The 511378-nt window shown below is 44.2% G+C and overlaps 5 protein-coding genes and 1 long non-coding RNA gene across 36 annotated transcripts; 4 read left to right on the forward strand and 2 right to left on the reverse strand.

Moving 5' to 3' along the window:
• The first annotated feature begins 2627 nt into the window (after positions 1 to 2627).
• On the forward strand, positions 2628 to 10138 carry SELENOK (selenoprotein K). Of its 2 annotated transcripts, XM_008535021.2 has the most exons (5): positions 2628 to 2828; positions 6490 to 6580; positions 8042 to 8125; positions 8715 to 8801; positions 9082 to 10138. In XM_008535021.2, the coding sequence occupies exons 1-5, from the start codon at positions 2810 to 2812 to the stop codon at positions 9083 to 9085; spliced, it is 285 nt and encodes a 94-aa protein (XP_008533243.2). In that variant the 5' UTR covers positions 2628 to 2809; the 3' UTR covers positions 9086 to 10138. The 2 variants fall into 2 exon arrangements, with proteins under 2 accessions (XP_008533243.2, XP_070433183.1); XM_070577082.1 differs by lacking the exon at positions 9082 to 10138 and having other exon boundaries at positions 2673 to 2828; positions 8715 to 8805.
• A 1800-nt stretch (positions 10139 to 11938) lies between these two features.
• Positions 11939 to 31889, forward strand: ACTR8 (actin related protein 8). 4 transcript variants are annotated; one of them, XR_011527449.1, is made up of 15 exons: positions 11939 to 12161; positions 16089 to 16259; positions 17709 to 17819; positions 18454 to 18558; positions 18838 to 19011; positions 19525 to 19618; positions 19835 to 19967; positions 21226 to 21379; positions 22164 to 22259; positions 22771 to 22911; positions 23857 to 24121; positions 24852 to 25015; positions 25799 to 25989; positions 29318 to 29389; positions 30784 to 31889. XR_011527449.1 is itself a non-coding variant. In XM_070577074.1 (14 exons), the coding sequence occupies exons 1-13, from the start codon at positions 12039 to 12041 to the stop codon at positions 25940 to 25942; spliced, it is 1875 nt and encodes a 624-aa protein (XP_070433175.1). In that variant the 5' UTR covers positions 11939 to 12038; the 3' UTR covers positions 25943 to 25989; positions 30784 to 31889. The 4 variants fall into 4 exon arrangements, 3 of the variants coding, with proteins under 3 accessions (XP_070433175.1, XP_070433178.1, XP_070433177.1); XM_070577074.1 differs by lacking the exon at positions 29318 to 29389; XM_070577077.1 differs by lacking the exons at positions 22771 to 22911; positions 29318 to 29389.
• IL17RB (interleukin 17 receptor B) lies at positions 28774 to 42750 on the reverse strand. 2 transcript variants are annotated; one of them, XM_008535018.2, is made up of 11 exons: positions 42598 to 42750; positions 40479 to 40503; positions 39579 to 39719; positions 37951 to 38078; positions 37373 to 37499; positions 35486 to 35533; positions 33582 to 33724; positions 33138 to 33203; positions 32039 to 32138; positions 30816 to 30914; positions 28774 to 29591 (listed from the first exon to the last, which is right to left on the reverse strand). In XM_008535018.2, the coding sequence occupies exons 1-11, from the start codon at positions 42655 to 42657 to the stop codon at positions 29029 to 29031; spliced, it is 1500 nt and encodes a 499-aa protein (XP_008533240.1). In that variant the 5' UTR covers positions 42658 to 42750; the 3' UTR covers positions 28774 to 29028. The 2 variants fall into 2 exon arrangements, with proteins under 2 accessions (XP_008533240.1, XP_070433182.1); XM_070577081.1 differs by lacking the exon at positions 35486 to 35533.
• LOC139076152 (uncharacterized) lies at positions 31981 to 41570 on the forward strand. The gene is made up of 3 exons (XR_011527450.1): positions 31981 to 32118; positions 39651 to 39729; positions 41475 to 41570. It is a non-coding gene; the product is annotated as an uncharacterized lncRNA (long non-coding RNA).
• Positions 42732 to 75559, forward strand: CHDH (choline dehydrogenase). 3 transcript variants are annotated; one of them, XM_070577079.1, is made up of 9 exons: positions 42740 to 43196; positions 43350 to 43580; positions 65253 to 66007; positions 66952 to 67103; positions 68071 to 68200; positions 69196 to 69330; positions 70652 to 70794; positions 71269 to 71371; positions 72124 to 74076. In XM_070577079.1, the coding sequence occupies exons 3-9, from the start codon at positions 65305 to 65307 to the stop codon at positions 72540 to 72542; spliced, it is 1785 nt and encodes a 594-aa protein (XP_070433180.1). In that variant the 5' UTR covers positions 42740 to 43196; positions 43350 to 43580; positions 65253 to 65304; the 3' UTR covers positions 72543 to 74076. The 3 variants fall into 3 exon arrangements, with proteins under 3 accessions (XP_070433179.1, XP_070433180.1, XP_070433181.1); XM_070577080.1 differs by lacking the exon at positions 43350 to 43580 and adding an exon at positions 74106 to 75559 and having other exon boundaries at positions 43066 to 43196; positions 72124 to 72303; XM_070577078.1 differs by lacking the exon at positions 43350 to 43580 and having other exon boundaries at positions 42732 to 43196.
• Positions 75560 to 76606: 1047 nt separating this feature from the next.
• On the reverse strand, positions 76607 to 398610 carry CACNA1D (calcium voltage-gated channel subunit alpha1 D). 24 transcript variants are annotated; one of them, XM_070577050.1, is made up of 50 exons: positions 398397 to 398610; positions 396108 to 396417; positions 392241 to 392346; positions 241626 to 241765; positions 232736 to 232878; positions 228061 to 228213; positions 227328 to 227524; positions 220262 to 220365; positions 184045 to 184214; positions 169389 to 169476; positions 169052 to 169111; positions 168009 to 168035; positions 164455 to 164615; positions 163308 to 163533; positions 162969 to 163176; positions 159971 to 160091; positions 156830 to 156944; positions 156241 to 156310; positions 155318 to 155384; positions 154446 to 154590; positions 152270 to 152399; positions 148916 to 148975; positions 146176 to 146282; positions 144530 to 144617; positions 143751 to 143858; positions 143613 to 143665; positions 142073 to 142219; positions 140002 to 140203; positions 137716 to 137874; positions 136257 to 136367; positions 127864 to 127947; positions 127314 to 127397; positions 120279 to 120323; positions 119747 to 119875; positions 117456 to 117521; positions 115744 to 115835; positions 114717 to 114876; positions 114013 to 114140; positions 113779 to 113875; positions 109482 to 109584; positions 108046 to 108147; positions 102687 to 102817; positions 89277 to 89393; positions 88185 to 88552; positions 87455 to 87481; positions 86053 to 86202; positions 84401 to 84564; positions 81432 to 81553; positions 79240 to 79560; positions 76607 to 78725 (listed from the first exon to the last, which is right to left on the reverse strand). In XM_070577050.1, the coding sequence occupies exons 1-50, from the start codon at positions 398461 to 398463 to the stop codon at positions 78432 to 78434; spliced, it is 6627 nt and encodes a 2208-aa protein (XP_070433151.1). In that variant the 5' UTR covers positions 398464 to 398610; the 3' UTR covers positions 76607 to 78431. The 24 variants fall into 24 exon arrangements, with proteins under 24 accessions (XP_070433151.1, XP_070433149.1, XP_070433150.1 ...); XM_070577048.1 differs by having other exon boundaries at positions 154446 to 154593; XM_070577049.1 differs by lacking the exon at positions 220262 to 220365 and adding an exon at positions 220936 to 221039 and having other exon boundaries at positions 154446 to 154593.
• Between the last annotated feature and the right edge of the window lie 112768 nt (positions 398611 to 511378).

The following is a 511378-nucleotide window of genomic DNA, read 5'->3' on the forward strand; positions in this document are numbered from 1 at the left end:
CATGGTCTTAATCTCAGCCCTGCTTCTTACTAGCTGTGTGACCTTGGGCAAGTCACTTGAGCTCTTTATGACTTAGTTTTCTCACCTGTAAAATGGGAATAATAGTACAACCCACTTAATAATGTTTAGGTTTAAATGAATTAATATATGAAAAGCACTTAGAACATTTCCTAGTACAGGGTAAGTGCTATATTAAATGTTAACTATTACAATTGTTGCTGTAGGGTTTAAATGAACTAACACATGGAAAATGCTTAGGACAGTGCTTAACGTAGGATACCCTGTATGACTATTATCTGTTATTAAGACCATTCATTCAGGGGCTGGCCCCGTGGCTAAGTGGTTGGGTTCTCGCGCTCTGCTGCAGGTGGTTCACAGTTTCATCAGTTCGAATCCTGGGTGTGGACATGGCACCACTCATCAGGCCACGCTGAGGCAGTGTCCCACATGCCACAACTAGAAGGACCCACAACTAAGAATATACAACTATGTACCGGGGGCCTTTGGGGAGAAAAAGGAAAAAAAAAAAGAAGCGTCTCCTCCACAATATAAAAAAAAAAAAAAAGACCATTCATTCATTCAACAAATATTTACTGAGTGGTTTTTCTGTGCTAGGCCATAATGTCTTTATTCTTGACCAGCAGTGTCCAACAGAAATGTAATGTGAACAATAAATGTGAGCCAAGTATGTAATTTAAAATTTTCTAGCAGTCACAATCAAAAAGCAAAAAGAAACATTTTTAATAAAATAAAAAAGCAAAAAGAAACATTTTTAATAAAATATTTTAATCTAATATCCAAAATATTATCATTCCAACATGTAATCAATATAAAAAATTGAGATATTTTACATTCTTTTTTTCATTCTAAATCTGTGTAATCTAGTGTGTATTTTGCATGCACAGCATATCTCAATTCAGACTAGACACATTTCAACTGCTCAGCAGCCACGTATGGCTAGTAGCTAACACGTAGTTCTTTACATTAATGAAGGTTAGGGAAAGAAGGGGAAAGTTATCTTTGTTTAGACACCATCTTGCTACTAATTACATAATTTATTTTCTTTTTGCAAAGTCATTTCATATTATTTCATTTGATAGGAATATGCCTCATCTTGAAGAATGGATTAGATTTTAAGGAGTGGAGAACATTCCCATCAAGAGGAAACACATGAGCAGAAGCAAAAAGGAAGGAAAACAAGGGCTCTATTAGGAAATCAGAAGTCAGGGATATAAACCTAAGAAAATGTATCAGGAAGCCCTCAATGCCAGACCAGGGAGGCTGGGCATTACTTGTCAAGTGGTGGGGACAAATCAAAGCTTGTAAGCAGGAAACAGGCAAGATTAGATTAAACAGGCAGCTAAATATAACATGGAATGGGAAAGGTTAGAGGTAGTTCATTAGGAAATCACTGCTTTAAATCTCAGGAAGAAACGATCCAGGTAGAGAAATGGAGATGAAGAGATAAGCCTAGCAGGGTCTGGTACTCAGATCCTCACATTAGTTCCCTTCCTCTTAGGGTGATTGGGGAGTTCTTCAGGAACCTGTTAGAAAGATATTTCTTTCTCTCTCAACCAACAAATATCTGAGTACCTACTGCCTGCAAGGACTATGATAGACCTTGAAGATGACAAGAGGTTTTCACATATTGAGGTATGGGGTAACCATTCAAGTTCAAAACTGATTCAGCTGGAACTAGAAAGCCTGACTTATGGCCTATCAAACTTACATTGTACATCTGCTTATCTATTTAAGGAAGGAATCTCTCTCGAGATAAAGAATGTATGCTTCCCCTCCTACACCCTATTGGTGACAACACCCTATTGGTGACAACACCCTATTGGTAATGCCCAGATTAGTCCCTTTCCTGGCATCATGGTCACATTGACATGCTAATTTGCAACTGAATACCTCTTTGAAAATGTATCCTGGGTGTGTTTAATGTATCTTCTTTGTTCTAAAAAGATATAAGACTGTACTGAAACTCATGCTTCTCTGGAACGCCTTCTAAGGCCTTCCTGGGTGATAATCCTCACTTTGGCTCATAATAAACTCACCTCAATTTTGATTTATAGGTTGGTTATGGATTATTTGCATCAACAAAGATATAAAAGGGAGCAAGGCAGGTAGGGTTCCTGACCTCTTACAGTTTATAGTTTCTTGAGAGTGTGGGGGATCAGAATTTGCCACCTCAAAATGTCTCTTTGGCTCGATTATTTTTAAGAACAAAAGACTCAGGAAGAAACTCTGACCTCCCTCCTAACTGCCCCAAAGAATTTAAGATAGAAGGGCTATTTCAGGAAAGAGCTAATACCATAGCTAGCGATAGCATAATATAAACTAGGTGTGGCACACAAGGAGGAACCTAGCAAAGCTCACTTGATCAAAGTCTGTCCCATGTTCCATTGTCTTAGCAAGGAATGGCAAGCATTCATTTAGCAAACACTGTCTTTTCCATCTCAATGTGAATTGCCTTCCTCCCCTTTAAGTCCCAAACCACTACCCCCAAATACCTAAAGAGCAGCTTCTGTACGTGGATGATACAAACCTGCTCCCCAGCCTCAGAACCCGCGCCTTTAAAAGACAATTCCCAGCCTCCTCTTTACCGGAAGTCGACGGCGTGACGAGGCAAAAAAGCCGTCGGGGGCGTGTTTCCGCAGGAGCCAATGGGCTCTGCCCACCTCCCTCTGCCGTCGCCGTTTTATCTAATCGCGGCCTGTGACGCGAAAGGGCGGGGTGCGGACCGAGATACGGAAGCCGAGAGAGGCCAGAACTATCGTCCTTCGGGAGGCGGGGAAGCAGAAGCAAGATGGTTTACATCTCGAATGGTGAGTTGGAGGGGCTACGGGGGCGCCCGCTGGCGGGGGAGGGCGGACTGGGGTTCTTCCATCGGCGCCCGCCGGGCCTGGTGCCCGTCGCGGCTTTCCTGGACCTTGCGTCCGTCAGCCAGGGGGAGCCGGAGGCAAGTCGGCCCGGCCTGAGGCGCGTCAGCCGAGGGTCCAGCATCCGGCGGGCAGGGGCCGAGTCCCCGCGGTGACGACGGTGCCGGTGCTCGGCGTCCTCGCCCTCGTAGAGCTTCTGACGGGGGGGACTCGCGACAGTGGTCTTTCCCCTGGGGCGTCCGCGTTCGTAACTGGTAATGGCAACAGTGTTAATACCATCTGCGTGGCGCTTATGCCTCGGGCACTGTTTGAGCGTGAATTCCCTTATCCACTCATCTGGTCTTTATAACAGCCTTAGGAAAGATTTTATTTTCCTATGTTATGAATGGAGGCTGAGGCGCAGATAGTGTAAATCGCTTGCCCAGGATCACAAAGGTAGTTATGGCTCAGTTCGGATTCGAATCGAGATAGGCTGACGTCAGCGTCCTTGCTCTTACCAACAATATTGCCTTTCCGTAACGTGTAAAGAGAATTAAATGAAAGCTTTCGGTAGGCTTTCTCTTCCTGTAGAGGGTAAGTAGTCATTCTTAAAATTTTTTGCCCTAATTTCAAGGGGTACAGGAAGATGCACCACGCCCTTTAGGAGCAAGTTAGTTATTCCAGGAATAGAGGATCTGAAAGACGTAATTCAGTGACTCCGCAAAGAAAATGACTGCAAAGGAAAGACACAATATGACTGGGTTAGAACAGTGGCAGAACTGCCTGCCCATCTGTTTGACTTAGGTGAAATAAATGACTTGTGCAATCTTTAGTTGTTGTTGGATCGCTAGAACTAGGTCCTGGTTCTATTTGAATCATCTGTTCATTTTCAGAGATGACTAAGATAGTCAGTGAGAAGTCTTCTGGCTGAATGCACTTTGCATTTCTTTCCTCTTCAATATCTCACTCCCTCCTCCTTGTCTCCCACTTAAATAACTTTGAAACAAGTAGGTTGAAGGACGCTAAAGAAAAGCATCAAAGTTTCGTCTTAGTTTTGGGCACTTGCAAACTTTGTGTTTTATCGTTTGGGTCTGGCATCTTCTATTTATGCATTCCTGAATGATTCTTTGTATTTGTAGTGTGTCTTCCTGTGTATGCATTATGGTAGTTCATCTGCCTGAATAACAGAAAGGTCCTATTAGGGCCTTTTATGTCCCTTTCATAGTTGAGAAATGCCAGTTGCATTCAAGCAACTTATTTCCCTCTGAGGATATTGGGAGGGGAGGTTTCTGCCTTCAGAAACAAGGAGGGAAAGTGCAAAAAGCAAGATGGAATGATGCAAGTGCACGCAGTAGGTTCTTTAGAATCCCAAAAGAAGGCTTGATGGGTTCCAATTAGATCTGTTTTCTTAGGACTGTATTTATTAGCACTTCATAGTTGACAAAACATTTCTTACTGCCAAATGACTTTTTCCCCCTAACCATTCTGTATGATTAGCCCTTTTTCCTCAGAGAAGGAAAATGTCACATCAGCCAATGAAGCAGAGCTAGTGAGAGACAGAACCAAGCCTCTCATCCATGCACTGTCTTTAAGTGTAGCTATTTTTTCTCAATAGCTCTGTGAGAGCTCAGGTCCTAGTGGAAATACCTGAAAGCTAGTTAAGGAAAGAGGAGAGGTAAACCCTGGCTGGACGGGTGGAGGTGAGCATGGAAAAGTCCTTGGGAAAATGGAGAGGAGAGGTAGTTGACAGCTCTTCTTCTCCCAAAATATTCTGACCTCTTGATTTGCAAGGCTGAAAACAGGCAGTAGTAACTTCTCATGTTGTAGCTTCTATTATTTAAAGTGGTTTGAAAAATAGATCCAGTTTTGTTTAAGATAAAGCTGAAGTCTATAATTAGAATCAATAATATTCTGTTATAGAAAAATAGTGGTTATTTTAATGAACAAGCCAGGTTCTCTCTGTACTTAGAGCACACATTCTTTGCTTTATAAAAAGACTTGTAAGATTATGTATAAGCAATCTTTTTACACAGGCAAGAGACTTTGCAAGTGAAATACTCTGAACACATTTAGGAAAATGGAAGTGGTGTGAGCCTTCTTTTATATTCACACATCCCATTTGTTTCCTCAAAATACTTGAGTAAACAGGTATTCTTAACACCTATGTTCATAGCAGCATTTTCACAATAGCTGAAATGTGGAAGCAACCCAAGTATCCATCAACAGATGAGTGGATAAACAAAATGTAGTAGACACACATAGTGGAATATCAGCCTTTAAAAAGAAGGGAATTTGCATAGATACGGAGAACAGATTAGTGATTACCAGAGGAACAGGGGGTGAGGAGAGGGCGAAAGGGGTAAAGGGGCACATGTGGATGAGAACAGATAAAAACTAGACTATTGGTGATGAACATGATGGAATCTGTACAGAAACTGAAATATAATAATGTACACCTGAAATTTACACACTGTTAAAAGCCAATATGACCTCAGTAAAAAAAAAACAATAAAAAAGGAAATTTTGAAACATACTACAATATAGATGAACTTTGAAGACATTATGCTCAGTGAAATAGCTCATCACCAAAATACGAATATTGTGTGATTCCTCATATGAGGTTCCTACAGCTGTTGAGTTCATAGAGACAGAAAGTAGCATGGTGGTTGCCAGAGGCTGGGGGAGGGGAGAAATGGGAAGTTAGTGTTTTATGGGTACAGGGTTTCATTTGGGGAAGATGAAAAAATTCTGGAGATGGATGGTGATGGTTGTACAACAATGAGAATGTACTTAATGTCATAGAACTGTACACTTAAAAATGGTTAAGGGGCCAGCCCCGTTGCTGAGTGGTTAAGTTCGCGTGCTCCGCTTTGGTGGCCCAGGGTTTACTGGTTCAGATCCTAGGTGTGGACCTGCACACACTCATCAAGCCATGCTGTGGCAGCGTCCCACATAGAAGAACTAGAATGACTTAGAACTAGGTTATGCAACTATGTACTGGGGCTTTGGGGAGAAAAATAAAAGAGGAAGATTGGCAACAGATGTTAGCTCAGGGCCAATGTTCCTCACAGAAAAGCATACCTTAAAAAAAAAAAAAGCTTAAAAATGGGGGACTGGGCCTGTGGCCTAGTGGTTAAGTTTGGCGCACTCCACTTCGGCAGCCTGGATTTGCGGGTTCGGATCCCAGGTGCACACCTACACCACTTGTCAGCCATGTTGTGGCGGCAACCCATGTATAAAATAGACAAAGGTTGACACAGATGTTAGCTCAGGGCTAATCTTCTTCAGCAAAAAAATTTTAAAAAAAAAGGTTAAAATGGTAAATTTTGGTGTATATTTTAACACAATAAAAAAGGGGGGGAAATACTTGAAGCGTCACCCACCAAAATTACAAACTATAGGAAGGCATTTGACATGTTAGAGGAATGACCCCTAGATCACAGAGTTTTACTTCTCTGAACTCTTCCTTAGAATGATGTGCGCATGACCGACATCTGCTTTTGTTGACCGTTTGGAACAATGGCCAAGTTGAAAACAGTCTGTGATTGTTACCTAACTGATTAAATGTAGTGCATCTTGTGTCAGGGATTTGTAGCACTAACCGAAGTTTCTTTGTTCTTGTCTGTAGGACAAGTGTTGGACAGCCGGAGTCAGTCCCCATGGAGATTATCTTTCATAACAGATTTCTTCTGGGGAATAGCTGAGTTTGTGGTTTTGTTGTAAGTATAGTAGTCTTCTTAATAGCCCTGATGTTTAAGTTGACAGAAGTACATTAGGTACATTATGTTGCGTATCTTAAGCTCAACTTTCCTGAAGCAGTTTTTAATGGTAAATTTTTTATTAATAGCTTTTCTAAGGGAAATGAAGACTTTCATAGCGGTAAAGCTGCCACCAGACATCTTAAGATTATGAATATGTTAGTTGAGTTGGTAAGCTTGACCACATCTTAGCCTTGGTGGTAACCATTTCAACCTGCAGCTATGGAGCCAGGCCTGCTTGTGCTGATGCCAAATGACAGCGCCTCACTTTCTCTCTGCCATTCCTGGCTTTAGTGTGTATGTGCAACTTTTATTACATATTAAACAACAACTGAACAAGGGGAATTAGATCTTGATAAAAAAGCTCCCGAGTAGTAACCTTTTTTTTAAAGGAAGGGTTAGAATCGATACGGGGGAGACAAAAATTTAAACTTCACCATAATTTCAAGCAATTCTTAAATACACTTTTCGTCTTTCACATGCTGTTTGTTTTATAAAAATTGTTCATCAACTACTAAGAAGTCTTACTTATCCTAAGTTTGAATGTCTATTTGAGTGTCTCATGGGCAGAGAGAACTGCAGGGATGCAAAGATGTGGGAAACAGTCCCTCCACTGACTTTAATATCAGTAAATATCTTCCTATGACAAGGGGTTTTGGGGTGGGCATGAGTGTGGAAGGTGCACATCAGAGGAAGTTATTTCGGGTGGAAGAAACATAGGAAAGATGGCAGAGAAGTTTGAATATCAGGCTGTGATCTTTATTCTTAATTTGGTTGTAGCTGTGGTATGGAAAGATTAATCTGATGGCTGTGTGTAGCATACATCAGAAGAGTAAAACAGGAGACAGTTTCATAGAGCATTACAACAGGGGACAAGAGAGGCCTTAAGTAACCCAGTGCAAAACTTCTTTAAAGTCTCTTACTAATTTTACCTACTCCATATTGTTTATTAAAAATATTGTTTTAAATTAGTTAAATTCTTCCCCTTCACAAATAAAATTCCATTTAAATGGATTCCCAGAAGCTCGCCACCCTTAGCCACTCCCTCCCCAAGGTAACGTTAGGTAGGCTATCAGCAGGGGAAATGCAGGGGCAGTGAATCTGTGATACCATAAGAACAGACTCTGGGACCTGACAGCTGTTGGAGAGTGGAGGAAGGAAGTTGGAGTGACTCTGGTTTCAGAGTCATCCGTAGACTCTGTCTAGGAGAGTTATCAGTAAATAAGAAAGACAGGGAAGGGTGGCTGTGGCACAGAACATTGCTCATTCTGTTTAGACACATGCTTGTATTAGATGTTGTCCAGCTGGCTTCGAGAAATGTGGTTTTGGAGCTAAGACAGTTTAGTCATCCTCTCATGGAGGTGATTGTTGAAACCATATGTTGAAAGTGGCACTTCTCTTGTTTTCTGCCCCTTGTTTCAGTTTCAAAACTCTGCTTCAGCAAGATGTGAAAAAGAGAAGAGGCTACGGAAGCTCATCTGATTCCAGATATGATGATGGAAGAGGGTATAGCTTTTAAATTAATAATAGATATTTTTACTCCGTTGTGTATTTTAATTAAATTAGATATTATTGCTAGATGACACATAGTCTCATGGAAATTAAAAGTTATATTCTGTTTCACAAAATTAATACATTACTGTAAATTGTCAGGTTGCCTCTGAGTTGATAGAGTTAATCTGGCAAAGTTAAAATGTACCTCAAATATCCTATGGGAAATATCTAAATTAGAGGATGAAAACTGATGGCCAACATTAAAATCTGGAGATTTACTTTTGAATCTGGATTTCCAGCTGCTAATGAAAAAGTCAGAAGATCAAGTATCTCTGGGTTAGGCTTGTGTTTCCATGTGGCAAAAGTCAGTTGGAGCGGGTTTTCAGTTGGGCGTTTATAGGAGGTGCTGTTCACTTCATCGCAGTCCTTGCTTGACTCAGCTTTGCTCATGTTCACTGTGTGTCTGGTCCCTATAAGGGTTTGAATTTTTGACCTAAATGGTAGTTCCTATTTTAAAGAAAAGAGTCTATTTGAGTGTTTAAAAGGAATCAATTGAAGTAATGTCTCCTAAACAGTAGAAATTAACTTTTTCTTCTTTTAGGCCACCAGGAAACCCCCGCAGAAGAATGGGTCGGATTAATCATCTGCATGGCCCAAGTCCGCCTCCAATGGCTGGGGGATGAGGAAGGTAAGTTCAAATCTGAAATTATTCTGTGGGAATTTCCTTTGGAAAATGCCTCCTTAAGAAGGTTTTCTTTGGGAAAAGAAGTTGCCCAATATTTTGTAATCCAGACATCATTATTTGGAAGAATATTTATATCTTGACCCTTGAAAAATCCTTGGCTGTATTATCTAAATATCTTTTGAAAAAGGTTTTATAATATCTGTTGATTGTTGGGCTTTTCATCCAGATCCAAATTAGTAACTAGTAACTAATTATTATAATGTTTTCTTTGTAAACATTCTAGGTAAATGTCTGCTCTAAGAAGCAGACAGCTGGACATGCACATTCATAGCAGAAGGAGACCATCAAGGAGTGGAGGGCTGACCATGCTGGACAAGTAGATGAATGTGTATGTCTGAATAAGGATTGCCCTGTGTCCTCACAGATAATGAGGTCGTGCTGGGAATTCCCTCCACAGGGATCTGGCATGACTGACATGCAGTTCTATAAATGCGTATGTTTGTCTCATTATCCTTTTTGTATAGTTTATGAAACTATTAATATAGTTTTAATAAGGAAATATTTTTAGGTTACAAAACTGACTTCTCATCTTTATATAATTAAAATACAAAAACTCTGAATTTGAAGAAAAATAAAAGGCTGTGTATTAGTACTTTGTGTCACCTTTTTCAACTTCTGAAATAGTGTTTATTGTTAATTTGTTCTCATTTATAAATAAATCACATTGTATTTATTTCAGTAGTGTGCATACAATATCTGTCCTCTTGAATTAATTTTTATCTTGAAACATTTGTCCCATGAATCTTTAATACATGTCTGAAAATTTGCTGCCAGATACAATTAGCAGGATATTTATAAAGCCATAACCGACAAAACTGAGCTACGAAATGAAGATTTGCTAGGTGATCTTTAAATTCGTGGACTTCAATGCTATCTTGACAGATTTGAGTTCTAAACTATTGCATAACATACTGCCTGTCGGCGTTAACCCCATTTGAATGCTGATAACGCGCTCGCTCTTTCACCAGAATGGAAGCTCTGTGAGGTTAGAGATTTTGTCCTCTTTACTCCAGTGGTTTGAACAATGACTACATGTAATAGGCACTGACGTATTTACTGAAAAAATGAATAAGATAGGTAATTCTACTTCCAGTGTTTAACAGGCTTTGAAACCAAGTGTTCAGTTAAGCCATTTTTATATCCATTTATAAGTATTTATTCAACCCTGTTTGCCAGGAATTGGGGATGTAGTGACATAAGACAGTGGTCTTCCACCGTAACGAAAGAGGCAATTATACCACAAGTTTAAAGATAATAAAGATAATTTATCGATCACTCAAGTCTGTGTCAGACATTTTATCTTTTACGTACTGCTAATTCTGACGCACTGAGGTGGTAGATGATATTTGCATTATACAGATACACACAAGGGCTCAGTAAAGTTTAGTAACTTCCCAGATAGTATGGCTAGTGAGTGGCAGAGTCATTCTGTCAAACTGCCTAAGGCTGTAGCGGGGAGACAGGGGCAGAGTCTCAGTAGGTGATGGCTTCTCGGCATGTGACCCATGATCTCCCGCCCCTCAGGACTGCAGCTGCAGGACTCTTCCTTAGGGCTTATCCTAGCTAGAGTCCTGACTGCATTTGACATTTAGCCGCCCCACTGCATGTGAGGTAGTTAAACTATTGTAGGGCAGAGTGTAGCCTCTTGAGCAGCCTATGCTCAGATTCATCTTTGCTACTCAAGAGCTTATGATCTTGAGTGAGTTATGTCATTCTATCCCACTTTACTCATCTGTAAAATGGGGATTAAATTCCTACCTCAAGGGGTTCTTCACTTAGCAGTATTTAGTCAACAAATGTTTATTGGGCACCAGCCATATGCTGAAGGAAACAGTAGCAAATAAGACAAAGTCTCTCATCTCATGGAACTTACTTTCTAGTGTGGGAAACAGTAAGTGAGCAGACTACATAAGTACAGACTTAATTCCTGCTGCCAAGGAAATAAGAGGAGGATAACTGAGGGAGGCCTCTTTGAGGTGACAGTTGAGACAGGACAAGAATGGCCCAATGATGGGAAGGGCTTAGTGTGTCTGAGAAGCTGAAAGGAAGCCAGTGTAGCTGGAAATGCCAAAGGATGGGGGAGAGGTATACAGTGAACCTAGAAATGTGGCAGATAATAGATTAAGTATGGCTTATAGGCTGTGGTTAGTTTAGCTGTTTACCGTGAGCAAAGGGAGTTTAAAGCATGAGAGTTTAAAGCATGGGCTTAATTTTTGTTTGAGCTAACTCTAATATTAAGTGGAGTGCTGGGTACATACTATTGATTGTCTTAACTACTTCACAATATTTTAAAACTTGACACTTGGGCAATTGTATGAAGAACAGATCACAGGAGGACAAGACTGAAAGCAGGAACTTGGGTTAAGAGGCTGTTGTAGTCGTCTGTGTGAGATGATAGTAGCTTGGACCAGGTAGTGGCAGTAGGAATAGAGAAGTGCATGCATTCAAGGTATATGTTAGGGACTGCAGAATTTGCTGATGGATTGGATGCAGAAGATGGACAACTGAAGAATCGAAGTGATATTTACTGAGATGGTTAAAGTGGGCATAGGTTTCTTTGGGGGTGTAGGGATCAAAAGTTCCATTTTGTACATAATTAAGTTTGCAATGCCTTGTTGACATCCAAGTGGAAATTCAGAATATGTCAGTCTGGATCCCAGGAAGAGGTCCAAACTGGAAATATATATTTGGGAGTTTTCACATTTAAAGCCATGAAACTGTATAAAGTCATCTAAGGAGTGTGTAGAGAGGAGACCTAGCTCCAGAGAACCCTAACATCAGAGTCTGGACTGAGCACGACCGGTGACGTGAGAGAACTAGGAGTATGCATGGTGTCCAGGAAAGCAGGAGGAGAGACAGGCGTGAGGACCAAATAAGATGCCAGTTATTGGCTGGTCCAGGGTAAGCGCTCAAAACAAAAACCACGTTCGTTGCTTGCATGCTACAGCCGGGACCAATCACAGCAGCATCCACCCAATCCACTCCCCGCCCCGCCCCGCCCGCGGCCCTCTTCGAGCAGCCCCGCCCTTCCGCCTTCCCGGAAGTCTCTGAGGCGATTCCCAGGTGGCCATCTTTATTGTGGGCAGCTGGCCCGGAGGCTGCGCATGCGCGAGGGTCCTTGCACTCTGGTGGTCGCGGCGCCGCTCTGGGGCTGGAGGCTGGTGGGTGTTGGCGGCCGCAATGACCCAGGCGGAGAAGGGGGACGCGGAGAACGGGAAGGAGAAGGGCGGGGAGAAGGAGAAGGAGCAGCGCGGCGTGAAGCGGCCCATCGTGCCCGCGCTGGTGCCGGAGTCGTTGCAGGAGGTGAGGCCCCGGGGGCAGGTCTCGGCTGAGGGCCCTCGGCCTCTAGGCGGGGTGGGGAGGCCGGGGCCGTGCACAGCCTCGGGGCGCCCCTCGTGGGGGGTGCAGGGGGTGTCCGTACCCGTCCCGGTCGTCGCGGGTCGTCGCGGGTCGGGACGCCGGGGCGAGGGAGCGCCGCGGGCTACGGGGCCGGGCGGCCGGGTCACTGACGCGTCCCCACCGCCCGCCTCCACCAGCCGCCGTGCGAGCCTCGGCGTCCCCGCGGTGACCGAGGACGGGGCTGTCCCCTGCCTCCCGAGCTGCTGTGAGGTTTCAGCGGTCGCAGGTGGCGTTTAGCGCCGGGCCTGGCTCCCAGGGAGCATCTCTCAGTGCTGGTGACGGAGAGTTAGGGTTCAGACTTTCTTCTCGGTTAAGGAAATCTCAGGTAGTGGAGGTCATTTCAAGCTTAAAAGGAGGGAAAAGGTAGACGTTTGTCTGAACAAACGTTAGGAACTAGTGTGTCAAAGAGAGTGCAAGATTAAGCCATACCAACCAGAAAAACGTTATTTGCAGTAGCATGGCAGGCACAGGGCGTTGATATTTATAATCTTACTAGTTAGTCAAGGAAACGCCAACATTGCCATGGGAAAACGGGCAGAGGCAAGGTACCGTTCTCAGCAGAAGTCAGGAGGCATTTAAATGCTCAGAATTTCGTGTTGGACATCTCTGAGGGCGTTTCCTCACTGGTAGAGGGGTTAAGGATAATACGTAGCAGCTGTAAAATATACAGCACAGTGCCTGGCACATGGTAAGCCCTCAGGGGGGTTATTACTGTTGCACAGGCCTCAGTTTCTCCATCTGTCTAGTTGAGGGGCAGACTGGATGGCAGACTAAGGGCCCTGCGGGTTCTCACCCTCTAGGATTCTCCTGCTCTGTGAGGGGGAAGCTGGAGGGAGAGCTCGCAGTTGTGGTGGGGCCACAGGTGTCAGAGCGTGGGGTGGGAGGACCCTGTGGAGTTACTGGGCACCCGCAGAAGCTACCTCCTCCAGCCCTGATGGTCTGGGACAGTTTCTTCAGAGGCAGTGATGTCTGGACTAAGGCCTGAAGGATGATTAGGAGTTAGGCAGGGGGAAGGAGGAATCTGAGAGAGGGAGAACAGCGCGGAAGAGACCTGGGGCGAGACAGGATGTGAAGTGTTGGAGATCAGCATGGAGTTGGGGAAGAAGAGGAAGCAAGAGATGAGACTGGAGATCTTAGCAGGGGCCGTATCGTGATGGTCATATAAGCCAAAGAGTCTGGCCCCTTCTCAAGGTGATAGAGAACTTTTGAAGCGCCAGCCAGACTCTGAGCTACTTGATTAACTCTGAATCCCTGCAGTAACTCTCTGTGGTAGAAACTTCAGCAGAGCGAGGAAGTGATGCAGTCTGAATTTGAAGCCAGATCTGTGACTCCACGCCTGAGCCCTTAACCACTGTAGCCACATTTCCTTAACTTCAGTCAGTTGTTTAACACTCTTTGGTTTTTCCCTATCCTCTGTGGCACCTGAGCTGTAGTTTGCTTGGTAACTTTTTTGCTCCATCTTATCTTAAGCGGTAGTATCCAGGAAATAATATGTAGGATGTACCAGCTAGTTTTTTTTCTAATACATTAAAATAAATATGTAATTATTAAAAATAGTTGTCTACACTTTTGGATACTACATGTACTACCTCAGAACTTCTCAATGTCCAGTAGCCTGTGTGCCATTAACAAAGTTACGGGTATCCCTGATGGCAGGCAGCCTCATCTGTTTGTCCCAGTCTGCTGGACAGATGTTGTCTGCCACAGCACAAAAAGCTTGGGAAGTACTGTTCAACATCATGCTGTGTGAAAGTGATGCCATCCTCATTCAACAGTTACCCCCTGGCTCTGTGTACCACGTGCCGGCATAGAGTAGTGAACAAGACAGAAGTGAGCCCTTTTCACAAGAAGAGTTTTATGTGTTGAGAGGGCAGACAGTAAATAATTATGAGTGACAAGTGTCATGAAAAGAAGGTATGCTCTAAGATTACAGTCATGTGCTGCATGACGATGTTTCAGTCCATGGCCAAGTGCATATACGACAGCGGTCCCATAAAATTAGTACCATAGCGCCTAGGTGGGTAATTGGCTTTACCATCTAGGTCAGTGTAAGTACACTGCATGATGTTTGCACAACTATGAAATCACCTAGTGAGACATTTCTCAGAATGTATCCCCATTGTTAAGCGACACATGACTGTGTATTGCAGGGGGACGAGCAAACCTAGTCTGATGGCATTTAACTTCAAACCTAAAGGAAGCAGTAAGATTTACCAGAGAGAAAGAATATTGTAGGCAAAGGGAATTGCTTTTGTGAAGGCCTAGAAGTCAGCATGGTGAGTTAAGAAATCAAGAGACACCTAGATTGGGAGGATTAAAGAGACCCAAAAAGCGGGGCTGGCCCTGTGGCATAGTGGTTGAGTTTGGCATGCTCTGCTTTGGCAGCACAGGTTCATAGGTTCGGATCCTGGGTGCAGACCTATATCACTCGTCAGCCATGCTGTGGTGGCAATCTCCATATAAAAAAAAAGTGGAAGAAGATTGGCACAGATGTTAGCTCAGGGCTAATCTTCCTCAAGTGAAAAAACGAAAAAAGAGAGAGAGACCAAAAAGGAAGTTGTTCCAGAGTAAGCTTAGAGAAGTAGGCAGGGTCTTGATCTTTGAGGTTCTGGACTTAATCTAATTGGCAAGCTGTGGAAATGTTTTAAGTGGAAACTTGCCAAGAAGACACCACTTTAACTCGGGGCAGGCAGAGTACGTGCTAGCTGAGGAGTCACGCTGGAATGCTAGCTCTTAACAGAGGATCCTGTTGTCAAAGGGGTTGTCAGGGTCTTCTTCCTTCCCCGACTCCCTACTGAAGCTTTGGGTCTCCAACAAGTTTACATGGTAAAGGTTCCCCAGGTGATTCAGATTAGATTCTGCCCCCTTGTGAATTATGGATCTAAAACAATTACCATCTGAAAGTAAAGTCCACAGTCGCCACTCCACTGTCCTGATTTGTGCTTTGTCAGTCCTTGTTCACTGTCTCCCGAGAGTGGATTGTGAAATGCAGCGAAGTTATCTGACTTATGAGGATAGAATTGTGAACTTGGGCTTTTTAACCCCAGATTTTTGCCCAATCAGGTAAGTAGCACAGAACCAACAACGGTAAAGTTTTTAAAAACAATGACCAAAATACGGTTTATGCACGCACTTGGAAAGGGTCTTACTTCCCAGGATTACAAAATAATACTTTTATCCTTACATTAATTTTTTTCCCTCACCTGTTCAACCAGTGGTTTTAAACCTGAGTGATCATATTAATCACCTCAGGAGCTTTTGAAAATTGCAGACTCCTCAGCTTTCTCTCTGGAGAGTCCGAATTAGAAAATTTGTAGTGGGAGGCTTAGGGTCATTTTTTCTTTTTTTTTTGTACAAGCATCTTTAGGTGATTCAAATTTAGGGAACCAGCACTTTACTAGTCATAGTATTCCCTACACTCTTATTCCTTGTTTGACTGTCTTCCCTGGTAAACAGAAGCATCTCTGACAGTCAGGACTTATTCTTGGTACCCCTTGTACCCACAGTGCCTGGCACGGAAATGTCCAGTAATTGCAGGTTAATTTACATTGGGTGATTATGGTTTTATTAATTTAAACAAATATTTGTTGGGCTGTGTACTGTGAGTCGGATCCTAGGAACACAGAGATACAAAATGAGTTTGTATTCAGGCAGGGAGCAGCAACCAGATGCCTCTCAAAGAACTCTGTTTACTGAATTATTTTGATACCTTTGAGTTCAATAGTCATTACAGGAAACTACCTTCTTAGTCTAGCTTGTTACTATATGTTATTTAACTTGTTACCTGCAGATTATTTACTAAGGGCACACTCCTGTGTTTTATATTTGCAGCAAATCCAGAGCAACTTCATCGTCGTCATACATCCAGGTTCAACAACTTTAAGGATTGGTCGAGCCACAGACACCCTTCCTGCCAGCATTCCTCATGTCATTGCACGAAGACACAAACAACAAGGGCAGCCCGCATACAAGGACAACTGGCTCCTAAGGGAGGGACTAAATGTAAGTCAGAGTTGGAGAACCTGGAGAGAAAGCCCAAGGTTATTTCCTTGAGAGGGCTTAGACATCCAAGCGTACACAGTTATCTTGAATAATTACATTTGTAGCTTTAATGGGTTTTAAAACAATAGCATCATTCAGGATTACAAATGTCATTTTTCATCTGATAGATTGTAAAGAAATAATTATAACAAAAGTAAGTCCAATTTTTTTTAACCATCAGGATGAATTGAGTATTGATAAATGTGATCTTAATGGAAGATACAGAATTGTCACTTGAAGTGATACGTTCGAGTCTCTATTAACTGACTGCCATATTTTCTCTTCCAGACACTTAGAGTTTAAACTGAGCTCATATTTTCAGTCCATAAGCAAATTGAATTGCCACAATAAACATTTATTAGAATCTTAGGTCAAATCATAATTTAAAGGCAGTAAACATTTACTTTTTTTGTTTTACAGATTTTATTTTTTTTCCTTTTTCTCCCAAAGCCCCCTGGTACATAGTTGTGTATTTTTTAGTTGTGAGTCCTTCTAGTTGTGGCATGTGGGACACTGCCTCATCATGGCCTGATGAGCGGTGCCATGTCCGTGCCTAGGATTCGAACCAGTGAAACCCTGGGCTGCCACAGCAGAGCATGCAAACTTAACCATGTGGCCACGGTGCTAGCCCCAACACTTACTTTTTGCAGATAGTAATTTTTAGGAAAAATTTTCAAGATAGGTGATAAATATATATATTGCATTGTAATCCACTTTTAAGTTTTAAATTGAGGATAGTTTTAGGAACTTGCAGTTTCTATAATTCTGATAGTAAGCCCTAGGATTCCAATTTTTGACATAACTAGCAGACTATACTTAAGTCCACTTCTAAATTTAAATATAACTTGACGACATAAGAGTCTAAAATTCACCTATGTCTTTGGATCTTAGAATTCTACTTTAGGGAATAAATCTCAGGAATAAAAATGGAAAGAAAACAAAACATATCTACACAAATATTTATGGGTATTTTACATTCTTTACTGTATCACAATAACTTGAATACTTGTTGATTAAGCAAAATAACACATGAAGTAATATAACATTGTTATAAAATTGTAAACCTGAGAATTATGTAGATGTATGGAAGAGTCTCTGAAGTAGTTTGTCAATATAAAGTAGCTATGCTCTGAGGGGTGCTAGGAAAAATTTTATCAACCAGAAGTCATTTGAGGTTATAGATTTTTGCAAATAGTTGGTTTATGGTGAGGGTTCCTTTCTGACTTTTATTATAAATAATAAAAAGATTACTTTGAATTCTGAAGATTAATACATATGTCAGAGATTAAGGAAATGCTATTTATTGACAAGGGAGCATTTCCCATTGCTGGATTAAATTACCAGTTTGCCAAATTGCCTTCTTTTTCACCAAATCCTTCGTACTGCTCATATTTCATTCTTTTTTCCCAGAAACCTGAAAGTAACGAACAAAGACAAAATGGTCTTAAAATGGTGGATCAAGCAATATGGTCTAAAAAGATGTCAAATGGTACAAGACGGATTCCCGTGTCCCCTGAACAGGTTCAGTCTCAACTCCTTAGATTTGTTCTTTTACCACAGCTACTCTATCATAATGCCATTGTGTGCTCTCCCTATTTCATTATGCAGACGCAAGATGAGATTTCCTTAAAATAGGAAGAAAGAACATTCATAGCCACCTATGGAATACCTGAATCAGTGTCACAAATGCTTAGGCAAGCCAAATAATTTTTGAGGTTGTGGTTCTTATAGCAGTTTGATGAAAATTTACAGTTTACCTGAGAGTATTAAGTGTACAATTCCAGGATCTTATTGGGAAGCTGTATTCTTACTACATTTGCCGTTTTATACGATAAACCAGTACTATTAGGTATGAGCATGAGTCAGTATGATATAAAAATTTGTATTCAACTTTAAGCAGAGTGCAGTATTAATTATGGACTGGCTGTGAATCACAGCCTAGGCATTAAAATCACAGAAAAAATCAAGATTGCAGAAGAGGGCAAGAGAATCCTTTTGTTACCAGTCAGTATTTTGCCAGATATCTTGGATTTGTGATTAAAATTTGCCACTTTACCTGGTCTCTGAGAGAGAGGAGAAAAGGGGACTCATACTACTCCCCCCACTTTTTTTCTTGCATAAATTCAGAGAATTTTCTGATGCTCTTTCGTTGCAGGCACGCTCCTACAACAAGCAGATGCGACCTGCAATTTTAGATCACTGTTCTGGAAACAAGTGGACAAACACATCTCATCACCCTGAATTTTTGGTAGGAGAAGAGGTAGGAAACTTCTTTACAGTGAAATGGAAGGAGAAAACCTGATCCTAGTCAAAAATTCATTTATTTTGCCATCCAATTATTGTTTCCTAGCATTCCATAATCCTACTTTGAGGACCAGATATTCATATTGTCTCCTGAAATGTTAGATTCTACACTCTCAGCATTTAGAACATTCAGCAAATGTTAATGATAATTTCTGGCCTTAGATTTTTGAATGTGAACCCAGAAAACCGTGAGAGAAGAGTTTTAACAATGTATTCATCTCCCTGTCTTTTCTAGGCCTTGTATGTTAATCCATTGGATTGTTATAATATCCACTGGCCTATTAGAAGAGGTCAGTTAAATATTCACCCAGGACCTGGGGGCTCCCTTACGGCTGTTCTGGCAGATATCGAAGTAATATGGTCTCATGCAATACAAAAATACTTGGAAATCCCACTGAAAGATTTAAAGGTGAGCTGAAATTCCCAGTACTTGGATTGTCTTTAAGATTTTTGGTCAATAAAAGTACACATTATGGAGTTGTCTGTAATACTGTGTCCTTGAAGCATTCTCAGCCTTGAGGCGTTGAGGGTATCTTTTCTTCTTCACTGAGTTTCCCTCTGTTGCTTTCTCTTTTTCTTATTGTGTTTGTTTCTTGGGTGTCTCTCTACTACTCTGCAGTCAGCAAGCTTCCTCATGTTTATAAGCCCTCTCTGGACCTTTTTCAGATACATCACTTGTCTTATTTTTTATTTCAGAAGTTTTAAATAATTCAAAGGAAAAAACAGCCCAAACTTTAACGTTTTCTTTTTTTTTCATAAAACCCAAGAAATAACAGAGAGGTTTGAGTTTTTATTCTGGGCCTCTAACCATTGCTGTTCCTCCTCTAGATAGAATCCTCTCTGAAGACAGGTGTGGTGACATTTATTTTGACTGGACTTTAGTGTTAACTATTTTATCTTTTTTCTTTGTTCTTCTTTTTAGTATTATAGATGTATCTTGTTAATTCCTGATATCTATAATAAACAGCATGTGAAAGAATTAGTGAATATGATCCTAATGAAGATGGGTTTTTCAGGTATGTCTGATATTCCATTGAAACCTACTTGAAATGAGGTTCTTTTCTTTATTACTGACAAAGTTAATCTAATTCACTACCTTGCTGAAATGCTTATTTGAGAGGATCCGTGATGCTTGGACACTTGCCCAGAGACTCCTAGACTTTTGCTGATTATTTGTCTTAGGATCTTCACTGCTCCCCAGCTGAGCACTCCTCTGCCTTTTGTTTTTTCAGGGATTGTGGTCCATCAGGAGTCTGTGTGCGCCACCTTTGGAAGTGGTTTAAGCAGCACGTGTATTGTAGATGTTGGAGACCAGAAGACAAGCGTGTGCTGTGTGGAGGATGGGGTCTCCCATCGGAACACTCGGTAAGGGACTCAGGAGGTGGCATTCCTCGTCCTTCTCCCCTCACAGTCTGTTCAACTATAAAGCATCACAAATTAGAAAGAAATTTTTATAAGGAATTATATATTCAAATTTTGCATAGGAAACCAGCATTATTCTGGACATGTGAATTCTATAAGGCTACAAACGACTGATTTTACCCTTCCCATTGGAACTCTCATATGGGTTCAGTCAGGAGCTCCTGAATGTCCCAGAGTGGTTGTGTGCTTTCCTGCAGAGATCAGCTCTATGTCTTTTGTGTGGTCTGACATAGAGATATCAATTACACTCACAGCAAAGCTTTATTTAGGCAAGTTGTATAACAGAAAATAGGTGTTCAGGTCTGAATTCTTTGGCTAGCTAGCATTTTGAGTATTTGCGTTTGTTGTCATAATTGTGTTCAGTGAGCGATGAATAACTTTGTGGTGGTCAGATTCCTTCATGATGGCATCACTGAAACAAAAGTCAATAAAATAACTGTCAGGGCAGGTTTGCTGCTTGTCCTTCCTGAGATAAGCACAACACTGGTAAGCAGGCCAGGCAGTGCACATGTGGGCTCCTGCAGCATGCAGTGTTCCCAGGATGGCTGCTTTAGGATGCTTTAGTTCTTCCTGTCCCTCACATAAGTAGTTTGAGTGTCAGAGTATAGAAACAAATGGAAAAGGGGGCCCAGGCAATGCATGAGAAAGGTTCATCTGTTCCCTCTCACCCCAAGCTACCATGCATTCAAAAACTCGAAATAAGTTATTTTGGCTCATCTCTTGTTTATATTATGTAATGCCAGTCGCTCAAAGTATGAAGAAAACACTAGACCCAGGTCTTCTACCACTAAAGTAACTCAGCAGTGGTCTTTCCAAACTGTAGAAACATTCAGTTTGGCTAGCGTTCTCTAATCTCCCATCAGTTTGTCTTAGGGTGTCAGTGCCTGCCACCTTGACATGCCGGTGAGTGTAGACAGGCAAACAGCTGTCATATAGTGAACATGTTGACTTGGAAATGAGCTGGATTTAATAATGTGTGTTCTGTTTCTTGGAGACGTTTTACAAACTGCATGACTGCTTCTGGGTGCCCCACCACTGGTTTTTTCCAGAGTTGCCTTTCTCCCATCCATCCATTCTGTCCTTTCCTTCTTTAATTTATTCCTGCAACAAACATTTCTTGAAAATTGCTATGTTTTACCATGCCTAATGGAGTTCTTGAATCACCCTTTGCACTTTCTCTGCCCTTTTCTCTTAACTCTAGGCTCTGTCTGGCATATGGGGGATCTGATGTGTCAAGATGTTTTTACTGGCTGATGCAGCGAGCTGGGTTCCCATACAGAGAATGCCAGTTAACAAATAAAATGGATTGCCTTCTTCTGCAGCACCTTAAAGAAACTTTTTGTCATTTAGATCAGGTGAGAGCAAAATCAAAATTGCTGATTATTTTTGTTTTCAGGAAAATTTTAAGATATTTAAAAGGCAGTTAAAAATTTAACAGTATCATGCTACTCTGTCAACTCTAGGTGATAAAGCCTTGAGGCTGAAGCTCTTAAGGAGTGAGTTTCTTGGTGAGGTCAGAGCCATGAGGATGTGTCTCAGGCTCTGAAAAACACAGCTTGTTTTTCTAAGGAAGAGAGGTTAGCAAATTTCTTTCTTTGTAGGATCTCTGATCATTCTGATAAAGGATGAAGATAAACCTTTAGGTGTAATGAGTAGTAGCTGGTAAATATTTAGGTACAGACATGGCACCATTTGAAGCAGTTTCTTATTATTGTGAACAGTCAGTGTTTAGTCATTGCTGTATGTGGATTGCTACGTTTTTATTTTTTTTGTTTTAGACTTTTTTTTTTTACCTTTTACAAGCAATATTCTGAATAAGAAAATTTTGAGAAACATAAGACTAGGTAACATTCCCCAGTTATTGAGAGAATTGGCTTATTGATTTCGGTCATTTTTATATTAGTGTATATTGATAATGAAGCAAACAAAAAAAATGCAGATGCTGGAAATTTCAGAAACGTTAAAAGGGAGGCAAGGTACAATTGAACTCTGTTTTATTAAGTTCCAGTGAGAGTGGTAGAAAGTTGTAGGGCAGTCTTTTTATAGGTGAGATTTAGATGGTAGAGAGGCATAATTGTAATTTTAGGAGTTTACATGCACTTTTACTGATCCACTGACAGCATCTTTTCCTGGAATCAGGATATATCTGGGCTTCAGGACCATGAGTTTCAGATTCGACATCCAGATTCCCCTGCCCTACTTTACCAGTTTCGATTAGGAGATGAAAAACTCCAGGTAATGTATGCGTGTATGTTTCCATGGGTAGAAAGAAAGTCAGCCATGTTCAGTCAGACTGAGAGAATGTGCACTTGCTGGAAACCTCGTGAGGTCAGAATGTCAACTGGTTGTGGATTATCTGCTAAACCAACATTTAAGCAACGGATGGAGTACGGATTACAATAGATCTGAGGGCTTTTGAATTAACCACTATGTGACTGGTTGTTAATGAGAGAGAGGGGCACCATTGTTATTAGGAAATTATAAAGTAGATTGCTAGGTACTGTACATTTGCTTTGAGATTTCTCTCTGAGGTATCATATCACCCATTCAGTTGGATGATACGTGAGTTTTCTGGCCTATCGTGCACTAAGGAAGTAATGCTACTCCCAAAAAAGAATGCTACCCAGTCTAACTTCTAGGATCTGATCTGCTTGTTTTGTTTTTGGAAGAACGAAATTTAATGGGTTCGTTTTTTCAAGAGGAGTATCCTCAGTTGATTGGTCAATGTCTTTCTTTCCATGCACAGGCTCCAATGGCTTTGTTTTACCCAGCAACTTTTGGGATTGTTGGACAAAAAATGACAGCTTTGCAGCACAGGTCCCAGGGCGACCCTGAGGATCCTCACGATGAACATTACCTGTTGGCTACACAGAGCAAGCAGGAGCAGGTCTGCAGTAATTCTGCTTGAAAGGGGACAGCTTTGTCCCTGAAGGAGAAGTTTGCTCATGTTTAATGGATTATGGCAGCCACTGCACTCTTACAGCATACTAAAGCTGATACTATTTTAGAACTGTAGATGAAGTGAAGCCTAAATTTAAATTTGGATGACAGATTTCTTCATTCAGCAGACGTTAATCTAGTTTTCAGAATACCAGTCCACACATTTACAAGTTAATAACGAATTTGGTGTATATTATTTACTTACATTGTCTACTTTTGAATATTTATCCAATAGTAAGTATTTCCAGGAAAATCTCACCCATTTTTTAATTTTAATGTGAAAGGTGTGTGGCATAGGCAAAGACCTGAATTCCTTTGTCCAAAGCTGATCGCAGTAATAGAATGTCTGATGCAGGGACGCAAATTAAAGATATCATCTGCCAACAAAACAGCAGCTCATGATGGAGAGAAGAGCGCTGTAAACCTTTTCTAGTCTTTGTTCCTGTCCCAAAGGTGAGCCTGAGGTGGTTAGACAAGGTCTGAAAATGAGGATTCCATAACAGCTGCTGGTCCAAGAATTCCACTGAAATACTCCACTTAAAAACATAGTTCAAGGGGGGAAAAAGTCCATCTACACTGACGTTTCAATTTTAAAACTCAACCAGTAATTGTAAGGTTCTGAGACCTGCCCTGCCTGCCAGTGACTGCTTTGGAATTGTCAGCACATCCTCATCTCTGTACACCACCTCTCACTCTAGGTTATGTGGGAGTGGGTACCAGGTGGTTGGTTGTACACTATGGTGTATTTCCTCTCTGCACCATGGTGACAAGCCCTCATTTTGTAGTAGTGTATAGTAGGGAGGGAGGGAGTGGGGGATCTAGCTGGAGAACATGAGCAGCGTTCTGTCATGGTCATACCATCTACTTGGTTGTTCTTTTCATTGATTTAAAGTCTGCAAAAGCTACTGCTGACCGGAAGTCTGCATCCAAACCCATTGGATTTGAAGGGGATCTTCGTGGCCAGTCCTCTGATCTTCCAGAAAGACTCCATTCCCAGGAGGTGGATTTGGGATCCTCTCAGGGAGACTGTCTGATGGCTGGCAATGATTCTGAGGAGGCCCTCACTGCACTGATGTCCAGGAAGACTGCCATTTCGCTGTTTGAAGGGAAAGCCCTGGGTCTGGATAAAGCCATCCTTCATAGTATAGACTGCTGTTGTAAGCACATTTGGGGAGGTGGGGAGATAGCAGTTAAGTGAACTGTTCACGGGGTGGTTGTGTAGTGTGGCATATTTATTCAAAAACTATCGAGTGCATAGTTTGTGCTTGCATTGTCAGGTGTTGGGAATTGGTTCCTGGCATCGTTGAGCATATAGCCTAGTGGAGGAGACTGAAATAAGTCAATTTATCACATAAATGTGAAATTACAACTGTGGCAGGTACTACAAAATTGAACTGAAGGGTACTGACTGAGAGTTTCGGTTGGAGGGATTTAACAGGGGATTCTGCTCAGTATGGGTGGCGTGGAGGGCGGCAGGCAGGGAAGGCTTCCTTGAGGAAGAGCCGCTTGAGAGAGATCTACAGGGTGAGTGGGGTTAGGCAGTCTCAGATCGGGTGGCATTCTAGGCAGAAGAAGCCTGGATGAAGGCCAGTTTGGCTGGGAAACAGGGTGCGAGGGTCAGACTAGAGAAGTGGTAAGTACACACCATGTGGGACTTTGTTGGTCCCGTTAGAGATTTTGGTCCTGATCCTGCGAGTAGCAGAGTGAGGGTGCGGCCAGCAACATGCTCACACTGGTGTTGGCAAGACTCCTCTGGCTGCATTGTTGAGGGTGCGTTGGAGAGAGACCCTTAAGGCTCTTACAGTTGTCCAGGCAAGAGATGTTGGTGGCTTAGGGAGGTGATGGATATGGAGAAAAAGTGCGGAAGGAATATCGCTATCTTTTCAGCATCTGATGATACCAAAAAGAAGATGTACAGCTCCATCCTGGTGGTGGGAGGTGGTTTGATGTTTCATAAAGCTCAAGAATTTCTGCAGCACAGAATTCTCAACAAAATGCCACCTTCATTCAGGCGAATTATTGAAAATGTAGACGTGATCACAAGGCCCAAGGTATGCTGTTTGTGGTGCAAGTTGGACTGTATACAAATGAAACCAGCATTGATTATTCCTAATTGTAATGTTTGTGGACGGATAGAATCCTGGGAGGCATGGGCTTGTGTCTGGGAGTTCTTGAGGGCTTGGAGCAAGTGGGAAAAATTACTTCCAGCAGGGTACAGCGGTGGTGGGAGGAGCTCTGCTCCAGGGGACTGGATTCCTGCATGACTTTGTGAAAGGACTAGTGGGGGCAAGACTGCTCTCTCTCCTCAGCCAGAACAACTCCACTTTGCTCTCTCTCTCATGTTAAGGATCTGCTGCTGGTTCCTGGGCCAGGTGGATCTTTAAGGATCTTTTTGGCTTGAACTATCTTGAAAAGAAACATAAACCTACGAATTTATAAACAGATTGTGTCTATATTTCATTGTATCTCACAGACAGTTCCTGTAAATGTTCGTATTTAATTTTAATCCTGAAGGAGGGGTTGTGAGATGTATTTGTTCCGCTCAAACTTCAAATTAAGTTATCTCCTTACGTATGTTCCTGCCTACAGGGCCTGACTGTTTGTGGAATAATAGTGACTAGTAGCACCTTCAGTAATAAAAACTAAAAAGTTTTCTTGTCAGTTGAAACAGAAAAATGTCTGTAGTTCATGGGTCCCGCATGGGTCTTTAATGCAGGTTGAAAATCTGGCTTATTAGGTATTGACTCAGCAGGGTTTTTCTCACCCCCAAATTCTAGTAAATGATTAAGTATACGTCTTGTCTGCTTATGCTGGAATATCTTTATCCCTTCCAGGACATGGATCCCCGGCTGATTGCGTGGAAAGGAGGGGCAGTGTTGGCTTGTTTGGATACGACACAGGAACTGTGGATTTATCAGCGAGAGTGGCAGCGCTTTGGTGTCCGCATGTTACGAGAGCGTGCCGCTTTCGTGTGGTGAAACGGGAAGGAAAAAGTCACCGTCGAAGACCACAAGCAAGCCTTTTGGTATAAAAGACTCTTACAGAATATACGCTTTTTAACTTATTGGCCTAGATGCTTAAGTTTCATGGAAAATAAATAAATTTTAACTTTTATGATGAGGACATTGGTGTGAAATTATGAGCTGGTTTTGTAGTCAGGACATTTGAGAATAAACATGAATTTACTCTTCAGTGGTAAACTCCTGCCCCTTTCTCAGGGTCGCACAGATTCCCCAGTGAGGTAAAATGCTGCTGCTGAGTGGTTCTTAGGTGTTGAAGCTCTTCATTGAAGTTGACTTCTAAGTGTGTGATGCACCCACAAGGGGTGGGTGTGTGACTTATGTGCCTGAATTGTGAGAAGAACTGTATGGTCATGAATTTTCCCTCTTGTCTAGTATAGCAGCACGTATGACATGACTCATGTCCTCTTGGAATTCCAAATAGGAAAAAACTTTTTTTTCCATTTTGTGTTGGATTACAAAAAAAGATTGGGGCCCATTCAGGTCTAGATTTCCAGAGGCAAAGACTTCAGGCTGGGCTGGCTGGATTTTGTTACCTGATATGCTCTAGGGTGGGCTTGGGGAAAGAAAACAGTCATTTGACCAAAACAGAACAAAAGGTAAAAAGGAAAACTCGTTTCCTTCCTAAGAAACGATTTAGGTATAATTTAGATTTAACTTGTCTTGTGCAGATAAACAAGATGACTGCTGTAATTGCTACTAACTTAATCATCAAGCCCCCAGTTTTCCTTTCCCTGAAGAGCCATTGGCAGTGTGTGGAGTTCTTTGTGTTCAGTATGATGGTTGACCTTAATCTGAGCAGTCTGAAGGGAAATTTCAGTAATGGAGACGGCTGTTACTACCAGTGGTCCAGGCCTTGGGGGAGCCTTCTGAGATCTTGACCAGAGGAAGCAAAGGCATTGTCAGGAGACAGGAGCCAGTCACTGAGCACAGCCTGTGGCTCAGAGACCTGAGAGGATAGAGAGAATGCTGATTCTGATACTGCCACTCCCTGTAGGCACCTGCTTCCACCATCCCACTTACCAAGAGAGAAGGCAGGCCAGGGGAAAAACAAAAGTAGAGACAGATAAGAGATGAAGGTTAAGAGTGGACTATAGAAAAGAGTAAGGGGGCCGGCCTGGTGGTGCAGCAGTTAAGTGCACGTGTTCCAGTTCAGCAGCCCAGGGTTCGCCAGTTCAGATCCCGGGTGTGGACATGGCACCACTTGGCAAGCCATGCTGTGGTAGGCGTCCCACATATAAAGTAGAGGAAGATGGGCACAGATGTTAGCTCAGGGCCGGTCTTCCTCAGCAAAAAAAAAAATAAAAAGGATGTTTAGAAGTCTTAGGACATGGAAAAATGCTGGTATTGGAGCATTTTGCATAAATAGGAGTAGCCTACATATCTGCTCAGGTTAGGATCAAAGAACAGTCCACCAGAATAACAAAATTTTAACTTGCTAGTACTGTTTGGAATGTGTGCCTTCAATCTGAAAATTGTACTTTGATTTTTTAAATTTATGCAATATTGATTTTGTTTATGTTTCTAGGCTGTTTCAACACAATTTAGTACTGGCTACCTAGTTCCAAAAGCATAATGTATTTCTGTTTATAGTAGTTTTTCACATAATAGCATACATGAAATTGGTAGATGGTGTTTCAGAGAAAGTTAGTTTCTGGTCCAAGTTTTGATATAAGCCATGTCCATCTTCTATTACCAGCTCTTATAAGCACTGTGAAAAGTGATCATGACAAATAAGTGAGCTTTACCACATTAAACATATTGCCTCAGCCATTATTAAGTATCTGCTTGTGAAGCTGAACACAGTGAGTTTTCACTCTATGCCTCATTTTGGTTTTATTTCATCCATAAGATGTATTCGAAGGAGTGGTATGGCCCTTTAGAGATAATCTACAGATACATTTTAACAGTCATCCACCTGAAACTGATCCACGTTCTAGAGCAGATTCAGTATTGCACTATGTGAAAGAGACAGGCATTCCTAGAAAAATACATCTGTTAATATAATAACCTTTTGGTGACCTCAGCAGTAAGGAGAAGATGCTTTTAGGAAAATAAAAAATTGGAAGGCTTAAAATACCACGTATCTCTGTGTTCTATAACTTTGGTAGTTTCTGTTTTTACTTAAGTAAACCATTATAATAACTCATTTACAAAAAGATTACTTCAAGAGGGCTAACTTCCAACATAACAGGAATTATTTTTGTTTTGAACATGAAAAGTTATATAATAACCAAGAAACTCTGAACTGTGATAGTGACCTCTAATAGGTAACTTTGGGCACAAGTAGACATCAGGTCTGCAAGTAAGGTATTTTGGTGTTCATGTTAAAGTTGCCTGTACAAGGGTCAGATAGGACACGGCTCTGGTTCAGAAGGGAACGTCCTATGCAGATACCAGATAATCCAAGTGGTTACACGTATACTAGGTCATCTGGTTGACAAAGATGAGTTCAGCTTATTTCCTGTGTTCCTTATCTTAAAAATAAAGACGTGTGTATAATAGATGGTTTTTCACCTAAGAAGTTACTGAGTGAATTAGCGACAGCTTGTTAAATCTGGTATTCATTAATTCAGCTTAGAAATGTTACAGAGCTAAATAATTCTACCTACAGTGCTGCAGTGCATGGATTATTCAAGACTGGTTGTTGGGCTGGAAGGTGCTTTATCATTGCATTATCAGAATGGTTATAGTTTACATTATAACTATTCTTGATTTTTAGGCATGAAATTGATTTAGCTTTATAATTATAAATGTAGTCTCCATTCTTTATTTAATGCTGCAAGTAGTTAGTAATATTTGTAACAATTTTATTGGCATAAAAATTTTAAATTACTACACTAAGGCATATGTATTCAGTTATGAATCCTCCTTATTCCTATTGCTAAAGCAGGTGTGTGTATTATATACACACAGGTGTATATATGTAAAATCTTCCCTCCAAGTAGCCCATGTAATAAACTTGAGAATCATCCCAGGTGCTTTTTTTCCCTGTAATTGGAGGGGTAGGAAGGCTTCAAGGTCTCTTGCTTCTCATGGGTGGGCTACAAGGCAGAGCATCTGTTGTGGCAGGCTCGCCACCTTTTTCCCACTGACACATGCTGCTCAACATGGAGCAGTTCTGTGCAGAAAGCAGCAGCGTCTTTCATGAGGCAGTACTTGGGGCAGACATGGAGCGCGTCGTAATCATCTTTGGTATCAGCCTCTCTAAAATAGACCACCATGTATTTGTGCAGGTGATTCTGGCTTCTCAGATCACTGCAGAAGAGGTTAAAGGCAAGGGGGAACAGGTCTTGGGAGTTCTCATGGGGGCTACCCTCGCTCTTGCCACAGGTACCATCACACACGTTGTTGACGTTATTAGAAAGAAGGAAGATGACTTTATCCGCTGCTTTCTTTTGAGTGGTAAGCCACTGCACTGGACCCATCTCAGCTATTTTCTTTTTCTGCCACTTTTCAAGGATAACCTCAGTTCTGCAATGGTTTTGAAGAAATTTAGTGAAGTAACAGACTGTGTGATGGAAACATATCTCAGATGGGTAAACCACAAGAACCTTAATGGGGGACAGTAGCGCGGTAGTAGGGAAGGAAGTCTTCTTGATCCTTTCTGTGGGAGCAGAAAAGCATTTGTTATCTATGAACAGCAAATGGCAGCCTTTCTCTAGTCTAAACCATTGCTGATAAATGATGTCTTGCTAGGGAATGTCAGCTGAGCACCCAGGGCATTGTCACTGCCAGAGAGGAAAATACCCTGATGTTCCTTTTGAACACGTCACCTGAAACACAGGGATGCTTAAACCTTAAAGGTGCTTTAAAAGATGTATTTTCTAAATTCCTATCACTAATTCAGTCCTCTTAAGCCATGTCTTTTCAGATAAATTCATAGAAACCGTTTAGGTTTAGGGTACTTTGTTTTAGGTAGGTTGTTGTACCTTTAGTGTTTTTAGTGCCATATATAAACAGGGACAGCTGATCTCTGCCCTTCACATCATATTTTAGGTTGGGTCAACTCAGTAGTTGTTCCATCTTCTACCTGTAGGGGGCAGAGTTTCTTTATAGTTCTGTCAATTAAGTGGTACCCCATTTCAGCTGGAACTTAACTGGAATTCTGTCCTATGTGTGCTATAGAACAGGAACTGTGTATAACAAGTACTGTAACTAATACAGCCCAAACAACATCATCTAAATATAAGTATTCCCAAGGCCAGAGTTCCACATGGCTTTCTTAGCTTAGATCATAAATTAATCTTGTTCTACCTACAACATCACAAATGGCTCAAAGGCTGCATTTATAGTTCCTTTTCTCCATGTGGAGAAGAGGAGAAGCAGAGGTTTTCAGTGGGCTTCCCTCCAGCTGTGTATCTATATAAATCCTCTGATTTCTATATTCAAGTCCTCAATTTCTGTGTTGAGATCCTCAGTGTTTTAGACTTGCCAAGGTCCTTAGAGTATATGAATTCAAGTGAGCGTTGTTCTTATGCCTTGGAAGAATTATTTTTAAAAAGTAGGAACTAGCATAGAATACCTATCACAGGTAAAATGCAGTTCGTTATTGGCTGTCTTTTGCCCATTTCAGTACTTGTAGATGCCTTAATGGTAAAAATAAAACTGGTGATAGTCACCAGATCTGGAGGTCCAGATCCTTGCTTATCTTGGCAGATGTGAGTCATTACATCACTCTTTTTAGGAGAGTTCTACGGCATTAAATAAATGCTGCTGACTCCTGTCTAATGCCAAAATGTGACTGCCTCTAGAAGAATCTCCTTTAAAAAAAACCAAAATGTTATCTCCTTATTTAGGTTTCTTTAAAGAATGGAATGATAACCCTTACCATGCCTCCACGTGAGATAGATCCCGACCGCCAGCACCCACGTGGCCACCAGCAGAGCTGGGAGGAGGAACGGCAGCCAGCCACCCAGCACGCTTCTGCCTGGGGAAGACAAAGCTTACTCACCTTCAGCAAAGAAAACCAAATTTGTCTCCTGTTTGGAAACTCAGATGTTTACTCTATGCTTCATAGAAGTTTTGATCCCTTTAACACCAAGGGTCAGTATATTTCTAGGGGGCTGTGTTCTGTGTGTGGATTGCTGTGTTCTGTAGAGTGTCCAGGTCTTTCATCAGATCTTCAAAATGGATTTGGGAGCCAGCAGGTTAAAAACAGTCCTCTAAAATCACTTGGGCTTCTTACTTCACACATACACAGGCATTTTCACCTTTTTCTTTTTTGTTCTTTGGCAAATTCATGTTATTCTGGGTGCAATTGCTTAATACATAGTACACATAGATGCCATTTTTAAAGGCTGTTTTGTTAGATTGACAAATGTGGGGGTAATGTTGCCCCCCCCCCCACAGGAATGTCAATCAGGGAAGCTCAGGCACACCAAGTGCTCAGGAATCCATAGGCACTGTGGCCCACACCCAAGTCAGGATTGTTAGGCACCCACGTTGTCTTCAGTTGGTTTGGCTGAGTTTCTAAGAATGACACCTTCCAACTTTTGACCCCACCCCTGGGCTAGTTCCGAAAACGTTTAGTTTGTCCACCTATAATGAAAGAACTAACATCTTTAAATCCAGAGAGACATTTTCCAGAACGTGCTGCTCTCCAGCACCATTAAGGTGTGTCTTTTGGTGCCAGTGTTCCTAATTTGTTATCCAAATGTTAGTGGCTTGACCACATCAAGTTACAGTCACATCTAGGCCTGGGCTACTGAGACTGATAAGAAAATCAAAATGCAGTGAAATGCACGTTTCCTTATATACTCAGTTCTTTTATGCCGTTGACTTTTTTCACCAGATCCTGGTGGCACTGAACATCCATTTTGTTTATTTTTTCCCCCTTGTGTAAATCCTGCTTGATAAAAGATCTTGAGTGATTTTATAAATAAAGCCTTCATTCTTACTCAGATTTCAGGCTCTCTGGGACAGCACTGACGTCTTTCTCTTGCACCCCGTTTCAGCGTGCACAGGGAGGGATGCTCTCCCTCATGCTCCCCCCGCACATACACACCCCGTCCTGAGCCTCTGATCTTCCTGGGGGAGTGAGCGGGCACTTACTGTTGTCTGGAGGGGAGGAGGCCCCTGTGTGTGGGCAAAGCACCACGATTCCTCTGCGTCGGATGCAGTCACTGCCACAGGTATGGAAATACGGAGTCAGCTAAGGAAAAAGGGGAGTCCCAGAAAGTTCAAAATCTCAGCATTATTCCTACTCTCACCAAAACTTCTCTTCCCTTCTTTTCTCGTTTCACATCCCCTCACCCCCCCAGCATTGTAAGAGGATCTTTTTTTCCTTGGTCACACCACTGGAACAGAGCCCTAAAATCCAAACCCGTGACCCAAGACCAAAACACCTTCTGAGACTCCTGGGTTGTGAACCTAAACTTTGTACATGTTGCTAGCATGTTAATTTCCTTATCTAAAAGGGTTAGGTCACATCCTAATACATATACAAATATTTCCTCTGAAAAAAACAGCAGTAGAGCTCCTATTAATGGGTAAGTGCCCTGGGACTAGGAAAGTCTGGTTCCCCAGAAAAGGGGTGCACTCGTAATATGCTGACAGGTATTGATCCCTCTGGCATGTCTGAGCACTGCCATTATGTTCTAGGGAATGACAATAAAAGCTCCTTAAATCTCTGGGTGTGGCTGTGTCCCACTGGGACCCTCCCTGGCCCCACATCATAAACTCAGAGTTGAAAGGGACCTGAGAGCATGTGTTAGTCCAACTTCCTGAGGCCCTGAGAGGACCAGCAGCTGCCGCTTAAAGTTCATATACTGATCGGGAACCCAAACCTTCTGATTTCAAATCCTCTGTTACTTCCTTTTGCAATTAAAACTGAAAATAAAATGATACTCCTGTCCTAGAGTTACTGTAAGGGTCTGTGGCAAAAAATGGAAATAAAAGCACTTTGGAAAGTCAACAGCAACTAATAAAAGCAATGGAGACCATGACTGTCGGTCAGCTTCCTGATGTCACCACTGTCAAGACAGACCAGGATTCCCCGCTAACATCGCTTCACACAAGACTACTGGCAGGAGCAAACTGGGGGAGCACTCGGCCACTCCAACTTTGAAAGGACTCATCAGAAGCTGTCGGTGGTGGAGCAGTTGGTCCTCGAGGGCCCCACCCCTCCCCAAAGCACCTCATTAAACCTTACCTGGACCACAGCACCTTCACTTTCCCCAGTCACTGGAATCACCACGGAAGTGCGAGTCAGTTTGTTCTGGTGCAGATGAGTGAGACACAACCAAGAACTGTGAGCCATGTGCCTGCGTAGATCAAAGCCTGCCAGTGAAGAACCTGCCCGTCCCAAACTGACTGTCAGTTCTTCGGACTGAATGTGCGTGAATAAGGATTCCTGTCCTACTTCTGAAACCTCTACCTTTGGTTGGTTTTAGATTCACAGGGACATTTCCAGGGATGCCCCCAGGGACTTCATTTTCTTTGTTGAATTAATCAAAACAGCCCAGCACATTTGGACGATAGTTCAAAAGAGCCTGTCAAGGGAATCCTAGAGTGTCTACATTCTTCTTCAACAAGACAAGGAAAGCAGGAGGATGAGGATGGGAGTGGCGTTAAGGAAATGAAGGGAAAAAAGTACCTCCAACACATTAGAAAGCCCAATTACGGTGTTATTTTGGATAAGAGCCATGTATCTGTTTCCAAGGGGACTAGTTGTAAAATTCACTTCCACCATCTTCTCGTTTTTCTTACAAGCAGTGATGTTTGGATCCCACAGACTTCCTGTAAACAAGAGAGAATCACATGGATGAAGTTGCAAACTCTTCCCTCATCCAAGTTCCCAAAAGGGCTTGACAGAAAGAAACTTAAGTGCTCAGGCCCACATCCAAGAGATACAGACTACTACACAGTGTACTTTTTTTTTTTTTGCTGAGCAAGATTTGCCCTACGCTGACTTCCATTGCCAATCTGCCGCTTTTATTGCTTGAGGAAGGTTATCCCTGAGCTAATATCTGTGCCAATCTTCCTCCATTTTATATGTGGGTTGCTGCCACAGCATGGCTGAAGAGTGGTGTAGGTCCACATCTGGGGTCCGAACCCACAAACCCAGGTTGCTGAAGTGGAGCACATGAACTTAACCATTATGCCATGGGGCTGGGCCCTACCCAGTATGCTTTTATTCATCATTGCTCCCAGAATCTCAAAGTACCTGCTGCCCAAGAAAGTTGAGGGGCCCCACGTCACTGCTTTGCTAAAGAGCTTCCCTGGGCTGAGGGTGGGGGAGGTGCAGATTGAGTTCTATTTCTCACGCTATTCTCAGCATCCATTTTGAGTTCAAAGCTGGGGTCAGTATTTTCTCCTTTCTAGGATGGGGAGAAGGAGCCACAGGTCTGAGATTACAGAGCAGGTGAATTCAGGTTCAGGACTACAACTCCAAGAACTTCTTGGTTCCAGGAGCTTCATCCATCAGACCATTCTGCCAGCTTTACTGGATGGAAAGAAATAAGGAACTGTCTCATAGCTTAGAGGATACCCTGACAGGTCTACTCTCCGAGAAGTCAGTTGTTTCATTCATATGACTTGCAAATCAGCTTTAGGTGATTTTCCGGGAACATGATGTATAATGGCATGCACCATTTTCTCCACCTGGGAGACCATTTCAGGCCCCAGCCCAGAATTGTCTTTAGGAGTTCAGGTCCAGGGCTGATTGAAGGCTCTCAGAGCTCCTCACACCTGCAGCATCCCCCACACTCCCTCTCCCTCTCCGTAGGAGGCAAGAGAGGAAGCACAGTACCCCAAGTCTGCCTTCCAACAAGGAGACCACCTGCAGCTCAGTCTGACAGGAGACACAGGGATGACTTGTGGGGTGGGGGCGCCTAAAAGATTTGGACCACTTCCCCCAAACACTACGAGCTTCATTAGCATCCTAAGACTACAGTACCAGGAATTTACACAAATCTTTGTAAAATCCTTGGAAATTAGACACTTGGGACTGATTATCCTGAAGGGGCTTATTTCAAAACATAAAGGGTAGGGGCAGGTTCTAAAAGCCTAGCTTGTGAGAGGTGAACCCCTGTGAGGACTCGGGTTGAGAGGAAGCTTCTAGGTCATTACTTTAGCCAACACTCCCACCTTGTTTGCTAATCCAAACAAGGCTCTCAGGGTTCCCATGGCCACAGGTCAGGGGTACTGGCATCTGAGCAGGTGGAGGCACTTACAGATTCCTCTCCCATCAGGAAGCACCTTCAATCACGCCACTATAAGTGCAGTGTGGGCTAAAATGTTAGTTTAACCAAGAGGATGGGGTGTTTTCTGTGACTGTTGCTCACTGCATAAACCTACTAAGACTCTGTCCTTCGTGGACAGGCTGCCTGATTCCGTGGGCACAGCGCTGGCCAGGGATCAGCCTTCACTGCCTGAGCAGCTTGGAGACAAAACACCCCTGCTCTGGGCCTCAGCTTCTTCGTGGAGGATGGACTGAGCTGTGCTGGCCCACGTTCGGAGTTTCGTCTAATAACAAAAGCAAATGCTCTATTTACTTACCTGCCTCGATGCACTTTTTTTTGTATTTCATTACATGGTCTAGGCAGCCTGGAAATTCGAATGAAAGATTTTACATTTTCAAAGAAGGTATCTCTGTTCCACCCCCTCGCCATCAAGCATGCATGCACACATGCCTACCACACTTGTGCCGAATTGCCAGAACATTCAAGATGTGAGGTAAGAAGCAAATTTAAATGGGATGCTAACATTTTACTGTTAAACAGGAGATTACGTACCCATGAAATGATAACCAGAGTCTAACTGAAATACAACTTTTGTCCAAACACCATCTATGATGCCCAGGAGAAGACTCAAACCATCCTTTGAAAATGAGGTTTGGTGATATATGTAAATATCGCCCCTTCCAGGAGGTGGAGCTTAATCCACCCCCACCCCAGGGTGAGTAGACTTAGTGACTTGTTTCAAAAACTAGAGTAGGGAAAGGGAAAAACAGGAGATTTACATGGAGACGCCTGGCAGACGCCACTAAGCCAAGTGATGAAGGCAAACACGTCCATGACGTGTGGATGTCACCGTCCCTGACAGGATGCGATGAGAAGGGTACTTCAGCTCTCCAGTGTTCTCTCCCAAAACCCATATCCCGACTCTAACCGTGAGAAAAATGGCAGACAGACCCAGATGGGGCGCACTCTACAGCACGCCTGGCCAGCCCTCCTCAAGACTGCCGAGGGCATGAAGAACAAAGACAGACTAGGAAACTGTCGGGGACCAGAGGAGACTAAAGAGAGGAGACTAAATGCAAGTGGAACAGAAAGAGGACATTAATGAAAAGCCTGGCGAAATCCAAATAAAGTCTGGAGTTTAGTTAATAGAAATGCACCAATGTTGGCTTCTTAGGTTTGACAAATGTACCACGGTAATGTCAGGTGTTAACAATAGGAGAAATAAGAGGCATATGGGAACTCTTTGTACGATAGTACAATTTTTCTGCAAGTCTAAAACTATTCCAATATAAAAACGTTTATATTTTTTAAAATGAGGTTTGGTCTCATCAAGAAAGCTGGAAACTACTGTGTAGTAAATGATGTGGCACCAAGACCGGCCTGGACCACAATTTCAAAGAATAACAATGAATTTAGAAATCACCCCATTTGGCTTCGATGCTTACGCCTGAGACAGAGGACAGGAGTGGACTACAGAACAGGTGACCTAGCCTAGATGGGGTGGCGTGGGAACTGCTGCAGCCAGGCACCGTGCTGCACCCTTCACACACGTGACCCCCTCTTATCCTTGCTGCAGCCCCATGCGTGACATTGCAGTGTGATACTAGGAGCTGATCGCATGTCCTAGAGCAGGGGGAAGAACCTAGCCTTCAATTCAGCGCCACCCTGCCTGTCACCGACAGCTCAGAGGATGAGCCCGCTGGAGTCTAGAGAGACTCAGCAGCACACTGTCAAACAGCACAGCCTACTAGAGCTAAAACTGGAACATATGTTTTGCATCAGTGACATAAAGAAGGCTAAAGTGCATTAATGAAGAAGGACCAGAGTTTGAACGTCAGCTTCACTTTTACTGTGTGTGTAAGGCAGGGCAAGTTACTTAAGCTCTCAATTTCTTCATCTGTAAAACAGGGCTATCTTAACCTCAGGGTGGTTGGAGGCTTAAGTGAGATGATATATGTCAAGTGCTGAGCACAGTGCTGGACACACAGGAATGAGCTTTTTCCTATATTTTACCCAACTTAATCCTCTCCACTCTGTGAGTGAGGTGCAGTTCCCATTGTGTCCGTATGACAGGTGAGGAAGCCGAGACTGAGCGAGGTCACATGCCTTGTCCAGGGTACCCTGGCCTCTCTGTAGCAAACCACATACCCCAAAGCAAGCATCCCAGCGAGGCAGAGAATAACAGAAGAGTGCGGAAGTTTACCTGGTGAGGTGAAATTCACAGACAGGGAGGGGCCGTCTCCATTCATATTTGCATTGGGGATATTATGGGCCCCAATGAAATAGAGTGTGTCCAGCTCCACAGGAAAGCCTATGTAGGAAAACGTCCACTGGAAGGCAAAGCAAGGAACCCCTGAATTTCTGGAACATGGCAATGCAGAAACATAGTTCCTTCGTCTATTGCCCATTTCATTTATAATTTCATTCCTTAACCTACTGCTGAAATGTATGTCTCTAGCCAATTCTTCTAAGAGAGTGGACCCCACACAATTTGCCTGTGTAACTCACAGAATCAGAGAAGTGTGAGATTTTAGAGCTAGGATATAACTTAAATTCAGCTCCCCTCACTTTGCTGATGGGGAAGCTGAAGCCCAGAGATGCTGACTTGCCCAAGGCACACAGCAGAGAAGTGGCCAAAAATGGGATTTGAACCCAGGCACCCTGCTGCAAGCTCCAAGTTGTAGCTGCTCACCAGCCCATGTGTGCAGCACATCATCCCTGCTCCCTAAGCAAAGAGCCTAACTTCAATCACAATCAGCCAAAGGCTATCAAAGTGCTTACTTTGCCGCCAGAGGGTCTGGTCTGAGTCTGGAAGGCCTCTGTGTAGTTGCACCTCACGCAGCTGTAGGACTGGAAGTTGCTTTTGCCTGTCACGCAGATCTTGGTGGCCTTCAAAAAGCGGATGCTGGCTGCCAACATAGGCAAGAGGGCAGTTGTTTATTTAGCACCTACTATGTGGCTGACTTGATGCTAGACAGTTTATGTGCCTCATTTCAGTTCATATTCACAACAGCCCTAAAAGGTAGGTGCCATTATGGTCCCCAGTTTACCGATGGGGTGAGTGAGGTTCCAGGAATTTCAGGGAGCTTTGCCTAAGCTTACGAGCTCATCAGCAGCAGCACGTGGATTCAAATTCCAAAGCGCAAGCTCTTTCTTCCTCACAGGTGAGGCTGAATTGCACAGGATACAAGGCTCTGTACTATTCTGGGGATCTTTTAAGAGGAACAGGCCTGCCTTGGGGAAAACCATGAAGGCCCTCCAGTGTCATCACCAAACCTGCCTGTTCTGGCTGCACCTTTATCCCTGCTGATGCTTCTCCCTGGAATGCCCTTTCCTCCTAGTCTCTATCTCTCTAGGACTTACTCCTTCAAGGCCCAACTCATGCCTATCACAAGAGCTCCCCAAACAAGAGCTCCCCCTGTGCTAGGTGTGGGGCCAAATGCCCCATTGCATCATCTAATTTAAAGTGGTCTCACTCCTCTCCGTCCCCATCCCACTCAGCTGGAGCACTGCCTCTTCTAAGATTCCCCTGACACTGGGCCTGGGCCTGCCTCCCCCCGCCCTCTGAGAACCCTGCTGGGCAAGGACTGTAGCCAACTCACATCTCTGTGCCAGGCACTCCTGAGTTCCTGACTGGATGCAATTTAACTGAAATCAGCAGGTAGAAACCACAGACATGGGCTTTAGGGCCCCAGGATTCGTTCAGTGAAAGAACTCACAAGCTGTCCTGGGGAATTGCCAGGACTTCCATGTTGCCATTTGGGAAATGGAAGAGTAACCTTCCTAAGGCAGCGCTTTTCCTAAACTTGGAGGACTCATCTCTGGCCTTACTCTGTTTTCTCCCATGAAGCAACATAACGTACAGAGAAGTACACATCCTAAGTGTACCACTTGATGTGTTTTCACACTGGTGTAGCCAGTACCCAGGTCAAGAAACACCCCAGGAGTGCCCCTCACACTTCTGACATCAGTCGGTCCCCACCAAAGAGGAACCGCTATCCTGACTCCTAACCCTCAGATGAGTTTTGCCTCTTCTGCACGTTTTGCTAATGGAATCATATGGTACGCAGGGCTGTAGGCAGGCATTCGGATGTGAATGTGAACTCTCTTGACCCTGGCTTCTTATGTTTGGGAGATTCATCCATATTGCGTCTTGTTGTAGCTCGTTCATGCTCACCGCTTTATTTGATTCCATTTTGTGGTTCCAATTCTATTGTTAGGCATTTGAGCGCTTTCCATTTTTTGGCCTTTATGAATAATGCTACTATGAACATTCTAGTATGTGGCTTTGGGTGCACGAATGTATGTATTCTGTTGCGCCATGCCTAGGGGTGGCATTAATGGGTCATATAGTTCGCACATTTCTGCTTTAGTAGACACTTTAGGCCTTATCTTTGATGCAAACTTACCATCTGCCCGGAGTATCCAGCTTATGTTCATCAAAACTGAATAGTCCTCTGTTGCAACCCTGCTTTTAACAGGTTCCACCTGGAGGTCCCTCAAGTCTCCTGGGGTCAGAGTGTGTTGAACCATCCACTCTGGAGACGGTCCTGGAAGAAGGTGAGACTGACCATGACACTCCCTTCCCTGGCCCAATCTAATGCCATCTGTTCTAAGTGACCCACCCTGATCCATCCTTAATCACAATTCATTTCTTCTTCCTGCTAAGGCAGGCAAGACATTTCTCAGTGTTGGCTGACATAAATCATAGCTGATGCTCAACATCCTGGCCCCAACCTGTAGAGTGCTTGGGACCACGCCGGGTGCCTGTATACATATGTATGTATTTGACATGTTTATTAGGATCTGTCCTGCCTTCCCCATGCCTCAACCTGGACACTAGCCAGCTGGCCCACATGATTCCCTCTTCCCACCTTCTAGTTTTTGCTGGTACCAGCTCTCCTCCAGATCACCTCCATTCACATTTCTCGTGCAGAAGCCCACCATTCTTCAAATGCTATCCTTGCAAACACTACTTCTTCTCTAAGACATCTGCTTCCTGTGCCCAACTATAAATGATCTCCCTCCCACAGCACTTGATCTCCCTCCAAGGAGAGGCAGGCCTTGCTCTCCACCTTGCACAGCAATTCCCACCCTGCTTGTGTCCCCCGTACTGGCCAGGAGGCCCGCCTGTCTGAAATGCCAGGAGCTCTGCCTTGGACAGAGAGAGGTGTCATCTGCAGTGGCTAACAAAGCAGTGGCTCACCCTGTGCGTGGTCACGATGACCCACTGCCTAAATTTAGGCCCCCTAAAGCCCAGCTGTGCTTTCACTGTAGAGCCCCAAATACCCTTTCCCTAGCATACCTACCGGCTTCAGAGCCACACTGAATCGTCTGCAAGAGAGAAAGAAACCAAATGTTATGTTGAATGTCAGCAAGCCACAAGCCTTCATTTGTCAAATTAGAGAAAACTCCATCTTTTTCCTTAAATGCATCTACAAGCAATGAACATTTAAAGAAAAGCTGAGCTGGTTCCACTTCAGTTTGAGGGAGACTAAGCTACCCCATATGCTATGAGGGACCACAGACTAGCCATCAGGATACTTGATCCTCCAGCCTGCTCATCACCTCACTTAAAGAGCAGAGATGGGTCTCCAACTCTCTCTGTGCCTCGGCCTTCCCTGCTACAAGCAGGGGATGACTCTGGACCATCATGCAGGCCCCTTCACACTCTAATGTTTAACTGTAGGTTTTCAGGACAGTCTGTTCATTGATTTTCCCCAGGTTAAGGGCTGGCTATACTAAGATGATGAACAGAAGAAAGCTATGAATGCAGTCCATAGTACCTTCCCCAGATTCTTTAAAATATTCCTCTTCTAATACAAAAGGACTCACCTAAGCTATCTAGAAAATCATAAAGCAACTGTGATCTTATCATGGTTTTTTTGTGGGGTTTTTTTGGTGAGGAAGATTGGCCCTGAGCTAATGTCTGTTGCCAGTCTTCCTCTTTTTGCTTGAGGAAGACTGTTGCTGAGCTAACATCTGTGCCAATCTTCCTCTACTTGTATGTGGGACACGGTCTCAGCATGGCTTGATGAGTGGTGTGTAGGTCTGCACCCAGGACTCGAACCCATGAACCCTGGCCCACCAAAGCAGAGCACCTGAACTTAACTACCGTGACACCGGGCTGGCCCCCCATCATGTTATCTTTTTAAAGGAGCTTTAAAAAAATAAACATGTACCATCAGTGTCCAGGAAAGGCCATTACTAAATCCTTTGGAGTTAACTGCTCATGTCTTTTTATAAAAGTAATTAGTACTTTGGTTTTGGAACAAAATACTGGACCTAAAATATTTAATTTATAGGCAGCAGCAAGTTCCAGAGACAAAACCCAATGTGATAAGTCCAGCAGCTGTGGAATCTGATTCTTCTCAGCCTCAACATTTCCAAACACCTTGTAAGACAGAAGGCAACACTTCTGAGGGTTTGAGTAATCTGGGTTTGGATGAAACTGTCAGTCACTCATCCTTGTCTTTTTATAGCTGAACTCCAAGGGATACCATCAGGTGTTTTTTTCAAACAAATAAGCCGCCATACTGGGAGCTGAGTTCTTGTCAAAGGACTAGTGAGACAAGTTTTAGGAACAAGCAAAGCAACTACAGAGTTCAAACTGTTCACCTTATAGCAACAACTGCAAAGGCAGTGAATTCTTTCTCCAGGGGAAAAGGCCAAGGGGGCCCCTGAACGGAGACGGAGGGCAAGGAGAGTAGCTGAAGACCAGGGCACGTGAAAGGGGTTTGTTCATAACCGTGTAACGAGTAACCACGTGCTTTTATGCTGTATGCTGTGCTAAGAGGGCAGAGTTTCAAATGCTATTCTGGGGATGAGTTTTTTCTTCTCTAATGAGCCAGAAGATTCCCTCATCCTTCAAGGCTGGGAAAGAAAGGAAACCTTCCAGAGAGTTCAGGAGCTTGCCAGTTCTGGGGGCATAGCACCCCAGCACAGCGGAATCAACATGGCAAAACCGACAAGTGGTAATGAAGAAGCAGTTCTTGTGCCCCAAATGGTGGGCAGACTTTAAGACCCCAAGCAGTAACAGTACTGAGCACCTACCATGTGCCAGGTGGGCTCTTGGCTGCCGCCCGCAGGCCCTGTTGCTGCTCCTCCCTGGACCCTGGGGAGTTAGGTATTACCCTTCGTTTTACAGATGAGGACACCGAGGCTCAGTGGGCATAAATGACTGAATCAAGAGCGCACGGTGGCATTTGAGCCAGGTCTGTCTGATTCCCACACCCCTGACTCAAGCAGCCTGACGCCCGGTGCCCGCCTGGCGTGGACCAGCCGGGCTGCCCCAGAGGGTACAGATGAGCCCCGTCCAGACGGCCCTCCGTGAACGCCTGTGAGAAGCGTGAGCTGGCGTGTCGGACGCCGTCAGGGTACGGGCTCGAGGGACGGGAACGCAGGAAAGGGGCGCGGACGGGGGCTTACCGGCTCTCGGGGCACGGCACCCCAGCACAGCGAGGCCAGGCTCAGCAGCACTAGCGACATCGCGGGGCCCCGGCCAGCCTCCCGCCGCGCCCTTATCCCCGCGCCGCGGGCCACACCTCCGGGCTCCGCCTCCCACAGCGCTGCCCCGGCCTTGCTGCCCTGGCTGAGGGCGGGTCCCCTCGTCACCTCCCCGGGTGGGGAACGTAGAAGCGCCCTCGCCCACAGGGGCTCGGAGGGATGAGCCGGGTCCGAGAGGCTGGGGGCCCTTGGCAGGCAGAGCTGGAGCAGCCGCGGCGCGCGCCGGCCCCCGCGCACACGTGGGTGCAGTGAGCCAGGTGCACGATTGCACTCACGCCTTCGGGTGCGCGCGCCCCGGCTGCCCCCTGCGCCCAGGGGCCTGCCCCGGAGCAGAGTGGGTCCGAGCCGCCCGCGGGTCCCTCCTCGCAGCGGAGAGCGTGCGGTGCGCCGGCGCCGTCCGTTACAGAGAAGCTGGCTAGGGCTGGGCCGCCGGTTGCTCCCCCTGCTTCCGCTCCTGCTCCCGCTCCTGCCCCTGCTCCGCCGCAGCCGACCGTCCCGGCGCTCGGCCCCAGCCGCCGACGGTGAGTAGCGGGGGACTCCGAGACTGGGGTTCCCCGGAAACAAGGGGTGGGGCCCGCGGGCCGCCGAAGGCTCTTTGAGTTCTTCGGGGAAGCTAGTTCTTCGCGGGAACTAAGTTATATGTTGTTAGGATAACAGATACTCCCTCTCTTCAGGTTTTCTGATAAATGTGTATTTCCACAAAGTGACGTCTGTCACTAACACTTGGTTCTCCGAAGGCGACAGCCTCCAGCTCTGTCGGTTTGGAGCTGCGGCTCTCGAGAGTCACGGTGCCCAGGATCTCGAAGCGCTGCCTTACCTGCAAATTCTGGGCCCGCCCTCAGGGATTCCCGCCCAACCCCCCAGGTCGGGGCGGTCCTTGGTCTGCGCTTAACAAGCCCTCCACGGTAATTCTGAGGCCGGTGGCCGGGACCATCCTTTGAGACACAATGGTTTGGGGGAAAGTTAACAAAAATCAGTTGGGCTAGAAGTGGACTGCAGAGCTTGGCACCCTGCTGCTTCAGCCCCCTTGGTTTGCAAAGGACAAGGTTGGGGTGATCGACTCAAGGTCACTTAAACTTGTAGACTGAGTTACTCCATTCTGTAGATGAGGAGACCAAGGCCCAGAGAGGGATGTGGGACTTATGGATGGAGTTGTCAGCTGGCCAGAATTTGTACTTAGTCAAGCAGCTGTTTTTGCTGAGCTCCTACTCTGTGTCAGGCCTGGCCCACTAGCCAGATTCAGATTTGAGCCTGCATGGAGGTGGGCCCAGCCTCAAGGTCAGCTGGGGGCCCTGGCATGCATTCATGTGGGGTTCTAGATGACGTTTCCAGAGACCTGGCCTGGTTCCTGACCAAGGAGTCTTGCTCAAGTGAGGTTGTTGCCTCACCCCTGCCTCAAGCTGGACCACCCTGGGCCCCTTGCTCAACTTCTCTGAGTTGCCTTGAGCCCTGTGCTGCCTGAGCTCATTTCTGGCTCTAATAGTTGTCTTTCTTCTCAGCAAACACCTGCAGGGTGCTAATACTGGGGTGCAAAGGTGAACGACAGCTGATGGGCATGCTTGAACTGAGGATGAGTGCAAAGGCACCTGTACCCGCCCTGCTGCGAAAGCACAGATGGAAACAGCCTCGTCTGCCAGCTCGAGATCTTGAACTTTGTCCTGTGGTGCAAGGAACCACAGCAGAGGTTGAGGTCGTGGTCAATTTTCAGTTTTAGAAAGGCTGCTTGGGTGACTGTGCAGGGCAGTGCGGGGCCACCCCCTCTGAGACCAGCAAGAAGGCAGCTGCTAACCAAAATGCATTCACTTGATGGACAGCTGAGTCCCTGCCATGGGCCAGGCTCTGAGCTGTGCTGGCTGGCTGTGAGCAGACCCTGCTGCAGGAGCTTGAGACTGTGGAGTGCGAGGGTTTTGCAGACAACCAGGGGTGCAGGTTTACACCTGGAGACAGGAATTGTGAATCAGACATTTACAGAGGGTGGGAAAGAGGGGAGGAGGATAGGGTCCTGGGGGAGGAGAGCTTCATGGAGGTGAGGGCCAGGAGGGGCTGCACCAGGAAAACCCAGGAGGGCACAGCCTGTGGCATCAGATGGGGCAGAGAGGCCAAGGATGGCCTGGCTTGAGGTGGGCCCTGGCTTAAGTCACTGGCAGTGAGGGGGGCTTTGGCAAGAGGGGTGAGATAGGCATGGGAGGAAGTGCATTCAGAGATGGGAGTAGGGTTGGGTGGTTTTGTGTCAAGAAAAGGAGAATCTGAGGTTCTTTCTCTGGGGGAAGGAGTTGGTGGGCAAAGGAGAGAGGAAGGGAGGTGAGGATGGTGTGCAGGTCGCTGAGCATGTGGGTAGGAGGAGTGGAAGGAGGGGCATTGGGCAAGGGGTGCTGGGCATTGACTCGGGACAGACTGAGTGAGTCCCCTCCTCCCACTGCCCTGGATCCAGGGTGGGACAGAGATGACGCCACCCTGGTCCTGGCCCTCTGGGGCTTCAGGGATGGGGATGATGCCCATGGCCAGCTGTGTAGACAGGCCTGTGGGGTGGGGGGTCGAGAGGAGAGCCCTGCAGCCGCAGCTGGTATTCTCTGTGGGCAAACAAGATGTGCCTGCCTGTCTCCTTGGGGGTTTCCGCAGTGGCTCAGAAGGTCATTCCAAAACGTGAGAGGTCCTTGTTCATTAGACATGCAGGCTCCAAGGTGGCCAGCTGGAAGGGACACCATTTGCTTAAATGCCTAAACCCAAGAACTTTGTGGCTTTATAAACTGGAGGCAGGGCCACTGCAGGTCGAGAGGTCTTAGATTCTTCTCTCTGTGACCTCTGGCAAGTCACTGCCCTTCTCAGAGCCTCAGTTTCCTTCTCTGTAAAATGGGATGGATGAGACAGTGAAGTGGCAATGGCTCAATGAGGTGACTCGAATCTGTGAGGGAGGCAACCTCTGGAGATGCTCTGACCTTCCCCCTTCGGTCATGAATTCTGCCAGCTCTAGGTTTCTGAAAGAGCCACTGTGCAGTGTACCTTCACGTCTGGATTAAATGCTTGAATGAATAAATGAATGCATACCTTCCTCCAAGCCTGGCGCCTAAGTCTGCCCACCCAGGAGACAGATTGGGCTTCCTCCCCATTCTCCTCTTCCTCCTTGGGTGGGGTGGAGGTCAGGGCCTCTACTGGAGCTGGAAGACCTCTCTGCCCAGTACCAATGGCCCCTGACCCCAGGCCCTCTGAGACAGGCTCTGTGTTGCTGCTGGGGGTCAAGACACCAGGGGTCCAGATCCCCTGGCTGGGCTGCCCATCCATCAGCTGCTAGGCTTGGGTAAAGCTCTGATGTCTTGGAGCCTCAGTTTCTCCATCCATAATGTGGGGCTGACATCAGACTCTGAAGAGACAGGAAGAAAGTTGAAGGATTTAAGGTGCTGTGTAAATTTAGGGACGGGGGAGGCAGGACAATAAAATAACAAATTAATGTCTCTACAGCCCTAATAGGGCCACTCCTTTGGATCCAAGTGCAATGACATTCTCAGGTTCTGTCACTTTCATTAACCTTTGTTTCTCTGCTGGGTCCATCCCTGAGAGAACAAGGCCACTGGGGTTGTTGACATGTCCCGGACCCAGCCTCCGCCCACACAGGTGGAATTTTCCACTTTGTTACTTTTGCAAATATTAATCAAGGCCCCAGCCAGGCAACAGTGGACTCATTGTCTCGTGAAGAGCAAGCCGTTTCTGGCTAATCCTGGCTGCCTCCCAGGACCCCGGAGGTTGGGCCCGAGCTGGGAGAGGGGTCCCCTGGGAGTGCGCCTGTGCTTGCTACTCCCGGCTCCAAGTTCTGCTTCAGCTGGTTGGGCTTCACAGAGTCAAGGGTAGTGCCTGCTTTGAGATCCGGAAGCCCCATGGAGAGCTGGCACCCCGCTGTTCCCAGCAGGGCCACACAGCTGCAAACATTTTCTCTGCTCCAGTGAGTTGGGGCTGGCCCAGGAACACACACAGACGCAGGCTGCAGGGTGAACTCCGCATCAGTACTACTCCTGCCAGCCACCAGGATGGAGCCCCGTGGAGTCACAACCCTTGTGGACTTGCATTGACTTTTACGTGTTGTCCTACTGGGGCCTCAAAGGAAGTCAGAACACAGAGGAGGCAGGTGCTGCTGCTGTCCTCTCAAAGCCCCAGCGGTCTGTGGGGTTAGGGGGATGGCCTCACAGGGCTGTAGGAAGGACGACTGGAGACATCAGGGGTGGGGCAGTGAGTACTGTGTCGGGCACGCGGAGCAGGGTTGGTGAGCTATTTGCTGGTCAGTGATACTTTAGTTAATCTGTTATCAGTAACATTATTTTGGTTATAGTTGCAGCATCACCATCCACACTTTATGGAGGAAGAAATGGGATGAGTGAGGCTGTGCCGGGAGCAGAGCCAGGGTGGAATCCAGGCCAGGCTGTGAACTTGATAAAATCGCCACGTGCTTTTGGCTTTGCACTTTTAATTCTTTGAAGTGTGTTTTTGGTTCTTATTTCCTTTTGCTCTCCTAACAAACCTATGAAATGGGCGGCTCTGTTCCCATTTTATAGATGAGGAAACTGAGATGTGAGATTTGGGAAATAGTGAAATTTGAACATGAAAACCTAATATATAAAACAGATACAGGTGATGTTGCATATTAGTATGAGTTTATAAGTTCATATTTGTGATTTTTTTTGCATATCGTAGTGAGAACAGCGATGCTGTTTTCATGAGTGCGCTCTTGAAAGCAGGGGCCATGGGTGCGGGTTGACATCTTACACTAGCCCTTGTGCCTCATTGACTCCTGCACGTCCGTTCAGTGATGGAGTCATTTGTAGTTGACACAAGGAAGCAGTGGGACTTTGTTAAGCAGCTCACCTGGCAGTCACAGGACCCTCTGGAGTTAAAACTATCCAGAAGTTTGAAGAGGAAGAGGTAGTGGGCACATGTGTGAAAGTTGGCTGGCTAACTGTCTCGTCACTGCACAGGTGGTTTATAAATGAAAGTGTGCATGCTACCCAATAGGCCACTGGGGTGTGATCTGGTGCCACTGCCACGCCATGGCTGGTGATTGCATCTTGACAAGGCGGGCGCTCAGCCCCTCCTGGGCCTTGCTGGCCTCTGGTGGGTCCTGTGGTAGTGCACCGGCGAGCGTGGAGTAAACGTTAGCGGTCGCAGGCCTGCTGCTGTCTGCCTAGTGCAGGGTTTGTAGGAAGAGCTGGAGTTGGCCCGCGCACCGGGGGAGGGGACGCTTTGTCCTGGAGTCTCCGCGGGCCACCTAGGCAGCTGGGGCTGAGTCTCCAGGAGATTAGTGTCCAGTCCAGAACAGTGCTTCTCAAACTCTCTCTGGTGAGGGTCCTGTCATTTGTTTGTTTTTTTAAATTTTAATCTCTCATAGGCTGATTAAAAAAATGCAATAAAAATTGCTATAATCAAAATGAAGGTACATAAAATTTAAGCCTGTTGTCTTATTATGAGACTCAACAGACATAAGGTCAAATTGCTGTAAAAGTTTCTGTGCTCTGACTTTCGATTCTGTACTTATCTTTCACAGACAATCGAAAATAGCGCGTGGGCAGTCACTGGCCGCAGACTGCCCTGAATCTTGTCACCTCTCGGGTGCATGTTTTTAAACTGAGATTTTAAAAACTGGTTAAAAGTGCACCTGAAGGAGGAAGCTGGTCGTGACCATTTGTGGAACACCCCAGACTTCTATGGAACGGTCTGAACCCCTCAACCCAGACCTGGCTCTCTGCCTTGGAGGTTCCCCGGCCCTGGTGTCCTTCCCTCTCTCCTTTAGCAGGGATGTTGGAGATTTGAAACGAACAACAGTAGTAACTCTTTTTGTTATGGAAAATTGGAAACCCATACAAAATTAGCCAGAAGAGATGGTTAAATTCCACGTTCCTGTGTTGTTTATCTCCTAATCCCTGGGGTTATTTTAAACAAAATCTCAAATATCTTTATGTTTTCTGTCCATTTTTCAGTATGTATTTCTGAAACAGTCATTTTAAACAGCTCAACCACAGGACCATTGTCACATCTGACAAACAAACAGCGATTTCTTAACATCCTCAAATATCCAGTCATGTTCAAATTCCTAAGATTCTATGTAAGATCCACACATTGTTCCCTCATGTTCTATAGATTTCCCTCGATCTCTCTCTCTCGGTTATTCTTGAGTCTGTTGTTGAACTGTATGGAGCTTCCCTTAGCCTAGATTCTGTTGATGGGGTCCCTTCACATGTTCCTCTGACCTTTGAATTCCTCTGAACTGGTGAGTGGTTCTAAGTGTGAGCAGATTCAGGTTTGAATTTTTTGGCAAGAATATTTCATAGGCATTCTTCCAGTCAGACCCCTGTCTCGACTTGAAGGAGAAGTCTGTTCTTTTCATCGTCTCCTGTGTGTGAAGTTACTTTGGTGGGGTGCAAGCTGACCTTCCACTGGTTCTGGGCTCCCCTTCATTCTGAGATCACCCCAGCTGCTGTGTGGAGAGCAGATTATGAAGCGGCATGGGAAGGGAGTCGTGGTAGCAGGGATGCTGCTAGGACGCCATTGGGAGGGTCCCAGCTACAGATGATGCAGCCCGGTCCAGGTGGATGGCCACGGGCGGACAAGAGTGGGCAGATTCTGCAGTGCCAGCCCTACCCCTTATTTATAAGAGAAGTCACTGCTGCTCTGTGCCTCGGTTTCCATGTCTGCCTCCTTTCCTGAAGTCAATGATGTATTTTTATATCCTAGTCACGTAACAAGCATTTATTGAGTGCCCGTTGTATGCTTGGCTCTGGGAGCTGCAAGCTTCCCCCACTGCCCAATGTGAGTGAACAAACATGGACGCAGCTCTGTGGACAGGCCCTGCCAGCTAGAAATCTTGGTAACTCATGGCCACTGGGCCGCCAGGCTTCTGGTGGCCTCTGAGCCCAGCACTGTGCCTGGCCCAAGGAGGACCTTCCACACCCCTAGAGAGAGAAGAGCAATCCCTCTTTATGGTGTTGGTCATTACTGCCTAAGAGCCAAGGTACCAGGGTCTTTTGTCCCCTCCACCCTCCTCTCGTTTCCACTCTGACTTATCAGAGCCCACCTCCAGTGCGTGCCTGCATGTCCCCCATATCACCTGGGGCCTTCTCTGCTACAGGAGCCCACTCACCCAGGCCTAGTGCAGCCCAGAGTGCAGGGGGTTTAATGTCTGGAGGAACACCCCTCTTCCTCAGGGGCCAGCCCGAGACTCTCCGACCCTCCACCCCAGTCCATCATGTGATTGATTCTGGGAGGGGCCCTGCCTCCTAAACACACCTTGTGTGCACATACTGCTCACACAGACTGAATCCACAGACACAACTGGGAGGGAAAGAAATGGGGGCAAGCCCGAGGAGCTGTCCCTGGACGTCTTGCATCCAGGCCCCCTCCCCCGGGCGTTAGGACTCTAGGTTCTCCTGCCTTACATTGCTTTTGGTGAGCCACAACCATGGAGGTTTTAGAAAGTGGGGAGACCAAGTAGGGAGTGGAAGGCTGTGCACAGAGGGCAGATGCCTGGAATGTAGGGCACAAGGTCCCACAGGCCCTGTGGGGGCAGCAGAGGGGTGGAGGGAGAGCAGACTCACTCTCGAGGAGCTGCAAACACCGGAGGCACCCATGCATTACCAACAGGAAATCCCGGGCCCCAGGTCACACAGCAAGTCCCAGCAGAGCTGGGGATGAAAGCCCAGCCTTTGGAGCTGCGTCAGACTCGGGGGCTTCCACCTTGGGGCTTTCTTGGGCAGCCCAAGGCATGTCCTGCCCAGCGTCTGCCCTGCCCTGTGTCGTGCCCTCAGCCGCTGCACCAGGAGGGCCAGAAGCAAGTGGGTCCTGCCACGCGGCCCAGAGTCATCTCCAAAGCAGCAAATGAGTAGCTCTTTCGAGAAGAGAATTTCTGATTCATTTGTTTATTGTGCACAGATGTGTTGGAGATGGGATTCCTAGGAAGAGAAACTTGATTTTTAAAGAAACTGCCTTCTTTTTTTAAAAAATGGAGCTACAACAGTGCAGGGGGTTGTAAAGTGTACCAGCCGTGATTTTTGAACTGTATATACACCCAGGTGACCACCACCAGGTCAGGATCCGGAACACAACCTGCGCCCCTCCCCTGTGGTGCCTCTGTCCCTCCTGGCACAGATGTGTGAGTTTAGCATCCACGGCTCAGACTGCCCAGGGGTGGGAGCGGTAGGGCCACCCGCAGGCCCATCCTCCTCAGATGTTCATTCAGCCAGCGTTACAGAGCACAGAATATGAGGATGGATGTTAATTCTTCTTTAAATATTTGGTAGAATTAGTGAGCGAAGCCATCTTGTCCAGGGCTTTTCTTTGCTGGGAGGTTTTTCATTACTGATTCTATCTCCTCACTAGTTATAGTTTTTCATATTTTCTATTTCTTCATGATTCAGTTTTGGTAGATGGTGTATTTCTGGGAATTTGTCCATTTCATCTAGGTTATCTAATTTGTTGGTATCCCGTGGTTCATAGTACTCTCTTATAATTCTTTTTATTTCTGTAAAATCAGTGACAATGTTCCCACTTTCGTTTCTGACTTTACTAATTTGAGTCTTACCTCTTTTTTTCTTAGTTAATGTGCCTAAAGTTTTGTCAATTTTGTTTTCTGAATAACCAACTTTTTGTCTTTTCTCTGTTGCTTTTCTGGACTTTAATTTATCTCTGGTCTAATCAATGTTATTTCCTTCCTTCTTCTAGCTTTGGGTTTAGTTTACTCTTTTTCTAGTTCTTTAAGAAGTAAAGTTAGGTTATTTTCTGAGATCTTTCTTCTTTTCTTTTGAGGAAGATTAGCCCTGAGGTAACATCTTCTGCCAATCTTCTTCTTTTTTGCTGAGGAAGACTGGCCCTGAGCAAACATCTGTGCCCATCTTCCTCTACTTTATATGTGGGACACCTGCCACAGCATGGCTTGACAAGCAGTGCGTAGGTCTGCACCAGGGATCTGAACCAGCAAACCCCAGGCCGCTGAAGCAGAACGTGAGAACTTAACCGCTGTGACCTGGGCTGGCCCCTATCTTTCTTCTTTTTTTTTTTTTTTTTTTTTAATTTTTTTTTTTCCTTTTCCTCCCCAAAGCCCCCCAGTACATAGTTGTATATTCTTCGTTGTGGGTCCTTCTAGTTGTGGCATGTGGGACGCTGCCTCAGCGTGGTTTGATGAGCAGTGCCATGTCCGCGCCCAGGATTCGAACCAACGAAACACTGGGCCGCCTGCAGCAGAGTGCGTGAACTTAACTGCTTGGCCATGGGGCCAGCCCCTATCTTTCTTCTTTTTTAATGTATGCATTTACAACTGTAAATTTCTCTCTTGGCACTGCTTTCGCTGCATCTCATAAGTTTCGGTATGTCATATTTTCATTTTCATTTGTCTCAAGGTGTTTTCTAATTTCCTTTGTGATTTCTTTGACATTGGTTGTTTAAGAGTATGTTGTTTAATTTCCACGTATTTGTGAATTTTCCATTTTCTTTTTGATATTGATTTCTAGTTTCATTCCATTATGACTAGAAAAGATACTTTGTGTGATTTTAGTCTTTTAAAATTTATTAAGATTTGTTTTGTGGACTAACATATGGTCTGTCCTAGAGAATGTTCCATGTGCGTTTGAGAAAAATGAGTATTCTGTTGTTGTTGGGTGGGGTGTTTTGTATATATCTGTTAGGCCTAATTGGTTTGTAGTGTTATTCAAGTCCTCTATTTCCTTATTGATCTTCTGTCTGGTTATTCTAGCCATTCTTGAAATCTGAGTATAGAAGTCTCCATTGATTATTGACTATTTCTACCTTCAAATCTTTTAGTGTTTGCTTCATATATTTTCGGGCTCTGATGTTGCGTACATACAAATTGCATGTTTTAAAACTTTGTTTATATAAAGGTCTCATTCAGGTCATACCATCCTGTAGTTTGCTTTTTATATTTTACGAGTTTTTAGGATTCAGCTGTATTCATGTGAGGTGCTGTGATTCCTTCATTTTCACTGCTGTGTGGGGTTTCTTTGTATGACTGTAACTACAACTTTTTCTATGTCCTTTGTACCTCCATGTACATTTTGAAGTCTGCCTGTGAATTTCTACAAAAAAGTCCTGCTGAGATTTGATAGGCATTGCCTCAAATCTATAAATCAGTTTGGGGAGTTGACATCATAACAATATTAGGTTTTCCTATTCATGATCTCTCTCTCTATTTAAGTCATCTTTAATTTCTATCAAGAGTGTTTTGTAGTTTTCAGTGTATACATCTTGCATATGTCTTGTTAAATTTACTCTTAACTATTTCATTTTTCATGATGTTCTTGTAAGTGGTATTGTTTTGTCTTGTGGTTGCCCCACAGAGGGTGAATCAACCCCACCACCACCCAAAATTTGTTTGAAAGTTGAGACTGATGACGCCACACATGTACCAAGAAGCTGTGAAAAGGTTTATTACTCACATAATGGGGCTTTCTAGGGAGAGCAGGGCAGACACTCAAGCCGGTCTGGGGTAGCTTGAGTAAAGGGAATGGTGAGTGCATCTGTTTTCATTATGGTTGGGGAGTGGAACCAAGGTAAGGATCCTCCTATATGGGTTGGCTTTGCATGATTTGAACTTCTTCACTGACAGTGAGGGCAGGAACGCCAGAGCTTTCTCATTGACTTGACAGATATGGGGAAAGAGGTAGGAACAAGGCTTGAAAGCTGTCAGTGGTCCAACATCAAAAGAGGACTCAGATTCTATTACATTTGTTACATTTAAATTTTTAGTTGTTCATTAATAGTATATAAAAATACAGGTGACTTTTGTATATTGACCTTGTAACATGTGACCTTGCATCATGTGACCTTACTAAATTCAGTTATTAATTCCAGCAGCTTTTTTGGTAAATTCCTTGGGAATTTCTATGTAGATGATCATGTTGTCTGCAAATAAGGACATTTCTAATTCTTTTTTTCTAATCTGTATGCCTTTTACTTTTATTTTAATCAATTAACCTTACATCCCTGGTTGGAACCTTCATACAATGTTGAATAAATGTGGTGAGAGTGAACATCCCTGCTTTCTTCCTGATCTTAGGGTGAAAGTTTTCAGTCTTTGACCATTTAGAACAAAGTTAGCTGTAGGTATTTCATAGGTGCCCTTATCAGGAAGTCCTCTTCCATTCCTTAAGTACACAGAGATTTTATGGATGTTGAATATTGCCACATGCTTTCTGCATTAATTAAGATGATCATATCGTTTTTCATTTTTGGTTTGTTAATATGATGAAATACGTTTATTTTTGAATGTTGAACCAACTTTATATTCCTACAATAAACAATGTCTGCTTTTTGTATGTTGCTGGATTTGATTTGCTAAAATTTCATTATAGATTTTTACATCTTTGTTCATGATGAACATTGGTCTGTAGTTTTCTTTTCTTGGGATATCTTTGTCTTGTTTTGGTAACAGGATAATGCTGTCTTTATAAAACGAGTTGGGGAGTGTTCGCTATTCTTCTGTTTTCTATAGAATTGGTATTATTCCATCTTGAATGTTAGATTTTACCAATGAAGTCTAGAGTTTTCTTTGTGGGAAGAATTTAAATTATGAATTCAATTTATTTAATGGATATATACAGCTATTTAGGTTATCTAATTCTTCTTGAATGAGCCTTGATAATCTTTCAAGATATGTATCTCTATCATCTTAATTATAAAATTTATTGGCATAAAATTGTCATAATATTCTTATATTGTCCTTTTCTTATCTGTAGAATATGTAGTGATATCCCCTTCATCTTTGCTGATGTTAGAAATTTGTATTCTCTTTCTTCTTTTCTTTGTCTGGGTAGAAGAGTATTAATTTTATTAATTATTTTAAAGAACCACATTTTGGTTTTAACTTTTTTCTACTTTTAAATTTGTTTTGAATTTTATTGATTTCTGCTGTTATGTTTATTACTTTCTTCTGATTACTGTGGGATTAATTTTCTTTCTGATTTTTTTAAAGGTCAAAGTATAGATCATCAGTTTGAGACCATACTTTTCTAATATAAGCCTTTTAATTCTATATATTTCCCTCAAAGCACTGCTTTACCTGCATCTCACACATTTTGGTCTGGTGTGTTTTCAATTTCATTAAGTTAAAAAAGGCACTAATTTCTCTTGTGATTTCTTCTTTCACTCATGAGTTATTTAGAAATGTGTTGTTTAATTTCTTAATATTTAGAGATTTTTCAGATATATATATTTTTTATGTCTAAATCAATTTTTTTGTGGTCAGAGAACATATTTGTATCATTTCAGTCCTTTTAAACTTGTTGAGATTTTTATTATGGCTCAAAATAAGGTCTCTCTTGGTGATGTGCACTTGCAAAGAATATGTATTCTACTGTTATTGGGGTACTCAACAATAAATGTTAATTAGGTCAACTTAGTTGATAACGTTGTTCAAGTCTTGTATATTCTTACTGATTTTTTGTCTAGTTGTTTTATCTATTACTGACAAGGGAGTATTGAAATCTCCAAGTGTAATTGTGTATTTATTAATTTCTCCTTTCAATTCTATCAATTTTTGCTTCATGAGTTTGAAGCTCTAGTAGGCACATTCACATTTATAATTGTTTTATGATAAATTGATCCCTTTATCAATTTGAAATGTCTTCTAAACCATGCTAATATTCTTTGTACTGAAGTCTACATTGTATGATATTAATATAGTCACTCTCTTTTTTGTTAGTGTTTATGTGATGTGTCTTTTTTCCATTTTCTTACTTATTTCCTGTGTCTTATATTTAAATTGGGTTTTTGTTTGGTAAACAGCATATATTTGAGTCTTGCTTTTTTTTTTTTTAATCCCATCTGACAATCTCTGCATTTTAATTGCAGTGTTTAAACTAGTTACACTTAATGCAGTTATTGATATGGTTGGATTTAAATCTACCATTTTGATATTTGCTCTTTATTTGTCCCATCTCTTCTTAGTTTCTTATACCTGTTTTGATTTCTTTATATTATTTTATCCCCACCAGTGGCTACAATTCTTTGTTTTATTTAATTGTTTTAGTGGTTGTGGTAGGGTTTACAAAATGTATCTTTAACTTATCACAGTATACCTTCAAATAATATTATACCACTTCATGTATGGTACAAAAACCTTATAAAAGGATACTTATATTTCTGCTTCTCCTATCCTTTGTGCTATTGTTGTTAAATATATTTTAATGCTACAAATATTATAAACCCTATAGTATATTTTACTACTTTTGCTTTAGACAGTCAATTATATTCTAAAGAGATTAAAAATAAGTGAAAGTGATGTCAGCATCATGGCAGAGTGAGTTGTTTCCTTTGTCTCTCACTTTTAAGTTACAACTAAATGGACATTCATTAACCGATAGAGGATTCCTTACACAATACAACAGGATGCCTGAGAGATCCACAGAGCTATATATCTGAAGGTTGGTGGACTGGATCCTTGGGAAGCAGTGGAACTAGGTGAGCAGACCCCTCCTTGTCCCCAGAGGCAGTGATCCAGGTCACAGATCCTCACCCACCAGCCAGTACAACTGTGAGTGGAGGTGGGGGCAGCCCAGCCCACATACAAATGCTTTCAAAGTGATAGCCTGTCCCATGGGAGCACTCATCTACTGAGGTGGCCCCACCCATGCAAACACTGCCCACTGAGCAGCTCCCACCAGCATGTGTGAATACAGAGTGGCCTAACCAGCACAGCTACCAGCAGATGGGGCAGGATCAGAAAACACAGCTGCTGTCCCCACACCCCAGTTGTGGCAGGTGGAATCTGTGACCTGATACTACCACAAAGGTGCCAGCAGAGGACCAATTCATCAAACACCATGAAGAACTACAGTAACACTGCAGAACAGAAGGAAAATGACAAGTCTCCAGAAACCAATCCTGAAGTCACAGAAAATTGCAATCTAAATGACAGAGAATTCAAAACAGTTGTCATAAAGAAACTCAATGAGTTACAAGAAAACACAGAAAGACAGTTCAATGAGCTCATGAATAAAATTAACGAACAGAAGTAATACTTGAGCAAAGAGATTGAAGCCCTTAAAAATCTACAGAGAAATTATGGATATGAAGAACACAATTAATGATATTTAAAATCATGGAGAAACCATAAAAAATATAGCAGACTTTATGGAAGACAGAATTAGTGAATTAGAAGATAGAAATATAGAAATGTTTCAGGTGGAGGAGGGGAGAGAACTAAGATTTTTTAAAAATGAAGAAATTCTTCAAGAAAATCTGACTCAATTGGAAAACTAACATAAGGATTTTAGGTGTTCCAGAGGGAGAAAGGAGTAGAGAGCTTGATTAAAGAGATAATAGCTGAGAACTTCCCAAACCTTGGAAATAACTGGACTTATAAGTACATAAAGCCAATATAACTCTTAATTACATCAATGCAAAAAGATGTAATGCCTTCTCCAAGGCATATAATATTAAAACTGTCAAAAGTCAATGACAAAGAAAAAATATTAAAGACAGCAAGGCAGAAGAAAATAACCTACAAAGGAACCCCTGTCAGGCTTTCAGCAGATTTCTCAGCAGCAACCTTACAGGCTAAGAGAGGAGGGAATGATATATTCACAATACTGAAAGAGAAAAACTTCTACCCAAGAATACTCTATCCAGCGAAATTATTCTTCAGATTTGACAGAGAAATAAAAGCTTTCCCAGATAAACAAAAGCTGAGGGAGTTCATTCCTACTAGACCTGCCTTACAAGAAATGATGAAGGGAGCCTTCCTACCTGAAACAAAAAGGCACAGGTTTGCAAAGCTGTGAGCAAAGAGATAAATAGATAAAAATCAGAAAATTGCAGCAGCTCTCTATCAGAATAGGTTAGCAAACAATTATAACATAGAAGATAAAGGGAATGAAAGCATAAAAAATAAGTATAAATACTAAAATTTAGTCATAAACTTACAACACAAAAAAGAATAATTTGTGACAACAATAACTCGGAAGAGAAAGGGGATGGAACCTGCTTAGCCTAATGGAGATAAGAGGCTATCAGAAAATGAACTATCTCATCTATGAGATCTTTTATGCAAACCTCATGGTAACCACTAAACAAAAAATCAGAGCAGAGCCACAAATCATAAATAAAGAGAAAACTGAGAAAAACATCACAGAAAACTGCCAAACTGAAATGGCAGCCAGAAATACAAGGGAAAAGAAACAATAAAAATTTAGAATAACCAGAAAACAAGTGATAAAATGACAGTGTGCCCTCATATATTAATAATCACTCTAAATGTAAATGGATTGAATTCTCCAATCAAAAGACACAGAGTGGATGGATGGATTAAAAAACAAGACCCAAAAATATGCTGCCTCCAGAAAACACATCACAGCTCTAAGGACAAACATAGGCTCAGAGTAAAGGCATAGAAGATCATACTTCAAGCATATGGCAAGCAAAAGAAAGCAGGTGTTGCCATACTTATATCAGACAAAGCAGGCTTCAAGACAAAAAAGACAGTGAGCGACAAAGAGGGACAGTATATAATGATAAAAGGGACATTCCACCCAGAGGATGTAACACTTATGAATATATATGCACCTAGAACAAGAACACCAAAGTATATAAAGCAACTATTAACAGACCTAAAGGGAGAAATTGACAGCAACACAATAATAGTACGGGACCTCAGCACCCCACTTACATCAATGGATAGGTCCTCTAGACAGAAAGTCAACAAGGAACCAGTGGTCTTAAATGAAACACTAGACTAGATGGATTTTATATATATGTAAAATATTCCATCCCCAAACAGCAGAATACACATTCGACCATACATCAGGAAACAAGGCAAGCCTCAATAAATTTAAGAAGACTGAAATCATATCAAGCATTTTTTTTGAACACAATGCTCTGAAACTAGAAATCAACTACAAGAAAAAAGCTGGGAAAGCCACAAATATGTGGAGAGTAAACAAGATGCTACTGAACAACCATTGGATCAATGGAGAAATCAGAAATACCTGGAGACAAATGAAAATGAAAACACAACATACCAACTTTTGTGGGATGCAGCAAAAGCAGTTCTAAGAGGGAAAATTTAGCAAAAAGGCCTACCGCAACAAACAAGAAAAATCTCAAATAAGTAATCTCAAACTACACCTAAAAGAACCAGAAAAAGAAGAACAAAGACAAAAGTCAGCAGTAAGAGGGAAATAATAAAAATTAGAGCAGAAATAAGTGAAATAGAGACTAAAAATCCAGTAGAAATGATCACTGAAACTAAGAGCTGGTTCTTTGAGAAGATAAAATTCACAAACCCTTAGCCAGGCTCACTAAAAAAAAAGAGAAAAGACAGAAGGTTCAAATAAAATTAAAAATGAAAGAGGAGAAATTACAACAGATATTACAGAAATACAAAGGATTATAAGAGAATACTATCAAAAACTATATGCCAACAAATTGCATAACCCGAAGAAATGGATAAATTCTCAGACTCATACAACCTCCCAAAACTGAATCAAGAAGAAATAGAGAATCTGAATCAACCAATCACAAGGAAAGAGATTGAAAGAGTAATCAAAAACCTCCCACAAAACAAAAGTCCAGGACCAGATGGCTTCTCTGGAGAATTCTACCAAACATTCAAAGAAGACTTAATACCTATCCATCTCAAACTATTCCGAAAAATTGAAGAAGACAGGACACTTCCTAACTCATTCTATGAGGCCTACATTACCCTGATACCAAAACCAGACAAAGACAACAGAGAACAGAAAAATTATAGGTGAATACCACTGATGAACATGCATGCAAAAATCCTCAACAGTTATTAGCAAATCAAATATAATAATACATTAAAAGGATCATACACCATGATTAAGTGGGATTATACCAGGGCTGCAAGGATGGTTCAACATCCCCAAAACAATTAATGTGATACACCACATTAACAAAATGTGGAATAAAAATCACTTGATCATCTCAGTAGATGCAGAGAAAGCATTTGACAAGATCCAACACCATTTGTGATTTTAAAAACTCTCAATAAAATAGGTACAGAAGGAAAGTAGCTCAATAAATAAAGGCCATATATGACAAACTCACAGCTAACATCGTACTCAATGGTGAAAAGCTGAAAGCCAGCCCTCTGAGAACAAGAATAAAACAAGGGTGCCCACTCTCGCCACTCTTATTCAACATAGTACTGGAGGTTTGGGCCAGAGGAATTAGACAGGAAAAAGAAACAAAAGGTATCAAAATTGGCAAGGAAGAAGTGAAACTCTCGCTGATGGCAGATGACTTGATTCTATATACAGAAAACTCTAAAGAATCCATCAGAAAACTATTAGTAATAATCAACAACTGGGGGCTGGCCCCGTGGCCGAGTGGTTAAGTTCGCGCGCTCCGCTGCAGGCGGCCCAGTGTTTCGTTGGTTCGAATCCTGGGTGCGGACATGGCACTGCTCATCAGACCACGCTGAGGCAGCGTCCCACATGCCACAACTAGAAGGACCCACAACGAAGAATATACAACTATGTACCGGGGGGCTTTGGGGAGAAAAAGGAAATAATAATAAAAATCTTTAAAAAAAAAAAAAAAAGTATATTCCTTTAAAAAAAAAAATAATCAACAACTGCATCAAAGTTGTGGGGTACAAAATCAACTTACAAAATCAGTTGCATTTCTATACTCCAATAACAAACTAAGAAAGAGAACTCAAGAATACAATCCCAATTACAATCACAACCAAAAGAATATAATATTGGGGCCAGCCCAGTGGCACAGCAGTTAAGTTTGCACATTCCTTTTTGGCAGCCTGGGGTTTGCCGGTTTGGATCCTGGGTGTGGACCAATGCACCGCTTGTCAAGCCATGCTGTGGCAGGTGTCCCACATATAAAGTAGAGAAACATGGGCACAGATGTTAGCTTAGGGCCAGTCTTCTTCAGCAAAAAAGAAGAGGATTGGCAGCAGATGTTAGCTCAGGGCTAATCTTCCTCAAAAAAAAAAAAAAAAAAAAAAGAATAAAATATCTAGGAGTAAATTTAGCCAAGAAGGTGAAAGACCTATACAATGAAAACTATAAGACATTATTGAAAGAAATTGATGATAACATAAAGAAATGGAATGATATTCCATGCATGTGGACTGGAAAAATAAACAGAGTTAAAATATCCATAATACCTAAAGCAATCTACAGATTTAATACAATCCAACTCAGAATCCCAATGACATTGTTCACGGAAATAAAACAAAGAATCCTGAAATTCATATGGGGCATCACAAGACCCTGAATATCTAAAGCAATTCTGAGAACAGAGAACAAAGCTGGAGACATCAAAATCCCTGACTTCAAAATATAGTACAAAGCTATAGTAATCAAAACAGCATGGTACTGACAGAAAAACAGACACACAGATCAATGGAACAGAATTGAAAGCCCGGAAATAAAACCACATATCTATGGACAGCTAGTCTTAATCAAAGGAGCCAAGAACATACAATGGAGAAAGGAAATTCTCTTCAATAAATGGTGTTGGGAAAACTATATGGCCACATGCAAAAGAATGAAAGTAGACCATTATCTTACACCGTACATAAAAATGAACTCAAAATGGATTAAAGACTTGAGTGTAAGACATGACATCATAAAACCCCTAGAAGAAAATATAAGCAGTACACTCTTTGACATCAGTCTTAGAAGTATCTTTTTGAAGACCTTGTCTATTCAGGCAAGGGAAAGAAACAAAAAATAAACAAATGGGACTACATCCAACTAAAAAGCTTCTGCAAGGCAAATGAAACCATGAACAAAATGAAAAGACAATCCACCAACTGGGGGAAAATATTTGCAAATCTTGTATCCAACAAGGGTTAATTTCTAAAATATATAAAGAATTCATACAACCCAACAACAAAACATCACAGAACTTGATCAAAAAGTGGACAGAGGATATGAACAGACATTTTTCCAAAGAAAATATACCGATGGCCAACAGGCACATGAGAAGATGTTCAACATCTCTAACTATTAGGGAAATGCAAATCAAAACTACAATGAGATGTCACCTCACATCCGTCAGAATGGCTATAATTAACAAGACAAAAAATAGCAAATGTTGGAGAGGATGTGGAGAAAAGGGAACCCTCATATACTGCTGGTGGGAATGCAAACTGGTGCAACCACTATGGAAAACAATATGGAGATTTCTCAAAAAATTAGCAATAGAAATACCACATGACCCAGCTGTCCTACTACTGGGGATTTATCCAAAGAACTTGAAATCAACTATTCAAACAGACTTATGCACTGCTGTGTTTACTGCAGCATTATTCACAATAGCCAAGAAGTGGAAGCAACCTGAGTGCCCATCAACTGATGATTGGATAAAGAAGATGTGGTGTGTATATATATATATATATATATATATATATATATACACACACACACACACAATGGAATACTACTTAGCCATAAAAAAAGACAAAATTGTCCCATTCACAACAACACGGATGGACCTTGAGGGTACTATTTTAAGTGAAATAAGCCAGACAGAGAAAGACAAATACCATATGATTTCACTCATATGTGGAAAATAAACTAACACATGGATAAGAAGAACAGATTAGTGGTTACCAGAGGGGAAGGGGGCTCAGGGGAGGACAAAAGGGGCGAAGGGGCACATATGTATGGTGATGGCTAAAAAGACTATTGGGGGTGAGCAAAGTGCAGTCTATACAGAAACTGGTAAATAATAATGTGCACCTGAAATTACACATTGTTATAAACCAATATGACCTCAATAAAATAATTTTTAAAAAAAATAAGGGAAGAAAGTGTACTTAACCATTCTGGTAGGTTTAAAAGTGACCCCCAACCCGTGATATCCATGTCCTAACCCTACAGTCTGTGAATAATGTTACCTTATATGGCAGGGACTTTGCAGGTAAGAATCTTGAGATGGAGAGATTATCCTGGATTATCCAGGTGGTCCCAATGATGTAATCACAAGCGTCCTTAAAAGAATGAGATACTACTGTGGAAGTAGGAGATGTGATAACAGAAGCAAGAAGTTGGAGTATAGCAAGGAAAGGGTTACCAGCCAAGGAATGCAGGTGGCCCCCAGAATCTAGAAAAGACAAGGAAATGGATTCTCTCCTAGGGAGCTTCTAGAAGGCACCAGCTTTGCCAACACCTTGGCTAGCCTAGTGAAACTGATTTCAGATTTCTGGCCTCCAGAACTGAACAAGAACTGAACAAGAGAATAAATTTGTGTTGTTTTAAGCCACCAGGTTTATGGTAATTTGTTACGGCAGCCGTAAGAAACTAATACAACCACAATTTTTACCATTTCCATTGCTCTTCATTTCTTTGTATGGATTGAATTTCCCATCTGATATCATATTCTTTTTGCCTGAAGATCTTTCTTTAACATATCTTGCAGTGCAGGTCCATTGGCAATAAATTCTGTCAGCTTTTTTTTCTCTGAAGATGCCTTTATTTCTCCTTCATATTTGAAAAATATATTCACTGGGTATAGACAGTTCTAAATTTACTATTTTTTGTTTGTTTGTTTCTCCTTTCAGTACTTTAAAGTTGTCACTCCGTTATGTTCTGGATTGCACGTTTTCTGATGAGAAGTTTGCTGTCACTCATATTTATTCTGTACATAATGTTTCTTTTGTTGGCTGGCTGCCTTGATGATTTTCTCTTGAGATGTCATCAGTTGGACTGTGATGTACCTAGATGTGTTTCCCTTTGTATTAATCCTTCTTGGTATGCTCTGAACTTCTTGAATCTGTGATGTTTTGTCTTGTATTAATTTTGGAAAAGTCTCAAGAATTATCTCTTCAAATATCTTTTCTCCCCTGCACTCTCTCTGTTCTTCTCCTCCCCCCACCTCTCGCTCTGCCCCTTTTCTCTGCTCCTCTCCTTTTTTCCTTTTATCCCTCTCCTTCTGGACTCCAATTATCTGTACTTTAGACAATTTGATATCATGCCGTAGCTCTCAGTTGTTCTATTCTCTCTCTCTCCTTCTATCTGTCACTCTTTCTCCTCTTTATATTTCCATTTGGATAATTTCTATTAATCTAATTTTCAGTTTCACTTATTCTTTTCTCTGCTGTATCCAAACAAATTATTCATCTCTGATGTTTTATTTTTAGCATTTCTGTTTGTCCTTTTTTTATAGTTTCCAACTTTTTGCTGAAATTGCCTATCTGTTCAACATGTTGTCCACATTTTCAACTAAATCTTTTAAAAATGTTAAACTTGGTTATTTAAAAATCTTTGTTTGATAGTTCTAACATCTGGATGGGTCATGCCTTGGTCTGGTTTTGTTAACTACTTTATCTCTTGATGAGTCATTTATTTTTCTTGCTTTTTTGTGTTTCTTAATTTTTTGTTGACCCCGTGTGTAACAGCATAGTAGAGACTGAGGTAAATAGTATTTATGCCTAGAAAAGGGCATGCCTTTTATTCTATCAAATCATTAGTGTGGAGTGTTGAGTCAGTTTAGGGGAGTTGAGTGGTGGGCTGCTGCTGCCTTGTGCTAATATGGGGCCTGGAGCACTAGAAGGTTCTTCTCAGTGTTCCTGCTTCAGACTAGGCCTTCAGGAGGGCCTGGCTGCCCCTTTCTCCTGTGCCTGCGTGAATGGGGAGTGGATGGGGGTGAGAATCTTTCTCTGTCCTCTTACCTCTTAGCCTGCCTCCAGTGATAGGCTGCTGTTGTTACTTGGTGCAGACTCATGGAGGGGGTGGGGAGATTTATCAGGGTTTTCTTGAGGTTTCTCAGGCCTCTTGATGCAGCCTCAGTCTTGGGTGGGCCTTGTGTGCCTAAGCCTCATGGCTGGGCTTTCTCAGATATTCTTGTGTCAGTGGAGGTCTCGATGGGATATCCTGATTCCTTTCTACTTCTGTGCACTGAGCATGTTGGGAATGATTTGAACATTGTTAGGAAAGGACCCTCCAAAAGCTCTTGGCATTTCTTTGTTAAAACTCCAGCCCTCTACAGAGTGATCTTTGAAGATTGTAGCTCTGGCTCCAGCCCCTGCCGCAAAGCCCTCTACTGCACCCCATGGCCCTCAGGTCAAATGCTTTGAGCTCTGCAGCCTCGAGCCTCTGCCGCTGTAAGTCTTGTCTGTCTCTCTGGCCCCCGGCCGTCAGTTTTGAGGGCAGTTGTCTCGTTCTCTGTGCATTGCTGGAGATTAAGTGGTGCCTGGCATGTGGTGGGGGCTCAGCAGCTGTCTCGAATGGATGAGGAATGAGTGCCAGCCTAGAAAGCCCTTACATCCCCTGCTTTCCAGCAGAGAGACTCCTGCCAGCCTCCAGGTTCACGCACACATGTCACAGAGAAGCCTTTCTGGGGACTTCCCAAGTTTGGGAGGGGCCCCTCTCCTGTGCGTGTCAGTCCTGGCTCAGATCTTGCAGTACTGATATTCATTTCTATCTCTGCTCCTCCTCCTAGTTCCCCAGGGCAGGGACATGCCCTGCCCCACCCAACCCTGGGCAGACACTTGGTGAGCCTACAGGGGACCTTTGCTGTACCGGTGTGGCTGCCCCAGCTTTGGTCTGATTCTGCATGTGCACGTTGAGTTAAAATTTTTAAAGCCTCTTTTCCTGTTTTAGGAAAAGTGAATCAGCACATTCCCCTCCGTGTAAAAGGATCTGGGCTGGAAGCATGTGGTGTGTCCTGCGAGGCTGGAGGCGACAGTGCCTGGGCCCATGGGGAGCCCTGGGGCAGCAGTGGCCCCTGGGCATCCGTGCTCTGGCCAGTGCAGGCTCCAGGAGTGGGAACGAGTACAGCCATGTGGTGGTGGGTGCAGGCTCCGCAGGCTGTGTGCTGGCCAGGAGGCTCACGGAAGACACTGACAAGCGTGTGCTGCTGCTAGAGGCTGGGCCCAAGGACACGTATGCAGGGAGCAAGCGGCTCTTGTGGAAGATCCACATGCCCGCTGCCCTAGTGGCCAACCTGTGCGATGACAGGTACAACTGGTACTACCACACGGAGCCGCAGCCGGGCCTGGATGGCCGGGTGCTGTACTGGCCGCGCGGTCGGGTCTGGGGTGGCTCTTCATCCCTCAATGCCATGGTCTACATCCGCGGGCACGCCGAGGACTATGAGCGTTGGCACCGAGAAGGCGCCGCAGGCTGGGACTACGCGCATTGTCTGCCCTACTTCCGCAAGGCACAGGGCCACGAGCTGGGTGCCAGCAGGTACCGCGGTGGTGAGGGCCCGCTGCGTGTGTCCCGGGGCAAGACCAACCACCCGCTGCACCAGGCGTTCCTGGAGGCAGCACAGCAGGCCGGCTACCCCCTCACCGAGGACATGAACGGCTTCCAGCAAGAAGGCTTCGGCTGGATGGACATGACCATCCATGAAGGTAGCAATAATGTGCCCATGCCCCATCGCCCTGGTCCTCCTTTTTTTAACAAAAGAAAACTACTCTCTGTCACAGCCCCATCCTTCCTGCCCTCATCATGGCCAGTAAATGTGGAGAAACTGGGCTTGTGCGAGATGGAGGGGATGTGATATAGGGCACCCGCTATAGGCCACGGAATACAAGCCAAAGCCAATGAGAAGTGACTAGGAGATGGCAACACCTTGGGCATTCCCTGGGCCTCTGGCCGCTGCTGGTGTGGATAATGGAGGTTCAGCTCTCTGACCAAACAGCCCAAAGTCCTCTAGAGACTTCCAGATGGGGGAACTGAGGCACAGAGCAGAGAATGGCCTTGCCCACAGCAGGACAGAGGCAAGGGCAGGGTCGACCAAAGCCTCCTGCTTGCCTCCACAGGGTTCTCACCCTTTTGTCTGCAGCTCCTGGCCTCTCTGTCATCCTGTGGAGAGTGAAGGATGTTTTTCCACCTGTATCCAACGACCCTGGGTAGATGTGGGTTTCAGTTGGGCAAGGTCTTATTTTTTTTCCTTGAGGAAGATTAGCCCTGAGCTACATCTACTCCTAATCCTCCTCATTTTGCTGAGGAAGACTGGCCATGAGCTAACATCCATGCCCATCTTGGTCTACTTTATATGTGGGACGCCTGCCACAGCATGGCTTGGCAAGCACTGCCACGTCCGCACCTGGGATCCAAACCGGTAAACTCTGGGCTTCCCAAGCGGAACACGTGAACTGAACTGCTGTGCCGCCTGGCTGGCCCCAGTTAGGCAGGGTCTTTTGGGCTCAGCCTTACTTTGAAGGCAGAGCTTGCATGGTCAGGGGAAGGACAAATTCCCTCTTGCTCCAGCACCTTCCCACTTCCCCCTGTACAGGTGGGTGCCCGGGGAATGGGCAGGGGCTGGGCCTGACCCCCTTGCTCTGTCCTACAGGCAAGCGCTGGAGCACGGCCTGCGCGTACCTGCACCCAGTGCTGAGCCGCCCCAACCTCATAGCTGAGGCCCGGACGCTCGTGAGCAGGGTGCTGTTTGAAGGCACCCGTGCAGTGGGCGTGGAGTACGTCAAGAACGGCCAGAGCCACAGGGTGAGCAAATATCTGCCGGGCTGGGCAGCTCACGGCAGAAAGGAGGTGGACAGCGAGGCTGGTGGTGCTCGGTGTGGGCAGGAATCATGCTCTTGTCCCCATAGCATTGTGATGAGGTGTGAACAGCTGGTGGCAATGGCCTGAGAGACTATTTCCAGGGCCTTGCTGGAGGCGGTGGCCTGTGGAGGTGGGGGATGCCCTAGTCCAGCCACCTGCAGAGCCCCTGGTGCCCCGGTGTGGGTGAGTGCCCACTGTGAGCCTTGTCTGCCCCTCCCCTCCTCAGAGCAGCCCCCAGTACCTTCCACACCTTTGCAGAAATTGATGGGTTTATGCTAAGGCTTTAAAAACCACAAACAAGATCATACTCCATATTTCTGCACTGTGCTGTTTTCCACTTAATGGTGTATCAGCATTTTTCTGCATCCCAAGTGAACATCTGGCTCACTGCTCGCTTTATTTAAACCTCTCTTTGAGTGCCTGCTTTCCTTTATCTCATTTAAGCTCTACAGTCCTCTTTTTAAGACCACCGTTACCATCTGGCTGTTGCAGAATGAGAGTATAGACCACACTTTATTTTTTTTGCTGAGGAAGATTCGCCCTGAGGTAACATCTGTGCTAGTCTTCTATTTTTGTATGTGGGATGCTGCCACAGCATGGCCACTGTCGAGTGGTATAGGTCCATGCCCAGGAACCAAACCCAGGCCGCCCAAGTGTAGCGCACCAAACTTAACCACTCGGCCATGGGGCTGGTCCCTGAACCACACTTTATTAATGACTGCAAACTGTAGCTGCACGTGTGGGTTGCTTTCACATAGCAGCACCCTGAGCATCCCCTTCCTCACTCTTGGGCCTGTGAGCAGGATCCCTTCCTGCCACTCGGGTATGTCATGTCAAGGCCACTTCTCAGGGTTCTGTCTGGCTCTCCGGGAAAGGAAGTGTGACCTGCATGGTCCGCTGCCTCTTCCAGGCTTACGCCAGCAAAGAGGTGATTCTGAGTGGAGGCGCCATCAACTCGCCACAGCTGCTCATGCTCTCGGGCGTCGGCAACGCAGATGACCTCAAGAAACTGGGCATCCCGGTGGTGTGCCACCTTCCTGGTGAGCTCCCTTCTCCACTGCTCCCCAGGGGGTGTCTCTGCTAAATAAAGTGTTTTATTATATTTTATTAGCATGGAGTGGGGAGGGGACAGGAGTCAGTGCTTCTTGGAACTGTCACATTCTTCCCATGAGCCTGAAGGTCCCGGATGTCTCACTGGACAATCCTGCCTCCTGGGGACCCCTCTCTGCCCCAGCCACCCTATCTCACTGAGAGGCAAGACCCTTTTAGCAGGGAGCATCTGCCTGTAGAGTCCGCTGGGCCAGGCTCGGGCAAGTCACCAGGGCAGCCCTATGGAGAGAGGGGGCCAGGCCTTTGTTTTCCACCCTCAGAACTCACCAGCTGCCCTGACATTAAAGATGCCAACTCAGTGCTCCAGAGCATGCTTTTCATGTTAAGACAATTCTCCCACGCCTAAAATTTATTTTATAAACTGTCTTTGATGCCCTTCAGGGCCGGGCCCTGTCCCTCTTGTCCTCTCTTATAACCCAAGCTCACAGAGGCCTGGGCCTTATTGCATTGATCCTTCATCATAAGGTCTGTGAAAGTGCTGGTCTGTGGCAGTGACCTGCTCATCGTCCCCATGACCTCACACAGGGTTGCACAGCACGACAGGCCTGCTTCCCTCCTTCCCCAGGCCAGGGGTGAGGTGGGGCTGGCAGTCCATCTGGCCATGAGCCATTCAGCAACAGCTCCCCGAGCGGTACCTGCTGCAGGCGTGGGCCCTGCCCCCATGAAGGGTGGTTACAAGTGTTGCCCTGGAGTGGGTAACAAGGGCAGATGTCTTTGGCGGCATCTAAGAGGGCTGGACTTGGTGGGGAGTGTGGGAATGGTGTCCCTGGGAGTTGACCTTTAAGCTGAGACCTCGAGAATGATCAGGAGCTGGGCTGGCAGATAAGTGGATGCGAGAGAAGTTTTCAAAACCAGGGCGATGTTGAGAGGCCAGCTAAGCTCCCCTTGGTAGCCACTTTTTCCTAACCACTCCCACCCATTTCAGGAGTCGGCCAGAACCTGCAAGACCACCTGGAGATATATATCCAGCAGGCGTGCACCCGCCCTATCACCCTCCACTCGGCACAGAAGCCCTGGAGAAAGGCCCAGATTGGGCTGGAGTGGCTCTGGAAGTTCACAGGTGGGCATGCTCCTCCATGACCTTGGTAGAGATGGTCTGTGGGCAGCACAGCCTCTTTCCTGAGGTGCCAAGCAAGGGCTCTGGCCCCAGGATGCTGATTCAAAGCTGAGCTATGTCATTTGCCTCAGCTCTTTGAGCCTCTGTTTCTCCTCTGCAAAAGTGGGATGCACAGTTCCTGCCTAACGGGCTGGTGTGAAGACCAGACGCAACAGCACAGGGCCTACCCGTGCTGAGACTCCTCAGGGGCTAGGTGCTGCTCTTCCTTAGAGATGGACAGGGATGGCCTTGTGCTAGACACCGTCTGGGGTCCAAGGAGACAGGAGAAAAGGCACTTGGTACTAGACTGCAGATTCAGCATCCATTTCTCAGCATTTTCCATTTGTTCTCCAGCTGAGTCTCAGAGTACAGAGTTTGGCTAGGAAATGGTGCTTTGAAATCCTGCTCATTGACTCAGCGTATATTTCTCGCACACCTACTGTGTGCTGTGCTAGATGGTGGGAAATGCCAATAAGGCAGGTTCCCTGGGAGAGTTTTCACTCTAGTGGGGACAATGGAAAGAAACCAAGTAAACATGCCAAGTTTTAAGCACAGTGAAAGAAAGGTGAGGATGCTCATTCAACTAGAGGACCTGAGAGGCAGGAAGGATATGTGCAGACCCTGGTGTGTCTGAAGAACTAATCTGCTGGGCCGGGGAGACTGCAGCATATTGAGGACGACACAGTGGTGGGAGGTTGGATGGAAGAGGGCCTGAGCTGGATCATGAGGGCTGGCTGTGTGTGAACAGTGGGCTGCGAGAGGCACAGAGGTAGGCCAGGGCACCAGCAAGGAGGCCCCTGGAGCCAACAGATAAGAGGTAATCTGGGCTTGGACTCCGGTAGGGATGGTAAGGCCAAGAAGATGGATTCAAGTAGATTTTGGAGCTGAAGCCAGTGAGACTTTCTGGGCCGCATGGTGGGCGATGAGGAAGAGGGAGGTGGCAGAGACAGCCGGAGTTTCTGCCTTCAGCCTTGTGTGAAAGGAACAGTTAGGGGTGGAGGCTGGGCTGGGTGTGGGCCGGGATACCCATGGGACATCAGTCACATGTTGGCAGCGGTGGAGTCGGGGGAGAGGGCAAAGCTGAAGACCCTTGGCATGTGGCTGATATTGAAAGCCGTGGCGCTGGGTGAGCCCACCTGGGGGAAAGAGGACAGAGTCGAGGACTTGGGTCCAGGCCTCAGAATAGAGACCAGGAAGAGGAGGAGGAGCTACCCAGCAGAGAGGAGGCCAGCCCACCTGCCACACCTTGACTTGCTCTTCTGCCTCACCCTCTTCTGACCCTCAGGGGATGGAGCCACGGCCCACCTGGAAACAGGTGGGTTCATCCGGAGCCAGCCTGGAGTCCCCCACCCGGACATCCAGTTCCACTTCCTGCCATCCCAAGTGATCGACCACGGGCGGGTCCCCACCCAGCAGGAGGCTTACCAGGTGAGCAGACAGTCTCATCTTCTCAGCAGGCTGCATTTTCCGGCGGTAGCAGGGCCCTCAGGGAGGGCGCCCAGAAGCCTGTGCCCTGCCTGCCAACTGCCCAGGGTGTCTGAGTAGGGAGAGGAACAGGGGAGCCAGGGCAGAGTGTGGCAGACTGCGTGGTGCATGGAAAGGTGAGACCTGCTCCCAGCTCAGGGCAGGTGCTCTAGGTCCTGAGCACCAGAAACGGACAGATGAGGCCAGCTCTGCCCGGGGATTGCCAGCCTCTGAAAGTTTTGGACAATCGGATATAAAGCCAGGAGGCAGGAGTGATTCACTGAGGGGGTTTTTGTGGAAGGGTGCGGGGTAAGATGCAAATACTGAAATGGAGCTGCTCTTAACTGACGTCAGGTGTAGAGTCCTCCCTCTCAGGAAACCCGGGCCTCTCTAACCTCCAGAGTTGTGGGGACTGATGCTTCCTCTGGGTTCTTCTAGGTGCACGTGGGGACCATGCGGGGCACGAGTGTGGGCTGGCTCAAACTGAGAAGTGCCAACCCCCAGGACCATCCTGTGATCCAGCCCAACTACCTGTCAACAGGTAATTCTCCAGCCACTGTTGTCTCCCCCAGGCCTGGGCCTGCTGGGCCACCTGTTGAATGAATGCCTTTATGGGGTTCATGTTTGTCCCTGAGTGTTACCCCTGACCACATTTTCTGAGACACAGGCACCCTCTGGCCCCCTCCACCCCATCATTCTAGCTGGAAAATTGCACATGCTGCTATGTGGTGCCCTGGGTCACTTGAAGTAGCCCTGAGACGTCCTTTTACACAGTAGGAGAGATTTTCAGAACAGTCTACCAGGAGGTGCAGGATGTGGCTGTGTACACAGCGTTCGTGGAGCATTTTTCCTGCTGTCACAGTGAGCATTCTCTAAAAGCGAATCACATTCTGGGGCCTGCCTCTTTGTGTGCAGCAGAGGTGAGCGTGCTAATCGCGCAGGTTTTGCCCAGCAGTGACTTGCTGGGCGCTCACAGCCACAATGTGGCAGATGCAGGGCATGTATTCTCATCCCTAGTTTACAGATAAGAAAATTCAGAGGCTGACTTAAACCTGGGTCCTCTGGGGCAGGCTGTGTCCGTCTAGGATGTTGCCTGTTTGGGCTTCATGCAACTCTGCTTGGTTACACTGTTAACTGCCTTTGGGTAGGTGATAAGCCACCTGGTGGCTCACACCTCCATGTCCCTAAACTGTGTCCCCTGGGCCAGCTTATTGAGCCTCTCCATTCCGAGAATCTTCCAGCAAGGCGAGCATGATAAGGAGAGGAGTTGCACCTGTTTCTTTTCCTTGACAGAAACCGATATTGAGGACTTCCGTCGGTGTGTGAAGCTGACCAGAGAAATTTTTGCACAGAAAGCCCTGGAACCATTCCGGGGGAAAGAGCTCCAGCCAGGAAGCCACATCCAGTCAGATAAAGAGATAGATGCCTTTGTGCGGGCAAAAGCGGACAGTGCCTACCACCCTTCGTGCACATGTAAGATGGGCCAGCCCTCCGATCCCACCGCTGTGGTGGATCCGCAGACCAGGGTGCTTGGGGTGGAAAACCTCAGGGTTGTCGATGCCTCCATCATGCCCAGTGTGGTCAGCGGCAACCTGAATGCCCCCACCATCATGATCGCAGAGAAAGCGGCCGACATCATTAAGGGGCAGCCTGCACTCTGGGATAAGGATGTCCCCATCTACAAGCCCAGGACCCTGGCCACCCAGCGTTGAGGGAGTCACTGCCTGAGAAGCCCCCCAACAGGCTAAGAGGGCCAGCATAGCCCTTGCTCCAATGGTCTTTCCTGAAACTATCTAGAATGTTAGGATTTAATGTCTGTGAATTGGATCATTTGTTAAGAAATGAGACCAGTACTACTGGTCAGTGAATCGGGTTCCTTTTTACAACATTTCCCTATGGGCCCTTTGGGAAAGGCCAGTATTCTGGTTGGGGCCCCTCTTCCCTGCCTCCTGCAAGGACAGCAAAGGGGAGGGGAGGCTGGCGGAGGAGGATGATGGTTAACTCCTGCCATGTACTCGTCTTGTGTTCATGGTGCTCTCCAACCCAGGGTCCTGCTGCCTTCTTCGGTCCTTGTTAGACTGGAGGAAGGTGGTCTCTCCCAGGCCTCCCTCTGCAGCCCCTCAGAGAGCAGGTGCTGTGCACTGAGGCTTGGAGCTAGTCAGTCCTGCTTGGGTTCTCCAAGGGGGGCATCCTCCTCTCAGGCTGCAAGCTGTAGCTAAGGCCCAGAGTTGCAGTCATTAGAGCTCACCGGGGACACGTGCATAGCCTCCAGCACTCCCGTTCAGAGGGGAAAGCGGCCCACTGGAAGAAACACAGCCTTCTCCTTTCTCTTCTGCTTCCTGATTTCACTCCCAGAGGGAGGCAGGAACTGGTGCTCAGTTGCGTCCCTCTGAGGGCCTTGGGGGGGCCTCCTCGCCAATGCTCTGGTTCTTATTAAACACGATCAGCCCAATGAGAGGACGTCTGGACCTTGTTCAAGGAGATAAGAGTCTGGAGGGGCTCTTTCTTTACTATCGTAGGTTCCCTGATTTAGCATTCCGGAAGATTTTCCTGTTACCAGGAAACCTAGAAACCCAGAACAAACCCTACCTACCAGACCACAGCTCCACACTGAAGCGGCCAGCCAAGAGGATGCTCTCCTCTCAGATGGGGAAATGACTCCACAGCGGACAAGGCTGGCTAATTCTCATTCTTTAGACGTCTGTGGGAACAGAGCAGGATGGAGCTGAGACTGACAGAGAAAGCAGTCGAGTAAAACTACGCACCCTGATCCTGTAAAAATGAAACTGAGTGAAAGAAAAATAAATTGGCAAACGATTTGAGTTTTTGGGGGTGGAAAGCAGTTACAAGTAGCATTTAAAACAGCTCTTGATTTTTAAACTTCTTATAATTCAATAGTATAATCCCAGTAAACTTATTTTTGAACTGAGACGCCTCATCCAGACTGTTCTGTCAAGCTAATGAAAGTTAAATGCATTTTGGATTGATTTTTTTCCGAAGCCATCCAAAGCTTCTATGGCATCTATGGCAGGGAAGCCAAGAATTGCTACATGGAAACCTGTGTGCTGGGCCCAGAATGAGGGCCAGCTTCACCCAGGATTAGAGTGGATTGAGGTGGCTTGGAGGTCCAACAGCCGCAACTCATGTTTCTGAGAAAGACCTTTCAAAAAGGTGGAAAGAAGAAAACGATCACATCTCTCCTTCCTTTAAAAATTTTAAACAACAAACAGCTCTTGTTTGATCTTACCTGTGTCTGTCTTTATTTTCTGTTCCAGGGGAGGGTCAAGAAAGAAAATTCTAAATCTGCCAAGAGATTTCTCTCTCCTAGAGAGGTTCCCCACCTGCCTCACGGCAGGGTGCACAGCCATCATCCTCTGGGTCTTGGAGCCACCTGCAGGGGCGGAGGAGTGCAGGTGCCAGCCCCACTGCTCTGAGGGCTGAGAAGGAACAAGTTAGGTGTGGAGGGGGTTCCCAGGCGACCGTCTGTGCTGACCTTCTCTGGCACGGGATGGCAGCTATATGGCCATTCAGTGCTGCCATCACTGCGTTCTGTGGTGTTTTCAGCCTCTGAGGCAATGACTGATTTGCTACTGTGGCTGTAATGTAAGATGAGCAAAATGACACGTGGAAAGAGGAGCCTGTCCCTGTTCAGCTCCATTACCTCCAGGCCCGTCTCCCACTCTTGCTTACGGGGCCTTGTTCCATAGGATGATATAACCATACGGTGAAATAAATACGTTTCAAAAGAGAAGGCTGAGTGTGTTCCAGATCCAGGACCCACAGAAGGCAGAGTGGAAAACTGCTTTTGGGGTTCAGACCCAGGACAGACTATTCTGCTATGAAGCGGTTCAGCCCTGACGGCTGAGTGCGGTGGCTGTCCCGTCAGAGTGGAGTGGCGGCCCATGCCGTAACAAGGGGCTGTCTGAAAGTTCCACTGTCATGAGGGACCCCTGAGCTCAGAAGGAGGGCCAGAGAGGGGAGCCAAGTGCCGACTCAAGTTAGGGAGCATGAGCCACGGTTATGCGGCCCGTGAGAAACACAGAGACCAGGCCAGCACTCGGCCTCTCAAAGAATCAGGCAGACTGTCATTTAAGCCCCTTAGCAAAAAGCCTGCAATACCTAAAAAACAGAAGAACATATTTTTCAAAAAAATGGTCAAAAAAGCCTAACAGAACGCCGTGTATGTGCCTAATGAACGGGCTCTGAGGAGCACCGACCCCTTTGAAGAAGCCTGCGGTTAAGCTGCTGCGCCAGGTTCTCCCTGGTAGGATAAGGGGCAAACATGCAGGTATGGGAGCAGCCTGCCTGAGCGTGACCGGGAAGCGCTGGGTCCCAGGAGCAGGAGCCCCAGCGCCTTTACAGACTGCCTTTCTGCTTCCAGCGCAGGCTTCAGGAATTACTGTTTCCATAAGTTCAGATTCTCCTCTCCAGACAAACCATACTCCTCCGCCCAAAGGTCGTTTCCTATTTCCGCTGACCAACCTAATGTTGGATCTCTATTAAGATTCAGGAAAAGGCACCCTCTCCCCTGGCCCTGTCTTGAGGCCCAGGCAGTCTCCCATCTCCTCTCCTCCGCCGTCCCCACAGGGCGTCCTCAGGACCATTCTCTCACCGTTGTTCCCATGTTGGAAGCAAGGGCCCCAGGCCTGCTCCTCATTCTCGCCTGCTCTCCCAAGTCCCCAGTAGAGAAGGAACATCATTTTAGAGAAATAAAAACATTTTCAACAAAGGAAAGCTTAGCTGAAGCTTGTTTTTGAGTCCAGAAGGCTAAAAAAGGAGCTGGGGCTCTCTGTGCGACAATAGCTCGCTCTCTCGGTAACCAACTCGTAGAACAAATCCAACACCCACCACAACAAGATCCTTGTTACTTTAGACCATAAAAAACAAACAACATGCAATAAACTAAACTGCCCTGGTTTCTTTCACAAGTGCAGGGTCAGCAGTAAAGAGGATTTGTCAAGCATGTAAAGCCCACACTGTGCACTGAGAAGCTTCCAGGGTCTTCACAACCCACCCTTCCTGGCCTGGGGCCGATTCTGAAACATCTTGGAATAGAGCTGGGAAGCGCTGCCTGGCCGAGCTGTCTGGATGGAAATCAATCACAGAGATGGTTATTAATGAGGTTCTTGCTCACTGATAGTTAAATCAGAGCTCCCATTTCCATTTTGTGATATGATGAGAAACACAAGATTAATGACACTATACGCTCTGTTCCTGGGGACACAACAAAATGACTTTTTTTAGGGAGGTGGGATGGGAACCAAAAAGGAAAGACATTTAATCTTAAAACTTCCCTAAAACAAAGAAAAAAACCATGCTCTACAACTGCAAATTTTTCTTACAAAGAAAAATTTAATGTTAGATGAGAGGCTGAACCAGGCTTAAAGCAGACAGATATGCGGAGTAGTGCAGCCTGTAAAAATGCCAGCTTTTAGGCACTGACTGGCAAAGATCATGGCCCATACCAGAAACTTCAGTCCTGGTCGGGTGACCTTGGACTGACGGTGTGAAGCCACGCAGTAAGACCCACACCCAATGGAGACACACAGTCTGAGATGAGGTGAGAGTGGGTTAGCCCTTTAGGAGAAAGAGTGCTCTCTGCAGCTGGCATTAAGTTACCACGGGCACTGAAGGAGCCAGGCGGGTAAGAACAAATCTAGAGAATCACAGAAATTACAGAACTGCCCTCACAGTGCCTGCCCCTCTGAAGCTCTCACTGGCAAACACCAGCTCTTTGCAAGGAGAGCTCCCAAATACAATAAAATTATTACACAGCTTTATTCTGAAGAACATTTTGCATTTTAATAAAAAAGAATTTATGTCAGGAAAGAGTCATTTACAAACCTTGAAGTGTTTTTGCCTGGATCTGGAGTAAGAATGTCTTAAGAAGAGGTTGGTAAGGTCTTGATAACAAAGTGTTATTATTTACAAAAAAAACCAAAGCCCCAAAACAAACATTAACAGGTTGTCTATGTAATATTTAAAAATTTTGAACCCCAAATTGCTACCTGTCTTTTTGACTGCAGGGAATCCCTGCCAAGGTACCTTGATAAAGTCGGCATAATTCTGTGAACAGAAAAGGAAGCCTCGACGAGTCTAATGATCCCAAAGTGGGTTTCCATCGGGAAGTACAATCGCGTGTGAGTGCATTCTAACGAAAACTTCAGCCCTCGTTCAATTGCATATAAAAGCCCTCAGAGAGAACACACAGTACAGCAATGTTTTGTAAAAAGGCAGCAATTTGACTTGTCCAGACCCCGACATTCTAACCCTGCAGATCTTCACGTTGCTTCCTCTGTCCCCCCTTCCCCAGCATTCCTTATTTCTTAAGCAGCGTCACCAGTCCCCGGGGGACAAGAACACAGGGACTTCGTTCATCTGTGCAATGATTTCTGCACCAGAAATGCAAAAATGTACTGTGGGGGCAGCTAAGAAAACCACAACTTTGAATGCCACAGGGTCAGAGCAACCAGCTTGACCCACTCTGTTATGAACTTATCAGAGGGTTAGCAGAGGAAAACAAAAGATGGTTGTAACCCATGGTGGATCAAAAGGTACGATATCAAATCGTAGAACTCACGCCCAAAGACAAGACTGCAAATGGTCATCTGGTATACCTTATGTAAAGATAGGTTTATAGCGACTCAAAATATTTTAGAAAAATCTCTGTAGTGTCAAGTTCTTTAGAACTTAAAATTGTACCCCCAAAAGATTTTCACTGAATAAATGAGAATTGGCTCTATTTCTTCTACTTCTGGATAGCCCGAGTAAAAATACTAATAATTTCTAGATTTCAGTGGGGAACTACAATTGTTAGGACCCATGGATATTGCTGCAGTTCAAATACGGTACAATAATTACAAAATATAGACCATCTCTTTACAAATACAAATTATAGTATATTACAAGTCATGTACAGTAAATCTATAATTTTTAAACAAACTAGCGTATCTAGGTTTACCTGGTTGCGAGTGCATTATTATTCCAGTTTACAGTTGCCCTTAGCCTGACGGTCAGAGGCTGACCGTGGGAGTGATGCTCTCGTGTAAACTGGCGCCACATAACAGAAAGCTCCTGCTCCCTTTCAGGATGACGGCTGGTAGGTACCTCCTGACTCTCACACTGTATTTCAGAACAGCTAAACAGGAACCAGGAAGCAGTATATTTGGGGGGAAAGGGTGTAAAAATGGATATGCTGGGCCCATTGAATGTCTGATATGCTAGACCGATGGCTGAGGTAATGACACAGGTCTGGTGATCGTCCTCACCTTTAACCTTCCCCACCGTGCCTGCGGGCAGGTGGGTGTGGGTGAGCGCCCTGGGGTGCGCTCTGGACCAGCGGGCGGGGCTTGTCCGACCTCCTCACTGGTCCTCTCCGAGAGGGCTGGACCTGCTGTTTCCCGCAGCTGGGGCTGAGCACATGTGCACGGCTGTTCCCTACCAGGTTTATGGCTTCCTTGAGGCATGACATCACTTGTACAAAAGTCTAATTGAATATGGACTCCACACTAGTGCCTAAACTTTCCTAACTACGAGGCACTTTTTCCCTGGCCCTCCGGCGCCCCACCTGAGGCCAGAGCCAGTCTGCCCCTCCCTGGGGGCTACAGGGTAGTGATGCATATCATTTCATCTGCCAGGTCCTCCTCATCTCTCCCGGGGTCTGGCTCTTCGTCACTGTAGCCTGGCCCAAAGTCCTGGAGTTCAAAGTCCTGCCGGTGCGAGCCGGGGCCAACGTCCCCGTTGGCCCGGGGATGCATGTTCCCATTAAGCAGGTTGCTGGCTGCACTCTCCATCTCATCGATGGTTAGATCACAGGCATCGGCGATCTCGTGTTTTGTCGCCGACACGAACTTTGGGTCCCTTGCATACCGTCCTAAGCCTTCAGATATCAGGACCTGTACAGCAACGAAGGTCGTGGCATGAATGCGTGATAAGCCGTAGGGGGAAAAAACGACAGAAAAACGTCCTCAAACATAACCGCACCTTGTGCTTTTGGGACTCAGCCAGTCAGGTCTGCTAGACCTCATACATGATAACTAAATGTAAAAGTAAATCGCTTTGGCTTTGAAAGTGCCATAGAGCTCAAAAAGTACACATGGCCCAACAAGAGTGAAACCCACTGGGGAAAAATATTTTAGTATAAACTCGTAATATTTGCAGGAACAGCACCCGTAATCTTAGGCACAGCTGATTCATGAGACTCGGCCGTGTTTTATACTCAAGCTTTAAGTACCATCCTTGCTTCTAACAAGTGGGCGGTGTCCAGATACTAAGTGTCGCCTCCTGGCTGCAGAGCCCTCCCACCTGCAGAACCACCACCTGCTCCTCCTGCATGTGGTTCTCCATGGTTCCCCCTCTGCTGTGCCTGGCGCCTGCCCTCCCGTGGCATACTCAGTGAGCCATACTCACTGCCTCCACCAAGCTGTCTGCACTCCTCTGCTTGTCGCTGTTTTTGTTGCGGAAGCTGCTGGGGACAGTCAGGCTGGCTGGTGTGAAAGTCCGATAGGAGATGCCAGGCTCATCTGTGTACCACGAGCTGCGGTGCAGGGACGGCAGGCTACCGTTGACCTGGTCCAGGGCTTCCGGCCGCTCAACCTGGATCAGGGGAGTGTAGCATGGCGTCCAGTCCCGGTACGGAGGGGTCGCTGGAGGGGTGGCCCACGACCGGGTTGAGTGGCTTGGCGAGTACTTCTGGGCCTTACTTGAATCTAGGCCTGCAACTGCCATGATCTGAGGAGAAAGGGGAAGTGGGGAGTGGGAGACCAGAGGTCCTCAGAGGTCCAGGCCTCAGGCTGCCTGAAGATGGACCAAGTATGACGCCCTGTTCTACAGGGGCAGCCTTGGATAAGGACTTTAAAAGGACGCGAGCACAATGGGTAAATTAAATGAATTGGCATTGAAAATTTGGCTTTCAGGGCAGGCCCCATGGCCGAGTGGTTGGGTTCACATGCTCCACTTTGGAGGCCCAGGGTTCGCCTGTTCAGATCCTGGGTGCAGACCTGCACACCACTCATCAAGCCATGCTGAGGCAGCGTCCCACATACAAGAACTAGAATGACGTACAACTAGGATATACAACTATGTACTGGGGCTTTGTGGGGGGCAGGGAAAACCAAACAACAAGTTGGCTTTCTAGCAGACTGTATTTTCTTTTTCCCCAAATCCATAATGCATTTCCTATCACTGTTCCCAAATAGGAAACAGTTGCTGATTTGTGAAATTGCTTTGGAATGATGCAGAGTCAGGGAAGACGTACAAGCTGCGTTGTATGAACACATACCCAGTTCAATCTGGATTTAAACACGAAAGTACTTTCAGGGCAAACTAGTGATCCCCGGCCCTGGCAGGGAACACAGCGGGTTCTCTCCACTCTAGCGCAACTCCTCACATGGCCAGCATTTCGTCTGTTCTGAAGCTCTGGGCAGAAGCCCCGCTCCTTCCACCTATAGCTGCCAATCCACCCTGATATCCCACTGCAGAGAGGGACACTGAGGCCCCATCTTGTGAACAGCACAGGCCCATGGCCAAGTCAGAAGCCATGGCCTCCCAAGGAGGCAGTGCAGACAGGCGGACCTGGGCCTCAACGGGGCAGGGCAGCAGAGGGAAGAGTGTGTGCAGGCATGTGCCTATGTAGACTTCCACGCCTGCTTGGTTCGTGGCACGTGATGGTCTGGGCCTCCCCAAGGCTTGTCGTTCTTTCACGATAAAACAGGACACAAGTAAAAATTAATGTAAAAACTGAAGACAGAGAAGTAAAAAGTTGGCAGAGAGATTTGAATAGAAAATCTGAAATGTAGCTCGTGCTCACGTGAGATGCTCAAGGTGAGAAACCTGCCAGAAGAGCGGGCTCTCCAGATTTACAGACTGGGTGCTCCCTGTATGCTGGCGTTCTCCCTGCTTCCCCCGCCCCCTGACACACGTGCACAAGTGGACAGCATCTCTGATGTGCTCTCTTCAGCAAGAAAAAGCACCCTATATTGTCCTTGAAGCAAAGCCCTGGTGAGTGGGCTCTGGCCCCACGTTCCCTCCTGTCTAGCCGCACTCACTGTGGACGGGTCCTTGTCCCTGGACCACACTGCCCTCACAGGCAGGGTGGGAGGCCCACTCACCCTTGTGACCTCGGGGCTGTGCCCAGAGAGAGCTCCATAAACAGGTCCTAATGAAGGAACCACCTCTCAGAGCCGATAAAGGGCAGTGCTGGTTGTTCAGGGTCAGCCGAGAGGCCACCTCTCCCGTGGGGCGGACTACACCAGGCCCTGTCTGCAGTGCTGGGAGGGATGTGGGGGACAAGATTGTGTACTGAGGCTGAGAGCCAGCTCTGGAAGCTGGCAGCCTTGAATTCAAATGCCAACTCGTTCACTCACCTCCTGTGTGAGCTCAGGCATGTCACCCACCCTCTCTGATGTCTGCTCATCTGTAAAATGGGACTCACGATAGTATCTATTTGGCAGGGTTGTCACAGGATGGAACCCAAGGGTATGTGAAGGTTCTCTCCTTCTCTCCCAGTGCTGGCAGCCAGGGGGAAGGCGATGTCCTGAGGATGGGTCCCACACAGGGGGCCTGTTGGGCCCGTTGGGGAAAGGCCAGGTGGGCCAGCTCACCTGTTGCTGCATCAGGTGCAGAGGCAGGGCCGTGCGGTGGGGGAAGGCGGGGGATGGCGACACCTCCTCCTGGCTGCTCTGCCGGCGCAGGCACTCAAAGTTGAAGGAGGACCTCCGGTGGGCTGAGAGGTTAAAGCACATGGTGCAGGTGTTAAAGAAGTTCTCTGTCAGGAGCCCGGGGCTCTGGAGTCAGGGCGGCCCCCTGGACACTCAGCAGGGAGCCCAGGAAGAAGCAAGAGATACGTCCAAGAAAAAGCATTTGGTAGTGAGATCTCAGAGCTTTGGGAGGGAAGATGAAGCAGCAGCCCAACTGAGGGACGTTTTTAAAAGGTGCAAGCTGGTTTCTTATAAACGCTGTGCCTGTTCTCAGGGGGAGAAGCTAAAGGCAGCCAGAGGGCAGCTGTTCTGACTCGAAGCCCCTGGACCTACATATTGTGGGGAAAGCAGCAGTTCAGGTCAGGTAGAAGAGGTCGTTCTCGAATCCCACAGATACTTGCTGACTGCCCCCTTCTCGCCTCCCAGAGGTCCTAAGCATCCCCGGGGGCCATGCTTTCTTGCTGGTGCTCCTGTGTTTACACCCGTCTTAAAGGGAGTCACTTGCTAGCTGTCCTATCAGCTCAACCAGGTAATAAGCAAATTCTTCTGTTGGGAAAGACCCAGCTTCTCTAGCACCAAAGACAAAACGAACCAGAAAGAACACCTCTAACTTTAAAGAAGGTGGCTGTCCTGTCGACAGCCACTCTGAACAGAGGCTTATACACAGGTTGGGTGATGACAAGAGATTCAGAGCTTGGGGCTTCACAGGGCACCAGGCCCAGGAGGTCAGTCTGGATTCTGGACCCCCAAGCGCAGGCCAGAGGCCTCCCCGCTGGGAACACCTCCACCCTTGCAGGTGCTGGCTCTGCGGAAGCTGCTCTCAGAGCCTTGCCGATGGTTTGCAAGGGGGTGGCCGACTCATTTCAACAGCTCCTTTCTTGACCTCTGCTTTCTAAGCTCACAGAGCATTTCTCACACCCCAGCAAAACTCCTCACACCCCTTATTCCTGTATTGGAAAACTGCAGGCACCAGCCTGGGGAGACCTCCCAGGCATCTTGGGGCCACACACGAAGCTGCGGGAACTGGGTTCCGTTTTAGAGGGCCCCGCTCTAAAAGTGTATGAAGACCAGGCTGAGCCCTTGGCTGGCCACTGCCCCAGCAGAGAGGAGCAAGACAGACAACCGGTCCTGGTCAGACATGCTGGATGCGCACTGTGGGGCATGCTGGGGCCTCCTTGAGTTCCCACCTGGGACACAGCTGCACAAGGGCTGCTGTCCTCATCAGACACCCTCCCTCCATCCAGCACCCGGGGGCCGACTTTAACAGTGCTCCAAGGAGGAGGGGCCTCCCTCATCAGCACAACCTCCAGGACCCTCCCAGGATCAGATGGCAGGGGCTGGAGGCCCAGAGGCAGGAAAGGACAAGCACCAGCCCTCTCATTTGGGTGGTGCCTTTCAATTCTGAAAACAGGTCCACATAGACCCATCATCTCATTTGCTCTGCACAACCATCTCTGATGGAGGAAGTTATCACACTGTAGCTGAGAACACAGGCTGAGGAGTTCCACTTTCTCCCTGCCCAAGGTCTGAACTCATGGGCAACAAAGCAAACAAAATGCAATTGTTATTTGCCCTTACAAATAAAGAGGACAGCCACTCTCGCCCGCTCAGTTTCCTCGCTTCACTGGGCGGCGCCTGTGGATGGTGGGCATTAACGTGGCTACCAAGGAGAGCACAGGGAGGTCCAAGGAGGGCAGTGGAACGCACATGGGCAAGGGGCCTCCACCCGGCCTCACCTGCACATGCGTCATCTGGTATTTATGGAGACAGAATTGCTGTGTTTAGGGCTGTGAAATTAAATATTAACTATAGAAGTAGGTCTAATTACACTCCCTTCCCAGCAGGGCTGTGACAGCTAGAGAGAGGCAGAGGGCCCTGGGTGCCACCCAACCACACTCATTATTGTGCATGTCGTCGGTAGACTCAGAGCCGATGTGTCTTGCCTATTTTTGGCTACTGATTAGAGTCCTGCTCAAACTATACTTCATTCCTCAGAAGTACCAGAAATGGATATTCTTTAACCATCATTAAAATGCCCACATGTCCAAAATCACGCTGCCCAGCCAGGAGCTGGCAGGGGCCCCTGCTGCATTTCTTTCCGCAGCCGGAGTTCCTCACTCGAGGTGACCCAGCTCTCCTGGTAGTGCCAGTTACGCCACCTGCACAAGAAAACCAGGTGCGGGAGCACCCAGCCCCTACTCCTTCTCAGCAGGATGGGATTCCCCGGTTCCAGGACGGGAGTGCCCACCCTAGAGGTCATCACCAAGGCGAAAACCTGCCCCACAGCAGAGGACACTGGCAGACCCAAGGCAAGAATGAGAGGAGGGTGGAAAGGTGAGAAAGGAGGAGAACTCCCCCGGTGGGGACTGAGGCGAAATGGACACCAAGAATCCCCAGGGGCCCCTCAGAGGCATGGGCTTTTGTAAGACAGGCCTGGGCTCAAGTCCAGCTCTGCACTTGTGCCAATCCCTTCCCCCTCGAGGGGCAGTTATCCCATCCACCCGAGTTGGCCTGGAAACAACATGGTGCATGTCTTGCCTACCTCTCTGGATGGATCCCAGACTCAAAGGCAATGATAACATGCACAAAACAGGCCCCTATCAGGTGACACGTACTGGGCAACTTTAGGGCCACATACTGCCTTTCTCTGTTCTCAGAGAGTTGAGAACAGTGCTGAAGTGGTTTGACCTCTCCCGTGTGGGTTACAAATAAGAAAGGGAAGCTGATAGGCTCTCCAACCAGGGGGCTGGTCTTGAGGACTAGAGGTCCCTGACAAGGCAGGACCGCATCTGTCACACTCTCCAAGGCTGGGGTGGGAGGAGAGGTGCATTGTTTTTTGGAAGCTTCACCCAAAACAAAAAACCTGGCCTCACATGTTGGGGTGGGAGGTAGCAGGCGTCTCCTTGGAGATCTCCGGGAATCATAGCAAACAGGTGAGTCATCGTCCTCCAAGAAGCTTTGGGGGTGATGGTAGCCTCGAGGCCGCTCGAAGTCCAAGTTGCTGCCTGGATATCGGTTGTAGTAGCTATAGTTTTGCCTGGTGGTCAAGAAGCCCAAAAGAGACAGTAAGGGTCCTGTGAGATCCTGGTGAATGAGACCTGTCCCTTACCTCTGACAGACCCACGTCTACAGTCCTCCCGCCGCCTCCTTAGATACAGTAGGACTAGCTGAGAATGAGGCAGTCCTCAGCTTCACAGAAGGTGCTAGATGGAGGGCACAGGCTGTCACAGGAAGGTTCAGGACAGCAGGCCTGCGACGAGTGAGGTGCTGGTGGTCTCCCTCCCTCGGCAGCCTCAGACCCAGGTCAGATGTGATTGTAGGTGCTCTGCAAGCCTGACTCTCACCCACTCACCTCTTCCTTGAGAACCCCTCTCCTGAGCGCCTGCCCCTGGCCAGATGCTTGGCTGGGCACCAGGGACACAGAGATGCATGAAGCATGGTACCCCCAACTTAAGGAGCTTAGCAAATATGACACGAACACAGACATCCAAAACAAGCTGGAGAAGATCAGCGCTGGGAGAGAGGAGCTCAGGGTGGGTTCCAGGAGCTTTGTGGGAGAGGGGCATTTCAGTTCCAGTCAGGGAAGGAGAAGCAAGTCCCTGGAACAGGCTCTAGTAGGCCAGCAGAGATGGGGAAAGGGGTCCAAGTGGTGGACATGGTGTGAGAAAGCCCCTTAAGAAGGAAACTGAGAATCCATTTGGCTCAGAATCAGTGGTTCCGGAAGTCAGCCGTTGAGGGAGGCTGATGGAAGGAACTGGTAGAGAGCGAGGGTGCGAGTGAGGGAGGACAGGCTGTGGTTGGCCTGGAATACAAGGCTAATGTCCACCGACAGCTCAGATGCCAGAGGTGGCCTCACTGCAGTACCACGTCCATTTCAGTGGGCCAGCTGAGCACGGTGAGATGCAGTTTACAGAGAAGAGGGTGGCAGGTGATCTTTGTCCCCTGCACTGCTGGCTACGTGTCCCCAAGCAAAGTGCCCCTTTTAACTTCAAACATTCTTTCTTCAGGACAATAGCCTGGGTAGGCACCTCTGCTGAGAGACGCCACTCTGACCTCTTGTCCTCTCATCTCCAGGACAGACCCCTTGATGGAAGTGGGAAATAGGCGCTGTTCGTTCAGACCTCACCCAAGCTGTGGGCTGGCCAAGCTGCCATGCAGACGGGGCCCCCCGCCCAGAGTGCTCAGCGTTAATGAAACAAAATGGACCTCTCGGAAGACAGGGATTGCTGGAAAGGGGTACCCCGCCATGAGGCAGGCCCAGCTCTCATTTCTGGAGCCCTTACTAACAGCCTCACAGGCCCCTGGTGGAAAGACGGACCAGGTCTAAAGAGTGGCCTCCACTCTGCCTGTCTCTGGCCTGTTTCTCCTGCTCTGACTTGCCCTGTGGCTTGGCGTCTGTGCTCCTGTTTTGCTTTCCAGGGCCATCCCGAGTGCAGCTGCAGGGGGCCCATGACTTCAGAAGCAGGCAGAACACAAGGGGCAGAAGGCGAGGCTTGCCAAGGTCGCCCGGCCACAACGCCCTCACCTGCTCCAGGTTGGTGAGCTGTCATCCTCATAGCACTCCTCGCCACTGAAATACTCCTGTTCCCCCCAGCAGCGGGCGTCCCTGAAGTAGCCATGTATCTCCGGGTCTTCCCGGCAGATAGTTGGGAACTGCTCATCTCCTGAGTCGGACCTGCAGTTGGGAGAGAGGACCTGAGCGCCCGGGTAGGTGGCAGATAACTCCTGTGGTCGTGCCTCAGCACACGGCCAGCACCCCTGCCTGAGGTGCTCCTGGCTTTTCCCCCGTGCGCCCGCCTCAAGCGGGACTGGATTCTCAAGGCCTCTGGCAATGGTGCTGTGAGTGTGGACGTGGACGTGCGCATGCCAGGAGGGGGTTTCTCTCTCAGTATACCCTGCACAATGCTGGTGCCAAACCACTATGCCCAGAGGCCTCAGAACCAAAGGAGTAGATGGAATGTGGGGAACAGAGCAAGAAAACAGACCCAGAGACCTGCAGTGATTGGCAGCCCTGGGGAAAAGATTGGGCTCCGAGGCCGTCTGCCCTGATCCCTGTGCCTCCTACCCGAGCCAGGTGTGACGTAAGAGCCTGGGACACAGAGGCTCCCTCGCCACCGACTTCCCCCTGCATCCGATCCAGGAAGGGTGACGGGAGTCTAGGATTCAGTGTCCCAGAGGAGACTCTCCTGGACAATGTCTGCCAAGTTTTCAAAGACTGCCCTGCCCCAGGACTGTCATAATGCTGCCCTGAAACCCAGCTTGTCCTGGCCTCAGTGCTCAGGAAAACCATCCAGGCTCCGGGACATCATGTCTCTCCAAAGAGAGGACTGTATTTCCTCCAAGTTCTTCACTCTCTGGCCCGCCCTCCTCTGGCTCAAGCTGCTCCTGATTTCACTGGATATAATTAAATGAGGAGACCTAGCCTCCCCGTCCCCAGGAAAATGACCAGCCCACCCATCATTCAACCTAGTTCAACAAACATGGAGCAGGATACACTGCATGTGTGTTGAGGGCTGCAGGGGAGACAACGACCTGGTCCCTGGTCTGCAGGAGGTGGGAGGCATGCTGCGAAGAAGCCCCCACAAGAGGCTTGACCACAGAGAGCAGCAGGTGGTGCCCAGCTTAGCTTCACAGGCCGGGCACCTGGAAGTGCACAGGGGGCTCTCCCCGCACTGTCACAAGGCCTGCAGCGGCTAGCTAGCGGCCACACTGGCGCGTGACTCTCAGCCCTTGGCTGGTAACCATCTACGCAGATATGGATGTGAAAGCTCCTTGGCTTAGAAATCAAAGCAACTAGCTCCAAAGCCCTGAGCTCTAATATCCTAGTTGGCTCAGAGAAATTTCTCATCTCAGCATTCATAGAGGCCACTTGGTCACACTTACAACACACAGTATTCGACACATGAACACAGGCAACGAGCACATACCTAATGTACGTTTCATAATAGCGGGTTCTATCCAGGAAAAGCATAACACAGGAGGGAGGGAGAAGATAAAAGTTAAATATTTCCAACAACATTTAAAACGCAGATATCAAGCTACTTCCTAGAGCAGAGGTCAGTAAACTACGGTTCACAGGCCACATACAGGCTGCCACCTGTTTTTGTATGGCCCACAAGCTACAAACAGTTTTTATACTCTTAAAGGACTGGAAAAAAACAAAGGAAGAAAAATATTTCATCACACGTGACTATAGGAAGTTCACATTTCGGTGACCATAAATAAAGTCTCATTGGGATGTATCGCAGCATTTGCATATTATCTCCGCTGCTTTCTCCCTGCAACAGCAGAGTTGAGTAGCTGCAGTAGAGGCTGTGTGCTGCCAGAAGCCTGAATATTTACTGTCTGGCCCTTGACAGAAAAAGCATGCCAACCTCTGTCCCAAAGTATGTCAGCACAATTGGGGAGGGTGGAGTTTGCAGCAGCTGCTGCTGATTTAAGGAGCATCCCACACAGCATGATATAGGATGGCAGGCAGCCCTTCTTCCTTGAGGGTCATCACGTGGCCAGTGCCCGAAGAGGCCAGGACCTTGTGGCACTCACAGGTTCTAATGCAAATACCTCCTGGGAATCTCCTGCACATGCCAGAGCACGGCAGAGAAGGAACTGCCTTGGGCAGACACTATGTTACCAATGCAAGCACATTTTAAAGGTTACCTTTTAATACTGGACCTTCTTTGAGGCTCACGGTCATGCTTGTGGGAGGAATGATGCCCGTTTTCAGACACATGCTCAAGGTTCCCAATGCTGGGCCGCTTTCCAGGGGCAGCTTTGGACATATTGGCATTATTGAGATTGGCATTTGTTGAGCTGGGAACTTGCTTTCCTATGGAATTATGGTTATGATGGTTATGACACACCGAATTTCCTGCTGGAGGAAACAGCGGTTTCTCAGTATCACTTGCAGGTGGAATTGAAGGCCTTTGGACATGCAGGGGACGGTGGGTGGTATTGGTCTGCTGAAGGGAATCTCTCCTATCACTATTAACATGATTGACATGGTTTCCAAGCAGGGCACCATTTCTCTGCAAAATAATGGGAGACAACACCAGGTAATTTAACAAGTATTTGATGCAGGCTAGCTATGTTAGGTAATTTTTTTCTACATGAAAAACAAATTCTAGGTAAGCTCCATAGGATCTCTGTAAAACAATCTGAGTGTCTCAATGATCGAGGTGAACGTGTCTGTGTGGCAGGTGGTCCCCCCTGAAATGAGGAAGGTTACCGATTCCTGAGATGGGGAGCAAGCTCTCAGCTGGGATTCGAGTGTGCTCGTCCAGTCGCTCCAAGTTGAGGTGACTTATACCCAGCAGGGCCGGTTGGCAGCCCCGTTGAGGCTGAGGTTGAGGTTGGGAGTAGGCATGCTCCCTGGGCTGGGCAGCTGGGGGATTGAGGGCTGGCTGGCAGATCAAAGAGCTGGCCCAGGGAAGAAGGAGGTAGTTCCAGCAGGCAGCTGCTAGAAGGACCCAGGATGGTCATCCACACCGGCCAGTAGCTGTGGCCAAGCTCCTCTGAAGCTGCCATTGTGGGGCAGAGGAGCAAGCTCAGGGAAGGAGCAGGCCTGGCCCTAGGAGAGGTGCTGGTGAACGGGAAGGGTCTGCCGGGGGCAGGGATGGTCCACAAGCCCCTCTAGGCCCTGGGGCTCGTTTGCATTCTCCAGGCTCTTTTGTGGATCATTAACTGCCCAAACTGGAGTCCTGCCCCACTATTTCCAGGTGGCCAGTGTGTAGCTAGGCGTGGAATAATTACTTTGAATACATCTTCTTCTTCTTCTCGTTTTGTTTCTTCGGGCTCATCGTCTTGCAAATCGCATGATATAGCACGCCGGATTTCAGGCCCAATGTCATGCAGTGTCCTTAATCCCGCCTAGATCAATGAAAACGGCAAAACAGATTAGACAACACGGGCGCCCTGGGACTGACCTGGGTCCTGGCTTTGCTCCTGCCTGATTCAGCTGTAGGAGGGGAAGGTTTCTCCAAAGGACAGCCCAGGGAACGGGCCGCTTGTTTGAATGGAACTGAAGGAGTCCCTGCAGCCTCAGGGTTGTAGGGGGCACTCAGGAGTTCAAGATGAGCATCGGCTGGGATGTTTGAGGCCCTCAACCCAGTAACCTTTCCAAATACCTGCACTTGCAGGGAACATGGCCTGGTACTCAGGTCTGCCATGGCCAAGGGCCCAAATGCCAGTCTATAGAAGGATGGCCTGCAGAGCACCACCTCCTGGAGCCCCAGACAGGGCAAGGAGCACAGCCTGGCTATTCTACAGGGACAGTGGCAAGGACTCGCTGGCTGTGTCCAGCATGAGGAAGCCTGGGTACAAGTGCCAGAGGGCAAGCAGACCAAGCTGCCATCAGGGCCACTGGTTCTGCTAAGAAGCCATGGGAACGAGGGGGTGACACACACACTACAACCACCAGCACACTCAGGACCATGATGGATGGACCGACATGCACACAGACCTGGGCTACTGTGCAGTGCCAGCCTCCAGGTCCGTCCGCGGCGCCCTGGCCCACAGCCTGCGCTCAGGCTGAGAAGGCACCCACAGTCAGGCCACCCTCTTGAAGACCACAACACATTGAAAGGGGCTCAACAGCCTCTGGAGGTGGTGTGAGACCCACCAGGTGCCCCCTCCAGGCCCCTCACAGACATTCTGCATTTCCCCAAGGTCCTCACAGAGGCCTTCCTCACCCTGGGCCCCGCTCCATTAGGACAGGGCCTGAAGAAACCCTTCCATTGTTCCCAGCTTCACTAGGGAAACATTCGAGATGCTTACGGAGTATATATGGGGAAGGTGTAGTTGCTGACTCTGAGAAAATTATGATGTTTTGACCATCAATTTGAAGAAAAATAGCATGCTGACTTAAATACTAATAGGGACAGTATAGCTCCCTTAACCTTTTCCACAAAAGGCTTGCATCTGAAAGAGGCATTTCCTACCTCCCCCAGGTCAAGGTCACCCGTCCTGCAGCAGGGCAAAACCCCTTGTTGGCTGGCAATCTGTCTGCAGCTCAGAGCCACTAAAGGCTTGGAGAATGTGTGAGAGCCTGGCTGTGCAGGGCTCCGTCTGCAGATACTCCAACATCAGGGTGGTCTGCAGAGGAGAACGGGGCCAAGTGGTGGGTCATCAGGGGAGGGGACCACTTCCCTGTCCTTCCTCCACAACCCTCAGCAGTGGGCAGTAGACAAAGCATGATGACTGTGCTTCAGACACACCCAGCAGTGGCGGGGGTTGGGGGCTGGCGGAGGGGATGGGATGGTAGCCGCAGTCTGGCCAGATTGGGCAGGGCTAGGCCCACTGGTGTGGGAATGCTCAGACTGGTTTTCTGCAGATGACAGGGGTGACAACGTTATTTCAGAATGGAAAGTCATATGAGAACTTCCCAAGAGGCTCTTGTGAAGACGACCTTGTCCTTAGTAGCACCTAGCCTATGAGATGGTCCTGTGAAAAATGGCACACCAGACTGGGTCTGGTTTGAAGCACTGTTGAAGAGAGGAGCAGCAGGTCCTTCCATTTCATGAAGTGTAGAGGTGAAAGAGCTGCGTGGGGTCAAAGCTTTAAGGTTCCTGGCTAGGAATGTGTGTGCTAGGGGAAAGACACACACGTCCTAGGGCCAAACCCAGAAGAGTTCATGGTGTGGTCAGTGAGGCTGCCTCTCACTTTCCTGTTCCTCTGGTCACAGGCATAAGATGCAGACACACATGCACATACACATGTACACACACACACACACACACACACACACATGAACTCACACATGCATGCACACACACACGCACATGCAAACATATTTTCCCTCTCTCAGGATCCCTGAGTCCAGCACATCTGAGCCTGGGGAATCATCTGGCTTGGAGGCAGACCTAACTTGCCATTCTCATGGAAACATCAAGAAGGCAACTCTAATGTCAAGTGGGTGAAAGCTCTTACACAGCTGAGCTGCAGGCATGTGCAGGAAGGTGGAGCCCGGCAGCATGAAGCAGCCCGCAATTCCTTCATTCCGCGTTTTTTAGGGCACCATTATCAAGGGAAGATAAGCCCAGCCAGGGTTTCATCATCTGACTCTGGATCACTGGGAAGAAAGGGCTGTTACATATCTGAGGCTCCCAAACAGGAGACCAGATTTGAGACACCTGCTGCCATCGACACAAAATAAACACAGGTGACCGTGCACTAAGTCAACACCTCCAGGTAAATCATGTACCTTAGTCCACGTTACAGGGAGCAGGGGCCCGGAACACACTCCTGAGTTTAAATAACAACAGATAATCCTATTCATTGTCATTCAACTGATTGAACTAGGCCTGATTAAAAGAAATAGAAAACTATTTATTTGGATAATTTTTAACATCATCCTCTGTTGACGGGTTGACATTTCACTGAAATACACATATAACATAATTGCATAATAAAAACAGAAACTGTCTCCAGCATGTCTTCAATGATATACAAGATTAGGAAAGTGCAGTGAACAGACACAGGACAGAGAATTTGTTTGCAACATAAATCACGGAGAAGGTTGACAGGTGACCCGAGGGGCCACTTTCAAAGACAAATAACGACAACATATTTATTAAAGAGACATCAGAGGAGGAGAGAGTATGTCCCTCTCCCCAGACATGAAAGCAGAGGTTTGGAAATCATGATGACATTTTGCTTGCTCCACACAGGAAGAAACACACCTCCTAGGAGTCAGGGACTGACTTTACTCTTTCTCGTGGGACTGGGGGAAGGCTGGGGTGGGGTGGGGGCTTCAGCGGGTAGGGGTGTCTTCCAAGGTTGGGAATGAGGGAAACAGAAGTTCCCAAACTTGAACTGAAACGAAGCTTAAGCACAGCACCCTGAATTTATTACATATCACAAAACATGATAATGGAATTTTTCTAGCACACATATCAAGCTAAAAGGTAGCTTAGGCTGCTCCAAAAATTCCATAGGCACAAGTTCCAATTCCAAAAATTGCAGAAAACTATCTTAAATCCTTGAAAAAATTACTTTTTTTCACAGCCCTAAAAAAGAACATTTTTTTCCTGGAAATAAACACTTTACAATCAGTAAAATGATCTGTTCTTTCATATTTCATATCTGTGTCTATTTCTATCAGCAAAATACTATTTTAATTTGAAATGTGGTCATTAGCACTTAAACCAATACAATTAAAGCCATATAAAGTCATTCCATTAACATCACAGTAGAATTATGGTTTCGAATAAACACAAAATTGCTATAAAATATAAACATTACTGATTTAAGATGTCCAATCATATAAAATATTAAACAGAATCAAGCCTAGTTTCTGTTGATTTTTAAATGCTAGATGTTATCATAAATATTTTTTTAAAAAAAGAAATGTTGGCGCTTTGCCTGTAGACTGCTGCTTGAAATTTTAGACACCATTTAATTGGAACTTTATAGATATTTACTCTATTGAATGGTTAAGTCACCAAAAAAACCCAAACTATAAAATCTCTCTAAATATTTCTGAAGCAATAGCATAAAAGTAAGATATTTTAACATCAAGTATGAACATTCATTTACCTTCCTTTCTCTTGCCCACTTTCAGGGTTACATTTTTCCTACCTGGGTGCATATGAAATGCTTTTGCTGCCTGTCTCCCTAAGCTAGCTCCATCAGACACACCAGTAGTCTGCCAGCTCTTGGCACCACAGCAAGCACGTAAAATGCCCGGAAACCCCTCCTGAACCTACACTGTAACAGTGCAGATAAGAGATCTGAGTCTCCAGTCGGGACTGAGCCAGGCCATTCATCTTCAGATGTGAGGGCCAGGCTTTCACACTCCAGCCAAAGAGCCCGTGTCTGGTAGAGCCTGCTCTCCATCACAGGCAGGTTTCACCCACCAGGGCTGGCTCTGCACAGTCATCTTGTTAAAGGCAGTTCTGATTAACCCGTTAGCAGGAGTCAGCCCCTACCCAATCAGAGGGGATAACTTTACACTATCTCCATCAGAAGAAAGGACTGCAGATTAAATTCTTATGGAATAAAGCTGTTCATCTAACAAGCTGTCCCCTGCCTCCTCCGCACACACATATCACACGTGGGCACTCCCTTTCTTTTGTTATTGTTATCCTCTAGGGAAAATGAGATGGTGTGGCCTTTGTGTCCATTATGAACAGTCTTTCAGTTATATATAAAGGTTTAGAATCATGAGCACAACACTCTGAGTCATCCACAGTGATTCTGAGCCTCACTGAAAAGTCAGCTGTAACATTACCCTGTAAGGTACCCCTGGGGTTGCACTCAGCTGTACACACTGAGTTTGTTACCATCACTCAGAAAAGTAAAGAACACTTAAAAAAAATTACCTAAAGTAATCTATGATATTTCTCTGCAAACAATCTGACAGAGCTAGCTATTTTCATTCCACCTTGATTCTTGGTTGTAGTTTGACACCAGAATTGGAGAAATTCTTGCCAGTTTTCTGATAAGAGAGTATTAGTTAAAACTTAGGCTCAGCAGATGCCACAAATCATGACTTCTTCTCTGATGGCATCTTTGTACTGGTCAACGTGATCTCACATGCTTCATCCCACTATATCCTGGAAGGGAGGGTGGGCCAGACTATTCCCATTTGGTTAAGTGACCTGCCCCAACTAGCAAAGGCTTGGCCAGGACTCTTGATCCCCAAGCTTCTGGTGCTCATGATGCCATGCTGGCCCCACTTCAACAACCACCATGAGAAAGTCTTTGGGTCTACAGGAAAGAGTGCTGGGATCAATTCTCAATCATCACTCACTCACAACTGTGACCCAAAATGACCGTGGGGTGCTACCCAATCAAGGTTAACCTTTCAACTAACTTAGCAGAGCTCTTATATCACTAAGTCAGCGTGGAAACAAATTATCACAAGGTATCACGAAAACTGATCCTATGCTCTGCACACGTCCTTGTCTCAGGTGTGCCACTCTGAGGAGCTGAGATCTTTAAAACAGTGTCTATTCACACACTAGTTCAGACCAGCATTCCTCTAGATGGGCACAGGCAGTGAGATGTGGCCATGTGGGGAACATCTCTCAGTGTGAACTTGGCTGGACACACCGGGGCACAGGCAGCTCCGTGTCCAGGTGAGGGACTGGGATGAGGGACGGGCCTGGGAGGCAGAGGATGGTTCAAGCTAGGGGCAGTGCTATATGCAGAAGGCTCTTACCAGATAGATCATAAAGAGGCTCCAGCACTCTTTTCCTTACAGGGGATTTGGGATTCTTCCCCTAGAGCAACAGTTCTCAAAGTGTGGCCCAGGGACCTTGGGGCTCCCCTAAGACACCTTCAGGGATCCATGAGGTCATTGCAATTTGCATACTACTACTACTATGATGTCCTTTGCCTGTACACTCTCATTCTCTCATGGGAGCGCAGAAGGGTTTTCCAAAGGCTACATGACCCATGATGATGTCATCTCTCTGGCATCTTTGTGGTTGCATATTCTGTTTTAAAAATTTCTGTTTTAATTTCTAATGCAGTAAATATTGATACACAAGGGTCCTCAATAATTTTTAAGAGCATAAACGGGTTCTGAGACCAAAAAGTTTGAGAACTGCTGATAACCCATCCTCAGACAGGCAACATCATCTTTTCCTCAGGCACCTGACTCTTCACTCCATCCATCCAGGATTCCTATGATTCTGCTGACCTTTCCCCACCGTTGGAAGAAATGTCCTTCCTGTGGCTTCTCTGGGCTAGCCTGTGGTACTTCTGAACAGATTGCCTTCACTGTGCCTTAGCCATGATGTGTCCCCTCCTCTTACCCCAAACAGCCGCCTCTCTTAGGCCTATGGTGTGCCAGAGAGAATGGATTCACACAGGTACCTACCCAATCTTGGAACCGTTAGAAAGTGTTAGCAAGCTCCTTCCCATGGATAACTCAATCATGACACATTTGAGCTAATGAGGGTACTAGGTGGGTATTATTCAATAACATACTACGATAATTAAGACCTTTTGCCTACATAATATAACTTGCCTTAACTTTTCAGTAATTCTATCTTCTCAAAGACTTTGAAAATAAGAATTACTATTCTCAGAGGGGAAAGACTGCCCACTTTTCAGAAAGAGCAGAGAATCCAGTACCCCAGAATCCTGTGGATTAATTTAGTTTTTAAGTGGGTCACACTAGAGTGTAAGCTACCTAGGAAGAGCCTTTGCCCATGCCCCATCTTACACGTGCTTCCCTCTGATGGATACTGGCCTGCAGCGTGTCTTCCATCCAGGAGCTTAAGAGTTTAGCACCATGGACTGCGGTGTTGGGTACCAAGTTTGCTGAGTGAGTCTGTGAAGATTCTGAGAGAACAAACTCGAGTCATTTCCTACAACTTTTCTACATTTAAAGCCATACTCTTCTGCCAAGGTTTGAGGAGGAAGGAGAGAGGCGCCTGCAGTTTGACTGTAAACGAAGTCTCAGGGAAGCCTTGTTTCCCCTTTGAGCAAGGCCAGAGGTGGCCTCCACCATTTCCAGGCGTCTTTCATGAACTGGTCTTGGCTACCAACCATAGCCAGTGCCTTTACTCAGCAACACAGCCAGGCCCACGTGGGGCAAGACTCTTGTTTCATTTAAACCATTCTCTAAGTCGCATCTAGAAAGTTACCATTTTCCAGTATTTACTTATTTGGAAGGACTGTGGAGAAAGGCATGTGGAAATTACCAGCCGTGTGAATTGCTCAGGGCTGTTCTGCTGAGGCTTTGGCATATGGAGACAGATCGAGAAGACAGTTGGTCACACTGGCCCTCTGAGACAGGGGCAACACAGACAGTGGGTGAGCACATACTGTCCTTCAGCTTTTAATAAACTCGACATCAGGGTGGGTCAGAGACAGACAAAAGGGATCATCTGTCTGATGGTGGACTAGCCCCTCATCTGTGCCTACACGGTTGGCCAGCTTCCTTTTCAGGGATGATACACCAAATACTTAATAACTGGTACATCCTAGACACTACCCAATCAGAGCAGAAGTAGGCCTGCAGAGCACAGTCGAGTCTCAGAGGCCCCGCCTCGCCAGGCATTAGCCCTTCAGTTGCTGGATCACAGAGGGGTCTGGAGAGGAGCTGGGATGTTGGCAGGGGGTGAAGAGACTTGGGGCATTGGGGCCAAGCTGTTAACTAGTAGGTACAGACATGCCTCAAATCTTCAAATGGGGTCCAGCCATACCAGAGTGTGATAACCAGCTGTCAACTCCATCCCCATGTCACCACCCATGGTGCTGTGTGAAGAAGTCAAACCTGATCTCGGGCCCCATGGACTCTGCTGTGAGAATCCATTAGACCCACTGTGAGTTCTTAGACTTAAGACAATCCGCACACATGGGAGCATGATCCGTGGCCAGGCCCATTTCCATAGTGAGGCTAGGGAGCCCACTTATGTCCAGGCAGGCCAGACCACTTGGTATTGAGAACCCCTGGGGCCAAAGGGCAAAGGTCACAGCACAAAAGACATCACCAGATCACCCTCCCTCAAGGCTGGGAGGGACCGTGTCAGTCATGCACAGGATGAGCCTGTAGGACCTCCACTAGTATGCCTCTTCCCACCGGTGACACTGCTCCCCCCGTCTGCCTGGTCTTGGATGAGTGCAGCCAGGAACAGGGCTGCCCCACATTCTGTGGGCCCTCCCCACCTCATTCGCCCGCACGCGCACATGCAGCCTCCAGTCTGCATAGACCAGGGCAGGCAAAGGGGGCTAATAACGCTTCCTTTCTCTAGACACTTCAGAACCTTCAAGTTTTGACACTAAAGTTACTTTTGAATATTGATTTTAAAACTCAGCTTGGCTCCTCTGGGTATCCTGGGCTCAGTCAATGTACTGACTCCTTAACCACTGCTTGGAGTCAGCTGAGAATTTCACATGGGACGGTCTCATGAAGCAACTTCTTGGGAAAAAATCTACTGTTCGTAAGATGTGAAAACACAACCTGCAGAATTACCTCTGTTTACATTTGTATGCATTTCCATGATATCTTAAAAAGGGCAGAATTCTCTTTCTCAATGGATAACTACAGTACAGAACAGAAAAGAGATCAAAGAAAAACAAGAATTTCTTAAAGTTCTGGTAGTAAACAAGCATATGATATTATTATTGTTGTAGTCTTAATAATAAGCAATTATACGTTCAAAGTGCTTTACAATCACTTAGCTATTCCTCACAACAGCCCTGTGAGGTAGGTCGACATTATTACCCCCATTTTACAGATGGGGAAACTGAGGCACAGAGAGGTTAAGTGTCTTGCCCAAGGTCACGCAGCAAGTGAACGCTGGAGCTGGGACTAGAACCCAGGTTCCCTGACTCCCAGTGTCCTTGAAACTAGACCACACTGCTTTCAAAGAGGCATCCCCAGACTGGCTTTGAGCACGAATTAAAGACGGACAATGTTGGATGAGGTTTGAGTGTGGTGGTATTTCCCGTGGACACGTTAAGATGGAACCTGAGGTGTTGCCTGGATTGGTTTTGGCATGCGGGTGTATGTGTTAGTTTAAATGAGTGAATCTGAGCTTCCTGTCCTGCCCACTTCTCACTGCATTCTGAACAGGATCACTGCAGAGAGCAGGAGCCGGACGGTCAGGAGGGCGTGACGGACTGGCATATAAAAGGAACTCTGTCAGCTCAGCGCCAAGGGGCCTGCCAGTCTTTGGGAGTTCGGGCAAACTAGGGATGTAGGACTCTGGAACGGAGTCAGCTGCCCACCTTAGGCAGGTCTGCTTAATCTTTTTACTTTTTTAATTTTTTGTTTTGTTTTGTTTTACTGGCCAGTATCAGGAAGTTGTGTTCATTTCATTTCTCTGTGGGGCGGCTGCCCCCCTCCTTTGCTCTTTCCCACTCTTTCCCTTTCTCTGAGTCTGTTTGGAAGGGAAAACTGTTAAGACTTGCACGTTCCCTTTCATGAAAAAGAGCCACTGTGAGCAGTGTCCACGACAGGAGGCTACGGCTCGGCAGCTGAGCCGCGGCCCTGCTTCCACCTTCCGGAGGAGGAGTGCTCTGCTTGGAAGGGGTCTCCCTGGGGCCTCGGGTTTGCTTTTTCCTGCATTTCTCCCGAAATGCTGTTTCAGTAGAAATAAGCCCACTTGAGACTTTTCCCTTTCAAGGCCTTAGCCATAAACGCCTTCCGACTAACGAGCTTGGTGCTGTAGCTCAGGCAGAAAATTCTAAAGCATCCGTTCAAGCATCTGAAACAAATGAATCAGCCGGTGAAATCTCATCTGTTAGCATCTGTTCTCCTCTTAGATTAAAAAAGAAAAACAAAAGGCCTTTTTATGGCTTTAGATGGCATGCTTTAAAAAAAGAAAAAAATCCTGCTACTTTTTAGACTAAGGTGGCTAGATAACAGGTGTCTGATACTCCACAAGTTATTCCATTTTCCTCTGTCTTTATACGTCGAGCCTCCCTTAGAAGGCCACATCAGGGACCAAGAGCCATTTGCTTCTTGTATACCACCCCCCTTTCCACTTGACCATCTATATCACCATCTGTCAGCTGGGGCACAGCATTTAACATTATAAAACCTGACAAGCTAATCCTTTATGAGTTGAAAATATCGGTCTCCTTCTTAAACTCAAATTCCAAACAGGTAAAAAGTAAAAAAAAAAAAAAAAGACTATCCTTCTAAAGTCTTCCTGTCATTAAGGCTCCCATCTGGGACGAACAGGGGACGGACTCCTTCACTTCCACCAGAGTGTCTTTTGCATAAAGGAAATCCATGAATGTTGAAAGAAAAAGAAATGAACAAAACTTTTCCCACTTTAGGATTTTTTTTTTTCTGATCCATGAGATACTGGACTAATTCATGTCTGTATCTTGCATGGACGTCTTCATCTGGAAGGTCTCACGGGCATTACTCTTTGGGGGGAAGGGCACTGAGAGTTCTCATGGCTGCAGAGCTGTGTTCCTTTATTTATTGGCTCCTCATGGAGACCTGCAGGTCACTCGGATGCAGCAACAATGGATGAAGAGCAAATGCTGAGTCAAACTAAAGAGAAATGGCATGTAGGGGATGAGTGAGGAAAAAAATAAAGGGGCCTGATGCAGCTTCTCCGATTCCCTCTGTAGAGGGCTGGAGAGAAAGCTGGCTTTAATGAGAAGATGGATGGATCGATGGAAACTGCACACTCATTCGGACCACAGAGGCCAGAGGACACCAGGTGCCGAGCTCCTACCCACACACGGATCTCGGAGCTCCTCAAACCATTTCCCTTCATGTAGAAGGGGACACTGCAGTTGGTCTGAACCGAGGGAGACCAGCTGGAGCCCACGGGGTTGAAAACCAGAGTCCATCCGTGTGCCCTTGAAAACCATTCCACGGGGGAGGGGCAGAGGATGCGGACGGGTTCCGATCCTGTTCAGACAGACTGCACGCTACGCAGCACAAGCACGCACATGCCCATGTCTTGACTGCTGCGCTCACACCGCGACGCCCACACTCCACTTTCCATGAGCTATTGGTCTGCCAGCCGTGTGGCACCCCTGGCACCAGCAGGAGCAACTCATCCCTCTTCTCAACAGGCCACGCCCACTTTGGGGGCTTCCCTGAGGATCTGTGTACTTGTCCTCATGACACTGTTGGTACATTTCTCCCGCTGCCATTCAACCCCACTTCCCTAACTGCTACACTGTCGTGTAATATTTCATCATCCAGAAAGGAAGAGCCTCTCGTGCTAATTAAATGTAGAGTGGCAAATCACATTTAAAGTCATTTCTAGAGCAGAGGAAGCCAAAAAATGTAATTAGAATTATCCTTCAAGGAGACAAAAATTTTCTATTTTTAATGTTTGCTTCAGATTCAAATGCATTTTTAGAATTTATCTGTCAAGATTATGAACACAACTTAATTTTCTGGGCTGTGTACTCAACATAAATCATAGACAGAGCCTCAACTCCCAATGGAACCATGTGAAAACGTGCTGATATTATCATCTAACTGGAAATGTTTGAATTTCACCAAGGAAATGAAACTCTTTCTATAAACCACAAAATTAAAAATGCTTAGGAGGAAAAAAACTCAACGTTATTGTAACACAATATGATAGAGTCTTTTAACCTACGACTTATAAATGCAGCTTTAGCATCATTTGAATCTTCAACTTAAAGACTCAGTGAAGCCCATCCATGAAACGTGGCAATTAATTACTTAGCTACGTGTAGGTTTTCAGATTTCAAACATCAAAACACTATATCCAGCCACCAGAGCAAGCACTGAAGCCATCTAATTGGGACATCTTGGGGATTCACAAAAGGTGTAACTCTGTAGCCAGGTGGTCATCATACATGTCTTCCACAGACAACAGAAGGGTCTCACAGCACAGAGCGAACTTGTTACTGTAAATTCTGACAGAGCCATCCACGAAAGAGTATGTTTCCCCTCCAGAAAAGTCATCAAGTTCCATCAGCCCACCACCTGGAATCGGAGAACAGCAAGCAGTCCCTACAAGTAGAAGGCACCATGGCACTCGGAAGTCTGGCCAGCCTATCGTCCAGGCCCAGGGTTCCCTCAGGGAAGATCCTTCAGAAACACGTTAGTCGCTCCCTTTCCTCGCACCCAACTTGGCGACGCTGCCTTCAAGCATGTAGGGCCCAGTGTCCTGCTCAAACTTGCAAACACATCTTTTCAGTTTGCTTTGTCTCTCTAAGGCTATTTGTGAGCTGTGATCAGAAGCAGCACGGTCACTTTTACTGACTAGATCTGCCAGAGGTGAAAGAGCTTTAACTCAAATTCCACAACCGGAGCCAGCGGTTAGCTTTGCGGCTGAGCCTGGGATTCACTGAGCTCCCTTGAGATGCGATCAGAGAAAGAAAGATAGGAAATTGTCTTCCGTCGGATTCGGCATCCACCCTTCCCCCGGCCCTGCAGCCATCTGGGCAGAGCAGAGGTCTCCTCAGGAATCAGTAGGTCACTGTCACACAAGGTCATCTACTAAGCCGCCGTATGCATACGCACCCCACACTGCTCCATTCAGTCAGTCGCTGTCATTCATTTTCACACTCTCTCTCTCAGCGAGACCACAGACAAGGCTTCACTGTGGTAGTCACCATCACTTTGAACACAGAACAGTGCTGGGCATTTTTCCCAGAAAAAAAATGAAGGACTATTCCACATTGAACCTTACCAATACCTACAAGGTCCAATTTAAGACGAGTGGTGATACCAGGGATACAAATGTAATTTTAGAGTAAATCAATTAAAAAGGAAAAATTCTTTATCTCATTCATGGTAGACTTCAAGCATTCCAGGTAGCGGAGATGACAGGGCTTTCGATTAACTTGAACAGTTGTTTCTGACAGCTTGCCAACCTCTGCAGTTCCCTTTTTCCTGTTCTTACTCTTTTTCTTGTTCTCCCTTCACCCTGCTTTCTCCATCCCCAGCACTCACAGACTTCCTGCTCCTTTTCCTGCAGGTCTCCACTGTGACTTCCTTGCCCCTGACCCGCCTCTTTCCCATAGGAGCTTTGGGCTTACCTACGATTCTGTACCCTCAAATGCATGGACCCTGGTTGGAACTAGAGATTCCTGAAAGCCACATCCACACTCCAGGGCCTGGGGCGGGGCCAGGGCTGGCATAGGGGTAGAGACCAGAGGCCGGCCCGGGTGTGAGAGAGCAGCATTTGCACAGCAAGCCTCAAGGCCATCAGGAGACAACGCACAGAGAGACAGGCACACCGCACATATACACACACACGCATACACTAGGAGGTGATGGATGTTTCTGAAATGGACCGAAAACCAACAAGCAGTGGGGTAAGAAACAAACAGAAACAAAACAAAGCACTTGCGTTCAGATGGAAAGCTGTTTCTGGGCAGCAAGGGCCCAAGTCCAGGGCTGGGGGAGGGTGGGGGCCTGCTCGGAGGACACTGCCTTTGGAGAAGCCTGGAGGAGACAGGGTGCAGGGGCAGCGCTCGCTCCCCTCCCGCCAGGGAGGTGCCTCTGCCGCTGTCCTAGGGGCCCAGCCCCAGGGCCACAGGGGACGCGGGGCACCACGGAGAAAGCCGGAGAGGGAGGCACTTACCTCGTGGCCCAGAAATGGCTAGTCCACATTTTGGGGAGTGTGCAGTATCTCAGTTAAACAAAATCCTTGTAGTACTGCTCAACCATGAATAGGCAGCTCTCTAGTATTTCAAATAAGCTTGTAAAATCGTTAGTGAAAAGAGAAAAAAAATGAAACAACAATTCACCTGTAGGGCAATTGTGGTGTTCTTCGCAGGGTACTTTCCCACCAGTCCTTGTTCTTTCCGTTTCTTGAATTTCCTAAAGTAGTCCTGTATCAGGAAAGTGGCATAGAACTTCCCCACGGTTACCTCATCATCTAAACGGAGAGACCAGACAGAGCTCTCCCGATCAGCACATTTGCACCAAGAGCCTAAACCCTGGCTTCTGGCTGGGGGCAGGGGTGGAGCAAGACGGTGCAGAAGGCACCGAGCTCTCAGCTTACAACACAGGAGACTAAGTCTAGCAAAAAGCAAGGTTTTGCAAAGCAGTTAAGGCTCAAAATTAGAGTCAGTTAAATGAACTGATACTCAAAATTGCAGAAAATAATATATTTGTCATGAGTTTAACAGAGCAGCGTATTAGTAACACTATGAAGTGCTGTCTTGGTTATTTACTTAAAATAAAAATTACAAAACAAAAAAGGCTAGATGGGTCATATTTTCACCCCGCGCATAGGGATTTGCATGTGTAATTACCATGAACACCAAGGGCAATTAACCATCCAAATCCTGATGCCTCGAGATAGACAGAGAGACCTCAGAAAGGTGACAGACAAGCTCGGAAGAAGAGGAAGGTTCAGAAAAGAGACTGCAAACCCAGATTTTTCATGTGCTCCCTTGGTTCTCTGCCAATAGCCTCCATGTACCATTTCTTGGTTTGTAATTCAGAACTGCTTGTTTTCGGCACAGCAAGCGACAGCTCCAACTAACCTCAAAGTTGAGCTGACACTTCTGCTTTATTCAGAAACAACCCAACAGTATTGCTGGGGAATTGGAACTCTGCTGGGCATCTTATAGGTGATGCATGAGGCAGAATAAGGGCTCTGGCTGTCTCGTGGTAAACCATCTTGGCAGTGGAATTGCACCCCAGGGGACTCCACAAGCCCTGCTCTCCCAGGGGTGCTCGCCACCAGATCTGCTGTGTGCTAAGGGCTCCTGAGCGGAAAGCTTAAGAGCCCCTTAGCAGCCCACCCAAGTGGGGCCGCACCGGGGCTGGGCACTGCTGACCATGACTGGCAGAGGCTGGGAGGAGGAATGGCTCCTGGCCCTCAGGATTTAGCATGGCTAAACTTTTGGCCAGGCTGCCCTTGCGAGAGTTATGTGCGATTTGGGGCAAGAGGTTCAACCCCTCTGGGTTTGTGTTCTCATGTGCAAACGGGGCTACGCCTCTTAGAGGAGCTGTGAGGAGTACAGAGAAGAGGTGTAAAGCGCTCAGCCCCTTCCCTGCATGATCCTAAGTGCCAGGCAGGGGCTGAATGACTGTGAGCCATCAGAGTCACTGTTATTTTACAATCTGCCCACAGTGGCACCCACTGAAATGCACTGTAGAGCATGACAGGTTGGGGACACTAGGAGCCACCATATTCACTAACGCACCATGCGTGGGGTTCGTTTTGTGACCGCTGGGAGGTCACTCTGGACACTGGTCAATCTGGACACTGCTGGGCTGCCTCTCCAAACTTCCTTGTCAGAAGCTGCTCAGTGTTACTATGAGGGAAGATGTCTTAGGGTGTCGGCCTCGAGAGGTATGTTACATTCCTTCTAAACCCAGGCTGGGCAAGTCCTAGAGTGGTGTAGGGGCCACAAAGTGAACCTAAGGCTTCGTACAACATGCGAAACCATGGTCCCTCATCAGTCTCAGGCTGGTCTAACGGTCTAACAATGCATTGTCCACAGGCAAGGAGGCAAGGGGTGAACGGAGACTGTTCAGGGCCTGGCACTTCACCCCTGCTCTGCTCTCAAGCCACTCCCCATCTTGCCCAGGGTGCATGTGGAACCCTGGTAGTTCCACTACCCCTACTACTGGGCATCACAGGTGCCAGGCCCTGTGTCAGAGGAGTTCCATGTGGTCTTATGGCCTCTTCACAACAAGTCTGAGATGGTAGATCCGCCCACCTCCTCTGACAGGCGGAGAGAGGTTAAGTGACCTCCCCCAGGCCAGCTGAGTTGGGATGTGAGCCCCCTGAATCTGGGCTCTCCTCCTCCTCTTCTGCAACACCTCCCTGAGAGACGGCCCAGCTGTGGCCACATGGACCATCCGCTTCTTTGGGGCTGCCCCTCCCAGAGTACAAGTCTCTCTCTCTACTGGGCTGTGCACAGGAGATGGACCAACTGCTGACGGAGCAAAGAATCCTGGGGCCCCAGGGGGATTCTCTGCCTGCTGTGCCACAGCTGGCCTCTGCAATCCAGGGTTTCAAGTCTTCTCTGTGGGCTCCCAGAAAAACCACTGGCTCTGACTACAGAGGGCCACCTCACTCCACACTGGGATGCTTCCAGCAAACAGTAGCCTAACCTTTATCTCCCTTCTGCCTGCACTGTGCTGGCCGGGAGGGGCGGAGGAGGCTTCTGCAGGAGGGTCTTGGCTTTTCCAGGCCCGGAACCTGGGGCGGCAGTATACCCAGTGCAGACGGCCCACCATGTTTCTCCCTGAGGAGTGACTCCAGAGCACAGACACATTCACCCAGGGAGGGATTCCAGCTTCACCTGGTCTTCTCCACTGAGACGCTGAGCTAATCGAGACTGGGCCCAGGAAGAGTTCTTAAGAAGAGGAAAAGCCAAAGCCACAGCAGAATAGAAAAGGAAGGAAGAGAAGGAATGAATGCAGTGAGGCCATGTGAGCTTAGGACTGGTGAGAAAGAGATGGTGTCAGCTCTGTGGGTTCTTCAGGGAAAAGAAGCCAAAGATCCAGGTCAAGGAGCAAAGGCCTAAAGGCAAGGAGAGCATCTGGGAGAAGGGGGACTTGTAAAGGAAGGGGCAAGATTCATGAACGGCAGGAGAGGACTGAAGAGTGGAGGTGAGAACATGAGTGAGATCCAGAGATGGGAAATGAGACAGCTCAGCCCTCATGATGGAGAGCGCGGACAGGCTGTCCCCGCAGCCAAAGGCTCCTGAACCACTGAGAGTCAGAAAGAAAGTTCCATATTCCTATTCCAGGGCTCATTCATCAAACTTATAATTATCTTGGGGGCACCTCACATCACACTCGAGCCAGCAAAGCCTCCTAAGACAGCACCTACTCTGCTCTGTCAGCAGGTGCTCCCTAAGCACCTGACATCAGCCAGTCCAGGCACGGGGAGCAGCTGGCCAGGCTCCGTCTGCTGCTCTCTGACCAGGTTACAGTGTGGGGAACACAGAGCCCCCCAGCCTTGGGGAGCTGCCCATCTGCCTGCCAAGAGGGCTGTGCAAATATTCCCATTTTCTAAGGGTGCCACGATGTGAGCGAGGCTGAGAACCGCTGGTCTACCGGAAAGTAAAAGAGGAAAAACAAAGACACAAGTGGTGAATGCACATACTAAAACCCTGCCCAGCCACTCAACCAGTCTGCTCACGGCAGCCTAAAAGTCACTGCCTTTTGAACTTCTTCAGCCGCAACAGGACTTACTTGAGATTCAACCTGGATAAGCGCTGCCCTAGGCACATAAACAGGGACACGGAACTTCTGGAGCATTCTGTCTCCTGCCAAGGCCCCATTCATTCTTCTTGGGTTTCACAGTGCCTCTTGTGCCATTTTGGAATAGATTAACACTAGTCATCCTAACCCCAATCCATTTTAAGAAATACAGAGAAAAGGCCAGGGCCCATTATTGGGCCATGAAAGCAGAAGACTATTTAGCCTTTATTAGAAGTCTAGCAGAGCTAAAAGTTGATCAGTTTTTTAAAGGAAGGGAGCTTAGATGAGCCAAATTCTAGACTTTTTTCTGGTAAAATGAAAAGAAAGGAAGTTCCACGATAATGGGAATGGCACTGTCCAAGTGAGTCTCGCCAGGATGGGCACTGATGTGTGAGAGAGACTGGTTGGTAATGAAGGTGGCGTTTCAAGAGAGACGCGAGATGGAGCCGGGAGGCACAGGGCTCCGGACCGTGGGAGGAAGGTTTACTCAGACAGGCGCAGCCGCTATTCTGAAGCATGCATCTGTATTTCGAGAAACATCATTGGGGAATACAGTAGGCAAGAGATAACTCTGATTCCATGCCACCACCCTAAAACAGAATTGCTTCAGAATATTCTGAAAGACTAAGAGTTGAAAGGAATGGAGGCTGCAGAAAAAGCTTAAGCACATTGTTACAACAATTTACAAAAGCAATTGATCTAAGCCATGCGAGCACTTGGGTGTGCAGCTAAAAGAAAAGAACGAAGACCAAAGATATGTTTTAAATGTGCAGGATCAGTTCTCCTGTGGAGAGCCAGGCTTCTAAAGGTGGGAGTTCTGTTTTTTTGGATTTTTAGGGATTTTTTGGTTTGTTTTTGGGTTTTTTTGCTCTCCCTTTATTATTGTTTTGTGGGGCATCTTTCTCAGCTTTGAGCTGGTGGCCGTGCCAGCTCTGGGTGGCTCCCTCCAACGACAAAAGCTCATACTGCTTCTTGCTTCATGCTGAGAAGCAGAGCTGGCCAGCATGCTGCTCTCTGGGGCCCAAGAGCCAGAGGTTGTCACCTTCTCAGAGGGAGAGGCCATGGCCATCGTCCTGGCCCAGGGTTTCAGAGGCGGCTGCCAGACCTGAGCCAGACCAGTCTTCAATGCTGCAGGGGCAGCGATACTACAAAAGCTTGGTTGGTTACAAAAGACACCAAAGGCTGATAATGCGCCCAGGGCCAAGGATGACTGGAAGGCTGGTGTGGGGGCACTGAGGAAACGGGTCCTGCATCTTTAAAACTTGAAAAGAAAACAGTCCAAATACAACCATCTCAACTTCTAGGTCCATGTGTTCTTAAATGAAAATGGAAAAACAGTATATATATTATATATATATATATATATATACACGTGTTATATATATATAAATGTGAAAAAAGTTTAGTCAGTTATTTTACGATAAATAACAAAAACAAATAAGCATGCCTGTTAGTTCTGTCTCTACTTGAAATTCTAATTAAGGGACATTTTTGGTAATTACGGTAGTAAATTCAGTCTTGACAAGAACATTTCGAAAATACCATTTTCTGAAAGCTATTTTTTGTGAGAAGTTTTCAACAATATGTTAAGGGATAAATGGAAACTAGTTTTAAATATTTCATTTTGGACAAAAAAATCCAGGCTTTTCATTTTGAAGCAGCAAACTTGTTCTCTAACATTAATTCCTCCACCAACAAGAGAACACCTTGCCATCTGGGTCTTGGCTTGCTTCCCACTGAAGCCTCTCCTTTGTCTGGAATGGTCTTCTGATCACCCAAATAATCACATAAATGGCCAGAGGGCCTTCTTTAGCTGTTGGCCTTAATGCTCTAGCTGATATGGAAAGCATCCTGCAAACACTGGGCTTGCTGGAGACACTATCACTGAAACCAATGTGTTGGCCAAGAACTACTTAGGAAATAGATTACACTGACCACCAGCTGGAGGGACAACTTGGTCAAGTAGTTTCATGCTGGTTTTCTTCCAGATTTTCTTTATTACAGCTCGGAGTTCCTCATTAGCTTGTTCCAGGTTCCCTGAATTAAAAAGCAAGAGGTGAAAACAAGCCCTGCTTCTTCACCCAGCAAAACCTTTCTCACCATGGCTACTTCCCTCCCAGCCTGAGCTGGATTAGAGATGGCCCTCGGATGGGGCTCCCCTCCCACGAGGCTCTCCCGAGTCAGGGGCACGCACATTTCCTATATTTAGCAGACAGTTATCAAGCCTGCCAATGGGCAGTCATTCCACGGTGGGGACCATCATGTTTTACTTTGGAATTCAAGGCCCAATTCAATCTGGTCCTGTCCTACCTTCCCACAGCCAAGACCTACTCCTTTCCCACAGCTCCCAGCCTAGAATGCCTTCTGCTCCTTCACTGGCTGTTCCAAATCCTGCCTCCGTCCTTGACAATCCAGACTAAATTTTACCCAAGTAAGACTCTCTCAATTCCTACTGCGTGTACTTGTCAGTGCCACATAATCTTGGTCTCTTATTATATGAGCTGATACTTGTCTCCTCAACTAACATGGCAGTATGCAAGACCATCCTGCCTTCTGCACATTGCAAGGAGTACATGTTAGCTTGTAGAGGCTTGTTTTGCTGGATAGATCCACCCTGACCTCTGGGGATGCAAGAGAACAGCTGTCCACTGACTCCACACACATCCATGCTGGCCCCTCTTCCCTCTCCTCCACCAAGTGCGTCACAGAATTGGCTCCCTCCCAGTCTCCACTTCCTCAGCTCCTGGTCACTCCTCGACCTGCTGCCATCTGCTTTCCATCCCACCTCTATAGTCGCCACCCAGCCAACCCCATGGCCACACTCCAGGGCTTGTTCCACCAGGGCTGAACAGGGCCAAGAGAACCACTCTGGTTTGGTCTCAGCTGTGAAGATGCTGGTCCTGATAGTATTTCCCAAGTGCCAACGACGTGCTAGCACTACAGAGAGGGTCCTGCAGACATCACCTCATCCCATCCTCAGGACCTCCCCCAACGCAGGAGTATTTATTTCCTTTTAATAGAGAAAGAAACTACTGCTCCCTGCAGGTCACAGAAGCAGCAAGGGACAGCTGGACGAACTCATCTGTGATGCTTCTGCCTCTGCCCTGGTCTCCCACCTGTTCCTCCCGCTCTGCAATCAGCAGTGGCATGAGTCACCTCAAAACTTTCTGGGACAAAGTGAAGCATAAGGGAAGGAAAGTAGGAATGAGGCAGTCAGGGACAGCCAGCTGGCCCTCGTTCCCATTATACTCCCGGCCTCCTGTCCCAGGGCCTCTCCTTTGACAGGAAAAGGCCCAGATGCGAGGAGGCAAGGTGGAAGGGGGCATCTCCTCCCTCTTCTACCACCTGTGCTGCTTCTAGGAAATGCTCACCTTCGGTCTTGATTTTAAGAGCTGTTCGAACCAGAGCAAAGAGGGTTGCATTGAACATGACTGTCCCGTCACTGTTCAGAGGCATGTTCATGGCAACAAGTCTCTGTAAACAGAAAGAAAAATTTCTTAATAGGATGCGAATGACTGATGACAGCTGTATCCCTTCTTGATGTTTATTCTGTTTATCCCTCACCTCTTTCCTAGTCAACCCTCAATTCAATACAACAGCTATTTGGGGAGCACCTACCATCTGCACTGCTCTGAGATGACCAAGATTAAAGCATTAGTCACGAGACACAAATGCTGGCACTCAGAAGGCGGGTTTTGTTTTTGTAACTTAATTGCTCCATCACCTTGCTGTTGCAGCATTCTTCTCTCTTTCTCATTAACCAGCTCTGTGTCTTGGGGGCACATCCTTAAGGCTGCTGTGAGGGTAAAATGATGTGCCAGATACAACAAGCCAGGCACAGGGCCTGGGACTTAGGTTCTCAAACCCTGAGGGTCTGTCATCATTGCTAACAAAGAGAGCGTCTTTCAAGGACCCTGTCCCGGTGAGACCATTGTTTAGTGTTTTGTATGAGTCCACGTGGTTTCTCCAAGTGTTTGGTCTTCCAGACTAGGATCCCTTCCCTCTCCTGGCCCCTCTAACACAGCACTGAGAGTCGGAGAGGATGTGGGTTAGTGACACCCTCCCCTCTCTGGGCCCCGTTACCTAACCTGTAAATGCAGATGACATGCCCACACCAAAGGGGCTGCCCATGGATTAAAGGGGATCATGAACACAAAGATTTCAGCCTGATGCCTGGCACATGATAAGTGCTAAATAAGTAGTACTTACAATTGTTAATAGTTTCTGATTTCTTAAATTTGACTGACAGAGTGCCCCAAGAAAAAAGATTTTTGCAACTTTTTCTCCTTCCTATGAATGCACTGGAATCTTGTGTTTACATGACTCACTCCACCTAAATTCCTAGTCCTATTACCGACCAGCCCTGTCTCCAAAACCAGCGCAGGCAGCCAGGACAGCCTGGACGTTCATTTGCTTTTCCTGGCAGGTTCCAGAGTCTGCAAAATGGAGCCTATATGATCAATTGGTATTCTTGCTGTACTTACGTAGGTAATTGGACCAAATTTATTGAAACTAAACGTATTTTCCAAACCAGTTAGTCCTAATTTGGCTATCGTTGGGAAAAATGAGGATGATTTTAGTGAGAAACTGTGTTTCAGTAGAAACTATAAGACACATTTATGGCTATCAGATTCTAGTTTTGTTAATTGTCTTCGAGGTTTTTGTTTTCTACCTGTAAACTAGACTGGATTCTGAATTCTTCTAGTCTCCTGAAATATGTGGCTACAAATCTCCACACTATGTTTTCAATTTTTTTCCGTCATTTTCCTTTGGAATCATTGAGAACTGAAACCACACTTTTTCCTGAAGCCCTGCAAACTGAAGCCGGATAACTTGATATAAATGTAGAGATCACCATGATAGCATTCTTGTTACTATGTAAGCCACTCAAACAGATACCTGAATATCCGATGACATCACGAGAGACACTTCAAATTGCAAAAGATGCTTCGACCCTGATACCTAGAAATCTTCTTGACTAGCTGCCCCCTGGACTCAGAAACTGGTTTATAATTTGCTTCAACCATTAACCTTGTTTTTCTTTTTGTTTCCATAGAAAGACTTCTTACCAAATACCTGGTTGCTTGCTTCCACAGTATAGGCCTAGTTTTGAGAGCCCACCTGCATCACCACATCCTGAAATGAATTTAACTGGACTGATCTATTATCAGGACTAAGAAACGTGTTCAGTGAGATGGAACAATCTACCACCTCAGCTTCTGGACTATGAAACTTCAAGAAGTTTCAAAAGGACTGAAACTTTTTAAAGTTTCAAAGTTGGGACTCTTGGGGATCAGAATTGGCCACCCCAAAATGTGACTCTCTGCCTTGATTATTTTTAAGAACAAAAGACTCTGAAAGAAACTTTGACCTCCCCTGCTAACTGCCTAAAAGAAATTTAAGATAAAAGGCCCATCCCCAGGACGAGCCATCACCATATACAACTCTGGGTATCTATAGACTGGGAAGATCTTTGCTAAGCCCACTCTTATCAAAGTTCTGTTTACCAAACGTTTGCTTTTCCATCGCCATGTGAATTGCCTTGCCGTTGAAGTTGCAAACTAATACACCTAACACCCTCCTTTGTCCTTAACCGAAGATATTTAAGCTGGCAGTTCAGCCACTCTGGCGAGTTACTCAGTTTTCCTGGGTCTCTCCCACGTACACATGTTATAAAGCTTTGTTTGATTTTTCTCCTGTTATTCTGTCTCATGTCACTTTAATTTGTCACCCAGCCAGAAGGACTTAGAGTGGATAGAGGAATTTTCTTCCTCCCCTACATTTGGTACCCATCTTGTTCTTGGAAAGCAGAAAAGAGGCTGGTACTGAGAAATTTATGGAAAAAGTCCATTTCTGTGGCTTATTCTCTACCTATATCCAGAGTCCAGGCAAGAACAAGCAAGGACCCCAAGGACTTGCCAATGGGCCTTTCTTAACTTGCACGGCAGGGAACGATGAGTTTGGTTCAGAAGATTTCTTTGAAAGCTTAAAATACATTGTAGACTCCATTCTGTTACCTTGGATTCTGTCTAGAGCTGGCTCAGGACCCCTGGTGTGGTAGAACTCCTGACCCTGGAATCCCCTAGGATCTGTGTGGGGAGGGGAGCAGTTGTTGGGGAGACTGGCTAGATTTCTACAGGGTAGAGTTTCAACAGGCAAATCTTGCATTTCTCCTTTAAAAAGGGGAATCCTTTTAGGTTGCAACAACTAACACAATGTGGGTCACCGTGAGCTCTATGGAAGGAAAATCAATCTCAACTGTGGCTCACAGAGACATGGTCTGATGTGCCAACTATGGAAGTGGGGTGGGAGATCTGGATCCATCCCTGAGTGATGCATGGTTCATCAGGAAAGGAGCCCGTGCAAAGTGGTTGCCACAGAGCTCTGGCAGCAGAGAAGCTGTGTGATCCACACATCACCACGTCCACCATCACAGAAGCTATGAAATATCCAGGTCACCAAGTCTTCTCCATTCTCCTTCCTAAGTAGATCTCTAAGCCACTCCCCTGCTCTCTATTCCCACTTCCCTGCCCTCACTCTGGCTTTTGTTACTTCACACTTAAGACAACCACAGCAGCTCTCCTGGGGGTTCTCCTGTCTCTAGTTCACTTCTCACTGCCACGAGTCAACTTTCTAAAGTTGAAGTCTACTCATGTTTCTTCCACAGGAATCAGCATGGCATAGAAGGCTCCTCACAGCCATGCTCAGCTTGTGCCAGTGGCCTTCTGCCACTTTCTCTTATGTTCTAGCCACACCAATGACTTCCTATTCTCCTGCCTCCATGTCTGGGCCCTCTGTGCTCCCATTCTGCAATGCCTGTCTCGCTCTGACAAAGTCCTACTTCTCTCCTTCTGGACCTGACACAAACATCACCTTCCCCTCTATCCACCCAGTGGCAAATTACATAATTCCCTTCCTATTCTTATGTTGGCTGAAAGGGTGTCCTAAGAGTTACGTATTGGAGAGTTCTTCAAGGACAGGAACCACATGTTATTCACCTGCATCTCCAGAGCCTGACAGAGTGTCACTTAGTGTTTGTTGAATGAAGCAGGGAGCGCCTGCAAGACAGGCTGTCAGACACATAACCAAGACACTTACGACAAATAGAACTGGCAAGCAATAGGATATATTGGAATACGCGAGGAAGCCATTTGGTGTAGACCTAATTCTGCTTGACTTTGTTTTTCCAAAAGCGCCTGACTGTGGCTATCGGGCACGCATTGTATATCTGCTTTAAACATTTGCTATAGCAAGAACAAATGCCCTTAAGATAAAGGTGCAACTTCCCCCCACATTGGCATTTCCTTTAGGATAAGCATCTTTCCTTAGGCTAGGAACTGATTGCTGTGCTCACCTGTGACCACCCAGCTCGAGACAACAGACCTGCCACCCTGCTGTATCCACCGAGACAGCAGACCTACCTGCTGTTTCCATCAATCACTGTGCCAACAGAGCAGTCTCTCAACTACTGTAAAAGGGACATTTCAATCATATGTGAAACATCCTCCTTGGGGGTATATAACCACTCTGTACGCCCTACTTCTTTGGTGCCCTTTCTTCCTTCGGGGAGAAAGGCCCCAGGCCATGGTCCTCACAGTTTAGCTCAGAATAAACTCACCCAAATTTTCATTTATAGATTGGTTATGGATGATTTTCATCGACACTTACCTTACAAGCTACTCTGTGTGGGCACAATTTCCCAAACCCCAGGGGAGGCTGGATGCGGCGCAGCAGTGTCACCACATCGAGGTGCTTGATCCTTCCCCTGGAGACAAAGTATGACATGAGGTCCAGGGCAGCACGAACTGGCCCAGCTTCCAGTCCATCCCACCTTCCACAAAAATCACAGCCAACATTCCAGAAACAGCCCACACAAACCAGATGGAATCCTTTGCAACCTACTTTGCCTCAGGGTCATATTCTGACCATATTCTTTTGAATTCGTCTAAATGGTGAGGCCCCAGAATAGACCAGTCCCGGGTCAGATAATCAAAATTATCCATGATGACTGCTACAAACAGATTGATGATCTGAAAAAGCAAATCAGAAGGAGTGGGCTTCAGCTGTAGTGGGATGGGTTGAGTTAGAGCCTAGTAAGTACTTCCTAATTATAAGGGTCGTGAAACTTTTGAACCCATTTCTCCAAGAGAGGCTGTAAGAACATTCTTTCTGGAGAATGTTTGAGAAAAAGGCAGGCTTCTAGTTTTCCAAAATAGCTTTGGTGTAGTCCCAGGGAAGGAACGGGGATGTATTATCTAGCCTTAAAAGCATACTGCAGTTTTACAATTTCATTGCCACCAGATAACTCACACTTAAGTCACTGCTACTCATAGTGGCTTTGAAATTTTTACAAAGGAATCAGCAGCCTAAGAAGCTGGGTGTGACTGCCCAAAGCCTGTTAGTTAGCATGAAATGCCTGCTCACAACAAAGGCAGCAGTAACGCTTGCCTGATTAAGGAAAAACCTCCGACTGCCAAGTAGAGAGTACACTGCTCATCATCACAAAAGACCCCATAGCAATTTGACAGGGCAACATCACTGGTCTGCATCCCAACCGCTACACAAACATCTATCAATCAAGAGGAGGAGCTGTTCTGATCACTTACCAGAAATGCGCAGAGCATGTAAAAACTGATGAAATAAACAATGGCGAAGTTGCTGCCACACGTGTACTCCTCCCCGGGGTTGTAATCCGACTCGGGGTCGCAGAGCTTCCCCGGGAGGCAGGCCAGCATGATCTCCTGCCAGGCCTCACCCGTTGCACACCTTTTTTAGAGTAAGCAAGGAAAGGGCTTTAGTAGGGGAAGAAGGGATTTGAGGCTTAGACTTTTAAGAAATTTTAAGAAAAAAGTTTTTAGTTAGAGCAAAACCCAAGTAATTTGGGGAAAAGCCAGTCTGAATTAGTAAAAACCTGAAATCCCTGCTTATTTTCAAATGCAACTTATCTCGGTCAGTGGAGGCCCTGCTACAACTCCCTTTGATTTATAACAATCATTTGACACAGGCACATCAATTCTTTCATATAAATGGAGTTTGTTTTTGTGTCTTCTCTACTTTAAACACTTACACTGTAATTTTTTAATGATTATTAATTATTTTCTAATCACCTAACATCTGACAACTTGACTACATCCCTGTTCAATTTTGTTGAAAGCAAAGAACTGGAAACTACCTAACTTGCAAGTGACTTGCTATCCGGTCACTAGAGGCATTAGAAATTACTTGTATGATTTCTAGAAAGTTCTTTCACCTTGAGGTACCTTGTTTACAAAGTTAATTAACTGGGGTAAATCCCATAAAATTTGAATTGTACACCTTAGGATGTTCTCCATTGGCGGTGCAAAAGGCCTTTATGTTCCTGCTAAATGTCGGTGTTTCTGGTTGTGTTTAAGTACGTGCTCCCATGCGTAAACAGATGTTCTTCAATTCTCCAGGTGGCCCTTCGTAGACCTACTAACTCCCAAATGGAAAAACCTTAAGCCAGCCACAATCTGAACGACCACCGCAGTTTCAATAGTGCAGCAAAATGCCCCTGTGCCTGGAATGCTAGGGTCTCTGTTTAAGAATACAAACACAGTCCTCTGTCACTCTGGAGCCCAGAGCTAGAGACACGCCCAAGTCAGACGCAGTCACCTGAAGAGCAGCAGCACCGCCTGGGGAAAGGTCTGGAAATTGTTGTTCCTGTTGATCTGGTTGTTATCTCTCATGGCAACTTTCCCAAACATCTAGGTGAAGAATTAATAAGAAAAAAAAGAACAGATTTTGTCATACCAAAAAAATCCCATATGTGAATTTAGAACTGACTCAAGTCTGATCAACACCCACGAGGGCTTTCTCACGTGCTTGGCACTTCGTTCGTTCAACAAACATGTGCTGGACGTGAGTGAGTGGTGGGCATTGCGCTAACCACTGGGAACATGGTGAAGTCAGGCACATTCTACCCTCAAGGAGTTCCTACCCCGGGGAGAACACAAAGGTAACCAGACAGGCCACCCCTCCTGATGAGAGCTGGGATGGTCCAGCTGGACAGGAAAGCACAGGAAAGGCTCACATATCTGAGGCTGGGAGCTTGGCCAGGGAAGGCCTCCTGGGGTGACATTTAGGTCCAGAACTGAAGGTTAAGTAGAAGCCTGCCAAGTGACAAGGAGGGTGAAGAGTGTTCCAGACAGAGGGAGCACCACCTGCAAAGGAGCAGAGGCGCCACACACAGGTGCTCCAGGAAATGAACGAGTGTGCGCAGAGGTCGGGCTGCAGACACGCACAGGGGCCGGTGGGCAGGGGCTTGTGGGCCACAAGAGGAGGGTGGGCTTTACCCTAAGAGCCAGGGGAAGTTAGTAAATATTTTACTCTTGGGAATTATAGAAGCAGACTGACATTATAGAGGAGCCTCTGAGTGAACCGTGGTGGTACGCGCAATGCGGTTCACAGTTCCCTGAGACAACTCTTGTTTTGTGTGAGAACATCATGTCATAAAAGACCCTTCAGGGCACACAGCATCACACACTGCTGAATTACAGGGGCTCCAGTGTGCTGACTCTTCGTTTGTGACTCCTGGGAAGATTCCTAGCTACGTGCAAGTATTTCTATGCCTTCAGAATAAGAAAACAAGCACAACCATTTCCCTGCTGCTGGAGGACCGCCTCTGTCACTCACATCCCTCCCTTATCTGAAAGACGCATGTGAACCAGGGGAGAATGTGGCAGAGAGGCCAACGGGGAGGACCAGCCCTGCATGTGCTCACCACTTCCCTCTCCGCCTGGAGGCTCTGCCCCTCACTCACCCAGTTCGTGTTAGGACTTAGCTGTTAATGAAGCCCCAGTCACTTTTCCCACCCCAAGAGGAGCTGGGAAGTATCCTGCAGCCCCTCAGCCAGGGTCACAGAAAGGTCTGGTTTCACGCTTCTTCCTAAAGGGATGCTCCTGAGGCAAGATGATGGCTCCAGTTCAGCCCTCATCACAGCATCTGGAAATCGTTTGTTTCAAGTGAGACTCTCACTTGGTTACAATAACCATTTCCTGTTGCTAAAATCAACTATGGGTTTTCTCAATCAGGTGACTCTCCCAAGACTCAGACAAGGGTGAGGGGTACCACTAACTCCAGCTTTCTGTGGCATATTCCAACCTCTCCTTGCTCTTCTGAGCCTGGTCCTCTCTGGCACAGGCCCTTTCCTGTGGAGCTCTCCTACAAGCCAGGGTTTTCTCATCTCCAGACCTCTTCAGCAGCCAAGGCATTTAGCTGAAAAATAATGACCTTGTCTTTCCATTCCACGTAGCCAAAGTATATCTTGCCACAGATTTGGGGCTACCCAGCCAAGGGGACCCTGGGGAGAGGTGGCTGGAGCTTACCTGCATGCCAATAACTGCATAGATGAAGAACAACATGGCTATGAGAAGGGCCACATAGGGGAGCGCCTGAAACAGAGGAAGCACGTGCCTCAGCGCAGGCCTCTTGCTGCCGGGAATGCTCAGGCGCAGACCCAAGACCCACATGGGGCCACATGCTTTGCTTTTCCGTGTTATATTGAAAGGACATCAACAGTGAGTAAGGACTTCTTAAACCCCAGCCCAGCACCACGACCTCAGGCCTGAGTATACCAGCCACATGCACACCTAGTGTTACGAAGCTGCAGGCAGGATGTGCTTTCCAGAGCCATTAACAGTGTATCCTGATCCTGAACAGTGTCAAGGGAGACACATCACTCTCATAATGATGTTTAAATTCATCATTGCGTCCCTTCATTGAAATTATCATAATTGATCAAACCATTCCAGAATACTGGACGTTCAGATTGCTTCCACTTTGTTTTGTGGGCATGTTTGGGGTGGGGGCAAGGGGCTACTGTAGATCATGTTGCAAAGGAACATCTTTATGCAAAATCACCTTGTGTCTGCTGAAGTATTTCCTTAGGGTGAAGTCTTAGGAGTGGAATTACTGGGTCAGAGGGGAAGAACCACTTTCTGGCTGTTGCTGTAGAAAGCAAGATACCTTTCTTAAAATGCACCCTTTCTGAAAGAACCACAGAGTCGGGGGTTGAGCTAGGGAAGAAAATGAGCTAGCTGGGTGGTCAGCAAGCCTGGGTTCTCTTAGGAACATCAAATACCAGTAAACGGGTCAGGTTAGACCCCCAGTCCTTTAACTCAACGCTTCTCAACTGCTTTTCTACCTCATCTCATGTGACAGAAGACGTCCACATGTATGGCACAGCTCCAGGGAGGGCCCAGACTGTTAAACCTAATGCCAATCACACATGCTTAAAGTGTCCACTTTCTCTCCTGAGAAAGGTCATCAGAAAGCCAGTGGCTAAAAACTTTCCAACCTGTGCCAGCTCTGGATCTGTGGCTGCCAGCCTGGTCTGGTGCAGTAGCACCATCCTGACAGCTGGCCTGGTTAATAGACTCCCACAGGGTTCGTTTCAGACTTTCCTCACCATATCCATATGCATTTTCTTCCCAGATAACCAAATATTTCAGAATTCTGTTGGCACTGTTTCTCGGTTTTTATGAACCACTACTCTCTGACATGACTTTATCTACAGTGACCAAGTCTTTTAAAAAGAAAGTTTAATAACTGCTCTTATTATTGCATGAATTCATTCTATTTTTATAGCAGTTCATTCAGAAACTTTGGTAACAACTGTCTAGGATTTTATCTGTTACCAAGACTGAGGCTCACCTGTCTGAGGGCCCCCGCTCTGCCCCGCCTCTCCCACAGGTGCATTCCAGTTCCTCCTACGACCTTATTTTCCCCAACAGGACTTGTGATTTTCCTTCATTAAGTTCTTGGATCTGCCTCCTTCCCCAGATGCCATTCCTTCTCCTCTTTATGCATTAAAATCCTTCCCAACACAGAAAAATGCTTCCTGGGATGTTGACACTGGTTCCCTCAGAGATGGAGGGTGGCAGTGTGAACTTTTCCTTTATATATCTTTGGATAGCTTCATTTATTAATGGGAGTATTTATTACGTTTGAATTAACAATAGTCAAATAACAAAGAAGCAAGGATTCATGATTCACTCGCTAATGTTTCTGCATATCTACAAATTCCCTACATGGGTGCACCTTTTAACAAGAAGAGATGACAAATGAGACTTGGCTTATGCCTAAATGTCCTCAACTCTGTAATCTGTCCAGACAATGGATAACCCAGAGACTGGTGATGGTGTGCTGGCTCGGGGGAAGTAGTCTCTGATTCGTATCTAGACTAGTTGACAGACAGGACAGTTGCAGCCTTATGAGGAGAAGCCATCCTAGCAAGAGGCTGTTAGGCTTCCAGGAGTCCACTGGGACCCTCACTCTAAAACATCACCATCCTACACTGGGCAGCGGGGGGAGGACTGAGGAGCTTGGAGGCTCTATCTCTATCAGCGTGGGAAACATTGCAGATCTCTCAGCTGCTGGTCCTCACTGCTTTCTTTTTTGTTTCCTTTAAGCAACTAATCTTATTTGATTTACCCAGGTAATACTGGGCCGGGTGTCTCCAGCATTCCATATTCGCTGTTGACTCAGGTGGTCATGTGACCCAGGTGGTCACAGTAGTCATGCAGAAGGGAGTCTGGATCCTCCATGACACGGGACAATCACTGACTTACATATGATCTTCAAAGACAAACAGAGAAGCCCTTGGCATGGCTCTTACCTGGAAGGACTTAATAAAAGTCCACAGCAATGTCCGGATGCCTTCCCCCCTGCTGAGAAGCTTCACCAATCGCATCACTCGGAAAAGACGGAAAAAGGTGATGGAGATTCTATTGCTCTCTTCAGAGTTCTGAAGGGTTATCATGGAGAGGTCAAACCCAATGGAAAGTAGAACATGCAACACTTTCAGAAAAACAGCAACAGATGCAAACAAAGGTGATAGAGGTAAGAATTGTTTCTAGGGCCTTTTCACCTTAAAAAGCATGATGTGAAAGGAAAAGTTACATGCTAACAACACAGGGCTTGGAAAACTGCGTCCACACAGCACATGCATGTCCACGTGGCCTGGTGTGTTAAGAGGAGAACGCTGGGCTGATCAAGAGAACTGGACACTAATGATGAATGCAAACCACTGCAGACGCCGTTCTAGAAGGACAACCATGGAGAATACAGAAAAACTAGTGGAAAACTCAACATGGTCAAATAAACTCAAGGAAAAGGCCCAGCCCCTGGGGACTCGTCACTGATCTTACCCCTGGAGTAGCAGTTGGGACAGGGACATTTTCACTTTCAGTTGGCTTTAAGAAATCAAAGATTGAACACACATTAATGAACTGGGAATGAAGCAGTGGTTCAGGAGGACATCCCCCTCCCCCTTTGGAAAAATTTGTGGTTAATGTCCTGGGACCACATGCCTGCTTCCTCCCTGAGAAAATGCCAGGGGCGCTGCTTGGAACTGGACTTGGTTGGGCAGCCACTGACACAGGCTCGGACACCTTACTTTCTAATGCACAGCTCAGGACAGGCTGCTCCAAGGCTGACAGACATCCAGTAAAAGATAATGCTGCAAGACCTCAGTGTCCCTAAAGACAGAAGTGCAGAGAGGGACTCTGCTCCTCGTGGGGACACTGCTTAGTCAGGACTGTGGGTCTCAGCAGCAGGCCACTCCTAACTCCAAGGAATCGAATGACTCTATCAAACGGGGCAGAATCATGGCAGCCGCCGTAGCCCACAGACCTCCTGGACCACAGTCTGTTCTGGGACGCACCCTTGGGCAGTATGTGTCCAATGATGCCGTCTCTGGCGGGGCTCCTGAGGAGCTGGACAGACTGAGTCAGTGTGAGTAGGAGAGGGGCTGGTTTCCCTACAGAAGCCTTCATGGCCCAACCTACAGCTCAGACTGTTGTCAGAGAAGAGAAAGCTCAGCTCCGTATGTATCTTGGGAAGAAACAGCTTAGGATCGGCTCGCCTGAGCTCCAGCAGTTCCATCTCCTCTGAGGTCTGGCTGGGTTCCTGTAGCTCAGGCCCCAAGATGCAGAACCACAGCACTCCTTGCCCTGTGCGCACCTGTCACCCCCTCAGGCTGTGAGCTCCCAGAGGGCAGGGACCTTGTCTCACTTTGCTCAGGGCCCAGCATGGTATCCGGCACTTATTAGATGTTCAATAAGAGTTTAAGAGGATGCATAGAGTTTGTAAGCACACTCTTAATGAACATCAAGAGGCACCTTTAAATTACATAGTAAGGGCTGAATGAGAGTCGGGCAATGATGGCCTTCCTTTTCCCTTCATAAGGGTCACCTCCACAAGCAGCTGGTCTACCTGGTAACCAACAAAGGAAGGAGGCTCTGCTGGTGGGAGGTGGCGGGCCCAGAATTGCTGAGTGCAGCCCCAGGCTTCCAGGGAGCCTTTCTGCACAGTGTGTGTACAGTGAAGGGTGTGTCTACACGCGTGGATGTGCACGCTAGATTGACAGGTTCTCTTCCCTGGGGATACAGCGAAGTAAGGGTTCTGTTCTCAAATCTGCCTCTCATCAACAGCTGCCTCCTGAGATCAAATATAAAATTCTATAAAATTCATAGAAAATAAGGAGTTTAGGCATACCATATCACAACTCAAATTCAGCAATGAGACTGCAAACCCGGGACTAACAGTTCTGATACAGTCAAAAAGAGGTCCCTGCTTCCCCTGGAATGCTCAGAATGTGAACTCTCAATGGGTTTGTCCAGCCCAGGGTCACTACTTTTACTTTCTTCTTCTATTATCTCATCTCAAAACAAATAACACCTCCTTAAAGAGACAGATGATGGTTTTTAACTCAAGACTAACAAATGAAGGAATTAGTTTTCCAAAGTTTCCCACACCATCTCCCTGAGAGCTGTGTGGAGGGAGGATTCAGTCTCACCCATGCAGCTGGAGTGTGGGGTGTGCGTGCATGCACGCCTCTGTGTGCCTATGCTCAAGGGGACCAGCGTGGGCACAAGACAGCGCACATTACAGTGTACTTTTGAAATGTCCATAACTTGTGTGTTGGACCTGCAAGAGAATAAGGAGGCCTGTTGGTTGGGGAGATTCCTTCTGGCCACATCTGGCCCAAGCCCCTTCTGTGTGCTGCTCCCTGTCCTGCTCCAAGTCTGACGAACCTCGCACCACCCCCTCCCTGTGATGTGGGAGAGTTAGCAGCCGAACTGGCTTTTGAAGTGCACATCCCTTTTTTCAACTGATATCTTTGAAGTATGACAAATCTTGGACCGTGAACCTGAAGCCCTGGGTATTCTTTTGTTTAAAAAGACAAAGATGAAGAGGAGACAACATTTGTGGAGGGGCAAGGCAGCACAACATGCAAGAAAGGCAGGAAAGAGCAAATGGCACACCAAGCTGCGTGCACCCCCATGCCACCTGCGACACCATCCCCTTCCCCCACATGCCACACTGGGCAGGGAGGACCACTGAGGGGAGGATGTCACTAGTAGCACTGGGGGACAGTGCAAGTTGCCAAAATATCTTACAAGTTGGAGGTACCCTGAGAATGGCTTTGCCCAAACTACCAATGCCAGCCTGATGAAAAGAGCAGGGAGCTCTCACCCTGGGCTGCACACTGGAACTGCCTGGGGATCTTTAACACTTATCTGATGCCTAGATCCCACCCCAAAGATTGTTATTTAATTGATCTGGGGTGTGTCTGAGCGTTGGGGGTTTTAAAAGCTCCCAGGTGACTCTAACGTGCTGCCAGAGTGGAGAACCACAGTCCTAAGTCAGGGTAGAGCTGGGCCATGTCTTCACCTGGTCACCTGCACCAGAAAAGTCCCTTTAGGTCTGGAGTGGTCAGAGAGTGGGACCACTAGAGCTGAGCAGTGGGTTCTTTTGGAACTGATGAGAGTTCAGTACTCTGATGCATGCAAAGAGATTAGACTCCATCTCTATCTTCCATACAAAGGGTGGAGGCTGCCTGGAAACAAAAGGAGCTGGTAAAGGGTGAAAATGGCATGTGAGTGTGCTGATGCTCTGCCGGACTTCTGGGATCAACCACAGGACACCCATCAGATGACATGAGATTGGGGAAGGACTCACTCCCCAGATAGCTTTCCAAAGACAGCTGCTAGGGGCTGCATGATCAGTTTTCAGTAGAGGGAACCCCAGTGTCATCTCAGAGTTTGGACTAGATGACTTCAGTAGCTCCTTGCAACCCTCAGATGCCACATTCTTCAGCTGGGAACCCTACGGGGAGATGGCCACTCAGCCTCAGGTGGCCAAACTCTTTGCCAGGGTCTGGAAAGCTCCTTCAATCCCTGGGGCTCCCCTGATGTTCCCTCCAGCCTCTTCTCACAGGCTCCCAAGTGGGCTCTTGAGATAGAGGCTCAGGGCCAGCCCCCTGCAACTACAGGTGCTAAACAAGCCCTGAGTTCCCCGCACACAATCAAACGGATCAGTCCTCACTTTCTGCATTAATTCCCATCTATCCTGGAAAAGCTGAGAAGATGTGCTTTCCCAATTCAGACGGGAAGCAAACCAGCATCCCAGAGCCAGTTAACCTGGGGCATCCTGAGAATCCAGTGTTCTAGGGGAGCCTCCTTCTGACTACTTCTGACCTGGCATGTAACAGCTCTGGGACGAAGGGCTTCTGTCTCTGGGACTGCTGAGTCTGGGTCCAGAAACCAGCGACCTGATCCCTGGAAAAGGGTCAGCATACAGAATGGAGGGCTGAACAACCTGCCGACGGGTTCACGACAAGAAACTGAGTGCACCGAGTCCAAACTGGGTACCTGACAAGTCAGGGACAATTCTTAGGTGCCTGAGAGTGGGCTCCTACTGACTTTTTACATGCTCTTCAGTAAGTAATAACAAGGCAGACATGGCTTTTAAAGAAGTATTTTGTTTTCGCAGCAATGATGATAATGGGAAAAGACTACACATCAGCGACAGCCATTCCCTGGGTTAGGGAGAGTAAGATGCTAGGTCATTTCACCATTCAAGGAACATACTAGCATCAAAGAGGGAGCAAAAGTGAGCCTGCCAGCAGCCCTCATCTGACATTTTAGCAGCTGGTGATGTTATGACCAACTGTGATGGAGACAAGTCCACGAGAGCTATCAAACCACCACCAAGCAGGGTGGGGAGCGTGGGAGAAGGCAGCAGGATGGAGAGGGCTGGGTGAGCATGCAAGCAGGACAATGGAAAGGGCCATCCAAAATGTTTTTGCAAAGAATACAAACACAAGCTCGATTCCTCATTTTCAGGCCAGATCATTCATTCTTGAAGACTATGTTGGCATGTCACAGAGCCAAGTGTGACTGACCAAGATGGCCCCAGCTCAGGCCCCAGGCTGGAGACAATGAAATACAGGATGGGAAACAATTTAGATGACCATGACCAATAGCACGTCCTGTGAAACTCAGTGAAAACCAAAGGTGGGGAAGCAAAACGAGTACAGTCTTTAAAGTGCTTTTGCTTTAGCAACGACTTCACCGTATATATGTTTATATATACTTGCCGCTACAATTTTCTAAAAATAAAACCAACATGAAAATCAATTAGGCAACAGAAAAGAAAGATCTACAGAGGTTGGGGGAGAGAGCACAGCAAGTTAAATATTGCAAAAAATGATGACTTATGGCAGCTAAAAACAGCCAACAGTGGACCGAGAGTGTTCATGCTCAGCTGACCCGGGAGCTTGGGGACAAGGCTACCAAGGGAGATGATGTGTGTTGCTCCCCTGGGGGACCTGGCGTGTGCCGAGAGGGGGTGTAGGAACGAACAGTTCCACTTGGATAGTTATACCATCAGAAGGTAAGGACACCCAGTCTCTTTCATCTTTGTGCCTGTGGCCTGCAAATTGTAGATGCCCAAATAGCATGTGTTGAAAGACTGAATAAATGAGAAGGTGGCCTTAGGCATTGCCTCTGCAATGAGGCCCAGCACAGAATGCTGAGGTCTCCTAAGGTGGTATTCTACTGGCCCAGGGTGAAGAACTGGCATTGCCACCAGCTGAGGACAGTTTGGTCTCTGGCTACATCTGACCAGGGGAAAGGTCACTTACTGAAAAACAGTATGAGAATGCTTATGGGGTGATTTTGAAAGTCTGACTGAATGCCAAAATGGGCCAATGAAAGCCAGTTTTGTACAGACACCCAACGTCATAGGCTAACTAAAAAATGTAGTGTGGGCTTTTAGAGATCTCTGGCTTTCCTAACTGATGAAAGGTGAGGAAGGACATGTCTGAGACACTGATGAACATGCTGGGCTAGAGGGGAGAGGTCCAGCGGGCTCCTGCCCTAGCACAGGGCGAGGCAGCCAGGAAGCCAGGTGCATGCTGTTGCTGAGCGCACCAGCCAGCAGGTGGGTCAGGTGTTAGAGAGCTGGGCTGTTCACCTGACGAACAAACCTTGGCCACATTCTGGTACCCAGAAACTAAGCACAGACACCCACCACCTGCACAACACTTTAAGCACTGAGCACTCCAGGGAGACCTGGTCAAATTCTAGTTCATTATAATTTCACTTTCATTCTACACTGACTCTGACTTATATAGGGGTTCTTCCAAAATTTTCATGTAAGTATACTTTGATGCAGGTCGTAAGCACTTTACACTGCGAGATGATTAAGCAGGCAGATGTCTGCTCATAAACTCAGGAAAGAGCCCATGGCAGCCCAGTGAGGGTCCTACTGTTCTCCCATTAGGATCCGATTATTTTATGACCAAGCATAATTTACACATCATGAATGGCAATTTTATAGCTGACTTAAGGAGTATCTCACATAAAGTGGAATTTACAGTAAGTCTAGGCTGATGGAGGCTGGGGGATATATGTACCTAAGTCTAGTAAAATATCATTCTAGTACCTTGTCATAGGATGAATTTGGGTGTCATGAGGCTTAAATCACACCTTCATGGACATGGTAATGTCTTATAGTCCATTTCACTTATTATTACATGGAAAATCTACTTCTAAGAAAATACCGCAGAATCTCCGTAACATTTTGGGGTTTTAGCAGGTATTTTCACAAATACTCCTATCATTTTATCATCACAAGGTACCTAGGAAGAAAGGAGGGCAGACATTCACCTCAGTTGATCCACGAGGGGACTGAGTTCCAGATCCAACAAGCCCAGTTTTGAACTAGGACTAAAACTGCCAGGCCTTGGGACTGCCAGGCCAGTGGCTGTCCCACTATTCTATACTCCAGAATCAGCCTGGCCCCAAAACCAGTGGCATAAAGAAATTTCATCATTCTCATTTGATATAGGCTGTCTGGGCACCAGGATGGACCATACAACCCCATAGATGTCAGCCAAGCAGAGCGCAGTGGCCCCTTTGCAGCCAGGTATTGAGGGAGGAGGGCAGGGCTGGCAACGGGCAACAGAAAGCCAACGCTGCACACAGCCCTGCCCCATGCTCTGCTCGGCCCCACAAAGGGCTCTACACAACCTGGGCACACACACTGGACACCCTCTAAGACTTGTTGATGAACTGGGGACAGCCCAGGTGGGCAGGGCCATTTCTGCCTGCCTCGGGCTCTTCTGGTCTAGGCATGGGTCAGATCCAAGAGGAGCCAGTGTGAGGCGATGCTTCCCTTTCTTGAGCCTCTTAATTTTGAAAGAAGGTTCTCAGGATGCTTCTTGAAGCGGGGGTTCCACCTCCCATGCTGCTACTACACTTGTTCCCTCATCAGAGGATTTGATTGAGTGCAACAAAGGAGTCCTGACACCCTCCCCTGAGATGCCCTGGGCCCTCCTTCCCCTGCTCCAGGGCAGCCTTCAATCTGCATCACTGTTTGGACAGTGTTCCCCAGTGTCACCAATTGGATGCAGCAGACACAGGGTACAAGTGAGGACACCAGCAGTGTGTCCATGTGCTCAGGGCACAGCTGTGCGGTTTCCCTCTTGTGCCTTCCCAGAACCACTGTGGGGACCAGGGCACATGTTATGTGCTCCGTTTTACAGCTGGAAAAACCAAGGCACAAAGCCATCAGGTGACCTGCCAAGGTCACAAAGCTAGCAGGTGATAATATTCACTTATATAACTAACTCCCAGCCCTTAACAATTTCACAAGGTCTTATTTTAAAATAACGTCTTAGTTCCAAGATAGTCATTCTACAGTTACTTCCCTGCTCTCTTTCAGGGGAGGGGGCTGTGGCGAGCGAGGGGAGACTGCAGAATGTTCTTAGTCTTTCAAAACAAGTATGTGCATGAATTTCTAAGGTGCAGAGAGATCAGGGATGGGGTTTCTAGTCTCCTCCATGTCAGATAATGAAAACAAGCACGTTACTGGACACGAAGTTTGCTACTTACATTCACTTCAGTTATAGCAATATCAACGACGCTACCAACAACAATCAAGGCATCAAAAGTGTTCCATGCATCAGTGAAATAGTGCTGTTAGGGCAAGCATTCAGAAGCCACAGAGGAGAGGAGGCACAACAGGAAAAAAGAAGAAAAGGACAGTGTTATAAAACAGGAACATTCTAGCATTATGCCACCTGGCTACTTGAAAAAGTCGCCCTAAAACAAACACGTTATAGGCACGTTACTTTGGGTATCGCCTCTGATCCAGCAAAGAAAAACAATTATGGATGCTATCATGCCCTGCCTACCCCTGACTTGGGTAATGCTGCCACACAGTCAGTCCTCCAAAAGGCGATCTGTGTCCAAAAAGGCCCAGGATAAGGCTCTACCCTCAGTGGCCTCTTTTCCACAGCTCTCATTAGGCAATTCCAGTTTAGATCAAGTGAAATTGGGATCTGTGACTTGTCCAGGTGATGCGAGTGCAGGGCAGGGAGGGGAATGTGCACAGACAGAGAGAGGACAGGAGGCGGGTGGCCACAGGCGGGCGCATACTCACGTCAGCTTCGCTGAGGGCCACGTCTATAATGCTGCCGATTACGATGAGGGAGTCAAACGTGTTCCAGGCATCACTAAAATACCCCTGGACAGAGCAGGCAGGAGGCAGACGTTTATGAGCACCAATGAATGAAACGCCACACGGACCATATGGGGACATGTCCGAGGCCCCGCAGCACCCATGGCAACCAGGTGGGGCGAGAGAGCCATAGGGAGGCAACAATACTGTCCACTGGTGGAAAGGGACACGGAAGGGTGTGTGCACCTGCATGTGAGAGAGAGGGTGCACGCACACAACACACCACACACGCACGCAATGCACAACCATGGCCCTGAGCAGCCCCAGACCAAGCAGAATGTCCGCAGGACAGAGGAAGGCATCTGGCAACCCTGCCCTGGCACCAGGGTCGCAAACCCAAACCCTCAGAAGCTGATGGAAGAGCAAGGCCCTCCACTCCTTGTGCAGGGTCCCTAATCACCCCACTTCCTTCTCTTCTCCCACTTGAAGAGCACTGTGACCAGGCATCTCACACAATCTCATTTCTGTGCCCTTAAAACAAACTGGTAACCCTTCCCTTCTCCCTCCCTGCCAGTCCAACAAGAATTACAAAGGCTGTGCCCTATGGCAGGATGCCTGAGACAAGTCCCTGTCCTCCCAGAGGTCTCGGTCTCACAGGGACACAGACAGGTGGCAATGGCCTACAGGGAGATAGGCACAGTGATGCACACAGTCCAAGGCACAGAGTTGTGGCAAAGAAACTCAGTCCGGGTCGTGGGGGTGGGGGCTCTGTAGGGAAGCCATGGCAGGTGTTACGGAGGAAGAGGGCAGTGAAGGATGACAAGGATGCTCAAGGGCTCACACTATCCTCAAGAGAAGCCCCAAATCCCCAGCTGGCTCCTCCTCCCTCCAGCCCTTGCTCTCGTCCCCTCCTTCTTCACCTTCCAGGCTAAGAGGACTCCTTTCCATCCCTCAAAACTACCACCATGTTCTTCCCCACCTCCAGAGGCTAGTGCAAGCCTGGCCTCCCCACCCCAACTCTATCTGCCCAAATCCACTTCCTCCTTCAAGGTCAGAGAAAATGCCAGCTCCCTGAGGGAACCTTTTCAGATCCTCTTGGCTTCCATCTCCCATCGTGTTGACTGTGTATCTCCCTCATGTCTTGATCACCGAATTTGGGGTCTGTCTGCGGGTCTACCCCACCAAAAGCCCTCTGAGGATGAAGACTGGGTCTGTCTCCTCCTCCACTAACTCCACTATCTAGCCCAGAGCCTTGAACCCAGTTAGTGCTTGACACGTTGCAATGTCTCTTTCATCCACCAACGTGCACCCTACGGTCATTCAGCTCTGCCCGGTTCTTGTTTTTTCAGGTTCTCATATCTTGTCACAATTCTGAAGGTACAACACATCCCTATAATTGGGACTTACAAGTCCACATACATGTGGCGTACATTTTATGTACGTCCTCTTCTGGGCTCAGTACAATAGGTGCTAAATTAGCACCTGTTGTCTCCTGACACCCCCAGGGAGTCCTCAGTTGGAGGGGGTGGTGGGGAGCACTGTGCACAGAGGCTTCTGGTTGCAAGGTCAATAACTGTCTGTAAATCAATTGTGTCTTTTCAAAAAGTCAGAACATGTTTTGGAAATAAAAATTCAGGTCTAAATTATATAAAAAGGTGTCCAGCATGCCTACAACTGGGTACACTTAGTGCTCGATCAAGAAAACCAGAGCAGAAGGTACTTTGAAGTGACAGGTCCCATGAACTTATGATCAAACGCAGGCCCAGAGGAAGCCACTGCAGAGCCCAAGCCTTTTATGATGCGACAGAAAATGCAGACGTGTTGGCTGTCCTAATAACTGGAATAGGGATGTTTATTCTAGTTACTGTTAATCACTCAAGTGCATTTACGGGGGAGATATGACACTGATGGTTTGGGTGTTTAAAAAGCTCATCTTAAATAATGTAGTATCTTCCCAACCAGCTCCCGTGACTTCTGACTCACTCTTCACGCCTCTCCTCCTGTCCTACAATCATAGTGCCTCTCTCACACATCACCCTAATCGACTGCCACCCTCCCAGACCTCCATCTTGTCCCTCTAACAAGTAAACAAAAGAAGCTTGCCTGCGTCCGTTCTGATGATCTGTATATCCAAGCCTAATGGCAAGGTCTACTTAATAAATAGCACATTTCAGACCTGCTAGATTTTCCTCCCATGATGCGTGATCCCTGGCTGGTAAGAGGAAAGGCGGCCACTTTGAGGACCAGACTAGCGTCACTCAGCATGCCAGTCATGCTGGTCAGAGATGAGATAAAGAGCTTGCACCAGGACATAAAGGAACACACTGCTTCCTTCACTGAAGACGACTCCTAACAGAAAAGTCAGCTGGATCAAACAGTGTGCTGAGTGCGGCCACTGATGCACCCAGGTGGTGAGAAGACAGGTTCTCTTGTACATTGCTCACACGGTTGCAAGTGGGTAACATACAACTGGCTGACTGGCAGCCTTGCCATAGAGTAGACTTCAGGGGCAAAGCCCACCCTTCTCTTCGTGGATTTAACAGCAACTCAAATGCTAACGAGAGCGAGGTGATCCTTCCCCTCTGACGGAGAGAGGAATTGATGCCTTAATAAAATAGTTGGTCATCCTCAGTGACAGTCAGGCCTCTAGGGTACAAAGACTGCAGTAGGAGACCAAGTGTTCCTCCTCCTCTCCCGTCCCAGCACATGACCAGCCCCTGCCCATGTCTGCACCATGCGCTCTGCTCCTCCTGTTACACAGCATTGTTTACCGGAGGCCAAGCCCACCTGTGCACAGGATGCCAGCCCCTCTCACCCACCTTGGACTTTATTCCTCTCTCTCTCCTGTTCTCTCCCCACCCCCTGAAATATCAGTATTCAACTTCGAGTCACTCTTATCAGCCTACAAACTATTGTCCAATGGCCCATTCTGGCCCACTGTGGTGTATAAAGTCCCTTTAAGTCAATATGATAGGAGCTTAACATTTGAATCCTGGAACGCTCTGGCAATCTTATTAACTCTCTCTCCAGAAGATCTTCACGCTCACAAAATTGTGCCCAAATCCTAGAGGGTCTATGGACTGAAGGCTGACACCCCTAATCCAGTGACAGGAGGCTTGAGTTAGTGCAGGTGGCTGGAATCAGAGGCTCTGACCAGGTGGCTCTGCCAGGGGTCCAGGGGAGGCAGAAAATGCCAGCCCTTCCTTTCTTCCCACAGCCTGTTCCCCTATTTAGTAGCCTCCTATGTAATAAAATCACTGTCAAGAGAGCATGACTCAGTCCCCCACCCTTTCCCCACCAAAGTCACCATAATGTCTGAGTAACCAGAAGATGAGACATGAGCTTCTAACCGAGAGTCCATCTCCATGCTCTCTCCTCTTGGCCAATGGAGAACTCCTATAATCGAATGCTGAGTCCAAGGCCACTCAAGCGGAACCAGCCACCCCTACCAGCCGAGCCAGAGTCAGCCCTTACATTATTTATCGTCCAGCCCCACCTGCTTGAAAAGACCAAGCAAGTCCTCTGCATGCAATAACATCCATTGCTCAGAAACATGTCTGACTCTGGGAACTAAAGTCATAAACCAGACTAATGTGGGCCTTAGGGCCAGGAAGCTCCATTATTTCTAAGAATTCTATTCTGATTATCAGTCGATGTTTGTTTCCTGCCCAACTGTAGGCTTCTGGAAGCAGGGCCTGGACCTCTAGCCAGGATAGAGCATAGGTGGGGCACATAGTAGTGGGGCAATGTCTGTGGAATGGAGACAAGAAAAGCAGCCCAGGTCCAAGTTCTTTCTGCTGCCTGGAGTCTCTCTCATCTGTAGATCTAAAGACGTCTACACAAATGACCTGTGTTTTGCTATTTACCATGGCAGGCAGATCACTCACCAATTTCTGCCAGGGATTTTGTGGGCAGTGTCTGACCCAAGTGATGACCCATAGTGCCAGCTTTTGCTAGAAACTGTAAGCAACAGCTTTCTAACTAGCATGAGCCTTTTCCAAAGGTCAAGTGAGAGCTTAAAGAAAAAGCTCTTCACTTTGAGCCACTCTACTGTGCCCAAACATCCTGTGATGGAAAAGCATGTGCCATCTGAAAGCCTCCTGGCTATCTAAAGGCTCTACACCTCAAGGCTCATTCATTCATTCCTTTCAGTTATTCCATCCATTTATTCCACCAATCTTTACTGAGTAACCAGCATGTAGCAAGCACCATGTGAGACACAGAAGCCCCAGCCTGTGATCTTGAGCAGCTGCTTATCAGCTATCAGAGTATCGATGATGGTGATACACAGTAACCTCTAACAGATGCACATGCGAAGGGAAGAGCTGGCTCTAGCTGGGCTGGTAGGGATGGTGTCACAGAGGAGCTAACATTTCAGACAGGCCTTACAGGATAACAAAGTGGGAGAAGGGCCTCCAGACACAGAAGCATGTGCCACAGTTGGGGATGGGGTAGGAGGAAGGAATGACAGGGAGAAAACGGCCGGAAACGAGGCAGAAATGTAAATGGGCCAGTGTTTGGTGGAAGACTTTCACTATTAGACTAAGAAAATTGTGTATTTTTTTCTCCTGCAATAGGTGGCTGGTATCAGAATTTCATTGGAAGAATGTGTGGTCAGCTCTGGGTCTGAAAAAGGAGTATGTGGAGGATGAATGACGAGGGGCTGAGGCCAGAGGCAGGGAGATGATTAATAGTCAGAGTAACTCAGGAGAGATGGCAGTAGAGGCTTGCATGAGATGGAGCTGGCCACCAAAGCTCCGGGCGTGTACACAGTTACAGGGGAGAAGGGGACGAGGAAAGAGCTCTAGGGAACCCTAACGTTGAAAGGACAGGCTGAGCCCATGAAGAGGTCTAACATTAAGTTCTAGTTAAGGAGAGGGATATTTGGTCTCAAGTGTTATTTGGCAGTAAAATAAATCCCCTAAAATATATGTGATCACGGAAGAACTGAAAAGACAGTATCAGATTTTCCTTCCAGGAGGTGAAGAATGTACTCCAGGAAGATTGCAGGGGCTTGATCAAGCAGCCTTATTCCCACCAGTGCTGTGCTGGGAGGCTGACAGGACCAGATGACCCAGTGTCCACTGTGTACCTGCTCTGCACAGAGGCACAAGGACAGCACTAAAATATTTCTCTTACCCAAACCCAACCACTTGACTTTTTCCAAGCCCAAGTGGCTAGGCATGTAAATTAGACATTTTCAAGGTAGAACCAAGATCAAAATGCTTTGAGGTCTAAGACTGGAGAACAAAGTGTGCCTCTCTGGGGAAAAGCCCACAACCAAGGCAGGTAAGGTGGCCTGGAACATGTCCTGGACAAGACACCAGATGGGTGATGCCTGGAAGCACAGAGAGGGAACCTCAGACAAACCAGAAGTGTTCTTTCTACCTGCAGGAGCCAGCACTTTGGAAAAAGCCCTTCTTCTTCAAGCACCCTCCTTGGAGCAAGAAAATTCCAGTGGCTCCCCTTGGGATTACTGGAGGGAAAGGTCAGGGGAACAGAGCTTGTCTCTTACCTAAATTATGGCCAACCTTTCAAAACCCTATGGCAGCACAGTCAACTCCAAGTCAAAAGCACAAACGAGAGTGCATGAGGTCAACGCCCACCAGTGGGGTTTTCCCGGAGAACTGATGCACTCACTTAACAGCCTGCTTGCTTTGACCTAATTCTCTGGCTTCTCACCACCTCTCTCGCTTATCTAACCCAGGCTCAAAACAACTCTTCCCATGCAGGGAGCCTGCCTCCCCCACCAGAGAAGCTCCCAGCTCTGGGTTTCCTGCTTCTGAGACTCACCTCAGCCCTTCTGCTTCTGGAGGACCCCGGGACATGTCCCTCTAGACGTGCTCTCTCTCAGGAGGCCCGGTTTCCCAGTCAGGCTCTTGAAGAGAGAACACCACCCAGGGTCAGGTTTCTCAACTTCTTTTAACTCTTCCTCCTACAGGGCCTTCTTGCCTCCCAAGAAGGATTTTGTTGAACTTTACCTTCTGTATATGTATTTCAAAACAGTTGCCACCCTGTCTCTCCTGACAGAGACGCTGATGAGTTCTCCTCAGGTGTGCCCCTCACGGTGGAGAACCCCGCCCCACGGACCCTGTCACAATCTCCTCACGGGAGACAAAGACTTTCCTGAGAGGAGACTGATGGGCCAGGTTGCCCAACCTTCTGTCCTAGTAGCCATCTCCTCAAAGATTCTTCCTCTGCAGCTTTACAACATGGTTCCTCAGCCTGACTGCCCCTCTGACTGCGCAGGAGGGGCCTCATTAACTCCTCTGTGAAAGACCCCTGGCCTGGGCTTGGTTGGCTAACACCGAAGAGAAGACGAGGAAAAATCAGGGAGCGTTTTAAGGAGGGCTTTGCTTCCTGGTGAACTGCTTCTCTCTGGCTCCTTCAGACACATAACAACATTAAATCTCTCCCCCTGGCTTGGGCGAATGCAGCGACAGTGCTCCTCAAGCGTAGAGATGCCACTTTGGCTGTTTTAAAATCTCTCTCAATTGTAATCTGAGGTTGTCTTACGTAATGAAAATATCCTGTTGGGTAAAACTATAAAGCGGCACAATTTCTTGCGGAAATCAGTCATTTTAAACCTCTGATCAATCAGTACTGATTATCAATTAACTACTCATTTCCCCTTATTATCACCAGTCTGTTCACACGCCACTGAACTCTCCTCCCAGGTTTGGTATCAGTGGTTTACTGGGCACAGCAGTGTGCTGTAAGCCATTGATGCGATGGCCTGAGAGAACCTACGCACACACAGACACACACTGACACACACACGCCATGGGCGACTGTGCCTTCTCTTCAGCCTGGACCAAGCTTTCAAAAACTTCAGAGCTTCATCAACAGGCAAGGGAAGAGATGGCAGAGGATCTAGGAAATGTTCCATAGATACATTCTGTGTTGCATTTCTCAATAACAATTTTCATATTCTAACTTTGCAACCTTTTCCATCAGTCCAGACAAATATTGTTCAAAGAAGTAAAGGGGAGAGGGAAGCAAATCAAAAATCTCAAAGGAAATTAAGATGAATTTAGAGAAGAAGGAAATGTTTATGTATGCAGATATGGACAAGTCACAGTAAATAACATCTGGCCATGCATAAAGTCCAAATTTGACCCCACTGCAGTCACCCCAACTGATCACTTACAAGTGTCCTTTCTTTTTGGTCCACAAAGATCTGATAAAGATTGCATAGAAATTAATTCAAATTAAAGAAAGGAACAGTTTTGAATTAGAATTCCATGTAAGTATGGAGTATGTGAAACCATCATTTCATAATCCAAGTCTTAAATTACTGTTGTCAGATACCCTACACACAGATGAACAAGTACGTGGTCACTAACTCTGACAGTTGGAAGCTTTGCTAGAAAAGAAACTGAGGGTCAAATGTCCCACAGAACAGCCAGGATTTGCCCCTCTGTCTAGGGTCTTAGAATGAGGGAACATCATTGCCTGATGATGGTGAAGACGATGGTGGTCATAGTAACAGTACTGACATGTCTACAGCATGGTACCATATGTCAAGTATCCTTCTAAGCATGGCACAAATAGTGATCCTTTATTCCTCACAACCACCCTATGAAATAAGACTATTACTGTCCCCATTTCATGGATGAGGACATTGAGGCAGAGAGCAGTTAAGTAACTTGCTTGAGTTAGCAAATAGAGAGTAGGGATTTGAATCCAGTCTGGTTCCAGAACCATGCATGCCTTGCGACACGGCACTGTCTGCCTCTTATACTACAGACAATGACAACTGTGGAACTGGATTCATTCCCTCCAAAGGAGACACAATATGCTGAGTAGTCCAATAGAGTTTAAAAATTTCATGTCTTGTTTTGTCTTAAAGTCAAGTGAAATTTTTCTAAATTAAACAAACGAAAGATGGTATGGCTGTGAGACGTCTGCAGCAGCTAGAATTTCCCATAAAAGGTGAAAAAGATGCTGTAGACCAGGAACGAATAAAACCAAAGTCTTCATGCTCGAAATCTAAAAGTAAAATCAGGGTTGAATTCTTTCTGATGGGTTATGTTAAAACAATTCCTCCAATGCTCGAGTAATGAGGCCAGTTTCCCCAAGTCAGCATGATATATGCTATTCTAGAAACAGAAAATCAAGTTTCAAAACAATCTCCATTCTACAAATTCCCAATTCTCTCTTCCCTTCTTCTTTTTCTCAGAACTGTTTTTACGAGGTTTTGTTTTTGCAGATTTATTTTCCCACATGTATATAGATGCCTTAATCAGATTTTAATGTTCTCAGGTGATAAGCCAGTTAGCAGCCAGAACAACGCAGCCTAAGACTAACAGGAAGTGGGTGCTTCTCTTGGGTGATTCAGCAACAGCCTTTGAAAAGTAGGTTCAACAACTCACCTTAGGTTTAAATGCAATGACTTTCAGAACCATCTCGACAGTGAACACCCCAGTGAAGACCATGTTCAGAATGTCCATGGCATCATTAAACATCTTGGACTGCTCATAGTGCTGTGGATGAAGACACAGGCACAGTTGTCAGAGATCCATTCCAGACTTGCAAAAGGAGGCTCCCCAGCCCTCTACTTCCTGCAGGCCTCCCCCCTCCACCTGGACATGGAGGCAACCTACACAGTCCAGCATCCTCTCCCAACGATTCCACTGGCACTGCGAGGTCACACGGTTAATTCCCCACAAAGCGCAGGGGGGCCTTGACAAGACGAGGATGACTGGATGATGACGGGGAGACACCAATTTCCTCTGCTCAGGATAAAGGTAATCTACCCTTTCTTCTGGCAGAGTTTATACTCAGGGCCTTGACCCAGGCACAATGCAGAACACACCCACAAGTCTATGAATACAGGTAGGATTTGATTAGGGATAAATTTTATGCCATTTAGGTCTATGTTCAATAAACGGCAATATTATCTTGACTTTATCAGCATATGGTCCTTTCCAGTCATAAAGAATTCTTAAATGTAAGGAAAGTGCCAGAAAATTTATCCTTGGCTGTCTTTAGACAGATTTTCCAGACAGCACTGGGAGTTGGTTCAACTCGCTCAAGTTCTTGAAGTCAGTGTGAAAAATGAACCTAGACCTTGGTGTTTGCTTCCTGTCCTAGTGCAATATCCACTAGACCACATAACTGCTGGAAACGCTCACTGTAAATACTGCACTGTAGTCCAACTTGGCCAATTGAGTTGAGTTGCATTCTTTGCCCCCAATGTGAGCAAGGAAGAGCTGTAATGTAGGTCAAACCCAATACTCCATGAACCAGAAGATTCCCCCCCACCACTGAGAGCTCCTTGAGGACAGGGACGTGACTTAGGTTTCATTCTTCAACATTGGGTGTTTACTCTGTGACAGGCCCAGAGCGAAATGTCTGACAGGAATTATGCAGTATAAACTCTATTTCCGAGGCAAGCATGATAGATTTCCCATTTTACCAGTAGAGAAAGCAAGGCTCAGGGGATTTAAATAACTTTCCCAAGGTCACCCAGCTGGTATGGAGTCAAGCCAAGATTGAAACCCGTTTTCCCAACTCCACACAGAGGGCTTTAGTCCTCAAACACTCCCCAGCCACAAGAGGCCTACAGTCAATGTTTACGCAACTGAATGCCACGCTCAGGCTCCACGGAGACGTAACAGTCACACCGCACAGTCTCTTAAAGAAAAGAGCGATCTTAAACTCCTACCGTGACAACTGTTAGCCAGAATGGGATTCTGGCCAAACTACAGCCCAGACTCCTCAGAAAGCAAACCCATCCTCTTGTGAGGGGGCGGCACTCCACCCTCAGCATTTGGGGCATGGGGCTGTGCAGACGCCCAGACGTGACCCCACGGCTGTCTCCATTTTTACCTGCATGGCCAAGCAGAGTGTGTTGAGCATGATGAGGACAAACATCATGTATTCGAAAGGCGAGGAGTTCACCACGTACCAGAACTTGTACTGGTAAGGGTTTTTGGGGATGTATCTCCGCAAGGGACGTGCTTTCAAGGCGTATTCGACACACTGACGCTGCAACGGCAGAAAAGAGCAGGAGGGTTCCTGAGCACATGCACGGAAGAAGGACACCATTGTCGTCTGTTCTGAAAGGGCCACCGCACACCTACCAGGAGGGACCACGGCCCTGGGGGAAACTGCTATGGCTACCACCACGGGCACTACTCTGCATTGCTGACAGAGGGCCTCTACCTCCATGACCTCACCTGACCCTCACAGCAACCTAGGGGCAGAGCACCTGATTTGCTTCCATTTCACTTGTTGAAAAACTGAGGTTCGGAGCTCTGGACCGCCTTGCCTGAGGTCTGGCGGTACATAAACAGAGCAGCGAGGCCTGACTCAGGTTTTATCCCTCTCATTCCTCTACACCAGAGGATTACAGCTGCACTTCTCCCGCCCGTGCCCTCCTCCAGGAAAGGAAGCCAGGTAATGAGAGGCACGGAAATCCTCGGGAACCAGAGAGGCTGGGCTCACTCCCTGAGACTGGAGCCCCCGCTGCTCCAGGACGGACCCACACAAGACACCTTTGAGGAGCCAGAGCATATTGACCATAAGTGTCTAATGGTGAGCTAGCTGTGTGCCCATCATGGAGCTTGTGAGGCTGGGGAGTTTGTCAAGATCCTCTCAGAACCCCCAGGACGTGGTCAGTAATGATGGCCAGAGCACCGTCCTCCCCATTCACTCTGGGGCTGAGACTGGTCCACACTTTGCACTAAGCCCAGAGGGAGCCTCTGGCTCACCATCAGGCTCTACCTGCTCCTGGGCCCAGACCTCCCCCGTTCCCCTGCTTTGACTGTGCGTTCTGACTTCAGACCAGCTCCCTCTGTCGGGGACCCGGCCCTGCTCTGACCTCACCTGCTGACTCCAGAGACCCCTGATTTGAGCCTGTTCTGGACCTCAGGTGGTGGCACAATTTCAGCTCTGGTGTTGCCTGGCTGGCCTGGGCCTGGGTCTTTCCCTGACACTCGTCTGTGGTGGTGGCGGTGGTCGAGAGGCTAAAGAGTTAGGCCAGGCCTTCCCCTGTCACTGGTGGAATCTGCAGGGACGCCTTGACAACTCAAAGCAACATCTTCCTACAAACCAAGTGACACTGTCCTCGTGTTTCCCCAGCGGGTACAGCTGCAGCTGGGGATAGTGCCTCACCACAGGAACTTCCCCCCAGGAAGCCCAGGCATAGATGATTCTTGCTCATTATGTCATCATCAGAGATGCTACCGATAGAGGACCTGGGGGAAACTCCCAGTGCAGAATCTCGATCTCACAGACAATCTTTTAGGGCTGAAACGGACCTCCAAAAGCAATCCTTAATGCCCTCAATTCAGAAAAACGGAACAGGCATAGAGAGGAGCGGGCATGCACCGAGAGTCACAGAGCAGGTGCAGGCAGAACAGGACCAGAACGCAGGTTTCCCTGCTCCCTCACATCATCACGTGATCAGAGCCAAGAGCCCCTGCTTCTATCTGATTGGTTAAAACAAGGTGCTAGACAAAGAAAGAATGATGCCAGGGCAATCCTAGTCCCAAGTTTAAAGTTAGTGACTTTCCCTGTGGTGTGATAGGGTATTTCCTCCTAAGTCAATGGTTCTCAACCAGGCGACATTTGACAATGTCTGGAGATGTTTTTGGTTGTCACATCTGGGAGGGGAGGGAAAGGGGTTGCTACTGAAATCTAGTGGGTAGAGGCCAGGGATGCTGCTAAACATCCTACAAAGCACATGAAGCACTACACGGAGTGATCCAACCTAAAACGTCAATAGTGTCGAGGTTAAGGATACAGAAGACTACATCTCAGGAGGGACTGTGGGAGCATCAGTGGGTGCTCTCTAGCCCCTGGGCACACCCCCCTACAAGATTCTGAGCTGTCACTAGGGGGTTATGACCACAGAAGGTGGCCTAAGCATCCTTTGACTTCTCACCCACAGGTCTGGGCTGGATTTCACAATTATAAAGTCTAATCTGTATCTGGGAACCTAACTCTCAACAGCGATGACTCAACTGGCTGAGAATGCCCTCTGAACAGGACTCGAGCCCAGGGACAGACAGCAGATGGGTACCCTTCTCTGTGCATGGGTGACATCGTCAAGAGAGAGGGCAGTCCTCTCTTGCTCAAAGGACAGAAGCCCAAACATTGTGTGACTTTAACCTGATTTTTGTCCAGCTCACAGTTCTTATACTCTTTCTCTCCCTGCTCCTGAAACGTGACGATGACGAAGCCCACAAAGATGTTCATCATGAAGAAGGCTACGATGATGATGTAGATGATGAAGAAGATGGAGATCTCCACGCGGTAGTTGTAGATCGGGCCAACATTCTCTCCATTCGAGTCGATGGCTTTATACAGCAACCTGGAGAGCAGAGGACCACGTGAGCGCTGCCAACCCCTTCAGCCAAATCAGCCCAGCCCTGCTGCCTCCCAGGCGTGTCCCTGTCCTGGACACTTCTGTGGGCACTGACTGCCAGACCCCTCCCTGGGAGCCCACCCTAAGGCCCCTGGACAGCAGCAGGTGTCTAAGGATCCTCCTTCGCATTAGGCCCAGTCAGCACAGCCCCTAGAGGGGGACACCTGGGATATATTTGTTGATAGATTGTTTTGAGGACTGAAAAACAAAAGATTTCACGAATATTCAACAACGGCCCTTGCTACTCACAGAGAGAAGAGAGGCAGAACGTCTCACATTAGACAGAACTGAAAACCGTATACACACTGGCAAAGGCGATAAGCAAGCAACCAGGGGTTTCCAAGGAACTAAGAGAGGTTCCCCCAAACTGAAACATGCACTAAAATTAAATCTGCGCCAAGCAGAACTCTTAACAGGGAGAAGGGGAATTATTCTAACACCCTCAAGTTAAACGACGTCCATTCGGATGCAGATTCAACAACGCCAGGGCACCCACCCCATGGACACACTGTGCTAGACACTTTCACATTCACCTGGAAAGGCACAGATCACTGTCATCCCCATCTGACGGAAGCTCAGAGAGGGACTAGAGTGCCCAAGGTCACACCCCTCAGGGCAGGCCTGGGAGTTGAGCCCAGCTCCTCTGAGCTCCAGGTTTGTCCATCTCCCCTCAGCTGCCCCTCTGATTTGCTAAAGTGCAGTTTTGAAACCTGAGACTGCAGCCACTGCCTCTGCAGAGCGAAGGGTCTACATCCACGCCTCTTCTCTCCCCAGGAGGAATTTTCTAATGAACAAGCCCCACCCAACCGTCCTTTTACTCTGCAGGAACTCCTGTAAAGATCTCTGACTCAGGGCCGGCCTGGTGGCATAGTGGTTGAGTTCACGCACTCCACTTTGGCAGCCCAGGGTTCGCCAGTTTGGATCCTGGGCACAGACCTACACCCTGCTCTTCAGCCATGCTGTGGCAGTGTCCCACATACGAAATAGAGGAAGACTGGGGGTGGGGTGGGGCATCAGAGAACAGAGAGTAAAAAGGTACAAGAGACTCTCCTGTCTTGTTCTACCTTCTTTCTTCCTGCATTTCTTACTTTAGCCATCAAAATCCAAGGCATGCTTCAGGACCCTATTTTGCACTTCTCTGACACACCAGACTCCCCTGCCTGGCTGGCTGCCTGACACTCTGACAGATTTGGGCTTCGAAGCGAGCGACCACATCAAGACAGCTCTGTTTCTTCCATGGTGCCTACCACAGCATGCTGCACAGAGCTGGTATCAAAAGCACAGTTTACGAATGAGCAAGTGAGTACATCAGCGATAGATGTGGCACAATGGCAGCCATCCACGCCTGGCACATATTAGCACTCAGTAAGTACTAGGAAGGAAGGAATGAATGAACAAGTGGTTTGGGACACTCTCAACTCCTTCTTTAGGAACAGTGGGATGGCTTTACTGATGTGGCTACCAATGCAAGTTGGCATGACAAACACCTCTGAGGACTCCCCACTGGCCCACCCAGAGATGCCCCCCAGGAGCCAGCTGAAATGAGCCACCTGCTTAGGATCTATGCCACTCCTGCCTCACAAATCCAAGAGCCCCTTCAGCTGACCACAAAGGCCAATCATTTGCTTAATCGGACAGGGGAGCCCTGTGGGCCAAGAAATGGTTGATAAGTGGCCCGAAGTGAACAAGTCATAGGAAAAGCCTGTCACTGTGGAGAAAAGAAGCAGGACTCACTCCAGGAGAGACAGCTCGGCCCAGAGTGCCCCAGGAAGCAAGTAGCAGCCTCCTCAGAAGATGTCCGTGCTCTATACTTACGCAGGCCAGCCCTCAAACGTGGAGACCGTGAAAAGCGCCATCATAGCAGAAAGGACGTTGTCAAAGTTGAAATCACTGTTTTGCCAGATCCTCTCACGGACCACAGGGTTATCGACATCCCCATCCTTGTAGAGGATGAAGAGGCCCCTAGAGAGGAAAAGAAGTGCGGGTCACCCTAGAATGACATTCAATCAGTCACAGCCGCCCCAAAGCCACCGCTGGCCACCGTCACGCTCATCCACCAGCCAGGCCACAGACCCGAGCACTGCACCGTCTGGGGCTTCTCCTTTTCTTTCATTTGTTTCTCTGAATTTAGTTTACTCTGTAGTTCAAATCATCATTGAGTAATTACTAGTTTAATGGATATTCTCCAGAGCAACTAGGCAGACACCCAGCATGTGTCTGTTAACAAGTGAAAACTAGTGAACAGTAAACACCTCTCACACACAATGGGCTCGAAGTGTGCACTGAAGAGTCAGAAGCTTTGGCCATGGAGAATTCCATAAGCCGTGGGAAACAAGCCTAGGTATCCTCTTATCTACATTTTAGTTGTAATCAAATTCCTTCTCTTCATACTGACGATACTCCCAGTTTTCCTTCCAAAGAATGCAATAACTTCCAGCACACAACGTTTCTCATAGAATTTCGTTTCTGGGAGGAGTGCAGTGTCTTTGTTTCACAGATGAGGAAGCAGAGGCTGAGAGAGGGAAGGGAAGGTGTCTTCACACTGCTGCTGTGCTGCTCAACTCCAGGAGGCGCCCTCCACCCCACAGCCTGCGTGAACGGAGGTGCACTGCCACAGCCACACTGCAGCCAGCGCTCTCTTACTGCACCTTCTGCTGAAAAGAAACCCCAACGAACGTAGCAGTGCAAGCAGCCGAAGTGCAGGTGGTGACATCGCCAAAGGATGGGAAACGGACTTCCCTAAAGTTTTAGAACTTTAGGCAGTGTCTGCCTTCACATTCTTCTGGACATCTTGGGATAAGAGGCACGAGTATTTCCCACCTTGTCTCCCCTCTGCCCACTCTTGTGAACAGAACTATGGTCAAAATGTGGGTCACAGGAGCCAGGGAAGAGAAGCAGTCTGGGAAACTTGTCAGAAGAGAGTAGCCAGCTTCTGAACAGCAGGGAGTGGAGATTCGAGCTGTGGTTTGGGCAAAAATTATCCATGTGGCTGTAAGGGGAGCTTTCTGGGGCATTTCATAATTGTTCTTGTAGGTTTTAGTGGGTCTTCCTCCAGTTAGCAGATTCTATAATTCTTTGGGGGTGATGAAAAGCTTTGCAGTGGTGGTGCTTACACTGCAGTGTGATTGTACAGAACGCCCCTGAACTGCACAGTTTAAAATAGTTAATTTTATGTTATGTGAATTTCACCTGAAATAAAACAAATACAAAAACCCTCCATCTCTCCAGCCATGAGCTGAGCACACAGGCCCCTTGCAAGACGGGACGGACACTTCTGAAATGCTAGCACGAGCAAATCCTCGAAGTTTTCCATTTGTCCTTCTAAATTCCAAACTCCTGCATCCAGGACACTCACCTGCATTCTTCTGGGTTACTTTTGGCTTCATCTGTGCAGCGATAAAACTTTCCCTGGGTACAAAACAGACAACAGTCACATGCAGGCTTCCCCTGGAGGGATGAATTGGGCTCCGTGCTGGAAGACGCCTCCCTGTACCTTAAACAACTGGACCCCGATGCAGGCAAACATAAACTGGAGAAGGGTGGTGACGATCATGATGTTGCCAATTGTCCGGATGGCCACGAAGACACACTGGACGACATGCTGTGGGGAGAGAGGAGCAGGAGGGGACAGAGGAGCGTGGCTCACCTTTGTTGTTTTAGCCACGGGATGAACTAATACCAGCCAAGGTTTTCTACATTTATGTGCATTTTTATATGCTTTTCCAACTTTGTGGTCCCCTGTGCCTTATTTTTCAGGTAGTTATCTATGGGGAGTTACCACCAGGGTACTGTGGCGACCTGAGAGGAGCACCCTGCCGGTGGGCCCCTCCTTGTTTCCTCCCAAAGCAGTTGGCTGAGTCAGAAGAAATGCCCTAGGGTGCAGCGTGGCCTGGCACACAGGCCCATGGGCCCCACACCCCATGAAAGGACTTAGGAAAATGAACATCCTCTGGCCTGTTGTACAACCTGGAGGAGAATAGATTTAAAGACTAAAAGAAACCCAAAGAAATACTATCAATAATGAAAAAAGTAATAAAATGAATAGTATTCACATAAAGAAAAGTATCTTAAATTAACAACAAAAAAGAAAAGAATACTGTTTAAAATGCTATCAGCACTTGGCAGAGGCAGCTGCATTGGTTAGAAATGTCCTTTTCAAACGTACAACCCACTTTAGAAACCATCAGGGCTCACCCCAGCTCTGGCCCAGAAAAGTCGGTAATTACAGCTAACCCCAAGGGAAGCGAGCCCAGCCTGGAGAGGAGGCCAAACCTTAAGTCCTTTCGCTCTGTTGATTGCCCTGAGTGGCCTTAGGACCCTTAGGACCCTCAGAATCTTCACAACGGAGATGGCACTGGATCTAAGGAAGAGAGCAAAGAAAGAAAGAAAGTAGAGTGTGTTACAGATAAAATGCTTTGAGATGACTTCACTCAGCCTTCACTTTGCGCCACTACACAACATGCTGGGACCCTGAGGAGCTGAGCGAATCTCACCCCACAACTCACACATGAAGGGCCTCCTCCTTCCAGTCCTCACCACACAGCCCCTCCTGAGTGAGGCCCACGGGCCCTGCGCCTTAGCACACAGCGAATGCAGCACAAACAGGACTTAGGATTTGCTTTGTTCTTTTTCACTTGATGTAAACAGTAGGTAGTATTTGGCTTTTAGGCTGCAGTTTTGTTTGGTTTTGCTTTGAGTGTGGAGACCTGCTGCAGTGCTCTGGTGCTGGGCTTCTCTGGCCTTCCAGGGCTCCACTGTTCAGCGGGAGAGACGGGCAATCACAACCCAGCATGGCACGTATCACAACGGAGGTGATGCAGCCTGCGGTGCTGGGGGAGCACAACCTTGGGGAGCCTGGGAAGGTCCCCTAGGGAGGTGATATCCAGGTGAGTCCCAGGTGGGTAGGGGTTAGGTAGACAAAAGGAGAAAGGGCTCCAGCCAAGGGAACAGCCCCTACAAAGACCCTAGACGAGAGAAGGCAGCTCATTTAGCATGGCAGGCAGCTGAGTGTGGCCACACCACACGCTCAGAAGGCAGTGGGCAAGGGCTGCAGCAGGGAGTCTATAGGAGTTGCAAAGACACTAGTGAGAAAGTCCTAAGCTGTGACGACATGCCTCTTTCCCCCGAACAGTGGTGGAAGGTAAGGAGGATCAACAGGGGGCCGTTTCAGGCAGGCATCCTCGGTCTTCTGAGGGGAATGAGGCTCCCCATTCACCTTTAGCTCAGAGGTCGTGTGAACTCATGTGCTCTCATATGGGGGTACTGATGGTCAGCACCTGAGCAGAGGTGCTTATATGTCAGCAGAAAAGCAAGGCCACCCCTGGATGCTCCCATTGGAGCCTCTACCCCTGACCCCTGAGTATGGTAGGCAGGCAATGTGCAACTCGGATTATTTTCCACCAGAAATCCCTAAATGCTATGGAAAGGCCCTAGGGCCCTGACTTGCAGCCTCGTCCCTGCCTGGCTGAAAGTTTTAGTGACCAAAAAAAAAAGGGTCATAGCAGCTGATATATCCTGGAGATCAAGGGAAGGCTTCAACATTCAAGCTGGTCCCAGCCCCTCCTGTACAGATGGGGAACTGAGATCCTAGGAGAGATGCCCTCAAGGCCCTAGGACCAGCTCCTGGAGGAACCCAAACCGGAAGCCAGCTTCCCTCCCCCTAGTCAAGACTTCTTCCCCCTCTTTTGAAAGCAATTATCATAGAGAGTAATAACCTAGCAGAAGGCATGCAAAGAAAAAGAGAAACACAAGAGCATGAGTTGTCCCAATGCTTTCTGGCATGGGCACAAATTAAGATTTCCCAGATAACTAAATGTAATCATTCACACATTGCCCAGCCTTTATGAACTATGTAAAAATTCCTCACGTAAACCATCCTGCTCCACAGTCCTGTGTACACATGCACACAGAATACTTACTGGATCCCAAATGACACCAGAGACACCCCAACAACCAGCATATCCAGCAAATTGAAGTAGTTCCTGCAGAAAGCCCCTTTGTGGAGGAAAGCTCCAAAGGTCGTCATCTATAAGCAGAATCATGAGTGATTTACTGTCTGTTCTCTCTAGAGGAAAAGAAACCTGGGCTCTTTACAAAACCTCGAGGAAATTATGACTTTATGAACAGTGTGCGTTAAGAAGCCAGAAATACAAACCAACAGGGCAGAGCAACTGAATCATTTGTTTAAAAATTGAAAAAGGGCAGCTGACTTCCGATACGTTGTAAAAGAAGAGACCAATCCAGACTTTATGACAGTGATGACAAATTTCAAATATGAATGCATCATTGGCATGTCCAAAGAGTCTGTCTGAGGAGAGAGTCCACATGACCACGCTCGTCAGGACGTAATTGCTGCCCAGACAACTCCGGCTTCCCCAAAGCACCGGCTTTGGCCCTTCTGAGACCCCAGGAGAGCCCCAGGTCCAACCCAGCCTTCCCCGTGGGGGCTAGAAAAAGCACTGGGGTCCAGTGCTCACAGGCTCCGCTGACATGGAAACTTGCCTCCTTTTGTCAGGTAGGCCCGTTACTGTTCCCGGCAGTCCTTAGCCATACTTTAGAGGGTTCCTCCAAGGCCAGTTGCTCTAGCTTGTGCAACGCATGGCAAGGAAGTGTCACATGCGTCTCACCACTCTCTAATCACATGCCATGTGTACCCGGAGCCCACAGTGTGGGTGCCCCAGGGAGGTTCCTACTAGTGATGGAAAAGGAATTTCATGAGGAAGTTCCCTAGAGTAAAAACAGCAAAACACATAGAATTCACTATTTAAAAAAAAAAAAAGTGGGAGAAGGCTCAGATGACTACAGGAGAGGAGAAGCAGAGTTGGGAACTAATTACAACGGACTACATGAAATGGCCAACATTTATCTTTGTGACCTACAAAAATGGCAATTTCAAATGGTTTAACCAAATAACCAAAACAGTGTTCCAAATCTTCCCAAGGCCGCCAGGAACCACCATTTCTGATGTTAGATGCTTCTCAGTGAATATCCATTTTCTGAATCCTTCTTGTTTTAGCTTATTTTCCACCCTCTTAAAATACTTTTGAAATGAAGAATGACTCGGAAGATTTAAGTCACTGAGGTGAAAATACAGAAATTTAAAAGCGATAATTGTTTTTTTTGATATAAACCTGTATCTCATTTGCCCCAAAGCCCAAGAGTAACTACATTCATTTAACAATGTAAAAAGGTGGAAAGTAAAATAAAACCTCAATTAACCAGGCTAACAGACTAAGTAGAACTTTTCCCCACTCAGTTTGAGGAGAAGGCAAATTCAAAAAAAAAAAAAAAGCAGCTCAGGATCAAGCAGGGGCCGGGTGATGTCCCTGTACTCCAGCCCTGTGCCTTCTGCATCTCTGCCCCTTACCATGGAGACCGTGTTGGAACATGCTCACTGACCCAGGCACTGGTCTCCCTTAGGAAAGGACTGTCGGCCAAATTCACTGGCTTAAAGGCAGGAAAATAAACTCAAATTTTTAGGTTTTTAAAAAAGCTTTAAACAGAGGGTGGTTGGTTTTGTGCTAATATTTTCCTTAACCAAAAAGGAAAAGAAAATGTCTAAATAGCCCATTCTCTGGCAACATTAACTGAGGTTTCATTTTCTGAAAGATTTTGTGAAGAGCCCAAGTTCTACAGTAGACTAACACAAAATACATTTTTTTCCTGAGATGTGCACACAAAAAAACCCAAAATGGTTTAAAGAAAATTGTGGTCAGAAGTCCTCATTTCTCAGCTTGTCTCCCCACTAAGGGCTGATTGCTCTGACAGTTGTCATGGGCCACATTGTTCCAGCACAGCAAGGACCCACGCCATTTAGCAAGTCTGGGGGGTTCTTGGCTCTCTGCTGTGGGTCTCCAGACCTCTGAGTACAGAAGGAATGAGATCCCCGAGGGTGGCCTTCACCATCAGTACACAAACCACATGCAGCAATGGCAACTGTCAGCTCATGCATGGGCAGTACATTTAGGGCGCCCTGTCCAAAGGATGCTCTTTTGATTTGTTTAAATGTAAGCCCATCCATTAAAACAGACATAAAAATACCTTAACACAAATAGACCCAAGTTATCTTGCAAATCCTGTTGCAAGAAAATAGTGTGCTACTATTTTAGGACACTGAAAACAATTCAGTCAAAGAAATGAAAAGAGAGACATTCCCTTCACAGGAGAAATGCTTTTCCTCTGACTTTGACGTCAGGAAGGGTGGAAGAAAGTTCACACGTAGTGATGTACCCTGTTGTCAGTTGACATATTTCAGAGAATATAAAAAAAAAAAAAGAGCAAAATATAATTTCCAATCACTATTATGAAGCCAAAGTAGCTTCTACATGCATTCCAAGATTGAAAAGAAATAGCAAAAATAAGTTGAATTGTTATAGGAAAAAATTCTTTGGATGAAAAAATAAGTATAGCTTGATCACAAAAGACAAAAAATAAAAATAATTGAAAGCACGTCACGCCTCTTTGCTGTGTGTCACACGCAGGAGCAGCCCCTTAGACACACTGCTGTGGAACCTGTTACCTTCAAAACGATCTCAAATGCAAAAGTACCAGTGAAGACATAATCTGCGTAACCTAGCATCTGGAAGGTAAACAAAGAATTGCAACTATTATTGCTACAGCTGCTTTAGGATATGTGAGGATCAATGGAAAAGCCATTACCTTTAACAGGATTTCAACAGTAAAGATGGCTGTGAAAGCATAGTCAAAGTAACCCAGTATCTGCAAGGTACAACACACGGACATGAGAAAAAGCATCCGGACAAACAGCCACATGCCCTTGGGTGGAACCCCTACGTGCGCTCAGAGACCGTTCTCCTTGGGTAAGCCCGCCACTCTGGAGGTAAGTGCCGAGATGCTCATAAATGCCCCATTTGGTCCAATTACAGCTCATCTTTATGACCAAACGAAGAGCATCTGGGAATACTTACCTCCTTTAACCACTCAGGCTCTCTTCCCGGTCTCATGTCTTGGACAGACAGAGGCTCATTTCTAAAAGTGCTTTATTAATAACCTTTGCTCATCGGAGCACTACAGTGACAAATTACTTGTGGCACCAGATAAATTAGAGTCTTACACACATTCTAGATTTTTAACTGCATTTTTGGCTGAATGAAATATGTTGCTATCCAGCTGAGCTTCAGATTGGTGGAGAAATGTAAATAAAGATGGAAAGTGGCATCACATGGGGCCAGCAGCTTTCACGTGTCTCCTCCAATTCCAGTCCGTTTAGTCAGGGAGTAAACACCCTTCCCCCACCAATGTGCTGGCTGGATAAATGTGTAAGGAAGAGTTTCACTTATCCTCTTGCTCTGCATCAAACACTGCTCCCTCCCAAGGCGGGTTTTTACCTCGCTGGACCCACTCAAAGAATGACTGACTTGGCCTCTCAATTATCTCCCCAGGCTACTTTATCACATTCCTGAAAATACCTTCTACTCTCCAACCAACCAAGTCCTGCCAACCCCTTCTGGGGGCCCTGAGTCTACTGGGAGCCACAGGGATAGGAGGGCGGGGCATGTGGGCCAGCAGCAGGAAGTCTGACCACTCAACTAAGGCTGCTTGCAGGGAACCCTCAGCCACAAAGATGGCAGCCGAGACTCTGCCAGCAGAAGAGGCTGTCTTGGCTGTTTATCTTCACGACAACTATGCACTATGGTTTGAAAGAACTGAAGAGATCACAGCTGGAGAGGACCATGGAGATCACCCAGGCCAACTCCTTCCCCTTAACAGATGCGGACGCTGGGAAGCGGGGCAGCTGCTCAGGCCACGCAGCCAGTCACAGGTGTTGTTAAGCAAGGAGCAAAGCCCGTGGAATGCTAGTCAAGACCCACAGGCCCTGCTGTTTAAGTGTGGGATCCACCTCAGGGGTCCTTTGCTGTTACAATAAGGTGAGGACCTCTGCTTCACAGGCCAGCTCCCCTCAGCTGAGGTTCTCTCTTCAGAGGGTGTTCATCGTCCAAACTGTTTCTGCTTCTGGATTTATACATTTTGCTTGAACACTTCTGTGTATCTGTGTTTCTGACTAGAAACAATGAGAGGTATTTCCAGTACACTAGACCCCTGCCCCCTCCCCTTTATTCCCTCCTGGGTCCCAGCAGGACTGTTAATGCTGAAAAGCCCCCGGGCCACCAAGAAAGACAGTGCTGCCCACGAGCCAACCCCCACCTAGTTTCTGGGGTCAAAGCTCTTAGATCTAAGTTGTTCTTTCCTCACTCAGCCTCCATTCTCTTTTTCACTAGTAACTCAGCTAAGGTTTTAAAAAAACTCCAAAACTGCGTGATTCCAGTTATATGAGGTATCTAAAGCAGTCAAATTCACAGAAAGCAGAATGGTCATTGTAAGGCCTGGTGGAGAAGGAAATGGGGAGGGGAGCTGCTGTTCAATGGGTGTAAGATTTCAGTCATGCAAGGTGAATAAATTCTGGAGATCCACTGTAGAATATAGTGCCTATCATTAAGAATGCTGTCTTGTACACTTAAACATTTGTTAAGAGGGCAGATCTCACGTTAAATGTTCTTATCACAATAAAAAAAACAGTATTTTAAAAGCAAGACACATATACATATGTACATCTATAAAAAAGAATAACAACATTCTTAGGAAAAGCAGCAAGGAGCATGAGAGCATAAACTCATGGGGAAGTAATTACAATAAAAAATAAGAACATGAAGGCCCGTGTAACTTAACTTCTGTCAGTCTGCGTTCTAGACTAGCTCCTGACCTAGTCTGTCACGTGATATTTTTTCCTAACAGCTTTTTCTCTTGAGTCTCTTTATTATGAAGGAATTCAATGACAGGAAGGTCTTTGTTCCATTTGAATGTCTAGATAGAGACAGCCTTGGAATCTCAAACAAAAGTACAGATTAAGACAGGCCCAGCGCCTTCATCTTTACATCAACACCAACATGTGCCTTGGGGGAACGTTCTTTTTATCTTCATGCCAGAGTGCAGTTTTATCAATCCCATGTTCTGTGTTTGCCAGGCTTCAAACCGAGAGCACTGGAGATGCAAAGACACAGCACGAGGCTTGGTTGTCATGAGAGAAATCCTAGGGCACTGATCTGGTGATTTGTGTTTGTCCTCAAATCTCTAAAAATCTCACGTACAGAAGGAAGTACCAACCAGGCAAGGCAGTGACGCTGACGGCTCCACACCTTGAGGGCCTCCCTCTCCCGGGAGGGTTTCTGGGGAACCGTCTGAAACTGCACTACAACACCAAAGCCGGAGAGTCCACAGGTTACCCATCTCCTGAAGCTGGCCTCTGGACTGTTCTGAGAGCTGAACTGCTAAGATGGGACTGTGTAGGCAAGGAATAATTTAGGGACCAGTTTCTGTCCCACGGAGATGCGGCGGAAGGGTGCTATCCCTAAATTACGAAACTGATCAGTAATACAAAACTTAACTCTCTGCTTGTTTTCTTTGTAAAAGCTCCTCCTGCTCCACCAAAACACAGTTCTTCCTCTCCACTGACCCACTCAATTCCACACCCCATCATCTCCCTAACTTGTATTTCTCCTCAGCAGTGGAGCCGAGTAGCTGCCTGAATGCAAGTCCACATGAGCTATGCCCTCCCTGCCAACTCTAAACAAGAGCTCCTGGGCATGTGACACACCTGGTTTCAATTTTACTTTCTCTCCTGCTGGATGATTCCACTAGGCAAAAATCTCAAAATAGGTGTGGATGTGAATTTGACCGGGGAGGGGAAAAGAGACCAAAATGTTGGCAACAAGGAATGAAGAGGAAGAGAAGCAGGTCCCTGAATACACTATAAGTTCCTGCAGAGTTCTTAAAATGAAGTTTAAAATACATGATTCAATCAAGGTTCGTCCCGATGAAACAGAACCTCTCTGGCACTTATAAACCTGACACGTAAAACACTTGCCAGAGAGCAAGAGGCCCACTCTAGCTTCCAGCCTCGCAGGCTCCACAGGCCCTGCCCTGCCTGCCTCTGCCTGCAAGGCCAGTGCTGATCCCAGAGGGAGCCCACCCGCCCATCCTCGCCCAGCAACTTACAGTGTTCCGGAAAGAGTGGCTGCGGATGGGGTCCTCGGCGGCGAGGGCAGCACTGCTCAGCATGATGAAGACAAGGATGAGGTTGGTGAAGATGTGGTGGTTGATGAGCTTGTGACAGCCCACGCGGATCCTGTAGGGAAAGCCACCGCATGGACACAGCCCCAGACTGGGCCCAGGCAGACAGGCCAGCGCCTTCAGCATCAGGGCCCCGTCTGGGTGACAGGTCAGGCAGAGGACAGCTGCCCACTGTGCCGCCCATGCCCCCCACCCAGCAAACCAGAACCACCTGACCTCGAAACCCCAGGATGGCAGACCCCGAGGACCCATGGTGCCCTGGCTCTGTGTGGGTGCTCCACAGAGATCACTCGCTGAGTCCTTAAAGTGGGGATCATCACCCTTCCAAAGGCGCAGAAACAGAGGCTTCAGCACGTGAAAGAACTTTCTTAAGGGGACACAGCTGGTAAGGACCAGGGGCAGATTCCCCATCCAAGTCTGGCTGTGACGTTTTCCCACTGTAACATGAAGACCAGCCAGTTACCTTCCCTGCCTCAGAAAGGAGACTAGGTCAGAGCTCATGGCAACAGCTTGCTAAGAACGAGAGCAAGCCCGTCTGGTCCGGCAGTTGGGCTACATGAAAATATAACTGCAGTAGCAGGGCTTGGTGAGGTCTCCTGTTATGTGGAGATTTTGTCATAAGTACTATTTTTTTTATTTTGCGGGGGAGGAGTTGACCCATGACAAGCACTCCTGTGAAAGTGAAGTGAAAGCCATGTCACCGTGCAGGAATCTCACAGGATCTTCCTGCACCATGTGACAGAGCCACCAGAGTCCGTGAAGCAAGGCAGGTGGCGCGTGCCCAGCCCTCCCGGCCCGGCTCTCACGACAGCCCCATGGCCGTCAGAGCCTCTCCTCTGCCCCTGCCATCAGTGGGCTAGTTACCACCTGACTACCCTCAGCCTCAATATTTAACTTCAGAATTTCAAGATCTTTTTTGTTTCTTGGCCTATAGACTACATGGAGGTTTTCCTTTGAAAAGATTGTTCACTTTTCAAACTGGAGTCAACTTTATATGAAGGTGACCCCTTGCTTCAAACCCCCCTTGTGAGGCTGCTTAATGCTGGGATGTGGCCCTGGGGGGCTTGCCAGCTGTCAGCAGCTGGGGAAGGCCTCCCAGGGCTGTGCAGGCAGGAGTGCTCATGGCTTTGGGGGAAATCAATCCATCCCTTCAATATGTAAGATACAGTGAGCTGTAGGTATTGGTAACGTTGGTTGAATAACTTTTTTTTTTTAAGAGACACCCAAACTCTCAACAGTGATGATCTTCAAGTCCCTAAGGACTGCAGCAGGCCCTGCTTCACACCTGCGTCTCCCCGGGGCCTGCAGATTATAGAGTTCTTCTCCGACAGCCAAGAACTACTTCTGCAATTCTAGAAACCTTTCCAGGAGCCATTTATTCCCCCTGGCATTTCACTCAGTCCCAGATGATTTAAAACCTAGAAACCAGCTAGTAAATAAACGTCTTCCTCTTGCAGTACTTGTGAGTAATTACCACGTTCCTAGTGAGCACCTTATCATTTTAACACTAGAAACGCTATTTTAAGCAGAATATCATTAAGCGGGATTGAATAGCTACAACCCATAAAATACCATTGAGCAATATTACTTTATAGTTATAAAACTCAACAGCGAGAAATGATCAACTAAACTGGATCTCTGGATGAAGATGTGTGCAGAAAGTGGTCAAAAAATTGTCATCCCCCAAAGCATCTTAACAGAAGACCCATGCATGAAAAAAGGGTCCTTCAGATGGAAAACACTTCACAGCTAACGGCCCACGGAACACCAGAGCCGTGGGCTCTGACTGAGCTGCAGGTATTCCACACTGCCGGCCCCAGGGCAGTGGTAAAGAGGGAGAAGAATCTGGAAGGGTGCTCCTCTCAGGTCCTGGTGACCCCCCTATATCCCCTCCAGGAACGGGAAGGCCAAGAAGAGATGGACAGAGGGCAAAGGCAAGGCTGGAGCAGGAGAGGATCGGAGGGATCTCAGGGGGCTCTGACACTCAGGTGCAGAAAAGGGCATGACCCACCTTCCTTCACCTCATCCCCAGCCACCCTCAGCAACCCATAGGGCCCCAGGTGAGACGGGGCAGTGATGTGACTAGAAAGGGGGTATTTACGGGTTGGTCTTGCTAAGAATGAAGAAAGCGCTCCCTTCAGGAATGGGGGCGATTTTCTCCTTCATGTTCAACTCCGAGATTCTGCGAGGACGGGGGCCAGCAGGAACCTCAGGTTCATCCTCCTCCTCCTCCTCTTCCTCTTCACCTACTTTAAATGAGACACTTTTTTTATAGGCATGAAATAAACAAAGATTACATTTGGGTTTGAATGATTATTCTCAATTTCACATGAAAATTTGGCTTAAACTTTAACAAAATCTATCAGCTTACATTAATCCCTTTGGAATATGGACTGAATGTGTGCAGAGGGCTGAGAAGTGTACCCATCATGAGCGTGTGCAGCTGTGGCAATGAGGTACCCAGCAGTTAAAGACGTGAGCACAGGTAAGGTGGCTGCAGTGGGGTCCTCACTGCCATCGCCTCAGCATCTGGCTGTTTCCCCAGTAACCTCTTGCTCAGCTTTGGCCTGACAACACTGTGTGGGACTTCAAGTCCCACATCACCAGCCCCCAGGCCCCCTCTCCATAGTCCCTCCTACACTAGCCAATCAAGGCACCAGTCAAACGTGGAAGTGTCAGGTGAGCAGTAATAACTGGTCACCTCCTAGAGAGATTTCCCAGCAAAAGTTGGGTTTGCCAGGATTCACCTACACTTTTTCTCCTCACCACTTGGAATCTGGCTCATGTAAGCTTCCTGTGACCAAAAGAAAAAGAACTAACTGTCCCACGAAGAGACTAGACCCATGGCCTCAGCAGCCCAGCGGGTGCCCCAGCTGGGTTAGCCAGCGACAGACACAGCCACTGAGCACAGAGGGATGGCAAAGCCATATCCCTCATGAGCTGAGAGCCTGTGTCTGGCCTGCACCACCATACCTGGCACATCACAAGGCGGGTAGGGGTCCTTGTCCTCATCTTCTTCTCGGTAGTCATCGATTGTAACCTAGGATGACAGAGAGGTCTTGGGAGGAGGGGAGACTCTGACTTAAATGTACATCAGAGGGCCCAAGTGAAGACTCAACCTTGCCATTGCGCACAGGGTGAAGTGTGCACTGTATGCAAGTGAGCGTGTAGAGACAGCGGACGCCCCCAGATGATGATTCTGCTTAGGACAGAAGGTCTGAGGGCAGATGAGGAGAAAACAGGTATAACCCCTACCCAGGCACAGTCAGCCAGCACCATCCACACCTCTTCCTATCCTAGCGTTGTCACACATGCCACATGTACGACATGTATGGTAACCACATTGTGGATTCCTGTCTGTCTACTAGACTGGGAGCCCCATGCAGGCAGGGACCTCGTCAGTCTTGTTCATTCATGACCCCCAGTCTCTGAGACACAGTAACCATTCAAAACGTATTTACGGACTCAATGAACAAACAAATGAAAAATCCAGAGCTGTCATAAGTGGGATGAAGTTTGACAGTATAGCCCTAAGCACCCAGACCCCCTGATCCTGAGATCTCCTCTGGGGGTAGACATCTATTAATAATCCGTGATTTTAACCCCCCACTGAGAAGATACGAACGTAGGTCAGGTCTGACCACACAATTCCAATAAAGAAAAAATAAATGGTCAGACCAGCCAAATATATACTGGTTGAAATACTGGTTAACAACCAGGTGAGTGCCTAAACTCACTCAGAATCCCCCTGGAAAGCCAGCGTCTATAATGGTGGCTTCACACTCTCACACCACAGTATCATACAAGACACTTTCACTGCGTAAACGGTACATCTATGGTGCTATCAACAGACTCATTTTGAAACAAAAAGGGGAGAAGGGCTTCAGAACACACACTTTGTTGTCACTGTTGGCTATCTGGTTGACTTCCGGTTTGTTGGTCTTTTTATTTTCCAGGCTCTCTTTTCTGCAGAGAAAAGAACACAAGAAACCAAGTAACCATATTGCTACGTATAAAAATACTAATCAGGATTCTGAATCAACAGTGGCCCAATGAAGGACGGAATTTAATTGGAAACAATGCTAACAGCAAGAACATAGCACAACCCACACTCAGAGCTTCCTGCTCATCTCAGTGCACTGGATTCATTACACAGATCATCTTATTAAAATTCTCATCCAAGAGCTAATCAGCACTGAAAGCATCATTTATTTTATGATGCCAAAAATTAACCGCAGCCATTCTTTAAGCATGGGGACGTGCGACTCCTACTCTCAGCTCCAAGAGAATGACAGCTGAGGGCCTGGCTTCTGCCCAAGACTCTACCTTTGTTGGTTAGCCCCACGTGGTCACCCACAATCACCACAAAGCAGCACCATGCGAGCTACAGCTGCCGTGGAGTCCAGGTGGCCCCCCAAGGCCTCACCTTCAGCTGGCTCCCCAGGCAGACCCCTGAGCAAACAGCTCAAGCAAAAATGGGGTTACCTGGCAATCTTTTTCCTCTCCTTCTCTTCGGCTTCCTCTTTCTGAGCAGTATTCAAACTTTCAGCATCAGCCAAATTGTCTACAGCGATGGCCAAGAAGACATTCAGTAGAATATCTAATTTGAACATTTTAAGGGTATAACACATTTCTAAATGAAACTACATCTGGTCAACAAGGGCAACATCACCCCCCTCTGTGTTCTAGGAGGCTGGTAACAGGGGACTGTCCCCTAGTGCTGTGTTCTCTCGGTAAAGCCAGAGGACCAGACCCTTGTGTTTTTCTTTAAAAAAAAAAACTAGAAACGTGTAGAAGATAGTCTGGAAAAAAGCAAAATTAGATTCACTAAAACTTGTGAAAACCTACAAACTTGACCATTTCCTTTCGTGTCAGCGCATATGTGCATGTTTGCACAAGCATGTGTGCATATCTCTATACATCTAGGTATCTACAGCTGATACACATTGTGTGAAACAACCAATAACATAAACGGCGCTTTCATGCATTTTGCATTACACTTCATGCATTTGGTTTCTTTTAAAAGACACAAGCCCATAACATCTATCTGGGTCATGCTTTCCAAAACAGACACCTTTAAGGCTACACACCATTCAAGTGGTGATCCCATTGCAGGAGACAGTCCGAGCCTTTCTTATCTGAAACGGCCCTCAGTCTGCAGATACCTCACTCATTCATTCACTCCACAAACACTGACTGACTACAGCATGCCTGACTTATTGCCAGACATGCCAGCCTACTCATTTGAGTAGCCCCACTGTGGCTAGATCTTTGGCTACTGTGGTTGAATTATTATTTTTTCAAACAGTAAAAAGTTAGGTGATTAAACAAGTTAGCGGGTTTTCGATTCTTACTATAATGCTGTATGTGCGGTTTCCTGGAATGACTGAAAAAAAAAAATTCTGAACAATCTTCCCAAATCAAAAGATGCCTGTTTCTTATTTACTAGAAGTTAAGTACATTTTTGACAAGCACAGGGTCAAAGGGCAGTAAGTCAAGATGGCTCTCCTCTAACTGAAGCTTCTCTCTGGCTGACATACGGCCATATGCATGCAAGACTGCAGGAGCCCAGGGACCCTGAGACAGGAGAGGCGAACCACTGTGCCACACGCCCAGTGCAATGTGAAATCTCAGGACGGCTGCCGAACATGTAAACAGGCTTAACCTAACAAGGCCCGATGAGGGGAGCACTTACAGGGGACCTCAGGCTTGACTAATCTATTCAAGTCTTTAAAGAGGATGGAAACATGAGCGAATTGTATTAGGCCTTTCAAAACGCCTTTGATATGCAAGACTACTCCTTAAACAGAGCTGCAACAAGCCTGGGGAAGCAGTTTGTCCTGAGCCGGGCGAGGGCTCCATAACACAGCACTCCTCTGACCACCGTGGGGTAATCGTGGCTCAGAAAGGGACTAACCATACAGAGAATTCCTACTAACGATCTCAACGAAGAAACAACACATCTCTAGTCTCGCAATGACACTAAACCCTTTGAGGTAGTGGAAAGCAAATCCAGAGCAATAAACCATAGGAAAATCTTACAAGTTATAAACCTCTAAGTACCCATCATCTCTCTTTAGAGGCATTCATTACCCAGACCCTCCTGAACAGAGGTGGGCTAAGGAACTCATTAGGAAAGATCTACCAAACACCTCTGATGTGCCAGGCACTGTTCCAGGTGCTGGAGGTATGGGAGCAAACAGCAGACTGGAGTCCAGCTCCCAGGCAGCGTCTATTCTAGTCGAGGGAGACAGAACATAAACTATTTAAGCATTTCAGATAGTGATACATGTGCTGCAAAGAAAACACGACGTGTAACCAGATAGAGCGGCCCAGGAATACTTCTCTGCAGACTTAAGGCCGGTATATTGCTGTGGCCTAAAGAGTTAATCACAGGGAGAGCAGAAAAAGAAAACAGGAATCATTCAGTTAGCAAACATTTCCCAAGGGCTAACTGTGCAAGAGTCTGTAGTATAAGCCATGAGAGACGTGAATACAAAAAAGAAAAGATTCCTGACTCAAGAAGCTTATCGTCTAGCTGGGGAGGTGGAGAAGCACCCACCCCAAGCTCCAGTAGATGCAGAAACCACACGCGCTAAGAGACCCAAGCATAGAATCTGGCAGGGGACTCCCCTCTGCAGGAGACAGGAGCAGGGGGCTCCCTGCGGGAGGGACTCAGAGGGTTTCTAGGTGTCGAGATAGGGGTTTCCATACAAAACCTTGAAGCACAAAGCACTGCCCTTAGAGGTTTCCCCTGGGGTTTCCACACTGAAGAAAACTCACTAACAAGCCAGAGAAGATTAAAGGAAAAAAAGCTAAGGGGATCTGGGACTTCTTAGAAGAAGCATTCAGAGTAGGATGCTTTAAAATAAAAAAGTGAAGACCAAGAGTGGTATTCACACGTTCATACTCTGTTCTTGTACCTAAGATTTACTGAGGCCTCCATATGCCAGGTCTTGGGCTAGGCAGGGAGGACACACAGGGAAAGCAGACACAACCAAAGGTCACAGGGTTGTGAAGGGTCTGTAGAGGTAAAGAGAGATCTGAATTTTCAGAAGTCTAGGATTAGAAAGTACCTCTTGGCAAGGAAAAGGAATGAAAGGAGTCGGAGAAAAGATACGCAGCCTGATGAAGCAGCTGGCCAGTGGACACTCGATCCCCAAAGACACACACATCAGCAAAGCAAAACTAGGTTCAGGGCAGCTTAGGTCAACCCACTGAAGGGTGTGCCCATCGGTTATGAAGGGTCTTAAGAAGACACAGATGCATCCCTAAACTCTCAAGGATGATGGCACAGAGGACAACCTGGCTTTGCCCTAAGCCATCCCTTGGGACCTGTGCGGAAGCTGTGACACTGAGCTGGGTGACCACTGGTACAGCCCACATGGAGTCTCGTGCTCCTTCCCCGGCTTGCTCTCATTCCTCAAAGCCTAGCTGGGACTCTCCCCTACTCTGCCTTTCCCAGAAACGGTGAAGGCGAGCATTTTAACAAGGTAAGGGCACTCACTTCCCACCACAACTGCTATCACCACCACCACCACACCACCACGACCATGGGGCGACTCAGAGAGGGAGAAACAAAATAAGACACTGACACAACAGAGCCCCGGTCAGCTTGAAGGATACAGTTACCGCAAATGAAGAGGATGATGAAGTAGATGCAGACGATCATTCCCGAAGATGACGGGCCCCCATACGCCATGATGCCATCGTACATTACAGCATTCCAGTCTTCACCCGTCAGAATCTAGAAGCCAAAACTGGGATCAGCTGGTAGGTGGACTCACAACTCCCAGGTGTTCTCTCAGAGCTCCTAAATCCCGTTGAAGCTGGCTTCCACAGTTCAGTTTGCACTGAACAAACCCATCTGTTATCCCATTGAGTTTTCAAAACACGATTTTTAATTACACCAATACATGAGTTAATTCTTCCGGTGAAAGTAAAGTAACATCAGATATAAGACTTACGTACTCTTTGATGACCCTCCAGCCTGGTTTTAGTCCCCTCCCAGAAAGCATGCTGCTGGCGTCTCTCTCTCCAGGACCTTTGTGCATTTAACGTGTATATACACACCCAGAGAAAACAGGCAGCTGGTGTCTTCTTGGATTTATTAGACATACAGGGTATTATACTGTATGAATTTTCTGCAATGTGTCTCCCCCCCGACCACTCAACAACATACTCTGGAGACCCTCTCTGCCAGCAGGTTCACCTCATTCTTTTTAACCGCTGACTGGTAGTCCACATAGATAATCAATTGTACAAACAGAGAATTCTATCTATGAATTGTTAGAAGCAGGGAATTCTGAATATCTCATGTAAATTTACAAACTACCTTATGAGTAGATACTCCTAACCATCTCAAGTTTCAAATTTAATCTTCTCTACTGATGATACTTGACAATTCAATCCATCGTGATATAGAATCAGATGAACTTGAATAGCAATTCAAAAATATACTATCTTTCACAGAGACAGAGAGCGCAACAGAGCAAGAGAGAGCACATGCCTCTTTATCTTTTATCTGGACAAGATATTTTAAAAATTAAAACCATCGTGGCTCACAACCAAACAGAAAAATGGGTAAATGATTTGAAAAGATAAAACAATTCACAGAAAAGGAACTATAAATGGCTGTTAGGTCACATAAAAAGATGTTTAGGTTCACCCTTGATAAGAGACATATGAATTAAAACTCCAATAAGATACCATTTTCACCTATCAGACAGGCAACAATCTGGAAGTGTGAACACCCACTGTGGTGAAGAGCAGTGAGGCCACGGGCAGGCTCCCCACTCCCCTACTCCCCGTGAAGGAGGAATTACTCCTCCTGTAGGGAGCATACTTGGACAAGAGTATCAGAGTTGAAAATGGACATACACCCTTTAAACCAGCAATTCCACTTCTGTGAATTTATCCCACAGATCTACTCTCACACATGTGCCCCAGGGTGTATGTTCAAGGTGACCCACTGAGCCAAGACTGGATATGATGTAAGAGTTATCAGCAGGGGACTGGTTATGTGAATTATGGCCCATCCACACCACAGAATTTATGCAGCACTGAAAAGGAGGCAGCAACCTTTTATGGACCAATAAGGAAGGTTCTTAGGACATTTTAAATGATAAAAAGCAAGATGGGGACTGGCCCAGTGGCATAGTGACTAAGTCCATGTGCTCCACTTTGGTGGCTCGAGGCTCCTAGGTTCAGATCCTGGACACAGACCTACACGCTGCTCATCCAGCCATAAAAGAGAGGAAGACTGGGAAAGATGTTAGCTCAGGGACAATCTTCCTCAAGCAAAAAGAGGATTGGCAACAGATGTTACCTTAGGGCCAATCTTCCTCACCAAAAATGTATTAAAAATAAAAAAAGCAAGACAGGAAAAGAGCATGCGGGGTGAGCCACCACCTGTGTAAACTCATCTATGGGTAGGTAGGTTAATTGCTTTATATCTATGAGCAAATATACCTTGAGGAATATATAAGAACCTGTTTAGTGGTGGTTGCCTCCTAGAAAAGGAAATTGGTGGCTAGGTGGGAGGGAGACTTGTAACTTTATATCCTTCTGTAACATTTGAATTTTGTGCCATAAACATGTATTACAAAAAACACCTCCACACAAGTTCCTCTGAAAGAAATCAGCATCAAGAATGACTAACCAGTGGCCAAAATTAAGTATAATTCAAAAAATGAAAGCCATGGCTTTATAGCAGTGGCAGTAATTTCATTCATCTCAAAATGACCAAGTGGGAAAGAATCTTCGAGATCACTTCCTCTAGTCTCTCGTTTTTTTTTTTCAGAAAAGCAGAGCGACTTTCCAAGCACAGAGCTGAGCACTGAAAGAGTCACCATGGGACCTCGATGTCCACTGTCCTCCCACCAGGCCTCTCCAGCAGGACTCCAAAGCTCACTGACATTGACTGTGAAAAGTGACAAGGGCAAGATGAGTCTTTTAAATTTATCTGCCAGGTTCTGTCCAAGGAAGGGCTTCAGCTCACCACATGTGAAGAGGGGGTTTAGAATGCCTCAGCTCAGAGCCAGGTGGGGTGGAGAGGCTGCTCCGAGTGCACAGCCACCTGCACACTCTGACACTGTCACTCCCTTCTCAGCCCCAACAGCACAGACACCCTCAGAGGCTGTGTGTCCTCATTACATCACCCGAGGGAGGACAAGAAAGGGGCAGAAGCCTGTCACAACTCTTTTATCACCCTGATTCCTCTGACTGCACAGCAAAGCATTAGGGCTTTAGAATCCACTTCTTGGCATAAATCCGTTATAACCAGGATTACAAAACTTGCCTGCAATCCAAAATTAGCAAAGAACAGAAAGAGGATTGTAGAGCCTATCTCACAAAAACCTCAGAAACCGCGTGAAATCAAACAGAAGTTTTGGGTTTATTAGTTTGTAATATCCAGTGGTCTTACAAAAACATTCAATCATGTCATACAGACAGCTGGAGTAAGATGCAAAATGAATGACTTAAACGGCATACAATTTATCAGAGCATCATTAGGACAGAGGTTTCCAATAAGAAGGGAATTGTTTTGTCTTACTGAGCTGTGAAGAGACAACGAGGCATCTCAGAACGTGCTTCTCGGGGAGAGCAAGATGGGAGGACTCACCTGGAACACTGTGAGAAGTGCTTGGGGGAAATTGTCAAAGGTGCTTCGCTTGGTTTGTGTTTCGTCAAAATTAAACTTGCCGCCAAACAGCTGCATCCCAAGCAAGGAAAAGATGATGATGAAGAGAAACAGCAAGAGCAACAGTGAAGCGATGGACTTCATGGAGTTCAACAAGGATGCCACCAAGTTGCTCAGGGAAGTCCAGTGCCTACAAGTCAAAATGACGGTGTGAGCCCGGAAAACCCGTGCGGACAGAGCCGAACATCACCTGACTAGGGATGCGGCTGATCGCCACCCCATATCCAGAAAACACCTGCGGCAAGATATACATGTCCTCACCTGGTCACTTTGAAAATTCGTAAGAGGCGCACACACCGAAACACAGAGATGCCCAGGGGAGACATGATTTCCAGCTCCACCAAGATCGTTTCGGTAATTCCACCACACACCACGAAGCAGTCAAATCGATTAAAGAGAGAGACGAAATATGCCTGAAGACCCAAGCTGTACATTTTTACCAGCATCTCACAGGTGAACAGAGCCAAGAGGACTTTGTTAGCGATATCTGGAAGGACAAAGGGACGCACGTCGGGATCTCAGCCCAGGGTGGCTCAGACCCCTCTTCTCCCACGCACCTTCTCCCACCAGTCCCCGCAGGAAATGCCCCCAGCACGTCTGCCCCCTCTTTGCTACAGTACACGTTACAGAAGCGTGGCACTAACATTACGGTCTGTCTGCCTGCCAGGTTCTGGTCCTGCTTCTGCTACGACCTAGATGTGAGCCTCTGGAGAAGTTCCTTGATTTCTGTGGGCCTCAGTTTCACTGACTATAAAATGGGGAGGGGCAGTTTATCACATAATCTCTGACATTTTTCCAGCCCTAAAAGCCTACGATTCTGCATTTAGATCATCCATCCTATTATATTTTTTGCTTCAGTCACACACAAAAGACCCATCTGGTCTTGCTTACAGCATGATATACGAAGCGGGTGCCTGCCAATGTCATTTCTAACAGCAGCAAATACCACCCAGCAGGCTGGAGAGTTGGACAGAAACAGCTCTGACTTGATGTAAGGCAGGCCTTCTCAGTAGCTCAAAACCCAGAATGGGCTGTCTCTGGGGACATGAACGATACAGGAACAACCACCACTTGCCAAGAATACCATACGGAAAAATAAAGCTTCCAGTGGGAGCAGCAAGAGGGATACAAGGTCCCTTCCAACTGCAAGATTCCTTGATCCTAAGTTGTCACAGGTTAGGACAATGAGATGCTCTGGCCTTAAGAAGCTCCAAGGTGCTTCATTCACCACACGGTGCAGACCGCACTCCCACTCCAGGTGCACCTTATGTTTAGATGGTCCTACCATCTTCCAAGATAGTGCTCCCTAGAAATGTTCTGATACTTTATTATACATCCACCAGAGAAACCAAACTGCAGCTGGACAGCCTCAGGAATCCCTAATTCAGAACAAAAAGAGAGCTTATACCTTGAATCTGTGTCAACCAGTCAGGCTGGTTGTAGTGCTCGGAGGAAATGGTTAAGGTGTTGAGAAACACCAGGACAATAACCAGCCAGTAAAACGAGACAGACTTCACGGCAGCCCTACACCTTCTGCGATTGAAACGGTTCCAGCGACGCCAGCGACGGCTGAAAGAGAAGCAAATGTTAGTCCCTGAATGGCAGACACAGCATCTGAGCGTCCAGCAAATGTGATTGAGAAGTAATTTAGCTTTCACTACAGAGGTCTGGATTGGGGTGGGGGAGTAGGAACGAAAGATGACAACAAATGGCATAGAAAGTAACAGACCTCATAAGATAAATTATGCTGGTCTTAAAATGCAACTTTTAAAAGTATATTCTTGACTTGATCATGCTATCCGTTTCCTTCCTATGGCTTTTGATGACTCCAGAATCTGTCATACACAGTCTTCAAACCGGTTGGAAAATCTAGATAGTCACAGATTCGTGTGCAGATGCAAAACTGCCCTCGCACATCTATGCGGTTCACATTCCCACCATATGGTGCACAGATCTGTTCGTGCTATCGGTGCAGAGAGCCACTTAGCTTATTACACACATCTCTCGCGGCATCTCTATCATCATACGGAATTTATCAGGCAGCAAACTGCTCCAAAACCACAGCTTTCCTTTTAGGGAAACTTCCAGTCCCTTCTTAAACGCAGGAGGTTCCTTTGGAGCCTGGCAGAGTTGTCAAAGCTGAGCAGGACATGAGTCTTCATACTGAGTCATCAGGTGCCCTTTCTAACTAGTTGATGCTCAAAATGTACCTTTAGGAGGGGAGCCAATATTGAATTGTGTTTTCATACAAACAAAATGAGCTGAGCCCAACAGACAAGTAGGATGCCCCCATCTACTTTCAGATCCTGTCTGTAATTAGGCAACGTATCCTTTCCCTTAGCCTGTCTCCCTGTGGAAAACGATCCCTGCCACAGGGTGGTGTGGTATAAGTGGGTCCTAGGGAAGGGCCAGCCGAGCACTGATGTCAGCCTGTCCAGAACGCGCTCGTGGACGGGGTGGGAGGCACCTCCTTTAGGGACCTGAGTCAGAGGACTCTCCGGGCTGTGTCCAAGCTGCACCCTGGCTGACTAAGCCGTGCTACACTAAAAAAAACCATAACCCAGACATTGGGCAAAGAACTCTTCAGCAAGGCCTGGAACAAGCAAGGCACTTTTTGCTCTTGCTTTTGCTATGTGGTTTCTAATGGTAATAGCAGCTGGAAATATGATGACTAGCAAAGAAAAATTCTACAGAGGACACTAAAGACCGTCCCCCTCCAGGCTGGGTTTCCCCTGTGATGCATAATTCAGTACACACAAGCGAGGTGATCTAAGATCCATCCTGAGTGGTCTATTTATGCTACAGTGACAAGTCACAGGTGTCTCCTAATCCAGGAGACCTATCGTCACATCCCCTGAAACCTTACAGCTCCCCTATCTTACCCCTCACTGGTCACTGAGCGTCCAGGCCCTGTATCAGGCACTGGGCATATGGAGATGAAGAAGGCATGGTCCCATGGCCCCTGTCCTTGAAAAGCATGCAGGGTTGTGGCAAATTATGAATCCACACCAAGTGCCATTCCCAGGGTACCGGGTATAGAAACAAAGAGAAGGGAACTGCAAATGTTCTTCTGGAAGAGTCAGGAGAGGCTCCTCCAAAAAGCTGAGATTTGGACTGGCTCTCTATAGCTGAGGAAGAGTCAGCCAGGGGTCAGAGGAAGGGCACTCCACCCAGGGGAGCCTGCATGGCAAAAGGGACTGAGATGGGAAGAAACAGAGCATGTGGGAGGTTTGAAAGCTGAGCGCAATCCAGGACAGCTACAAAGTGGGGAGTATGGGAGGGCTGTCAAAAGATGAGGCCAGAGGTGAATTGGGGGCCAAGTCACGAAGGAAACTGTATGCCCTCTGGCAACAGTGAGTCATGGAAAGTCTTTCAATTTTTTTATAAAGTCAGGTTTATTGAGATGTAATTTACACATGGTAAAATGTACTCTTTTTAGGTTTACAATTTATAGCCACCACCACAATCAAGATATAGAGTATTTCCATCACTCAGAGGTTCCTTTGCGGCCCTTTGGGTTAATCCCCTCTCCTCACCTCAGCCCCTGACAGCTACTGATCTGTTTTCTGTCCCTATTGTTTTGCTTTACCCAGAATGTTCTATAAATAGAATCACACAATACATAGCTTTTTGAGACTGCCTCCCTTCACTTAACAAAAGTTCTTTCGAGATTCATTTGTGTTGTTGCATCTCTCAGTAGTTTCTTTCCTTGCCGAGTATTAGTCCATCACATGGATGCAGCGCAGTTTGTCTACTCATTCACCACTTGATGGACGTTTGAGTTCTTCATGGCAATTATGAATAAAAACGCGATAAACATTCATGTAAAAATTGTGTAGGCATATATCTTTATTTCTTTTAAATATCTTAGAAGTGAGATTCCTGGGTCATATGGTAAATATGGTTGACTTTACAAGAAACTGCCAACGTGTTTTTAAAATGGCTGTGTCATTTGTCAAGCAGCAACGTATGAGAACTCCCATTGATCTGCATCCTTGTCAGAACTTAATATTGTCAGATTTTTAGATTTGATCCATTCTAATAGGTGTGTAATGGCATCTCATTGTGATTTTAATTTGCCTTTTCCTAATGACCAAGTCATCTCATGTACTTATTTGCCATCCATCTCTCTTCTTTAGTGACATGCCTGTTAAAAATCTATTGCCCATTTTTTATTGAATGTTTTTCTTATTGACAGTACTGTTTATGCATTATTTTCTCTACACACAGGATACTAGTCCTTTATCAAATATGTTTTGCAAATATTTTCTCTTCCAGTCTGCAGCTTATCTTTTTATTTTCTTTCAAAGAGCAGGATTTTTAATTTTGGTGAAGTCTAATCTATCAAATTTTCCTGTTATGTCCAGTGCTTCGGGTGTTGTATCCGAGAAACCTTTGCCTACCCCGAGGTCATAAAGATTTTCCCCTATGTTTTCTTCTAGAATTTTTACAGTTTTAAGTTTTACATTTAGTTCTATGTTCATTTTAAGTTAATTTTTGCATATACTGGTAAAATGTTGTTTTTAATAGAAAAATAACATATATATATGGAAAAGGACACAAATGATAGGTATATGGTTCCATGAGTTTTTACCAACTGACCATGTAATCTGCATTCAGAGAAAGAAACAGAAGATTACACCTCAGAAGACCTCCTGAACCCCCTTCTATGGAAAGCTTTTAAGCAGAAAGTCTCTCTCTCAGAGAACGGGGAGGGAATCTGAAGGCAAAACGTTCACTGTTGTGTCTTCTCCTGTTTGTTCTGGGGGTAGATCTTCAGTACCTACCGCACTGCTCTCCAAGGCAGGTGCTTCATGTTTACTGGGAGGACTGATCTTCTATGTGAATGTTACAGCCCACAGAGTAAAAATCAGGTCTAGAGCAACCCCACGTAAAACTCAGAAGTTAGAATGTAAAAACCCAAAACATGGGCTTAACTAAAAATAGAAAGAAGATACTGACCTGAGCTTGGACTTTGAGATGGCTTGACTGAAAGAAAGACAAAGAGAATATGATTCCTGTTAGGAAGGATTGAGTGTACACTCCCCCATCATTTCAGCCAAGATATCGTAAAAGCCATGCACAGAAGCCTGGACTCAGCACCCTGTTCCCCACAGCAGGCCAGCTGGGTAAGAGCGGGAGCAGGGGGCGAGGTGCTGCCAGTGCCAGGTGGGCCAGGCTGAGCACTCCAGGGCCCAGGCAAGAGATGCCTCTCAGCCAGGATCCCTGGGCAGCCCTGGCACAGGCGGCGGTGCTGGGGTTCTTCCCTCCCCACTCCCACAGGCCCCAAAGTGAAGCCAGCAGGCCTCTCCTGCCCGGAACTCAGCTACTCATCTCAACAGCACCATGAGCTGCTACTATAGCAAAAGGAGCACCGGACTAGGAGTCCCCGCTCTGCTATTCATTAACTGCGGGAGTTTGGGCAAGCAGCACACTTTTTTGAGCCTCCGTGTTCTCATCTGCAAAATGGAGAAGACAAACCCATTCCCTGCCTACTTCACGATATTGTAGGGAGGGCAGGGCAAGATAAAGGAGGCAAATTCACTTTGTCAACTGCTGAGTGTTCTGCCCAGAACACATCACTATTATGAACCTCTGCCAAGGAGAACATCAAATCCTTTACAGACAGAAGACCTAAAGGACACCAGCGAAAGCAAACTAAACAAAGCTGCACAGGGCTGCCCCAAAGCAGGCAGTCCTCTGCACACTCCACACCACCGGTCCCCACGCTGCCGCAGCCCAACTCATCTAGAAGAAAGCCAACAGGTGTTAATGTGATGGCGTCCCCCATCGTTGAGAGAGGGTGGTGCAGGGCTCCAAGGAAAGAGTGCTGTGAGCAGAGGAGGGCGGGGCCGCACTAACCAGCTGCTATGCATGAGGCTGGGAGAGCCCGTGAGGAAAGGAAAGCTTAACCAGGCAGCACATTCTAGTCAGCAACTCTGCCACAAGCTCTGCTTCAAAGCACTGCCGCCAGCCCCAGCCACGGAGGGGAATCGGGCCTTTACCCCCACCGCCGACACCCCGAGGGCCCAGCCTTGGCGGCTCCTCTTCTTCTCCACCAGCACCTAGTGGACACAGTGGAAGTGCCTGTTAGGCGGCACAGCCTGCAGCAGGCTCCACCCCAGCAGGCAGGCTGCTTTGGAGGAGGGGGGCACGTGAAATCCAGGGGGTCTGGGGGGCAGGGACAGGAGGCGGCGCAAGGGGTCCAGGGTGAGCCCACCCACCCCTCCTGCACCTGAGGCTATGGCCCCAGGGCTCCACTGAAATCTGGGGTGTCTTCCTCATATCTGCTTCTCTAAGAAGACGGGAGACACGGAGAGGGCAAGTGGCCTCCACACTCACCAGAGACTTCCACAGCAGCCCTGGCTCTCGCCTTCTCCACTCACGTTCTCCGTGTTCACAGACTCGGTCTCGCTGGTGGGCATGCTGGCTGTGGGGAGGAGAGAACGCTTTAGATGGTGCGCTGGAAGCACTGAGCACCCCGGAATGAGACAGAGGCAGATCTCTGCCACCAGGCAGACCCTCCGGGAACCCAGCAGGAAGGTGAGGAGGGCACTGAGGGGTCCTCAGGGGCTGGGTCAGCAAAGGGAAGTGCTGAGAAGTCAGGCACCTCCACTGCAGGGGCGCCTCTGCTTCTGTGACCTGCCAAGAAAGCCCACAGAGTCCCCCGTCAGGAGGAAATTCTGTCCATCCAGACACTTCCTAAGAGAAGCAGCCTAGGGACCAAACTGAACCCTGTCACTGTGCCTGGCATCAACCTATCCTGATTTCCGGGTTTGCACGGAGGCCACCAAAACATCTCAGCCACAGCTACATCTGTGCTTGACCAACAGGGGTACCCTAGAAAATCTGTGAATAGACTGAATACTTCATAAACTTACTACTTTAAATATATTGAAGGAGAGGAGGCATTATAGATGGAGGAGTGCGTGAAGTTACCAAGCGCAAAATCTTTTAAAAAACTTAAGACTTCTACTTGTTTTTAGTTAATTTATCTGATGTCTAAGTTCCATTGAGCTTGTGAAGCCAAATGCAGAAGGTGCTCACCAAAGAAGCAGGCACTAGAGCATCAAGAAAGGATAGCCTCATGGGTGGGAGGTTTCTCCCAACCAGGGACCAGAGGGGAAAGCTGACTATGGTCCCAGTGCCACCAGGGTCTCAGGGCAGGTCTCATTCCTCCACAGCAGGGTCCTGAGCAGCGTAAATGGAGGAAATGTGGAGATGTATCTACTAGTGTCAGGAGGCGAGGACCCATCAGAGCTACCACCTGGCACATGGGCGTTTTTTCTCATCCACTTGATCCAACCCAATAAACATCATGAGCACATGCTGGAGAGCAGATGGTGAAGGAGGTGTGGGGCACAAAGAGGGACACGGCCCTGCACCTACCCTGGAGGACCAGTAGGAGAGGCAACTCCTCAACAGATTTCAATTAACTGTGGAAAGAGCTACCGCAGGGGTCTGTGCAAAGAGTTCCGGAAACACCGTAGTGAGGAATGACTGTTTCTGCTCTGGGGTTAGGAGAGGTCAGCGAAGATGGAAACGTGGGAGAATCACCCAAACACAGGTGCTACTTTTCCCTGATGCATACTGTGAACTGCAGAAACTCTTTTTATAGACCTGATGGTGCCAAGAGGAAGGCCTTCCCCCGTGGGCTCTGCCCATATGGCTCCTCTTAAGAAGGATGCCTCAGTTTCCTCTGTAGACACTGGTAGTGGTGCCTGGAGTGCTGTGGTGAAGACTCTGAGGCCAGCCCAGGCACTGAGGGCAAGGGGCTGGATCGAAGGCTCCGTCTGTGCAGCTAGACGTCTGCCGACCCTGCTCAGGTGAGAGACACGATATGAACAAGGATGAAGGTGCGCCTGACTCAAAAGGCCCAGAGATCTGAAGAATGACTTTCTGAGACACCAGAGAAAATCCCTTTCCTTCTGTGAGCACCCAAGGAACGAGGCCTGCCTGGGTAGGAGTCTCAGTGATCAGATCCAGGAACATTTAGGCAACGGTTTCAAAAGCGAAGGGAAAAGGAGCAGAATTACAGACCCATACCACCCTATTCTCATAGAATGAGCTTTTTCTTCCTTAGTTAAGTCAAAAGAAATCAACTACAAACTTTGATTCACTTTTTCACTACTCCATGCAAAAAAAACAGAGACAAAAACAAACAAACCAAAAAAACCCCACAATCCGATCACAGGAAAACCTTTAACAGAAAGCTCCATAAAGACACACACACACACACACACACACACACACACGAAGCTGCTCCTGCAATTCTCTTTTCCATGACTGTTCCATGCTCTGATTTTAGCAGAAAGATTAAAAAACTGTAAAATTCAACAAAGTTCATTGTCATGGGTTCCTCCCATAGGTTCTAGCTTCTTTTCAGGAAGAAGACAAAGAAAATCACAGTGGGAGACCCTTACAAATACGTCCCTGAGTCATCTCTGAGGAACGTTTTTCTTGGTGCTTATTGCCGCTGCGGAAGGGACAGAAGTCAAGAGCAGCGTGACACGGGGGGTCCTCCGGTCATTAGGTCCTAACTCCGCCCTGGGCTCCGGTGAGGGGTAAAGTGGTGGTGCTAAGGCCACACTCTTGAGGGTCAGTTCCATTTCTAACAGTTTAATACTTCATGGTTTCAGCATGAATCATATTGTAACTGTTGTCATTGTTCCCCAAAGAGCCAACTTCTTATGAACAGGCTAAATCTTGGTGGCTTTTCACTCTCTGGGGCCATGTCCCATGATGATATCAATAGTTGCTACACTCATGACCTAAAGGTTCATTTTCCAAACAATCTGATCGAAACAGATAAATTACATACTGCCTGCCTATGGGAAAGGGGGACATCACTTTGTATTTCCGGCTCTATGCCAACTATTAGTGAATGAAACGTACTAGCTCCTCCCAGACTAAGTGGGAGGAAAGGTAAAAAATAAAGCCAAACTCCCCAAACAGGAGGGGGAAGCCTCCTGCTTGCCAACTCTGTCCTTCAGTTGAGGTAGGACAGTGGCTAAGAGCAGGCTCTCAGATTGGCCAGGTCTAAATTTAACCCCACGTTTGTGACCGATCTTCTCCAAGACTCCATTTTCTCATCTGTAAAATGGGAATACCTACTCACAGGGCTGTTGGCAGAACTAAATGAGGTAAGATACACAGTGGGTCATCCCAGAGAGGGTCCACAGCATTGGGCAATCAGTGAGGCTCAAAATGGCAACTCGATCATCTCAGCAAAGCTCTGCTGGAGCTCCCTGGAAGCAAAGCGACACTCCCTGTAAAGTCCAAATCCAGCGTCACTTCGCCCTGACCACTTCTCTTGTGAACAATTTTCCACACTCCCCAATCAGCTTTGGCCGCCACTCTCAATTTGCATCTTTTCTGTCTTAAACTAAGTTGTTATGGTCTAACGTAGCCTGTTGTAGGAATAGCAGCTTTTCTGTCAGGATTATTTGACAGAATATTAAATTATTTGACAGAGCCACGGACCCATAATAAATCAGTCTATTCCAGAATGATGTCGCCAAGACTGGGGAGGAGGAGTGCAAGAGGGAGGAGGAGGAAGAGGACAGTGATTATGCTAGAATTTGGTGACCTCATTTGGTCCTGGAAATGGATCTTGATCCAGCCCCTAAATCTGAGCAGACGGACCAGCTCTGACAGGGGCCCTGGCAGCCTCTCCATCTGCCCCAGCCTCTCACTCCCGGCCACAAGATAGCATTTCCTTTTCCAAAAGGACAGAAAATATCAGGCCCAGTGGGCATAACCAGTGACCTTGTTTGTCCATTAAAACATTTCCTCCTTCGCTTGCATGAGGATTCATGTTTTTAATGTTAATAAATTGATATGAGTTTCACTTCACTTGGCCTCAATGCGATCTCATCTACATTTAAAAAAAATCAAGACAGGAGAATCACAGAGGGTTAAAACAGGAAGGGCTTCTGAGATCACATGAACAAACCCTGTGATTTCACAGACGAGAGGACTGACCGACCTGCCTTGGGACACACAGCTCAGACTTGAGCAAGCTCTCCTGCTTCCCACTCAGCATTCTTCCCACCAGGCGACCCCACCCCTGTGGTTTTGGTATATACTTAAATATACTGCTACATATTTTGGTTTTGGTATATGTTAAAATACATATTGGTATATTCTTAAAATTCCACAAATCAAAAATGTCCAAAAACCAAATAGGCCTATTATCCATCAGCCTTGGTCTGCTGTCCTGATGGCCTTTATTAACCTCTAGAAACCTGGCATATAGCAGACCACCTCCAGGAGATCAGTCTAAATGGGGATAGAACAAAAGTCCAGGTGCCATGCTGACTATTGGGACTTCATAAAAATACAAGTAAGTGAACCCATGGGCAAATTACTGGAGCATGTGCCCTTCTCCCTAAGCAGCTACCAGAGCCCCGTGGCTGCCCAGTGCAGGGCGACCACTCTGTCCCTGCAGTACAGATCCAATGCTAATTGCTGACAATGGCTAGGCCTCATTAGGGATGCAGGCAGAGACACCCCTCAGACTCGACCATGTCACCTACAGGCACTCGCCCCTCCTGCAGAAGCCAGCCAGCCAGGGGGCCATGCGCAGGCAGAGAAGCTATAAGTCCTTTTCCCTGACACATTCCAGGGAATTTTAACGCTTTGTTAACGAAGTGCTTTTTTAAAAATATAAATTTAACAACTATTTTCAGTGAACGTGGGTGAAACAAGGCATTAGGGCAAGCCTGTCACCTGTAATGGGATGCTAACTTGTACTGCATTTTTCCTGCTGAAAATCTGGGGAAGCTCAGGGTCCACGCTCTGCAATCTCTTCCAGGCACTGGGCTCTCTGGGGAGAGCTGCAGGGTAGACCCTGAGGCTTCAGGTGTGGGTGCACTGGGAGGGGCCCTGCGTGCTGCTGTGGGCGAGGAGGTCATGGATCACAGATGGGAGCCGCCCAGGCCTTCCTGGGCAGCGGGACTGGGACCCCACTCAGAGTGCTCTTTGTGGATGGTGGGTCAGACGGTTTCTCTTGAAAATCTTGTCATGGGTCCAGAAGTCATCATGGGCAATGCCACACAAAATAATCCAGGGAAATACACTGTTTCTCAGGCCAGCACAACTACTAGCATTTTCACCCACGTGCAAAGATTCCTTTAACTACTTGCGGTGTGAAGGACAACACACTTGTCAACCAAATCTGCCTGGCTTTTGAATTCAGAGAGAGATCAACACATGCGCACACATGGTGAATGAGTCTGCATGTGGGTCCAAGCGGGCAGCCCCCAAATTATGTTCACCGTTAACAGGCACATCAAAATCTCAGATCAACTTCCTTCAGTGATGGAGGCTACGGAGGTCACAGACTGGAGAAGAGACGTCAGAGAAGTTTGGTCTTCGTCATGGGTGACGCGGGGACAAGTCTCTTTTCCTCCCAGGGCTTAGTTACCTCATCTATAAAATGAGCTCTTGGGTAATATCCTCCCTAAGACCCATTTACCTCAGACCTGCTAGAACTGCTGTGAAGAGGAAACACCCACAGCCTGGCTGGTTGACCAAGGGGGTTTCCCTTGGGCTCCCCCGGCTTGGCAAGGAGAGCAGGGAATAAGCAATACTGTGAAGCCCCTGCCCCCCATCCTTCAGGAGGGCCGCCAGGAGTCCAGCAGCCTACCCAGGAGAACTGATTCCAAGTCACCTCTGACAGAGCCCCCTGGGGAATGGAGCAGCACAGGCAGGAACAGCTCCTGAGAGACCTCTGCCAGCCAGAGAAGACCCAGGCCAAACTGAGCCCAGAGTTCCTCCTTCATAGATGTCCTGGGCATCTCAGAGCCTCACTCCTCTGTTTTCCATCAGGCAGGCTTTCCAGCCCTCTCAGGGATTTCTTTTGGCATTTCCCTCCACGTCCCAGCAGCTTAAAGCTTCTCACTCTTTCCTTTCAAAGGAAGGGAGGATGGTGGTGAGGTTAGACAACTGAGCAGTGGCAGTCATGGCTGTCTTCCTCAGGCACAGGGAATCCAAAGCCAAGGTCTTGTGTTTTTGCCTCATTTTCATGACAAGCACGAGCAGTGCCATGACATCCCCTGAAAGAATTTGCCTGTGCTTGCTAGTGGTGACATGCTTCGCCATCACGGGGTAACAGACTCTCATTGCTGTCAAGAAGCCAGACTTTTCTTGGAGAATGTGGGTCAAGGCCAGACCAAGGTTTCTGTGTCTAAAGCAAGAATTATGCCCTGACAATAACTACTGCTGTATGACCAGTGACACAGGGAGTACAGCATCTACACAAGCGCCCTTGCCCCACCAACATCACCAGCAATGTTAGGGGCCTTTCTCTAGGGTCCCTAGCTATCTCAGTCAATAAAAGACCACCTCTACTCAAAATCTAGAAAGTTTTCTGAAAATATTAGGCTTCCTCTTTTCCCCATAAATCTAAGAAAGCTAACAGAGGAGCCTCAAGAATCATTGAAAAATCACAAGGCCCATGCCCCCCACTTAAAGGAGGGTGGGCACCTACATGCCCAAGGAGAGGTCTCTTCTCTTCTGTGGACAGACCACTCATCTACTCGTAGTGACCCACCCAGAGCCAGAGCCCTAAGTGAGTCTTTGAAACGGTTTTTCTTATGCCTATGTGATATTCCCTGCTTAGTGGAAGCCCGTTTTTCCTCCAGAGGCCTCCCAGAGCTTCACAGAGCCCAGCTCTTCTTCACAAACCCTCTGCACACACTAAAGCTGAACTCATCAGCTCCATCTCTGGCCCCCACTCGCTGTCACCCTCACGCAGGTTCTTTTTCCTCTCAGGCCACAGTGTGCTTTCAGAATGCCGAGGGGCTGTATCTGATACTCTCTTCATTCCTTTCCACTTCCATGCCTCCTGATGAAAGCAGGACTCCAACACAACCTTCAGTCAGACCATCCGTAGCTTGTTCAAGTGCAATTCCCAAAACCTCTGAGTTCAGCATTCCCATGGATGGCGGAGGCCACTCCCGAGAAAACAGTGCAATGGGTCCCCTCTGCTCTCTTAGCAGCGGGCTTCGCGTCCCGGCAGTCTGAATTGTCTCACATAGACTTCCTCCAGAATCGTCTGAGCAGGGCCAACCTCGGCGGCAGTACCTAGGTGAACAGTGCTGTGTGCACAGGCAAAGCTTCACGCAGCAGTGGTGACTTGGGCAGGCAGGGCAGGACGCCAGTGTTTGCATAACTGCCCTGCAGGGGGATGGTCCTGACACTAACCCCAGGGTTTCCTAGTGATTATGTTTAGTATGGTATTAGGGCATAGCTTGAAACTTAATTGTTTCCCACATGAGCCCTTTCCTCATTCCCACTGGCAAAGGCAAGTGCCCAAAAGTGTTTGCATCCTAGAAGTGTATTTTTAACTTCATTCTTGGAATTGGCACTACTAGCTTTAGCTTGGTCCTGGGCAAACCAGCCAGAGTGTAAGACCAAGAGGCCATTTGAAAAATGTAACCTGGAAAAAAAAATGAGTCAAATAACATCAGTGGAATTTGTAAACTGTTTAGATGAAAAGCATCATTTGGGCAAAAGTGTTTGAAAAGTCTGTCTTCCAGTCTAAGAATATTCATGCTGAATTAAATAAATTTTCTGAGTTGGTTCAGCTGCTTCTTTGGAAGGTACAGTTCAAACAAAAAGGAAATTGCAACGCTGTCTTGGAAAAGACACACATTCTGAGGAAAGACAAGAAGAAAACAAGACCAAGTTTCAAAGAAATCAAGCAATTAAAACATAGGCATCTTGCAAACACACCACACAGGACATGCACTTCACTCCATGCCTAGGTGGAAGCAGAAGGCGTCCGAGGTCCTGGGAGAAGAGTCTCTGGAAGAGAAAGTTCAATGCCAGCAATTTACCGTGATCTTTAGCCCTGCGTTGGTGAAAGCAGCAAAACTTCCTTTTCTTCTTATCCTCTTTTAGCAAGTCGGCCACTGTGACCCCTTCAGGTTGAACACAGACAATTTCATTATGATTCAGTAGAGGGCAGCAAGAGCAACGCAGACAGGGCCCGAGGACCAGAGAGGCGGCCCATCCATGGGCTCTGATACCAAAACTCAAAACGGTCCTTCTCATACGGAGACCTACAGTTCAGGATCTGACGGGTACACTGGAAGTGCGCATATCCCTGTCTTTAGAACCTGTCCTAAATAAACAACCAACTGACTCACTCTAGACAAAGGTTTCCAGGTTTGGCCTCCCCTCTAAGAAAGGCATTAGGGAGAGGGCACTTCTGCAGGAGACAAGTGTCCTGGACGCTGACTGGCTGTGCCAGTCCAGCCGGTATTGCTTTCTGGGGTAGGACGCATGAGGGTTAAAAAGGTGGGCTCCAGACTCGACAGACCAGGTCTAACCCCAGCCCTGCCACTTCCTGGCTGGATGACTGTGGACAGGCAGGTTACCTGATTTTGCTAAGCCTTAGTTTCCTCACTCATAAGGTGTTGGTAACAGTCAGGCCTGCACTTCATAGGGCTGCTTAAGAGGTAAACACTAAATACGGTAAGACAAGCATCAGCGAGGCACGGTCAACTGTTACTCTCCCAATGCACTCTCCTGTGGCCACTAGCTCACAAGAAAAATGATTCCAGGGTCTCTGTGCTATGATGATCACTGTGGGCTGGCTAATCCTTGGAGTAGAGGCCACCCGCCCTGGGAAGGGAGCTGCAGAGGCAGGTGGGGCAGTAGGAGGAATGCCGAGTGGGCACTGGCACACATGACTGGTGGAATGTAAACGGTCCTCACTTGGCATAACAGATTTCTAAAATGGGCATCCTCTCGGACCCAGCAACACTCTTTCCTCTTCCACAAGAACAAGAGCATGGGTGTGCAGACATCTGCAGGGATTAACAGTGGCTCAGGTGCAGACGGGGGCAGAACCTGGGTGCAAATCCCAGCTCTGCCACTCAACAGTCATGCGGCCGTGGAAAGCTAAGAACCTCTCTGTGCTTCCGTTTCCTCACCTGTCAAGTTCCTATCTCTCAGAGCTGTGTGAGGACTAATGGACTAATGCACCCACAGCCCTCGGAACAGTGTCTGACACATAGGAAGCACCTGATAAATGTGCGATGATATTATTCCGTGTTCTTTCACTCAACAAATAATCATTGGGAGCTCATACTGTGACAAAGACCACGCTGGGTGCCAGCCACACAGTGGAGGGCAGAAACGGACCCCACTACTGCCCCCGTGGAGCTCACAGTCTTATGATAGCAGAAGACCTTAATCAGATAATCACACCAACCAGCGTAAAACCACGACTCCGACAACTGCTATAAAGGTGAGGTCCATGTGCCACAGGGCATGTAGTCTATTGTGGCAGCTTCTATAATGGCAATTTATTGAAAATACCAAAACGTTTTAAAAGGATGGCTGGACATCTACAGCACACGGTTCAGTGAAAAAGGCACATTGCAGAACCCTCTATGCCGAGTGGTTTTACAGTGGGGATGTACGAGCACACTCTCTGCAGCAAACCGTACATTCTTAGGTGCGTAAGTGAGATCAGAAAGAACAGGCCCCAGACTGCCAAGCCAAGTCTGGTTCCCTCTAACGAGAAGGATGAGAAAATGTTACTTCTTACATTATATGCTTCGGTATTATATGAATTCTTTGCAATATTCATATATGACTTTTGTAATTAAAATATATTCAAAACAAACACACCCCTAGCTTGGGACTCCACAAACCTGGCTGGAGTGCCTGCTCCTCCTCATCTCCATGGTGGGGTGACCATCCCCACATCTGTCTCCCACCAGCTCCTACGGGCCTACCCAGGGCAGATAACTGCTCCCAGTACTACCCCAGTGGAGATGTGTCTCCCGCCGACCCCAGCACCATGCCTTCCCGGGTCTTGGCGCCCCCAGCAGCCTCTCCAGGGAGGGCAATTCACCTGGACGCACGTTTACCATGTGTGGCCCTAACTGCTGCTGTCTGCCTTACAGCTTTCAATTGAATGTTTTCAATTTTGAACTTGCACCCTGAGGTAGTTTAATTGCAAGGAAAGCAGTTTTATAAATCAAATTTTAAAGACACAGTCTTTTTAAATAGGCCCAGCAAAATGGCACGTGCTTGCAAACAGCTATGCCATCCCTGGTTTTCCGCCCACCCTAAATCAAACCTCACAGTAGCAGGCATCTGGGGTGGCACGCAAGGAAGGGAGGCCGTGGCTATGGTGACTTTGTACGCCTAGACCTGGGGGGCAGTCCCAGTGGGGGGCGGCGAGGGGCAGTGCTCACAGCCTCTAGGACCACTATGAGGGGGAGACAGAGAGGCTCTCCTTGTGGCCAGAGCTGGAGTTTCAAGTGTCACCCCCCTTTGTCTGGGCATCAAACATCCCCACTTACCAGGATTACTGAGCATTAATAGTTCCCACAGTGAAACTGCCCTGCTTTTCTGGCTGGAATTTTAGAATGCACTCCCTTTAAAACGATTTCATTATTTTGAATGCTATTTTTTTTTTAAAGAGTACTCATTGACAATGAGAAGAGTTTAAAATAGAATTTTAGGCTTCCAGATTCTAATGGCTCTAGAAAAACTCCATTGTTAACTCAAAAGCAGCTGCATACATCTAAAAAAATCACTTTGAGATTTGGCAGAGTTTCTTAAGAAACTTGAAGCTCAGCAAAAAGTTAAATAAATTATCCTTGAAAATTTCCCAAATGCTCAGGAACTTCCAAGGGAATTTTGTTCACTCAATTAATTGCGTAACACCGGATTTCTAACAGCAAAATTACGGAGCTGACATTTCAGTCCATAAATGCACAAAGCTAGAGCTACCAGTCACTGCAGCCACCAGACAGCCCAGTTAGGGACCCGGTTGCCTCTCCTTCTGTCTTCTTTCAGGTGAAAGCCTGGAATAGTGTGATGTTCAGTGTGACAGTATCCAGGAGTTCCCAACCCTGGCTTCACATTGGAACCTCCAGGGAGCTGTAAATAAAGCCACTTCCTGGGTCCCACCCCAGACCAGCTAATCAGCGTGGGGCTGGCGTATGGTATCAGGATATGTTCATGCTCCCCAGGTGATTGTCATGCACGGCCAGAGAGGGTAGCACAGTGACATTTAATAGATCAGAGAGAAAAGATAATGTGAACACATCTCCAAGCACTTAATTTGACATCTGTTCTCTGACAGCAAGCAACAACAAAGTAGAAATGGACTTCAAGAGCCAGAAAGCTGTGCTACCACATCTGGAAAGTGACCAAGTCAACAAGTTTGCTTTCCATCAATATTTGAGAACCTTATAAACAGGGGAGTATGGGGACATGGTCCTAAAAGGGGTCCTCACCCTGGGGTTGGGTAGAGGTCTAGTAGAATCTGCAAAAATTGTTCTGTTTAGGTCAAGTTTTACTGGAGTCTGATGACAACAGCAGCAGCAAGTACTCCTCCAGCTACGGTGACTCTACCAGCTATGGAACAGTTAATCCTCATGACACCCCCATGGGCAAATATCTTTATCCCCTTCTTGCAGACCAAGAAATCACGGCTCAGAGATTTTGCGTAATGTGCCTAACACTCAGGTCCTTCAAAATGCCCTCCAGCCCAGCCCCTACCTCCCGTTGGCTCATGATATCTGCCGCTATTAACAGCCTCCTATCCTCCCCTTAGCTTGTCCAGGCTGAGGCTCAGCCATCAGGAAGGGCTGCTTCTCACTTAATTCTGAATGTCTGGGAGCAACCTCTCCCAATCCCATCCAGCACCCAGCTGGAAAGGGCAGACAGTAGATTAGCATCCTAAGGCAGTGTGGAGCCCTAGGTGCTGCCCCATCCCTTTCCCCAGAGATAATGCAGGAGCAGGGTGGGAGTGTAAGGTGTCGGGGTGTGGATTTCTGGATTTTCACACCCAGGGAGGACACTGGCACCAGCCACGCCCATAATTCATTGCCTGCTAACAGATGACAGCGACCAGACCTGGCGTGTGCAGGTGGTAAATCCACTACTGTTTGTTGGTGAGGAGGACCATGGGGGCCCCTCTGAAACCCTCTCCCCCTGTGGTTTCTAGCTGTGACAAGAAGATGGTAGGCAGCCACAGCAGGCCTCAGGGGGATCCCCAGAGGCACTGCTCCTCCTCTGTCTGGGCTCCCGAGGAATGTACTCAGGGAGGCTCACTTCCTCACTGGGAGCAGACATGGAGCTCTTGTCTTAAGTCAGTTAAATCTCAACATGGTCCCACAGCCCGGAATTATGTCTTTATTTCAAACCCTAATCATCAAGGCTCTGTGAATCTGATGACTTGGTTAATACCATCAGCCTCGCTCCACAGGAAACCCCAGCACCTGGCAAACTGGGTCCGATAAAGAACATGGGTACACCACAGAAGCACGTGCTATTCCATGCCAGACACCAAGCCGGTTATGCACACTGAGTCTCACCTCACAGCACGCAGCAGAAACCACAATGCTGCTTTATGGGTTTTGGAGCCCTAGCTACAAAGTGAATTCTGAGGACCTACAACTTTTAAAGGGGCCTTCTTTCCTTCCTTGATTATATTACTAAGCAATGCACTTAAGGGCTTTGAACATTTGTAACTTTCTGCACCTGGTTCAAGCCACTTCCTCAGCCTGAAAAGAACCCCTCATTCCACCTTCTGCAGCCAAAGCCTGCTCATCCCTTGGAGCTCAGCAGGAGTGCTGCCTCTTCCAGGGAGCCTTCCTTGCATTCCCACGAGCCTGCATCACTGCACCCTTCTGGGCCCTGGATTACGGTGCAGCTCCTCCATTCTGTCTTTCACTAAGGCACTGCTTCTCCGTCTTCCCTCCACAGCAAGGTCTCCAAAGGCAGAGGAACTGGTTTTGTCACCACATGGTCAGGTTCCTACAGACAGCAGCAGGACACAGGAAACAAAAATCCCCACTCCTCGAATCACAGGCTATAAACAGAGTTTCACCACAACTGATGTTGGCAACACTGACACAGATCCCTGTCTACTTCTAGAGGAAGCAGGAAAGAGATGAAAGACACGGGCCTGCAAGAAGCCCACACTCAGCTCCCTACAGGACACATCTGAACTAGCCAAGAAAGGTGCTCTGCTCAGAGGAAGGGACGAGACTTTCGCTGGTTTACACACAACACGCTACGTGCTGCGCTCAGGAGAGGTGGGCAGATGCTGGTGGACCTCCACAGGTCAGCATCAAAGCTGCAGTTCAGGAATGAAGAGGAAAGAGCAGGGTAGGCATCTCCCAAGCCGCACGCGAAGGGCTCGTTGCTGGCCACGCTGCGGGTGCAGAAGCTCTGCGAAGGCCGTGGGATTCAGGCCGGCTCGAACGCCCCCGAGAGGGCTGTGCTGCAGACCTGAGTTGCTCTTCTTACACCTAGTCAACTAGAGGACATCAGTGAGTGTGCAGTGCAAAAGACCATCCACTTAGAAACTCTGATCTCGTAGTCAACACACAGTCAGCTCCAGAAATCCTCCTGCAGTTTCCTGACCCTCAGGTGAACCCCAGCCTCTTCCTTGAGGCACCAGTGGGTGTAGGCCTTGGAAGGAGGAGGGAGGGGAGGGGAGGAGACAGGCTGCACTCCGCTGGCTCCCACGTTAGCACACAGGACTGAGTCGATTGTATGCACCTGCGATAACAGGAAACCCTCAGAGTCCTAGCTAGAAGCATAAAGGCCATCTCAGCCAAGAATCCCCTCCACCGACATCCAGCCTCAGCTTCCACACTCCCACGCCTATACAAGCAGCACAAGTTGGCCCCACCCACCCTCTCTGCTTCACCTCTCCGACCTGCAGACCCTCTGCGCTCCAGCCAAATGAACAACCCACCGCTTCCTCCATGAGCCTTGTGTCTGCCCAACTCCGCGTCCTCCTCATGCCATTGCCTTGGCTCAGAATGTTTCTCCTGACGTTGAGCTATGACTGATCTCAGATTTACCCATCCTTCAAGGCCCAGGTCCAATGCCCCCACAGCCCTCTCCTTAAGAGCCCTGCAGCCAGCCCTTCCTCCTCTTAGCCCCCCGCCACACAGCCTGCCTCCTCTGCGATCTGCATCTCTGTCTCCTTGTACTGCATTTCCTTATGTGCAGGCCTGCCCTTCCCCAGAAGGAGCAAACCAGGTCCTCTCCATCTCAAGAGTCCTCCCAGCACCCAGCCCCCAGCCTCGCTTAATGAAGGAGTGACTGCACAGAGCTGCCTTAGATGCTCTGCCCAAGGGCGGCTTGCTCAGCCATCTCCCACAAGCTAGGGCTAACTTGGCTTCCCAGGCCTCTTGATGGACGGGCACCCTTGAAATACATTCTCAGTCTTTACTATCAACTCTTCCAGATTTGAAACAAATCACAAACATCTTAGACAAATCCGCTGCTGAATTTCAATTCCCACTTTCACCTGAGGCAGCACAGATGGCCCCAGGAAGAGTAAGAGCACAACTGCCAGGAAAGTACACAGTAAAAGTGACACCTTGGTTGACAATGGCAATTAATTCCCAAGGTTGACTGAGCATCGGGCCTTCCTGCTGCAGAAAGCGCTCTAGGGTGCCTAGTGCCACAGTGTGGGGTACCAGGTGGGTGGGTTCCAAAGCAGCCACTCATGCCTCCTAACACTACCCAGAATGGTGACCTGGTTCCTTCCCAGCCCCTGATGGCTATCATGGGGGGAGCCACTTGAGGTGGCAGAAGGGTGGGGAGGGACCCTGCTCTTCAAGTTCTCATCCAACAACACTGCTCCCTCTGAGATGAAGGGACCACGAGTTTGTCTCCTGTGGTGCAAGGCGAGTGCATGTCTTCCCACGCCCTGTGCCCACAGAGAAGGGATGACTGAATCCCCGAGGCCATCAGTGAGTCTGCTGACCCTCCAAACCATAGAGCCACGGGACCAACTCAAAATCTAAAACTCAAACCTCGGGCAGAAATTCAGAGTGGGTGTAAATGCACTTGTGCTCTCTGATGTGCAGGCAGGAGGAAGCAGACGGCTGGGAGGAGCCCATCGGTCTCACAGGCCGGGTCAGAGGCAAGGAATGCCTGTGCAAGGGCTGAGTTGCACACAAGCTCCATCTGGTCAAGAGCAGGAAGCGCTACATACTATTGCGTTTGCTCTCCTCTCCACCTTCTTCCTCATTCTCGGGATCAATATCTTCCGCTTGGGTAATCCAATCCAAGTAACCCTTCAGATCCTCTTCTAGCTGCTGCTTCTCCCGGAGCTTCTGGAAATCTCCCCGTGCTTTAGCCTTCTCTCTTTCCTTTGAGAATTCTCTGAGGAAGGCAAGAGAACAAGCGTATGTCAGGACATGCTCAGGGACCCACACCGTGAGCCATCTGCCCTGCTGCACAACAGTCTTGTGGCAGGACACACGGCACTGAGTACAGCCACACGAGCACAGCAATAGGGGCCACACACGTGGACAGGACATAGCACAGTGTCTCCCAAGCAAGACTGTGGGTGTCAGAGTTGCAGAGACCACACCAACACACATGCACCGTCTCTTAGAAAATGAACTCCCTCAGGATTTCAGCGATCCCAAGGAGCCTAGGCCGAAACACCATGTGCTGCCATGGCAGGCCTCTTGACAAGCCCTGCTGAGCACCTGAACTTGGAGATGTCCCACCTCCCCCAGAGACACCCCCGTCAGACAGCCGGCGTTACACTGCAAAGAGAAAAGACCCAGGAGGACCAAGCTTGGCCAAAGAGAGCACCCAGTTTAGGGCTCCTGCAATACTTTCAGACAAAACTTAGCATCCATATTGCATGGTGACCCCTTTGGTCAAACCAAGAGCCCTTATGGGCTCCTTCCCAGTGCCCACACCAGGCTCCCATCCCCACCACTTGCACTGCAGGTTCTGGCCGGAGCAGTGGACAGGGTCAGGGCAGACCCCCCTCACAGTCCCGTTCTCCCTTCCCACACAGGAAATGGAACACTGGTGGGGCACCACTGTTGGTCTTAAGCCTGACTTCTTGCCATGATCTTTCCCCCAAAAGTCTTCCCTGCAGTAGGTGGAGAGGCAGTACGATTGCTGCCCATTTATGGGAAGACCTGCCCCGGAAAAGCTTTGGCAGGCACGTAAAAGTTCCCAACTCTTCGTTGTTCACTCTACCTTTCGTGTCTGCAATCCTTTTTCTATGCATGTATACAGAATCCCACGTTTGCTCAGGGAAGTCTGAGAGTCAGGTGGATGATTATGCAATTTTCATATACAAGGAACCATCTGCATTTCCAACCATGAATTGTTACAGGAGCCAAGTTATGCAAGTTATGGATTTAGTAAGTACGATTAAAAAGCTGCTAAGAAGGCAGATGAGATTACAGGCAGTGCAGCTCTGCACACAGACCCCTGGATTCTGACAGAGGGTACATCTGTCTGCCTTCCAATCCAAAGCCGGCACATCTCCCTCTCAGGGACCTCATTAACCCAACCCAACTGACAAAGGGGGAAATGACCTGCTTACATAAAGCCAACCCCTCTTCTCTCTCTTCCCTCCCCTCCCTCAACTCTGGGCTATTATACTGCGGAACAGATACTGGAACACCCAGAGACGCTGATACTTCAGATAAGAAACTCGAATGCCCACCAAGGTGCCACCCCTGTCCACGGTTAGAAAGGACACCACTCACTACTCCTAAATCTCCCACTTTTTTGGATGCCCTGGAACCTGTCCTTGGCTCTGTTAGGGCTGGTCTGTCCCCACTTTCATCTTCCGGGAAGAGAGAAGCGGGTAAGGCTGTGAGGCATCCTAGGTCCAGCTCACAAAGGAGCTGACTCCAGGGGGTTTGCAGGATAAGCCCAAGTTGATCAAGACCCACAGACATTTTCTAAACCCCCAGCCCAGGGAACTTTCCTCCTGGGGAGAATACCTTGCAGTCTCAAAAAAGAAGGGCCTTCACACACAGCATCTTGCTGCTCATGCAAACCATATCCTGAGAATGATTTGGGACTTTAGGCCTCCCAGGTTTCCTGAGATAGGGGACACGCATAACTCAGTCCTGGGGAGGTTCACCAAATTAATCTGAACTTTGAAAAAGTCACACTCAGTCCAGAATCACACCCCTGAACAACAAGTGGAGGCCCTGGAGTGTCACGTGTCAACGTGAAAATGCATTATATAATTTGTTTTCTTAAAAACACTATAAAGAACAAGTATGTGGGCCTTCGAGTCTATTGTCTACCAAAGTACCCAAGCACAAATCTTTGTAGGTGTTTTGATTCTGAACTTGGAGTACTAAATTCACATGATTACACACAAACAGGGTATTCTTATTCTGGATTCATAGTTGATTTGAGTTCTTGAAAAAAATCACAAAGATAGTAAAAGAGTTACCCTGCAAAACTTAAGGGCTTCATAAAATGGGATTTTGCTTTACTATATTTCATGAAGTTTCTTTTACCTTAGAAATACAAAAAATCCCTCTCTAATGCGCTGTACCGCTGTTGCACATCCTTGGTTCCTGGGACACAGTAAAGCACGCGTAGGTAAAACCCTACTGCGACTACAATTTGTGAGAATAACACTGCCAAGTCCTGACTTACGGCCCATTTAAAATAATAGTCACTATTACAATCTATTCTATAAAATATCTACAAATATAATGTAAAATATTACAATCTAATCTATAAATTAATAGTAACTGCTATGATACAACAAAGCTGTTAATAGAAACTCTCTGAAGTGACTTTAGACAGTTCTGAATGGCCTAACACTTAGAGGCACGTAACATCTACTGACGTGGAGAGAACTCAGATTCACAAGGCATCAGTCTCCTCCTGTCGGCTAAGAGACAGACTGGAGGAAAAGGTGCAGGGGGTGGGATCTCTGTGAAAACCCAGGTGCCCCTGCCTCCTAGACCACACCGGGCTCTAGGTCTGAAGACCTGGATTCTGGTCCCAGCTCTGTCACTTTTCTCTTCTGAGCTTCAGTCTCCTCACGTGCAAAACAGACATAATACCTGTTCTACTGTTTCACAGGGTTTAAGTAAGACATTCAATAAGATACTGTGAAAATCACAAAGCTCTATACAAATGTGAACTTCAAATGTATAATTTTCAGTTGCTGAATCTGGGCATTAAAAAAGGGAATTGGAGGAAGTTTCTCAAATACCAAAGGGAGAAAAACTGCGAACAGCTCTGAATGGGCTCTAAGCTGCATGATCCCAGCAGAACTGAGGGAAGCACAAAAGGACACATGGGATCCCAGGGCTCAGAGCAACCTCGATGGGCCAGCCAGTGCCCTATCCATCCCACACCGCTATCTGCTCAGTTGAAAATAACTCAGGCCCATCACAACAAACCTTCCATTCCAGAACATCCCACCTGAGGCCCCTGACAGCTCACATGCGATAGAAGCCTACTTGCTCCAGATCAGAATTTTGTTTATGGTGCATTCAAGCAAAAAAAGAGAGGTATAACAAGTGCTTGGACAAAAAGGCACATATAGCAGTATGCTATTCTTTATGCATGAAAGAAGAGGAAATAAGAAAACACACATATTACTGCAGGATGTATCTGACGATAAAGCAGAAAATGAGGATGGGGACAATGGAATAGGGGGATAAAGGATGGAGTGACAATACTAAGGATATCTTTGTTTACAGTTTTGACTTACGGAATCATGTTAATATTCTACACATTAAAATATTTTAAATTAAATCAACAAGGACAGAATGGAGGAAACATACCTGTAAACTGGAAGTGAATGACATGAATGAATTACTGTACTTCCAGTGAATACCACACTGAAGGAGAAAGACAAAACTAATTCAGGTCGCTCATGGACTTCTGACTGCACATTTTCAGTCTCGAGCAGGACGGAGTGAGGGAAGGACTAGAAACAAAAGCTGAACTCTCTGTAGGAGGTTTGTTTTTTGCAGGGATATGGATGAAACAATGCTGAAGTTATTTCTGATGTATTACAGGATTTAACAATGAGTAAATGTGTCAATGTTGCTGGGAGCCAGGGTTCTCACTGTGGAAGGAGGGATATAGAAATGTGGAAGGGAGGAAGAGTACAAAGAACCCTCTGGGGATGGGCTGGAATCGGAGGTATCGGTGTGAATTCATGATTTCTAAAAGATGGATGTGTATAAGTATAAATGTAAGTATGTGTACGTAAATGCAAATATTTCCCAGCTCTGTCTGTTGAAAAGATCTAGAAACAAAGACACCCCAGTAGTTATGAGCATATCTGGCACCCAGATCTTGGTCTCTAATACCATTTGCCCTTAAAAGGACCAGGAGGCTTTGGAGAAATGGCCAATTCTAGGGTGGGGCAAGGTAGGTACAAGACTAAGAAAGCACAGAGGCATTGCCAAAAAAACCAAACCAAACATGATGTGGGCATGCCAGAAGGACACAGGAGGCAGAGAAGCACCTCCCACCAGCCTAATCTGGGATATTTTGAGCCTCAAAATAAGGACAGTAATAAATTTTTTAATACTTTAAAAAATCAGTTCACACTCCTTTATAGATAACAAGTGAAAAAGCAAAAGAGATAAAATATTAATACCATGTTAATAATAAGTGAATTGGAGTAAAGGATGCATGGATTATTCACTCTGCTATTCTTCTTGCAACTTTTCTGTACGTTTGAAATTACTTCCAGTAGAAAATTTTTGAAAGTGTTTGGAAAATGTAATCACTCTAATCAAATGTAAATTTATGCTGTTATATATTCACTTCAGCTTACCAGCTAGCTTGTAGGCTCCTTGTGGGAGGGACAATGTTGTTCATTTCTTATGTTTTTCTTTCCACATCTCTGTCTCCCCCAGGAAGCCCCCCTTCAAGCAGGAGTGCAAGAAGTCTGGGTACAAAAAACGCACACGACAAATTGAGCCTACTCCTTAAGAGGCCAGAATGCACCAGGACAGAAAGCCCAGGATCCCCGGGATCGCCCAGAAGCATGAAACGAGAGCATCTGAGCCCAGGCACACCATCTGGAGCAGCCTCCGTCCCCAGCCTGCCAGTCCCCCTTATTATTTACGGGCCTCATGGGGTGGATTTTCTGTCTCCAGGTTGATAAAAGTCTTCCCTCCAGTTCTACCTCCTTTGTAAGGAGCAACTTCTCAGTGAGGACTCTCTCCGCCAGCTGGACGTGACAACTACCAAGTGTCTTACGCTGGTCAGTCTGCACACACCTCGCCCACCGAGGGCCCTGAAGGAGTTCTAGCCAGAGCACTTCATCAGGGTTTCCCCTCAGCTTCAAGGAACCGCAGACCTGGATTCCATCCTGGTGTGGTCCGGCACAGAATGCCTCACAGCTCCTCATTGCTGCCCTCAGGAATCAAGGTCAAATGCCGCAACCCAGCACTCAGGGCCTTGCAGCCTTCTCCCACCTGCTATTCCAGCTTTATTTCCCCTTCTTATAAATGTACACCTTGTACTTTGGCTACACTCTTCTCAATTCCTCAACCCTCTGAGCCTTTGTCTACAGAACTCTAGCCACCTGAACAGCCTTCTTTCATCTTTGAATACCGGCTCACCTTTCAAGACCTAGCTTCCCCTGGCTACTCCGTCCGAAGAGTTCTGTCCTCCTTTGAATCACCAGAGCGCTCTACTTGTTGGAGACTGAGACGTGGATGCGTGTGTGCCCTTTCCCAGTGAGCCTCCTCAGCGTGGTTTCCTTAACAGAGCCCAGCCAAAGCCCCACCCCATTCTCACTGGAGAGCGCTGACTGTGAGGGAAGGACTGTTATTACCCTCATTAGGCAAAAACCGAGGCTCAGGGAGGTTGGTCACATGAGCCCATCCAGCTCCTGAATCCACCCTCCCTCCGAAGGACCTCAACACGGCCACAGAGGAGGCAGAGGAAGAAGACGGTAGATGCATAAAGGGATGAGGATCATAAAACAGCTTATAGCCAGTCCTGGAAGGGTCTTAAATCCCAAACTAGGAGATCTGGGTTGTTTTCCCATAGGCAATGAGGAACCAAGAGAAGTCTGATACGGGAGAGTTTTATAAGAGAGATGTGTGAAGATGAGATCAAAACAGGGAGGAAACGGTGGTGAGGAGGCCAGAAGGCATTCCGTAAACTCTTGGGTGATCACATTTAACATCAATAAAAATCCAAGTCAAAAATAATATGGTTCTAATCAAACTCCCAACTTTCTTACACAGCTGTTTGGAAAAGTACCTATGAGGCCTGTCATTACTGCCCCCCAACTTTCTCACTAATGGTCACTTCACCTCCACCCTTTCACGCTGGGCCCCAAGGTCTGACACACCCAGCGTCACCTTCTCAGCTAATATGGACCTTCCTGCAGGGCCACATGACGCCCCACCTGCCACGTAAACATTCCCTGTCTACCTGTTTGGGAAGAAAGGCTGGGTGGGCGGGGGCAGAGGAATGACAAACAGGAGGTTAGATGGAGAAGAGACGATGCAAAAGAGCCATGTGCCTTGTCCTCCATCTTGGGAAGGCTGCTTCGAAAAGCAGCAGCAGATTTGCTGTGTGCCCCAGGGAGTGGCCAGAAGTTTGAAAAGACTGCTTTCAGCACAACATAAGGAAAAAATTTCCAATAGTCCAAGTCCACCAAAGATGAAACGGGTGGCCTTGGGAACTTGGGAAGCAGCAACTTCCCCGGAGGGGTGCAGACAGGGACCTTTGGTAGAGAAGGACTAACACCTTGGCCAGGCCCACGCCACATCCCCCATCCCACTCAGGCCAGTGCCTGGCAACACATCACCCTGTGTTATGTGCAACTGTTGCCGTAACTTGAGTCTCCCAGGCTTCCTCTACAGCTCGGAAGGCAGGACCCCAACTGCTGCCAATGGTCCCTTCCTCACTTTCTGCTCCTGTCCCTGGGCAGCAGTCTGGCGCCCTCTCTTAGATCTGGCAGCCAAGTCTGGTGGTACCAATGCCAAGAAGCAGAAGGGCTCAGAGAATTCAGAAGAAATGGCTGGAAGTGGTTCTTTCTACAGAGCAATGTGCAGCCACCTGCCCCCTGACACTCACACAGGAGAGACCTTCCAATGGGAGAGAGAAACAGAGAGAACAGGCGGAGGGCTGTGAGACAGGCACAGCCTGAGCCCACGGCCGCCTTAAGCAGCCTTCACCTGTGACTGCCTGGCCCTGGTGCCCCCACCCCCAACCAAACAACGGCAGCGCCAGCAGGTCTGAGCCTGCTCAACTGGGGGAACAGGAAATCAATTTCCTGCAGGAGAGCCTGTCCAGGCCACCACCAACACCCTCTCTAGCAATAACAGAAAAGACCTCTTAGGTTTGGGGATTTTTATTTGGAGTCCTCAAAGTGTCTTCCCATTCACAGTCCCACAGGCCCCTCACTACCTCACTGTGGGACAGGCAGGATGAGGACTTTCACTCCCGTCTCACAAAGGCCAAGACTGAGGTTCAACAAGGTAATGTACTGGCCGGTGCCATATGCCCTGTGAACAGAATAACCAGGCTCCAAACCAAGGGCTCTTTCCATGGGATGCCCGATCCCTCTGCCTCCTGGCTCAGGAGATGCATAGGCGGATACTTACTGGTCAGGACTAGGACGGGAGGGGCAGGACAGAATGCACTGCTAACCCCCACATTCTGATATTTTGCAGAGCCCCAACTCAGGCTTAGGAAAAGTGATAGCACCTCTCTGCTCATCTTCCCACATGCCGTCCTTCACTCCCCAGGAAGCACCGCTCCAGGGACAGACTCTGCCCAGAACCAGCCAGCCTCCCTCCTGGGATACCCTATGCAACCCCTAGGGTCTGGGCACAGGCCCCATACTCTGCAGAGAGCTCCCCAAACCCTAACATGGCCCAGATTTTCAGGCCCTGTCATCCTGCACTCTGGGAGCCCTGGCTCAGTCAACACCACCAGAGAGAGCATGCTTAGCCTGAAGCAAGCCAACGCATTCAAAGGGCAGGGCAGGTCAAACGTGACCGCGCCAAATGCAGAAGGATGACACACAGTTTGCTCTGGAATTTGTTATTTCTCAAATGCCCCATAAAATAAATGGGCCACTGGAAATCATGTTGATTTAGAGATAGGGTTTTTCTGGGGTTGTAATGCTATTTGTTTTAACCAGACTCACACGAATTAAATTTAGACAAACTCAACACTTTTAAATCCACACACATGCACCCGCACACACAAACACACAGAAAACAAACACAAACTAGCATAGAAAGGTCCAGTGAGCAAGGCAACAGAATCACAAGGACTCAGATTTCTGGTAGAGCAGAGGACTCACAAATTCACCAAAAACAAAGCAAGCAGCATTTACAAAAAGTCAAAGAGTAAGGGGAAGTTGAAGAAGTAACCCACTGATTTTTATCAGCAGAGGCCAGTCCTCCTTAGACCTAAGTTATTTCCCCCTCACAGACATAAAGGAAATGAAACAGAATGAAAAAAGTAGCTTGGTTTGAAAAAATTATGTTTAAATCTAATTTTTTGGAAAGCGCATAAGTTCAGTTCCTTTTCAAGGAAACTGTTTTGAAAAAAATCAACACTAATGTGTGATGTTTCACAAAAATTGTTTTTAATTATTGGCACCGGTTCAGTTCAAAGTTCAGCAAAATCATTAGCTTTGTTCCAGTTTTCCCTCAACCACAAAAAGCCAGGACTAGCCAAGGCACGTTCTCTCTGCATGAGATGAACAGGTCGGAGTGGGGACGGAGGCCTTGGAACCGCAGCACCGCATCCATAAGATCTGCTCCTTTGCAGACAACATCCAGCGAAGGGAAAGAGCTAGCCTGTGAGAGTGTTCTTCACCGGCAAGTTAGGCACTGGCCACTTGCCAGTGAAGGGGAACCACTGGCGGGCCAAAGGGAGAAGAGAGAATGGAGGACCCCTGTTTACACAGTTAAATATGCTGGGGAAAATGTTTAACAATCACATTTCTAATCATCAAACCACATTATGACTATTCTTTGGGAATTCATTACTGAAATAAACTCCATGGTGAAACCTTTCGTAAAGGATTCAGTGCCTAATTTTTCTGTTCGGTGTATTAAGGGATTTTCTCAAAGCAATCCTCCCCTTTTCATGTCCTTGACTGCTTTTATTGACATGAAAATCTGTGAAGATGCTTTAAAATAGTTTCCATCTTCGGGGAAGATGAACCAATTTCAAAGTAGGTGTTCCTAGCTTTTAACGACTAGGTCGAGTGATCTGTGGTGAACGGCCGGCCCCTGAGCAGCCTGTGCACACCAAACCTCAGGGAAGGGGCACATGTGGCACTCACCCTGCACAAGAGCAACGGGCATCGGCACGGAGTGAGCAAATGCACGGTCTGTCCGGTCTTTCTCTCTCCTGGTCCCTTCTGACCACTCCCTGCTTGAACTCTGTGCTCCAGCCATCCTCGAGTTCACTCACTTCTCCAAGGCACGGAGATCTCCTTCAGCTCCAGGCAACTGTGTGTGCTGTTCCCTGAGCCTCAGCTGCTCTTCCAGAGACCATCCCACCCGGCTAGGTCAGCCTGTAGGAACATTTCTCTAAGGTCCTCGGAGCCTCTTGTGTAGAATTTATTTCACAGCCCTGCAACTGGTATTTAATATTCTCTTTTACACTCTAGACTGTAAGCTGTGTGAAAAACGGGCTGTGTCTGTCATATCTTTGTGTATCGATTCCTCATCACAAACCCTGGCCACTATTAGCTGCTCAATAAAAACAGGGTAAGTAAATTTAATAAATACCTTTCTAGGCTCAGGTTTTACATTAATGATTGTGTCAAGGACATAGATTGTGGGCTCTGCGTTGGAGATGTCTGATCGCAAACACCCATGTAACTTTCTATCACCTGAAACTGTACCCACTGTCACTAAAAACAAAAAATGAAAATGCAGACAGCCAGAGTCCCATACAAGCGTAAAAATGTCAGCCATGGAAATAAACTTCGTCAGGAATCTTAGAATGAGACATACTTCCTTCACGGCATCTCCTTGTCTGAGGACAGAAGAGTTGCTCTCTCTTTGAAGTTAATTTCCACGGCTACTAAAGACATTCCAATGTTTCTAGCAGAAAATCTACCCCAAGAATCATCCATGCAGGTTGCATGCTAAAAGTTCTAGACTTCTTGTTTCAATTTGTTTTTTATAAAACATGTGTTAAGAGGTATTCTTCAAAAACGTGGGCCCTCTTGTCTGACAGCACTTTCTCTGAATGAAATATATCACTCCATCAAAGGAGCCAAGCCAACATCATCACGTCTTCTCATGACGGGCTTCAAATACTGCTACTTGAGAAACATACCTTGCTGGACTTGTCAGATTCCAGTTTTCAAAGAAAAATAAGGAAAATGTGTTCCTGAAGTCTGACTGGGGAGGATGGCAGAAACATTAAAAATAAACATGTTTAGGGCCGACCCTGAGGCCAAGTGATTGAGTTCATGCACTCCGCTTCGGTGGCCCAGGGTTTCGCCGGTTCAGATCCTGGGCGTGGACATGGCACCACTCATCAAGCCATGCTGAGGCGGCATCCCCCATGCCACAACTAGAATGATCCACAACTAAAAATACACAACTATGTACCAGGGGGCTTTGGGAAGAAAAAGGAAAAATAAAATCTTTAAAAAATAAATAAATAAATAAACATGTTTGAAGGTACCAGCATCCCCAGGGCATGCCCTGCTTATGCACCAACACAGTGTGCTGTGTGAAGGGCCTGGATAAACTGCCTGCAATGGACAGACAGCTGGATCCACCTATTCAAATGCCTGCTGCAGGCAGGGTCTGACTGCAGATGAGCAACGCTGGCCTCGGGAAGAAGCTGGAACTGAGCCCACCTGTTGGGCTGTCCCCAAAGCAGCAATACCTACAGGAATTTCAGCTCAAATCCTGCTCCCTGGCCATGTCAAAGGCAAACCACCTCAGGGGGAGGCCCTGAGAGGAGACGGGGTCTCTCCTCCCCAGGGGGAGCTCCTTCTCCAAGGACAGGATGGGTAGGAAGTGCCCCTTCGGAACCATCAGACTTAGCTGAGAACAAGGGGACGGACATCATATTACAGGAGAGATTCAGGGATTCAGAGAGATCTGCCCCTCAGTAACAGGATCCAAAAGGACCACTTGAGCTAGAATGACCCTTATTCACATGCAGTTTTAAGACGAAAAGAGAAACCAATTTCTTTGAAGCCTTCATATTCCACTATTCCACTTTGCTTTGAGTAATTAATTTTGGGAAGAGAAAGAAACAGACAAAGCATGAAGAACAGAACGGTCCAGGAGGTCTCAGCACAGACCCAGTCAGAATAGATGGGACCCCACAGGGAGTTCCCCCTCACCAGACACGGAAAGAACTTCCAACTGATGAGAAAAGCAGCCTGGGGTCTGGAGACAAGCAGATGTAGATTTAATTCCTAGCTTACTAGGAATTCCTTACTGACTAATTATGTGACTTTGAGAAAAACGATAAACCTCTCTGAGCTTTGCTATCATCATCTGTAAAACCGAAGCAAAAAACACTTCACAAAAGTAGTAAAGAAGATTGAATGAAATAAACTATAAAGCCCCTGGCCCAGTGCCTGGCATCTATCTTAGCTGCTACATTAACGACAATAATAAGCGATAAAGAATCATTCTCTCACACTATCCATACTGCAGAGTTGACAATCAAATCTACAGATCTCTCCTCATCTGAGAGACACCGGCCCACAACTATCTTCCACGTGGACTCCGTCACTTCCATCTCCACCACCGTACCCCAGCCCAGACTCCCATCACCTCACACCCAGCCCAGTGCCGCAGCCCCCAAGCCCACGGCTCTCCTTACTCCACCCACCCTGCAAGGCACCAGCTTTACCTTCCAGGCCCAGCTGTCCTCAATCACCTTATTGTCCAAACACCTTAACAGCTCCCATAAATTAAAGAAAAAAGTCCTGCCTCTTCACTGGGCATTCCCAACTACGTATCCATGCTTCTGCCCCACTGCTCACCAGCCAGCACAGAGCACCCTGGCAGCCTCACTGGCTCCTGATGTGGGTGATGCACCAGGTCCTGCTGTCCTCACCATTTGTCAGGATCTGAAACATGCCCCTCCTTTCTTTCCACTTTTTCCGTTTTTTTTGGTGAGCAAGATTGGCCCTGAGCTAACATCCATTGCCAATCTTCCTCTTTTTGCTTGAGGAAGATTGTTGCTGAGCTAACATCTGTGCCAGTCTTCCTCTATCATGTATGTGGGATGCCATCACAACATGGCTTGATGAGTGGTATGTAGGTCTGTGCCCAGGATCTGAACCCACAAACCCTGGGCCGACAAAGCGGAGCACACTTAACCACTTAGAACTTAACCACTAGGCCATTGGGCCAGCCCATGCCCTCCTTTCTTTATATCCTTACAGATGCCCTTCCCTCAACACCCAACCTGAGTCTGGCTTCCTCAGGAGTGCCCACTCTAACTAAACCCTTCATTGTGCTCCTAGGGCACATTGCTAGGTTCAGATGGTGCTAAAATATACTTGACTGAGAGCCAAAGAGGGAGAGGGTGCAGGGGCTGGCATCATGCAGAGCCCTGGAGTCCCTTGGCACGCCTCTGTAAGCGTGTTCATAAGCAATAGCAAATGATTCAAGGACAGGTGGGCCTCTGGGAACGGCACCCCTCTGGCAGGCGGTGTGCATTGCCCACTGAATTAGAATCCTTCAGATGCAGCGCCAGCCTCCCAGACTCAGAAGCTGAAAAGCCCCAAATGCTTGGAGGCTCCAAAGGTGCCAGTAGATAACTGAAACCAAGATTTATTTTAAAGCAGAATTTCAAGGGCATGATCTAGTTCTGAGTGGATTAATATTTTATCCCTGAATCCAACCAAACTCTTAACGACAATCAGACTTAGGGAAATTAGGCTCGTGCTTCAAGTGCCACTCCAGGATCTGAAAAGATGTGGGGCCCTGGAGAGAAGAGCTGGCAAGTTAATGTTCAGACTGCAAATAAGAAGGCTTTTCAAACTCTCAGAAACAACCTCCTAGAAGGAGACGACAACCTGGCTAACGTTGAGCACTCCTCACATTTGGAAAGGTCTCTTCGGTTGACAAAATCTCCCCCCCTCCATTTCTCTCCTTGGTTCTTACAACAGCTCTGCAATCACATGGCAAATGGGGCCGTCCAACTTTAGGAGTGAGAAAACCTTGAGTTGGAGAAATGAAGCGTATTGACAAAAGCCACGTCTCTAGGAAGGACGGAACCAAGACGAGCGCCAGGACTCTGACCTCTCACCTAGAGCTCTTCCCACTACAACACGTAGAAACCAATAACCACAGCAACCAGCCATCCCTGCAGCCAAGGGAGCCACCGCGAGCCAAGCAGCACTCAGAGATCCGAGCCACAGCACTGCCACAACCCTTGGCTGGGCTGCCCACATCTGCTGGAATAACCAGCACCCCAGGCTGCCTCTGCGGAGACTGAAGCTTCCAGCACACACCACAGGCTGTGTGAGCCAAACCACAATGGTTGGACCACATTGCCCTAGACCAAGTGAGCCAGGGTCTCTGTTAGCCAAGGACCCTCCCCTATCAGAAGACCTTGCTACCCGCAAGCCTCTCCTCTCTTTGTGGATGCCTCCAGCCACTGCCCAAAGTACGAGGCTCATGTCCAACGCCCAATTCCCACGTTCCTCTGAACTTCCTCAGCTTCCCCTCATTCTGCAACCCTTCCCTGTGCCCTCTGGAATTGCTGCTCAGAGGGCATGTTCTCCTGTTCTCTCAACCTCATCAAAGGGTCCCCATTCTCCAGGCTGTAATGGAAACCTGGGTCACCTGTAAGCTTACTGCTTTGCTGCCCACCCACTTCAGGGTCTCAAAGTGGAGCTGATGCCCTCTTCGCTTTTCTGTTCCCCTTCACATGATGACCAATACTCCCTCATCCTGCCATAAAAATCAAACAAAAAAAAAACCCCTGCTCCTTTGAGGATAGTCCCAGTGGGCTGGGTGACCTCCCCTTCCTCTGTGCTGTCTTCTCCTAACCTCCTGAACTGAGACTCTGATTCCTCCCAGCCTCCTTCCACCACCATCCTGGGGGACTCCAGGAGCCCTTGGTTGACTCTGCCAACCCCCACCTTTTCAATTCACCTCCAATGACCATTTCCGCCATGCCACCTCAACCACCCAATCCCACTGTCAGACCCTCAATTTTTATCATCTCTAACCATGAAATCAAGCTTTTTGCTCTTTGACCACAACCTCCTCTCATATCAGCTGACTTGTTTAACTACTCCCAATATAAACATTTTAAACCTCTTTGGAATGTCAGTCCACAGACTCCTGCATTTTCTCCCAATCTGCTAGGCCTCTCCATCCCTCTTAACCTACCTTAGACTTCAGGATCCATCAGAGATGTTCTTGCTGCTACCCTAAGCTCTCTTTCATCTTTTTACTATACACAGATAGCAGAACTCTTGCCCTAGATAAGCTCAAACACTGTCTTTTCTCCATGCCTGGATCAGAGCAGCCAAGCATGGCTATAGAAAGACATACAGTGGGATACACTGACATCAACACGCATTCATCATCACCAGCTTCGAATAGGACATCGATGCTACCTGTCGTCCACTCACTCCCTAACTCCCCGCAATGACTATGCTGAGCCTTCTCCACTCTCTTTGGACACACGACTCTGTCACCTACCCTTTTACCCTCAGCACTTAACCCTGCCTCCTGCTTCAGAGAAACCAGGAATCAGGCAGGAATACTTCCAGCTTCTTACTACCAAACCAAACTTATACCTGCCCCCATTTTCTCTTCCTTTCTTCTCTTTTCCAAAAAAAGTGCATCTTTTCTTATTCAACTTGTTTTCTGACATGGTAATAAATTGAGTGTTCCAATCCATGAACACCATATATCCTTCCATTTCTGTAAGTCTAATTTCTTTCAGCAAAGTTTTGTGTAGAAGAGGTCTTGTACATCTTTCATTAGATTTATTCCTAGAATCTTGATTTTTGAGGCCTTTTTTTGGGTATCTTCCGCTTTTCTGCTTGACATTTTGAACATATGGAATATAATTATAATGATTCTTTTTATGTCCTTTTTCTGCTAATTCTAACATCTGTGTGAGTTCTGGATTGGTTTCAACTGATTGATTAAATCTCATTACGGATCATGTTTTTCTGCTTCTTTGAATGCCTAGTAACTTTTGATTGACTCCCAGACATTGTAAGTTTCATCTTGTTGGGTGCTAGATATTTCTCTATTCCTATATATATTCTAGTGCTTTGTTCTGGGATGCAGTAAAGTAACTTGGATCAAACTGTTCGACCCTCTCAGGTCTTGCTTTAATGATCTGTTAGGTCAGTCTGGAGCACCGCTCAGTCTAGGGCTAACAATTCCTCACTACTAAGGCAAATCCTTTCTGGGTACCCTACCCAATGTCCCGTGAATTGAGTTTTTCCAGTCTGGCTGATGGGAATAGACAACATCCTGACCCTATGTGAGCAGTGAATACTGTCCTTTCTAATCCATTCAAATGTTCTTTCCCCAGCCTTGGGTAGTTTCCTCACACATTTGCTGAGAGGGACTCTGCTGAATACTTAAGGGGGACCTTCTACTGACCTCTAGAGTTCTCCTTCTATGAAATTCTCTGCACTCCAGTACTCTGTGCTGCATACTTTAGCCACCTTAGTTTCTGCAGAATCTTAGCTTCGTCTTCTCAACTCAGGGAGACTGTAGGGCTCTGCCTGGGTTCCCCTGCCTCATGCCATGGCTCAGGAACTCCTCAAACCAGTAAGCTGGGACAACCATGGAGCTTATTTGGTTTATTTCTTGTTTCTCAGGAATCACTGTCCTTCATTGTCTCACGTCCAGTGTCTTGAAAACCACTGTTTTACATATGTTGTCTGTTTTTGGTTTTACTGTGGTTGTTTCAGGTGGGAAGGTAAATCTGGTATCTGTTACTCATCTTGACCAGAGGCAGAAGTCTCTTTTAATTCTATTTTAGTGGTATTTTAAATCAATTTTATCGAGCTACAAATCATGAACAATAAGATGCACATGGTTTAAGTTTATGGTTTGGCTAATGTCGACACCATGGACACAACATCCCAATCAAGATATAGAACATTTATAATACCTCCCAGAAAGTTCTCTCATCCCCTTTCCCAGTTGACTCTTCCTCCTCCTACCCAAGGAAATCAACGACCTGATTTCTGTATTACAGATAAATTTTGCTTCTTTCAGAACTTCACCATATGTTCTCTTTTGTACCTGGCTTCTTTCCCCTAGCAAATTGCCTTTGAGCCCCATTGATAATGTTATATTAGTACTTCATTCCTTTTTATTGCTGAACAGTATTCCAATGTCTAGAATACACCACAATTCGCTTATTTATTTACCTGTTGATAGACCTTAGGGGTTTTCCATTTTGGAGCTACCATGAACAAAGCTCCATGAATGTTCCTGTACAAGTCATTTTGTGGACAGAGGTTTTTATTTCTCTTGGGTAAATACCTAGTATTGAACTGCTGAGCCACATGGTAAGTATGCGTTTAACTTTGAGAAACTGACACACTTTTCCCAAGTGGTTGTACCATTTCACGTTTCTATGAGCAATGTATGAGCGTATCAGTTGCTCTCGACTCTTACCAACACTTGATACCGTCAGTCTTTTTGGTTTTAGCTATTTTACTACACATGTAGTAGAATCTCATTGCAGTTTTAACTTGCACTTCCCAGATGACTAATGATATTGAACATCTTTACATGTACATTGGCTATTTGTATATATTTTCTTGTCAAGTATCTGTTTAAGACTTCTGCCAATTTTTATTGGGTTATGTCATTATTTGCTAAAACTTCTTTGTATATTCTAGACACAAACCCTTTGACAAATATATATATTGTAAATACATTCTCCCATTGTGTGGTTTCCCTTTCAATTTTTTATTTCTGAAGCACAGAAATAATTTTTATTTTTAGTTTTTCTTTTTTTGAGGAAGATTAGCCCTGAGCGAACATCTGCTGCCAACCCTCCTCTTTTTGCTGAGGAAGACCGGCCCTCAGCTAACGTCCGTGCCCATCTTCCTCTACTTTATATGTGGGACACCTACCACAGCATGGCTTGCCAAGCGGTGCCATGTCCATACCCAGGATCTGAACCTGCGAACCCCAGACCACGGAAGCAGAACGTGCGAGCTTAACTGCTGCACCACCAGGCCGGCCCTATTTTTAGCTTTTTAATTAGATCTGTGATCTATTTCAAGTCAGTGTTTGTGTCTAGTGTGACCTAAGGATCAAAGTTCATTTTTTTTGCAGACAGATATCCAGTTTTTACAGCATTTTACTGAAAAGATTATCCTTTTTCCACTGGATTATTTAGCACCTTTGTCAAAAAACAATTGATCATATATATGTATTTCTGGACTTTCTATTCCATTCAATTGTTCTGTATATCTATCTTTATGCCGAAATGACGCTGTATTTACTTCACTTTATGGTAAGTTTTGAGCTCAGATAATGTAAGTCCTCCAACTTTGTTCTTTGTCACAACTGTTTTAGTTATTATAGGTCCTTTGCAATAAAAATATTAGAATCACCAGTTTCTAAAAAAAAGGCTATTAAGATTTATAAACTGGACAGCACTGAACATAGATAAATTTGAAGAATGCATAAATAAATTTGACATCTTAACAATACTGAGTCTTCTAACCCATGATCATGGAACATCATCATTTATTTAGATCAATTTTAATTTTACTAATCAGTGCTATGCAGTTTTCAGTGTAGAGGTCATCCATATCTTTTCTTATCTTTATTCCTATGTATTTTAATTTATGCTATTGTAAATGATATCTTCTCAGGTTTTATTTTCCACATGCTTACAGTTTGTATATAGGAATAAAACTGATTTTTGTATAGTGATCTTCTATCCTATGACATTGCTATATGCACTTACTTATTCTAGGAGATTTTTTGGTCTATTCATTAGAACTTTCCATGTAGACAATCATGTTTTCTGAGAATAGAAACAGTTTTTGCTTTCTTTCTAATCTTTCTGCCTTTTATTATTTTTTTTCTTACCTTAATGTACTGGCTGGTACCTCCAGTGTAACGTTGAATAAAAAGGGTGAGAAAGAAATGATTATCTTGTTCCTAATCTTAGGAATAAAGTATTCAGTCTTTCATCATTAAGTATGATGTCAGTTATAGCTTTTTTTGTAGATGACCTTTTTCAGGTTGAGGAAATTCCCACATATTCCTAGTTTGCTAGGTTTTTATCAGGAATGGTTATAGAATATTGTCAGTGGCATTTTCTGCATTTATTGAGATGATCATATGACTTTTATCCTTGATTCTGTTAATACGGTAAATTACACTGTTTGATTTTCCAATGGTGAATCAACCTTGTAGTTCTAGTATAAACACCACTTGGCCATGAAGTATTATTCCTTTAATATTGCTAGATTCAATTTGCTAATATTTGAGAATTTTTGCATCTCTATTAATGAAGGATATTGTTCTTTTCTTATTATGTCTGTTAAGTTTCGCTATTATAAAATGAGTTTGGGAATGTCCCCTCCTCCTCTATTATCTGAAAGAGCTTTTTCTAGAAATGGTCTTCTTTCTTTCTAAATTGTTTGACAGAATTCACTTTTGACATCATCTAGGCCTCCAGTATTCTTTGAAAGTTTGTGATTCTGAATTCCATTTAAAAAGCAAATTAGGGCTTTTCAGTCTTTTATTTCTTCTTGAGTCAGTTCTGATAAGCTGTGTTTTTCAAGGAATTTGCCCATTTCTAAGTTACTGAACTTACTGTCATAAAATTGTTTAGCCTACTCTCTTATCATTTTAGTATCTGTAATTACTGTGACGTCCCTTCTTTCATTTCTAATACTGATAATTTATCACTTGCTCTTTTTTCTTTTTTGATTAGTCTTGCTAGGGATTTTATTGAGCTTGTCCACTTTCCTCTTTGTTAACTTTATTCTTTGTGTTTTCTATTTTATTGACTTCTGTCCTTCATTACATTTTTTCTACTTTCCTTGCATCTAATTTGCTCTTCTTTTTCCAGATCCTTAGATGGAAATGTAGATCACTGAATTTAAACCTTTCTTCTTCACTAACGTAGGTATTTAAAGCTACAAATTTCCCTCCAAGCACTGCTTTAGGTGGATAACACAAATTCCAAGATAACGTATTTTCATTATCATTCCGTTTAAAATATTTTCTAATTTTAATTGTAATATTTTTCTCTGAAGTGTAAATTATTTAGAGATGTGTTATTTAATTTTCAAATATTTGGAGAACTTTCTAGACAGCTCATTGTCACTGATTTCTATTTTAAATCTATTGCTGTTAGAAAAAACTTACTTTGTAAAATTTCAATCTTTTGAGATTGAGATTTCTTTCTTTTTTTTTTTTTTTTTTTACAGCCCAGATGTGGTCTACCTTGGTGAATATTCTATGTGCCCTTGAACAGGATGTGTCTTCTTCAGTTATTGGATGTAGTGTTCTATAAATATCAATTAGGTCAACGTGGTTGATAGTGTTTAGATATCACCTATAGTATTTTTTATCTCCTTGCTCTATCAATTATGGAAAGAGGATTATAAAAATTGCATCTATGTTTGTGGAGTTATTGATTTCTCCACTTAATTTTGACAGCTTTTCCATCATGTATTTTAAAGCTTACCCAGGACAAACACATTTAGAATCATGGTGTCTTCTTGATGAATTGACCCTTTTATGACTGAAATGTCTCTGTATCTGAAATCTCTTTATCTCTGGAAATACTCCTTATTGAAGTCTATTTGCATAGTTGGTTTTAAGATAGTTACCCCATTCTTTTATTTTTCATCTGTCTTTATATTTATAGTATTTTGCATTTTTATTCATTATAATAATTTCCGTCTTTCATTTAAAATGTGGTATCCATTTTCATTTAATGCAATTATTGATATGATTGGGTTTATGTCTACCATTTTGCTATTGGCTTTTTGTTTATTCCATGTTCTTTTTTCCTTTCCTGCCTTACTTTGATAATTAAGTATTAGTGCTATTTAGGATTCCATTTTACCTCTTCTTTTTGCTTTTAAGATACCACTGTTTTATTTTTTAAACCACTGCACTAGAGATTATCATGCATCCTTAATTTATTACAGTCTACCATGAATTCTTATTACATTATTTCACATATAATGTGAACTTTACAATAGTAAAGTTCCATTTAGCTCCCTTCTATCTTTTGTGCTTGCCATATAGTTTACTTTTACATGTTATAGTCCCTATAATACTATATTATTTTTACTTTAAATGATTATCTTTTAAAGAAATTTAGAAATTAGGAAAAATCTATTTTTGCCTTCATGTTTACCATTTTTGACAGTCCTTATGTTTTAAATGCATAAATTTTCATCTGGCTTTATTTTCTTTAGCCTGAAGAAGTTCCTTTAACACTTCCTGTTAACCAATCCTCTTGGCTTTTGTTTGTCTAAAAATTTCTTTACTTTATCTTACTTTTTAAAGAGCATTTTTGCCAAATACTGAATTCTAGTTTTGTCCTTTCAGCTCTTTAAAAATGCCATTCCACTGTCCTATGGCTTGCACTATTTCTGAAAATAAGTCAGTAAACAGTCTTACTATTTTCTCCTAGCATGTAATTGCCTTTTCCCCTTTGCTTTCTTGTAAAATGTTCTGTTTTATTTTCAGTAACTTAACTTGATGTGCCTAGGTGCACTTCTTTTTGTGTTTATACTGCTTGGGGTTTGTTATGCTTCCCAGATTTGCAGACATATAGTTTTAATAAAATTTGCAACATTTTCAGCTATTATTTCTTTAAACATTTTTTTCTACCTCAATTTCTCTCTCTTCTACTTCTGGGACTCCAATTTCACATATATCAGAACTGCTTATTATTGTCCTAGAGATCATGAAGTCCTTACTGACATTTTTTCCCGTTGCTGTCCAATCTATTGTTTATTTCAGATAATTTTGTTTCTATTTCTCTATTGAGATTTACCATCTGTTCCTTTATTGTGTCTATCTTTTCCTTGAATTACTTCAACAGGTTTATAGTAGCAATTTCAAAGTCTTTGCTAATGGCAACACTGCTGTCATCTCTCAATTTATTTCCACTAACTTCTTCCTCCTTGATTATTTAATGTCCCATAATTTTTAATGATGTGGGGAAACATCTGGGGAAATCTGGATTGTGGTATTTCCTCTAATGGGTGTTGACTCTTTGGGGGCAGGTGTTTAATTAATTGGCCACTTGGCCTGACCTTTTTGAAGCTTGTCTATAAGATTTGTTAGGGCAGGTCTAGAGTAGCTCTTACTCCAAGACTATAACAGCCCCACCTCTGATGTCTGGCTCTTCTGAGGTCTCAGCTGAATGTCCAATGTATTCATCAGTGTCAATCCACTCCAGCTGGTCAGAACCTCTCCCCTTTCCCAATACTGAGATTTCCAGCAGCTCACAGCTTTCTGGTAGCTATTCTCTACCATATATCAAGAAGTCTCACCTGGCACATATGATCCAAGATTTCAGAGAAACCCTATTCAGATTTCTGTAGCCCCTTTTCTTTTTACCTCCCTCTGGTACTCTGTCCTGAAAATTCCAGCTGTCTCAGCAGCCTGAACTCCACTATTTGTCTTGTTAGCAATAGAATGTCATCTTCTGCTGGGCTCTGCCTCCCTGTGCTACAATTCTAAAAGTGTCTCGGGGCAGAAAGCCAGGACAATTGTGAGGATTACTTCACGTGTTTCCCTTCTCTTCAGGATCCCAATCCCGTGCTGCCCATTTCCAGCTTCTAGAAAAAAAGTGCCTCACATATTTTGGCCAGTTTTATAATTATTTATGGTGAAAGGTCCACTCCAGCACTGTTACTATGTTGTGGCTGGAAGAGGATTACAATAGCCTTAAATTAGTCTCCTATATCCAGTCTTTTATCCATTCAGTCCATTCATACTATTGTAGCCAGAGTGACTTTTATATGCAGATTTTTCCAAATTTTATTAAGAAAAATTTCAAATATTCATAACAGTAGAAAGAATTATACAGTGAACACCCATACACTATCACTTCTTCCTTAAAACTCATCAGTGGGTTCCCGTACCCTTCAGCTAATGACCAAAATCTGTGACATGGTCTATCTAGAAGGACCTTTGTGATCTGAGCTCTGCTGATCAGTCTCCTTCTCTTTTCCACTCTCCTTTCCCAGCCCCTCAGGTTCCTGCCAACCTGGCTTTCTTCAGTTCTTTCTATGTCCTCTGCTCCTTCCTATTGTAGCACCTTCGCAAGAGTTTTTCCTTTGATTGGATCACTCTCCACCAACCTCTTCTGCCATCTTGTCTAGACATGATGGCTATTCATTCCCTTCACTTCCTCCAGCATGCTTCCCCTCACCTCTTAGAGATCAGTTATGCCCATTAAACACTCTTACAGCACCATGTACCTTTGTTTCCAAGAAGTTATAAAAGTTTATAAATTTTTGTCTTCCTTCATGAAGACAAGAACTCTGGTGTGCCCCACCAGTGTAATTCCAGTACCTAGGAAGGGGCTTGGCAAGTTCTCTACTACTATGTAGGCACTCAAAAGATATTCATTGAATGGATGAATTAAAGTAATTTTTTTCTTAAGAAGTCTGAGAAAGAGAAAAAAGTATCTAGCAAGATTTTTCTGCTTACTAGTCTGTTATGTTGAATGCAACCAGGTCGTACAGGGTCAGCCCTAAATACTGCCTCCAGGTCAAGCATAGCTGTCCTAGCCCAGATTGCTGAGGAACAAAGTCATTCAGAAAGATCTCCAAAGACAGGAAACACACAATTTTTCAGCGCTCTTCTAGATAGCCAACTGAAATTCTCCTAACACTGTGGACCCATATCGTCATTTGACTCTCAGAGCTACAGCTCTGAATCTCAAGAGCTTTGTTTCAGAGAAAATATTTGTTTAATGATATATCTAAGGGTTTAGAAGCAGACAGTGCCCAGCAACTCATTCTGTGTCGGTCTCCATGTGCTCTCATCTCACACACCAGGGCAATAAAGATGGCTCTCCTGTGCTGTGTGGGATCTGTGAAGGCTGTCTCATATGAGGAGGAAGACACTCATGCCTTGGGTGCACACATTTGCTGAAATATTAAAATGAAACACCAGGAAAGGAAAAACTTCTGAACTCTAATAAAGAAGAGTTCCCTGTACTATGGACATATTGGTCTGCCCGGCTATACCAATATTTGATATCTATAGGCAATTTTACCAGCCTATAAAAGAATATTACCTAGAAGAAGAAAAAAGGACTCGCATAAGGTTGACAGTAGCATCTTAGAGGCAATCGTCAATACATGTCTCACAGGAAGTCAAATTATTAAATTCATAAACATCCCTTTCGTTGTACAAGTGACAGCAATTGTTAATGCCACCAACTGAACAGGGAATACAGGAAAATAATGGCTTTAATTTCAACCATTGAGGTACCAGTGGCTTTATGAAGAGCTGGGTCTGTGCATGAAAGCACTGTAATGAATTCTCTTCCCCCAGGATTCGGGATCAACAGACTCAACCGCCTACCCTGCAGCACCGATGCCCTCATCTACCCCTCCCCTTCTGAAGTGCACATCGACAAACCACAGCACAGTGGAGAGAAGGCTGCTGACAGAGCAGCTGCTTTGTACAGAGCTCCCCACAGGCAAAGTGGGCACCCAGGAGGACACATGTGGCCAGAGGTGCCTCCTGGGTCCTCAGAGGTCTTTGCTATGCATTACAAAAAAGAACTTGGTCAGGAACAGATGATAGCCACAGCTGACAAGTGAGAGAGCTCTACTGAATCTGTTGCTACTGCCGGGCTGCTGTCCACTGCTGTTGCCAGGGAAACAGATGTCAGCTTGATGGAAACAAGGATCAGTGAAAACTTTCACTTACCTCGTTTCCACTGATCCCGACAGCCATTTCTATGGAAACAGTAGCTGCAAGCCAGCGGCAGAGAGGTTACCACTCACTTGTTAATGTCAGGTGTGGCTACCAGCCTGTGCACTTCAGGTACCTTGGTACCAATAGCATCAGGATCCAGCTGTCAGCTACCCCCGACAGCCTTTTAACTCTGCAACAAGAAAGTTCAGTGTTTAAAAAGTATATATAAATGTTGAGCGTGGTTCTTTATTAGAAAAAGGAAATTTAGCCTTCTTCCATTTAAAGCTGAAGCAGGGCTTAATTTCTCGTTCTACCAAAGCCAAACCAGCTAAGTTACTAAAGGACCACGGACCTCTCCCTCAGCATTCAACCTTACTCAAAATATTACTTCCAAGTTCAAGAAGAGAGACATCCAACTGTGTGGACACATCTTTCACATTATTAGCCTAGTCACACCAAAGGCAAATGGAGCTCAATGTGGGGAAGTATTTTGCTACAAGTGATCATTAAGAGTGTCTTTGTCTGGAATTCTGGCAGCCTGATCATCACTAATTACACATAGGAAAATCTTTTTTTTTTATTGTAAGAACTACCAACAAAGAACCCTTCACTGTCCCTCTGGTTTTAGACTAGACCTCTATATGCCTTCTTGATCTGTTGGTCAAGATATGAAGTTAACTCACTAACTCAGTGCAATTTTATCAGGCAATATGGTGGTACACTCATACTGATACCCCGGTTAGCTCATCACCTAACAAGACCCCTTTCAATTCTGTAAGCAATTCAACTACTCATGCAGCTATCTCAGAGGGGTATGTACAGGAAGAAATTCTTTTGTTCATTTTTCTATCAGCAGATGCTGGTAAAGTGTTGAATGAGAGCAAAATCTAATCCCAGTCATGAATAACTTATAAGAATGCCTATTCCCGGAGCGTATGTCTCCACTTAGAAAATATTCACAAGTGATACAACCACCATCTCCCTGGTATGTTTTGCCTCCTGAGCCAACATGCAAGGGGAGGAAATCAGAGGCAATCTTGGGTTTACCATGGCTCATCATGGTGTGAACTTAAATGGACGAGGGTGCAAATTACAATGCCCTAAACCTGATCCTACTCTGTAAAATTCTGATATCATATGGTCTACAGTGCCAGCACCACCACCACCTGCCCTCTCCATTCTCTCTATACCAGCAGGTACACAAAGAAAGTAGCCATGCCTTTGTCCAGCCCCTGGGACTGGATATAACTAGAAGAGGGTACAAGAAGGCCCCAACAGTGCGATTCAGATGATCCACTGGTTTGAAAATGGCCTTTGTTTTTCTGTAAAGCTTCACCTCATCCATGTTCCCTCACAACTTCTAAAGTTAAAATAAACAGACCTTTAGTAACATAAAATTGGATTAATGATTTACGAAGATACCTGTGACGTGGTAGATCTGGAACTCATTGGGGCACAAAGAACACAAATTAATTTAGACCTGAATGATCTTGAATTTATAGACATGGGCTGGGTTTAAATTCAATCTTATGTCATAAAATCTGGCTTTCAAAGAACATTTATCTTCTAACAACATACAAATTCTGCTTGAGAAAGTGTTTCAAATATTTGTCATAAGATACTGGCAAAAATCAAAGCTTTTAATTCATAGGCAAATTATAAATGATCTTAATCTATTCTGTAAAGGACCCCCAGGAAGTGGTTTATGTAGTAATATCCTTTAGTAATCACTGACTTATGCCATTATCTATATAAATGTATATGTAATAAAACATTTTAAAATACCACATAACTTAGACTTTTCACTAATCCAGGCCTATCTTGGCCAATTATTATTAATTAGTTAAAAAGGACTGAGTTGATTTGGTGAAACAAGACTCACCTGGTGGGCTCTGGGGGGCATCTTGGTGAGAGGAGGGACCTCTCCGGAGACTGAGACATTGGTGGGGGCCATTGTTCTGAGCTGGTCCAGGTGTGCTGACACAAACTCCCGCCTCCCCCACCCCCGCACTGGCGGTGGGTGCCATTAAGGTTCATCCCTTGGCCTGTTAGCCCAGGGGTCTGCCATGCCCACTAGAGCACAGATTTAATCCAGTTCAGCCAGGGCAGGCAACCAGCCCTAGAGACTGGCCCCACCTAAAAGCAAGCCCTCAGGCTACTTTTCAGCCTGCATTGACTGGGTGCCTTGATCCTCTAAAGGCAGGCAAGGGTGTCTGCCTCTGTGGGGCAGGGCCTGTGTGAGGACCAGGTGAACTGTGGGAGGCATTGGTGGAGAGGTGGGGGCCTCTGCAGTGCGGTGTCAGGGTACGCTCCAGGGGGTTGAGAAGTGTGCATGGACCAGGACTGTGTTGATGGTGTATGTGGTCCTGTGTGGGGTGAGGCTAATCAGCAGTAGAAGACCTGTGCTTCACAAACAGCCATAAAAAGGATCAGCCCCACCTTCCAAAGCATGAAACAATTGAGTGCCCCAATGCCAAAGGCCAGCCCCACTCAGCTGTGCTCCTAAGAGAACTGACAACAGCCTTGCAGGCCTGAGGCCTATCACAACTGTAAGCCCTTGAGCCTAGCAACCAGCTACACTGGGTACCAACCCAATTAAGAGAAAAACTGCAACAGGAGTCTGCTGATAGACTTTGTAGCCAACAGCGCTGAGGTTCCCCAAACTGGATTTACAAACAGCTGGCCAGGGAAGGAAAGACTAGACTCTGGGTACCTGCAGTGGGAGCAACCCTGCCACAGCAGAAGGACACAAGTAGCCCACAAAGGGGTCACTCCTGGATCTTCTGGACTGGTGACAAGAGGGAAGCACACTGCTGCGTCTCATAAGGCATCTCATACATAAGGCCACTTCTCCAAGATTGGGAGACATAGCCAACTCACCTAATACAGAGAAACAAGCACAGAGAAAGAGGCATAATGAGGAGACAAAGGAACACTTTCCAAGCAAGGGAACAGGACAAAACCCCAGAAAAAGGACTAAATGAAACAGAAACAAGTGACCTACTTGACAAAGAGTTCAAACAAAATATCATGAGGATGCTCACAGATATGGGGAGAAGACTGGATGAACACAGTGAGCACATCAGCAAAGAACTGGAAGAGATTTAAAAAACCAATCAGAAATGAAGAATACAATATTGGAAATGAGAAATTCACTAGAGGGACTCAATAGCAGAGTAGAGGAGGCAGAAGAATGGATCAGCGAGCTAGAGGAAAGACTAGAGGACATCACCCAAGCAGAACAGAAAAGAGAAAAAAGAATTAGACGGAATGAGAACAGTCTAAGGGAACTCTGCGACAATATCAAGCGTGCTAACATTTGGATTATAGGTGTTCCAGAAGGAGAAGAGAGAGACAAAGGGGCAGAAAATTTATTTGTAGAAATAATAGATGAAAATTTTCCTAACCTGAGGAAGCAAACAGACATCCAAGTTCAGGAAGCACAGAGAGCTCCAAACAAGATAAGGCCAAAGAGGCCCACACCAAGACATATTGTAATTAAAATGTCCAAAATTAAAGACAAAGAGAGAATCCTAAAAGCAGCAAGAGAAAGGCCACAAGTGACATATAAAGGGAAGCCCATCAGGCTATCAGCGGACTTACCCTATACGTGAGACCCTATAGGCGAGAAGAGAACAGCATGACAGATTTAAAGTGCTAAAAGGAAAAAACCTACAGCCAAGAATACTCTAGCCATCAAGGTCATCATTCAGAATGGAAGGAGAGATAAAGAGCTTCCTGGACAAGCAAAAATTAAAGGAGTTTATCACCAAGAAACCAATTGTTCAAGAAATGGTGAAGGGACTTATTTAAGTGGGAAAGCAATGACCACAAATAGAGATAAAAAAAAATTATCAAAACAACAACAACAACAACAAAAAACAGGCAATAAAATCACTTGTAAGGTAAAAATACAGTAAAGGTAACAGATCAACTACCTGTGAAGATAATATGTAGGTTAAAAGACAAATGTACTAAAATCACCTATTTCAACGATAAAAGGGTAATGGATAGACACACACTAAACAAGAGACTATATATGATTTGAAAAACATATAATGTGGGAGGAGGGGAGTGAAAAACTAGAGCTTTTAGAAAGAGGTCAAGCTAAAGAGTCTATCAACTCAATATAGACTGCTATAAACATAGAATATTAAATAGGATCCTCATGGTAATCACAAATCAGAAACCTATACAAGTAAGTAAAAAAGTAAGACAAAAGAAATAAAAATTATTACTAAAGACAGCCATCAAACCACAAGGGAAGAGAGCAAGAGAAAAAGAAAGGAAAAGAGAAGAACTACTAAAACACCTAGAAAAAAACGGGACAAAATGGCAAATGCATATTTATCAATAGCTACTTTAAATATCAATGGTCTAAATGCTCCAATCCAATGCCATAGGGTGGCCAATTGGATAAAAAAACAAGACCAAAGTATATGCTGCATACAAGAGACACACTTCAGTCCTAAAGACACTCACAAACTGAAAGTGAAAGGATGGAAAAAGATATTCCATGCAACTGGCAAAGAAAAAAAACGGGGGTAGCAATACTTATATCAGACAAAATAGACTTTAAAACAAAAACTGTAACAAGAGACAAGACAGGCACTACATAATGATAAAGGGAACAATCCAACAAGAAAATATAACACTTGTAAATATCTATACACGCAACATAGGAGCACCTAAATATATAAAGCAATTATTAACAGACATAAAAGGAGAAATAGACAGTAACACAATAATAGTAAGGGACTTTAACACTCCACTTACACCAATGGATAGATCATCCAAGCAGAATATCAGTAAGGAAACACCAGCCTTAAAGGACACATTAGACTAGACGGACTTAGTAGATACATACAGAACATTCCATCCAAAAGCCACAGGATACACATTCTTTTCAAATGCACATGGAACATTCTCCAGGATTGATCACATATTAGGCCACAAAACAAGTCTCAATAAATTTAAGAAGATCGAAATAATATCATACCTTTTCATACAAAGGTATGAAACTAGAAATCATCTACAGGAAGAAAACCAGAAGAGCCACAAAGATGTGGAGATTAAACAAAATGCTACTGAACAACAATTGCATCAATGAAGAAATCAAAAAATTCCTGGAGACAAATGAAAATGAAAATACAACATGCCAAAATCTGTGGGATACAGCAAAAGCAGTTCTAAGAGGGAAGTTTATAGCAATTCAGGCCTACCTCAACAAAGAAGAAAAATCCCAAATAGACAACCTAAAGGTACTGGAAAAAGAACAAACGAAGCCCAAAATCAGCAGAAGGAAGGAAATAATAAAAATCATAGCAGAAATAAACTAAATAGAGACTAAAAAAACAATAGAAAAAAATTAATGAAACCAAGAGCTGGTTCTTTGAAAAGATAAACAAAATTGACAAACCCTTAGCTAGAGTCACCAAGAAAAAAAGAGAGAAGGCTAAAATAAATAAAATCAGAAATGAAAGAGATGCGATTACAATGGACACCTCAGAAATACAAAAGAAATACAAAAGAGAATACTATGAAAAGCTACATGCCAACAAATTGGATAATCTAGAAGAAATGGATAAATTCTTAGAAACATACAACCTTCCAAAACTGGACCAAGAAGAAGTAGAAAATTTGAATAGACTGATCACCAGTGAGGAGATCAAAACAGCAATCAAAAACCTCCCAAAAAATAAAAGTCCAGGACCAGATGGCTTCCCTGGTGAATTCCACCAAACATTCAAAGAGGACTTAATACCTATCCTTCTCAAACTCTTCCAAAAAATTGAAGAGGAGGGGAGGCTTCCTAACTCATTCTACGAAGCCAACATTATCCTGATACCAAAACCAGACAAGGCCAACACAAAAAAAGAAAATTACAGGCCAATATCACTGATGAACATTGATGCAAAAATCTTCAGCAAAATACTAGCAAATTGAATACAACAATACATTAAAAAGATCATACATCATGATCAAGTGGGTTTCATTCCAGGGATGGTTCAACATCCGCAAATCTATCAACGTGATACACCACATTAACAAAATGAAGAATAAAAATCACATGATCACCTCAATAGATGCAGAGAAAGCATTTGACATGATACAACATCCATTTATGATAAAAACTCTAAATAAAATGGGTATAGAAGGAAAATACCTCAACATAATAAAGGCCATATATGACAAACCCACAGCTAATATCGTAGTCAGTGGAGAAAAACTGAAAGCTATCCCTCTAAGAACAGGAATCAGACAAGTATGCCCATTGTCACCACTCTTATTTAACATAGTATTGGAAGTCCTAGCCAAAGCAATCAAGCAAGAAAAAGAAAATAAAAGGGATCCACATTGGAAAAGAAGAAGTGAAACTGTCATTCTTTGCAGATGACATGATTTTATAGCTAGAAAACCCTAAAGATTCCACTAAAAAACTTTTAGAAACAATAAAGGAATACAGTCAAGTCATGGGATACAAAATCAATGTACAAAAATTGGTTACGTTTCTATACACTAACAACGAAGCAGCAGAAAGAGAAATTAAGAATACAATCCCATTTACAATTGCAACAAAAAGAATAAAATACCTAGGAATAAACTTAACCAGAGAGGTGAAAGATCTGTACACTGAAAACTATACAACATTGTTGAAAGAAATTGAAGAAGACACAAAGAAATGGAAAGATATTCCATGCTCTCAGATTGGAAGAATTAACATTGTTAAAATGTCCATACTTCCTAAAGCAATCTATAGATTCAACGCAATCCCTATCAAAGTTCCAACAACATTTTTCACAGAAATAGAACAAAGAATGCTAAGATTTATATGGAACAACAAAAGACCCTGAATAGCCAAAGGACTCCTGAGAAAAAAGAACAAAGCTGGAGGTATCACACATGCTGATTTCAAAATATACTACAAAGCCATAGTAACCAAAACAGCATGGTACTGGCACAAAAACAGACACACAGATCAATGGAACAGAATTGAGAGCCCAGAAGTAAACCCACACATTTATGGACAGCTAATATTCGACAAGGGAGCCAAGAACATACGATGGAGAAAGGAGAGTCTCTTCAATAAATAGTGTTGGGAAAACTGGACAGACACATGCAAAAGAACGAAAGTAGACCATTCCCTTACACCATACACAAAAATAAACTCAAAATGGATGAAAGACTTGAATGTAAGACCCGAAACCATGTAACTTCTAGAAGAAAATATAGGCAGTACGCTCTTTGACATTGGTCTGAGCATCATATTTTCAAGTCCCATGTCTGACCGGGCAAGGGAAACAAAAGAAAAAATGAACAAATGGGACTACATCAAACTAAAAAGCTTCTGCACAGCAAAGGAAACCATCAACAAAACGAAAAGACAACCTAACAACTGGGAGAAGATATTTGGAAACCATATATCAGATAAGGGGTTAATATCCAAAATATACAAAGAACTAACACAGCTCAACAACCAAAAAAAAACAAGAATCCAATTGAAAAATGGGCAAAATATCTGAACAGAGATTTCTCCAAAGAAGATATACGGATGGCCAACAGGCATATGAAAAGATGCTCAACATCATTAGCTATCAGGGAAATGCAAATCAAAACTACAATGAGGTATCATCTCACTCCGGTCAGAATGGCTATAATTAACAAAACAGGAAACAACAAATATTGGAGAGGATGTGGAGAGAAGGGAAACCCTTGTTCACTGCTGGTAGGAGTGCAAACTGGTGCAGCCACTATGGAAAGCAGTATGGAGTATCCTCAGAAAATGAAGGCTAGATCTACCATATGATCCAGCTATCCTACTGCTGGGTATTTACCCAAAGAACTTGAAAATACAAAGGCATAAAGATACTTGCACCTCTATGTTCATTGTAGCATTATTCACAATAGCCAAGACTTGGAAGCAACCTAGGTGCCCATCAAGGGACCAATGAATAAAGAAGATGTGGTATTTATACACGATGGAATACTACTCAGCCATAAGAAATGATGAAATCCGGCCATTTGTGACAACATGGATGGACCTTGAGGGTATTTTGCTGAGTGAAATAAGTCAGAGGGAGAAAGTCAAATACCATATGATCTCACTCATAAGTAGAAGATAAAAACAACAACAAACAATCACATAGCATTGGAGATTGGATTGGTGGTTACCATACAGGGAGGGCAAAAGGGGTGATTAGGCTCACATGTGAGGGGATGGACTATAATAGTTTTCGGGTGGTGAACATGATGTAATCTACACAGAATTCGAAATATATTATGACGTACATCCGAAAATTAATCATTTTAAAAAAAGGGACTGAGTTGATTAGATTTTTTTTCCTGCATCAAATGCCCTTTTATACTTACTCGAGCCATCACCATAACAATGACCAAACACTCTACTCTCTTTAGCCCATTGAATCCTCATGCAGCTCCACGCAGTTAGTACTATTAGCTCCATTTCAGATAGGAAAGTGAGGCTCAAACAGTTAAGAAATCTGCTCTAAATCTCACACTTGGTAAAAGCTAGAGCAAAGATCCAAGTCTTGGTTATCCAACCGTAGAGCCAGTGCATTTAACCACTGTGTTACAGAAAGGCCATTGCCCTCTATTTGTGTAAAACAATCACTATCAGCTGTAACTTCAATCATAACTATTTAAAGCTGCACAACACTATAGCTGACAAAGGACCTCCACACCCTCGACGGCCTCCTCTTGGGGGCACAGCATATAGTATTAATGTGTGTACAAAGCACATTTTTCTTGGTCACTTCCTGGGAAATCAGAAAGTGGTACACTTTAGATCATTTGCAAAGAGCCCCTTTGGCTGTTCCCACTTCCCCCAGGGAGGGGACTGAGGAGAGGGCCATAGATTTAAGGTAAAGATACATTAAATGAGTAGAATCCTTTGTATACTCTCAAAGCCCTTCTATGTTCATTAGCTGCTTTAAAGGCAGCCACCCTGTGGGGAAGGCAGCGTGACAGGATCATTCTGTTTGAGGGACGAGGAGACCGAGGCTCAGGACTCCTGAGTGAAGCCCCAGAGTTAGTGCACGACACTGGCAGCACCAGAACCCAGGTCTTCTAGCTCCCTTCTCATCGTCCAGCCCCTTCTTGGGGGTCTGAACCCTACCGTGGGGGCATAAAGGGCCCTCCACCTTACCACAGGTGTGCCCAACATCAGCTGGGTCGTGCAAGTGAAGAAGTGAGCCCACTGTCCAAAGACCACCACTTTCCCCCTGGGACTCTGGCAGTGATTCTAAAGAAAATGCTGAAACATTGTGTTCTCTTATTTTGCCTATTTACTGACAAAAACCTCAAAAGGGACAAGGAGTCAAATGAACAATTATACAAGTGAAAAGTCACCAAGTTATGAGAACAGACATAATCTGTCTGAATTGTAGACTGGAATGAGACATTCCTTCCAACCCCTGGTCATAACGGGACCATCTCCTCAATGACAACTTAACGTGAAATCGCAACATGAGTTAGAGACATTCTCGGCTCCTCCCACAGAACACTATCATCATCGTCATCTCTGTTCATGCTTGGCTACACAGGGTAGCCAGTTGATAAACTTCATACTCACCTTGAGAAAAAGGGTCTCTTATTAAACCAAAGATTTTGTCAAAGCATCAGTCTTATAATGCTTTAAAAATGTACCAACACCAAATCAAGTGTGCAGATTAAAATCAGTTCAAGAATACAATAGGATGGCATGGCCACACGAAAAAAGGCGCCAACAAGCAAAAACAAAGATTTCCACATGATTAACAGACTTAACGACACACAGCATCACTTAACGATTCTTCATCAGAAGGCAATAGCATGGTCTTAAACTTCTAAAATTCGGTGCTTTGAGGATTGTGTTTTTGTTGGTCTGATGGTCCCTAATGGGGTTTGCAACATAAGTCATTTTCCTTTTAACATTTACGTCTTCTAGTTTTGTAATCTCTCTAGTGCTCCCTAAAAAAATTGTGAAGAACCCTAAAATTAATATAAAAATAATTTAAATTTGCTTTAACAAGAAAATGAACACAAATAACCCAATTTGTTGCTTTGCAGGAAAGTCAGGGAGTTGTAATTGGGCAGAGAAGAATTATTAGGGGAGGTGAGAGCGTGTCAGCTTGTCCTCAATTTCCCCCTGGCAGACATCTTACCATCTTTCAAGATCCAGCTCACAGACATGTGGCTGTCACATCCCCTTGGTCCACACCTCTACTCTAGCTTTGCCATCCTGCACCACTTAACAGTCTCCCCCACCAGACAATGAATGTCTGAGCACAAGGCCTCTGTCTGTGTCTTAGACATCTTGGCACCTCTGGCCTCTGGCCCAGAGCCGGCACTCAACATCAACTCAGGAAATGCTGGACAATTTTGTGAACACTGCTGCAAGGCTCTTCTTTGCAGAGGAGGTTCTTACCTTACACAAAGTTCCCTCAGTACTTCCTACCAAAGCTGGCCTTACGGGTGGAGTCCAGTCAGTGCACAGCCCCTTGGAGTCGGGGCACAGCATGAACTGACACTGAATATCACTGGGAAGTCTTGGATTTTATTTTAAAAATTCACGTGTCATTTGCACTCTCCTTTGTAAGCGTTCTCATTTTGTTTTGATACAAAACTGTTTTTAAATCACTAATTATTTTCCCCAAAATATATTTTAGTAAACTGGTGGTCCCATGAGGGGGTGTGCCTTTTTGTTATCTTCCAGCTTTGGGTGCCCCCTGCATGGGACTGCATATTTAACCCCCACCATTATAATGAGGAGCCCTTCCTCTGAGCTTCTCCTTTTTTCTTTTTTAAGCAGCTGCAGCATGCGGGGCGATGGATCCTGCTCCAGGAAGCTCAGAGATAAGGCATGTCACTGGCACTGTTAAAATTAGTGGTTTCCATGGCCTCAGTCAGTTCAGTTAGGTTTAGGAGACATGGGGCGCCAAGGAATTCATAAGAGAATTGCTGTTAACCTCGTATGGCCGTTCTCGTGGCAAAGTCAAGCACAATGCTGTGTCTCCAGGGATGAACTCCACCCTTACAATCCCAACACTAACCTAAGGCCACAGAGGTTCATTAGGAGGCAGGCACTTTTAAAGTTGTAAGTGAAAGAACAGGAGGCTTGAGGAGCCCTTTGTCTGTAGAAGGAAGCTTTGGTAGGGCTCGAGGGTATGCCATCAACCCTCAGCTCAGTTCCGCTCCACCCCCCACCCCCCAACTATGGGGCGTCAGCTCCTGGCCATTTCTAGATAGAGGCTTCACATGACAGTGTGTGTCCATGGTGTAAAACTGACCACACTCTGCCAAAGAAAATTCCAAATGTGTTATCCCGAGAGCAGGCAGGGCAGGTGAGAGGGAAGATGAGGAAAGCAAGCAGAGGTGGATAACGAGCTCTGCTTTCTGCTCTGGAACAGGCAGTGTTTAGAAAAACGCGATAAAGGTCTCTTCACTGACTCAGCCTACATGAAGCCATCACTTTCCCGAGATGCAATCTCAGCAAGAGGAAGATAAAGTGAGCGAGGAAGAGATAAACTCACTTGGAATCAAGTCTGTCAATAGTATTTCCTGAGGCTGTCTGGGCTCAGGGAGTGACAAAGGCTCCCCTGGGGGAGAAGGGTACCTCCTGGGCCTCCAGTCACACCCCCAGAGCCCCTGGCAATGGTTACATGCTGGAGCTGCTTCTGAGAAAGCCCAGACAGCCCTGGCTCCCTTCTCTGGGGCGCTCCCCTTTCTGGGTGTCAGCGGGATTGGGAGAATGCAGAGCTGCCCAAAGGGGCTCTGGGATGGCATCTCCATCTACAGGCAAAGCAGAGCCCAGAAACAGCAGGAGTCCTCTTCCCAACTCAGTCTCCACCAAACCCTCTTTATGGAGGGTCAACCCACAGAGCTGACTTGGTAAACAAAATGAAATTTCAAAAATGGTGACTGAGTGATGAGGATGATGATAAGGCCGTAGGAAATCTATGTACAAAAGTTGATCGTTACCCTGCATTAAAGAAAGATTCTACAATTAAGATTAAAAATGATTCTGAGGGAAAATTCTCACAGCAACAGCAGCAGAAAACCAAGCTAATAAATGATCTTGATCTGAAAGATGTAAGATTTTGTTCAGTATTTATGTGCTAATCTAGGCTCACTTCTCCTTCATAACAAAATCTGAAACACCACTGGAAATATTCATGATACTCTGTGGGTAACCTAAAAGGGCCAGGTTATGTATCAATGGGAAAAAAACTCAAAAGACAACGGCCCTTTCCTGGGGACCGAGGCTAGGAATCCTTTTACCCACTTGTAGTCCACTTCTACACATTGGCACACGAATGCAACTGGCTTCAGAGAAACGTTTTCACTAAATTAATAGTGTTTGGCAAGCATCAGAAACACAGAACCTCACAGACACACACAGGCAGAAAGAACCACAGTTCAATCCAAAAGCAACACACAGAGGGGACATCAGAGTCCACACACATGCAGAGAAGCCACGAGGAGCAGCTGCGAGACACGCAGCGCCGCCGCACACGTGGCAGCAGCAGAATGTGCAACATGGATCCAACTGCTTACCCACTAAGGACACCAAGAACCAGGTTAAGGACGAAAAATGAGCCAAGGATGATCAGACTAACAAAATACACCCATGGCCATTCCCATCCTATCGCATCATTTACCTGTAAAATGTAAGGAGATCAGTTATCAGTTATCCATTTATTAAAGAGCAGAGCCCCCAGGAGCAGCTGCCAGACCACTCAGGGCTTTGACTGAAGGTTAGTGCTCCTAGGACAGGGACCCTGCCTACGGCCTTTCATTTTTTGTTCTCAAATAAGTTCTGCTGCTGAAATCTACGAATGTGGCCTACTGAATGTCAGCCAGGACCAGCTCATTTAGCTACTGTTTGCTACCAATTAATCTGCATTGTATTTGGATCCAGACCAATAAAGCAATTATAAATGTATCTCATTTTAGGACAGACAAAAGGGCATGCCATGGAAACTATTTAAATCCCAAGTAACAATGCTGATTAATTTCTGGTCAATAATCATTCTATAGCTTTCTTTCATGAAGGCTGGTGAGGTTCCAGGAAACATCTTGACTTGGGAAGCCTCAGCAGAAAAGAGAGCATCTCAGAGGACACATAAAGCGCTTGGCACCCACCCGGCAGTCCCCATCTAGCAAAGCCTGTGTGGTCTTGGCAACTGTCCTCAGTGCTCTGCTTTCAAGATGAAAGAGGTGTAGCTTACCCGCTCAATACACCAAGTACAAGATTTAGTACGAAAAATGACCCAAAGATGACGAGACTGACAAAATACACCCAGGGCAATTCAAATCCCATAGCATCATTCATCTGCAAGAAATAAGATGGTCTCATAGGAGTGGGTTAATAAGAGAATCTAATAAGGAGAGAGGGTCATATTAGAGACAGCATTCTATACATTTAATTAAACATTTACTTAGATTCAAATCAGAGACAACAGTAGCCAATGCACATTCATTATATATTCCCAACTCTCTCTCTCTCTCACACACACACAAACGCTCATGCGTGCACACACGCATGCGCACACACACACAGAGTCATCAAAGCTCTCAGGGCAAGTAATGGCAGACTTTGACACAGGTAGAAAAATCAGCTGGGATTTGGCTGTCTCTCACAGGAAACTGCCTTGATAAGGGATTTTCAGAAAAGATCTTGGTAAAGGACAAAACTAGTGCTTAGCTGGCAACTATTTTCTACTCTGCCCAGGTTGTTGGGACTTTTTTTTGCTTTTAAAACTTGTGATGGTGGAAAAGTCTTCGTTATAGAGACAAACTTACAACATTTGACTCTATAATTTCTTTACTTTAAAAAAAAACTCTAAAATAACTTTCCATTGGAAGCCAACCTATCTGAGGAAACCTAAGCCTGTCTAAATCTGGATTACCTGCAAGCAGGGAGCACAAGCACAGCTAAATTAATGCAATGAAGAAAACTGTTCTGAAGTCAACTAGCTGACACGTACTCTAGGGTGCTCTGGGGAATGAGATTTTTCCAAAATGCACCCACAGGAAGGACCCAGGAGAAGGAAAGAAGCCCTAGTGCCATACCTAGCTTTGACCCAGATGACCCACCCCAGGAGAAGTGGCTCCAGCCAGGAGCTGACGGGGATTACAGGTGAAAGAGGACCCTATGCCCCTACTTCTGGGACAAGCTCATGCAGCACAGTCAGACATGGCCTCCCTGACCGACCCTCCCAGGGGAAGTTTGGTCATGAGCAGTTTTCATGCTGGAGCAAACAAGTATTTTAAGGTTCACGGCTGGATGGAACTTTCCAGCAGCATAGGTCAGTGTTAAATTGGGCAAACACTTCTCCAAGGAAGGAGGTGTTAAGGAACAGTCAGGAGACAGAACGAATGGCCCCAGGCCTGACTCTGCTGGAGCATCCAGAATCTTCGGCCAATAGAACTATACATAGTCTGGGCCGATTCACAGCTCTTGCCTTGCAAGTAGGTGCAAGCTCTTTGGTCTTTATGCATGCGGTTTCCTCCACATTATCTGGTTCCAGATTTAGCTTTACAGAATGAGGCTCATGCATTTCACTATGTTTGCCTCATGTCAAACCCAAACAGGAAAAGAGAACATTAAAAAAAAAAATTACCTAACATCTGTTGCTGAAGTCTACAGAGAGGGCATTAAATCCCTTCTGAAACACCTGTTTGGCCACATGAAAATTGATGTGCTTAACAGAACTCATATCAGTCTGCACATCTTACATCGGCAATTAGAGTAATGAATGAGCCGGGGCCACGGCTGCAATTGTTGATCTAATTAAGTTGGATAAACTAATTTCAGCAGGAAGGCAGAGGGTAATTCTTCCAAAGCAACTACACCACTAAACTTATTTAAAAACCCATGTGTGGAGGAGAAGAAACAGGCCGCCTGGTGTCGTGGCCCGAGCCCTGGCTGGAGTCAGGAGCTTGCCCAGAGGCCTCTCCGGCCTGTCACTCTGTTGGAGCAGGAGTGCAGACGACACAGGAGAGTGGGCTCAGAGGGAGGCTGTGTGAGTCCAGGACTCCTACGGTGAGACCCTGCTCTTCTATCACTCAGGCAGAGTCAGTGGGCCGAGCCGTCTGCTTCACCCATCCTCGTTCAGGCTTCAGTCTCGTGTTCCAGAAAATGGCTCTAGCAACAGCTGTCTGCTCTACTTGGGAGGGAACTTTTTTTTTAATTAAGGAAACTTTTAATTTTTTAGGAGTCGGTGTTGAACAGATTCACGTTTGCTCATATCAGAACTACCACCTGGAATGCCAGCTGGGGACAGCTGGAGCTAAACAAAGGCCACAGGAGACAATCTCCAGAAGGTGGGGAAGAGGAATAAAATGGAAGCTTTGCGGGCCAGTCTTTCTCCAAGTAAACTTCTCAACCCAACTCTTTGCAGAGGCTGGTATTTCTTCGACCTTACCACATACACAGGACAAGTAAGAACTGGCCAGCTGTTCCCAAATATATCCACATGGACATAGAGACTCTGCTTGGGGTTTTGTCTGCATGGTCTTTACAACAATGAAGAAATTGGCATGAGCTGAAGCATTCCAATTTAGATTATTAATTTTTAAAATATTTATATCAAAGTTATCATGTGGTGTCACCTGGTACCCAGGAAATAACATTCTATTTAATTTCAGTTTTCCCTCATTTCAAAGGCTGAAATGCCATTCAGGTCTCCAATTAAAGTTGTTTTTTCTAACTGTTGAAAACACTACTGGAAACTTGGTATATTGGTTGTAGCTCCCCTAAGCATGGAATAAGAGAAAGGTGAAGAAAGGCAAGCCCTTGGCTGACTAATAAAAGAGGAATTTCCCAGGTACCTTGAAAGAAGTAGATTGTCAGCCTGACCATGAGAACTTCCTATTAGAGTCTGACAGCCAGCACCTCCATGGGTATGTTCACTGAGGAAAGAGCTTAGCGCTAAGGCCAGAGGCCAAAAATGATTTACGTGGGTGGCCCTCTCCTGAAATCAACACTACTTTAATTCATTTCCTACATTTAAAAAATTCTGAGTTGAAAAACAATCTGATCATGTAGTTTAATTCTGCATCTTGTAGACAAGAAAATTAAAACCCAGAGAGTTTTGGTGACCTACCCAAGGTCACATAGCCAGCCCTATCCAGCCTCAATGCTCTTTCCCTATGCTACACCCTACCGCCTCTGTAGACACCAAACATGCGTGGGTCCGATGGCAGCTTAATTATGTTTATGGAACTCACTTTAGGAAAGAGCTCTACCATAATTTTTTTCCATGGGAAGTTAATATTCCCAACTCTCCACACATCCAAATGGTTCTAAGTGTGTCTTTCTGCATATTGGGTCCAGCAGTACTTCTGTTCTCAAGACCCTGCCAGCCATTTGCCAGACACTCTTGACAACCCTGACTGAATATAAACTTGACAAGATGCAGAACAATCCCTGGGAAAGACTTTATCCACCATATACAAACACCTACAGGATTGAGAAATTTGCTTGCAATCAATATTTAAAATCTACTTTCCTTAGTTCTCTCTCAAGATGTTCCCTTTATACGCTAGTTATAGATAAAAACTGATAGAGAAACATGGCCCATCTACACTGAGGCAATGGGATTGTACACTGAAGTGTAAGAGTAACTAGTGTCTGTTGAGCACCTGCTGTGCCAGGCAACGTGCTGGGCAGGATGGTCTACTCTGGATCACAGCCGTGTGGCTTCCACCTGACCGTGGCCCATAACATATTAAGAAGGCTTGGTGCCCTGGCTCCTGTCACCCTATATGATGAATAAATGTAATCAACATGTAATTAAAAACAACCTGATGTGTTTCAGAAACTAAGATCTTCAAGGACACTCTTGAAGACATTACTTAGCTGCCCCCTAGTGTTCTAGAAGGATTCACAAACCTCTGATAATGAAAGAATGCCAAGGAAAGAGTGCTGAGTTCTAGTCTAGACCAGGGGTCACCAAACTATGACCTGTGGGCCAAACCCAACCTTCTACCTCCTTTTGTATGGCCCTTGGACTAAAAATATCTTTCATGTTTTCAAATGGTTGAAAAAAAATCAAAAGAATATTTCATGACACATGAATATTACATAAAATTCAAATTTCAGTGTCCATAAAGTTTTATTGAACAGAGCCACACCCACTTGTTTACATGCTGTCTATAGCCGCTTCCGAGTAATATGGGCAGAGGGCAGAAGTGAATAGTTGTGACAGACACAATATGGTCTGCAAGTCCAAATATATTTACTATCTAGCCCCTTTAAAAAAAGTTTGTAGGGGCCAGCCCAATGGCACAGCAGTTAAGTTCGCATGTTCCACTCTGGAGGCTGGGGGTTCACCGGTTTGGATCCCAGGTGCAGACCTACACACCACTTGGCAAGCCATGCTGTGGCAGGCCTCCCACATATAAAGTAAAGGAAGATGGGCATGGATGTTAGCTCAGGGCCAGTCTTCCTCAGCAAAAAGAGAATTGGCAGCAGATGTTAGGTCAGGGCTAATCTTCCGCCAAAAAGAAGATGTCTGTAGACCCCTGTTCTAGATTAAGGACCACAACCACTTGCTGGAGGATCCTGGGGATGTTCAATGGTCTCTCTATATTCCACTGTTTCCCAGGCCTTCCATAAAGGGATACAGACTGGGATAATGTTGATAAACTACTTGAGTTCCTCCATCAGAATAAAATGCCATGTAATTCATAGAGAATATAATTATTGTATTGTCAAATTATTAACTCTGTGATTGTCATATTAACAATAGAGACAATAATTATATGCTCCTAGGTGACACTTAAAGGTTCTCAGGAAACTTTTGTTTCTGGGTGCACAGTTTTCTCTCCTTTAATCGCATACTCCCAGAGTTTTCACTTGCTTGACAATAGGAAAATTGTCATGAAAGAATCATAACATAAAGTATAAAATTGCCCATTAGTCAAGGCAGGTTGGATCAGCAGTGGACAATTCACCATGACACTAGAGAGAACAGAGCTGAGAGAAGTCACCGATTTTTTTTTTTTTAAATTGAAATGTTTTCTGTACTGTTTTAAGGGGAAGGATCCGAGTCTGGGCTTTCTGGATGATGCTTTTTCTATTTATCAGAAACTTCAAGGGACCACTGGGATTGAGACCTCCACTAAGATGACTAGGAGTCACTACTTAGAAGATAATAGTGAAAACGAACCCTTTACCTAATTGAGGGTTTCCTTGCACAGCTATGGTCCTGGCTCATCCAGTACAATCTCCCTCCTTCTTCCTCTTCAAGAAAGGCACTGTCTTATGGATATAAACAACAGATGTGCATACCCACACAGACACACACACACTCTCCTATGACAATAAGAAAAAGGAGGGGGACAGGGAGAAACAAGATAGAACACATTGGTGATGCTTAAACTTCATTACCAAACTAGACTCACACTTTGGGGATGAAAATAAAACATACTTTCTTTGCCTAATATTGAATATATAGGGACTTCTACAATCCTGTAAGTATGGTGTTCGCTGGTGAAGGGAAGCAAAAACCTATTTATAACCATGAAATGCTATGGTCTCTGAAGTTAGAGAGTAATATGAAATCCTATAAAGTTGCTAAAATTTAGCTACTGTCAGAAGCTACTTCTGCAGGCCTTCTAACTAGATGGTGCCCATTAGTATTTTATTACTAATTGCCTTATAACAAATAATTATTGAAATCCTGGCTAATCCCATTTGGACTTGGGGGTAGGCTCAAACTGTGCATGTCAGGTGTTTTTCCCAGCACGGGAAAATAATTTCCCATGGAAAGTAATTTCTAAACTTCTGTGAGCTTTTTCAAATTCTACCAGACAAATAAGCAAATAAACTCAGCTCTGAGAAAGGGCTGCTACAATACTATTGCTCTTCATTTATAGCAAACCCTTCTGGCTCTGTCAGGAACAAGAAGAAACAGATCTTAGCCATCGAAAGGGTATCCACCTGTTTTCACGGCAGGTTGGATTGGTCCACCAGCCCTGGAAGCTTGACGTGCCATTGTTACCCTCTCTGCCCAAGTTCTATAGCTCCAAAGAGAAAGGGAGAGCTAGGGGCTTGTGCTGAGTTGATTTACAGGAACACTGAAGATACAAAAGAGATATACTGTCATAGGGAGAAAACCCCTTTTGGCTTTAAGGCTGTACTAAGTTACGGAAAGTATCCAAAGGATCTAATTTACTTTCCCTATCTTCCATTCGGGATCTAGTAGAGCAACCTGCCTTTATGTATGAAAGATCAGTTTTAGCCCATGAAAGTCCAGGAGCCTCTTAACCTGGGATATGACCCCTGGTTCTCTAAGAGTTTAATCGGGACAGCCCCAGCTTTCTGGAGTTCCTCCAAAAGAGGGACTAACTGGGCACATTTAGGCCACAATTCCCCAGGCAGCACTACAGACTGGAGGAAGCCAACATTATACAGCAGCTTCCTACAAGTGAAACTAAGGCCCTGCAGGGGAAAGATGATGAGTCTCGCTGAGTGAAGAGACGGTCTGCTTCCCTTCCCAAAGAACTGACTTCCAGGGTTTCTCTTTCAGCCAACTCTCCAATGGCTCTAGCTAAAGAAACACTTTTATCCAAGGAAAGAACATTCCATAAACTCGCTCTGCAAGTGGCTTACCCAGTAGAGCACATCTGTCCAGCCCTCCATGGTGATGCACTGAAACACAGTGAGCATCGCAAAGGCAAAGTTATCAAAGTTGGTGATGCCTCCATTTGGGCCAACCCAGCCACTTCTACACTCTGTGCCATTGGCGGTACACTGGCGTCCATTCCCTGAGAACGCACATGGCGCTGGGTCCTCTTCAGCTACGACATCTGCAAAGACATCAAGAAGGCTTCACCACTCAAGGGAGGAACACCAGCAAACCCAAGCGAGCGGAAGCTGAGTACCCTTGCCAGGGCCTGAACACCCTACTTCCCATCTATGCTTTCTTGGAATCCTATTTGTCCTTCAGGGTTCATTTCCAATACTCCCTCCTCCATGGACTCTGCCATGTCCTCTACTCAGAACCCAATGCCCTCTCCTCTGTCCTCACTCGTGCAGCACCTCTCCTAACCCTATACAGAACAACGCTATTGATTTGCCTCACGTTCTAGTTTTGGGGGCCCTTATCTTCTTTGCCAGGACACATTACATGGGAAATCAGGATAGAAAAGGAGATCAAATTCTCACTTATTCTTTACAGAATTCTCACTAAGAACTGGCTCAGTAGATTTACTGGTATTTTTGGCTGCCTTTTTTTCCCCCTCTCATTTTGTTTTAGATTTTCCCAAAAACCACAGAATTTTTTTTTTTTTTGGAGAACCAAATTTTTTTCAGAGTTAGGCTAGCTATCATTTTCATTACTCACCTGAGTCAGCAAAAAAACATGTTTTGTGCATTTTTCCAATAAAAAGTTCCAATCCTATAATAGCATAGATTATGATTACGAATAATACCAAAAGGGCGATGTGAAGGAGGGGGACCATGGCTTTTATAATGGAGTTCAGGACAACTTGTAAACCTAGGAGAGAGAAAAAGCAGGGTGTGAGCCAGGAAAACATGTCAACGATGTGTATATAAAATTCCTAATGCTGTCCACTCTATATGTGACACGTAGTAATAAAACCCAAAGAGATATTTCAAACCTTTTAATTAACATTCAACCGGGATGTGAGATGGGTTAAAAAGGAACCTGAAAGATCACCTAATCCAACTCTCACTTGACAGATGGAAAAACTAGGGCCTGGAGAGGTGAGTGCCGAATCTCAGTCATTCATCTCTGCACTTGTTCACCCATTCCACAAACTTCTGAACATCTACCACGTGGAAAGCCTACAATGTAGTGCTTTGAGGGATATGAATACATATTACAAAAAGTACCTTCTCTCAAAGAGGTTGTGTTCTAGAAGGAGACATAAGGATTAAACACAAATTACTCTAAGGCAGCACTGAGATGCTATACAAGTAATGCCAAACAGCTAAAATTAAAGAAGAATGAAAGACATCACCTGTGAGCGGGGAGAGGAAAGAGGACTGGGCAGCAGCTCCCCACTCGGGAGGGTCTGAAGGCTGAGAAGAGGTATTTCCCCAGGTAGGCATGCGAGAGAGGCTACTCCAGGCAGAGGGAAGAGACCACCAATGGCACAGAAGTGAGCCATACAATGTGGGCTGGGGGCAGGGAGCCTTGGTTGGTGGTCACACAGCGGAAAAGAGTATAAGGAAAGAAAAGTAGATTGCAACTAGATAGCCCTGGGTTTTGAATTCTGGGTACAGGGCTGGACTTTAATGGATTAGCCATGAAAGAGGAACAGGTCAGCAGCAGACAAGCCGGTGGAGAAGTGGTTGGAGAGCACTGGGCTCTCCAGGTAGGACAAGGCAAGGATCAGGATGAGATCAGAACTCCACAACTGAGTTTGAGGGAGAGGGAGGTGCCCATGGAGGCAGCATCATGGGGAAAATCCCAGTGAATGAAAAAACCAAGCATGTCAAAAGGAGGCTCTCCTGGAATGAGGGGAGCAGAGGGGCAGAGGAAGGAGAGGGGTGAGAGCACCTTCAGACCTGGTCAGTTTGATCCCTGCATAACGTGAAGAAAGGAGGGAGGAGTCCTGCAGCTGCAACGTGGGCTTGAGACATGACGGAGGGACATAACACACTGGAAGCTGGTCAGAGTAACACTCAGACCCATGGGATAGGAAGAGGAAAGAGAACGCAAAGAGGGATGGTGGGCCAACACTCAGGACAAGGATTAGGTGGGAGGAAGCAGGAGGCTGAGGGAGAGTGATTGGTGTAAACCAGGCCTCCGGCCTCCTGTGTTCTTTCTACCACCCAGGACCACGCTTCTGCTCCACACACTTCACTCTTTTCCCTTTTTTTCCTTCTCCTCCCTACTGACTTTCCTTCCTTCCAACTGCCTTTTTCTAGTATCTTCTCACTTCCCTGATACATAGACAAAGAATGGAAGAATATGAGATGCTAGAATTAAATAAGTTAGAACACACCAACCAAAGGGCAGAATACTTATCAGCAATAACAATAAAAGCTCACCCTGGTAAGATGTACACAGGAGGAGGCAAGGGACAGGATGGGAGGGAAGACTAAGAGGAGGATCTCAGATTCACAAAAGAGCCCAACTTTCCAAGACATCATTACAACAGAAATCCTAGGGACTGCCTTCAGATACTTAAATGTTCAAACGGTTTCTTCAGGAAAAGAATGATCAATAGGATGACTTTCATTGTTTTTGCCTTCTATAAGGAACAGACGGAGGGGAAAAGAAGCATTTGCTCTAATCTACTTGGACAGGGTTTTCGGGTTTTTCTTTTTCATTTTTTTAGACCTAGATGGGCCATCCAAAATTATCATCCAGTAGGTAGCTCTTCTAAATTCTAGGGCAGTGAGCCATGTGTCTTATGAAGATGTTTATGTTTATTGTAAGTATTGTATTTCAGATTGGCCAAATTTATGAGTTAATGAAGCTGAACCTTAATGTGAAGGTGTACACCTTCATGACATAAGGGTCCTTTGTACACTAGTGATGTGTACAGCAGATCCCCCAGGACTCTGACCAAGGAGGCAGTGGGAGGGAGTGGACAGAACAGCGGGCCAGGGAGGAGGAGCCCGTGGGGCTGGCCCAGTTTGGCCTCCACTAGCTGTGAGAACCTGCACATGGCACTACCTCTGGTCAGGCCTCAGCTTCCTCATCGAAAAGATGGTGCACATGGATGGATGAACTCTAGGGTTCTCTCGCACTTTGCCAGTCTAGGACTGTGATACACCCTGAGCAGCTGAGTGCGGGGGTCAAGAACTCCACAAAGGTCTGAACTACTATCTTTTGAAATATTTATTTACCTTCCACTGAATAAGTATGTATTCACACACATACAAAATCCTGTCTTGCAGGACAGTCTGAATTCTCTTTAGAAAGGACTAAACAATTCCCAGAGAAGTGTAAACTAACTTTCCCAGGCATTTTTTAACAATTTCAGGTACTTAAAAAGAAATCACGAGGCCACAGTTGCCAACGAGCACTGGAAATAGCATGACCCAGAGCATCCACCACCTCTCCCCAGAAGCACAGGGGGTCTGATGAGAGACATGGATATTCCCCATCAGGGCGTTCAAATACGGGCTAAGAAACCCTCACACAAGACTCAGATCCCCATTTCCCTCTGCTGACCTCTGAGAGCATGATGCAGATGCCTACCAAGCTTCAAACAATGTTTTTTGGGGAAAGGAAGAAATATAGTTTAAAACTGGTCCTTGGGGTTGGCCTGGTGGCATGATGGTTAAGTTCATGCACTCCACTTCAGCAGCCTGGGATTCACAGGGTCGGATCCCAGGTACAGATCTACACACCACTCAGCAAGCCATGCTGTGGTAGCATCCCGCTTACAAAACAAAGGAAGACTGGCACAGGTGTTAGCTCAGGGCCAATCTTCCTCACCAAAAAAAAACAAAAACAAAAAACCTAAAACTGGTTCTCAAGAGTATCCAGGAGCAATGGACTAGTCACTTGGTAAAAACCTCATTAGGCAAGGGAACCAAAACAATGCTAAGCAAGTTCCAAGAGTTTTCACCAGCCTGAGACTCACATGCATGAAGCTGCAGCACACACTGCAGGCAGGCTGTCTTGTCATTTGCTCTTTGGGAGAAAAAAGTAGTCGTGGTTACTTTGAAATTAGATTAAGCTGCAACAACCAAATCTGAAAGAACATGTTTGCTCACTAAACTTCTCATTTAATCACGTTACACGTAACAGCGCCAGTCATTTCCAAGGTATTTCTATTTTTCTCAATTGCTTCCAGACAGTTCTGTGGTTTTGACTTGTGCTGATCTTTTTCAATGAAAATAAATGAACCATCTGGAAAAACAAGCACACATAAAACACCACTTCCTACATTTTAAAATGTTAAATTTGGAAGTCGTTTGTTTTGTTTTGGTTTTTTTTTCCAGAGAATTTTTAGTACGTTCTGAACGCCAACAGGTTTAATAAAATTTCATGAAGAACTTCTGGGGAAACAAAAACATGATCTGTGCTCTTCTGATGGCTTTACGAGTTGTAAAAAACAGGCACACCCTGCAGTCCCATATCCTTCCTCCAGCTGTGAGCAGGCAGCCACCTCACAGCCACGGTCCTGGGAAAGGCGCTAGGAATTCCAGCCCCTGACGCCTCAACAGGGACACGGTGTCCCTTAGGGGCAGAGCCCAGCGAAGCAGCCCTCATGCTCCTTATGGAAGGGTAAGAGGCCCGCAGCTCCTGGCCAGGGCACAGACAGGGCATCTGTTCCACCTCAGGTGGCACTCAACCTGGCCCAGAGGTGTGGACTAAGAAGCAAACCACAGCCTGGCACAGACAGGTATCACAGCCTAGTGCATGAGAACGGCGTCCCTCACCACTGAGGGCCTCCTCTGGGCTCCAGACCTTGTGCTGGGGGCTCTGCCCGCATTGTCGCATTCAGTTCTCACGACAACCTTCAAGCAGGTACTACCGTGCCCTACATACAGGGAGGACGTGGCACATTCACTTCTTCCCTCAGACTGGGACGGACACAATTCCTAGCAGTGGGGAGCTAAGCAGAGTTTCAGGAGTCCAGACCCCTGTTGCTCCTGACTTTGAAAGAAAGGCAGTCAGCCAACGCCCTCATCTACATAACCCACCACCTTGAGAGGGGCAGGCCTGGGAGGGGGAGGAGGTGACAGCAGTGTGGTGTCGTAGAAGGAAAACCAGAGTGGAATCAGGAAGCCTGAACTCCAGGTCTCACACCAGCACTTACTCCGTCTCTCCCTAAGAGAAGATTCTCTCTTGCACAAAATCAGAAAGAAGGCAATAATCACTAGCAGCCCCTCTCGGGGCCATCACAGGGATCCAGGATGACAACGCAGGCCAACGTGTTTTGTAAACCGCGAGGCCTCCACGGTGGTCTGCGCAGCCCCTGGCTGGTTCACAGCAACTCACCTCGCAGCACTCTGTTCCGTAATCCCGACACCCACCCAGAAGAAAAGAATCAACAAACTCCTGGCTTGAGGAAACAAAACGTGCTTACTGGGCACTCCTGATACTAGTCGAAGTGGTCGTAACACTCGAAAGGCGCGGAGGGCTTTGACATCAAAGCCTCCTGATTTGCCACTGGAGTGGTTACCGCCTTCTGTTTCTTTGGTTAATTGTTCCAAAATTACACTAAACAATCTGAAAGAAGACGAGAGAAAGAAATGTTAGAGTCTGTCACCCAGGGAAGTGAAACAGGATGATAACAGTAGTTATTTTTGAACGAGGGCTAATTCTGTATGACTGCTACTTAAATAAAGGGAAAGCAAGGCAAAGGCAAGAACTGGGCTGTGAATCCTGAATGTGACCCCCCTGCATCCAGAAGGATTGGGGACAGGGATTGATCTCATTTGTTTTCCTGCCAATGGAGCATCCTTGAGCAAGTCAGCCCTCATGGAAGACGGGACTCGCCGGGGACCTAACAGTGACAAGCGGGATTGCTCAAACAGAAATAACAGCAATAATCATAGCGGGTACCATTTATGAGTGCTCACTATATGCTCAGCACTTCATGTACATTATCTCATTCATCCTCACAAAACGTTATGTAGTAGGAAGTATTATGAACACCATTTTATGTGAGGAAATAAACTCGATAAGAACAAGTAACTTGCCTAAGGTCACACAAATAGTGGCAGAACTAATATATGAATCCAGGTATGTTGACCCACTAGAATGTAGGGTCCACAAGGGCATAGAATTTCAGTGTTTGTTCATTTGTTCATTTAGTCTGTTCTAGCCTAGTGCCTAGAACAGTTCCTGACATATAGGAGGTGCTCAAAAAACATTTGATGAATAAATCAATGAATGAATATTGACTTCAAAGTCCCAACTGTTAATCAATATGTTATACTACTTCCAAGACAATCTCATACACACACCCCCTGACCTCCTCCACCCGCCCAAATCCCCATAGGGACGTTCAGGGAATGATGTAAGTCACAGATGCTAAGGAGCTGTGCAAAGCCCAAAAGCAGTAACCTAAGGAAAGGTATTAATACCGTCATGTTCTCTTTTGAAATGTGAATAATATTGTATCTGGCATCCACGACAAATTTTTTCCTACTCTCAGAAGGTTTTTCGGATAAAGCTATTTTCAGGCAATCTGCTCATTTGACAGTTACTTGTGCTCTTTCAAATAAACATTTATTCTTTGGAATTGTTGCTTGTTTTTCAGAATAAATATAAATTTGCCCATTTCAAATAGAATCAACTCTGGCCCATCAGATTGTGGGAATGACTGGCCCAGCAACAAAGAAAAGATTTCTAAAGTTTAATTAGCAGGCAAAGCAGAAACTCTGCCCCCACTGGCATGCCTGTGGATCGCCAAGACACAAAGTCCACAAAACCCAGGGTGGTCTGATTGCAGTCCTGATCAGGCAGCCATGTCATTCTGGGGCACTTAAATACCAGGCATTTGTTTTAATAACAGTACAGCACCCCAATGAACCTGGGGTTGGGGAGAAGGCAGGGGGAAATAAATCAGGTCTCTACCTTTTCAAAGCTTCAAATGGTGACTCTCTCTAGTTATGACTGGGGAAATATATCAAATTTATGACAGATTTCTATCATTAGCATAGTTTTCTAATTACTGTGAACCCCTGCAGAGAAGGCTAAAGATAAAAGTCATGGCTTCACAAATTCATAGCTTCACAAAAACAAAGAAAAGGCAAGAAAGAAAACCTCAAACTCTTCTGAAATGTGGCAGCCACAGGAATTTTCATCCCAAAGGGTTAGGAAAGTAATTTATGCAGGTGATGACTTAAGATTGCTTTCAAGTATCAGTGTTTTGCAATGTACACTTCATGGTCCTTTTATCCCCCGTTCTTCAGCAATGCCCTTGAAAACAGGTGAATAATGTTTCTCTGCAGTTACAGAGGAGCCTGAGTCAGAGAGGGAAGCCGGCTGCCATTTCTAGACAGCCAGCGAGCCTAAGGGGCCAGGGCTACCTTCCACTCCTAAGAGTGAGGAGGCATTAGGAAAGTCCCTCTCCTTCCCTGGCCTCAGTTTCCCCCTCTGTAAAATGAGAAAACTGGATTAAATGACGCAAAGCCCTGCTCTTCCTATTCTAATATTTTGTGATTCTACTCTCTTCACCGCCCCCACAACCTAACAAAGGTACCATGTGCCTGAAGAGATGAGGACGTGAGGAGCGAGTATTCGATCCTAGATTGTTATTATAAGTTTATCCCAAGACAGGAGAAAAAAGGCAAGGAGCTACCTAAAGTGACAAAAGTTAGAAGCACCAGAATGAGCACTCCATCTTCTTCTTCACAAAAGTTTAAGTGACGAGCCTGAATGCTTGAAATACACTTATTGAAAAATAAGAAGGGCGGGATAGAAGTTGGCTCAGATCAAACTCTTCTACACAGAGAATAATATCAGCTCTGGGAGACACATTGAGTCCTCCTGTGGTCACATTATTAGCAGTTAGCATCTCAGCAATATCGATTACTTTCTTAATGTCTCTGTTATTGGGAATCTTGACAAAAGCAACAGGTCATGGTTGACTTGGAATGGAAAATCCATTGGATGGAGATACAGTCTGCAGTTGGAAACCTGAGTAGGAATTTGATTCAAATGAAGACATAATTCTTTTTCTTTTTTAAACTTTTCTTCCACTCTTTGACTACAATTCAGTGCCTATTTTCAAGAACAATTTGACATTCTCAGGTTTTTCATATTTGAGAAAAAAACAATCTTTAGTTTCCTAGATGACTTTTTTTACTTTTTAAGTCAACTTTATTGCAGCTTAACTTAGATATAATAAAATAAACCCATTTAAAGTGTACAATGAGATGAGTTTTGACAAAAGTATAAGCCCAAGCAATAAACACCACCATCGAGATACAGAACATTCCCCGTATCTCCAACAGCTCTCTCGTGCGCCTTTGCAGTCATCTTCCTTTTAAACTCAGCCTTGGGTATCCACTGATTGGCTGTTTATCACTTGGGTTGTCTTTTCCTTTTACAGAATCTTACATAAATGGAATCACACAGCTTGTTCTCCTTATTGTTTATCTTCTTTTGCTCACCATGTTTTTGAGATTCATCCAAGTTGTTGCATTTATCAGCAGTTCATTTCTTTTTATTGTTGAGTGATATTCCACTGTCTGAATATACCACAACAAGTTTATCCAGTTACCTGTTGAGTGATATTTGGGTTGTTTCCAGTTTTTTTCTATGATGAATAAAGTCTCTTTGTGAACATGTGCTTTCACCTATCTTGAATAAGTACCTAAGAGTACTACTGGTAATATGGGCATATGGTCAGTGTGTGATGAACATTGTCAGAAACTAGCAAACTTCTCCAAAGTGATGGGACCATTTTCCATTTCTACAAGCAGTGTATGAGAGTTCCAGTTGGTCCATGTCTTTTTACATTTAGTAATACTAGTGGGTATGTAGTGCTGTCATTGTGGCTTTAATTTGCATTTCCATAATTATTAATGATGTTGAACATCTTTGTAGGTGCTTGTTGATCATTTACATATCTTCTTTGTGAAGATCGGTTCAAATCTTTCACCCATTTATATACTGGGTTGTCTTCTCACTGTTGAGTTCTAACAGTTCTTGAAATATTCCGACTACAAGTCCTTTGTCATATATGTGTATCATGAATATTTTTTCCCAATCCATGCTTTACTTTTTCATTTTCTTCACACTGTCTCTTGAAGAAAAGTTTTAAATTTTGATAAGGTCCAAAATTTCAATTATTTCTTTTATGGCTAGTGTTTTTTGTGTCCTAAGAAATTTCTGCCTACCCCAACATCATAAAGTCTTTCTCCTAAAAATTTTAGTTTTATCTTTTACTATAGGTCTATGATTCATTTTAAGGTAATATTTGTGTACAGATGAGGTAAGAATACAGGTTCTTCTTTTTTTCATATGAATAAACAGTTGTTCCAGCACCATTTGTTGAAAGTTTCCTCAACCCACTGAATTATCAAGGCACCTTTTTCTAAAATCAATTGAGCATACACATGAGTCTATTTCTAGACTCCCTCTTCTTTTCCATTGATCTTTATGTCTACTCCTTATGCCAATATCACACTGTCTTGACTACTGTAGCTTTACAGTAAGCCTTAAAACTAGGTTCCACCTTTGTTCTTAAAGGTTTCTTTGGCTAGTCTAGAGCCTCCCTAATTTCCACATGAATTTTCAAATAAATTTGTCAATCTCTACAACAATCTTGCTTGGATGAAGATTAGGATTCAATCTATAGCTCAATTTGGGAAAAACTGATATCCTAACAACATTGAGTCTTCCAATCCATGAACATGGTACATAATTCCATTATTTGGGCCTCCTTTAATTTTTTTCACTAAGGTTTAGTCATTGTCAGTGCACTATTTATCCCTAAATAGTTCATGTTTTTTAATGCTATAGTAAATAGTAATGACTTTAAAATTTCATTTTCCAATTGTTTATGACTATTATATAGGAATTCACGTTTTATACTAACATTTTATCCAGAAACATTACTAAATTCATTCAGAAAACATAATTGTGTATGGTTTTAATCTTTTTAAATTCACTGAAACCTGTTTTATGGCTCAGAATCTCTCTCTCTTGGTGTATGTTCCATGTGCAGCAAAAAGAATGTTTATTCTGCTCTTGTTGAGTGAAGTGTTCTAAAAATATCAATTAAGTGAAGTTGGTTGATGGTACTGTCCAAATCTCCCTACATCCTTAGTGATTTTCTGTCTAGATAGTGAATCAACACTCCTCAAGAAAGGAGTATTAAAATGTACCTCTACAACTGTAGATTTGTCTATCCTTCCTTTCAGTTTTATCAGTTTTTGCTTTGTGTATTTCGAAGCTCTGTTATTAGGTATATACATATTTGGGATTATTATATCCTCTTGATTATATGATTCCTTTATCATTATGAAATGTCTATCTTCAATAAAATTCCTTGTTCTAAAGTCTAGTTTGTTGGATGTTAATATAGCTACGTTAGCTTTGATTAGTTTTTGCATGGTATGTATTTTTCTGTCTTTTTACTTCCAATTTTTTTGTGTCTTTAGATTTAAAGTAGGTTTCCTATAGACACCGTGGAGTTGGGACTTGGTTTTTTTTTTTTGTTTTTTTTTTTTTTTTAACATATAAACCTGATAAACTCTGGATTTTAATAAAGGCTTAGCTGGGCTTAAATCTACCACCTTACTATTTCTTTTCTATTTGCTCCATCCCTTGTTCCTTTGTTCCTCTTCCCTGATTTTTTGAATTGAGCTTTTTAAAAAAATTCCATTTAATCTCCAATATACGCTTATTCACTATACTTATTTATTTTTCTAACAGCTCCTGTAGGGTAAATGTCAGCAAAAATTTTCTGTAAAGTGCCAGATAGTAACTATTTTAGGATTTGCAGGCCATAGAGTCTCTGTCACAACTACTCAACTTCACCAGCCTAACACCAAATACTCACAGACATGAGGGAGTGTGACCGTCTTCCAACAAAATTTTATCTATCAAAGGAGATAATAAAATACTTTGTCAATGTGGCGGGGGGAAGTGGGGGGCGGGGAAAGGCAGTAAACCAGATTTGGTCTATGGTCTGAAGTTTGCAAGCCTGTGCTCCAGGGTTTACAGTATACATCTTTAACTTATCATATATACCTTCAAATAATATTTTATCACTCCACCTACTGTACAAGCACTTTGCAACAGCATATGGCTGTTTCCTTGTTCCTGTCCTTTGTGCTATTGTTGCCATATATTTTACTTTTATAGATGCTATAAACTCTACAATACATTGTTGTTTTGGTTTTTTTTTTTTTTTTTTTTTTTTTGGCTTTAAATAATCAATTGCTTTTAGAGAGATTTAAATGTGAGAAAAAAATGTTTTTATATTTACCCGTGCATTTACCCCTTCTGGCATTCTTCATTCCTTTTCTGTAGATCCACATTTCTATCTGGTGTCATTTTCCTTCAGTATGAAGACATTCCTTTATCTTTTGTTGAGGTGCATGTATACTGGTGATAAATTCTCAGCTTTACTTTGTCTGAAAAAGTTGGTTTTTACTTTAATTTTGGAAGATGTCTTCACTGAATAAGAATTCTTGGTTGACATTTTTCCCTAGCACTTTAAAGATGTTTCCAGTGTCTTCTGGCTTGCACAGTTGCTGACAAGAAGCCTTTAATGTCTTTTTCTCTGAGAACTTTTAAGATTTTCTCTTTGTATCTTAGGTTCTGAGCAATTTGATTATGGTTATGATGTACCTTGATGTAGCTTTCTTCTTGGGCTTTGTTGAGATTCTCGGATTTGTGAGTTTATATTTTTCATAACATTTAGAAAATTTGGAATAATTTCTTCAAATATTTTTTTTCTCTCTCCTCTCTACCTTCTCTCTTCTGACCTCCAAATATATGTATGTTAGATCACTCGATATAGCCCCACAGGTCACTGAGGTGGTGTTCACTTTTTTCTCCAACATTATTTTTTGTGTTATTGCTATGTCTTCAAGTTCTTTTATTTTTTTCTTCGATTGTGTCTAATCTGCTGTTAAACCAATCCAGAGAATTTTTTATTTTAGATATATTTTTCAGCTCTTGAAGTACCATCTGGTATTTATTTTTTATATTGTCCCATCTTTCCTCACTGTAGTCATGCATTCCTTTAAGTCCATAAACATATTTATAATGGATGTTTTGAAAGTCTTGTAAAGTAATTCTCTACTAATTCTATCATCTCTGTCATTTATAGGTCTCTTTCTATTGATGGAATTTCCTCCTGGTTATAGGTCACTTTTCCTCATATGTCTAGTGATGTCTGACTGGATGTGGGACACTGATAAATGTCTGGATTTTGTTGTCTTCCTTTAAAGAGTATTGAGTTTTGTTTTAGCAGGTAGTTAAGTTACTTGCATACAAGTTTGCTCCTTTTTAGGCTCCTTTTCAAACATTATTAACAAGGGTTGCAGGTAGTCTTTACTCTAGAGCAGGAGTTGGCAAAATTTTTTGTAAAGGGCCAGATACCAAATATTTTAGGCTTTGTCGACCTAAACTACTCAACTCAACTATGTAAACAAACATGTGACTGTGTTGCAATAAAACTTTATTTACAAAAATTGGTAGCAGGCTGGATTTGGCCCATTGGCCATGGTATGCCATCCCCTGCCCTAGAGTTAGTTTATCCTCACTATTAATGGCCTCCTGGGGTCTCCCTTGACAGTCCAGTGTTGTTCAATGACATCTTTCCACTCTGGTTGGTCAGAACTTGAAAACATTCCAGACTTCTGTGAGCACTGGTTATTGTTTAGTTTACAGCCCCCAACTTTTCTTTTTTCCCCTAATAGTGTTCTTTGCCTGGCCTCATGGAATCTCACCCCATGTAACTGTAGCTTAGTCTTCAGTCAAAGGACTCCAAGGCATATTTATGGAGCTCTATGCATAGCTCCCTCCCCTCTCATACTCTGCCTCTCAAATTTCAGCCACCTGAGGCTCCCTGAACTCTTGTTTCTGTCTCAACTCAATGAAGCCACCAAACTCTGTTTGTTCCCTGCCTTTGTGCTGTACTATAGTCTGAAAAATGTCTCCAGGCAGAAAGGCGAGCTGACTGTAGGGTAGGGACCAAAGAAATGGAGCTAAGCATCTCCATCCTTTAGCTGAACAGAAAGTCCAGGGTCAGGAGAGGCACAGCAAGATTGTTCCAGAACCGAGAGAACTACAAGGCTCCTGCTTGCCATTCCTTGTTAGAGTTCACCAAAGATAGGAAAGTATGGCACATATCTACCCCCTGTTCATTTTAGCTCTACTGCCTTTGTAGTAATACCTCAAATGTCAATGTACTATGGTGGCTTTTGCAAAAGCTAACTTTTTTCCCCTATAAGTCTAATCATCCCACTGGGCCACCAGTTTGGAACCTGTTTTAACTTCCTAGGTTTGAAAAGACAGGTTCAAAGTTTATCCCACTCTCCCAAAATCCAGCTGTATTAGTCGCCCATGAAAAGCCAAAGGATTCATGATAAAAGAATAATCCAAAAGAAAAATTACCTTGCTCAACTGCAAAAGGCAGTGGAATAAAGTCATGGAGATGAAAACAAGAGAGGTCATTTAACAATCTCTCTCTATAGGACCAAATATAATTTTAGGAGCAACCCATTTTACAGCTGGGTAATGAAGACTTAGTGAAAGGATACATCTTATTTTCCTATGTGGGTATTTGATCCAAGGACCCAGCATTCCTCTGACACTGATTCATTTTTCTCTTGCTGGCAACATTTTCAGGTGTAGAAGGACCAGAATAACACAGGCCACTGTTTTTTATTTTAACATTCTCCTTTAACTGAAACTATTGGTGCCTTCTTCCTGTGACAGGATTTTGAGAGTTTTCTGGCTTATTTCACTTCATGCCAGATATCTGACATTATTCAGACACTTGTTTTCTTATTTAAAATTGGGTAGTAGCATGCCAAAGTTTTTCCCACAAGTCAGCAGAAAAAATTAATAGCTTTGCTCAAGGGATGTTAAATAGCAGAGTATCTCACAGCTACGAAGGATTTACTACTTTTTAGTGTTTTTTTTTTTTAACTTAACAGAGTGATAAGTATAAGAGTTCTACTCATTTGACTCTAATCACCAGCAGGGCTGGCCTATCTATGAAGACCCAAGGCCTTCTAAGATGAACCCTCTCACATCAGAAGCTTAAACTTCCATCTCTAACACGTTACTGAAAGGCAAGTAAAAACAATAAGAGAATGTCAAACCAGTTTCTGCCCAGAGATTGAGAGCAGCATGGCCAGTCCTCAAAGAACTCCCGACAGGTTCTGGCCACAATGACTGGCATCAAGGAGCAACCATATTCCCTCAAAAGACTGTGTTTCCTGTTACTCCCCATCTCCCATTTTCCAAACAAACATTTTCCTAAAATAAAAAGGACTTACCCTACTATTACTATAACAAAATCCAGTAAATTCCATCCATTTCTAACATAAGCATTAGGATGTAGCAATAATCCATATGCTATAATCTTCAAAAAGGTCTCGACTGTAAAAATAATCAGGAAGGCATATTCTACTTTTTCCTGGGAAGAGAAACAAACAAAGAAAAGGAAATAGGGATTAGAATCAATATCTCAGAGATACAAACATTTTTCTCCAAGCAAAGATTTATTAAGAGAAATGGAACAATTAACACTGCACCTGGGCCAGGAAGGCATTTTAATTCCAAAACTGGATGTCTCACAGGCAACTAAGTGTAAAACACTTTCATTCCGGGCTGCATGATTGCAATCTGCCACCTGCCCTGATGGGCGTGCCATGAGTCTGCCGAGGACATAGCGGACAGCAGACATGTTTGTTATTTGCACACATTTGCAAAATGCAGTGTGCTTTCCTCCTGAGATTGCCAAATCAGGCCCAGGAAAGCACAGGGTGCAACCAATATTCCAATGGTGGCTTTGGACAGAATGTCCATTAGAAGAAAAAAGATGCATCTGCTTTAACCCTCGCATAAGTCAGGGTCAGCTTTGTCACTGCATAGCAAGGTGACCTTGGGCAAGGCCCCCTCCTCTCAACCTAAGTTTCCTCATCCGCACAACAAGGAGGGTGAATCCAGGATGGCAAACCATTGCCTGCTTATTGGCATGTGACCTCTCCCCAGCTGACACTGCTGAGTAGTCACCATGCACGTTCCCAGGAAGCCTGGGATAAGTCTCTGAGTCCTTCTCATCTAACAGTCCCAGCAGCCATTCCCATCTGACTGCCTCAGACCTTCAAGACGCCACCCTCAGGCTAGATGACTCTTAGAACCTTTCCAGACCTACTCACGCAACTCCGTGAGTACAGAAAACACATCCATCAGCAGGTATAAAAATTTTGACTCTTTTCTCTTTTATAAAGGTTTTCTTGTACAGCTTCAGTTTTAATAGAAATATGGACTGACTGGGATGTATACAATTAATTTTACAAGAGGCATTTCCTGGCAAGAAGCTACTTAAATAATAACCAAATGAAAAGCCATCAGTGATTAAAACTCTTCCATATGGGCCATAAAGTCCTTTACTTATATTAATTCTACTCCGTGGGACCTGAGGAAAGTTACCACCATCTCAAGAAAATAGAAATCACAGAATTCATTTCTTAAGATACCTAGTGCAAAAGGTCAAATAAATTTGGCTCAGGAAATATGTAGTGAGAGCCTCTTCTGCATGACGGGCATCATACCAGGAGCCAGGATTAGGATAATGTCTCCACTATGGACCCTATCCTCCAAAGGTTTAGTCTGGTGGAGAGCTCGGGGTTTGGAACACTCACACAGAGAATATCCCAAGAGAGGTAACTGACAAAGAGTAATTCTGCATCTTTAGCCCTTTGATAAGGTCAAAGGGTTATTAGTCCATTTCTCTCGTGCAAGGACATTGCTTTGTTATATGTGACCACTATTTTGCCTAAACTACCCTGGGCTTGAGCCATCTGCCACCAGAGGGCTATCCCTCTGTTGCCAGGGAGTCCCAGTCCCAAGCTGAACTTCCTGTGTCTTGCCACCACATCCTTCCTCTTTACCACCAGGGGAACCATCCAACCACTGCTGGACCCCAGCCTTCACGCCCATTCTCTGCTCCCCACTGGTCATGCCAGAAAGCCGGTTCATCCATTCTTCCTTCCTGGGTCCCTGTGATTCCTAATCTGCCCTACCAGAGTGCCCTTTGATCCTCGGAACACCATCATACCAGTCTCATAAATTCTTTCGTGGTGTGAGTCAGCCAGAGTCAGTGTGTTTTCAATTTTAAAAGCCTAGCTCATCCTCAACCTTCAAACCCATGCTTCCTCTAAGACCTCCCCACAGGTCCTGTCCTCGGCTTCACTCATCCCGTGCATCCCACATCCTTCACCAGCCTGTGAAGACCATAACCCCACTCCCTCCACACAGCCCACTCTCCAGGCGGGGGGTGAGCGGGCTTATGAAATGTTCCCAGAGCAGCAGCGCACACGCCCCCTTCCTGCCGCACACAAACCTCCAAGGACTCCTTTGTCTACTCTCCATATTCCCTGTGACCTCACACGAGCAAGAGCTTGCCTTCTGTTCACTGCCATATCCCTGAGTAGAGTGCTCCCAAGGGAGGCACATTCACAACACTGTGGATGTTCTGAGGAACAGAGACCCACTTTGCTGCCGGGTGGGGAGGAGAGATCCAGGAAGGCTTCAATGAGGCAGTGACATTAACTTTGTTAGCTAAAAGGAGGAGCAATATTGTTGCTTTTAACTAGAAGCAAAAATCCCTGAAAATACCAATCCAGTGTTCTCAAATTAGACCCTGACCACCAAATGTAGATTGTCAATATGTTTTCAAGACTTAGAGTTCTAAGGGAAAGAGATAAACTGAAAACAGCATGCTGATTTTTCAATTCCTCTTCCTTTTTTATCCTTTCTGCTTTATTTACTAGGCCAGACAGAAAAAAAGGCTTTTGCTGCCATCAATATTCATAGCAGTTACATCCCCACGTCAACACAGCGTTATACTTTAGAGCAGAAAAACAAGGCAGGGAACAGAGAGTACACCTACCCAACACAGCCTGTTTTTCCTCTTTGGCTTTTATTTGTAAGTAATTTTGCCACAATAATACAAGGGCTATTAGTATAACTGAATTGTTTGGGCTTCTTTTATCCCCTTGTCTTCTCCTGCTCCCTCTCCCTTTTTAAAGAATTTGGTTTCTCTTTCCAAAACCTTTAGTACATTACTTGATGGAATTGATTATAAGAACTATAACCTTGCTTTAATGTGATTCTTTATTACAGAGACTCCACCATAATGCCAACAGAACAATCACAGCCTGGAGAGCACGCTAGACCAGGGTGCCTAGAAGCCAGTGTCATCCTGGTCCCCAATCCTGCCATTAAAAAGGACTCCAGAAAACAAATAAACCTCCACATCAAGCAAATGTAGCGTAAAAAAAAAATCTTGCAAAACAACAATCATGGGGAGGGAAGGTATTGACTTTATAGAAGGATCGTTCATTTGAGAAAAGAACGTTGAGTTAGTAATTTGAAAAGGGAGCCACCAAGAAAGTCAGCTTCCTAACCGGGCGAGGTGGGAACATGCACCCAGCCGAAGGAGCCCGTGAGCCGTCACATAGAGCAGATACAGAGACTGTGGCAGGATGGAGGAGAGCATAGAGGAAGAAGCAATGGCATGGATGAAGGAACAGGATGGCTGAAGAGGAGGCAAGTAAGAGCTCTCCTGAACTGGACAGGAAATGAGGTAGCCCCTGGGGAGGGGCTACACCTTAAAAGCCCTACCCCCGGCTACACAAAAAGAGTAAACGATTCCCGCAGCCAATCTCCCTGCATTTGCCAGGCAGAGTCATGTGTTTGTGGCACTCACCCAGCCACCAGCAGATCCCCTCTCTGACAGGGGATCCTGGATGGGCAGGGCCACTCAAATCACCTTTTAAGAAACCACCAATTCCTCTTAACCAGAGACCACCCCATATATGGATGAAAGTCCCCCCACAAGACCTCAAGCCACCAGAAAAATAAAGGCTCAGAATCTAATTATGAAACCTGATTTATCTGCTTTAAACTGTGAAGTTTAGCCAAAGAGGAGAGGTTCTAAACCAACAGTCTCTAAATCAGTTAACCCTACACAGAACCTGGAGAAACAGAAACCACAACTAGCAAGGAATGGGAGATATCAGGATCCTTAATTGTACTTGGTTCTCTCTTCTTCTATTCTCAGGGATCCTTTTACTAGTGCTGTCATACAAACATTAACATCCATTATCCATCCATCCATCCCTGGGCACCTGGCTCCTCCTCAGAAAGGCTGATCTCTACCCTCACAGAGCTCCCAACCTGATGTTAAAAGATCAAAAAAGGCTTGATGAGCTGGTAAGATTCACCTCTTTGCTTTGCTCATCCACACACATGGCCCAAGTCTTTGGAATAGTCTCCTGGCTTACACCTTGGCAGTAGCTGCCCCCTCCCCTCCACATGTACATCCCTTGCGTGCCCTGCCATCCTGGGCTCCCTTACTGGCAGGATCATCTCTTACTGTCTTTGTAACTCCAGCATCTAGCACCATATTGGGCATACATAATGTACTCACAGGTGCTAATGGGAAGTAGAGAGGAAAAAAGGGAAGAAATGAACCCACAAAGTTAGACTTAAAGGGGGCTATAAAAACATGAGGTTTCATGATCCTAGCATATGCATCAAAAAGCAAAACAAGTAGGGTAAAAATCTTCCTGAGCTACCATAAATTCTTTCCAGAAGAAGCCTGGACTAATGGTCAGGTCGATAAGACAATAGCTGATCTCAACATCTTACCTGGCCCACCCTTTCAATCTCAACATGAGCCCCCAGGGTAAAGTCTTCATCCTTCTATCTCTAGCTTCCTCTTCCAACTTCCTCCCTTCTCTCCTGCGACAGCCTCCATTCCAGGCATGGGCCAACCTGCTCCCTCCCACACATGCTGGATGCTCTCTCTCCTCCATGACTTTGCCCACCCTGCTTCACCCTCCTAGTGTGCCTATACCCACGGGGCACATCCCTCTTCACAGTGAGCTCACAGCTCTGATACAGGGTTAAAACAGCCCAGGCCAGTGGGAAGAATGCAGGGCTTGGAGCCATGATACCTGTTTTCTGCTAGCCCCAGCTCAGCCACTGATTCAGGTCCACTTCCTTTTCTTTCTTCCTAGAATGGTTTCCCCCATCTTACTAAATTTTACTTGTCCTTCAAGGCTCGGCTTAAATGACACTTGCTCAGCAAAACCACTGCTGGCCTCCCAGACAAAATTAGGGCCTGCTGCGACATGCTGTCAAAGCTCATTATACTTCTTCATAGCCCTCTTCATAATGGAAATTTTAAATTTTTAAAACTTCTCTAATATTTGTCTCCCCCAATAAATGATAATTTCTATAAGATCAGAACCATTTCTACTTCATGCATCATTATATTCCCAAGGCCTGTCACAAAAATAAATACTTGATATGGATAAGTGAATAAATAAGTGGGCAAAATGAGAGGTTTTGACCAAACGTTATTCAACGCCCCTTCCTGCTAAGAAGTTCCATAACTGTTTTTGTCTGCTCAGGCTTCCATAACAAAACACCACGGACTGGGGGGCTTAAACAACAGAGATTTATTTCTCCCAGTTCTGGAGGCTGGGAAGCCCAAGACCAAGGTGCCGGCTGACGTGGTGCCCAGTGTGAGCCCTCTCCCTGGCTTCCGGACGGCTGAGTTCTCACTGTGTCCTCAGCTGGCCTTTCCTTGCTGCGTACAGGTAGTTAGAGATCTCTCGCTTCCTCTTCTTATAAGGGCACTACTCCCACCAAGAAGGTCCCACCGTCAAGACTTAATCTAACCCTAATCACCTCCCAAAGGCCCCATCGCCAAACATCCTCACACTGGGGCTGAGGTGTTACCATTTGGGGAGGACGCACACATTCAGTCCACAACAATAACACAAGGGCTCCTTGGCTTTGCCCTCCTCCAGGAAAATGTCCATGACCAAACGTCAGGGAAAAGGCTGGCAGCGCACCCTTCCTGATCCATCACCACAGCTCCTGGGGTGTTCCAGAGTGAGCAGCACGCACAAAGGCAGATGGGTCAAGGTGCTGAGAGGTCCAGAGCAGCAGGAGCTCTGACATGAGGGACGGGCAGGAGGCAAGGGAGAGGGCGAGCTGAAGGGCCAACTCCAGGGAGGCCACGAAGGGCCTCGTGTGCCGGGCTACCAGGCTTGTCCTCTGTTTCTCGCCTGTAAACTGAGCAGACTGGATCGGATGACCTCTTCTAGCTATAAAACTACACTTCTCTGGGACCGGATGAGCAAAGTCCAGACACAGCTTCCGAGGGAGGTTCTGTGAGGGCCCAGAGACCCCGGGGGAAGACAGCCAACCAAGAGCAGCAAGACCCAAGAGCGGCTGCCGTTTTCTCAAGTGGCTGGGTCACCTGAGGTCGCCACGGCACGTTCAGGCCAGGCTGGCTGAGACCCTCCCACTAGCGGCCTCGTGCATTTCAGAAGGTGACCTCAGGGGCCACAGGGCTACTATTACATGGTTTCAATAAGAGATTCAAACTCTGGTAAAACGCTGGTGGGTGAACCACGGGAGAGTGACCAGCAGGCAGACCTTGCCCAGAGCCACTTAGCAGTAAACAGGGGTAATTTTTGCCTCTGCAGGTATTAATGGAGCATGTACTTAGAGGGCCTCCAATGGGTAGTTTAAGGTCACATTTACATGAAGAAACTGGCTAGAACAGTCAGTTTGCCTTTGTTTTTCTTCACCTTTGGTTTAAAAGTACAAGTTTTAGATGACACTTGTGTCCCCTGAGTCCGATTCTAGTCTCTACAGCTGGGTCATCTCGGTTGAGTCATGGATCCCTTCTGCTGCTCAGTTTCCACATCTATAAAACAGGGATAATCACCCTTGCCCTACCCACCCAGGTGAGGGGGAAAATCAGGTTACGTCATGGGTGGGAAAGAGCTCTGCAAACTGTCAGACGTGTCACAGTCTCACTGAATGGGGACAGAGGTGGGACAGCTCTCCCAGCCCCTGAAAGGAGAATCTGGAGACCTCATAGAAACCTCTGAAGAGGCTTCTCCGGAGATCCCGTGCCAATCCAGTGACCCCATGTGGGGCAAGGCCTCCACTCAGGATGCCGTCCAGAATGCGCCCAGAGGTGACCAAAGGAGGCGGCCAGCAGGGCGGCCTGGCTGACTGCTCCTGGAGACCAGCTTCAAAGCCATCCGGTCTGTGAGAAGAGGGTAGGCTCACGCCCAGGGCAGAGGCGGCTGACTGGGTGCTCTCTCAGGATGTGGACTCCTCACTTGCTGGCAGGGCAGAGTCACTTGCTGCTTTGCTGCCCGTGCTAAAGCAAGTAGCTTGGGTGGGGTGGCTAATTAGGGTTCTTTCCTCCCAACAAAATTCCCAGGGTAACAGCACCCTGACTTCCCTCTAAGAACTGCTCCTTTCCTACTGTCAGTCCAGTGGCTACAAGGGTCAGCATGTGGCCCAGGTTACTGGCTCAGGGACAGGCATGTGACCCAATGCACGCCAACTAGGTCCAGTTAGAACTAACCGTGGGATTTTCACTTCAGCAACTAAGCAAGAAGTTCTGCCATTGGCTGGACTTAGCCCTGAGAGGCCATAAGCCTGGAGTTACCAGAGTACATGGAGATGAAGAACCAACACCAAAGAAAGCCAAGCCAAAAAACAGAGAGAGAGTCAAACAGAAAGACGGAGAAACAGAGGCAACCATCTGACTCTAATGCCATTATAGGAGCCCCTGGATGAAGCCGAACCTGAAGCCAAAATTCTTCCCCCTACCTTGGGCTTTTCAGTTACAAAAGCCAATAAATTGAGCCAGTTTGGGTTGGGTTTTTGGTCAACTGCAAACAAAAGAGTCCTACCTAAATACACGGGCCTATAGGACCACTCTGCTTCTCTAAAAGTTGAAGCATCTAAGAGAATCTTTCTCAAGAGCTGCAACTCCTTTGATGATTCCTTTTGCCCCACAGGCTTAGGGACAGTTCTTTAGACATAGGACCAACAGGCCTGGCGAGTCATTGCCTCTGGGAATTCACCTAGGCTCAGCTTTCCAGATTCGCTCCTTTCATCTCTGTTGCTGTCTTCAGTTTCAACTGGTTTCCCGGGCTCTTCACATTCCTGTAAACTTGAGGCCCCAGACTTGTCTTGCTTCCCATCCACCTACCCTGGGACACGGACTCTGAGTTCCCTTGGTAGTGGGTGTATTGCACGCTTGGCAGCCATGCACGTCCTCACCCAACTTCAACACTAAGGCACTGCCCACCTCCACCCCACCTTGCCTGGCACTTCAGGCACCCTACTTCAACATAATCCAACAAAATTCACTGGGTAACTACTCCATACCAGGTGCAGTTTTGACCATTGGGGATTCAAAGATGGTTAAGACCCTGTTCATATCCTGGAGGGGGACATCAGATACATACATAAAAATCAGAAGACACAGCAGATGACAATCAAAGCTAAAGCAGAGGTTCTGGGAATCTCCTGTGGGGAGATGGGGGATCGAGCAATAGTGTCTGGAGCATTTGGGAAACCTTCTTGAAAAGCATAGGACTGTTATCACATCTAAATTCCTCCATCTGGCATCCCCGAGGACCTCTACAATCTGTCTATACTCTAGCTACCAACAACTAACTGATATCTGTTACCCCACTGAGTACAGGGCCCTGCTCTACCCGATTCCCCTCCCTCGTCCACGTCTCCTTCTGCTCCAGTCCATCAGTTCCCATAACTGTCCTGCATATACATCACTCACTGGAACCTCTGGCCTTTGTGACTGCTCTTCTCCATGACTAAAAGCACTTCTCTCTGTTTATCTAAATCCTGCTCCACTCTTTCAGGGAAGTCCAGGGAGTTTCATCTCCTCTGAGCACTATTCTGTTCCCTCTTTTGCAAGCCTGATGCACCTATCAGGGTAGCCGAATGACCACCATGTGCCTGCTGCCTCTGTTCCCCAGGCATCCCTACAGTATCACTAACTGGTCTTCTCACTGGTGTAGCAGGCACTCCTCCCGCTACACCATAATGCAGCGTCACCAGGTACCCAATCAGGCATCATCTACTGACCGGAGTCGGCACATGAGTCAAAACTGTTTGCCACCCCAGAGTTAAAAGTTGTACCACATGTTTTGGCATTTAATCATGAAAGTAAATCATAACAACACTTGAACATCAACTATGTACACGACTATGAAAGAGAGCAGAGAAGGTCAAGGCACTGGCCTGTTTTCAGGAGCTCCTGGTCCAGTTGGGAAGGTAAACCTCTTGATGTGTTGTCTTGTATTATTTGTAGATTGTCAGTACCCTGAAGGCAAGAACCACTGCATCTACCTCTGTAGAATCCTCTCACTGTACCAAACAGAGAACTGAGCACTTAGCCCCAGTAAACACCAAGATGGCATCATCCACAAAAAAGACAAAACAGAGCCATGATCCCAGGGCTGCATTTCTAAGCATCTGGGCCAAAATCCTGTCTCACTGTCAGGGACCCCAACAGATGTTCTAAAACCCAGGCCAGAATCCCATTCACCCTCTGCTAGTTGGAGTTACAGAGCTACACTTTCTAAACCGTGTCAGGCCTTTACATCCTGTTCTGATAGCTCCAGTCAAGCTGGATGGCAGTGGGATTCCGTGCCCTACGTGGGACCCATCAAAGCAGCGCGCTGCCTCCCTGGGATCTAGGGGATTGGGTCACATGACAACTGCCAAACATCCATCATTTTAGAAGAGAATTCTTTTCTTAGCATTGGTTAGTTCACATGACATGAGCCAAATGCTCCAACATGTCTACCTCCTTGGCTGAAAAGTAACAAACAAGCAAACATTTCAAATGGCAGGAACTGAGGAAGTGTAAAACCAAACATTTCCATTTTGACAAGAAAGCAGTCATTCTTCTCCTCCATTAACAGAGCTAAAGAAGAGCCTTTCCAACTTGTATACAGTTAAATCTCCTAACATCTGAACTATAAGTGCAATCTCGTCTCGTTCCCCTGATGCTCACTTGTATCCCTGTACACACACCACTTGCACACCTGGACACAGCACTTGGAGCATAAGGAAACACTTTCCAATCTCAGATCTGAGCTGATTCTCCAAGCTACAGAGTAAGACAGGCAGAGAAGGGCTTATTATTTACGTTTCACATGAGCTGCACAGACATGGAGGCTGTTCTGCCAGTTAGGAACCGCAGCAGCAATCCTGCCCTCTGGGATGAAGACACCTGGCTACACCTGCCTGGTGGGGACCCCCCTCCACAGTGGTCCCATGCCTGCCAAAGCTCACCTGGGCTTCTGTGTTGTTCCACCCAAGCCACACCAGGATGACCTCAGTTTAGGGTCAACCTAGGCAACCTTGACTGAGCAACCCGAGGGTGCACCTTGGAGGTCACAGCTGTTGACTGTACAAGTGTTGGGACCTAGTGGGTCGGGCTGCTCCCAACTAAGATGTCTGCAGTCATGTCTCAGAAGCACTTTCACCTCATACAGCGAGGCAAAGAGCCTGGCATTACGTTGTGGCTCTGCCACTTACTGGCTATGTGGACTCAGGCAAGTGCCTTTACCCCTCCCCACCACAGCTGCTTCATCATAAAATAAGAATAAGCAGCAGAAACTACCTCCATTTGTGGTTGAGTGTAACTAAGGAAACACTTGTAAAACACATGAGCCAGGGTCTGCGTGTGGCAGAGCCCATAGACCCTGGATCGTTTTACTGTTGTGTCTATGTAACATGCCCTGGCCACTCCCCAGGGACAGTACACAAAGCAACTGCTAACGACTCACTAAGTTAGCACTGGGGCCATGGCCTAACTCGCTGCCAGCCCTGCAGGTCCACACCCCCGCAGTCCACACAGCTGCCTCAGGTGGGCCTGCCAGGTTAGCCCTGTCTCCACACTGTGGGAGGCAGCTGCCCAATGTAACCCTGCTCCTACACCTTCCTGCACTGTCCAGCCGAGTCTACCTGTGGCCCACCATAGCCAGAACGGTCAGGAGGGGAAACAGGGTCCAGTTCCCAGGCCCCCGTTACCTCCTCCCTTCACTGTGAAGGCACAGGGTCAGCGGGGAACAGGCGGCATTCAGCTCACCAGTCATTTCTCTCCACCATCAAAGCTACCCTCTGGGATGAACGACCCTAATATGTGGCCATATTTTTCCCAGTGAATGTGATGAGACCATAGGAACATAGATCATTTCTGAATAAATTTACGAATAAGTTTAAAAATAGTTCATGTGGAGTCTATAATTGAGATAAAGTGTTTGATACATTCACTGAGATTAAAAACTCCATGCCTACAACTCACCATTGTTTTAGTACTAGAAACTAAAATTAATTTAAAAGACATTGGGTGGCTTAAAAGCCAGGCACCACCCAACTGTGGCCTTGAAGTGGAAATTAATACACAAGTCAATGATTGAACAGAACCTGTCTCTGCAGACCCTCTCGGAGCTGGGGAGTGCCATTTGCGTTGATCTGGTCCTACCAGTCAAGGCTCTCACTTGTCTGTCACTTAACACCTCCAAGAGGCTAGAAGGAGGGCTCCGCCACCATCCCCCAAGCTCAAGAGCCACACAGGCTTTCTACAAGCAATTACATTCCCAGGAAAACTGGTGGCTCCTGAAGCAATCGCTAGAGGATTCTATTTGGTCAGGTGGATGGGGCTAGTTAGTAATCACTACTGTTCTTTTTCAAGTACATTTCTATTTGTTTAATACCTGCCTAGCTCCAAAACAGAACTCTAGACAACAAGAATATAAAAATTTGGAGTAGGCTAGAAAGGGAATGATATATGGCTGTTAAAAAGGAGGAGGCAGATCTACGTGTAAGTGCAGAGACAGATGCCCGTGAAACATCACTATGGGAACAGTATGCATGACATCCCCTAGATGTCTGAAAAGATCTCTTAATAAGCCAGTCTACAGCTCAGACACCCCAAAGTGAAGAGGATTGCCTCTGAGAGCAAGATCTTGTGCGACTTTCTATCTCTACTTTTAGGTATCTGTGATTTCTGTGAGCCTTTCTCACTGAGCATCTTTTACTTTAAAATCAGCTGAAACTCTAAATATTTAGGACAAAAGAATAAGGCGAGAAAGAAAAATTAACATGGAAAAGAAAAGAGAACAGGAGTAAAGCCATTAGGAAGATGTATACTGTGAAGACATCTTTATTAATATGTCTCTGAGATTTGTAACAGTCAATGTGAAAGAAGGAAATCAGACCAGTGACACAAGTCACCTTATCCTCTGAATGAAATTGTTTCTCAGCACAGAAAAATACTTCCCCAGAGGATTTGCATAGAGAGAAGAATCAGCTGACAATATAAATTGAGCACCAATTACAGGAAGTAGATTAACATTCGCCTGTCTTCATGGAAGTTATACTGTAATGTAGGAGAGAAGACTTTTTAAATGGAATATATAAGAAATTAATTTTGTGGTTTACATCCAGCAACTTTTGAAAAATGAAATAGAAAAGAAAATATCAGAATTTAGTTAAGAGCATGTATATTTTCATCAAATTCATGTTCCAGATGACATATACATGCACATTTGGGAGTTACAATGTAAAATGCAGTTATTACTACTGGCCAAGGCAAAGACAAACAAACAAACAAAAACTCAGCTTTAGAAACCAATAATCTTAGACCCACCAGTGGACACCATTGGAGATAAATATCCACTCTCTTACTCTCTTGCTTGCTCATGCCCACTCTCTCCCACACACATCCACAAAATACCTTAAGTTAAAAGGGTTTAAAAGAGCCCCTAACCATGTGCAGAGGCAAACACCCAACAGAAGCAAACGAATAGTCAGAAGGAGGCAACAGTCTGGAAGCGACGGGGATGGAGGTACATTTCCTGTGGTTGGCTTCTAGAGGAAGAACTTAACCTCCAAAAAGCAAACAGAGACTGAGCCCGGGGTTGGGCAGTGAGTTCCCTGACTGTCCGAGGAGAAAAAGTGGGGCCACCTTGGAGTAAGCCATCTGTAGGGTCATCTGGAGAGGGAGGAGAGGAGAATAGTGAGACCAAGATGGGAGTTTATATGGGAAGCAGGAAAGCATAGGCTTGCAGTGGGGCACTGAAGGCAGAAGGAGGACGGGGTGGGGAAGAGCACAAATGGAAGGCTTTGTTTCACAGATGCAGTGCCCACACCAGCAGGCTCTCCAGAGACCCACCACACTGTCCTCTACTAGACGGAGAAACCGAAACCCAGCGAGAGAAAGGGCAGCACTAGCACACTGAGCACCCGGAGGGAGGAAAAGCAGCATCAGACACCTGGGAGCTGGACATGGAGAGGAGGGAAGGTGCCCAGTAGAAATGATCCACCTCAAGTCCTAACAGGGAACGGCTCATAAAAATCCTGACTGGGACAGGAAGCAAAACACGCCCCCACTCAGCCCTAGATTTGGGGCAGCAGGTGAGAGAAAAGCAGGGCAGGGAGCACGGGGGTGTCTGAAGACCTGGGCTGTGGGTCCCCACTCGAGACTGGAGCTCGGAAGCTGTGAGGAATGTCCACAGAAGCTGTGTGTCACATGTGACCTCTGGCAGGCACGGGGCTGCCTGCAGTCAGGCATAAACACCCCCTAGCTGTGAACAGGGCTGTCAGACCAAGAAGCATCTATAATTCACAAGGGGACATGAGGGGAGAGAAGGGCCTTCTCCCATCTAGCTGTCTATAGAAAAGGTGGTCAACTGTGAAAAAAGGCCCTCTGCACCGGGCAGGTTCTACAGAGCCCAAGTTTTCGTGTCTTCACTCCCTGAATGAGATGATTTCTTACCCCAGCTTTCTTCAGACTGTGAAGTGGTCCCCCCAAAGAACAGTCTTAAGGAAGCACAAGATTGTGGCTAATGAAGACCATGTTCAGATCGTGGTTGTGTGGCCCTAGGGAAAGCAAGGGAATTCTCAAGCAGCAGAGGCACCACCACGACCCTCAGGGAAGGAAGGATTAATACTGACAGCGGGAAATGCCTGGCACATGGCTTGTACTCAATAAAGTGGCTGCCATCATCATGGTGGTTGAGTTGTGAATGTTCCACAGGAGGGTCTCCACAAGCTCTGGAGTCGGGGCGGGGGGGGGGGGGGGGTTGAGGATCTCTTGTCAGTCAAGGGCGGGGCTCTGGCAAGTTGAGAAGTCATCCTACCCAGTTTCACTTTGTGCTGCCACCATGCCAAGGCCCAAGGGGGCACACCAAGCCCCCCCAACATTTGTACCTTAAGACAAAAAATAGTACTGAAGGCTCAGAAAACACAGGAAAGATCACAAATAAAGAAGCGCCTTGAAATCACAACTGCTCAAGTCCTGTTTGGCCAGCTGAAAGCTCAAAACGGCATCCATTCTGTTGATTCAGGCACAGGCAGATGCCTTTTTAATGGTTTCATAATCACTAAGATCAATCATCATTTTAGTAATGATTAGTGTTGGAAAAGGCAACAGGCTTAATCACAAGTGCCTCAATTCAAAATTCATTAACACTCTGTGACCAAACGAAATCACTGCACTTGAGCTCTCTGTTCGCAAATGTACCTCCTAAGAGGATGGCGAAGCAGCTGAACTCCTATACTCTGCATTTTAAAGCTGCCTTCACGCGTCGGTATAGTTCACTTCCCATAGTCACTCCCCTCTGACTCTAGTATTCAGGCAAGCTCTCATCATTAGGGTAAGTTTGAGACAGCTGAAAAAGAAGAACCCATAAAGGCTTAAACAGCTAAATAGATGCTATTTTCTAAATGTCTAGGTTCGTTATTTATAAAACATCCTAGTGAGTTAGGATAAAATGGAGTGAACAAATACAGGTTTTCCTTTAATGACAGTAATGTTGGTGAATCAGACCTCAAATGTCTGGAAATTACTACTTTCTACAACTTGTGAGTTTGCTCAAATGCCAAACGTTAAAAAATCCAAATCCAGAATAGTTCAACTGTAACATCCAGCCTTGCATTTTTTACAGCCCAGACAGACGAGAGCAGAGAGAGAGAGAAAGATGTGCAATAAGACCGACCCTCCTTACAGCCAGTAAAAGGAAAACAGGTGGGTTCTGAAGACAAGCAGCTGTATTACCTCTGTAGGGCCTGCCCTCCACTAGTGTGCTACTGACTTTTAAACAAGCAGACGTCCACTATGCCAGGATAAGGAAAGCTGAAGTCTAGCTGGATGACGCCTGCCTACCAGTCCTCACGTGGGCGGCACACTGTATGTGGTATCAGACAGTGTGGGTTCAAGTTCCCACTTGGTCCAGCTATATAACCTTGTACAGTCCTTCACCCTTCTGAGCCTTGGCTTCCCAATCAGTGAAAGCATTGTCAAAGGGATAAATGAGATCATGTGCAATGCTCAGCACATAGTATGGACACAATAAATGGTTGTTATTATTATATTGGAATTGAGGGCAAAAGTTCAGGTCTTGACCTCTTTTCTAATACACTAGAAGCTCTCTAAATCGATTTCCTTTTAACCAACTCATCAGATGAACTGACATTCTTTGTTCCTTCTGAGTAAAAGATAATGACTAACGCCCATGCCAAACTGAACTCACATGGCTCCTAGGTTAATTTCTAGAAAGCTTATACATTTTTTTTAAAAGATTGGCACCTGTGCTAACATCTGTTGCCAATCTTTTTTTCTTTTTCTCCCCAAAGCCCCCCAGTACATAGTTGTATATTCTAGTTGTAGGTCCTTCTGGCTGTGCTATGTGGGCACCACCTCAGCACGGCTTGATGAGCGGTGCTAGGTCTGCACCCAGGAACCAAATCGGTGAAACCCTGGACTGCCAAAGCAAAGCATGCGAACTTAATCACTTGGCCACAGGGCCAGGCCCTAGAAAGCTTATACATTTCTGTTCCCATCAATTGAGTTGTACGCTTACGAAGAACTGGCTATGTCTGTTCCCAAGTTTAATTTGTTACTGTAACTACCTAACTTAATTGAATACTGCTTGAAAAGATGACATATGAGTGCAAGAAGAGTTGTGGCTTCCACAAAAACTCAGCTGAATCTTTGGAACCACTGCATAAGGAATGTTGCTGAAGTTTTGTTGTTGATCAGATATGGGCAAGATGACAACAGAAGATAAGGGAGAAGCCATAAACTTTTAGAATTTCTCTCAGCTTTCTTCTCATGTATCTCTAAGTTCTTATTCTATTTTTAAATAAAACAACTGGAAATTGTAGGTACATTATAAGTATAGTTTATCAATAAAGAAAATGGACACTGACCAGTAGATGCATAACAGTCAAAAAAAGCCTTTGGCCGTACTCCCAAAGATGGGCAACTAAACGTCCAGTTACATATTCTAGGTCAAAATAATCTTTAAGATGTGTTTTCTATCATTTTAAATGAGTCTCCTTATAACTGACTTTTTATAATAAGCAACTTATCAGGTCAGCTATAAGGGTGAGTGCAGCAGGAGCCCAGAGAGACTCACCAGAGCTCCCTTTGTCCTCAGGCCCCATCTGAGGTCTAGCATCTGACCATGCTTACCATGAGCTTGTTTCTACAAACTACATAATAGAGTGCCCATGTACGGTCATCAGCAGTGCATATGTAAGTAAGTAAATATCATAGTGCGACAACTTGTGATGCTCTGGTAGAGTACCAAGTACCACCACCTACATACTTGGGCTTAATGTTGGCAAACTTCCCAAAGTCAAATGCTATGTCACAACCTCTGTCCTCTTAGTGTCACGTGTGTGTGTCCGTGTGGTGGCAGTGGCAGCATTACACGCTAGGGCAAGAAAAACAGAAGGAGGGAGGCAAGGTGTGTGATCAGGAGTGAGAGAGAGAGAGAGAGAGAGAGAGAAAGCATCTGAGCAAGAAAGAGTTGCACAGTGTTGTATATGGGAAAGGAGGACGGCAGCCACTGGTGGAAATTCACCACTACTTAGAGTGCCCAGAAAATCACCCAGATGCCAACCGCCAACTCCTAACCAACCACGACTTCACTTAAATTGTCTAGAATTCTTTCATTCCATATTTTATTCTACATTGATACACAGTTCCTGAGCAGCTGGTGTGTGTGAGGTAGAGTGAGAAGGGAAATAGGGCTCTCTCTTGGAGTCTACATAAATTTCCACAAATGTGATCACTTTCTTAGGAGAAGACTGAAGACCAGCCTACTGAGTCCATTTTGACCTAGCGACCTCACAGCAGAGCAGAACCCTGCCCTGTCTTTTTGCACCATCTTCTTACCTTCCTTTGCTGTATCAGATAATGCTCCACTGCTATTCATAGGGTTTTTATGGCCAAGTTTTTCAGAAGTGGGTGGCCAGGTCCTTCTTCCTGCTCTTAGTCTGGAAGCTCCGTTGAAACCTGTCCACCAAGGGTGACCCTGCTAATTTGAAGTACAGGTGACATAGCTTTCAGCATCACAGCAACATGCAGCCGCCACAGTATGGCACCCGACAGACAAGCCGCTGGTTCCCTGATGGAGAAATGAGCCCAGGCCCAGGCAGTGAGAGCACCGAATCTTAACCACTAGACCGCCAAGGCTGGATAGCCTAACCTTATGTCCTAGTTAATGATCAGCTGGAGAAGACTTGGGTTGGTACAAAAGCAATCAGGCAAGCAGTGCTCCATTCTGGGGCTGGATCAGACTATCAGTGACGATGCAAAACTTGTACTTCACAGGAACTGGCAAAGTATGGCCCACAGGCCAAATCTGGTCCACCAGTGAGAGTTTTGTAGCTAAAGATTATTGCAATACAGCCACGCTCATTCATTTCTGCGACTTCTGCCCTACAACAGCAGAGTTGAGTAGTTGTGACAAAACCTGTACAGCCCACAAATACTTGCTATCTCTTTCTTTACAGAAAAAGTTTGCTGACCCCTGCTCTGGACCCTTAGTGCCCATGAGATAGGATGCTCTTGGCATTCGCTTCTCCGCTAGATAAAAAGGAGAATGCTAGTGACTATCTAGCCTTGTCCTTCTTCGAAGATGAATGGTTTAACATTTTTGCTTAATAGCTAAGATATGTGTGAAATGCTAGCAAAAACCTTTGCAAACACAAACATTTTTAAAAAACAGGTTCTGACAGTCCTTTCTCACTTCTTCCTGTGAAAACATACAGGCGCTAAAATTACAGTGACCATGGAGGCTTTCGACACACACACACACACACACACACACACACACGGTCACATATGGCGCTTAGCTCTGTGCGGAGGCACACACGACAGCTCAGAACTACAGGCACAAAAGACACTGCTATTTAGGAAACATCTTTTAGAAGACCTTGAAGGACCTGATTCCCCATTATCCCCAAAAAGCTTTCAGTTTTCACTCTGTATTTAACCAAAGTTCCTACGAGATTATTTTAAAAACCCATAGCCACTGTGAAAATGAGTTAAAATAATAGTTTCTGCAAAAAACTTCAAGCGCCGCAGCATTCACCCTTTAGAGCTGGGTTACAGAGTAGTACTATAATTTGGTCTGTCAGCAATGATGTGCGCATACAGCAGACCCAGAAGAGTGCATGTTGACTCTCTAAGGTTTGGAGGATGGGGAGATTATAACAGCCTCAAATAAGACTTAACATCCAACCTTCTACAAGAAATTAACCTCACACTTTGACAAATAACACCATCACAGAGAAACACCAAAACCACGAAAAGACAGCCCAAATAAAGGGTACAGGTTCTACCTTTGATACTCGTGTATGTGTGCAGACAAGGTATGGCAGGCAGTATGGATAAGGATTAAATTCTTCATTTTGTACTTAAAAAGGAGTTGGGTGAGATGTTTCCTGTCACCAGGTATAGAGGACAGGGCTCCCTGCTGGAAACAAGAAGGAGTAAGTACCTCATTTTCTAAGTAACCAGCAAACAGGACAAGACACCTCCGCGCTCAGACCTTACGAAGCCAGCCTCTAGCATCAATCAGCTGCCACGCCTATGGCCACAGTCCAATGAAGCTTGAGGAGGGGACACAGAGTCATCAGGTTGTCAGCCTGGTGGAGACTACAGTGTCCCCGCTAGAAGGAGGCCCCCCTTCCTAAATCCAAATGACAGGGACTCAACAGAATCATAAAAATGGTCATGCTTGCGAGAAAGAAAAACCACCACCTTATCCCCCCCAGGGGACTCTCTGCTTTGGCCACAGTCCTGAACTGTTGCTCCTTTCCTCTGATCAGGGAAAAGCAAAGCAGCAAGGGCAATCATCATGCCGCCCACTGGGACCCGTGAGCTTCCCCTGAGCCAAGAGGACCCACACGGTACTAGGCTTGAGCTATCTCTGGGACTTCACCCAAGGGGACTGGTCACCATGAGAGATCACCCTAGTGACAGAGGCTGTGCAGTAGGGATTGGAGTAGTTGAACTAGAGCCACATGTCGCAGGTAAGGACAGGCTCTCCACAACACCCCCACACCTCAACAGACCCTCTGCAGAACCCCACAGAGACCTGGCATCTAAGGGGGAACTGCACGTGGACGCCTCTGTGATGGAGGTTGCTGCCACCTGACCAGTTTTAGATAAGAAGCTGCAAAAATCAACCAGAAAGAAGCCCAAGTCCTGCCAGTTAGGTAAAAAGGTATTTGTCCCTTTATTGCTCTCCCTCCTCCCCTTCCTCAGAAATGGAGGATTAGACCTGATACGGTGCAGGGGGAGGTGGAGAGGACAAGGACACGGAGGCAAGAGCAGATCCTGCTCCCTTCCTACAACGGCCAAGGGGAGTCCTGAATCAGGTTATAACACTGAAGTTTAATAACTGAAAATGACTGGGAAGTATGGAGCCTCCCAAGATGTTGTGAAGAAAGGAGAAAGGAGAGAGGGAGATTCACCATGGCACAGGAGAAAGCAGCAACTGGAAACACCAAACCATTTCACGCTAAAACACAGATGGGTAAATTGAGGTTGGGAGACAGGAAAGAACTCATCCAACATCATAAATCAAGATAGCAGGTAAGGTGAAACTTAAAGCCTAGTCGCCTGTCTCATCCTTTCCCCTGCACAATGACACCTGAGTATGACTTTATCCATGTTTGAATTAAAAATTTAGAGGAATTGGCTCAGGGCCTTAGGTCAGGTTACAGGTCTTCCCTCCTTAAAGGCCTCCATTGCTCTCCATTTCCCCACTCAGTCTTTTCCTCTCTCGTCTCTCTTTCTCCCATCTTCCATACAGCTTCTTTCTACCACCTGCCATGCCTGTCCCACTCTTCTTCATCCGATAGGTTCTGAGTGTTAAAACCATGCTGTGCGTCTAGGTTGTCCCTAAATACTCAGGCCTCGATCACAGTTCTAAGCTATTTCCAGATCAGGACCACCAGGAAATGACTCTAGAGCAGGCCTTTTTGGAACCCGACCGTTAGCCACCACCTTCTCTTCTCCCCAGTGACCATGAGGGAGTATGCACGGGACAGCACTGACCAACCCAAGTCCACACACTAAGCCAGTCCAAGGCTGGACTTGGAAACATCTCTGATGGGGCCCACTTTTAATTAAGAGGAATAGAGTGAGCTTCAGACTCTTCTGCTCCAAAATTCCACTATTCTGTGTATTTCATTAGTCAATTTCCAACTTCTAAGCTAATCTAGAAAAACCCAAAGAAACATTAACAAAATTCTTCCTTTCCCTCCACCCCCCGTCCAGTCTGTGAAATTTCTCAGTTGGCCCCCATCCTGCTTTGAAGGCAGGGAGCTGGAGCAGGTGACTCCATGTGTCCCCAGGTTCTCCCTGCATCAGGTACCCTGAAGCTCTGCACACCCCGTTAGCCCACGTCCCCAACAACATGTCACCAGGGAAGCAGCCATCCTACCAACTTATTTCCTTAATTTGTTGCAAACTCATAAAAAGATCTGAAGGTCAAATAGAAATCTGGGTGGTTGCAAACTATCTATAGTTTTAGCAAATTCCTTTGTCTACACGTGACACAACATGAGCACTTAATAGTTGATGAACAAATAAATGAACAATTGTGCCCCATCCTCCTACGGTGGACTATAGTAGAAAACAGGGCACAGAGCTGGCAGAGATGGGGCATGCTTAGGGGATATTACAGGAGTGATACAGAGAACACTCCCAAGCCTCAGAGCCAAATCTTCCAGGGAGGTGAACAGTGCCACCAGGGACCTCATACAGCAAATCACACAGCTAAAGAGCAATAAGAAGACTACAACAGCTGCCTTCAAGAGAAGTGCAGGAGACAAGAGGCACTAACCCAAGAGGAAAGCGCTGGAGACACAGTGAGGATATGGCCATCAACTCATTTATAATCAGGTGGCTCTTCCAAATGTAGGGAGGTTAGCCCTTGGGGTCTATCTCACCAACATCAGTACCAGTGCTCAGACTTAGCCTCCCTCACCTGCCCTTCAGGGCTCCTTCCCGACACTCCGAGACCTGGACGTGAACGAGGTGTGGTCTCTCCCTCTTACTGTACCCAGTATAGCCCACTCTACTGAGTTGATTCAGAGGCAGGTTGAACCCTCTTTATTCAAGGCTGGGAACAATGGAAGAAACATACGAGATACTATGACACTCCTTGTTCTCCTTCCCTTCCACTTCCCTCTCCATTCCTTTATAAAAATATAGCAATAGGGGCCAGCCTCGTGGAGTAGTGGTTGAGTTCGGCGCACTCTGCTTCAGAGGCCTGGATTCACGGGTTTGGATCCTGGGTGCAGACCTACACTACTCATCGGCCATGCTCTGACAGTGACCCACATATAAAGTGGAGGAAGATTGGCACAGATGTTAGCTCAGGGCTAATCTTCCTCAGCAAAAAAAATATATATATATATGTGTATATATATATATAGCCATTGATCAGCTTTCTTGCACTTCTATTATACCAACACAATTTTCACTGTCACTAGAATGCTTCGAGTTTCTTAGAGTTTCTCATTGTATCAACAAGGCATCCATCACTATGACGCCCCCAAACAATCCCACTGGCACCACCTGGACAAGTCCAGTCTCAGGGCTATCACCTAGGGAACTCGCTGTCCCTCACAGAAATTCTATTTCCAATGACTGATCTCATCAAGGACAAAGCTCCAGGACTGAGGGGTGTGCCGTATAATTAAAATAACTGTAATACCAATCAAGGGCTTGTTGGGATATGGCAGACTGCCTCCGCCGGAGTCTTTCCCAAGTGAAGCACCAGGTAAAGGAGGTACTCGCCAGGGGAATGCACCCGCAGATGGGTGACTACAGGTGGGCTTGGGCTGGCAGGGAGAGGGAGACTAAACCCCGCAAAAAACAGCCTGGGTGGAAAGGTTCAGCACGGCAGAGGGCAGAGGGCAGAGGGCATGGGGCCGGGGAAGGCAGGCAGAGAGAACCCTACCAGCCAGTCAGGCTTTGGCTTGCTTTCTTCTGTTGTTTTCATTATCATGCAAGACCTAACCACCCAACAAGCTGAATCTCCTTTCTTTTAGTTTGCCTTTCCTGTACTTATTATTATATAGATCAGTTCAAAAATTAGGTTCATTGCAAATAAAAATGAGAACAATGTTGCTCTGACTTCATTCCAGGAAAACAAAGAAGAAATGAATGCTAATCTAATCTCTGTCCTCAGTTCACTCTGTGATTATCTACAGTGGTTTATGACCTCCCCTCCCCACTCGAAGGCTTGCCTGGGATTGCTAACTTGAACCATGTCTCTGGTACTTTTGTCTAAGGTCCTGAAAGTTAAAATGAAGAGCCATTTCAGCTCTTGTACACGACATCCACCACCGCACAGTGGGCAGGTTACTCCCATCAGAGGGGAGAAGATGACCCAAGTTCATCTTTTATTGAAATCTTTGGTGAAAAGGCAGAACTTTGTTTGGGTCACTAAGTATATTTCAAATTATTAATGCACTCTTGAGTCCTCCCCATCGCTGTTTCCCAAGCCCCTCTTACTTGTTGGTTTTTTGTTCTGCAAATTGACAGCGAAAGGAACAATTCAAAAGCTACTCCAAGCCCTCAGCACTTAGGGAAACACACGTTCAGACGATCCCATTCAAGGGGGAGAGAGAACCGCACCTGTGGTGAGAAAATTAACTCAAAGGTATCCAGTGATACAAATGAGTCAGAGAGGCTGGAAAGAGTCTTCTGAACTTGATAAATCAGTTCTATTGCAGAGGCTCCTGTGGTGGGTTTTAATGGAATTTTGAAGATAAGCAAAACAGCCGTGTGTAACAAAGGGCAATAAATCACAATTATTTTCTGTTCGTATTACTGCAACTTGCATCCTCCACTTGAGCATATTTATTCTAACATTTATTACAAACATTTTCAAACACACAGCAAAGCTGAAGGACTTTTACAGTGAATACCCATACATTCACTACCTAGACTCTACAATTAAGATTTTGCTATGTGTGCTTTATCACATATCTAGCCATACCTCAATCCACCCATCAATACATCTCATGTTTAGAGAACCTTCAAAATAAGGTGCAGACCTCTGTACACTTCACCCCTAAACCTTAAGCAGACATATCATTATCTCGAGTTCAATATTTGTTTGCAGGATATTTAAAGCAAAATTTATGCATTGAGAAATGCATTAATCTTAGGTGTGCTATTTAATGAGATTTGATAAATGCACGCCCCCCCATCGAGACATATAACATTACCACCACCAAGAAAAGTTCCACTGAGCCTCTTCCACCCAGCGCCCACCCCCACACTCTCTAGAGGCAACCACTATTTTGATTCTTTACCACCACAAATTAGTTTCGCCCATCCAAGAACTTCTATAAATAGACTCATACAGTATTTTTTAAAACTAGTTTATATTCTTCTGGCAAACATTTCCCAATGGACACAGCTTCCACTTTTCCTAAGTTTCATTTGATCCCATTCAGATTTTTTGCATGTGAAGTACATTTGTTTTACAAATACTATAAAAAGGTAAATCCCCTGGTACCATTTTGATGACTAAACTTTTAAAAAACCAAGAATTTCTGCCTTTATTGTCTCTAGGGCTGAATCACAAGTACAGATGCACCTTCTCTGTTTAGGGAGAAGAGAAAACACGGTCTTCTTGGTTACAAATAATCAGAGTTATCAACAGTCTCTTGTGTCCTGTTCCCCATTTCCCATCTCCCCGAACTCCGCCCCCCCAACCCCACCTACAGCAAACAGAAAGCTCCGACTGCTGAACCATCACCACTGCCACTTCAGGAGCTATTATTAATAAATAAACAAGAAGCAAATAAAAACACAGAATTTTAAAAGGTGGAGAAACAGAGAAAGCATAAGAACAATAACAAGCAGAACTACCTTTGAGAGAGACTCCTAGGCAGGGCTCACCTGCTACGAGATGAAAATAGCTGATTAGCTCCCTGGAAATATTTTTCCCCATAAAGAAAAAATTCCTTTCCTTTTGTTATATTGCCTGCAATTTTACCAACTAGATAATTACTTTTGGTGAGCAGGCACACTATTTGAAAGCAGTAATACCTTTGTAAGGATCCTAGAACTATCAGGCCTTTATATTTCTGCGTGTTTATGAATCAGTTTGCTGTCCTCCTAAACTTTGACTGAGATCAATGGCAATGAGGCAGTGAGCAGTAAGGGGGCAAATAAGAGATGGGTAGTTCAAGACCACTGAGCATTTGGGCTGGTGGGGCTGGACGGCAGGTGCGTCAGTTGGAAGGTGGAGGGGAAGTCACTGAGAGTACCTTAGGCCTAAATACAGAGAGCCTTGGAAAGTCCAGATGATGTCCATAAGAAGGTATAAAATTATTCCAAGAATAATCCAGCTACTTTTAAATTGTACCTATGTCTAAACAGTTAAATAAAAGAGTTGATATAACTCATCCCACTCTGTGACAAGCCACTCTTGTACCATCTATTCAAGACCCCAACCCAAATGTTAGGTTAGGCCAAAATCCAACGTCATTAACAGCAAGTGAAGTACAGGTTCAGTACATATCTGCACACAGAACCTGAATCTAATTGATTTTATGTAGTCACTTCAATAAGGAAATGAATTCTTGATTCTAAACAAACATATTTTGGAACACCGTGTCTCCGTAAACAGAATTGTGTCTGCTAGACACGTGTACATAGATATCAAAATGCTGAGGGATGAAGAGATTTGACTGTCACATGGGACTATAATATGAAGGATTTGGAAATAAAATATTTTTTAAATTTCTATGCCAGGTACTAAGAAACAGGAAGAATTTTTCAAATTGCTCACATTAACTCAAGAGCTCCAAAAAGAAAATCCAGAGAAGAGTGTATGAGTTCACATTTGTTGTAAAGTGAGAAATACCTTAAAATAAAAATATTTTTATGGCTCATAAAGAAAAGGGAACTGGCACTTACTGCATGCCAGATGAGTTAGCCCCCCAACAACCACACTGTGAAGACATCACCATTAGCCCCATTTTACCTACTATGAAACTGAGGCTCACAGAGATTAAATAACTAGCCCAAGGACACAAAACTGGCACCTGAAGCAGCCAGCTAAAACTCTGGTTTGACTTTCCGCTTCCTAACATTGGTCTGCAAATTACTGGAACATGTTTGCTGTATTTTACAAATGTATTTCAAAATAATTCTAATGTATTATCAGTGTTTTGTATTTTTTAGTGAGACATATGTTTCAAGACACTTCCTACCAAAAAATCTGAATACTTAGGCATTTTTTCTTCCAGTTTCATTGAGAAATAATTGACACACATTACTGTATAAGTTTGAAGTGTACAGCATGATGGTTTGATCTACGTATATCGTGAAGTGATTACCACATTAGATTCAGCTAACATCCATCTTCCCATACAGATGCAGTAAAAAGATAGATCATCACCAACATTTGGCATTAGCACCTTTTTTCACTTTAGTCATTCTGGTGGGTGTGTAGTGGCATGTCATTATGGTTTTAACTTGCATTTGTCTGATGACAATAACGTTGAACATCTTTTCATGGGCCCTTTGGCCATTTTTATCTTCTATTAAAAATGTCTGTTAAATCTTTTGCCAATTTTTTAAATTGAAACATTTGCCTTTTTATTGAGTTGTATGAATGCTTTATATGTTCTGAATACAAGTTCTTTGTCAGTTATATGTTTTGCAAATATCTTCTTCCAACTGGTGGCTTGCTTATTTTCTTTACAGCATCTTTTGATGAGCAAAAGTTTGTCATTTTGAAGTCTACTGTATCAGTTTTTTCTTTTATGGTTATTGCTTTCTGTCTCCTGTCCTAGAAACCTTTGCTTATGGCCAAGCCCTTATTTTCTTCACAAAAGTATGTTTAACTATGTTATTACCATGGTTTGTTTCATCTCCCTCCTCTCCAATGGCAACTTCTGAGGGGCACATACTTGGCTTTCCTCACCACTACCCCCCTCCCTCCCCACCCCAACCACTCAGCCATCAGCACTCAAAGAGCTGGGAAAACAGGCAGGGCGGCTCAGAACACACTTAGGTGCTCTCTTTGGCGCTCTCTCCGGCTTAGTTCTGGGACAAATTTTGAAAAGACAAAAAGAAGGAGACACTTAGTCAAAACACAGGGCCGCCTAGACTCAACCTTAAATGGGGGCCACAGAGAGAGGAGCTGAGGGAGCCGCACCTCCAGACCTACGCCGGTTGATTTTCACAACTTTGGTTTATTCTGTTCGTTCCTTTACTTGCATTCACAGGTTTCTATCACAGTGTTTCAGGTAAGACTCGTTTTCATTTGTAATAAAAGGCTATCCTCTAAGCTTTTACTTACTGGGGCAAGGGGAGGATGCGAGGCAGAAGAGGAAACGGAGTTTCAAACTGGTGTCTGAGGCTGTGTGTGCAACTATCTATTCTCGTCCTCGTTTAGGAGTGCCCTTCTTGCTCCTTTCTGGTGTTCTGGGGCCTATGCACCTATAGCAGAGTCACGGCCAGCCCTTGTAGGATGGGAGTATTTCTTCTCAGGTCTCAGAGCCTGCCCCCTGCCCCCTCCTCTCTGTTGCCCCCAGTCCTCACCTCTATTAAAGTTCCTAGTGTCTTTCAAACATCGGTGGAATCTTTCAGAAGCCACCCTGAATTGCTGTGCAAATCCCCGAAAGGTAGAATACAAACCAAGTTCTTATTCAAACCTATGGCTGCAAATGCTCCAGTAGGAGCTTTCAGTTGGAAGAAATGTTCTCATACCACGAAAGTACAAATTTTTCTCCTTTGGTTTTCTTCTGCTTTAAAAGAGGGACCAGAACTGGGTTCAAATGGTAGAAATTAAAGATCTCAATGACCTTCTCAGAAAAGGCCACTCCACCTCTTCCACTGCCTACACACACTGCCCACAGAAAGCCCAGTCACTGGAAGTCCCCCCCACACGCTCAGAGCCTGGATTTCTCTGCTTCAGAGAGGGAGGGAGGACCACGGCCTTTCCAGAGCTCATACATGACGATCCTACAATTTGTCTCGGTATACTCTTATTTTATTGTGTTCTACTTGTACTGCTATTTAATTTTTCATAAATTTTCTTCACAGCACTTACAATAATCTGTACCTATTTTGATTATTTATCTCTTTCCCTATTAAACTGCCTGAGCCCACAGCTACAAACCTAAGGGACATTTTTTCTGTCTAGCTTGCCACCCTACTACCAACTCTTAGCACAGTGCCAGACACAAAGCAGACACTCAATAACTACCTGTTCAATAAAGATGCATGTGTCCTGTGTACTGAGATGAGTTTATAAATCTCTGGTAGACAGGGACCACAATTTCCACTTCTTCTGCACCTGCCCAGTGTTCTTCACACTTAAGAGAGAAAGGGATCAAATGAAGCTTTCCACTCTGGACTGGTGGGCCAGGTAAGCTCTGAAGAAGGATGCTACACTAACCCTCCAAAGAGCAAGAGAGAAGGTGGAGTGGGGCAGGGGAAGGAGACCACGTACCCTTACTTAGAGCCGGGCGAGGAGGGCGTGAGCCCCAGTCCTCTGCAAAACAAGGATGGTAATAGTAAGAACGCCCCCCTTAGCCACCTCACACACTGTGAGGGCCATGTCAGTCAGCACCAGTGAAGGCACTTGGGAAATGCACACCCATCCAAGGATGCTGGTTATCATTTCCAGTACCTCACAGGCCCAGGCACACTACCAGTGGTTCACAGAGGTTTGCCAAATTAACTCAAGGGAATAACCTGAGACTCTGATCTTCACAGAGAAACAAAAGGGGAGGAAAATGGAGAACTTTCCACAACTAATTCCACTTCTGAATATTAATTGGAGAGGTAAAGTAGGAGCAAATTCAAAATCCAATTCAATCTTTTTCTACTAAGACTGGGTCCATGAATAGCCCTGTGCAAGGTGTGGGGGTTGTGGGGTTGGGAAGAGAATGGAAACTAGAGCCACAGGGCGAGGGGCCGGTTTCATTAGTGTGGTTTCTGTGTCCTTACTGGACTGGCTGTCACGGCAATACTTTACAGGCATTGTTTCTGCATGGAAGAAGGTGGAGTTGGCCAGTGAAACAGACTTGAACCAACATGGGAGAGGTGATGCTGGTGGGAGCTGCCTTCTGAGAGCCTACTAGTTGCCCCTAGCAAAGGACTCCAAACACATTATCTCACAAAACCATACAGATTCAGCGTTCTTAACCCCACTTCACCAATAACGATACTAAGGCCTGAGAAGTTAAATGACTTGCCCAAGGTCACATGGCTAATGAACAGCAGAATTTGAACCCCAGTCTGTTCAACAACAAAGCCAACATTTGGACTGCCAGAGTATACTGCATTACAGCTGCGAAAAGTACTACATGCAAGTACATTCTAGGTACTGTAGGTCATACATGGAAGGAAAGAATTCATTCTGACCAACAGGAGGAGGCTATGAAGGAAGATATCTGAGCAGGGATGGGGGAGCCCAAAGAGGAATGGTGTGCACAGGGGAGAGACAGGTGCAATGAACGCTTATGTAAAAAATCAGAGTTCTGGGTTTATTTGGGGACCAGCAAACAGTCAAAGTAGCTGCAGCATGGGTTTTGGGGCCTGGGGAGTAAGCAAGAAGTGACACAAGAAAAGCCAGTGGGGCCAGAGCATCTCAAGAGCCTTGAATGCCATCCTCAGAAGTTTTATCCTGCGGCCAACCAGGCACAAGAGGCTTCTGAGCAGCAGAGAGCTAGTGAGACGTGGCGCCTGCTGTCAGAACTCTCTCTTGATTCGGACTCGGCAGTAGCAACAGCAGCAAATCTGGCTACCAGGGAAGTCCTTCAGTGTCAGCACAAATAGAGGCTGTCTACAAGCTGAGTGCTCCTGCAAAGCCCAGCCAGCCCGGCCGTCTGAGGACAGCCACACACCGCCTGTGGCCCTGCCAGCACCTGGTGCCCTCACTGCCAGTCAGTCCCACTGGACCTCTGACACTCTGGCCTCCCCACCTAGCTCTCCAAAAGCACAATTAAGGTAAGATGCACTCTGTGGGGAGGGCAGCCGCCAGGAAACCTCAGAGAACCGCAGCCCACGGGTGCTGGCAAGTCTTGAAAGGCCCATCCTCTCCTGCATGGCGATCCCTGTGACTCGGAGGCCGTGGGAGCTGGTCAGGTTACCCAGGTCAGAGGTACAGCGGCTCAGCGCTTCTGGGCATCCCTTCCCCCAGAAGGATGCACCACCTCCTGCGTGCCTGGCCCTGTCCTGGGTGCTGGAGGCTAATGGTGACATGACAGATGGGCACTCTCCTAACGGAGCTTCTGTTCTGTCTCCAGGTCAAGTGCTCTCCCCACTACATGCAGATGCCTCCCTCCACCTCTCCCAACACTGAGTGCTCCTGGGTGAACATCCAATCTCCCCGCTGTGCTCCTCACCGAGGACCAGTCAGTCACTATTCCAGCACGGCGTCAGGCATGGGGCCGGGCTCGGCACTGGCACTGAATGCTAACCATCAACAGCCCTGGCCAGGCAGCCACGACTGACCACACAACTGCACTAAGCCGCCTGGTCCCTGTACTTCCTTTTCCTCCACTATAAAATCATAACAATAAAATCTAGCATTTATTGAGCACTGACTCTGAGCCAGCCATTATGCTAAGTACTCTACAGGCAATGTATCATTCAATTGTCATAACCCTAAACCCCAGGAAACTGGAACTATTACTCTCAGTATTTTATGGATGAGGAGACTGAAGCTTAGAAGGCAAAGTAACTTAACTGGAGGTCACACAGAGGTGGCAAGGATGTCGCTCCATAACTGGTACTCTCAGCCCAAACACTGAACTACCTCTCCCTGCCTCCCCTCACACCATGCCCACTGACATCAGAGGGCCTCTGGGAGCATCAGGGGAGATGACAGAGCCCACAGTAAACTGCACACATAAGCACTGTCCAGAGTTACGGGGAGGTGGCTGCTGCTGTTATAGACAGAGGGTATGGTGAGGCAACTGTCGCTACGCATGGTTGGTCCTGACAGCATCACATAAGTGCTGCGCCTGGAGGGCTATGCAGGACTTGCATCAGCAGAGAGGAGGACAGGGACATTTGACGCAGCGATGTTGGGGGAGGTGGACATCATACAAAGAAAGGCCCAGAGGCTGGAATAGATGGTCAAGTTGCAGTAAGTCAAATCGTCCCAACTATATGCAGTAATGCCACCTCCAAAACCAAATCCTGCCCCCTTTGCCCTCAATCCGCCAGGTAGACATAAAATCAGTGTCCAGTGCCTGCCTCCATGGAAACCCGCCAGCACATCCTCCTCCCTCGACCCCCAAACTCAGATCCCAAGCACATTAAAAAAAAAAAAAAGAAAAAGAAAGGCGCAGTGGGCACGATGCCAAGTTCCAGGCATCCTGCCTTGTTTCCTATAGGCTCTGGCACAGTGCTTATTTGCATGGCTGATTGGATAACCAATTATAGAGTGGAATATTTTTAGGTCTTCATCTCAAAAAAAAAAAAAACACAAAAACCAAGGAGAGAGCATAGTGTATTTCCTCGTAGGCCTGCTGCAACTGCCAAGCGCAGCATTAGGCCAGGGAGCGGATAGGAGGAAGAACCTGGGATGGCTGTCTCCTCATTAAGTCTGGTTGACTCCAGAGCAGTCTGCATCTGTTTGGAAAGGAGAGAGAATGTGCATATGGGCATGTGTGCCTCTGTGTAGCGGGGAATGAGACAGAGGCAGGAAGACACAGGCTGGAAATGTCAAACTCCTCCACGTGCCCGTGCTGGCCTTCTCTCCACAGTGTTACCCCTTCCCCACTCCCTCCAATGGGTCCCAATCTATGTCCACAGAAACGAGCACTGATCCTAAGAGTCCTGGGGCAGAGATGTGATGACCTGATATTGGAGGGCTAGTACCCTTTCTTCAGGTCTGGATAGAATGGAGGTCAAGCCCTGGACACTGATAATGATCATGATGAGAATGCCTCGTGCCTCAACCCTCCTCTGTGCACACCCCTCACATTAACAACTCACTTTTACCCACACTGTCTCAAGTGATCTCACAATAACCCTGCGAGGTCACTGGAGCAAGAGCACACTAGAAGTGGAAGGTTTTCAAAGGACCATCAAGTCCGAATCTCCCCCTCTCCAGATGGAGATTCAAAGACTCAGAGAGAGGAAAGGATTTACCCAAGGTTGCACATCAAGTCACGGTAGAGATGAGATGAGCAAATGTGAGAATCAACAAGCCAGCTGTAACAAAAATACACAAACTGCAGGAAACCTGGTATCAGTTCAATGTCAAGAAGAACTGTCAGTGTCCTGTTACCCGGGAGTGGCTGGCCAACTGAAAGGTGGAATGGCTCCCTAAAGACTCAGTTATGGTGCCAGGTGGAACAGAATACCCTGAAAGGAAGAGATTCTGTCTTATAGGAGGGAGCACATGCTTTCAAGCAGAAAGCAGTACATGGTGTGGTCTCTTTCATAGCCAGAATACATGGATCCAGAACTTAAAGGGTGGAAGTGAGGGTGGCTCCTCTCACTATTACACAGAATAACCAACTTGAAGAATATCTGACTGCCATCTCAGCAACTTTGATCTGCTGGTTTGGAGATCATCCTCAAGGAAGGAACACTTCCATCAGGATACACAACCCTGGTTCCACTGAATTTGAACATGAGATTGCCAAGTGGACATTTTGGTCCCTCTATGTCACTAAGCCAATGTTTCAGGCAGGGAAAAGGGGGGTTAATCTACTGCCTATAGTGACCAATTCTGATTAGCAAGAGGAAATTGGGTTGCTTTTATACAATGGAGGCAAGGAGGCAGGTTGGAAACCAGTGATTTTCTGGGGCTCCCCTTAGTAGTTCCATGCCCTATGGTAAAGGTTAATAGAAAATTCCAGCAATCTAAACCAGGCAGGAAACTGAAGACTTGGATTCTTCAAAAAGGAAGGTTTGGGTCACTCCACCAGATAAAGAATCCCAACCAGCTGATGTGGCTGAGAGCAGGGCAATCACAAAATGGGTAGCAGAAGAAGGAAGCCACAGACGGCAACTGTGGTCACGTGACCAAGTACAGAAATGAGGACTGGAGCAGTTTTGCATATTTTCTCTTTGCCCATTAAATGTGTATTTTTATTTGTGTATGTCAATCAGTTTCTTCTCTCTCCTTCTCATTTTGATCTAATGTACAAGTTGCTGGAAGCTAACTTAGGTAACCTGAAGTACAATTTAGTCTTTAGGTCACAGAATATCCAATAGGACTGTGACTGAATTTGAGGAGCAATATAGCCAGAGAGGAAGACAATGGCTCCTGGGGACTGCGTGTCTCCTCACTGAGGGGAATGGGTGAGAATTTCTTCACTTGAAACAAAGCTGTATCCTGTTAGGCAGAAACTGTCATTGTGTTGTTATACAGGAGTTCAAGGGTGCCCATATTTAAAGTCAACAACAGCAGAGCGAGTCCTTCTCCTCTCTGAATCTCTCTGACCTCTCCTTCTACCATACCACTGTAATTGGCTCTTCGGCTCTCCTTTTTTGATTTTAATTAGGGGTCCACAGGATTACACTGGGTCCATTAACCCAGGATAATCTTCCTATCTTAAAGTCAGTTGATTAGTAACCTTAATTCTATCTGCAAAGTCCCTTTTTCCACGTAACATAACATATTCACAGGTGTATCACCAGGAGGCAAAGATCACAGGGGCCCAAATCCTGCCTACCACACCATACAACCCGGCAATGTGCAATTCCAGTCCTTGCTAATTTTTGCAATTTGCTATTATTTGCAAGTCCAGTCTTTGCTATTTTTCCCAAGAATAATAAAAACATATGTCCACACAAAGATTTGTATAAAAATGTTCACAGAAGCTTTATTTGTAATAGCCAAAATCTGGCTATTTATTCATAATAGCTAAAATGATGCTTCCACTGCTTCCAATGCTTGGACCTAAATGTCTAATAGCAGGTAAGTGGATAAACAAATTGTGACATATCCACATAATGGAATACTACCCAGCAATAAAAAGGACAACTTTGATACACATACTAGAGTACCTTCTGCATCATTTCATTTCTATGAAACTCTAGCAAAGACAAATCTAATCTACAACAGTAAAAAGCAGGTCAGATTGCCTTGCGTCAAGAATTGGGGTGATGACTGACTAGATGGGGCACCTGACGGTGTGACGGAAAAGTTCTATATCTTGCTTGGGGTGGTGATTACAGAGGTGCATGCATTTATCAAAACTCATCAATTTGTTCACTTTAAGAAATACGTTTTATGTAAATTATACCTCAATTAAGTGGGTAATTTCCTTCCTCAAGCATCAGACCCCAAACCACACACAATCTCTGGTGACAGTACAGAAAGTCCAGAATCCCTGTCCTGCCACTGTGCCCTGCACCCAGAGCCTGAGTTTCTGTCACTTCCAAGTCTTTCCTCCTGTCTTTTTCTTCCATGGTCAAGGATATCAAAGCAGCCAGCTCCCACCCAGGTATGTGGGCCATAATGCGGTTAAATGTAGTTCACCATAATTGAAGGTAATTCATGCTGTCACATTTGCTGTAACCAGAGGTCTTGGGAGCCAGAGAGGCTGCTCACATTAATTGTAACTGACACCTCTTCCTTCCTTCAGGGGAATCCAGCTCTGGTGCAGGGGTTTCTTCACTTTGGGTTCAAGTAACCCCAATTGGATTTCTCAATCTCTCTCATTTTTTACTTTTTCTTTCAGTGAAAAATGACTAAGATGGCTAAAAGATAAAAAAGGAAGAGACATTTGGGAAATCTCAAGTCAGCCAATTCTATATGGTAGCAAAGCTGATTTCAGCACTTTGGGCCTGTTACTAGGTCCAAAAGGACCTGAATACTGACATGGTTGATGGCTTTCTCTGACTCCTGTACAGCCTTCCTGGTGCCTCCCAGTCGTTTCCTCCTGGGTCCATTTAAGGAACTAGGTAAGAGTAGAAACAAGCAGACCCAGGGGCCCTCTCCCCAGGGGATGCTCAGAGAGTGATGAGAGGGCAGACGCTTTAGGAGAGCACAGCGCCTTCTTCCCAAAGGGCTCAGTCCCCAGGGCCCAGGCCTCTAGGGGAGTACCGTACAGCTCTGGAGGCAGATGCTGCAGACCCAGGCCGTACGCTCTCCACCTTTGTTTCATCATATTTGACATTTTCTCATCCTTGGAAGAGGAGCACAGTCCTGCCTCATAAGAACACTGCAAATATTACATGGGTTCATATTTGTAAACATTCTTTGAAAATCAGAACTAGCATGTCATCCTTCTGTTCTAAATTCTGGATTGCCATGTTTTAAGGGGCCATGATCCCCATCATCCTAACTGCTTCCCTGATTTTTGTCACGTATCTGGTTCCTGTGGGCATCAGAGTCCATGATCCCTGTAGAAAACTATAAAATGTAAAATGCTCTGCATAGAAGTTCTTACTCTGATTCATGTTATTGGTAGCAGCTAGCTACCTTATCCTTCACTATGCTGATTAATTAGACCACTTCAATTCATTTGAGTCCCTTCTCTCTTTGAACTCCTATAGAACCCAGGAACCTACGATTGTGTACTGTGTTCCTGGAAAGTACTTTGAGGGGAAAGAAAGTGATTCCCCCATCATTCTCCCCAAGGACTTCCATGGTGCCAGACACATGGGAGCCCGCCACATGGTCTCACGTGCATGGTAATTGTTGAAGTCAGGAAGGATCCCCCTACCTGGAGTCGTGGTTATTACCTTGACAACTGCTGTGTGGAGTATTGCACATCCTTTATTTATAACAGTATAGTATCAAAATCTGTGAATCATCTATTGTGTTTCAGTATTTTTTTAATCACAGGTGGATTCGTGTCACCTCTTCAATGATCTCACTCTTGCTTACATGTAGTAACAGTGAAGAGGAGAAAGGAATGGAGTCACACCAGTGCTCTGGGAAATGGGCATAACCAGCAGTGCAACCGCAACAGCCCACAGTGAGAAACCATGGCAGACGTGCCTCTACAGCTGGGACCCCCAGGAGCTGGTGCGGTGCTTTGCCCTGCACACACCTTAGGAAGGCCCACACTCCTGCATTTCAGACTACAAATTGGAGGTGAAGGTAAATGGTCCTAGATCTTTAGATTTGGGGCCCTACCCCCTGGCAGCAAGTACCCCCATCTTCATCCAGGGGTAGAGACTGCCAATACCAAGGGACATGCTTTGTACACATCACAGACAATGCTTCCATATGTGTGAATGGCACTTCCAGTTAACGAAGTTACCGTGCATACCCACCATTTCATCCAAGTCTATGGCAGCTCTGTAAAGTAAGGATATTTATCCCCATTTTACAGCCAGGACCAGCAGAACCAAAGCAGCTGCTAGATGCTGGTCCAAGGGCTATCACTGACGCACCCTGGCATCTCACTTAGCTTTTATAATCCCTTCATTAAGAAGCTTTTAAAGACTTCTTTAGCTACAGGGAGAAATGCAGAGTAGGGGGGTGAGGAAGTGTTCAATGACCCTTCCAAAAGCCCTCCATTTGTAATCTTCCTCCTCAAGGGCACACGAGCCCCCTCTTTTTATTTAGCACATAGCCCTTAGCTGGTTCCTTGCTCCCAGACGAACAAGCTTTGAGTGACTCTTTACTAAGCTCTACTCCCCATCTACAGGCCAGTCAGCCAAATGCCTGCTCACTGAATCATCTGACTGTTCACTTACTTGCAGCTTCCACTCTGCAAAATCCTACACCACACAGCCATTTTATCTACACCATCAGATGTGGGAATCCAGTGTGCTTCCTACACACCAGGACCCAAAACATGCCCACTTCCAAATCCCTTTCCAATTATACTGGTTTCCACTCATCACCCAGTTAACAGTCTCCATCAACACTTTACCCCACAGCAAGGGAACCAGTCAGCCAGTAAAAACTGACCTCAATAAGAAACAGAGCCAGACTCTCAGCCCCAGGCTTCAGGTGTCTTTAGAGGCCTAGAATTTCTTTCAGACAAATCTGCCTGTGTAGCCTCTCCCACATTACCTAATGAAAATTTATTTAAATACAGATACCTGCTGTCAGACCCTCTACCAAATCCTCCTGCACCCTATTAATACAACTAACTGTTAGACCACGCAAGTCAGAGGTTCCCAAACACCAGTCCATGGACCAGCTGCACCAGAAGTACCTGGAGAGCTTTTTGGAAAACAGTAACAAGAACTTCCTGGGTCTACCCTTCCCCCTGCCCTGCAAAATTCTAATTCTGCTGGTCTGGAAAGGAACCAGGGGCTATGTATTTTGAAGTGCCCCAGGGATTTTAATACACAGCTAAGTCAGGGCATCACTGCTCCAGGGAGCCCTACGTCCATGGGCTCTCCCTCATCTCTGACTTGCCAATTTTATTGCTGCTGTATGAACTGGGATAATCAGCTATGGCTTAGGATAGAACATCCCATTTCTTCACCTTTTGTCACTAAGAGTATTTGAATGGTATTTTGCAATTTATGAAGCATTCTCTTTTGATTTAGAGAATCAAATGATAAACCATCTATCATCTACTATGTCCCAAGGACTGTTCCGAGTGCTTTAAATGTAGAAAGTCACTGACTCCTCACAACAACCCCATGGGGTAGGTGTATTACCATCTCTGGTTTTATAGATAAGGAACCTGAGGCACAGATCTGCTCAAGGTCTTACAGTTAATATCTGAGTTGGGATTCAAGCCCAGCTTTCGAGCCCAGGCTTTCAACCACTCTGCTCTAGTGTCCTTCAGAGCAAGCATGAGCTTATGCCCACTTTAAAGAGATCAGGTGACTGACTCAAGTTCATCAAAATATCTGAAACACTTTCTCAAAGGAGAGTATATCTGTTCTGTGTGTCAGCTCAGGCCTCTCAGAAAACTCCGAAGAAAAACCACAACCAAGAGCACAGGTTCACTGGGGCCAGCCCGGTGACGTAGTGGTTAAGTTCATGCGCTGCACTTTGGTGGCCTCAGGTTCAGGTCCCAGGCACGGATCTACACACCACTCATCAAGCCATGCTGTGGCAGTGTCCCACATACAAAATAGAGGAAGACTGGCACAAATATTAGCTCAGGGACAATCTTCTTCAGGCAAAAAGAGGAAGATTGGCAATGGATGTTAGCTCTGGGCCAATCTTCCTCACCCCTCCCCCCCCTCCAAAAAAAGAGCACAGGTTCATTAGGTGTTAAGTCTATGATTCCCTGCCAGCCTTCTCACCTTCACAGCTCTAGGAGCCTACCTGTGCCACATGCACAGCATGTGACAACATTCTGTGCCTCAGCTGCCCCTCTCTGTTCAGGAGAGACAACTTGGTCAGCTAGCAAGAAAGAGTTTGTCAAAGTTGCACCAGCTACATAATCAGAAGAGAGTTCCAAAAGTGGACGGGACCGTTGAGACCGAGTCAAGAAACAGAAAACACATTCTATCTTACATGCCAGCTCTTATCAACTGGCAGAGGCTGTGAGGCTTAGCATATTGGGGGTAAAAAAGGCAAAGAAAGGAGGGAAGAAAGAGGAAGGGAAGGAAACCATGACCAATTAGTGATAGATGGGAAGGGAGCTTCCCCAAAATCAGAAAATCACTTAATGACAAGGGAAAACCCAGAACTCAGTCTTGGCTCCTGCACCAGGGTCCAGGCATGATCCACTTAATCTTGAACTCCAGGCTGGTATTAACGTCTATCAATTGTTGCTACAAAGATACAAGTCATCGGCTCTGACCACAAAGCAGGTTACCATCTGGTGAATGAGACTACATGAACTCACTTACACCCACCCTCATTCCATAAAGATCTTAGACAGCAAAGACAATACAGGACCATCCAGGTGAGTAAAATCTTTGAGATCCAGAAGTGGTCGGGAGGGTAGCATGCATCACTTCCTTTATACAAATGCTTTGAAAGGTGCAGCAGGATGTCATGGTCAGAAGAACAAGTCTTTGGTCTCAGGTGACACAGATAAAACCCCAGCACCTCCAAGACCTCACTGTGGGACAGTGAAAAAGCTTACCTCGATGAGCCAGTCTGCTCAGATCTAAAATGGGAGTGAAATACCTATAGCCAGGGGTCACCGTAACGATTAAATGATCATGAAAAGTGCCTCCCACAATGCTTAGCACATACTAAATGATAGCTCCTGCCGTTGTTATTATTATTGCTAACAACGTAGTTTAACGTTTTTCTATACAGAGTCAGGAACATCCGTGACTAAGCCGTGACATAACAGCATTCTCAGGGAGGACAGAGGTTCGCAGGGCTCTTTTCCTACCAAAAATCATCCCAGTTATTTTTAGAATGCAAAGATTTCTAAAATCCCAGCGTTTTTAGAATCCTGGGGTTTGTTTTAATGTCTCCTGCTTTCTCCCGTGCTCCTAAACCAGTGGTTCTTAACCAGCGGGCGCATGCACCACAGAGGGGGACACATCTTGGTAAAGTGGATAGGCGCACAGCAGTGGGTTAGATGAAAGGAGCATATTTAGTATTAGAACATAATTTCATAGTTTAAAATTAAAAACCTTAATACATATGACAGGAAGCAAAGCTGGATCAAGCCTTTGTTGATGGGATGTACAGAGAAGAAACAACCCTCTTTGCACATTAATGATCCTCACGGAGGCTGGGGAGGGGGCGGTGAACACCCACGCGACCCTGGAAAGCAGCATCAGAATCTTGGGAGCGGGGACCAGGGGTTTTATATTCATGACAAGAGGGCACGACCTAAAGAGAGGGACAGGAAAACACTACGTGGCGTGTGCCTGAGATGGTTTCTCTCCTCACATCAAATGCATAGTGTACTGTGGAGTTACACAGCAGATAACCCAACACGTTAGGATTGTCAACAAAGGAAAGAATCAACAGACTCTAAGTGAGAACCGGGGTGGGGATGGGGCATAAAGGATGTGTGTGTGTATTAGGCAAGAATCATCTATTTCGATCAATTCAGAACAAAATTCTTCAGAGATTGTTATCATATGAAAATTTCTTAAGAACAAGGACGATATCTTTTTGTCTTTGCATGCTCCCACACAACAATCGCGTAACTGATGAATGAATGATAAATCCCATGGTGCAGACAGGTACAAGACACGTTCTGACAGACATACATTTGTTGAAAGGCGGTACCGCGTGGTGGTTATGAGCACCAACAACGGAAGTACACTCTGCAATGACTCAAGGCCCAGTTCTGACATCTGCTAGCTGCATGTCTTTGGGCACATTCCTCTTGGTACCTCAGTCCTCCTGTCTGTTCCTACCTCATGGGTTGTGAAGATTGATTAAAGGAGGTATTACACACTCTGGAATCTGGAATCCCAGATTCAGCTCAAGCTCTCCCGCCTACAGCCCTTAGTGACGGCCCAAATACCGGATGGGTGGGGTTTTAGCAGAAAACAAGTAGTTAAGGGCCTCTGGGCCTCTCATTCAGGAAAAGGAGAAACAGAATCAGCAAGCATCTCATTTCTATGGACCAACGAGGAAACTGAAAGGAAACAGAAACCAAAGCTCTGGTTTCTCAGTGAGAAGCTCAGAGCTCCTCCGAGGATGAGAGGAGGAGGAATTCTACGATTTATGCCGGCCGAATGGAGAGCTGAAGCATATGCTGAGTCCTAGGTGGAACCACCAGTTCTGCCAAGGACAAAAGTTCAGACCAAGGCCACACCCAGGCCCCCTTGGCTCTGATCTCACCAAGCCAGCCCTGGTGCCTATCAGCCCCTCAGTATCTGCAGAATTTCTCAAGGCTGAGAAACCAATTTCTTCCACGCTTGGGCAATTCCACGGCAACTAAATGGATTGCTCCATCTAGCTGCAAATAAGCATGAGAAATTTCAGCCTGATTAGTTTTGTCTGAATGTATAAATGTCTGAAGGCAGGCTTTCAGAATTAGGACGGACATCTCAACCCTGGTCACAGTGCAACAAGATGGCGGTGGGCTCGCTCGTGCCTACCGTGACTGCTTGGGAAGCCTGGGTGGAGTAGATAGGAGACTATAAGATCCATGCTCTTCGGGTGAATAAGGAGACATCTGGGTACAAATTACTAAGAATGTCCAGACAGTTCATACACAGCCTAGTGGTTTATCTTACACAATGTGATTCAATTAATGCTCATGTGTAGTTTAGGGATATTACTATGCCCATTTTATAAATGAGAAAACTGAGGCTTAAAGATATTAAATAACTCGTATCTGACTTGAAAATCTGGTTCCTGAACATTCAATTATTTTAACATCAAAATTTCTCAGTTTTCACTCCCTTTTAAAAATCAGCAACAAAGCAAATACATTGGCAACTTACATCGAAGACCACGGTACTCTGTATACTCTTTGTTGCAGCAATTTCACGTCTGAAAATTCATTCTAAGGAAGTAATCATGGATGTGCATGGTGATTTTGCCACCAAGATATTCAATGCAACATGGGTTATAGAGGAAAACCACCTAAATTTCCAACAACAGGACATGGGTTAAATGGAACAACCACTTTAATGAAATATTATGCAGTCAGCCAGGACAGGTCAAAGATCACATGACAGGCCACAAAACATTCACAATGCTGTTCAGTTTTACGGGTATGTTTTAAATGATCCCATTAAGAAATATACAGATGTTATTTTATAGTGTTTTTGTTTATCTGTGTTTCCTAGATGTTCTGAAATGAATGTTTTACTTTAGAACATTCTTGAGCTAGCATGGAAAAGGAAATGCAAGCAGAGCTGCCCCTTCAGGAGACTCTAATGCACAAAAAAGTAAAAGATTCTTTCCATTGGAAAACTGCTTAAAATTCAACTTGCACACAGTTTTTTACCAGGAACATACCTGTGGTATTTAAAAAAAAAAAAAAAAGGCACAATGATAACATATCCAAATTTGGCCACCTAAAACATTTAACTTCCATGATTGGCGAATCTGCTGGCACTCTCAGAACATTTTCAAACAATATCAAGTTTCTCAGCTGTCTCAGGGCCCAGAAAGGTCTTCCAAGATGACAGGGATGTCAGCAGCAGAACTATGCCAAGACCCAGTCTCTCAGCGCGCGGGCCTGGCACGTCCCTCTCCACCAGCGTCGCCCCCACCGTCACCGATTAACCACAAGTTCAGATCTTTCACAGCAGAGAGCCCCAGGGGCTGACTCTGCAACTCTTCCGAAGTAAGGCTTTCTTTTGGCTTCGGTGTAGAATGCCCTTTGTATAGAAGAACGCACTCCAGCAACAATCTCTAAAATCTACTGTTTGAGCCTGTGAAAACTCATTAGCACAACTTATTAATTACTTATTAATTACGACGTGTTAATGTTTAATACCGAAACAGTTTACTTCCATCACTACTGTACTTGCATCAGTCTAACTACCAAGCACCTTTCATTTTCCAATCAGAATTTGATTCAGAAGTGAAGCTACAGGAGAGAGGAGCTCTGAGGAACAATTTCAGAAAGATTCCCTGTAAAGACACAACAGTTCCCTAGAAAAACGCATTCCTAAATGACAGGAAGTGATAAATATCGAACTGCCAGAAACAGGCCACGCTAAAGAAAAATAACAGTAATTGATTACCAAACACCATTTTCCCCAGGGTTACGGCCTTGCTTTCAGGCGTCAGCTGAGCGGACACGCCGGCGCTCCATCTCTGTCGGAGGGAACAGAAACAGTGGCCGTGTGCATCCTGGACAAGCCCACTGAGCTGCCTGCACTCCTTGGCTCATCACTAGCACCAGAACTGGCCCTAGCTTTCTGGTATTTTTATTGCAGAGATGGGAAGGAGTTAAAAATATAAAACCCAGAATGACAGCAACCTTTTTAGCAACAGCTAGCAGTGGAGACACTCTCCTCTCCCTCAGAAAAGTGAGGGAATTCAAATAAGCCAAGTGGAGCAGAGCCTTCCACTGGCCTAAGGAGGAGGATCAGGTCAGGCCTCTGGATCCCAGCAGATCTGGGTTTACGCCAAGCTCCACCACTCCCTCGTGCTGAGATCTTGAGCAAATGCTCAGCCCTCTGAGCTCCCATTCTCTCATCTCTAACATGGGTAAGACTGTTCCCCCAACCGGCTCGATTTTTTTCCATCCCCATTATCAACCTCCAACATCATTTATAATTTACTTAGCTATCATGCTTATGGTTTATCATCCATCTCCCCAAAGAATATAACCTTCAAAAGGGAAGAGACCTTTGTCAGGCTTCTTCACTGCTGCATCCCCAACACCCAAAACAACACCTGGCACATAGCAACACTTAAATACTTGTTGAATGAATAAAAGAAAATGAGAACTCTAAAACGTCTCTCAGTGATAAGAATTAAATGACATAACAGCGGAAAACACCTGACACACAGACTAATTGTACATTTCTTCTTCTTTTAAACTTTACAATGCACTTTTAGGGTTATCTTCCCATTTCATGGATCTCAGAACCAGAAGGAACTTGGAAAAAAATCACATGGTCCAGTTCTCAACCTTCAGGCAGATAACTTTTTTGTCCCATTTTTTTTAACTTTTGCCTTTCCTTTTTTTTTTTTTGGCTGGGGAAGATTCACCCTGAGCTAACGTCTGTTGCCAATCTTCCTCTCTTTTTCGTCCCCGTTAGAGTTGTGGAACTAACATCTAGAGGAGTGAGTGATGCAGCAGTTCCCCATGGCTGCTATATAAATTACCATAAGCGGAGCAGCTTAAAGCAGCACAGATTCATTATCTTACAGCTCTGGAGGCAGATGTCAGAATGGGTCTCACAGCCTAAATCCAAGGTGTTTTGACAGGACTGCATTCCTTCCAGAGGCTCTAGGGGAGAATTTGTTCCTCACCTTCTCCAGCTTCTAGAGGCTGCCTATACTCCTTGGCTTGTGGCCCCATCACTGACCTCTGCTTCCATCATCACATCTCCTCTCACTCTGACGCTCCTGCCTCCCTCTGATAAGGTCCCCTGTGATTACACTGAGCCCACCTGAATAACCCAGGATAACCTTTCCATCTCAAGATCCTTAACGTAATCACATCTGCAATGTTCCTTCTGCCATGCAAGGTAACATTCACAGGTTCCAAAGATAAGGATGTGGATGCCTTTGGGGGCCACTAATATGCTTGATTTTCCCCAAAATGACAGTTAATAAATGACAAAGGAGCACCACCTAGGGTTCCTGCCTCCTGGCAGAATCTCTCCCAAATTGGAGTTACCTCTCCTCAAACTTGTGAGCACGCATGCATGCACATGTACACACTCACACGCACATGGCAGAAGTTACTACTGCAAAGTGAGAAAGCAGGGGGCCCTACGGGTAGAGTAAGCCTGTGGACATCTGAGACTGGAGCCCAGGTTCCCTGGTCCAGCCCTCCTTCCCCAGTGTCATGGGGCCTGCCCTAATGTCAGCCAAAAGAGAATTGTTTCTTCAGTGCACATTCTACGAGGCTCTCAATGTCCATTGACCTTGACCTCATTCTCCATCTCTATTTGGCACTTAAAGCAGCAAGTGGCTAAGCCTTGCTTCCTTAATGACGACAGAATTCTGCAACTGAAAAGAAGCCCCAGGAGATCAAAAACGTCTACCCTGATGTGAGCCTGGGTTGTCTGTTCACAACAGATGCCACCTTCGATGATATATTTTATCATACGCACCCCACATTCTGTCCCGCCCATCCTCTGGGCACATGTCACAAGATGCCTTTATCATTCATGTCTTATGAGCACTACACTATAAACTTCCCAAAGGCAAGAATCATGAAAACACTTTTAAAACTTTGTTTCATGAATTCTGACCCAGTATTTCCCTTGCTACAAGTTCCACTGCATTCTGGACAAACTGAGTCTGGTCAGGCAGGGGTCACCCTGGAGTGGTGATGGAAGGCTGGAAGGCTGGAAGGCTGGAAGGCAGGCAGGCAAGGACCCAGGATGACTGTGGGCCCTGGGAGCTGAATCAGGGAGCACCAGGAAAGCAATCCCGGAAGCTGAGTAGCTCCTGGGTCAACTGGAGACTGAGAACAAATGGATGGGCCTTCCTGGTCCTCGGGGTCTCCACTGTGATCCAGGGCTTCACAGATGGCTCTGTACTATGAGTGAGGGTTCTAGGGGTGGGGTGGAGAAGGCGCCATTTCCTCCACTCCTGGGTTTAACCTCTGGTGTTCACTCTTTCCTTCCAAATGAAAGAATTCTTAGCATCTGCCTCGACTCCCTCCCAATGCCCCAGTACCTCTCACAGCTGTGACCTTTGCCTTCTCCAGTGGGAAACAGCTCACTGAGGACAAGCTGGCCAAGCGGCCATCACAACATAACCACTAACTCGAAGACGGACTACAACCGAAAAGGTTAAACTCCCTATTAAACCACAGTGTATAAGAGTTGTGTTGAACTAATGAACCATTTTAATGGTTAAACAATTAGCTTCACTAAAGGAGACAACCAGTAGACAGACAACATGGAAAAAATACAAATTGAAACCTGAGGAAAGAAATCAATAGGAAAGCAACAACAGGACATTAAAGCTGCAAGGGAGGGACCTCCTGCCAGTGCCCATTCCAGATCAATAGGGGAATTTGGGAAGATCTCATCTCCGTAGTTCGATGACTGGGGAAAAGGACAGGAGAACAATCTCCAAGTCTCAGGGGACTCTGCGCTGTGATCAAAAACCTTTACATCTCGGAGGCCGGCCCGATGGCACAGCAGTTAAGTGCACATGTTCTGCTTCGGTAGTCCAGTGTTCGCCGGTTCGGATCCCAGGTGCAGACATGGCACAGCTTGGCAGGCCATGCTGTGGTAGGCGTCCCACATATAAAGTAGAGAAAGATGGGCACGGATGTTAGCTCAGGGCCAGCCTTCCTCAGCAAAAAGAGGGGGATTGGCAGCAGTTAGTTCAGGGCTCACCTTCCTCAAAAAAAAAACAAACAAACAAAAAAAAACACCTTTACATCTAGGTCAAGGGGAAGAACAGAGGCTCCCCAGCGTCCATGACCATACCTGCCACATATATACAAGTGTGTGGAACTGTACCAGACGTGAGAAGAGAAAGACTGAGAAAGACTGCTGTTTTCGGCTCACGCAGAGAGTGGTATCAGCTGGCCTTCCTTTTGCTCTGTAAAAACACTTCTTTCTGCCTCAAAGTCTTTGTATCTTCCTTCTGCTTTGAAAACTCTGTCCCAGAGCGCCATCGGCCTCCCCTGGCCACCCTCTCAGGTATTATCACATCACCTCACTTTATTTCCTTCATAGGGCGGCTGGCTGCTCTCTCAAGTTACCTTCTCAGGGTACCTGGTTCGTTGCCTGTTTCCCCCAGTACGTAGGCTCCACCGGGGCCTGCTCACCACGTATCCCCAGTACCAAGAACAGCACCTGCCACCTAGTGAGTGCTTAATAAACATTTGGTGAAATGGTTGAATTCACTAATGGAAAAGCCTGTGGAAACTGGGCTCCAACTTCCCAACTTGACTGAGTCTCAGTAAGCCCAGAGCATTTGAGCGACTTTGCCCCCATCCTCAAATAAGGCTTAAGGCAGCCACCTTTCATCTCAAATGCTTTAAAGTTAGGTTATTTCAAATGCTTTAAAGTAATACATATCTTAAAGCTGTTCTCTACATTTTGTCACTAATATGAAGCAGACTCCACATCTATGGGTGAGGGCCTTTCTGTCCAAGGGAGTCTCTCACTTCTTTTACATACACGCGCACAGACACACACACGTGCACGCACACACACACACACACACACGCATGCATGCACACTCCCTCCCTCATGGGCTCCTAGTCAGACTTTGCTAGGCCTGGTGGGCTCTGTTGCTGAACTTAATTTCTGTTCTTCCTTTTTCTAAGATTCCACCTTACTCACATCTTTCTTTTTTTACACCTTCTAAGAAAAGCAGCAGCTCCCTGAAGAACGAATTCTAACATCATGGTTTCTGGCTGAGCTCTTGCAAAATTGGCTGGGATGGCAGTCATCTCTGCTGGTGACCCAGGTGGGCAGGCAGGACACAAGGCCACTTCTCAGCCCAAAGGCAGGCAAGGCACCCGCTTTGCCCACCTGCTGGTTGCACAGGAGGGGAAACCGAGTGTAGAAGGAAACACTTGCCAGCTGCCTGGGTGGCCTTGGGGCACCCCCCTTCTCATCCTTCAAGGGTGAAGAACAGACACTGCCCTTCCCCTCCCTGCTCTTTTCCCTCACTTGCTCACGACTCCAACACCAACAGGATGTTCCTGATATTTCTACAATCCTCAGAGAGAGGGGAACCTTACATATAGAGCTACGATCAATGACATTCTCATCACCATCAAATGTGCAAGTGCCTTTGGGAGGACAGTGAGCTCACTGGGCTGGGGCATATTTCTCCACAAGTGTGTACCATTCACATGGTAAATGTGAGAGAGAGAAGCAAGAGGCATCAAGAGTCACATAATTCCACTTACGCTATATTCCTTTCAATTACGGGCCTTACCCATAAGCAATTAGGCAGGTGCCCTTCTGTTTAAACACAAGTAACTTCCCTCTTCCTATGACTCAGATTACTAGTTCAATTTCCTGAAGCTCATGAGAGATCTGAGGCGATGTTACACAAATCAGATTGTGTCCCTCTGCTCCTCAAAACCCTCAAGTGGCTCTCCATCTAATTCAGAATAAAACCCAAGGCCCTTACAGGGGCCGAGAAGGCCCTATACAATCTTGTCCATAATTCTCCGTCCCAGCACCTTCCACTCTCCCCACCTCACCCCATTCCAATCAAACACACCTCCTTGCTATTTTCCCAAGACAACACATACACTCCCATCTCCTAGGGGCCTTAGTGCTTGCTGTCCCTTCTGCCTCAAATATTCTTTCCATGGTTCTCTGCAATGCTGCTCTCTCAGTTCATGCAGGTCCCTGTCACATATCATCTCATCAAAGAAGGCTTTCCTGGCCACCCAAAATGCACGCCAGCATCATCCTTCCCCTCTTCTCATCCCCTTACTCTGCCTCCCCTGCCAGAATGTAAGAATGCAAGATCCATCTCTGTAGTGCGTGTAAGTGTGTACTATGGTCTCCTCCCACTGGAATGTAACTCCATGAGAACAGGAACTCTGTTTGATTTGCTGCTGTCCTTGGTGCCCGGACAAGTGTCTGTCGCACAACAGGTAGGTGTTCAGTAACTCCTGTTGAACTGCTGAATGAATGAGAGCAATGACACCTTAGTGTGGAGAATGATCAGGGGGTCCTGGCAAGGCAGGAAAAGAGAGGGGTAGTGGGGAAAACGTCCTGCTACCCAGTTTCGCCAAAAGTTAGTGACAAAATACATTGAGTGACGTGGTGTTTAACAAGCATCCCAGGGTACACCTGATATCCAGGTATTAATTAATACCAACACTAGGTGGACTGGTTATTTCCTTCAGTCAATGAGCTTTTCCTGAATGCCTGGGAAGAACTGAGTTCTACGTTTTGTGTGGTTCTCAGAAGAGAGGAAATGTTGCTCCTGTCTTCAGGAGCTTAGAATTAGAAAGCAGCAAACAAGGGTGAATCAAGACGGCACTGAGTGGACAGAACAATACATACAAGGTCGACACAGTCAGTGGACACACACTGAGGGACGTCTGTGAAGTTGGTATTCAAGGGGGTGGTGAAATCTTGCCATTTGCGAGAACATGGATGGCCCTCAAGGGTATTATGCTAAGTGAAATAAGTCAGACAGAGAAAGTAAAATACCATATGATCTTACTCATAAGTAGAAGATAAAAACACCACCACCACACACAGATACAGAGATTAAATTGCTGGTTACCAGAGGGGGAAGTGAGGAAAGAGGAGGGCGAAAGTGGTGATAGGGCACATGTGTATGGTGATGGATGGTAATTAGTCTTTGAGTGGTGAATAAGATATAGTCCACACAGAAATCAAAATATGATGATGTACACCTGAAATTTACATAAGGTTATAAAGCAATGTTAAACAAAAAATAAATTTTAAAAAATGGAGCGTAGTGGACATGATGTTGGATTCAAGGAAAGATCTGGAGAGAGGACTCCAGAGGGAATGAGAGGAGGAAATACAGGAAGAGCCATTTGTCTTGTGAGAGGTGGAGAGAAGACAGCAGCACAGTGGTGCCAAGGAGCAGACCTGGGGATGTGGGAAGGGAAACTCTTGTAGAAGGGGTTCTGCACTGTAGGCTCAAAAGACTGGGTTCAAGGCCCTCTCAAAATGTTTATTCTAATCTACGAATGTTGACTGAAACCCCAGACGTAAGAGAAAAACATGAGCACAAGGCAGTAGAGGCTTACATTCCCACAGTGGAAGAGAACAGTTCACAATAACAACAGCCGACACTTCCCGGATGCTCACTGTGGGCCCTGGAGGCCTCCGCATGCTCCATGCCTGTTATCAGCCCACTGAATCCTCTCAATGCCAGGAAGTGGGTACTATCATCATTTTCTAGAGGAGGAAACTGAGGTTCTGGGCAGCTACCTGGCCCAAGGTCATCCTGCTTTAAGTGGTGAGGTCAGGAATTAACTCAAGCAGCTTGGTCCAAAACCCATGCCCTTCATCTAATGCTTTGTACCCCATTCTCCAGACAACAGAGATTATAACGATAAGGACCAAAGTGATTTGGGGAAGCAAAGATCAGGACTCTCATATTGACAAAAGACTTCTGAGCTGCTTCTGAGTATGAGGGACAGTCTGGGTGAAAACATTTGGCTGCCAAAGTGACAGGATTTCTCGGACATTTCCTGGGCTCGAGGAACAGAAGGTGTGAAGTCAGGGCTGCCCTGTGGTGCCTGGGCCCAGTCTATGGACAGATAAGCAGGCAAACAACCAGTGACAATGGCAAGTGTAGAGCAGGACAGGGTACCAAGAGAGCTCCCAGGGGGAGGGAATCTGACCTCAACCAGGCAGGCAGAGGGCCCTAGGAAGCCAAGGGGGCATTGGACCCAAAGAAGCAGCAATGAAGCGAGGGAAGAACAAGCAGGGAGAGGGAACAGCCTGTAAAGAGGCTCTGAGCGGGGAAGGAGCTTGACTCAGGAACAGAAAAGGCTAGTGTGGCCCAGCAGTCGTGAACTAGGGGGTAGGGGCCGGGCCGCCAGGGGCAGAAGAGCTAGCTGGATTCACCCAGGGCTAGGAATTTCCTGGGAAGCTGCACTGGAAAGGACAAATGGGAAGAAGGTTTAGGGCAGTGACTTGCAAGGTCTGGAATCTAAGCTGGCCAAGCAGGAAAGCAAAGGTCTGCAGGGATTACCGAGGAGGGAGAGCAGGTCCCAGGGCAGCACTCAGCAGGCGAGCTGGGAGGAGGCAGCCCTCAGGCAGAGGCTTCAGAGCTGGACTATCACCCATAACTACGAGGTCCAAGTACGAGAGTGGGAGTGGTGACTAAGGGGAGAAGGAGCAAGTCCCTTGAACTGAGAGGCCCGAGTGTTGGATGAGACATCCATATAGTTTAGCCCAAACAGGTAGAGAGGAACATTACAAGCTGGCTGTCAAGGTCATCAGTGCACCAGGGGGACTATCTGGGCAGTGGACAGATCAAAATGACCCTGAATGGGGGAAGGGGGGTTTGGCTAAAGTGACCCAGCTAGGAAGAGACCGACCTTGACCCACACTCAGCTGTTCTGCCTCCACAGCCCTTCTCTGGGCTACCTCATGGCTGCATTCCATCCAAAATGATACAAGAAGAGTCACGCATTTAGGACAACTTCATTCTCACAGAATGTACACGCTCAATTTGTCACCCTAGGTGAAACGCACACCTCAGCAGACACTTTCTCCTGCAACATCTTTAAACGCCAAGTTTTGCACACACTTAGAAAGAAGTGCAGAGTTCTCTCCCCAGCTCCCAAAATTTTCTCCCATTTTGTTTCCAAAATATCATTCCTCTTTCTGTAATCTTAGTTTATAAATTATGCTAATGAGGAAAGGGCCTCACAACATTAATAATGAAACACAAGACATGAAGTTCATTTGATAAAATATTCATTAAAGGTTTAATCGAAAAAAGATACTGATTTCTGCAGGAGGGAAAACTCTACAGATTTGAAGAATTAAAGAATCACATGTCTGTCACCATTCAAAAGCTTCAGTAATCAGAGCAGTGGCACTGTGCAAAATGGGTATGTCCAGAGAGTGACTAAGAAACAAGAAGTGCTCTCCAGAAAATGCGGACATGATAAAATGTTAATCACGTCCTTTTCTCTCACTTTCTACTTGGAGATCTTTACTTTTTTCTTCACAAAGGAGATCAGAATCTGTTAGAGTTATATCTAAGTGTGTGTGTGTGTGTATATATATATATATATATATATATATATATATGCATATACACACTATTTATATAGTATATGCATCTAACAATATAGTTAGATGGCACAACTCAATAAATCATAACTTAAAATTCCCAATTTTTAGGATGATTTCTCAAGAGTTTTAAATAACTTTAAGGTCAGAAAATGTCTGGTTAAAATTCACACCTCAAAAACTAAAAGGTGAAAAAAGAGCTGACTGGGTGAGTGGCACTGGTCCCCACACTCTGGGGTGAATTGAGGCTCGACTAGCTGACCTCTGTGGCCCCTCTAGGCTCAAGTTCTCCAACTCTGTCAAAGAGACAGTGGAACACTGAACAAGTGGCACAGCACCATTAGTTACCTCCATGAATTCAATTTTTTGTCATCACCTCTGTGAAGCCCTCTCTACTCCCTAAGCAGAAGGAGCACCTTCCTTCTCTAAGCTTCCCCCATCTCACATGGAACTCCATTCATCGTTATCCAGAGCTCATCCTCAGTTGCAATCATCTGTGCAACATCTACCCAGCTACTAGGCTACCAGCCCCAGGCTACAAGCAGGGCTGGGTCTGAGTCTCATTTATGTTCCCATGGCAAGCAAGAAAGAAGGCAACAGAGGGTGCTCAGTCAGCATTGATGAATGAGTGCCTTTTCTTCGAGTTTTCAGAGGGCCTCGCAGAGGGGATCCTTGAAACCCAAGGAGGGCAACTCTTTGAGGGCTTTAGTGGGAGAGACCATGAAGCTCTTGCCCCAGCAAGTCTGGAGTTCTTGTTGACACGAACAATCAGTTGCATAAATAACAATAAAGAGTCATAAAAATGTGTGTACTCAACAACCAAAGAAGGCAACCTCTGGGTATTTATCCAAAGAACTAATCCAAAATTTGAAGACATTATGAATATATTTCAGAATTATCTCTAATTGTGCAGTGTGCCACAAGGATCTAATTAAGTAAAGTTGGGCAGAGCAACGTGGTGGAATATACACAGCCATAGAAAAGTGTCACCATCAAGACCATGTACCAACCATTACTTCAACCAACCATTAGTTATTGAATTAGCAACACTCAGACATAATACTAAACTCATTTCTTGGTTCCACTCACCTACTGGATTTTCCTTTTGCATTACAGGGTCTTTTCTGGGACCTGAGGAATAGCCTTTATTAAATTGACTCCAAACATGGTAATAACTCCCTTAAAACTCTAGTTCCTACTCCAGGCTTTGAGTAAAACACCCTCTCAAGAAGTGTAGTAAAGAGGAGAGAACACAGAATTTGGCAGCCTAATCCATGCCCACTATTTCAATTACTCACTTTGTGTCAATGGATCCAAAATTGTACCACCAGCCTAGTTTTCTCTTTGGAGCTCAAGCCCACTTGTCTAAGTTCCTTCCAAGGTCACCACTTGGATATTTTTCAGTCATCTCAAATTCAGCATGTCCGAAACTGAGTCCATGATCCTGCCCTTCTTCACCAAACCAGCTCTTTCCCCAAGGTGCCCTAACTCAGAGAACGGCCCTATCAGACATCCAAGCCAAATCTCGAGATTCTGTCTTACTTCTCCTCCTCCTCTACCAAAACCAACAATCCTAAACTCTTCAGTCTACTCCTCAATAATTCCTGAATCTTCCACTTCTGTCTATCCCCACTGTCACCACAATAGTCCACATCACCAGTATGTCCCCCCTGAACAACTCCAATAGCTGCATGACCCGGCCCCCTAGTTTATTCTTGCCACTCCATCAAAACATCGCAACCCAGTCACCAAAGCCATCTTTCTAATACATGCCACTCCTCTGCTTAAAACCCTTCAGTGACTCTTCAAAGCCCTTAGGGCCAAATGAAAGCAATTACCTTGGCTTGTAAGGCCCCCCATGATGCAACCCTGTGGTCCTCAACCTTTGTTCATGCTCCATCTGGTTCCTTGAACCCGCCATCCCTGAATAATCCTCATGCTTCTTTTCATTTAGAAAAAGCCAACTTACATCCAGGTCTCATTTACCCACCATGTCTCAGGGAAGCCCACCCTGACTCAGACGTTTAGGTCCCTCATGTCTTATATTTGTCCTTGTATTTCTTTAATGTCTTTCTTCTCAATCAGATTATAAGCTTCATGAAGTTAAAGGCAAGGTTTGTCTAGTTTCTGAATTAAAGGATCCGGGTTCAGGTCAGTTGTTCACTAGCTGGCAAGTAACCTTGGTCAAATACCTTATCTTCCATAGGTCTTAATGTCCTCATCTGTAACATGGAAATATTTAATATCCACTTATCTAATCTAGGGGGTTTCTGGAAACGACAAGTAAGACAACAGGAGATCTCTACAAAAATGTAAAGGATTATTACCACTGTGGGTTTTATAATACTAATAGATAGTCTCTAGTCCTTGTAAATATTTGTTTGTGGACTACAATGACTTCAAAAAACTAAAATGGGTTCATTTTGCTTTGATATTTTTTATGATACCCATTCTTATCTTTGTAGACTCTGTAGGGTGTCACAAAAACCAGGTGAGGAATAGCTGCCTCAGAGAGAATCAGGAAAATCAAAGCAGTAGACAAGGAAGCCTGATAAACACACAGGATGTGGCCCCTTGGGACTAGGAGCTCTCTGTCTTCCAAGTGGGGAAAACCAGAACGGAGGCAAGGAAAAGTCATTGGGGAAATCCTCTCCTCTCTTTCCCCTGCATGAACTCCTCTGGCTAACGCACTTGCCATGGGGTTGTCCCCAGTCTACTGGGAACTGAACCCTTTCCCTCATCTCAACAAGGGGCCCAGCTACGTGATGACGATGCTCAGGAGAGTTCACTTTCCAAGGTTTTTCAGAGGAGTGAGCCTGCCAGCCTATTACACACACATCCTACACAGTTTGGGGGTTACGTTGTAAACCAAAGGAGAACGAGAATAAAGGACCAAGAAAGGAGAAGCTCCCAGAGGCAGGGCCACTAGGTTGGTGCTGTGACAGGTCCCTGTGGTGAGCCAGTGGTGAATGTTCTCATCCAGGTCTTCTCGTCACCTGCCTGCACGAGCTTCAGTCTCCTCCTCCGTGGAGCAAGGATAACGTGGCCTGCTGGGCCTCCCTCCACGGACAGTTGTCAAGGTCAAGTAGGGAGATGTCACAGCACTTTGTAAAAGACAAAGCCCCACACACCTGCTCTGGGTAGCCGCCACCCTCTCCCAGGAGGCCCTCCCCAGGCAGAGAGCAAGCATTAGCGGGTCAGCTCTGGGGAGGCATTCTGCTGAGGCTCAGCCCCAGGCCTGGCAGGAAACCGAGTTCCCCTAGACAAGGTCTTCACTCTCTCTCCTGCTTGAATCAGGTGTTCAATTCATGTGACACCAAAGGCAAGTTCGGGAGGTAGATTCACAATGCAGGCTTTGATAATGCTGAGATGAAAATAGGTCAACCTGCTTTAAGATTCAAGCCTGGCCTCAACCCAGGGTCTGATTTTTTTTTCTTTTTCAGTCAAAAATTTTTTTAAGACAATGACAATTCCTCTGGCATTAGGATCATAAGTGGGCCAGTAGCATCTGCTAAGAAGCAAATCTATGCTACACACTGTTGATGAATGCCCCAGCCTGACCCCCAGAAGCCTGGCTACCTAAGTGCAAATCAGCCTCAGATGACAGGCTCGGGGGGATGCTGCCCCAAAGGCCTCTTGGGCAGGCAGGAAGCTGTGCTCACTGGAGTCATCAGCTCTATATTTCACTTTCCTATTTCTATTAATTAAACTTAATTTATGAAGCAAGCATTTCAGCAGAACTCTAGGTGTGATTAGACAAAGGCGCATGAAGATGGCAGCTCTGACCCACATTAAAAATGAATTAGGCTGCTTAAATTGACACATCTCTTTCTTTAGAAAACAGAAAAAGAAGTGGAAGCATAAAGAAAAAGCATGAATTGAGCTTTTCATTCTTCAGGAAACCCTTAAGCACCGATACACTGGGGGATCTTTGCCTAGTGAGACATTATATTCTTCCCCCAAGTCCCTCCCACCACTCTGGATTTCCAAACCAGAACTAACAGCCTTTCATAGAGACATCAATGCAACGTGGTAGGCAGGAAGGCAGGCAAGCTTTGCAGACACACATTTTTTTAAGCCTTTCATTAAGCAAATACACCAGGACTACAGTTCTAGCAATCCACTGACCAACAAATCTATCTGTCAATGTTCCAAGAATATAGAAGAAGAGACCATCTTTGACCTCCAAGGAGCTTACAATTAAGCTGGGGAACAACAGGCCCAACTCAATCTGAACACAAGAAAGCAATCAAAGATGAGCTCCCTGACAGCTGGGACTGAGTCTCACCTCTTTCTGCATTCCTGTCTTATGGCCTGAAAATGCTGGGTGCTGAGGGAGGGATGGATAGACAGCCAGATGAGGAACAGAATGAAGAGGCTATAAGTGCATAAGATGTTAAACATGGAGACAAGGGTAAAGATTCTGGAGGGTTTGGATAATAGAAAGAAACGGGGGCATCCCCAAAGAAGCAGGAGCATCAACCCAACCACCTCTTGCCCGACTCCTCACCCCCTACTAGCACACATCACAAAATTTCTTGGGACACTGAGGTGCTACCTTGCATTATAGAAAGTTCCCTAAAGGTAGGATCTGTGTGTATCTGTTCGCTGTCTCCCTCTTGGCACATGTTAGGCAATCAGTGAGCTGCTGAATGAAGGAGAATGACATAGAGGACAGGGTGTTTGGGAGTGATAACACGGGGTTCCATATTACACCTGGATTAGCACTTGCCCAACTTGGCTTGTCACCCTAAAACACTACACGCCACAGTTGCCATCTTTCTAAGCAAGGTCAAAGCCCTTAACAGTGGAAACCAAATGCTCTCTGTGTGCTTTTCTAAAAAGGAAAGAAATGACTTTGAAAACCTATGAAGGGGCCCAGTCTTCTCCCTTGATTTCACCCACTGTGCTATAAAGCTGTCTAAGTCATATGGGAAAACAAGTGACCCTGCCAGTCCAGCTCCATGCAGCTCCCTGATGGGTGACAATCTGCAGGCCTCCTTAACAGAAGCCAAGGCAGCCACCAGTGGCCTTGCCCTCTGCTGGGCACCTCACATCCACCTGGCAGAGCTCCTGATTATAAACAGTACAGACTCGCCACTCAGAAAGCCCCTGAACAGTCTCAGCTGGTGGTTTTGCAGTCACAGGAGTCCTTATGCTGCCTAAGACGCACATGGGTGCCACTGGCACAAGTCATCCTCAAGTCAAGGAGGGGCGATAGGAGGCTCCCAAGCATGCCCCCCGTAACAGGCGGAGAGGCACTTTTGGGTCCAGCTCTACACCTGAGGATCATGGAACTTAAGAGCCCTTTTGAAAGAAGAGAGCTCAGACTGCACTTGGCAGGTGCTGGGCAGACAGGCTCAGCCCTCAGCTTGCTGGTAGACATGCCAAGGCTTGTGCCAAGGGAGATACAGGCAGGGAGACTGACATTGGAAATGACCCAGGGTCAACCTCAGGATCCCAGAGGCAGCCAATTGGTCTAAAAAGTCCACTGTATAGCACATCCGCGTACATGTGGACTCACATCCACATCAAAGCCATTTTATTGCCTGAACAGACATCACAGGTAACACATGTCCAGGGCCAAGTTCTGGGTGAGGTACTGGGGGTGGGGGACAATAGAGAATAAGACACAGCCCTGCTCATCAGGGGCACAGTCTGAGGAGGTCAGAGAATTGTTCCTGATAAGAGTGAAGGCTTTCAAATTGAATGAAACTCTCCCCAATAAACTTTATATGATTGAGAGTTTTTTAAACAAGTTCTTAAAATTAACCCACACGCTGACCTTCTTCCTCCTAGACCATAAAAGTGCGTATCATTTCAAGGATAACAGAGACCTGTGAAAATCGGAGGGGAAAAAGTGCACATAGATACAAAATCATGCACACAATTTCTGGTAGTTCTCAGATCACCTGAAACCCACTGGAAGTCTCCTAAGGAGTCCATGGACCCCGGATCAAGAGGCTTGCCCCAAAGGAAAGCTAGCTGCACAACTCGCCAAGCTATTTGCATCAATAACACTGGAGCGGAGGAGGTGGGAGTCACGAACTGTGAAGGAGAAGGCTCGACTTGCCTCTCTTGAGTCCCACCTCCCAGGTTCCTGCAGTTCCGTCCCGGCCACCCCACCTGGGGATCACCCCTGACGCTTCTCATCTCATAACTCTTTCCTCTGCCTGGAATGTTTTTCCCTGCTACCTCCAAATGCTCAAACCCTAATCATTCTTTCCAAGCCAAGTTCAAACGTCCCTCCTTTAAAAGCCTCACCTGCCCGTCTCCCTACCTCCAACAACCACGAGGAAGGCCTCTTGCCACTGAGTAGCCCAAGTACTTTCTCTGCCCCTCTCTTGGGTCCCCAGCCACTTTACAAGTTGAGCTATAAGTTTCCTATATCCATGTCACCTCTCTCTTCAGACTCAGGTTCTTAAAGGCAGGGCATTCAGATGCTTAATCTTTCACAGGATAGCCTCACTGGGGACCATAAACATGAAATGTTTGCTGGTGAATGAAATATTGGTCAAAAGACAGCCGCAGAAAGGGGAGGAGGTGGATGTGCACACATGTGAGAGAGTGACAGAAGGACAACCTATAGAAAGGAGAACTCCTTTGCACTGTGCTCGACAAGGAAAGCAAGGAAAGGGAAATGTTAGGATATTTAAATGAAAAACACAGGAGCGCATATTCCCATCAAAACAAGAATGTTAAAGGGCCGGCCCAGTGGTGCAGCACTTAAGTTTGCATGTTCCATTTCGACGGCCCAGGACTCGCCAGTTCAGATCCCAGGTGCGGACCTACACACCACCTGTTAAGCCATGCTGTGGCAGGTGTCCCACACACAAAGTAGAGGAAGATGGGCACAGATGTTAGCTCAGGGCCAGTTTTCCTCAGCAAAAAGAGGAGGATTGGCAGCAGATGTTAGCTCAGGGCTAATCTTCTGCAAAAAAAAAAAAAAAAAAAAAAACAGAATGTTAAATCAAGCATGCAGAATCTGTGCATATAATACAAATGATGATAACCAGGAAGGAGCCCCCAGATGTTGGCTGATACAGAAATCAGCACAATGTGAGAACAGTCCAAAAGCTCCACTGGAAACAGATGCTTCAAGAAATCCAGACACTATCCTGAAACAGAGCAGTACCCACAAACCTAGAGATACAAGCAAAATTAACCAAGCACTGGCCTCTCTGCTCAAAGGGCCAACCCCATGGACCTCTTGGCATCTGTACTTTAACTCACTAGCAGGGAGTAGAAGTGGGCAAGAAGAGAAAAGGCAAGGTTTGGATTTCCAGGTCTGCTGTCATCCAGCCCTGGAACCCTGGGCCTTAGTTTCCCTGTATTTAAAATGAAAACGTTCAATTATAACTCAGAATCTTTCCAGCCCTAAAGTTCTAGAAATCTGTGAAGTATGTAGCAAACACATGCTCTGCCTCTGTCTCACACCAGTCTGGGCCCTGAGGAAGTCACAAAAGAAAGGGTAAGACAAGGCTCTTTCTTCTCCTGGAACTGGCCATTGCTATGGATTGAATGCTTGTGTTCTCCGACAATTCATATGTGGAAGCCCTAATATTCCCAGTGTGATGCTATTTGGAGGCGGGGCCTTTGGGAGGTAATTAGGTCATGAGGGTGCAGCCCTCAGGAATGGGGTTAGTGCCTTAGAAGAAGAGACAGAGCGCTCTCTCCCCACCATGGGAGAATACAGCAAGAAGGTGTCCATCTACAAACCAGGAAATGGGCTCTCGCCAAATACCACATCTGCTGCCACCTTGATCCTGGACTCCCCAGATTCCAGAACTGCAAGAAAGAATATTGGTTAAGCCACCCAGTCTGCGGCATTTGTTATAGCAGCCGGAGCTATGACAGCCATTTACTTCAGAAAATGAGATAAAAAATAACTGCCTGAAATCATATCGTGTGTGTGTGAGACGTGTGTACGCACCTGCCCAGAAAAGGCTCTAAAATATTCCACAAGGTTAACAGTGGCTATCTCTGGACCACCTCTTATGAGGAACTATTGTTTTCATATTTACACTTTGCTGTGATTTCCAAACTCTCCACATTGACAGTGTATCTGATTTATTCGTGTACTTATTTAGGTAAAATAAAGCCACCAGTTCTCAGGGCGCACTGGGAAAGAGGTGCATACACATGAGCTACACATCCACACAGCCGATGTTTTACTAAGCCAATACCATCACATTTTGTTAACAAGAACAAGTCCGCACAGGGGTACAAGACTTAACTTTTCCCAATCATTTCACATCCTTTCTTGCTCCTGAGCTGCATAAACAGCCCTCGAGATAAGCAGAGCAGTGACTAGTGGCCCCATTTTACAAAGACGGATTCTGCCAGGTCCACACGGGACACCTAGCCTACTTAACCAAGGTCTCCAGACTGTTAGTTGGCCAAAACTAAACCTGAATCCAGACCTTCTAACTCATAGTCAGTGCACTTTCTTTTCTCTACTGTCACTTCCTTCATTTCCTGAACAGATATCAAATGACTGCTATGTGTCAATCACTGCACTGAACATTGGAGAAGCGGGGAGGGAGGGATGGCGGAAGAGGTCAAGGAGGAAGAGGGGGAGATCTTGAGGACTAAAGGAACTTGGATGGAGATACTCACACGAAGCTCTTTCAGAAATCAAGTTCTACTACAATGTAAGACAGACAGATGTACCCCATTCATTTATTCATTCACTCCACAAATATTCGTTAAGCACCTGCCATGGGCCAAGCACTGCGCCAGGCACTGAGAAATAAATGCTGAGCAAAACAGAAATGGTCTCTGCCTTCACAGCTCCTGGTGCCAAAAAGGGCCAAGAGAGGTTATAAGAATGCTTTAGCACAAAGCTGTTCCTGCACCTCTAGAAGTCACGATTCACACTCCACAGCTGGCGAATGTCTCTTTCTTCAGACAGTAGGACAGGATTGAGCAGTACTCACTGTCAGCGTAACAGGAGTGTTGAGATGAAATCAACTACGTCACAATCATTGAGGGCAAAAGAGCAAAGCAAGGGAACTCCTCATTTCTCACCTCACTAACTTCATGGCCTCCCACTGATGCATCATGTCATCCTCCACAACCCCCTTAAAAAGGCAGCAGGGATAATCTCCATGTGCAGAGCAGGGCACATCTGGATGGTCCCAAATTAGTCCTCCCACAGGAAAGATGCACATGCCAGAGAAAGCCATTTGGGATGACTGAGGGTGGGCAACACCACGAGGGCAAGAAGAGCTGTGGTAGTTTCTGTAGCTCCTGGAGCCCGTTTCTGATAAAAACATAAAAAGCTGTACCAATCTGTCCACATGACTGGCGTGAGCCCTTTAATCTTTTCACAAGCCTCAGGCCGGTTCCTCTGGCCCTGAGCTGCCTCCTCGATTTCAAGACAGACACCCCAGCACAGCATCTGGGGCCTGGACAGCACTGCCTTGACCCAGCGTCCTTGGAATAAAAGTGCTTTGTCTGTGTCTGCGCCAGACAGAAAACAGAGTACAGCGTTAAAGGATCAGACCTGACAGGTCAGAGCCACCTGCCCTTCCCAGCCCACTTCTCAGAGCCCTGCTTGCTGAGACGTGACCCGCCAGCAGCTGGTCAGGGCCCTAGGTTCAGGGCAACCTTGATTTTACTTGAAGGGTGTTTTTGCAAATCACTAGGTAAATATACAGTTTTGCTAATTTAATTTCTATGTTAACTAAACAAGGGGAAATAAATTCCCTCACAAATCTCTGTTAAGAGATGAAATAACCCTTTCCAAAACCTCAGACAGGATATCATTTCCTAAAAGATAAGGTTTTTTGGTTCAGATGTCACATATCAGGCATCTTTAACTGGGGTGCCCTATAGTAACAAGGTCCTTTAAGTAAAAGAAACCAAAACAGGAAACTGCTTATGAAGATGTTTCAAAATTAAATAAGAGAAATGTGATTATGATTAACTGAAGTTCAAGTTGTGATTTACTGTTTTTAACATGATTGCTTGGTCCATCTGTTTGATTCCAGAATGCCTCAGAATGTCTTTTCTGGCTATTTTACAGTCATTGAATGTGCCTGCCAATGTCAGCTCTAGCTTACCGTTCAGAGTAAAAATATTAAGACAGTCTTCTAACATTTCAGTTTGGAAAAACCAGGCTTACCCACCAGAAGTCCTTGACTCAGAGGACAGCACTGTGCGTGAAGTCCCCCCAAGTCGAGGGCTGAAGCTCAGTCAGGATCCTCCCTCCCCAATTCTTCACATTCAGTTTGATGCTCAGGCCTGGCCACAGGTGTCAGATGCGTCCCCTCCCCGCATCTCCATCCTCAGTCTACCTGTCCTCAATCAGGCCCCCGATAACTCTCCTCTAAACTCTGCTAAGGGCTCGCCTCCTGCCCCACCTCTGCTCTCACTCCCTTCTTCATTCCAGCAGGCGTGCCCTGAAGCACAGCTCAGACTGACATCACACCTCACCCCCACAACCCCCTCCCCTCAGGCTATGTAGCTGGCAGAGCTCAGCACAAAATGAAATGCAGGGCTCCTCATTTAGAAAGGACTAAGAATTTTGAGACGACAGTAGCAGAGCATTAAGCCAAGCGGGGGACCATTATGAGTGTGGGGTCCTGGGCAGCTGCATAGGTCACATGCCCATGAAGCCTGCCCAGGAGAACTAAAGAATCAGGGCCAAACTTCCGAGTCCAGCATTCAAGGTCGTCTACTGACTGGCTCCATGTTATCTCCTTCTGGTGAACCTAATGCTCCAGAAACACAAAACTTCAACATTTCACAGTCATCTTTCACCAGCCATCTCCACGCTTGTTCACACCTGTCTCCAGGACCAATGAGAGCTGATGATTCCCTCCTCCACGCCCTCACCAGACCCCCAGCTTCTGTTGGGCACCCGTGGCTCTTGGTGATGTTCTGCCACCACTACTGGAGCGAGGAACTGTCATTTATCCAAGCACAGAGCCTGGCATAAAGTGAGCCCCAAGAAGGAATGAATCAGCTCCCTGTCCCTCACACCTCTCCTTCCTGCCACCCCATCTCGCTCCCTGCACCCCACCCTATAAAGCCATATCCAGCCTGCGGGCTTGGCTCCAATGCCACCTCTCCCATCAGGCTCTCGTGTGTTCTCCCAGCAGGATGGGGTCCCGCCCTATTCTGTGCTCCCTGTAGCTTCCGTCTTCCCTGGTCATACTTTCCCATATTCCACTTCAGACCACACCATCCACACACTTGACCTACCACCCACATCAATTGGGCCGTGGACACCCCAGGAAAGGGGCTTTTCCTTTCTCTCAGAACTTCTGAGTGTCTTGTATACAACAGATTCTCCATGAGTAATCCGACTGAGTAACAAAAACAGATTAAATGACATTTCCCCTTGACACGTCCCCCCCCTTAAAATAGATCTTTTCAAAACACTTCAAGGCTGAGGGTAAGTAAAATTAGAAGTTCATAAAAGTATTAAAGGTAGAATCACCTTAATGTGTTAAAGAAGTGGTGTTAAAACCAATATAAAGAAGCAGCATTCCCCAGGTAGGGAATGAAGAAGGGAATGGACTCCGCCTCCAGGGAACTCTGTCTGCCAGGCACTGAGCGAGCTCCTCGGCCCGCATCACCTCAGTCCTCCCACCACTGGGCGAGCCCCTCTCTTCACCTCACACTGTTGTGGATGCCCCACTCCACTCTCCTGGTGAGAACCTCCTTTTCTGTGAGGAATCTTTTCCTCATGTGGTTTGGTAGAAGTGACTCTATCGTCTGGCTACTGCAGGGCCAGAAAACTATTTCCCTGGCCATGGTGAAAAGGACAAGACCAGACTGTGCTCCAAGCCAAGGACTCAGAAGCCACCACGGGATTTCTCTGATTTTCCTATTGGAAAATGCTGTATCTTTTGGCTGGGCTGCCGAGTTGGCAAGAAGTGAATTTGAGGCTGCCAATGGCCATCCCGCCACCACATCCAAGGAGAAAGTCAAGCAGAGACAAGCACTGCTGAGAGAGAAAGGAGGAGACAGCCCCTCACCAGCAGTGGTAGAGCTGGAATCTGGCAACATCCAACGTCAGCGGCACCCCCGGCCTCCCAGCTATGTGAGCTATTAACTCTCCTGTTCTGCAAAGTCAATTTGAATTGGGCTTCTGTCACTTGAAACTTGGCGAGTCTAAGTGACCACAATTCTGAGAAGGTACATATCACCCCCACCTTACAGATGAGGAAGCTGGGCCTTAGAGAGCCGGGAAAGCACAAGGGCCAACAGCCAGGAATCACTGGGACCAGAAAGTAAACCCAGGACTCTGATGCCCACGTCTCACTATTCTAAGGTGGGAGTTACCAAGCAGAGGCTCTACAGCTCTGAGAGCTCCTACAGCAAGAAGAAGAGGAGAAAATGTCACTATGGACGGCACTTGACATGATTCAAAGTGACGTGCCCTTACAAAGACCTAAAATAAACACATAAGTGAACAATGTAAGCACTTATCGATTGTACTGAGTGAAGCAAATGAATAAGTGTGAAAACTAAATGGAAAAAGGACTAATCCTTCGTCGGTGACATGGGTAAATTCTGACACTGCTGATCAGACTGGCCACCACGTTCCACCAGATGGTAAAGGCCAAAAATAAAAACTGCTGCAAAAGCAATTTAGACAAATTCAAGAATATGAATAATGGCTCCATAATAGCTCATCAAGGAGAGTCGTCCATCTATGAACCACACCCCTCAATGTTAAGGTGATGGCAAGAATGGTCAGCAGGTCCTCCCACAGTGACTCCCTTAATTCCACTCTCAGCGTCAGAACGCTGGACTGGAAAAACCATTAGTCTGATGGAGGACGGAGACTCTTATGTTCTTACAGGAAATCATTACAGAAAGCAATGATTCTCTGAACACAATGGCTTTAGTAACTCTGCACACTGAAGATTTCACTGAGAAGCATCTCATCCACAGACCAAATTTCATTTAAATCCATTTAAAATTTCAGAGGATACACTCACCAGAAAATGCTCCTTGGTCGCCATTTTGTTTTAAGAAAGCAAACTGACCTACAGGTCAAACTTTAGGGGGCCTGGTATTTTTGTAATGTAACAAATGTCAGTGGCATTTTCCGCCTCCTTCATGGGCCACCGTAACAGAAACGGAGGGTTACGTTTCCTCAACTGACAGACAGTAGCATACTCCCTCTACGGGTCATGCACCCGGCGTGAAACCAAGACATCCAGGAGAACCAATGAAACAAAGATGCAACAAGGACCATGAGCATCATATGCTTAGTCACGTTTCAGTGGTGAGAGGGAAGTTGCCCATGGGACACAAAAATTCCCTCCCAAGTAAAACCTGACAGATAGCTTTGGAAAAATAATTGTGATAATTTTCTCATCCTCTGTTTAGCCATTTATAAGCTTAATTTTAAGAACAGAAAAAAAAAAACTTTGCCAGTTAAGGGCTATTTTCCCTCTTTCCAACAAGACATTTGAGAGTTCTCTTAACGACTTCTGCTGATCAGAAGGTAAAGGTGTGCCTTCTGCTATGGGGTACAAGTATCATCAATAATGCAATTAACAACCTAACACCAAGTCTTAGCACATGAAAGATTATAAGTGTCTAGCACCCTTTAAGATAAAAAGAACGGACTGGTGATTTTTTAAATGGACATAACTAGTTAAAAAAAAGAAAGAAAGAAAGAAAAAACCTATCAAAATAGATTAAACCATTGGTGTGTGCCTTTACTCCCCTTAAGTAACATTTAATGACCCAAAGGGACACTGCTATATTCCTACTGAGCTGGGTAATTCTGTTAGTTTAGGTAGCACTAAACACTGTCTGTACCAGCAAAACGATGACTGACCCTGGGCCCTGCAAGGCCAGCACCACAGCCATAACTGTGCAAATTTAGAAATTTCCTGACAGGTAGTAATATCTCTAGTGAAGTAGGAAGCAGGTCAAACAACAAATGATCTGGGGTGACGACACACATGAACATAATCCTAATTACCTCCAGTTCCTGTCTGTCCCTGATGAGACCAAACAGGAAGCTGGCCTGAGCCACAGTGCCGCCCGGCGCCCGCCCCCTGCCTCACTGCTCCCCCTCTGCCACACCAGCAGACCTCCGGCCTTGACCGGCACCTTTGTGAACTCTCCCCGACCTTCGCGTGCACCCCACACGGCACGCCTGTCCCCTGGGAGCTCCCACAGAACAGGCACGGCATCCCTGACGCTGAGGTGGCAGGAGGGAGAGCTCCGCGGGCAGCCCGCATTGTGAGCTCCTCCAGGGCCGAGCCCAGGCTCCAATCCTCTGGACACCCCAGACCGGCAAAGCGTCGGGCACACTGCGGGGACACACGCAATGCCGGGCATTTAGCACAGAAGACCCCAAGCCCTCAGATGTGCCTGCCCGATGCTCTGTCTTAGGACTTCAGTGGGGTCATGAAGAAAATACATCATGGCAACATCATGGAGGAATCAGAGCAGGACATGTGACAGAGAATGGCAGGAGGCTGCCGTGTGGGTTTGAGCGGGGGGCCTTAGCCTGGGGGCTTCACGAAGTTATGGCATCCCGAGGTTTGCTTTGAGCTCTGCGGGCTTTTTCCTTATAATCCCCCAAAGAGCCCAAAGCAAACTGGCAGGCTGGGCACACCGTGTGCGTCAGCGCGTGAGAGAGGGACCCTCTGCAGGAAAGAACGCATGGGAGGACTGCGAGCACAGAGAAGGCTCCTGTCCGCGGGGGGCGTCAGGGTGCTGGGGGCCGGGAGCCGGAGATACGCAGGTGCAAAAGGCCTCTCCCTCCATCAAACGACAGCTGCCCAAGGGAAGGGCCTGAAGTGGCAAAGTGCACGAAAAGGCGGATTTCCATAGAATTTAACAAGTTCCTAAGAAGAAACTATTAAGGGCTTGAAACAACTCTCTCTTCCCATCCATCCGGGAGAATTCCATAGTGAATGGTTTTGACCCACACTTAACATTTTGTGTTCAACGTAATCTGATTTACTTCAGAATTAAAAATAAGCACTGCCCTGCCATTAACAGGACAATCTCCCATGGGGCTAATGAGAGTACCAAGAGGGAAAGAGAGGGAACTCTCCAGATTTGAACCGTGCTTACTGGATCCACAGGAGAACAAGTACTTCCCTTTCACATCATCCCACGAGCCTGAAACGGTACAAGTCACATCCTCACCAGGCGTACAAGAGAAGGGACATGTGTGTGCATGGTGCTTGTGTGAGCACGGGCGTGCACGTGAGGGCGAGGGAACACAGGGCAGGGCTCTCATTGTTTACAACAGAGACCACATAAAACAGGCCACATTGGTGAGCATCCTTCCCTGCTGTAGCTACCAGACACGCTGAGACAGTACTCAGACTCGTCTTCTCACCGTCTCTCCTCCATAGCACGATGCAGCACAAAGAACGCTGGGCCCAAAGTCAAGAGACCTATATTGTAAACCTGCTTTTCATTCATTCACTTACTCACTTATTCCTGGATTCTTTCATTTCAGAAAAGTGCTTGGAGCAGATGGCGGTGATGGTTGCACAATAATGTGAATGTATCTAATGCCACTGAACTGTACACTTTAAAATGGTTAAAATGGGACATTTTATGTGTATTTCACCACAACAAAGTGTATAGAGAACCCACTCTGTGCCATTCAATGAGCATACATTATTCATGCAATCATTCATTCATTCAACAAACATTCAGAATGCCCATGTGCCCAGAACTATTCAAGATACTGCACATATTAGCAGTGAAAGAAAAGAAAGAATAGAAACTCATGGGGTTTCCACTCTGGTAGGGGAGACAGAAAATAAATAAGTAAGTAAAATGTGCCATATGGTAGGTAGTGGTAAGTACAAAGGAGAAAAATAAAGCAGAGAAGGGTTGTATGAAGTGTTGGGTGCAGATGCAATTTTAGACACAGAGGCCAGAGAAGTCTTCACCAAAAAGGTGACTTTGAGTAAAGATCTAAAGAAAAACAACAGTCAGCCATGCAGATACGTGGGTAAAAAAACGCTTTGTGGACAAATGACCCAGCAAGTGCAAAGGTCCTAGGGCAGAAGCACATCTGGTATGTTGGAGGAATGGCAAGATGGCAAGTATGGCTGGCATGAAATGAAGAAAAGGCAGAGTAATAGGAGATGAGTTGGAGACAGAGAGGGATTCACATGGGTGAGCAAAAAAAAATAAGCCCTTCTCTAACAGCAATCAGAATAGGCAATAACCAAATTAACAAATAATGATAGACAATGCTATCAAGAAATAAGCTGGGGACCAGCCCTGTGGTGTAGTGGTTCAGTTCATGTGCCCTGCTTCAGCAGCCCAGGGTTCACAGGTTCAGATCCTGGCTGCAGACCTACACACTGCTCATCAGGCCATGCTGTGGCAGTGTCCCACATACAAAATAGAGGGAGATCGGCACAGATGTGGGCTCAGGGCCAACCTTCCTAACCAAAAAAAAAGAAAGAAGCTGGGTACAATGACAGAGAAAAATATGGGAGAACTTTTTAGGTAGAAGAATTAGCTAAGGCCTAAGGGAAGTAACATTTAAGCCAGGGACTAATGGATAAAAAGGAGTTGCCAGGTGGAAGGAGTTTCCACGCTTGAAAGCTCTACAGCAATCAGAGTTTACTATTTTGGAGACATTAAAATGATGTTGACGTGGCTGAAGCATCACAGGCAAAGGACAAAGCAGACAGGGATATGGAAGGGGAGGCAGGCACCATGCAGAGCCTCATAGACCCCAATGTGAAGCCCACGTTGGATCCACATAAGAATGATCTATAAAAGGGCATTTAGATGGATCAGTAACATGCTCAGATTTGTTTTTAAAAGGCTATCTGGCCATCTGTGGAGAAGAGACTGGAGGCCCAAAAGACAAGGGCTGTTTCGATTAGGGAAGTAGCAGTAGAGATAAAGAGGTGTGGAAAGGTTCAAATAAATCCTGAGGCAGACAGGACAGGACTGGTTGGGGATTCTGATGGTGGGATCAGGGATAAGAAGAAATCCTCAGACTTGAAGTGTCAGCGCCCAGGTGGCTGGAACTCCATCACTGAGACAGGGGCGGCTAGGGTGGGCAGGCTCTGCTAGAGAGCTGAGTTCCAGATTAGACGTGTCACGTTTGAGGTGCCTTAGAAATGTACCAGTCGAGATGACCAATAGGTCAGGGGCAGAAAAAATGTAGGATCTAACAGCAACTAGACAGCATATGAAGAGGGAGAAACAGACGGACAGACAAAAAGAGTTTGGTGACCTCAAACAAATCAGTCCATGGCTGTGTGGCAGTTTTTTCATTTTTAAAACCAGGGTGATGTCTAAGGCACTTCTGGGGAATTTTATGAATCTCAGTCACTCAGGGTCAAAAGTTCCCCACCACTTGTTATTTACAGAGCATTTACCAAGCAGGCCAGGGGCCAGCGATGGTCTGGAGTGGCCATCACAGCAGAACAGCTTGGGACACGTGATCATGGTCACACACGTCATGCTTTTTCATAAGTAAGCCTTTTCAATAAAGCTCACTGTCATGTACAGAGAGGCACTTAAATTGGGGGGGATCCAAAAAAGAGGAAGTTATTTTCCTGTTCAGTGTTCATGTTTAACCTAAGCACACACCTGCAGCTGCCGCTCCTCTGGAAAAGGGTGGCTGTCACCCCGTGACAATCATGGCCTCTCCTTTCCCAGCCCCCCATCTCCATCACAGGCTCTGCCAATAGACAGCCCCTCACGACTCACATAAAGGCCTGTGTAAAACTGTGGGCTCTTGGCCACACACCACGAGTTGGTACAACCAACTATGGACAGCTACAGTTTCCCAGTCAACAATCCAGGAGGGTGAGCAAGTGAAGCAATGTGTAATGACTCTCTGCAGCCATGCCACTGCTCCCATCTTGGCCACATGGCATAATGCACGTGTTTGGTTTTCAGTGGTTGGGGGAAGTATTTGTGAATGGCGCAATGTTCCTTTCTGTGTCTAAAGCCTGCATCTCCTTTGACTTCTCCCCCAGAATCATCCATCTCATCACCAGAGAGAAATCCACACCCAAAGGTGGCCCTCATGGACCCATCTCCAAAGAAAGTCACACACACAGAAACTAATAGTTCAAACACTTCCCCACAGCAAACTTGTTCCCAAACTCTCTATGCCGCCCTACCAGCTTAAGAAACTCCACCTTGACCCCAAGTCCATAAAATGCTCAAAATCACAAGTGGTAAACGAGGATGTGACTTAGGGATAATGAGCTGTGTTCACAGAGAGACTATGAGGCAATCCCCAGACTTGCTGCAGTCATCCCAGAAGTGACTATGGACTGGCCTGAGAACCACTCACGTGTCCCTGACTGCACTAGCCTCGTAAACTGCATCATGAGACACAATCTGACTCATCCTTCAACGCCCAGCTCCAATCTCACTTTTTCCAGGAAGCCTTCTCTGACCACTGTCAGTCTTTGCTAACCACTCCTTCTTTGAAATCATAGTAGTTAAATTTATCCTGTTCATTTGGCATTTACCACACACTGCCCAGTAATACATACTGGACTGTATCTTGCCCTCAATATTTTGCTCCTGCATTGTCATTTAACAGTGTGTGCAAGTCCATGTGTGTCTGTGCACGTGTACACATGTGGATGCATGTGTCAGCAGGCACTGTCTCAACTTCGCTCAGCTTCCTTTGAACGGGAGCCACATGCAACCCTTCTCTAAATAGGTACAGTCAATAAATAATTATGACTATGGTTACCATTGACATTTAGGGTTCAAAGCCAAAAAGCTCCTTTAAGATATTTTTAAGCCTATGTTAACCTGTATTTAGTAGCATCACCTACATCTTCTATAGCTTACAGCTCAGGGTAATCAATACAGAAGTTAAGGTAAGTGTCTCTTGGTCAAAGACAAGTAACCAAGTACTTACTGAGCACTCGCTGTGCACTTGGGGATTACACTCAGCGTATATATACAGGCATTTTAGAAAGAGCCTCCCCCACAAAATGAGCTCCTTTCTCATTAATTAGGAGATTCAGTTTCTTCAGAACATTCCATTCCTAAACACTCTAGCTAAGAAAATTTTACTCAAAGGCAGTCCTTGAACTTTGAAGCAGAATAAATTCCTGAAAGAGACTCTGTAAGTTGAAACAACATAAATGAAATCAAACCACTGAACAACGCTATATTAGACAATTATGTTTTTGACAAAACACCAACTGCCAACATTTAACAGGAAAACCTGAACCTTCTTTTATTTATAAAATTTCAGAATTGCAACCAACCCTAAAGATGATCTGTACAGCTAAGGACAATAATAATAGTTATCATTACTGAACACATACTACACACCAAGAATTATGCTAGATGCATTCCATATATTCAGCATTAATTTCTCCCAACAGCCCTATGAAACAAATATCATTTCACTTTACAAATGAGATAACTGAGGCCTAGCGTTGCTATGTTTTCACTAAGGCTCTGTGGCTCTTTAGTGGCAGAGCAAGAATCTAAACTCAGAAGTATCTGGCTCCAAAGTCAAAGATCTTTCTACTACTCCAAATGGCCTCCCTAAATCAATCATAAAGAATATACTTAATACTGCATACCAAAATGCCTGACATCAATTAAAAAGGGCTATACAGAAATAATGATATCATTTTGCCAAGTGGATTTATTAAGAGATTTCCAAGAGAAGGAGATCCACAAAGGGCTAGAGAATGTTGGACACAGGGAGAGTTTAGACAGGGCAGGAGAACAGTGAATTATTACAGTCTTCCCTGGATACTGACACCTAACACGTTCACTCTGCTGGTGCTGTGGCTACAACAGGAAACAAAAGACCTCCCCCCTGGAGCTTCCATTCTAGCAGAGGCCACAGAGACGGCAACCACTGCCAGCCTGGGGCTGCTGACAAGTGCTTTGGAGGAGCACACCCAGGACGAGCAGACAGGGCGTGCCTCTCCAAGGGCAGGTGCTATACAAGCCTGAAGTGCAGAAGCGAGGCCTGAGCTGGAGGTACACGGGATCCACGGCCCCTGCTGGACGTGCTTGGGATACAAGGCCTGAGCTGGAGGTACGTGGGATGTCAGCTTCAGAATACACTTAAAACCACAGACTGGGTAAGACCACTGAGGGAGGGGTGCCAACAGAAACAAGAGGAGGGCGGCTGACTGCGCCCCTGTCTACTCCAACGCACAGAGGCCAGGGAGAAACAGTAAAGGAGACAGAGGGAACAACAGGTGAGGCAGCAGGGAAACCAGACAGCGGAGTCCTGACGCCGCCAGAAGACAGCAGGTCAAGGAGGAAGGGCGTTATATGCGGCAAGTACTTCAGATGAATCGAGAACAGAGAAGACTGAAAATTCCCACTGGATTTAGAAACACGAAGATCAGGAGTGACCTTGATGACAGCAGTTTTGGTGGGGCGGTGGTAGCAGAAGCCTGATTAGATGAGTTCAAGAAGGAATGTGACAAGAGAAACATGCAACAGGGAATATAGGAAGTCATTTGAAAAGTTTAGCTATAGAGGAAAAGAGAAAAATGGGGTAGGAGCTGATGGCTGAAAAGGGATTGATGAAAGGTCTGTATCTAAAGGGGAGAAATAATAACACACATTTACGTAGCGACAGGAAGGATCCAGCATAGAAGAGCAAACCGACAAAGTAGGAGAGAGCTGTGAGAACTGCAGTGCCGTGAACTTGAACAGGCAAGACTGGACGCACACTGCAGTGCAAGAGAAGTGCTGGCCTCAGCGAGGGGCCTGGATGGTTTGGCCACATTACCAGTGAAGCAGCAGCCCCTGTGGACAGAAGTATAGACAGATGGGTGGATGCAGCAGTGGGAGTTTGTAGATACCCTCTTCTGGTGGCTTCCATTTTCTCAGGGAAATGGGAAGTAAGGCCATCAGCAGAAAGTGAGGATGGGAAGGACGTGTTGGAGGTTTAAGGGGAGGAGAATACATGAAATTGGTATCAGAAATGAGAAAGAGAGATAGACTTGATTAAACACGAGGCCAGTGGCATTAAGTTCTCACTTGAGGTCAATGATCACTTTAAAGACTAGCCATCATCGTAGGTAAATGACATTTCCAACTCTGCTTAGCTGCATGGGTTTAGGTTCATAAGATGATAAACAGCTGCAGTTACCCAAGTTTGTGGTCCTGCCAAGCAAGTATGCAATACCTCCTTACCATCTCATTTTCACAGGACTTCACTGTCCACAAAGAATCACATTCTCTCACTTGATCCAAACATCCCATGGTGTCTCTGCCTGTTTTTAGGGAGGACACTGAGGGTCAGTTAGGTGAAATGACTTACTTGGGTCACAAGGCTTGCTCTTCTGACTCCTAGCCCAGTGCTCTGCCCAGGCCATGCTCCTCCAAGTCAGAAAGAAACCATAAACCAGAACTCCCCATTCTCTAGAATTCCCGACACAATCCTGACTGGCAAACCTGGGAAAAGCTTTGGCTCTTGCTCCTGCCAAAGCACCATCCAGCCGCACCCCAGGCAATGCACACAAGACATGTCGTCTTATACACGCAGAGGTCAACCCATTAGCTGCTCTTCGTCGCAATCAGCTATTTATTAGGATGTTCTGAACTGTAGATAATTGGCTTTACTCATTTTTTATGAATACAGAGTTCTCCATCGGTAGCCGTGTCATCTGCCCACGACCTCTTACATTAATCCTTGACTGGAGGTTCTCATTCCTCAGTAATCAAACTCTTGAGGCTTAAACTCTCTGGTGAGGAGGGAGTAGGAACGTGACTCTATTTGGGAAGGTGTGTGAACTGCTGAAGTTCACAAGGACACCATTAAATGAAGTAAAAGCAGTAAATTACTCGGAGAAGACTGTGAGGCCCGAACATTTGCAAATACCCCAACTAGGGAACAGGGCGCACGTCCCTCTAGTCCCTTTCGTCCAACATCACAGGAGGTCAGGTGAGCAACAAAGACTCCTTCACAATGAGCAACTGTCTGTTCCCTACAGATGCTGTGTGGATAATGTAAACAATTCTTATAATTTTAAAGCGTAATTTTGACATCAATAATAATAAATCTCACATAAGCCAAATACATTATTAGTAAACATCTACTGAGCACGGGTACCACGTGTCAGGCACTGTGCTAGGCACTGAAGAGCCTGGAGTGATCAAGACTGACTGGCCCTTCTCTCATCAGGATTCTAGTCAATGGAATGTTCTCACACGAAACTCAAGAAAAGTACATCCAGGAATCCAGAATGAAAATGCTACTTCAGCCGGAATTTGGCATAAGGAATAACAGTGTTGCCTAATTTACTGCTCTCCTCCTTGGGGAAGACAATGGCTCCCTGCATCCTCTGAGCAGAGAGCTAAAGAGTCTGCCACGAGCAAAGCAGCATGCGAGGCTCAGTCCTATGCCCTGGAGGAAGATGTCAGGGGTGACAGGAAGGGAAAAAGTTCAGACAGACCCTTGCTTCAAGGAACTTAGCATGTAATGAAAGAAACACCCACAGAAAGAGCTAGCTCAATGGCGCAAATTTCTAACAGAGAGGCAGGTAGGACGCTGTGGGAGCTCTCAGGAAGGGGCCAGCTGGCTGCTGGTATGGCACAAGCCTACACCAGAGTCCGTCTCTCTACCCTCCTCCTTTTGGCAAGCAGCTGCATTCACTCAACAAATAGCCATCAAGTGGCCTCTGCATGGCAGGCACTGAAGACACAGCAGTGAAAACACAAAGTCCCTGTCCTCTAGGAGACGACTTCCCAGTGTGTGCACGCCGGGGAGGAGGAACAGACAATAGTGTGTCAGGTGCCACGCAGGACATCAGCAGAGAAGCTGAGGTGGGTGGGGAGGGAGACTATTACTTTAGAGGCTGGTCAGGGAAGACCTCTCTGAGATGACGACACATGAGCAGACACCTAGGTGATTAGGAGTGAACCAAATACATATCTAGGGAAGCACATTCCAGGCAGAAGGAAGAGGAGGGCCAAAGCCTGAACTGAACGTGTGCTTGGCATTTTGAAGAAGAGCAAAGAAGCCATGGCGGCTGAGCAGAGTGAAAAGGGGACGTTAGTAAGAGATGGAGCAGGACTGGTGGATGATGTATTTCTTTGGTCCATGGTAAGACCTCGATATGACCTGCAGGCTGGAAAGACCTCAGACTGCCAGGTTTGACTCAGGGAAATGTCTCCCCATTGTCTAGGAATTCTCAGGCCCTCTGTCAAAAAGAAATAGTAATTATAATTTCACAAAGCCTTATCATGCTTTGCTTTGGCCAATCAGTTGGGAAAGGCTATGACTTAGAGCACTGCTGTTATTTGAAAGTTGAGGGCTATTTGCACCATAAATAATACTTTATACAAACAGAAGCATCACAGGAAAGAGCAGTTTGTGCCTGAATATAATACACATTCTACTTGCTATGACTGTGATGCAACATTTGGGGAGCAGAAATATTCCAAGCAGAGACTCTAGACATTCTAGTTCAATTCCTTCACCAAGATCAAGACAACCTTAAGTACCAAAGCATATATTGGTCACTTAAAACCAATTGGGTTCCACTGCCTCTTACTTGGTGAATAAGGCAACTTAATCATAAAATGCAATCTTGTTTTTCAACTTATGGAATCATACTACACACAGCTTGCACAGTTCCTCAGCATGCATTCCATAACCAAACTTAAACAGAAGAGAATATTAAACCATCAAACTGCTCCTTTCTTATCCCCTTGCCCCACATTTCACAAGATTCAAACCTACTATAGGCCACTGCAGGGCATGCATTTGAGATTTTTGCCATGAGGATAAACTGAGCTTGAGCCTCTCAAATGAAGTAGTGTCTGCCTAACTTTTAGCAAACAAGTAAACACAGTAGCAATGACAAATCATTTTCCAAAAGCCCAATATATGAATATATTGTTACAGTCAAAAATTCTCCTGCCATTCTGCTTTCAAAGCGTAAGAAACTTTCCAAGACACCCCTGACGAAGTAGAACAAGACGGAAGGATTCAACTTACCAGATAACAAGAATTATTATAAAGTCACAGTAATTAGCACAGTGTGGTGCTGATGCACAGATTCACCACTGGAACCAAATAAAGAACCCAGAAATAGATCTTGGCATTCAAAGAAATTTTATTTGTTATAGAGGGTGTGCTGCACAAGAGTGGGAAAAAGATTATTTAGACTTTGAAGTAGTCTGTGCTGAAACAAACGATTATCCACATGGCAAAAAATTAAACTGTACCCCTACCTCACATCAAACACAAAAATCCATTGCAGAGCCATTACAAATCTAAATATTAAAGAAGAAACAAGTTTTAGAGGACAATATAAGAGAATCATCTGCATGACGTCATGGTAAGAAAAGACTTCTTAAATAAGAGTTCTTAAACTGCCTGGGTTCAAGTCCTGGCTCTACAATTTACTAGCTGGGTGACCTTGGCAAGTCACTTAACCATTCTGTGCCTCAGTTTCCTCACCTATAAAATGGAGATGATAATAGTACTTGCCTCTAATGTTATTTGAAGATTACAAGAGTAAATATTTATAAAGTGCTTAGAAAAGTGTCTAGCACATAGAAAGTGCTCCACAAGGTGCTTGCTAAATAAACTAAAGAAAAAAAAATCTATGAAGGAAAAGATGGATAAATTAGCTGCATTAAAAGTAAGAACTCTGTTCATCAAAAGACACCACAAAGAGATCAAAAGGACGAGCCACAAACTGGGGAAAATATTTGTATAACAAAGGATTCAGTGAGTGAATAAGAAAAAAACAATCCAATAGAAAAATGGGCATAAGGCTAGCCAAATACTTCACAGAAGAAGAAGATTAAATGATTCTATAAGAAGATGCTCAACCTCATTAGTCATCAGAGAAATACATATTAAAACCATAACAAAATACCACTTTGGAACCATTAGGTTAGAAAAATTAACAAGTGTGACATCAACTGCTAGCAAGCATATGAAAGCAAATGCAACACTTATACCTTATTGGGGGGAGTCAAAATATATATGACCCTTTAAAATTGCATTTATTTATTTATAGCCCAGTTGGAAAGCAGGTGAGAATCATCCAGCCAAGCTGAAGATGCACACACACCTTGCAACTCCACTCCTAGGCAATCCTCTGCTCACGCCACGCCAGCAAGGGAAACTCGGAAGATTATTCACAGTGGGGCCATTTGAACTAGAAAAGAAAATGGAACCATCACAGACATCCACCAGCAGTCAATGTGTAAATAGGTGGCTGTATATTCTAACATAGAAGGAAAACAAAAGGAACGGCAGACAAACTTCAGAAATATGACTGAGAGAAAACTACAAGCTACAGAGGAATACATTTAATATAATTCCACTTACATAAACTTCAAAAATGTGCAAAACCAAAGACAAGTTGCTGAGGGATTAAAAGATATGTGGTAAAACTACAAAGAAAAGTAACGAAGGATAAGTACGAAATTCCGGGTAGTGGTCTCCTCTGCATGGGCAGAAGGGGAAGAGGAGGGCACACAGAGGAGGGAAAGGTAACAGTGATTTATTTAATGGGGAGTGTGGGTCCACGGGTTTTCACGGTATCTTGAGTTGAAGTTTATTAATATTCTTTAGTATTGACTCAGTTAAAAACAAAAGAAGAACATGATTTCCTCCGTCTCTAAACACAGGCAAAGTGTATTACTGCAGGTCCAGGTGTCACGCGAATCCCTTGGTTTTCCCTTCTGGACTCCCGCTGAACCTCCCTGTGGCATGCCATTCAGCCGTGGATAAATGGAGCAGTGGCAAAAGCAAGTGGCTGAGATCCTAGCGGGGGTCTAACTGTGGCTTTACCACTCACATAGCTTCATTGTCTTAGGCAGATTACTTAACTTCTCTGTGCCTCAGTTTCCTCAACTGTAACAGGAGGAGCGAGAATGCTATCTACTGCACGAGGCTACTGTGGAGACTGGATGTGTTCATATAGTCTGCAATCCTTTATCATAAACTTCTGGGTCCTGGTATGTTTTGAATGCAGAATTTTTCAGATATCAGAAAACGAATACCAACTATCCCAGAAGGATCTGGAACAGCACCCTATAATCAAATACTTTTCCTATTTCTTACGTGAAACTTGAAAATTGACCCTAAAAGCCAACAAAAACTATAAAAAGTCTCACACAAGCTCAAGAGAATTTGGGGGATGAAGAAGTGTTATGAAACTGGCTTGTAATAGTTATACAAGTCTACAGGTTTACTAAACCTCACTGAACTGTACACTCAAAGTAGGTGAATTTTATGGTATGTAAACTATTCCTCAACAACACTGTAAAAAATATACAGTTTTCAGCATCAAAAAAAAAGTTTCATCAATTCACACCATGTTTTACCACCAAATGGGTTCATAAAAAAATCCAATTCAGTTTTAGAGATTTTTTAATTTAGAACTGCAGATCAGAGAATACGGACCTGTATTTGCAGAGCTCTCAGAACACATACCAAGTGCTCAACACACAAGTATCTAGTATTATCATCACCATTATTTTACTCAGCTCAGTGTTTCTCAACAGGGGCTCTATGAGAATTTTGGGTGGGACAACTCTTTGCTGCAATGTAATCCCACACTCTAAATTCCAATACCTCTCAGTATTTGTGACAATTACAACTGCCCCACACATTTCTAAATGCTGCGGGAAGATAATGCCATTAAGAACCATTAAGCCTATTAAGCTCTAAATTCCTTAAAGGTAGAGACACATCCTACTCATTGTGGTAAAATGAGAATACTTTGTACAAGAGTACGTACAAAAATCTCTAGCACAAAGTAGCACTCAAAATGTGACTTCATTTCTCCTCTTTTTGATTTTTTATGACTGCTTACATTGTCCTTTCTCACCACATTTGAAAGAACATTAAACCAACTACATAATTAGACGTGCGCTGTGAAAGTGATTTTTTTAAGGGTCGGATGAACAAAGAAAGCAATGAACAGTTTCATACTATCCCATGAAGTCTTTAAGAAATGCTCTACTATTTGCAGAAGGTTTCAAACAAGGCATACAGTACTTCATCGAGGCCCATAGTTTCTTAAGTCTTTATTGCTGACTTCCACTGATAAGAGTGCAAAGAAAATGGCACTAATTTATGTGGCTAACGTGAAATCAAGCAAAGTATCATCTAGAAGTATATTGTGAAAAACTGAAGACAAAAAAGAAGTAATATATTTACTCTCTTTTTCTTTATAGCCACAGAGCCCTAGGTCAACAGCCATCACAGCATGGTCCAGGACCAGGCTTGTTCTCCACAACTCTGCCCAGTGCTCCAGTGAAGTACACCACCACCTCTTCCCAGGGTCCTTCTCTGTGGTTATGATGCTCACTGCAGGAATCCACAAAACCACAATGACAGAGAAACAGACGCTGGCTGGTCCAATGCCCTATTTTATAGGCAGAGAAACTAGGACCCAGAGAAACGAAAAGACTTGCCCAGATTCACGCAATAATAAATGAACTAATCTGGACCAGACACAGAGGTCTTGAGTATCAGGTCTTTGGATGACTTATACAGTTATCAACAAGGCTTTTTTGTTTAGGCACAAGTCAAAATGGAGAAAGGAGATCTGCACTGCCCTGGAGTGCTAAGAGCAACAGCCCTGGCACTGGACCGGCCTGGGTACAAACCCCAGTCTAGTCATGATTTGGGACATGCTAGCAATCCTCGCTGTGCGTCAGTTTCTTCATCCATAAAATGAGGATGAAAGTGTTGACAGAGTAAGATGAGGATAAATTGAGACAAAACACGTAAAAGGTCCCCTCTCTCTACGCAACCTGAGAAACATCAAAGAAGATAGAAATGCTACTTTAGTTTACAGGTTTCAGCTACAAACACTCTGCAAGACTTCTGGAATCTGTTGCTTTCCTACTCATGTTTCTCCACAATGAGTAGAAAATAACCCTTATGATCAAGAAGCACTGTTGGTCAGGGCCATACAGCCATCCATGACAAAAGCCAGGGGTCAGTAAACTTTGGCCCATGGGCTAAATCTGGCCCACTACCTAAATGGTAATAAAAAATAAAAAGAACAATACTTCATTACCTAAATTTATTGCCTACAATGGTAATAAGAAAAAGTCTCATGACACATGAAAAGTATAAGAAATTCAAATTCCAGTGTCAATAAAGTTTTATTGGAACACAGTCATCCTCATTAGTTCATGTATTGTTACAAGATGACGACAGCATAGTTAAGAAGTTGCGACAGAGATCATATGGCCACAAACTAAAAGGTTTACTATTGGCCCTTTACAGAAACAGTATGCCAACCCCACCTTTAAATTTAAGAAAATGTAAGCTTATTTAATCATAAGCGTTATGTGAGAATTCCATGATACATGTTATGAACACAGCCTAGGGTCTCAGAAAACCAGGCTTGGTAAATCCCACCCTATACAGGGTTTGGTTTATAAACATGATGTTAAGACTAACTTGGAGGCTCCAGTTCCAGGCAAGATGGATTAAGAACACCCACCTCATTTCTCTCAGTGCATGCAAATTATAAAAGCTGGACAGAAAACATGGAGCATCTGAGGACTCTGAAAATTAAATGGTAGCTGGTAGACTGAGGAAGGAAACTAGAACTCAAAGTACCACCAAACCAGCAGCGAATTTTCCATTGTAATTTTTGTTCCCTCTAGTATAACCCAGCCTGGAGTCAAAGGCTCAGAAGTGCTCACTAAAGATGAACAGAATGGACTTGAAGAGAAATCCTCACTTGATAGCCTAAGGAGCAAAAAAACTAACTCCTAATGTTCAGAGAAATCCCCTGTATTGTTTTCTTTTTCTGATCTCTCCCACCTCAGCCCCAGGCAATCCCACAGCGCCACAGAACAACAGCAGAGGTGAGCAGGCATCTAAAACTCAGAGAAAGAGGAACCATTCTAAGATGAGGAACTGCAGTTTCAAGAAGGGAGTAAATCTCCATGGCTTCCTTTTCTCTCTGGCCTTCTGCTGCTTGGCTCTGGACAGTCACAGAAAGTATGCAGCAAAGCAAGAGAACCAAAGCCCTGGACTTCTGGCTGGAAGACAGGAAAAGAAGGCCTCTGGCAATCAGAAATTGTCAGAAAGGTTGCAGAAAGAAGGGAGCTCAAGGGACTCACACTATAGACTGGTATGTGAACATCCGAGCTCACCTCCAGGCTGTTCATTGTGGACCTGATCCTAAACAGACGCCAACAGCTCTGAGATTCGCACTTTGGAACAGATCATTGCCCAGGTCCCGGACTGGACAGTGGATTGCATGCACGGGACAGATCCAAATGACTCTGCAAAGGCCCTGAAAACTGAACTGTTGGTAGAAACACAGCCCACAGGATGCAAGTCAGAACTTGCAACCAGGTTGATCATCTGCTTACAAAAGAAAAAAATGAACAGTCTCTATAAGATATAAACAAGACCCAGATAGTCATAACATAATATCCAAAATGTCCAGAATAAACCCCAAATTACTCAGCATATGAAAAACCACGAAACTCTCAACTTGCAAGGAAAAAGACAACCAACAGACACCAACCTCAAGATAACACAGGTACTGGAATTATCCAACAAATAATTTAAGGTAGCTGTTATAACCATGCCCCAAGAAGTAAGGCTGAACACTGTTGAAACTAATGGAATGATAGAAACTCTCAGCCAAAAACCAAAAGACATAGGAGCCAGCCCTGTGGTGCAGTGGTTAAGTCTGACATGCTCCCCTTTGGCAGTCCTTGTTTCCGGGTTTGGATCCTGGGTGTGAACCTATGCTGCTCATCAAGCCATCCTGTGGCTGTGACCCACATACAAAATAGAGGAAAACTGGCACAGATGTTAGCCCAGGGCTAATCTTTCTCAAGCAACTCTCAAACACTACCGGTGGGAGTGCAAACTGGTGCAGCCACTATGGAAAACTGTATGGAGATTCCTCAAAAAATTAAGAATAGATCTACCATATGATCCAGCTATTCCACTGTTGGGTATTTATCCAAAGAACATGAAAACATGAACACAGAAAGATATATGCACCCCTATGTTCATCACAGCCTTATTCACAATAGCCAAGACTTGGAAGCAACCTAGGTGCCTATCAAGGGACAAATGGATAAAGAAGATGTGGTATATATACACAATGGAATACTACTCAGCCATAAGAAATGATGAAATCTGACCATTTGTGATAGCATAATACCCTCAAGGTCCATCTATGTTAAGTGACATAACTCAGAGGGAGAAAGTCAAATATCATATGATCTCACTCATAAGTAGAAGATACAAACAAACACACAGCAGCAGAGATTGGATTGGTGTTTACCAATGGGGAAGGGGGAAGAAAGGAGGGCAAAAGGGGTTATTAGGCATATGTGTGTGGGATGGATTGTAATTAGTCTTTGGGTGGTGAACGTGATGTAATCTACACAGAAATCGAAGTATATAATATGTACACCTGAAGTTTATATAACATTAGAAACCAATGATACTGCAATAAAGAAAAGAATTTAGGGGGGTGGGACCAAGATGGCAGAGTGAGTGGTCTTCTTTGTCTCTCCCCCATCGAATCCACAACTAAAGGATATCCAGATAGCATCTCAAGACACCTAAGAGTCTCGTGCTACTACACATCGGAAGGTGGACGGGCTTCCCCTCAGGAGGAGGTGGAAAAAGGTGAAAACTCTCTGACCCCCGACCCCCGGACAGCCTAGTTCCTACAGGAGGCTCTCTTCCAGCAGACTCCCCCATAGCATCACCACACACCAAGGGCAGGAGTGTGCACTCACCAGCGGAGCAACAGTGGAAACAGGTGACAACAGCCCTACCCAAGCCCCCTGCGATTACACCAAAGCCCAGGGGGAATCCCCAGGGTCCCACACCCACCGGCAGGGAAGGCCTCCGCTTACCATTAGCAGGGAGGCCTCGCCCAGAATCCAGAACAAAGAGAAGCTCCTGGCGGGCCCAGCATGGCACCAGACCACAAGCTGCCGCTGGGCTCACAGTCTCCGGCGCACGGGTCGGTGCAGGGGGCGCCTGGACTTCCCATAGATGTGCTTGGGGACACGGTTGGAGCTCCAGCACCTGGCTCTGCGGCGCGGGGGAAGGCTCCAGCGTCCTGCACCTCCCCGGCAGGGAAAGCCTCTGCTCACCATTAGCAGGGAGGCCACACCCAGAATCCAGGACAAAGGGAAGCTCCCAGTGGGTGGATTCCCTGGCAGGGCACCAGACCTTAAGCTGCTGCTGGGCTCACGGTCTCCAGCGCACGGATTGGTGCAGGGGGTGCTCAGACTTCCCGTGGACGCACTTGGGGACTGGATGGAACTCCAACACCCGGCTCTGCGGCCCGGGGGGACGCTCCAGGGTCCCGCACCCCCCAGCAGGGAGGGCCTCTGCTCGCCAGTGGCAGGGAGGCCCCACCCAGCATTCGGAACACTAGGAAGCTCCCTAGAGCAGAATTCCCCACAAGGCAGCAGCTTACAAGCCACCGCCAGGCCCATGGACTCTGGCCGTGTCCCAGACGAGGCAAGGGGCTCCCAGAGATCCTGTGAGAGTGGAGTGGGGCAGACTGGAGCTCCGGTGAAATGGCTACGTAGCCCAGGGGGGAAGTCCAGGTTCTTACAGCAGCCTCAGCGAAAGCCTCTGCACAGTACTAGTGGAGAGGTCCCGACTGGCAATCGCAAGGCGGGAAGGCCCTGGGGCAAAAGCAGCACAGCTAGGGGAGCTAACGACAGACTGCAGAAGATACCCATAGCTCTGCTGGGACCTATAGTGGACAAGTGTGATCTTGTAGGCTCTGTCAGGGACAAAGCAGCGATTATAGGTGATCCTGCTCCTGGGTGATGGGAAAGCCCACAACACCACTGCAGACCACAAGGAGGGAGCATGTCTAAGTGGGCTGCAGCAGTAGGCACCAGCAGCCTGAGGCCCCCTTGCAATTGCCCCCACAACGGACGAGAGACCCCACAGGACCATTGTGACATGAGGAGGGGTCCAGGTCCAGTCAGCTGACAGGGTTCCTGGTTGGTGCAGTCTAAACAGCTGACCCCCCACACACCAGTCACAACAAGTAGAAGCAGCAACTAAACTCTATCTCTATGCGGAGGCACAAATCCACACCATCAAGCAGTATGAAAAAATATATTAAATCTCCAGAACAGAAGGAAAATGATAAGCACCCAGAAAACAATCCCAAAGACAATGAAATCTATAACCTAAATGACGATTTCAAAACTGCCATTATTAAAAAACTCAACGAGTTAAAAGAGAATTTCAGATAGACAACTCAATCAGTTCAGGAGCTATGTCAAAAAAGAGCTTGACACTATAAAGAAGAACCAATTAGAAATACTGGAGATGAAGAACACAATGGAGGAGATTAAGAAAAATCTGGAGTCTCTGAACAGTAGGGTCAATAATATGGAGGACAGAATTAGCAATTTGGAGGATAGGAATATAGAAATGCTGCGGACAGAGGAGGAGAGAGAACTAAGACTAAAGAGAAATGAAGAAACTCTCCGAGAATTATCCAACTCAATTAGGAGATGCAACATAAGGATTATAGGTATACCAGAGGGAGAAGAGAAGGAAAAGGGGGCAGAAGGCCTGTTCAAAGAAATAATAGCTGAGAACTTTCCAAACTTGGGAAGAGAGATGGAACTTCATGTGACAGAAGCCAATAGATCTCCAAACTTTATTAACGCAAGAAGACCAACCCCAAGGCATATAGTAGTGAAACTAGCAAAAGTCAACGACAAAGAGAAAATACTAAGGGAACACAGGCAGAAGAAAATAACTTACAAAGGAAACCCCATAAGGCTATCAGCAGATTTCTCAGGAGAGACCTTACAGGCTAGAAGAGATTGGAATGAAATATTCAAAACTCTGAAGGACAAAAACCTGCAGCCAAGAATACTCTACCCAGCGAAAATATTCTTCAAATACGATGCAGAAATAAAAACTTTCCCAGATAAACAAAAGTTAAGGGAGTTCATCGCCACAAAACCTCCTCTTCAAGAAATGCTCAGGAAGAACCTCATTCCTGAAAAATCAAAAAAAGGAAAGGGGTTACAAAATCCAGAACAAAGGAGATAAGCAGAAGGGCCATAACACAAAGTAACAGCTCTCCATCAGGACAAAATGCAAAAGAACTGGAAAACAAGTAATAAAATGGCAACAGTAGGCCCCCACGTTTCAATAATCACTCTAAACGTGAATGGATTGAACTCTCCAATCAAAAGGCACAGAGTGGCAGGATAGATCAAACAACAAGATCCAACAATATGCTGCCTCCAGGAAACACACCTCAGCCCCAAAGACAAACACAGACTCAAAGTGAAGGAATGGAAGACAATACTCCAAGATAATAATGAACAAAAGAAAGCAGGTGTTGCCATACTTATATCAGACAAAGTAGACTTCAAAGCAAAACAAATAAAGAAAGACAAAGAGGGGCAGTATATAATGATAAAAGGGACGCTCCACCAAGATGACATAACACTCATAAATATATACACACCTAACACAGGAGCACCAAAACTCGTAAAGAAACTATTAACAAAACTAAAAGGAGACATCAACAGCAATACAATAATAGTAGGGGACCTCAACACCCCATTAACACCAATGGACAGATCATCCAGACAGAAAATCAACAAGGAAATTATAGAATTAAATGAAAAATTAGATCAGATGGACCTAATATATATAGGACACTTCATCCAAAAACACCAGGTTACACATTCTTCTCAAGCACGCATGGAACATTCTCAAGGATAGACCATATCTTGGGAAACAAAGCAAGCATCAATAAGTTTAAGAGGGTTGAAATAATATCAAGCATCTTCACTGACCACAATGCTATGAAACTAGAAATCAACTACAAGAATAAAGCTGGGAAAGGGCCAAAAATGTGGAGACTAAACAACATGCTACTGAACAAACAATGGATTATTGAAGAAATTAAAGAAGAAATCAAATATTATCTGGAGACAAATGAAAATGAAAACACACCATACCAAATTATTTGGGATGCAGCAAAGGCAGTCCTAAGAGGGAAATTCATTGCAATACAGGCTCACCTCAATAAGCAAGAAAAATCTTACATAAACAACCTCAAATGACACCTAACGGAATTAGAAAAAGAAGAACAAACAAAGCCCAAAGTCAGTAGAAGGAGGGAAATAATAAAAATTAGAGCAGAAATAAATGATATTGAAACAAAAAAGACAACAGAAAGGATCAATGAAACAAAGAGTTGGTTCTTCGAAAAAATTAACAAAATTGACAGACCCTTAGCCAGACTCACTAAAAAAAAGAGAGAAGTCTCAAAATTAGAAACGAGAGAGGAGAAATCACAACAGATACTGAAGAAATACAAAGGATCATAAGAGAATACTATGAAAAACTATATGCCAACAAATTGAACAACCTAGAAGAAATAGATAAATTCCTAGACTCAAACAACCTACCCAAACTGAATCAGGAAGAAATAGAGAATCTGAATAGACCAATCACAAGTAAAGAAATAGAAACAGTAATCAAAAACCTCCCCAAAAATAAGAGTCCAGGACCAGATGGTTTCTCTGGAGAATTCTACCAAACATTCAAAGAAGATTTAATACCTATCCTTCTCAAACTGTTCCAGAAAATAGAGGAAGATGGAGCACTCCCTAATACATTCTATGAAGCCAACATCTTGATCCCCAAACCTTACAAGGACAACACAAAGAAGGAAAACTACAGGCCAATAATCACTGATGAACATAGATGCAAAAATCCTCAACAAAATTTCGGCAAACCGAATACAGCAATACATCAAAAAGATTATACACCATGATCAAGTGGGATTTATACCAGGAACACAGGGATGGTTCAACATCCGCAAGTCAGTCAACGTGATTCACTACATTAACAAAACGAGAAACAAAAACCACATGATCATCAATAGATGCAGAGAAAGCATTCAACAAGATTCAACATCCATTTATAAAAAAAAACCCTCAATAAAATAGGTATAGAAGGAAAGTACCTCAATATAATAAAGGCCATATATGACAAACCCACAGCCAACATCATACTCAATGGACAAAAACTGAAACCCATCCCTCTCAGAACAGGAACAAGACAAGGGTGCCCACTTTCACCACTCTTATTCAACATAGTACTGGAGGTTTTGGCCAGAGCTATTCAGCAGGAAAAAGAAATAAAAGGAATCCAAATAGGCAACGAAGAAGTAAAACTCTCGCTGTTTGCAGAGGACATCATCTTATATATAGAAAACCCCAAAGAATTCATAGAAAAACTATTAGAAACAATCAACAACTACAGCAAAGTTGCAGGGTATAAAATCAACATACATAAATCAGTAGCATTTCTATATGCTAACAATGACCTAACAGAAAAAGATCTCAAGAACTCAATCCCATTCACGATCGCAACAAAAAGAATAAAATACCTTGGGATAAATTTAATCAAGGAAGTGAAAGATCTATACAATGAAAACTACAAGACCTTCTTGAAAGAAATCGACGATGACATAAAGAGATGGAAAGACATTCCATGCACATGGATTGGAAGGATAAACATAGTTAAAATGTCCATACTACCTAAAGCAATCTACAGATTCAACACTATCCCAATCAGAATTCCAATATCATTCTTTACAGAAATTTAACAAGGAATCCTAAAATTCATATGGGGCAACAAAAGACCCCGAATTGTTAAAGCAATCCTGAGAAAGAAGAACAAAGCTGGAGGCATCACAATCCCTGACTTCAAAACGTACTACAAAGCTACAGTAATAAAAACAGCATGGTACTGGTACAAAAACAGATGCACAGATCAATGGACCAGAATTGAAAGCCCAGAAATAGAACCACACATCTATGGACAGCTAATCTTTGACAAAGGAGCTGAGGGCCTACAATGGAGGAAAGAAAGTCTCTTCAACAAATGGTGCTGGGAAAACTGGACAGCCACATGTAAAAGAATGAAAATCAACCATTCTTTTTCACCATTTACTAAAATAAACTCAAAATGGATCAAAGACCTAAAGATTAGGCCTGAAACAATAAGTCTTCTAGAAGAGAATATCGGCAGCACACTCTTAGACATCAGCTTCAAAAGAATCTTTTCAGACACCATAACCCCACACATGAGGGAAACAATAGAAAGAATAAACAAATGGGACTTCATCAGACTAAAGAGCTTCTTCAAGGTAAGGGAAAACAGGATTGAAACAAAAAAAACAGCCCATTAATTGGGAAAAAATATTCACAAGTTATTTATCCGACAAAGGGTTAATCTCCATAATATACAAAGAATTCACACAACTCAACAATAAAAAATCAAACAACCCAATTACAAAATGGACAGGGGACATGAACAGACATTTCTCCAAAGAAGATATATGGATGGCCAATAGACACATGAAAAGATGCTCATCATCACTAATCATCAGGGAAATGCAAATCAAAACTACACTAAGAGATCACCTTACACCTGTTAGAATGGCAAAAATATCCAAAACCAAGAGTGACAAATGTTGGAGAGGCTGTGGAGAAAAGGGAACCCTCATACACTGTTGGTGGGAATGCAAACTGGTGCAGCCACTATGGAAAACAGTACGGAGATTCCTCAAAAAGTTAAGAATAGAAATACCTTATGACCCAGCCATCCCACTACTGGGTATCTATCCTAAGAACCTGAAATCAGCAATTCCAAAAGTTCCATGCACCCCTATGTTCATCACAGCATTATTCACAATAGCCAAGTCATGGAACCAACCTAAGTGCCCAGCAACTGATGATTGGATAAAGAAGATGTGGTATATATACATATATACAATGGAATACTACTCAGCCATAGAAAAGGACAAAGTCGTCCCATTCACAACAACATGGATAGACCTTGAGGGTATTATGTTGAGTGAAATAAGCCAGACAGAGAAAGACGAACTCTGTATGACTCCACTCATAGGTGGTAGTTAACACATGGACAAAGAGAACTGATCGGTGATTGCCAGGGGAAAGGGGGGTGGGGGGAGGGCACTAGGGGTGAAGTGGTGTACCTACAACATGACTAATAATGATGTGCAACTGTAATTTCGCAAGGATGTTAACTTTCATAACCTTAAAAAAAAAAAAAAAAGAGGAACAGATGCCAAGAGGGGCCTAAAGATCGACTCTTCTGTTCTCTCCTCCGTGGATGAGCACCTTGGATGGTGTGGAGGAAGTTTAGGAACAAACAGCAGGCAGCTGCTGTGGCAGCGTGTTGCCTGGTTGTACACAGAGCACATGAAGAAGGGAAGATGTCCCTCATCTGAGGTCTGGGTCAGCTCTGGGGCCACAGCTCCATACCGATGGCCTAGAGCCAGTGGATCAAGAAATAGAATGGAGCCTCAGTCCTCGGCTCTGGACTGCTGCTCAGCGCTACAAAGACCCCAGCAGGTGTCCCTCAAGTCAAAGCCTCTGGCAGGAACATGTCACCTTTTTCTAGTACCATTGGCTCTGGTGTCCTTTAGATCCTATTTGACCAAGTGGCAGCTTGGTGCACAGGAAGAAGCATGAACTCTGAAGTCTGACAGACCCAGGATGAAACCACCCACTGCTCACATGACCTTTGGGAAAATTAATTAACCATTAAGATTTTAATTTCATCCTTTGAATAAAAAAAAAGAATACCTGAAAAAAAAGAAAAGAATTTAAAAAATAAAAATAAAAAATAAAAAAAGGAAGACGGGCAACAGATGTTAGCTTAGAGTGAATCTTCCTCACCAAAAAAAGAAAAAAAACCCACAAAAAACATAAAGAACCACCAAATATAATTGTAGAACTGAAAAATAAGAAATTTTTAAATGTCACTAGATGGACAAAGAATTAGAGAAATAGAGCCTCAGGGACCTGTAGGAAAAGCAGCAAAAGGTCTAATATTCATGTCGCCAGAGTCTCAGAAGAAGAAAAGAGGGTTGTGTAGGAAAGATACTTGAAGAAATATTGGCTGAATACTTCCCATGTTTGGCAAAAGACCTAAACTGACAGTTTCAAGAAATTCAGCCAACCCCAAACAGAATAATCTCAAAGAAATCCATAGCCAGACACATCATAAGCAAATTGCTGAAAACTAAAGACAAAGAAAAAAATCCTAAAAGAAAAGCCTTGAAAACAGCCAGAGGAAAACAACATACAACACACAGGGAACAATGATTTGAATGACTTCTCAGAAGAACCATGGAGGTCAGAAAGAAATGGAACAGCATTGATAAAGTGCTGAAAGAAAAGAACTGTCAACCCAGAAATTCTATAAACATCTTTTTGAAATGAAGGTGAATGACATTTTCAGAGAAATGAAAACTAAGAGAATTCATTTCCAGGAGACTTACCGTAAAAGAAATAACTGCCGACACATTAGATAACGTAGATGAAACGTACAAGTTCTTAGAAAGAAACAAACTGCTAATACTGATTCAAGAAAAAAGAGAGAATCTGAATAGATCTATGATAAGTAAAGAGATTGAATTAGTAATCAGAAACTTCCCACAAAGAAAAGCCCAGGCCCCTATGGCTTAACTGGTGAACTCCACCAAATGTTTAAAGAAGAATTAACACCAACCCTTCACAAACAATTCTGCAAAAGAGCAGAAGAGGAGGGAATACCAGGAGGTCAGCATCACCGTGACATCAAAACCAGATGAAGACATAAAAAAAAATAACTATATATAAAATTGTTTATTAATATAGACAAAAAAAATCCTCAACAAAATGCTAGCAATTGAATTCAGCATACAAACACAAATGAGTATACACCATGACCAAATAGAGATTTACCCCAAGAATACCAGGTTGGTTTAACATATGAAAGTCAACATACTACCACATTCACGGAATAAAGGACAGGAACCCCATATCATCTCAATAGAAGCATAAAAATCATTTGACAAAATCCAATAAACTCTCCTGATAAAACACTCAACAAACTAGGAATAGAAGGGAACATCTTCAATCTAAAAAAGGTCATTATGAAAAACCCATAGCTAACATCATGCTTAGTGGTGAAAGACTGAGTGCTTTCCCCCTAAGATCAAGAACAATAGATACATTTAAATGAAATGCTGAAAAATATTCAAATAATCTAAAAGAAGGCAGGAAAGGGTAAATGGAAGAATGAGAAAGACAGAATATTAAACAAAATGGTAGACAAAAATATATCAATAATACTGAACGTAGATGATCTAAACACAGTAAAGACAGATTGTCTTTGAAGAAATAAAGCAAAGATCACCTAAAAAATGGAGAAAAATACCACATTTATGAATTAGAAAATTTAATATAGTTGAAATGTCATTTCTCCCTAAGCTGATCTATAGACTCAATGCAATCAAGATCAAAATCACAGTAGGCTTTCTTTGTAGAAATCAGCAAACTCCATCTAAAATTTATATGAAAAGGCAAAGGAACTAGCATAGTGAAAAAAATTTTGAAAAATAAGAATAAAGTTGGAGAACTCAAACGACTCAATTTTAAGATTTACAATAAAGCTACAGTAATCAAAACAATATGGTACTAGTAAAGGGATAGACACACAGATCCATGGACCAGAAACAGAGAGTTCAGAAATAGTCTCAAGTATGGCCAGTTGATTTGAGAGATATATAAAGACAATTCAATTGAGAAAGGATAGGCTTTTCAACAAATGGTTTTGGAACAACTAGTCATCCATTTCCAAAAATATAACCTCAACCTAAACCTCACACTGTACACAAAAATTAACTCAAAATGGATCACAGATTTAAATGTAAAACTATTAAACTTAGGCAAACATTGGAGAAAATCTATGTGACCTGGAGTTGGGCAAAGAGTTCTTAGATATGACACCAAAAGTACAACCCAGCAAACAAAAAAAATTGAAAAACTGGGTGTCATCAAAACAAAAACTTTTGCTCTGCAAAAAACAGTTAAGAGGAAGAAAAGACCAGCCACAGAGTAGGAGAAAATATTTGGAAATCACATATTGGATAAAAGACTTGGATCCAGAATTTATGGGGAACTCTCAAACTCAACAGTAAGAAATCAAACAACCCAAATTTTTAAATGGACAAGAGACAGAAATAGACACTTCACCAAAAAGAATGTAGAGATGGCAAATGAGCACATGAAATGATGTTTAACATCATTATCCATTAGGGAAATGAAAATTAAAACCAAAATGAGATACTACTCCTCACCTATTAGAAAGGCTAAAATAAAAAATACTGACACTATTAAGTGTTGACAAGGATGCAAAGTAACTGGAACTTTCATATGTTTCTGCTGGGAATACAAAATAGTACAGCCACTCCGAAAAGCAGTTTGACAGTTTCTTATAACATTAAACATACATTTACCATATGATCCAGAAATTCCACTTCTAGTTATTTACACTAAGGAAAGGAAAACTTATATTCACACAAAAACTTACATGTTTATAGCAGCTCTATTGATAATCACCAAAAACTGGAAATAAAGGAAATTTCTTTCAACAGGTGAATGGATAAGTAAACTGTGGTATATCCATAAATGTAATATTACCCAGCAATAAAAGGAATTAACTAATAATACACATTATTGAACACGTATGAACCTCAAAGGCATTATACAGAGTGATTCTATTTACACGACATTCTGAAAAAGAAAACTGTAGTGATGGACAACAGATCAGTGGTTGCAAGGGTTACAGGTGAAGGGAGAGTGGCTACAAAAAGGCAGGATGACTATGTTTTGTCGAGAGAGAGAACTGTGCTGTATGCTGATGGTGGTGGTGGGTCTAAGAATTTATGCATGTAAATAAAAGATGTTGACTCTATGTTAATTTTTAAAAATCAATAAAGAAATAATCTGGGCAGGGACTATCCAGGTAAGACAGAATATCCAAGGGCAGAGAAAGGAATAAACCCACACATATATGGACGGCTAATATTCGACAAGGGAGCCAAGAGTATACAATGGAGAAAGGAGAGTTTCTTCAATAAATGGTGTTGGGAAAACTGGACAGCCACAAGTAAAAAAAAATGAAATTAGACCATTATCTTACACCATGCACAAAAATCAACTCAAAATGGATCGAAGACTTGAATGTAAGACCTGAAACCATGAAACTTCTAGAAGAAAACATAGGAAGTATACTCTTTGACATTGGTCTTAGCAGCATATTTTCAAGTCCCATGTCTGACCGGGCAAGGGAAACAAAAGAAAAAATGAACAAATGGGACTACATCAAACTAAAAAGCTTCTGCACAGAAAAGGAAACCATCAACAAAATGAAAAGACCACCTAACAATTGGGAGAAGATATTTGCAAACCATATATCAGATAAGGGGTTAATATCCAAAATATACAAAGAATTCATATGTCTCAACAACAAAAAAAGCCAACAACCCAATTAAAAAACGGGCAAAAGATCTGAACAGACATTTCTCCAAAGAAGATATACAGATGGCCAACAGGCACACGAAAAAATGTTCAACATCATTAGCTATCAAGGAAATGCAAATCAAAACTACAACGAGGTATCAACTCACTCCAGTCACAATGGCTATAATTAACAAGACAGAATACAACTAGTGTTGGAGAGGATGTGGAGAGAAGGGGACCCTTGTACACTGCTGGTGGGAGTGCAAACTGGTGCAGCCACTACAAAAAACAGTATGGATTTTCCTCAGAAAACTAAGAATAGATCTACCATATGATCCAGCTATCCTACTGCTGGGTATTTATCCAAAGAACTTGAAAAAACAATAAAGATACATGCACCCTTATGTTCATCACAGCCTTATTCACAACAGCCAAGATTTGGAAGCAACCTAGGTGCCCATCAAGGGATGAATGGATAAAAAAGATGGGGTATATATACACACAATGGAATACTACTCAGCTGTAAGAAATGATGAAATCCAGCCATTTTGACAACATGGACAGACCTTGAGCATATTATGCTAAGTGAAATAAGTCAGAGGGAGAAAGTCAAACACCATATGATCTCACTCATAAGTAGAAGATAAAAACAACAACAAACAATCACATAGCAACAGAGATTGGACTGGCGATTACCAGAGGGGAAGGGGGGAGAGAGAAGGGTGAAAGGGGTGATTAGGCACAAATGTGTGGTGATGGATTGTAATTAGTCTTTGGGCGGTGAAGATGATGTAATCTACACAGAATTCGTAATATATTACGACGTACACCTGAAAGCTATATAACGTTATAATCCAATGTTACTGCAATAAAAAAAGAAGAAGAAAAAAAAAGATTCTTCCTTCCCAATAGGTCATCTGCAACTGATAAGAGAGCGAGGGGAAGTGACAAATGGAGTATCATTGAGAATGATTTAAAGAGGAAAAAAAGAGAGGAGTCAATATAGCATTCAATGAAAGGGCTGTGAGCTTCAGGTATAGAAAGTCACAAATCCCTCTTTCACACTTGCCTTTTGTCCACTTACTTTTCTATTCCCTGGGAAGCATCTCATAGGAAAATAGAAAAAGCAGCCAGAAAGAAATAGGGAAAAGGGCAGGAGGTCCACCATCTACAGCCACTTTCCAACTCAACTCCATTAGCACAGCCCTATCCCGCAGCTAGTTCTATCACTGTGACTGAGATCCTCATTCACATGTTCAATACTTTCCACGGTTTCGTAAAATATGGGGTCATAAAAAACATAGCTGGAAGTTCCAGTATTGATTCATCTGACAAGTCTGTGACACTAAATGGTTGATAAGTCTTTTTCAGTGTCTAATTCAACCATTTGGGTATAGCACCCTCACGGGACAACATTAGATATACCACCCAAAAATAATGGCATATAGGCTACAGGAAACACGATTTTGCTCCAAAGTCATTATTTTTCAACTTTTTGTATTTCAGTACATGTTCTTTAAGTTTTCATATAATCCTAGATATTTGCCAATAATATTAACATTTAGAATGCAAATTTAAAAGGAGGGGTTGTTGTTTGAGACTGAATCAATGCATGAGAGTCAAGGGGAATTTACTATCTTTTCCCACCCCCCAACAGAACCCTTCTCCCATTCACAATCAGAAATAGCCATCAAACTCAACTGAAGGCTGAGTCCAAGAATCTTAATCAGCTTTAGGAATCATTAACCAACAAAATATTCATTGATTGATTACCGTGTGAGACCATGTGCTGGTTCCCAAGTGGTGAAAAAGGGATAAAATGTCAGCCACCAAGGTGTTTTAACCTCATGCAGTGAATGCCACATACACTGTGCTGTAAGAGAAGGAACAAAGAATCACCTACTCCCACCCCTCGAACAGGCTACAGTGAAACTGAGGACGGATGATGAATGCCTTTGAAAGAGACCTAGGAAACGGGAAGGAACTCTAAGTGCATGTTCAATCCAATGGCCGTTCTGTTGTGGGCTGAAAGACGGTGCACGAGGAAAGCAGTCTCTGCAACTCCTCATGGCAAGTTCACAGAGAAGTGACATTTGGTGGAAAGGCCCATACACAACATCGTGCCTGGAGTAGGAAAAATTCCCCTGTTAGGGTGATGTGAGGCTAGATACAGCCTGATTTATAGGAACCCATGTGACTGCTAACGGCAGGGAATCTAGTAATTGTAAAAGAAATTTACTGACTCACAATTTCTCTTTTTTGTAAATAACTTTTTATTATTTACATTTTTTTCTGTTGTGTGATACTGCAAACCCCAGTTTTAAAACACACAGCTTAGAACAATTTCAAAAAATATATACACAACTGTGTTTTGTGCGTAATTTTCTACTTTAACACAAGTTTCTAGGTACCAAAAACTTGTATAGAGTAGAAAGAGCTTCCATCACAAAGGCTTATCATCTTGCGTAGAAGAACCTTTGAACTTAATCTTTACAGTTCTCATTTTTACCCTCTCCATTGCAGAGGCAGACTGCCAGGAAATCAAGTGTGTCGACTGTACAGGGCTAAATGTTACAGAATCTGGGAGCCTCGGTGTGCTATGTGTACCTGTGACCTGTAATACAGCTGGAAAAAGATCCTATTTACTGTCACACTGTTTCAGGTGTTTTGAAAGGAAAATGGCCTCATCACAAATTTTTAATAACTATTTTTTTCTAATCATAAAGCATTCCTTGTAGGAATTCTGGAAATCACACACACCCTACTACATCTTAAAGAGATACATGGGCAAGTCTTTGGGGTCTCTATGCTGTGAACAGTCTAAAGATGCTCACACATGCAAAGAAACACACAAGCTCTATCTACCAGGAGAGTTTTAAACTTTCCAGTGTTTCCTCCTTCCAGTCTATGTGTGTGCTTCATTATTACTGTGTGGGGAGCACTTCAGAGATGCACTTTTGATCACAATTCCGGCACCTGCACTACTTTCTACCTGAACCACAGGTAACTCTCAGCTGATGATCCTCCTTGACCCCCACCCCCCCCCACCACCACCACCACCAGTCCTCTGGATCTTATTCACAAATAAGATGGAAGTGTTTAGCCTGTGCCCCATCCTGGGGGAATGTCTTTCTCATTTCAGTAGGCTCTGATTACTTCTCAGCTCACTGAATGTAGCCTTAAGGAAAAGAACGTCCTGGTCTCTCCTTCCCTGCCCCTACTCTTTCAAGCTGTGTGATCTCAGCAAGTCACTTAACCTTGCTGAACTTCCTCTAAAGATAATAAATGGCACCTGCTTCATAGGATTCTTAGAAGGTTTAAATGGGACAACATGTATAAAGTGCTTAGAATGGGGCTCAACATAAGAGTGCTCATCAAACGTTAGCTCCCTTTAGTAGGAGTTGGGGGGAGTGGTTGCAGCAGCAATGCTAGTAACATTCCCACTACCATGACCAGTATGTACCCTTGATGAATGGTAGAAACTTGTTCTTAAAATGCAGGAGGAACAGGAGGAGAGCAGGGGTGCTCCCGGAGACTACGGCCAGGGAGCGAAGCAGACAGACAGACTGATGCAGCAACAGCATAAACACATTTTTGTATAACTTGATAACTGAAAGACAGGGATTGTGTTGAACAGATTAGCCAAGTCACAGAAATTAGGAATTTATTTTTAAAAATCACCAAAATGCTCCACTAACTGGTAGCAATGCCATTCTGAATCGGTCTAAGTGTCAACTAGAATATGTTAACAAATAAAACAGCACTATTTTAAAGTAAACTTTGTTTCCTAAGCTAAGATTCTTGCCTCGTAGCGGTTTTTAGTGTCCCTACTTTAATGTGTGTGCAGGCAGCTTGATTTGTATCTGCAAGTAACTGTTTAGTGTATCTGCAAGTAACTGTTTAGTGTGCCTGGGAGTTTTTAACATAACTTGAAAGTGACTGCTCTCACACAGGCTCACAATTGCATCGTTCTGTCCTGTGTTTATGAAGCACTCAGCAGGTGGAGGTACAGTGGGAACACACGGAAGAATAAAATGTAGTTCCTGACCTGACCTGAAGTTTATAGTTTAGGAAGGAAGAAAATTCACAGGACTCGTAAATCCCTTTAAAGAGTATCACTGCAGTTCCAAGTTCAGATGAGAATAAAGTGGTAACATGTTACCTTTACTCGACCAAGTCTAACAAAATGAATATAAGGTAGTTAAGAAAAAAGGACAGGAGGCAGTTCAAGACGGCAGCATAGGAAGATCCTGAACTCACCCTCCCACCAACACAACAAATATGCAGCTACATAAGGAACAAGTCCATCTGAAAGGAACCTGAGAACTAGCAGAATACCTGCTCCACAACAAAGGAGAAAGGGCCACAGAGACAGGAAGGAGAGGCAGACATACACCCTCAACAAAAATCCCAACCCCATGTGGCAACCAACAATCAGGAGGGATCTCAAAAATATTTAAAACTTAAAATAAATGGGGGGTTGGCCCCGTGGCCGAGTGGTTAAGTTCGCACGCTCCACTGCAGGTGGCCCAGTGTTTCGTTGGTTCGAATCCTGGGTGCGGACATGGCACTGCTCATCAAACCACACTGAGGCAGCGTCCCACGTGCCACATCTAGAAGGACCCACAACGAAGAATATACAACTATGTACTGGGGGGCTTTGGGGAGAAAAAGGAAAAAAAAATTTTTTTGAATAAAATAAAATAAAATAAATGAACCTTCTACTTAAGGAGCAAAGTGTTTGTACCTGACACCAGGCACCCCAACCCTTGGGTCCCGCATTACAGAGACAAGACCCCAAAATATCTGGCCTCAAAAGACAAAGAGGCTTATCTTGACGAGAAACATAGAGCTATAGGGAATGAAGATCCTGCTTTCAAAGAGCTCGTGTGCAGACCCACTCACCCCAGGACCCAGCAGAGACAGCAGCAGTTTGAACACAGCCTAGACTATATGTGAAGGAGATTCACCTGCTAATCTTACAGCATCTGCCAGAGGTGCAGAAGTCTGTTGGCACTTTCTCCAAGGACCACACAGTGCCACGTGCCATTTTTACAGGTTCCCTCTATGTTGCGGGCTCTGGCGGGCACCATTTTTGTACTCTCACTCTGACCCATGAACAGCAGGGGCAAACAGCACTGCCAGACACAACAGACGAGCAGCTTCACCCTCCCACCTCTGCACCACCTACACAGCCTGACAGAGCCAGTGGGTACACAGGTGTGCACAGCCCACACAGGAGATGCCCCTTGAACACCAGGCTCAGATCTCTAGGGGGAATTGTGTTTATAGACCCCACAGGTCTGAAACAGTTGAAGAGATTTCAAAAGACAACCAAGAACTAGGGCAAGTTAAACAATAAGGTTCATCTCCTACACACGGCCACTCCTTCAAGAAAGGGAGGGACAGCCATTTCCCATAATACACAGAAACAGAGAGTCAAGCAAAATGAGGAAACAAAGGAACATGTTCCAAATGAAGCAACAAGATTAAACCTCATTAAACTCTATTTAAGGAAATGGAGATAGGTAATTTACCTGATAAAGACTTCAGAGTAATGGTCATAATGATGATCACCAAACTCAGGAGAAGAATGGATGAACACAATGAGAACCTCAATAAACAGAAAGAAAACATAAGAAAGTACCAATCAGAACTCAGAGCTGAAAAATACAATCACTGAACTAAAAAATACACTAGAGGGAATCAACAGCAGACTAGACCATACAGAAGAATGGGCCAGCAACTTGGAAGACTGAGTAGTGATCAAACAGAGCAGCAAAAAGGAAAAAGAATTAAAAATAAGAGAGGATAGCTCAAGGGACATCAAGCATACTAACATCTGTATTACAGAAGTCCCAGAAGAAGAAGAGAGGAGGATAGGGGTAGAAAACTTACATGAAGAAATAATGGCTAAAAACTTCCCTAATCTGGGGAAGGAAACTGACATCCAGGTCCAGAAATTACAGAGAGTCTCAAACAAAACGAAACCAACGAGACCCACACCAAGACATATTATAAGTAAAATGGCAAAAGTTAAACACAAAGGGAAAATCCTAAAAGCTGGAAGAGAAAAACAACTAACTGCATACAATGGAAACCCCAAAAACTATCAGCTGATTTTCCAGCAGACACTTTGCAGGCCAGAAGGGAGTTGCATGATATATTCAAAGCGCTGAAAGGAAAAAACCTCCAACCGAGAATACTCTACTTGTAAAGGTTATCATTCAGAACTGAAGGAGAGATAGAGTTTCTCAGAGAAGCAAAAGTTAAAGGAGTTCATCACCAATAAACTGGCCTTACAAAAATGTTAAAAATACTTCTTCAAGCTGGAAAAAAAAAAGGCCATAACTAGAAATAACAAAATAGATGAAAGGAAAAGATCTCACTGGTAAAGGCAAATATATAGTAAAGGTAGTGGATCGATCACTTATAAAACTAGTATAAAGGTTAAAAGACAAAAGTAGTAAAGTCAACTGTAACAACAATAATTAGTTAAGGGATACACAAAATAAAAAGATGTAAAATATGGCATCAAAAAATAAAGCATGGGGGAGTAAAAACATAGTGCTTTTAGAATGCATTCAAACTTAGGTGACTATCAATTTAATAGACTAATATATATAGCTTGTTATATATGAACCTCATAGTAACAACAAACCAAAAACCTATAATAATATATACACAAAAAATAAATAGAATTGAAACATAATACTAGAGAAAGCCATCAAACCACAAGGGAAGAGAGCAACAGAAGAAAAACACCCCCAAAAAGTTAACAAAATGGCAATAAGTACCTATGAATAATTACTTTAAACATAAATAGACTAAATTCTCTAAGCAAAAAATATAAGGTGGGTGAATGGATTAAAAAAAACAAACAAGACCCATCTATATGCTGCTTATAAGAGACTCACTTAAGATCTAAAGAAACACACAGACTGAAAGTGAAGGGATGGAAAAAGATATTCCATGCAAACAAAAACAAAAAAACCTAAGGTAACAATACTTATATCAGACAAAATAGACTTCAAAACAAAGACTGTAACAAAAGACAAAGAAGGGCATTAATAATGGTAAAGGGGTCAATCCAAAAATAGAATATAACATTTGTAAATATTTACACACCCAACATAAAAGCACCTAAATACATAAAGCAAATATTAACAGTCATAAAGAGAGAAATTGACAGCAGTACAATAATAGTAGGAGACTTTAACACCCACTTACATCAATGGATAGATCATCCAGACAAAAATCAACAAGGAAACATTGGCCTTAAATGACACATTAGACCAGATGGCCTTAATAGAAATATACTGAACATTCTATCCAAAAGCAGCATAATACGCATTCTTTTCAAGTGCACATGGAACATTTTCCAGGCTAGATCATATGTTAAACCACAAGTCTCAATTAATTTATGAAGACTGAAACCATATCAAGCATCTTTTCCAACCACAACAGTATGAAACTAGAAATCAATTACAAGAAGAAAACTGGAAAACACACAAAAACCGTGAAGACTAAACAACAAGCTACTAAATAACCAATGGGTCAACGAAGAAATCAAAGGGGAAATTTAAAAATACCTTGAGACAAATGAAAATGGAAACACAACATTCCAAAACCTACGGGGTGCAGCAAAAGCAGCTATATGTGGGACGTTCATAGTGATAAAGGCCTACTTCAAGAAGAAAGAAAAATTAACAACTAACTTTACACCTAAAGGAACTAGAAAAAGAATAAACAAAGTTAGTAGAAGGAAGGGAATAATAAATATTAGCATGGAAATAAATAGAATAGAGGCTAAAAAATAGAAAAGAACAACAAAACTAAAAGCTAGTCCTTTGAAAAGATAAACAAAATTGACAATCTTTTAACCAGACTCACCTAGGAAAAAGGAGAGAGGATCCAAATAAATAAAATCAGAAATGAAAGGGGAAAAGTTACAAGTGATAACACAGAAATACAAAGGATGATAGAGATTACCATGAACAATATACACCAACAAATTGGACAACCTAGAAGAAATGGATAAATCCCTAGAAACACACTATCTTCCAAGACTGACTAATGAAGAAATAGAAAATCTGAATAGATCAATTACTAATAATGAGATTGAATCAGTCATTTAAAAACTCCCAACAAACAAAAGTCCAGGAGCAGATGGCTTCACTGGTGAATTCTACCAAACATTCAAATAAAACATAGTACATATCCTCTCAAAATCTTCCAAAAGATTGAAGAGGAAGGAACACTTCCAAACTCACTTTATAAGGTAAGCATTACCCTGATACCGAAACCAAAGACATCACCAAAAAAAAAAGGAAATTATAGGCCAATATCCCTGAAGAACATAGATGCAAAAATCTTCAACAAAATATTAGCAAACCAAATTCAACAATACATTAAAAGGATATACACTATGATCAGGTGGGATTCATTCCAAGGATGGTTCAACATCTGCAAATCAATCAATGAGACATACCACATTAACAAAATGAAGGATAAAAATCCTATGATCATTTCAGATGCAGAAAAAGCATCTGACAAAAATTCAACATCCATTTATAATAAAAAAGAAAGTCTCAACAAAGTGGGTATAAGAGGGAACATACGTCAACATAATAAAGGCCATATATGGCAAACCCTCAGGCAACATTATACTCGATGGTAAAAAGCTGAAAACTTTTCCTCTAAGATCAGGAACAAGTAAGGATGCCCATTCTCATCACTTTTATTCAACACAGTACTGGAAGTCCTAGCCACAGCAATTAGGCGAGAAAAATAAAAGGCATCCAAATCGGAAAAGAAGCAGCAAAACTGTCACGATCTGCAGATGACATGATACTATACACAGAAAACTCTAAAGACTCCACCAAAGAAACTTAGAATAAATGAATTCAGCAAAGTCACAGGATACAAAATTAATATACAGAAATCTCTTGCATTTCTCTAAACTAATAATGAACTATCAGAAAGAGAAATTAAGAAAACAATTCCATTTACAATTGCTTCAAAATGAATAAAATACCTAGGAATAAATTTAACCAAGGAGGCAAAAGACCTTTACTCTATAAACTACAACACTGATGAAAGAAATTGAAGATGACACAAATAAGTGGACAGATATACTGTGCTCATGGATTGGAAGAATTAATATTGTCAAAATGTCCATACTACCCAAAGGAATCTACAAACTCAGTGCAATCCCTATCAAAATACCAACAGCATTTTTCACAGAACTAGAACAAATAATCGTAAAATGTGTATGGAACCACAAGAGATCCCGAATAGCCAAAGCAATCTTGAGAAAGAAGAACAAAGCTGGAGGTACCACACTCCCTGATTTCAAGTACACTACAAAGCTATAGTATTCAAAACAGCATGGTCCTAGCATGGAAACGGACACATAGATGAATGGAACAGAATAGAGAGCACACAAATAAACCCATGCATATATGGTCAATTAATCTATAATAAAGGAGACAAGAATATACAATGGGGAAAAGACAGTCTCTTCAATAAATGGTATTGGCAAAACTTAACTACATGCAAAAAACATGAAACTGGACCACTATCTCACAACACATACAAAAATTAACCCAAAGGAGATTAAAGACTTGAATGTAAGACCTGAAACCATAAAACTCCTAGAAGCAAACAGGTGGAAAGCTCCTTGACGTTAGTCTTAGAGAGATTCTTTTGGATCTGACTCCACAGGCAAAGGCAACAAAAGCAAAAATAAACAAGTGGGACTACATCAAACTAAAAAGGTTTTGCACAGCAAAGGAAGCCACCAACAAAACTAAAAGACAACCTACTGAATGGCAGAAAACATTTGCAAATCATCTATCCAATAAGGAGTTAATATCCAAAATATATAAAGAACTCATACAACTCATTATAAAAAAAAAAACCTGATTTAAAAAGTGGACAGAGGACCTGAATAAGACATTTTTCCAAAGAAGACATACAGATGATGGCCAACAGGGACATGAAAAGATGCTTAACATCACTAATTGTCAGGGAAATGCAAATTAAAACCACAATGAGATATCAGCTCACACCTGTCAGAATGGCTAGTCTCAACAAGACAAGAAATAAAAGTTGGAGAGGATGTGGAGAAAAGCAAACTCTCATGCACTGTCGGTGGGAATGTAAATTGGTGCAACCACTACAGAAACAGTATGGAGGTTCCTCAAAAAATTAAAAATAGAACTACCATATGGTCCAGCAATTCTATTTCTGGGTATTTATCCAAAGAAAACTAAAATGTTAATTCAAAAAGATAAATGCACCCCTATGTTCATTTCAGTAGTATTTATAATAGCCAAGATATGGAAGGAACCTAGGTGTCCATTAATAGGTGAATGGATAAAAAAATGCTATGTATATATAACGGAATATTACTCAGCCATAAAAAAGAATGAAATCTTGCCATTTGCAATAAAATGGATGGACCTTGAGGTTATTATGCTAAGTGAAATAAGTCAGAAAAAGACAAATGCCATATGATTTCACTTATATGTGGAATCTAAAAAACAAAAGAATAAACAAAACAAAACCAGACCCATAGACACAGAAAACAGACCAGTGGTTTTCAGAAGAAAGGAAGTTGGGGGATAGGTGAAATAGGTGAAAGGGATCAAAAGGTACAAACTTCCAGTTATAAAATAAATACGTCATGGAAAATGTACAGCATGGAGAATATAGTCAATAATATTGTATTAACTTTGTAGGGTGACAGATGGTAACTAGACTTATTGTGGTGATCATTTAATAATGTATATAAATGTTGAATCGCTATGCTGTACACCTGAAACTAATATTGTATGTCAATTATAATTCAATAAAAAAAAGTAAAAAATATATGTACCAGGAGAAATCAAACAAGAAAAGGAAACCAACCTTACGTTGCATGTATCAAAACAGAAACAGAAGAATCTGGTGGAAAAGGCAGTGTGGCAGAGCTCCTGACCCCACCCCTACTCCCGGGGGGCAATTCTGAGAAAAGAAGGGGAATCAACAAAATCCTAAGCATTCTCACTCACAGGCTCCGAGGTAGAGACAGGCTGAGGAGGTAAGACCACAGTCTTCAAAAGGTGAAAGAAAAGCCTCAGGGGTAACCTCACACACAATGCTGAGGGACACAGCAGAGACAAGAAGTGCCCGGGGTTCGCCATCTTCCGGAGCACCGTGCTGAGGTGCCCTGGGGCATGGGACCACTCCCAGGTGGAAGAGCGGTCCCAGGTACGGGTCAGTAACAGGACAGCAAGAGAGCAAGCAGGAACAAGACCTCAGCAAGAGCCCTCTCCCTCGTCCTTGCTCAGCCCACCTCTGCACCCTTGGGTGCAGAAAAGAAGACTGAAAACAACCCCCAGCCCTCCACCTGCAGCCCCAGATAAGACAGGCAGGGCGTCTGGAAGAGTTCACCCAACCGCCACTGGAGCTACGAGCAAGGCTCCCCTGGCAGTCACTGCGCAGTGAAAAGAAACAGCCCAGCAAACACGCAGAGGTGGTTCGGTGGGAGGAGGGAGGCAGCACCAGCTTGCCTGGTGTGGATGGAGAACCAGTGAAGGTGCCTGACTTGGGCAGGCAGGAGTGCGGGGGCGGGGCAAGAACCACAGAACATTATCATTGTGAGCCTCCAAGTGTGGTTCTAGGAAAATTACGGTTTATTCTTCCCAGCATCGACCACAGTAGGTGGCAGATAGTAAATACCTCCCAGTTCATTTGCAAGCACCTAGGACGAGCAAGCACATATACGTGGGAGCTGGCAATCCACATGGCAGTGGCCGTGACAGAGTGGGCACCAGGAGGCTGGGTTGCACCGGGCAGCAACATGCTTCTGTACCACTCCCTGCTGCTCACGGCAGTCCGGCCTGGATGACAGAGGCTCGGGAACCTGGACAACTTCCTCTGAAGGCTGCACTTATGGGGAGCTTGAGAGAGTTGTAGCTCCTCCAGACAGAGGGCCAGCTGGGGTAGTCCTCAACCTTAAAGCTGCCCAACTCTGAAACCAATCAACCCTCTGGAAAGTCGCCATGTGACCTTGGCCAAGCAACGCCACTGCTCCTGTGCTATTTAAGTGGACATCAGCACCAAAAGGAGGGAGAACATTTTTTTCTGGGATTGAAATCTGGCACCCTGGAGCTTAGGCCCAACATAAATGTATTTCCTCAACAGTGAAACAGTCATCTAACTAAACACCGGCCAAAACAAGTAAGGAGAACTATACATTCATCAGCTTAAGATGTTTTTTGGCAAAGCAATCCCTCCCCCCAAAAAATGAAGATTTAAAGAAAATTTGGCAAACTATTAGACCCTAATCACTTTGCCTTGATACCTATTCAAACATTTTAAACAGGAATGATATCATCACTGTAATTTTATTTATTTCAGAGGGAGCTGACAAAACAAATTTCCAAACATATTTCCACCCCCAAGTTAAGGATATAATTACTCATTTAAGTAAAAATACTTCTGGGTCTTGGACTCTCTCTCTCTTTCTCCTCCCCCGCCCCCCACACCCTCCCCTCCTCCACCCCTGATTAAAATATCCATAACTCAAAATCTGTATTTTCCCCCAAGCATTCTCTCTCACCACCTCTCAGGCAGGTTGGGCTCATATGGGTCTGGACACTTCCCCTGTGGTTATTCCTCAGACAAGAAGCAATGAAATGAAGGCAGCAAGAGAGAAACTCCTCAAGTCTACAGTGACTGACTGCAAAGAAGACTAAAAAACAATTAATCTCCAAGAACAAATGAAAAGTTACCCAACCTTCTAAAACCATGTAGCATATCCATGGAGAATCTTCAAAATCATCCATGAAACAATCATCTTCTCAAAAAAGAAATTGGCAGTGAGCAGGTCACATGGTTGCCTGACCCAATTATAGGGGAAAACCTGATAGTTCATTAAGAGTCAAGGAATGCAGAGTGGGAGACTCACCCGCCTCCGGTGCCATGGGTGCTACTAAGGGAGAGGGATCTATACCTGGGGTGAAGAGAGAAATCTATGCTGTCAGACCCGCGCTATGGTCTCAGGGTAACTTTGCACAGTTACTCATTGCCCTGTAGCATCTTGGCAATCAGGGAACACTAAAAACAGAGGAGAACTTGATGCTTCTCTGCATTGCCTGATCCAGGTGCTGTTTCTCAGCAGTTCAGGACAAGAGCCCCCATGCCCAGAAAGGAACCTTGAAGGCCGGCCACCCCGCTGCTCCCACCTGCCCTGACCAACACCCCGGGAGGGGCATCCCTGGCTCTACCACCTCTCCTCCAACAGGCTCTTCCACGGGGCCAGTGGAAACACACGTTTTTATGAGGGGCCATCCGGAACACGTCAACACCACACACCACCTCCTCCTTCCAGCAGCTCTGCAGAGGTTTCAGCACAATGATCAGGTCGCTTTCATCCTTCTAGGTATCTAGCTAAAATCTCCCTCACTTTAAGCCCCTTTATTCTACTCCATCCTGTACTGATATGCAGAACTACTCAGGAAAAAAAACAATCCTTTGAGTATTTGAAGGGAAGAAGATTTCTCCCTCGTGATCTCTAATTTACTAAAAGTTAAAGGGCCAGGGTGAGCAGACAGTACAAGAACATCACTAACAGAAAACCTACCAATTGAGAATTGATGACACCACTTCTGAGCTACCTACAAAGAACATGCCTGAAAATCCAACGGAGAACAAGAAGAAAAACTTTTTTAAATAAGCAAGACTCCAAAGGAAAGTATAATTTCCTTAAAAGAATCAACTTTTAAAGAATTTTATGTCTCCTCACAGCACTCTTCAGAACAAGCGCCTACAAGCAGGCTTGTATTTCTGGTTGTAATTGTTTGAGATACAACACAGAATCTTCATAGAATCTCAGACCAGAAATTCCACCCGATTTCCTTCCCTCCTCATTTTAAGGTTGAGGAGCTTGAGGCCCAGAAGACTAACCATTTCTGCTCAGGGTCACATAACTAGTTAGTAATAGGGGCAAAACTGGAGCTTAAGTCTACTGACTCATCACCCAGAGTTGGGTTTCCGGGCCTCTGCTTACGTATGTTCAAAATCATGTGTCTGCGTCATTTCCAGCTGACAGAAGCAAAGTATATGTATTTAAATGAAAGCACACTCAAGTTTAAGACAATTAGGCTGCATAAATGAATACAAATTATTGTGACATTAGTACACGTGAGAAAAAATGACTACCCTGCTCAGCTATCCTCTGGTCTGCAGAGCAGAACCCCAAGCAGCGGTGGGAAGACTGATTCGCATTCTCATTTAATTTGCGGACTGTTTCTATCATTCTCAAAGTTCTGTAAGTGTTCTAAAACGGCAGAAAGACTTATAAGGCCTTGTAAATAACCAGACTATTTCATATTCTATATTCAAACTCTTTTACTGTTACTGCTCAACACCCCCCTACCACCAATTATTTTTAATTAATGACACAACAAGTACAATAGAAGCCCCCAATGAATACCTGTTGAGTTAATTTCCTATATTTCAGCAAGAAGGATGTGTGGCCACCTTCTCTGCCGCTCAGTTTCCTCTTCTATAAAATGAGGATAATGATGCTGCCTATCTCCTATGGCTGTGTGGGCATAAATGGGAACAGTCATGGAAGGCACTATGGCAGTGCCTACAATAAGAACCCACCTTACATATGGCTGATGTTGTGCTTATATTTCTACATAAACGGCTCTCTTATTCCTGAACACAAAAATTAGGAGAAAGAAACTGCAAGCAAAAGTAATGCCTAACAGACTGGGGGGAAACAAAACAAAACCAGATACAAGAAATCAGCAAAGTATGCGACTTTGGAGCCAGCTACTGCAGGGGCAAACAACCTGAAGGCTTCACTCCTCTGGCACAGCATCACCTTCGAGGTTCTTAATAGTGATGCTGTGTGATGGGGAAAACCTCACGTTAGCTTCCCAGCAGTCTGCTTAAGAAGGCAGTGTATGTGTAACACATTTCAGAGAATTTCCTTCCAAAACTGAATTTTTAAAAATAAAGACTTTTTTTTTTTTTTTTTTTACAATGGATAAAATTCAGTCTCAGCACTCCAGAAAATTCAGCTCTCTGGAAGGATACAACCTGTGGAGGAAGACAGCCAAGGTGTATGGTCTTCTTCAGTGACTTTGTGCACTATCAACTAAGCCACAAAGCTAGTGTATTTAACATGATTCTTTCTAACCATTCTGCCAAATCACCTTTCAGGAGAGAAGGTGCAAAGAGGAAGAGCAAAGACACAAGGCAGAATGAATCAAAGGATCAAGAGAGGAAGCAGAAAACCAACCCACGGAGAAATCTGCAAATCACTTCTACGCCATGATGCAAGGGGAAAAAATTTTCCTTATTTAATGAGGCTAGACCTCCCTTCCACCTGCCCAGCTGTGAAACCTGGGATGCTCTTCCTCAGCCTGATGTCCTCTTCTGAACTATGCCTCTTGCTCTTGCTGGAAAGGTTGCCCTTTCCATGCCATGCCAAGGAAGTGGTCTCATTTTATTACACCCTTAGGGGACAGCTTTGGTAGGGAGAGGATGTTAGAGGAACAAAGTGAGAACTTTATTGCCTTGTCATTCCAGCTCTACTCAGAGCAAGTAAACCAGCAGTACTAAAACTTCACAAGTAGAATGAGAAGTCTCAGTGAAAGCTGCCAACATCCATCCCACTGCGGGTCATGACAGCCAGCAGGACAGGCACTAGCCCCGAGGGACCACTGTCACCATTCTTAAGAGCTGGTTCAAAATGTGCCTCCTTGGAGAAACCTCTCTGTCTCTTCTTGTCTTCAAAGCCCTCTAAGCCCACACAAACACAACCTCCATGGTCTCCAACTACCAAGCACAGAGCTCAAGTAGAGGCAGACAGAATGCTAGCTGAGGTACCCATCTGCGGAGCCATCTCAGGACTTCTCAGAAGGAGAGGGACAGTGAGAGAAAGCCCAAGGCGAGGGGACCAAGCATGTCTCCCTCCCGGGCCCTGGCACGTTCATAGAACGCAGAAAGAAAGAGGGACCCAACTGGCACTGTAATTATTAAAGTCTGCCTCCCCTACTAGATCGTAGGCTCCAAGAGAGCAAGAGTCACGTTACCCTTATTAATGACATTTCTAACACCCAGGAGACAGCCTGGCTGCCAGCTGCCCTCAGTCAAGAGCTACTAAGCAAATGAAGGGGGTGGCAGGCAGAGGTCCTTGAGCAATCAGGGCCTCGAGCAATGAGCCTTCATGCTTTGCCCTCAGCACCCAGTGATGATGAGGGCGCTGGACTGAGATCAGGACGCCTCGTGGTATTACTGATTTGGGCATTTATTCAGTAAATAACCCTGGGCAAGTCACCCCCTATCTGGGAAGCTCAGTCTCCCTCATTTGTAAAACGATGGGGGGAATAACAATTTCTGCCTGTTTCTTGCACAGGATTGTTGATGGGATCAGAAAGGAATAACAAAATAAAAGCTCTTTGGGCAAATGTTAAGTACCACGTAAGTATAATGTAATAATGTAATTTACCGCAAACAACTTTTCTCCAGAAAGTCTCACTTTACACGTAAGAATGCCATTTTATGTTTGTAAATGCTCATCATTTGAGTAACTTTTGCATGCATTTCTTCATAACCAGGCTGTATACTGAAATTATCATCCCCATGGTAAAAATAAAGAAAGTGAGACTCAGAAGAGCCAGCCACTTGCCCGCTGTTAGGAAGCAGGGCCATTTTCTATCCACTTACGTTGTCGTCTTTGTATGATGAGGTACACTTAGTAAGAATCTTGCCTGTGGGACCAAGCTGGTAAATTTGCAAACTTTGAGCATTCAAAGACATGGGCGGTGTGGGGGTAGCTTGAAGTAGGAGACAAGTGGCAAAAACAAATGCGGAAGAAATGCCTAATCATAAACGCAGTGGGATCTCTTTGGAGTCAGCTTCCCATGCCTGCTAGCCAAATCCCAGCTCTCCCAGCCTTTCAAGGACTAAATCATGGTTGTGAGCCATGGTCACAAAAGCCTGTGCCAAAAGCTGCTCTAACAAAACCAGGGACAGAGATTCATCTGAACCCTGACCACTAAATAGCTCTATTCTCAGTGCCTAGACATAAAGGCACAAACACAGTTTGATTTGGGAAACTCCCAAGCCATTCAAATGCTGACCCACCGAGGTGCAGGTCCAAGCACAGCTCTGTGGGTTCCTGGAATCAGCCAGACTCCAAATCCAGCAGCCGGTTCCCCCAATGGCCCTCATCTCCCACCCAACCCCACGACAGAGCAGCCTGACGCTGACCTTTCACGGTTGAGCAGCGGTAACATCTAAATTACAAGCTCCGCTGGTGCAGCCGCCACCACAGGCAAGGCCTCCTGCAGTCAGTCATTAAGCAGCTTACAAGGAACTCAGGTGCTGGAGGCCACAGAGGCCCCATATGGAATATTTGTGACCCCTTGTGACCACTGTCATTCCCTAAGAAAGAATCTCTCCTTTCTCCATCTTTGCACACGCCTCACCCTCAATGAGCTGAAGCCCAGTTTGCATCAGTGTTCCATTCTAAAAGGCACTATTCACACTGCCGCGGCCTCTTTCTCCCTGCTTCTGTAATTGCTTTACATGACGGGTGCGTGAAATGGAAAGTGATAAACCAGAGGGCACGCAGAAAAAGAACGACATCAGGACGCACAATAGAAACAATCTGGCCTTCCCTCTGTGGCCAGAGGGCCTCCTCCTGCCCCTGCCCCAACAGCTTCATCCTGCGCCCTGAATACCAACTGCTTTTAGAAGAAGAAAGGGTCCAGATTTGGCTAACTGCATCAAACAAATTGAATTTTTACATTTTACAACTAGAGATTTTGAGGTCAGTCTTTAGAAGTCCTTACGTTTTTCCCTGAACCCCAAGTTCCTTTGTTTTCACTTATAAATAAAGAAGCATACCATGACCTTTCGAGCTGTCAGAAGCCCATGAACTACTGCTCTACTCTGACAGTCCTAGCCTGAAGCTCCCCTGGGAATCAGCTCTCCTGAAATCCTCACCCAGCTCCTCCGAGAATCCCTTTTGGGCTCAGTCTGGAGACAAGGGCAAAGCCCAGTCGAGGTGCATTCATAGCTCATACGTTCATTTTAAAGGGAACCTGGCCTTTGAAACCAGGCACAACTGCAGGTGACCCAACCAATCACCAGGCAAATGACGGATGACTCACCGGGTAAAGTCCCCTCTGATTTTTTCCCTCGCCTAGATCCTTCCAGGACTGGAGGTTCTCATGACCTTTGCATAGTACATGGAACTTCCTCTCCCAGATTTGCAGGTTTTCAACTGGCCGAGAGCCAGCCCCGGTCCCAACTGTCTTAGGAAGCCTCCAGCCAGCCCCCACCTCCCACCCCCACCCCACTTATCGATGAAACCCCAACAGCAGGTATTGTTAGTCCTGCATTCTTCCACACCATATCATAGGCTTTCTATAATCGTACATGCTGCAGAATGTGCCCCTTTACAGATATCTTTCTTTAAATGTTTCACAGGAGAGACCGTCTAACAGAAGAGTGAAGAAAGATTGAGGGGACACTTTGGGACAAGTAAGACCTTCCCTGAGGTGGACCATGGGATGAAGTCATCAGGTCTGGGTCCTCCCCCACCCCCAGTCCATCAAACATCCTGATTTATGACTTCTACGTCCTCAGTCCCAAGGTCCTTTAATGAATTAGCAACGGCCTTCAGCAACGGGCTGACAGAGGTTGGGTGGATATAAAAATAAATCAGAAGGCATAAAAACAGACCAGAAGGAAATACATAGAAACATTAAAAATGGGCATGCTCATGTGGTAGAGTGATGGGTGGCTTTTAATTTCTTCTTTGTGCTTTTCCTTGTCTTTTAATTTGTATTATTTGTGTAACAAAAACGTTATCAATTCCATGCCCCCTCTCCCTCTGACAAGAGAAAGTTCAGACTCTGGCGCTGGACAGATCTGGGTAGGAATCCACCACTTACTGGCCATGTGACCTTGAGCAAGATACCCGACCTCTCTGAATCTCAGTCCCCTCACCTGTGAAATGACAGGAGTGCCTCTGCCACTTCAGCGTGAGGACTAAACAAGATGATGACACCTCTGACTATTGCAGAAATTTTCCTGCTTTTATAACAACTCTAAAATGTGCAGGCCTAGCACATAGTAAGCAACCAATAAATGTTAGCTATTATTAGGATAATAATTATTATTCATGTTTGTCTCAGTCGGGTGCTCTATTCCTGAGTGAGGCCAAAGTGTCTAGACAAGGACAGGCAGGCATCAAGAACTCAATGAATACACATCGATTCCAGAGTATACACCATATTTCTACCCGAAGAGAGGGCCCCGAATCCCGCCCACTTGGGGAATAACGAACACCAACTCAGCTGTACACACGGAAGTCCTCTACCCCTCTCCTTGCCCCAGCGTCAGAAAAGGTTTACTGAGAAATGGGGGGTGAGGAAACGTACCATTTAAAATCCATATTAATTATAAATTCAGGGAAGTTACACAGCTTTGAGTTAAATGAGTCCGCGGTGGGCAGGGGGTTGGGTTTATGGGGAATGTTTTGTTTTGGTTTTTTGCCCTGCAACAAAAACCAATAACGCGAACCCCTTCTTGAAAGAGCCTCTGAACAGTGCTGACTCACGTTTAGTGAAGAAGGAAATCATAGTTACTTTCCTGTCCGTTGGTAAGTCAACTGGCTATTTCACCTATGTTCCACTGGCATCTGTTTCAGAACCCCTCCTCGAGGGAGGAATTCTGGGAATTCTGTATCATCCATTCTTTCAAGGAACCACGGAACTTATGGGGCAAACCTCACTGAACCAGCTGAAGAAAAACAGCTGCACTGATTTTTTTTAACATTTTTTTTAACAGCTTCATTGATATATAACTCACATACCATACAATTCACCCATTTAACGTGTACAATTTAATGGTTTTTAGTATACTCACAGATACATGCAACCAGCACCACAGTTAATCATAGAACATTTTCAGGGCTGGCCTGGTGGCGCAGTGGTTAAATGCGCACGTTCCGCTTCTTGGCGGCCCGGGGTTCACCAGTTCGGTGCGGACATGGCACTGCTTGGCACGCCATGCTGTGGCAGGCGTCCCACGTATAAAGTAGAGGAAGATGGGCATGGATGTTAGCTCAGGGCCAGGCTTCCTCAGCAAAAAGAGGAGGACTGGCAGTAGTTAGCTCAGGGCTAATCTTCCTCAAAAGAATAAAAAAATGTAGAACATTTTCATCACCTCAAAAAAAAAAAAAAAACCCTGTACCCTATAGCTATCACCTCCTTATCGCCCCAGCTTCCCCTCCAGCCCTAAGCAACCACTAATCTACTTCTGTCTCTATATGTTTCCCTACTCTGGACTTTCATATTAATGGAACCATATAATATGTGGGCTTTTGTGACTGGCTCAACTGCTTCGATTTAAATGATGTCCTGAAGGGAGTAATACCCAATTAACGGTAAAAGTCCATTATACAAACAATATACTACCTACACTCCTCTGTGCGATGGTAATCTGTTTGAAGACAGTAAATCTCATCATCAGCCCTCCACCTTCTCCACAGCACCCACTGTTCCCTGGAACACAGTTAGGTGCCCAGGAAATGTTTGAGGAAAAACAACTGCACTCAAAGAAATCCTAAAACAAGAGGGAGAAAGAAAGCATTTCAATTTGAATAAAATCCAAGATCCAAAAGGCTGGTGAGAGTTCCTACTTTGGGGAGGAGGATTACTCAGGGATCCAAAAACCCCCAAATTCGCTGTTAGAAAGGCGCTCGCAGGCATCAGAGGAGGCCTCCCCTGCTGACTTTAGAGCACAGTTAGGCATTTGCTTCCTCTCCATTCTTTATGATGCATACTCTCCCACGAGATTTGCTCCAAGCTATAATTCAGCTAAAGCAGCAATTTCTTCCTTTGAAACATGGAGAATGATAGGTGTCCATCTTTTAAAAAATAATCATATAGCAATTAATACAGATTACATCTAAAAAAATCACTTCACATCCAGATAATTTCTCTGGATGTGACCAGCTGGACCTTCTAATTTAGACTATGTGAACTGCTGACTATTTTACCTGTATTAACTGAGAGCAGATATTAATATCCATTGCTATTTAAGACAATCAAATTGTTTGACCCAGACATTCCACTGGTTGGAAATTGATTTATCGATATATTCACAAAATAATCCCAGGATTATGCACAAGAGTTTTTGCAGCACCATTTTAATAGGAAATAAAACCAGAAACAAAAGAGCATCAGGATACAAATGATGTGGAAAGATCTCCAAAATAAAACTTTATGTGAAAAAGTAAGGCACGGAACAATGTGACAGTATTACTCCTTCTGTGTACATTTTTTTAAGGGAATGTGCATAGAAAGACAATGCTGTAAGGCCTCTAAAAGGTCAGATCTTATTATATAATTTTACTACAATATTTTATCACTTTATTATATGTCCTAACCTATCTCAGGGTTCAGGAAGATTTCCTAAAATAAGACATAAAAAGCACAAGAACTCATGTTAATCAAAAGGCACCATGAAGAAAGTGAAAAGATAAGCCACAGAATGGGAGAAGACACATACACAACCAATGAGAACCTGGATCCAATACTTATAAAAAAGCCTACAAATCTATAAGAAAAAGACAATTCAATGGAAAAATGAGCCAAAGACTTCAACAGAAACTTCACAAAGGAAGAAATCCAAATAGTCAATTAAACATACGAAAAGGTGTTTAACCTCACTGGTATCAGGAAAACACAGAACTCATCACAGTGAGATACCACTTCAAATCAAGAGACTGGCGAAAATGCTAAGAGTCTGACGGTTCCAGGTGTGGGCAAGGATGTGTACCGCTGGATACTCACACACTGTTGGTGAGAGTATCAACTGGTACAACTCTCTGGACACATACTATTTGACCCAGCAATTCTACTTCTACGTATAGACCCTTCTTAAACGTATGCACATGCACACCAGAAGACAGGCACAAGGATAGTCTTAGTAACATTTTTTTAACAGCTCAAAACTGGAAACAAGTCAAACGTACGTTAGTAGAATGGATAAACAAATTATGGTCTATATAACCAATGGAATGTCATATTGCAAAAAAAAAAGAAAACAAATGAATCTTATAACATTGAATGAAAGAAGATATAAAAGAATCCATGCAGCACGATCCATTTGTATAAAATGCAAAAACAGACAAAACCAAGCTATATTGCTTAGGGATGTATACATAAATGATAAAACAAAAAAGAAAAGCAAAGAAGTGATCCCCACAGAAGTCAAAAGAGTGTTTATTTGGAGGGAAGAGGCAGAGGACTTTGGTCAGAAAGGAACCCATAAGGGTACTTCTGAGCTTCTGTCATGTTCTACTTCTTGACCTAATGGCTGCATAAGTGTTGTGGTTTATGCATTTCCTACATGTGTGTTTCTTTACTATAAAAAGCTGTTTGTTTATGGATATGCACCTCTGAGCCCAGACTGCAGTCTTGAAATACTATTTACCATTAAAAAGAAGCAGGACTGACTCCTTGAAGAAATGGCTGATTTCAGATCTGGGGCAAGAAATGTCATCTTTAACATCTTGTCACACCATCTTGTCAGACCAGATAGAAAGCAAGCTATCAAAGACTACTAGACTTATGTCAAAAGGACTCAGAGACCAACTTGAAAAGGCTCACACAGCAAAAAAATAAATAAATAAAATAAAAAGGGATAATTTGAGCAATAGTAACTTCAATGAAACACAGTAAATATATTTAAATCCATAATATTTAAGATTACAAAAACAAAAAATCCAACCAGTCACTCTTAAAGGATGCCAATAAGCCAATTCAACACTTTGAAACCTACTAAATATAGGGGGAAATCAAATATTCCAGCTGATAAATGGCAAAGAAATGATAGAAATAGAGTACCACCATTTTACAACCCATGATGAATGACTGGATGTACACATTCAACACCAATGAGTGCTAACATCACAAAAAGACCAGATTTCAAGTGCCTCCTATTGGAAGAACCCAACACTACCCATGAAGTATCCTAGCTAAAAGTAATAATAATAAAAATAAAACAAACTTGAATGTGATCAAGACTCTAGATCCAACTACCAAATCAGAGGATAGACAACATGTCAAACAATACCACAGGGATGTAAAACATCCACGTAAGAAATAGCCACCTTTCTTTGAAAAATAAGTGAGAAGGAGGGAAAAAAAAAAAAGAGGTGTGGAGGAACTTACAGATTAAAACTGACTAAAGGACAACCAATAACACTGTGTGGACCTTATCTGGATCTTGATTCAAACAAAGAGTAAAAGAAATTATGACATTTAAAAGATAACTATGAGAAGAAAAGACACCTGTAAGTAACACCCAGTGCTCAAATTTGCATTAAGGAATTACCGTTATCTTTTTTCTTTTTTCACATGTGTTAATTGTCTTTGGTTATGTTTCTAAAAAGAGTCATTATCTTTTAAAGACATGTACAGAAATATTTACAGATGAAATGATGTACCTGGGACTCGCTCAAATGAATATGGGACGTGGATTCCACAGATGAAACAAGATTTGGCCATGAGTTGAAAAGTGCTGAAGCTGAATGATTCCTGGGGTTTTTCTGTCTTATGCTGTATACATTTGAAATTTTTCATAATAAAAGGTTAAATAATTAACTTAGAAGTATGTCACTAGTAAATTAAGCATGGTATGAGAAACTTTTTTAAAAAGTTATACATATATATCCTGGCATAAACGCAAAACATTTTTGGCATGTTAAATATTAAATTATTAACAGGGTTACCTTTGGGTAGAGGAATTGGGATAGGAAAAAGTGTAGGGGGCAGCTTTTTATTTTATACCTTTCTTAAACTGTTTGAAAAAAAATTTTACCATGAGCATTTTTATTTTTATCACCAAAAACGTTGAAAAGGGTGATCTGAACTGTGAGATTAGTGGGCCATGTTTGTTCTTCTTCTTTGTACATTTTCTTAACAAAAAATGAAAGTTAAACAAAAACTGAAGTTAAAAGCTGAGCTTTGGGGCCGACCCGGTGGCCCAGTGGTTAAGTTCGCGCACTTTGCTTGGGCAGCCCAGGGTTTCACTGGTTTGGATCCTGGGCGCAGACATGGCACCGCTCGTCAGGCCATGCTGAGGCGGCGTCCCACATAGCACAACCAGAGGCACTCACAACTAGAATATACAACTATGTACTGTGGGACTTTAAAAAAAAAAAAAAAAAAAAGCTGAGCTTCAAAAAGAAGCCATGTATCAATTAATACATATTAAAACTAAAATTCCTCACCATCGAGACTCAGGATTGGCAATCTTTTTCTGTAAAATCCCAGCCAGTAAACATTTTAGGCAACGACTCAATTTTGCCACTATAGTACAAAAGCAGCCATAGACAATATGTAAACATGTGGGTGTGGCTGTGTTCCAAAAAAAAATCTTACCGATGGACACTGAAATGTGAATTTTACATAATTTCTACATTTCATGAGACAGTAGTATTCTTTGGATTTTTTTTTAGCCATTTTAATATGTAACACACCACCCTTCGTTCACAGGCCATGCAAAACAGGCAGTGGGCTGGGTTTGGCCCGAGGGCCGTGGTTTGCCAGTCCTCACTCCAGACAGTTTCTCATGCCACTTGACTCTCTAGTCTGGAGATACCCTCGGCCCTGTATGGAGTGTTGGCTATTTTCACATCTTTTAACCTGGTAGTTCCCATGCATTTCAACAATGCTTCTGTGAAAAATCAGTACCATATGTTAGCAGGACTGTTCGCAATTATTTCATTAGAGATAGAATCTATTTTCTCAGTTAAAAAAAAAAAAAAGTGAATGGCCAAGAAGACACAGATTTGCTTCAACCCATGCCAAGTTCAGCTTAAAAAATGACCAGAGTAAGAGAAAAAAAGCTTTGACTCTTAACCTCCCCTGTTATTAATTACATGACTTAAGCTTAGAAATCTTTTGCAAAGAAAGAAAAACGGAAATTCAAAACTTTCTGGCCCTTTTTGGAACTATGCATCCTTTTAAAATTTCCATGGCAACAATACAGTTAAGACCCTAAAGCGCCAGTGTCCACAGAAGCACGAACAGCTTGTGTGACTTTAGGTCTGGTCGTACATGGTAACAAAACCAAACCAACAAACGAAAACAAAAGAACTCTCCCGGCCTCCAGGAGGCTTATCAAAGGGCTTATCCATTACTAATATTTGGCACAAATTTCTCATTTGATCGTCACTACACCTATGAGGCGGGAACTCTGACTCCCCTTAGAGAACCAGGAAACCAGGGCCCGCGAGGTGAAGCCACTTGCCTCTCGTTGCATTAAAACTCCAGACTCCAGAAACCCAATCCAGCTTCCTCTGCATTCGACAGCTTAAGAAACTCAACCAAACTATCTAAATCTAAAGTGCAGTTTTTCTCTTCCTGAAAAGGAATAGAAATTCGTGGTCCAAGACATATCATAATCTTCTAATATATCTGCCCCGGCTTTCATCTAACTTTTATGGCTGATAAAACAGGATTTCAAGTATTAGTTTACTTTCTGCTAGTCTAGGAGGAAGGGGATCCTTGTTTGCTTTTCCTAACCTCAAAAGAAACAGCATGTTCTAACTCTACTCTGCAGAAAACATTGAGAAGATGCATCCAATGCAGACCTCTAATTTACAGCCCTGCGTGCGAGCCTTTTCTACAGCGGAGGTAATGCTTGTTGGTCAATATGCACCCACAGGCCAGGAGACTAGAATGCTAAGCCAAAAATAGATTTTTATTTACCTTTAAACAGAACTGACAAGCAAACACCCATAATCTATTCTAATACTGGATCCTTTATTTCCTGTCACTCCACTCAGATGCCTCACAGAACAGCCGGTTTCCCTACCGCTCATGTGGGGAGGGGGGATCACTGGAGACCACGGGCGGGTGAGGCTCAGATTGCTCCCGCCTGCCTTCCTTTTGCATCAGCAATATACTCAGAGGAGGGTGCCCAGGCTCCACGTTCCAAACTGTGAAAGTGCTGCCATATTAGAGCCGGCAGGAAGGATAATAAAGATGTGGGCATGATAGTTCTCTACCGGTTCCTGTGTGTGGCCTCTTGACTGAACACTTTTTGTTTCTCCTCACTCACCCAGGTGTCTGTGTGTGCCTACAAACAGGGATCTATGGAGAGGAAAAGGTGCCAGCCTGTATGAGCAATCTGTGCCAGAGAGAGACAGGAACACACAGAGAGAGACGTACACAGAGCAGAGAGAGAGAACCGATGAGGTGCATGAGAAACGTCCTGTGGGGGGGGCTGGCACGAGTGGACATTTGCAAACAGTGATCCGACCCAGGGCTGACAGCCAAGCCTCTTACTAATACGTACATGAAGAGACATATTGATATTAAACATATTACATATTTAATTATACCAACTGCAGTGCATGATTTAGATGAACAGATGCTTGGAGTAAAAAGAAATAGTGTGCATGTAAATGTGACAGAAGGTAAGAAAAGCCAGCAAGTAGGCAGAGAAGGGGAGAAAGACACGGGTGGGAAGGACATGGGTGTCAAAAGAAAGGCGTGGGCGGAGAAAGATGGGGTGAGGGGAGACGAAACTGGGTGCTGGAAGAAGCAAAACATGTCGATGACAGACAACAACGAGGGAGACGCAGAAAGGAGAGGTTCCAGAGGTTGAAGGGCACCACCCAGCCACTCCAGGCGCCAGAAAATGCAGAGATTATGCAAATTCAGTCCCTACCCCCTCGGGATGTGGAGGGAGCGCAGGAGAAGTGGAAGGGACAGAATGAGCACAGGCCCCAGCGATGCTCTGCATGTACGAGGCTGGGGGAGATAAAATTAGATAAGAAAAAGCTTAAGCCAGCAATTCAGAAAGAGAAGCAATCAGTTGAATTATGAAAAGGAATAGGCACAAAGCAGGGAGGAGAGGGTAAATTCGAGGAGCCTCCGTCCTCCACCCCCACAGAACTTCTGGAAATAACTCAGGCATCTCTGGGGGCCACACCAAAGGGCTGAGGGATCCGAGGTACTTTCTTTATAAACCCAAATATCTGAAATCACTGGGAAGAGGTGTCCAACCAGGCCCTACACACAGGAACACACCCCAGCAAGGGAACGCTGCTCCCCTACGTTGTCCCAGGGTAACCAACGTCCTCAGTTTCTACAGGGGCTTCAGCTCCTCCACGGGTGGCATACATCTGCCACGATGAGTCTTTTCAATAATAGTCCTCCAAAATTTGTTACCTTTGTGATGATTCTATCATATTTGTAATTATTAACAATGGTGCTGTCATCAAGTACTTAAAAATATAGCACCCATCTTAGTGCCCAGCATACGAGTGATGCCAAATAATTGTTTGTCAGGTGAATAAAAGCTACTTCTAAAAGTCAGGCTAGAAAAAAAAAAAAAAAAGGAGGCAGTGACACCTAGTAACTATGCCTGAAATCTCTTCCTTCCACATTCAAGGAGGATTAGCCAGCAGCTGCAAATGCACAGTGCTCCGCCTCCCCCCACCCCCCACCCCGGGCCACCGACCCCCGTAGCAGCCTTGGACTCCAGGGGAGTTGCCTCAGGGCCCTCACAAGGAAGAGCCAGCAGTGTGTTCCCCACCACCTCAGGGACTCACAGGCAGGCCTACAAGGTCAGAACTGAAGGTTACCCACCAGGACTTGCATAAACAGGAAAACAATTTTTATAAAGATAAACGTTCCCTTGATGCTTACCTTACATGAAAGGACAGTAAAATGAGCTGTACAGATCATCTGACAGCAAATAACATAAGGACTTTAAATACAAATTCGATCCCAAACTTCTTTGACCAAAGTCACCCAAATCTGTTCTCCATTTATCTGATGGCCCTCCTCCCACAGCAATGATTTTAAAATGTATACCTGACCTACTTTTCAACATGATTTAAGGTGATATGTAATAAAGGACACAGAAACAACAAGATTATCAAAATAAAAATAAGGGGGAAAAAACACATAAAGAAGGAGAAAAATACATATTTAAAACCTTGGCCAGCCCAGCAACTATAATCAAGCAATAAATTTAGCTCTGAGCTTCTTTGAAGCCAAGACAAAAAGGAAAACATGATGGGAAACACAGAGACATTAACAACTCGGAGAGCTATCTCAAAAAGGGGCATGGCTCCGACATCAAAGCAAGTCTGAGCCAGTAAAGAGCCCGGGTGGCAGGGCCAAGTGCTCAGTCTCCATCTCAACCACCCTAATCGGCTGTGCAGCTGCTGCCAAGGCCACCGGAACAGAACCTGCTCAGAACCCTAGAAGCTCAGTCAAGGGTCCCAGAGAAACGACCACAAGGGGCCTGATGCTGCATGTGGCAGATCAGGCACCAAGTCACACAGCAGGTAAGAGCAGGCAAGGGACCAGAATTAAGTTTGCTGCCTTCACTTCAGCACTCTCACCGCCTCTCCACTCCTCCTGGCTACAAAAGCATCTGCCTCATCAAACGTAAAAACATAAAACCCAACATATTTAAAGAGTTTTGGAAAAATAAACAATAAACATAACGGCAATATGACGCACAATTCAACAATATCATCATCTCAAACTCTAGCCAATGCCACTTAAGAATCAAGAGATGTGATAAAATTCTAGTGTTACCAAGCTAAATTAAAATTTCTTATCCTTATCCATCTCTTCATTCCCTTCTCCTACCCCAAAATGCCCACTTCACACTTCTCTCTGAATTTTACACACCCACTTCCACACAACCTCTTGGTGCCTCCGTTTACTCCTCTGCCCTGTGGTGTGGTGGTGACTATGGGGGACGGTGCCTGGAACAGAGCAGCTGCTCCATAGCGGCAACTGTTACTGTGGGTGACAAAGCCCCACCTCCTCAGGAAGTGACCTCTGCCCACTCCACTTTTCCATCTTCTTAATTATTTATTCCCCAATCTCTACACAGGACACAGTAAGATATCCACTGACTCGTGGCCTTAACTACTTCCTAGGTGTTATTTTAATAGGTTTTGTTATGCAGGACTAGTATTTTGTAAATGTACACCTGCAACTGGGTAAACAGTCTGAAACATGCCTTTGCAACGACGTAGCAAACTTAAGGGTTCAACCCTGAGCCTGATGACGCTTGCCTCCCCTTGGCTACCAACTACTAAGGTCACCCCACCTGTAAGGTAAGTAACCCTTTGAGAGGGCAATTACTGAGCGCCGAGATGTGGAAGGACCAGAGGCATCTCCGGTGCTGAGCAAGTAGAGCCCTGTTTAGCTACCATCAGAGCTCCTACCACGTGCCCGGCCTGGGACATACACTCTCTCAAACTCTGCCATCATCCTGCAAGGCAAGCTTCCTCGTTCTTCTTTTAAAAAGGAAGATCAGGGAGATCAATTTACTCAAGATTACAAACCCTGGGATCTGGTCCTAAGGATGTCTGCCTCTGATACCAATACCCTAAAAACGACTGGCAGAGGAGCCTCAATAAGGAGAGAGTTATACAGAAACCAAAAGGGAAAAATAACTCAAAAATCCAAACAGAGTGGGTGTGGGGGAAAGAATTCACTAATAACAACACAGTACCTCTGTAGAAAATTCTCACCATACAGCCTGAAAGTAAATAAGGCAATAATCCAGGAGGTGAGCCAGAGAAATCAAGACCCCAAATAAATTAACTTTGTTTCTTTTGGTCTCAATTATCTGCTCTGACACTCATTATAACCTAAATTTTCTACTTGTTGCAAACACTTCATTTCCCATTGTGTAGTACAGAAACATTTTTTTCCCTCTTGTCTCCAAATAACTAAAACCTACTTGAGCGTGTCAAGTGAAAAAATAAATAATAGACTCCATTCTGTCTTTTTTTTAATCAGATCTAGAAAATATGTACTGATATAAACCTTATCTTCTCAATTATAATTAAAAATGCTTTACTCTTAAGGCTATATTAAACAATACCCATGCAAAGAGTAGATCCTAAAGGGAAGAAAAAGTGGGGCTGGAGTCGTTAGCTAGGGAGGGCTTCTTGAAGGAGGCTGGACTTGAAATAAGGCTTCAAGGAAGAGTGAGACATGGATGGCTGGAGAGCAAGGAGGGACATTTCATGCACGGGGAACACTTGATGCAAATGTAGAAATGGCCCCCAAGCCCAAGACCCTTTTAATAAGGACCCCCCAGAGGAACAAGTGAGACTGCTACAAGAGGCAGCACCCAGGTGAGGCCGGTGGCATCAGAGAATGTGCACACCGCCCCAAGAGCACCATGTGACTCCGCCCACCATTCAGGAGCCGGTGACAATAGCAAGAGAGAGAGGACATCTGTCAATCAGAGGTCACCAGATGCTCTAAGCAATGCTGTGGGTCCCTGCTTACAGGTGCCAGACTTGGCCCATAACTCGTTCACCTTCCCTGGACTCTTGGAAAGAAAATAGGGCAGATCATCCTTCTAAATCACAGCGGGATATAACTTCCCAGAGATGCCATCCTCTAGAGTTAAGGGGCTAAAGAGAAGCACGGTAAGTACTGCTGAACACTGAGTAGGACGCATGTCTAAACACGTCATTCTGAAGACAGAGGTGTTGAAGCTGGCATACTTTCTCAAGCATCACCACAGAACTCTTCCCTAACAATTCCCTTTCTCCCTGTACTTCCCTGGATGCACTATCACTATGGGAACCTGCATGGTTGCTCCCAATTCCCTCTCACCCACTGCTTATTTAACACAAGATTTCTCCTTCACCAAAATTGATGGTTTGTTTTCTTCTAACTCCATTCTGTACTGAACCACTGCTGAGTTAGACTGAATTTATAATCTTTCTTTTTGAACAGAAGTCTCCCAAAAACAGAAACCACAGCAGGAGTGATAACTTACAATACTACTGATATAGACGAAAAAATATTTTTATTTTATCTGCGGCCATGTGACCAACCTTATGCAAAATGACTCACTGGGTAAAAACACTAGCTAACTTACGAATATAAGCTTTCATCTGGGGGAAGTAAACCAAAACAGAGCAGAGAGAAGAAAAAAGAATGAGACTCAAAGCCAGTCCCAGTGGCCTAGTGGTTAAGTTTGGCATGCTCCACTTTGGTGACCCGGGTTTGGTTCCACATGGACCCACACCATTCATCTGTCAGTGACCATGCTGTCACAGTGGCTCCCATACAAAAAGAGGAAGATTGACAACAGATGTTAGCTGAGGGTGAATCTTCCTCAGCAAAAAAAAAAAGAGAGAGACTCAAATATTGACATACAATAAAACCTTATTAATTGAACACTCCATAAATTAGACAGGAACAACAATCAGATAATTCATCCCCTCAGTGATAACCGAAATTTTGTTAATAAAATATGAATGAAATTTTAGCATACGGGAAGGTGTGAGTTCATCCCACTTAAAATATTTTACAGCATCTTTGATGCATTACTTCATACACAATAAATATACTATTCCATAGATGTTTCACATGCTACTAAGCAGAGATTCTTAGCTGATCATTAAAACAATTCCACCTCTTTTACCTAACAGCCATCACTCTATGCACTTAAAAGTAAGAAAACTAGAACTCTGCCACTGGTCATGACGGAGTAACTGGCACTCTGTAACAGACCACTTATTTTATGAGGCCAGCATAACTCTGATATGAAAACCAGACAGAGACACTACAAAAAAAGAAAATTATACACCCAATATCCTTCAAAAATGTACATGCAAAAATTCTTAAAATTTTAGGAAAATCAAATCCAGCAATATACAAAAAGGATAAATATATCAGGACCAATATATCAGTCATTTATAGGAATAACATTTGGCTTAACATTCAAAATTTAACCGAATTTACCACATTAATAGAATAAAGGAGAAAAACCATATGATTACCTCAACACATGCAGAAAAAGCATCTGACAAAATTTAACACTCCTTCACAACAGAAACTCATAGCAAACTAGAAATAGAAGGAAACTTTCTCAATCAATAAGGACACTTATGGAATACCTGCAATTAATATTGTACTCAATTCCCTTTGAGTTCAAGAATAAGACAAGGATATCCGCTCTCATCACTTCTATTTCAACAGTGTACTGGAGGTTCTAGCCAATGCACTAAGGTAAGAAAAATACATATATATATATATATATATACATAAATGTCAAATAAATAAATAAATAAAACTGTCTTTATTCACAGAATGATTGCATTCCTAGAAAATCCTAAAGAACCTTCAAAACAACTACTGGAACTAAGAAGCAAATTTGACAGGGTGACAAGTACAAGGCCAATATATAAAAATCAAGCATGTGGGGCCAGCCCCATGTGAGTGGTTAAGTTTACACGCTCCGCTTCAGCAGCCCAGGGTTTCACTGGTTCGGATCCTGGGCGCGGACATGGCACCACTCATCAGGCCATGTTGAGGCAGTGTCCCACATGCCACAACTAGAAGGACCCACAACTAAAATACGTAACTATGTACTTGGGGGATTTGGGGAGAAAAAGTAGAAAAAAAATCAAGCACGTTTCTACAGAAAAACTAGAAAATTCTTTTTTAAATTCCACTTATCAAAAAACAAAATATTAGGGATAAATTTAATAAAATATGTGTAAGGCCTCTAAACTAATAATATTGCTGAGAGAAATTAGAGAAGATCTAAATAAATGGAGAGATACACTATATTCAGTGATTGAAAGACTCAATATTGTAAACTGTCCTCCTCCCCAAATTGATCTATAGATTCAGTGCCATCTCAATCAAAATCCCAGAAGACTATTTTGCAGAACTGACAGGTTGATTCTAAAATTTATATGGAAATGCAAAGAACCTAGAATAGCTAATATGTTCTTGAGTGGGGGAAGGAATAAAAAATTGGAGAACTTATACTATTTGATTTTAAGACAACAATAAAGCTTCAGTAAGCAAAACAGTAGAAATGGCATAAAGATAAACAAATAGATCAACAGAAGAGAAACTCTAGTAATAGAACCCAATTTATATGGTCCATTAATTTTCAAAGGTACCAAAGCAATTCAGTGGAGACAAGAAAGTATTTTCAACATACGTTGCTGGAAGACCTGGCTATCTATTGGGGGAAAAAAAAGATGAACCTTGACCCCTACCCTCACACCATAGAAAAAACTAATCTGAAATGAGAGCACAGACCTAAATGTAAAAGCTAAAACTATAAAGCTTCCATAATAAAAGAGAATATCTTTGAGACCTTTATTAGGACCTAAAAAGTACTCACCGTAAAAGAAAAAAAATCAAAAATTGACTTCAAAATTAAAATAAAACTAGATTTCTCTTCATATATCCTGTAATTCAAACTCAAGTCTTCTTTCTTAGTTATTAGTATTATTTAGTATGGTCTGGCTGCATATATTTGAGAATATTTCCAGAATGTTCTGAGACCTTTGGAAAGAAGGAAAGTTGTTGCAGAGATTATATTTAACATCATTGAAAAATACTTCTAAATATAGATAAAAATCTAGCTTCTCCACATTAAAAGACTACAGTTGGACAAAATAGAGACTGGTTCTTCAGGATTTATTCAGAGTCAAAAAAGGGGAAATGACAGATATCAAGAGAAGAGAGGGGACTTATAAGACAAGGAATATAATAAAAAAAAGAAAGAAGCTCTTTTTCCATAAGGTGTTTACAACTATTCACATTACATATAAGGGGATTATTCCAAGATCAGGAAGAAATAGTTGATACAGAATACCAGCTAACACATTCATTGACTCCATCACACACTCATTCAAATGTAATCAACCACACATGATGTTGTACACAAGCAGCCGGGACTCTCCAGTGCCCATGTGGAAGATGCAGGCATGGCGGAGAAGTCCCTCCACCAGGTAAAGAAAAGATGTGCAATACCACAAGCTTCCAATTCCATGAAAGTCCTCTCTTAGATGATGTCTGCTTTCCTTGACCTTCATACCATTTCATTTCATGATGGTTCCAAGGCATCTCTTATCTCAGAATGTGTGCTGCCCACTAGTAGAAATCAAAGTTTCTCAAAACCTTTTTACTCCAGGTGAGTTCTCAAGTTGACCTTGACTGTAGAAAACCTGTGCTTTTGGCATTATATTGAGTGAAAGAAGCCAAACATACAGTAGGACATACTGTATGATTCCATTTATAATGAAGCTCATGAATAGACAAACCTTAACTGATTCAAGTCAAAATAGTGATATCCTGGTGGGGAAAGGGGGTCCAAGAAAATGGGAGTGGGCAAGGGCATGAAGGAACCCTCTGGAGTGATGGAGACATTCTACATCTTGATCTGGGTGGTGGTTACATGGGTAACCAAACGAGTACACATGTAAAAATTCATTGAGCCGCACACTTCAGATTTGTGCACTTTAAGCACCTCACCATATGTATGGCATACCTCAAAAACATTTGATATTAATCTGTGCCCTTGTCTCAGTTCCTTGGTGTATTCTACTCCTTGAGGTGTCTTCACAGAGATATCTGTGTACCTTTAGACTAGAAGTCTGGTCTTCACAGAAGGCCCGTTCCTGGTGTATCATGAGCCCAGTAATCTGGATTTAGTCTCAACTCTCAGTCAACCAGATGTTACTCACCCTAAAACCACCTAACAACTGATAAACTTGCCCCAGATGATCTTGCTTTTGCTGGTTCTTATGACCATTTCGATCACACATAAACAAGAAGGTAAGATACAGACGGACATTTTTCATACACAATGCATTTGACTGATCTGGTCTACATTTTTGAATGTCTTGACATAGAGGCCCATACAAAAGACCCCTAATATTAATAATGTTCCAACAACAGCCTATTGGCCTCTAGGCACATTCAATTTTTCTCAAGTAATTAATGCCATCATAATTATTATCCAGTAATTTAAATAGTACTAGCGCACAGTACTTTGAGAGGTGTCATTGGGAGGAAATGAGCTAAATGTTAACAGATTAACAATTTAGAGTTTAGCTATCTTTCACAGAAGTCCAACCTTCCTGAGAAATTACCTTTACCAAGATAAATGACTTGGACCTCAGCTAAGCAAGCCTTTCAGGTTCTAATTAGGAAGCTACTGACTGTAACTCTGAAATGATATAAACTTGCCTTATGTTATTTCATACAACACAAATTAAGCTAATTTGCTTTAATGGCAGGAGAGGTTTGCAATACAATCCTGATAAATCAGGCCAATGAACAAAGACAGAAGTAAAAGCACAATCTTATGTTTCACTAAATGAACTCACGGCTTCTTATTTTGAAGAACTATACAATATGGCTCTCCAGTTAAATCCATCTGAAACCATGGTAGATAGCTAACAAATTCAATGAATTCTATTAGAAAAGGAAATCCACACCAGAGTAGAAGAATGCTACAACAGACACGGGCTATATCTGAGAAGATTCCTAACCTACCGTAAGACTTGCCCCACAACTCTCCAGGCACTATGTCCGTGGGTGAGTCACAGATAAGCTTCCTTATCTATAAAAGGATAATTGTGATTCCTGCTTTGTTTCATCACAGGCTCGTCTAAGGATCAAATGAGAAAATGAACACAAAAGTACTCAAGGAACTATAAAGTGCTATAGTCTCTGAGGGCTACGATGTTAGAGAGCTTTCTAACATCTCACCCTCAGTGACAACCCACCTCTCAAACTCTGAGTAGGTATGGGCAGTGGAAGAGAGATTTTCATAGACTTACAGAATGGTAACACTAAAATGAATTTCAAAGAGATTACTGGGCAGTACCCCCTGCTCATTTGAAAAGTTAGGAAATCAGAACAGCCACCTTTTATGAATGGTTTACTACGTCCCAGACACTGTGCCTAATCATATCAAATCATTTCTCACAACTCTATGGGGTGGTTACCATTTTACAGAAGAACCTAAGGCTCAGGTACAGAGTCAAGACGTATGCCTACCCAAGTCTTTCTCCAAAATCTGTACCATTCCCCGCTCTGCTATATGAACCCCAGGAAGATTCAAATATGTTTATCTGAATAATATGGCTAATTGGAGGGGTGCCATCACACCAACGTCCTTATTTACCCTTATGCATTTGAGAATCTCAAAATAGTAATCACTATGAAGATATCTAATATTAGAGTCAAGGTCCTAACACTCACCTGAAATAAGCTTCCCACTCGACCCTGGGCAAGAAAGATGTTCTCAAGGGAGACAGGATCTGGTGTCTAAATATACAGTGCAGCTAAAACCTCATGGTAACAAGATGCTATACCCATAGTGGAATCAATTCTGACTCAGGGCTATAATCAGGTGGGAATATAGCCCCAAGTTCAGCCTGCCCCAACAGTGGGTCAGGCCAGAGTTCAAGCCCAACACCGTTACCATTCCCCAGCAATCAAAGCTTCGATTTCTCTCCATTCTTAGCCCAGGAGCCCAGGGTAAAGGTGCTCCACCGGGTTCAGGGGTGAAACACAGGATCAGGGCTTAAGTAATCAGTGCTTCACATGCCTCTGGCCACACGACAGGTTCAGGATGTGCATAAGACCTAGCCTGAGCCAACAGCATGAAACAAGACTGTCTGGTATGGCTGGGACAAAACCTCTCACGCTATTTTGCTGGAAGGAAGGTGGAAGGATGCAGGCCTAGGAACTGCTGGCAGCCATCCTGCAATTACAAGGGAAGGACATGTCTGAGAATGGAGTCAACACACAGGAAGCAGAGTCAAGATGGGGAGAGAGAAACCAGATCCTGATGACATCATTTGAGCCCCTGAGCTGACTCCAGATTTATCTCCGGACTAGTCAGTTATACGAGCCAATAAATTCCTCTTTGACTTAATCCAGTCTGGGCTGGGCTGGGCCCATTACTTGGACCAGAGGAGTCCTAATACACAGGTTCACCAAGGGCCACCTGTCCCCCATTGAACTGTGAGCTCCTTGTGGTCAGGGACGGACTTCTGACTCCCTCCATTAACATTCAGTGAATTGGGCTGATCCTCGGCACATTCCAAGGGCTCCAAATATACAGGAATTAAATAGGTCACCCTAGGTTTTACAGAGCAAAACCTACACCCAAAGCAGAAAATAATAAAAACCTGCAAAGCCCCAAACTGATCACTTACTCCCACTGCATTGCCACCTCCCCCACTGCAAAGCTGCCATTTTTCATATGGCCCACTACCTACTCTTCACCCCGGATCATCTCTTCCCTAGGAAAACTGTTTTAGAAGACGACAGGAATAAATTAATACCCTGATCTAGCCCTTTTGCTGGTATTAAAAAATGGGGTTAAGACTGAAAACTTTTCAAGATGTCCATAATACACAGAAATTACTTATTATAGGGCCTGTGCTCACTCATGGTACCAGGTTTCTTACGTCTGCTGCCTCCGAAAAGCTAAGGAACAGCTATGAATTAGAGGCAAAATTGAGATCTGGGTACAGAGTCTATTCTGGGGCTGCTTCTTAGGAAGAAGGAATGAGAGCCGAGCCCTTGCTGACTCAAGTGAGGATGGACACAGACCAATCTCTCCTTTACTGACTACACAAGGAGTTTCAGAAACTTTTCTCCCCAAATGAAATCTTCAGTGCAACCCCCAAGGAAGGGAGAAAGAGAGGGAGGGAGAAGAGGGAGGGAGGGAGGGGAGCTGCTCCATGGGTAACAGGAGCGGAGGCCACAGCTCCATTCTCCCTGGCTGCCCCCCAGCTCCAGGCCCCTGAAGTACCTCCAAAGGACCCTTGAGGCCTGCCCCAGTGTCATTTCATTGCTTCTCAGAAGATATGAAATACAAGGAATAAGTAGCAAATTAATACACGGTTGAAACTCAGGGCTCAAATGAGTGTTTAAAACCATTTCCATTTTCCTTGGCTGAAAAGGCCAGATATCCACAGGCTATGTGAAAAAGAAAACAAAGGCAATGATCCAAGTAATTCAGCCTGAAAACTTACTCTGCTCCAACCAGAGAGACTCAGGCCCCAGTAAAAGCCGAACACGGAATTAATTAAAATTAATTAAAATGAAGCCAAAGAGAGTCTTCAAAGGCCAGGGGGACAGGTGCTCTGACCTGAGTCACATCCCTGTCCCATGATCTTGTCCCTAAAGCCCTGTCCCTAATAATTAAACTAAAAGTACACCACCTGAGCCTAAGCTGTTTCAACCTGTTTCTAAGATTTTCACGCAAATCTTTTGTAAACCACACTTCTAGTGCTGAACTGGTGCATAAATTTATCTTGTAGTCTTCTGTGCTGGCACAGTAGTCATTAAGCTTGTCTTTGAAAAGAACTATTCTCCACCTCTGGAAGGGAAAGCCTAAACGTTCCACCATTAAGCGAGATATGCTGTGTTTATGGCATGGAATTCCTTCCACAATTCCCTGCTTGCCGCTCACAGCTCTGGGACTCCTTCCCAGGATGTCCTGTTGGGTTACATCTACCCACTGCCCAATTCAGCAAAGAGTAACCCTTACTTCTCAGTACACACTTGAAAGTTCTCCAGCTCTGAGAAAGTTCAAAGGCCAAATGGGCAACTCTCCCTGTGATGGACAGAAAAATTATTCCATTTCTTCTGCTCACTATTTCCAAGTTACAACTGGCCAAGTTTCAGGATCACAGGGAGAAGGGACCTCATACCTCAGAGACCCATCAAAAGGGGAGCTTTCCTGAAAAAGAGAAAGTCCACAGATAGTCACTGACTGAACACACTGTGCCAGTCCCCAAGTGGTGACAGAGATGACGCTGTCCTTGCCCTCAAGGCTCTCGGGGTCTGGAGGAACAGGCTGACACAAAGATAACAAGTCTCTGTTTCACAACGCTTTCTTTCAAGTCGAGGACAGACCTCCCTGCTGAAATAGATCCTGGAGATCAGATGAGAGGAGGAGTAAGAACCCTGGGTGATCCTGCCTTATTTGAAAGGGTTCCTAATACTTTCTAATGATGAGAGTGGCAAAGGAGAGCTTGAAGGCAAGACCTAGTGCCTAATGTGGGTTCAATTACTTCATGGCTAAGCCTGGCAACATCTCCGAGAAGCTGTCTTGTTTGTGTGTTTGAAGCGCCCGTCCCTTGTGCAAATGAAGATATACAACACAGCGTGTGGAACGTGCATAAGGAAAGGTGGGTGTCACAGGATCTGGATTCTAACCTCGGTTTTGTCCCTGCTAATTTGCTGTGAGCCTAGGTGAATCCCTTCTCCGCTGCTGCTCCCTAGGCTCATCTCTGGTCTAATACTCCAGCTTGGTACAACCACAATGTCTTCTATCCTTTTACATAAAGCTCTTCCTTTGAGACTCTTTGTGCAGCCCTGGTGACCTTGGGATCAGTGGCTTGGATGACCCTCAGTATTACAGACACCTGAAATAAAGGTGAAACCCACCAGGGTGCTAAGCAGGACTAGGCCAGAATCTGCAACGTCACTGTCTTGGGACACCGGGGTTCCAACTCCTCCTGCCTCCCTCCCGAGTTACTTCCCAATCTCACAAATCTTTGGCACCAACTGCCTCTAAAGGGAAGTATCCACTCAAAAGGCTATCAGCCAGTGCAGCCAAGAGAACAAAACCAGCAGTCCTTCAACCTCATCCTCTCATCCAAAAAGCGGATCAATTCATTCATTCATTTTCAGGAGTCAGCTCTTCCAAGAAAGAAAACACTCCTCTCAAGCATCTTTCAGCTCTAGTTCTGCAAGTCACCTCCATTGGCTAAAGTGAGGGAGGGCACTAGTCTCTTTACTGGCAACCAAGTCCACAAACTACAAAAAAGAAGTGCCCACAGACCATCTAATCTGAGTAAGGGGCTTGCCAGGAAGCTCAGAGGCAGCTACATGAATAGGAAGTCTGAGTGGCAGGTGGATGAGGAACATACAGAAGACGATGGAGGCTGTGAATTCTGGGCACCAACCTGGGTCAAAGACGTGGAAAGAATGCCACTGGGTAGGGGACACAAATTTCTCTAGGCCAGCACAGTCCAACAGTGCTTGCTGCAATGATGGAAATGTTCCCTGTGTGCACTAACATGGTAGCCTTCTACGGGTACTGAACAATGGAAATGTGGCTTGCATGACTGAAGAACTGAATGTTAAATTTTATTTAATTTTAACTTAAGTTCTTAGAGCCACACATGACTAGTGACCACCATTCTGGACAGCCCTGCTCTAGGCGATTCTCTCTTACAGTGCACCCTCCAAAAGAAAGGACCACATTTCTGACAGGACCCTTCTCTATTTAAAAGCAAATGAACTATGTGGAGGTACTTGAGGGTCAGCTCCATCCATAAGCAGAGCAGTGCAGAGTGTGAAGTCTGTGTGCTTCAAAGATGAGAACGGCTCAGAGCTACCAACTCTCTCTCTACACGCCTAACCTAAATTCCCCACCCTGGGAACAGCGGGGCAGAAACAGGATGCCTCGAGGTGAAAGTCAAGAGCTTACACTTCAGTCCTGGCCTTTTTGGTCTATGACCTTGAGGAAGCCCCTCCTCTCTGAGCCACAGAGCCTCCATCACTAGGACAAGGGAGTCAGAGCAGGCAGCCTCAATGGCCCCTCAGCTATAAGAGTCTAAGAAGGTACATGGCACATCACCAAAATTAAAAACTTTTGTACTCAAAGGACACCATCAAAAAAGGAAGACAACCCACAGAAAGAAAATGTTTGCAAATCATATCTGAAAAGGGACTGCTATCCAGAATATATAAAGAACGCTTACAGGCCAATAATAAAACAAATAACCCAATTTAAAAAACAGGCAAAGGAGGGGCTGGCCCAGTGGCATAATGGTTAAGTTTGTATGCTCCACTTTGGTGGCCCAAGGCTCACAGGTTCGGACCTCAGGCATGGACCTACACACTGCTCATCAAGCCATGCTGTGGTAGCATCCGCATACAAAATACAAGAGGATTAGCACAGATGTTAGCTCGGTGACAGTCTTCCTCAAGCAAAAAGAGGAAAATTGGCAACAGATGCTAGGTCAGGGTCAATCTTCCTCACCAAAGAAAAGGGGGGGGGGGGGGGGCAAAAGATCTGAATAAACATTTCCGCAAAGAACATACATAAATGGCTAATAAGCACAGGAAAAGATGCTCAACATCATTAGTCATCAGAGAAAGGCAAATCTATAATGAGATGCCACTTTACATCCACTAGGATGGCTAGTTCCCAAAAGATAAACATTAACAAGTATTAGCAAGGATGTGGAGAAACTGGAACCTTCATATATTGCTGGTAGGAATGTAAAATGGTGCAGCTGCCTTGGAAAACTGTCTGGCAATTCCTCAAAATGTTAAAGTTAACATATGACCCAGCAAATTCCACTCCTAGGTATATACTCAAGAGAACTGAGGGGTCAGCCCCGTGGACGAGTGGTTAAGTTCATGCACTCCGCTTCAGTGGCCGAGGGTTTCATCGGTTTGGATCCTGGGCACAGACATGGCACTGCTCATCAGGCCATGCTGAGGCAGCGTCCCACATAGCACAACCAGAGGCACACTCAACTAGAATATACAACTATGTACTGGGGGGCTTTGGGGAGAAGAAGAAGAAAAAGATTAGCAACAGATGTTAGCTCAGGTGCCAATCTTTAAAAAAAAAAAAAACTGAAAACATAAGTTCCTGCAAAAACTTGCAAATAAATGTTCATAGCAGCATTATTCATAACAGTAACAGCAAAAAATGGGAAAAAACCCAAATGTCCATTAATTGACAAAGAGACAAAATGTGGCATATCGATACAATGGAATATTATTCAGCCACAAAAAGGAATGAAGTACTGACACATGCTGTAACATAGATGAATCTTGAAAACATTATGCTAAGCAAAAGAAGCCAGATATGATAGATCACATATTAATTTATATAAAATGTCAGAGTCATTGGAGACAGAAAGTAGATTAGAGGTTGCCTAGGGCTGAGGAAGGGGGAGGTTAAAGGAAAACAGGGCACAATGGCTAATGGGTATGAGGTTTCTTTTCAGGGTGATGAAAATGTTCTAAAATTGATTTTGATGATGGTTGCACTACTTTGTGAATATAATAAAAACTGCTGAATTGTAGAATTTAAAATGGTGAATTGTACAGTATATGAATTATCTCCCCAATAAGGCTGTTAAAAAAAAATTTGTACCTGCCATCATCCCATCTACTTAGTGGAGACCAAGTAATTCGTTCTTCATTGCCCCCAGGTCCCAATGCCAGGTGCCAGCGACCAGCGAGACCATCTGAACTAGCTCCAGAACACTGGCTTAAGTGAAAGACACTCCACTTAGAAACAAGGGGACTATTTTTAAAGCAGTCTTTGTTGTCTTGCACAGCTTCACACACGGCAAGCGTGGAGCTCTGTTTGCTGAAGCTAAGATTATAATGTCTAACTTAACTGGTATCAAAAGTGCATTTAAAAAAAAAAAAAGGCCGGACACTGTAACTCCTCAGTTGAGGGAAACAATAGAAAGAATAAACAAATGGGACTTCATCAGACTAAAGAGCTTCTTCAAGGCAAGGGAAAACAGAATTGAAACAAAAAAACAGCTCACTAATTGGGAAAAAATATTTACAAGCCACTTATCCGACAAAGGGTTAATCTCCATAATATACAAAGAACTCACACTGCTTAACAACAAAAAAACAAACAACCCGATCAAAAAATGGGCAGAGGACATGAACAGACATTTCTCAAAAGAAGATATGAATATGGCCAATAGACACATGAAAAGATGTTCATCATCGCTAATCATCAGGGAAATGCAAATCAAAACTACACTAAGATATCACCTTACCCCCGTTAGATTGGCAAAAACATCCAAAACCAAGAACGACAAATGTTGGAGAGGTTGTGGAGAAAGAGGAACCCTCATACACTGTTGGTGGGAATGCAAACTGGTACAGCCACTATGGAAAACAGTATGGAGATTTCTCAAAAAGTTAAAAATAGAAATACCCTATGACCCAGCCATCCCATTACTGGGTATCTATCCTAAGAACCTGATAACAGATATCTCAAGAGTCCGTTGCACCCCTATGTTCATCGCAGCATTATTTACAATAGCCAAGACGTGGAACCAGCCTACATGCCCAGAAACTGATGACTGGATAAAGAAGATGTGGTATATATACACAATGGAATACTACTCAGCCATAAAAAAAGACGAAATTGGCCCATTCACAACAACGTGGATGGACCTCGAGGGCATTATGTTAAGCGAAATAAGTCAGTCAGAGAAAGACGATCTCTATATGACTCCACTCATAGGTGGAAATTAGTATATTGAGAAGGAGATCTGATGGGTGGTTACCAGGGAAAAGGGGGGGTGGGGGGAGGGTACGGAGGGGGAAGTGGTGTACCCACAACATGACTAACAAAAATGTACAACTGAAATCTCACAAGCTTGTAATCTATCATAACATTAATAAAAAAAATATATAAATAAAAAAAATAAAAATAAAAATAATTCAGTCGAGAAAGATATACCAGAAGAAAAAAAAAAAAGAAAAAAGGCAAGAAAAAAGAAATGCAGAAACTTACATATTCTTCTAAGTCAAGCCCAAGAAACCCTACTGAGAACTGAAGTAATTCTGTCTGCTTCTGTAAATTGCCGAACAGCAGGTGCGAACACTAACGGTTACACCTCTTCCAAGGATCCCCACGCCCTGGCAGGGGTCAGGCCTGTATCATCACTGCCCAGAACCCCACAACCAGGGGAACATGCAAACGTGCCTCGCCAGGGTGAGGGAGGCCTTTAAAAACCAAGGTATGGCCGAGAGTAAAACATCTCACTTGACCACTTTCCTGGGGCCAACAGCTGAAGAGAAAAGCTGAAGTGGAAGAATTCTCAGCACAAGAAGAGAGTCAGACCAGATGAGACTTCAGACTTAGAGAAGTGTGACTGCAGAACAGTAAGGCTGTTTTGTTTAATAAACACACCAGAAATCATATAAATAAGTGTTGTTCCCTTCAAAGGAGTAAGCTTGGGAAGCTGGATACCTAATTCTGTTAACATTGCCACTCCTCAGGACATTTCTAAAATGCTAGTGTAAGACCTTCTTCAGAGCCTATGACACATTCCTCTCAAGATCCTCAAAGATAAGAATTCTTGGTTCTTTGAAGATAGATTTGATTTTCTTACAAATACCCAAGAGTTTCTCTAAGAAAAAGTGAATGAGGTAAGGTCAGCAATCGACCTGGATCACCCCATTTCCAGCCAGAAGCCAAGCAAAACAAAAAGTAGAAATTGACTCTGAAAGCAATTCTGAAGACAAGCGTTCCAGCATCACTGGGATGAGGGTGCAGCCCGCAGAATAAGGACTTTGAAGGGGGCACTACGTTTTGGCTGTGTAAGTTCTGATGTTTTCATTATACCATCACAGTCCCTCCCAAAGGCGTCAGGCTCTGTCTCTGTCTCTCTCTGGTACTCTGCCCCCAGAGCGGAAAGAGAGAACATCAGGCCCATATTAAGACAATAGGCAAAGCGATTAAAGCAAGCTCAGGGTGCCTGGTGTAGACACAGCACTGCTTCACTAAATGGCCCATCATTGCCCAAACACCCTCTGCCAGGAGCAGTGGAGGATATAAGACAAAGGGAAGACTGGGTCCCTGCCCACAAGAGGTTCACACTCTTGTTAGAAATAAGAAAACAGCATAAGATCAAACATAAGCAAGTCTGGGGTTCAGATGACAGAGCTGGTCTGTGAGGTTCAAGACCAGTGGCTTGGTCTGTGAGGTTCAAAGGGAACATCACAGCTGATTTCCCCAGCCCACCTTTCGCACACCACCGGCAACCACTGCGCATGGCAAGGAGTCAAGTGAGACCCACATGACCTCCAGCCTCAGCCGGCTACCCGGCTTCAGGCTGGGACTACATTCATTACCTGAGTTTTTATCACAGACAAAAGGCAGGCAGATTTAGGAACAGAGTGAAGATGTGATATTAACTATGCTCTGTTCACACTTAAAACCAGGGAACAGCAATTGCTTGCCTAGAGGGTTGGCCGGGTCACACACTTACCCATTACTAGGCTAAATCGTTTGCAGTTTGCATTTCAAAAGCACGGTGAATCCCACAAATCTCCAGGAGCTAAAGGAACAGTCGAGACTTCAAATAACAGCTGGTCTTTGAACATCCTGAAGGGGCAGGGTCAGCTGCAGCTGTAAATCTGATTGGCTTTTTCATTCCTTCTCTCCCTGACCTCAGCCTCTCCCAGCACCCCAAGCAGAACCGCTGTGGCTGTGGTGGTGGGTGTGCCTGTTCTTCCCTGTGGGGCCCACGTGTGGTGTGGCACTGGCATCATGGGGCGTCAAGAGCGGATTTGGGACTCAGCCTTGCATGGCTTCCTAAAGGGATCAGAGGGACAGGAGAGGCCTCGTCCTCTTCTTGGAAGTCACTCTCAGCAGACAGCAATAATGAGGATGATGCCTTACATGTGTACACTGCTTTCTAGACTCTAAAACACTTTCACACATACCCCATTTGAGTCTTCATTCCCTACTTTATGACCAATGAGGAAAGCAAGGTCACACAGAAGTGAAGGTACAGAGCAGGAACTCAAAGCCAGGTCACCTGACTCCAGGTTAGCATTCTTTCCACAACATGCCTCACGCACAGAGTGGGGCACAGAGCTGGAGAGAGACCACAGGACCTGTTTATAATCTTACGGGTTTATAACCCCAGCCAAGAGTCATTCCGTTAACCCCACTGAGCTTCACTTGCCTCATGTGCAAAATGGGAGTGCTGGTCACCACTGCATGACTGTGAACACCAGACAAGAAAATAGGTATAAAGCTTGCCTGGTGCCTGTAATGGTACAAGCTTTGAGACACAGGCCCTAGAAGTTCACTGCACAGAGGGGAGCCACTCCCGTTTAAAACGCCAGTGTTGCCATGAATACCAACCCCAGAACCCCCAAACTAGACTCGGACGTTCTGCTTTCAGGCACTGAAGACTATAAATGCAGGGCTCCCTGCTGCCGAAAGTGCCACCCTCAGAATCTGGGCAGGCTCAGCATCTGGGCAGGCTCAGCAGGCAGCCCCACGCCACTCACTGGGCCACCCGACCCGGCTCCCACACAGCCCTCCCTGCTGCCACAAGCTCTGAGCTGACAGCAGTCACCAGGCCCTTGCTCAAGAAAAGGGAAGGGGCCTGCTCCTCTTCCCAACTCCACGGACTGGGCCACAATAAGGAAGAGAGTGGGGGAAAAAAGTCCTAGGGCCATGAAACACATCACTCATGAGAGAACACAGGGCTGTGACAGGTGTGGCCCGTGACTGTGATTTTAAAAACCCTACAGCACTCCAAGGGGGAAAACAGGAGGATTTCCCCCAACACTCAGACACCCCTGAACCCTGAACCGCCCTGGGAGGCAAGAGACTCTCCCTACGACCACTCCTAACCCATTAGATAATCTTTTGGTAAACTGGGGCTCCCTCACACGTCGTTTCATCGACGACTCCGACTCCAGGCTAAAAGTGAGACAAGCATTATCATTCCCATTTTACAGATGAGGAACTAAGGCCAAGGCAGGTAGGACAACTCTTCAGTCACAAAGCTAGTTAGCAGCAAACCTGGACCCAAATCCAGATGTATTTTCTCCGAAGCCTCTGCTCTTCTGAAGACAGGATAACACAGGCTGAAGAGGAGCGAGGGGGTCCAATCAGGGCAAGCCCTAAAACCTGGGAAAAGTGAGGCCTGATGTATAAGGAAATTATGTATAAGAGGCTTCCCTTACAAAATCACTTTAATCCTCTCAACAACCTAAGGCCAGTGCTACCATGACTCCCACCTCACAGATGAGGAAACCGACGTCAAGGACCACACGGCAAAGAAGAACCAATGACAACCTGGTTTCTATGGAGCCTCAGTTCTGGCAAGTCACATCCCATCTGCAAGCCTCAGTCTCCCACCCAAACGACGTGCAGGTAGGACTCCGTGAGGCCCAAGAGGTCTGTGTCCTACCTCTGCCACTTGCTGGCTGTTTGATCTTGGGGAAGTCATTTAACAGCCCCAAGCTTGGCTGCCCACTCTGTAAAACGTGAACGACACTCACAAGTTATCTGTGAGAATGAAATCAGACACTATGGTGGAAGCACCACGGGGGCACCAGTGATTACTTTCATTATTCCAATTCTAGGAATGGCCCAATCAATCTCCCGTCCTGAGAACATGGCACTCAGGCCAGAACTGCCAACACCTGTTTTGCTCCTTAGCCCTTGTCTTCCTTCCTCTTCTGGGCAACATTTAAATCAAGAGATGGTCAAGGGCCTCCCACCTGGGCCAAGCAAGAACAAGACAAATTGGCCAAGTGGATTCCCAGGTAGCTGAGAAAGTGGTCTAGAGACAGCCCCAAGCCTCCTGGGAGGATGGAGAGCTCCAGATTTTTCTACCCTGCCTCAAGGAGAACTCACTGTGTAGAGGCAGGCTTCAGTCCTCCCAGCTGTGGTAGCATCAGATCCTGGCCATTAAACTAGTCCCCCTTTCTTTCCTCAGTGTTTGAGGGAAATCCACAACTCTTTACTGTTGTCCAAGTGAAGATGGGGTATGGTCCAAGTCCTCCTTCCGCCGGCAGGATAACTCTCAGTCACTTCTTCACTAAGTCCACCCCAACACCCTCTGTGACTGCTACCGGCTTAGGCTATTCAGCAGGACAGATGGAATGAGTCAGTCTGGTGGAAACATCTTCCATAAAATGGCTTTGGAGAGCAAACCCCTAACCCAGCAAACAGTCTGGGCAACTTTCCTAGTGTGGCTGGAGAGGTTTGATCCTCATGCAATCCCCATTCTGCCACTCCCTCACCAGGTCAGGAGCAGGTCGGTCCGTGTGCCCAAGCCCCAGTTTCTTGTCTGTAAATCTGAGGCCAGCCAGCCCTCCCACACGGGACTGTGCTGAGGCTTAAGGACACGTCACCCTGGCTCACAGCAGCGGTGATAACCCACAGTGACTCCACGCTTTCCAGGAGCCAGGGCCTGGACTAATCCCTTTAGCCACTTTATTTCCTCTTTTACAGAAGAGGACCAGACTCACCGGAAAAGCAGCTTTCCTGGTCACAGGCGGCGAATGGCAAAGCTGGGGACTGAGCCGGGTCTGCCTGACTCCGGAGCCCGTAACCCTAATGCTTATTCCCACAGCCATGCAGTGGTCCGCACAAACCTCTGACACACACAGCAAGAGCTCCGCACTTTCCATTCACAAGTAACACTTTTCAAGGAGTTAAAATGCAATAAAATCTACTTTATGCTCAAATTTAAATTCCTCTACTCATACCCACTTTAATTGGGTAATTCAGAAGGTGCTTTGGAAGATCAGCAGAGGGCTGCAGGGTTAGGAAAAACCTCCACCCCCACCCGGACCATCTCTGGGTGACAGGAGAGAGGTGGTACAGAAACATTCCCCAAAGCTAAGCTCCCACCCTAACCAAAATCATGAATGGGAAGCCTGCCCAGGGAGACCCACCTTGAGGCTCCGACATCGGCTCTGCCCCTTGGCCGCACCCTCCTCCGCTCAGTGTTTAGACGGCATCAGCCTGTGAACCCTGACTTCCCTTCAGGGCCAAGAGGTGGAGGCTCTTACATCAGAAAGTCCAGGTATGAATCCTGGCCCTGCCAATTGCCAGGCCCTGTGGGCTCGTGTGAGCAATTTAACCACTCCGGGCCTTGTTGCCTCACCTATAAAAGGAGGCTTTTAGTGGTATCTTCCTCGTGAGTTTTTGGTTAGGATTAAATGAGAATTAAAGGAGACTATACATATAAAGCCCACCTAGCTCAGGAGACGTCAGCCATGAGCCTGACCCATCGTAACAGAGGCAATTAATCACCCCTGTGCCTCCAGTTACAGTCAAAACGACAGAGAATGCTGAACACACTGGAACGAGATAATTGAGGAGAGACCCGCCATATTTGTCCACCAGCTCTGCAGATCCCCTCCTGCCCTCCCATATCCACTGGCCAGTGCCCTGACCCTTTCCATAAAATAATGAGGCCAGCTGTGGCCAAAGGATTTCTGCACGTTGGTACACAAGAAGAAAGTAAGAGAATAATTTAGAAGTAAAACAGAGGAAGGAGGAGTGATCAAAACTATCTTTTGGAAGACAAAAAAAAAAAAATGGAGATAATTAAAAGTCAACTGAATGCCCAGCTTGCTTTGAAGAGACGTTCTTCTGTCATCTGATTTTTCAGATGTCAGGCCTGCCCTGGTATTCTCAGACCCAGCCCAGTCAGAGGGTAAGTGCCTGGCTTCAACCTGGATTCACAGCTGTCACTGGAGCGAGTGGCAGTGTAACTGGGAGACAGAAGCCCTAGCCTAAGTCCTCCCCACTTGGCTCCTCTCTCTCTCTGTGACCCCGGGAATGTCAACTGCTGGGTCTGAAAAAGGAACACTTCCACCTGAAGGTCTCGCAGGTCCTTTCCAATTCCAGGCTCACCGGGTCTGTGCTTCACCTTCAGTACCACTCAGGGGAAACCAGAACCAGGCCCTCTAACCTACTTCTGCCCCACCTGGCTCTAATGACAGCCGTTAGCTTACTCAGTTGGCCAACCTAAAATATACCAGCTTCCTCTGCCCTGATCATACTAGTACCACCCGACACAGCTTTCTAGAAAAAGATGTATTAAACACCTCTCTTTTACCAAAGTCCTGCTGGGCGTCGCCACTTCCCCCCATTCTAATTTAGAACTTTCGATGCTTTAATTTCACTCCTACCAGATAAAAATTCTGAAAAGAGCTTTAAATAGATCCAGAATTAATTTATATTTCAATAATTCAGAATTTGTGAAAGCCCAAAGAGAAGTTCACTTCTGCATTATCATGAAAAAAGCACTAAGGGGCAAATTACTGGTATAAAAGGGCAGCATTTTACCCACTGACCCATTCAAGTTGTTTTTGTACAACTTAAAAGCAGTCATTTAAATATAAACAGTGTTTCATTATACCCCATTGTTATCTATTTACTGAAGAACATCTAAGGATGTCTTCTTTTAAAAATATTGGTCACTTCTTTAGTTTACATTAGAGTAAAATAATAAAACTACATCTCTTCCAAATGAGGGTTTGGGAAGCGTTCTTTGCATAAAGTCATACCATCCTTTTGTATTCTGTCTTAAACCAAGTTAGGACAAGTGAATTGTTTAACGGACTATATTTTGCACCTAAATAAACACTCAAAAAAGTACTTTATGTATGATTAAGTGATAGCTGTGTTAAACCACTCTTTTTTAATCTTCTCAGCTTTAGTTCTACAGTAATTTATCCGATCAAAAGACAAAGCTCTCCCAGAATACAGAGAGCCTTCATGATGCTGCGGTTCAAGGCAGTGCCTAACCCTTTAGAAACTAGGACTCCAGAGACCAGCTGCTGACGGGGCTTTTCTGAGTCACAAAAGCACAGCAAAGACACGACTCACCATGTCCCAACAATGTCCCTTGTACAAGGACCCATGCTGTAGATTCTTCCTTGGATTTTCTTCCTAGAAAGTGCTTCTCTGAATGAATGCACTGCTTCCCATTGTTGAGAGGATAAAGGGCAGGTAAGTTAGAATGTGCTCCCTTTTGCTGCCACTCCTGGAAAACCTAAAGGCCAATTCAGTGCCCAGGTGTTTTGATTCCCAATTGCCCGGTCTTTCATCAACTTCCATTTCCTAAACCACCTCAGAGCTTTTGGAGGTAGGAAGGGTATAAACCCTATAATAAACACCATAATAATAGCAAGACTTTACTGTGTGTGAAAATAAAATAATTAATAATCAAAGATTATGGGACATCAGAAACATACCAGATTACACATTTTTCTTCCCCAAAGGAACATAAAGGCAATATTCATCTTAGAACGGAACTCATTCCAAAACCAAGACTCGATTTTTATATTAGAAACGTATTTACCTATTAGCTACCTAGAATGAATGCTCCACTTGAAAGAACTACAGTACCCAAGTTAATGGTGCCCCAAGTAAGGGAAGGAATCACACACTTCGGTGCCTTTCCTCTGGGTCTGTGGTTCAAGAGATTACAATCCAGTGCTCAGGGTTCTTGACTTTCTGCTCTAACCAGATGCTCAAGATGCCTATTGACATCCAAGGGAGAGGTCCCCTACCCCCAAGAGCTCCTTTCCCACAGCCTAAGATAAAGAACAAATGAGGTCACTCATCAGACTTAAGTGACTGCTGATCTGAAGGAGATGAGGGGGTGGGAGCTGAAATCGATAGAGGTTTAGTGGAGGGCAATGTGGCAGTCAGTATGGAAATTAAAAACGCACTACCCTCCCCCCAGAGAGTTGACATCTGAGCACTTATCCCAGAGAAATGTTTAGCTGTATGCAGGAAGAAGCACACACGAGGATACTCCATGCAATGTTGTTTGAAGGAGCAAAACTTTAGGAACTAACCTAAATGCTCATCAGAAAGAGAACAATTAAATAAACCGTGGTACCCTCAAACACGGAATACTTTATGGTGACCAAGAAGTCGTTAGATCTCTACATACAGATATGGAAAGATCTGGCAGACATGTTAAGTGGAAAAAAGGAAGCTATATAACGCATGCATTATGTTCCCACTGGTGGAAAATTTAAAATACTCGAACTGTAATTATGTATTTCAAAATGCAGACTATATATACATACATTCACACACACACACTGGAAAACAATTCTGAGTAGATCACAACAAAACTGATTACTGTGATGAGAACAAGCTGGGTAGGTAAAAGGAGAATGTCACTTTGTGTCGTTTTAATTGTTTACAAGAATGTATTTATGTATTACTTGTGTGAATTTTGAATGATGATTTATGATAAGAACGCAAAATATGAAAAACAAAGAAGGCTGTCCTCTGACCCCACGTTGTGGGTTTTCCTTAATGAAAGGACGGCTGGCACTGCGAGCCGCAGCAGCACCGGGGAGATGTCAGGGATACACGAGCCTGGCGTGCTCTGCATAGCAGGTCTCAATAAATATTTGGTGAATAATGGTGCCTTGACTTCCTTTCTTATAAACAAGAGTTCTTAAAGCTCTACAAAAATATCTGTAAGTATCTTGTGCTAGACTTCCTCCTGGCCACAGGAAAGCGGGAAGACGATGGAGGCAGGAGAAGGCCTGAGCCTCACACCCAGACTGCTGCAAGTCCCCAGGCACAGCTGACCAAGGGTCCCTCCTCCCGCCTTCCCAGGGGGGTCCGCCTGCCAGTCGCCTTTTCCCTGAGCAGTCTGCAGCCCCCCTTCCCTCCCTCGAGCCAGCCCCCCAATTCCCTCCAGCCTGACCCTCACGTTTACTCATTCCATAATTTCAACAGACGTCCTGTGATCTCTAAAATTACTACTCAGCCAGTAGGGAAGAGGGGAAAAAATTAGTAGAAAAAACTGCTTTGAGGTTCTGGAGAAGAAAAAAGTCATTTCCCCAGCCTAGACAGTGTCTGGGGCCCAGCTTAGGAAAAAAAGCACCAGAAGAAGGCTTCATCCTTCAAGGTGTATGTCAAAAACACTCACTCATCCATCCACTTACACTTCCCCCTAGCTCACACACACACACAGAGGATCCATCACCTCAGGCAGTGTCTCCTTCAATCTCATCTTCAGCTTTCCTCACTGAGTCCTCCTCCCCACTTCCCATTGCCAGTTTTGCCCACCCAGCCAAATGGCCTCACTGCCAGCAAGAACCCCAGATGCGGGAATACGAATTTCACTTCAATTATAAAGGGAAGACACCTACCACTTTCCTTATTTCGATCAAATGGGTAGAACAGGACTTGGGGGACACATCCTATACTGCTGATGGCAGAGAGCCCCATGAGCCTGAGCATAGTAGGAGGCAGAAGGCTGAACGCTGACATCTATTCCTGGAGGACCTGCTAATCCCCCATCCTACCCCAAACCCTGCAGGGCAGGGACACCCACCAACATCCCTCCCCTCGGTGCATCACCCACCCAACAGTAACACCCCACACGGTCCTTCCCTATAGCTCAAAGGCCAGGATTTCAAAGCCTCTGCAACTTCTTTAGGGAACTTTTGAAGAGAGTAGCTGCTGGGGCTCTCTTCTAGAGTGCCCACCACCACCAGGACCAGTATTTAAGACCAGTGTTTAACAAGACACAAGTGTCTCTACTGCTGGGCAAGTTGTCCCCTCTGTATCAAGTACTTCTCATATTTTGCAGACAGTTAAAAATTAAACAAATACTGATGGAGAAGGTTAAAAAAGGAAACTACCCACAAATCTGCAGCAGGGGTCCCTTGTTTCTCACACAATCAGTTTTAAAATATTGAACTGCAGCTGAGGCTAAGAAAGGAACACGGTTCCCCACAGGCCCTCCCCCAAATGGGCTGAGGGAGATGCCCATTTCAGGCAGCATGTGAGGCAGACCTGCTGGAGGCCAGTCGGACTCTGAGCAGAGACCCGAGGGCTGGGGTGCAGGGGGGGATCCTGACACCCTCTTTTAAGCCCCCTTTCCGGCTACATCTGATACAACTTCTACCCCCCCGGACTTTTCAGTTAGCTGAGTTCATATAGTACAGAAGCACACACACACTTATTTTTGTTTTCCAACTACGCCAATTTGAGTTGTGTTTCTGCAACTTGTAATCCAACAAGTCCCGGCTAATACATCAATAAATCCAAATAGCCTCATTCTAAGATAGGCTCCTTTGTTAAAGGGTCTGAGCAGGGAAGTTCCAGCGTGTAAGGTGCAACTATAAAACAATGAGATTCGCTTTTTAACAAACCAAAGGAGTGGGAACCCCTTTGGAATTCTTCTTCTTAAGGAACTTTAATAGTAGCAAATCTGAATTTCTTAAGAATTGGATTCACTTTTTGAAAAACTGTCAATACTCGATCAAAGTCTGTCCAATAAAAGATGAAGGTAGGTAACTTGTTCTTGGTCAAAATGAGGTCAGACTACAAAAGAGATGCGACTGCTTGCACAGCACATAAACTGGTTCTCAGATCACGATTAGGAAACGAGCTCTAACTAAGTGCTGCTACACAGGTCCATCTACTCTGGTCATTTTGCTGCTCGTCCTCCGCCGACCTCTACATGAAATGTGACGCACACATCCACTCACATACAATCACTCACAGACGGCTCACGTACGTAACACAGAAGCCAGCTTATGATGCAGGCAATCAAAAAGCATAGACAAGCACTTGGCTTTCTTGTCTCCTGCTTCAGATTTAAAGAGTTAAATTTGTCAAGAAAGATACGATCCTGAAATTAAAGGCAAACTCTGACAAGTGTTTCCTAGGATTCTCATTAATACTGGACAATGAAAGTCAGCCTCTCAGGCAAACATTAATCATTAGCCAATTGTTGAAAATTAACTACTGATCTATCAGGACATATGACGGAGCCCTTGTACGGTCATTCATTTATTTAGTCACTCATTCCACATGCATTTCCTGATGTGCCTACTGTGCGCCAGGCACAAGGCTAGAGAGACAAATGAGACTCCAGCCTCAGGCTCTAGGAACTCAGATGCTAGTTCCATTCAAAGTCACTCGGCTAATCAGCCAAACAGCCAAGCTGCCAGACCCCAGAGCCCATGTGCAGAACCACCACACACCAGGCCACTTCCCAGAGCAACTATAAAATAAGGGGGGGAGGCTGATGTCTGTAAAGAGGAGAGTTTACCATGCTTACGGGAGTGCAGAGGGAAAGCAAGTACTTACACTTAGACAGGTGGGGTGGGGGGTGGGGAGGGGACACAGATCACAGAAGGGTGAACTGAGGAGGCAGCTGTCCTAGCAGAACAGACAGAATCTAGGCACGAAGAAATAAGAATACCCACTGCAAACAGAAAGACAATAGATCAAAGACACAGTGCAGACGAGGCACAGAAGTAACACCCCCCTGATAGGCTAAGCCCCACGAACCAGGTTATGAAACTGTTTCAGACACCACAATTCACACCACTCACTGCATATAAAAAATGCAAGATGCTAAACTACATGACCATGCAGATCCAACGAACTTGTCTTTTAATCCCAGAAAACACTACACATTGGGATCTCAGCCATGGAGGAGAGAAAGCAACCAAAGGAGACTGTCCCACAGCATTCCTGGCCCCTGTAAGACATCTGGTCCCACAGACAGAGTCCACAACCAGCACTGCTTCCCAGAGAGATTCCCACCACTCTGCTACTCTGAGCCCTGGTGGCAGAGCACAAAACGTGCTGGACTGCTCAGCCCTGAAAGCCAGCTGCAAGGGCTCCTCCAGCCAGAGGTGCATGAGAAGAGGGTCACAAGAACCTAAGCTTTTCTGGAACAAACACTTATAACTTTCCACCCACGCCCCATCTAGGACCTCCAAGGAGTCCAAAGAGGGACCTACCACCCAAGAAAATCCTGAACACGGCTCAGAGGAAAGAATGGGTGAGGCACTTCTCCTGAGAGAGCCGTTCATTGGACAGTCATCAACAAGGTGTATTTACTCAACATCTACTATGTACCACCGTGCCAGGCACCATTGGAGATTCGAAAATGACTCACTATGAATTGTATTTTGAAGATGCTTGATAAGCTAAAGATAAGATATGCACATAAATACCTAAAATATAGGGTATTTTATATGCAAAGTGCCATGAGAGAGGGTCATATAAGACGTGCTACTTTGGATCAGGGTCAGAAAAGCCCTCATGGAAGAGATGTAATTTGAGATTATTCTTGAACAGCTGTAAGCATAGTGACATGGGAAGATGGGGTGGTAGTGAGGAGGAGGCATTTCAGATGGAGAAAGCAGTGGCAGAAAAGCCAGGAAGTGGACAAATATAGGGAAGGAGAGTTTCGGAACTGTTGGTGGACAAATGGCTGGGGCTATGAAGGAGAGGAGTGGAGGATAAACCCAAAGGAGCCAGACAGACCAACGAGGACCTGGCCATGCAGTCTGGCCTTTCCTTGGGGGGCAGTGGGTAGCCAGTGAAGCCTCAGGATCACTTCTCTAGCCGAAGTCATCCAACCAAGGTATGAATGGAGAAGAAGGGAAAGACGTGAGGGACGTTGCTGAGGCAAAATGTCAACAGTTAAAAACAAAAACAAATGGGCCTCAAGAACAAGATGAGAAAGGGGGCAGAGACTTAGTAAAACTTCCTGTAGAGCTGAACAAGCATTTACTGAGCCCCTGGTATGAGCCAGGCGCTTTGCGTGACAAAGTAACAGAGAGGCCTGGGCCTCCATTAGCAGACATCAAGGAACGTCTGAACAGGCAGACAAGCACCCCTGTTTTGGACAGTTCTCATTGGAGGCCGTTCAGCACTACAGGGAAGGCGGTGATGGCCGGGGGTTGGGGAGGACCAGGAACAGGCTGCACAGGCTGAAAACTGTTCAACCACATCAGTTTGCTTATGAGAAACCGAAGTTTGGGAAGCAAAATCAAGTGTTTCTCAACACGGTGGACAATACTGTAATCATCCCCACTCTGACACCCCATAAAGAAGAGCTCCCCCCACCACAGTGCTAAGAAGAAAATTAAATAAATGACACACGCTTTCAATAAGTGGAACTGAGCAATGCTGCTGCTGACTGAACTAGGAGGGGGATTACTGTGGGAACTGAGTTGCACCGTTTCCATGGCTTCAGCCTCCACTGGTCCCTACAAGTCCACAAATGAAAGCTGCATAGAAACTTGAGATTGTTTATATTAAAAAACAATCTAACCCTGGGAAAACTTGCCGCCCTCCAGGTAGTCTCTAACTCCCCAAAGCTGGCTGAGTTGCATACAAACCAGACCAAACACATACTGGCCCAACGGGGATGGCCACAGAAGTACTTATCCAACAAAAGTCATCATTTCACTGCAAACGACCTATAACAGCCAGGAACATCTTCCACTAAGCGGGCCCTGAGTCCTACTCTCAGTGCTCAGCATACACATTTCCCACAGAGCTATGAGGCCCAGAAAACCGCCAGCTCCCTGATACGTACAGCTTGGCAACCCATATTGGTCTCTGCCCTTCGTTGTGCCATTCACATCAACTGAAAAGTATTTACTACAGATGAAAAATAAGCTTCGTTCAGCTGCCTCTAAACCGATCCCAAAAATAGAGCAATCACTTTGGTACAAATTGGGTCAAATGTATAAAAAAAAAAAAAAAAAACCTGGCTCCCTGGCAGGAGGACTGACATGGCATGGGACCTTGCTAAGAGTCAGGGGGAAATCCACAAAGATCTTCCCTTCCCACAGTGGGAAAGGAAGTATTTAAAGAGTCGGCAGAGAATACTCATCTGGCCCTGTGACCATCCAAGTGAACCCGACACACAGACTTGAATGCTGTGAGTTTCAGAATACTAAGAGGTCAAAGGAATATATGACGGTTTTTAGAAAGGCCTGCCAAACTAGCACACTCCCTCCTCCCCACCAAAAAAAGACCAGTGTTTAAGAATTGTCAAGAAAGGATCCACTGGGAAGGGGTTGCAAGGGGGATAAAGAGGGATTTATCCATTTCCTATATTTCATTCCCTCACTTCTTAGCTGAGAAATCCAAATGGTTGACAGTACTTATATTAGTGCCCCAAATTTCCTTGGGAAAAAATCAGAATATTAATTGGCTTGCACATGCAGCTACATTAATTATTCCATTGATCTGAATTAATCTGCCTTTCTGAAAGGTACTTATTTTCTAAGTTTGTTTAATCATGTTCTTTTGAGCTACAAAAAGCAACAAACTGGGTCACCATCCACGTTGTTAAATTTGGTAACAGGGCTGACACCATCTGTGGCCTAGACTACGATGATCTATCCCCACTGATGGGGCCTTTTCACTACTTCTGCTTTTCCTTTAAAATGATCATCTAATGTCACATGTCTACCACCAAATCAGAAGCTATTTAAAATATCCAAAGTTACAAAAATCACCTCTAGCATAGTATAAATACATACTAACAGTAAGTGTTTATATGTGTATCCAAATTCCATTTACGGTCGTATCTTCAGCAGCAATATCCAGAATGTTTTAAAATTCTCTAGAAATCAGATTACAAAAGCCAAAACATGAATAGGTATCATGTTATATCTGAAATTCACCACAACATTTTAAATGCAACATGAAATCTTCCACAAACCATTAAGGCTAACATCACAAGAGCATAATTTCAGTATCTTCAGAACCCAGCAGAGCTCCCCCCAACACCAGTTTTGCCTTTACAATACTCACTCAGTTAAGAAAAGCCAGCCCTACTAAAACACACTCCAACAGGAGAAACCAAAAACAAATGGAACTAGCTAAAGAGGAGACAGCCAAACAACAGCTCCCTGTCATCCAGCACCAGCTCCCCCTTCAGCTGCCTTTCTGCACGGCCTCCAATTATACAGGACTGATCCTTGCGAGAAGGATGCTACAGCTCCAGAAAAATCCTGTAATGGCTTCTGAATCATCAAGAAAAGATTACAGAACATCAGAGGTAAAAACAATCCTAGTGATCTTCTCATCCAACCCCCTTGACAGGTGAGTGAAGGCAATGCAGAAAGGATACGGGAAACGCCCCAAAATACAGCTAGTTGACAGCCGAGTGGGACAAGCTCCTGGTCCCACTCTAGTGCTCTTTACTGCTGCTTTTTTTTTTTTTTAACTGTATCAACCTTTCCCAAAGGAAGTTCCATGAAACACTGGTTCTGTGATGTGTTCTGCCAAAAAAATGTTTAAAGAATGCATGACCAATTACTTTTAGGGACTAGCTGAGTTAAACAGAACGAAACTGGTTTTTTAACTACAGACCTTCCCGGGGCTTTTACTGAGCTAATGTGCATGATGAATCTTTAAGAGGGCAGTAAAGTATGTGGAAGTACCCCAATTTACTTAACCATAGAATCATTTGATCTTGGGGCATTTCATGGACTAGGAGCAGGAACTTCAATACTATACTGTATTCTTCTCCGAATTACGCTCCATGTAGATTTATTAGTTCTGTTGTATTCTCCTTCTCTAAAAATTAATAGTTCGGGTATAAAATCTATGATAGTTCTCTACTTACCAGAAAAATTGACCAAAGTACCCACCACTCCCAAGTAACACTGGACTAAAAAAAAAACAAACAAAAAGCTAATATTATCAGGAAAAGAATGGTAGACAATAAAAGCCTATGTGGAGAGAAAAGTTATTTTAAAATCTGCTACAAACCTCTTCCATTAAAAGTTCCACATGTATTTATACAAGATTCATGAGTTTAAACACTTTCATTCAGTATAAATTTGAGAATACAGGTCAAAAAACAAACACTACAGTTGCAAAGCTCCAGGAAACATCACATGCATGGCTGTGAACTTCAACCACCCAGAAAGCCAGCTGCCAGGTTAAGTACAGGGACAAATGACAACCACCCATCAGGACAAGCAGGAACTCCAACGCCACTTACCAAGTTATGATTTGTTGAATTAGAATCATCTTCAGGGAATGGGATGTAAATAGCTAAGGCCACACAATTGGCAAAAATAGCCAATAATATAAATATGTCAAATGGTCTGAAAAATTTTGTTAAGGTACGTATGTGTTATGCCAACATAAACCATCTCTCTCATCATATTCCCGATCACACCCCGTTAGAAGCACTTTTTAAATGAAAATTATATACACAAATCCTTTTTCTACTGACTGCTCTGACTACTAGGTCTCCAGCAGAAGTAATCGTCATGGTCCTTTCCCAGTAGATCTTCCTATCGAATGACCTCTCCGTGTCCTTTTCTTCTGTTGCAAGGATCATGTTACACTCATACTTCTGCTGTACATTTTATATTAAAACCTGAAAGTACATCCAATTAGGGCACTATGTGAACCAGGTTTCTGCTTGTAGTTTTAAAAGCGACAAGGGTCTTAGAAAGCTAAATTCCTGGCTCTTGTAGATACAAACAGAAGTCATCATGAGACAAATCTCTTCCACAAATCCTTACCTCCATGTGCTAGAGCCATTTCTTCGGGGGCTATTCTTGGCTGGGTCAGCCTGCATCTCCTGTCTGGACTGGGGCATGCCAAGTCACCAAAACCTTCTCCATTCTACCTCTGACTGTCTGGTGGCTTGTTCCAATACCTCAGATGCTCTAATAAGTAAGCCAGGCTTCAGCTGCCTCCTCTGCTTTCTTTACTAATCAGTGGTTATCACTGTTTCACATGAGAGCCGGACCAGAGCTCAGTTTATAATGTGCTGTTACTGCGTTCAATTTATAAACAAATTAAATAAAGAGCCATAAGAAATCAGCACCAGACACTTTCAAAGTACAATTTAACAATTCTAAATCTCGGGGGTCTGTCTGGAAGAATCACTCTGAGATCAGCTTTCAACAGATACTTGCTTAAACATTCTGGTGTTATTAAGAGATATTGTCAAAACTGGCAATACAAAATTTGACATCTGCCAAAATGACTGTTTTTCTTCTTTTGTTTTTCAGCCTTTCCAAATGCAAGGTTTCATGAGCACCAACCTAATGTGCAATTCCAGGACTTGATTTTATAGCAGTGTTTCTTCCACATACTCACCCACAAAAGGCAAGGCCACTGGTTTAATTAAACCAGTACTAAAGTAGTGAAGCTTTGAGGATATGAACAGACCCTTCTCCATTCATCCCGATAACCTTCTGGGAAATCCAAAAATTTCCCAGAAAGAAGGAAACAAAGACCCCTTACCTCTCTGAGGATTCGTTGAGGTTCATGAAACCTCAGCCCCTTGAGCTTCAACACTCACTGAAATAAGGACATGAAGGACATTAATCCTCTTACTAATTTTGATGGGTTTATTTTTAAAGCCAGTTACCGTTCATTCATATTTATTCTCTTAACTCATCTGGTATTACAAAACCTCTTATCTAGAGATTCAACTTAAGACAGTCCCCCTAAAAAGACTTCAGAATCTCCTTTTCATTTTTCCTTTTAGCAGTTCCTACCAAAATTTAAAAAGCCAATTGCCCCAATGTTATCCTAGATGGAAACATTCAGTCTCTCCCCTCCCCCACACTACCATTCTTCCTTTTTAATTTCCCAATACCTAAATGTGATCAACCAGCAAATCTGAGAAGCACTAACACTGTTCAGGAAAGCCAAACATGAGTATTTTTTTCTTTATGGTGGTCAAGTTTCAGTCTCCAGGTATTGGTGGATACTATCTCGCTGCCACAAGATGTTTACAAGCCAAGCAGAATAGAGCAACAGAGAAACAGACGGGTCTGATTCTAAGAATTCCTTCTGATAAGGCGAATACTCCTCATTCTCCCAAGATGCAGGACACTCTGCCTTGCCTGAGTGTAAAAACAAACTAGACTCTGATTCTCCCAGGACTGACTGGGCCTGGCACAGCTGGCTTTAGGAGGATTTCTATAACCTGTTCCCTGAACTAGAAGGAAGCAGTCATTTGAAAAAGCAAACAGATCATATATTCTTTAAGGATCTCTTCTACAAACTGTCCCAGTTGTAGGCAGGCCTCTCCCTGCACTGGCAGCCACAGCCCCTAATTCCTGTACACATGTGTCTGGCAATGCAGGAAAGGGAGTCGGCAGCACGATCCAGGAATTCACTCCACACATAAATTGCTATATACAAATTACTGCGCACAAAGAGAAACAGCATCAGGCCTCCCACCTCTCTCCACATGACATTAATGACCCCACCGAGAGGTCTCTGCTTACTCAGAGTCACGTCAAGCCAACCTGAGGAGGAGGAGATCTTTCTGGCTAAGTGCAACCACTGCCTCTAACTCCAGAGATGCCACTGAGGCACAACTATTCACCCAACTCCCTACTGGGTGGATACTAATGGTTGTCGTCATACTAGAAAGGAACTTAAAGAGAAAACACATCCACACAACCCCAGCTATGTGAGAGACACCATAACTCCCTCTAGAGAAGAGACATCTGTTCTAAAAAGGAAAAGCACATGAAAACCCCTCAAATCCTACCCTTGCATTTGGCTGCTCTCTCCAAAACCTTTCTAGACAGTTACCTCATTTTAACTCATGTCCAGGGCACAGAAAACAGCCAGCTAAGACAGAGGGCACGCAAATAGATGCCTAGCCAGGTCCTCAGAGCTTTCAGCTCCACCTTCCAGCTGGTTGCCAACATCCTCCCCCTTGAGCGTGGCCCCTCCACCCTGGGCGCTGGTGGGGGAAGCCCTCTCTTCGCACTCCTTCCTATGGTTAGGAAGTGCTCTAAGGCCCCTCTCAGCCCAAAATATACTTCTGGGAAAAGGAAATGCTTTGTTTTACCCAGATCAATGAATCATCTGACTAATTAGAAATCCATTTGCTCAGAAACAAGGCCTCAGTCAACCTTTTCTGAAGGGTGGTAGTAACTGGAGGCGGGCCTCCAGGTTTGGGGAAAGGGGTGAGCTGGCAGAGCACCCTAGTTTTCCAAGATCTGGGGCCTAACCACCATCCTGGGGCATTTGGAGTTCAGTTTTAAAAATACAAAGGAGACATCCAGAAATGCAACTCCAGTCCAAGGACACAGACAGAATTTTTTTATAAAGGCAGCAACTGCAAATTCCTCCCCGGAGAGGCTGCTCTCTAACTCATATGGGCTCAGCAAGAAGATGCACACACAAACCTCTCCCTTCGCACACTCCCTCACGCTCACGTTTCAAATGCTTTTTTGGAACTTGTCAAAAGGAAATTCCAGGAAGTCATAGAATTGATGAGCAAATTGCTCCCTCCCTATGAAGCAAGTGTTCATATTTGTAGCTACCTGAACAATCAGAATCAGCAAATGTCAGAGCTAGAAACAACCTGAGCATTAACGGGAGTTTCAGAACCAAATTCCAAACATCAGAATAAGAAGATTCCACTAAAGGTCAAAAATGTATTTATTTCTAGTAGAGTCTCATACAGTCTTTTTTTAAATTAGCATACCTTATTTACAATAGGTTCAAATGCATACTACTGACCAAAAACAATGGTGGATTTCAACTAACCATCATTTGGTTAAACCAACCCAATGACCACAGGTTAGTTTCATATTTTAATTATCTCCCACTTTGAAGTTTCAGGCTGTCACTCCCTCTCCCCACCACTACACACAAACACGCACACAGAGGAATCTAAATATACCCACGGAGCCACCCGCTGCACCCTGAGGAGATAGGAAGGTACACATATACAGTGCAACCCTTTACACACAGCTTGCTCTGTTGCTCACATTCCAGACTGCCACCGCTTTGTAAGTGCCATTTCAGAAAGCAAATCCTTTTAAAGCACAGATGGTAAAAGAGAAAATGAGAAAGACTTTCCCCAAGAAAAGGATACTTCCATTCCACTATGCTAATGCAGGCTCTTCGGATGGGGTTATTGAGTGACAAGCAGAAGAGGGCTCGAGCAGGTCTGCTGTTGGACGAGTTACCCTGTTTTTTGCTCTTGGCGTATTGCTGACGTTTTCTTTGGGAGAGAGATCCTACAGGTGGGGGTGCAGAGGCGCTCATAGTTTGGGCAGCCTTGGCCTGTCTAGCAGCATCGATTGCAGCTTGCCAAGACAGGACGGTCTGCTTGGAGCTATTCGGCTGAGAAGCTGGTCCTTCACCAGAAAGAGGCAGTCTGGTGCTTCTTGCATAGTTTGCCTCTGGGAAAAAGGAGAAAAAGAAAAATTAAAACAAAAAAACAAAAAACAATGAGAATCCAGTGTCAGAAAAAAGCAAAGGTTTGTCTCCCACCAATAACAGGGGGGAATCGTTCCCATGTTTCTATTTTGAACCTCATGTCCTATTTTTCAGAAGCAGGGGTTTTGGTCAGCCAGAGCAGCAAGAAAAGCCTCTGCCCTGAGTGTCTGTCACACAGGACCACTGCTGCCTTATGCCCACGGCGGGTAGCACCTCTCTACATCCGTGTCTTCACAAGGAGTCTTTTAGTGCATCTCTTCAGACAAACTGAGGTCATTCCCACATTTATTCCACATCTTTTCTGACTTTTAGAAGCCAGATATCTCTAAGTTAGCAGATATATACAACAGCTTTTCTCCAAAATAACTACCACCATCACACACACACAAAAAGGCAGTGCCAATAATTCAATAGTCTTAATCATTTTCAGGGTGTTACTCCAACATCTTTCCACAGCCACAAATGCATTTTTTTCAGCATGGAAAAAAAAATCCTCCACTGGCACCAGGGCAATATCAAAAGCCCCATAACAAATATCTAGATTATGCACTGACACTTCCTGCAAATGAAAATTCATGATACTTGGGACTCATTTCCTCCACAGGCTTCCGAAAACAGAAAACATCTTTAGGGCTTTTTTGCATTTTAAATTGCAGCCGCAGCAGCCAAGCCAGCATCCAGAGAAACAGACGAGGCAGGCCGCCTGCACCCCTACACCTAGCACAGAGAGGCTCGATTATGCCAGGGGCCCTCAAGGCCTAAGCAGGAATCATCTCAATGTAGACTGGCATCCAGGTGCACACAGGGCAGAACCCCAAAGGGGCTCCATGTGCAAAACCTCTCTGACTTTGGAACAGGCCACCACCCAGACAGGGCTCACCGGCACCTGCCTGCCTGCCTGCGGTCACAACCTCCTTACTGAGACAGAAGTCAGAGTAAGCGTAACAGCAGAGGTAGAGGGATGGGCATTTGCAAAACCAATTCTTGCTAAGAAAAGAACAAGAGAGAGTCAAGGCAAGCACAGGTCTGCTTGCCCAGCAGCTTGAGAAGGGGGCCAGGGGGGCGGGCAGCGAACAGTCCTGAGCCCGGGAGGAGTCAGGAGTCATGCCAAGCCTTCCCTTGGGGAGCGCTCATCCGCAGGGGTGCCAGCCCACGGGGGGGTTGTTGGGGGTGGCGGTGACCTCCAAGGAGGAGGGAGCCGGGCTGACCAGGAGCTGCTCCTGCCTCCCTCGACCTGGCCCGGCCGGCGTGGTAACCGCACGTGGTGCCCGGGCTGGGGAGGGGAGCCCCACAGCGGCGGCGACTCCCCGGGCATTGCTAGGTTACCGACGTGTGCACAGCGGCGCTGGGAGCGGGAATACGCGCTCCACCAGACCCCTGGCCGGCGATTCTGAGACCCGGCCTCCCTCTCGAGGGGAGCGGTGAGCTTCACCCACTGGCGCGAAGGGTGAAACTGGGCAATCCTAGAATTTTCCGGATGCCACCAGAGACCTTCTTCCTAGTCAACCAGGGGGCGGGGAAGGAGGGGAAGGCGACAAGAGGCTCGAAAGGGGGTTCGGGCTGAAGACTAACAGCCACCACCCCCCCACCTCCATCGCTCGGGAGCGTCGGAGGAAAGTTGAGCCCGAGGACACTGAACCCGAATCACCTCGGCTGGCCGCCCCTCTGGCCGCACAGTACTCCACGGACTCCAGGGCCGCCCCTAACCCACAAATGCAGAATTAACTCTGACATTCAAGGCCTGAAGGGGAGAACGGAGTGGCTGTCACGCATCTCCCCTTTCTATGTAGATGACACCGAGCTAGCAGCATCCTCTCCAACCCTCTCAACCCACCCAGCGCATGAGAGACGGGAGGGGGGTGGGAAGGAAGAGGGGGTGGGAAGAGGAGGACCATGACAAGGATTAGATTTGGCAGCGGGTGCCTAGGCTCTGGCTGCTCACCGTTCGCGTGGTCCGCTTGCTGCTGCCGTTGATGCTGCATTTTTTTCATCATCATCATCATCATCATCCACGAACATTTATTGAGCGCCTACTGTGTGCAGGGCACTGTGCTGGGCGTTGGGGCGGAGGGGGGGACGGGTAAGGGGGTTACCGATAGGTAGGAGCCGCGGTCCCTGCCCTTATTCTCGCTTCAGCAGGGGGTGGGGAGGGACGAGGACAGATAACAGAAAATAAGAATAATTTATAAAAACCGCTCACCACCCACGCTCCCTCTTTTTCAAAAATGGAGCAAAATAAACTTTTTCTAAAAAATGAGATCAGATGTATATATTATCTTAATAATATATACATGTAATTTTTTGCTGCAAAGGAGAATTGGCTTGGTCCCCTCCTCTAGCGGAGGGACGCCGCGGTGATGCGGGCCCGGCCGCCGGGGCCGCTCCGAGCGCCCCCCATGCCCGCCCGCCCGCCTGCCGCGGTGCCCGGTGCCCGCCGCCGCTGCCGCCCGCGCCGCCGCTGGCTCGGGACCGCGGGCAGCCGGAGCTCACATCCGGGGACGGAGGCGCTCGCTCGCTCGCCTGCTCCGCGCCCGCCGCGCCGCGCCGCACGCCGGCTTCGCCCTGGCGACGCTGCGCGCCCGCCGCCGCCGTCCCCCTCCCTCCCCCCGCCCGCCCCGAGCCTCCCACGGGCCCGCTGCGCCCCGGCGGTCGGCCGCCCGGCCCGGGCTCTCCCCGCACGGCCCGCGCGGTCGGGGTGGCCGCCGCGTGGGACTCGGGGTGCCACCACCCCGGCCTGGCTCGGCTGACCCGCGGGCGCCGAAGGGTTAAGCGCGCTCCTGCCGCCGGCCGCCCGGTTAACCCCCTCGGCGCCGCAGTGTGCTCTCCCCCTCTCCCCTGAAGGAGGCGGGCGGGGCCTTTGGGGCCCGCGGATGCGGAGTGCGGATTAACCGCTCCTCCCCCTGCATTTCTTCGGGGCTCAAGGGATGGGATGCTTAGGCTCCCGCCGCCAGCCCTGGCTGTGCGCGGCGTCCTCCCCTCCGCACACCTGGAGGAGGCTCCGCCCCCTGGGCGCACAGGTGCAGGCGGGCGGTCGTGGAGGGGCTCTGTCTGCCTGCCTCGCCGCTCTGGAGCCGGGCAAGCGCCCCCCTTTTCCTACAGCTCTTGCTGGTTGCGAGGGGAGGGGGGAGGATGGGGGAGTCCTGCTCTCTGGAGAGCGCTCACTGCTCGGGGTAACAGCACCTGCAGAGCTAACCAGGTTTCCAGAGCGTCCCCCCCACCCATCCCCACCTGGCGCAGGTCTGGCGCCGCTGTGCGCTCTGAGACGGTTGGGAGGGGAGACATCCTTCTCTCTCTCTTCTTCTCTTTCTACCCAGTCCCCCCATCCTTCCTCTCCCCCCTCCCCCCACGTCCGTTTGGAGGCAGGTACAGGGAAGTAAAAGCTAAGGTCTTTCAAACGGCTTGTGTTGCTTAAAGAAATAGGGAGTGCTGCTGAGTCCCATGTGGGAGCTGAGGAGAGCAGTTTGTTTTCTGGTACCTTCACAGTCTTGTATTTGGGATGGACGGGTTTGCAAACGGCAGCTCCTGTCTAGAGGGAAAATACTGTATCTAGTGGATGACTGATAGTTCTTATTTAGCGTTGTCCTGGCTGTTGGAGAGGGGCGTCTGCTTTGTTACTGCGCAAGGTTCGATTTATTTGCTTTTGTTCTGATCTGCATGTTGCCACAGCCTTTGAGAACAGTGTCTTTAAAGCAACAATAAAGCAAAAAGCTCAGCATGAAATAAGAAATTAAGGGAAGTGCTCTTTGGCCCAAGAAGGTACACTGGGGCATCCTCAATTGTTGGGGGCCGCCTGGGGAGAAAGAGTGGGGACCAAACAGAAGTCTCTGCAGGGCCCTTCCTGAGAGAGGTGTCGGGACTGGAAGGCTGGAAACAACCAGGCTCCTATCCTTTCTTTTTTTGCTTTGTTTTTGGAGAAGAGGAGAGGCAGGGGAAGAGCCCTGTGGCCTAATAGTAATATAAGCTGGCCTGGGCCACCTCATCTGAGGCTGCTGCTGAGCCCAAATCTGAAGGGACGGAAGACAGTTCCCTTCGAAGAACTTTCCCATTCAGGGACCCCTGAGTCCTGAAGTATATATAAAATTCACAAGTACAGCTGTCACTTTCAGAACTCTAGGTCTAAAGCTTTGCCTCTTGAGACCTATTCTGCCAAATCCCACCCTAATGTTTGCTCACAATTCACTTCAGTTCAGCCAGCTTCATAAGGCACCTGTTAAGAAGAGAGCCTAGGCTGGGTGTCGTTGGGACAAATCTATGGCACCTCCCTCAAGGATCTACAGTCTAGTGAAGGAAGAAAAGTGTGTGTACATCTCTAATACCATGCAGAACATGGGAGCTATTACACGTATGAAGAAAGTGCTATGCCGACATCAAAGAGATTCTTTATAATTGGGGCCATCTGAGACGCTTTCACAGAAGAGATGGCATTTTAACTGATCCTTAAAAAGTGAGGAGGAGGGGAGGGGGAGGGGTGAATCGGTGGAGGAAGGGGCAATTTTAGGGCAGTGAAGCTGTTCTGTATGATACTGTAATGGTGGACGCAGGACATTTGTCAAAACCCGTGGAAGTGTTCAACACAAGGAGTGAACCCTGATGTCAACTATGGACTTTGGTTAATAATCATGTATCAATATTGGTTCATCAATTGTAACGTGTACCACACTAATGCAAGATGTTAATAAAGGGGGCAACTGTTGAGGGAGGGGGTATATGGTAACTCTGTACCTTCTGTGCAATTTTTCTCTCTTTTTTTCTCCTCCTTCTTCTCCCCGAAAGCCCCCCAGTACATAGTTGTATATTCTAGTTGTGGGTCCTTCTGTCTGTGCTCTATGGGATGCCACCTCAGCATGGCCTTACGAGCAGTGGCATGTCCGCGCCCAGGATCCGAACCAGCGAAACCCTGGGCCACCCAAGCGGAGCGCACGAACTTAACCACTAGGCCACGGGGCCAGCCCCTGTGCAATTTTTCTGTAAACCCAAAACGGCTCTACAAAATAAAGTCTATTAAAAATACATGACCAATCTTATTGGGCATAAATAGGGTAAAAGGAATGAGCTTTTGGGGAAAGAGTGAAGCGAGGGAGACTGACGTGCAGGATGGGATGTGTCTGAAAATGAGCGCAGTGCAGTTGAGGCGCCGGACGCCTGGGCTGGGACAATGCAAAGCCAGTGGAAGAAGCCTTGCTGGCTTGCTAAGAAAACCAGATTTATCTTCTCTGCAGCAGGAGCCAGTAAAGGTGTTTAAGCTGAGAAATGACATAATTAAATTATGACTCGGGTCCCCGGGTTTTACACTTTAGGTCTTAATGAGTATGTGGAATCAGAATTTTTAACATTTTTCCATCCCAGCTTCCAAGTCCCGCCTTTGCATTGTGTCCAGCAAGACCTTTTTTTTGAGGGCTTTCATTCAGCACAGCTCTGAATGCTTTGGCCCGTTGGGTAATTTAAATATTTATATTCCCATGATAATTTGAATTACTAAATAGATAAAAAATAAGAGCCAATGTTTTTTAAGGGCTTCCTATGTGCCAGGCACTAGCGTAGGCACTTTACATGTGTTAACATGTAATTCTCATAATGAGCCTGTGAGACAGGTGCCTTAATACCCTCATTTTACAGATGACAAAAACGAGACATCAAGGAGTTAAGTAATTTGCCCAAAACCACACACAATTGTTTAGTGACTGAGACAATAAAACATGAGGAAAGGCTAGAATAAAAGATTTCAGTTCTAAATCAGCCACATGTGATAAGACCCGATTATGTCACTAACACAATTGTGGAGTTTTAGATCCCAAGCCTTTATGTATAAAACACTCCCGTTTAAAGGCACCAAGCTGGCATTCTAGACATGGTTAACTGCATGTATTTCATTTCAAAAAAGCCGTACTGAGCCTCAGTGTGGAGCCTCACCACCTCACACCCCTGGATCCTTGACTAGGTGCCCCATCATTTCTCCTCCGACAAATAACTCATCTTGTGCTCAAAAAGCACCATGTCACTTCCCTCACCAAAAAAATAGCTCGTTCTTCCTTCCTTTTATGTCGGATCTGAACTCCTCTGCCCAGCTTTCAACCTTATCATTTCGCACCATTCACCTTCACTGAGGTCAGCAGTCTCCTCATTAGGCGGTGAACATGCTGTGCTCATTTCTGACTCTCTGCCCCAGCTCCTGTTTATCCCCTGACCTGAAATCCTGCCTTGCTGACCTCTAACTAAACCCTCCCTATTTAACAAGGCCTCATCAAGTTCCCGCCTCCTCCCGGAAGCTTTCTCTGATTTCTCCAGCCACAGCAAACATATGCACGCTCCCATCCCCCACAACCCCCACCTTCCCTTCCCTAAAGACCTACAGCACCTGGTTATTCCTTTGACCACAGACCCTCTTGTGTCTTGTTTGATTGCTTCTTGGCTATAAATCCTGTCTTTCCAAACAGTGCAGGTCCCTAAGCAAGGATCACCTCCTTAGCCCCCTCCCCCCACTGCCAAGTGTTCTGCTCACAGCAGGCACTAAATACTCTGCTTAATCTGCACAGGATCATAAAAGCCCACAGATATCACTAGAAATTATCAGCTAATGTTTACAAAAATCCCATAAATTTTATGGCAGGACACTTGGCCCTTAGATGGTAAAAAATACAAACAGAGGGGAAATTGAGTCCTTTGTACTCCAGGAATTCTAACTAAGGAAGACAAACAGATCCTGAAGGCTCTCTGCAGAACACACCCATAGACAAACTCTAAAGTTAGGTCTGAATGAGTCTCCTTATGCTCAGGCCCTCATGCTAAGAGGCTAGCCCTGACCCACTGACCACCAGACAGGTGAATAAAGGGGGTGGGGACATCTGTTCCAGGTAGAGGAATGGCATGCACAAAGTCAGGCAGAAAAGTCCAGACGATGTGCAGGCGTCAGTAAGTAAGTGGTTAGGCTGGGACCCGGTGGTACTTCAGAGATAGCGGTAATAAGTGAGGTTGCACAGGCAGGACGGAGTGGGGTGACGAAAAGTCCCCAAAATCTGGCTCACCAGCCTGGGTGTTGTCTTGTAGGCCAGTGGTTCTCAAGCTTTTTGGTCTCAAGACCCCTTTACACTCTTAAAAATTATGGGAGACCCCAAAGAGGTTTTGCTATGTAGACTTTATCAATTGATATGTACCATATTCAAAATTCAAACTGAGAACATTGAAAACATCATTTATAATTCACTTTAAAATACTAATAAGCCAGTTACATGTTAACATATTTTTTTTAAGAAAAGTAATTTTATTTTCCAAAACAAAATAGTGAGAAGGATGGTGTTCTTTCAGTATCTGCAAATCTCTTTACTTTCTGGCTGAAAAGAAGACACAAGATTCTCATATCTTCTTCAACATTCAATTTGTAGCGCCAGAATGTTTGAGGTGAAGTGTATGAAGAATATCCAGCCTCACACAGATGTGTATTTACAGAACGGGGGACTGTTTTGCTTGTTTTTTTTTAAAGATAGGCACCTGAGCTAACATCTGTTGCCAATCTTCTTTTTTTTTTCTTCTCCCCAAAGCCCCCCGGTGCATAGTTGTATATTGTAGTTGTAGGTCCTCCTGGCTGTGCTATGTGGGACACCGCCTCAGCATGGCTTGATGAGCAGTGCCATGTCTGCGCCCAGGATCCAAACCAGCAAAACCCTGGGCCACTGAAGCAGAGCGTGGGATCTTAACCACTGGGCCACGGGGCCGGCCCCAGGGGGACTGTTTTAATAGCCTTTTCAGATAATTTTGGATATTCTTTGCTATGACACCAAAACTCAACTTTTAAAGGTCAGTTGAAATATGGAATTTGAAACCATATCAGTGAAACTTTTCATAGTCTGTTACTTTAAAATCTATCAATTTATATTGCACTTTGAATGGATCTTTTTACCCATGCATAATTTGATAACATCATACATTGGTCATTTGGAAAATATTGGTTCATTGAGTTACACAGATTTTCCAAATGTTGACACATTTCATTATCCACTATCAAAAAACCACATTCATTGTTATCACCACCAGTCTCATCAGAAAGTCTTCAAGTATTGGGAAGCTGTCAAACTCTCGGTGGTAGATAGTTTTTCAAAATTCTAATTTTCACATGAAAGCTCAAATTTTATAATTGGCACAAATACTGTCAAGTTTTTTCTTTGAGGTGACTGGCTCGTTTCATTCATTTTCAAGAAAATATCTGCCAAATACTTAGGCCTGAGTAACCAAAGTTTGTCAGTGAAAATGATTTTCCATGAAAAAGCAACCCACTCAGCTTCGCACCTCCAACGATGCACAAGTGAGACAACCATTGTATGCAGCAGAAATGTGTTATGCATAGGTCCTAATTTGTCACCCAGATTATTAAGACATCTCCACAAGGGTTGAGATTTAAATAAAACTAAAAATTTTTATTGCTTCATCAAGGATACTCTTAAGTAAAATCAGCAAATTGTTTTCACTGCAAGTGCATAACAGAGATTGTGCATAGCAGAATGTCCACCAGCACACTTGGGTATCACTGCCTTGATTTATAAGACAGCAACAGTTTTAACTACTGTTGATTTTGCACCATCGGTGCAAATGTCAACACAGTGGAAAAGGCAAAGAAGTCTCAGTGTTACTATGAAAATAGTTTTGACCTCAAAGACCCCTTGAAAGGGTCTTAAGTTCCCCCGGGTGGGGTTACTAGATAAAATACAGAATGCTCAAATATTGCTTGGGACATATTTATACTAAAAAATTATTTGTTTTTTACTTGAAATTCAAACAATTGGGCATCCTACATTTTTAACTGCTACAACTGGCAGACTTACCTTTTGCGGGGTCCAGAGACCACATTTTGAAAATAGCTACTGGGGGGCCATTTTTGAGCAGAGAAGTGATAGCAGAGTTGTGCTTCATGAAAATAACCCTAACCCCAGCGGGCAGGATGGATCAGAGGGCGGTAAGATTGATAGGTGCAGGAAATTCTGATGGGTCAATTAAAAAGATGTTTCTTCTTAACTGTAGTTACTAAGAGGAGCAATGCTACTGTAAGCTTGGGCAAGGAAAACAGAAAGACCCGCGGGAGGCAGCCCCCCGCCTGGTGGGGTCCCCTATCTGTGACGCTAACTAGCCACCCTCCTCCCACCCCAACCCCCCATCAGGATTTCTTGATTACAACTGACTTATACTCCACCCGGCAAAATTTAAAGGCCTTTCTTCTTGCTTTGGCTGCATGGAAAGTAGAGCCCAGCTGGTCTTTATCCTTCGTCAACTAACTATTCGCTTGAAGAGGAGGATTTATGTTTCACATCAGACTAAGTAATTCCAGTTCCTTTAACTAGTTCATTCCCATCCCCCTTGCCCCAATTCTTAAATCTTATCCCTCACTCTCTGATACAGCAAATCCTCTCCATTTCCCCAATTGGGAAATCCTGGCAGAGTCTACTATGTACAGTCAACACCCCATTATCTGCGCTGACTGAGGGAAGTAGTGACGGGGGCAGGTCTTAAGTTTCCCATCTGTGAAATAAATTGGTTATAAAACATGATCTCTAAGGGTTCTTACCATTCTAATATGGTGTATTGGAGAACCTAGACTTTGGGGCCAGGTAAATTTGGACTCAAATCCTGGCCTTGCCAGCTACTAGCCATGTTGCTTTAGGGAGGTCACTTAACCTCTTGGGGCAACACAAGGGTAATATCACCCATCTCATTGATTTATTGCAAAGATTTAGAATAATGTTGTAGAGCCCCTGACACACACCATCAAGTTGAATCATATAGCTTATGTGAATTTAAATATATGCAATTACAGGGAGAGGGAGGGAGGGAGGGAGGGCACCATTTAAGTGGTGCTGGCAGGAGTCTGCCCTTACTTTGCATGCTCTGACTTGAGAACTTAACTCCCTGCCCCCATGAAGATCAATCCACTGTAATGGCTCTCCTTTGTGTTAACAGCATTCCGTCATTCAATAAGCCCAAAGCAATAGAACACAGTTGGGTCTTTAGTAGTCTTTGTGTTTTCCTTCATTTTAATTTCTGGTATACACTTTAGTATTTAAGATTCAACAGTCAATACTGATAACCCCCAAAGCAGATCAAGTGGAAGGACAGAGACGATAGTAAAATAGGTGTTTACATACATGCACATAAGTACTCCCCAATGGCACAGGGCGAGCATGCAAGTGGAGACACACGCGCACACGCAGCACACCCCACATTGGGTTTAGTCAACACCACTGCACAGCTGCCTCCAGGTTAAAAGAATTAGCTAACCACTGGAAATAAAATCGGTGTATTCACACGCTGTAATGGAAAAATAACACAAGTCTGCATCTGATCAACCACAGGAGCAAATTTATGAGGACAGGAAGTTGTTTGGGAGCCCCAGAGAGTCAATAAACGTCAGAAATTTTATAGTTCAAACATTATAGTTTCCTTTCTGTTTCTTCAGAGCAGTCGTTTAAACATTCAATTCACAAAACAAAAACTGAAGTTAAAATGGCACCAGAATCTCTCAGACCTGACACCTACCATACACAGACTCGTTTACTTTTCTTAATACTTTAAAAGAATCTAAGTTACAAATCCTTGATACTGACATAAGCCTTTTCAACTTTTAAATCAATGTTTTGGTGGGAGCATTAAGTAGGAACTAATAAATATATTAAGAATCTTCATTTCATCAATTTTACCGATAAAACTCTTAGAAATAAACAGTACAAATCTTGAGTGCTTTGTACCCCTTTAATCCCCTTCGGTTAACAAAGTAGAGAGTACTTAGCCAATTTAGGAACACTTCTTTCTGTTTGACAAAAACGCAATATGAAAATGCAGTAACTTCTCTTGGCTTCTTAGTAACTTCAAATGAATGCTAAAAATTGGAATGGGACTATGGGTTTGAAAATTTGATAAAATAGCCAGATTTTTATATATCCTAGGTTATCAGAACATACACACACACACACACACACACACACACACACACACAAAAGTGCCACTTTTAAAAGCTTCCATTGAGAAACTTTTATAATTGAAGAGGAACATTGTAGGAGCCAAAAACACTTACTTGGAGGAGAATCATTATACAAACTTAGATAACTCACTGAGGATTATCTGTTTTGTGTTCTGATAACCAGGTTGGCACTATATTGCATCCAAAAATATGGGACTTTCTATTTGTCAGTTTTATCTTTTTTTTAGGTTGCTATTTTTAATGTGTGTTTATAATACACTGAAGACATCTCAGTCAATCATGTATTGAGCAAAATAATCACCATGGCAGGGAGACACACATGGTAGTCTTTATTGTCAACATGTCTATAAAACTGAATAAATATTTGTTAGTGTTCCATTTTGATAAATACAAGGAACACATGGGGCTGAAAGGGAAACATAGCAAGAGCTCCATAATTTTTCAAAGACTGACACTACTTTAGTGGTAAATAACAAACAATGCCAGCGTAGATGGGAGGGTTTTTGCAAACACACTACATCAGAAACAGACCAGACCTTTGATGATGTGGCAGAGTGACCAAGTGGGTAAAAGACAGAATATTGGACATCCTGTCCCATGAGGTTAAATGCTTCAGTGGTATAAAAGGTCTTCAGGAGTCTTAACTTTCCACCCACAGCTGGCTGCCCGTTCCCTTCCCTTCCCTCTAGCAGGTCTCTCCTTGGTGTCCTTCCCCAGCTCCTGCCTGAGTTCCTTTCAGCACCCAGAGGCCTTCCTCCTTAGAATTTTCTTCCCTCCAGTCCCGTTACTTCCTCCTCCAAATATTTCTTCACAAATCTCCAAAATGCCCCCAAATACGATAGCTCACTGTAGACGGCTGAATGCAAAATGAATAAAAAAGAATCTTACAGAAAGAGCCAGAAGATTGAGGTTCTCATTTTGGCCGCACTTAGCTGACATCCTAGAACTGGGCAACAGTGCACTTTAGAGCTAGAAAAAGGGAAGAAGAGTGAGAGGCTCGGAAGCCCAGCTCTGCTGTTACTGGCTGGGAGAACTTCAGCAATCACATTCTTTCTGAGCTTGCTTCTTCATCTGTGAAGCACCTACCCCATGAGATCACAGGGTGTAAGAGGATCATAGGAGATTGGCATGGGAAAGCATTTTATCAACTATAAAGCAGGAGACCCATGATTTCCCAAGTGTAGTTCCTACAACATCAGCATCAGCTGAGAACTTGCCAGAAATGCAAATCTCCAACTCCCCCCAGACCTACTGAATCAGAAACTCTGGAGGTGGGGCCCACAATCTGTTTCAACAAGTCCTCCAAGTAGTTCTGATACACGCTGGAGTTTGAAGACGCCGCACCATACGCAAGATCTGCTTCTCTTCTGGTTGCAGTTTTCTACGGTTCTGAACAGACTCTCCCAGTGCAAGGAGTTAATGCCCTTACATTGCAACAGTACTTCTCATGTGAAGAGCACAATAGCTTATTCTCTTCTGTTCTCTTCCTGCTTCTCACAAAATCCCAAGAAAGTAATGCAATTGGATCCATTTCATGGAATCCCAGAGCACTTATAATGTGAATCATACAATTTATGACATCTTTGAGGACTGGGAAATATTTTACCACACGGCCAGCCCAACAACTTGATGGAAAACTCTGTGCTGCGGTTTCAAAGATACCAGAAAGATCAAATTCTACATGTTTCCACCCATCTCACTGATGCCAGAAATTCCATCATCACAGCTTAAAGCTCTCGTCTTCCACCTGAAACACCAATATCCCTGGAAATAGCAGCGAACCCTTAACTTCTCTGGTAGGGGAGAGGGAAGGAAGAGAACATGAGCACCTTGTTCTCCGGGAGGGGGAGGCCCACACCTGCTTTAGGAAGCGTGCCCTAAAGGGGTATCTAGGGTCATTACAGGCACCTTTACTTCCTTCACAATTTTGCCAAAGGCCAGGTGTGCACACAGAACCAGGTGTACCTCGTAGGTGCGTAAAACCTTAAGGATTGACTTGGGGAGTCTCGGGCTGAAGGAGGAACAATGAATAGACCACAGCAGAGACAGAAGCAAGTGGGCAGATTCCTACTTTTTGGTGCACTAGGAAAGAGAGAAATCCTCCCTAATAATCAAGGAAATGGATCTTCCAATTTCATTTGGTCCCCTTCTTCCTTACCTGTCTATACATCTGACATTCTGGTGTCCCTTTTTTCAAAAGTAATGTCTTGTATTTATGTTGTACCTTATAGTTTACAAAGCACTCTTATGTGCAATATTTCATTTGCTCACTACAGCTCTTTGAGGAAGAGAAAACTCCTCATTTTACTGAGGAAGAAACTTGTGCAAAGCTGCTGCCAGTAAGCAGCAGAGCTTCCTTAGATTTGAACCCTGGTTTTCTGACTCCCAGCCTACTTCTTTAATCTTAGTGCGTATTTTCAGTCTGGTTTGCACCCTCCTGCCGAGATGATCCGTGCATTACTGCTCCACTCCCACACTCTCTTAAAGAGAGGGACGCCAGGGCTGTGGAGCCCTGGTGCAGAGCATGAATCCCAGGCTGCCATCATTCGAGCAGGTTCCCAGTTTGCTCCCACTGTGCACCTCCTCCCTGCTTTTAGAGCACAAAGCTTAATGATTCCACAGATGGGTGACGCTGTCAGCCACAGAAAAGAGATTCTGCTACACACAACTGTACTCTGAAAATATTGCCGTGGAAGTGTATCGCTGAGTCACAGAGTGGGCAGGGGAACTTCGACAGGCCAGGCCCTTCTGGTGACGAACTCCACAGGGCTCTGCAAGGTGGCTGAGAGATGGTCTTTCCCTGACTCTAGGCAGAGGGTTGCTGAGACGAAGCTGGGAAGACACTCTTTGCACTATCATTGAGGTCAGGACACTTGTTTCATATATAGGAGTTTGGCCTAAAGTTTTCTAAAATTCCTTCCGAGCCTGCCATTCTAATTTATACACGACAGAAGGCTTTATTTTGTTACCTGGCGGGTTTGGTGATTGTAAGGCCCTCCCCACTTCCCACTGCTTCCTGCTCTCAGAAGGCCAGCTCCTGACTCCTCCCTACGCACCAGCCCTGGCTTGCCATCCTGGCTCACTTGGAAAGCCTGACTCCCTTCTCTCGGCCTAGTTCAATCTTACCTCTCTGTCCGTTTCCAGCCTGGGCCCCCTCCTGCCATTTAGTCTTCCCCAACCACTCCATGGTTTGCTAATCCTTTTTTCCTCTAATCTCCCACAACTATAGAAAGTGTGATGATCATTCCATCACATAATAAGCTCTGCAGCTGACAGTGGGAAGAAAACTGAATGGAGAGAGGCACAGAACCTGGGCTCCATTGTTGACACCTCGTAACTGCTGGCAAGTTACTTTCCCTTTCTGAAAAATGCCCCAAATAGTGAAAGTCTACCTGGTAAAAGCTAAATTAGATCAGTCATTTTTTTTAAGTCATTTATTTTATCTTTAAAACATCCTCAGAAACTTGGTCCAACAGAATGGTCCTGTGGACATGTAAGACAAATGATGATAAATGAAATGCAGACATGTCAGCTGAAACTGTTCCTCAGAATGTTCAAGTTAAGGGGAACTTTAGAGATCACTGACTAGCTGTCTCTCTCCTCACTTGATCGATAAGAAGCTGAAGCCCCGAGAAGGGAATGCCTTACTCACAAGCCCAGTTGGTTAGTAGCAGATTCAGGACCAGAGTCCAGATTCCCAGTTTTATTTTGTTTTGTTGATCCAGTAACCACAGAGCATTCATTTCAGAACAAGAAGCTTTTGATCCTTCCAGATATAGCATCTTCCTAAGTGTTTAAGGGGAGCAACTACTATTTTAAGTAAACAACGTGCAAATGCACTGTGACCAGCTGGGCTGGATAAGCCTCAGGAAATGTGTGTAATCCACGATACTATACGATGGCAGTCTGCAAGGTAAGACATCCTCCCCATAGCAGGTCCTCCTGCCTGCCATAACAGGTCAGACCCCACAGTCCAGCAGAAGATCACTGACCATGGGGCTTCACGGTCCCGTCTAATCTGGCCCCATCCTAACCTTCCAGCATCGCTCCTGACTGGGACATTCCACTCAAACTTGCTGTTTCTCACATACCTTATGCCATTGCTGATTCTTAAACCACCACCTCGCTTCTGGGCACAGGAGCCCACGGGGAAGTTGTTAAATCTGCTCCGTGACCTCTTGAAGTTTGGAATTGGGTGAGGCAACTACTCAGTCGGAACATGGGTCCAGACCTCACGGTGCTTCCACCCTTTCAGGAACTGTGGGCATGCCCTTTCCAGGATAAAAGCGCTTTTCTTTCCTCTTTTGGCTTTCTAACACCACCTCAGGTGGAGTGCCACTGTGTGGAGTCCAGACAATTGTCATGCTGTGGCCAGAGATGTTTAATTGGATTTTAAAAGATGAGAAAGCAGCAGGGAGCTGATTGTCAGCCCTCTGACAAGGTTGAGCAGCATAGGTGGCCTGGCAGCACAGAGCAGGGGAGGCCTGCCCGGTGTCGATTTCTGTCTCCACCTGGGGGCAGGGAGGGCTGAGGAAAGGGGCGGAAATGTGACACTGGTGGTAGAGCCTCCACGAACTCACTGCCAGATTGTCCTATCTTCTGTGTTTACCTCAAGAACTGGACTCTCTCAGGAGGCAACCAAGACTTCCCTTTTTAACTTACCCCTCATAAGAAAAACTTCTCTAAGCTATAATATGGATAATTTACTTGCTGTTTTTAATAACACTTTTCCATTTCCATGCTATCCCTTAGGCCTCACCAAGCCTCTGAGGTAGGTGGTCAGGGAAAATATTATCACCCCCAGTGTATAAAGGAGTAAACTAGATTAATTAAGTTGGGACATGAGGTTGTCCAAGGTTATACAACTAGTAAATGGTCAAGCCAGAACTTGAGATCAGTTGTCAAAGATCACTGATGAAACAGTAGATAAAAGCTGTTTCAAATATGACAAGTATACAGTTCCAATTCCTGCATCTTAATACTATTTGCCAAAGAAATAAAGATCTCTTTGTTGTGACAGTGCATGGAGAGCAGGCTGTGCCCTAAAGGCTAATTAAAAATGGAGGTTCCCACACGCACCCTTCATCCTTGGATTGACAGAGACTTCACACAGAAACACAGACATTTCCAGGGCACACGAGGATGTCTATGTGCTCTACTGCTTCTAGGCAGAGAGTTTATTGGTCCATGAGAAAGCTAGTCACTAAGGAGAACTCATGGATGCCACTCTGAGACAGATAGTATACAGTGTGGCCATGAACCCAGATTGCTAGATTCATCTTCAAGATGAATGGGGCTCTGGCAAATCAAATCTGCCACTGGATATGCAAAGTGATTCTTTCACATTATTTTTCTCAGAAAGATCTTAGATAGGAGAAAACCTTGAGAATAAACATGTTTTCCTAATGCTGGTCTTTAAGACTGCCACCCTCCTCACACACCATTGTTAAAAGCTTGGGGGATGATAGTTTTCCTGAAACCAAGGACAGCATTCATCCTTTCAGTCTTGCCTGTGAAAACATTTTCACTTTTCTCTCAGTATGATCTACACATCACTGAGAAAGTATAGAGAGCAGCTACAGGCCTGTGAGAAAACTGGCTAGGTGGTCACCAGGAGCAGTGGCTCAGAGAAGACCGGAATATTCAAGTTTGTTTCTTAGACAGCAACTAAGCCAAACCAGCCAGAAACATTGACACTCTTCAGAGAGCTTTGTGTGCCCAAAGCAACTGGATTTCAACATGCATTTTGTTAATGTAGCTCCTATAAATTCATGGTGTTGAGAGAATACGAAAGAGATACTATCCTAGTCCAAGAAGAATTTACAATCTCAACACGCTTAGGAATAACTCAAGAGACTTCAGGTTTCTAGAGGACAGAGTAAAGATGTTTCCACCCACATTCTTCTCTCAGAAATTACTCTAAAAATAATAAGGAAAAAATCCATCTTTGATGAAACTTAAAGATATTTGTAACCCTGAAGCATAATACATGAAGAGATAAAGCACGTGAGGAAAGATAAATGATTTAGCAGAACAGAAGAAGGCAAATCTTAGGACCCCCAGAGACAGATTCCAACAGAAAGCAAACCAATCAACCCCCTGAAAAAGAACAGAAAGTCACAGGAATTGGGGCACCAGGTACTATAAAAAGCTGTGGTTGAGGTTCCAGTCTGATAATAGTAGCGCAGCTTGATCAAACTGTCTCATCTACAGATAAAACTTAAAATCAGGACAAATTCTTTTTTAAACAATGAAAATATTGGAGAGTGACCAAAAGGAGGCCGAAACCGGGGGGAAGTTAACCCTTGAAAGACAAGAACTACACTGGGTGAGATTTGATGTTTGTGGCTTTTTGCCTAAGGTGACTCCTTATCTGTGCAGTGTGGGTTGGCAAATCTGTAGTCTTTCTGCCTTGAGGTGTTAGAAGGCAGAGTTTAGAGAGGCTGGAAAATTATAAGGGAAATCCATGAAAGGAGGGCTCCACAGAGGGTATGATCCCAAAAGTTTGAATATAAACTCTACCTAAATCCTTTGTTGACCACTGTGGTATTATTTCATGGGGGAGACTCCAGCAAAGCCAACAAAAACAGCAGCCACTAGCTGGAAGAACTTAGGGGGTATTTCAGCCATTGCCAACCTCAGAGGAGGCAGAGTTTGGAGTCTGAGTGCATCAAAGTTGACTTATTTCAAGAACAAAAATCAACACTTTTTGGATGAAAATACCTGAATCCAGAGTCTTTAAAATTCATTGTTCACAATGTCCTGTATAGAATCAAAAGTTATTAAATACAGAGGACATAAATATATGATGCATAGTCAAGAGGATAAAAGGAAATTAATAGAAACCAATCCCAAGGTGACACAAATGTTAGAATTAGTAAACAAGATTTTTCGTTATATCTGATGAGTTCAATAAAGAGATAGACATGATGAATGAAATGAGTCAGACTCTCAGCAAAGAAAGTGAAACTAGAAAAAATGAAAAGTCTAGAACTAAAGCATATAATAACAGAAATTTTAAAATTTTTCACTAGATAGGCATAAGAAAAAATTGGAGGAGGCAGAAGAAAGAAAGACTCCATGAACTTTAAGACTTGTTAGTAGCATTTTCTCCAATCTAAAGTACAGAGAGATAAAAGACTAAAGAAAAATGGAAGATACTCAGGGACTCGTGGTTCAATATGAAACAATCTAATATAACCACCAAACAGAGAGGAAAGAGAAAGAATGAAACAAAAATAACGTTTGAAAAAAATAATGGCTGAAGGTTTCCCAAATTTGGTGAAAAATATTCAACAAGCTCAGAAAAATGCAAGCAAGATAAATACAAAGAAAAACCACACCTAGGCACATTATGATCAAATTGTTGAGAGCCAAAAATAAAATTTCAAAAGATGCCAGAGGAAAACAACATATTACACATAGACTGAAGAATAACAAAACAAATGACAGATGACTTCTGATAGGAAAAATTAAGTACAGAAGACCATGAAAGGGTGTCTTTAAAGTGTTAAAAGAAAAAAATCAAAACTCAGATTTCTATATCCTTCAAAAAAGAAGGTAAAATTAAGCAGTTTTCAGATAAATGAAACTTAGATAATTGAGACCTCACTGAAAAAAATGCAAAATTAAGTTCTTAAGGCTGAGGAGAAGTCCCTCAGACACTGGATGTATACTAGATTACCATTTACCAGAAATGCATAAAGATGTAGGTAAACATAGAATACTATACTTTTTCTTTACTTCTCTTAATTTATTTAAAAGATAGATGACTATTTAAAGCTTATATCAAAAAATTATCTTGTAGGGTTTATAATGCATGTAGATGTAAAAAATATGAAAATAATAGTAAAAAGAACAGGGAAATAATTAGACTGTACTTTTGCAAATTTCCTATATCTTATGAGAAGTAGTGCAATATTAATTCTAAGCTGACTGGGATTAAGTTAAAAACATGTGTTGTAATTTCTAGAGCAACTACTAAATATGCAAAGACGTATAGCTAAGAAGAATTAAAATGGAATGCTAAAAAACATTAAATCAGTCCTCTAAAATGGCAAGAAGGAAGGAATCGAGGGACAAAAATTGTATAAGAAAACAAATTAAAATGAGAGACTAAACCAACCATATAAACAATTACTTTAAATGTAGATTGAACAAATACTACAATTAAAAGGAATAGAATTTTCAGATTAGATAAGAAAGCATGATCCAACTATATGTTGACCATAAGAGACTACAAAACAGTGCTGAGAGGAACTGAATTAAGATGTCATTTCTCCCCAAATTGATCTATCTATTCAGTATAGTACAATCATAATCATGGTAGGTTATTTATTTATTTATTCATTTTGAAATTGACAATTGATTCAAAAATTTATAGTTATATGTCACTTAATGACAGGGATATGTTCTGAGAAAAGCATTGTTAGGCAACTTTGTCATTGTTCAAACATCATAAAGTGTACTTACACAAACCTAGGTGGTATACCCTACAATACACTTAGGCTATATGACACTAATCTTATGGGACCACCATCATATATGTGGCCCTTAATTGACTGAAATATCATTAAGCAACACATGACAGTATATGAAAGTGCAAAGGACTTAGAACAGTCAAAACAAAAATAGTGTCTTCTTTGTTTATTTGTTTGTTTTGGTGAGGGAGATTGGCCCTGAGCTAACATCTGTGCCAGTCTTTCCTCTATTTTCTATGTGGGTCCCCACCACAGCATGGCTTGATGAGTGTTATAGGTCTATACCCAGGATCTGAACCTGAGAACCTGGGCCGCTGAAGCAGAATATGACAAACTTAACCACCACACCACCAGGCCAGCCCCCAAAAATAGTTTTTTAAAGACCAGAAATGTAGGGGCCGGCCCAGTAGTGCAGTGGTTAAGTGCACACATTCTGCTTTGGCAGCCCAGGGTTCGCCGGTTCGGATCCCAGGTGCAGACATGGCACTGCTTGGCAAGCCATGCTGTGGCAGGCGTCCCACATATAAAGTAGAGAAAGATGGGCACGGATGTTAGCTCAGGGCCAGTCTTCCTCAGCAAAAAGAGGAGGATTGGCAGTAGACGGTAGCTCAGGGCTAATCTTCCTAAAAAAAAAAAACAAAACAGAAATTTGGAGGACTTACTCTGCTTGAGTTAAAGACCTATCATAAAGCTAAAGTAATCAAGAAAATAAGATATTGGCATAGAAATAGATGAATAGGTCAATGGAAAAAGGAAAGAAAGTCCAGAAACAGACCCATACTTACACAGTCAATTGACTTTTGACAAATTTGCCAAAGCAATTCAACTGGGAAGAGAAAGTCTTTTCAACAAATGGTGCTAGAACAATTGGATAGCCATGTAGGATAAAAAAGAACCTTAACCCCCTACCTCACACTATACAAAAAATGATTCAACAAGGATCGTAGACCAAAATTGGAAAAGTTAAAACTGTAAAAATTTTAGATGCTGGCCTGGTGGCTCAGCAGTTAAGCGTGCATGTTCCGCTTCGGCGGCCCAGGGTTCTCTGGTTCAGATCCCAGGTGCGGACACGGCATCACTTGGCAGGCCATGCTGGGGTAGGTGTCCCACATATAAAGTAGAGGAAGATGGGCACGGATGTTAGCTCAGGGCCAGTCTTCCTCAGCAAAAAGAGGAGGATTGGCAGCAGTTAGCTCAGGGCTAATATTCCTAAAAAAATACTGTAAAAATTTTAGAAATCAACATAGGATTATATCTCTGCAAACTGGAGGTAGGCAGAGACTTCTTAGGGCACAGAAAGCAATATCTGTAAAAGGAAAAAAAATGACAGATCAGGTTTCATCAAATTAAAAACTTTTCCTCATCAAAAAACACCATTAAGAAAATTAATAGGCAATCCACAGATTGGGGAAAAAAACTAACAAGACATAACTGACAAAGTGCTTGTATCTAGAATGAAGAACCCCTACCACTCAACAATAGTTAAAAAGACTATCAATACCAAATGTTGGCAAGGCTCAATTAACTAGAACTTTCATACAATACTAGTAGGAATGTAAAATAGTACAATCACTTTGGAAAATCTCTGGCAGTTTCTTACAAAGGTAAATGTATGCCTACTCTTTCATCCAGCATTTCCAATCTAGATACTTGGTCAAGAGAAAATATGTCCACAAAAAGTCTTGTGGAACTTCCAGTTTGAGGTCCAGCGTGTAAGAAGCTTAGAAGTCACCACTCTGCCCTGACAATAAGTAAAAAACTGAACAAACTGAAAAATCAAAAATTCTTCTTAGGTCCATAAGAGAAGTGAGGTCACAGGGCAAACTGCTGCCCCCAAAATTGGAGAGTCAGACAGGCAGATACAGAGAATCACAACTTACCAGAGCAGAAACCTCCTTGGGAACGTGCCGGGGTAGGAAAAACTGAACTCTATCGACAGATTGCTGGAAACTCAGTGCGGAAAAACCTGAGAGAGAAAAACTCCAGGGGGACTTAGTCATCACAGGAGCCCCACACTTTTGTGAGCTTTACCTCCAGGACTCTACCAAGTCCTCTAGTGGATATCAGAGAAAAATCCCTTTGTTCTTCCAGCAGAGGAAGGAGAAGAGGAATCATTTTTAAATAGGCCCGTGCATTCAGTTTATCTTAACCAGGCCTACCCTCCAGAGAAACTATTTTACCAGAGCCTAACCTACTAGTGGTTTATCAAAACCTAACCTACTGGAGGGAGGAAAATACCCCAATCCAGCTCCCTCTAGTCTATCGCATGGGAGACGGGAAACACCCAACTTCAGTCCACTCTAGCCATCCCTCCCACCTGAGGACCTGAGGGAGTGGGGACTGAGACATATGTGTGAAGTTCACAGTCCAAAGGCACAGGCTCACTAAAAGATTCAGACCTAAAGATAAGACTACAAATGCTTCCCCACCCCCTGCGTCTTACCACCACACTACTGAAGACCAATTTAAAGAAGTTCTTCTTACACAGTACATCGTGTTGAGCTATCAAGAAAAAATTACAAGGCATACTAAAAGGCAAAAAGTACTGTTTGAAGAGACAGAGCAAGCATCAGAACCAGATTTAGGTATGGAAGAGATATTGAAACTATTAGACGGGGAATTTAAAACAACTGTGATCAATACACTAAGGACTCTAATGGCTAAAGTAGGTAGCATGCAAGAACAAATGGGCAATGTAAGCAGAGAGATGGAAATTACAAGAAAAAAATGCTAGAGAAAAAAACACTGTAACAGAAATGAAGAATGCCTTTGATGGGCTTGTTAGTAGAGTGGACAGAGCTAAGGAAAAAATTTCTGAGCTTGAGAAGCTGCCAAAACTGAAAATCAAAGAGAAAAAAATACACCGAAAACAGAGAACAGAGTATCCAAGAACCATGGGATGTCTACAAACATATGTGTTAACATATGTGTAATGGGAATACTAGAAGGAAAAGAAAGAGAGAAAGAAATAGAAGAAATATTTAAAACAATAATGACTGAGAATTACCCCAAATTAATGTCAAACACCAAGCCGCTAATGCAGGAAGCTCAGAAAACACCAAACAGGATAAAAGCCACAAAAAATATATATACCCAGCAGATCATATTCCTACTATTAAAAAAAGAAGAAAAATCAAAGCTAAAAAGAAAAATCCTGAAAGAAGATAGAGGAAAAAAAACCTTACTTATAGAGGAGCAAAGATAAGAGTTACATCTGACTTCTCCTCAGAAAGTATGCAAGCAAGAAAAGAGAGGAGTGAAATATTTAAAGCATTCAGAGGGAAAAAACACACTAGAATTCTGTACTCTGTTAAATTATTCTTCAAAAGTGAAGGAGAAATAAAGTTTCTCTCAAACAAAAATTGAGGGAATTTGCTGCAAGTAGACCTGCCTTGCAAGGAGAGTTAAAAGAAGTTCTTTTTTTTTTTTTAAAGATTTTATTTTTTCCTTTTTCTCCCCAAAGCCCCCCGGTACATAGTTGTGTATTCTTCGTTGTGGGTTCTTCTAGTTGTGGCATGTGGGACGCTGCCTCAGCGTGGTCTGATGAGCAGTGTCATGTCCGCGCCCAGGATTCGAATCAACGAAACACTGGGCCGCCTGCAGCGGAGCGCGCGAACTTAACCACTCGGCCACGGGGCCAGCCCCAAAAGAAGTTCTTTAGAGAGAAGGAAAATGATATAGATCAGAAACTCAGATCTACATCAAGAAAGAAAAAGTATTCAAGAAAGAATAAGTGAAGGTGAAACAAAAACTTTTATTTTTCTTATTCTAGATTAATCTCACAGATAAAAGTTTGTTTAAAATACAATAGCAACAATATATTTGGTTATGTATGCTCACGTACAAGTGAAATGAATGAGAGCAATGACATAAGGGATGGGAGGGAGGAATTAGGATTATTTTATTATTATAAGGTACTCATACTACCAGTGAAACAGTGTAGTCTTATTTGAAAGTGGACTTAGATTAGTTGTAAATGTATATTGCAAACTCTAGGACAACCACAAGAGAAGGTAAAGAAAAAAAAAAAAAGTATAACTAATATGCTAGGAAAAGAGAGAAAACAGAATGATATAAAATGCTCATTTAAAACCATGAAAGGCAGAAAAAGTATGGAAGACAAAAACAGTAACAAAGAACAAGGGAAACAAATAGAAAGCTGTAATAAATATGGTAAATATTAAGCCAAATATATCAATTATCACTTTGAATGTTGATAGTCTAAATGCACCAATTAAAAGACAGAGATTGTCAGGGGCTGGCCCCGTGGCCGAGTGGTTAAGTTCGCGCGCTCCACTGCAAGCGGCCCAGTGTTTCGTTGGTTCGAATCCTGGGCGCGGACATGGCACTGCTCATCAAACCACGCTGAGGCAGCGTCCCACATGCCACAACTAGAAGGACCCACAATGAAGAATATACAACTATGTACCAGGGGGCTTTGGGGAGAAAAAGGAAAAAAATAATAATAAAAAAAAAACTTAAAAAAAAAAGAAAAGACAGAGATTGTCAGAGTCAATCAAAATACAAGATCAAACTATATGTTTCTACAAGAAACCCACTTTAAATATAAAAATACATATAGATTCAAAGTAAACAGGTGGGCTTTCTCATATAGTACAACTACAAAGCAATGACAAAACTGAGCCCCCAAAGCTTATATATTAGAAAAATGATAAAACACACATGTGAATAATTCATGGGTTAAAAAAATCATAACAAATATTATTAAATAATTAGAACTACTTGAAAAATGCAGCTAGATTAATACTTAAAGGATTATTTATAGGCCTGAATGCATATATTAAAATATAACAAATATTAAGAATTATGATCTACAGAAGCAATTCAAGAATTTAGAAAAAGAACAAAAGATTAGACCCAAATAGAAGAAAAAAAATAATGAAGGCAGTAAATCAATGAAATAGAAAACAAAAAAATGATAAAGAGTAGTACCAAACACAAAAGGTGTTTCTTAAAGATGTTAATAAAACACTGGGTATTTATCCAAAGAGCTTGAAATCAATGATCCAAAGAAATTTTTGCACCCCTATGATCATTGCAGCATTATTCACAACAGCCAAGATGTGGAAGCAACCCAAGTGCCCATCTACAGATGAATGGATAAAGATGATGTGGTATATATATATATGTATACACACACACACACACACAGTGGAATACTACTCAGCCATAAAAAAGGCAAAATCGTCCCATTTGCAACAATATGGATGGTCCTTGAGGGTGTGATGTTAAGGAAAATAAGCCAGACAGAGAAAGAAAAATATTGCATGATTTCACTCAAGTGTGAAAGATAACAAATACAAGGATAAAGAGAACACATTAGTGGTTACCAGAGGGGAAGGAGACTGGGGGTGGGTGAAAGGGGTAAAGGGGCACATATGCACAGTGATGGACAAAAATCTAGACTTCTGGTCGTGAGCACAATAAAGTCTATTCAGAAATTGATAAATAATAATATATACCTAAAACTACACAATGTTATAAACCATTATGCTCTCAATAAAATTATTGGAAAAAATATTAATAAAACAGATAAATCTCTGCCATGGTTAATCAATACAGAAAAAAGGAGAACAGATAAGTTGGCAATATTAGCAATGATAAATTTATTATTTAGGTAATACTAACTGCTAATAAACTTCAAAATGTCGGTAATTTAACAAAATAAAAGTTTATTTCTCACTCATCTAACAGTGGAGTACAAACGTTCTGGTTGGTAGGAGGTTCTCCTCTACTCGTTGATTTAGGGAACCAGGCTTACACCATCTTTGAGCTCTAAAATTCTCTAGGGCTTAAGAGTCATCTTCATTAAAAAAAAAAAAAAAAAGTGAATAGATGGAGACAAATATACCACACTAACACTAACCCAAGAAAAGCTAGATTAATTCCAGACAAAGAAGACTTTGAAGCAGAGAAAGATAGCAGGGTTATAGAGGAGTATTATATAATGATAAAGGGATCAATTCTCCATGAAAACGTAACAATCCTCAATGTATTTGCCTAACAACAGAGCATCAAAATACATGAGGCAAAAACTGAAAGAACTGCAAGGGTAAGCAGACAAATTCACTAATATAATTGGAGATCTCAACAGCCCTCTCTCAGAAAGAGACAGGCAGCAGGATCCAGTAGGCAGAAAATCAGAAGGAGATAGTTGGACTCAACAACACTGTCAATCAGCTGGATAGAATAGACATCTATAGACTACTTCATCCAACAACATCAGAATAGACGTTCTTCTCAAGCTCACATGGAGCATTCACCAAGATAAACCACATTCTGGGCCATAAAACAAACCTTAACAAATTTAAAAGGAAAGAAATTATACAACGTCTTCTGTCAGACCACAATGGAATTAAACTAGAAACCAATAACAGAAAGATAGATGGAAAATCCCAAAATACTTGGAGATTAAGCAACATACTTGTAAGTAAGTTGGGTTAAAGAAGAAATCCCAAGAAAAAAATTTTAATATTTTGAACTAAGTGAAAGTGAAAACACAACTTAAAATTTGTGGGATGAAGTGAAAACAGTGTTTAAAGAGAAATTTATAGTATTACCCTAACACCAAAATCAGACAAGGACATTAGAAGAAAAGAAAACTACAGACCAAAGTATCTCACAAACATAGATTCAAAAATCCTCAACAAAATATTAGCAAATTGAATCCAACAACATAAAAATAATTATACTCCATGACCAGGTGGGATTTATCCCAAGAATGCCAGACTGTTTCAACATTTGAAAATCAATTTATGTAATCCATCTCATCAACAGGCTAAAGAAGAAATATCACGTGATAATATCAATAAACACAAAAAAAGATTTTACAAATTCCAACACCAGTTGATAATAATTAAAAAACTCAGTAAACTAAGAATAGAGGAGAGCTTCCTCTACTTGATAAAGAATATCTACAAAAAACCTACAGCTAACATCATACTTAATGGGGAGAAACTAGAAGCTTTCCCACTAAGATCAGGAAGAAAGCAAGGATGTCTCCTCTCACCACTTCTTTTCAACATTGTACTGGAAGTCCTAGCTAATGCGATAAGACAAGAAAAGGAAATAAAAGGTTTACAACTCAGGAAGGAAGAAATAAAATGGTCTTTGTTCCCAGATGACATAATCATCTATGTAGAAAATCCAAAAGAACCAACAAAAAACCCTCCTGGAGCTAATAAGCAATTATAGCAAGATTTCAGGATACAAAGTTAATATACAAAAGTCAATCACTTTCCTATATACCAGCAATGAATAAGTGGAATTTGAAATTGAAAACACAACACCATTTACATTAGCACCCAAAAAATGAAACACTTACCTATAAGTCCAACAAAATATACACAAGATCTATATGAGGAAAACCACAAAACTCTGATAAAAGAAATCAAAGAAGAGCTAAATAAATGGGGAGATGTTTGATATTCATGATTGGAAGACACAATATCGTCAAGATGTCAGCTCTTCCTAACTTGATCGATAGATTCAATGCAATCTCATTAAAATCCCAGCAAGGTATTTTGTGGAGAATAGAATCAACAAACAGATTCTAAAGTTTATATGGAGAAGCAAAATACCTGAAACAGCAAACACAACATTGAAGGAGAAGAACATAGTCAGAGGACTGGTACTATCTGACTTCAAGACTTACTAAAAAGCTGCAACAATCAAGAAAGGATGGAATTGGTGAAAAAATAGACAAATAGATCAATAGAACAGAAGAGAGAGCCCAGAAATAGACCCACATAAATATAGTCAATTGATCTTTGACAAAGGAGCAAAGGCAGTATGATAGAGCAAAGATAGTACTAGGACAACTGGACATCCACAGGTGAAAACACGAATCTAGACACAGATCTTACACCCTTTACAAAAATTAGCTCAAAGTAGAGCATAGACCTATGTGTAAAATGCAAAAAATATAAAACTCCTAAAAGATAACATAGGAGAAAACTTAGATGACCCTGCCCATGGCAATGAATTTTTGGATACAACACCAAATGCACAATCCGTGAAAGAAATAATTGATAAACTGGACTTCATTAAAATTAAAAACTTCTGCTCTATGAAAGAACCTGTCAAGAGAATGAGAAGACAAGCCACAGACTCGGAGAAAATATTTGCAAAAGATACATTTGATAAAGAAGTGTTATCCAAAATATAAACTTAACAGTAAGAAAACAAACAACCTGGGAGCTGGCCCCGTGGCCGAGTGGTTGGGTTTCACACACTCTGCTTCAGGAGCCCAGGGGTACGCTGGTTCAGATCCTGGGCACGGACCTGGCACCATTCTTTGAGCCATGCTGAGGCAGCACCCCACATAGCAGAACGAGAAGGACCTACAACTAGAATATACAACTATGTACTGAGAGGTTTGGGGAAGAAGAAGAAAGAGAAAAAAAAATTAAAAAACAAAAAAAGGCAACGAACAACCTGATTTTAAAAGGGGCCAAAGACCCTAACAGACACCTCACCAAAGATATATACATGGCCAAGAAGTATACGAAAAACATGCTCTAAATCATACGCCATCAGGGAAATGCAAATTAAAACAACAATAAGGATATACCAATATACACCTATTAGAATAACCAAAATGTGGAACACTGACAACACCAAATGCTGGCAAGGATGTGGAATAATAGGAATTCTCATTCACTGCTGGTGGGAATGCAAAATGGTATAGCCACTTTGGAAAGCAGTCTGGTGGTTTCTTATAAAACTAAACATACTCTTACCATAGGATCCAATAATCATGCTCCTTGGCATTTATCCAAAAGAGTTGAAAACTTATGTCCACAAAAACCTGCACATAGATGTTTATGGCAGCTTTATTTATAATTACCAAAACTTGGAAGCAACCAAGATGTCCATCAGTAGGTGAATGGATAAATAAACTTTGGTACACCCAGACAGTGGAATATTATTTGGCGTGAAAAAGAAATGAGCTATCAAATCATGAAAAGATATGGAGGAAGCTCAAAGGCATATTACTAAGTGGCAGAAGCCAATCTGAAAAGGTTACATACTTTATGATTCCAACTACAGGACATTTTGGTCAGTTTCTGCTCTATCTATCTCCATCCACTGCCTGATTGCAATGGCATGAGACACGCAGAGCCAGAACCAGCCAGTCAAGCCCTTCTCAATTCCCCACCCACAGGAACTGTGGGAGAGAATAAAATGATTACAGTTGTTTTAAGCCGCTATGTTTTCTGATAATTTGTTAAGCAGCAATGGATAACTGAAACCCTGACAATGGAGTTAACCAAAATTTGAGATATAAGTATACTGGGTTACGAAAAGAGGAGAGTGAAAGAAATCTAAAAATCTTCCTCTACCAATTTTTTTTTTAAAGATTGGCACCTGAGCTAACACTGGTTGCCAATCTTTTTTTTTTCTCTTCTTCTTCTTCTCCCCAAAGCCCCCCAGTACATAGTTGTATATTCTAGTTGTGAGTGCCTCTGGTGGTGCTATGTGGGACGCCTCAGCGTGGCCTGACGAGCAATGCCATGTCTGCACCCAGGATTGGAACAAACGAAGCCCTGGGCTGCTAAAGCGGAGTGTGCAAACTTAACCACTCGGCCAAGGGGGCTGGCCCCCTTCATCTACCAATTTTTAGTTAGTAGATAATGTATAAAATTGATAAACCAAGAAACAATGTAATATATATACATATAAATATAAAGTATTTATAAATATGGAGGACAATACCAAGGAGGGAAAACAGTTAAAGAGCTAAGAAGCGGTTACTTCTGGGAAACAGATTAGAATTTGTGCTTGGTGGACTACTGTTTTTACAAACCTTTTACCACTATTTAACTTTTTAACATATGTTCACTTATGACTGTTAAAAATAAAAAATTTTAAAGAGTGATAGAACACACACAGAAGTCTCTTCTCTCCAATCTTTAACACAGAAAAACATAGCCCAGCTTTCCATATATACCACCCGTTTCTGGTGCCTACCAGGTATAAATCACAGAGGTGTGCTATCGCTATGGGATAAAAGACGTGCGTGCACATGGTTCTAGACTTTGAAACACTTGTAATTTTGTAGAGAAGAGAGAATATGGAAATTAAAATGATCAACAGCATAGATTAGCCTGATTTAATCAGGTAAGTGGTATGGGTAGCTGGTGCTATAGGAAATGAGAAGCTGGCAGTGAGCTCTAAAGATGAGACTGGAGAAGGCCCTGCTGAAGAGGGCAGGGAGCCCGTATCTTGGGGCTAAAGAAAGGACCTAGTGTCGCATCTTAGTCATCGGCACACTCAGATTCTTTGGAACCTCAGGTAGCTCAGCTCTGCTCTGTCACTCTGCCCACTCTCCAATATTCTTGCAATACCCTTTCCTGCGTTTCAGTGAACCAGCCGATCGCAGAGCCCTATCATTGATAATATTAATGGTAAACTCCTGGAAAATCAGCCATAACAATAATAATAATGACAAAAATAGCTAATGTGTACTTAGTAATTTACAGCTCACAAAACATTTCATTTCATCCTCATAACTGTGAAGTAGTCAAGAAATTATTACACCCATTGTACAGATAAGGAATCAGGAGACTCAAAGAAGGTAAGTGAACTCTCTGATATCCCAGAGCAAGTAGACGGCAAGCTGGGATGAAAATTCGGATATTGTGACTCTGACATTGGGAGATAAACTCAAGCCATCCAAAACACAAATAGGTATAATTCTATTCATGCCGCCAGACTCCTTGGTCAAGCCAGAGGCAAAGGGTTAGAAATGGAAAGACAGGAGAAAAGGTAATTCAAATTGTCACATCATCGAGGGTGTCTGAACTGAAGTAGAGGGGTTAGGTTATAAATAGCACATGTCGGAAGAACCCTGGCATCCAGGCCTCAATGGATCTAACTAAAGGCAAAGAGGACTCTTGATGGAAGCAGCACTGATTAGAAAATAGAGAAAAGAAAAGAAAAATGCAGAAAATGGAAGTCAAGTAGTGTACTCAGTTCTGGAAATACACAGAAAAGAATATCTAGGAATGAGCAAGCAGTCTTCTCACAGATCTTGGAGGAAAAACAGAACTCAAGAACACTCCCAGCTGAGATGGGGAATTAAATGAGTTCTCAAACTTAAGAGGCCTCGAGGGAGAGCAGAAGCAAAAAGCCAGAAACATCAACACCGCTCTGGGGGAGGAAAGGGGAGGAGAGCTGACTCAGCAATAACTTCTATGCCTGGGAATGACCTTTCAGGAGGATGGTATGGCCAGAAAAAGAGCTCACTGGTGATTCTAACATCACCCTCAACCACCTAAAATAGGTGCAAAACCCAAACGGCAAAAGGAGGAAAAGCCTGGCCAAGCTCCCAAAGCAGTTGTGAACTGTGGGCTGTTTACCAAGATTCAAACACATTAGCAATGCCATCCAGCAGTCATGTGGCTGTTTTGACTTCACCAAGTACTTTAATGTACATTAATTTCATTAATGCAGTCTTTCTCTCGTTTGACCAAAAAACTGAGGCTCAGAAAAGGTAAAATAACTCATCCTAGGTCATATGGCTATTCAGCGGAAGAACTAGAAATAAAACTCAGATCTTGGGAATTTCAGGTGACTTTAGCTTGAAAAAAAAATTCTGAAAAGGTTTTACTTGTTATAATGCTCAGAATTCAGCTTTTCGAAGCACTGAGATAGGTCCCAATTTAATTTGATGACTGATTAGTCCCTGTGTAAACTGGCCCATTTCTGCATACATGGGCCATGAGAAATAGTTGAAAGAATGATTTGGAATACACAGAGAGGAGAAACTGACATAGAATTCTCATGCATTTGAGGCAATGAAAATTTGATAAACCAGGTGAATTCCTAGAGGAGAGAGAGTGAGCACAGCCCTCTAGGGAGGTCAATATCTCCACGGGACTCAAAATCGCTCAGTGAGCACTGCCAAGACTTCTGAGCTCACAAACGGTATTCACCACAAAACCCTGGGACCCAGAGGCTCACAGGTGGCAGAGCCAGCATCAGGCAGAAAGCTTAGCTCCTGCCTCTCAGCTTCCCCGTAGAGCCGCTTCTCCCCACACCCACCCCATCGCTGTCTTCTGACCCTCCTCCCCTTTCTCTCAGGAAAATATATATACCTTCCTCTCAGAAGAGACTCTAGCTTCAGTCATTTGCACCTTAATGTGTATTTAAGGCTGTATGTTATCTTCTGCTTAGGAGTTTGCATTTTAAGTCTTTTCTTTAATGGAAAAAAAAAAACCCCACTACATTAGTGAAAGGAATTTTCAGCATTAGCCAAGCACTTCAAGGAAAATTTCCCCTCAATAGAAACACCCAGCTAAAGAAGCTTTTTGGTGCCCCTAAAATCAAAGCCATCCCCAGTTTTCTTTGGAAGAATAGAGAAAAAGTAACACAATTTATGACATAAGGGGAAAAGGAATGTCTATATAAGCTCTCCTTGGCATTAAAAATAATGAACCAGACAATTGTATACAAGGAAGGAAGTGGGTTTAGGAATAATACACAAAAAGATCTCTGTACTGATTCTGTGTTCTGGTCATGTCTCCAGTTCCCCCGTCACCCAGTCAAATGCGAACATCAAAAACAGTTCAACCTGCTCTCCATGGCTGCTCCTCTAGCCTCCATACAAACTGTAACAGTGTATCTGCTCATAGGTAAACGCATCACTGTACGTTCAGTTTAAATAGCTAAACTCTTTGGTCTAGAAGCTCACATTGTTCTTTCCACGTGTAACATGAGATGCTAAAGCTGTGTATACTGAATCCCTGCAACAGGCTCAGCACCGAGTCGGGTGCCAGATATAAGAAGTTGGAGTCTAGTCAGGAAAACACATACCATGATAACATTAACAACGACCAAAATGGAAGAGTGTATTGGCCTCCCCATCTTCTAATTTCAAATGACTCTTCTGTTTCATTGCAGCAACCTACCTACCCTCATGCTGGCATCCTGGATCTTATCATCACACACACACACACACACACATACACACACACACACACACACACAGTTTCACTTCTGTTTTTCCAGATTCAAACTCCAACCTCTTATTTTTTTGATCTACTTGCTCAAGTATCCCAACTACAGCAATTCTTGAACGTCACTTTGGAACTGCAATGCACTTTCTCACATCCATCCATCCATCCGTCCATCCATCCATCATCTCCACTTCCCTCCTATACTATTTGGATTCCATGTTCCATCTTTATAATCACTTCCTTGCAAATCCCCTCAATGCTCTTGACCCTTTCCTTCACCATGTCTTCCCCTGAGTTCTGGAAGCAGCATGTTCCACATCTGGGAATACTATTCAAACTCATTTGCTAAGTGGCATGGAAGACGGCATGTTTTAAGTGGGTCCAGAGTAGGAAAGGACTCTATAGCAAGTCCAAGCAGTGATGCATTCAGCTCTGTAACTTGGACCATCAGACCTGGCAGAAGCTATGATTCTAGAGGTATATTTTGTGGGGGTAAAAATGTCATGAGGAGTTTGTGGTAAACTCCTGCAGGAGAATAACAACATAAATCCAAAGGATTCCGGGGCAAGGCCATGATATCTGTGGCACAGAACTATATACCACTTCAAAAACTTCTTCTAGTATGCTACTGGGCTGTGAGGGAGATGGAGTGTCTGGTCATAAGACATCAGGTGACCATGTGGCTGAAGTTGCCCATCATGACAAGGGTTCTGTCAGACCCACCAAGTCATAAGATAGGGTGGGCATGACAGTGATACATCATAAGATTGAATTAGTGCATCTAGGGTTGAGCAGGAGTAGGGACAGAAGACACAAAAAAGCTGCATGAAGCAGGTAGCCCAGACCCCTATGTCCTCCACCACTATTATGAGCACTTCTTCCTCAACTCACACCTTTGGCCACCTGGGAGGTCCTTTGTGAACAGCTGACACAGGAGGAAAGAGACAGAACATGGTTCACAGATAGAGTGACTTGATATGTAGGTGCAAGCTCAAAATGGACCACTATTGCACTCTGGAGCCAGCCCTGGTGGTCTAGTGGTTAAGATTTGGTGCTCTCACCGCCATTGTCCATGTTCGTTCCCCAGTCGGGAAACAAACCACCCGTCTGTCGTTGTCATACTTTGGTAGCTGCGTGTTGCTGTGATGCTGAAAGCTATGATACCAGTATTTCAAATTCCAGCAGGGTCACCCATGGTGGACAGGTTTCAGCAGAGCTCCCAGACTAAGACAGACTAGGAAGAAGGACCTGCCACACACTTCCTAAAACACGGGCATGAAAACCCTATAAATAGCAGCAGAGCATTGTCTGATAGAGCACTGGAAGTTGAGAGGATGGCACAAAAAGGCTGGGCAGGGCTCTGCTTTGCTGTACACAGGGTCACTAGGAGTCAAAATTGACTCGATGGCACTAATGACAAATTGTACTCTGAGGTGACACTGAAAGACAGCAGCTATGTGTGTTGTGCCTGGTCATCCACTGTATGTGGAAAGAGAAGTGGCCTGAAATAAGAATATATGTAGACTTATGGGCAGAAGTGAATGACTTGATTGGTTGGTCAGGGGCATGGAAGGAAAATGGAAGATGAAAGACAAGGAGGTTTGGAGAAGAGGCATATGGATGAAACCATGGGGAGAAACACAAAGTGTGAAGATATTTATATCACATATTAATGCTCACCAGATAGCATCCACCACAGAAAAGGCATTAAACAATCAAATAGCTAGAATGATGTAGCCAGTGGACAATAGCCAGTCTCTATCATTGGCTACCCCAGTGCTACCATGATGGGCTCATGAACAGAGTAGTCATGGCTCAGGGATGAAGGATATGCATGGGTCCAACAGAATAGGTTCTCATTCATCAAGAATGATCTTGCTGTTGCTGCTGCCAAATACAATTGCCCCTTGATATCTGTGGGGGATTGGTTCCAGGACCCCTTCAGTTACCAAAACCCATGGATACTCAAGTTCTTTATATAAAATGGCGTAGTACTTGCATATAACCTATGCACAATCTCCTGTATACTTTAAATCACCTCTAGATTACTTATAATACCTAATACAATGTAAATGCTATGTAAATATTTGTTATACTCTATTGTTTACGGAATAATGACAAGAAAAAAGTCTGTACATGTTCAGTACAGATGCAACCATCATAGGCCTTTCAATGCATGGTTTGTTGAATCTGTGGATGCAGAACCTACAGATGCAGAGGGCCAGCTATTTCCAACTTGATAGCAACAGAGACCAACTCTGAGTGCCTGATATAGTATCATTCTTTAAGGAGACCAACAAGCCACCTGGTGTCAAGTTGATTACATTGGATCCCTTCTTACTAGAAAGGGCAGCAATTCATCTGTTGGGATTTGCCGCTTTACTTTTGTCTTTCATGCCTACATGGCCTTGGCCAGCATGATTATCTGAGGGCTTACAGAGTGTTCAATCTGCCAACATATGATCCTGCACAAGAGTACATTAGACCAAGGGATTCATTTTACGGCAATGGAGGTGAAGTAGTATGGGGCATAACCATGAGATCCACTGCTCCTATCATATTGTTCATCTTTCTACAAGCTGCCACATTTATAGAGTGATAGAACAGTCTGCTGAAGGTGCAACTGAGGTGCCAGCTTAGAGATGATACCCACAGGGTATGCACATGGCTTACACATAAAGCAATGACCATTGCATTGTGCTGTGTCCCAAGAGGAAAAACAGATGGGTCTCGGAACCAAGGGGTAAAAGTAGGAGTGTCTCTACTTACCATCACCCCCAGTGATCTACTAAGGGAATTTGTGTTTCTTCTCCCCACAATTTTAGATTCTGTGGGTCTAGAGGTCCTGTTTCCTTAGGTGTAACCCTTCTACCAGGGAAGGCAAGAGAGTTCCATTAAACTTTAAGCTAAGCTACCATCCAGTCACCTTGAGCTCCTTGTTCCAAAAGACCAGCAGGCAAGGAAAGGTGTCACCATACTGGCAGAGGTCATTGATCTTGCTCATCAGCGGGATGTAGGACTACACAAGAGGGACAGGGAAGAATGTGCTAGGCACCCAGGTGACCCACTGGCTCATCTGCTGGTATTCCCCTACCCGATTTGATGATACATGGACAAGTACAGCAGACTTGAATCTCAGATATGTCAGGAATGACCAGGAGTTCCGCCCTCACCACATAAGGTAACACCTAAGCCAGCAGCTGTGCTCGCCAAGGGTGCGGCGGATTTAGAATGAGTACAGAGGAAAGATACAGGGAGTATCAGTTGCAGCCTTGAGACCAGCTGCAGTAGAGAAGTATTTCATCCCACTAACTTTGCTCTTATGGATTTTCCCAGGAAAAGAGACCAACAAGAATCCCCGAGAATCTCTTCTCAGATGAAGTGAAAAGAAGTACCACATGTAATGGGGGAGGGGTATACTTTAAATCAGAAATCAGGTTGCCTGGACCATATTTTAACCACTCAGATTGATTGGAAAGTTATAGGATCTGTCAAACATTCAGTAAGAGGTAGGAAATTTGGTGAACAAGTTTGAAAACAGTCACTAGAAAAAGAAAAGTTGTTTTTAGTTTATATCCAAATGAATTGAGAATCCTCAGTGAACAGTTCGTTCTTGCTACTCATTCATTATCTGTCTCTCCCACTCCTTTGTAACACCCAGGAAGGAAGGAATCTCCATGTCCGCTTTGCTCATCCAGCGCCTAGTACGGCGCCTGGTACAAAGCAGTTACCAAAGTACAGCTGTAGCTCTTAAACATATGAATGGAGTCATAAATCACGTGCAGAGGCCTAAGATCTGAAAGCCAAGGGAGAGCTATGAGCACTCCAGCAGACAGAGAAGGCTCGTGGGATTAAGCTGGGCTCTAAAAAGTATCTAAGTTTCCCTTTTTTCTCCCTGTAGAGTAGGGGAGGCCCTTTTTACTTTCAGCTGTAGCTTTCTGGTCCCATGCAGCTTCACAAACAAATTGTTAGAAAGATCACTGCTTTACAGGGTACGTGGGAATTCTTTAAAAATATAACATCGTTGCTCCGCAAAGATTCATCCGTTGAGTAATCGCTATGGATTAAACTCCTACTATGCGCTTAGTGTTGTGTTAACTGCCTTTCAGTAACTTAATCTCCCTGTAAAGGTCCAAGACAGACTGAGTTAACACTGAATTCATCTCTACGACCCAGAGCATTGCCGTGGGTTCTAGGGGGCTCTGTTTCATGTTTAGAGGCCAGTGAACAAGACTTAATAATGGAACTGTGGAAGTGCTACTTCCATCCCAAACTTCCCGTTTCAACTGAGCTGAAAACACAGTGTCTGCCACATGCATCCAAGAACATTAATGGGATGCTAGATCCCCCAAAGGCAAGTCAGAGAATTGAAAGGTCTGGAAGATGAAAGTTCTAAAGTGATTGATATAGATGTTTTACTCTGGTTAGTAAAATTTCCTCACTGAAAACAATTCAAGTGTTGAAATATATAAAAACTGAAAATCTCAACCTAATTTTAATGAGTCCAGCTTCTTTATTTCTAGTTAAAGTACCTGTTTAACATTTCTATCAAATAGATCCTCCCACTCTACAGAAATCCAGGGAAAGTTCACTTCTCTGAGTTTGCAGCGGTCAACTTCTAACTTTCTTGGACAGAGAAGTCTGTTCTCTAAGCCAGGGTCCAATATACACAGTTTCATGAATATACAGCCAGCCTTGGTGGTTTGGCTGTTAAGATTTTGTGCTCTCACTACTGTGACCTGGGTTCGTTTTCAGGTCAGGGAACCACACCACCTGTCTGTCGGTTGTCATCCTGTGGTGGCTGCATGTTGCTGTGATGCTGAAAGCTATGCCACCAGTATTTCAAATACCAGCAGGGTCACCCATGGTGGACAGGTTTCAGCAGAGCTTCCAGAGTAAGGTAGACTAGGAAGAAAGACGTGGCCACCCACTCCTGAAAAAATTGGCTGTGAAAACCCTATAAGTAGCAGCGGAGCATTGTCTGATACAGCGCCAGAAGGTGAGAGGATGGTGCAAAGAGACAAGGCAGGATTCCATTCTGCTATGCACAGAGTTGCTAGGAGTTGGAATCCACTCCTTGGCACCAACAACAAATGAGCATATACAAAAGCACAGCTGTAACAGTAAAATTGGAGCTAACAAAAGAGGAAAATCTCCCTGTTCCAAAAAGCTAAATGCCCAGAGCAGAAGCCATTCCCTCTGGCACCCACCCATAACGATCTCTCTCCCTATCCCCCTGAACCATACAGGGTGTATACTGAACTACCTTGAATCGTGAGCTTGATCATAAGCTCTTTGGGGCCATGCATCTCACATAATGCCTTGCATGATAAGATGCTCAGTAAATGGATGTGAGAGATAAGGATGGAAATAGACAGTTGTGTAGTCAGTAACAGGTCATGAGTGTTTAAGAAGCTCCTCTGGAGCTAGAACAGCAAATACAAACAGGTAGTATTTATTCTCCCCATTTCTAATGGAGGTGGGGGTCCAGGCTGGGAGGAGAGAAAGAACAAAAAGAATAAGAGAAAGGAAAACAGGTGGGGACAGAAAACAGACTGTAATGTAACTTCTGCTCGTCATGCTCACTCTTGTTCCCCCCAAGGGCTAGGAGTACCGCCCTCCCCCCGCCCCAGCCCCCAACTATCAGTTGCTGTGCCTGTGGATGGGGAGGATGAATGCAGGCTGAGGATGAAAGTTCACTGTAGTGATTATTTCCTGAACCTTGATATTTATCAACATCTATTTTCTGTGGGGAAGAGTTTAGGTACAAGAACTGACATCTTCACTGAGTAAATAATTTTTCCCTGAATTAAACTCTTCTAGCATTAATAATTAATATTAGAGTACATGTTATCTGCGCACTCTAAAATCGTCCTACATACTGGAGGATTTCCCTATGAAATGAACACAGTGATTTTATGTGCAGTGAACACTTATGCGCTTTTCCAAACTTGGTCAAGAATAGTTCTTTTTTTAAAAGCTTGGCAGACGATTGGAAAAGGCCATTCTTTTAAAGCACATACAAAGATTATTTTGGAAAGCTGGGAAGTGGAGGCTTATAAGTTTACCAAACAGTCTGAAGGAGAGGCAGTTGGTTTCCTTGAAAATGAGTAACTGCTTCAATCCCTTTCACATCTATCTATAGGAGCAATAGTACATAAGAAAGGAAACAGACACTTTCTTTCGGACCAATTTATAAACCATAATTTGGTACTTCCTGGTGCATATAATACTCATTGTGTGTACCTTAAGAATCTTTTTAAATTGTTTAAAATAAATTAAATGTCTTCCATTTTAGTGGTGACTTTTAAAAGCTTTCTTACATTTAAGTAATATATACTCATCTTGTTTTTATCATTTAATATATTGTGAGCTCTTTTTCATGTCATTAAACAGTTTTAAAAATCTCTGGGGTTTTTTGACTTTTCGAAAGTAACTTCAAAAATATCTCTTTTAATGTCTGCATAACATTCCAATGAATGTACTGTATTTTATTTTGCTATGGTTTCTCCAATTTTGACCATTTGACTAGTACTGAGATGAACATGATTGCAGTTTTATTTTTGCCCGTTTCTGATAATTCCTTTAGGACCGAGTCCTAGAATGGCAATTACAGGGTCAAAAGGTATGAATTATCTGAAGTGTTGACTGTAGATGGTACTTCTCACCTCCTCCTCCAATCCTACTTAACACTTGGATTATCTAGAATCCTTTTCCTAACGTTCACCTTTAGTACAGAATCAAACTGCATCTGATAAGATTTTCCATTTGCCATCAATATTTTTAGACTTTAAGCCTATCCCCAAGGAGATGTTAAACATCTGGATGAAAATTCTTTTAGGAATTTCAGGATCAAGATGGCCTTCTTCTCTCAAAACTCCCTCCAAAACAAGAAGGAAAAGAAATAGAAAGAGAAACTCCATATAAAGTCAGAAAGTGGACAGAGGAAGGACTAACGACTTAGCAGAACAGAGAAAGGTCAATCCTGAGGGCATACAAAAGAAGCGGCCAGTGAAAGAGAACCTAATTCATCCTTAAGAACTCTAGAAGAATTTAGGAAATGTTAAGTACCAGATAGATGGGAGAGGTGAGTTGGAGGCAGCAGGAAAGCCTCAAGATCCTGACCTCCACCTGGCATATTCAATTGATTCCCCTTCCCGTAGGAGACAGAAAGTAAAGTCTCTGGAGAAACTGAACCAGAGAAGATCAAGTTGCCAGAACATTAGGCCTGGAGCATAGAGGGTTTTTGGTGAGGAGCAAAACTAAAAACTGGGAGACAAAGTGAAAATTTGCATGCTGAATATGAGAACCTCAGCCCCTCCCACTGCATAGCTACAAAATAATGGCAGCCAGGCATCTTACAATCCTTGGAGATTGGATGATACTTTCTTAGAGATACTGAATGACACAGGAACAAAGACCTACAGGTACTGATGTTTGGGGATCCCCGACAAAAAAGCCAGCCAGACCCATCCTATTGTCCTATGGTTAAGCCTATTAACAACTAATCTTGCACCTACACATTCGTTCATTTAATAAGTATTTATGGAATGACTATTATGTTTTAATAAAAGGAATTCGGGAGTAAGCAAAACAGCTAGAAATCCCTGTCTTCATACAGCTTCCATTTAGTAGGGGATAACAGACAATAAACACAACAAATCAATAAATAGTACAGTATATGGAGGAAAATTAAGCAGGAAAGGGGAATAGAGAATGCCAATAATTCTAAATAAGGTGGTCAGAGAAGGATTCCTCTGAGAAGGTGACATTTGGCAGACTTGAAGGAGGTGTGAGAGTGAGCCATGTGGATATCTGAAAGAAGAGAGTTCTAGGCAAAGAGAAGAGAAAGAGCAAAAGCCTTAAGACTCCTGTAGCTGTGACAGAGTGAATAAGAATGACGATTGTGGGAAATGAGGTCAGAGAGGTAATAGGGAGCCAGACCAGGTATTTGTAGGTCATTTGTGGCAGACAGGCTCAAAGTGGTACCCCATGACTCCAACTTCACACCTCTGTGTAATTCCCTCCTCTTGAGTGTGGACAAGATCTGTGACCTGATTCTAACCAAGAGATTAGAGCAAAGATGATAGGATGTCACTTTTTATGACATCCCATCTTTATATAATATAACATACGATTATGTGTATAATCATATAATATATAATATAACATATAATATAATCACATATAATCATATAATATAACATATGATATGTATACCATATATAATATAACATACTGCTGGCTTGAGGAAGTAAGCTTCCGTGAATCCTACCACAGTAAGGAATTGAATGCTGCCAACAATTACACAAGTTAGGAAACAGGTGCTTCCCTAGTCGAACCTCCAGATGAGACCCTAACCCTGGCCAATACTCTGAGTGAAGCCTGTGAGACCCTAAGCAGAGGACCCAGCTAAGTCATGCCTGGACTTCTGAAGCACAGAAACTGTGAAAGAATAAATGTGTCTTATTTTAAGCCACTAAATTTGTGGTAACTTGTTACACAGCATAGAAAACTAATACATCATTGTAAGGACTTTGGTTTTTATTTGGAATAAGATGGGAAACCATTGAAGCATTTGGAGCAGAAGTGACGTAATATGACTTGTATTTTTAAAAGATTACTTGAGCCTCTGTTGAAAATAGTCTATAAGGCACAGGTATGGAAGCAGGGAGAACAATTAGGAAACTACCACAATAATCTAAGCAAGGGGTGATGGTGATTTGGACCAAGATGGTACAGGTGAAGGTGGTGAGAAGTGGTAGGATTCTAGGTATATTTTGAGACACACAAACAGCTCTAAAGAGCTCATCCTTAAGTATAAATAGGCAGCCTAGGCTCACAAGACATTTGAGAAATACTAGAAATACTTCTAATATGGTAGGAGAAAATAAAACAAACAAACAAACAAAAAACTCAGAGAAAACAAATACAATCCAGGGAGCAGAAGAAAATTCATTAAGAATCTCAGAGAAATAAGGAAAGATATTTCCATCTGTGAAGTAATAATGAGACAATATATGGAAAAGTTTTAAAGTAATAATCCAAGAACAAAAAAAACCTCTTCAAATTAAAAGTATATAAAATCTTAAAATCTAGGAAAAGATTTTTAAAAAAGAAAAGACCAAGAAATAGACAATAATAATGAAAAGAAAAGGAAAGTAGAAGCAATACAGGAGGTCCAATTCTAGATAATAATTCCAGAGCGAGAGCAGAGAAAACAGTGGGAAGGAAGTTATCAAAAAAAAAAAAAAAACTACAGAGAAATTTCCAAGAACTAAAGGACGTGATCCTCCAGAATGAAAGGGGCCACCCACCAAGTGTCCAACACAATGACGGAAAAGCAACACAGGCCAGGCAAATTATTGTACATTCTGAGAGCACTAGGGTTAAATATAAGATCCTAAAACATCCCAAGAGAAGAAACAGGTTACCCACAAAGAACTGGAAGTCAAATGGTATCAGACTTATCTACAGCAACACTGAAGCTGGAAAGCACTGAAGGATGCCTTCAGAATTCTGATGTGATGGGAAAGTATTTTTTATCTAGAACTCTACACCCAGACAAACAAGAGCGAAAAATACACACCTTTTAAAAATTTGCAGTTTCTAAAGATTTACCTTTCACATACTTTTTTTCCAGAAAGCAACTAGAAGATGTATTTCACCAAAACAGAGGAGTAAGCCAAGAAAAGAGAAAGATATGAGAACCAAGAACCACAGGCTAGAAAACAGGAGAGAGAGGAGATGAGAGGATTTCTCAGGATGATGGCAAAGAGAGGTCCTAGGAAGACTCCGTCCTGCAGTCCCAGAGAAGGACGGGTCCACGCTGGGAGGGAAGGATAAAAGGCTGTTCAAGGGCCGTCTCCAGGAAAGAAACTATAAAACCGAAAGCTAAACTTTGCATCTGTTATAAAGGGACAGTAAATAATGTCAAAATGATGACCCAAGAGATCGTAGTATATAAATATTGTTTTTTAAACTATAAAGAAAACCTGAAAAAACGGCTTAAAAGTTGAAGATGATTGCCTCTTGGATTGGGAAAAGCCATGGGACCACTGATTTTTATTAGTCTTACCTGAATTTTTAAAATATGTTCGTGTCTTCTTTTGCCAGTAGTAAAAATTAGGTTTAAAAAATTTCAGTGGTTTATCATCCAGAATTTGGCAACATGCAGGAAAAAAGAATGCAATAGGCCATGTAATTAGAGGAGAAAATGATATCTTATCACAAATAGAGGAAGCACTCTGTGTTATATAAGGTGAGAGGCCCTTGGAAGGCCCCCACCTCAACTCCTCTCATCCTCAAAATGAAGGATTAATTCACAGAATCACAGAGTGTTAGACAGAGGTAGATTGTCATGAAGCTAATGAAGCCTAAGTTTGCACAGTCCTCTTTCAAAGCAATGTGTGACTTATAAATATGTGTGTGTGTATATATACACACATATATATAAAATTCCAATACACACAAATATGAACATATACATATTTTAAAACTATAAAATATAAATTTTTTTAAATGTTTAAAAAATATATATATTTTTTACAGGTCATTTGCAGAAGGGAAATATTTCAACCACAATTGTTGAGAATTCCCTCTCTTTCCACTCTGACTTTCCTTCCATCACGCTTCCTCTACAGTTGGGTGCCATTAAGAGTAGAGATCATTTTGGGAACCTGGATAAGGGGAAGCTGAATTGTGGATACATTTAGTTTTGCTTTACTGGGAAATATTTATGTGGCTCAGAGTCACTTCTGTAGAGTTAAGTTTTTTGCTTTCACTTCCAATCTAATATAACCTCCAGAAATGCTCCTACTATCTATCTACTCTGCTGACTTATCTGGTATCTACCAGGGCATGAAGTTGCAGAACTAAGGTCGTGTCATGACATGAACATGTCCTACGGCGCCCAGCCATGGAAGCATGTGAGCTCTGGAGGAGAAACAAGGCTTAAAATGTACACCACTGGAAGTTAGTCTATGTATGGGAAGGTCTTCCAATCATCAGACGCATAAAACTGTGAATGAAGGATAAAGTTCTCATTGATGCCACGTCAAAAGATAAGTTCTCTCCCGAAAGAAATATGCTTGATAATAATGCCAATACAGATATAAAGCTACTATCATTTTTTTCTTTTTTGGTGAGAGTCATATCAGATAGAATTTATCAGAATTCTTGTCTTTAAATATCTTACCTACTTGACATGAAATACTGACTTCGATGAAGATAATATAAATTAATACTAAGCTACAAAAATGAGAACATCAATGACAGACTCGTTAATGAGTCTTGTCAATGTAAGGAATACATATGATTGGTCACTGTATAAAATTTTTTTTATCTTATTGTTTATGTACCAAAGAAACTAGAAATTTTCCCAAATTTGATGACAATCCTAAAAATTTACATGATAACCAATAATGAGCTTGAAGCTAAAAGAAACTTTTCTAAATTATCACTAATAGAAACAAAATTTGATCAACCATGTTAAAGGAAAGGCTGAATTATCCTTCCTTGTCTCTATAGAAGATGCTATTCATTGTGATGTAACGAAATGACCAGAGGATGCTGCCAAAAACATAAGGAAAAAGTATTACAGAGGCATAGCAGGAAGTTAATGGATTTTAAAAATACTACATGTTTTTGATGTTCGTAGTACTTAGCAGCTTTTAAAAATTTTTGTATTTTGTCGTAATTTCTTTTCTCATTGTAAATAAATGCCTGTGTTCTTACATAATTCTGTATTTGTAATTTTGATTCTTTCTTTAAAGAAGATGCCTCCAAATTGAATAAGCTTTGTACCCCACAATAACGGATCTGCCCTGGGTAGAGCCTATACAGACTTAGAATATCATCTAATTCAGTAATTCTCAAGGGAGGTAGGACTGCCCATCCTCCCTCCCCTGCCTGCTGCAGAATGTGATTTGGAAATTGTGGTGGGTGCTTTTGTTGACCTCCCAATAATTTGGAGAGAATCTACTAGCGTTTGGTAGATGGTGGTGAGGGACTCTCGACATCCCGCTTTGTGGAAAAGAGTCCCACCCACACAGAACTGCCTCACTTCCTCTGTGAACATTGCATAGGTGGAAAACTTATCTAATTATCTGAGCCTAGAACAGACTCTTTTCTACATATAAGCACACAGTATTTTTTTTTTGCACTGTTTAAATATATACTGATTTTTTTTTAGGAAAGCAACCAAGAAGGGAAGATCATACTTTATTTTGTTTGGAATTTTACCAAGAAACGTTCACCATTTCAGAAAATCACATCACTGACAGCAATGCCACTAGTTGTATTTGATGGCTGATAAAAATGATAAATGAGGGCCAATACCACACACTCATAGTTGTAGCCTTTGTCGCTGTCATATTTATGGTGATTCTATGTATAGCTGCACACATCTCACTACTTTAATATGTCTTCTGGTGTAGGTGAGCCTGAGCATTCACATAGTGAACTACGTATTTTTTCTATAAAATATTTTCCTTTTATTTTTTATATCACAGTTAAGGTACTATATTGATTTTTAAATTGTGAATATATGTAACTTACATTATCTCTGAATTTCATTTCAGAATAGTAATAGGGGAGCTTAAAACGAAAAGGAAGTCATTGATGTGGGTGATATGGCTAAAAACCACTAATTAAGTTTAACTACCTCACTTCGTAAATAAAGAAACTGAGGCTTTATCCATTCGATTTGTCCAGGTTATAAAGCCCGTCAATAACAATAGTAGGACCAGAAGCCAAAACCCTTTCTCTGCCTTCAGGGTCCATAACACTGGACCAAGGACCTTTCCAACATTCTCAGATATTACTAAGAAGGTGACCCCTATTGAAATAGGAATGCCACAGAGAAAGGAGTAAAATAAGTTCTGGTCCTAAGCCTGAATGGTATGAGCTTATTCTTTTCAAGTGGCCCAGAAATTTAGAGAGGATTCCTACCACGATCAGACACTTGGGAAAAGTGCTAAAGTGGGGGAGCTCATTAAGAAGGGACGTGGAGAGAAACAGTAAAAAAAAAAAAAAAAAAAAAAAAAATGCCAACGACAAACTTCCTCAGAGTGATCTGGAGAGTAATCCCACCAGAAAGGACATTTCATTTGCCATCTGACCTTGGCAGTGGCATTACCAAAACTGATGCATTCTGCCCACGCAGAGGCTCAGCACACACCTGACCCAGGATGCAGGGAAGGAAGGCAACATCACTTGTCACAAGGACTGCCCTAGAAGAGTTGCCATTGCCATGACATTTGAGAGCACGCTCATGTAAATGGGCTTAACTCCAGCTTAATTCCTTGAGTCAGGCTTGAAACATTAATTTCCTGGGCATACAGGATCGTGCCTGGATTGAAGGGCAAAAAACAGCTGATTTTCCCAAGTAACCTAGAAATCCAAACTGAAAAAGGAAGGTAGGGTCTTTCAAACAATCCAGGGATTAACAATGAGGATGAAGAAGAGGCCAGGTCTGCCATTCAAGCACAAGTAGCTTAATTCTGATACATTTTCACGAATCAGGAAAACTAACCAAAGGTTAGCTTTAGCAGATAATATTAAACATGTGTGTGTCTAAAACCAAATTTTTATTCCCCCGCCACTACCACCCTAAACCAGCTCTTTCTTCTGACTTTTCTATTTCCAGTCAGGGTGCCACTGTTCCTTTAAGCTCGAAACCTCAGCATTTAGACTATTCCTGGTCCCTCACTCTGTACATTCCATCAGTCGCTAGAATTCCTCTGAAATTTTCTCAAGCCCCCGTTTTGTACTCTTTCTGCCACTAGTTTAAGCCTCATCCTTTCTTACCCGGATGAGCAGAGGAACGGCCTAACGTCTCTCTCTCTGCTCTCCACTCATCCTGCCAGGTGATGTTCCTAAAGTGCAGCACCAGTTATGTCACTGCATCCACGCATTCGTTTGCTCATTCTTTCCTTCATTCATTCATCAACGCTTATGCCATTATGTGCCAGGCAATGGGAATACAGTGGTGAGCGTGTCCCAGTCCCTCCTCAAGCAACTGACTACCTGGAGATGGATACAGAAAACTCAGCAAGCATTAGGATTCAGCATGATACGTGGTATGATGGCATAACCATGGGGTAGGAAGGACACACAGGACCAGTGTCCAACTCGGTTAGTAGGGGACAAGGAAGACTCCTGGAAGAAACGACAGCTGAAACCTCAAGAATAAGTTAGAGTTCCTCATAAACAAAGAGGTGGGAGAGAAGGTGAAGATCCAGAGGCGATAGGACAGGGAGTGCTTGTAAACTGCACACTCATCATTTCAGTTGGGACGTACCTGCGAGTGGGGATGTGGAAGGAATGAGGCCAGAAAGACCAGTGGAGGGCAGATCAAGGATGCTATAAACTCTGCTAAAACTCTTCAAAGACTTACCAAAGTCAATACGGTTTCCTCCTTCTGGCACTCAAGGCTGTATCCATCATGACCCAGTCTCCCTCCGAGTCCCCTCTCTCAGTTGCTAGCCTTTTATGCTGACGCTGACTGTGCTATGATAAGACTTATACTTCTTCCTTCTTCCTCACTCCTGGGCTACGCCAATCTTGGCTTTGGTTCTCAACATACCAACACACACAGTCACACACACACACACACACACACACACACACACACGCCAAAGGTGGGCCTCACTTTAAGAAAATTCAATATGCGGAATCCAGGAGTGGTAAATAGATATATAACAGGTTGCGGAAAGAGACAAGATAAATCATTCTTCAACACGCAAAAAGTTAATCCCAGTGATTTTAAATAGTAGTTCTTTAGTACACTATAGCATTAGTTTATACACTATGAACTGCTTTACAAAATTCCTAAGCTGGGAGGAAAAAACCTTAAAGCTTAAAATGTAAGGAACTACTCTTGAATCAAGGCAAACTAGAAATAAAGATAGTTATCTTTCTTCTCTGGATGGGAATCCAGAAGAAAGCCACATTCTATTTACTGTAATTCATTTTACACATCACTTTTTAGAAATGTATTTCTTGCAAAAGTAACATGCACTTAAATTATTCAGTAATACCTTCATGCATCCAACATTTACTGGATACGTCCATGTGCCGGGTGGTACAATACACCGTGGGGACAGAGCCTTGAATAAGGTGGGCTTTCAGAACATACCATTTGGTGGCAAAATGTCCTACAGCAGAAAATACGACAGGCTCTAACACTGGCCTTGGCAGACTGTAAGTGTCAAGGAGGAGACATTTCGGATTAGACGGTGAAATCATAGTGAGATTGGGTTGGGGAGGGACTATCTGAAGCTCAGGTTGTCATCCTGCTTCTGCCAATAAGTCTCTATATGGTTTTGAGGCGTGACACATATACACTTTGGGCCTCAACTTCCCCACCTATAAAGTAAGGGAGTGGATCAGGTGATTCTAAAATTCCTTTAATCCAATATGACTCAAAACTGAGAGAAGTGATCAGAGGCTTGGTTTTGAACATTTGGTAGACCAGTAAACTATGCAAGTAACCATGTGATCACCGGTGCATGGCAGGGGATGGTATTATTCTTGACGTGATTATGTGCGTACGCATTATAGAGCATAAGCATGACCGTTATCTTCATGAATCAGCACAGCCTGTAGATATGAGCTGATTCAGCTTCCCATTAGCGAGGTAGTTGGTTTGGGGGAAAGTAACATGATAGATATTTTAGAGATAAAGAAACTGAAGCATTGCAAAGCTAAAGCTCTAAGACGTTACCATAGATCCAAGTAAAATGCACAAATAATTTGCAAGAGACTGTTTACTACATTATTCTCCAACTGGTCTCCACTTGTTCTCCAAATGAGTGATTTATTAAGAACTTACATATATTCAAGACTATGCTCATCACTTACCACTATCTGGTATTAGATCATCTATTTGTTTGGTCTCTGTATTGTCTGCCTTCCCCACTAGAGTATAAGATCCATGTAGGCAGGAACTTTGTCTCATCTGACTGTATCTTCAGTACCTTGAACTGGGCCTGATACAGAATAAGCACGTAATAAATATTCTTGATTTCATGAATGGACGTAAAGTGCTCTCAGAGACACAGACCACCTAAGATATTTTCTCAGCACTGAAGGAAATTTTCATGGGGCACTTGAAACTGTTGAACAATATAGAATAATATATAAGCAAGAATCAAATGATTTAACATAGATTCATGCTGTAAAGTTAAGAAAATAGAGTAAAATGATCAGCAAATGCTATAGTGATTGAGAAGCTTCCGAAAGGACTGGAACCTGAACCAGATCTGAAAGATGAAAAGTTTGGGATTTGGAATTAGGGAGTTGGAAACAATGGGCAAAGGCCAGTGAAAATGGCACTTAAGAAGACCAGACAGATTTTAGGAGAGTTCCTTTTGGGGATGAAAATGGAAAGTAAAGTTGTAAGGGCAGGTGAATGGGAATTTATGGAAGATCTCCAAGAAAAGAGAAGCATTCAGACTTGATGGGATAGAAATAGGAAGCCCAGAAATAACAAAATTAAAATCTTGCCTCCTGGATTAGATTGCAGCAACTTGCCTTTTCTTGGGCCCTCATCAAACAATGACCAGGGCTAGTCATACAGTAATTGTTCAATTAGCACTTGCTCATTAATAGAACTTCAGTCAAAGGCCTGGGTCTTCCATTAATGCTTTATTACTCCCAGACCCCACTGGAAAGGGGCAATTACATAATTTTATTTCCCATCCATCTTTTGTGCCTTTTTTCACGTCTGCTGCTGTTTACACTCCAGAAAAAAAAATGTATTACCAACTAAGTCATTGCCTCATTAGGAAGCAGGGTCTGATCTGAAACCAATTTTTCAGAACAATGACTTGTTAAGTGCTGAAAAATGCAGTGTTTAGTCATGGAGAAAATAAAGATAGATTCACCATGCAATTTGGGTCTTTTTTAAATACTAAAAGATGAGAATTTTAACAAGTGGAAGGAAGCGGTCCATTATCAAGTCTCTGCTCCTCCAGAAAGGGAAACAGAACATGCTCCTTAGTGCACAAACAGAAAAAGCTTCCTTCTTCCCCATTCCCCCTATTTTCTTACTTAAAATTCAGAATGAATGTCAGCCTCATAAGAAAGTGTAGAAGCTCAGAAAGGAAGTTGTGTAAAGCTCAGAACAAATCTCTTTGTGAAGGACAAATTGGATGAGCAATTTCAGGGGAGAGTGTGTGGTGAGCACCATCCTTCAGGGCTGCCAGTGGCTGCTGAGTTCTCCAAGGAGGGCAATGAGGTCCAGGTCCGGACACTGGAAGGAGGAGTTGGGAAATTCAGAGAGTAGGAAATCACCTGCAAACATCAAAGTGAAATGGACCGAAGGTGATGCCAGTTTTACTTAAGAAGTATTTCGGAATAATTCAGTGGAAATAACTTCCATCCTATCATTTATATGGTCTCTGAAAGACAAATGGATAGAAAATGGAAAGCATTTGACTCCATCCATTAAGAAGATGTTGGAAGGAAGAAGGGTGGCAGAATACTAACGCTACAATACTGTTTTAGCATGGAATAGAAAATACCCCAAGATATTTCTTTCCACGGCCCTGAGTACGTAGTTCAGGGTTCATTTCCCCTGTGAACTAGCTGCTTTCCCTCTGCTCCTAGCCACAGAGTTTAACCATAACTCCAAGTTAATCAGCAAATTTGTACCATATGTCACAAGAGAGACCAGGTCAGAGAATGGAAATAGCCGTACTCAAATTTATGTTCACTTTTGGAGAAAAATATCTAAAACATAGGTTCTACAAACTATGTCCATCATATCATATTCGTATCTTAAAATATAATGTAAAATGAAGACAGCAGAAAACATCCCTGACACAGGATAGGCTTTCCAGAGTTTCCAGCAGTTGCTACTTCACGGTCTCGAGTAGTCCTATCCTGGTCTTGTGGAAGAGGATCGTGGAAATGCAGGCTTTGAGGGGCACAGCCCTAACCACATAGTGTGCATTCATCATTCCCTCCCTCTCTTCCCTTCCAGCTCTGAGTGTATGGCTGTAGATCCACTTTTAATCTAGAATGACATGGCTTGGCTCTTCATTATAAGCTCTATTAGCATTATACTTTTAATGTATGTACATTAATCTCATCTCCCATCTACTATAAATTGTAAACTCTTTGGAATGAGGGATTATCTTCGCTTTTGTGTCTTCCAAAATGCCTATAAAAATGTTGGGCACATACTTTGGAAAAAAGTTTGTAGTCCTTCAAAAAGTTAAACTTAGGGGCCAGCCCAGTGGTGCAGTGGTTAAGTTCGCACTCTCTACCTCAGTGGCCCAGGGTTCACCGATTAGGATCCTGGGTGTAGACCTCGGCACTGTTTATCAAGCCATGCTGTGGCAGGCATCTCACATATAAAGTAGAGGGAGATGGGCACAGATGTTAGTTCAGGGCCAATCTTCCTCAGCAAAAAAAGGAGGATTGGTGGCAGATGTTAGCTCAGGGCTAATCTTCCTCAAAAAAAGAAAAAATTTAAACATAGAGTTACTCTCTGACCCAGTAATCCACTCTTATACCCAAGAGAACTGAAAACATACATTCACACAAAAACGTGTGCACATATATTCAGGGCAGCATTATTCATAGCCAAAACGTAGAAACAATCCACATGTCCATCAACTGGTCAATCGATAAACAAAATGTGGTATATCCATACAAAGGACTATTATTTAACAACAAAAAGGAATGAAGTACGGATACGTGCTACAACATGAATGACCCTCAAAAATAGTACGCTCAGTGAAAGAAGCCAGACACAAAAGGTCATATATTGTGTGATTCCATTTATATAAATTGTCCAGAATAGGCAAATCCACAGAGTCATAGAGATTGGTGGTTGCCAGGAACAAGGTAGGAGGAAAGAGTGGGAAGCCACTGCTAATGAGTATGGGGTTTCTTTCTGGGGTGATGAAAATGTTCTGAAATTAGATAGTGGTGATGCTTGCACAACCTTGTGAAGGTAGTAAAACCACTGTATTGTATACTTTAATAGCTGAATTTTATGGTATGTGAATTACAACTCAATTTTTTAATGTTGGGCACATAGAAGAATTAGTGTTTGAAAATGACGTTTCCAGAAATATTTTAGGGGGAAAAACCCAGAAACTATGCGTAGTAACTTAGTGCAATTGTTCCTTCCTATTACCGTGTTATGAGCTAGGGGCCTTTTCCACTCCTGGATGCTTCCCCGAGAGGCTGTGCAGCAGCCAGGAAAACACAGCTCAGGTCCCCTGCTGCAGGGAGCATAACTGACTGATGGCCCCAGCTGCTCCTTCTCTAGATTTGCTGCCACATTTGTGCCAGGCTTCTGCTGGCTGCTCCAACCAATGACTGAGCACAGCAGGGGTACTAAGGCAGGCTCATTTCAGCAAGAGACAGAATCCTCCAACAGGCAACATTGGCTTGAGGACTCTCCATCCACCTGGCATCACTAAGCAGTTGAGCGGTAGCTGTCCTCTGCAGGCCAGCGCTCATGATAGGAAAGGCAACCACAGAGCTAGGCTCGTTAGTATCCACGGGGCTGGTGGGGCCCAAAGTAATGGAGGCAAGGCGGGCAGTCAAGGAGGCTTGACACACAGTGAATTTGGAGATGGTTAATATAGCATGGCGTTCCTAGGGGTGAAAGAGATAGGCAGCCATCAAGAGTGCTATTTAACACCTGTAAGCCAAAAAAAGGGCAAGAATGGAGGAACAAGAGGCTGAGGGTGATCACCTCCATAAGAAGTCACTTTCCCTTCTCAGTTCCTGGACAGAAGGCAATTTTTAGATCTGAAATCCACTGCCTAAAGGAGCTGAAGTGGCCAGGTCCATAGGACCCACACCAGCACAGCAAGTATATACTGTAATGATTCCCCCAGTCTTTCTCTAAAGGACCTAGGGCCGTTTACTCATGTGATTATATAGCGGGGATGAGGAAATTCCCAGACTTTTTGAGAACTATTGGACACAGAATCTGAGTTAGCATTGATACCTTGAGACTCAAAGCATCGTCATGGCCCCTCTGTTATCTTAGGCGGGGCCATGTAACAAGTAGTGTCCTGGCTATGGTCTGGCTCACATGGGCCCACTGGGTCCGTGGATCCAGAGATCATTCCCCCAGGTCCTGAATGTATCACTGGAATGATACACTTGGCAGTCGGAGTAACCCCTACATTGGGTCCTTGGCCAATGAGGTAAGAGTTATCAAATGGAGAAGGCCAAGTGGAAACTGAAACTGAGCCCCACAAGCCAAGGTAGTAAATAAAGAACAGTATCACTTGTGGGGGATGGAGATTAGTGCCATCATTAAAAACCTACAGGATGTAAGACCCATCGTATTTCCATTTAATTCACCAGTCTGGCCCTGCAGAAACTGGATGGATCCTAGAGGATGCCTGGAGACTACAAGCTCAACCAAGTAGTAGTCCCAACTGTCGCTGCTGTGCTGCGCATAGTATTAATGCTAGAGCAGACTAATAAGGCCTCAAGTATGGGATATGTACTTGATTTGACAAATGCATTCCTTTCCTTTTGCATTCACATGGGACCAATGACAATACTCATTTACAATATTACCTCAGGGTTATGTTAATTCTCCTGCCCTCTGTCATGATATAGTCTGAAGAAATCTGGCCACTTGGACATCCCACAGAACATCACACTGATCTATTCCATTGATGACAGGATGAGCAAAAGCTAGCTAGTGTGCTGGAGGCCTTGATAAACACATGTGCAGCAGGGGGTGGAAAATCAACCCTGTGAAGCGTCAACCTTGTGACCTGCCACCTCAGTGAGATTTTTAGAGGTCCAGTGGTCAGGGGCATCCTGGAATATTCCTTCCAAAGAAAAAGACAAATTGCTGTATCTTAAAAAAGAAAAAAAAAAAAAAGCTGTATCTTGCATTCCCTGCCACAGAGAAGGAAACACAGTGCCTGGTAGACTTCTTTGGGTTCCGGAGGCAACTCATTCCACACCTAGAAATACTGCTCCAGCCTGTACCAAGTGACATGGAAGGCTGCTTGTGCCATACTGTGCAGCAAACTCTATCATATAGTGAGTGTAAGTGGTGGAAAAAAAGATGCACTGTGGAGACTATGGCAAGCCCCAGGGGGAGAATCACAAGCAGGCCCCGGGGATTCCGGAGCAAGGCCATGCCATCTGCAGTGGAGGACTTTATGCCTTGTCAAAAACAGTTCCTGATGGGGCCCTGATACAGATAGAATGTTTGGCCTTGGGATAACTAAGTGACCATACAGCTGTCCATTAAAAACTGGACTCTCTCGGACCTGTCATTAAGTCATGAGAGGGACAGGCCCAGCAGCAGTCCATCATGACACAGAAATGGTACCTCTGTGATTGAGCCTGAGCAGGAACAGACGGCACAAGAAAGCTGCATGAGCAGGGAGCCCAGACCCCAGATCACCCACTACAGCTGCACCAGAGCCTCTCTCCCAACTTGCACCTACGGCCATACAGGGAGTCCAGCAGAAAGAGCAGGAAGAGGCCCAGGTTTGGCTTACAAATGACTTAAAAATCTGTATGGTAGAAGATTATATCTCAATTATTTAAAAGTGTGGGCACAAGCTTCATGTGGATACAAGCTGAACATGGACAGCAGCTGCATTACAGCCACGTTCAGAGTTGGCCTTGAAAGAATAGAGAAGGAAAATCTTCCCAATGGGTGGAGTTATGAGCAGTGCTCATGGTCATGCATATGTGCAGAAGTGGCCTGAGTGAGATTAGGCAAAGATTCTGGAGCTGTGGCCAGCAGCTGGCCATTTATTCAGGGGCCCAAAGAGGGCGTAGTGCCTGCTGGTACTCCCTTGCCTCGTTGTAACTGTAAACAGATATGTGTAGCAAGACCAGCCTGAGAGGGTTGTGATTACCAAGGGCTCAGCCACCTTGAGATGAAAGTTTGAGTGACAATACCAGTAAGTTGGCACGACTTGCCAAGAGGATGGCTGAGAGTGGGGGGAATTATAATGGATGGTGGAGGAGGGAGAGGATGAGCACCAGTTGTGGCCAAGACCAGCTGCAACAATGAGCCATTGTTCATCCCATTAACCTCTTGTAGGTTTCCCCTCGGCAAGAGAGGCTGACAAGAACTATGAAGAAGCTGCTCCTGAGCTGTGGAGAGAAGCAGATTTGTGCAGCACAAGGGCTGGACACCAGCAGCCATGAAAACACGCAGCTCAGATCTCCTGGAATGGGGCGTGCAATTGACCAATAGTCCCAGATAGTGATTAAGCACAGTGGAGAGATTAAGGTAGGCTCATTGCAGCAAGACACAGGACTCTTCCAACATGTAACCAGCTTGAGGTCTCCCCGTTGGCCTGGCTGAAGCTCTTTTGGAACTGTACCGCAGTCCAAGACTCTTCTTACCCAATCCTGCTGCCTTCCCTTCCTTCTTCCTCAGGTGTCAGACCTGCATCACAGTGTCTGCCTTCGCCTGCTCCCTCCCCAAAGAAATCTCTTGCACATCTAATGCCATCTTGGAATCTGCTTCTCCTTGGACTCGAACTTCACAGGGTGCACTTTAGTTGGGCTCTGTGAGCAGAGAATAACGTTGGGAACAGGTGCTTTGTGGATGCAGAGGATTTTTATCATTATCCACTCTGCCCAAAATAGGTGTCATTATTACCTCCTGCCAGGAGTTGAGGAGTGATTGAGTGGAGTGCACTACTATAATCTAAAACACTAGAAATGATGAATGAGGTGAATTTCGAAACTGAATTTTATCAGTTCTCTTTATGTACTCAATTTCTACCGACCAGGAAGTGAACAGTGCTAACACCTGCACAGGTCCTTACACACTGCCAGGAAGGCTGGGATTTGGAGACCACCAAGGGGCTCTGGATTTCTGTGGAATTCGGTAGACTTGAATGAAACATAGGTGATTTGGCATCTAACTAGAAAAATAGGCAAGCCCCTTTGTCACTGTAGGAGAGCTCCAAGCTTCCCATCAGAGCAAACCAGTGAGAACAGCCCACTCATCGTAGTAACCTAGCCAGTGATGCAAGTGTTGACGTAGAGCCAGGGCTGGTCATAAAATTTTCAGCACTCTCACATATCTCCTTCCTGGGACCCCTCTCTTCACATCTGGAGGCTCCTCCACGTGTCCTAGGGTGTGAATGAACGATAGCAACTTAACATGCTTTCTGTCTCAAGAGTATGGCACTCTGAAAAGAATTCTGGTGAAATGAAATTTTTAAGTGTAGGGAAACTTCTGGAAAAGGAGGATTCTTTCACCACCCACCACCTGTAACAGGTCTTACCGTGTACAAGAAAGTGTGCTGGGTTGGCCGAAGCTGTAAAACCACAAATTACTTTCAAACGCACTGTCTAGTGGCTAATGAGATCCTCAATCAACAGGAGGAAGCAGGGCAGAGACTAGCCTTCTAGTTTACAGAGAAGGAAGAGGCTCAAAGATGAAATGCTTTGCCCAAGACCACAGGGTCAGACCCCGCTCTTCTCATTGCCCCACTGTTTGCCTAACCTTAAAGAGCGTGTAGTCTTCTCTTCACTATCAAGACAATCACATTAACTTCATCAACAAAGGCAGATGAGGTCAGGAGACATCACATTCAAGATTTAAAAGTCCTAATTAGTGACTTTATTGGATGCTGTGATGCTCCACGCTGATCTCCTACCAGGGATGAAAGTCACTCCCAGCTCCTAGGAGCTGCCAGAAAAAAGCCCTCAGCTGTCAGCCCCACACGAATCACCCTGGCAGAAGGGAGCCACACTGCCAAGGTCATGGCCCCCTACCAAGCATTCTGCATCCAGCGACTCTTTGACATGGGGGTTTAAAGATTAAGCCCCCTGCCCCAATTCGGGATGATCCTAAAGGGTCATGTCATCCCAGCTTCTGAGCTCCCTAGTCAGCTGAGGTCTCCACAGAGGCTGCATCACAGCTCGATTTACCTTCTCTGACACAGGTTTTGATCCTAAGAGCAATTTCTCATAAATCTCTTGCATGCTAATCTTCAGTTGGTACTAGGCGTAGTCGAAGAAAGCAGACAAGAGGTTAGGATTTTGAAATTGGATCACCCAGTTGCTGATGAGGATCCTATCACTGGTGGAACTGTGTGGCACAACATGGCACAAGGTAGCAGTGCAATTGTTAAAATTTTTACCTGTGGTGAACTGGGATGGTATACTGATGGAAAGAAAGGCATTGGGTGGTGTGATATATCATGCATTAGAGAATTACAGGCGAAATAGTAACAATAAGGATAAGGAAATTGGGTGGCTATTGCTAAACACAACTGACACTGCAAAGATAATGGAAAGCTGAGAGTGATTAATCATCAGTTAAAAGTGTGACAGCCAGATGGGCTCTTTCATAGCATATGAAGAGGCTCTCATCACCTGTAACAGGAGGGCAGACAAAGCTGGGGATCAGTCCCAGGACTTAATAATAAGATGAGCTGAGCTTCAAAGTAGATGAAACTCCCACCAACGTTTTGCTATGCCAAGGACAGAGTCCTGGGTGGGAAAAAATGGGACCATGACATATGGGATGGAGACATCTGGGTTGATCCACTTGAAAATGTTGAATCCCTATCTTTCCCTGAACTTTCTGAGCCTGCAGAAGTGGCCTACTCCTCCCTATCTTGCTTGGAGATGATGCAGAGGCTTCTCTCCAGATAAAGGACATGTGACCCCTCAGGAGTCACCCTCACCTCCCATTTAGGTCACTAGGCCAATAACGAGGTTTAAGACACAAGATAATCCAGCTGTGTGATCATAAATAGCAAATGCTCTTTACCTTTAGGCAAGCTGGCAGGGAAGTGAGAGAAGAGGATCTGACCCTGTGGCCTGGTAGGGATGAAGGAGACCACACCTCAAAGGAGCTATAAGACCTAGTTAGCATGTGGTGGCAGGAATGGGAGAGTGCATGTGGCCTGGATCATGAGGGTGCTCCATCAAGGAGGGCAGAACAGAAGGTTGAATAATGGAGAGTTCATTGCTTTGGGAGCACTCTCCTAGGATACATGATATAACACCCTGGCAAGGATCCCAGGAGATGGTGCAAACGCATTACTAGGATGATTCCTAGAAGCACGGAAAAGGCAATGAGCCACACTAAGTGAAGTAGAAATACCAGAACTGCCATGGCAGAAGATGGAAGAAGGATTAAAAGGCCAAGGTAGGTGGTATTAGAGTGGATACACCATGTAAGTCCAGAAAACCCGCCAGAGGCTACACCACTTACCAAAGCTAAGAAGTTCAATGTTGGCTGCCCTCTGTGGGCCAGAGCTGATGCTAGAGATGCCATTACAAAAGTGAACTCACCAATAGCAATGAAGATGAGGATGATAGGATCCACACCCACCACCCTACCCTGCCCCCACCCAAAAGAGGCCGGGTGGCAATGCTTAACTGTCAGAGGACAGTGGACATAATTATCACAGTGAGTGCCAAGGTTGGAAGGGCAGCCAGGAATCCTGAAACACAGAGTTATGGAGAAAATTAATAGAACACAGGGGAAAAAATAAGTGGGAAGGCAACAAGGGTATTACTCAGACTGCAAAAGTGAAAGAAATCAAAGATGAATAATCAAGAGGATGAAGGCCATTGCCCCAATAAAGTGTCATGGTCCTTTGCCCAGTTTCTGAACGTGAGCTGGTTTTTGGACACAGAAATAATTGCCTGAAGGAAAAACCAGAGCCCCATATGGAAGGCTCCTGTAACACTATGGCAGGTGTACACGGTAATATTTCCCCATGTTTCCTCTCCAAGTGGGCCTATAGCCATTACCCAGGTAACCACACACTAAGGAAATAGGACTGCTCAAAAGGACTGTTGGACACAGGGTCCAAACTGACATTAACTTCCAGAGGCCTAAAATAGCACCAAGGCCCCCTATTACAGTGGAGTCATATGGGACTTAGGTAAAAACTAGAGTTGTGGCCCAGGTCCTATTCACAGAGAGTCTAGTGGGTCTGCAACCCACATATCAGTCATTTCTCTGACCCCCCAAATGTATAACTGGAAGGACTTAATGTCTGGTGGAAGCTGCATGTAAGTTCCTTGGCCTATGGGGTGAGAGCTATCATTACAAGGAAAGCCAAGTGGAAACCTCTGAAACTGACCCCACCCCTTGGCTTACAAACCAGCCAAGGGAGTAAATCAAAATCAATATTGCATCCAAGGGAAATGGCAAAAATTAGTACCACCCTTACAGATCTAAAGGATGCAGAGGGGATGGTCCCCATCATGTCTTCTTTTAATTCACCAGTTTGGCTCCTGAAAAATATAAGACAAATCCTGGAGGATGAAAGTAGACTAGAGCAAATTCAACCAAGTAGAATCCCCAACTGCACCTGCTGTGCCAGATGTGCTTTCTGAGGTAGAGCAGATGAAGGTGGCCTCCAGTATATGGTATGATCTGGATGCTGCATTCTTTTCTCTCTCTCTCAGAAAAGATGATCAGAACCAGTTCATATTCACTTAGAACAAACAACAGCACGCATTTATAGTGTTGTATACAGTAGGTGTTTATAGTCTTGCCCCAGAGCTATATTCACCCTCCCACTCCGTGAAAAGACCTGGTGGTCTGGCTGAAAACCCCACAGAACCCCACACTGATGCTGTATTTAGATGATGATGATGCTAATCAGACCAGATGGACAAGTGGCTAGTACACCAGAGGACTTGTTGAGACATGTGATCTCCAGAGGGTGGGAGATAAAATCTACAAAGATTTGCTGCCACATTGGCAAAATCAGTTTACCTAGGAGGACAGGTCAATAGCAATCCTAGAGGTGTTTCTGCCAGAATTTACAGAAAAAGAAAGGACCTGAGCAGCACAGGGCTAGACTCTTGTGAACACTGAAAGGGAAGGAATGACACTGCTGAGCAGACTGCCAGCAGGAAGCCTTCAGCTCTCAGTCCCCTCCCCACCCCTGCCCCTGGGACTGCCTTCAATGAAGATAGCCATCTCACCCAGGTCACATTTCCTTACTGGGATGGTCCACATCCAATGACTGATCTATGTGAGGTGTAAAATCCAAGCTTCCTCACCCCAGCTCGGGACACTGGCTTCAGAACTCCCTGTGTGATCAACTGCGGGATCCTCTGAAATGGCATCAAAGCTCAGCTTCTCTCTTTGCCCAATCTTGCTTTTTTCCCTTCCCTTTTACAAGTGTGAATCCCAAAAGCACTCCCTAATAAACTTCCTGAATGCTAATCTCAGTGGCAGAGTCTGCTGCCTAATCTAACCTGCAACAGTGACAAAGCTAGAGTGAGCCTTGAGTTGTGATTCCAAATCCTGACCACGATATCAATATTTGAGAAGGAAATGAGCCTACCCCCACCATGGCCCTGGAGTCCATATGCAGACAGAATAGAGAACACTTGCCAGTAATTTTTGCACTTTGGGGGGTGGAGAAGTGGCTCCTCTGAGATTCTTAGAAATGGTCTGGACCCTTCCCCACACACAAACACAAGGTATATGTATATACACACACACATATGCATCAAATGCTGCATGAATTTCAGATAGTCATGGAATATCTACAGACCCCAAATTGAGACTTCCCAATTTATGTCATCTCTAATAGACCCTAAATTTCTTGAGATTAAACCATATTTCCCATAGTGACATATCTTATAGGCATTCAGTAAAAGTTTGCTGATTTTCATTTTGTAGGCACTCAATAAATGCTTGCTGATTTGGTGTGAGTTCAGATAATCGGTGATGGACTAAAAGTAAAATTTTCTCTTTCTCTAGTTGTGCCATCCACCTCCTACTCAACAGTGGAGACTGCCAGAAAGTCCCCTGATGCACACTTTTGTCTCTTCAGCTTGAAACTTTGCTTCAATTAAAGGAAGATGTTTCTGAAAGATATCAATATAGTTTACCATAAATCAGTTCACTCTAGCATGAATCAGTTCACATTCAATCTTGAACACTGGTATTAATTAGAGAAGTGAGGGAGAGTCATCAAGATTGCACTGGACTCCAGGTGGAACTCAACAATTGAAGGATTGGGGACAAATGAAGAAAAGAAAATTGCTGGAGTGACATCAGCATCCCGGTGGAGTAAGTTGTTCCTTTAGTCTCTCCCCTCTCAGTTACAACTAAATGGGCACTCATTAACCAGCAGAGGATTCCCTGCAAAGCACAACAGGACGTCTGAGAGATCCACACAGCTGTACATCTGAGGATGGGTGGACTGGATGCCCAGGAGGCAATGGAACTAAGTGAGCTCACCCCTACCCCACCCCTTCACCCTCCCTAGCAGCAGCAAGCCAGGTCACAGATCCTCACACAGTGGCCAGCACAACTGTAAGAGGAGGCAGGGGCAGCCCAGCCCACACACAAATGCTTTTGGAGTTGTAGTCTGGCCCACTATAAGTTTTCCCAGTAATCTCTCCCCTCCAATATACAGTGAAAAGGACATTCATACCCTGACAGAGGACATCCAAACACAACACAAAAGATGTCAGAGAGACCCATGCAGCCACCCAACAGAGGGCAAAGAGGCTGGAGCCCCCCTCAGAGGAAGTGGAACAGGGTAAGAGAGAACATCGCTCCCTCCCCTAAAGACTGCGATCCAGATGGAGGGAGCCCTCCAAGAGGGAAGGAACAGGGGAGGGGATACTCATTTGTGGGAACATCAAGGACCCCTGAGGGCCCTTGTAGCCTAGAGGGAAGCCCTCTACTGAGGCGAAAGCTTTTGCGAGGGGTGACCTTATCAAACCAACACCCCAGGACAGCAGATAGCAAGAGCAGAGGGAGGAAACCCTGAGAGCATGCAGGAGAAAGTGCCCCTCCCCCCACCCACTCAGCACGGCTCCAGCCCCTGAGATTCCGGCTGAACGCAGAGGGCTCAGAATACGTGGCTCTCAACACCCACCCAGTGGTGATAGGTGGTAACTGCAACCAAATAACACCAGGATGCGAAAAAACAGAGCCACTCCCTCAAGCAATATCAAACATTATATTAGATCTCCAGACCAGAGAGAAAATGACAAGTACCCAGAAATCAGTCCTGAGGACACAGAAATATGTAATCTAAATGACAAAGACTTCAAAACAGCTATCATCAAAAAACTCAACAAGGTAAAAGAGAATGTAGAGAAACAATTCAAGGAGTTCAGCAGCTACTTCACAAAAGAGATTGAAACTATAAAGAAGAATCAATCAGAAATATTAGAGATGAAAGATACAATGGAAGAGACAAAACAAAATATGGATTCCCTGAATGCTTGAGCAGATACTATAGAGGAGCTTATCAGCAAAATCAAAGATAGACACGTTGAAATGCTCCAGATAGAGGAGGAGAGAGAACTAAGACTAAAAAGAAATGAAGAAAGTCTCAAAGAAATATCCAACTGAATTAGGAAATGCAATATAAGAATTATAGATATTCAAGAAGGAGAAGAGAAGGAGAATGGAATAGAAAGCTTGTTCAAAGAAATAATAGCAGAGAACTTCCCAAACTGAAGGAAGGAAATCCATGTGGAACAGGCTGCCAGATCTCCTAAACATGTCAATGTAAAAAGACCTACTGCAAGGCATATAGTAGTGAAACTGGCAAAATTGAATGACAAAGACAGAATACTAAGGGCAGCAAGGCAGAGGAAAATAACCTACAAAGGAACCTCCATCAGGATTTCAGCAGATTTCTCTACAGAAACCTTACAGGCTAGGAGAGACCTGAATTACATATTCAAATTTTTGAAGGATAAAACTTTCAGCCAAGAATACTCTATCCAGTGAAAACGTCCTTCAGATATGATGGAGAAATAAAAATTTTCCCAGACAAAAATAAGCTAAGGGAGTTCATAGCCATGAGACCCCTCCTAAAAGAAATCCTCAAGAAAGCCCTCATACCTGAAAAAAAGGGGGGGGAGAGAAAAAGGGTTACAAAGTATGGAGTAAGGAGATAAATAGGTAGACAAAATCAGAGCAGGATAGCAAATACTCAAGTATAGCGTTAAAGATAAAGGGAAGGAAAACACCAAAAACAAAGATAATCTTGTTATTTTAACCACAAACTCATAACACAAGATGGAATAAGATGTGAGAAAAACAACTTAGGAGGGGAAGAAGAAAGGGACTAATTGGTTGAGTGTAAGTAAGTTAGTGGCCATCTAAAAGGGACTATCTTATCCATGAGATTTTGAATACAAACCTCAGGGTAACCATCAAACAAAAAATCAGAACAGAGACACAAATAATAAATAAGGAGAAAACAAAGAAACACAACATAAAAACTACATAACTTGATTGGTAGACCAAAATACATAGGAAAAGAAACAAAGAAAATGCAGGAGAAGTGGAAAATGAGTGATAAAATGGTAGCATTAAGCCCTCATATATTGATAATCACCCTAAATGTAAATGAATTGAATTCTGCAATAAAAAGACACAGAGTGGTGAGATGGATTAAAGAACAAGACACAACAAAATATGCTGCCTCCAAGAAACACATCTCAGCCCCAATGACAAACACGGGTTCAGAGTGAAGGGATGGAAGATGATATTCCAAGCTAATGGCAAACAAAAGAAAGCAGACGTGGCCATACTTATATCAGACAAAGCAGACTTCAAGATAAAAAAGACAATGAGAGACCATGGGGGTAGTATATAACGATAAAAGGGAGATTCCTCCAAGAGGAAATAACACTTATGAATATATATGCACCTAACTCAGGAGCACCAAAGTATATAAAGCAACTACTAACAGACCTAAAGGGAGAAATTGACAGCAACACAATAATAGTATGGGACTTCAACATCCCACTTACATCAATGGATAGATCATCCAGACAGAAAGTCAACAAGGAAATAGTGGCCTTAAACGAAACACTAGACCAAATGGACTTAATAGATAGATATAGAACATTCCATCCAAAAACTGCAGAACACACATTCTTCTCAGGTGCACATGGAACATTCTCAAAGATAGACCATATGCTGGGAAACAAGGCAAACTCAATAAATTGAAGAACATTCAAATCATATCAAGCATCTTTTCCAACCACAGTGCTATGAAACTAGAAATCAACTACAAGAAAAAAAGCCACAAATAAGTTAAGACTAAAGAACATGCCACTGAACAATCATTGGATCAATGAAGAAAATCAAAATAGAAATCATAAAAATACCTGGAGACAAATGAAAATGAAAATACAACATACCAAATCTTATGAGTTGTGGCAAAAGCAGTTATAAGAGGGAAATTTATGACAATACAGGCCCACCTCAACAAACAAGAAAAATCTCAAATAAGTGGTCTTAAACTACACCTAACAGAACTAGAAAAAGAGGAAAAAACAAAGCCCAAAGTCAGCAAAAAAAGGGAATTAATAAAAATTAGAGCAGAAATAAATGAAATGGAGAGTGATAAAACAGTAGAAAGGATCCATGAAACTAAGAGCTGATTCTTTGAGAAAACAAATGAAACTGACAAACCTTTAGCCAGACTCACGAAAAAAAAGAGAGAGAAAGCTCAAATAAATAAAAATAGAAATGAAAGAGAGAAATTACAACAGATACCACAGAAATACAAAGGATTATAAGAGAATACTATGAAAAACTATATGACAACAAATTGGATAACCTAGAAGAAATGGGTAAATTGGTAGACTCATACAACCTCCTAAAACTGAATCAAGAAGAAATAGAGAATCTGAATAGACCAATCATAAATAAAGAGATTGAAACAGTAAGCAAAAACCTCCCAAAAAATAAAAGTCCAGGACCAGATCACTTCTCTGGAGAATTCTACCAAAGATACAAAGAAGATTTAATACCTATCCTTCTCAAACTAGTCCAAAAAATTGAAGAGGACAGAATGCTTCCTAATTCATTCTATGAGGCCAACATCACCCTGATACCAAAACCAGACAAGGACAACACAAAGAAGGAAAATTACAGGTGGATACTGCTGATGAACATAGATGCAAATATCCTCAACAAAATATTGAAACCAAATACAGCAATACATTAAAGGATCATCCACCATGATCAAGTGGGATTTAAACTAGGGACATAGGGATGGTTCAACATCCACAAATCAATCGATGTGATGCATACTGACAAAATGAAGAATAAAAATAACATGATCACCTTAATGGATGCAGAGAAAGCATTTGACAAGATCCAACATCCATTTGTGATAAAACTCTCAATAAAATGGGTATAGAAGGAAGATACCTCAACATAATAAAGGCCATATGACAAACCCACAGCCAACATCATACTCAATGGTGAAAAACTGAAAGCCATTCCTCTGAGAACAGGAACAAGACAAGGGTACCCACTCTCACCACTCCTATTCAACATAGTATTCGAGGTTTTGGCCAGAGCAATTAGGTAAGAACAAGAAAAAAAAGTGATCAAAATTGGAAAAGAAGTAAAACTGTCATTATTTGCAGATGACATGTTTTTATGTATAGAAAACTCTAAAGAATCCACCAAAAAACTATTAGAAATAATCAACAAATACAATAAAGTTGCAAGGTACAAAATTAACATACAAAAATCAGTTGCATTTCTATACACTAATAACAAACTAGCAGAAAGAGAAGTCAAGAGTACAATTCCATTTACAATCACAACAAAAAGAATAAAATATCTAGGAATAAATTTAACCAAAGAAGTGAAAGACTTATATAATGAAAACTATAAGACATTATTGAAAGAAATTGAAGAAGACATAAAGAAATGAAAATATATTGCATGCTCATGGATTAGAAGAATAAACATAGTTAAAATGTCCATATTACCTAAAGCAATCTATAGGTTCAATGCAATCCCAATCAGAATCCCAATGACATTCTTCATGGAAATAGAACAAAGAACCTTAAAATCTACATGTAACAGAAAAAGACCACAAATAGCCAAAGCAATCCTGAGAAAAAAGAACAAAGCTGGAGGCATCACACTCCATGACTTCGAAATATACTACAAAGCTATAGTAATCAGAACAGCATGGTACTGGCTCAAAAGCAGACGTACAGATCAATGGAACAGAATTGAAAGTCCAGAAATAAAACCACATATCTATGGACAGCTAATCAACAAAGGAGCCAAGAGCATACAATGGAGAAAGGCATGTCTCTTCAATAAATAGTGTTGGAAAAACTGGACAGCTACATGCAAAAGAATGAAAGTAGACTATTATCTTACACTATACACAAAAATTAACTCAAAATGGAGTAAAGACTTGAATGTAAGACCTGAAACTATAAAATTCCTAAGAGAAAATATAGGTAGTACACTCTTTGACATCAGTCTTAGCAGCATGTTTTTGAATACCATGTCTACTCAGGCAAAGGAAATAAAAGAAAAAATAAACAGATGGGACTACATCAGACTGAAGAGCTTCTGCAAGGCTAAGGAAACCATGAACAAAACGAAAAGACAACCCACAAACTGGGAGAAAATATTTGCAAATCATATATCCAACAAGGTCTTAATTTCCAAAATATATAAAGAACTCATACAACTCAACAACAACAAAAAAACAACCCAATCAAAAAATGGGCAGAGGCTGTGAACAGACATTTTTCCAAAGAAGATATACAGATGGCCAACAGGCACATGTAAAGATGTTCAACATCACTACTTGCTAGGGAAATGCAAATCAAAACTATGATGAGATATCACCTTACACCTGTCAGATCGGCTATAATTACCAAGACGAAAAAATAACATATGTTGGAGAGGATGTGGAGAAAACAGAACCCTCATACATTACTGGTGGAAAGGCAAACTGGTGCTGCCACTATGGAAAACAGTATGCAGATTCCTCAAAAAATTAGAAATAAAAATACTGTATGATCCAGCTAACTCACTACAGGGTATTTATCCAAAGAAGATGAAAGCAACAATTCAAAGAGATTTATGCACCTCTATGTTCATTGCAGCATTATTCACAATAGCCAAGTGTGGAAGCAACCCAAGTGCCCATCAACTGATGAATGGATAAAGAAGATGTGGTGTATATATATATATATATATATATATATATATATACAATGCAATACTACTCAGCCATTAAAAAAGACAAAATCGTCCTGTTTGCAACAACGTAGATGGACCCCGAGGGTATTATGTTAAGCAAAATAAGCCAAACAGAAAAAGACAAACACCTTATGATTTCAATCATACATAAAAGATAAACAAACATATGGATAAAGAGAACAGATTAGGGGTTACTAGAGGACATGGGGGTAGGGGGAGGGTGAAAGAGGTAAAGGGACACATATGTATGGTAACAGACAAAAATTAGACTATTTATGGTGAACACGACGCAGTCTCTACAGAAGCTGATATATAATAACATACACCTGAAATTACACAATGTTATAAACCAATATGACCCAATAAAATAATTTTTTAAAAAAGAAAATTGTTGGAAATGGGTGTCAACTTGACCAGCTTCAGCTAACTTGCTTTGGAGGACTAGCTCTGTGCTCAAAACGAAGTTGTGCCAAATGGAAGCTCAGAGTAAATGATAGGAGCCCCAAATTTTGCCTGATAAAAATATATAATTACTTTTTGACATTCTTCTTAAGGAAAAATAGCAAGTTTGTTACAGTTATTAACATAACTGATTCTATTTTAAATTTAATTTCTTAAGATGTGTGCAAGATCCTTTTGAGGCATTGTGATTCTTATCTGCTGCTCTAATTTTATCTGCTCCCCCTAATCTCCTCTTCAGGTCCCCTCACTGAGCGGGCCAGGATGCTAAAAGCATTGCACAGGGTCTCAGATCAAGCAGCTTGTCCCGTTTCCAGATATGCTCTGGGTAAGGGAGAAGGCACGTGCATAACACAGACCTCAGTGCCAGGCGTCCTGGCTTTCTTTAGAATCATTCTTATATATGAAGAGATAAAGGGATGCATTGGAAAGAATTCTGGAGTAGAAGCAAAAAAATCTGCTTTGCAATTCCAGTCTAGCATTCGCAAACTGGATTCTTAGGCAAATCACTTTACCTATATGTCCCCTAAAATAAGAATATTACCTGTCCTGCCCAATAGTATTCTGTGAGGATCAAATGAAATAATATATGTGAAAGCATTTGTAAACTAGGATGCGTTAACACTCAGGTAAGTTTTATTTCTGTCACCTCTGAGCATACCTCTCCTTCTCCTCTTCATCAAACCCTTCAAGGCCTACCACCATCTCTGAGATCTCTAATCTTTTCTACCTTCTTTATCTGACTCTCTTCTGGGTGTTTCCTACATGTCTAATATATCCCACACAATGCTGCACTTTACATACCATCTTATGAAGTCACAGTTTCATGTATATTAGTCCTTTCTGCAATTTCAATGTAAGCTCATTATAAACAAAGACCATGTCACATATTCTTAAACTGTTCTTCTTTAGCCAAAGACATAATAGGTCCCAAATAATTCGGAATTTGACAAACTGATTCTAAAATATATATGGAAGATCAAAGGTCAAAGAAGAGACAAGACACTCCTGAAAGAGAGTAATAATATGAGGACACTTTCTCACCAGATAGCAAGACAGAAAATTACAGTAATTAGGTAATGTTTATTGGCACACAGACAAAGTAACCAGTGGAACAGAACAAAGACTATCTGAAACAGACATGCATATGTAGAAATGTAACACATCTCAAATGTGACATTGTATGTCACACAGAGAAAAGATGGACTATAAATGGTGCTGAGACAACTGATTATCCATATGGAAAAATTAAATTGAATTCCTACCTCACACCAAGTATAAAAATCTATTTCAGATGTCTTAAAGACTTAACTGGAAAAGCAAACTCAAAATTTTAGAAGAGATTATCTTTATCACTTTGGGATAGGAAAAGATGTCCTAAAGAAGATGGGAAAAGTGCTAACCTTTAAAAAAATGGAAAATTGTTACTATGTTAAAATTAATAATTCCTATCTACCAAGACATTTTCAAAGAAAATGAAAAGGCAAGTCACGATCTGAGAGGATGTATTTGCAACACGTTGAAGGAACAAAGGATTTGTATCCAGAACATATAAACAATAATGAGAAAAAGATCACGCAGCAGCCTCGACAAGATCTGCAGAGAAGACATAGTTTTGGAGTTTGAGTCCTGCCAAGTTCGAGGGGCTGGGGGTGGGCTTGCCACATATATGGGCTTTGCACAGATCTATCCCAACAAAGCATAAAACTAATTCTGCACAAATTCAAGGTGACCTTCCAGTAATTGAACTGCCTGCTAGAACAAAAATTATTACTCTTCAGATGAAGATAACAAAATCCAAGGTCTCTACAATGTATCAGCAACAATTTCCAGTACACAATCAAAAGTATTAAACATGCAAAAAAACAGGAAAATGTGACCCTAAGACAACACAGATGCTGGATTTAGCAGACAACTTTAAGCAGCCTTAAGAATGTTCCAAGACTTAAAGGAGCATATGGTCTTATGGAGTGAACAGATAGAGAATCTCAGCAATAAAACAATTTTTTTTAAAGATCCAAATAGAAATTGTAGAATTGAAAAGAACAATATCTGAAATGAAAATTTCACTGAATGGGCTTGATAGCAGAAGAAAATGTTAGCAAACTTGAAGACAGATCAATAAAAATTATCCAATCTTAGAAAGAATAAAACTGAAGAACAGTGAACTGAGCTGTGGGAATTTATAGAACAATTATGAAACAGTTTCATATGTGTGTTTTCCACTTTTTGGAAACAAAGTTTTCTTAGAACACAGCCACACCCACTCACAGAGTTGAGTAGTTCAACAGACACTGTATGGCCTGCAAAGGCTAAAATATTTACTATCTGGCCCTTTACGGGAAAAGTTTGATGAATCGTAGGCAAGAGGGAGAGGAAGCAATGTTACAGAAACACATGAACAATAGTCATCTGGCAGAAGCTAGAACCACAGTGGCCTGTCCAGAACCTAGAGCCAGGAGGAGACTCAGCCACTGCCACTTCCAGAAATACTGCTCAAGACAGAGAGAGGGAGAAATACCTGGCTTCTCTCTTCCACGTGCCCTCCAGTCTCCCCAAAGTGCCTCCCACTCACCAAACCCTGCAGACACACAAGCCTGAAACACACAGCCTGCAGGAGTCAGCCTCCTGCAACACAAATCAGATGAGCAGAAGGGCAAGAGACAGACATGAGAGTCAATCAAACCAAGAACTACCAAACAACTTAGAGAAACTCTTGCACATCTGCACTGAGATACATGGACAAGAATGTTCCAGCAGCATTGTTAGAAAAAAGACTGGAAACAACCAAAGTGTCATCAGCAGGAGAATGGTTTAAAACACTACGAAATATCACACAATAGAATATCACACAGCAGTGAAAATAAATGAACCACAGACTCACACAATAAACCTGAAAAATATAATGCTAAGTAAAAAAAAAAATCAAGATACCAAAAAAAATGCTATATGATAAAATTTATCTAAAGTCCAAAAATGTTAAACAATACGTTGTTTTGTGACATATGACTATGTATTAAAATTATAAAGAAAAGTAAGGAAATTATAAACACAAAATTCAAGATAGTGCTTCACTGGGGTGGGGATGGGGACAAGAGGAATAAAATTAAGGAGAAATTCAAAGGTAGTTTCAATGGTATTGATTACGTTTTATTGAGTACCAGCTTCATTGGCATTAATTCTATTACTAACCTTCCTAACTTACATCTATGTTTGTGTGTATACATATGCACATACTTAGATATGTATCAAATTTTTTATAATAATTATTTTAAAAGAAAGAAAACTATGTTTTCTAGCTAGACCTTAATTCTCTGTCTTTCCCTTAGCTCTTTCAAGGCCCCTACAAAAGGAGAATTGCTGCTTAGATTAGAAGACAAAAGCAGGAGGCTTTGTCCCAAGGACAGCCAATCATAACCGTAATATAGACAAAATGTGTTTTGAGACTATCACTCTCCTTTACAAGATGAGACATAGAAAACACAGATACATTTTGGAAGGGGAAGTAGAGAAGATGGGAAGATACAAAAGCATTGCCATACAAGGCCTCTGTGTGCTATACTCTGCTTGAGAGACTCAAGGAACCTGCAATCTAGTCCTGGAAATGAGACACCATGTGACACGGAGCCTGGAGAGTGGGCACCGTAGGAAAGAGGTGGGAGAGAGCAGGACTGACTGAGAAAATGAAGGAAGGTTTCTCGAAGGAGAGGAGACCACGAGGACCTTGAAGGGTGGATGAGAGGCCCTCCTTTCCTGGTGCCTGGGATCCTGAGTTCTGTCAGTGACCTGCTGTAGCATTTGAGCAGGAGAATTCACATCTATATCTCAGGTTCCACTTCATGGGGTGAGAGAAAGCCCTTCTGCTTTCAAAGGATGTTTAGGAGAAAATGCTTGGTGATGTGGAAAATTCATAAAACTCTTTACTGATATGATTAAGAGGAAAGAGAACCTCATACACCAAACACCAACACTTGTCATCTTGTTCTCTAAATTCCTTGTTTTCTAAATTTCAGCAAAGCAACCCTAGGCTTCACTGGAGGACAGCGGCTTTTGTGCACTATGAGGCATCCTGCCAAGCCCTCTGAAGTTAGTCTCCTGCTTCTGGCGTATTAATGGCGGTAAGGATGATAACTCGAGTGCTTTTAGATCTGGATTCAAGGCGTAGCAGAGAACTTTGCACACACTAATTGATTAAATGCTTAATGAACGAATGAATGATCTCCCAGCTAGCAATGCACAGTATTAGATGCTTCCTTTGATACAAATTGCATAGGATTCAACACACCCAGACTAGTAAAACCATAAGTAATGTCTAAGAGCTTAACTGACACGTTTAATACTTCAACATAAACATATGCAAAATGTGCAGCAAATGTTTGTATAAAGGATCTTGTTCTTGAAAACAGTATATTTAATGCCTCTCAAGTTATGTTAATGTTCACTTGTTTTTTATCAGCTAAGGCCAAATTAATCTTTCAACAGCCTAATTTCAGAGATAACAGCGTAAAGCCCATCAAAACAGCCTTCTTTGTGCAACCTAAGGGGCCTTGGGAATCTGGGTCTTGGTAAAGCATGTACCACATGTGTTAGGTCACTTCTCTGGTGTCCCCAGTCACTTAGGATGTGACACACTAACCCCGTGGTGAAGTGAAGCCTGAGCATCTCACTTCACTGAGATGGCAGATGGCTCAAGGACATAGACTTAATGAAGGAATGAGCACAAAGGGAGTGCAGTCAGATAAGGTCAGCGTGACAGTTTCCAGTAGCCCTGGCTGGAAATGCTGAGCTCGTCCTCTCTTCTCTGTATCAGCATGTCTACTTTATCACTCCACAGCTGGTAATCAGATTTGTATTTGAAAAACACAGGAGGGAAAATAAGTGATGCAAAGATCTCCCCACTCATCTGTTTACGCCAAGTTCAGCTGACTTTGTGGATGAGAACTCAGGTTCTGGGAGATCCTCAAGTATGACAGTTCAGAAAGTAGCTTTTCTTTCCATGCCTTGTCTTAATTGCTTACGGTTCCACTGAACACAGGCTGCTCAGCATCTCTACCTGGAGTACAGATCGTCTGCTACAGGCCAGCAGAGGAGAGCGGCAAGGCATCTTTTCATTCCCCTCACCAGTCCTTGCCAGAGGGCTACAAGAGCTATATATTCTAACTACATTCTTTTTAGTGTCATAGTAAAGCAAATAAATAACACAGATTTTGCCATTTTAGTCATTTTTAAGTGTACAATTCAGTGGCATTAATTACATTCACAATCTTGTGCAACCATCACCACTATTTCCAAAACTCTTTCATCACACCAAACAAAACTCTGTAACCATTAAGCAATAACTCCCAATTCCGCCCCCCCACCCCGATCCCGGCAAGCAATTTTACTTTCTGTTTCTAAGAATTTGACTATTCTAGGTAGTTCATATAAGTAGAATCATACAATACTTGTTCTTTTGGGTCTAACTTATTTCACTTAGCATAACGTCTTCGAGGTTCATCCACATTGTAGCATGTATCAAAATTTCCTTCCTTTTTAAGGCTGAATAATATTCCACTGCATGGATATACCACATTTTGTTTATCCATTCATCCACTGATGGACACTTGGTTGCTCCCACCTTTTGGCTTTTGTAAACGATACTGTGGACATTGGTGTACAAATAGCTGTTAAAGTCCCTGCTTTCAATTCTTTCGAGCATATATTCAATTCTTTCAGGTACATACTTTAGAGTTCCATTTTTACCTGTTTATAATGTTTTTTAGTATAAAATTTTGTAGTTTTTTATTGGTTGCTCTGGGTACTACTATATATATATAGTATACACACACACACACATGCACGCACACATCCACATAACTTTTCACAGCCTCCTGGTGTTGACATTTTCAAGTCAAGTAGAGTGTAGATAACTTATTTCCATTTAGGTTGCTTTACTCCCCCCATTTTTAAATATTAGATATTTCCCCTACATGTATTGAGCACTATATCAGATGGTATTAGAGCATATTCTCTTATGTTTACATCTATTTTTACCCCTTCTGTTGCTTTCCTATCATTTCTGAAGGTCCTAGCCTTGTGTTGTCATTTGTTATATGTGTTTGTAGAGCTTGCTTTATCCATTCTTTAAAGGTAGGTCTGCTGGAAACAAGTTCTTTTAGTTTTCCTTTGTTTGAGAATGTCTTGATTTCCCCTTCATTCCTGAAGGATAATCTGTCTGAATACAAGATTTTGGGTTGGCAATTCTTTTCTCTCAGCACTTGAAAAATGTGCCACTTCCCCCTCGACTCCATGGTTTCAGATGAGAAATTTGCTGTCATTTAAATTGATGTTCTTTAATAGGTAATGTGTCACTTCTCTTTGGCTGTTTTAAAGATTTTTATCTGGGGGCTGGCCTGGTGGCGCAGAGGTTAAGTGCACATGTTCCGCTTCAGCGGCCAGAGTTCACAGGTTTGGATCCCAGGTGCAGATATGGCACCACTTGGCACGCCATGCTGTGGTAGGCGTCCCACATATAAAGTAGAGGAAGATGGACACGGATGTTAGCTCAGGGCCAGTCTTCCTCAGCAAAAAGATTAGGGTTGGTGGCAGGTGTTAGCTCAGGGCTAATCTTCCTCAAAAAAAAAGATTTTTTTCTTTTTTAGTTTTCAGAAGTTAGAAGATTTCAGAATCTGGTGTGCATTTCTTTGTTTATCCTATTTGGGGGTCACTCACTTCTTGAATATGTAAGTTTAAGCCTTTTACCAAATTTAGGAAGTTTTCAGCCATTTTCTCTTCAAATCCTCTTTTCAGCACTATTGAGTTCCTCCTCTCCTTCTGGGACTCTGACGATACAAATGTTAGCTCTTTTGTTAGTGTCTCACAGATCTCTGAGGCTCTGTTCATTTCCTTGCAGTCTCTTTTCTTTCTTTTGTTCAGATTGAGTACATTCTATTGCTCTGTCTTCAAGCTCTCTGATTCTATCCTCTGTTATCTACTCCACTACCGAGCCTATCCAGTGAGATTTTTATTTCAATCATTGGATTTTTCAATTCTATCATTTCTATTTGGTTCTTTTTTATAGCTTTTATTTCTTTGCTGACATTTTCTACTTTTTTCACTTATTTCAAGAGAATTTTTTATTGATTGTTGAAGCATTATCATGATGGCTGCTTTAAAATCCTAGTCCTAAATTCCAACATTTAATTCATCTCAGTATTGGCATCGGTTGATTGCCTTTTCTCATTCAAATTGTGGTTTTCCTAGTTCTTGGGATGATGAGTGATTTTTTGTTATCACTGGACATTTTGGTTTAATGTTGGGAGATTCTTGATCCTATTTAAATATTTTTGAAAAACTTTCTCTTTTAGCAGACAGTCACTCCGTTTAGGTTTAGCCTGTAAGGTCCCACCCACTTTATGGGCTTTAGTTCCAATGACACTTTAGTTTTGAGAGCCTTTGCAATGCTATTCTGGTTTGCTTCATTCTTTTGGTGCCACTAGGGTTCCTGCTCAATTCCCGCTGGTGCCATCTGCAGGGGCAGAAGGTGTTTCCTTCAGCCACCAGCTGTCACTGGGTGATCTTCTGGGGGAAAGGGGTGGAGCAAAAACCACTGGGCTTGGGTCTCCCTATGCCACTGGGAGGAGGGCAGGGAGACACAGGGCTTCACTGCTCCTGCTGCTGTATTCAGATCAGACTGCCTGCCAGTGCCCTGGCTGTGGTGCAGTGTCTGGAATGGCCTGGGGGCAAAGCTGCTGCACTGTTACCAACAGATCTGACTGCCTATTGCTTCAGGATGTAAAACAGGGGTTGCAACTCCCCTACTAGGTCTCTGTTGGGCTTCCCCTCTCCTGGTGCTTTGGCCAGAGAGAGCAGGCTTTTCTTGGGTTCTTTTGTCTCTGCCTGTTGGTAGTTCTAGATAGCAGACCTCTCTGGCACCCAGCCCAGGGGTATATGGGAGATAAAAAGAAAGCCCAGAGAACTCACCATGTGGTAGTTCCTCAAGTCCTATGGTTTCCTAACAGTCTGCTTCTGCTTTCCAGCTTTGAAAGTCCTGTTATCATTGTCTGTTGAATAATTCCAAGTGTGTTTGGTTGTATTTAGAAGAAAGAATCAAGGAAAAGCACATCTACTCCATCTTGTTCCAGAACCAGCAGCCCAAATCAATTTTAATAAATTGGTATTATCAAATCAAGATATCATCTCTCAATTATATTAAGAAATTATTGGATTATATGCAGAAATATCAACACAAACACGCTGTGTATAATAAAAAGCAATAACTCCATGAAGTTAATCTAGTGTTTTTGGATTGTCAATTCTGATTGCCATAAGGTAGAACCAAGGCCTTCTTAGTACTTTACTATAGAATTGAAAAAAGAGAATCAACTAAGAAAAGACCAACTTCTAGCAAAATTCCAACACGATCATACTCACCTTCTGGGTGCTGTACTCAGTGGTAGAGAGAAAAAACAAATATTACTATTCAAAAACACTTCTGGGGGCTGGCCCCGTGGCTGAGTGATTAAGTTCGCGCACTCCACTGCAAGCAGCCCAGTGTTTCGTTGGTTCGAATCCTGGGCACGGACATGGCACTGCTCATCAAGCCACGCTGAGGCAGCATCCCACATGCCACAACTAGAAGGACCCACAACGAAGAATATACAACTATGTACTGGGGGCCTTTGGGGAGAAAAAGGAAAAAATAAAATCTTAAAAAAAAAAACACTTCTGACTGTAATCTCTTCTGAGCCAATGAAAGTGGCACAATTCTCGCCAGAACCACAAACTTTTGTGTGGAAATGTTTATTAACTTAGGTACCCCGAACTGAGGCCTCAGTCATGACTTGGAAGAAAACTAGGAAACCAAGAGCTAGCTAAACTCCTCTGCCCAAGAACTAAAGAGAAACTTGGTGATGAGATTGGGTGAAGAAGTAAGAAAAAAAACGTGGCAGGGAAGGATAGGGGCAGGCCAATGTGATAGGAGGGAGGGGACACGATGGAGAAATGTTGATGAAGGACGGGAGTCTCTGATAACTACTTTTTAAAATTGTTTGCTGTGGAGTGCTAAATCTGTTATATACAGTGCTTTTTATGTATAGCCTTTGGGGATGTGCAAAGTAAAGGTGTTGCGTTCCACATCTAGGCAAGCATCCAGGGGAGAGAAGAGCATCTGAAAGGAGATGAGATCTGGTGAAATCCAGAGTTCAAAGGGACAATAAGCTAGTTCTAGAGTGACCATGAGAACATAAGCACCCAGAAATTCACAGACCACATGGGAGCTAGGGGGTCAGGTTGGTTTTCTGTACATCTCTAGGGATAACTCACTCTTGGCTGAGAGAAACAGACGCATCAGTGGTGTGTGAGCCCATGTGATCAGAAGATAAAGAGGCATAACTGACAATCTAGCTGCTTTTCTCTTGGATAGCATGGTCAGCTAAGAGACTATAACCTGGAGTGTCTCATGGGTATAGACGGTAAAGAAGGAGCACAATAGAGACAAACAGGAGGCTACTTAGAGAGAAACAACAGAAAGGGAGGGAAGAGTGTAAGCTTTCTGCAAAGACGATGTGCTAGAACCTTTGTAGATTGAGGAACATCATAGATGTGTTTTGGAACACTTTCTTAAGGCTTGTTTCCTTACAGTTTGCTAGAATTACTATAAATTCATATTTTCACGTATTACATATTTTAAAAATTTAACGTAAAGTATATGTAAGAGTCTGTCGAATCTTTGAAAATTTTAATATGATTTTGATAGGTCTTTATGACACATGCAGAGAACATGAAATATAAAATAAAGGTTAAAATTCATCTAATTTCTTAATTAATGAGACAATAATTACTGGCAGCTTTGATGTGTTTTTCAACTTTAAAGGTAGGTTCTCTTATCTGAGAGAAAGGAGAGATCAAGGAGCCTCAAAAGACAGAAAAAAGTTATTTTAACATTATCAAAAAAGTCCTTCTTGATGGAATAAAGTATCTGCTGCACATTCTGTCAGTAAACCGTGCAGCTTGATCACCTAGGAGTAAACACGCACAAGGTAAAAAATCAAACAGAATTCCAAATGACGGCACTAAATTCTACAGCTGAAAAGCTACCTGTTTTGAAGAAATGGTAGAAGTCTTCCTGCTCTCTCACAGAGAAAGGTTAGACCCAGCCCCTGTAGGAGTCCCACATGAGCTGGAGTTGTCGTAATGGCCGCTGACCACGTTGTACAGGAGAAATAGCCGGGAGGTAGTGGTAGAGATGAGGGCGTCCCTGGGGAGGATGACTCCAGGAAGAAGAGAAAAGGAAATGCCAGTGTGGATCATCTGCAGGCTGACCCCCTCTGCTTGAGTTAGCATGCCTGGTGATGGAAGGACTGACTCTCCCGGAGAATGACAAATAGCAACAATCACAGGCATTTGTAGACTATTGATTTCTCGGAGACTTCCACAGGTTTTCAAATGAATAATCTAACTTATAACCAAGCAGTTCCCATGATGAGTCTGATGAATCTCCTGTATGAGTCTGTGGTATTCCTCACATCTCATAGGAAAGTAAACTAAAGAGAGAGGGTACGTGGCTTCCTCAAAGCCACATGGGATCTATACTAGATGGATGGTCTCTGGAGGATACTAGAACAAGTGGTTCCAGATTACGTGGATGACCCATAGTTAAGTCGTTGGATGCCTTTAATCGACCCTCAAATCTAGTTAAGTCTGAATAACTGTTGTTAATATAATTTTTGTTAATGTAATTTTAAATCTGAAGGCAATCATCAAAATAGTTCTTGAAAGAAATAATACACAATGTAAAATGGTAATTTAATAACAATAAAAGCAAGCACATATATCTTGTTTACCATGTGCCAGGTACTATTGTACATGCTTCACATATATTTTGTCATTAAACCTCACAACCGTCCTTTGATGAAGGGACTATCATTACCTCCATCTTTCAAAAAGGAGGAAACTGAGGCAGAGTAGTTAAGTAAACAGAGTCACACTGTTGATAAAGGAAAGAGCCGAGATTTAAACCTGGGCAGTCTGGTTCCAGAATCTTAACGACAATTCTAGACTGCCTCTTAATACTGCTACTAATAATAATCCAAAGTGAGATTCCTGGAGTGTATCTACAAAAACTGGCTATGTCAGGAGAGCGAGAGAGGAAGTAAAACATGCTTTTTTTTATTTTACTTAAAAGGAAGTCGATTTCAATCTTGAATTTGATCATTTGAGAAAAAAATACATTCAGATTATACAGCACTGGAAGGAACATGAGAGAATTTTCAGGTTGATGGTAATGTATATCTTGATAGGAGTTTGAGTTACCTGGGTGTATGCATTTGTCAAAAATCAGTGAATATACACTTCATTTGTGCGTTTCATTTTATGCAAATTTTGCATCAAAAGAAAATACTGTAAGTAAATACTGAATTCTAGTTAATGGTGTTAGAATACTAAAGTACCGAGGGGGAAGTATACAAATGTCTGTGATTTACTTTGAAATGCATCCAAAAATAAGATGGATTGATGGATGGATGGAGAGATAGATGACTACATATATGATAAGGAAGCAAGTATAGTAATACGCTAGTATTATTAACTAGCACATTAACATAGCAATATGTTAATGATAGAACACTCAGTGAACTATCCTCCACGTGCCCCATATTAATCACAGCCTCCATCTCTCCCTCTGAAAGTATAATCACCTTCTTGTGTTACTTTATGGTTTTATCACCCAAGCGGGCACAGTAGTTTAGTTTGCTCCCTCTATTAACTCGATATATCCCTCTCCATCCCTTTCTTTCCTTTACAGTGTATCTGCTGAAGGACTAGGCTGTTTCACCTGTGGAGTTTTCTCCAATCTGGACTTTGATGACTACATACTCATAGTACAGGTCAGTGTGTTCCTCTCTCCTCTGTATTTCCCACAAATTGGCCGCTGGTTCCGGAGGATTGATGAGAATCAGATTCTATCCCTTTGGCAAGACTAAGTGGTTGTGTGTTCTTTCACCAGGAGATACCAGGAGATATGGTATCTTTTCACCAGGAGATAATGTCTGCTTTTCACTTTTTTTAGTGTTGGTAGTTGTTTGTGCTCAATGCCAAGGATCATTAATTCAAGATAGTTAAGATGGTGATATTTTAATTCTATCACATTGTTTGCATTTATTGGCTGGAATAATTTTGTGAAGAGATGTTTCACCTCATCTACCACTTGGTTACCTGATTGCACAGCTCATAAAGGAAAGGCAAGATAAACAGTCGATTGATTGTTTTTATCCACACAATTTTCACAATAAGGAAATGGTTATCTGTCATCCTCAGAAGATGACCAATTAGTTTTCTTTTTAGATATTATTATGAAATCATGGATTTAAACGTATTCCAACATTATCCTCATTAAGGCTCAAATTGTTTCACTTTTGATTTGTGGGAGCCTCTTCAAAATGGCCCCTGAACCTTTTGTCCACAGCTCTAGTAGTCTTTGATAGCCTTCCTGCTGCATGGAAGGTCAAGATGTTCCAGTTCAACTGTACACTTTTTACTCCAGACCTAGAATCAGTCATTTCTCCAAGAAGCCTTAGTTTCTTTTAGTGGAACACAGTATTTCAAGACTGTAATCTGGGCACTAGAGCTAGTCATTGTCACTAGGGGATTGCATCCTTTCTTCCATACCAAGGATCCTAGTTCTCAAGGACCCAGAGGGTGATAGAACTAGAATATCTTATCATTTGCTCTAACCTAACAATTGTACAAGTCTCAGATAACACTACCACCACAAATTATGATTAGAGAAAACAATTAGAAACATGGATTTTTTAGGCTAACCTCATTCTCTCCCCTTTTTTAATGGTTGTGTGAGATCCATGTTGATGGATCATATAACCTTTACATATTATTATCTCCCTCTTTTAATCTTCATTAAGTCTTAGTTCTATAAGCAACCATATATTTCATACTCACCACCAGTTCTTGTGTCAATGTCTCTCTAATCTTTGTGGTTGACTTGGTCTTGAGTAGACACTTTAATAAGAGCCCATGAGAACAATATTCCCCAAGTTCTTGCATGTTGATCAAATTTGTGTCAATCTTACTGGATATAAAACCTTTTGCTCACATTTTCTTTCCTTGAGTATCTTAAGTATATTATTCCATTTACTCCTGGCATAAATCTTTGCTGTCAAAAATTCTGATAATATTATAAACCAATATGACCTCAATAAATAATTTTTTAGGTCTGATAATAATCTAATTTCCTTTCTTTCATAAGTCACATGCTGTTTGTGCCTTAAGTGCTCTAAGAAATTTTTTATTTTTCTTTTAAGTCTAGCAATTGTTCTAGAATAAGTCTTGTTGTTGGTAGTTCTGGGTCAATATACTTAGGTACATTGTATGTTCTTTCAGTCTGTAGTTCAAAACCTTACAGAAAATATTTCAGGAAAGTTTTCTTTCCTTTCAGTTTTAGCATTTGTTCTGTTCTCTTTCTTTGGTCTTCTTCTCCAGAGGCTCCATTACCCATATTACAGACCTCTCTTATCTTCTCTATTTGTCACTTCTCCCAAATCCTTTTTATTTCTTTTTTATTATTGTTAAATTTTATATTTCTTTTTACCTTCTATTTTGTCTGCTCTACTGTTCCTTCTGGTTTGGTCTTCTTTCTCACAACACAAAACAGAATAATCTGTGATAACATAACTCAGAAGGGGAAGAGGAAAGGGATGGAAGCTGCTTAGGCTAATGGAGATAAGAGGCTATCAGGAAATGGGCTACCTCATCTATGAGATCTTTTATACAAACCTCATGGTAACCACTAAACAAAAAAATCAGAGCAGACCAACAATCCATGAAAACTGAGAAAACCTGCATAGAAAACCGCAAAAGTGAAATGGTAGCCAGAAATACACAGGAAGGGAAACAATGGAAATATAGAACCAGAAAGCAAGAGATAAAATGGCAGTATTAAGACCTCATATATTAATAATCACTCTATACTTAAATGGATTGAATTCTCCAATCAAAAGACACAGAGTAGCTGGATGGATTAGAAAACAAGACCCAACAATATGCTGTCCCCAGGAAACACATCTCAGCTATAAGGACAAACGTAGGCTAGGAGTGAGGAGATGGAAGATGATGCTCCATGTAAATGGCAAACAAAAGAAAGATGAAGTTGTCGTAATTAAATCAGACAAAGAATACTTTCAAGATAAAAAAGACAATGAGAGACAAAGAGGGGCAGTATATAATGATAAAAGGGACATTCCACCAGGAGGACATAACACTTACAAATATGTATACACCTAACAAAGGAGTGCCAAAATATATAAAGCAACTACTAACAGACCTAAAGGGAGAAATTAACAGCAATACAATAATAGTAGGGGACCTCAACATCCCACTTACACCAATGGATAGATCATCCAGACAGAAAGTCAACAAGGAAATAATGAATTTAAATGAAACACTTGAGCAAATAGACTTAATACATATATATAGAACATTCCATCCAAAAGCAGCAGAATACACATTCTTCTCAAGGGTACACAGAACAGTCTCAAAGATAGACCATATGTAGGGAAACAAGGCAAACCTCAATAAATTTAAGAATATTGAAATCATATCAAGCATCTTTTTGGACCACAATCCCTATGAAAGTAGAAATCGACTACAAGAAAAAAGCCGGGAAAGTCACAAATATGTGGAGACTAAACAACATGCTACTGAACAATCCTTGAACCAATGAAGAAATGAAAGGAGAAATCAAAAAATACCTGGAGACAAATGAAAATACAACATACCAACTCTTATGGGATGCAGCTAAAGGGGTTATAACGGAGAAATTCATAGCAATAGGGGCCAACCTCAACAAACAAGAAAAATATCAAATAATCTTAAACTACATTTAAAAGAACCAGAAAAAGATCAAACAAAGACAAAAGTCAGCAGAAGGAGAGAAATAAATAATAAAATTTAGAGCAGAAATAAAGGAAATGGAGACTTAAAAAACAGTAGAAAGGATCAATGAAACTAAGAGCTGGTTCTTTGAGAAGATAAACAAAATTCACAAACCCTTAGCCAGACTCACTAAGAAAAAAAGAGAAGGCTCAAATAAATAAAATTAGAAATGAAAGAGGAGAAATTACACAGATACTACAGCAATACAAAGGATTATAAGAGAAAACTATGAAAAACTATATGCCAACAAATTGGATAACCTAGAAGAAATGGATAAATTCTTAGGCTCATGCAACCTCCCAAAACTGAATCAAGAAGAAATAGAGAATCCGAATAGACCAATCACAAGTAAAGAGATTGAAACAGTAATCAAAAACCTCCCCAAAAATAAAAGTCCAAGACCAGATGGCTTCTCCGGAGAATTCTATCAAACATTCAAAGAAGATTTAAGACCTATCCTTCTCAAACTACTCCAAAAAATTGGGGAAGATGAAGCACTTCCTAACATATTCTACAAAGCTGCATCACCCTGATCCCAAAACCGGACAAGGACAACACGAAGAAGGAAAACTACAGACCAATATCACTGATGAACATAGATGCAAAAATCCTCAACAAAATATTGGCAAATGAATACAGAAATACATTAAAAGGATCATACACCATGATCAAGTGGGATTTATACCAGGGACGCAGGGATGGTTCAACATCCACAAATCAATCAATGTGATACACATTAACAAAACAAAGAATAAAAATCACATGATCGTCTCAATAAATGCAGAGAAAGCATTTGATAAGGTCCAACAGACATTTATGATAACAAAAAACTCTCAATAAAATAGGTACAGAAGGAAAGTAGCTCAATGTAATAAAGGCCATATATGACAAACCCGTAGCTAACCTCATACTTAATGGGGAAAAATTAAAAGCCATCCATCTGAGAACAGGAACAAGACAACAGTGCCCACTCTTGCCACTCTTATTCAACATAGTACTGGAGGTTTTGGTCAGATTGATTAGGCAAGAAAAAGAAATAAAAGGAATCCAAATTGGAAATGAGGAAATGAAAACTCTCGTTGTTTGCAGATGACATAATTCCCTATGTAGAAAACCCTAAAGAATCCACCAGAAAACTATCAGAAATAATCAACAAATACAGTTCACTGCAGGGTACAAAATCAACTTACAAATATCAGTTGCATTTCTATACACTAATAATGAACTAGCAGAAAGAGAAGTCAAGAATACAATTCCATTTACAAAAGCAACAAAAAGAATAAAATATCTAGGAATTAATGTAACCAAAGAGGTGAAAGACCTGTACTGTGAAAACTGTAAACCATTATTGAAAGAAATCAAAAAAGATACAAGGAAATGGAAAGATATTCCATGCTCATAGATTTGAAGAATAAACCTAGTTAAAATGTCCAGTCTTCCTAAAGCAATCTATAGATTCAATGCAATCTCAATCAGAATCCCAGTGACATTCTTCATGGAAATAGAACAAAGAATCCTAAAATTTATATGAAACAACAGAAGACCTTGAATAGCTAAAGCAATCCTGAGAAAAAAGAACAACCTGGAGGCATCACTTTCCCTGAAAATATCCTACAAAACTATAGTAATCAAAACAGCATGGTACTGGCACAAAAACAGATATCCAGATCAATGGAACAGAATTGGAAGCCCAGAAATAAAACCACACATCTATGGCCAGTTAACCTTTGACAAAGTAGCCAAGAACACACAATGGGGAAAGGAAAATCTCTTCAAAAAATGGTGTTGGAAATACTGACAGCCACATACAAAAGAATGCAAGACCATTACCTTGCACCATACACAAAAATTAATTCAAAATGGACTCATGACTTGAATGTAAGACCTGAAATCACAAACTTCATAGAAGAAAATATAGGCAGTACACTTTTTGACATCAGTCTTAGCAGTATCCTTTTGAATACCATGTCCACTCATGCAAGGGAAGCAAAAGAAAAAATTAGCAAATGGTTTGGTCTTCTTTTCTAAAGTGATTTTTTTTCCTTTTGTTTCTAGTTCTTTTTTTAATTCTGTTATCTCATTTGTAAGTTTTTCTAATTCTGATGAATGATGTTCTTTTATGTCTTTTATCATTTTCTTAATGTCTTTTAGTTCTTTTGAAATAGTATTTTACTAGGTTTAATTGCTTTCCAGTATGTCTTTTTGGAATGCTTTCCTGTCTATGGTCTCTTAATTTTGGCATAAAAACACTGAGGCCCAGAGAGTGGTTACTCAAACAAGTTCATTTTTTGAAGCATGAAAAACAACTTAATTTTAAAAACAAATTTGCATTCTAGTGTTTTCTTTGGAGAAGAGTACGGAGAAGCAGTTCACAAAACCAAACAGTCAACAACAGTCTAAGAACTCCCAAACACAGGCCTCCCTTGCTCCAGAGACTGGGAGCTTCTTTCGGGTAGCTTTTTTTCCCTTTCATATTTCAAAAGCAAGTAAACTATCAATTTAGTCAGAAGAAAGTGTACCCACATAACACACTTTCAAAAAGACCTAATGAATCTTATTTCCATTCTTCTTCAGTGTCAGTTCAGCTTCAGCTTTTGCGATCCTCCCTTCAGAAAAGAATCATCTCTGTTCTTTGTGTGAATCAAAGGGAGAGATCAATGACATACTGAATTAATATGAAAGGGAGATTCAGATGCAAATACCATCCAACACCAACACTGAGCAGAAAACTCTCTTCATTGAAATATTTGATCAATTGTTTGATGTCAAGTGATATTATTTAATTAGATGTTTGTCTCTGTGCACATGAAAGGACAGATTAGTATATTTTACAAAGGGATGAATTGAACAATTTCCTACCAATAGAATAGAACTTTGCCCTCAAAACGTTTTAACCACTTGAACTTTAAAATGCAAGTTGTCGGGACCAGCCCGGTGGCGCAGCAGTTAAGTGTACACGTTCCGCTTTGGCGGCCCAGGGTTCACCAGTTCGGATCCCGGGTGTGGACATGGCACAGCTTGGCAAGCCATGCTGTGGTAGGCGTCCCACATATAAAGTAGAGGAAGATGGGCATGGATGTTAGCTCAGGGCCAGTCTTCCTCAGCAAAAAGAGGAGGATTGGCAGCAGATGTTAGCTCAGAGCTAATCTTCCTCAAAAAAAGGGAAAAAGTGCAAGTTGTTGCCACAGTTATTTTCTATTTCTTTAGATTGATAAAAATAATTTAACTAATATTAAGATAAATGTCTACGGAAAATAATTATCTTGCATAGCAGTATAGAAAACACCCAAGCACTTCTTTAATTAAAGGACAAAATCTCTGATCATTTGCATATAATAAAGAAGTTGTAAAACTTGGATAATTGTGGCTGAAAACCTTCCATTAGGTCTTGCCACCTAAATAGAGCCTCTAAAGTCCACAAAAAATCCTTACGGACTTCTCCCAGCACTAATTTCCTGTACATCGCCCTACTTGCCCCCAAGGTTTAGTCACATTCACTCCCAAAGACTAACAAAGGCCGTGGCCCTGTCCTCCAGCTACCAGACACTAGCAATACATAGGGAATCATCAATAATGTCAAGGTATGAGGTGAGGAGGAAAAAGAAAAGAACACGGAGGAAAAAAAGGAAAAACTTGAAAGAGGAAGATGGAAGTGGAGCCGTGGAATAGGACAAAAGTAGAGAAAGAAATGCTTGGGAGCCACCAACAATCACCTTGAGCTCCTAAAAAAGACTCTGGTCATCACTGCCACCATCCTCCTCCTGTGGAATCACCATTTATTTTGCACTTGTTGTGCACCAAGCACTGTATTTGGTGCCTTACGCGCATCCTCTCACTTTATTCTTGCAACAACCCCATAAGGTAGCCATTCCCGTTTAAAATCATGGATTGATTTGTACACAAGTGTTCACGGCAGCATTATTCACACTAGCCAAGAAGTGAAAACAACCAAAATGTCTATCAACTGATGAGTGGGGTAAACAAAATTTGGCATATCCATACAATGGAATATTATTCGGCAATAAAGAGAAACAAAGTACTAATATAAGCTACAGCATAGTTGAACCTTGAAAATATTACACTAAGTGAAATAAGCCCATCACAAAAGACCACATACTGTCTGATTCCACTTACGTGAACACTCTAGAACAGGCAAATCTATAGAAACAGAAAGTAGATTAGTGGTTGCCTAGGCTAGGAGTGGGAGCCGGGTGTTGGGGAGAAGTGGGAAGTGACTGCTAATGGGTACAGAGTTTCATTTTGGGTGATGAAAATATTCTAACATAGATTGTAGTGATGGTTGCACAATCTGTGCATATATTAAAACCATTGAATTATACACTTTAAATGGGTGAATTGCACAGTATGTGAATCATATCTTAATAAAGTTATTTAAAAATCATAGATTGAATATACCAGTCACTCCTTGGGGAAAGGAGCCCAAGATCTATTTATTTAAGCATAACAATTGACCCATTTTAAGACATAAGGGGCCCTAAAAAGATGGTTAAAAAAACTTCTCCCCACCTGGCTGGGTGCCATGGATCTGAGTTCTAATGTTCTCCACTAATGAGCTGACAACTTTGCACAGCAAAATCTTGAAATATGAGGAGGCACATAATCTGGTGTTATTGAAGAAAATATGTGCCTACTGCTTTGTAGGTGCTTTAGTTTGTAAATTCCTCCCTTTCCATCAACCTCCACCTAATCACTAAGTGCTGGAGAGTCTATCTCCTTAACTCCTCTCCCATCCATTTCCATTTCTCCATCTCCACCACCCACTGTCCTGACTCAGGCCTCCATCACATCTAGATTCCTATAATCACTTCTGACAGGGTCTCTCTGCCTCTACTCTATGCCCCCTTCCGTCCCCCAACCACACTGCTGCCAGAGTGATCTCTTTAAAGTTAAGGTCTTAAACATTAGGGAAATGCAAATCAAAACTACAGTGGGGTACCACTTCACACCCATTAGTATGACTACTATCAAAAAAACAGAAAACGCCAAGTGTTGGCAAAGATGTGGAGAAATTTGAACCCTGTGCACTGTTGACGGGAATGTAAAATGATATGGTGGAAAACAGTATGGTCATTCTTCAAAAATTAAACACAGAATTACCATATGATCCAGCCATTCCACTTCTAGGTGGCTGTGAATACCCAAAAGAATTGAAAGCAGAATCTTGAACAGATATTTATATACCCAAGTTCATACCAGCATTATTCACAGTAGCTAAAAACTGGAAGCAACCCAGGTGTCCATCGACAGAGGAAAGAATAAGCAAAATATGTGTATATACATACAGAGCATTCAGTCTTAAAAAGGAAGAGAATTTTGACATATGCTAGAACATGCATGAACCTTAAGGATATTATGTTAAGTGAAATGAGCCAGCCAAAAAAAGATAAATACTGTATAATCCCACTTATATGAGATATCTAAAGTAGTCAAAATCATACACACAGAAAATAGAATGGTGGCTGCCAGGGGTTGGAAAGAGGGGAGAGTTGGCAGTTATTGTTTAATGGGTAGAATTTCAGTTTTGCAAGACCAAAAGAGTTCTGGAGATGAATAGTGGTGATGGTTGTACAGCAGTATGAATGTATTTAATACCGCTGAACTGTGCACTTAAAAATGGCCAAGAGGGTAAATTTTATGTTGTGTATTCTACAACAGTAAAAAGATTGGAAAAAAAACTTTTAATTTTTAAATTAGAAAAAAAATTGAGCACACTGGTCTCAGTGTCAGTACCACTACCCTGCCTAAAACCTTTCCATGCCCCCTTTGTCTTATAGGATGAAAGTCAAGTTGCTTGACTTCCCATCCCTCAGGGACCTGGCTCCTAGCTTCACCTCTGTCAGACTTCCATCCAGCAGAGACGACACGCTTTCAGCCCCAGAGATTGATAACCAGAGGACTGGAGCTCCCTTTCATAAGTCACAATTTCTCACATGTCCGTGCCTCTTATTTAAGAGTCTATATATATTTTTTTAATTTTTATAATGATAAGCAACAAGAAAAAAAATCAGTTCAAAGCATCATTTCCTATAAGAAGTTTTCCCTGAGCCCCATTTCTAACACTGGCTGATTTAGATACTTTTCTTCTGTGCTCCCATAACACTCTACAAGTACAGTCACGTGCTGCATAGCTCCATTTTGGTCAACAATAGATCACATATACAACAGAGGTCCCATAAGATTAGCACCATATAGCCTAGGTGTGTAGTAGCTATACCATCTGGGTCTGTGTAAGTACACTCTATGATGTTCACACAACAGCAAAATCACCTAACAACACAGTTCTCAGAATGTATCCCCATCGTCAGCTATGCGTGACTGTATTTCTATCACGGGAATTAACTTATCCCACCGTACATACACAACTGCTGAATTTATTTGTCTACCTCACCATACTATAAGCTTTAGAGGGCAAACACGATGTCCTAGAAGCTTTATTTCCCTAGCACTTACTACACCTTTGTGGCATCTCCAGCACCACAAAAAGCACTCAGTAAACAGACATCTATTGAATGGATCAAAATGAAACATAATGATGGGCAGAAGATGGTGGAGGTGGCAAGAGGGAGACGGGGAGAGATTTCTGACGTTGTTAACGTAACTAAAAAAATATCACATCACAGTAAAATGTAATCACCACCTACAATTAGAAGCCGCTCACAAACCCCACCATTGGCCACCGTCTTCTGTCCTGCAGACACACATGAACCATCTTCATCATCACTTTCTCTACTCTTCCTTTTAAATAGTTTATACCAAGATTAACATGTTTGAGTCTCGGGGGGGAAACCTTCCCAATATGATGTGAGAATTGTCTGTTTATTCCCCTCCAACCCCTGCAGATGGTCCTGAACAGGGACATGTAGAAGCCATTCCCACAGTGAACTGATATCTTGTTGAATAACCAGCAGGAATGATGGCAAATCAATTTTCCAGGAAAGGCTTCCCCTGCTTCTTGTTTAGGGAATTCAACTCTAATCTCTTCAAAACACATGTCTAAGTGAGTTTTATCATCCCTATAATTAACTTAATTTAGATAATTATTAGTCTCCAGAAATTTTACATTATAAATGTGGCTATGGTTGAACGCTCCAGGAAGGCCCTAATGTGCTACAGGAATCAATGAAATGTTAACAAGCATTGACAGCTCAGCAGGTGCCACAGAGGATAGTAGAATCCAGAAAAGGATTGTGCAACACCAGCATCTCTGTCCCACCTCATCAAGGTTAGGACATTAAGGTTAGGTTAGGACTGCACCTCATGCAGGTGCCCCTCTTCCACCTGCAGGGACTGACCCAGAGGCTCAGCCTCAGCCTAGGAAGTCTGTGAAATTCCTCCCTCGGGAGTTGCCCACTGAGCACTTCCACCCATGAAAATCTCTGTCAAGAAAAAGCTGAGACTCATTCACACAATGCTAGACTTGACTGATGCAGATGCAGGAACAATTCCAGATCTCGAAACTCTGAAGAACAAAAAATGTTTTGAAGTTTGATACAAACTCTTTTTTTTTAAAAAAAAAGATTGGCACCTGAGCTAACAACTGTTGCCAATCTTTTTTTTTCTTTTCTGCTTTTTCTCCCCAAATTCCCCCAGTACATAGTTGTATATTTTAGTTGTGGGTCCTTCTAGTTGTGGCACGTGGGACGCCACCTCAACGTGGCCTGGTGCCATGTCCGCACCCAGGATCCAAACCAGCGAAACCCTGGGCCGCCGTAGCGGAGCGCATGAACTTAACCATTCGGCCACGGGGCCGGCCCCTGATACAAACTCATTTAACAGCACACTCTGGCCTCAACTGACATGAGACCATTTGTAGTCTTTACCCTACTTTATGTAAATATTCATCATTGTCTGAATACAGACAGCTGCCCCAGGCCGTGTTGGCAGTATTACATAGTATACAGTATAAGCAAGATATCACCTTTCTAAAATCCAAAAATGTCTGGATGCCAAAATATATCTGGCACCAAATATTCTAGATATGGGATTGTGGGCCTGAACCCACTAGAAGGCCAGTTGCAACAGTTTGTAATGGGTGCCCACAAGGACATTTCTGAGTCCAGGTGGAAAGAGCAAGCACTCCATAGTAGGTGGCTCCTGCGTGTCTGACATTGATGACAGAGCAGGGCATGAGGCACACCTGCCTGGCAGTAATATCCATAACTCAGAGCATCACTTCATCCAGAGGGTTTACATTCCAGTACCTCAGTGCACAGAAGCCACAGATTAGCTATAACCTTGCTCTTGAAAACAATTGTTAGGAGATGGTAAAGAGATTCTCACTACCTCAGAGACAGGGCCCTGATGCAGAGCTCAGAGAACACCTACGAAGTCCTTCCTGTGAAACAGAAACTTTGAGAATGGCCATGGCTGGGTATCGTCTCCAAGGCAGCAGCCCAGTTCAGTGAATTCTGGTCCCCATTTAATCACACCAGTAGGTTGATATCATACACATATCTGGAGGTTAAGCTGAATTGTTTACTCGTCATTGAAGTATAACAAACACAGAACAGGCCACGTACCATAGGCATGCCACTGGATGGATTTTCACAAATTGAACACACCCAGGTAACTAGTGTCCAGAACAAAAAAATAGAATATCCCAGCACTGCAGACACCTCCCTCATATTTCCTTCTAAGTCATAGTCACCCCCTCTCCCACCAAGGGCGACCGCAATCTTAACTTCTCAGAGTCTATTTTTTCCAGCTTGATTTTCAGATTAAATTCATCAAATGTTTTGCCATTAGGTAGATGACCAGCTTTCCTCCCTACCTTCTGAAGGTGTTACAAGAAAACTAGCTGGGCAGGAGACGAAGCAAAACCACCAGGGACAGGTCCTCATACAACTCAAGACGCACGTGCCCTAACCCCCACCTGGCGTGGCCTCAGAACCAAACCCTGACAGAAGGTAAAAAGAAGCAAAGCTCACTCGCGATGAAGAGCACAGCAACTTAATTTGAATAAGAGGATTCAAATGTATGTCTCACTTAAAACTTGTAAAATGCCATCTTTTAATTGAGATAAAATCCACATAACATAAAACTCACCTTTTTAAAACATATAATTCAGTGGTATGTTCACAGAGTTGTACAACCATCACTACTATGGAACTGCAAAACATTTTCATCACACCAAAAAGACATCCCTTATCTGTTAGCAGTTACTCCCAATTCCCCCATCCCCCACCCCACCCCGGCACCCACCAATTCACTCTCAATCTGTATAGATTTGCCTATTCTGGGTATTTCCTATAAATGGAATCATACAACACATGGCCTTTTCTGTCTGGCTCCTCTTACTTAGCACGATGTTTTCAAGGGTCATCCCTGTTGTAGCATGCATCAGGACTTCACTCCTTTTTACGGCTGAATAACACTGCATCGTGTGGATACAGCACATTTTGTTATCCTCAGATCAGTTGGTGGACATCTGAGTTGTTTCCCCCTTTGGGCTATTAATAATGCTGCTATGAGCATTCATGTACAACTTCTTCTGTACTTGTTTTCATATGAGAACATATGTTTTCAATCTCTTGGGTATATACCTGGGAATGGAATTGCTGGACCATGTGGTAACACTAACATTTTGAAAAACTGCCAGTCTGTTTTCCAAAGTGGCTACAGTATTTTACATTCCTACCAGCAATGTAGGAAGCCTCAAATTTCTCCACATCCTCACCAACACTTGTTATTTTTCATTGTTCTTTTCATTATTATTATTATAGCCATCCCAGTGGGTATGAAGTGGTATCTCATTGGGGTTTTGACTTATTTCCCTAGTAACTAATGATATTGAGCATCTTTTCATGTTATTACTAGCCATTTGTGTATCTACTTTGGAGAAATGTCTATTCAGATCCTTTACTTATTTTTAAGTTGGATTGTTTGTCTTTTTATTGTTGAGTTGTGAGAGTTCTTTACATATTCTATATACCAGACCCTTATCAGATACAAGATTTTCAAATATTTTTTCCCATTCTGTGGGTTGTCTTCTCATTTTCTTAAAAGTGTCCTTTGATGCACAGCAGTTTTTAAGTTTGAAAACGTTCAATTTATTTATTTTTCCCTTTGTTGCTTATGCTTTTGGTGTCATATTTCAGAAACCATTGCCTCCTCCACCATCGTAAAGATCTTCACCGATGTTTCCTGCTAAAACTTTTATAGCTTTGTAAAATGCCATTTTATTAAATCATATTTTGATTTATGTAAGACAATTACCATGCCAAAGCTCTCTTATTATAAGGGTTACAAAAATATGTGGGCTGGCCTGGTGGAGCAGCGGTTAAGTGCACATGTTCCGCTTGGGTGGCCCGGGGCTTGCCAGTTCGGATCCTGGGTGTGGACATGGCACCGCTTGGCAAGCCATGCTGTGGTAGGCGTCCCACATATAAAGTAGAGGAAGATGGGCACGGATGTTAGCTCAGGGCCAGTCTTCCTCAGCAAAAAGAGGAGGATTGGCAGCAGTTAGCTCAGGGCTAATCTTCCTCAAAAAAATTTTTTTTTTTTTAAAGATTTTATTTTTTCTCTCCAAAGCCCCCCGGTACACAGCTGTACATTCTTCGTTGTGGGTCCCTCCAGTTGTGGCATGTGGGACGCTGCCTCAGCGTGGTCTGATGAGCAGTGCCATGTCCGCGCCCAGGATTCGAACCAACGAAACACTGGGCCGCCTGCAGCGGAGCGCACGAACCTAACCACTCAGCCATGGGGCCAGCCCCTCCTCAAAAAAATTTTTAAAAATTAAAAAATAAAGAAAACACACGAAATATACTTTAGTTTTATCTTCTACAGCATACTGGTTTATAATGTAGTCACTGGAGTCAAATCCTAGATTCAACATGTGTAAGGAGCTCCTTTGGAGAATGTCTGAGTCCTGATTGAGAATGAATGTTCTAATTATATACATGTTCTATATATTTATCTATAATTATCTGCATATCCAAATCTATACAACATATTATCCCACCACCAGAAACCTTAATGTGAAAAAAAAAAACCTCAGAAGACTTTGTATAGACTAATACAACCCCGTGCCCACTAAGCCATGGAGAGACACAGGGTGTGTGAGTGGTAGAAGAGCAGTCCATTGATTTAATAATAAAAGACATTTTAAGACTTAAAAAAAAACCAATCCCAGTTACCTCATCTCTACAAGCCTCAGTTTTTGCCTCTGTAATACGGAGATGATAGTAGTACCCACCTCATAGGTTATGAGGATTAAAAATGATAATGTAAGAAAAGTAATAATAGCATCTGTCACACATAATATACTCAACAAATGCCAGCTGCTATTATTTTTATTATGTTTAATATACATTAAAGTTGTTTTGTAGTCATTTTCTAAATAACACATTTTCTTTGAGACCTTCTCTGTTCCTTCTCATAGAAGGATATAAGCTCTATGCAAGCAAATGAGCGAATAATGATTTGAGCTAAAGATAAATAGCCTTGTGAGATTAGAGATAAATTGGAAACTTTAGGGTGGTTAAAGACCAAGAAATGTTCATTTTTCCATCTCTTGGGTGATACTCTAGCTACTCGTCCATTGGCACTGAGCTTTTTGAGAGCCAATCAGTTAACTTCCCCAAGACAGTTAATTGAGCATTTTCCTGACTATTTCCTTGCTTACTGGAAAGGCAGCATAATGCACACATTCCAAAGACTGAGAACTAGGAAACCTGACTTTGGACTCTGACTCTGCCATTAATTGCATGACCCTGGAGATGTGCCTCATTTCTCTGGCCCTAGTAGGACAATATGTGTTCTATTTGAGGGAGGGAAGAAGGAAGAAGGAGGGAAGGAGGGAAGGAAGGAAGGGAGGGAGCAAGGCAAGGAGGAAGAATACAGGAAGGGAGAGAGGGAGAGACGAAAAGAAATGCCACTCTGATTCTGAAATCTGATTGTTTGGGACTACATTCAGAATTTCTTTTCATCTCCATTTGTAGCAAGCAGAATTGTTCCAGCCAGTTTTCAAGCTATTTGTGTGTGCTAACCTTTGTGATAGCACTTCCATCACATTTGGCTTTTGGAAGTAATCCCTAGCCCTCAAAATAATCTTCCTTTCTTTGTTTGGCATCTCTACCCAAAAGCCGAGCATCCATACATCTGGAGGGAAGAAAGGCTCTGTGCCAGGCTCACAGATGGGCACAAATGTTGACTCCCCAAGGACACTGTGGGAGATCAAAGGGGAAGATGTGCAGACTGAACGTCCAGTAGGAATCACTGTGAGCTTGGAGCTCGGAGGTACTGTGTCATCTCTGACCAGCCCGAGTTCTGGAAAGGAAACAGAAGGCCCTACCATTTCACAGGGTGTACAGCTGGCCAGCTCATATCAAGCAGAAGGCAACCAAAATAATGCTTTAAAGTTTCTGCTCTTGCCACTTGTCTCTGGGGGGGAAAGAAATATTTAGACAGTTCACTCACTTGTGCAATGAAAATATATTGAGAGCCTACGATGTGCCAGGCACTATTCTGGGTGCTGGGAATACAGCAGGGAACAAAATTAAGTTCCTGTACCCACAAAGCTCACATTTTAGTAGAGAAGACAGGCAATCGACAGATAAACAAGTAAATGAGTAGGTGTATATGTGTGCATATGTGTTTGCATAGGTACAAACATGCGGGTACATGTGGATGCACATACTTCCGTGTGTATGCCTGTGTCACTAGGTAAGTGCTTCCGAAAAAAGAAAAGCAGAGAAAGCGGCACAGGGAATGTGGGGAAGGGGGCGGGTGCAAGTTGCTATTTTTTTTTTTTTTAAGATTTTATTTTTTCCTTTTTCTCCCCAAAGCCCCCCGGTACACAGTTGTGTATTCTTCGTTGTGGGTTCTTCTAGGTGTGGCATGTGGGACGCTGCCTCAGCGTGGTCTGATGAGCAGTGCCATGTCCGCGCCCAGGATTCGAACCAACAAAACACTGGGCCGCCTGCAGCGGAGCGCGCGAACTTAACCACTCGGCCACGGGGCCAGCCCCGCAAGTTGCTATTTTAAATAATGTGGTTGGAGTGGACTTCATGGGTTAGGTGATGTAAACACAGACCTGGAGGATGAGGAATTGAGATACCTGCAGGAAGAGCACTCTGGGCAGAAGGAGCAGGAAGTGCAAAGGCCTTGAGGTGAGAACACTGTACTGTAGATGAGGAATAGCGAGGGATCCAGGGTGGCTGAATCGGAGAAATCAAAGAAGAGAGGAGCAGGAGGTGAGTGTGATGGGGTGAGGAGAGAGCACATCAGGTAGGCCTTGTAAGACACTGAGAACTTTGGCTTTTATTCTGACCAGTGTGGGGATCCATTGAACAATTTTGAGCAGAAGAGACATGTGATCTGACTTATGTTTTAAAATGATCTCTCAAGCTGCTAAGAATATACTGCAAAGGGGTGGTAGCAGGAACCCCAGTCAGGAGTTTGCTGCAATTACCCAACAAGAGGTGATGGGGGCTTAGCTACAAAGGTAATGAGAAGGAGCTGCGTTCTGGATGTGTTTTGAAGGAAAGGTCAGCAGGATTTACTGATGGATGCAATGGAGGGGTGAGAAAAATAGAGTCAGGCATGACTACAAAGTGTTTGGTCTGAGCAACGAGAGGGAAGGCTGTGGGAGGAACAAACTGGAAGTCAGGAGGGTGTAGTGACTCAGGAGTTCAATTTTGGACATGTCGATTTTGCAATGCATATTAGACATCCAAGAATAGATGAAGATATAGCTCTGGAATTCAGAGGAAAGGTACTGGCTGGGGAAACACATTTCGGAGTTGGTGGCATCTATATGAGATGTAAACCCATGAGATGGGCTGAGGTCCCCTAGGGAGTGTAAAGAAGAAAAGAGGTCAGATGCCTGAGCCCTGTGGCTTACCAACATCGGGATGAGTGGAAGCTAAGGACACAGCATCTGAGAAGATGGAGAGATGAGGCCAGTGAAGTAGGAGGGACGTAAGAGAGAAGGTGCTCCAGAAGTCAAAAGAACAAAGAAAAGTGATCAATCATGTCAAATGCTCCTGACAGGTCAAGATGAGGGCTCCTGATTCCTGCTACAATGTGAATGAAACCTGAAAATATTATGGTACATAAAAGCAGCCAGCCACAAAAGGCCGCACAATGTACAACTCCGTTTATATAAAATGTCCAGAATATACAAATCCATAGAGACAGGAAGTAGATTAGTGGTTACCAGAAGCTGAGGGAGAGAGGAATGGGGAGTATCTGCTAATGGGTATGAGGCTTCTTTTCGGGAGGTATTGGAAATGTTCTGGGATTAGGTTCTGGATGATGACTGTACAACTTTGTGAACAAACTAAAAAAACCACTGAATTGTACAATTTAAAAGAGTAAATATTATGGTATGTGAATTATATCCCAATTTTAAAATGTTTTTAAGAAATAAGAACTCAGAGTTGACTACTGGATTTCGTGACGTGGAGCCCAATGGTGACATTGCCGAGAGCAGTGGGTATTACTGAAGTGAGTTTGAGAGAGAGTGGGAATGGGAAAATCTGAGCATCAATATGGATAATAACTGTAATGGATTGAAACACATCTAATATGTTTATCTAATATCATGAGTTCATAATGATACTTGAAAACAAATCACAAAAAAGAACCCAAAATAAGGTTAGGAGACGCTAAGGAAACAGTTCATTATTTTGAGACTAGTAAACAAACAAAAAAATCAAGAATTTATCTTGCCTTTCCTGTATAAATTGTACCATTGGGTATCCAAATAGTAGATGAGGGTAAACATCTCTTCTAAAAGGTATTTCAGCTAATAAATGAAAAAGGAATGATAAAATTCAAATATCACCACTTTGGAACCCCTAATTAATTAATGGAAATAGGCACTGATTATCAACAGCTACTAGCATCTCAAAAAGAGAAACAAACAGACTTTATAAGCCTCTTGACGGAAGAACATAGCACCACCTGTGAAGTAGTCCTGGCCCCACACCCCCAAAATCAAACCTTTATCTGATCAAGCCTCTAGATTCAGCTACCAATTTTTAGGAAATACAGACAGCAGAGAAACATTACACTACACCACGGGAGTGCAATCAGCAAAATCCAGGCTATGAAAAACTCAAAAGGACAAGCATCATGATTTCTTCAGCACACAAATTAGAAGTAAGGGAGAGAGACAGACAGAGAGGGCACAAATGCAATTAAAGGACATTACTTGAATCTTGTTTCAAATACTGCAAAAAAAAGAAGTTATGACATAAATGAAACAATTAGAAATGTCAAGACCAACTGGATATTTCATGACAGTAAGAAATCATTATTTTTTAAGGTATTGGTTATGGTACCAGGGTCCTTACATTTTAGTAATACACACGCACTGAAATATTCACAGATGAAGTGATAGGGTATGTGAAATTTGCTTCAAAATATGAGAAAGGAGAAGTGAATAAGGCTATAGATGAAATAAAATTGGTCATGATTGCCCAATGCCAAAGTTGGGTGAGAAGTAGCTGGGGGTTCATTCTACTATTCTCTCTACTGTTAGATCAGTTTAAAACTCACCATTTAAAAAAAGTTGAAAGAGAGAATGAGAGGAGAGGACCTGGAGAGAGCAAGTACAGACCACTTTTTAGAGAAGCCAGTTAAAGGGAAGCAGAGAAATGGGACAGCAGCTGGAAAAGAATGTGGGAGCTAATGGAGGGTTTTCTGAAAATGGCAGACATTTGGGAAGGTTTGTATTCTGCTGAGAGAATGATCCAGCAGAAGGGAAAAGAACTGGCAGAGGGGACGATTCCTGGAGTGACGCTCTAGTGCAGGCAGTAGGCAGATACCTGCAAATAAAGCTAGTGCAACTCTCACAGCCACACTATGCCAGGGGCACAGGATTCTTAGAGAGGAAAACTGTCTCTCGTTTGTTCCATTTAAGGGACTCACAGAAGTGAATCTGGGGTACTTCCTCATTCTTGGGAAACTTCTGCCTGAAAACACCCTCCTTTCTATGACCAGGGCTTACATCAGCCACGATTATTCTTCATAATAATAATCCCCCATAACACTAACATAGCACCCTTTTCCCAAGGGAGGACTTCCGTTTTAACGTAAACAATTGTGGGGTTTTTTTGTTTTTTAAGAGAAAATAATAAAAATAAGATCAGCCCATAATCCCACTAACCAGATATCTGTTAATATTTTTAATAGACGTGATAAAATGAAAAGTAGATGCCTCCCTCCCCACTCCGAGTCCTATTCCCTAACAACAACCAGTTCTTTATCTTTCTAGTAATAATAATAATAATAATGCTATATATTATCAGTAGATACGTGTTTGAATAAAAATTCATACGTGAAAAACATCATAACATAAAAAGCATCGTGTTGTAAATACTACTCTGCACTTTACTGTTTATACTTGGTAATATATCTTGGCAATCTTTATCAACATTTTTATTTAATGGCCACCGGCACTTTTTAAAAACTGCTTTGCTGTGTATCATAGCTTAGTCTCACTGAAACACGTTGAGAACAGATCTCATTTTGCAGGCGATGAAACCAACTCGGAGCGAGATTAAATGACCTGTCCAAGGTCTCACGAGAGTTGGAAGCTGAGGCCTATTAGATGCCGGGTTCCTTTCACTCCCTGTGCCACAGCGCCTCCCAGTGGCATTGAGGTGACATTTTCTACCCACAGCCTGACGGCTTCCATCCTCCTTAAGAGTCCACCAGTTCTCAGGAAATTTTTCATTAGAATTATTAAGACCTCCCACACTTTAAGACAAGATGTCTCTTTTTTAATCTAACTTCTCTATTTGTTAAATAATTGTACAACCATTACAGTAGGATTTAAAATTCTTAATAGAATGTTAAGTTGTATATCCTGTATCTAACATTTTAAGACTTTTACATGGAAAGAGAAGGTATAGACGCCCGAAGAAGTTTATTTTATCAACTTTTTAAATTTAGTCCAATGTACTGAGCGTTTTTAAATGTTGGCAGTTCTTAATCCTTCTGCGGGACATGGACTCTTTTGAGAATCTGATGAAAATCACCAATCCTCCACAGACACACAAAATCTTGCTTTTAATCCCAGAGCAGTCACAGAATTTCTGAAGTCCATCCTCAGGCCCTAGGTTAAAAACCACTGCAATTATGACTTCATCTCTGATTTTGCTGCACCCATGTGTACCTACATTTTAATCAGTGTCACAACATGCTTTGAATTCACTCTAACTTCTAACATATATGCCAAATCTTCTCAGCCTGACTGGTTATTTAAGGAAATCTCAGGCCATCTGAAAATCCTGAAATATTTTGTCTCAAATGTTTTAAAACGAACAGAATTAAATTTCAATTTCCATTGAAAAGTTATTCAACAAAGAAGATATTGGAATTAAGCTTTGATCAAGATTATACAATGATTATGTGATGCTCAGTCTTTACTTACACTGAAAATAGAACCAAACAAAACAAAAAGGCTTTGGATACAGTGGGGGGTGGGGGCGAAGGGAATAGAGGATTTGCTATAACATCAATTAATGATTAACTTCAGAAATATAATGAACCTCAAGGGCAGAGAAGCTTTATCCTTTGGTTTTTGGGTGGCAAAAACTCTCTGTAAAGAAAATCCTTTCTTCTACCACCTTTGAAATCCTCTACTCTATTTAGAGTATCCTTTTCTGAGGTGTCCTAGGACACCACTTTACAAGGCTCAGGTCCCTGTCGAAATGGAGTCTGCATATAACACCATCATTAAATAACAATAAAAGACTCTATCAACTTTTTCTTCATATAGTTAAAACTACCTTTAATTTCCCCTTTCTATGGTGACTCTCCAACTTTCCAGTCCAAAGGCCGCTCTGAACAAGAGGTTTTAGTCAGCTGCCTGAAACATTAAAAGGATATTTGCAAACTTAAAAAAGTGACCTTCACTATTTAATGAGGTGAGAAAAAGAGAGAAAGAGGGTAGTAACAATAAGACCATTTTCTTACCTCTAACAGCTTCTCTAAAGCCCTGTCCCCAACACCAACCCTAACCTCATCTCCCAAATAAACACTTTCTTCGATGTGAATCCAATCCCTCTCTCCTGACTTTCTCAGTGTTAGAAAGAAATAGAGATCCTGCAGACTTGGAAAACGGTGAGCTTGCTGTGCAGGAGGCTGGCTGCCGAGTAGAAGCAATTCCTCTCGGCCACAAAAGTCCCTCCCTTCCAGGGTCAGTAGCAAATGTTCAGACAAGTAGTTTTACCCTTTTGAATTTTGGAGGGTTTTTTGCCTTGGATCGGTTTCTCTGACTGTCAATATTTTGTCATTTGTTGTTATTGTTCTTGTTATTATTACTAATTCAACAGAAACCCTGGAACATGAAGCCCCAGTTCTAGATGTGTACCTGATTCACTCTGAAATTACATTTCGCCTTTTTTTTTTTTTTGGAGTGGCCCTGGCTTATCATCTGTTGCCAATATTCCTCTTTTTTTTTTCTCCCCAAATCCCCAGTACATAGTTGTATATCCTAGCTGCAAGTCATTCTAGTTCTTCCATGTGGGATGCCATCACAGCATGGCTTGATGAGCAGTGGACAGGTCCCCACCCAGGATCCAAACTGGCGAATCCTAGGACGCCGAAGCAGGGTATGCAAACCTAACCACTCAGCCACGGAGCTGACTCCACATTTAGTTTTTAAAGGGGTGTTATTTAGCTTGCTTGGGGGCCTGTGATAACGCAAGCTCTCCCTTTCTTCAATTTCTAGGCTTAGAACAAGCTCCAAAACCAAATTCTCCCCCTCATAGTGGTCACTTTCCCAGTGTGATGTTTTAATTAAACAGAGCGCAGAGGCCATTTCTCCCTCTCTGTCTGCTTGTAGAGAGCAGGTTTAACCAGCATGTCTGTCCCATCTGATTGCACTACTATAGGATTTTAGAAGGCCACCCAGGAAAATGTATGCAAGAAAAATTACTGTAGCTCTATGCTGGACTAGCTCCCTGGGAAACTTCTGATTACCCAGCAGTATGCATTTGTCCTTGGCTAACAAATGTCCTCACTTCTTAACATATATGCCTGGCCTCAGCATTTTCAGTCCTACACCCTGCTGTCATTTAATCTTCTTGACAGTTAGCATGTGCTCCAGGGCTCTTGAGGGCTGTGATGGCAATGGACCAGGAAGAGTGAAGCGTGGTGCCATCCATTTCCCAGACAGGGCTGAGGGTCTTTGGGCGGCCACCAGGGAGAGGTCAGGCTTGGGTTCCAAGAAAGCTGACCCAAATTCCAGAGACAAGCATTTCAGCAGAGTTACCACTTTCCTCACATGCTGCCAGGAGTCATGCTGGCTATCCCCTCCTCATAAAAACAAATCTGTCACTTATGGCCTATGAGGAGGGACAAGAACCTTGTCACTGATTGAGCCCTTACTATGTGTAAGGCACTATGTTAGTTAATCTGCTCACATTTTCTCAATGTGGGCAAATTTCTCAGTTTCTATAAGCTTAGAAGGTCTGTATTATTAACCCTATTTTTTCACATGAGAAAACAGACCCAGAGAAGTTAAGTGACTTCTCCCAAGGTGCCAGCCATCAGGTGGAGCCAAGATGAGAATTCTTGTTTGACTTCCCGATTTAGAATGCTCAAATGTTGGGTGTCTAAAAGCCAGTGGTGAGACACTGCTTTAGCAGATCACAGAAAATAAGAGAAAAGGAGAACATTCTTTCCAAGAAATATTACTCAAGAATGTAACCCCTTGGGGCCAGTCCCATGGTCAAGTGGTTAAGTTCATGTGCTCCGCTCTGGTGGCCCAGGGTTTCAGCAGTTCTGACCCTGGGCACAACCCTAGCACCGTGCATCAAGTCACGCTGAGGTGGCATCCCACATGGCAGAACCAGAAGGACCTAGTACTAGAATATACAACTATGTACTGGGGGCTTTGGGGAGAAGAAGGAGAAAAAAAAAGAATGTAACCCCAAACAGAATCCATGTGATTTTCTCTGTAACGAAACATATTAAAAAAGAAGGGAGTTGGCATCTTCTCCTCTCCTCTCAGCCTATCCTAATCCCATCCATCTCCAAGGCTTGACTCCAGGCATGCCTCCTCCGTCACGGCTTCTCTGAGTACCCTTTATCTGGAACTCAGCCCTGGCTATCAGTATCATATGCTGCTTTATGTTGCTGGTTTCCTCTCTTCTAACTTCTTTTCCCAACTCATAATTACCTAATGGAAATTCTAATAAGCAGAGAAATGCTAAGAAAGAAAAAAGTAAAGGAAGCAAACTAAGCATCTATGGATGGATGAATGGATAAAAAAATATGTTGTATACAGACAATGGAATATTATCTGCCATAAAAAGAAGGAAATCTTGCCATGTGTGACAACATACATGGACCTTGAAGGCATTATGCTAAGTACAACAAGTCAGATAGAAAAAGACAAATACTGTATGATCTCACTTACATGTGGAATCTAAAAACAAAAAACACAAAACAAACCTCACAGATACAGAGAACAGATTGGTGGTTGCCAGAGGCAGAGGGTGAAGGGTGGGTGAAATGGGTGAAGGGCATCGAAAGGCACAAACTTTTGGTTATAAAATGAATAAGTCATGGAGATGTAATATACAGCATGGTGACTATAGTTAACAGTACTGTATGGTATACTTGAAAGTTGCTAAGAGAATAAATTTTAAAAGTTCTCATCACAAGAAAAAGGAATTTGTAACTGTGTGGTGATGAATGTTAACTAGACTTATTGTGGTGATCACTTTGCAATATGTACAAATATCAAAGCATTATGTTGTACACCTGAAACTAATATAATGTTATATGTCAACTATATCTCAATTTTCAAAAAGGTAAAAAAGAAAGTGAAGATCCTGGACATTCCACAGATTGGATCATCAGGCCCTAATATCCAGAATTGACTGTATTATAGTGGGAGCATCATAGTACCATGGCCTCATTGTGTCCCACCTGCAGAGAAGGAGAGGAAGCCAGAAAAAGATCTTCCAAAGCCCAGTCCTGTGGGACTAAATGCACTGAGCTCTTCAGCAGTGAAGGAGCAAGAGATGAGGAAGTCTGTGGCCATCTCCAAGGCAGAGAAAGCTCCAGTCACAAAATTGAGTTAAGTCAATCATGAGTGTCTTCCAAAAATAGTTCCCAAAGTTTTTTATGTTATCTCACAAAATTTTATGGACACCAGAATTTTTCCCTGAGGAAGATTCACCCTGAGCTAACATCTGTGCCAATCTTCCTCTATTTTGCATGTGGGTCACCACCACAGCTTGGATGCTGACAAATGGTGTAGGTCTGTGACCAGGAACTGAACCCAGGCCACTGAAGTGGAGCACACCAAACTCAACCACTAGGCCATGGGGCTGGCTCCATGGACACCAGAATTATTATGTGTTTCTTCTTTCTTGCTTCACAGCCCAGTACCATTATCTTACTAGCACAAAACAATCTTTCATACTTCCTAAAACATCCACCCTGAAATCTACTAGCGGGGTAGCTCAGGTAAAATGCATTTTACCTGGGATTGGTCCTCTAGACCACCATGGGTACATTAGCATTTGTTTATTGGCTTTGCTACATGATTCCTTGGATGTCAAAGGCCTGAGATCCCAGATGAGTCCATGGATAGTGACGCTGAGTGGTTTTGTGGGATGGGTACCATGGTGGTGGGAGGCAGGCTCTGTCACTTCACTTATTGTAGAGTCCATTTTCTCCTAAATAAAACAAGGATAAACATCCTTGCCCTGTCCTGGGTTGAGTATTAAAGGAGATAATATGTATGGATATTCACTGTAAGCCATAAATATTTCTATGGCAGTGGTGGGCTGGCACGCTACCCCAAAATATGGCACCTTGGCATATTGAATCTTTCAAGCTGAAGGAACTTGAGAAATGGCAGGTACAAGAAGGACTTTCTGGCCTTTCCCTGAAGCAGGTCATAAAACCCTCTTGTGAAAAGTGCCCTCCCTATACTCAGAGGAAAGCAGCATTCCTGTCTCAGAAGACAAAGGGACAAAGAGAGGAATTTGAACAAATAGGCCTTGCTGAGTTTCCCCCCACTTTACCACACTTAGCTCACACTCTTCGTCCTGTCATATCTTTTCACAGCTTCCCCTTCTTCATCAAACCTAGCATAAGAACACTCAGGTTTAACCATTTCTTTGGGTCTTTATTTCCTTATGAAGGCTCTTATGTCACATAAAACTTCTATTAAATGAATTTGTGGGCTTTTCTCCTGTTAATCTTTGTCAGTTTAACTTTCAGACCCAGTCAGGGACCCTAAGAGGGTAGAGAAAACCTTCTTCCTCTCCTACAGCAGGGAGTATGTTAAAAGATCAAAGGACCAGGGGCTAGCCCCGTGGCCGAGTGGTTAAGTTCGCGCGCTCCGCTGCAGACAGCCCAGTGTTTCATTAGTTCGAATCCTGGGCGCGGACATGGCACTGCTCATCAGACCACGCTGAGGCAGCGTCCCACATGCCACAACTAGAAGAACCCACAACGAAGAATACACAACTATGTACCAGGGGGCTTTGGGGAGAAAAAGGAAAAAATAAAATCTTTAAAAAAAAAAAAATCAAAGGACCAGAAGCGTCATGGTGCGTTGTCATCCTGACAGAGTACGGATGTAGTTTACCAAGGTTCTTATCCTGGAACTGTTGGGTCAAGATTGTTCGGTCACAAAAAACAGTGTTGGTAAGGGTGTGGAGAACAGGGAAGCCTTGTGCACTGTTGGTGGGAATGTAGATTGGTGCAACCACTATGGAAAACAGAATGGAGGTTCCTCGAAAAATTAAAAATAGAACTACCGTACCATTCAGCAATATCACTTCTGGGTATTTATCCCAAGAAAATTAAAACATTAACTTGAAAAGATATATGCACCCTTATGTTCATTGGAGCATTATTTATAATAGCCAAGATATGGAAGCAACCTAAGCGCCAATTGGTAGATGGATAAAGATGTAGTGTATATACATAGACACACAATGGAATATTACTCACCCATAAAAAAACAATGAAATTCTCCCACTTGCCACAACATGGATGGACCTAGAGGGTATTATGCTAAGTGAAATAAGCCAGAAAGAAAAAGAAGAATACCACATGATTTCACTTACATGTGGAATCTAAAAAAAATAAAACAAATGTGGGGCTGGCCCCGTGGCCGAGTGGTTAAGTTCGCGTGCTCCGCTGCAGGCGGCCCAGTGTTTCGTTAGTTCGAATCCTGGGTGCGGACATGGCACTGCTCATCAGACCACGCTGAGGCAGCGTCCCACATGCCACAACTAGAAGAACCCACAACGAAGAATACACAACTATGTACCGGGGGGCTTTGGGGAGAAAAAGGAAAAAATAAAATCTTTAAAAAATAAAAAAAAAAATAAAACAAATGAACAAACAAAACAGAAACAGACTCATAGATGCAGAGAATAAATTGGTGGTTGCCAAGGGAAAGGCAAAACAGGTGAAGGGGATAAGAGGTACAAAGTTCCAGTCATAAAATAAATGTCATGGGGATGTAATGTACAGCATAGGGAATATAGTCAACAATATTGTAACAACTTTGTAGGACGACAGATTTGTAATGTAAATAAATGTCGAATCACTATGTTGTACACCTGAAGCTAATACAAGGTTATATGTCAACTATAGTTCAATTAAAAAAAAAGAATGTTTGGTCAATTAATTCTATACAAAATTAAACTTCCTAACTATTTATTGGAAGAAATGCTACTGAGTCCTCAAAGATTTGTTGCTAATGTTTTGGTTTAAAGTTAAAAGTGTTTTCGTATACATACATTTGATGGTGACGGTTTTAAATAAAACTGGATTCAAAAGCTGGGTAGAAGATCAAAAGAAAGCCAGGTCTGTATTTTTCCCTCAGCTTTTAAAATGCTATTTTTCTCCCCTTCTGGATCTTGGAGGACAGATGACCCTCAAGCAGAAGGCAGGGCCACACCAGGAGATCACACAGTCAGCAGTTTGCTTTGCTCTGCTCAGTCCTGTGAAATATGTAGGTCTAATAGACGCAGGCCTAACCCATATTTTCATAAAAGGTCAGTTCTCTTTTGCTCCATAATGTTAATACATTTACCCTCTGCCAGACTTAAGAATGACATAAACTCATTGGCTTTGCCTCCGAAACCTATTATGCACTACCAGTCTCCAGTCTGAAGGACAAAATCCAAAGACTGCGCCTTTCTTATGGACAATGATCCCTTTTAAAAAGACCTTTCTAGCCCACATCAGGAAAGAGCTATGCTACTCAAAACTTTAAAAGTCAGTCAATTTCTTTGGGGGAAAAGAAAAGACTCCTTGCTTATTCTGAGAAGGCACACCAGAATATGACATTAAGATTACCTGTCAGTTTGCTTCAGCTGATGTATTTTTAGCAATTGCAAGCTACGCGGCTCATTTCTTTGGTGTGATATGCCTCTCAAGAGATCTCTGGGCTGCCTCCTATCGATGATGTCCTGCAATCCTTAGGGATTCACTAACTAAAGAATTTGAGATTTTTATGTGCGTATATTCTACTAGCATAAACTGTGGGTGGGCATTTTCTGCTTCCAAGCCTCAGTTTTCAGTAGATCACTTTAAATGCAGGAATCTGTAGAAAGCAGAGAATGCCCATATGGTCATGTTTCACCCAAGTAATCATATTTCCGTTAACTTTACTAAACCACAAGGCAATTTAGCTCAAAAGCAGATAAATGGAAAGTTTGAAACCGTGTATGTTCTCATGTGTTTCATTATTGAAGAATAAAGGTCCATCAGTGGAAATCAAAGACAGGAAAGCGTCACTGAATAAGAAAATAAAAAACTTTCCATATGAAAGCATCCATCAGTACTTAGGAATACATGGTTTTTAGACATTTACAAATAAAAAGCCCCAATTTTCCCCCAAATTCCTTAAACCTAAGGTACATCTATCACCAAATATCCCACTTAGATTATTCTCCAGCATTAAATATTATACAAATATACCTACTTTAAAATACTCTTAAAAAACAACAACATAGACTTAGAAGTGTCTGAAAGGTTAAATAAACATTAACAATTAACTTTTCAAAACTAGATATAGCTCTTTTAAGAAGTAATTTTGCCAGCTTTTGCTGCCGGAAGATTTCACATAAAAATATATAATATTTTTCACACAATTTTCCCAGAAAGACATTTATATTGTACGATATTTTTAATACCATATCTTTTTATTTCACTTTATTTTTTGCTTATACTTATCAGTGACCTAAGTAAAGTAAAATTACAAATATACAAAATGAGATTCTATTTGGTTCACACTTTAATATTACCTTTCTACACCATCTGCCTCTGGATTTTCAATAAAAAATCTTTTGGTCTGAAGATCTTCATCTTTGCCAAAAGACAGTTTCTAGAGCTTTGGAAACTTGTCACGCTAACACAATCACAAAGCGAAATGGCGCGGAGCAGCTTAGGAAGATACAGGAGAGTGGGTGTTTTATTACATTTCTGTACCAGATCATTGTTTCTAGGAGGTAATCCATAAATTTTTAATCCTTCTAGTGTTCTTGAGCAATGTATAAAGGCCGGCTCCTGACCTAGTTCAACCTCTTTTATCACGCTGGTGGCAATAATTTTATTTTGCAAGAGAAATTGGTTACTCAATTATCGTTTGGGTTAACGCTTATTGAATGGCAAAGAGTAATTTATGCCTTTCTCTTTAGATAATGAATATTGAGGTCTCCTTCAAGGTCCAGAACAGGTAATATTCTTTAAATTCAAGGCTGCAGGCAACATCCAGATGAGTGAACGGCTTTTCATATTGTGACAGTTAATCTCCATTAAATTATAGCATTTCAGTAATTCAGAGCGATTTTTAATGTAGCCTGTTTAACATCAATTTCTATGTTATGAATGCAACTGAGTGAGTAAAGATAGAATTTCCTACTACTTGAGGCTTCAGGATAAATGAATTCAAGTTTACCAAAATAACACAAACCGAATCTGGACCATGTTTGTTATTCCACAGATCATATAGAGTGGTTTACACAAGAAAGATGCCCCAATGAATCCTCTTATCAGTTTTGCCTCAAGTAACCCACATGTTGGAGACCCAAATTAAGACAATATGTAAATAGAAAAACAGAAAGCATTGAACCCTTTAAGTATGGAACATTGGTTTCACCTCAAAGTGGGAGGTGCAATGAAGATAAATAATTCACTCTTAAGGGTATTTCTGTGCAAATTCAATCCATAGGACTTCAACAATTTATTAATATACCCTAGCCATTGAACAATCAAATTTCAGATTCAAGGGAGCTAAAATTCATTAAATGAATTGAATGCATATGTAAAAATGATTATGATGTTAATTCTGTCTGATAAATAACTATTAGTAAATGAATAACAGTAACATAAGACTAGAAGCAACCCAGAACTGAAACTGGGAAGACACAGAAAAGAATTCATCAACAGAAAGAAACTATAGGTTCTGTTATTAGTACTTCCCACATTTTCATATTAATCTAATGAGGCAAGAAAGAAGCTTTCAGGTTTCACAGTCGACGCAGCAGATAGATGCATTTACTCAAACTCTTATTGTGTTGGCTTAAGAAACACTTGTATTTTAATATGCCCAGGGGAATAAGGAAGACAATTAAAAGAGGTCTAAGAGTATCTGTGGAAACTCGCACGAAGTCATTTTAAATGACAGCCCTCCATTTTAGCTTAGCAGGTTACTTCGTGATGGAGGTGCCAAATCAATTGCCTAATGGTATAGGCAAAAAATATTTTGGTCTTCAGCCACTTTATGACCCTGCAAATTTGTGCCTATAACCGATTGTAAATGCAGAGCTCTGGCTCGAGTTCTTTTAAAATCTTGACTTATTGTCAAAGCACTAAACAGTGTGTTCTGGTAAATCATATGCTTAATTTTAATTCTACTTCAGAAGACTGAAGTTTTCTTGCTGACTTTCTAAACAATCTGGAGGCTAGATGGAGCTAACAAAGATACCCCAAAGTACATAAATCCTCAAAACCAACAGAGTCTACTTCTCGTTCACAGAATAGCCTGAGAAGGATACTCTGCTCAGCAGGCAGCTCTCCTCTGTGTGGTGATTCATGGTCCCAGCTCTTTCCATCCTGTGCCTCTGCCATTCCTCATGGCCTCAGAGTTGCCCACACCCAGCCAGCAGAAGGGGGAGGAGAAAGCGTAGAGGGGCAATGTTTTCCTTTAAGCCTCGGCCTGGAGAAGGCAGACAGCACTTCCGCTAACATTCCACTGGCCAGACTTGGGTCATAGAGCCATACCTAACCCAAAGGAGCTCGGGAAATGAAGCCTAGCTGTGTGCCTAAGGCAAAAGAAAAGGATAAATGGATTGTCAGTGGTCAGCAAACAATCTCTACCACAGGTAAGTCAACTCATCTTGTGCCTCTGGGCTCCTTCATTTCCAAGCGTGTAACAATTATGTATACCCAATACCATCTTGAGAGCTTGTGAATATGTATACCTATGAAGCACTTTGAGTTCCATGGATTAGCAGTGTATCCGTTGAATATGCTACTATTGTTTATACCATTGCTATGCTATTGTTATTTGAAACACTACATTGGGTTAAGTAACAGTAAACATCCCAAAGAACATTATCAAAAATGCTATGTTAAATGCAATCTTGCCTGGCAATAAAGGGATGAACTAAACAGTGTTCTTATCCCATGTTCTTTTATTCTAGTTACATTACTCCCCATAGACCAGCTATTTCTTTCTTCCTGGTTGAAAGCATTAGTATTTCTGCTCCAGAACTGACAGACTAAACTAGTTCACATATCAGAAATGTAATTCTAGAAAATATCTGGCACCTTTTAAAATACATTTATAAAGTAACATTTTAAAATACAGAGGTCTGAGACCTTTCTGGAAAAACTCTAGGGAAGAGCTACCATCCTAAGAATCTGGTAAGGACAAGTTAATGAATTTTATAGTAAGTCTACAACCTTTGGATACCAATCATTTAAAATAAATATCAGTGGTGAAACAGCAGCACAAGGATAACAGGTTTCTCTCACATGTAGCCAGTGTAATTTAAGAATGTGCCAGGCAGAATGGTAGCAAGATACACGATCTACCTGGAAGCCAAGGCTTGAAGACGCTAATCCCGACTCAGCAAAGGAATCATTATGTGACCTTGGGAAAAGTAGCTTGGTTTCTCTGCCTAAAAAGGCAAACAGTAATAAGCAGATACTTCTAGAATAAATCTTTAAAATCTGAGAGAGAAAGGGAGAGTGAGAGTGAGGAGAGTAGAGAGGGGAGATGGAGAGAAAACAGCTGAGGCGAAAGTTGCAACCCTGAAAAGGTGTGGAATGATTGTTCTGTGCTACACTAGAAACACTATGTTTGCTTCAGGGAGCAGAGAGCCCAAGAATTCAAAATATATTAATACAAGCAAATCAGGCATCATTATTTATTTAGCACTTATGACAAACAAACGCTTTGTTAGATGTGGCATTGAAACAACTATCCCTCCTCTCAGGTTTATGTGACAAAGAGAGAACATACTAGCATTCCGATTAATCCAATAAATAGGTATTAGGCCTTGCCTCTCTGCCAGGCACTGAGAACGTGATGGTGAACAAGACAGACATGGTACCTGCTTCACTGAGCTGGTCAGACACACAAAACATAAGTAAATAAAATAAATTACAATTTGCAGATAAGTGCAATGAAGAAAGTGAGGAACTGAGCCAAAAGGATATCACAGGGATATCAGAGAGAAGAATGTTCCAGGAAGGGGGAACAAGTGCAAAGGCCCTGAGGCAAGGCTTACTTGGCACATGTACAGGAATAGCTAGGAGGTCAATGGGCTGGGATGGAATCATTGAAAGAGTAATTTATAGAAAATGGAGAGGGAAAGACAGCAAGAGGCCAGACTGGGCAATGCCTCCTGGGCCATGGCAAGGACTTCGGATTTTACACTGGCGAAATGGGAGGTCTGCGACTGACAGACAAAGTTACACAGCTGGTAGACTTGGAACTAAAACACTGATCTTCTGACTTGTATTCTAGTGTTCTTTACCTTAGACCTCACGATTTTAAACGGCAAATTTTGCTTTTTACCACAAAGCCACTCAGAGTGGGAAAGAAGTGGGGTTGGATTGATTGGGGTTTAGATGTTCATATTTTAAATTATTTTTATTTTTAAAAAAATATTTGACATTCATGGAACACAACTGAAAAGGAACTGCAGGTTTTCCAGTGCAGAGTAAGACTCTTTCCCACCTCTGATCTCAGCCACTCATCTCCCCTCCCCTCCCTCTAGTCTCCTTCTTGGGCCTAAAGGACTCGAGTTTTTGTTTTTGTTTTTTTTTCAGAGAGTTATTATTTTATTTCTTGTTCTTCATCCTTTCCCAAATGGTTTTTTTTTTATTATTAATGTTATGATAGATTACAACCTTGTGAGATTTCAGTTGTACATTTTTGTTAGTCATGTTGTGGGTACACCACTTCCCCCTCTGTGCCCTCCCCCCACCCCCCCTTTTCCCTGGTAACCACCGATCAGATCTCCTTCTCAATATGCTAATTTCCACCTATGAGTGGAGTCATATAGAGTTCGTCTTTCTCTGACTGGCTTATTTCGCTTAACATAATACCCTTGAGGTCCATCCACGTTGTTGTGAATGGGCCGATTTTGTCTTTTTTTATGGCTGAGCAGTATTCCATTGTGTATATATACCACATCTTCTTTATCCAATCATCAGTTTCTGGGCATGTAGGCTGGTTCCACGTCTTGGCTATTGTAAATAATGCTGCGATGAACATAGGGGTGCAACGGACTCTTGAGATTTCTGATATCAGGTTCTTAGGATAGATACCCAGTAATGGGATGGCTGGGTCATAGGGTATTTCTATTTTTAACTTTTTGAGAAATCTCCATACTGTTTTCCATAGTGGCTGTATCAGTTTGCATTCCCACCAACAGTGTATGAGGGTTCCTCTTTCTCCACAACCTCTCCAACATTTGTCGCTCTTGGTTTTGGATGTTTTTGCCAATCTAACGGGTGTAAGGTGATATCTTAGTGTAGTTTTGATTTGCATTTCCCTGATGATTAGCGATGATGAACATCTTTTCATGTGTCTATTGGCCATACTCATATCTTCTTTTGAGAAATGTCTGTTCATGTCCTCTGCCCATTTTTTGATCGGGTTGTTTGTTTTTTTGTTGTCAAGCAGTGTGAGTTCTTTGTATATTATGGAGATTAACCCTTTGTCGGATAAGTGGCTTGTAAATATTTTTTCCCAATTAGTGAGCTGTTTTTTTTGTTTCAATCTTGTTTTCCCTTGCCTTGAAGAAGCTCTTTAGTCTGATGAAGTCCCATTTGTTTATTCTTTCTATTGTTTCCCTCAACTGAGGAGTTACAGTGTCCGAAAAGATTCCTTTGAAACTGATGTCAAAGAGTGTACTGCCTATATTCTCTTCCAAAAGACTTATTGTCTCAGGCCTAATCTTTAGGTCTTTGATCCATTTTGAGTTTATTTTGGTGTGTGGTGAAAAAGAATGGTCAATTTTCAATCTTTTGCATGTAGCTGTCCAGTTTTCCCAGCACCATTTGTTGAAGAGACTTTCTTTTCTCCATTGTAGGCCCTCTGCTCCTTTGTCGAAGATTAGCTGTCCATAGATGTGTGGTTTTATCTCTGGGCTTTCAATTCTGTTCCATTGATCTGTGGACCTGTTTTTGTACCAGTACCATGCTGTTTTGATCACTGTAGCTTTGTAGTATGTTTTGAAATCGGGGATTGTGATTCCACCGGCTTTGTTTTTCTTGCTCAGGATTGCTTTAGCAATTCGCGGTCTTTTGTTGCCCCATATGAATTTTAGGATTGTTTGTTCAATTTCTGTGAAGAATGTTCTTGGGATTCTGATTGGGATAGCATTGAATCTGTATATTGCTTTAGGTAGTATGGACATTTTAACTATGTTTATTCTTCCAATCCATGTGCAAGGAATGTCTTTAGGACTCGAGTTTTAAGATGACATTCATTCACCAATATTTATTGACACCCTATTCTTTGCCAGGAGCTGTGCTAGGCACTGAAGATGTAATAACCTAAGATGCAACCTCCATCCTCTCAAAGCCTATTGTCTAAAAGACACAAGAAAGGTCTTAAGGTTTGATTCACAAACATAAGGCAAAATTAGGTCTCAAAGTAAATGAGGAAGATTTTCAATCCCAAAATATCCACATTCTCTTTAATATATCTTAAGTGCTGCAAGGACATTAAAGTCAACATTAACATGTTGTTGAGCCATGTAAACACTTTTGTTTTTTGAGGAAGATTAGCCCTGAGCTAACAGCTGCTGCCAATCCTCCTCATTTTGCTGAGGAAGACTGGCCCTGAGCTAACATCCATGCCCATCTTCCTCTACTTTATATGTGGGACGCCTACCACAGCATGGCTTGCCAAGCAGTGCCATGTCCGCACCCGGGATCGGAACCAGTGAACCCTGGGCCGCAAAAGCAGAACATGTGAACTTAACCACTGCACCACCAGGCCGGCCCACAAACAAGCATTTTGAAGCAATTTTCTATTCCGAGTATGAAAACTCCCTAAAATAGCTTGGTGTTCTTCAGTAGTCTAGCCCTGTTCAACCAAAAATAATAATAAATAAAAAGGAAATGTCTTCAGCTACTTTAGGAAATCTATGTAAGAAAAAAACTAATGAATATGTTGCAAGATGCAATGTACAGCATGGTGACTATAGCTAATAATACTGTATTGCATATTTGAAAGTAGCTAGGAGAGTGGATCTTAAAAGTCCTCATCACAAGAAAAAAGTTTTGTAACTATGTATGGTGATGGACATTAACTGGACCATTGTGGTGAACATTTTGCAATATATAAAAATATCAGGGACCAGCCTAGTTTGCAGACTCCACTTCGGTGGCCCAGGGTCTGCAGGTTCAGATCCCAGGTGCAGACCTAGCACCACTCATTCAGCCATGCTGTGGTGGCATCCCACATAAAATAGAGAAAGATTGGCATAGATGTTAGCTCAGGGCCAATCTTCCTCACATACACACACAAAAATATCAAAGCATTATGTTGTACACCTGAAACTAACAGAATGTGACATGTCAATTAGACCTCAATAAGAAAATAATAACTTTTTTAAAAGAAAAAAACCTAAAACTCAGTTTCAGGTGTGCATTTGGATTTTGTACCAAGGCAATGTATTACCTACTCAAACAATACATATATATCTTTTTAAATTAGGGTGCAGATTGTTTAAATGTTCGATTGAAAGTAGGTAGAGAGAGTAGGGCCCTGTCTCCAGGATGAAGACAGGCAGCCATAGTGTGGAGGAATGGACCCTTCGATAGAAGGCAGGAGTCCCTGAATTCTAATACCAGATCCTCCCTAACTAGTGTGGAACTTGGAGCCAGTGATTTCTCCATCCAGCTTCAATTAAATCATCTGCCATATGAGGATGACCACATCTTCCCTACCTCACCATTAGGCTGTCAAATGAAAGGAAGCCCTTGCCTTTCTTCTCGAACTTCTACTCATCCCTGGAGCACTAATTCAAACCCCACCTACTCCAAGAAGTCTTCATACACTTTCCTGACCAGATGGAGTTAGTGGTTCCATCTTTTGGGCTTCAAGAGAACCTTTCTAGCATTGTACCACTTTCCTTGCATTGTTCTACTTCTTTCAGTTTTTCCCAGAGCCAGGAAGTTGTCTTAAACAGTCTTTGAAGCTCCCAAGGGACTAGCAGTTCACATTAGGAGTTCAATAAACACTTGCTTAATGAACAGTGAATGAATGGGACATGTTTCCTTGTCTGCATTTGTACACACTTCTTAGATGTGATAAATACATGAAACGCAATAGGATATATTGGAGTACAAGAAGCAGCCATTTCGTTTAAAACTAAAATTTAAAAAAACAAACTAGTTGGGCCTGATGTGGCCTGTTGAGCATGCACTGTACATCAGCTTTAAACATTTACCATGTCCCAAAGACAAGAATGGTGCCGAGAGATAAGGATATAACTTCCCGCCATATTGGCCTTTCTTTAAGGATAAGCATCACTTCCTAGAAACTAAGGATTAATTACTGACCTGGTGTGCTCACCTCGTACCACTCACCCGCTGACCACCGACCTGCTGTGCTAGCAAAGCATCTCCTTACAGTAGTAAAAGAGCTATTCCTGT

Source organism: Equus przewalskii, chromosome 15 (assembly GCF_037783145.1).
Source record: "Equus przewalskii isolate Varuska chromosome 15, EquPr2, whole genome shotgun sequence".
NCBI lineage: Eukaryota > Metazoa > Chordata > Mammalia > Perissodactyla > Equidae > Equus > Equus przewalskii.

Coding starts and splice junctions, on each gene's coding strand:
- CHDH (XM_070577078.1), top strand. CDS start 65,305: ATGTGGTGTGTCCTGCGAGGCTGGAGGCGACAGTGCCTGGGCCCATGG. Junction 68,201..69,195: donor GGTGGTGTGCCACCTTCCTG/GTGAGCTCCCTT, acceptor CACCCATTTCAG/GAGTCGGCCAGAACCTGCAA. Junction 71,372..72,123: donor GCCCAACTACCTGTCAACAG/GTAATTCTCCAG, acceptor TTTCCTTGACAG/AAACCGATATTGAGGACTTC.
- IL17RB (XM_008535018.2), bottom strand. CDS start 42,657: ATGTCGCTAGTGCTGCTGAGCCTGGCCTCGCTGTGCTGGGGTGCCGTG. Junction 32,139..33,137: donor GTGAAGGTGCTGTGGTCCAG/GTAAGGTTTAAT, acceptor CTTTTTCCTTAG/CTGACTCCGTATTTCCATAC. Junction 29,592..30,815: donor CTATCTCACGTGGAGGCATG/GTAAGGGTTATC, acceptor CTGCTCCCACAG/AAAGGATCAAGAAGACTTCC.
- ACTR8 (XM_070577074.1), top strand. CDS start 12,039: ATGACCCAGGCGGAGAAGGGGGACGCGGAGAACGGGAAGGAGAAGGGC. Junction 12,162..16,088: donor TGCCGGAGTCGTTGCAGGAG/GTGAGGCCCCGG, acceptor TTATATTTGCAG/CAAATCCAGAGCAACTTCAT. Junction 25,016..25,798: donor ACGTGATCACAAGGCCCAAG/GTATGCTGTTTG, acceptor TATCCCTTCCAG/GACATGGATCCCCGGCTGAT.
- CACNA1D (XM_070577048.1), bottom strand. CDS start 398,463: ATGATGATGATGATGATGATGAAAAAAATGCAGCATCAACGGCAGCAG. Junction 160,092..162,968: donor CACTTCTCACAGTGTTCCAG/GTGAGTCCTCCC, acceptor TTTGGCTTCTAG/ATTCTGACGGGTGAAGACTG. Junction 144,618..146,175: donor CTGGTGTCATTTGGGATCCA/GTAAGTATTCTG, acceptor TCTCTTCCTTAG/ATCCAGTGCCATCTCCGTTG.